The sequence below is a fragment of the Lissotriton vulgaris genome, chromosome 12, assembly GCF_964263255.1.
Source record: "Lissotriton vulgaris chromosome 12, aLisVul1.2, whole genome shotgun sequence".
Lineage (NCBI taxonomy): Eukaryota > Metazoa > Chordata > Amphibia > Caudata > Salamandridae > Lissotriton > Lissotriton vulgaris.
In genome coordinates this window covers 630,103,545-630,680,260 of record NC_141700.1, presented here as the reverse complement: position 1 = coordinate 630,680,260, position 576,716 = coordinate 630,103,545, and the positions used below count along the sequence as shown (strand labels likewise).

Genomic DNA, 576,716 nt, shown 5'->3' with positions numbered 1-576,716 from the left:
GGTGTTGGCGTTGTCTGGGCTGGATACACAACAAGCCTTGCTGCTTGCAAGAGCTCCAATACTCTGGGTATTAGTGCAGGGAGGCTCTGGGAATGTTCAGCGTCTCGAGACTTGATGAAGCGACATGGCTGACCTCCTCCTGGCAAGTTGCTACCTCGGTGGTCCCGAAGCTCAGCAAAACGGTGAACCAGGCAGATGCTGCTGCTGCCTGCAGATGCAGGGAGATGGCTCTGCCACCCCAAGGGAGATGCTGCTTGGTTGGCAAAGTACTGGACAGTCCTCCAAGGGTTTGGGGAGTCTGGTCAGCAGCAATACAAGTCATTTCTCGAAATTGCTGGGAGAGCAGCAGCCAGGCAGCATTTGGCACCAATTTCGGTGCTTGTCAACAGATCTTGCGTTGTTGGCTCTTCTTTGTCCTTCTTCTTCACTTCCCAGGTAGACAAATCTGAGTTCCTGCTGTCAGGGGGCCACCTAAACACTGAATTTAGGGGCATTAAGGGAAGTGTAAAGTAGTAGTCAATGGGCTACCTACCTCTGGGGTGATTGCACCCACTATATGACTACTTCCTGCGGAGAGCAGGCAAAAACCTGAATCAGAGTTCCTAGTTTCACCAAAAAACAAGATGGTGAAATTCTTCTTTGAGTGTCCACTTCAGGGGGCCCACCTTAGGCGTGTTCCTAGCCTGATAGTGCAACATGCCTACTGACTAGATCATTTTCCTGGCTGCTCTGGTGCCAAATGTATCCCACGGCATGGGGTGGCATTGCCCAAATCGATTGGAAGCTGAGGTTGCATATCAAAGGAGGCAGCTGCCTTAAAACCTCTGGCGTTGGTATGCTAATTCACTAGCCATCCTGCGGAGGAGGTGTGATCACCTCCCTCCGGAGCAGGCATTGTTCCTGAACTCTGAGATCATTGATCCATCCGAGCAGGGGGTCAGAAACTCGTTTGTGGTGGCAGGATTGAGGAGTTCAGTCAGCCAGCACACTAAATGACTGGTAGGTGTCAGGGGGTACCTCTACGGTGCCCTCTGGGTGCATGTCATAAAAAATAAAACACTAGCATTAGTGTGGTTTTATTAAGATGGGGTGTTTTATACCAAACATTATTATTTTCAGTGAAGCCATTATGTAGCTGGGTTACTCGTAATGACCAGTGCCCACTGCATATGCTTAAGATAGATGGTTTCTTGATCACTTACAATGTCGTGGCAATGGAACCAGACATCATAGGGCCATATCTGCGCATACAGATAGGTCCTCACATACAATATAATGCCCCCTGCCTCAGGGCTCTAAGACCTGTCGTAGGGGGAACTCACATATAGTTTATGCAGTGTGCATGGGCATGGCACACAGGAAGTGTGCCATGCATTTTCAAAATGGTTTGCAGCATTGCACGCATCCTGCAATGGCTGGCTGCATGAAGCTTTTGTGTGGGTCACTTTGGGTGGCACAATACATGCTGCAGCCAATAAAGACCCTCTATAGTACCCATGCCTTGGGTACCAGAGGTACAATTTACTAGGGACTACTTACAGGAGTGCTAAAGTCCTTGCCAATTGGGTTACAATTGAGCATTTCATTTTAGGAAAAAGAACACTGGCATTAGAACCTGGTTAGCAGGCTTCAGTGCATTGTCAGAGTTCAAAACCAGTGTCTAGGAGTTGAAATCGAGGCAAAAAGTGGGGGGACATATGCAAAGAGAGGTCTAGCTTCCTACACAAACCCATCCCCTAAATCCCCACCCTACATGCCCAGGAGACCCAGCCCACCCCAGGAGAGTGTCCTGGCTTGTCAGGTGAGGAAAAAGTAAGGCAGCTGGATTGCACTTTTGAAGGGCCTACTCTTCCTCACCTCCTCCTGTCAAGGTCACTTTTTCTGGGAAGCTGACCCATCTCAACAGTGATAGAACCCATTTTAAATTGAACCTTCACTACTGCTGTAACCTTTTCCTCCCCTCCTTTTTCCTTGTGTACTGAGATGGCCACCTCTTCTGCCCCCAACGTTGCTAGGGTAACCCCTAACTTACCCACAGAGGTTACCGAAAACTTGTCCACTTTTTATTGTCCATCGAGACAACATTCCTGTACTTTCCATTGGTGTGCAATAGGTCTAACTTTAGTTACCGAAAACTTGACCAACCCCACCATAACCAGCAGGGTCAGTGGACCTAACTTGCTTTTGGCCGTGGGATCTGCCTCCCATTCCAAGTATAGTGCTTACATGAAGGCCAGAACCCAGCAGAGGCTACTGACAGCTGTCAGTACCCAAAACCACACCCTAAGCTCTCCACTGACATGTGGCAGAGCTGCTTTAGGGGCAACTGTGGGTTCTTGGAACCTCTCTTGCTGTTTAGAGTGGAGTTTACCCCATCTGTAGCAGGCACCCTTCTTCCACTCTCCCTTCTGTCAGAGCAGGAGACAGCACCCTTGTTCTGTACAGCTGCCTGACTGCTCAGGATGTCTTCGGGAGCAAGTGAAGCCTTCCCCTTGCCAACTATGGGCTCCACCTTTACTTGGTCAGAAGGCCCTTGATTCACTGGATCTCTCTTTAAGAGTTGCTTGGGGGGAGGGAGTGCCCGGGGCAACCGCTCAATATGGGATCTGACCAACCTCTGAGAGGCCATGGCCGAGGATACAATCTAAGGGGAGGTCAGAACTGCCACCAACTTAGGCAAGCTAAGTATGCCCTCCCTTTTGTGGGGGCACTATCGCTAAGGTTCTATCTGTGACCTTTCCAGGTACTGTCTCTCCTGGTACATACTAGTCTGGGGACACCAACCTGCCCACCACTTTGGTGTGACTGGCAAATGTGTCTCTCAGGCACACGTGTCTCTTAGGCCAGTGGCAGGGATCTTATTCCCCTGAATGGAGTGAAAGTGCCTACTTTCACCCTCAGAGATCCCCAGCTTAGCATCTGGACCTGCCTCCCAGTTAACTGCAACTAGGGCCTCCTCATCTGAGGTGTCTATGGTTACCCAGGACAGCCTAGTTTTAACCACCCTCTTGGAACAGGCTGGGTCACCCCCGTAGTGATCTGACTGCTGACAGTCAAAACACAACCTATCATTCACAACTATTTTAAGCCCTGGGCCCACCTGCTTCACCCGGTCAGAGTGGGGTGGGATTGGTTCTCCTCTTTTTTAGGGATCTGGGCTACTGAGGGAGTGTCTTTGGTGGGCCTACCACCTCCCTTCTTGGACTTTTGTGGTATTAATGTTACAATCCTTACAAAGAAGCCTTAACTGCCTCACCTTAACAAGCAGATAAGTGGTCAGGTTGTGTTTCTGAACTCTATCTCCTGAGGAAGACATTATTTTAGTACAGTTGGGACCATTTTAGAACATTGAACAAAATTTAAACCGACTGTTAAGGCCTAACTTACTAGTACACTTTTAAGTGTCTAATACAGAAGGTCTGTGAGACTTAATACAAGGCCCTACCGTTCAGATTAAAAATGTAGAAAAAAAAATCTAATATTTTGCAAAAATATTTGTGACTAAAGTCAATTATGGGTTTCGTCGTGGAATCACCTATTGACCAAGTGGTATCTGCAAATGCAAAGTCTTGTACCCCACAGCTAATCCACCAATGTAGGAAGCTGGCTTTTTATGTGTCAGTGCCAAAGTAAAGGCACACCCTGCAAAAAGTACAGACAACCGTTATTAGTTTGCAGAGCTTACATTAATAATCCCAAGTGCTATATTTGTGGCAGTGTGGTTGAGCAGCTTCGGCTTATCAGAGAGCAGTATTAAGCATTTGTTGTACACACAGAGTAAGTCATGAGACAACGCACTCAAAAAGAAACTCAAAACCAATTTAGAAAAATAACACTGATGTTTTATATAGTTTTAGACACCAAAGTCATTGGAATCAGGTAAGTATTTTCAGAGTTATAGATTTTTGTAGTATCAGCAAAAATACAGTCAAATAACGGTTATTGAGGTATAAGCCTCAAATGCAGTAATGTTATTCTATGGGAGAAATATACACTGCCTAGCTACACTAGCGAATGGTCTCAGAGGATACCTTTAGGGACTTAAGGTGTTTAGGGGCCAAGGTCCAAAAAACCACCAGCAGCTCAGGTTTACCTGCCCTGGTGAGTGCGGGTGCAGAGGTGCTCGTAGCGTTTGCAGCCTCGAACGCTACGCGGTAAAGACAATGGCAAAGGTATCTGCAAATGAAAGGCTGCAAGTGGGGACAAGTCCGGCAGAACCCAAAGGGGGATCGGCTCTTGAGGGTGTCTGAAGCACAGGGACAGCTTGTTTACGGGAATCCCGGCTGGGGGGCTCGGGTGCAGTGGAGTTATGTCTGGCGGGTCACTGAAGCTAGAGGCTATCACCTGGCTTTGGTAACCTGGAGAAGGAGAGAAAACAAGACTTCAGGGCCGCTCCCAGTGATGACCTTGAAGATCCTGACATCCCTCGTCAGCAGGTCGGTGTTGGAATCCAGGCTGGACACACAACAAGCCTGCGTGCTTGCAAGGGATCCGGCACCCCAGATGTTGGTGCAGGGAGGTTCCAGGAAGGCTCAGGGTCTCAAAACTTGGCGAAGCGGTTGACCTCATGGGACTATTGATAGCATTCTCCTGGCGAGTTGATCCAAAATGGTGAACCTGGCAGATTCGGTCAGGGCCTGCAGATGTAGGGAGATGGCTCCTTCACCTCAAGAGAGATGCTGCTTGGTTGGTGAAGTACTGGACAGTCCTCCAAGGGTTTGGGGAGGCTTGTCAGCGGCAGGACAAGTCATTTCTTACAATTTTCGGAAGAGCAGCAGCCAGGCAGGGTTTTGCGCCAATTTCGATGCAGGTCCACAGTTTCTTGCATTGTTGTCTCTTCTTTGTCCGTCTTCTATTCCCAGGTAGACAAATCTGAGTTTCTGGTGTCAAGAGGCCACCTAAATACTGAATTCAGGAGCATTAAGGGGAGTGTACGGTAGTAGCCAATTGGCTACCTAAGCCATGGATGGCTACATGTACTATATGACCACTTCCTGTGGAGAGCAGGCATAAATCTGATCCAGAGTTCCTAGTTTCACCAAAAATAAGATGGTGAAGGCCTTCTTCGAGTGACCGCTTCATGTGGCCCATCTAGCCTGATAATGCAACATGCCTACTGACTAGCTAATTTTCTCGCCTGCTCTGGTGGCAAATGGGCCCATGGCAGGAGGTGGCAGTCCGCAGGTATGGCAGAAGCTAAGGCTGCTTATCAAAGGCGGCAGCGGCTTTGAAGCCTCTGGCCTTGAGATGCTAATTCACTAGCCATCCTCCTGGAGGAGGTGTGATCACCTTTCTCCGGAGCAGGCATTGTTCCTGAACTCTGAGAGCGTGGGCTTTCATGGGCAGGGGGTCAGAAACTCATCTGGTGGCAGGATGGAAGAGTCAAGTCAGCCAGCACAGTAAATGACTGGTGGGTGTCAGGGTGTACATCTAAGGTGCCCTATGGGTGCATGTCATAACAAATTCAACACTGGCATCAGTGTGGATTTATTAAGGCAAGGTGTTTGGTACCAAACACCATTATTTTTAGTGAAGCCATTTATGTAGCTGGGTAACTTGTAATGACCAGTGCCCAGTACATATGCTTAAAACGGCTTCCTGTTTACTTGCAATGTCGTGGCAATGGAACCAGACATCACAGGAGCATATCTGCTCATGCAGATGTGTCCTAACGTACAGTATTATGCACTCTGCCTTAGGCCTTGGCACACAGGGAATATTCCAGGTTGTGTTTTCAAAATGGTTTGCACCATTTCATGCATCCTGCAATGTCAGGCAGCATGCAGCTTTAGTGTGGGTCCCTTTGGGTGGCACAACACATGCTGCAGCCCTTAGAGACCCTCTTCAGTACCCATGCCTGGGGTACCAGAGGTACCATTTACTAGTGACTTACAGGGGGTGCTAAAGTACTTGCCAATTGGGTTACAATTAAGCATTTCGTTTTAGGAGAAAAAACATTGACACTGGAGCCTGGTTTGCAGGCTTCAGTGCACTGTCAGAAGTCGAAAACCAGCATTTAGCAGTTCGAATGGGGGCAATAAGTGAGGGAACATCTGCAAAGAGAAGTACAACTTCCTACACCAGGAGGCACGATCCAGACAATATTGCGGCGGGTCTCAGCTTCAGTATTCCTGGTAGTCTATTCAAGAGTCTACCTTTCAGAGACCAGGAGCAAGAGCTTGGAAGCAACATTTCAGGTTCAGGGTGAATATAACCTATCTGGTATTTCCTACAACAGGTAAAACAGCTATTATTCATTCTTTCAGCTGAGCAGGGATTCTTTAATGTACCTTCTAATTCGAAGCTTGAAATGATGAAGTGAGTCCAACACAGTTTCTTAAAGTGGACTAGCAAATTATTCAATGGTATACTCAAACCAAGCCCTAGCTGTGCCTGTGTGCCACCCCTTCCTCTTTCGTAGCAATATGATGTACTTTCAGTTCTGTAAAGCATGGATTAAAATATGAACACATGTATTTGTAAAGTGCATGGTAACCCAAAAGTGCCTAATTCTTGTTTTCCAACTCAATCGTGATCATTTTATTGATCTCAGAATGGTGAAAGGCTGAGTGAACCACCGAGAATAGAACCTGTGACCACGAGGAAAAACCCAGGTCCTTGGTGGCCTAATGGACTAATGCACCTCGTCTTAATAGGCTCCAAGGGAAGGTCTCCTTTGCAGAATGTGTGCAGGCTCCCTATAATGATAGACTGGGAAAACAGGCCATCTGGCTGAACTATTGGGCCTCCCAACTGACAATTTGCTCTTTTGCCCAAGAAACAACTCAGCTGTGGGGCTAAAGTTAGCTCTTCTGGGGCTGTGTGACCAACATGCCATTGCTATATGCCACCCATTACAAAAACACCTTTAATATGCTAGAATGCAGCCTTGAGGCAAATTAAATCACAGAGCAAGCTGACAAATGCCTTTGTGGCATGGGACGTTGCTTCCTCAAGTAGCCCGATTGAAGGGATTTCACTCTTGTGACCTTATTGGTTTCTCTAAATTGGGAGACATCTAGGCCCCAAGCTACATTAAGTAATTGGACCAATTAGTAGACAATTTAGCCCTGTGTGAAACCTGTTTTTTTTTTTAGATACTTGCAGCTTCGACATGCACTGGATCTACACAAAAAGAAACTAATGGCGGTACACAAATTAAATTTGCTAGAAGGCAAGAAGGGCATCTCCAGGAGCTCACTTCAGCCTAGCATACCAGACCCTCTCACACAGTTAAGAGAGAATGGGAACAGGATGTTCAGGAGTTTGAAGATGGGGAGTGGCTAGATGCAACAATGGCCCCCACACTCTAACCCTTTCTTTGCGTTTTAGGCTCACTCAATTCAAATAGCTCTATACAGTTTACTTTCTCCAAACTAGATGTTGGCAATTGTCCATGATTTAAGAGCCCACGTGGTTCCTTTATATACATCATATGGAAATGTATAATTATCTGGCACCAAACAGATCTCAAACTAGAAGGGGCTGCAGGGCACCCAGTGACATTAGTGCTTAAAGTAGAAATAATGGATTATCTGGGCAACTGGCAGGGTGCAGTGGGCTCCCAGGTTCTCATGGGTCTGGGTTTCCTAGTGGCTAAGCGAGAAATCACATGGAAATGGAGGAGTACTGATCCTCCCACACTGGCAGAATGGCTCAGAGAAATGGACAATTATTCAACAGCACAGAAAACTGTTTACAAAGCCCGGGATCCAGGAGGAAATACAAGAAAATCTGGCCTCCCTGGTGGCAGGTGGTCGGCCTCACTGGGGAGTGATGAGGGATTCATGAGGTTGTTTGTTAATGCCTTAAGTCAGGTTTAGAACCATACCGGGAAGGATGGGAAATGCAGAGCAAACACAAGGAGATGATGGACGGAGCACTGAAACTTGTTAGACAATCACCCTCAGTCACAGATCTGGGTTGAATACATCATCGTTCATTAGCTCACTTTGCCACCTCAGTTCAGACCCAGCAATATGCAAATGTCTTGACCCTGTGCCTCATGGGAACAGTCCAGCCCGAACTGCAAATCAGGTCTTCCCTGAACCGGAAAAGGGTGGGAAAAGCAGCCGGAGATAATAAATGTGTTCAATACATATAAACTATAAGGTATGACATGTCTAACTGTGTGAGCAGTGCCTAGCCGATAAAATTGAAGAAAACAGTGAAACTTAGTTCCTTTAAATAAAACTGTGAAAGGGACCTATGCCTTTGGTTTCGCGCATAGGTCATCTGCTTAAATATCAATTGGGAGTCAAAATTGACATATGCATCAATATGCGCCATCTGGTTGTTGAGAGATAGGTACACCTTGCTCCACGCATTCTAGACAAGATCAGTCACTTCTTTTCCAATCTTTTTTTTTTTAAACATTTTTATTATTCGTCAATTTGCATATATTAGGCAGAGGTCTGCACACCAGAGTCATCTGGCAAAGAAAACCAAATAGAACCATGACAGCAAACGACTTTTGCAGGAGCATGAATACAATACATATGATCATTGAGCAACATTGCAAACGTTCCCCAACTCCCACCCTCCCACTTCCCTCCCCCTAAAGATCGCAAGAAACCCATACTGCCAAATCCGCAACTTATAGAAGAGATCAAAATGTCCTATTCCAAACTCCAACACCCACCCTGCTCCCTTCCACCCTCCCCTGGTAACGGCCCAGAAGCCTCACCCTGGCTGCGAAGGCTCCTATAGCGCCGGGGGCTCCAACCAAAGGCCCTGATACTCCGCCCATCGCAGCCATATCTTACAAGTGTTTGCACAGGCACCCCCTGGCCACCAATATAGGTTGCTCCAGACCCATGCAAAAATCCAGGCCATTTTTCCAGGCAGCCACCGCGGGGGCCCTCGTCGCCTTCAATGCCTTAGCAATATCCTGTTTAGCAAACGTAAGGCCGAGGAGCACAAGATGACGCTTGTAGATATTACCACCTACCCCCTCCATCGCATGAAGCAGTGCCAGCCGTGGCGTGCGTGCAAGCTCCCAGCCCAGTACCTCAGACAGGCATGCGAACACCCCCCTCCAGAAACGATCCAGTGATGTGCACTGCCATACCGTGTGGTATAAATGTGCCCTCCGCCTGGCTACAGCGGAGACACTCTGGGGACGCAATCAACCCCGCCCGCCACTGCAGTGCCCTAGTATATTAGATCCTGTGGAGGTATTTAAACTGAACCAGGTGGAGCCGTGTTGCTATGGCCGCCCCCACGGAGCTGCCAGGGCCTCCGTCCAGTTACTCCTATTCCAGCCCGCCCACACCTGCCTGCCAGTCTCCCCGGAGTTTCTGGAGTGTAGGGGAGCAGTGCATGACCAAGGACCGAAAATGCAAGAGATCTTCTTGTCCTGCAACTCCCCCATAAAAACTTTTGCCTCAATGGGGCTAAATTCGGGTACCAACTCCAGGCCCTGCAAGCTGGGGGACAGTGCATGACGGAGCTGCAAGGATCGATAGAATTGCGTCCGGGCATATGAAACTCCTCCTGTAGATCCCGGAAGGATTTGAGTGTCGTGTCCCTCAAGACATCGCTCAGAGTGGAGATGCCTATGGCGTCCCATCCCGAAACCCCGGCAGGGCCACCAATTGGGACAGTCGCCCATTGTTCTATAATGGGGTCTCCCGGGTCAAAACATTCCACCAGCCCATGCACCGCAGCGCCTGCCTCCGAACCATGAACACTACCCATGTGGCTGATGGCAACGTGCTGCGAAGCCGCGCCGAGTACAGCAGCGTGTGCAGTGAGTGATGTCTGATCAGACTGCGTTCCAGCGCATACGCCAGGTCCCCCCTATCACCATATCATCACTCATTGAGGACCTGCAGGTGCAAGGCCTGGTAATATGAGAGAATATCCGGAGAGGCCAGACCTCCGCAGTAAGTGGATAAAAAGCACATGCGTATAGCTGCGCACACCTTCCCCCCCTCCCACAAAAACTGCCCCAGCACAGAATTCACCAGCCGGAACCATTTAGGCTGGATCGGGTACGGGTGATTCTGCAGCTGGTAAAGAAGTCGGGGGAGTGCTACCATTTTGAAGATGGGCGATCTACCGTATAGTGTCAGAGGCATACATGACCAGGACTTAATGTCCGCGTGACCCCGATCCCATACCGGCATTAGATTACGCTCCCAGGCAACGGCCAGTACATTTGAGAGCACCACCCCCAGATATTTCATCCCGCCGACGGCCAACTGGACCGCTGATGCCCACGCGCCCACTCTCGTCTGACCTTCGAACACCCACAGCGTGGACTTGGGGGGATTCATATACAGACCCGACGTTTGCATGATTCGCAAGAGCCGTGACCCTGTCCTGTCAATCGCCGTCAGACAGAAAAGAACCTCGTCTGCACAACAGCGCAATCCTATCGGACAAGCCGGTGGCCCACTCAAATCCCCATACCTGGGCGTCTATGCGCACCCAGGTCGCCAAGGGCTCCATGGCCAAGGCAAAGAGGTAGGGAGACAGAGGGCACCCCTGCCGCGTGCCCCTTTGAATGGGGAAGGTGGGGGAGGTATCGCCGGCGACCCGCACCGACGCCGTAAGCCCCGTATAAAGGAGTTTCACATAGGAGAGGAAGCGCTGGCCCAGGTTAAGTCTATGGAGCAGGACGAATAAATAGACCCAGCTCAGGGAGTCAAATGCCCTGTCCATGTCCGCCAAGAGTAGTGCCGCCGGTTCCCCAATTTGTTGGATCGCTGCGACCGCCACCTGAGCCCTCCTAATATTGTGTCTGGTTGCCCGCTGGAGCATAAACCCTGCCTGATCTGGATGCACAAGCATTGTGATATGGGGCAATAAGCGATTGGCCAGCGCCTTCGCCAGGATCTTGGCTTCCACATTTAGGAGGGAGATAGGACGGTAGGAGGCATGTTGTTCCGGGGGGACACCCGGGCTTGTGAAACACCACTACCTCCGCAGGTCTCCAGTCCGGGGGAAGTACACCCACCTCCTGGGCCTCCTCCACTACCGCCCTATAGTGCTGGGCCAACTGCACGTTATACCGGCGAAAAAACTCGCTTGGAAACCCATTGGGTCCGGGTGCTTTCCCAGGGTTAAGTTCTCCCAGGGCCGATCCCAGTTCCTCGTCCGTTAAGGGGGCCTCCAGCTGGTCCCTCACCTGGTCTGGCAGTGCTTTAGGTGGCAAATCAATTATGAATTTATCTATCGTGCCAGCAGACAAACATTCTCGGGGCATAGAGATCAGCATAGTATATGGCGAAGCTCTCTGCAATGGCTCGAGGTCCGTGATCTGGGTCCCCGCCTGGTCCACGATTCCCGGCAGGGCCTGAGAGTGAAACGTGCCTTGACAAAGACGGTGCAGCATCTTGCTAGATTTGTCACCCCATTGGTACACTCTACTGCGCGTCGTCAGCCAGACTTAACAAGCCTCGTCCATCAGCAGCGCGCCGCACTCCTGTTAGGCCAATAATAACCGCCGCACCCCTAGGTCACTCTCTATTTCACGATTCTGTCGCTCAAGCATCTCCACTTTCGCCTCTGCGCGAGTTAGTTCCTCCCTGCGCTTCATGTGGGCAGACGCACACCAGGAGATAGCCACTCCTCGCAGAGTGGGCTTCAGTGCCTCCCACAATGTGGCCGTACCAGAGACGGAGCCCACGTTGGCCGAGAAATACTGGGCAATGATTTCTCTCATATGCGCTGTGTATTCCGCGTTCTGAAGGTGCCACACCGCCATGCGCCAGCGAAACGGTTGTCTACCCCTGCCTATGTCCAGGTCTATAAACACCGGGGAGTGGTCCGAAAGGCCCCGGGGCAAAATCCCCGCCGCCATCACTCTATTAGCCATCGCCCTGGGAACAAAGATATAATCAAGCCGGGAAAAGGATTTATGTACCGCAGAGAGGTATGTGAATCCCTGAGCCGCCCCGTGGGCGCGCCGCCAGGTGACGACCCAGTCCAGCCCTCTCACCAGAGAGTATAGTTTGGTAGGGAGATCGCGCCTATGGCCAACCCGGGACCCATCCGTCCCCGTGTCCATGACTGCATTCCAGTCCCCGCTCACCACGGACAATACGTCTGGCATATCAGCCCATAGGGATTGCAGCCTCTTGATCAGATTCCACTGCAATGGGGGAGGGGCATAGACACTGCCCAAGATCAAAGAATCCTCCCCGACCCTACCCCGGAGAAACAAGTAGCGCACCTGCATGTCGGTCCACTGCTGCTCGAATGTATAGAGGACTCTACGATGGATCAGAATAGCCACACCCCGCGACCCCCTCGTAAAACCAGCGTGGAAAACCTGCTGGAACCCAGAGCGCTGTAGACAAGGGGCCTTTGTGCCCATAAGATGTGTCTCCTGTAGCATGAGGATATCAGTCTTCACCCTCTTTGCATGGTGAAGTATGGCCCCCCGCTTGATCTTGTCCAGGGCCCCACGAACATTCCAACTCAGAACGCGGAGGCTGCTCTGCGTCCCCCGCCCACAGTCAGGAATACTAGCCATAAGGGATGGCATTGTAATTCAACACAAGTACTGAGCCTCCGTGGCGTGTGTGCAATCGGTGGAGGACCTGCAGTGTAAGTGCGACCTGTAAACAAGAACAATCCCCACCCAACAAACCCCACTCCCCATACCTCCAAAACACAGAAGTATCTGTCGCGGCAGGGCTAGTCCCCAATCCCCAATGGGGGAATGGGCACTGCCCCAACTAATGGATCCCCAACTCACAGCCCATGACTCCCTGGCCGGGCTCCCATCAGCTCAGCCTGACGGTAAGACAAGCCCAGTTCAGAACATCCTGGAAGTCAGTAAATGTATGTTCGCAACACAACTCCAGCATCCCCCATTACGGTTCCAGTGTTTGACTCCCCAGGACCGGTCCCCTCCAGGAAGAGGCGCTACAGATCGCGAGCGCCGCCGTGATCGTGACCATCTGTTGCCCCTCTGCCGCTGACCACGGGGGCCCCCCAGGGCCGGATCACTTAAGGACGAATCCCACTCTCTGCCAGGCGGCGTTTGGGGTCTCACTTGAACAGTCTCTTCCGTCCACTTGAAGACTTCTTCCGGAGTATTGAAAAAGTGAGTGCAGGATTGAAAGACCACTCGAAGGTGGGCCGGAAAAAGCTTAAGCTCTCGCAGACGGGCCTTAGCTTCCATAACAGATTGACGCTGCTGCTGGACCTGCCGCATGTAATCAGGGAATATCAGAATACAAGCATTGTTGAAAAGAAAGGGTTCTTTGACTCGGGCCTGTTTCAGGATGGCATCCCTGTCCAGATAGATCAGGAGTTTGGCAATGACCTGCCGTGGGCGGGCCCCTACCGGGGGCTTCGGCATAAGCTCCCTATGAGCCCGTTTCACCACAAAACATTTGGACATAGCCTCAAGGGGGAGCAAGCCCTCCAGCCAGGTCGTAAGAAAGAGTTCCATGTTTCCCTCTTTGCAACCCTCCAGAAACCCAACAAATCAGAGATTATTGCGTCTGGCCCATCCTTCCGCATCTTCCGCTCTGAGTGTGAGGCCCTTTTGGGTGGTCTCCATTGCTGCCACCTTCCGCTTCAGTTCCGTCACGTCATCCTCTACCGCTGATATGCAAGACTCAGTTTCTGTAAGCGGGCCACCGCGTTCCGCAGGTCCTGCCGCAGCAGCATCACGTCCACCCAACCGCCCCTATCTTTGCATCCAACATGTCCCTGGATTGGTTGATAGCGTCCATGAGGGCCGCATTGTCCAGCATCGCCCCTAGTTGGTTCCCAGATGCTCCAGTCACCGCTCCCGGGCCTTCTTTTCCAATCTTGACATTACAAAGGTCACCAAGGAACTGGAGAAGAGGTCCTGGTGAATCACGACGTTTGCAAGTAATCTAAGCCTCTTCTGGTATAAAAGCCTTGACGATGGTGTGCCCTGCATCTGTGGCACTATGAAGAAGAATTTTGACATCATCCAAGGCATTCAAACTGTCTAAATTACCATCGACTGCAGCACGGCAAAAGCAAAACTGGTGGAACACACAACAACTCATTTGTAAAGGTCTCCACTGCTGTTCATGATGCAAATCTGATGCTCAACAATGCAACAGAAGAACCTCCCCTCAAGATTTTCAGCCACATTCTAGCTGGATATCATGCATCCTGACCATGAGAAAGTAAAGGCTCTTGCGTACATCTCCATTACTAAGAAGTTGTTTTGTCCATAATTATTGTGATGACCAGTTATTGTGAGCGATACATTCTAAATTTTACCAGCCTCAGCGGTATTTTGATACCTAACCAAGTAGGCACATGAACACAAGTGGCCAAAGAAATGCCAGTCAGCATCACGACCCATTCTGTCAGGAATTACAGAATATAAGAAATGTGCTTATTTTGATCCCATGTTGTACATTAAAATCAAGTAGATCGATTCCTGGTGGTACTGGGTGCCATATGGTCTCAAGAAGATGCTGAAGGCCCAATACTGAGTTATTGCCTATTGCAAGTCACAGCCAAACACACATGAAAAAGGGCACTCTCAGCATGTCATATGGTCTCAAGAAGATGCTGAAGGCCCAATACTGAGTTACAGCCTAGCTCACAGCTTGATACGCACGAAAAAGGACAATCACAGTAAGGTCACAGGAGAGAAATGCTTTCAATCCGGCTACCTGGAGGAGCCATGTCTCATGGCACAAAGACATTTGTCAGATGGTCCTGCTATTTAATTTGCATCAAGGCCTCATACCAGCATATGAAAGGTGTTTTTGTAATGGGTGGCGGGGTATTGGGGCTGACGCTCCATAGAGCATGGCATGTAGGTCTCATGGCTCCAAGAGATCCCGCTTTAGCCTCACAGATTTGTAATTTCTATGGCAAAAGAGACAATTGTTAATTGGGCTCAGTTGGGAAGCCCAGTAGTACAGTCAGATGTCAGTTATTCTCAGCCCACCACTATTATTTAGGTATGGGGGATGAAGTGTTGGCTGACATTTGCATGATTTCTGGTGCACCCACCATGACATATTTCCTCTGTGATTCCCTTGGATGTGCAAGTGAGAACAAGGGAAGCAGAGTCAGGGCACAGTGAGGCTGCCACTCACCAGCACTCTTTGATTTCAGGTCTTCTGTCCGCCCGTATGCATGTGTTATGAAAAAATGTGCATGATAGACATCGGATTAAGGGCCTCTACTTAATTACAAGTCAACCCTATAGTTATTGATAGTTAGCAATGCCAACAACTCAATTCAATAGGTTAATTTAATTCAACAGAAGGATTTGGGTGTAGTCTACTTTGCCAGTGGTTAAACAGTGTGATGCTATGTTTTGCTTATTTATGGGTGTTATGGCATGTCACATTCAGATATTTGCTGACATATTTTGATTGTACTCTTGAGGAGGACATCTGGCCTGAGGCATCCCACAAGAAGAGTGTTGGATCGGAGAGAAAAAACACAGAAGCCTTCTCTGATCACGGTTTGGTTATTACAATGCTTTTACCATACATTTCTAGAAACAGAATCTAACACCAAATGTAAACATACCCAGTTTTCACTCACCAATAAACGCGGCAGGGAATGCAGGAGGGGTTTTGGAGTATCTAGGATCCGATGACTTGTTTGGACAGACAAGTTTGTTGCATGGTGGACTTTCAATCTACCAAAGAACATACCCGTGAGTATTGGCAATTAAAAGGTGCAGGAATGTTTTTCAAAATCAGAATATATACCATTATTTAAGCTGCTTTTACTTTATAATAATCCCCATCTTTTTTCAGGAGAAACTGTTAACTATGCCATCCTAAATTTCTGTTAACTAATATCAGCCACTTAAACATCAGAGGAATTGAGTAATCACAAAAGCCGAAAAATAAAAGCCAGCATTGCCTTCTCATGACCTTCCCTTCCTCTGAGCTACTCCTACTTGCACTCCCAATGTTGCATATTCTTTATGTCTCACACTCTTTAATACTCTACAGGATCTACCTCTCACATAATTAATGCTCTAGGGTGATTGCACGGTCAGCTCAACAAAAAAACAACTAACTTCCTGGATGTACATTCTTCTCGTCACTCACTGCATCAGAGGCGGTGACACCCTCTGTCGTTTCTTTATGGGAAAAATCGATTTGCCAACTTTTTAGATCTATGGCAGAACTCAAGGAAGAGTTGCTCCACCAGCATTTTTAAACTCTCTTACTGTACTTTTTTTATGTCTCAGATTCTTAATGTCTCGCACTCGCAATACTATGTATTCTTAAAATTAAATTTTCGAGGTGCTAGCCTTCTCCTAGTCTCATTGACAATGCCTGGCTTTTCTTCTTCCCAGATCCTACAACTCTACATATCATCAAATACCTTGGAGAGTGGCATATGTTCCCAGTGTTAATGCCTGTCTTTTCTTCTTTTCAGATTCTGCAACTCTACATATCATCAAATACCTTACGGTGTAGCATATTTTGAATATAAAATCTTACATCCCCATCACAGGCCTAGCTTAATCATCTCACTGCACTCAACGTTCAACCTACTATCGTGGACTCAGCGAAATCTTTAGGCTTAACCCTCGATTGCAATCTCAATATGCAACATCATATCAACAATGCAACGAAGGGAGCTAATTTCCAAATCAACACATTGCGGAAGCTGAAACCCTTCCTCCCAGCAAATGACTTCAGGACTGCAGTCCAAGACCTAGTTATCACTCGAGTGGATTATGGAAGTGTTGCCCTCTGTGTCCTCCCCATTTCGACAACTGCACCCCTAAGAGCCTCTATTAATGCTGCAGCGAGACTAATCGGGGGCTCAAAAAAACACTCACACATCTCTCCAGACTTAAAATCCTTGAACTGGCTGCCATACGAAGCCAGAATACACCTGAAAATCGCATGCATGACACACAAGGCTATACACCACAACACTCCCAGTCACCTCGCTCAGAAACTGACAATCTCGGGTGGCTCAAGAGCCACAAGAAGCGCAGAAAATCTTCTTTTGAAACCTCAAAGATTCCACAAGAAAAAAACACATAAACGCTCCTTCTCAGGGATGGCGCCCAGGATCTGGAATGACCTCTCTCCAGAAATCAGACTTATCTCATCCACAGCATCCTTCCAAAAAGAAGTAAAATCGCTCCTCTTAGCTAAATTCACTTGAATATAGACTAAAGAAATCTCGATTTTTCCTCCCATGACTATGTACAGCCAGACCACCAATGTACCGTTCTACCTGACCTTGTTTCTATTGTTAACCATTTGGTCATCTTTGCACAAAATGACTTGTTTAATTATTACTCCTTTGTCTTTTTATCCCATTTGTGTGTAAAGGGCTCTGATATCCGTAAGGATCTTGTTTGCGCTCTATAAAACTTTCAAATAAATACAGTGTTGTGGTTTATTTTATGGCACCCGCACTTTCAGTGTCTTACATCTATAAGCTTACAATCAATAACTTTGAAATGTATCGTCTGCGTTCTCTAAACCTTACATTCTTAATGCCATAGTTTTACATGTTTCACAAAAACAACATGCCTTATTTTGAGAGGCCAGACAATACAAATCCTAACATTTTCTTGCACGCTCACATATAAATGCCTTGATTTTTTGAATCCGAAACCGGTCCCAGGATGCTTGTTTCGGGTCCAGGGAAGACATGGCTTGGCAGTTCGGGCTGGACTGTTCCCATGAGGCACAGGGTCAGACTGATTTGCATATGGCCATGTCTGAACTGGGGTGGCAGAGTGAGCTAAAGAATGGTGATGGATTAAACCCAGATCAGTTGACTTGGGGTGGATGTTTGATTTGCTCAAACGCTCCGTCCATCATCCCCTTTTGTATCGCTTTGTTCGCCCTAAGTTGGCAGGGTATGCTCAGACGTGAGTCCCTTGCTCACTTTGCCACTGGATTCAAGATAGCCTGGCTGATGAGGATTATGAATCCGAAACCGGTCCCAGGATGCTTGTTTCCGGTCCAGGGAAGACATGGCTTGGCAGTTCGGGCTGGACTGTTCCCATGAGGCACAGGGTCAGACTGATTTGCATATGGCCATTTCTGAACTGGGGTGGCAGAGTGAGCTAAAGAATGGTGATGGATTCAACCCAGATCAGTTGACTGGGGGTGAGTGTTTGATTTGCTCAAACGCTCCGTCCATCATCCCCTTTTGTATCGCTTTGTTCGCCCTAAGTTGGCAGGATATGCTCAGACGTGAGTCACTTGCTCACTTTGCCACTGGATTCAAGATAGCCTAGCTGATGAGGATTATGAATCTGAAACCGGTCCCAGGATGCTTGTTTCCGGTCCAGGGAAGACATGGTTGGCAGTTCGGGCTGGAATGTTCCCATGAAGCACAGGGTCAGACTGATTTGCATATGGCCATGTTCACTGGGGTGGCAGAGTGAGCTAAAGAATGGTGATGGATTAAACCCAGATCAGTTGGCTGGGGGTGAGTGTTTGATTTGCTCAAACGCTCTGTCCATCATCCCCTTTTGTATCGCTTAATTTTTTGGATGGCAACTTTTAGCCACTGCAATGTCAACATTTTATTCAGCTGCCCAAGACGTATTCACATTTTCTCAACTAGGTAAAATGTATATCTTTAATTTCATTTCATTCAACTGTATTCATTCAATACATTCCTTTTAAACACAATTATGGATTTCCGCTAAGGTAAATCCCATTTCTATTTACGAATGTGTAACTAACAGAACAAAAATTGATTGTGTAGAATCTTTCTTTTTTTTGCATAACAACTTAGTTTTCTGACTCTGACAAAGTTATATCCTAGAAGGTAATATGTGTTTATGTGGAAAAAGTGGAGGCACTGATCTGAACGTTAACAAATGAGTTTAATGTTTTTCTTTAATGTTTTCTTGGCATCCTACACAATGTCTCTAAAATAAAGGGCTGGTCCAACACTGTATTTCTACAAAGAAAGACTATCTTGTATACAACTTCATTTTCTTTAAATATACAAATACATCTAATTGCCAAGAAAATTATTTTCTTAAAAATCCTCAAGAATTTCTTAGATTCATGTGGAATGCCACAGATTTGACTATGTGGTTTTGATTATTTCAGAATAAACAAGGAGTTAAGACCAATCTTACAATAAACAGCAGCTGCAGTTTTTTTCCTTCAATATATTAGATTTACTATTTCTGATTACAGGAATTCAATGGGTGCTTATTTTTATCATTCCATTATTTAGATCTCAACTATAACACCAATGTATCTTCTGATTTTTTTTTAAACAAACTTTTATTAAGGATATTTAAGACAACTGTAATTTAGTGTGTTTAACAAAACAGATACAGTTTTAAAACATGTCAAAGCATGTTGTCTAGCAAAAACAGGGTAGACTACATTTAGATTAGGATTTAGAGAGTGCCTTAACACCCATAGGTTTCTTGGTGCTAGGTTAGGCAAGAGAAAACTGAAACAATAGATGGGAAAAGCACGTTAAGTAAACTGCAGTGTTTTAAGAAGTTTCCTAAACATCAAGTGATTGGAAAAAGATTGAAGCGACAGTGGAAGGTGATCCTAACAACAGGGTGCTTGGAGTGAAAAAGAGGGTGGCGAAGCTGCTCTGATGGAATTGGGGTATTAGTAGGATTTCAAATCTGTGATTACCAATTGGATATAATGCTTATAGTTAAAGGTAGCATTATAGTCAATTGGTAATCACACAGAGTTATAACAAATTCATGTTGTGTGGTTTAGAACACCCTAAAGAACCAAAAAACGGATGGTATGATTTGCCCCTTTGGATTAGTTTAGGAGGGTTGCATTAAAAGTGAGTTTTTAAACTTTTAAATTTTTCTTTACAGAAAATGGCAATTCTATTCTGCCTCTCTCTTAGAGAAACCAGTCACTCGAGCAACAAGACGCAAATAATAATCATCCAAGTTGTAGTTATTTGACATGTATATAGTACATTATTTGCAACTGCTATGGCATTTCAGTCCTTTGGTGTTCGAAGGATGACCATCCAAACAGTACTAGGTTTTCTTTTGCAGACAGGAGTTAGATTGTGTTTACGGAAATGTGCACTCAGGGTAGATCAAAATGTACTTCACAGTCTTAGGTGTATGCGTCAGATTTAATGTGTTGTGAGACTGGCACACAAGAGTTTTACCAAGTCCCTTACATGTATTCTCGGCCACGACCCGTTCCTGGCAGATATGGGTGATATGGGGCAGTTAGTGCCCTAATCGCTAGTTAAGGTCATAATCGGTATGTGTGATGCATGCATGCATAGATTTACATCTAAATGTGCTCTCTTGTAAGACAGTGTCTGGTCTGCCTTGATGAAGTCCACTGAGCCGGGTCTGGTGGCTCAGTGGACTAAAGCAGCCACTGCAGGGGCCTGTGTTCGACCTCGTGGTCACAGGTTCAAATCCCGGCGGGTCCACGCAGCCTTTCAACCATCTGAGGTCGATAAAATGAGTATAATTGAGTTGGGTAACAATAAACATCTGTTATTCAGCGCCAAGACACCTACGGGTAATTGTGCGCTTTACAAATACACCTGTCATGTTATGTTATGCCTTGATGAACAGTGTTGTTATGAGCATGTGATACCCAACTACACAGTAAATCAGTGTTGAGTTCCAACATGTGTGTTATGTTTTGTCTACTGTATGGTGTTATGTAAAAGATATGTAATTAGAGATGCATGCCGTTATGAAATCACCCTACTTATGATATACCCAAAAAATAATGTGCTGGCTTAAAGCGCTAGGATACTAACATTAAGTCACTGATTGTCTGAAACAAGAAAAGTAAGTTAAAATCATGTAGAGTAATGATCCCAGGACATGTTGAATTGGGCAGGTTTGGGGAACATTGTCTACTAAATAGATAACGTTGCTGACATTTGGCAATCTATATTAATTCTTTATGGATTTGTATGGTGATGAAGGTTTTACTACTGGCTTATCCATCCTCTGGTGTGGAGAGCCAATGTTAAATAGAGAAACCCCCCTCTTGTTTTCAAGACGATTGGACAGCAATCCAAATCTAATTATCTCAAAGCTTCTTGTCTGCTGCAGTAGCGACGCATGCCTATATGCTGGGGAGTGGTCTGTTTTTGGGTTTCGCCTGCCGAAGGCTGCGCTCTGCGCAGCTTTTCGACGCAGGCGAAATCCATTGATTACAATAAGGACTTCAGGAACGTCCCCCGGCTCCCATTGGCTAGCTCCATAAATGGAGGCTAGCCATTGGGAGCCGGATCTGTCCGTCAAGGCCGGACCAGATTCGGGGGCGTTCCCGCGATTTTTTCGCTCTCCACCCACTTCGGATCGTCATTGCGGCGGTGGGTGGGTGTTATTTTTTTTTTGAGTCGGCCTGTTTTCTTCTTTTTACTATTGTTTGTTGTTGGAGTTGGCTGCAAGATTCGAGTTCCCACGAGGCAATCAGGTAAGGAGCATTTTGTTTCTAAATGTGTTTTCACTTTGTAAGCATATGTATTTTGTTCTGTGCCCGTTCCCGCCCCCCCCTCCCGCTGTCCGTGTGTCCGTTCCACCCCCTCCCCGTGTGCCCGTTCCCGCCCCCCTCCACTTTCACTCTCCGTTGTTTGTTTGATCTCGATTCACGTTTCGGCCTCAGAGGAAAGATGTCAGGGTCAAGCTTGTTATTTGATGGTTTGTGAGGGCTTTGTTACCCATTGTGAGTTTGTCTCTCGTCTGGAGCATGGACGCATTAGTGTGCCCTTTCTGTGCTCCCCCGTCTCCATTTTCGTCTGTATCTCATGTGCTTCTCTGCCCCCACCCAGTGCTCTGTGTTGCACTGTCTCGCCATGTGCTTCTCTGCCTCGCCATGTGCTTCTCTGCCTCTCTTGTATTCTTTCTTTCACCTGTGTTGCTTCCTCCCTGTCTCCATGTTGCTTTGTCTCGTCGTTTTGTGTTCACTTGTGCTGCTTTGACTTTCCGTGTCCTTCTCTGCCCCTCCATTGCTCGTCTTTCCTTCACCCATGTTGCTACCCCCTGTCCGCATCCTTCATTTTCCTTCTCCGCCCGTATCCCCCGTTCTCTGTTTTGCTTCTGCTCTCAACCCTTGCATTTTTTTTGTAGTTACTGAGTCAACTCGGTGTGTAATAAAATAAAAGCCTATGTTATTTGTAAGGGTGCGCTTGCAATTGTTATGCACACATGTCTACCAAATGACACAGCTGTAGGCGTCAAACGTTTTTTCTTTTCAACTCTTTAACATAAGACTTGGGCATTTACATTTGCACAGTCATCCTGCAGGCCATATTGTAGGAATATGACAAGGCCCTAACATTTACATAGAACTCAAGAACTCATGATCATTTCTCTTATGTTAGTGATTTTATAAAGTGCAACATATACACCAGATGCCCGGACAATAAGAAGAACTAACAAAATGTGCTGCTGCTTGAGAGAGAGAGCCCGAACCTCCTGATGACCAGGTGCCACTGGATTAAACGCATAGTTTTCATCATTGCTGGCCCCAAGGCAGACTTTGAGCATGAAGGGTATGCTTGTGTCTTGCTCTTGCTGAGACCTGTATACAGTAAGCAATTGCAAAGACACTTCTCCATAGGATGCAGACCCATTAATAGTTTGAGGAGGGCGATCACATGGAGCCTAAATTATAAAGCCCTGGTGGAGGCTAGTCATCCTTGGACTTGACTATCCAAACATCATATTGTTTCTAGCATCTCTTCTTAACGATACACACGAGGTAGACGTCATGTAAAGGGTGAGCTCCGGGTTCTTTTTAAGAAAGCATTTGATTCCTCTTTGTATTGCATTGGTCGTGGATAATACCTGCTGCATGTGCTTTCCTGTGGTTTCTCTTATTGCTGCTCTCCTGTTCCATATGTTCCAGCCTAACATCAAGTACCAAAGCCACTTTTTCCCAGGACAGTGGCACTCCCTGCAGCTTAAAAGTCCCAAATTCAACAGGCCAGATCAATGAAGAGGGAGCTTGGATGATTTATTAGGGCTGATGCTAATATATGCGAGATTAAGATATTTCTTTCTTATTTTCTACACAGAGTTTCTTCTTTCTTCTTTATTTCTATATCGCTTTAACTGCTGCTCTTCTCTTTGTCGTTATTCCAAAATACTTGACTGTGCCTCTTAAAAGTGTTCAAATCTTATGGATGCATCTCGTTACATATGGTACCCACAATCACTTCAAGTACGTATGTTGTGATCGGTAGTCTCTGTCACCTGCTATACATTCCACCATACAGTTTAAGATTCTTTTTTGTATTTGTATTCATCCATTTACACCCTTTTACGTTAAAATAGCTATAGCTTTACTGTATAGTTGCTATAAAAGCTTATAATATGGTATAGTGTGCACTTAAAAAAAAATCACTCCACTGCAAACAAAAAAGCATGAATAAAAAACATTGCCATTTACAATGCCAGTAGCTCCAACTCCAACAAATGTGAGACCTATTGCAATGTAAATAACAATGCCATTTATTTATAAGTAAAAAAAAAAAAAGAAATGTCATGAGCAATGCCAATAGCTCTAACTTTTCCAAAGGCGAAACCATTGCATTGTAAATGCTTGTTCTGCATGGGTGGCGGCTTTACAGGGAAAGGGGCTGTGAGAGGACCATCCTCACCTCATCCAGGAGGTCACTCAGGTCCTGGTGACTGTTCAGCAAGTAGACGGCAGATTCTTGAAGCCTCTGGGTGTCGCTAACACCTTCAAACTTCCGCTTGCTGGCTCTGCCCGCTAGGGGTCACAAACAATACCAGTCAAGATTAGAAAAATAATTTTTGTCGAAAAACACCATCTGCATCATTCTCTAGTGTATGATATCTTTAAACAACTCTCAATAAAACAAGTACTTTTTTATTGGAAGCATGTGCCACACAAATACAAAGAAAGAAACAAGGAAAAAGAAAGTAAGAAAAAAGGAAAAAGAAAGAAAGAAAGAAAGCAAGAAAGCAAGAAAGCAAGAAAGCAAGAATGAAAGAAAGAGCACATGCCACTATCTAAACGTGCTTGCAGTAATGTTTTAGAAGTTAAAAAGACAGACAGCAGTAGACTTAATATCCATCGAAAGGAAAACATGGTTACTATAGGAACAAAGAACATCGCTCATAAGGGGTGCTGATCAGGAGTGATAGACCCCACACCCGACCTGCGCAAGGGATCATTTTTTGCGATACAAAAAAACACAGAAACCGAGTCAGAGTTAAGCTTTTTTGGCAGCAGGTTTGGCTCTCTAGCCTCTACCCACCATCTCAATTTCAGCTCCCCTGGCACAGCAGATCGAGGCCGGCCTTGCATGATCTCCCACCCTTCTGTGGACGTGCAGCGCCCCCAACCTCAGAGGAGTGGAATGTACAAAACTGCACATGCATGCGTCTAGATTTTGTATATGGTTTATTGTTCAAGTAGGATTTGATCCTGAGTTTGCCCCTCATCACAAAAAAATGATGACCTCTACACCTTTTTAAAAACTAAAAGGCACTGGAGAATGTAAGGAGGGTGCACTACATCTACTGCATCAGCTCCCTGCGCACTTAAAAAATCCAATATTGGTAGAACATTGTTATTTCCTCACATTTACATATCATTGAATACCGGAACTCGCTGCCAATTGCAATGTGCTGTCAACATGCATTCACACACTCCTCCTAGCATAAATGGCACCACATGTCTGGGTGGGAATAACATACATGAGAGGTTCCAGGCAAAACCACTATCATGTAAAGCCTGTTTTCCAAAGAGCTTTTTGCCACACATTTATAATAAGCAGTTTTGGGCTATAATTCGCCTGGCACCCAGGCAACATATCAAACACTAGCTACCTTTGAAAAGTACCAAACCTTAGCAATCCAGCAAGGTGTACACCACATATTGATACCCAAATGCCCTGCAGAACTGAAACTACTGCAAATATATACTTTTTCCTCATTTTTACATGCTGCCAAAGACTGAAATGTGTTGCCAGTGGCAAATCCTATCATTATTAATCCCCACACTTCTGGTAACAATTGCGCTAAGGTATGTTTATGTGTGAGCACGATACAGAAAAGAAATGGGCCAAAACAGAGTGCATGTGAAATCCACATTCATTTAACCTCTACCACGCTACCGCGTTTTACCGCTGTGCGCTGGAATTTCAAAAATGCACTGTTTGTGACAAAAGCCAGCTCGTCATCCGCGTAGCGCAGGAAACGCCCATGACGAGCTGGCTTTGTCATCAGCGCTGAAGGGGTTGACATGGTCTCTGTTTTAGACTGTTTCTGTGCTGTACAACGGGCTCACCCACACATGTGGCCCTCCAACACTGTTTCATGGGGAGAAGCCTCCTGATTATAAAAGCAGCAGGTTGGTCCTGGTCATCATTTGTCTGGGATAGGACCACTCCTATCCCTAGCTCAAAGGCATTGTCAGGGGCTAGTGGTGAACAGAGTATGAAACCAGAGCACTGTTTGTCTATAGTCCAGTTTTTATTAAGTTTTACTCTTAAATAGGGATTTTGTAACAGTCCTTCCTTCTTGGGGTTGTTCTTGTTTCAGGGAACTTCAGGGTTTGGTCCGATGTCCCGGTTCTTGTGGCCTCAGGGAAAAGAAAAAACAAACAGGTTCACTGATGTGCTCTCAGCTTTAAATGTAGTGCTACCTTCACCAAATGAAAGAAAAGGGGGTGTGTCTTTAGTGTAAGGGTCACCGCGGGGCCTCCCGCCTCCCCAACCGTGCTACCTCCCACCTCCCCAAACACCCCACCAGAATGTCCTTTTTAGCAGCACTTGCCTTGGGCTGTGGCCCAACTCTCGGACCACAGCAGCAGGACCCGTGGCGTCTTCTCCCTTCAGCCCACCGGGTATGGACGCAGTGTCGGGAACGTCGCTCAGTAGTACTCGCAGTGCGCTCTCCTTTCTCCGAGTCTCCTCTGCTTCCGGGTGTTCCGTAGCCGCCTCTGTTCTCACGCTCTCCACTCTTCGGATCTCCGCTCTCACGCTCTCCGCTCTTCGGATCTCCTCTGCCTCGGCTCTCACGCTCTCCGCTCTTCGGATCTCCTCTGCCTCTGCTCTCACGCTCTCCACTCTTCGGATCTTCTCTGCCTCCGGGTGCTCCGCAGCCTCCTCTCCGACCTCGCACACCGTCCGTTCCATGCCTCCTCCTCTTATCCTTCCTGGTTCCGCCGGCTGACGGGACTCCTCCCCCTTCCGCTGTTCAACTGCTAGACCGCGGCTGTTGACTTCCTGGTTCTGTGTTCTTGGCAACCAGGAAGCGGTGTTTCTTTCTTCCTCGTCCGCTTCGGAGTGCTCCAGCCGCTCCTCCTCCCCACACATCCTCCCCCTCAAGAACGGACGGGGTGGCCACTCGGGGTATGGATGACGGGACAGGTAGTCAGCACAGATCTGTTTGGACCCAGGAACATGCAGGGTCTGAAACGAAAAAGGTTGCAATGACAGGAACCACCTGAGGATACGTTGGTTGGTGTCTATGTTCCGAGCTAGCCAAGTGAGGGGAGCATGATCAGTTAGCAAAGTGAATGAACAACCCAAAAGATAATACTGCAGGGCCTCCACCGCCCATTTGATGGCCAGACACTCTTTTTCAACAGTGGAGTAATGTACTTCTCTAGGGAACAGCTTCCTGCTTATAAATAACACAGGTATCAGTTCACCCGTCTGATCGGGTTGTTGAAGAACCGCCCCTAGGCCAACTCCTGAGGCGTCCGTCTGCAACACAAAATGTTTTTGAAAGTTTGGACACCGTAGGATTGGCGTGGAGCATATCACAAATTTAAGTTTTTGGAAGCTGGATTCGTGTTTTGGTTCCCATGTCCTGATGTGTGTAGGTCGATTGTTGGCTAACAGGTCAGTAAGGGGTTCTGCGAGAGTGGAAAAGTGGGGAATGAATCGCCTGTAATAGCCAATAAATCCAAGGAACGATCTGACATCCTTTTTCGTTTTGGGGCTAGGTATCGCTTTAATGGCTTCCACTTTACTCATCTGGGGTTTTAGATGGCCACCTTGAATAGTATACCCCAAGTAATGAATGGAATCAGTGGCCAACAAGGATTTCTTAGGATTAATTTTCAGGCCGGCGTTCTGTATGGCTGTGAATACTTCGAAGAGATGTCGTAAGTGTTCCTCCCAGGATGTGCTAAATATCACAATGTCATCGAGATATGCAGCCGCATAATCTCGGTGGGGTTGGAGGAGGCGATCCATAAGCCTTTGAAATGTAGCGGGGGCCCCATGGAGGCCGAAGGGCAACACACGGAAATGGTAGAGTCCTGAGGGGGTTGAAAAGGCAGTTTTTTCTTTGGCTAGTGGGGATAAAGGGATCTGCCAATATCCCTTTGTTAAATCAAGAGTAGTCATGTACGTTGCTGCTTCTAGCTTTTCTAGCAACTCATCGACCCTTGGCATCGGGTATGTATCGAATTTGGTGACGCTATTCACTTGCCTAAAGTCGATACAAAAACGTAAACTTCCATCGGGTTTCGGTACTATCACGATGGGAGAGCACCAGTTGCTAGTGGAGGGTTCTATGATGTTGGCCTCTAGAATGGCAGATACTTCCTTTTCTACAGCCTCCCTTCTAGCTTCGGGTATTCTATAGGGCTTCTGTTTGACAATGGTGTCGTTTAGGACGACAATGTCGTGTTGTACCATTGAAGTTAATCCGGGTTTGGAGGAAAAGAGACCAGGGAACTGTGCGAGAGTGGCCTCGAGTTGGGTTCTTTGGGTGGGGCTTATTACCTCTCCTATGGGCACGTTCTCCGGGGAGGTAATGGTAGTGGGGATTATAGGAATGCCCAGGGGTGTCTGTGTGGTTACCAGTAAAGAGGACTGTCCTTTCCCTACCTCTTCAGGGGGTTCTACCCATTTTTTTTAACAGATTAACGTGGTATATTTGCTTCCCACCTGGATGTAAGGGTTGAAGTACGCTATACGTGACAGGGGTTACCTGCTTCTCTATAGTGTAAGGTCCTTGCCATTTGGACAACAGTTTATTGTCGGACGAGGGAAGGAGTAGTAACACTTTATCCCCTGGTTGGAAGGTCCTTAACTGGCTATTGCGGTCGTATAGGTGTTTCTGGGACACTTGGGCGTCCTCCAAATGGTCATGGACCATACCCCATATATGAGAAATGGAACTTCTCAAGTCAGCTGCATATTGGGGTAGAGGTTTGCCCTCCTCTTCTTCCTCCTCCCACTGTTCTGCGGCCATATCTAGTAGGGTTCGGGGTCTCCGGCCGAACAAAACCTCAAAGGGGGAAAACCCGTAGACTTTTGTTCGTGAGTCCTTATGGCAAACAGTATAAGGGGTAACTGATGGTCCCAATTCCTTCCTGTGTCTGAGATGACCTTGCGGAGCATGTTCTTTATGGTCCTGTTGTACCGCTCCACAAGGCCATCTGTCTGAGGATGATAGGCTGAAGTCCGTATCTGCCTGACGCCCAGGATTTCACATATGTGTGTCATTAAGCGAGACATGAAGGGGGTCCCCTGGTCCGTGAGGATTTCCTCAGGGAAACCCACTCGGGAGAAGAGGGTGATCATAGCCCTGGCTATTACCGGAGTAGACACTGAAGACAAAGGAAAGGCTTCGGGGTATCTACTGGCATAATCAACAATCACCAGCAGATATTTATGGCCTCTTGCTGAGGGAGTTAGGGGCCCCACAATATCCATACCCACCCGTTTGAATGGTACATCAATAATGGGGAGAGGATGTAAGGGTGCCTTTTTGATAGCAGCGGGATTGGAGAACTGGCACCGAGGGCATGCAGCACAATGTTTAGCCACATCCCTATAAACACAGGGCCAATAGAATCTGGTTAGAAGATAAGAAAGAGTTTTCTCTTTGCCGTAATGTCCTCCCCCAGTATAATTGTGGGCGGGCTCCAACACATGTCTACGGAAGGCTAGCGGCACAAGGAGTTGGGTTGTTACCTTGTCACCCTTTCTGGTGGCCCTATACAACAAACCCCGTTGTATATGAAAATAGGGTCCTACCTGGTTGTTGTCCTGTTCTTGTACTTGTTCCCAGGCATGCAACAAGGTATTGTCATCCAACTGGGCTGACCGGAAGCTACGAGCAGGTCCCACGGTATCTGCAGGGGTCATAGAAAAAACAGATAACCGTCCTTTCATCTGGGAATACTCAGCTTTATCCTTTCTCTTTTCCTTTCGACTCTTACGGTCCCTCCCTGCTATCCCTTCAACATCGCTGTTCCTGAAAGGGGCCTCCCTCCACCAATTCATGGAATCTTTCTTGGCTTCATCAATATATTGATCGAACTTGGGGTGATCAGTGCCTATTATAACGGCCTCTGGCAGGGAGGGTAAAACGCCCACTCGGCGCAATTGGGGGTCATTGGATACCTCCAGCAAGACCTCCGCCACCGGATATTCTTTGGTATTACCATGAACACAGATCACATAGACAGTCTCATCTTTTTGTAGCTGTTGGGGATGGACTAGTGAGGTGTCAAACACAGATACACGACAACCAGTATCCAATAGGGCTTGTTGTTTTTTTCCATTGAGGAATACTTCTCTTTTATACTGACAAGGTCCCTTGCCTATGACGTATACACGCCCTCTGGAATACCCTATCTCCATGGGTTCGGCCGTTGGGCTCTATGGGGGCAATTTCGGGCTATATGTCCCCACTCAGAACAATGATAACACTGGGGTCCCTGTGTACTGGACCCAGATCCGGGGTTGGCCGGCCTAAACGGAACGCGGGGGAGGAGGGGAACCCTGGGTTCTGGTCTGCTTTGGGGTCTGGGAACTAGGGGTCGAGGGTTGGGAATGGGTGCTTTACTAGGGCTTGTGCGGAATTCAGGCGATCTGTGATAAGCACAGGCTAAGTCCACCGCTACAGTTGGGGTAAGGTTGGGATGTTGCCTAATCCAGGATCGAGTGGAAGGGGGTAAGGCATCCAGGAATTGTTCTAGGAAGACTTTTGCCATCAGATCTTCTACGGTTGTGTTAAGGGGAGTCAGCCACCTTATGCCTAAATCCTGAATCCGATAGTACAGGGCTCGTGGATTATCTCCTGGGTTCCACCTTTCTTTCCTGAATTTGGCCCTATAGTACTCTTGGTCGCACCCAAGTGTCTCGAGGATAGCTTTCTTCACGTCCTCATATGATGTCCTGCCTGCTGGATTCGCAGCTTGGTACGCCACCTGTAATTCGCCTGCAAGAAGGGGAGCTACATACTGGCTCCATCTCTCCTTTGGCCAGGACGCAGTTGTCGCGACACGTTCAAAATTAGTAAAAAAATAGTCCGGATCCTCACCATCCTGGAATTTTTGTAGTACAGAACTGGGCACATTGGGATGGATGCGAGCAGTGGCTATAGCATCAGTAAGGCGCAGGATAGCCGTATCCTGTACCTGTTGGTTGGTAGTAAGAAGGGTGGCTTGTTCCTTTAAGGCTTCTTGCAGGGAATCCCTTTCTGTCTTGGCAGTTTGAAGCTGCTGTTCGAACACCAGTTGAAGGTCTCTGCCCCACTGCTAACCGAGTGATAATGTTTTCCACCGGGATAGGCATGGGTTGTGTCATGGCGTCACCTGCCAATCCCACTTCTGACACCAATTTTGTCAGGGGCTAGTGGTGAACAGAGTATGAAACCAGAGCACTGTTTGTCTATAGTTCAGTTTTTATTAAGTTTTACTCTTAAGTAGGGATTTTGTAACAGTCCTTCCTTCTTGGGGTTGTTCTTGTTTCAGGGAACTTCAGGGCTTGGTCCGATGTCCCGGTTCTTGTGGCCTCAGGGAAAAGAAAAAACAAACGGGTTCACTGATCTGCTCTCAGCTTTAAATGTAGTGCTACCTTCATCAAATGAAAGAAAAGGGGGGGTGTCTTTAGTTAAAGGGTCACCGCGGGGCCTCCCGCCTCCCCAACCGTGCTACCTCCCACCTCCCCAAACACCCCACCAGAATGCCCCTTTTAGCAGCACTTGCCTTGGGCTGTGGCCCGACTCTCGGACCACAGCAGCAGGACCCGTGGCGTCTTCTCCCTTCAACCCACCGGGTATGGACGCAGTGTCGGGAACGTCGCTCAGTAGTACTCGCAGTGCGCTCTCCTTTCTCCGAGTCTCCTCTGCTTCCGGGTGTTCCGTAGCCGCCTCTGTTCTCACGCTCTCCACTCTTCGGATCTCCTCTGCCTCCGCTCTCACGCTCTCCGCTCTTCGGATCTCCTCTGCCTCCGCTCTCACGCTCTTCGGATCTCCTCTGCCTCCGCTCTCATGCTCTCCACTCTTCGGATCTACTCTGCCTCCGGGTGCTCCGCAGCCTCCTCTCCGACCTCGCACACCGTCTGTTCCATGCCTCCTCCTCTTATCCTTCCTGGTTCCGCCGGCTGACGGGACTCCTCCCCCTTCCGCTGTTAACTGCTAGACCGCGGCTGTTGACTTCCTGGTTCTGTGTTCTTGGCAACCAGGAAGCGGTGTTTCTTTCTGCCTCGTCCGCTTCGGAGTGCTCCAGCCGCTCCTCCTCCCCACAGGCATCTTCTGCACAATGAATTGCTTGGAGTAGTCTTGAGAATAGGTGCGGAGCACATTGTCTTTCAAGGTGTCAAAAGCCTTTTGACAGTCGACTGTCCAGTTCACTTTCTTGAACATCTTCTTGGAGGTAAGTTCTGTGAGGGAGTCACAGTGGACCCATATCCCTTCACATACCTCCTGTAAATAGCCCATCAAGCCCAGGGATGCCCGGACTTGGGTTTGGGTTGTTGGAGCCTCCCAGTTCAGAATAGTCTGTATCTTGGGCTGTAAAGGTTGCACTTGGCCTCCACCTACAAGGCGGACGAAGTGTACAACAGTGCCCTGCCCTATCTGGTACTTGATTGTATTGATAGTTATGCCTGCAGTCTGCAGGGCCTGTAAAACCTTCCCCAGGGGACCAGGTGAACCTGCCAGGTGGAGCTAAAAACAGGAGTATCATCAAGATATCGTGCACTAAAGGTCTCCAACCTAGCAAGAACTTGATTCACCAACGTTTGGAAGGTGGCACGGGCATTCTTTAAACCAAAGAGCATCACAGTGAACTTATAATGCCCATCAGGTGTAGAGAATGTGGTCTTTTCTTTGACTCATGGGGCCATGCCAATCTGCCAGTACCCTGCTGTTAAGTCAAAGGTGCTGAGAAATTGAGCTGCTCCTAGTTTATTTATCAATTCATCAGCTCTGGGTATGGTGTGAGCATCTGTCTTGGCGACAGCATTGAGACCTCTATAGTCCATACAGAACCTCATCTTTCTTTTTCCACACTGGGGGTGATGTTTGGGGACTAAGATCACTGGGCTGGCCCAGGGACTATCAGAGGGTTCAATAACCCCTAATTCCAGCATCTTGCTGACTTCAGCTTTGATGTTCAATCAATCATGGGTTTGTTAAAGCGCAACTACTCACGCGTAAGGGTCTCAAGGTGCTGGGGAGGAGGGGGTTCCAGTCCATCAAGGAGGGGGTCTGTCGTAGAGCCAGGTCTTGAGGTTTCTTGTGAAGGTGGGGAGTGATGTTCCTGAGGTGGAGCGGTAGGGCATTCTATGCACTGGCCGCGAGGAAGGAGAAGGAGCGGCCTCCTGATCTGATCTTTCTGGCAATGGGGACCACGGCGTAGGAAAGCTGGGCTGATAGTAGGGTTCTTTGGGGTGCGTGGAAGTTGATACAGCTGTTGAGGTATGCTGGTCCAGTGTTGTGAAGGGTTTTGTGTGCGTGGGTGAGGATCTTGAAGGTGATTCTTGCCCGATGGGGAGCCAGTGGAGTGTGCACAGGTGTTGGGAGATGTGGCAGTGTTGTGGTAAGTTGAGGACTAGTCTTGCGGCGGCGTTCTAACTTTGACTTGGTCAGACTGTTGATAGATTTTGCTTTTGACAGGCAGTGTCCACATCATGGGTACACCAGTGGGTCTGACCAGAGGTCAAAGAAGAGCCTGACCTACTGTTGTAGGACATGCCTGCAATCAGCCTGCTGTTGGGCTGTGATGGTTATTGAATAGATAACTTTATCAGCTGTCCCATCTTGTGGGCTGTAGGAGAGGAGGTCAGTTAGAGTTTTGCTCTCTTTCTCCTGATCCTCATCACTGACCAACAACATGGGCACATCAGCCCTGTCACAATAAAGATTCAGGCGGTACACATGGATCACCCTCTTTGGTTGCCTGCTAGTGCCCAGATCTACCATATAGGTGACCTCACTATTTCTCTCTACAATAGGGTAACGGAAACTCCATTTGTCATAGAGGGCACTTTGTGCCCAGCCTCAAAAACCCACACCTGTTGCCCTGGTTGGAACTCCACCAGTGCAGCTTTTTGGTCATACCACAACTTTGAGCTGTTGACTGGACTCAAGGTTTTAGGATGCTCTTTCCATGTGCTCTGCCATCAAGGAACGAAGGCCTAGCACATAGTCCACCACATCTTGTTTAGATTCATGGAGAGGTCCCTCCCAACCTTCTTTTACTAGTGCAAGTGGTCCTCTCATACGATGGGCAAACAGAAGTTCAAAGGGGGAACACCCTACTCCCTTCTGAGGCACTTCCCTGTAAGTGAAGAGCAGGCATGGCAAGAGGACATCCCATCTCCTTTTGAGTTATTCAGGGAGCCCGATGATCATGTCCTATAAAGGTCTTGTTGAATCTCTCAACAAGACCATTGGTTTGTGGGTGGTAAGGTGTAGTGAATTTGTAGTTCACCCCACACTCATCCCACATGTGCTTCAGGTATGCAGACATGAAGTTGGTAGCTCTATTTGACACCACCTCCTTAGGAAACCTTACCCTGTTGAAGACAACAATGAGGCCCTTGGCTACTGTAGGAGCTGTGGTAGTCCTAAGGGGAATTGCTTTAGGATACCTGGTAGCACGATCCACTACTACTAGTATGTATTTTTTTCCTGGGGCTGTGGGTGGTTCCAGTGGACGCACTATGTCCACACCAATCCTTTCAAAAGGAACACCAACCACTGGTAGTGGAATTAAGGGGGACATTGTGTGGCCACCTGTTTTGCCACTGGCTTGACAGGTGACACAGGCGCTGACAAACTCCTTTACTTTCTGGGACATCTGAGGCCAGGAGAAATGGCTGACAAGCCTTTCCCAAGTTTTGGTGTGGCCTAGGTGCCCAGCTAGGAGGATGGCATGGGGCAAAGTGAGTAAGAATTCCCTATACAGTTGAGGTACTACCACTATACTAGTGGTTCCAGGATTGGGGTCTCTGGCCTCAGGGTACAGGAGTCTCTTCTCCCAATAGACCCTGTGGGAGCCACTGACATCTTTATTTTCCTGGTCAGCAGCTTGGTGTCGAAGGCTCTCAAAAGTGGGACAGGCTTGCTGTCCAAGGCACATCTGTTCCCTTGAGGGCCCCCCTGGGCACAGGAGCTCAACTTGGTAAGGTCCAAGTTCCATGGGCTCAGTTCCATCTGGGACTGACAAGTCATCTCCCTGAGGATAGGGGTCCTGAGCTTGTTGCTATGTAAATTCTGGTACCCCAGTCTTCTTACCCTTTCTCTTAGGAGGGTGGGCAATCCTTTCAGGTTCCAACACGCCTTGTTCACCCTGAGCTTGAGTTTGTGCTCTTGCCTTCACACACACTATCTCAGGGATTTTCAGCATGACTGCATGTGTCTTTCGTTACACCTCAGCTCATGTTGAGGTTTACAGGTCATTTCCTAGCTGACAGGCAACTGTTTTTTGGATTTTCCAGTTGGAAATTGCTCTGGGGAACCAGTGTATCTATCCCAATAGTGACACTGGCACCTGTATCTCTCAGGGCTTCTATCCTAGTCCCATTCACTAAGGGGTATTGCAAGTACTTTTTCAAGTTAGGGGGCTAGTTCGCCAAAGTGGCTCCATCTCCTTCAGATAAAAGAACAGCCTCAGTGTGAACCCTGATTTGATATGGCACACTGTTGATCCCATATGAAAATGTGCCATACCAGTACTAACTGGGGTGGGGGGGGGGCATTTTTATTGGAACAGGCAGTATCTCCAGTAGGGTGTCCAACCTTACTTCAGATACGACACCAGTCCTTTAAGGGATCACATTTTTTCCCTCATAACCACTAGTGGATTGAGAAGACTTCTGGGACCCAGCCTCATGAACAGGTTTTTGGGGGTCTTTAGAAGACTCTTGGTTTTATCTGTGGGGGGGGGGGTTCAACCCTTTCCACTGGGGAGGTTTTCTAACCCCTTTCTTTTGGTCACCCACAGTTTAAGTTTGATCAACCTTGTCTTGACTCAGTAGTCTGCCTTCTTTCCCAGTTCTTGGGGAGAAATTCGACCTAGGTCTACCAGATACTGGTGCAACGTTTCATTAGTGCAATTACTTACAACATGTTCTTTCATCAAGAGATTGTAAAGCCAAACATAGTCATGCACATCCCTTCAAGTCAACCAACCATCTAGTGTTTTTACTGAGAAGTCCATGAAATCAACCCAGGATTGGCTTGGGGTTTTGTGAGCACCCCTAAATCAAATCCTATACTCCTCAGTTGTGAGTTCAAAGGCCTCAATCAGGGTGCCCTTCATGAGGTCATAGGACTCGCCATCTGGCCCAGTGTGGGTCATTAGTCTGTCTCTGCAGTTACCAGAGAACAGTTCCCAAAGTAAAGTGTCCCAGTGTGACTTCTTCAGTTGCCTCATTACACAAGCCCTCTCAAAGGCTGTGAACAATTTAGTGATGTCATCACCTTGCTCATAATTGGGGACAATCCCTCTGGGGATTTTAGGATCATAAGAACTTTCTTTCTCCCTAGGTTTGAAATTGCTCCCACCATTGATGTGGGGTATGCCCATCTCTCGTCTTTCTTTTTCTAGAGCCAGGAGTTTGGACTCTACGTTTCATTTCTTGGTCAACCTTACTAGAAGGTTGTCCTCTTCACTGAGGCTGTCCTCACTGCTCTCACCAACACCTGGCCCACCTGTGTGGGTTCTAGGTGCTATGAGCACTATCCTTGGAGTCAGGGGGCATGTTCTCCCTATTTAGTGGTGGGGGTTAGATGAGATACTCCCCCATCACTGGTTTCATCTATTTCTGAGGGGGGATCTTCCCTCTCAGAAGGGTGGTCCTTAGCATAATCTGCTAAAAGCTCCATGAGCTTGGCCATGGAAGGATGAATATTTTTAACCTTGCACAGAGACCTTAACTCTCTCATCTCTAAATGAAGGTAGGGGATGAGGTTGAGCTGCTCAACCACAATCTGTGCATTAGAATTTTACTAATAGTGGGGATCTTTTTACCAGAGGTCAAAAACGTATAGAATACGTTTACCCCTACTGTAGTCAGTTTAAGACTTTTGAAGTACTAACAAGGACTTAAACAAATCCCTAGGAAGACTTTTTAAAAATTCGGAACAAATGTAAATTCAAAACATGAGTTAGGTGTTGACCAAGTAGTCCAATAAATGCAAATTTGTAGACCCCACCGCTGATCCACCAATGTAGGAAGCTGGCCTTGTACATACTATACCAAAGTAAGGTATACTGTGCACAGAGTCCAGTAGATCCCCAGAGGTATAGCAGAAGCTAAAGTAGATAATACCTTACTCTCTTTTTTATTTAGTAGTGTTGTTGAGCAGTCGGGCTTATCAGAGGGGAGTGTTAAGCATTTGTTGTGCATACCCAGGCAAGAAATTATGTCAAATTGTGTTAACTCACTCACATTTAACACCACAATTACCCTTTCACACGGGGTGAGAGAAGTGGGAATCTATCTGTTTTTCCCCTCTCAATTAGCATAAAGTGCCTCTCCATCCCCGTCCAGATTTTAGCTTAACCCCGAGGACCCTCTAATAAACATGTTGGGGTACCAACTGGTTATTTTATCTTCACCCACACTCACCACTTGGACCACACACACACCCAGAACTGCGGCAACTCCTAAAAGATCTCAATCAGAGTGCCCTCATGTAGGGCCCGTGAGGGACTGCAGCGCCACCCCCACGAGGAGCAGTGCCCAATGATGATGCTTTACACTTGAAAGGGTGTGTGAGGGCACAACACACACAGGAGTACCACTCCCCACACTCCTTCCTTGTCTTCTGAGACTCCCATCCTGACTTGCAACCATAATAGGCTGCCATCCTCTCACTTTCTGTTAGGAACTAGTACCATTTTCAGTATTCTACATTACCTTCAGGAGCGTCTGTACTAGGACCTATTTCCAATCAGCTCCTTGTCCCTCCTTCTTCAGAATTGTGGTAACACAAAATGATGTCACACACTCAAGTTCTGAATCCAGACCAATTGTTTGTATAAAAAGTTATTATTTTGTTGTTTTATTTCTAGAACCAAGGTAGACTCAGTAGCAGGTAGGGTAAACACTTCATACAATGTTATTATCCAAAAGACAGTGAATACTGGTTTGGAAAGAACATTTAGATTACTTTTGCAGTTGAGAAAACGACGGGTAAGTTGTTCAAAAACACTTGAGATTACATTTAGAGTACTTTTAGATTACTTTTTTAGTTTGGCATGAAACACACTCCTAACACGGTTTAAGCAACACAGGACATTGGTAAACAGGTTAACTCTGGTGAAATTTCTAAGTTGCTTTTTGTTGCAGTACAAGACAGTTCAACACAAAAGAATTTTCAAAGAAAACCTAGCATTCAGTCCCAGGGAGAAAAACGAAGTGTTAAGTTTGCAGGTAAGTAAACAGTTTTGGAGTTGGAGTTTTGGATGGTAGAACCATGGTTCCCCACGGTTCAGGCTAGGGGCATCACCAGTGGCACTAGGGCGGCAAAGTGCAGGGTGCCAATCAGGGCTTTAAGTGGGATAGAAAAACTGGGGGGTCTCTCAAAGGGGCGTGGCCAGTGTGATTAGGGGTGTGGCTTTAACAAACTTACGCTAAAAATCTGTGTTTAGCAAAAGTACCCAAATAAAATTGAATCCCATGTAAGTCTACCCGGGGGAAAAAAATCGATCAAATCAAGAGAATATGAGCGACCAGAGTATACCCCTCTCGGCCATTTACCCCCTCCCTCCCCTATTTGGAACTTGATCAAAAACCACTGCAGGTTAAATCTACATATATACTGATAGACCAAGAGCCATTTAGCCAACAGATAGTTCTTTTAAATAGTCCTCGCCCTGTATCTCAGAAGTGAAAACCCGGATTTTGCCCCGAAAAATAACTTTAAGCCGTGCGGGGCTCATTAAGAACACCTCGCACACTTTCTTTTGGAAAGGGGTAATCAATGAACGGAGCCGCCACCTCCGTTCCACTGTTGCGTGGCAAAAATCCGGGCGTACAAAGAAAGTATGACCTTCAGCAGTTCTTTTGGTATCAGGACGTGCTTTTTCAAAGATGGCTTGCCGTAGTAAAAAATTGCCCAAAAAAATCAGGATGGCCCTAGGTTTTGCTCCTGGATCAGGATTCTTTTTTTGCGTAAGGGGAAAGCGATGGGCTCTTTGAATCTCAGTGTCCCATGACCAATGAGAAAGCTCCGGAAAAGCGGCTTGAAACAGTTTTATCACAAAACCTCTGATATCTTGACCCTCTTTTTTCTCTTCAATTCCTAAAAGTCTAAGGTTATTCCTTCGCAGCCTATTTTCGGAGTCTTCCAACTTCCACGTTATATCTGTCAGTCTATAGACATTGGCCCTTGTTTGAGTCTTAGTCTTCTGTAGCCCTGTCTCTAGCTCCACAATCCTTTCCTCGAGTGCAGCCGTCCTAGCAATGACTTCGGAGCATGCTTTGGTGTTTTTCCGGATAGCACCCTGAATCTTCATTGTAGCCAACTGAGCCCTCTTGTGTTCCTGGCGGGCTTCACTATGTATCGATTTTAACATTGCATAGATCAGAGTATTGGATGGGGGAGAGTTAGTTTCATTACGGTCTTTCTCTTTCCCATGGGCCCTAGACCCCCCTGATCCTGTAAGACTAGTAGTAGCCGGGGCGTAGTCCCATTGAAGATTGTGACTTACTTCGGAACCTTCACTATCTACATCCTCTGAAACCTGGATGGGTGTCAGCTTTGTCTTACTGTGGCGGGGTGTAGCCCTTTTAAGTGTATCCGCTGTATTTGGTGGACTAGCACTCTCCTCGTCCGATGACAGATCCTCACTTATGGAGCCCCCAGTGGGCTCCCCCTCAGACTCCTCAGCCACTGAGAAGAAGCTATCCGCATCCGGAGCCTCCGACAGGTTACCATAATTCGGTTCCGCTTTCTCCCCTGCTTTCTCCCCAGTGGGGGTCTGGAGAATACCTGACACCCCCTCCTCCAGCAACTGTCTCTGAGGAGAACTTAATACTGCTGTTTTATCGAGGCCTTCGAGCCCCTCACCGCCTCTGGTTTCGTAGCAAACAGCTGGTGCGGGTTCCGTGACTAGAGTGGCTTTTTCCTGGTCTCCCAAACTCTTATCGCCCCATCACCATTTTTAGCTAGCTCAGGGGTAATACCTCGATCATCAGTACATCCAGTTTTTTTTTTTCAGTTAAACTTATATCAGTGGGGGAGGTTATTGTTAAAAGGGGAACCTGTGTCCCATTTTTTACAGAAGTTGATCTTCCCGTAAACATATCCGGGACCGTTACAGCTTTTCCCCTTACAGCGCTGTTAACTGCCCCCGCCTGTACCCCCAGTTGTACAGTGTCTTTAGTTCTGAAGGCGGCGCTGGGCGGCACTTTCCCCACAGTTTTATCCGCTGATTTCTCTGTATGTTTCCCTTTCACCAGCTCGGGCTTTTTACCACTCACTGCAGTTGCTGTTTTAACTACAGCCTTCTCCGTCTTGTCAGGTCTCCCCGCTTTCTCCGCTTTCTCTACCTTCTCTGCTTTCTCAGTGGGGAGATTCTTTCTCGTGGAAACGCCAGCAGCGGGTGATTCTCCGGGCGTTTTCCCAGTCGCCGGTAGAAAGTTTCCGTTTCTGCGGGGAGGCATCGCGGTGTACTCAGCCGTCTTGCTGCAGGTGCTCCGCGTTCTTTGCGTTCTCGCTGCTCGCCACGCCTGCCACACCCCCAGGTGTACACGGCTCCGGAGGGCGGTGATTGCCAGCCGCGCTGACCAGAGCCAGGGTTTCTCCGCAATGCGATCTATCAGCATGGAGTCTTCTAACTCACTAGCCTACCGCAATGCCAGTCGAATTGACTGGATTTCCAAGCTTCCAAATCAGGCTAGACTCTGGCTCATAATCCACTCGTAATCCGCTCACATTCCTCTCTTCACACAACCTCGGACAGGGAGTGACCCTCACTCGGATCAAGCGGCCGCCATCTTTTATTTGGGTACTTTCGCTCACTTTTGTATTTAAGGGCATACAGACAGGGAGTGACCAGGGCACACTCGAGAAGTGGGAGGCATCACACGGGTCTGAGGACCTATTTTGCCTGTGTTTGGAGGGGAGGGGGCAGGGGGGGTGGGAGGGAGGGGAGAGGGGGATCTGCTACGAGGGGCACAAATGGTAGGATTTGAAACGTTTTTTGATAAACTCTCCGTATTGAATATTATTATGAAGTGCTGGTTATATTTGTTTTCTGGAACATCTTCTTTAAGAAATGGCTAATATCAGAATTGTATCCATAAACATATGTGGGCTTAATAATCCGATTAAATGGCGAAGAGTGAGGGAAGATTTGCGATTCTTGCGGGCGGATGTTCTCTGCCTGCAGGAAACGCATATAGAAGCTAGCCGTCATAAATTGCTGGAATTTGAGGGGTTTCAATTAGTCTCTTGGACTAAACTTGAGGCTAAGACCAAAGGAGTTGCAATCCTAGCAAGACGAGGGAAGATGAACATAACTCGCTCTTTGGCTGATAGTTTGGGTCGCTGGGTAATTGTACATGGTGATTTTCAGGGCAAAAATATCACACTCTGTGTTCTATAAGGCCCAGTATTGGATGACCCAGAATTGTATAAATGGCTTAGCCTGGAGCTGATAGGATGGCCATCCCCGCTTATAATTTGTGAAAACCTAAATATCAATATGGACTGTGGATTATTGAATCAACCAGAGAGTGCATACACTGGGAGAAAACCTAAAGTGTATAAGGCTCTACGCCATTTGATAGAGATACATGGGCTAATTGATGCTTGGCCGTTTTTTAATCGGGTGATCCTGGTTTCACTCTTTTTTCTGCACCACATAAAATTTGTTCCAGGCTTGATTATTTTTTTATATCACCAGTTCTTAGTCAAGGCTCCAGTATAATTAGATATCCTCGCGTGATGTCGGACCATATTTCGCTCGTACTGGAGACGAATATACAGGCATGTAAGAGCAAAAGTGATGTCTGGACGTTTAATCGTGGCCTGCTTAGTGAGAAGGAGTTTGTGGATACTATGTCCCCCTGGATTCTACAGTTTTTAGAGGAAAATAAGGGTAGCACAGGTATTCAGAATGTTTGGGATACGCTTAAGGCTGGGATCAGGGGTGAAACTACAAGATATGGCTGGGATGCTCAAAAGAAGGAGAAGGCTAATCTACAGAGGCTGTATAAAGAACAGGAAAAAGCAGAGGTGAATCTGTCTCGCTCGATACAGATAGGTGGGGATAGCGATTTAGCCTTAACACGGATTGCTATAGCAAAATCAGCTATCACAGAACGTTCACAGGCGAAAGCTGCTAGCAAATTCATTGCTTGGAGATCTAAAATGTTTGAGAGTAGTGAGAGAGCAGGGCACATGTTAGCCGCAAGAACTAAAGACAGAGAAGCAGCTATACGTATCAAGAAGATTCAGGATCCAGATTTGGGGCTTGTGTCTGAGGAGAAGGCCATTGCTCTTGCATTTCAAAAGTTCTATCAAAAATTATATTATGATGATATTTGTGATAACGATGCACTTCAGGTGGAAATTCAGGAATATCTGAAGGGGATCAGGGTGGATACGCTAACCTCGGAAGAACGAGAATCATTAGATGCAGAAATTAGTATTGAGGCGCTTTGGCAGGCTATAGATTCTCTCCCGAGGGGCAAAGCTGTTGGCCCAGACTTTCTGCCGGGGGAATTTTATAAGCTATTTCGGCCTCAGCTCACTCCGGTCATGTTAGAACTATTTCGTAGAGTTCAGGATGGGGAGGTTCCTCCGGAGTCCTGGCGAGGTGCCCGAATTATAACTTTTTAAAAAAAGGATAAAGATCCATCTGATTTGGGATCATATCGCCCTATCACGCTCATCAATAGGGATATTAAAATTTATGCCAAGATATTTGCCAAAAGAATCTCTAGGGTAATTAAGAAACTTGTTTCTGTTCAACAACATGGCTTTGTGCCTGGGCGAGAAACTATAGACCATATACGCCGTGTTATTACGCTGTTTGATTTTACTAAGGTTTCAGGAGACCCTATGACCCTAATTCTGCTAGATGCAGAGAAGGCCTTTGATAGGGTCTCCTGGCCTTTTTTATGGGCTGTATTGAGATATTATGGCCTAGGAGAAAGAATCATAAGGGCGATACAGAGCATGTATAAACAGCCGACGGCCCAAATTTCAGTTATGGGGATCCAGACGGGTTCAATTAATATTTTAAGAGGTACATGCCAGGGTTGCCCCTGCTCCCCTTTATTATTTGCAATTTATATAGACCCACTTATTAAAAAAATTCTTTTGAATGAGTTGATTTGCCCAGTGAGATCCAGGGGTGGTAACACTAAAATACTGGGGTATGCAGACGATTTAGCCATTTTGACAGACACTCCTCAGGCAGCACTGTTAGAGATTCCAAACCTAACATCACAGTTTGGTAAGTTGTCTGGATATCATTTGAATAACTCCAAGACCCAAATTATATGCAATGATAAAATTATGTTGGTGGATCCTCGGGTTATTGGCAGGGCAAAATACTTAGGAATTGTAATAAGCTCTAATCCCGAGGAAATTGTTGAGATCAACCTTAAACCACTGTTAGGCAAGACGGAAAAAGATACTAGAAAGTTTAACAACCTTCAATTAACACTGATGGGTCGCTGTAATGTTGTTAAAATTATTTTTCTACCAAAAATATTGTATCTTTTTAGAGCGATTCCTGTATTGTTTGAACAAGTATGGTTCAGGAAACTAGAACGTCTAATATCGTAGTTTGTATGGGCAGGTAAAAGACCTAGACGAGCCCATAAATATATGACGTTACCCAGGGAGAGGGGGGGTTGGTCTTTACCAAACTGTCAGCTTTATTATTTCAGCTTTATTATTGGGCAATTATATTAAGACACATTGCTGTATTAATGGATTCTGCGGACTTAGAGGTCTCTGAGCTTTCTACGTATTGTTTAATTTATGGGGAAGAGGTGAAGGGGTTACTATTCAGGCATATTGATTTTGCGTATTTCAAACATGTGAGGTTTAAAGTTTTACTGGCAGCCTTTAAAGTCTGGACCCCTGTGCGGAAACTATTTAATATAGGAAGGATACATGTGTATACTCCGGTAATGGGTAATACTCTCCTGCCAGAAATATTTGCAGACGGGTATTTCAGAGAATGGACTACACATGGAGTTACTAAGTTGGGGGATTTGGTTTCAGTTCAGGGGGTGCGGACATTTGAATACATAAAACATAAATTTGGTATTAGTAACCAGCATTTCTTTAAGTTCTTACAGATTTGTGACTTTCTTTCTAGGAAATCTGTTAGCTGGATTCCTATCCCACTAGTTGAGGCTATCAGGGGGGCACTCTAATATATCTATAATTTATAAAATGTTGAATGAAAGGCGGAGTGATGATCTACCTAAACACTTTAACCGATGGCAGATTGGTTTACAAGCTGGGCAGGAGGTTTGTGAAGACTCATTATGTTTTAGCTATACTGCCACTATATCTGCTAACCTCCAGGTACAATGTTTTAAAACATGGTTCAATTCGTATATAACCCCACATCGCATACAACAATGGGGCGGGATCACGGGAGTCAATTGTCCTAGGTGTGGGGAGATAGCAGTTGACAGTATCCATATGTTCTCTTCTTGCTCTAGTTTAACTCCACTGATAATTAAAGTGGAACAACGGTTGGAGCAAGTGTTCGTTATCAGATACAATTGTCTTCGCAAGCCATTATATTGGGGGTGGCAGATACAAGTATGACGCTGCCAGAACAGAAGCTATTTTATATAGCTATGGCTACATTTAGATTATGTCTAGCAACAGTGTGGTTAGATCCTTCCCCCCCGTCAGAACATGAGTGGTTCAATTTTCTGAATGTTGGGAAGTGGGAGCTGTTGGTTTTCAAGAAGAGAGGTCTACGGGCTCGAAGAGAGGGCGAATCAGTGTGGGAGCCGGTAAATAATTGGCTGGATAATTTAAACCAGTAAAAATTTTCTTTCTATATAATGAAATATAATGGGATTCACCTGTTTCATAATACGAGTTTACCATATCCAATTTTTTTTTATATCTTGGTTTTTCTTTTCCTTTTCTTTATTCTCTCCGCCTGTAGCGATCCCTGGGGGGGTGGGTTAGCGTGGGGTTCTGGGGTATAATATAAAATGGGCAGCAACGACACAGATGAAATGTACTATGTATTGTATACTTTATGTTTTATTTTCTGTTTGTATTTTGAAATTTGATGTCTTGCTACTCTTTAATAAACAATTTAAAAAATAAAAATAAAAAATCTGTGTTTAGCAAAGTGTGCCGCCCAACTTGTATTTTGCGGTTTCTGTCATTGCATCCATATATGTGAAACAACAAGTTACATCATAGCTACAGCAAGTAAGGACTATTAGCTTTGTCAATGCTTTTTAGTTGCATAAGATAAATAAGCTGCAACTATGGCTTGTTACATATAATATTGAAAAAGCTTCCAATTAAAGCCCTGGTGACCCTACCTCAATGTTGCTGCTCTTGCGTTTCAGAAAGGGAAGGGGAATCCAGAAAGAAAATGACTCTTGAAAGGATTTCCCTTCCCCCACAAAGCTCACCTGGCATGACGTCATGCCGTAACTTCACCACTAGTAAGAAGTAAGCACTGTGGGCAGCTCAAATCGATGTGCTTACTGTCTCTAAATGGGTCTCTATCGGGCTGTTTTGCGCCCTGGCACTTTTTTCCGGACTGCAGTGACAGCAAACTGCTGTCACTGCAGTTCGGGAAAAAAATGGACCGCCTGAGCCAGGGCTCAAAACAGAGCCCGATAGAGACCCGTTTCGAGACGCCTTTTAAAAAACTGCGGGTGCTCAGACCCCTTGAGACCCGGCCCACTTAAAGCCCTGGTGCCAATGTTAGCAAATGGGTGCTGGGGCCACCTCGGTTGGTGGCTGCTCACGGGCAGGGCACTCGGTATCGGGAGCCAAGCTCCAAGGGTTAAGGTAAGGGCAAAGGGGGGTCCAAGGTTGGCACCAAGCCCACATTACCAGCGGCGCAGGATGGTCAGGTGCAGGGTGCTCAGTAGGTGTAAGGAGCACAGTGCTTTACAATGGAGGACTTTGGTCGCGGAAAAGGGCTGCAGGCTGGAGCCAGAAGACTGCACAAAGGGAACCAATGTCTGAAGGATAAAGATGATGAGTTTCTGGACACATCAGGACTCAGGAGCTGCGGGTGCAGGCGTGTCCTGTCATGTCAGATTCTTCTCACCGGTTACAGTTGCTGTTGGGGGGGGGGGACCCTTCAGGATAAGGCTGCAGACATCGAGGAGGCTCCTGGCTGCAGTAGACGCCAGTTTCAGCTTTCAGAGGTTACAGCAGGAGACAGGCCGGTAGGGCTAGGACCAAAGCAGTTGTTGTTGTCCTAGCCTTCTGCAGCACAGCTCTTTGGTCCTCCTCCTTCTTGTCACGTTGAATCTGAAGAGAGAAGAATCAGGGGTGCCTCTAAATACTAGATTTAGGGGTGTTACAGGGGTGTGCAGGTTGGGACCCTTCCCTGGGGTGTCTACACCCCATAGCATTCCACCCTCCATGGGAGGTGGGCATATGCCTCTTCCTGATTGGAGGCCCCCCCATCTACAAGATGGCGCGGACTGAGATGTGAGCTTCACCTCGCCTGCCCCACCTGAGGGGTGGGGTTGGCACAGGTGGGCACACCTCCTTTCCTAGCTAGGTTTTCCCACCGGTTCTCATGCCTAAAATGGGTGTCAGAACCGCTGGGAGCCAGTTGCTGAAAGCAGCAAAAGGCTGGGGGTAGCTAACAAAGGCGTCGGGGACCATGCCAAGAATGGGCTTTTTTCCAGACCTACAGAGGGGAGGGCTCTCTACCCAGGGGTCTGGGGTGTGCGTGGTCTGGTTATCGCCGCAGGTTGCCAGAACGCGCAGCGCACACGCAGCTTCGATACGCTTTACACAGGACCACGCACCTTTATGGTAGCCTGACTCCAGTTCCGGGAGTATCTACCCACATGCCGTATGACCTATGGCGCCGACTAGGAGGAACACCCCTTCGGTCTTGTCAACAGATCCACTTATCTCTGGACAAGTACACTTATCTTAAGAAGGACTATTTCCCAGGCCAGCGGGACGGAATTACAACCGGCGGAGAGATTGATCACCACCCAGCATTATTGCCTACAAGCCCTGAAGAAGTCTTGGGTTACTACCCAGATGAAACAAGTGTTGGCTGGGCAACCGATCTGAATTAAATACAGAGAACACAAGAAACCTTTGCGTGTTTTACGGGTTACATGAATCATTGTCATTTGTTTGTTTTGCTTAAATAACTTATAGTATCAAAAACGTAGATTTTGTTCTGGTTACAACATAGACGTGTGCACTGACCATTTGTAAAAATCCCTGCGAGACACTCCATCCCTTGAAAACTGTGAGCAGAGGAGGCCTTGACATTGGGGGAACAAGGAGGCCTGTTCAGAAATCATCTTGGTGATGGCATGAGTCAGTTACTTTCATGGGATACTAGAGATGGGAGAGCGCCCGACACCCCCAACTACATAAGGGTGAGTTATAGTTATCATTCAAGGTTATAGTTGTGGGGGTGGAGTTCTTATAGTTCTGCTGAACTAGGGATTTTACGGGAAACCCCCCCCCATTGCTCTCACATAAATTTCAAATCTCCTCTCCTTCAACTTCACAGGAATACTGGTGTAACAAATCCCCCACTTCATGCACGAACTAATAGACCCAGATCAGCCTGGGATCACCCCAGAGATAAGATGTAGTGACACACAAGAAAAATCCTACATATCCCATATACAATCTCCTGCAGAAGGACACTAGTCCACGTATTGATGCCGAGAAGGTGTTCAATCGTGTACAATGGCCCTTCTTACAAATGACCCTAAGCAACCTGGAACTAGTCGCCCAGGCTTAGGCTCAATAACGTGCTCCTGGGCCATTCGCAGTACACGGGGGCACAAGACAGAGGTGCCCCTTGACTCCCCTCTCATAAAAGCTTTATCTGTAACACTTTGCTAGGAAAAACAGGTCTAATAGCAAGATTAGGGTGTTGTCAATAGGCAGGCATGAAGATAAATGGTGCTATAAGCCAACTAAGTCATAATTATGCTGCCTGAGCCGCTAAGGTCGATCACAGCCTTGCAGGCTGAGCTTGACCTATTTGGGGGAGTATCCGGTTTTAAAATGAATACCCAGAAATTGCAGATATTTAATGTCTCTGGCATGAAAAGACCGCAGGACACACAATAACAACGTTTCCCACTATTCTGGGTGAAGCACTAAGTTCAATAGAATAGTTAAAATCGGCCCCTGCCTGGATAAGAAGGCATCCCTTAGTTATACTAACCTGCTTAACCAGAGTTGAAGGGGCTTGCAGCAGTGCCATATGTCAGGCCTCTCTTTACTAACCTGAATTGTAGCAATCAAGATGACCTGTTGCCCAAGATTTTAATGAGTTCTAGACTCTCCGACTGTAACCTTCTCCCCCTGAAAATCCTAGATAAGGTTTAGAAACGAATGAAAAGTTCTATATGGGACAGCAAGAAGGTTTGCATAGTGAGGAAACTCACCTACATGCCCTAAGAAATAGGAGGCCTGGGATTCTCAAATCCTAACTATTACCTTACAGCCCAGCTTAAATATATTGTGGAATGGAACAGAAGTGAATCTGAGAAGCACTGGTTATTTAAAGACCAGTAGATCGCTGGAACCCACATATGGAAAGTACCATGGCTGTGCAAAAAAACTGCCCGTGTGGATTTAATCCTCCCCAGTCCCTAGATCCACGATACAGGCCTGGGCCAGAGTGACTGACAAGAAGGGTCTCACTTCATCCCGATCACCGCTAACCCCGATTATAGGCAACCTAGATTGTATGCATGTGGTGTCTGAAGAGACCTATATTAAATGGTAGAAAGCTAACTGTAAACGAATTAGGACTTGTATGACATGGCGCCGATACAATCGTTCAAACAAATCAAGGTAAATCATGGGGTCCCTTAAAAATGTTTGAGGTACTGGTATATAAGGCACCGGGTCATGCAGGCTTCAATTAAATCCTATGCTAGTATACGCCTTACCTCCTTTGGTAACTAAAAAGAACAACAGGCACTTTCTATCTGACATGTATAACTTTCTCAGGGGTAGCCCCTCTACTGGGATACCCTCAGACAAGTTAGATGGGGAAGTTGGGCTGTACTCTATCAGGGGAGGAATTGGCCAATGTTTTACACAAAAGCAAAGAACACAGTAAGTAAGGAGGTCACCAGTGTGCACTACTGGTACTCTACCCCAGCGCAAAACCACGCATGGAACCCTGCTAGGTCAGAGAACTGTTGGCCTAAGTGTGGGTGATCATGCACTCTTGCCCATCCACCATGGTGAACCCCCGAATTGAAGTTGTTCTGGCAGGCATTATTACAATTTTTGAGTCTGACTTGCTTCAATTCACTTCCTATGATCTTCTTGGCCTCCTTAACAGAAAACATTAACCTTAAGGTCCCATAGAGGGAGGGACATCACTTTGGCCTTAAAGCACAGCTGTACAAGTCTTCACAGCTTTGTGGAGTTCAGACCCAATCCCAGATCCTGATTGAACAAACTACATGATCCACTTGGAATGGAGAACATTTCAGCACCCTGGACCACAAGCTGGATAAATGTGATGAAGTTTGGTGCCTATTTACATAATTCCTAGCCAAAAACTTTAGGGAGCTTATGCACTTGAGACATTTGAAAATGTTGCTGATAAACCGGGAGGAACACTCCGGGACCCTTGTGAGCATCGAATGACTCACATCACATCTAAAAGACTGTGTTCGCACATAGGATTGGATGCGCCTGTGAACGGCGCATAACTTGGACGGAGTTAAAAAAAACAGTAGAATTTAAAATGGGATTGGAGGGGTCTTTTAGGTTAATATGTTGGGGTTCGATTTACGTTTTTCCCTGTTGCATTGCAGCTCTCCTAGGGTTCTCCTCACCGGCAGTTGGATGCAGGTGAGTTTGCGTAAGTGATATACAAAAAAAAGAGTTGCGTTGTTAAAGTGTTTTTCGTCATCTCCCTCAACAAAGCCTTTGTATAATTGATCAGGGGGTAGCCATAGTGAGTCGCAGCATCCAATGTTTTAGCATATGTGCCCATCAGTCCAAATTCTTGTTCCAATACTTGGATAGTGACTGAGGGCCCCAAGGAACAAAACATGTGCAATATTTCCCCCTTTGCGTGTACACACATGATCCACTCAGTATTTGGTCTACTACATAGAGCAGTGTGTCAAGAATGTTTACCTTGAAGATGTAAATTCAATGCTTCAAGTGCCTATCACTTGATTTATAAAAGGAACTTAAACCTTCCCCTGCCCGATGGGCCAAACCCTTACCAACCTGGTGATTAACACGATGCCTCGTTTTCAAGTCATAATAACGCACTCCACATAAATAAGAGAACGTTTTTACACATTTCATTTTTTCATGACCAAACACCGATTTATATAGAATATACTTCCTCCTTCCTCTGAAATCCACAATCCTACTCTTTAATACATTAAAAATGTTTAGCTGCTTAGCAATCCATTTCACCTAAGCCATGTTGGAGACCTACTATTTTGAGAACGGAGTATCACATTGTGTATATATAAAAAAATATGGAGAACAGGCAGCCCAAGTAGTGGGGGAAAACTATGCAAATGAAGGTATAAATCATGTAACTGGGTATACTGATAATATGTAATATCTATTCAATAACAATAAGCATACTTTCCTGTTAATTGTGCTTTCTCCTTACTTCTGCTCCACAGACTAACTTGCAACAACTTACAATTTAAAGGCGCCTTACCAGATGCAATAACCATGACTATACTACACTACCTCAATCTATACATCCGGCGAGGGCTGAAAAACCTAGTTTGACATGAAGGATTAAACAAATTAAAGCTAAATGTCCAACCTCGAGACCCACAACCGCCAACACATCTATATGGTTCACTCACATAGATGGTCATACACTGGATATCATTTTTCAGCTCGGATCTTTTTGTTAACTGATGCATTCTGGGAGTTGCAGTCTTGGTTCATTTCAAACGAACTAACTGTGAAAATAGAGATTACCAAAAAGAAAGCTCAATGCTAGATCAAGGTATGCTTTATGACATGGAGTCATGTGGTAACCTAGGGGGAGAAGGGATATGGGGGCGGGACAGGGAAAAGTCCAGTCTCTAGTGCAACAAAATCCCACCGGAGTGTAATTGAGCAGCGAGAGTCACCCAGAGACAAAGGGAAGGGCCAGAGCACGAGTTGGGGGTACACCCACTATTTTCACAGGGTGAACGCCGTCCACCCTGCCAAGAATTTGAGCCCAACTAAATAATGTGCTGAACTCGTCCTGGTGTCATTTCCAAACACCGGGACACTTTCAGCAGCACCTGCACATTGTCTGCTTTCCATCTGCAACAAGCAACAACGTGCAGGTGGGGACGGGGCTTTCTTATTTAAGACTCCTGCTGGTCTACTACATAGGCCGACTTTTGTGAGTCTCTTGGCTGGGAGCAGTCAGGAGCCTCACACCTAGATGCAAATGAAGCATAGGGGAAACAAAGGTTAGCACGTCAAACATACTTATAGGCAGCTTTACACTTTGTTTTCACTTTGTTTAGTCCCTGTTTAGGAGCTATGCATGCACTGTAAGAATGTCAGATGTGGTGTTCTTTCCCAGTATTTACACACAGCAAAATTGCATTTATCTAGAGCTTACTACACCTGGACACGTCGAAATAATTTAAGTACCACAATTTTTTCTTGTATAGCCCTACTCATCCCAATGCAGGGTGTCAGAGCACTTCACATCAACATATGCATATTACATGAACAATACATTATATAAGTTTGTAAATGAATGTACATGATGTGTTACATAAAACTGGGCGATGGCAAGGTGTAGAAGTCACATATCATCTTCCATCGCCCACTGTGCTATTATCCTCGCAATGCGCTCAAACCTACACATGATAGACCTGCTAAACATATATGTGAGGGCTTTAGATCTGATGTCACTTGTGATGCCACTTCCTGTAAAGTCGTGGGCATGTGATGCCACTTTCTATGATGTCAATTCCTGTGATGCCATGTGTGATGTCACGTGCTGTGATGTTGTGCGCCGTGATGTCATTGCATAATGCCAAACTAGGTTAGTCCCCCCACTTCTTTTAGGACGTGTGCCCAGGGAATGGCTGTAGCAACTGAAGAGATAAGAAGGGCCAGTACTCAGGACTGAAGAGCAACCGTCAGAGAGAGGATAAGGGCAAGACCCTGCAGCAGAGGAAGAGACAGTGAAAAGAGAAATGGACTGGAGCAGCACGACAGATGGGTAAAGTGAAAGATGCCAGGCAGCTAGGAGAGCAACAAGAAGCGTCGGGTTTTTATAAAAAAAATATACAAAAGCATAGCGGAAGGGGGCAAGAGCAGAAGCTCTTAAGCGGCTTCGGGGGTGGGTGTTGAAACAATGAAAAACACAGGCAGGGTTGTGAGGGCGGAAGAAGCAAACGAAGCAGAGAATAGGCGCTCTGTCCCAGAGAAAACAGCATTTTCTGATATACATACATAACTGGATTCCATGAATTAAAAACCCACCCAGTAGCTCAGACAGCGATTTCCGCTGCTCTCTCACAGCAGGTTCCATTAGCCCAGACTTGCCCTGTTCGGGTTTAGTTATCTGAAAAGTAGCACAGATGTACCCGCTAGACGTGGGAGCGAATACATTCCAAAACATCCGTGGCGGGCATAGACACAGAAGAAAGACAACCATCAGATGCGTAATGGTAGCGGAGTCACTCTGAAACTGGAGATTAGAGTTCTTTTCCTAAAAGAATTTGGCAAGAACACTGGAAAACAACGAAATCAACCAACACGTTTTTCTGTTTTACTCAATTTTGATAGTAAATTAAAATTCACAATACAATATTTTATTAGCTTTATGTTTTAACACCATTGCATTATGCCACTCCCGAAAACAACTATTCGTTTCTAAGAGTCTCTCACAAAATCTATTTTTCAATGGAGGGGGTAGCAAGGCAGCTCTGTATAACCAAGGCTTTGTAATACTAGTCCGACACGGCTGGTGTGCTATTGGCTGAGGATACCGCTAAAGAAGATACATTTATTGTCCCTCTTTAGTGTTTATACAACCAAAGCAACAAGTGTCCACAACAGAAAGCCACGAGACGCTTTACACTCCTCCTCTAGCACGGTTCTCGCGTTCTACTGGCTAAAGTTTTGGTTGTGCGTCAATCCTGATTGGTTAATTGGCCTCAATGTTTCCCGCTCCGAACCTTCCATTTATGAATAGTTTCGAATTAGACAAGTTCTTTGCTTTTAGATTGTGTTGTTGTGGTGCAGCGACGCTTAGGACAACAGTGTGTTTCTCTGTGATATAAATAGTTTCGTTTCTCCACCGTTTCATTTTGAGCTTGAGTCATGGGGTGCATTTAGGGTGACCAACTGGCATAGGTGAAAATTCAGGACAGTGAGTGTAAAAATTCAGGACAAAGGGTCAAAATTCAGGACACAAATTCAGGACAAAGGGTCAAAATACAGGACACAAATTCAGGACAAAGGGTCAAAATTCAGGACACAAATTTGGGCCGAAAGGTACGTTTTCAGACACATCAGAGGAGGTCGTACAATTGTGTATAAGTAAGTAAAGAGACATCCAACATAAGTACACGTCAAAATTGTAATGATAGTGGGTGCCTCCCAAGCACGACAGGACACAAGGTGAGGGTAGTGCGCTGTTTATTGAACTTATGGCCTCAGAGAGCGCCGAGCCGGTAAAACACCCGGGCTCCGGCACTCGCGCCTTTACAATGAGGATGCGCACGCATCCCCAAAATGGCCGAAGGCACGTCGCGTCGTCACGCGACATGCGTCAGCTAGAGCGCTGACTCTACATATCTCCCTTTTTTCCAAACAATGGAACAACATAAAACTTACAGTCCGCTGCTCATATCATAGTCCTGGAACCTTGATGGTCTCACCACCGCTCTCCCCTTGCGGGTCTGTCTTACCGGGGTAGCCGTGGCTTCTCTCTCGTGAGTCTCTGCGCCACCTCCCCTATTGTTCAGTGCAACTGGGCTCTCCATTGATCTCCTTGTATTCATCTCCTTCTCCGTCCCAGGGCTACCTCTGTTGCTTTGCTCCTCATTGACTTCTCCTCTTCCTGTGTCCATCTCCAAGTCAAATTGTTCATTTCCTGCATTGGGCTCCACCGCATCTTCCGGTTCCTGCTCATCTTGGCTCCACTGTAGTACTTTATTGCATCTCGCCATGCGGTCCTGAGACCATACGTTGCCATCACTTAACAAGGCAGCTCTATCATACACCTCCTCGACTTGCAGGGGTTTACTGTATTTGCTGTCCCCTTTCCTTTGCATTACCGCCAACTTAACTCGCACCCATTCACCTTCTTCTAATCCAGTGTCCTTCACATTCCTTCGCATGTTGTAGTATTTTGCGTAGACGGCCTGTGCTTTCTCCAAGTTCGCCTGAACCACTGCAGGGGACCATTTGCTTGTTATTGTTTTCTCCTTCCACGCTCGGTTGTCCTTCGTGAAGGGATCACGGCCTCTCAGAATTTGGATTGGGCTATACCCTGTTCCTGTGTGGGTGATTCTGTACTCCCATATCATGTGCCATATTTCTTTCTCCCAGTCCTTGGTATTTGTTATCGCAGCTTGCACGGACCCCATCACCATCCGGTTGAAGCGTTCTACTAGTCCATTTCCTGCCGGGTGATAAATTGAGGTGTGTTTGGAGAGGATGCCATTTCTCTCCATGAATTTGGTCCATTTGTCTGAGGTAAACTGAGGGCCGTTGTCTCTCAGGATGGATTTGGGAATGCCCTCTCACAAACGTGTCGCTCAAAAACTTTGAAATTGTCTCTGTGTCCATTACTTCTTCCACTTTCACTTCTGGCCATTTCGAGTACCTGTCGATGAGGACGCAGACATACTTTTGGCTTCCTTGTCCGTCCTAGATCGGGCCCAAGATGTTGATGGATAATTCTTCTCATGGGTTCTTTGGGGAGTCAAATCTTCCCAGCGCCGGTCTTAGTGGCTTGAGAGTTTTGTCAGCTCCTTGGCACTGTATGCATTCCGGTCTGGGAAAGACATGGCTTGGTAGTTCGGACTGGACTGTTCCCATGGGGCACAGGGTCAGAGCTGATTTGCATATCGCCATTGTCTAACCCAGGGTGGTGTGGAGTGCAAAAAAACGATGGATTTGGGCCCAGATCTTTTGACTGGGATGAATGTGTGACATTGATCCACATTCGGTCCATCAACTGTTTTGTTTACTGTATGCATTCCCTGACATACCGTTCAGCTTGCAGGTCCATGCCTGGCCACCAGTATCCTTGCTTGGTCAGCAATTTCGTTTTTCCTATCCCCAAATGACCTTCATGGAGTATCGCCAATAGTTTTGGGACTATGCCTGCTGGGGGAATGACCTTGTCCCCCCTGTATACACTCCTTGATCGTCCATTGACAACTCTTCCCTGACCTCGTAGTACTTCCTTAAGTTTTCACTGAGGTGTTTTTTTTCTGGCCAGCCATTTACTATGCATTCCTTCACCTCCTGCATGGCCTGATCTTCTTTATAGGCTTCATTCCACTCTTGGTTGCTGATGACCTTCTCCTGGTCATCCATCAGGGCTACCATTTCTTCCCCGTCTGCTTTGTCTTCTTCTCCGGGTTCCATGGCTGCCGCCCTACTCAAATAGTCTGCCACTTTGTTCTGACTGCCCGGAATATATTCAACATCATATCTAAATTCCAGCAGCTTCAAAGTCATTTTTGAAATCCTGGGGGTGGCACTGGCGTGCCCACTGGAGGTTAGTACCTTCACCAATGGTTTATGATCCGTCTTCAACTGAAACCGTGTACCCCACAGAAATTGTCGGAACCTTGTCATTGCGCACACTACGGCCAACATCTCTTTTTCAATGACACTGAACTTTCTTTCCCTGTCACTCAGTGTGCGGGACGCGAAACTCAGTGTCTCCACCGCTCCTTGTCCTCGGTCCTGTATTAACACAGCGCCCAATCCTTTATCGCTGGCGTCTGTCGTGAGCACAGTCTTTCCTTGGGGATCGTATCCTTGCAGGGGTATGGCTCCCACAACGTCTTTCTTTATGCTTTCGAACTCCCCTTGTGCCTCTTCCGTCTAGCAGAACACTGACTTTTCTCTCGTTAATTGCCTCATGTGGTGCGTCTTTGTCGCAAAATGCTGCACAAATTTGCTATTGCATTCTGCTATTCCTAAGAAGGACCTGACATCTTCTTTGCTGGTGGGTGGTGGTGCATCACAAATCGCCTTTACATTCTCAGTCTTGGGTGTGATTCCCCGCACTCCAATTTCATGCCCTAAGTAGGTCACTGATTCCATACCTAGGCGGCACTTTTCCCACTCTGCCGTTAAGCCTTTTCCTTCTAACACTCTCAGTACTTTGGATAGTTTAGCATCGTGGTCCAACCTGTCTCGCCCCATCACTAGGATGTCATCCTGGAAGTACTGGATGCCGTCCATATTCTTAAACAGTTGGTGCATCAATTTCTGAAACACCTCTACCGCCGATGCCAGTCCGAACGGCATGCGGCGGAACTGGTAGCACCCAAAGGGGGTAATGAATGACGTCAACCTCCTGCTCTCCGGGTGCAACGCGTTCTGATGATATGCTGAGGTTAAGTCAATGGTAGAGTACCACTTAATTCCTCTTGTTTTGGCCAACATCTCCTCGATCCTTGGTAAGGGGAACTTCTCCACTACGATGTTTTTTTTCAGTTCGCGCAGGTCTACACATAGCCTGACCTTTCCGCTGGGTTTCATGACCACTACTAATGGTGCCAACCCTTCAGCGCACGTGATCGGTTCGATTATGCCCCTTCTCTCCAATTCCTGCAGTTCTTCCTGCACTGCCTCTCTCACTGCGAAGGGTACATTTCTCACCTTGTGAGACACTGGTACTGCTCCTTCCTTGAGTACAATTTTGTGCGCAAACTTCTCGAGTCTTCCCACCGTGCCTCCAAATACCCTGGGGTACTCTCTCTTCCACTTGTCCAGGTCTGGCCAACCATCAGGTTCGGTGAGTAGGATCTGGACTTTACCTCCCGGGTCCAGTTTGATGCCCAGGTCACCCTGGTCCAACCATCCCAGCACCGATGGTCCTTTTTCAGATATGTACAGTTTGCAGTTGGCACTGCGTCCTCTGAATTCGAACTTTAAGGGCCTGAACCCTACCATGGGTATGCGATCTCCATTGTCCGTGACGGGCCTTATGTCCAGTCGCTCGAGTTTTGGGCCCAAATGTGGTTTAAAGGTTTCATTCCACACCGCCCTCTGGACTATAGTATAGGGCGATCCTGTATCTGCCACTATACTTATTGGCACTCCGTCAATCGTCATGTCCAGTACCGGCTTGGTCGATCTCTTGTTATCTACACTTAACACTTGGTCATAGATGCAGAGTATGGTGTCATCCTCTTCTTGGTTATTCTCCTCCGGGTCCTCTTGTCCTTGGTCAATGTATTTAACCATACTCCTGGCGGACTTCCTGCAGCACACTTTCTCGTAGTGACCTACGATCCCACAGAACATGCATTTGGCACGAAACGCCGGACATTTCCTGTCGTAGGCTTCGTGTGCCCAACTTCCGCATCAATAGCAGACCTTCTTGTTGTTCCCCATCTGTTTTCCCGGTGGTCCTGGATTCCTTTGCCACCTGTTCGGTCCCTTCGGTGTGGGCCCTTTGCTTCTACTGTCCTTTCGGGGCTCCTCTTCTATCCTGTTCACCATCCGACTGGCCAATGTCTCTCTCTTTGCCGCTTCCGCGCATCGTCGTGCCAATTCCGCTTTCTTGACTATTACCATTACTTCCTTCAGCGTGGCATCCCCACTAGCCCACAGCTTGTCTTGCACAGCTGTACTTGTGGTGTGCATTACGATTTGATCCTTAATGAATTCATCTAGGAATGTATCATATCTACAGGTGGACGCCAACTTCCTCAATGCCGCCACGTATTCTTCCACCAATTCCCCCGCTTGCTGCTTCCTTTGTTGAAAGTTGTATCTATCAATCGAGACACAAACCGCGGGTCTGTAGTGTTCATTCAATTCTTCGATTGGGGGGGCATATACGTCATCATCTGTACTCCCACGTTGTTTGGGCACTAGGTTTTTGAAAATCCTGAGCCTTTCCAGGCCTAGAATATGTAGCAGTATCCGTCTCTTCCTCTTACTGGTAAATTTCTCCTCATTTTCATCCTCAAGTACTTCAATGAAGTTGTCAATGTAGTCTCTCCAGTCTTCCCACTTCATAAGGGGTTCCCCTGGCTTGGGTAGGAATTGTACTGGCGCCGTCGCGGACGATGCCTGTGCGCACATATTTTCGCGCCTTCCCGGGGGTGGAGTCCCACTGTGGCTCCTGGGGCTGCCTGGTGCTCCGTTCTCCTCTTGTTTTTCGGATTGCAGCTGGGGGCTTTCTGTCTCTGCCCCTTCGCTCTTCCCTGAGGTCGCCAGTGCTCCTGCCCATGGGTTGTGCTGTGCTGTGGGGTGCCCTTAGCAGTATGCCCCTCTGCGCGCCCTTTGTCTTCCTCCCCAGTGCTCAGTGTGGCTCCTTTGTGGGGCTATGGGCTCTGCCGCGCTCTCTGATGTCCCTCTGTCGCTGTATGGCTGCTTTACTTACAGGCTAGTCGAGCTGGTCGATTGTTGCTCCTGCCTGGGTTTGAGGCTCTCAGCTTATTTCTTTCCAATGTTATGTTCGTTTTCCTTTTTTTTTTCTCGTTTTGTTGTCCATTTTATTCTTTATCCCGAACTCGTCGCCATTGTAATGATAGTGGGTGCCTCCCAAGCACGACAGGATACAAGGTGAGGGTAGTGCGCTGTTTATTGAACTTATGGCCTCAGAGAGCGCCGAGCTGGTAAAACACCCGGGCTCCGGCACTCGCGCCCTTACAATGAGGATGCGCACGCATCCCCAAAATGGCCGAAGGCACGTCGCGTCGTCACGCGACGTGCGTCAGCTATAGCGCTGACTCTACAAAAATAGGTTTATATTAAGTTAAGACAATCGTGCAACTCGCCGTTTTGGTATGTGCACAGTTTTGAGCAACTGTGCAGGTCATTTCATATGATATTTTGTTTACAGTTTGGGGTTCCTTTGAAGTGTTGTTCCACAGTCCTTCAGCCTTCGTGACACCCCATCACCAAAGACCTCCCTCTGCACAGATTCCCTCACTATCAACCTCCCATGGTGCCCCTCATCACTATATAGACCCTCGCTCATTTGTATGTCATTTATTTTACAGTGCTGCTCAGCCCAATGTAGGGTGTTGAGTGTTTTAGCTCACACGCTTATTGTTCAGAGACAATGACTAGTATAAGTATGTAAATCAATATATAGGTAATGTTACTTAAGACAAGGAGGGCTACAAGGTGTAGGAGTCACATGGCATCCATACTGGTAGGTACTACATGCAGCGCCACTGGAGTTATGCTGTAGGGTTGACTAAATTATTTGGCAAGAAAAGGGAATTTATGCAGCATAATGCTGCAAATTTTGTCATACTATTACCATATTATTTTCTCATTTTTGCATATTTTAACACTTTCTGGTCATAGGTTGCCCCTCATTAGTACCTGTATAACACTCAAATATAGTAATATGCAAAGGAAGATGACCAGTCAACCTTTATAAAGATCCTTTGCAATACATCGCTGCCTTTTCAGTTATTGTTTAACCATTTGAGGTAGCAACTGTTTTTAATTTAGAATCTTCAGCTATATTCAGCTAATGATGGATTATGTGGCACATGCGACAAATCCATAATCATGCGAAAACCGTCGAACCCACACAATTGCATAATTCCAGTGACCCCAAAATACAAACTGAGGATATACACAACATAGTGGTGGGGGTTGTCTTTACAATTATAATACAAAGAAATACTTTACTCTGCATGTTACACTTTGTGCTTTACAAGAGTCGCATTATGCCTCTATGCTTCTTCATGATTAGTCAAAACTGGGATTAGTAAAACCTCAGATCTCTCCAAGAGATACATTATTCACCGGAGTTAAATAGACATTTTTGTTATGGCCCGAAAATTGCAGTAGCGCAAAGCACTCAGAAGCCTTTGCCTTTCATCCTGTCGGATATTTCAAAATGTAGCTCCTCCACAAAAGCAGCATGCAGTGCCCTAGTCCTATGCAGAGGATGGCATGCCACATCTGTAACTACACAAGGGCCCATTGCAAGGTAGTAGCCAGAAAAATAAAATACCCACTCTTTATATGCCACTAAATAAAGGAGCAAAGTGAGCTATCCTGGTCATTCTTTTTGAATTCTGTGAAAACTGTTCCCCATATAAGTTTGCAAAAATAATGCAAAACTATGCTTTTTACAGCAGGAAAGAAACTTGGTCAAAAACGGCATTTACCTATATTGACCGTTGTCTTTTATTCTTTCCGTCTTTTCATTTTCTTTCTTTCCTTATGTCCTTCTTTCTATCACCTTTGTTCTCTACTGTCTTCTTTACATCCTCCATTTATTTTATTTCCATCTTTCTGTTTGTGCATCCTTTCATTTGGTCTCTCTCTATTCTTTAAATTCATATTTAATTTTCTTTTCATATTTCCATATTCCACTTTAACATTCATTTGTGTTCCATTTTTTCCATTTGAATATCTTTTTGTCCTTCCTTCCATTGTTAAATGCAAATCTTTCTCTTTCTGTCCAGCTTTCTTTCATTATGTGCATTCTATTATTCCTTCGCTTTCTCCTGCTATTTGCCTTGTGCTTTTTTTGAGTTACCATTATCATAATTTCTCTTTCTTTCGCCACTTTTGGTACTTTGGCACCCTCTGCAGCTCTGCAACCCCCCCCCCCCCCCCACACACACACACACTCTCAAGCTGCATCACAGTGATTATTCTTGCTTTTTATTTACTTGTTTGGTATTCTGTCCTGTGCTGATCTGCGAGTCACAGATCAAAGGAAGGGCAATTAAACACTTATGACACCCCCCATGCCCCCCCACCCCTTGCTTCCCTACACCGTTGGCCCATTGTCATTCCTTAGGTGATAATCAGCCAGATCAGAATGACAATGGGCCCGTACAAAGACTGAGCGAGGTCGGGGAGGGGCTGCTGCAGCCTCAGAGAAGTGCGAGCTGGCATAGCTTGCTGCCATCCCCAAAATTACGGACAAAGGGCGTCCGTCAAAGAAGTGCTCACGGACAACGGACAAGAGACCCAAATAACGGGCAGTCTGTGAAATTTACGGACGGTTGGTCACCCTAGGTGCATTTGTGTTGCTAACCAGGTTTCAGCAAGTTGATTTTAGTTCTGTAATTCAGGCTTATGGGTTTCATTTTCATATGATCCTACCCCGCCCTGGCTTTTCATTCAACATTGTTTTCATTGTGGCATTTAGTTTCCTGTGCATCATTTATAAGTATGAAGTTTAAAAAACAGCAGGCAAGAGTTGTTAGCAGAAAAGCCAGGACTGGTTTAAAATGTCACACCAAATTTGGGTCACGCAAGTCCCTGATAACTCATGTCATCAAGGAGCACCATTTCATGTAGTAATTATTAGCATTTTAGGAATTTTGGTGTAGGTTCATTTCAACTGGACTAATATTAAAACAATGATTTGTAATTGGAAATCACAGCATTGGAACATAGTGTCCTTGATGACAAAGTCATCTGGTAACCTCAATTTTAACTGGTTTGTTTAAGTATTGGTAAACCTATTCCTGAGTTCATGATATCTTATTTCTTTCGTTTTAGTCAGATATATGGCAGTTCCACAACTTCAAAGTACTTGGGCACCACTCTGAGCTATGAAAGGGAAGTAGAAAGGTGGGGTGAGAGCAAAGAAGAGGGCACAAGTTACTATGGGAAAGCAGCTCGAGTAAACAGTAATTTAGTACTGCAGAGAGGAATAGTCTGAAGGAAACAGAGGAGTACAGATAAGACCAAATAAAGAAATGTGGACAAATTAGGCACTTCTCTTCATTTTGTGTAATCAGAAAACCATTTTTTTGTTTAATAATTTTTATTGGTAATCACTATGAACAACATTATAAATGAAATTACATGGGGGCGCTAGCGAGCCGGCTGCAAGATGGCTGCTTTCTGAAGCAGCTCTGCCGGCAGAGTGAAAGCATCCAACTACTATCCTGGCAAATAAGGCGCATCTGAAGTTGTCTGCCAAAGATCTTGGTGGAGGGAAGTGGCGTGCATATTCTGGGATCCAGAGCCGCATACAAGATAACTCAAGGTGCTGGAAATATGAGATCGACCTCGAACGGATAGACCCGCATCGAGACGGCAAGATGGTGCCAGCCAGAGACGCGTAGTGACACTGGAGCTGCCGAAGGGTAGAGGAGGAGCTGACGGCGCCAGATGATAGCAGCAACAAACAGTAAATTCCTGGCGGCGTGAATGAGCAGTCGATCGGACTGCTGCGTTGACTGGAGAGAGCGCTGGGATTGCTGCTGCAAACCAGGGTAAGCAGTGTGGAGAGCCCCGTTTGCTTGGGCGGCTTGCTCACTGTGCATCCAAGGGAGCTGTGGCTGAATCGGATCTCCTGGGAGAGTATTTGGAGAGCCTGAACTCGAGCAGCGTGATTTGTGAGCCTGCGCCTTGGGGCCTATCGGACACTCCTGGTGGTGAACTCCAGAGACTGACGGAGCGTGTGGGGGCATAGCAGCCGATAACCCGCATCAGCCCAAACTGACTACAACTGGCTGCAGCGTGTTAGCGGGAATTATTTGAGTGTGGAGAGCCCCGTTTGCTTGGGAGGCCTGCTCGCAGTGTAAGTGAAGGCAGCTGCGACTGAATTGGATCCTCTTGGAGAGTATTTGGAGAGCCTGGACTCGAGCAGGGTGATTTGTGTGGCTGCGGCCTGGGGCCTACCAAGACTGACGGAGCGTGTGGGGGCGTAACAGCTGACAACCCGCATCAACCTAAACTGAATACGGCTGACTGCAGCGCGTGAGCAGGAATATTTTGAGCCGCAGCGAGGTGAGATCCTGGAGTCTGAAGGCTGCTGGCTGGCGGTAAAAGCTGTGAGTCCTGCTGCGCATTAACTGGAGAGTGTGCAGTGCTGACGCTAAGGGACATAGTCATGGGGACACTGGGAAGAAGCGCACGAGAGTTGAGGGGAGGCCAGGCCTACATTACTACTTCCTCTAGCCTGAACGCAGCCTACGAGTCTGGGAGCGGGATAGTGGTGGGCAGTGGACCCTTGCCCCAGTATGGGAAGACAGAAAAGCAGCAAACACGCCTCACGTTTCATGCCCGCAATCCCTCTCGGTCCCAACGGTGAGCCCTGTTTGACTCTGAGCAGGACCCCCCAGAAACAAGCTCTTCTGTAGCTCGTGGTGATGCAAAGAAGCTACAATCCATTGTTGGAAAAATAGATGCATTGAATATGCATATGGACCATTTTGCAACTAGATTAGATAAGCAGGGAGCTTGATTAGGAGAGGCAGAGCAGCGTATCTCAACTATGGAAGACAACCTCCAAGCAGTCACAACCAAAAGTCTAAACATGGAGAAGGTGCTGGCTGTGTTTCAGGCCAAAAATGAAGACTTGGAGGCGCGGTCCTGACGTAATAACCTTTGCATTCTGGAAATTTGCCAGAGATCACCAACACGGGCTGGATGGAAATCTACATTGAGTCGATGCTCAAAGCGGTGTTTGGGACTGAAAACATGTCTGTGGTGATGCTGGTGGAGCAAGCCCACCGGACGCTGGCGGCACGGCTGGTTCCGGGGGCTCTGCTGCACCCGGTGATAGTGTGGCTTCTCAATTACCTCATTAGGGACACTGTCCTGCGTTTGGCAAGGGAGAAACAAAGCATAACATATGAGGGGAACGCGTTTGAATTCTACCCGGATTTCACAGCTACAGTACAGGCCACAAGGCACGCATGTCTGCCAGTAAAAAAGAAACTGCAGGTGGAGAACATTCCATATACAATGCTGTATCCTTCTCGACTGAGCAGTGAGGTGGAGGGCAAGCAAAAGATTTTCGCGACTCCCAAGAGTGCAATGGAGTATGTAAAAATGCTGCAATGGAATCGGAAGAGTTTGGCAAATTCACAGGCTGACGACGAGTAAGACAACATGTTGGTGCTGGTCCCTTTTGCTGTACATGACACTAGGGGTATTAGTAGTGAACTGGAGCCGCACGGCGGCGCGTCTCAGAAACATTGTTATGGGTCACTCTAACTAGACTTTTAAACACAATGAAAGATGATGGGACAACTTGACATACTAACGGAAGTAAATATATACATTGCAGAGTTATGTGGTTCACTTGGCCTCCTCCCATGTAAACGGGAGGGGACTCTTAGGCACCAGCGGCCCCCTGATGGGAACACCCGACTGCAAATGTTGGTGTGCGATTGTTGCGTGCACAGGGTTCTGTTGTTGGGGAATGTCTTTGACGAGTTGGGTAGGCTGAAGTGGGTGGGGTTGCTATGCACTAGATATGTGTCCTTGCGGGCTGCTTGGCGGGTGGGTGGTATCATGCCCACTTATGAGACCTGGTCATATGAATCGCACCTCTGGGAGGTATAATTAAAATGCTGACATGGAATATACAGGGCCTAAATTTCCCCAATAAATCAGGCAGGTCTTCGCATATTTAGACAGACATGATGTTCAAGTGGCTTTGTTGTAGGAAACCCACCTGACCAGATATACAGAGCATAATGTGGGGAAGAGGTGGTCAGCTGTTAATGTGGCCTCGTCACACTCTGCATACTCGAGAGGTGTCATGCTTCTAGTGAAAAAGGGTACTCCATTTGCCCTTATCCACACTGAAATGGATGATCAGGGCAGATTTCTATTGCCACAATGCTCCTTAGGAGGTTCAAAAGTTGTGTTGGTTAACACGTATGGGCCAATTATCGATGGCCCGCTTTCTACAGCGAGATTTGGAGGCGGTTGTGTTCACTCTCCCCTTCCCTGATTATCTAGGGTGGCGATTTAATGTATATCTGGGAATGGATAGGTCTGCCGCCACAGATTAGCACTGGAAACACGCTGAACGTACAGTCAAAGAGATCATGAATGCAGAAGACTTGATTGATGCATGGAGAGTGAGAAACCCAGGTGCGAAAGAAGGTACCTTTGTTTTGTCTGTGCACAGCTCGTGGTGCAGCCTGGATTATTTGCTGGTTTCAAAATAGGTGTGTGTATGGACTGTGAGGGTGGAGCATTTGGCTAGAACACTATCTGACCATGCTCTAGTATTGCTGGAGCTTCCGATCACGATGTTCACCAGACCCCCATTTCAGAGGCGATTGCAGCCGGTGTCCTTGATGGACCCGGTTTTTCGCACCATAATGGAGACGGCTATTAGCAATTCTTTCCATGACAATGAGGGGTCAGTAGAAAAAGCAGGATCATTATGGGAAGCTTTTAAGGTAATGATCTGTGGGGAATGTATGGGGGTACAAGCTGGCATTCTAAAGTCACTAACAAGCTGTGAGACAGTAAGCTCGAGAATCATGAATGGCAATATGAGTCGCAACTGGCGCACGATGCACTAGTTAGAATGAGAGAGTTATCTACTGAATATGCTGAGATTTCAAAACAGGATGTGCAATATAGGTCCAGACGCTGGACAGCAAGAGAATATGGGGAAGGAGGTAGAGTGGGAAGGACACTGGCCACAAAACAAAATACAAAGAACAGGGGCATGTAGTCGAAATACTGGACAAAGACTCTGAGCCAAAATACATGAGACCAGAGATATTATCGGTGTTCATGACTTCTCTGCTGATTTATATGCACACCAGCCAGCAGCTACAGAGGGTGAGATAGCTGACTATCTTGAGGATGTGGGGCTGGCTGTCCCCGGAACAAAGGGAATTCCTTCTCCAACCGCTAACAGTAGATAATGTCAAGGAGGCAATATCAAAATTACCAAATGGTAGGGTAGCAGGTACAGATGGCCTGCCTAGTGAATTTTATAAAACATATGCTGACCAGCTGGCCCCACAACTGGTGGAGGTATATGCGGAGGCATATGATATTGGGACTCTACCACCCATGTTACGTGAGGCCCTGATTGTTATGCTGTTAAAACCGGATAAGGACTCCAAAAAATTTGAATCGTACCGGCCACTTTCCTTAATGAATAGAGACATGAAAATTATTGCTAAAATAATTGCAATGAAACTACATCCCCTGTTGCCCGCCTTGGTGCTACCAGATCAATCTGGCTTTGTGAGGAGAGATCCATGAGGCATAATCTGAGAACTTTGTTTGCACTACTACATCAATTAGATACTGAACTGAAAGCTGCTGCAGTGTTACTTGATGCCGCCAAGGCTTTCAACCATATGGTAGGGCTATATGTTTATAGTGTTGAGTCCAATGGGGCTCCCCTCTCCCTACATACAATGGTACGTCTGCTCTACTCTGAGCCAACTGCGAGGGTTCGGGTTAATAAGTTTGTATCGGACCCTATCAGAATATGTAGAGACTTGGCAAGGCTGCCTGCTACCACCAATGCTATTCTCTCTTGTGCTAGAACCTTTGGCATGCAAAATTAGACAGCGGCAAAGGCAGGCTGCGCTGGGGTTCCGGCAGCGGCTGCTAGCCATTTCCCTATATGCGGACGATATGCTGCTATATGTGCGAGAACCTGAGGCAAATCTAGACCCCTTGCTCAGGGAGTATGTAAAATTCGGAGGGTATGTAGGCCGTAATGTAAATTGGGAAAAATCGGTAATACTACCCCTAACACAGTGCACCACAGCGTATGAGTTGGAATTCCCATTGACATGGGCTACAAAATCTGTTAAATATCTTGGAGTTTGGATACATAGGGACCCGGAGGAAGTAGTGCAAATCAATTCTGGGCAAGCGATCACAACGCTAACTGACCAGGTATCCAGTTGGATACGCCTCCCCTTATCGGTTCGTATTGCAGTATAAAGATGATGATACTGCCTAGATTCTTGTACTTGTTCGAGAACATTCCCATAGTGTTAAATAAAGCGTTCTTCAAATCCCTCCAGGCATGTTTGTTGACACTGGTGTGGGCAGGTAAGAAACTGTGCAGCAGCTGGGATACTCTGTTGCAGCCTTTCGAGCGTGGCGGCTTTGGAGTGCCGGATATGAGACAGTACTATCTGTGTGCGCAGGCACACTTTGCGCATTATTGGCGGCTTCTGCAACAATTCCTGCCGCATCTGGCGATGGAGGCGGATGAAGCTTACCCAATTCCACTTTCGGCTGTACTACTCTATAATCTTCCTCTGAACTCTATGGTACACATCAACACAGTGAGCTGCACCACTCATGCATGGCGGGAGTTACGGGTAAGTACAGGCAGGAACTACCTATATGCGCCTGCCTTGCTGGTGGATACACACCTGGCATCTCAGTTACACAGGAACAGGGGCCATTAGACACGGAAGGCAGCTGGGGTCGCCACACTAGGTGACCTATACCCAAGTGGAACATTTATAACACGAGGAGCCCTAACTGCTAAAAAAACATACACCGCTATGTTAGGTTTTGTGTATGCAAGACTGCGTGCAGCAATTTGGACAATATATCCGGATGAGCCGATGGTTTTACACGCCCTTCAGGTCCTGCTGTCCATGGAAGACAGGAAGGGCCTGATAACTAGATTATACAATGCCTCTCTTGTTGAGAACCCAATAGCCACATCTGTGGCGAATGAAAGATGGAAAGCCTTACTGAACACACCAATGGTATGGGATAATAGGGTAATGTGCTGTTCTGTGCATTGACTGGGCGCCACATGGCGAATTGTAACCTTAGGATAATTCATTTTAAGTTCCTTTAACAGATATACTATACACCAGAGCGCTTACACTGGTATGGGTTGCGTGGGAATTCACACTGTGTGAGCTGGAGAATGCAGACTTTATGCTTCTTGCCTGCGATTGCAAAAATGTGTTGCTATATTGGGTCAGGGTGACGCAAATTCTCTCACAGATGATTATGGAAGTGGTCGAATGCACACCGCAGGTATGTTTGTTGGGTCTGCTTAAAGCAATTCAACCGAGCTATCGCAAAGTGGTAGCTATTGTGTTATTACTGGCCAAAAGACTAGTAGCAAAAAACTGGGGCGGGAAAACGGTGCCGACAGTGACTGCATGGTTAAAAGATATTGTGTATTGTAGAGAACAGCTGGACACTTATGCTGAGGAGCTGCCAGTCGCATCTAGACCCAAACATATTTGGAGCTCTGTAACGGTATACCGTATGGAGTACCCTGATGTATTAAGATAAGTCACGTGCTACATCTGTATTCAGAGGCTGGGGGGATGCAAGAAGTCAATAGGAATGTTGTGAAGGATGTTTATCTCGTAGCGGGACAGCTGTAAGGCATAAATTGAATTGATTGTATTGTAAGATATGTTTGCGCATGTACTGTACGTTTTTATTCCTGTTGTACTTGTTGTATTGAGTGTATGTACTGAATACATATGTAATATGCAATGATGGAATGATAAAACTCAATAAAATAAATACATAAGTAAAATTAAATTTGCATACTTAAATATTAAACCATTGCAAAACTGTAACAGCAGAAGATGTTGAGAAGGAGTTTCATATAAAAAGGTAGAATAAAGGTGATACAAAAAGAATGAAGATGAAAGAGTAAGGAAAAGTAAGAAGAGACGAAAGAAGACAGAAGAAACTATACAAAGATAGATTAAGAATGAATTGAGTGGAAATTTGTTTTGTAAAAGTTAGCCAGAATAAATCAAATGTAACATTTTGATCTATACTACTAGATGACGCAGTATGGATTCTATGTTTATCCAATACAAAATTCCATCATCAGAGTTTGGAGAAATCTTTCCAACGCAATAGTATAACTTTAAAAGCAAGTGCAATAAAAAGGTCCAATAAAATTGGTTTATGTGACAAACAACAATCATAATTTGAGACGGAACCTAGGAAAATATTATGGTGTCTAAGAGGTATATTACATTTGAGAATCTTCAAACAGACCAAACTAGAATCCAAAAATGGTGAACATGTTGGCATTCATATAACATATGAACTAATTTACCATCATGGTCAGAACAGGACCAACAAAGAGATAGAGTTGAAGCATCATATTACAATCAATCAATCAGGAGCTTGTAAAGTGAGGCTACTCACCCGTGAGTGTCTCAAGGCGCTGGGGGAGGAGGGCTGCAGATGGGTCTAGGTGGAAGATCATTTGAAGAGCCAGGTCTTGAGGTCCTGCCTGAATTGGGTCAGTGACGGTGACTGTCCGAGGTGCAGGGGCAGGGTGTTCCAGGTCTTGGCTGCGAGGTAGGAGAACAATCTTCCTCAGCTTCTGGTCTTGTGGATTCTGGGGATGGAGGCATGGGCGAGTTGGGAGGTTCGGAGTTGTCTGGTGGGTACGAGGAATGTGAGGCAGTGATTCAGGTACGCTGGTCCTTTGTCGTTTAGGTTTCTGTAGGCGTGAGTGAGGAGCTTGAAGGTGACTCTCTTGTTGACTGGGAGCCAGTGGAGTTGTCGGAGGTGTTGCATGATGTAGCTGTTTCTGGGTGATGCTGGTGTAGAGCACGTTGCTGTAGTCTAGTCTACTTGTGATGAGTGCATGGATGACCGTCCTTCTGGGATCTTTGAGGATCCATTTGAAAAATTTTCGGAGCAGTGGAAGCAGGCTGCGTTGATTTGGCGGTTCATTGTGAGCGAATAGTTCAGTATAATGCCAAGGTTGCGTGCGTGGTCCATTGGGGTCGGTGGAGCACCCAGAGCGGCTAGCCACCAGGAGTCATTTCAGGCTGACGGGGTGAGTCCCAGGATGAGGACTTTGGTCTTTTCCGAGTTAAGCTTGAGGCAGCTGTCTCATCCATGTAGCGATGGCCTTCATTCCACTCTGGAAGTTGGTGTAGGCGGTTGAGGATTAGTTGGTGATGGAGAGGGTCAGCTGGGTGTCGTCGGCGTGGGAAACAATGTTGAGTCTGTGGCCTCTGACGATGACGGCGAGAAGGGCCATGTAGATGTTAAAGAGGGTGGGACTCAGGGAGGAACCTTGTAGAACTCCACAGCTGACCTTTGTGGGTTCCGAGAGGAACAGTAGTAGTCCGACTCGCTGGGTCTGACCGGTGAGGAAGGAGTGGATCCAGTCCAGGGCCTTGTCTCGGATGCCAGGGTTGTGGAGTCTGGTGATTAGGGTGCAGTGGAGACGGTGTTGAACGTTCAGCACTGGGCGCTGAACGTTCGACGCTCTTAAGGAGTTAAAACAAATCCTTTGAAGCACAGTGAGCCAGTGAAAGCTCACCAAGGTCTTTGAGGTTAACTGGAACCTCAGGATTTTCATCAGAAGCCTTGCCACTGTATTCTGTAGAGTCTGCAGTTTTTTCAAGGGAGCTTTAGGTAAGTTTACATATATTCTGTTGCAGTAGTACAACTTGGACATTACAAGGCACAGGACCACGGTTTTTAGCAGGTTAGGTGGAAGAAACTGTGCTAATTTCCTGATCGTCCGAAGCATAAAGAAGGCTGTAGAAGTTACCTTATTGACTTGTTCTTTATAAGTCAGCTTATCATCAATCAGGATACCCAGGTTTGTTAACCCTTTTCACTGGAACCAGGAGTGAACCCAATTTGACCAGCCACCCGAAGGGTTAAAAAAGGAGGTGTTTTCCCAAATAAGATGACCTCTGTTTTTTTCAGAATTAGGTCTAAGGCAATTTTCATTCATCCACGCACTGACCTTCCGCATGCAGTTCTGGAATGTCTATTAAAGTCGGGACCATTCTTAGAAAGGGAGGCAACAATATGTGTGTCATCCGCAAATGAGACAATAGAACAATTCACCAGGGCAGCCAACAGGGTAACCTAAATGTTGAAAAGAGTTGGACTCACTGAGGAGCCCTGGCGAACTCCGCTCGGTAAAGAAAATGGTTTAAATGCAAATTCACCTATAAACACAGTCTGGCTTTGTTCTGTAAGAAAGGATCTAAAAAGGGCCACAATTGCCCCTTCTCTACCCAGATCATCCAGTCGATTCAACAAAAGATCATTATTCACTGTGTCAAAAGCCATGGTAAGGGCAAGAAGGATGAGGGCAGAATTGTCCCCACCATCCACCCATCTCTGTGCCTGCAATAAGCGCAGATTCTGTGGAATGCCCCTTGTGGAACCCATATTGGGAGTCATTCAGTAGCTGATTGCTATCCAGGAAGGCCGATAGTTGACAATTCATTCTTTTCTTCAGTATTTTATCTAGAAAGGGCAGTCTGGAGATCAGTCTGTAGCTATTGGGGTCGAGCGCATTCATTATGGTTTTCTTAAGCAACGGGAGAATTGAGGCAGGTTAGAAATGGCGGTCTCTATTTGGCAATGGCTGGCGCCCATGTTCAAATAGGCGACATCCTGCCCTTTGAGAATGAGGGGGTCTGCTATCATTCACCTTGCCAGGCACAGCCCTGCTCAGATCAAAGAGTCACCCCTCCACATGCTCTGAATGACGATCTCTTTCTCTCCAGCCAGGTCTGGTCCTGCTGCTCCAAAACCAGACGTCCAATATACATACTAGCAAAGCCTACAGGAAAGCTTAGGCAAAAAAAGACCTCGTTTCTAGAAGAGGCATTTTCGAACACGGGATATAAAAATGATCCTTACTAAAAGATGTATCTCAATGTCCTGAGCTTAAACATATAAAATTCGAATTTCCTATCAGGTTCCTGGGGTCAGGTAGGATTATGGAAGGTAATACTCAGCCTGCCCATTCTGGCCTCTGAGAACGGACAGCCTCACAATAGTAAACAGTGACATGGAGGGTAACTCACTATTAGAACATGCTACACAGACCTAGACATGTTATTCCTGTCACAGACAACGCACCCTGCCATAGGGGTGTCCGACATGGTGCGAAGGGAAGATGCAGAGACTGGGAAGTGGGTGCACCCCACAGTTACAAAGGTAGTTCTGGACTGCCTATAGACTGTACAATGGTAGGTCTGAAACATACTTTAAAAGCTGCTTCTGTGGGTTGCGCAAATCAGCGCCGCACGCCCACCAGCAGTATTTGGTCTACCAGCCCTGGGCACACAGAGTGCACTTATACTAGGGACTGACAGGTAAACCAAACAAACCAATTATGGTTATCCCAATTCATACAGTCATCTTTACACAGGGAGCATTCGCGCTGTGGCACTGATTAGCAGTGCCACAGCGCCCAGAGCACCTAAATCCAGCCAACATAAAAGATAGGATGCGAAAATAGGAAGGGAGACCCACGCCAATGATGCCAGGTCTAACAAGGCAGCTTTCCAGTCTTCTGGAAAGACACCAGTCGTAAATGTAGCATCATAAATGGACATCAATTGGACAGCTACCAGGTCAGAAATGAGCTGAACAATTTTGGGAGGGCAAGTATTGTGAGATGAGCCAGATTTGGTAGAGAGAATCAGATGTCTAACTTGATCTACTGAGAGAAGATTAAACTCAGCAAAAAAACGTATTGCTATCCCTTAGACAAATGTCCTTCCTAATAGGAGGTATTACTGTACTTGAAATTAATTTATTATAGATAACCTCCACTTTATTCAGAAAGAAGTTAGAGAATAATAGAATTCCTGATCAATATTATCCATATTCTTGACCGTCAGAGAGGAAAGCCTGGAGATGGCTTGAAAAAGGGATTTGGAGGTACAAAAGGCTTTTTCGATAGAATTAACAAAGTAGTGCAATTTTTCCTTCATTATAAACTTTTTAGAATCTGCCAGCAAAGATTTATATTTTTCTTTTTCATTATTATCATAGTTTTCCCTCCACATGTGTTCTTATTTGCGACAGGCTTTCTTAGCAGCCCAAAGCAATTCCCCGAACAACGGAGATGTAGGTTTATTTCTCCTTGATACAATCTGTTTATCTTGAGCCAGCCTATTGACAGCTCCAGTCAGCCATGAAGAATAATTAGATACCATCTTGTCAGGGTCTTCCGCCATGGCTGGTTGAGAATTAAGAAGGATTAAATTAACTTCCTGCACAATAATATAGTTTCATGCCCGGAAATAAATTCACTTCTTAGAAACTTTCTCCTGGACTGTACTATGACACAGAAGGATATCCCATGTGACTGCGCTGTAATCGGACCACAATACTGGCAATATTGCTAAATTCACAAGCTCACTACAGTTGGAAAATATACCATCAAGGGTGTGGTCCATGCGATGGGTTGGCCCTACCACAAGTTGCTCTAAACCGAAATCGGACATAAAATCTAGCAGAGCAACAGTGTCAGGGTCTCTACAATTCTCTAAGTGGATATTGAGGTTGCCCAACATAGTCAAATCAGCAGTAAATAAAGAGGATTCTAAGGGTTGACCGATGGCTTAAAAAAACAGGCTTGTGGACCTGGTGGTCTGTACAACAGGAGACCATTAAATGACTGGGTATTTGTGAGCTCTAATTTATAGACCAATCCTTCAAACTGTAAATTGGGGATGGGGGAAAAAGACTGCTAAATAGATATCAAGATGAATTACAGCCATCCCCCCTCCTTTCCTATCTTCTCTATCCTGCCTGTGTATCCTGTAGTTGGGCAGGACTAATAAATCTATGTCAGGTCCCAAGGACTGATCTGCCAGGTTTCTGTCACAAAAACAATATTCAACTCATGGGTGTTTATTAACTCGGCCATTTCCAAGTGGTTCTTAACTAAAGATCTAGCATTAATTAGGGTGCATTTAAGCATAGGGCCTGAATCAGGATGAGTGGCCAACTAAACTGAACCCCCAGGGGCAGGCACAGATACCCTGTCTCCAAGAATAGAAGGAGTCTAGCAAGTAACACACTTAACCACTAACTAACAGGTCCAGTAGCAGTGGGAGAGTTTGGGGGCAATCATCCTATTATCTGGAGTATTTAGAGTCCGCAGCTCCTATCTGAAATAGGTCTTCCACACCCCTTCCTTATTGTTTTGCCGACCAAGGAGACGTCTCTGGGCCAGATCGAGGCGTGGACGGATGCAGACGGGCTTTCCTTCGGCGTGCCAGCGGTGCGTCCGCTGCCTGGCCATACAAGCATCAGCTTATGTATTGGTAGAGCACCACTAGCCTGCTAACCCCCCTCCGCCTAACCAGAAGTTAACGAGTCGGGAATAGCGACACTCTCTCCACTACAAACGGCAGTGCCGTGGTGGACCAGAGAGCGATGCCGCTGCTTACAAGATAAGTTTAAAATAAAATTAGGACACCAAACTAAAGAAGAAAATAAGACACATTAAGTTTAAAAATCGCACACTATATTAGAAAGGCACTTATGCCGTGACCGCAAGCCAGCTTCGGATCTGTGCAGGTTCTCTTTCTACTTTCCCTCTTAAACCGTAGCTATATTTTCACTTCCCACAAGATACCATCTAGTCTTTCTTCTGAATGGAATCATGGGCGTAGGAACTGTGGGGGACGCAGGGGACATATCCCCCCCAGATTTTGGAGAGGGGGGGATGCAGGGGACAAGGGTGGGGGGACGAGGGGACAAACACATTCCCCTTCTCTCTCATGAGAGGGAGATTAGCAGGCCTTTAGCGCGTGAAAAAAAGTGCGAGCGGAGCTGCGTGACCTAATGGCCCTGCACTTGACCTGGCGCCTCTCCAGTTACCTGTCTGTGAGCCGCCAATGATCCGATAGTCACAGCATAAGGTGATGTCAGAGGCCACTCCCCCCATGCCTCTGCCCCTTTTCAACTCTTTGTGTGGCGCAGCACCCTGAGGCTCCGGGAATTATTTATTTCGCCCCTCAGCTGCCTGTAGCCAGTGCACTGATTGATTTGCTGACCTCGGACTCCTCGCCCCCGTGTCTGTTGCCGGCTTGAAGACCGAAGGGCTGCAGCAGCACGCTCCCACTAAGTGTGAGGTCCCTCCTGCGTGAGTACCTATCCCATTGAAGTGACTGACTTTTGGTTCGGTTAACTTGTAAGTAAAGCCAAGGGCTGTTACACTGCATTCATCTGTCGGTCTGTTGTACTCATTTTTCCCCCTCCCTCATTCTTGCTTTCTCGTTGCGTCTCTCCCTCTCTTCTGTTCTGTGACTCCACTTTCAGTTTGCTATTTGCTGAACTTTGATTTTACCTGACATTGACTTGTGATCAGCCAGGTGTGACATGACAGTGAAAATGTTGTGCTCCCCAGTTTTAGAATTCCAGTGGCTCTGCCTAAAACCCATACCCTCCTCTTGTGTAACACAGCCTCCACTCCAGTGCGCTGGCCAGCAATGACATTCCACAACATAACACAATGATGCGATGCAACCAGTGCGCTGCTGAAAGGAGGAGCCGTGTCGGCTCAGATGTTCACATCATGTCACAATCTGAGTGCCGTTTAAGTGGGTGCGCACTCATGTCTTATGGGCTTAAAATAAACGACAAAAGACTTACTGCTGCCATTTAAGTTATACATGTGCTGATGTACATATCACTGCTGACTCAGCCTTTCATCCTTCGGAGGTCGCAATACTGAACACCAGGCGCTGGATGTTGTACAAAAAATTGCAATTTATAGGTTCTGGTGCCATTTACATATGCTTTGGTCTATTGATTTAAGAGATGAATAGACTCTCAGTGGCATTGTACTCACACACGGACATGCACACGCGTAACCCCTCCCTCCAATCCCACAAGTTACAAGATTTACAGTTGCACGAGGGCCAGGTAGGGGGGTGTAAATATTACCGGAACCCCAAGGCTGCATCATTGGAGAATAACATAAGATATCCAATAGGCGACTTTCTATTTTTTGGAGCAAGCTGCACTCAAAAAAAAATTCCCCAGAAGAAAAGCGTTTTTTTAAAACTATTTGTTAAATATAAGAAGAGCGTCTAAGCATTTAAAGACACTCCCAGGATACTTTTCAGCACAGTCAGCTGCCTCACAAGAGCACAACGTATTTAAGATCTGCGAAGGTCTGCACGGATCAAACATGTGTACTTAACCTTTAGGGCCGCCATGTTCTCAGCTTGTGTCCAGCTAGTTTATGAAGTGCCTGTTAACATGATTAGGAATGGGGCCGGTGATAACTTGATCTCCATCTCTCAGACAGGCACTGCCACAACACATCAATGCAGAGCAAAGTAGGGCCTGCTGCTAGCCTGGCTTCATCTGCAACGCCTGTCTCTGAAAGAGGGATTCAGTGCTCTCAGACCACCCTGGACTGCCATTAAAACATTAGCTAGGTCAGAAAATATTTCGGTCATTCAAACCTTTGCACTCTTCTTGCCCTAATATTTTAATCCAATATTTATTTACAGAGGGTAACATTACAATTAGATTGTCTGTGGCTTGAAATCCGGGCTTGCTATTTAATGTTCAAGACGTTTGCACTATTTGAAAAGACACGCAGTTTGGAGGTTTAAAATTAAATGTGTAATTCTCCCCTTCAAGAGGTGAGCTTTCGGTGGGGGCGTTCTCCTTTGCTGAGCACAATCTAACGGTGGGAGTACTATGTCCTTGAATCTGCCCCTAGGTGTAGCTAACAAAGGGCCCTGATTCCACCCAGCATGTTAAAGTGTTGTTTACTTTCCACGAAGAGAACCCTGGTTCATTAAGCTATGGGTAAAAGTGAAGCCCAGCCATGTGGGTTGGTGCTGCCGAAAACTAAATGCATTGGCATGCAGCTTAGACAACAGTGAAACTAGCCATTCCGTACTTAATGGGACTTCGTTCACATGTATGACATGACAGTGAAATCGTCCCGGAAGGGGGGGATGAATTACTACTAGTGAAACAGCAATAAAATCAGCTGACATGAAAAAATAGAATGATCCAGAAAACCAAGATGATGTTGTGATTGGATATGTTCTGTGCCACACATTACAAGTTTTTTAAAATACATGTGAAAAACACATGCCTTTAGTTTTGGTTAAAATTCTTAATTTAGGAAAACAATTATTAATTTAAGGAATAAGTTACTTCAAGTGAATTTTGACATTTTTACACATACCTACAGCCTCTGCAAAGATTTTGCCTCGTTAGTACCAGTGTAACATACAAATGCAGCAATGAGAAAGGTGACCAGTCAGCTTTGCAAAGGGCCCTCCAGTTTGCAGCAACATAAGTCACATTTAATCAGTCATTTTTGATCCCTGTGACCAGCATGTTCTACGTGGTTTTATGGTTAGATCCCTGTGACCAGCATGTTCTACGTGGTTTTATGGTTAGATAATAGAGAGTATGGGATGAGAGTCTGCAATTTTGTTTTCTAGCTTGTGAGTTTGACATATAGAGTTCCACCAATGGGAGTATTCTGGAGTTTGATGCTGGAAAGCATTTGCTATTAATAGATCTAGTAATACAAGTTCAATATTGCTTTAGGTTGAATGGTAATCATGGTTTAGGAGGAGAGATCTGAGTTGGGGGCAACAATACCAGTTCAGTTCAGTTTTTAACGTCTTTATTTCGAAGTATTTCTTCATAAAAGACAAGCATATAAGAAACATACACAAAACACCCAACTAATATGTACAGATTTATACAAACAATTAAAATTTTTCTTCAAGAATCTTGTTTAAAAAACAATTAAATAGCATAGAAAGACGTTTATGTCAATGGTAATGCAGATATAAAGAGTCAATTCAGGAATGTTTCCCAAGAAAAATAGGTTAACAAGTTTGACACTCAGCTATTGGCTCTTCAAAATTACATATAATACAAGTTAAAAGAGACATATGCCCAATCTATAGGAGCCTTTTCCTCGCTTAAGAACATACTACATAAAAACCACATTACTGACTGGGTTAAAATGTAAACTTGACCCTTAATAACAGCTATTCAAACATTGCAGTATTTATAGAATAAGTCATATCTATGGAGGGCTGGTGAGGTAATACCACCCCTTTCTAGCAAATAATTATTGTGTGCTGCTGTAGATCTTGGTAAGGGGATGTGTGGGGTACACGGATAAAAATCATACAAATCCCAAATGGAGATGGGGCCGTCACCTTCGTGGGGCTGGGAGGATCGTAAGTAGGGGACGATGTTCCTATGCCTAAATTTAACAAGGATTAGGTCCCCAGGAATGTCCTTAGGTAGTGACCCTAACCAGCCCACCCTTCTAACACTCAGGATACCACCATCCATATTGGGTGGCAGGGGTCTATTTTTAGCTAACCAGAAAATGACCTTGTATAATAGGTCCTGATAACTCTCGGGTTTCCTGTGAGCGGGAGCTGGTACTCCTGAGAGAACAAGCACAAAGGGGGCGGCTTCCGGAGGTAGGTCTATACGTGCTGTTCTGTTTGGCTCTGCTCTAATAGCAGAGTAATTTGTTAACAAAGGATTAGGGGCAATTTTAGTGACCAGTGGGGGTTGACTCTTAGGAGGCTGTCTTTCAATCAGGACATTTTTTGTATTAAACAAAGGTTTGTGCGCGGTTTTAGTAGCAGTTGGAGGTAACATGCTGGGAGCTGAAACAGTTTTTGTTGTGTCAGTTAACATAGGCACTTCAGGTGCAGTTAGTGGAATGAAGCAATTGGGTGTTGCCATCTTTATAACATGTGAAGAGTTGGCTTTAATAGCAGACTCTACACTTGTCAGCCTATCCCCTAAAGCGGTCATTCGTTCTAGCAGGGGTGCTATTACAGAATTTAACAACAATTCGAGCTGGGGCAGTAATTGCAATTGCAATTGAGGCGATGATACTTTATCATCCAAACATTCACCGACCCCCCTGGGTGTGATGGAGTTTATAACAGGCGATGAGGGATCGATACTGCGTTTTTGTATTTTGGGTTGGAGTTCGTAAACATTTGCCCCTTCATGTTTCCTTTTCACACTTTGGCCCAGCGACAGAGCAGTAGCCTGGATGTTATCCTCATTGGGTGGTGGGGAAAGTTCACAAGGTCTGTCAGGGGGAGTGTTAATGCTAAGGCCTTTTACGGGGAAGGGGGATATTACAGGAATAAACTTAGTCCCGCACAGAGCATTTAGTTCCTCCCAGTAGGACAAGTTTGGCAAACTAACGGGGGTATGTGACGAGGATAGCATTTGGCGACGATCATCAATATCTATTTCACAGATTGTGGTAGGTGATGCATAGCTCAGAATAAGCTTTTCCATTCTCTGGCTATAGTATAGAAAGTTAGTATGCCCCCTTATGTATCACTAATAGTAAAGTATGTTCTAAAATAGTGACAGTGAAGAGGAAGCCAAGAAGTCCATGAGTAGTCTTGTGAATGGTATACTGTATTATACCTTCTTTAGCTGTGAAGCCAAGAGAGGTGGCCCGTCCCGGCCACCTCGTGCCTCTGAGGGCCACAGAGGGCCCGCCCTTTGCCCGGGCTTCGCCCCGGGCTGTGCCCCGCGCACGTCCCGCGTCGCGGGAATGGAAGTGAGATTTAAGCACCTTAGGCGTGGGGGGCGGGAACGCCGTGGGAAGAGGCAGCAGCTGGGGATCAGAGAGACTGCTGGACCTCGCAGTCCCTCGGCGTGTGGAGCAGCCTCTGTCCTTTCCCCTTCCAGAAAGTCCCACACAAAGTCACTAGCGCTTAGAAAGCGCCCAGATCCCACGTCGTTCCTCCCAGCAGCAAGCACACCGTGAGCGGCACCCGCGGAGCGGGGGCCGCGATAGGTAATTAAAGTGAAATGACCAGGCGTGGGGGGCGGGAACGCCGAGGGAAGAGGCAGCAGCTGGGGATCAGAGAGACTGCTGGACCTCGCAGTCCCTCGGCGTGTGGAGCAGCCTCTGTCCTTTCCCCTTCCAGAAAGTCCCACACAAAGTCACTAGCGCTTAGAAAGCGCCCAGATCCCACGTCGTTCCTCCCAGCAGCAAGCACACCGTGAGCGGCACCCGCGGAGCGGGGGCCGCGATAGGTAATTAAAGTGAAATGACCAGGTGTGGGGGGCGGGAACGCCGAGGGAAGAGGCAGCATCTGGGGATCAGAGAGACTGCTGGACCTTGCAGTCCCTCGGCGTGTGGAGCAGCCTCTGTCCTTTCCCCTTCCAGAAAGTCCCACACAACAATACCAGCAGTGGGGTTTGCTGAATGGTAATATTTTAACAACATAAAGATGTTTTCAATTCTAGTATCAGGTTCTTGGCATCATCAACATAGGTTGTTTTAAAGGAGACCAGCCTTGTGAAGTTTATCAGGTGACCTAAGAGTTTGGTGGAGTATAGAAAATATTGGTTGTGGTGGTGGGTGCAGGTTTGACACAATGGTGGGCACTTTTCCATATTTCTTTTTTGTTTCTTTTTATTGAAAATATAAACAAGCAAGGCATGAAACATGTTATACAAAGTACCAGTTCAATCGAGGAAGGAAAAGACAATACAATGAGCAGCAATCAACATAAGGAAAGGGAGGGGGGGGGCAGGAGCCAACTCAATAAAGATACAATGAAATGATCAGAATGTGGGGTCAGGGGGAAAGTGGGACATCAATGTTATCTGCTGCAGACGGTGTACATATGTCTCCACGATAACTATTCCAAGGTCCCCACACTCTACGCCACTTCCGGGGACGGCCCCGGGCCAAATACACCGTTTTTTCCCTGAACATACACCAGTCCATGTTTTCCTTCCATACTTCGACTGTAGGAGGCCTCTGGGACCCCCACAACTGAGCAATATCTTGCTTGGCAATCATGGCCCCCAGGGTCGCCCACTGAGTCTGGGTTACATTATAATCCGTGGGTTCCCAAACATTCAACAAGCAGCGTCTGGCCTCCGGCAAGAGAGCAACACCAGTCACTTCCTTCATAACCTCATGCACCCCGCTCCAGAAAGCAGCAACTTCATGACATTCCCAAATAATATGGAGAAATGTCCCTACCTGCCCACACCCTCGCTAGCATAATCCCTCCTCAGAAAAGCCCATTCGAACCAAATGGGGGCCCATGACGTATATCCTATGGAGGATCTTGAGTTGTACCAGTCGGAGTCGAGCTGGAATCGCGACCTCCTTGGGAGAGGAGGTCGCAGACTGCCAGTCCTGGTCGTCTAACTCGAGGCCGTTACGGGTCCGCAAGTCCTGAAGATGTAACAGGAGGTCTGACCTATTATTAATACATTTTTTGTAGACAAGGGAGATAGTACTGTCGGGCACATGGCCGTCCAATAGTCTATCTTCAAGCGGGGACGACTCCGGAATTACCTCCCCCAAAGGGAAAACAGACATCAAGGCATGGCGAACCTGAACATAGCGGAAGTACTCTGTGTCACCCAATTCAAACATCTCAAACAATTTCACCTGGCCCTTAACCCAGAGGTCTCCCACCTTACTGATACTGATGAGGTCCCACTTATCGAACCCCTTGGTATTCCACAGTTTACCAAGCTTATGCGAGGCGAAAAGCTGGGTCACTAGAGTCAAGCGATCTTTCCACCCCATCGAACTAGTAGCGTCCTGCCACGTACGTACTGCCGTCCTCGTAGGCCCCGACAGAGTCTTGACCACCGATTTTGAGTACAGCGCCCTATAATAATTACCCCCCGAACAACAGCCATCTATCCATAGCAAAAGCAGGGTTCAATTCAGGACCATACATACCATGATTAATGGCCCCTAATTGAGAAGCGCAATAATAACGTTTGATGTCAGGGAGAGCGATACCCCCGTCATACCATGGGAGCGTCAGTTTGGCAAGAGCAATACGAGGCCTACCGTCCCTTATCAACTTCCTTTGAAGGTCTTCAACCGCACGAAAATAGCTAGCAGGAACTATATCAAGAGTGTTCTGGAGAGCATAAAGAAAATGGGGCAGAGACATCATTTTAAACAGGGCCGCACGTCCAAGCAGCAAAAGCGGAAGCTTACGCCAACCCGAGACGTCCAGTTTCAATCTAGCCAAGGGTGGGAGAAGATTCTGTTCATACCGGGCCACAGGCTCCAATGAAACATAGATACCGAGGTATTTAAACCCCGTCTGCGTCACCTGAATGGGACAATTACGTGGAAGAAGAGGGACGTCACCAGAAAGAACGTATAGGTAGGATTTCGTCCAATTAATAATCGAGCCCAAATTCCTACCAAAGGAGGTCAAAACATCGCACAAAACCATCAATGACCTCCGAGCCGAGGTCAAAATACAGTAAGATGTCATCTGCATAGAGGGAGATGCGATCTTCAAAATCAGGAGACCATTGAATGCCCTTCATCGAGGGCTCCCATCGGATCCATGCAGCAAGGGACTCGTGGGCTAGGGCAAACAAGAGCAGCGACAGGGGACAACCCTGATGAGTACCTCTCCCAAGACTAAATGGAATAGAAACACGACCATTCACAACAATTTGCGCGATGGGGCCCTCATAGAAAAGCTGCACCTATCCAATAAAACCGGGTCCAAACCCAAACTTAGTCAACACAGCCCATAAGTATGGCCATTCCACGGTAGTAGGGGTTCGCCGCACATTGGAACTGACACTCCTATCCTCAGAGCAGAAGTTAGCTGTACTCACTAAACAGCCTGACGACTCGGAGGAACACGCCGTGCTCACGGCCGAGGCTAAGACAATATATCAGACTGCCTGCGCTGATCTCCGAAAATACAATTTTAGGGCCTACGCCTCTAGGGTGCATAAAGACAGAGACAAAACGGGGGCACTACTGGCCTGGATGGCGAGGCAGGACACCGAAATCAAGCCGATCACGGATATTATCAACCCGGAAGGCGTGCTGGTGCGTTCACAGGCCGAGATCCTTCTGGCGTTCCAGCGCCACTATGCACAAGTGTACGGGACCCCGGCCCAGTGTTCCCCGTCTTCTGTGGATTGTTTTTTAGACCCGCTGACGTTACCCGCGATATCGGATGATGACAAGCGCACACTCGACGCCAAGATAGCACCCTCAGACATCACCCAAGCGATACGTGCCATGTCTCGGAATAAAGCGCCGGGACTAGATGGCTTCCCACTAGAATACTACTCAACATTCTCTCCCCTAGTGGTCCCCCGACTATCTCGGATGTTCGGGGCATCCCTTCATCTAGGGAAGCTACCCCAGTCACTACGGGAATCCGTGATTGTCACCTTTCCCAAACCCCACAGGGACCCACTCCACATGGGGTCGTATCGTCCCATCACGCTCCTGTCGGCTGACTGTAAGATCCTCGGAAAATCCTAGCTGACCGGTATGCACAGGTCATACGCCCACTAATCCACCCCGACCAATGCGGCTTCGTTCCGGGGAGGAACACCTCCCAGAACCTCCGCCGAGTCTTCCATGTCCAGGATCAGTTACGTGACAGATTCCCCGCGCCGCCTGCCTCATTATGGACCTGGAGAAGGCGTTCGACACCCTCACCAGGCCCTATCTATTCTCAGTCCTGCGGCGCCTCAACATCGGCCCGACGCTCACGGCATACACACGCTTTCTGTACACCGATCTGACCACGCGTGTTCGTATTGGGAAACGCATATCGCCGGCGTTTGGAGTTCGGCGAGGCACGAGACAAGGGTGCCCCCTGTCGCCTCTCTTATTCGCGCTAGCAGTCGAGCCGCTGGCGGTTCGGCTGCGCCTGGAGGGTGTGAACTGGGGCATTCCGCTCGCGGACGGCACACACTGCGTCTCCATGTACGCGGACGACCTCCTCATATACGTCTGAGACATCGAGACTGACCTGGCCCCCATAGGGGTAACGCTGGCGGAATCTGCAGACGCCTCGGGACTCCAGGTGAACTGGGACAAGTCCACAGTCTACCCCTTTCACTCGAGTCTACCCCCCCCCCCGGGAAGTCAAGCTCGGACCGCATAAACTCTCCTGGTCCGCAGAAGCATCCCGATACCTCGGTGTCCGCCTGTACCACTCTCCAGCAGACATCTTTGAGGGTAACCACCGTAAAGCACTCGCTGGCCTGCGCCCGACTGTTGCCTTCTGGAATAAACTCCCGCTAGCCCCAATAGGACGGATAGCCCTGGCTAAAATGGTGATGCTTCCCCGACTCCTCTACCACTTCACAAATCTACCGGTAGTGCCACCCAGGTCCTTCTTCCGAGACGTCGACTCCCTCCTAGGTACCCTTATTTGGGGCGCGGGCCGACACAGGGTTTCCCTGAAAACCCTCCAACTTCCCACAACGCAAGGTGGGCTTGGAGCTCCGTCCTTCGAGTCTTATTTCCTTGCGGCGCAGCTCCAATGGCTGTCATACTGGACGGCGGACCGTTACCCCCAGGAGACTTGTACCCCGGCCGGCAGAGTCACAACCCCGGAACTCACCCGTCTGCTCCTCCCGGGCACCAAGCCACGGCGAACATACCCCCTCCAGGTAGCGATAGCGCATGATGCGGATCCACCGGATGTCCCCCAGTAGACCTCCATACTCCCCGCTACTACCGTTGATAGGCAGCCCCAGGCAGGACTCCTACTTCACGGCTCCACTGTTAACCGAATGGTCGCACTGTGGCATCACAGATATGGAGTCGCTCTTTGAAGAAGGCCAGCTGAAATCACTCGACCGACTGGTCGCTGAATACGGGCTCCCCTCAGGTCAATTCCTCAGATACAGACAGTTGCTCGATGGGTACCGGCCCCATTATAATCTCCGAACCGGCGAGCCAGACACGCATCCAGTAATACATACTATCCTACATATGGGAGTGGGACGCCACTTGGTCACCTGGCTATATAAATCTATCCGGGAACTCTTGCAAGCTCCCCAAACGACCTTACGTGCTACGTGGGAGGAGGACATAGGTCGCACACTACACGACTCGGAATGGACTACAGCACTCGAGGCCCCAAAACGCGTCTCTAGGAATGCCCGCTTCAAAAACATCCAATACTATATTTTACACAGGGCATACCTCACCCCAGCGCGCTTGCAGAAGTTCTATCCCTCCACACCATTCCTATGCCCCAGATGTTGCTCCCCTGATGCATATTTTCGTCACATGTTTTGGAGTTGTCCCAACCTTCACCCCTTATGGCGGGCGGTGTACGGAACACTGTCGGAACTCACAGGTCTTACCACACTAGCCACCTGGGAGTCCAGCGCACTAGGCATTTTTCATGTCCCTAAGCAAGAACTGGTGCATAGACGCTTCGTGTCCTTAGCGCTCCTGTTGGCGAACAGATGCATAGCCATGCACTGGCGGTCCCCGGAGGGCCCCCCTATAGCAGCATGGACAGGGGTGGTCTGTAAGTGGGCGGCGGCGGAAGAAGATGCTCTTAGGGAAGAGGAAGCCAGGGGCGCGCATAAAATTCCCATTTCCATGGAATGGGCCATGCTCCTTCATAGCTTCCGGCAGTCCTTGCATGCAGGGGACCCACCTACTCCTCCCCCCCCACCCCGCCCGAGAGGGCCAGTAGTCTCTGCCTGGTGTCAACCATCCCAGGGCCGAATCCCGGTGCCCCACGCATCCTGGTCAATTCGCATCTATCATATCACCCATCCCATCACTCACATGCACGGGATGTATCCCCCCCTGTCTGTCCCTCTCCCCCTGAGAGTGCAAACTGGAAAGCCCTGTGCCCCCCCCGACGCCCGTCACCAGTATCCCCCTACCTGGTCCCTGCTAGCGCCCACATGCTTCCCTCCCACAGTTTTGTCCCCCCCCGTTCTTTGGTAGCACCACTATGCGAACTGTACAGTCCCCGATCCTACGCCCTCGAGGCGGGAACTCATATGCCCACAGTTATTCTCCGTCCCCTTGGCGGAATACGTTTACTGTATCCCAGCCTGCAGACATATCTGCTCGATCTGTGCTGTTTAATGGAGGAAATACCTAATTGTACCAGTTATATAAAACAAGAAAACGTTGCGCGCCTAGCTGATCGTGGCTGAATGTTGACGCCACGTCAGCAGATGATTTACACTGTACCCATATACTATGATGCAACAATAAAAAAAAAATAAAAAAAAATAAATAAATAAAAGTATGGCCATTGCACAGTATCAAAAGCCATCGTGGCATCCAACGACGCCAAGATGGCCGGCTCACACAACGTCGCAGCTCTCGTGAGAACGCCATGCAGACACCTAAGATTCAGGGCAGTGTTTCTATGCGGAATGAAACCGGATTGATCCGGATGTATCAACTCGCTAATAACAGTGATCAAACGGTTTGCCAGCAATTTTGCGAGGATTTTAGGTTTGGCGTTCAAAAGAGAAATCGGCTGGTACGACGCACACATATCCCTCGGTTTCCCCTCCTTATGAATCACCACAATGGTCGCAAGACGATGATCACGGGGGAGAGAACCACATGCACGAGACTCCAAAAACATATCCCTTAAATAGGATGCTATCTTGTCAGGCCGCAACTTGTAAAGTTCAATAGGCAGACCGTTGGGACCCATAGCTTTTCCCAAATGCAGGGAGCGAATCGCAAGAGCCACCTCGTCTGCGGTTATTGGAGCATCCATTTGTTCCCTATCAACATCAGAAAGGTGCGGTAAAGCAATATCACGCAACAATAGATGTGAGTCCTCCTCCGGCCAGTCCGACACAGAGGAGTACACTGTCTGGAAGTGATCTGCAAAACACTGAACAATCTCCTCAGGGTCGTTAAAACGAACACCACTCGCCGTCTCAATCACAGGCACCACACGACTAGCCTTATCCTTCTTATCCAGCCACGCTATCAGTTTGCCTGCTTTATCTCCCACATCATATAGCCATCCCTGTTGTTCTCTACTCATGGCTTTAGCCGCATCAGTAACCAATGCCCTGTATTTCAACTGTTTAAGTCGCAGAACATGCATCTTGGCACATGTAACTTCCTGCTCCAGGCCAAGCTCAAGGTCCGCTATCTCCGCCTCGATCCTAACCACCTCCTCATCCCTCCGTTTCTTAGCGCCTGCGATTAACGACAAGGCCTGGCCCCTAAGGACGGTTTTGAAAGCCTCCCAAAGCGACCCCGCAGACGAAACAGAACACTCGTTCTCCAGAAAATATTGATCGAGAGATTTTACCAGATCCGCACGAGTTTTAGGTTTCCGGAGATACCACGGGTTAATCGGGGCTACTCGGCCCTCTGTCCCAGAATTCAACTCCATTCGAAGCCATAGTGGAGAGTGATCAGAAATTCCCCGAGCCAAATGCTTAACCTCAGTGATAGAAAGTGCCTGTGCAGCAGGCACCAAAACATAATCGATCCTCCAAAGACTACTGTGAGCGCCCAAAAGAAACGTGTACTGCCGATGAGCGGGATGCAACAATCTCCAGCAATCTACCAAGCCCAGAGTATCAATGAAATTGTGAAGCCAGTTCTGTGCCCCCTTAAGATCCCTAGGTGGATGTCGATCAGCCATACCAAAAACCACAGCGTTAAAGTCACCACCCAATAGCAATGACTTTTCCATATTTTTTCTGTGCAGTTATTGACCATGGAATGTTGAGTACTATGGCCCTGATTTTAAGGTTGAATGTATTACAGATCATGTGAGTCATATCATGTAGGATCAGTATCTGAAAAGATTGGTTTAGGTATTGATGACCGGTGGGAGGACCGAAGAGCAATTTGTGAATTTGCTCCAGAAGGAGGTATTAGGGATCTTTCGGTACAACATTTGAAATGTTTTTACCAGATCTGTCAAAATTCTATTTAGTTCGGAAGTCCAAAAAGTTGATGGACTTGCCCTTTGAACGAAATTGTTAATAGTGAAGACTCTTTCTTCATCCATTTGTTCCACAAGGACTCTGAGATGTTATGTTCAGAGTGCTATTGCATTAAACTGCTATATTAAGCCAGTCTACTTTAGTTTACCATAGGCTTTTTATGTATATTTGTAAATTATTTCCTTGTAGCAGATAAGATATTGACATTTTGGTCAGGACTTTGGGTAAGTAGTGGAAACATTGACTGATAAAGTAAGGGATCTCTGAGCGAGTCTTTGAGATTAACTCCCAGGGGGTGAGCTCGGTTTGTTGGTTGGAGAGTACTACAAGTGTGCTTGAAATATTTGTAAGGCATCTTTGTAGATAATCTGGAAAATTACCATCACTGTTTTCCTTTGGGAGTTGCAATTTATGGGTGACAATTTTGAGGTGTTCCCATTACATAGGAAATGACTCAGAATGGTCTAATCAATCACTCATATCACAGACTCTTGGTCTCTCCTTCCTTTCTGTTACTGTCTTTTCTGCAATTGGGATACACCGGTGCCATTAAAATGAGGATCCTTGTGATTCACCTTCAATTCTGTATTTGTAGGTGCTGCCGCCAACCCTCTGATCCTTAAAGTAAATGTTAACTTGACTGAAATCAGGTCCAATATTTAGGAGTCTATGTGTTTTCTCATAATAATTATGAGAAGGCTGTCAAGATGCACTAAACTTGCAATCCAGATTGAACGAAAGCAATGTGTGCATTCACACTTCACCTAATCCCCTGCCGACCATACACTCAAAATATGTATGGTTGCCTACAATATGTAGGTTTAAAGAAGTCCCAGGAAAAGGAGAATGGGACTCAAGAGATCATTATGAAATACCAGGGGTGTCAATCACACGAAAAGATTTTTCACCAATATTATACTAGGGATAGCATTAGTTATGTGAAGAACAGCAATCACAGTTCAAGAGTGGGCACCATGGTGCAAGAGGCACCATTAGTCACCAGATAACCACAATTACAATCATCTCAACAACTTTCACAATTTGTCAAGATGGGCACCATTATGCCAGAGAAAGTATGAATGTTGAAAAGAATGAACATAAAATATCATGGCGGGTCCACTGTTTTGCTAGGGATACCTAGAATCATGTTGCTAACAAAACCCACCATATGTCATGGACCTATGCTTCATTCCCCTCACTCACATTAATCACATATGCACCTGCACGTAAAACACACACATTCTCCTGACTCGGGTCTCTCTCTCTCCTTCTCCCTCTCTCACCACTCCTTCTTTCCGTACTCTTTCTCTCTCTCTCTCTCTCTCTCTCTCACCACTCTTTCTCTCAGGCTGGTCTCGCTCTTAAACTAGTCTGTTTCTCAGGTCTGTCTCTCTGTAACATGCCACCTTTCTCTCTCCATCAGGGTAGTTGTGCTCTCTCTCTCTCTCTCTCTCTCTCTCTCTCTCTCTTCTTCAGCCTGGTTTGTAAGGCTCTCGCTCTGTCTCTTACAGGCTGTTCACTCTCTCGACCACCCCTGATAAAACACTTTAGTGTGGCCCACCAAGAGTCAAGGTGGAAATCATTTTCAACGTCCTTACTGGCAGACAGCTAATCCTGTTTTTCACCTTTACAATAATATCTTTACTAGAGCAAACATCATTTTGGAATCAGTGGCCGTCATGGTCAGGCAACTTCTCAGCAACAGGGTTTACTATAGTGGACTTTACGTGGTTCGGTGTTGCTCCTCAACTTTTGATTACAGCCCCCAGTTTTCCGTTTTTACAGATTTTTACAGATAAGTACAGATAGAAAACAATGTGCTTCCTGTCTGCATTTCTTTATTAAAATGGGAAAAATACAAAACAATTGGTCTACTTTTGAGTGCCTTTCCATAATATCTTTCATTAATTCTAGGCCATAAGCTAAGCAGATAGATGGCATGGGAAGTTAAAAAACAGGATGAGATTTCATTAAATAACGATATATGTCAACATCCATTTGAAGTATAATGCCAATAGTTACCTGTGGATGTATTGTTATGTCATATTTGGCTGCTTAATTTGCTAAAACACGACAGGCATCAAAGTATAAGAACATATTTATTAGTTAAATAAATGCAGAAATATACCATCTTACAACTTCATCTATTCAGAGAACACAAAATAAATATGAATAAATATAGACGGAAATGTTAAAAAAATAGATACCATAAAAATGGGAGCCCTACTTATGATCTATGTATAAATCACAGGACCAATGGAATTATGCGACAGTAGAGGACCAAATTATGTTTCATGGTTGAGTAAATTATGCAGTAAGAAAAGGCAAATTGTGGTGCCTGATTTGGCACATTTTGTGATAGTATTACTTCATTATTATGTCATTTGTACACTGTCTGCACCACATTAGTACCAGTTTAACACCCAAAATAAAGCAATTGCATAATTCTAGTGACCCTGATAACTCTGCATCCAAAATGGCTAGTACATTCATAACTCCAAGCCACTGGCCTATTGATGCATTGTAACTTACTGCCAATGTTATGCATTCAGTGAAACAATACATTTTCAGGATTCTGAGATAGCAGCCCGGAACTACACATTTCCAAATCACACCGTGAAATGATGGACGTGCAAAAGTGACCTGCAGTTTGTTTAAAATAAGAAATCAAGAAATCAAAAACATTTCAATTGAAATCAGTGAGTGCAGCTCCTCTCAATGGTAGTGCTTCGAGGACGCAGTGTGCATAGATACATTACACTGCCTGCTTTCAGACATTATTGAGGAGTGCCTAGCCTTAGGGTGCGTAAAATACTTTGGGTCCTATAGCAACTGCACCCTCACTAATAATTCCTTGCTGAGTAAATTGATGAATAAACTGCCTCAGTGGATTGAAAAAGGGTAAAGTCTCATACATGAGATATGCACATGCAGCGATTTACAGCTTATGAGTTCAAATCCTGCCAAGGAATAGTCTGCCTTTCATCAGTGCTTAATTTGAGCAGGTGGTTTCTGGTGCTCGGCAGAGGCACTTAATTCCCAACACCAGCACTTATTACAGCCAACCACATGGTGGCTCTGTTTGTCTAATTTTGAGATGAGCACAACCACAGTGTTTACTAATGTAATATACATTCAAATGAATACTACCAGCCACCCACGGCGTTCTCATAGCTTTGGCTGGCCTGGTGATAAGTGTAAGCTGTCAAACTTGCAGGAGTGTGATGTTAGTAGTTGTGCTGGTACTGTCATTGGCAGCTCTGGCTGGGGCAGTAGGTGGGGGCTAGCTGCAGTCTCCTCCTGAGAAGAGCCCTGGCACTTGTTTTGCTACAAATTAAGTGCTGCCTTTCATGCTTCCAATGTGGGTAAATTGTGTACTGTCAAATAATCTGTGAGTTAAAGTGGTGAGACACAGTACTAATTGATAAGTGCTATGTAAAAACAATATTACTGGAAAAGTTAGTTTTATTGATGGACAGTTTTACATGTGACACTGCTGCAGTCACACATGTAAGCCTTCAGTAAGCACGTCTATATCTGAGAGCTTCTCTGTGTCACTCCTTCTGGAGCCTCCGGCAGAACTACAAAAAGTAAAGCATAAACTTTTAGTGTCCTATTTTGCCCTTGCCTAGGAGCAGACTAGATAACAATTTTGGGGGAGGAGAGGTGGCGGAGGTGGAACTCACATAGTTGTTGAAAGGAACAGCCCACCTCAACCATGTAACACATAAAAAGCACATGTCTTCCTAAACATTGCTATCGCTAATGGAAGACTTTACAAATAGATGCTAATTGCTGATACAGAGAGAGAGAAAGTAGACTTTAACCTCCTGCCGACTCAGCCTAACGTCTAATGCAGGTTTGCAGCAAGTCAGTGGTGTAGGAAGGGGGGTGCGGTGGGTGCGGGCCGCAGCGGGTGTCACCACTTGTAGAGGTTGGCCTGGGGTAAATATGAGGCAGACACGGAGTCTTTACTGCAAGTTATTTATTTAATACAGGAGAGCGCCGGGAACAATACCAGCTCGTAGCGCTGCTGGGCTCTATCGGCTAAAATGGCAGTCCGCACTCCCACCGTTCCCTGCCACCACGTGACAGGAACACTAGAGCGCTGCACTACATATCTCCCCCTTTACAATATCCCAATGCAAAACATTACCAACGTAGTATACAATTGAAGATGGGTGGACACAATGGTGGTGAGAGGTCACAGGAGAGGTGGTTGTACTTTCATGTTGTACTCCCGATACCTTTTAGGTAGTACTACAGCCCTGCCTGTGCGTGTGTGTTTCAAGGGGGTGCATGTTCTGGTGTCTCCACTACTACTGGGTAGAACATTGCTTGGTGTCTCAGGTGTTTGACCCCTAGTGTCCAGACCGCTAGCACCTCAGTTCTCTTGCTGTACGTGTCGCCCTGTGTCTTCATGAATCCGCTGTGTTCTGGTGGTGTTCGTCTCTTCTTCACTGGTGCCCATGGTACTACTGCTCGGTACTTCTGTGTCCGTAGTATGTTCCTCCTCCTCCAGGTTCCAACTGTTATTCCTTTCTGGTTGCATCACTCCCGTCTTGTCCCATTTCATCACTTTGTTGCACCTGGACATTCTGTCTTGGGACCATATCTTTCCGTCACTTAATAGGGCAGATCTGTCATAAATCTCTTGTACTTGCACGGGCGCACTAAACTTGCTGTCACCCTTTCTCCGCAGCTGGGCCAGCTTCGCTCTGACCCATTCCCCTCTCTCCAGTGACGTTTCTTTGACATTGTGCCGCTTGTTGTAGTGGCCCGTGTAGATCTTTTGTGCTTTTTCTAGGTTACTACGCACAACCGCTGGAGACCATTTGCTCTGTACCGTAAGTTGCTTCCACACCACATTGTCTCTAGTGAATGGGTCACGGCCCCTCAATATCTTGAATGGGCTATATCCTGTCTTGGTGGGAGTCATACGGTAAGCCCATACTGTGCATCTGAGTTCTGACTCCCAATTCTTCCCCACGTTGATAGCTGATTGTACTGACCCCATGATTACCCAGTTAAATGTTTCTGCTAGACCGTTCCTGGCTGAGTGATATACCGGGGTGTGTTTTGTCTCTATTCCATTGCTTTCCATGAATGCATTCCATTTGTCGGACGTGAATTCGGGTCCGTTGTCACACGTTATGACCCTTGGTATACCTTCTCTCAGAAATGTGGAGGTAAGGAAAGTAAGGACGGTATCTGTGTCAGCCGTTTCACATATCTCGATTTCAGGCCACTTAGAATACCGGTCTATAAGCATGATGGCATACTTGAGAATGCTCTGCGCATCTAAAATTGGGCCCAGGATATCCACTGACAATTCGTCCCATGGATTGACTGGATTGGTGAATTTCCCTAATGGAGGTCGCAGTGTGGTCTGCGTCTTGTCTGGGTTGTTGCACTGCGCGCATTCTCTGACATGCCTCTCAACTTGTTTGTCTAGTGCTGGCCACCAGTACATTTGTTTGACTCCTTGCTTTGTTTTGACTGTCCCCAAGTGTCCTTCGTGCATGATCGTGAGTAAGTGATGTACTAGTTGGCTTGGAGAGATTACGTTGTCTCCTTGTAGTAAGAATATGTCCTTGTCCCCTACCAACATCTCCTCTCGGACCTCCCAGAATTTCCGATGTTCTGTGTCCAAATGCTTCTTCTCTGGCCACCCTGTAACTATGAACCGCTTGACCACTGTGAGGCATGCATCGTTGTCATATGCCGTTTTCCACTCTTGTGCACCTATAACTGCCTCCCGGTCCTCCGCGAATGCATTGGTGTAGTTGTCTCCTTCCGTTTGCTTAGGTGCTTCCTCCGTCGCTGCCGCTCTGCTGAGGTAGTCAGCGACTTTTTCCTTTGCACCCGGGATGTATTCGACGTCATACACGTAGTCTAGCAACCGAAGAGTCATTTTCGCTATGCGTGGCGTAGCACCTGCATGTCCGCTGGATGTGAGCACCTTGACTAATAGCTTGTGGTCCGTTCTGAGCAGGAATCTGGAGCCCCAAAGGAATTGGTGAAATCTTTCCATTGCCCAGATTGCCGCTAGCATCTCTTTCTCTACAACACTGAACTTTTTTTCATTCGGGGCCACGGATCGAGACGCACAGTTGACAGTAGTCATTTCGCCCTCCGTGGATCTCTGCATGAGAACTGCCCCTAACCCTCTGTCACTCGTGTTGGTGGTGAGGACCGATAATGCCTTTTGTTCAGATCCGTGTAGAGGCACTGCCTCGTAGATGTCATCTTTGAGTTGTAGAAATTCTTCTTGGGATGCCTCTGACCATGTGAAGGTGTTTTTCTCCTTTAATAGTTGGCGCAGATTGTGTGTTTTGGTGGCAAAATTTGGTACGAATTTACTATAGAATTCCGCCATTCCTAGGAAGGAACGGACATTGTCTTTGTTTCTGGGTGTGGGTGCGTCCTTGATTGCTTTTACATTCCCCTGTTTTGGTGCGACCCCTTTATCACTTATTTCATGGCCCAGGTACGTGACTGAGGTTACCCCAAATTTGCACTTGTCCCATTCTGCCGTGAGGCCATTCTGTGTCAGAATGCGCAGCACTGTGGTCAGCTTGGTGTCATGGTCTGCTTTAGTCCTCCCCATGATCAGGATGTCGTCCTGGAAATACTGCACCCCTTCCGAGTCTCTGAAGAGTTTATGCATCAACTTCTGAAATACTGCTGCAGCGAATGCCAGTCCGAAGGGCATCCGCCAGAACAGGTAGCACCCAAATGGCGTGATAAATGAAGTTTGTTTCTTGCACCTAGGGTGTACGGCAATCCGGTGGTATGCCGAGGTGAGGTCTATTGTGGAGAAGGATTTGATGCCTTTCGTCTGGGCCAATATCTCATTTATCTACGGCAATGGGAACTTATCTACTATTATATTTGTGTTGAGTTCTCGCAAGTCTATGCAAAGGTGCACTTTTCCGTTTGGCTTCCTGGCTACTACCAAAGGTGCCAGCCATTCCGGGCTCTCGATGGGCTCAATTACTCCGTTGTCCTCCAAGCGTTATAATTCTTGTTGCACTGCGTCTCTACAATTAAAAGGAATGTTCCTTACATTGTGACTCACTGGTTTGGCACCCTCCTTGAGGCATATCTTGTGAGTAAACTTTGTTAGCTTGCCAATGGTGCCGCCAAAGACAGCCAGGAAGTGTGTTTTCCACATGTTGGCTTTGTACGTGTGTACAGGGTCTGTCATCAGTACTTACGTCATGCCACCAGGGTTTATTTGAATCCCTAATGCTCCCTGGTCTACCCACCCCAATGGAAAGTTCACACAACGGCTTATGTGTCCTGGAACAGTCTATGCCCAAGACCTGGTCATCTATGCACAGCACGCTGTCTTCGTCATCTTCACCCCCCTTCTTCTGTTTCTGAGTCCTACGTTATGTACTTCACTGACGTTTTCCGGGGTTTGCGTCTACATACTTTCTCGAAGTGTCCCATAATCCGCAGTACAAGCATTTTGCTCTGAAGGCCGGGCATTGTTTGTCGTTGGCTGCGTGCGCCCGGCTGCTGCACCTGTAGCAATTATTCTTGTCCTCTCCTTGAGGCCTCAGGGGTGCGGCCACCTTGGATGTATATTTCTTTGTCAGCCTAGTGCCCACTGTGGACAACGGCCTACGCTCCTGGGAGTTGGCATCTGTTACCTTGCTCACTGTGGCTTTACTAGCATTGTCCTTTTTAGCTGCTTCCGCACACCGCTTTGAGAGTTCCGACCTCTTGACCATGGCCACTATCTCCTTGAGAGGGGTGTCGCCACTAACCCATAGCTTCTCTTGTATGGACGTGTTCACTGTGTGCATGATGATTTGGTCCCGTATGAAGTCATCATGAAGCACTCCGAATTTGCAAGTAACTGCTAATCTCTTCAGTGCTGCCACATAATCATCTACGGACTCCCCTGCTTTCTGTTTCCATTGAAAGAAGTTGAAACGGTCTATTGCAGTGCACACTACAGGCTGATAATGGCTATCCAGGTCCTCTATCGCGTGTTAGAACACATCATCCTCATCTTGGGGCCTGGTCTTCTTTACCAAGTTTATGTACACTCTGATACCTTCTGGGCCCAGATTGTGCAATAGGGTCTTCTTTTTCCGCTTACTTGGAAAGACTTCATCTCCTTCGTCTTCCAGTGCCGACAGATAGTTCAGAAAGTACTCCTTCCAATCCTCCCATTTCATGGCTGGCTCCCCTGGTTTTGGCAGGAAGGAAACCGGGTTCGTGAGGGAGAAAGTTTGGGTGCACATGTTGGCTTGTCTTCTTGGTGGCGCTTCGTCTGTCCTGGGTGGGGGGCTTCCAGGCGCACTTTGCTTGTGCTGATCCATTGCCTCTACTGGGGGCGTGAGGTCCTCGTCCATGTGGCATTGTCCTTGGTGCGCCAGGATCGGGTGTCCTACGGCTGCGTTGGCCTGCAGGATCTGCTGGAGTGTGGGGCACAGTAAGTCGCTGCTGCTGGGACCACAGCGTCCACTCGGCGTCCAGTGGGGCTGGAGACAGGGGAAGGCCTTGCGTCAGTGCCTGCAGACTAGTGTGGCTGCTGGGGTGTGGCTGTCTGTCCTTGTAGGTTTGGGACATGGCAGGGTCAGGGCGGTTGCTCAGCAGGCTCCCCTGCGCACTTCCGGTTCGTTAGGCTGGCCCTCGAGCTCCCCCTGAGTGCCCTTATCACCCCTGCGCTGGGGGAGGGCGGCACCACTGGACTCACGGTTCTGTTGCCGGGCCTGAGGTTCCAGGGGTGTGGCCGGGGTAAGATGCACAGCGTGAGGCAGCTTTGTCTGTTTTCGCCCCTCTGCGGGGGCCAGGCGCACAGCGCCGTCAGGAAGGCTGCTTTCCGTTCCGCTGCCGCGCTCTCCTGTCGATGCAGCCGTCGCCGGGTCCTGAGAAGAACAGCGTGTGCATGTGCCACGTGGTGGGACCGGCGATCGCTGTGTCCGCTTCCCCAGCCTCATCGCCAATTTGTAGAGGTTGGTCTGGGGTAAATATGAGGCAGACACAGAGTCTTTATTGCAAGTTATTTATTTAGTTTAGGAGAGCGCCGGGAACAATACCAGCTCGTAGCGCGGCTGGGCTCTAGCAGCTAAAATGGCTGTCCGCACTCCCAGCGTTCCCTGCCACCACGAGACAGGAACACTAGAGCGCTACACTACACCACTGAGAGGGGTGACAAAATGGCACTGAGAGGGGTGAAAAAGGCAAAAATATGTGTAACTATCTTTTTTCCCTTATTTTAAAATTTTCAATGTGGGCAGGGGGGGGGTTGGCGGGGGGGGGCAAGAGGTTTTCTGCACCGGGTACTACCTGACCTTGCTACCCCCTCTAGGGCCACTTCACTGCACCAATTGACATTCCTTCTAATTAGTGTAAAGGTGAAACCACATTTCTATTACTAAAGCTTTGTTCAGCCTCACAGCTTCTGTGCTGCAGCTCAGCTGCTTTGTTGTTTCTAGCACTGCTGCAGAGTTTAACAATTATACATGGGTATGCAGAGCTTTTCAATCTGTGGCTCAAAGGGGTTGGCAAAGTTATTATGAAGATGTGCAACGTTTAGTGGTATTGGCTTCAACAAAAATGACAGCAACATCAGCTGGAGTGAAATTCAAAAATGCTTTATTGTTTTAGTTAGTTAATACCATAACAATATACTGTAGATAATGATAATACATTTAAAAGAATCATACAAAAGAGGTTTCTTTTCTTTTCAAAACATCAGTTGATTCACAATACATTGGTTACACTGCTCATTTAAAAGTAAAAGGTGACAAAGTGCAATCAATTCAAGACACAATAATCCGTTTTGCCAAATTCAGTCTCCAAGGGGGCCTGATAGGGTTAGCACCATCAGCTGGAGTCTTATCCACCAACCTCCACAGCAAAGAAAGCTGATCTGCCTGGGCATCCCTGGGGAGGTGCAGCAGCTCCAAAGCGCCTCCGTATTTTCCCCCAACCCTCAATGTTGACCTTCTGTGTCTTGTGAAGCTAGGCGAAGCAGCTCTGCCCATATCAAGGTAAACGTTATACGGCTACAGCAATTTTTTACAAGAAAATACAAACGGCGATGAAATTGCAGCGTGAATTGATCTCTGCTGCCATCTACTGGTGAAATGCTGGCGGTTTCCGGTTTGAAACAACGGCTTATATTTTATTCTGTCAACTTTTTTCCCGTGGGGAATTGAGTGAGCCAGAAACTCTAAATATATGACAAATAATATTTCTATGTCATTGTTTGTTGGTTAAAAAGAGCTACCTTAAAAGATATGCAATACAACGATGTAGTTGTATTTACTTTCAACACAAATGGTTCATAAAATGTATCATAATGTTCATTAACATATAGTTCACCTAAACATTGAACAATAATTTGCTTATTTAAGCAATAGCTTAATACCAAGCATCGTCTAATCAGGTTATTATCGTCAGTTGTTGCAGCCAGTGCGTCTCAGTCGCCTGCCTACCGAGAACCGTGATACCTTGTCTGGCGGTTCCAGGTCACAAGAAATGCCCCGGTTACTTACCGGTAATCTTCATTACTCCGAGTATAGTCTTCCTCGCCACATGAGTTCCCTCCCCCCCTCCCTGTCTGGCTATCGGCTTCATTGTTTGCTTGGTGGTTCAGGCTGTTGGTTGGGCCGGCCCGCCTCTTATAGAGGTCAGGGGTGACTGGTCGGCCATGTTGGGAAGGGCGGGAGGCTTTTTTTTACTTTGGAGGGTTCTGTCGTGGAGCTGAAGCTCACTATGTAAGTCATGTGGCGAGGAAGACTAACGAGGAGGTAATGCTGCATGTAGCCTGCAGGTGCAGGCTGAGAGCTTCACTCACCTGGGGCTGCCCTCCCTCATGCTTCCGGGCTCCTAGCTGTTCCTTGCTCCTCTAGCTCGAAAATGGCAATCAGCTGCCCCACGGTTCTCAGAAGCCTTTTAAAGCTCCTCTGCAGCTCGTCCGGTTCAGGTTTTCATTCCTGTTTCTTTACCCTTTCCATCATGCTGTTCGCTCCATGATTCCTTTCTTTTTTTTCCAATACTTTGTGTTTCTTGTCCTGTGATGTTTGATATCATTTCCTATTCCTGTTCTTTTACTATACAAAATCTTCAGTCTGGTTGGGGTCAGTTGTAACAAAGCCACTTTCCCATGTTTGTTTCCTCGCTTCCTCTACTTGCTGATCCTGACTTCTACATTTCGGACTTGGGGTTTTCTTTAACCCTTTGAAATCTTCGTCCAGCAAGGAGATTTTTTATGCCTTTGGATTTTTCCTCCTGGTAAAGTTGCAGTTTCTTTTTTTGTTTAAATTTGTTTATTGTTGTTTCTCATTTTGTTTGTAGTACACAATCGCTCAGAAGTTAAATAACAATGTAGGGGTTCTTGTCCCTCTTCCATTTCCTACTTGGTAAGGTTGCAGTTTCTTGAGAGCACTTGCCTACAACACATCCCAGTGTGTGGTGACATTGTGGCTTCTGGAAACAGTCGCCCGTAAGTACATAGGACAGTGGAAGACCCGGCTAGGATTACTGGAAAGCGTCCAGACCTGAACATCAGTGAAAGATGAAGTTCCTATTCACATCTCTGGTAGAAACAAATGCAAGATAAGAGTTTGTGATCCTTAATGGATGAATTTTGCGAACAAACAAGTGCAATATAAGAGTTTGTAACTGTAAATTAATGGCTACTTCTGGGAACGAACAAATGCAATATGAGTTCACAATCAATTATTCTTTATATAGTGTTCAAGTGTAAAGTCTATGGGCCATGTGTATCAAGCCGTTTTTGAATCTCAAAGGCCGAAATTCGCAGAATTTCGGCCTTTGCGACTCGCAAACGGCCGTTTTGCATGTTTTGGAATGTATGAAACATTCCCAAAATAAGGAATTGCAAACTTGTGCGATTCCTTATTTTTCCATAGCATTTAGGGAATCGCAAATTTGCGATTCCTTAAATGCTATGTATGTAGCAATTTTAGATTGCGAATTTTGTTTAAGAATTCGCAAATTACCACCAACTTTCAGTTGATGGTACCTTGCGAATTCTTCCAGAAATGCACAAATTGGAATTTTTAAAGGTGGCATATGATGCGCACACATGCCCATAGGGCATGTATGTGCGCCATATGCACACACATGTTCTTTTCAGGGGTGCAGCAGGGTGTCTTTGAGACACCCCTGCACCCTTGCAATAATTCTCAAATTGTGATTAGCAAATTGCAAATTCACATTTTGAGAATTATTTTGCATTCATTCCTATGGGCCTCCTGGCCCATAGGAATGCATTGGAAAATATTCCTTAATTGCGAATTCGCAAAATGCGAATTCGCAAATAAGGAAGCTTAAGGAATCGCAAATAAAAAGCGATTTTGTTCATACATACCATTTTGCATTTCCTAAATAGCGATTCCTTAAAATTCGCTATTTAGGAAATGCAAAATAGTTTGATGATACATATGGCCCTAAATCCTTTAGCACAAGTGTTGTGCTAGAATACTTCTCAGATTTCAGTTCAGACTTTTGTCGAATGTCAATAAATAACACATTGTGAGATTTCCAAAATTCTGACAACAAATCCTGGCTGCTACAACTTTGTATCAAGATTGCCTGACAAGGATGCTGTGGAGTAAGGGGAGCCTATATTCTAAGCACTAAAGATGACCCCCACCATTTCAAAGTATGTGAGAGTCTTGTGGTTGCATGTTACATGTAGTCCTTCTTGTCTTCATTCACATGGTTAGGGTAGAGCATCCGTTGGAGATGCAAAGTATCTTTCCAGGCGGCATCCACACTCTACTCGCCTCAACATTCTCTTCTTTTCCAGAAGACCTATATGTTCAAAAGGTTCACAGTGACACACAATCAGGTAAGCGCGTCCTGGGCATCATAACAGAGGTTAAGGGCAAATATCAGTATATGAAGGTTCTTCAGGACCTGAAGTAAATATCTCCTACCCAGTTCCCAGTCTCTTACTCTGAACGGCTTCTGACTAAGGGGCCACCACAGCCTTCAGTCTACTCCCAGCCACAACATGCCATGATGCCATCGCAGAAGCTGCTGCTGCTCTGGCCATAGGGTGTATGTAAATGTAAATGTATTGCGACTTATATAGCGCACATATCACCCGAAGGCATCAAGGCGCTTGCCTTGGGAACCCGTCCTGGCTTTCCCTGTGAGATAACCCCTACTGGGCATCCCCAAGGTGAAAGCCAGGCATCCCGCAGCGTGTGGGCCGCCGTAGTGGAGATTAAGCAGCTATTGCCCAGAGTTGCAGCGTGGGACCCCATGATTAGAATAGGCACCGAGGCGAGAATTATCGAGTCCGTGGACATTTTTGGGTTCAGGACCCTGCAGCGTCGGGAATTGAACCCTGGTCCCGGGCCAGACCTCTGCATCAGGGTCTGCCGCTCTAATCAGTGAGCCACACTTCTCCACTACCCCGAGTAAAAGCACAAACAGCATCCACACAGACAGACCCCAGTCCAAATACAGACCAAAGTATAACCATCTGCCCGGAGGTGCATTGACACTAGCCAATGCACCTCAATGTTCCTTCTGCTAAGAAGTATTCAAACACAAGTATTATCGCAAACCTATAAGGTGTTGAGATCAGATTTGATTTTGAAATCTTTTTATTATTTTGCAAAGTATGCAAATATACATACAATACATACAGGCATATTCAATGAGCACATGGCTGTATCTGGCTTCAGGGTCGGACTGGCCTATAGAGCAATCAAGCCTTGCTCAATGGGCTGGTCACACTAACCAGTGTGTGGACCATTTTTTTAACTGTTTGTGGGCCTGGTTTATGGGCAACTGGGTCAGTTTTTGCAGTTGATTTCTCTGATATGAATGTGACTAGTGACTGCAGCAACTCAAATGCATTCAGTCTTCAAAACCTTGCGAAATACTCATGGAGTGGTTCGCGACAAGTTAAAACCGGCCTGATTTGCAAATCTGGGCCATTTTCTTTTAGCCATCTGGTTCTCTAAGGCGTGCCCGGGCCTATGTGTTTCTCAGTCGAACCCTGTCTGTGTCTGTCTTAGTCCAGACTGCTACGAAACGTATTGCTCTCGAGAATCTATCTCCAGCGTCGCAATGTCCCAAAGTCTGCGGGGTAAGGAGCTCGTGTGTCGCTCCCAATACAGAATCTACACATTGTGTAGTATAAAAGTAAGTGAATCCAAACAAAAATATAAATTGTGAAATAACCTCCCACCACCCCACTTGGCCCATTCCACTCCAGTGAAGATTGGAGGGGAATCGTTATCAAGGGCCGGCCTGGACTAGACTATGTCATGGCTCCCCCCCGTCAACCAATGTCCACATTCTCCACAGTCATACAGGGTAGTGGTATCAACACTCACCTCTTCCCCTTAAAGACCAGATTTTTTGGGGGTGTTCTATTCACCTGGTTAACCTTTTCTGCTACCAATAAAGACCTAGGCCCCCATTCCAACTTTGGTGTCAGTCCTGATTCAGTTGTAAACAGTGTGGGAATGCCACAATTTCATCCCCAACCCCCAACATTGCACCATCTAAAATGGCTAAGTACCGCTGAGTTGGGTTACAGTAAAATTCTGTTGTTTCACAGCCAAGAGACCCAAGGGTGAACATACACTCTATAAATGCACATGTTATGTTATGTTTAAAACTGTATACCGGTTGAAAATCTGCGATTTTACCGCAAATTAGATTACTGTGGTATTCCAGCATTTTGAAATGACCTAAACCATCGGTAATTGTTAATTCCCGGTTGGAGAACCCCACTTTGGCTTTTCCACACTCCTCAGCTCGAGGGCTCATTTATTTTTGAAACGAGGTATCTCTGTCTGGGAGTTTACATTTGTTGACTGTGTTTTTCAGCTGTATGAGAAATCTGAACATCCTAACACCCACTGGAGGAAGCTTCCACTGCATCACCTAGATAAAGTTAAAGAGCCAATAGAACGAAGGAACACATTACAACTGGAGCTCAATGCGACCATTGTCTGAGCGACCCCTCCACGGGAGTATGGAATGGTCCTGTATTTCCACAAGTAGTTGGGGGCGGGGGGTGCAGGCCCATTCAGAGGTTCTCGAGTTTGAGATGGCTTGTGAATGGCAGCGCCTGTGTTAACCGAGAGCCCAGCCCCATGTGAGCTGTCACCAGCAAAGACACAATCGTTCTTTCTGTGCCAAGGGCTCGAGAGATAAAACAATGTGTGCCAGGCCCTAGCCAGCTCCCTCTGGGTAACAGCTGTCTCAGGGGAACAGCGAATAATGATCCTGAACATCTGTCTACACAAAGAAGGCAACAGATATCCCTCGGCGCTTCCACCCCTGGGTGGAACCAGGATCGCCTCCATATGTAAACAACGTTCGCGTGAGCTGTTTCAGGCTTGAGAGGGAAGTCTGCAAGAGGCTGGATTGTATTACATTGTAATAGCATTTATATAGCTCCTACTGTTCCTGGCGAGTCCTTGAAGCGCTTTATGGTGAGAAGCTCACCACCCCAGAGCCCAAGGTTAGTGGTTAAACCAATAGTTATTGATGCTCTCAAGGAAATCATTCCATGCTTTTATTGTACCCCGTTAATGGATCTAAATGTATCTTTTTCAAATTGGATTTTGCGACAACACAGGGTACTTAAAGTTTCAAAATAATTCTAGAGCTCATCTCCAAAGAATGTCAATAAACACGATATCATTTCGTCAGTTCTGCATGGTATACAATATGAAATGCACAGAGCAAGCAAACTAACACAGCAGGCAGGATCCCCCCTTCCCATCAAGGGTAAAGAGGAATATATTTTAATCCATACAAAAGTAATCTGGAATTAATAGGGGCAATTGAGCATTTATATTACAATTTTTCAAAGAAATTGGCAGCGGCGGCTCCTCCAATAAGGCGAAGGAGGGTCGCCCCAATGCTCTGTGAGCAGTTCAAAAAGGAAAAGCAAGTGCGCATGGCGGTTTGGCCGGCCATCTTGGGACGGCCAAACAGTCATGCATAGCCAAACAGTCATGCGCACTTAGGATGTTCTCCATCTGGCTGTATTGCACAGCCTAGGTGGAGAACATGTACAGTCTCCCAGTCCCTGTGTGAGCGCCAAATCACAGCCCTCAGACCAGTCATGATGCTGCTGTAATGCTGGTGACAGCAGCATCGTGATTGGCTAGGGGAGTCTGGGAACCTGTGTGCTTCCTGATTCTGGTGTCACCCCGTACCCCCAGCCCCACCACCCACATTAAGTAGCATTCGCCACTGGAAAGTGGGTTAAAATTCATAGTGTTTCAATTTCTAAAGGGGCACTAACCAAATAGCCCACTATTTTACAATCTGTGAGCATGCTTGATCCTCCACTGCCATGTTTATTTATCAAGATTTTTTGATAAATAAACACATGGTGCATTTTAGAGCTCTGTGACACAAATAAATTGGGTAACAAACATAAGTATTACAGCCAGTAAAAATACTAGTATATACAGTTTGTCATGGAATCCAATCATATTAAAATGTTTAAGTCACAAGCCAATACTTCTTCCTCTCACTTTCTTCCATTTCCCCACCCTCCTCCTTCTAAAGCCTCAATTATCACTGAGCCTGTAATCCCATTTTAGATGCAAACTTCTCTTTGCACCTGAAACTGGATTACAATTAAGGCTCCCTGTGTTCCATTATTACAGATTTTTACAGATAAATACAGACATACATTTTTCTTTTTTTTTTTAAAGACCTTTATTAGATAGTTGCAATAAAAACACAGCCCAAGGCCTACAACCCCAAGGGCCGGCCGCGTCAGTCATGCACCTTCTTTTGTATGGAATCATGTTTACACAGCCTAGTAGCCGACAACCCTGGAGTCCGGCGGCGGAGTCAATCAGTATATCACCTTCCGTAATCTGTGTCAAGGTTAATAGCATTTCTGGTCTATTATTTTCTATTTTTATAATTTCGTAACAAAACTTCCAACTGAGTTCAAGATAAAAAACCACACATATTGACAATAGCCACCCTTTGTGGCGATACTTCATTTACAGCCGTCTGTACTTAAAGATGGATTCATGAGGTATGTCTCATTTGTGATGTTTTACTATTCCTTCCTCTTAGTTCGCATCTCCTCCCATTCCCTATCTATTCCCCTTCCTCCTCTTCATTTGAGCTCACACTATCCTCTTCCGGCAGCGGGTCACACAACTCCCCTCTGTATGCGTTCCACGCAGACCATACTTTGTTCCATTTACAGGGGCAGGCCCTAAGCACATATACCGCCCGTTCTGTGAACATCAACAGGTCCATGTTCTTGCTCCACAGCGACACCGTGGGCAGTTCTGCTGCTCCCCACCTCTGCGCAATGTCTCTTTTGGCTACCATAATTGCTAATGTGCCCCATATGCGGCCATATCTCGATAAGTCGGTCGGTGTTCCCAAATATTCAGTAGACATTTGCGCGGTTCTAGTATCTGGGAAACTTGAAGTGTTTGAGAGATAGTGCGCATCACCTGTCGCCAATATTCAACTATGAGTGGGCAGTCCCAGAGTGTATGGAACAATGTACTTTCCTCTTCACAGCCTCGGAGACAGAACGGGTGTGGTGCTCTGTGTAATGTATGTAGCATGCATCTGGTGTAGTATATGCGATGTAAGATTTTAAGTTGCACTAATTTAAATTTAGCTGAGATTCCCACCTCTTTTGGGGATGCTAGTGCCTCATCCAACGCAGTGTCATCGATCTCTCCAACTTCCTCCACCCACATCACCCGCAATTTCAGTGTAGGGTCTGGTAGGTTATTCAGCAACTTCCGGTATGTAAGGGAAGTTGCACCGTGTTGCATGTAATCCGTGAGTAGCCTATCTTCCAAAGGGCAAGGATTCCGGGACCTCGGTGCCTACGGGAATTGCTTGCAATAAAGCGTGTCTGATCTGTACGTATCTGTAGGTTTCGTTGGGGCACAGGTCATATTGTTGCTGAAGCTGGGCGAATGAGATCACCGTGCCCTTGTCCCACAGATCCCCCACCGTTGATATGCCGATGCTATCCCATTGGGCAAATCCCATACTTTGTCTGAAACGCCCTAGTGCTTTCGTGTCCCAGAGCGGGGTGAGTTTAGTGATCTTTCCCTTCCATCCCAATTTCGCCTGCGCTGTGTGCCACAAGATGGTCGTGTGTTTCGTGGGACCCGTCAGTTTCTTTGCCTGGTGTCTGTTGTAGAGTACCGACAGCATGCAGTCCGTTCCTAATTGTGCCCTGTCGAGTCTATATGCCGGATCGTCCCTCGGTGTGTGTATCCACTGGTTCACTATTTTAAGTTGTGCCGCCCAGTAATATAGCTGTAGGTTCGGTAAAGCTATTCCCCCCTCATACCAACTTCTGGTCAACTTAACATGGGCAATGCGTGCCGGTCTATTATTATATAATAGGTTGGAAACTAACGCTGTGACCTGTTGAAATACCGAGGCGCAACCTGGTACGGGGTGTTTTCCAGGGCGTATAGAAATCTCGGTAGCGCCATCATTTTGTAGAGGGCAGCGCGTCCGAGAAGGGTCAGTGGTAAGGCCGCCCAATGCTTCACGTCCGTACGAAGACGTTCTAAGGGAGGTTTCAGGTTTTTGTCGAAGAAGTCCGTAGCGTTATCGGTGACATGGATGCCGAGATACCTAAAGGAACCCGATGTTAACATAAGTGGGCAGTCCACTGCGAGTGAGGGTTGCGGCCCCTTTAAAACGTATATCACAGATTTGGACCAGTTCAGCGTATACCCGGACGCTTTCCCGTGTGTTTCGCAGAGCGCAATGAGTGCCGGGATACTTCTGTCAGGATCCGTTAAGTAGATCAACATATCATCAGCATAGAGGGATACACGGTCCTCCCATCCCTCTTCCCAGATAATTCCTTTCAACAGTGGTGTTGTCCTGATTAGTGTTGCCAGTGGTTCTAAAACCAGGGCAAAGAGTAAAGGGGACAGGGGGCATCCCTGACTGGTCCCCCTTGCTAGCGGGAAGGTGTGTGAAATGTGTCCGTTCGCTGTGCCCTGTGCGATCGGGTTGGCATATAGAAGGCGAATCCAAGCAATGTATTTCGGGCCGAAGCCCATTTGGGACAGTACTGCAAGCAAGTATTCCCATTCCACCAAGTCAAATGCCATCTTGGCATCCAATGAAAGGATTACCGCCGCCTCTGACAAGGAGGGGGCCGGCGCTATAATCACGTGCACTCGCCTGAGGTTAAGGGCCGTGCTTCTATGGGGCATGAATCCCGATTGATCAGGGTGGATCAACAGAGGCAGATGGTTCATCAGTCTATTGGCCAGTAGTTTTGCGAGAATTTTCACTTCAGCATTAAGTAGAGATATCGGGCGATATGACGAGCAGTCTGTCGGCGGTTTACCGGGTTTCAGTATAACTATGATTGTTGCGGTACATTGTTCAAATGGGAGTTACTTTTTTATCAAGCTCTTTGTGTACATCGCTAACAGTGGCTTACCGATTTTGTCGGACACGAGCTTATACCATTCGAAGGGAATCGCATTAGGGCCTAGTGCTTTCCCTGATTGTATCGCGTGGATCGCTCGATGTATTTCCTCTACCGTCAGATCTGCCTCTAGCTCGTGGACCGCTTCCGGTGGGAGCGTCGGTATTTCTATTTGACTAAGGGACTCTAACGCCGCCCGTTCCGTGACCTCCCTCTCCGGAGTGTAAACTCCCTGAAAGTGGTCCGCTAGTGTTTGTTCTATGTCTTCAGGGTGTGACTGTATCTGTCCCTCACTGGTACGTAGCTGTTGTATGCCTTTATTGCTCCCTCCTCGTTTGTCCAACCATGCCAGCATTTTCCCTGCCTTGTTAGCAATGTCATAAATTCTATGAGCCGTGTTAGCAATACTGTCAAGTACCTGCGTCTTGAGGTGGTCGTGGTATTGTTGTTGCCGCAGTTTCAACGATGGTACGGAGTCTGTCGTGGGATCAGACATGTGTGCCATGTTTGCCGCGTGAAGTGCCAGTTCTAGCTCTGAGAGCTGCTGTCGATGCGCTCGTTTGTGTCCTGAAATGGACGTAATTGCCTGTCCCCGCAGGACTGTTTTGTAGGCTTCCCACAGGGTCGAGGGTGAAGTTACTGACGTCTCATTTTCGGCAAAGTAGTAGGTGGTTGTTGTTTTAAGATCTTTCTTAATCTTAGGGACTGTCAGGTAGTTGGGGTAAATGGGGTAGATTCTCGCGCGAGTCTTCTCCCAAATGGAGAGGGTCAATACCACCGGAGAGTGATCTGAAATACCCCTAGGCAGTATGTCTATTGAATCTATGTCGCTCAAGCCATTACCCAGTAGTAAGAAATAGTCTATACGCGACAAACTGTTGTGGACCGGTGAATGGTATGTGTACTACCTTGCTGTGGGGTGTTTGTGTCGCCAGACATCCGCCAGACCCATGGCCTTTAGAAAGCCTGGAAAAGTGGAGGGCCCTGATATGCGTGTCCGCACGGGAAATGTGTCCAGTGTTGGGTCTACTACGGAGTTGAAGTCCCCCCCAAAGATAGTGTCTCCCGTCGGGAGATTAAGTAGAAACTCTCCCAACGCTGGCAACGCTATTGACTGTAGTGCCGGAGGAATATATACAGACAGACATACATTTTTCAATGTGTTTTCTGTCTACATTTATTTTGAAAAGTGGATAAACACAGAAATTGTGCTTCTTTTAAGTGACTCTCCGTGCTGTCTTTCATGAATTGCAGCCCAACAGTTGAGCAGATGGACAGTATGGGAAATTAAAAAACAAGATGAAATGTATTTAATTGATGGCATATGTCAACATACATTTGTGTTATAACGCTAATATTTAGTGGATGTATTGTTACATAATATTTGACAGCTTAAATAGCTAAATCACTATGTAAATGTATGTGTCTTGTAAAGCGCACTGCTGCCCTGAGGCATCGTGGCGCTGTAGACCGCTGGGGAACCCGTCCTGGCTATCCCTGTGAGATGGTCCCTACTGGGTATCTCCAAGGTGAAACGAGGCATCCCCGGCGAATGTGGGGGCCGTTGTAGAGATGAGGCAAGCTAATTCCCAGAGTTGCCGAGTGTGATCCCTGGTTAGAGTAGGCACCAAGGCGAGAATTATCGAGTCCGCTGACCCTGGTCTATGACCCCACCGCGTCGGGAATTGAACCCTGGTCCCGGGCCGTTCTCTGCTTCCGGGTCTGCCGCCTCTAACCAGTGAGCCACACCACTCCACTCTCTGATAGACATCAAAGAATGAGTGTGTCTCTATCAGTTAAATAAAAATGGAAATGTACAGTTTTTACATCATCATTTATAAACAAACCATGAAATAAATATGGGTAAATACAGATAAAATGGTCCAAAAATAAAAATGGATGAATACAGAGACATGTTAAAAAAATAAATACCATAAAACCAGGAGCCCTAATTACAATACAGTTGAGGTGCAAATGCCATTTGACACATGCCTTTGCCCCTGTGATCAGCAGCCACTAAAAGCTGCTGCAAGTCATTGCTGCCATTTACAGCTGCACAAAGCACATCATCCTGATGTGTGCCCTCCTAGACTGGGTGAAGTCAGGAACAAATTGTGCATGATTTCCCACTCTGGGGATGCACTTTCGAATTAGTGCATTTGCACACTTACTAATTGCAGCACTCTGTGGTAGTAGTAATAAGCAAGTGACCAACTTCTACTTGGTATTTGTTCTGAAGATGTTGCAGACTCTAACAGACCTTCTAACTCACACTGTGCCACGGTGTGTCTCACAATTTCGGCTACCTTCACACGGTCACCCAATGAGGAGCCGAAATCACCCGGTGGCAAGATGGAAATTACTGCAGAATGGATTTCTAGCTCGTCTTTTTAGGCTGCAAGAGGACAATGTCCAGTAAATGGTGCAAAGACACCCCAGGACATCACCAGCAACCTTTTGATCTTGTTTTTAGTAGAAGGGGGAGGTGGATGGGGGCAGGGGACCGGGGCAAAAGGCCCTCTCAGAAAGTCCGGGCATAAAGCCCTTCCCCCTCCAAGGCCACGCCCCATCCTCACACGGCCAATTTTGTTTTCAAGTTGGCAGGTCTGCACTAAGTAGATTATAAACTTCTGCTTGGAGAGGTACATTAAACACTGCATAAACCTCACAGTCTCATTCCTTAGACTGCATATCTATCTATCTATCTATCTATCTATCTATCTATCTATCTATCTATCTATCTATCTATCTATCTATTTTATTTTATTTATTCCTAAAATTTTATATAGTGTGAAAATGATCTGTGCCGGTATCACAGTGCTCTACAAATGATTGGCAAATAAGAAAACAAGAAAGCAATGAACAACATAATCAAGAGAGGTACAGACTGTAAGTTCACAATTTGAGGAAGGTAACGTTCCTAGGACAAGCCAACGAGACAATAGACATGGTCCAACAATCTAATAATAATCATAGGTGTAAATCATGAGTCAAGTTGTGTGACCTAGAGCAGTACTTTGTTCCTAAGTAGTATTTTAACTTCTTTTGAAAGATGCAATTGAGGCGATCAGTCTGATTTCATGTAGAAGGGAGTTCCAAATTCTCTGGGCAATACCGAGAAGGCTCTGTTGTAAGTTTTCTTTTGATGGAATGTCTGTGGTTTTCAGCGCCAAGGTGCTGGTGCTTGTAGAGGATCTGAATCCACTAGTTAATTCTAGCTTTTGTGCCAAGTACCTTGTGGTGTTGTAATGTAATGCTTTATGGGTCATGCAAGCAATATTTAACTGTATCCTTGCCTCATATGGGAGCCAGATTAGGGCATTTATATCTGCGGTATTGTGTTTTTGGTTCCTGTGATGAGCCTAGCAGCAGCATTAAGAGAGGCCCCTAGATGCACCAACTTGTATCTAGGAAGGCCACAAAGGGTAGCACATCCATATTTCAACCTTGGAATGACTAGGGCTTGGACCGCTGATTTGAAGTTGTCATGGAGGAGGAAGGATTTTCCATTTCCTGAAAATGTTCATTTGGTAGTTCGCTCCTTTGATGGTACTACTGATGTGTTTCTGCATGTTCAGGTTCTTCTCGAATGTAATATTCCCAGAGATCTTGTGAAGTGTATAATGTGAGGTGAGCAGTTAAAAGCGGTTAGATGCTTCATCCGTAGCTCGATCTCGAGCGAGTAATTGCGTGGGCTGATGAGGAACAATTCCGTGTTGATAGCATTTAGTTTGAGGTGGTTGTGGTTTAGCCAGTTCGGGGTTTTTGGTAGAGTTGTGTTGAGGGACCTAATATCTTCGTGGGGAAGAGATTTTCAAGAACGATTGGGTGTCATCAGCATACATGTGATAACAAATGTTGGAGAAATTCAAGATTTCAGCTGGAAGCTCCATGAAAAGATTGAAGAGAGTAGGTGAGAGAGATGACTTCAGTTGGGCCCCTACCATGACCGGCGTGGCATTGGACAGAGACTGGTTAACCTTAATTTTTTGAGCTCTGGTCAGGAAAAATGAGGTGAAGCAATTTATTATGGACCCTGAAAGCCCCATCCTCCATTTAAGTAAATCTAGGAGACTGTCATGTTTAACCATGTTGAAAAGTCTAGGAGCATTAGAATTCAGGATTTGTTCTAATCCCACATTTTTAGCTAGTCACCCACCATGTGCACGGGAGCCAATTCAGTGCTGTTTTCCTTGACAGAAGCCAGATTGGAATTGGTCTAGAATTTGGAAATGTTCTATGTGGTTGCAAAGTTACCCTATGAGAGAACTACATTTTCAGATGATACAATGTAGGTGTTGGAAAAATCCATTACCTTTTTTGTGACAAACGTCATCCAATACAAAGTATCTGCAGTCTGCAGACAAACCTTTCGGTCCTCACAGATGGACCTCACACTCTCAAATGAAAAAAATGAAGATATTGGAATGATATTAATTTGAAAAAAAAAATCAGAAGGAACCATCCGTTAATTTGTCAGCAAGCCAAGGACTAGACCTAATTACAAATAACATTCCATACACAGCCAGCTAATTCCAGAGTTGAACAGCGGATACAATGTGACCGCAATCTCTCTGTTCACAACATACCTCTACTTCAGGAGAGAACCACATTTTCATAAAATACAATGTAAAAATTTGACAAACCCCATTTCCCATGCTCCAGACACAGTCAAGAGCTCTCAGGTCGGCCCGTACACAGTGCAGGAGAGGGCTGCTTGGAGATCGTACCCCACCACCCAGCAGGGGCTGCGGGGTCTATTTTTTCGCCACTGTTAAACCAGTGCTTAATTTGTGCAGATGGTTTCCACTGCTCGGCACTGGCACTTAATTGTCAACACCTGCTCTAGAGACAGTCCACCACATGGTGGTGCGGTCTTTTACATTTTTAGATAAGCACAACAACTGTGTTTATTAGGTCAACATACATTAAAAATGAACTTCACCAACCTATCATGCCATTATTATAGCTTTGTGTGGTGTGAAATAGTCTGAATTGTCAGAATTGTAGAAGTGCATTGGTTAGGTGTTATATTGGTACTATCATTGGCAGCGCTGGTAGGGTATGGGTGGTGCAGTGGCCTTCTGAGCAGGGCCCTGGCACTTAATGTTTTACAAATTAAGCACTGCTGGAAACAATAACTTACAAACTGACTCTCTCTGAACACAAGTAAAATGCAAATTCTATAAGGAATGATGTATCTTTTCAGCACTAATGTGTACCTACCGAGTATTTCTAGTTTTATTGGTATGAAATCCTGTTTTATGTTATGAAAACTTTAACACTCCATATTTTATGTTGTTGGGACTGTGATAACATTCTCTAGATATATATATATATTAGAATGTATTTTGTTATTTATTCTTAATGATGAGATTGAATAAGGAAATGTAATTTAAATTGTAACACATGTAGGTTATGTTCTTTGAATGTGAAACTTTTTGGATATAACTGAAAATGAATTCTACACAGTTAGATTGTTGAAAATGATAGCTAACAAATGTACTGAATAAAGAACTCACGATCATTTCAAGTGGAATTTCAATATTTGTTTAGACGTAGTAGGGGCTTGCCCACCTAAGAAGGCTTGGGTGTCTAGAGATAGTGGGCTCTAAACATAGCCTATGCGTAGTGGGGACTTGCCCACCTAATGGGTCTAAGATCTCTGGAGGGAGTCAGCCCTATGCACCACAGTCTAAGCACCTTAGCTCTATGAACCACAGTCTATGCACGTTACATCTATGCAACACAGTCTATGCAATGGGCGGTGACTGTGCAAAATAGGGTCTTTCCCACCTAATGGGGCTTATGTCTCTGAAGACAGTGGGCTCTAAGCACAGTCTGCACAGTGATGAATGTGCATAGTAGGCTTGCCCACCTAATGAATCTGCTGTAAATTAACTATCGGCTGTAGGGGATGGGGACCCTTCTTTAGCTCTCTTCGCCACCCCAGTTTGGACACAGCCATATGCAAATGAGAGTCTGTGCCTGTAAAGAAGTTTCAAGGCATGACGAGTTAACACTTCTTTATTCCAAGATAAGCGACACACCGGTAGGCACAGCAGCACTCCGCAACCGTCTCACAACATAAATCGCAGCCGCTCATAACTCAACTGTCAAAACCTTAACTGTCAGTGGACTACCACTGACGTCACACATGTAAATGAGGGAAGTCACGCGGCAGGGACCGGAGCATGCAGGGGACAAAAGCGCGATAAGAGACTATCAACGTAACACATCTCCTTCCCTAAGAAAGAAGAAAACATGAATTGTAGTAGGACCATAAGTCCTTGTACTTCATGGACCGGACCACCAGGCGCCCATGTCAAACGTGAGACAAGTTTCTTCCCCGTCGTAATCATTTGGGTTACACCCCACTTAGGACCTCTTTTCGTCCACTGTTCCAGAATCACTGGTGTTGTCCCGGCAAATAGGGTTTATACCTTCCGGAATGGCTTCCACCCAGTCCTGACTTTCCTCCAACATGGGTGATTCAGTTTCGCAAAAGGAATTCGCAGGGTCCTCTGATCCCACTAACCTGTGCTTCTCCCTAGACTCTATATGCATCCAGTTCGCTCCCAAGTCCTCTTTTGGGTGTGGATGTTGTAGGTGTTCTAGTGTCTCTTTACCCAAGTTCCCCGACTCTTCGCAATACATCCATTCGTAGCAATCCTCTATGTCGTTGTGCTCGAGCCTTCTCTTACTCGCACATTCTTCTCCGCACAGGTCAGTGTCACTAGTACTATAATCCTCTTCCTCAGGATACCTCTTGACGCTGGTTGCCGTCTTTTCACCAACATCTGTCCACTTGTTGTACTCAGTACTGGAACAGCCAGTGGCGTTGCTGACCCCTGGCTCCATTCCTTCCGTAGAAACTTCTTCTAGGACCCTTTCTCCCATCAACCTGGATGACTGAATTGCACAGGAAGAGTCCTCTGTACCCCTGTACACGTAATCACTCCTGGACCTATTATGCATTCCGCTCATCCCAAAATCAACCTTGGGTGGTACACTTTGTAGTTGATCAAGTCTCTTTTTCCCCTTATCTTCTGACTCCTCCAGATACAGCCAGTCATGGTAATCCGCTTTATTGTTGCACTCAAGTTCCTCCTGACACAAATCCACTTCTTCCCCCTCGGGTTGTGTAGGTATACTCTGTCCCTGTTCAACAATTACATCCTCTTCCAACTTTAGTCCTTTACTTTTCCGGGTCTCGCAATCTTTGCTTACGTGTTCACCATCCATATTTTCCTTGTAATTACCATGGTTTTCATTGTTGTCCCCCATAGTTGCTTCACTTGTTCTTTCAGCACTAGAAGTAGTTTTTTCCCATCCGTCATTGTCCTTTGCTTGGGGTGCCAAGCAGCTCACTTGTTCAGAAACATTTGGATTTAGTGTTATTTGTAATTTACTCTGCTCTCTCCATCCCAGTACCGACATGCCTTTTTCTGAAATGTATATTTTACTCCTGGTACTTCTCTCTTTGAAACTCATAATCACCTCTTTGCATCCAACCAGGTCGATGTTTTCACCTGTGTATGTTTTTAGCGTTAAATTGGCTTCCCTTAACTCTTCTCCTAGTGTTCCTGCCAATTTGCTTTCCCACACATTTTTGTTAACTATTGTGCAATCTGACCCAGAATCAGCGACCATTTCAATCTCCACTCCACCTATGGTGATGACACACTCTGGTTTTTTTACACACTCTTCTTCTTTGTCGTTGGTATCTTCTTCTGTTATGATGAGCACACATAGGTTGTATTTTGACTCGTCCGAAGCTTCTGATTCCTCTTCTTCGCTCTTCGCCATATAATTAATTTTTCCCTTAACTTTCCTGTAGCACACCTTCTGAGAATGACCTATCAGTCCACATTGGGTACATTTGCTGTTCCTTGTTGGACATTCCCAATCATCTGCCAAGTGTCTTTTGCTTCCACATCTGAAACATCTCTGATCTTTGTATTTCATAGTTTCACTTCTGGTATCATTATCTTCCTCCTTTACATTTTTCCTTATGAAGTGCTTCTTCCTACTTCCGCTTATTTAAGCTACTATTCCTGTTTCTGCCTTTTTATTCTCTTCCTCTTTTATGACTGCTTTTGCACAACGACCTGTTAATTCTTTCTTCTTTACAATTTCAATTACCTCTTTGAGTGGTTTCTCTCCTTTAGCCCATAATGCGTCCTGTATGTCGGGATTAGCTGCACACATTACTATTTGGTCTCTTATCAAGTCATCATGCATGTTCTCGAATTTGCAAGTCAGTGCCAAATTTTTTAAGGCGGAAACATAATCTTCTATACCTTCTTCCTTCCCTTGTTTACGCCTATAAAATGTATATCTGTTAACTGCTACACACACAGTTGGCTTGTAATAATTGTCCAAATCATCCATGGCATTATTGAACACATCTCCTTCATTTACGCCACGTGTTTTTTTTGCAATGTTGTTGTACACCCTCAGGCCACCTGCCACTAAACAGTGTAACAGTATTCTTGGGGCACCACCCCTCAACCAGGCTAGATTGAATCCAGTGGCGCAGTGAGCACAGGATCTATGTCTGGGCCTACCCTTCCCACTTAGGGTGTGTCAGCACTTTCTGTTCTGAGCCACTGCTTTGCCTCCTGACTCGTTATCCCGCGAATGTCATGTACATCTTATCGAATTCATTCTTTAAAATGCGCCTCTTTCTTTCCTCCTTTGAAGCTGCAGTTGTCACATCACATTTTTTTTCCAGATTTATATAGCGTGTGAACTTTACCAGAGGTATTGGAGCACTTTACATGAGCACCAGTTATGTTACACAAGGACGCATTCATTTTTTGGTAGGCACTGGGAAATTAAGTGATTTTCCCAGAATCACAGGATGCTGAGTCGAGGCTCGAACCCGGATCCCCAGCTCTAAAGTCGGCAGCTCTAGCCCTACGGCAACATCCTCTCCCCAAAAATGAAATAACCTGGGGTCCACCTGAAGCAAATGTCCCCTTTGGAAGTTGATTCTTAGGAGAAGTGTACATTAACATGTTTTGGGTTTTATTATCGCTAACAATTTTCCTGCTTCTTTCTACTTCAAGGTTTGTCTAGGTCACTCTGCAGAAAGTGAACTTCTTGCGACAACGAACGTCCTTTACGAGTGACGTCATTGCAGTATTTTCACTGCTTTGCTATCACTTTGTTTTGTCAAGTGCTCTTGACATGGCATCACTCTTCGTTTCGTCGTGTTCTTTCTTCCTTGGTTATTTTGCCCCCCCCCCCCTACCCCCTTCTTGGATTCTGTCTCAGTTCGTTCTTTATTTTCCATGAGAGTTCTGCTTCGTCTTTTGTTTACCTTATAGGATTTCTCTTTATTAACTCTTTACCGTGAGTCCTTTGCCCTTTTGATTTAAATCCAGAGAATACTATTTGTCACTTCCCTTCCCTTTATTGATTCTCTTCAATGGAGGGTGCATTACAATTAGTTTATCTTTGTGTGCCTCCCCCATTCACTATCCCTAACTGTCCTTCTGTCTTATTTTCGCATCTCTTTGGTCTTTCACCTTTCTCGGAAATTTTAATCTGCCATTATCCAGCATAATGACTTCCAGAATATTTATTTATGACTGCGCGTTTTGAACCCTACCGACATATGATATGAATGAAGGAATATAACCAGCACGCTCTTTATTACCTACACATAAGAGAAGAAAGGTTAGAGTAGACAAACACACATGAACAATGTGCACTGTCAGAGTTGGGCTCAATGAGTTCATGATTCTTGTGTTGAGTCCACTCTTGTACACATAAAACAGCAATTTAGGAGAAAACAGAACTTGTGGCCCTGCGCACTCCACCCACTAAGCCAGTTTCACATTTGGCTTAAAACTTATAAACACTAGTTATAAAGTGTGGGGAGTAATTTATGATATCTGATCAACGATTAAATCCAAAATGACTAAAATATGTTTCTTTTTTCTATTCTTTAAACATATCCCTTTAGTGTACACAATGCATTAGGATGATGCACATTGAGTTATTAACATCAAAGACAGTATGCAAAATTACAAATACATACAGGACTTTTTAGAAATTGTAATTGATGAAGTTCATAGAGCATACAAAAATGCAACTGGGCATCCAACACGTGTTTTGTGGTAAGAACACAGCTTCTTCAGGGCTCAATCATAAATAAAAAAGAGGGGGAGATTAATTCACCGAGGGTGGTGAACAACAAATTACAGACCACAGCAGGTGTTAAGGATACATAGTTGGGGATTTGCTTTGACATGCCTAGCAAAACAATATTATGGAGACAACATGCTGTCACGTGCTGCGCTGGTCCATCCTCTCCCGCGTCCTCTCATCTGGGCAGGCCATGCTCGCATCGTTGACTCTGGTTTAACCAAATGTCCTACTCAGCTGCCCTCTGTGTGGCTCAGACCTTCACTCTCCCGGTGCTCCCTATTACCTGCAGAGAAGTCTCAAGTTCCGCAGGTCCTATTAATCAACAAGGTCCACCTCAGGTAAGGTCAGTGTATATCCTGTTGTTGTTGGAATCCACCAAATGTGTTAAAATACCCCTCACACACCAAAAGGGCCCTTGGTGTCATGCTTCATCATCGGGGTCTTCCCGCCCGGCTGCCGGACGGGGCAGTGCTGCGACAAGCGACTACGCTGGAGCACCTTTTGAATGTAAGTGCTATGTGAGTGATTTGGAGTGAGTGTCAGTAGGGTCAGGGGTGATATAGATAAGTGATGTTAAAAAATACCTGGCCTGGTGATAGAAAAAACTATTTAATAAACACTGGCTGGTATTGTTAAAAAATGTGATTTCGGAAAGAATACGCGGATTAATGGGCTTACTTTCCTGTGCGGGTCAACCTGTTTTGGGGCGCCATGCCCCTTCGTCAGGACCGGGGTCAGATCCCCCTGTCACTCACTAATGTCTTTCCACAATAAAAAAGTGTATGTACAAAGTAGTGTGGTGATACTATATTTATCAATGTGTATAAATATATACTTAATATTTATACAATTCCCGTGCTAATGCAGAAATACTGATGTAGTATGCTTAGGGAGGTAGGGATCAGTGCCCCATGAGCCAACACTGGACAAGAGGGTATTTGAGGGTCCAGTCAACCCCCAGCCTCGTTGTGCTTCCTCCTCCGTCCGTGGCTTCTGTGTTTAGGAGTAGCTCATCAGAACGTTGCTTCTCATGTGAGCTACTTGACGTGTGGACCTGTAGAACTTGAGAGCAACATTGTGAAAAGGTAGTCTTCTAAAAAAATCTTATGGGAAAACAGTTTGGCAGTCTGTAGGTGTTCCTCTCATTGCAGTTGGTGTTTCTTCAAAGACTGAGAAGGTAAGGGGTTCCCTCAGGGTCGTCCATGGTCATCAGACAGAAATCAGAGAGCACTTAAAGTCTTTGATAATTTGCACCAAACGTAGAAGGTCTTGCCGGGCAGCATGCAAACTGGCAGAACATGGACAGTGAAAACCAGCGCTTTCGCATCAGTCAAGGGGTTCCCTGAACGGTCAAGGGCCGGCGGAAGCGCTAAGTATCAAACAATGAATTCCTTGGTGTCCATGTAGTAACAATGACAGCTGTATGAGAGCTAAGTACCCCAGGGAACTGATAGAGGGGGGCACATCCTTGCACTGTATAATTTCAAATTATAATTTGAAATGTATAATTTCAAATATTCCCCCTGTCTCTGTTTATCAGTCCGAATTTATCACTTCCGGGGCCCCTTTCCTTGTAAAAATCTGTAGTTAAGGTACCACAAAAATCCTTTGTACCGAGAACTCAAAGCAACTTGACACTGTCTATATCCTGCACTTCATCCACAGGCCCTGTACGAAGATACTTGTAGTACTTTAATATTGGGGGATAGTGGAAAAGGAAACTTGTTGTCTTTCCCATAGTGCCACTGGAGAGGATGGAGGCAAGATTTCAATACACCACACTGCATCCCTGGCACGAGCAACTCACGGCATCCAGTCTGCTGGGATGCTGTACAGTTGTGGCTCTAACAGCTGTGTGCAAGGACGGCTTCTCAGCTGCAGGATTGAGTTACATTTGTACAGATTTGGCAGGAACACTGAGCTCCGCTTCCTGCTGTAATGCAGCATCTGGGCTAGCAAGGAGGAAATGTCTGTGTTTAGCCGCAGCAGTCGGGCTGGCTTCTGCTCGCCCTGTGAAGACTTAGTAGAGGTCACATCACCAGCACAGAAGGCTGGAGTCAAGCCAGCCTGTCATACCTCAGACCCATGGCATTTGATCAAAGATAAAATACCTAGGGCCAGATTCATGAATGCTGTCTTTAGAAATACAAAAACACAATTCACAATGTACAGATATTAATTGCAATTGTTATTGTGAATTGCAATGGACACACTGCCACGCCTCCATGGCTTGAGGCAGCAAAGGACCTTCCTTCCTTGTTTTTGTGGCTTGCAATCATATGCACAAATGCGCAAAGCATGGATTGGTTACCTACTGACTGGCAAGGGAGGGCATTCACCTTTTGCAATTGCATGTGCTGTTAATAACCGTGATCTTACTGATTATGTCAAATAACTATTTTCAGGCTTAAAGGTACCACTTGACACCAGGAGGCAATCAGAGCTCTGAATACTTTCTAAGTCAATAGTTTTGTTCAGATGTGGCCTACCCTGAATCTGGGCCTCTTTAGACCAGGGGCCCAGGTAGACTTACTACCAGCCCAAAGAGCTACCCTGGTGAGTGACTGCTCCCGGCCTCCATAGATGGTGACCGCAGTTACCCCAGAGCACTGAACATCCCTCTTCAGATTGCATGATGATTACCTCTGAATACTTTCTTTATTGATTTGGTTCAAAATATCTGATTACGTTCTATAATATAAGAACATGAAGACATACCTAAAAAAACAGCATAAAGTCATACATACTTAGGTAAAGCTGAATAAGAGTGAAGGCTAAACAATATTATCATTTTATATAACCCATAGAACATTAAAAAAATAAAACAAAAATAGGGCTACTTCTAGATTACTGCCTAACACAAATGAAAGCAATATATGATTAGCTATTAGTGAAAACAATATCTAAAATCTTCCAAATTGATGTGATATAAAGCGGATTCCTAATCCTATTGAATGATACATTCTCATGTATAATATCCAGTACTACCACGCAGTTGAAGATATATTAATCACAGTTTTCCAACTCATAGCAATAAATTTGACAGCAAAAGAAATAAGTACATCAAATAATTTGGCATCCATATACTAGTGGAAACTAAATGAGTGAAAATTTTCCGATAAACTTCAGACCAAAAGTTACATATAACTGGACATTCAAATACCTTGGGTTTCAATGGACCTTGTTCAGTTTTACGATTACAACAATTAGGTTTGTCAATTAACTTTACATCATACAACTTAACAGGAGTTCAGTAACAATTATTTAATATAAAAGCATTGGTCTGGCAGATGGCGGACAAAAGCCAATTGAAAATATTGCGTAACCAAATTTACCTCCACATTTGCAAGGAATAGTTATTATTTAAGATGGGATTACAGAAAGCGTTAATCCTTGACAAATTGATAGAATTTGTAAAAGTTAATTTATTATATGTTTTAGAAGCAATATGATCGGTGAATCTATGTATACCAAAGAATAATTCCATGCCTGAACACTAAGAATCTGGTTTTAAACCATTGTAAGCATCAAGAATCGCCTTACACAGTATAATATATCAATGGTATTCGAATACGTGTATCTAATATTAAGATTGTAACTCAAAAAATAAGAAAAACATATTATTAAGGCAAATACCTAATATATAAAATATACAAGCATTAATCTATTTTCCCCAACAAGAGACTGGGGTACTTAGTTTAATCACAGGATTATTCCATAAAAAATATCTTCTGAGAAATGATAAGTCTATTATCAAATATTGCATCCAGACTTAAGATAGCATTTTTAGTAGCATTAAGGATGAACAAAAATACTTTGCTTTTTTAAGCTCCATAATAAGAATGGCCAGTAATGGAAATGGTGCGACAAAATGTCTTTCAGGTTAAATCCAAGGGGGTGTAATGTGGGAATCCAAATAAAAAAAACATGAAACACTTTGCGCAGTCTAAAAGGAGGCTTGGTATTTCTTCAAGTCTAGAACACGTTAACACCTAAACCTCCTTCTTAATTTAGCAGTTTTTAAACACCTCTATTTGATACGTGGAGTCTTATTTTTTCAAATAAATATAGTAAGGGTTTTAATAATATTGGCAAGAAAGAAGAAGACAATGTAACAGGCAACATTGATAATAGATCTAACACTTGTGAGGATATTGCCATTTTAGTTGCTCAAATTTCCCTCACAGTGATACATTGAGGAAAGTCCATTTATTTTATTTAAAAATAAATACCAAGCTGTTTAAGAGCTGTATTGTTCCAAAGAATGCCTGTGACATGTATAAACAACACAAAACATATTTAAAGGAAAGAATTAAATTTTATGAATATTTAAAGTGTATCCAGATACTGAGGCATAACCATCAATGATATATAAAGTCACTGGAATGGTATGCATAGGGTTTGTAACACATAATAAAACATCATCAGCATACGTAGAAACTATGAGAACTATAGGCCTCATTTTGATGTTGGTGGGCCCGTCAATAATAGGCCGTCAATGGCGGCCCCACCGACATCCAAGTCATCGGTCCTACCGCCGCATTACGATGCGAACGCTTGGACTGCAGCGGTCTGGGGGACAGACCTCTGCTTCCGACAAGCTCAAGGAGCCCGTCGGGGCAGGGGTAGGACACTACCTACAATGGAGGCGGTGCCTGTGCACGCACCGCCGTAGGGATTAGGATGCCCATTTCCCACAGCCTTTTCATGGTAGTCCCACTGCCATGAAAAGGCTTTTGGAAAGGGTCTTTGGGGACCTCAAGCAGTGCCCCTTGTTGTGTCGTGCTGCTACGAATGACGCCACCACACAGGTAGGGTGCAAGTATTATTTATTCTACTCAGCTGTACTCGTGAACACGTCTGCTCCTGCTGCCCACTTCCTTCCTTCTGCCCCCTTCCCACACCCTGACCGGATGTGGTGTCCAGTGACCTACTTGCCCTTTGTCCATCTCGGGGTCCTAGTGCCCACTCCAGGACACTACATCTTCCCCCTTTGTCACAAAGACATGACGAGAAACAAACAGTTAGAAATCAGAGATGCGAAAGCTTGGTGAGGTATAGTTATTAGTGAGATAGAGTGATAGAAACAAAGATGGAACAATAGATAGATACATGGAGAGGTGTATCACATTTCTTTTATTAGTCTTTCGGTCTAGTTGTTGCTCTTCTTGGTCGTGCCTCCGTGTCCTGGACTCCTGCTGGCCCCTTGTCATCTTCTGTTTCCTTTTCATTTTGCTGCAGCTCGGCCGTCCCTTCTGTGCCTGGTGTTTGCTCTTCTTTCACCTCCTCTTTCAGTCCTTTGAAGTGTGAGCTGTTTTGCGTGATCCTTTGGCATCCTGACTCTGCCATGATCATTGTTTCCTTCACCTTTGTGATCGTCAGCGGATCATGCGAGAACATGCTGTCAGACTTCCGGTGCTGTCGCTGTCGCACTATCACGGTGTCTCCTTCTTGTAGTTGTGACGTGGTGGCATGTCGTCTGCTGTCCGCATACTCTTTCATTCTCTCTTTGGCCTCCTTAGCTTTTTCTGCTATGTTTCCATGCCCTGACGGTGTTGTTGTTTCTCCTTGTGGGAGTCTTGTCCTGCTTGTCCTCCCCAATACTAGCTCCGCCGGGCATTTTCCTGTGGAGCCTTGTGGTGTGTTCCTGTAGTCTCGTAGCACCTGGCACAGTGCTTGGCCCAGTGAGATCTGTGACATCTTCGCCCTCTGAACTGCCTTTTTGATATTTCCGACGAACCGTTCAACCATGCCATTTGCCTGTGGCCACAGCGGTGATATTTTCTTGTGTTGTATTCCGAGGTAGGTCATGAATCTGCGAAATCCATCCTCCGAGAACTGAGGACCATTGTCTGTTTTCAAAGTCTCTGGTGCACCCCACGCTGCAAATATGTCATCCATGTTGCTGACGTTGATGAGACTGGCCTCACGATGGGGAATCTGGAGTACTTATCAATGATCACCAGTAGATAGTTTCCTGTGTCCAGCGGTCCAAAGAAGTCAGCTGCTAGTGTTGTCCATACCGCTCTTGGCAGTTCCGACATGTGCAGTGGTTCTCACCTGGCTGGCTGTCCTGTCACTTGACAGAGGTGACAGGTCACGATAGTGTCTTCAACTAGATGGTCTAGCCCAGGGAACCAAACTTTCTATCTCAGCAACTTTTTGGTTGCAATGATGCCTCTGTGTGATTCATGCGCAATGTTGACCACTTGGCGCCGTAGTGTATTTGGTACCACTATCCTGGTGCCTCGCATTATTATTCCTTGATGTGTCTCAGACAGTTCTTTGCTTATCTTCTACAGTGCAAGCATCTCTTCTTTGTTCACTCCCCTTCTCCATGTGGAGTTGTTGTTGACATGTCTCCACCTTTGTTGTCTCATTGTCTCCTTGGCAATTGTAGCGTGGCATCTTCCTCAGTTTCCTTTTCTATCTCCGCTAGTGTTATTGGTGCTGGAGTGCTTTGGTTTAAAAGGGGGTGGTAATGGACGGAGCATCTGAACCATTCAAACACTCACACCCAGTCAACAGATCTGGGTTTAATCCATCACCGTTCTTTAGCCCACTCTGCCACCCCAGTTCAGACATGGCCATATGCAAATCAGTCTGACCCTGTGCCTCATGGGAACAGTCCAGCCCGAACTGCCAAGCCATGTCTTCCCTGGACCTGAAATAAGCTTTCTAGGACCCGTTTCTGGCATTTCAGCCGTCTTCAGCCAGGCTAGCTTGAATCCAGTGGCAAAGTGAGCAAGGGACTCACGTCTGAGCATACCCTGCCAACTTATGGCAAACAAAGCAGTACAAAAGAGGGGTGGTGATGGACGGAGCATCTGAACCAATCAAACACTCACACCCAGTCAACAGATCTGGGTTTAATCCATCACCGTTCTTTAGCCCACTCTGCCACCCCAGTTCAGACATGGCCATATGCAAAACAGTCTGACCCTGTGCCTCATGGGAACTGTCCAGCCCGAACTGCCAAGCCATGCCTTCCCTGGACCGGAAACAAGTTTCCTAGAACCGGTTTCTGGCATTTCAGCCGTCTTCAGCCAGGCTTGCTTGAATCCAGTGGCAAAGTGAGCAAGGGACCCACGTCTGAGCATACCCTGCCAACTTATGGCGAACAAAGCGGTACAAAAGTTTGGTTTAGCGCGAAGTTGAGGTATTCCTCTGCTACTGACGCCTTCTCTTCCACATGCGGTAAGGGGTGTCTCGACATATAGTCCGCTTGATTGTGCTCTTTCCCTGGTTTGTGGACAATCGTGAAGTCATAGTCCATTAGTCGGATGCCCCAGCGCTCAATCCGCGGCGGCATCTTTGCTGACGGGTTGCCATATATTGTTATGAGTGCTTGGTGATCCGTGATGATAGTGAAATGCTTCCCATATATGAACATGTGGTAATGCTCACACGCCCATACCACCGCTAAGCTTTCTTTCACTGGCTGTGAGTATGCCTTTTTAATGTCTGTCAGGCTTTTGCTGGGAGTAGGCAACAATTTTCCTTGGCGAGCATCTCCCTGGCAGTTGTTGAGTTAATACCACCCCTAGTCCTACTGGGCTTGCGTCAACCGTCAGCTCAGTGCAGGGCAGAGGGTCAAAGTAGGCAAGATGTTCCATAGGCATCACTGCACTCCTGATCTCCTCGAACGCCTCATTGCATTGCTGAGACCAGATGAACTTTTGGCCCTGTTTGGTCAGTTCTCTTAGCGGGGTGCTCACTGTGGCAAAGTCTTGTATGTATCTTGCGCAGTAGCTGGCCAATCCGAAAAATGACCTTATTTCTGCTACATCTGTCGGGGGTTTCGTGTTCTTCAGCGTCTCCACTTTGCTGGGATCTGGCCTCATCACCTTTTTGGAGAATATGTGTCCAAAAAATACGAGTTCTTTCTTCCTAGTTCACACTTTTCTCCATTCAATGTCAACCCTGCTTGTTCTAGCTGCTTGCATACTTGACGTAGAGCACTGTTATGTTCCTCATCGGACTTCCCAAATACTAGAATGTCGTTGCTGTAGTTGAAACTGTTGTGTACTGGCCGTATTACCTGCCGGATCGTCTCTTGGAATATCTCACCAGCCGACAATATTCCAAAGCTTAGTCTTTTGTATCTGAACAGGCCTAGGTGCGTGGAGAAGGTTGTTATGTATCCTGATTGGGGGTCTAGTTCTAGTTGGTGATACCCTTTATACAGATCTAGCTTCGAGAACCTGCATGCCTCTGTTAGACGGCTGATCATGTCGCTCAAGCGTGGTCCCGGGTGGCGTTCTCTCGAGATGGCTGTGTTTAGTATTCTCATGTCCACACAGATGCGTATTTTGGAGGTGTTCTTCTTCGAAACTGCCACTATTGGTGATACCCACGGTGTGGGTCCTTCCGCGGGCTCAATTATGTCTTGCGCTAGTAGGTTGTTTATTTCTTCTTCTACTTGTGGTTGAGGATGTATCGATACCCTCCTGTGGTGCTGGGCCACCACCCGGACTGCTTCATTGATATGTAGCATGATCTGCTTGCCTTTTAATTTTCCCAGACCTTTTAGTATTGCCGGATATTCTTGCAGTATGTTCTGCTTTCCTGACATGTGATAAGTCATAGCAAGTATCCCCATGACCTGTGCTGTTACATTGCTCAGCAGGCAAGGTGCTGGGATGTCACCTTTCAGCACTTGTATTTCTTCTTGGACTGCCTTGCCCTGGTATGTTAAAGTCTCAGTGAATTTTCCCATGTTTTCCACCGGTTTCATTGATCCCCATGTGCACACATCCACGGTCGACGGTAGTAAGGTTGGCTTGACTCTCATGTATTCAGACACGCACATGATGTTGCACGTGGCTCCGCTGTCAAGCACAAACTTTGCTAGTTGGTTCCCGACCTCGATGTCCACAGTGGCGGTCTTCTTTATTTGCTGCTTCTCCACCAGCTGGATGTGCTCGTGCCGTCTTCCTTCTTTGGGCATGTCGGACATTAGATAGAGCCATGCTTCCCTCACCGGCGCTGCAGTTCCGTCCGACTCGTCGGACGAGCTCCTCTCTGCAGTCTCCATGCGTATCTTGTGCTGATCATCCTTGGTCTGGCTGCTCGTCCCCTCTCACTTCTGAACTGTCTGCTCATGCACGTGCTTGCAAAATGGTTGTCCCTGTTGCATTTTCAGCACTTCTGGCCCATTGCTGGGCAGGTACCGACATGTGGGAACTCAGGGCCACACCTTTAGCATGTGTTGTTGGTCTTCCTGGGAGGTATTGGCTCTCGGTGTTCTTTTTTCTTGAAATTTCCAGTGACATGATGTGTCAGTGCCATTCCTTTTTCTTTGCCCATTTGTATTTGCTTGGCATGCTCTGTGGCCCGTGCTTCAGTGCGAGCCATCGTCAAGATCTTCTCAAGCGTCGTCGGTTCCTTCAGAATGCGTGCTCGGAATTCCACCGACTGGCGTCGGTCGATGAGGCGCAGACGTATTGCTTGTTCGTTGTCAAACTTCTCAAATTCGCAATACGTGACCAGTTTTCGCAGCCTTGTCACAAAATCATCCATGCTCTCCTCTGTTTGTTGGCACGCCATGTTAAACGTGTACCTCTCAAAATCAATATTGCTTTGGGGGTCAAATTTCTCTGTGAGGCATGCTTTTGCGCCGTTGTAGTCTGTTGTTTTGTCACTGGGGAATGTGAGGAGCAAGTCCTCTATTTCATCCCCTGCGATATTTTACGAGCAGATCCAATTTCTTGCCCTCCACGACGTCATTTGCTTGCATGTAGCGTTCGAATTTCCGTATCCATTTCTCCCATCTGATACCTGCTTGAGGTTCCGATGTTCTGAATGGTAGTGGCCTGCGGAATACAGCTTGTTTGCTCTTTGTGTCGTCGTCACTCATTTTTCTTCTTTAGTCTTTGTCTTCGTTTCCTTATCTATTTCCTTATTGCACCTTTTTATTTGCTTTGTTTGTCCTTGTCTTGTCCCAGTATTTGAGTGGATTACCAGACAAATATCCGGGAAACCTGGTGCACTGCTAGAGTCACTCAATTGAGTGTACTACGCCGAAACATTTTGCAACACATAATCAATACCTTACATTATCAAGATACTATTAAACATTCTTATCACCACATTTAGAAAAAACTTGTAAACTGTAGTCTTCAAACGTTGACTTGATGCTTGTTTTATTTAGGGTTCATGGAAGTTGTTAAAGGTTTCACAAGTTCCAAATGTATACAGGTTCTGTAGACATCGTGATATAAATTAAAAATCCCAATGCATTTCGGGCATTAACATTTGCCCTTCTTCAGGGGAGTCTGTGGAGATCAATAGTATGCAATATAGTGTGTTTACCTTATGCAGAGAAAAAACTACAACCTTAGAATAGAGATACTGGAAGGCATATAATCTACTTAGAATCAAATATACTGGTGATCATGATACACAGCTAAATAGACTTAAAGAGAAAAATGAATAAAAAGAAGGTTCAGGAAAGCAAGTGTGTTGAAAAAGAAGATACCAAGCCCCCAGGTGAATAGTGAATGAAAATGCAGGTGATTTAACAGCCGAGTGAGTTGAGTCGAAAGTTATGGCGCGTGGCAAGGAATGAAATAAATCCTTACCCAGTTTTGTCAAAGACACAAAAAAACAGAAGGTGAAGGGTAAACTTCACGAGGAGCCAGAGCCCCGTAAGGGCTAGTCTCTGCGGATAAGTGGCTGTGAAAAAGATTAACACAAGCTATTTTGACTATTGAAAGGCTGTTAGATTAAGTGGAAAATCTAATAGTGCATAACTGACTTACCAACCGTGGTTTAGAATTGGTTGTAGCGTTGTGTTCTAAATGTTGCATAGGTGGAGAGCACCATTAAGGCAAGGCGGGACGCTTTGATTAATTAAAAAATGCGGGACGCTCTGTGCGATTAAAAAAAACACACAAAGCGCTATAATGAGTGAAAGTGCAACAACACGATAGAAATTAGAAAAAAGGTTGTATACATGTGTTATTCACCAAAACGTGAAGTGTACTCGAGAGCGAGCATTCAACAGAGCCGGCAACGCGGAGGTAGTTGTCAGGACTATACAGGTTGCGCCTGCATTGCTGGACACTCGTGGTGCCAGCGTTTGAATCACGATCTTCTTAGCCGGAAACGGGAGTCCGAACTACAACTCCCAGGATCCCCGGTGAAAGGGGAGTACTAGTACGATCCCAACACGCTTCCTGTTGCGTGTAATTCTTGTTTGGTTCCGGTTTTCCTGGCGCCGGTCGGAGACGCCGTGCTGCAGATCGTCGGCTGACGATTTCTTCGCCGTGCTGGATTTCAAGAGACGAGCGATCCAGGTAGGATCGGAACACTGTATGTGCCAAAGTAGACATGGGCGGGCCGTCTGCCTTTGCTGTGTTTGCTCATTTTCCGGAAGAGCGGAGCGCGGTGGTTAACAGCCACGCGTTGCCGTTTCACTCCTCGATCGTAGTGCTGTTTAACTACGGGGAGAGCGTCAAAGAGATTTCGCTCTACAGAGATTCTGTTTCTTTGTTTTAGGGGGCTACGGTTCGCGGAGCACAGTGGTGATCCTAAACCACACGCTACCGTGCAGTGAAAGGAACCTGCCTTTTTCTTTGTTTTCAAACTTCATAAGCAAGGAGGATTACTCGCTTCTTTCCACAGCAGTGACGCTGAGTGGTGCTAACTAATGCTGGGGACTTTGATATTTGTTAATACCCTTATGACGAGCAGAGCGGAGTGATGTGGTTCTTGCTTCCCACGCACTACAGTTTCTACAAATAAGGAACTGGGTGGATTACCAGATTACCAGTGGAGCGTAGTTCTAGTTCTACTCAGTCTATATGTTGCTTTAATTACCAGATTCCAGTTTACATCCCTCTGGCATTTTGTCATGGTATGTTAGGTGCAAGTGGGATGAATTAGGTGGTCTATGTGTTCTGTAGGTGTACCTGTTCTTTGACCTATGTTTGTGTTCCTGTAGGTTCATTGAGTGTCAAGAGGTGATTGCGGTGTTTTGCCAAGGCTGGTTTCTTCCATACCATAAGGTACTTATGGTTCATGTTAGTGAGACCTAATGAGAGTAGACTGTTGCTGCTTGAGTAATAATAGATATATGTTCTTGTCGTTTCAGGTATATCCCTTTCCCAGCTGACCCTTCCCTTTCCCTTCCCTGTTCTATTTATCCCTCGCCTAATGGCTCAAGGCCTCTGTGTGTTTATACGAGAGGTCTTGTGACATTTGGAGGTGGACCCTTGTAAGCAACAACCGGATTCCGTGGAGCAGATCTGGACAGTAGTACCCAGAAGACGCAAGTGAGTCAGGCTACTATTCGATATAACAGAGTTTACTAAATAGTAAAGACGGACTACACTGAGAGGATTAGTGGCGGCCATCTTAGTGAGACTAATAGGTGTAATAGAGAAGAAAAGATAAACTTGACAAATGAGAAATAGTGACGATCGCTATTTTGACCTTTAGTAGTAAAATAGACATTCACATCAGGGTTGGTCCAGCAGTTCAGGACAAGTTAAACAAGAGCATATAAAAAGCAGAACAATACACAAAATATCCAGCACAATAAGAGTAAATAGTACAGTTGATCGTGCTAATAACAGTAATATTAAAGGTAGCAAAATTGGTGAATTCCCTCTCACAGAGCCCATGGAGACGTACATAATAGGAAAAATATCTATGAGATCATAAAAAGCATGCTAGTTCGAATTTGTCATTGAGCTCTAGTGAGGTCAATGATTGCATGAACCATATCCAATGAGTCTCACGCTGAGATAAGAATTTGCTCATGTCTCGATCCTATCAATGCTCAACTACTTTAAGCACTCCGCATTTTATTTGCCCAATGTTATGTCTCTTTTTCCGCCAGTGTTGAGCAATGGGAGACGTGGCAGTATTAGTTCTGATGCGGCTTTTATGTTCAGTAATTCGGGTTTGTAGAGCTCGTTCAGTTTTCCCTATGTAGAACATATCGCAGGGACATTTAATGAAATACACTATATGTTGGCTATTACATGTAGCGTTAAATCTCAGGGGAATGGGTTTCCCCGACCTGGGGTGGTGGATGAGTTTGCCTGTGATGACATTATTACAATGTGAACAGTTCATACAGGTCATAATTCCTTTGTGTGCCACTTGCGATTTAGGTGTTGGTTTGTTGAGTATTTCTTTCAAATTACGTGATTTTTTATAGGCAAACATGGGAGGTTCAAGGAACATCCCTTTAAAGTCGGGTTCAGATTGTAATAGTGCCCATCTCTCAAGTATAATGGACTTCATCATTTTGGATTGAGTGGAATATGTAGAAACAAAAACCTCTCTTTGGGGTGAGTTAGGTTTGGTACATTTTTTTTTAAAAGGTCTTCTCGTTTCAAGGCCGAAGCCCTGGTGGCTGCGTGGTCTATCACAGTACACGGGTACCCTCTTTGAAGGTATTTCTGCTTGAAAACATCAGTAGTCTGCATGCCAATTGATGGATTAGAGTTAATCCGTTTAATTCGCAAAAATTGCAAAAAAGGCAAGTGGCGCTTCAGTGACCAGGGATGAAAGCTTTGATAAGCGAGAGCGTTATTACGGTCAGTCGGTTTTATATGCATGGAAGTTTCAATGTTGCCCTCAGACATTGTAATCATGACATCCAGAAATGGAATTCTGATTGCATCAATATGATGGGTGAATTGGATGCATGGATTAATGGTATTGAGTTCATGAATGTTATGTTCAAGTTCGAGGCGAGACCCACGCCATATGATGAGAATATCATCTATATAGCTTTTAAATTCAATTAGGTGTTCAGTCCAGTTAGATTGGGATGGGATGTGTTCGTTCTCATATTTCATCATGAAAATATTGGCATAACTGGGGGCCCCAGAAAAACCCATAGATGTACCATTACACTGGAGGAAGAAACAACCCTTCCATTGGAAATAGCTATGAAACAAAGCAAAAATGAAGTATTTCCAGTAAGAAAACTTAATTGGCTCTGACATTATCAGTTTTCAGTAGTGCCCATTCTATGGCCTCAATTCCCTCTAAGTGAGGAATGGAGGTGTACAGTGAAACAACGTCCACTGTACACAACCAGACCTCTTCTCCAGTTGGTATAGAAATGTTGCTTGAAATGTTGAGTAAATGGGTAGTATCTTGAACATACTTTGAGCTTGATTGCACAATGGGTTGAAGAAATGTGTCTAGGTAACGTCCCAAGGGGTCATGAAGAGAACCACATCCTGACACAATGGGTCTCAGGGGGGGTTGTCAGTGATTTGTGGATCTTGGGCAGCATATACAGACTAGGTCTGCGTGGAGATCTTGTAAAAAGATATTCTTTAGTTTTTGTGTTGATCCATTTCATATCTACGGCCTTGGATAAGATGGTGTCAAGGACACGTAGAAGATCATTGGTGGGATCATGAGATAGTGGAAAATATGTAGATGTATCTTGTAACATATTTTCAATCTTAAGATCATAATTAGATTGGTCCATGACCACTAAAACGCCGCCTTTGTCAGCTCTAGTAAAGTGCAAGAGGGTATTAGATTGCAGTGAGCGCAAGGCGTCTCTCTCATTGATGGAAAGATTCGAAGAAGAATGAGATATTAGAGGTAGCTTAGAGATGTCTTACTTGACTAAAGTTTCAAAGAGATCAATAGCCTTGTGAGAAAATGGTGGTATAAATGTGCTTTTAGGTCTGAACTCTTGGTATTCCGTTTCCTCAGGGGTGGCGATATTTGTCTCTAAGGTTGAAAAAAAATGTCGTAGTCGTAATTTCCTAGTAAATCTGAATAGATCAATCTGAGAATCTAGACTTCTGGCTTGGTTGGTAGGAACAAAGGAGCAACCTTTGCTTAACACTGCCGTTTGAGTTTGTGTTAACTGGATGAAATATTGACGACTAGTGTTTCTTTTTACGACTGGGTTTTCCCGAATCGGTGACCTCTACGGGTTTGGCTACGAGGGTTTCTAAAGGTGGTTGATTGGCAGCTGGACTTACTGATAAAAAAGCCTTAGATGTAGTTGAACTGCCATTGGCAGTATTTCTGCATTCTGTCGGTGGTACTGGTGGGCGAGACATTTGTGTATCTGTAACTGAAGCTACACTCTCTTCAGAATTTTTCAAATCAGTTTGTTTCTGGCAGGTACGTTTTTGGGCATATACTTCAGCCCAAGAGTAGACCTCATCTAGCTTATAATCAATAGTGTCACGGCGAAATTTTCTTACTTTTCGCTCGTGTATTTCCTTAGCGTAGATGTCTAGTCTGTTGTTTATTTCATCCAAAGTGGTAGTCCATGACTCTAATTCCATCCTTTGAGTTAAAGCTGCCTGTAAATCTTTGATTTCAGATTCTAAACCTATTAGAACCTGAGACAATTTTTCGACATACACTAGTCGTCAATATTTCATACCCCTACAGAGAGCTGGGAGGCAGGACCCGGAAGAGGAAGACAGCAACCCCGGAAGCGTTCAAGGGAGACTAATTAAATCGGCGGTCTGCGAGGAGAGGGGCGGGCATCTACACGAAGCTGGAGAGTGGGAGAGAACGTCGGAAGGAGCAGCGACCTTACGGAGTGAACAGCGTAGAGAAGCCCAGGAGAGGAGATATCCAGGACGAAGAAACGGACGAGCCCTGGAGTGAAGAATGGTGGATTCCACCGGAGGATGCTGAAGAGCGGCCGCGGACTCAGGAGAGTTTGCGGCAGGAGCCGGTGAGTGAGGGTTTACCACGAGGATTGGAGGGAGGTGGGAAGGTAACGGAGGGTGGCGGGAGGAGCGTACTGTAGGTGGCAGACGTACACTGTTGTTTATCACTACCTCTTGCTGTAAGCCTGACCCGTGAAAGAACCTTGAATTTGGTTACTGTTTTGCATGTGCTCCAGATACTGAACTGACCCGAGCCTACCATTCCTTTAAGACGTGGGCTCCCCACTTGATTCCTTGACCCCTCACTGGTTCCTTCCCTTTCCATAAGCACTGATTGCACGCCCTAATTGTGCCTAGTACTGAACACATCCAAGGTGCGGTGACGGGTTAACCCCCCCCCCCTGCTATTTAGGTAACTGGTGTTCTGACGGCTTCTTCTCTTTCCTCTTTTTATGAGCCTCCGGCGAACACCCTTCGACTCCGAAGACGAGGAGTCTGAACCAACGCCCTCCGGCCCCCTATTTAAAGAGGAAGACTCACCTGAAGAGGACTATTGTGACGCCCGGACATCTGTTTTACCTGAACCTACTCTTGTTGAAAATAAAACTCTACCTATTCGCAAATTCATCCAGCCTCCTCACCTGTATATTAGACCCGCACTCCCACACTATTGTTCTCCACAGACTCCCCTGAAGAAGGGCAAATGTTAATGCCCGAAATGCATTGGAATTTTTAATTTATATCACGATGTCTACAGAACCTGTATACATTTGGAACTTGTGAAACCTTTAACAACTTCCATGAACTCTAAATTAAACAAGCATCAAGTCAACGTTTGAAGTCTACAGTTTACAAGTTTTTTTTAAATGTGGTGATAAGAATGTTTAATAGTATCTTGATAATGTAAGGTATTGATTATGTGTTGCAAAATGTTTCTGCGTAGTACACTCAATTGAGTGACTCTAGCAGTGCACCAGGTTTCCCGGATATTTGTCTGGTAATCCACTCATTGTATGTGTAAAGGCTTGCAGGGCCTTTTTCCTGATGCACGCAACTGACTACCTTGTTTAAATTGTTGAATTTCAGTTAGAATTGATTCTTGTGTTTAAATCGAGTGCATCAAAGCTGTTTTTTCTCATTGTCCCAGTATTTGCCATTATTTGTTGTTATTTCCTTTCAATACTGTCTTTTTTACAGTCTTTTGGACTATTGCCGGACTTCAAAATGGCTTCCCAGCTTTTCTCTGCTCTGATTGTCTCTCTTTGCCTGACACTAAGATGGCCACCGCAATGATTTCGTGCTGTTTTGGAACTTGCCTGGCGTCTCAAAATGGCCGCCGTGGTTTCCTGGCTGCCGATTAGTCCGTTCGCCTGACCTAAAAATGGCCGCCTTCGGTCTTGCGATATTTCGTCAAGCTCAGGCGCGCGAGATCCTTATCTCACCAGTTCACCGCTCTTCAGCCTCGCGTCCAGTTCCCTCTTGTTTTTTGCTTCCCCACGCTGCGGCTTGCTTGCTTACTTTGTGGTTGCGGTCATGGTGGGCACCCGCGCCGATGCTTGTTCGTCCTTCCTTCTGTCGGCACTCCGGACCAGGGTGGGCTCCTGGCTCCGATTTTCTGCAGCTGGGTGGGCTCCGACAGTCGCAGCAACGGCGTGTTTGCAGATCCCATCCTCGTCGCCAGATGTTGTGTCGTGCTGCTACGAATGACGCCACCACACAGGTAGGGTGCAAGTATTATTTATTCTGCTCAGCTGTACTCATGGCCACATCTGCTCCCGCTGCCCACTTCCTTCCTTCTGCCCCCTTCCCACACCCTGACCGGATGTGGTGTCCGGTGACCTCCTTGCCCTTTGTCCAGCTCGGGGTCCTAGTGCCCACTCCAGGACACTACACCCCTCTCCCCCAGTGGCCACTGCTTAGTGACCATGGGGTCCCATGTGTTGCCCCCAAACATCCATGCACCATCGGCACACAGTCATGGGTGTTTGAAAAAAGTGCCTTTTCCTACTGAGGCTTGTGCTGCCCTTTTCCTTTTGAGCAGCAGAAGCCGCAGTAGAAAAAGGCATTTTAAGACCACCTGCACGGTGGTCGTATCATAACGGGGCGAGCAGGACCGCCAACATCTCGTCAGGAGGTCCCCTGCCCGCAGCGCTGGCAATCAGATGCTTGTCTGACTGCCATCCTAATGAGGCCCTATATTATTGATGGTGATATCAGTGATTTCCCTAAAAGAACAAATAAGAGTTAAAATGGGTTCAATGGCCAATTCAAAAAGTAAAGGATACAAAGGGCATCCTTGTCTTGTACCCCTAAACAAACATTGAAATAAATCTATCACCAAATGAACATTTTTGCATAGTAATAAATAACACATTTCAATTGAACTTATAAAAGGCATTTAATCCTAATAAACCAACACAGCATTCAAAATTCTTAAGGAGAGATAACATGTGATATAGTAATCTGGTGTTGTGTGAAGATAGTCTACCTTTCAGGACACCAGTCTGGTCAAAGTAAATAATGTGGTCTCGATAATTCAAGATAGTCTAGTTGCAATAATTGTATTATAACTTTGACAATCCTAATTGATGAGTGAAACGGGCAGATAATTTGGAAGTAATGGGGGATCTTTGCCTGGTTTAGGAAGAATAATAATTGTTGCTTCAATAAACAAGCCTTCCACTGAAGCTTTATGCCTGAATTCCTGAAACAGTGAGAGTAGGAGAGGGGAGAGTTGATTCGTAAAGGCTTTATAAAATTCTGCTGGAAAACCTGGTGCTTTTGTGGCATTAAGAGATCTAATAGCATTGGCAACCTCCTCCATGGGAAACGGAGCATCAAAAATACTTCTATCAGAGGGTGATAAGGACAGTAAGTTGCAATTGAGTAGGAAGTTATCCAAAGTGGGTTGAACGTAAACATGCACACCATCAGAATCATGTTTGCAATTCAAAATGGGAACTTGTAACGTCCGAGAGAAACATAGCCACACCATTTTTACGTACCTGTACAGGTGATGAAACTATCGTACCAATCCACGATTTTTTCATACAGGCAAGAATTTTCTCATCAATGTGTGTTTCTTGTTAAAAAAACATACATCAACTTTACATTTATGTAGATGATCTAATATTTTATGTCTTTTTACTGCATGGCGAAGGCCTTTAACATTTAACGAGGCCAATATTTAAGTATAATTATTTACTATAGCAAAAGAAAGACGAAAAAAATAAGAGAAAGTAAGTTGGGAGACTGAAGGAGATGAGAACAGAATGTAACCCGTATATAATAACAAACAAGACAAACAAAACATAGATATCCCTAAGGGAAGAAAACAGTAAATAAAACATTGAGATAGATAAGGCACAATCCAAGTGGAAATACCAATGAACCTGCTGAGGAAAGCAGAAATGGTTATAAAAGCAAAATGGCTGAAACTCACGTGTAAAGTACAGAACTTTGAGAGTCCATCGCAACTGGAGCATGAAGATCTAAGTTAGCAACCAGATCTGCAGGTCATGGGCGACCGCATACATTTTTCCAGGGGGGCAAAATGTTAATGTCATCAATATCCTCCAACATGATGTGTGCCAGATGGGGCACAAGAAACACTGGGGCACAGGAGGAGCTATGAGGGGCAGGGAGCAGGCTGCATATGATCGCATACACCATAGGGTTATTGTGCCGCAGCCATCTCTTTCTTTTGTGGCTTTTGGTAGATATCATTCACACCTTCTAACAGTTGGCATCAGAAAATGTACCGCATCACTCTACAGCCCTATTTTTGCTGCATAATTTAGTTAACACTGCAACATAATTTTATCTTCCATTGCTGCATAATTCTGTGGGCCCAAAGAAGACTTGAGCTTTATTGCCTAAAAGCCCCTTTTCCTCTCTTTTCACTTTGATTGTACTAAAGTGTTTTGTGTTTAAATGAGGTACAGGCTTGTGCCCCACAACGTGAGATTGTTGAAGGATATTCTCCCTCTATCTTTTGATATAAGTAAATACACTCTGCCCTCTATCCGGCTGGATAAGTCAGACAAATACAGAATCCATTGTGTGTGTATTTATTTGTATGTCATATCCTATATTGCATGGGACCACTGTTGTTTTTATAATTACCCAAAGAAGACAGCACATGTTAAAAGTGATTGTGCATGAAGCAGAGACCCTAAAGCTTGCAAACTTAGTTTGGTGTGCGTGCAAATCCTGCATTTCCGATCCCTGATGAGTTACACTACTTCTGCAGAAACAAGGCCAACTGAGGTACCAATGGGTGAGGCGGACTAGCTCAGGGTCCTGTGACCTCAGTGACAGTGTCACTGTCGCTCTAGCTTGTGCTGCTTCGTAGGCCTGCCCAGAAGACTGAAGGTGAACTTCGGTATGGATTTTGGGGGACATACCTTCAAGGTTTACCCACTCTTGCCACAGCTAGGGACATGCTGGTGGTAAGACAACAGGTCTTTCATGGACTCTTTTGATTGCCACATAGAAGAATTTCTGATTGTGATGTCTTAGGGGGTGTAACAGAGCTTAGTACTTGTTGACTTTTATACTGTGGGAAACGACATGATCTGAATCTGCTTGACATGCTGAAAGAAACCCCTTCAACTACAGCCATTCTTTTCATTGTATGTATATTACCTGCGCCCTTGCTCTGTCTTTCACTCCCCCACACATATGACCAGTCCTTCACTCCTCCTGCTAGTGTTTATCCCTCTCCTCCATTTCCTTCCTCTCATTTCAGCTGCACTCTAACCTTCTCACCCACCACATCAATTAGATTTTCTATGTTTCTGTATGTCTGTCCATATATCCTACCAACTTTTCATTCTGCCTCCCGCCCTGTCTTTCTGTCATTCTACAAATCCCTCTATTTTAATACCTTCCTATATCATTTTCCCTCCCACTAGTCCGCCTCTCTTGTTTTCCACTTCTTCTTTCAGGTCTCTCTTTCTCTGTAGCTGCCCTGATTTTCCCTCTCTCTCTGTTAGTCTGTAAATCCCCCCTCTTTCTTACTCCTCTGTCTCCCACATACACTCTGTCCTTCATTCTTTTTCTACTTCTCATGTTCTTATTCCCCACTCTCTCAATTTCTATTGCCTGTTTGAGTTTTATGTCAATTGTTTTTCGGGTCCGAAAAATTCTGAGATTCTTCAATTGTGTTTTCTCATGCCAGTTACCCTCATTTCACTACAACTGTTATATTTTGTTGTGGCCAGTTTACTGACTTGTTGCTGTCAGAAACAACTTGTTTTTATCAAACCTTGACATTTGCAAAAGACCGTTTTCTGGAGACATTAAATAGATTCCTGTCCTTGTGAGTGTTTTCAGGTCTGCAGCTTCCATTGGTTATTCAGGAAAGTGTAGGGCTCTTATTCTAACTCTAGTGGCGACCAGACCAAAAGTATGCGTTATTTCTCTCTTCTCTTGTCAATAATTTCTCCCTCTTTCCTCTTCCCCTCTACATTTGTCTCTACTCCCCACTCCGTCTCTTATTTCCTTTTCTCTTTTTTATCTCTCCTTTCCTCTCGCCTCTCCTTTTGCTCCAACATAGAAGGTTAATTAATTATTTCACTGAAACTTTGTCAAAATCGAATTTTCCTTTTATCCATTTCTAGTCATATTTTTCTTCAAATGTAAAGTTATCTGATATAACTTTACATATAAAAAAAATATGACTAGAAATGGGTAAAAGGAAAATTCGATTTTGACAAAGTGTGCTTTCTTTCTGAAGTTCCATTTCTCTTTGAGGTGCACAGCACCCTCCCCATTTCATAAACAGATGGAATTTCATTAGAATGAAACTTCCAATCTATATCTGGTATCTACAGCTGGCACTAGCCCCTCACCCCCTATACTCCCCCTGCTGCTTTCCTACCGATCGCTGTGGCCCGCTGCGAGGGACTAAAGCCAACGTCCCCGGTACTGCTCAAAAGCATCAGCAGCTCCCCGAGGACTCCGTCATCTCCCAAGACCTGGGATGGGAGGAGATGCGCCATGCTGTGCCTCCTCTGTCGGTCCATTGTCATTCTGCCCATGACATTGGACTGCCCTGACTGTGGCTTGCTAAAAGTCACAGCCAATCTGTATCAGTCTTTCGGGTTGTGCACCAGCAGGAAAGTCGGCGCCGGTATGTGGACCTGCTTTTTCCACTTCTGTATGGCCTTGGGATCTTCCTTGGGTGGGCCTGGCCTACCTGGATATGTGTGAAAAAATTCCTAGGCAGTAACAATATGGAAAACAACCAGCATGTTTGCAATTTTGTGTAGTGATTATGTTTTTTTAATTTTTCATTGTTATTAAGTGTATATTGTACTATTAATTGTATGATTTTTAATTGTGTTTATTAAACAGACATTTTAATCTTAGTTAGCTCTTGCTGTCATTTCATGCTGGTTGTTTTCCATATTGTTACTGCCTAGGAATTTTTTCACACATATTGTTACCCCTGTCCTAGGAGTAGAGTTTTTACTCTAGTTTCAGGGGGTCCTTGCTTTGTACAATCCTCCTGGCCTACCTGGCCCAACTTCTAGAACCGGGCCTCGATCCAGGGGGGGGGGGGGAGGGGGCAAGCGCCCCTCCTTGCCCCCACCTGCGGACGCCCATGCTGCAGGTGAAGGAAAAGACTTGGAGAGATCATTTTTGCATATTCTAATGACTGAGGGGTCAAATAGTCCATACTTGAAGCCTGCATCACAAAGTTTACAAGATAGATCAAAACTGTTTATGAATAGCCACAGTTTCTCTCACAAAGTCCTGATGAATGTATATCTTATTGCCTTTTACCATTAATAATGACATTTCCTGGACCTCTGTTTGTATCATAATGAGGTGATGATGACGCAACACCTTGAAAATAACTTGTCATGGTGTAGACTGGTTAGATCTATGATGTAATGGTATGCAATGGGCCTTGTCTATTTCAACTTTTCCAGACATTTTTTATTTCAGTAATGATGACAAAGAGACTTTCATTGACAGACCTGCTAATTCTCCTTGAATATGTTTAATAATAGAGAAAATTGAGTCAGGGTTAGACCGAATGGTTTGAACTTCTAGAATTTTCACCATTGGCTCTTCCAGTGACTCAATTATTTTAGATTTAGCAGTAGGTGGGGAAGGTGTTTTCTTCCTTGTATTACAATTATGTAACATAACTTTCATTAACTAATTCAACATAGTGATATGTACTTATGAAAAGTTACTAAATATGATATGATGCAAAGTGTATGTAATTGCCTGAAAACAAAGAGTCACAGGCAGCCTGCCAGTGTAAAGAAATAAAAAGCCTTTAAGAACTGCAAAATATGTCAAAGGCAGCACCTTTAGAAGAGGCAATGGATCAGAAAGCCCGCCTCCTCTCCTCAGACAAGCCCACCTTCCACACAATCACCTGACTAGAATCTGTAGTTCAAGTAACACAGGCTACAGCCACTGGAACTGGAGAAAAGGACTTGGAGTCCGCAGGTACAAGCTTCCAACAAGAAAAATGCATGGTAGGGACAACAAAAATGCCTTAAATCGATTTGAAAATATTGTCGTAGAAACAGGTAATAACAGAGCTCACAGCGCGCTTGCCATCTTGGGTGCGCACGCTCACGTCTGCCCTGCCAAATGATGTCAGAGAGGAACGACTATCTGCAGCACTGGCCCTGGACTGCCCCAAACTGCCCATGACCACAGGATAATCTTAATGGTTTGTGTAGAGTTCTTTGAGTCTGGGCTCCATACTCAGAATGTAAATACCCTAATTGGATCTTCAGTTCTACGCCTAGAGTGTTGTCCCACTACATTCCTAAATCCTTAGAGGTTATATTGATCAAGTCCTTTCATCCCCTTTGCACATTTTTATTTGAGAAACATTTATTTTTGTGACTCAAAGGCATTTAATTTCTGTAAATTAAAGAAAATCAAGTTTAATGTGAATCCTGGAGATATCTTCCCGCCCTTCAGTGTCTGCAAGTTTTTTAAACCTTCTGACTGGTTTCAGTAATTTCTTAGGCAGTCGCGGCTGGCATGACTCCCGGGTGGAGAGGTCAGAGGGGGGGGGGGGGGGTCACGTGGGGGGGTTAATTAAAAAAAAACATTTACATTTAAACTTACCTTTGCCTCCGGTCCCGCGTCGCATCTCCTCTCTGCGCCTAACGCCTTACACGAAGCAGGCAGCCCCCCTCTCCTCTCCTAAGCCAATCACAACTCTGCAATGGCAGCCTTGCGATAGGCTAGGACGCCGACCCCACAGGTGTCCATGGGGAGGCCATTTTCTCTGTGTAGGCTGCGTGCAGTCTACATAGCGAAAATGCAGAGTGTTTGGGCGGCCATACCATTTTATGTTTCTGCTTCTCGCACTGCGAGAAAGCAGTGGGGCGACACTCCTCTACCCACGTGGAGGAGCTGCCCCTGTCTTAGGTCCCCTTATCCCCCTAATAGGAAACACAAATTACACAATAAATTGAAAAGCTCCATCCTTCCACAAATAACCATTTAAAAGGTACCCCTGAACTCTGCCATACGGAGATACAAAACGATCTTCGGGAGACACCTCCAAACTTTTAAAGTAAAAGTAATAGAAAGCACACATGATATTTTAGGAATCAAAGTTGTGGGAGCTGAAAAAGTTCTAGGCCGCCATTGGAATTCAAACCCAATACTTCTTGGGGTTTGTACTGAAGCTCTGGAATGACATCCTATGAAGTATCACTCTTGAACCATTTCTTAAACTCTGCTTGAAAAATCACAGACTCGTAAAACTGATGGCTATCTCTTTGCCATTTTTCTTGGTATCAAAAAGAGCCACCAACACAACCAGATACAAATCAAAGATACTTTGAATCGCATCTATTGCCTACACGCAAGGACTTCTGCATCTTCAAAACAATACATGTACCATAGCCTTGTTCCGTTAACCTCACTCTAGGTTGTTGAAATACTACATGCATCTTCTGGGCCGCTGTAAAATGGTGAATTTGTCATATGAACACTCCATATTTAATTTGTAAAGGTTTCTATCATTCTTTAGGGTCAGGGCCGTAAAAAAGGACAATCTAAATATATAAATTAATTAAAATTAATGAGTCACTTTAAAAAACATCCATAACAGACAGGGAGACAACCTAATGGTGTTGAACTGTTTCCACAGTGTGTCATCTCCTCTATAATACAAATGGACTGTAGTTGAAAATGTTGGATAATGCAGCAAGAGCGAAGAGATGCGAACATCCACATTCTCGACTTTCTAGCACTTGATCAATGCCAGTTCTTGTTGGTGAAATTCCAGCGCTTCCTGGGAAAGAAGTTTTAGAGGTTGTGGGTATCCCTTTTGCCAAAATTGTGAAAGTCTACGGATTATTCACCAAAGACCTCCAAAGAGACCAATTAAGGAAATGGCACGGTGAAATGAGTGAAGGCCAGAGAGTTAGTCCAGAACATGTCTCCTCGAAGAAAATGGATAAAATATGGTAAAAGAAGGGTATTCTTTTTTTCAACATACAGTTGTGATACACATTTGAGGAAGCAAGCGAAGAAGAAAATCTTGAAGGAGATATTGATTCTTGGAATAGAGTCTTCAATATGGTACTTGGTAGTGAACTATGTGAGGGTGTGTGTTTAGGGAAGAAATGTGAGTTAGTGAGGTGAGGTGAAAAAAGTGAGGTTAAAAAATACCTGGCTCGTAGGAAAAAATTACTTATTATGTCCTCGGCTGGTATTTTTAAAAGGTGCAGGGTGAAGTTGATTATATACGTATTAGGGTATATCAACCATTAAGAGTGTTATTGACACTCTTAATGGTTGATATACCCTAATACGTATATAATCAACCTCGCCCTGCACCTTTTAACAATACCAGCCGAGGACATAATAAATAATTTTTTCCTACGAGCCAGGTATTTTTTAACCTCACTTGTTTCACCTCACCTCACTAACTCACATTTCTTCCCTAAACACACACCCTCACATAGTTCACTACCAAGTGCTCCTACGCAGCCGTAAGTCGTAGCACGCCGCATTCCGTAGAGGGGTGCGAAGGCCCTGATGATGAAGCATGACACCAAGGGGCCTGTTGGTGTGTGAGGGGCATTTAAACAACAATGTGTGCTCCCCATCACTTTAGGGATCACCACCACTTTCTGAGTGGATTCCATTTTGTTTAATCATATTGCTAAGGGAGACTGAATCCACTTTTCTCTCTCTCCCCCCCCCTCTTTGTTGTATTTATCTTCAAAATGGTAGCCACTCAGACTCAAGGTTGTGCCTCAAGAAAGGTTTAGGGTTACATACAAGTAGATGCTAGCCAGTGCTTGTGGAAGATTTGTTCTGTGAGGACTCGGCTTAGGGGAGCAAGGCAGTGGATCACAGTGAAGTGGAAAGGGCTTGCAGTTGGGTGTCAGGTCCCGGGGGTGGAGAGTCTGGTAGTTCAGATTGGCATAAAGGCTTAGAGATAGGCGTACACAGAACCACACTATCACCGTGTCAGGCCCAAACCAAGGTGGAGGCTGCCATCAATTGTGGTTCGAGGGTCTCCCAAATAACAGCTTGTGACCAGTTGGGGAGGCAACTACGGAGAGAGAGCATAAAGCACCTCAGAACTATTTCTCTGTACCTACCAATATTTAAAGTTGATGGGATTCTGTGTGCTCCCAGAATTCTAACCTGGCTTGGGTTTCCACAGTTTCGCCTTCTTGCTGTTATCCTATTTTACACTCCTGAGTTTCCTGCCAGTTCCTGAGGGTCAATCACCTCTGGGCCAGTCGCCTCCGGAAGATGGTGAGTGCAGCTCCACACACTGTATATTTTATCCCCATTGTATGTGCACTAATCTACATAGTTCTGATGTCATCAGTGTTACAGAAGCTGACAAGTTTACGAAGCAGGGCCACGCCATTAACACCATTTAATCAACTCCCTAATTTGAAACACTCATAGCCAAGAGTGATGTGGTTGAAGTCGAGGAATCTTGGGCTGTTTTTCACAAGATTGGGGTCAGCAACTGCGAACACCAAGGCCCTTTCTGAGAAATAAACAGGGACCCCAAGTTATTTCTGTCCTTCCTGACACAGTTTCAGCTGTATTTCCGGGCTCTCCATCATCTCTTTGGAACAGACTCATCTAGAGTGTCTCTCGCGCTGTTGCATCTGTCAATCGACCGGCTGTCATGGGACACCCTCTGATTCTTAAGCAACACCCCTGCTTCTCTAAGTATGGTGACTTCTTGCCCAAAGTTCAGGCAGTGAGTGTTTGAAGAGGGACACACATCATGCTCATGTCTCTTAAGCAGAGATCCTAGGAACTGACTCCTCAGATCACCCTTGATTCCACAACAAGGGATTCCCAGGTGACCTTTGCATTGTGTCAGTTTCTGGTTTTCATTGACCTCGCCTGCTGAGATGATCGCGCGACTCCAACTTCTGGGTAGATTTGACTCCAGTGGGTGGTGTTAACTATGGTTTACGATAATTAGTTTAAGAGTATACATCTTTATCTCTCTTTCGTGCCCCCTTCTCACTTTTCTTGTCAAGAATTGGATCCTATAGATCGCTTAGGTGTTTACTTTTAGTGCTTGCATCCTAAAAGTTGGAATTGTGCATGGTGGGTGTGGGGTGTAGCTCGGTGACTCATCGGATCATTGAGAGGCACAGAGTTGGATTTATTATAATATGTGTAAAATTAACGCTATCATTTATGTTTCAATAAAAAGATGGTTCAAACTATGCAGTTGCCTCTCGTTCATTCACCTGTAAGAGTGGGTTGCACCAGGAAGGACTGCTCCTGAGACAAACCCCACATTTACATAATAAAAGGAAGTAACCCGGAATAAACACAGCGGAGAACTTGCCTTCGCTTCCTCGTGCCTCACCTCTGTCCTCCACTCTCCCTTACACGTTGCACCTGTGACAGGAAGAGCGAACTTTGAGTTTATTGACAAGCCCTTAGCTTCGCCCACAGGTGCCTTATCACTCATTGAGCAATATGACGCCATTGTTTCATCTGAGCCTGGTCGCCCAAAGTGCACAAGAACATCGCCAGGACACCTTCCCCTGAGTCAGGAGCAGCGTGTGAGCTCGATGATGCCATTGCAGCCTGCAGCCCCATGCCACACTCTCTGGGGGAAAATTGCAAAAAACGTAGTTGATGGACAGAATGTAGAACAATGTCATACATTCACCCCAGTACAAGGATCTGGGCCTGAATCCATCGTTTTTTTGCACTCCACACCACCCTGGGTTAGACACTGGCTATATGCAAATCAGCTCTGACCCTGTGCCTCATGGGAACAGTCCAGTCCGAACTGCCAAGCCATGTCTTTCCCTGGACCGGAATCAAGCATCCAAGGACCGGTTTCTGGCTATCAGCCTTCATCAGCCTGGATAGCTTGACTCCAGTGGTGTGGAGAGCCTGGGACTCACGTCTGAGCATCCCCAGCACACTCAGGGTGAAAATTGCAAAAAACTAAGTTGATGGACAGAATGTAGAACAATGTCATACATTCACCCCAGTACAAGGATCTGGGCCTGAATCCATCGTTTTTTTGCACTCCACACCACCCTGGGTTAGACACTGGCTATATGCAAATCACTCTCTGGGGAGCACCCTTCTCCCAAGCCATGCTTCCCACACCCACAAGCCATGCACCCCCGCCGCTCCCTTTCTGTACTCCCCCACCCCTGTCAGGCACCTTCCGTCCCCATGTGCCTCTCCATCCCTTCCCTACCCTCTCTCATCCACACCGCGTGTACCCTTTCCCAGTAATACTACACCTGTCTCTTGTAAAGCACTGACTTGATTTCTAGCTCACTTTATACTTCATGTCACATACATACATGCATGCATGTATACATATATACATACATAGGTTGGTGGACAGGTGCAAATAGCCACTACCTGAGGCTGTAGGGAATTCAGGTGATTTTACAAAATGGAGCTCATTGTTTCTTTTCCTCTCTTGGCCGCACTACTCCCTGGGATGTTGTTGCTGCAGTACTTCTTGACTCCGATTTGTCCAGGTCCTTACATTGCTGAAGTGGTTACTTCTCACCAAAATCCAACTAATTTTTTTAATTTGTCTCCCTGAGATAGACTGACTGATGCTGACAAGGCAAAGTTTCATTCAAGGCCAGACACTGTGGAAAAGTATTGTGCCCATAGCCTATGGCGACGCAGTCAAACGTGGGTCTGGAGCAGCATCCATCTATGTTGGTCCTCTGTACATTTACAATGCCTTGGGGCCGGATTATACCTCAGCCACCCTGATCATGCAACCAGCCCATTACTTGGTTCTTCAGACCTGCCCACCTTCAGTACTTGGCCTCCAGAGCGGCGTGGTTAAAAAAAAAACACGGCTTCTTAGCATGTCACTGTATTTGTTTACAATTATCTCGTCTTCTATACTCTTGCAATTGTTTGTCTAGCAACTGATGTAAATTGGAAGTGATGTAATCTTGTAATGTAATTTTTGTGGAACCTCATGTAAAGCGCTCTGATACCTCCGGGTCTAGCCAGCGCTATATAAAACTCTTGAATAAAGAAATAAATAAATAAGGTACCTTTCTTTGATGGCCCACTTCAAAATCATAAGAAGGACAGCTATGGAGGCCTGCAGGACAACAGACCCAAGCCTATCACTGCTAACAGTAATACATTGACAAGCTACTTGACTTTAAGGGCTTACCCCTGTATTATGAAACCACCTACCTTCCGATTATGGTGCCTCTTCTTCAAGGCTTTGTGCATCTGTAGGGTTTCTGAGCCACTTGACCTGTAATTTTGGGAATGATCGTGGACCTCTCGTGGTGCTTTTTCCTATCAGATTTCTTTTGTTTGTCTTTCTGAACAGTACTTCCAGCCCTCTTCTGAAGTCTCCGAGTCCTTGGCCCGTCGCTTCTTGTCACTGTACATCTTCTTCTTTTCCTGCTGTTGATTATTTCATGTAAAGTGTGCCCTTCTTACGGTTCTGATCCCAGCTGCCACGGGGAGGTACAGCTCCCAATCACGTAGAAATGTGACCAGGCTTTGAGCAGTGCTGCTGTGTTGGTTGTATCTGCATGCACAAACAATCTGTATTAGGGCTGGGTGATGCGGCATCCATTTTGTTTCTGTGTTCTTAGCAATTTTCTTAGTCCCCGACGCCCTCGAGCATCCTGTTTGCACGCGGACAAAGTGCGGTGTTTTTCCAGTGGTTGTCGTCCATGCGTGCTGCGAATTTCTCAAAGCTCCGTCTCTGGATTGGAGCCTCATTATCCATTCACCCCACCTATCATGTAGTGTATTTTGTAAAGCGCACAGCTGCCCCAACGGGGCGTCCCGGCGCTGTATAACGCTGTGGAACCCTTCCTGGCTCTCCCTGTGAGATGCCCCTCCTGGGCACCCCCAAGGTGAAGCCAGGCATCCCAGTGTTGTAGGGGCCGTTGTGGAGATTAAGCAAGCTATTGCCCAGAGTTGCAGCGTGGGACCCATGATTAGAGTAGGCGCTGAGGCGAGAATAATCAAGTCCGCGGACATTGAGCTCAAGACCCTGCCGTGTCGGGACTTGAACCCTGGTCCCGGGCCTGATCTCTGCTTCAGAGTCTGCCGCTCTAACCAGTGAGCCACACTTCTCACCATGTACCAGAAGAGATGATGCCACCAGGATATAGTTCCTTGAAGCGACACACCAACGTTCCACTGTACGAACTACATGTAAGTGGGGGCTGTCGAAGGGCCCCCTTGAGGGAAAGGTTACGTTTATTTTCAGTAGGAAGGAAGGCAAGGTACACGCGACTGTCACCTGCTCTGTGCCCTGTCTGCAGGGATTGCCTTCTGGTGGGGAAGAGCACTTGTCCTTTCATCCTGTGCCTTTGAGGAAGGCTTCAATCATGCTGTCAACACATCCTACCTCACAAGGTCTCAGCTATGCTCTGACACACACAGCCAGTGGAAGGGAATGGTCCAATCATGGGTGACAGTACTGATGTAGGCATGGAGGACTGAGGGCCTTCTATCCCAGCAGGCACCTGTGAGAAGGTGGCCTGATATGCAGTGCTCACTATTCTAGTGAACACTATGTATCAGTCCAGCAACCCTTATTGATGATTGGTTGTAAGTCAACCTTATAGACCAGCTATCCTAGTAGCGTGGATACGAGCAGTCTAAGGCTAAAGACTCGAGAGGGCGTGTTAAGCCAGCTGTTATACCACACATATACCCCTTGAACACCAAGTGAAAGGACACCACACAAGTGTTATGAAAATAAACAGTATATTTATTAAGAATCACAACAGCCCTGTACTCTTTATGAGGACAGGGTTCTAAGCACAAAACAAAACTCTTACGAAAATACTTAAGTTAGCACAGTATATACAAATGCCCGAGGGGCACGGAAAACCATATACTCTGAAAGTGGAATGCGAAATTACTAGCAGGTAAGTACAGTACTAATAGGCTTTGGAATCGCTAGGTCTTGACTATAGAATCTTCAGATTACTTCTAGGAGGCCTAGGGGACTCGGGTGCAGAGTGTGCACTCTCACGCGGGATGCGGGACAAAGTCTATGGTAGCTAGATTTCACAGAGTTAGTGTTCTCGGGCGAACCCGACCTGGTAGGAGGAAAACGAAAGTGGATTCTGACCCTTGGATAGTGAGGCTATGCTGGGGCACCGAAATGCCGAAGTTACCTAGCCCAGGGGCTGCAGCTGCATATGTCTCAAAAGACGTCGGGAATCCTCGTAGACGGACCAGGAGCCTGGAAGGAAGATGCTGGCAGGCGACCAGTGAAGAGAGTTCGAAGTGATCCAAGCCTGGATCTTGAAGAGAGATGACACCTGAAAGCAGAGGGGACCAAGTTCGTGACTACTAGCCAGTAGTCAGGTGGCACCAGGAGGGCACCGGATGGTAGTCACCTCGACTAGGTGAGTGGGTGACGCTGTGCTCTGCAGATCTCACGGACCAGGAGGCGTTGTCGGCGACCAGGATGGAGGAGCGAGCTGTCCCACGATGGATGGAGCTGTCGGCGTCGCTGGACCCAGGATTGGGCAACAAAGCCTTGGCAAATTCAAGCCCACGCGGTGGACTCAAAATGGCGTCTGAAGTGGACCAGGAGGGTCCGGGGTGCTCCTCTCTTGGAAGGGAGCAAGGGCCATTCTGGAGCAACCAGACCAGCAGCAGTGATGTCGTCGGGCGTCGTTAAGAAGGCCACAAGCCAGCGGGCTAGTAGCCAAACAACGCGGTGAGCAGCAAAAAGCAGAAGGGCCCCACGCAGATCGTGGAGATGCTGGAGGGCTGATCTTCGGTGCTGGAGCTGCTCAGGGTCGGGGCTTCTCGGACCCCAAAGCACTCACCAGAGGGACACTCGGCGGGCTTGTTGTGAAGAAGTCGTGCAGTCTTGGCGATCGTCGGTCCCTCGAGGTCTCGTCGCACTCACGGTTCTCAGCTTGGCTGTAGAGGTGAGTAGACGTCAGAGGTGCCAGGGAAGCCAGGTCTCGTCGAGCTGGGCAGTCGGATTCCGGAGGAAGGACTTGCAGCAGACCGCAGTGTTCTTGATGGTGCCTGCGGATGCAGGGTGACTACTCCTTAGCCACAAGGGAGAATCTTGAAGAAGAAATCTTGAAGTCCTTTCGCAGAAAGTCGTGTCTTGATTCCAAAGATGATCTAATTTTAACAGGGGGCCCGCTCCTATCTTTATACTAAGAAAAGGGGCTGACCCGGTGACTAGGTCCTGCCTATGGGTGGGACTATGAGGGGGGTGGTTACACCCCTCTCCCATGCCGGACTTCCCCCAGGCCAGGGGCTGGTGTGCCCCTGGAACTGGTTCTGACCGGCCTATGCGTAGTGAGCACCGGGGTGCCACTCAGCAGTCACCTTCCTGTAAAGCCCTGCCTACCCAGGATACACAAAACCCTGTCTGGGATGGTGCTAGCACCGCCCCGGACAGGAAACCCTTTGTCCAGGCTCCCCTCGCTGGAAGGGCTCCCAGCTGCAGGGGGTCAGACTCGTGTCTGTGGTGGCAGCATCCATTTTATGGAGCTGAGGCTTCGTTTAACTTTAACCGGGGTTCACAGTTACATACATGTCGTGTCCCTCTAGAAGGGTGGAATGCTAACCCCGTCACCAGAATTGGCGAGGGGTTAGTATTCCAATTCGTATGACACCTTACTCGACATGTTTTGATAAAGCAATACCAAAGATAGCATTTAACCGCGAGGGTTATAATGCACTTAAGAGTATATGGTATGCGTTATCATGGAACAGCTATTAGGACTTGGTTCCGCAAGCTGCAGACAGGCTCAGCTCATGCCAGAGCACCATCTCACACGATTCCAAGCACTCTGCCTTCAGGATTGTCAAGGCCTGCCATAGGAGTGACTGATAGGAATCTGTGTGTCCATTTTTAGGGTTAGATATAGGTATACTATATCTACAGCAAAGGGTATTACACGACTTTGCCCCAGCTGTCATGCAGCCAGTTGTGTCAAATTTAGGAGGCCAGCCAGGGGTGGCATAATACATGCTTCAGCCCCTGGTAGGCCCTGGGTACACCTATGCCCTGAGTTACAGGATCTGATAAGGTGGCCCAGTACCAATTGGAAATGTACCTAAGGTACATGGAATCCATTTTACAGAGAGAGCAGTAGGCCTGGGGTCCTGATTGGCAGGGTCCCAGGTCGACTATGTCAAAAACCAGCTAAAACACAGGGCAAAAAGTTGGGGGCAACCATAGTCAGGAGGTACCTTCCTACACAACCCCCCCCCCCCAAACGAAAGGAGATAAGGCTATCCTTGTCCAGGTAAGCCTCTATTACCTAAGTGGCCATATAAGGAAGGACCAGCTCTGGCTTGGTTTCCCCCTGCGTCATGGTCCACTAGGCAACCCCTCACCCTAAGGGTATCTGAGGGTCTCCACCATAGGGAATCTCTGTCTTTGGTGTGTCTTGGGAAAGAAAAAGGCTGATGCTGGGATGGAGTGCTGAAGTGAGGCTCCTCTACCTTTGGGCTCAACTTCCTCCAATCACCATCCATCATGTGTGCCTTTCTTTCCTTAGCTGAGATGCACTGAGCTCTCAGGGTCAGCCTCTGGCTACCTAAAGCTGGAGGCTGAGTCCCTCTGTTTGGCTTACTGGAGGGACAGGTCAGGTTTGGGGTTTTTAGGCCCCATGTTTGGCTGTGCCCAACAGTGTCCAGCTGTGGGAGGTCCCTAACTACTTTTAAGGGGGATCCCTCAGGAGTCTGATTTATTTTCACTTGGCTAGGTTTACCAGCTTCAGTGATCCTAATCTGTTGATTAAGGAGTTCTGGACAGGGGGCCCTTTGGGGTCCACCACTGGCCTTCCTGACCTCTTCAGCCCTGGGCTGACTGAGGCAGGGTAGAGAGGGGCAGGCTACCTGCTCCAGACTGGGTCCCACATTGGAAGGGTCCACTGACATCAGGGGCTCTGCCAGGCTAGGCCTGACTACCTCTGGGGCAGTTCCTTCACAAGGGGTCAGATCAGTTCCCTGAGGAGGCTGATCTATTCCTAAAGTCTGGTGAGAGGGAGATTTCTCTTCCTCCTCAATACTCTCTGTCTGAGTGGAGTGATCCATAGTTTCAGGCTTCACAACACTATTATCTGTTTGAGTAGAGGCTGAGACCATTACAGCCTTGCCAACCTTTTCAGGAAGGCACTCAGTTTGTGTTTGGGCTGTGACTGTCACAGCCCTCCTATCCTGTTCTGGAAAGTCTGTCTGAGCCTGGGTAGTGGCTACCACTGCCCTTCCAACCTTTTCAGGGAGGAATGGTGCTTGGACTGGGGCTGTAGCTATTACTGCCCCACTAACTTGTCTGGATAGGCCTATCATTCTGGAGTGAGTTTCTTGCTCCACATCAGCCCATGCTGAGAGTTCCAGGTCATTCCCCAGTAAGCAATCTACAGGTAGGTTATCTGTCACTGCCACCCTCATGGGCCCTGTGACATTACCCCAGCTGAGCTTGACTACTGCCATGGGATGCCTTCTTTTCACTCCATGAATATCTGTCACCTGATAACTGAAACCAGGGGTCAGTTGAGCAGAGGGGACCAGATGGTCAATCACCATGGTGATGCTGGCCCCTGTGTCTCTGAATGCCTCAACTTTCTGACCATTGACTAGGAGCTCTTGTCTATACTTTCCCAAAATGTGGGGTCCAGTAGTGAAGTTGGCAAACCCCATGCCAGTCTCACAGACAAGAGTGTTGTTAGGGGACCTGGCTAGGCCATAGTCCTCCTGATTGCCCAAGGTAATGCCCACCACATTCTTGGGGGCACTCCCACCACCTGGGGGATTACCACTAGTGGTAACAGGAGGTTTGGGAGTATTACCTGGGGGTATATTTCCCTTATTGCTATTTTTAGGGCAACTGGCATCACTTTTGTAATGGCCCACCTGTTTACAGGTATGGCAATAAGGTTTCTTCTGTTCTGAAGGAGTGTTCTGGGACCCACCACCCTTGTTGGAGTTTTGGGGCCTTTGGGAAGTCTTCTCTGTGGATTTATCCCCACCCTTCTCTTGAGGCTTGGTTGATTCCTTCTTTTGGTCACCACCCTGGTTCTTAGGCCTGACCCTGGTTCTGACCCATTTGTCTGCCCTCTTACCCAATTCCTGTGGAGAGGTCAGATCAGAGTCTACCAGGTGCTGGTGTAATAACTGGTTCTGACAATTACTTAAGATTTGCTCCCTCATAATTAGATTGTACAATCCTTTAAAATCAGTAACCTTACTACCCAGTAGCCAGCCTTCAAAAGCCTTAGTGGCACAATCAACAAAGTCAGTCCAATCCTGAGACTGAGTTTTCTGGGTGTCTCTGAACAGCAACCTGTACTGCTCAGTGGTTAAACCAAACCCATCAACCAGTGTATTCTTCAGGACTTGGTAATTGTTAGCATCCTCAACTCTAGTAGTGAGGAGCTTATCTCTACCTTTACCTTCAAAGGAGAGCCACAAGATAGCTGCCCACTGACTTTGGGGAACACCCTGCACAGTGCAGGCCCTCTCCAAAGCAGTAATCCATTTGTGGATGTCATCCCCTTGTTTAAAGGGGGGCACTATCTTATTCAGGTGCTTTGTATCAAAACTCCTTTCCCTATTGCTAGGTATATTGCTGCCACCAGGGGGAACTGTCCCACTCAATTCTTGCTCTCTAGCAAAGGCAAGTCTTTCTTTGGCCAGGGCAAGTTCTTCCCTTGCAATCCTCAGATTGACTTCCATTTCCTTGGCTTCATATACTCTCCTCTGAGGGGAGGTCATCCTCCTCAGAGCAGAGGCCTGAGAGCCATTGGTTTGAATGGATCTGTTAGAGCCTCTTGACAGAGACCTAACTCGTCCATTCTCAATGTTAAGCTGGCCTGAGAGGGGTCCCAGGGGTCTCCTAGTACCATTCTCATGCCTGCTTAAGTTGTCCCTAGTTAACTGACTAACTATTTCTGGACCTTTGCCTGCCTCATCCCCAGATGTCTCCTGATCATCATCCTCCTCACCTGAGAGATGGATGAGATCTGGGTCACCCCTGGTTCCTTCTAGGGCAGGCATGTCCCCTTCTGGATGAGAAGAGCTAAGAAGTTTCTCAGCCTTTCTAGCATCATAAGTCTCTAAGAGACCAATCAGAAATGGGATTGTGGGGTTAGACCCCTGTTTTAGCTTCCTGGAGGTACACACTTGTCTCATCTCCTGGAAGCTAAGGGCTGCATATCTAGAAGAGGCCTGTGGAGGGTCCTCAACCACCAGAGGGGTCTCAGTAGACTCTCCGAGGTTAGACATGCTTCTAGTGTGGTGTAAGTGATGCACCTACCTACACTATGTGTTTGCCTACTGATCCCTTGCTAAGAGTTGCAGCCAAGGTGTGCTAAGCCTTGAGGAGCTGCAACAGCTGGTTCAGTAGAACTCAGAGTATACTAAGCTAAGTTATATGTACCTGAAGTACTTATGTGATCTTTCAACAAGATATTCTTAGGATACGTGTGGTAAAACAACAGCAAGTTCAAATCCCAACCGCTGCTCACTAATGTGAGAAGGTGGCCTGATATGCAGTGCTCACTATTCTAGTGAACACTATGTATCAGTCCAGCAACCCTTATTGATGATTGGTTGTAAGTCAACCTTATAGACCAGCTATCCTAGTAGCATGGATACGAGCAGTCTAAGGCTAAAGACTCGAGAGGGCGTGTTAAGCCAGCTGTTATACCACACATATACCCCTTGAACACCAAGTGAAAGGACACCACACAAGTGTTATGAAAATAAACAGTATATTTATTAAGAATCACAACAGCCCTGTACTCTTTATGAGGACGGGGTACTAAGCACAAAACAAAACTCTTACGAAAATACTTAAGTTAGCACAGTATATACAAATGCCCGAGGGGCACGGAAAACCATATACTCTGAAAGTGGAATGCAAAATTACTAGCAGGTAAGTACAGTACTAATAGGCTTTGGAATCGCTAGGTCTTGACTATAGAATCTTCAGATTACTTCTAGGAGGCCTAGGGGACTCGGGTGCAGAGTGTGCACTCTCACGCGGGATGCGGGACAAAGTCTATGGTAGCTAGATTTCACAGAGTTAGTGTTCTCGGGCGAACCCGACCTGGTAGGAGGAAAACGAAAGTGGATTCTGACCCTTGGATAGTGAGGCTATGCTGGGGCACCGAAATGCCGAAGTTACCTAGCCTAGGGGCTGCAGCTGCATATGTCTCAAAAGACGTCGGGAATCCTCGTAGACGGACCAGGAGCCTGGAAGGAAGATGCTGGCAGGCGACCAGTGAAGAGAGTTCGAAGTGATCCAAGCCTGGATCTTGAAGAGAGATGACACCTGAAAGCAGAGGGGACCAAGTTCGTGACTACTAGCCAGTAGTCAGGTGGCACCAGGAGGGCACCGGATGGTAGTCACCTCGACTAGGTGAGTGGGTGACGCTGTGCTCTGCAGATCTCACAGACCAGGAGGCGTTGTCGGCGACCAGGATAGAGGAGCGAGCTGTCCCACGATGGATGGAGCTGTCGGCGTCGCTGGACCCAGGATTGGGCAACAAAGCCTTGGCAAATTCAAGCCCACGCGGTGGACTCAAAATGGCGTCTGGAGTGGACCAGGAGGGTCCGGGGTGCTCCTCTCTTGGAAGGGAGCAAGGGCCAGTCTGGAGCAACCAGACCAGCAGCAGTGATGTCGTCGGGCATCGTTAAGAAGGCCACAAGCCAGCGGGCTAGTAGCCAAACAACGCGGTGAGCAGCAAAAAGCAGAAGGGCCCCACGCAGATCGTGGAGATGCTGGAGGGCTGATCTTCGGTGCTGGAGCTGCTCAGGGTCGGGGCTTCTCGGACCCCAAAGCACTCACCAGAGGGACACTCGGCGGGCTTGTTGTGAAGAAGTCGTGCAGTCTTGGCGATCGTCGGTCCCTCGAGGTCTCGTCGCACTCACGGTTCTCAGCTTGGCTGTAGAGGTGAGTAGAGGTCAGAGGTGCCAGGGAAGCCAGGTCTCGTCGAGCTGGGCAGTCGGATTCCGGAGGAAGGACTTGCAGCAGACCGCAGTGTTCTTGATGGTGCCTGCGGATGCAGGGTGACTACTCCTTAGCCACAAGGGAGAATCTTGAAGAAGAAATCTTGAAGTCCTTTTGCAGAAAGTCGTGTCTTGATTTCAAAGATGATCTAATTTTAACAGGGGGCCCGCTCCTATCTTTATACTAAGAAAAGGGGCTGACCCGGTGACTAGGTCCTGCCTATGTGTGGGACTAGGAGGGGGGTGGTTACACCCCTCTCCCATGCCGGACTTCCCCCAGGCCAGGGGCTGGTGTGCCCCTGGAACTGGTTCTGACCGGCCTATGCGTAGTGAGCACCGGGGTGCCACTCAGCAGTCACCTTCCTGTAAAGCCCTGCCTACCCAGGATACACAAAACCCTGTCTGGGATGGTGCTAGCACCGCCCCGGACAGGAAACCCTTTGTCCAGGCTCCCCTCGCTGGAAGGACTCCCAGCTGCAGGGGGTCAGACTTGTGTCTGTGGTGGCAGCATCCATTTTGTGGAGCTGAGGCTTCGTTTAACTTTAACCGGGGTTCACAGTTACATACATGTCGTGTCCCTCTAGAAGGGTGGAATGCTAACCCCGTCGCCAGAATTGGCGAGGGGTTAGTATTCCAATTCGTATGACACCTTACTCGACATGTTTTGATAAAGCAATACCAAAGATAGCATTTAACCGCGAGGGTTATAATGCACTTAAGAGTATATGGTATGCGTTATCATGGAACAGCTATTAGGACTTGGTTCCGCAAGCTGCAGACAGGCTCAGCTCATGCCAGAGCACCATCTCACACGATTCCAAGCACTCTGCCTTCAGGATTGTCAAGGCCTGCCATAGGAGTGACTGATAGGAATCTGTGTGTCCATTTTTAGGGTTAGATATAGGTATACTATATCTACAGCAAAGGGTGATTACACGACTTTGCCCCAGCTGTCATGCACCCAGTTGTGTCAAATTTAGGAGGCCAGCCAGGGGTGGCATAATACATGCTTCAGCCCCTGGTAGGCCCTGGGTACACCTATGCCCTGAGTTACAGGGTCTGATAAGGTGGCCCAGTACCAATTGGAAATGTACCTAAGGTACATGGAATCCATTTTACAGAGAGAGCAGTAGGCCTGGGGTCCTGATTGGCAGGGTCCCAGGTCGACTATGTCAAAAACCAGCTAAAACACAGGGCAAAAAGTTGGGGGCAACCATAGTCAGGAGGTACCTTCCTACAGCACCCACATATCTGAATATAGCTGCCACCAACTGGAGGTCACCTCATTGCCTGGGTGTAGCTGGTGGTGTAAATGGTGGCATAAGGTGTAGGTAGTGGTGTGGGTTGTAGGTGGCAGATGGTGGTGTAGGATGTGTGTGTTGGGGTAGGATATAGGTGGTGATGTATGCTGCAGATGGTGACATAATGTGTTGGTGATGAATATATGTTCTTTTTCCACTGGTTCTTATTCCGCAGGGAATCACAACGCGGTTGTTACAATGACCGCGTTGTGATTCCGCATACCATTACTCTGCAAGTCAGAACAACGACTTGCGGAGGGGGGCGCTGGATGTTGGAATAGTATAGTTTACTATTCAAACTCCAGTCTGTGCGGATACTAGGGAAGGTGTTGGATTTTAAATCTAACAAACCCCCCCCCCACCCCACACCCGCGCAAGTCGTTGTTCCGACTTGCGGAGTAATTGTATCCGGAATCACAACGCAGTCGTTATAACGACCGCGTTGTGATTCCCTGCGGGGGAAAAAGATTCACGGTAAAGGTTGTTTACCGTTGGTGATATGTGTAGATTGTACACACTACAAGGCATGGGTTGAAGTTGGTCTTTTTCTTGATGGTGTGGATGTCGGTTGTGGTGTTTGTTTATAAGTGTTATAGGGCAAAGGTGGTGTAGGATGTATGTAAGGGCAGAAGAGTTGAACAGGTAAAATGAGAAATGGCATAGATATAATATTCAGCTGGTGCTGTAGGAGGTGGCAATTGGAGGTCAGATAAGAAAAACAGCATATTCTTTAGAAAACCGGTGGGTGGGATTGAAGTGTTCCTGCCTGTTTCTAGTTCCATCACTGGAATGTGGTGAGTGGTGATTGATATAAGTAATGCTGATTGAATTTTGAATGAGGTGTCGAAGGAAGTGGTTTGTAGCTGTGGTTGTTGAAGGTATATGGTCTAGGTGTTGTCATGGGGTGTAGGTGGTGATTTGGCTGATGCTGTGAGGTGTAGATGTACTTGGCGGCAATAGATGAGTCAGTGATGTAGATGGGGTGGAGTTAACCCCTTCCATGCTGATGACGAACCCCAGCCGTCATGCACTACGGTGCTTGTGTGCTGATGACGGCTGGGGTTCGTCACGGCCCGCCGCTGTTCGTGTTGTTTACAGCACACCAGGGGAATCGCGGCCGCATGGAAAGGGTTAAGGCAGGTAAGATTTGTGGTCAGTGGTGTAGCTGGTGATTTCGGGTTTGGATGGGGATATAGGTTGTAGGTACTATATAGTATATAGGCAACGGTGTAGCTTTTCGAAGGATGTAATTTGGGGAAGCGTGGTGATGTGGATGATGGTGTAGTATTATGGAGGTAGTGGCATAAAATGTGTACAGTATAGTTCCGACAGCAATGTAGGTGAAAATGGTGGTGCAGGTATTACCAAACTCTGTCCTGCTCCCTCCCTGCTCCTTCCCTAGAAATAAACCAAGCATGTGGGCCCACCTTTGATGTCCAAGGAAAGGTGCATGTGCCAGGTTTATATCAATCTGCACTGATCTATGATGCACAGAATGCTTGCGCTTTTCAGAGGCTGAAAATGTTAAGCTTGAGGTAACTTTTTGCCCATTAGCCTCTCTTGCAGGAATGGCATCTGTTACCACGCATGCCAAAATTACACCGTGGCTTAACAACGCCGTCCATACCACAACTGTCTTATTACCATGAGTTCCGTTACAACGCAAGTCATTACAACAACTTGCTTTAGGGAAGCGCTGGTTGATGGAATGATTTAAATTACTATTCCAACTCCAGTCGGTGTATCAGTACGGAAGGTGTTGGACTTAAAATCCAACACCAGTCCAACACCGCATTCCCTAAAGCAAGAAGTTATAATGACTTGCGTTGGAACTCGTGGTAACGTCGCAGTCACCGTACTGACTGCGTTGTAAAGGCACTACGATGTAATGGCTGCGTTGTAATGGATCTTTCCCCTTTTGCAGTACTACTGCAGTGGTTTACCTGCCCAAACTAACACACATTCACAAAGCCAATAATTTCGGTTTTGCAGCATTTTGTCTAAAAAATGAGCGACCCTGCATTCCTCAGTACCTAAACAACTACAAAAAGTGGCAGGTAGAACTGCTCACACCTCCCCCCATAGCTAGAATTATATGTGGAGCACACCCTAATCGTACCAGTCCCTTCGGCGACGTAAATAACATAAATTCATAAATATGAATGATTACAGCCTCAGCTCATGGGTTTTTAGTGGTTCCATTCCACTGGGGACACTCTCCTGTTCTGGATGTCAGTGGGGCTCCGAGTCCCAGAACAGCTGGATTGAGGGGGCAGAGGAGGTGTCCATGATGTGGTTTACTAATCTGGATTATGAGGACTTTAGTAGAAGGTATGAATTGTTGGAACCATTAATTAGAAGCGTTCACTTGTGGACAGTAAGGAAAAAAGGCTATGAGTCATTGCTTCATTTGGAGTAATACTTTTCCCGTGGATTCACAAATGAACAATTGTGGTCATTAAATTATAAAGCCCTGAAGAAGTTCACATTTGTGAATGAAACACGTTGGCTGAGGCTGTCACAATTCAAATATGGACAGAGAAAAAAATATAAAATAAAGAAGAAACAAGAAACTTGCATACTTCGATTGAACTCTTTTATGGATTGGGTCCACCGATTTATTTATGAATTCCTCACTACCTATTTATGGAACTCAAAACAATTGTTCGTAAGGGTTTATTTAATGCAATTGTTAAACATCAAAGCTCAGCAAAAAATGTGTGTGGTCCAAAACCACACAAGAAGCCAGTGATCTATGTTTTCTCACTTAAATCCTCAGAACAGAAAGGAAGACGATGACCACAGATTGCAAAAGCATATGACAAGGAACATGTTTAATTACAATAGTAGGAAAATAAAAATTAATAGATATGGCTGCTATGAAGTGGGGCGAGGGTGCTGAGGTAAGCAGGTAAAAGTGCTTCACTTATTTAAAGCTGGTTTGGCTATACAATGTGTCTATGTGGACGGTTTAATATTTAGGAGGACGTGTTTCAGGCAGGGCTTTAAATGAGCCGGGTTTCACCGGTGCTGAGCACCGGCAGTTTTTAGGTCTCGTGGCGTTGAACAGCGCGTAAGTGCTGTCTCGCCAGAGATCTATTGTCGCTGGGTCTGCTTCCCAGGAGACAGCACCTGGCCGCGCGCATCTCGCAAAAGGCGATCGGCGCAGGCCACGCGCGCGCGAACGCGCACGCTGTGGCCAGCTGCTGTCTCCTGGGAAGCTCCAACACCACACACGCATGCGCACACACAGAGACACACACACGAGCGCACATACACACACGCACGCATACAGAGACACCCCCTCCGTCGCACACATACACACACACACGCATACACACATACACACACGAGCGCCCCCCGCTCCCGAATACAGTCCCACTTACCACCAATCCGGTGTTCTGTAGCCTCCGCGGGGCTCTCCCTCGGGCATGGGAGCCCCGCGTCACCACTGCTCCTCGGGCCAGGCACTCCGTGGGCGCTACTTCACGCACAAGACGGAAGTCCCGCCCCCACGCTAGGTTTTGTTTTCATGACTGCGCGCGCACGTCTTGTTTTTTTTGTTTTAAATCTCCCACTTCCCTGTCCTAGTCAATGTTGGCATGTCTGCTAGCATCTCATACGTTTTACAACGCTATTCACTCCCTCCAAGAGACCGCTTTTGCAACAGAAACAAACATTCTATTTGCCCTTTAAGCGATATTGGAAAAGGCGAGATTTTACGCGGAAGAAGGTGAGATAGGAACATGTTTGCCTACGAAGGTTTCTTTAGCTACTTCCTGGAGATACTATTGCCATGTATGTGTACGTGCGTGCTGCGGCTGCCCCTTGTCTTCTTAGGAACTAACCCAGTATTCCTGAATGCTACGGTCAGCGAATTTCTGATTTGTCATATTGCGCACATCTATCAGTTATCGTCACGTTTTTTTCACCATTTTATGTCGCCCTTATTTTGATGTTCATTGCAAGGTGCCGGGTGTATCGTTTCAACCCAACTATGCGGAATATGACTCACAAACCAATTCACCTGTTCACAGATTTCACCCCGGCGGTACACTTTGTCTTTTATCCTTCTACGGTCGATAAAACAAATTCCGGTAGGTAACACTCATCTGTTTAAAAATGCGAGATGACACTGGGGTAGAAATGGGTTTTTATAAAATCCACATTGAAAAATCGTAATTAGCTGCATTATGCCTGAGCATACGTATTTTCAGTGTTACCCCCAATTGACTCTGTAGCACTATTTCGGTTTTTGCCCTTGGAACTTAAGTGAACCCGGAGACCGAGTAAGAATCGTGCCTTCTCTACGTGCACAAATTGTATGACTTTGTGCAGGTCACTATCTCTGCTGGCTTCACACTTCCCTTACCTGCCAAAATGCTGGCGCACCTATCAGCGTCTCGGTAACGTGCAGCACTACACATTTTCTGCTCGGCAGAGAAGGTGCGCACAACACCTTGAAACACTGAAGTTTCTGCTCCGCCGTTCCAAAGTCACCTATCGCAAGCGAGAACGCTCCTGCCGCATAATCCATTGCCAGGTGCCGCTTGGACACGAATCTTGCGTCCACCTCCATGCTGGTTCTCCTCTTAAAAGGGCATTAAGTTCAGAATGAGGATGGACTAGAAGTGTACAGACTCATACCAATCGTACAGTGAAGCAATCGTTGTGGAAGCGACTATAACCCTGAATTGTGTACCGAAGTATCCCTGACTGTGAAATACATTTATGTTTTATTGGAATAATTGACAAGCGATACTCCTTAGTTTTACCACGATTTGTATGAGTTTGTCTAGCATGTTAGACTGCCGGTGTCACCCCATGTGATGGTGTCCCCCCCCCGCCCCCCCCCCCCTGCCTAGCTCCTGATGGATGGAATACTTGCATTAATCTCAGTCACTGGTAATTATTCTGGCCGCATCACAATAGTTAGTTCCTTTGCCCAAATGCCACTGCAGTGCTGACCCTGCCATGTGCACACCATTCTTCACCCTACTCACTACAGAAGCAGGTAAATACGCAAATGCAGAGCACAGAAATCAGCGAGACCAGCCCTCTCCTGTGAAGACAAGCAGCGGAATCATATGAAGCTTAGACAAAAAAGTAGCTCAACTATGAAGTCAAACGAACTGGGTCGCCAAAATCTTGGGATGCCCAAGGCAGAGCATTTGAGATCTCTTTCACACAGGTATGGGTACCCGATCATTCTCAAAGAAGAACCGAAGACAAAGTACTGTTACTGTTACGTCAGTATTGGTATCCAGCCACTTATCGCTATTGCCAGCAGTCATTGTTTTGAGGTAGTCGGATGCATAGGAAGATGCTGTCATAGTAGGATGGGTGGTCCGATCACCCGACCACCCAGCAGACTGATGCAAGTTGTGTGAATAATAACAGCTGTGAGCAACAGCATACTCTTGCACACACTCTCACTGCTCACCAATTCAAAGTTTGGTAAAAAATGTATGCAACTCATTGTCATACACAATGCCAATAACTCAAACTTTAATGCTGCGAGACCTATTGCATTGCAAATGCTTGTTTAAAGGAGCCATGAAACGGGTCCCTAACTTCCTCTGTTTTGTGCCCTGGCACAGGCGGTCCGTTTTTTTTCCAGACTACAGTGACAGCTGGCACATCATGTGCGCGTGCTGACACTTCTCACTATTGGAGAAGTTACGGCATGACGTCATGCCAGGTGAGTGTTGTAGGGGAAGGGAATTCCTTTACAGAGAGTCATTTTCTCTCTGGATTTCCCTTCTCTTTTTGAAATTCAGGAGCAGCAATATCGTCGTGTTTTCACCAGGGCTTTAAGTTGAAGTTTTTTCAATATTATAAACAACAAGCCATAGATGCTGATTATTTATCTTATGCAACCGCATTGTAATGGCTGTTTACTAAATACAAGTCGGGCGGCACACTATGCTAAGCGCAGATTTTTAACTGACGTGTTTTTAAGCCGCGCCCTTAATTACATAGGCCATGCCTCTTTGAGAGACCCCCCAGTTTTTTCATCCCACTAAAAGCCCTGGTTCCAGGCCAGGGCAACTACCAGTCCAGACACGGCAAGCATCCGATTAGTCGACGTCTGACCCCTCTGGTAAGCAATACTGGATTTTTAATCAGGACAAAGTCACACGACGTTTGCGCAGCAACATTTCACCCGACAACCAAATGTGTGGAGCAGGTGTGGTCTAAAGAAAAATCCACTGGTAGGTTGAAGGACACACTCAAGGGTATATCGGAGCATTTGTTTTCATTTTCGCAGTAAGCCAGCAGTTAATGTCTACTGCATACAGTAAATTATTAACTGAAACGTGTTCCAGCATGGGCTGAAGCTTTGAGTTCCCACGCATTCAAAGAAAGCACACACAGGCACGCACACACAAACAAACGAGAGCAGGAACTCTGGTTATTCTCCGATACACCGGCCGTGTACAGTTTACACAAGAGTATTGCAGGAATCTTTCTCATCCATCCTCTTTTCTCAGAACGTACATCAGTTGTGCACATTTCCCTCACATACCGAACAGAACAGAACAGTTCCATTACACTCCGCAGCAGTGCATGTTTCTCTCAGGCATAGGGTGGGCAGCAGTGGAGGTTTCTCTCAGGCACAGGATGGGCAGCAGCAGTGCATGTTTCTCTCAGGCATAGGATGGGCAGCAGTGGAGGTTTCTCTCAGGCACAGGATGGGCAGCAGCAGTGCATGTTTCTCTCAGGCCCAGGATGGGCAGCAGAAGTGCAGGTTTCTCCCAGGTGCAGGATGGGCAGCATCAGTGCAGGTTTCTCTCAGGCACAGGATGGGCAGCAGCAGTGCATGTTTCTCTTAGGCACGGGATGGGCAGCAGCAGTGCAGGTTTCTCTCAGGCACAGGATGGGCAGCAGCAGTGCAGGTTTCTCTCAGGCACAGGATGGGCAGCAGCAGTGCAGGTTTCTCTCAGACACAGGATGGGAAACAGCAGTGCAGGTTTCTCTCAGGCCCAGGATGGGAGCAGAAGTGCAGGTTTCTCCCAGGTGCAGGATGGGCAGCAGCAGTGCATGTTTCTCTCAGGCACGGGATGGGCAGCAGCAGTGCAGGTTTCTCCCAGGCACAGGATGGGCAGCAGCAGTGCATGTTTCTCTTAGGCACAGGATGGGGTGCAGCAGTGAATGTTTCTCTCAGGCACAGGATGGGCAGCAGAAGTGCAGGTTTCTCTCAGGTACAGGATGCGCAGCAGCAGTGCATGTTTCTCTCAGGCACGGGATGGGCAGCAGCAGTGCAGGTTTCTCTCAGTCACAGGATGGGCAGCAGCAGTGCAGGTTTCTCTCAGGCACAGGATGGGCAGCAGCAGTGCATGTTTCTCTCGGGCACAGGATGGGCAGCAGCAGTGCATGTTTCTCCTAGGCACAGGATGGGCAGCAGCAGTGCATGCGGGTTTCTCTCAGGCACAGGATGGGCAGCAGCAGTGCAGGTTTCTCTTAGGCACAGGATGGGCAGCAGCAGTGCAGGTTTGTCTTAGGCACAGGATGGGCAGCAGAAGTGCAGGTTTCTCCCAGGTGCACGATGGGCAGCAGCAGTGCATGTTTCTCTCAGGCACGGGATGGGCAGCAGCAGGGCAGGTTTCTCTCAGGCACAGAATGGGCAGCAAAAGTGCAGGTTTCTCCCAGGTGCAGGATGGGCAGCAGCAGTGCATGTTTCTCTCAGGCACGGGATGGGCAGCAGCAGTGCAGGTTTCTCCCAGGCACAGGATGGGCAGCAGCAGTGCATGTTTCTCTCAGGCACAGAATGGGGTGCAGCAGTGAATGTTTCTCTCAGGCACAGGATGGAGTGCAGCAGTGCGGGTTTCTCTCAGGCACAGGATGGGCAGCAGCAGTGCGGGTTTCTCCCAGGTACAGGATGGGCAGCAGCAGTGCATGTTTCTCTCAGGCACAGAATGGGGTGCAGCAGTGAATGTTTCTCTCAGGCACAGGATGGAGTGCAGCAGTGCGGGTTTCTCCCAGGTGCAGGATGGGCAGCAGCAGTGCATGTTTCTCTTAGGCACGGGATGGGCAGCAGCAGTGCGGGTTTCTCTCAGGCACAGGATGGACAGCAGCAGTGCAGGTTTCTCTCAGGCACAGGATGCGGTGCAGAGTGTACAGGTTTCTCTCAGGCACAGGATGGGCAGCAGCAGTGCAGGTTTCTCTCAGGCACAGGATGGGCAGCAGCAGTGCATGTTTCTCTCAGGCACATGATGGGGTGTAGCAGTGCAGGTTTCTCTCAGGCACAGGATGGGCAGCAGCAGTGCAGCTTTCTCTCAGGCACAGGATGGGCAGCAGCAGTGCAGGTTTCTCTTAGGCACAGGATGGGCAGCAGTGCAGGTTTCTCTCAGGCACAGGATGGACAGCAGCAGTGCATGTTTCTCTCAGGCACAGGATGGGCAGCAGCAGTGCATGTTTCTCTCAGGCATAGGATGGGCAGCAGTGCAGGTTTCTCTCAGACACAGGATGGGAAACAGCAGTGCAGGTTTCTCTCAGGCCCAGTATGGGCAGCAGAAGTGCAGGTTTCTCCCAGGTGCAGGATGGGCAGCAGCAGTGCATGTTTCTCTCAGGCACGGGATGGGCAGCAGCAGTGCAGGTTTCTCCCAGGCACAGGATGGGCAGCAGCAGTGCATGTTTCTCTTAGGCACAGGATGGGGTGCAGCAGTGAATGTTTCTCTCAGGCACAGGATGGGCAGCAGAAGTGCAGGTTTCTCTCAGGTACAGGATGCGCAGCAGCAGTGCATGTTTCTCTCAGGCACGGGATGGGCAGCAGCAGTGCAGGTTTCTCTCAGTCACAGGATGGGCAGCAGCAGTGCAGGTTTCTCTCAGGCACAGGATGGGCAGCAGCAGTGCATGTTTCTCTCAGGCACAGGATGGGCAGCAGCAGTGCATGTTTCTCTCAGGCACAGGATGGGCAGCAGCAGTGCATGTTTCTCTCAGGCACAGGATGGACAGCAGCAGTGCATGTTTCTCTCAGGCACAGGATGGGCAACAGCAGTGTAGGTTTCTCTCAGGCCCAGGATGCGCAGCAGCAGTGCATGTTTCTCTCAGACACGGGATGGGCAGCAGCAGTGCAGGTTTCTCTCAGGCACTGGATGGGCAGCAGCAGTGCAGGTTTCTCTCAGACACAGGATGGGCAGCAGCAGTGCATGTTTCCCTTGTCCTTGAACATCTCAGAATCTTAACAATACTTGACCTATAAGTGACTGTGTGACAAGGCTGTAGGTGAAAGAAGAAGAATGCTGGAGTACATATGTGGATGAGTGTCTGGAGCTATTTGCTTCAGCTGCCCCCGCCGCTTCCTTCATGTTCACAGAATGGGCCCTAAACCCTGAGACCACCAAGGGGCCAGCTGTAGTGTGTTGCCAGGTAGAGTCAAGAAGGTCTAGAGTCTGCCTGACACAGGAGCACAAAAACGGCCTTTACCTTCATGGCCAGGAGGTAACTTCATCTGTCTGGTTAAGGGTTGACTTCCTAGTTGGTCAAACTTTACATAGTAACAATCTGTTAGGAAGCGAGTGCCACTTCAGAGCGCTAAAAGAGGTCTGTTTCTAAACAGAGCCCTATATAAGTTTAATGACTCACCCAATGGAAACAATTACCCCAAACCTCATGTACCACATCGCATTTTAAATAATATATCAGTTTCAAATGCACATGCAGACATTCCTCTAGCGCTGCTGTAGAACTGCCTGGCCTTGGGTTTCCAATACACACCTGGGTGGCACAGCTCCTACTGGTGTGACCTTGGGCCTTGTGCAGAAAGCCTGTGAAGCAGTCCAGGAACATGTCCTCTGCTCAGGCTGGCTGATCCCATTGATTAACATCCTTTACTTCTGATGGGAAACCGAGTCTTGCAATAATTACTGGCTATCTCCAGCCTTGAAGAATCTGTTGTCTAGGTGGTGGAGAATAAATGTATTTTAGGACCAGGATTCTGTCATTGTTCTGCTCGAGGAAGTGACACTGAAGGAGTCGCATCCTGGATGAGCAGCAGCTGCCTGAAGCTCAACTCGGAAAAGAAGGATGTCCTCGGACCCTCCCCCACTGCATGGGACAACACCTGGTGGCCCACCACCCTCGGCAGCCCGCACTCCCCCATGGCCCACGACCAGAACCTTAGCATTGTACTCAACTCCTCCCTCTCCTTGACCCGACAGATCAACGCCGTCGCCACCACATGCTTCAACACCCTCTGCATCCTATGCAAGACCTTCAATTGGATCCCCCCGAATCTAGAAAAACAGTCACCCACACACTCATAACCAGCAGATAGGACTACGGAAACACCCTCAACGCTGGAATCAACAAGTCTCTGCTCCGCAAACTCCAGACCATACAGAACACAGCAGCTAGACTCGTCCTCAGCATCCCTCGACAAGAACACATCACCCAACACCTGCAAGACCTCCACTGGCTCCTCGTCGAGAAGAGAGTAACTTGCAAGATACTCATCCATGCTTTCAAATGCCCCCACAACACCTGACCCCAATACCTCAATGAGAGAATCTCCTTCCACATACCCAAGAGAAACCTCTGATCCGCCAACCTCGCTGAAACCCCACGCAGAGCCAGAATGGGAGGAAGAGCCTTCTCCTACATCAAGGCCAAGACCTGGAACGATCTCCCAATCGACATCAGACGCGCCCCCTTTCTGAACATCTTCAGGAAGACCCTCAAGACCTGGCTCTTCGACTGAACAGAGCTACTTATCCCCCCACCCTGCGCCTTAAAAGCCTCACAATTCCCTGTTTGATTGATTGATTGAAACTGTGGTGCCCTGCTGATGAAGAGGAGCTCGGTTATGGCCCCTAGTGAGAGAGTGCTGCAGACCAGCCTTACAGGCTCATCTGACCTGCCCAGCTTTGAGCCCTGGAGCAGCCAGGGTAATTGGATCTCATAGAGGTGAACAAGGAGCATTGATGAAGATGCCTGACGAGTTTGCTTAATGTATCCATGCAAGAGACCTCAAAGCTTTCTCCTAGGGCAGCCACCAGCCTTTCCTACAAACCGATGTCTATCCCACTGGATGGAAATGCAGGTTTCATCCATGACATTGGGCTATGTGGGAGACTAAAGTCACACTGGGTTCCCTGAAGTCCAAACCTCTGAAGGTTTGTGGCTGACTCCTAGTACACCTTTGCCCTTGGAAGCTTGCCCACTATTCCAAATAGTGCCTAGAGCTGGTAGAGTGCCCCCCTGAAATCATTTCTCAGCTGCAACTTGTGGTTCCTGAGGTATAGGTCTCTAGTATGGTGGATCTCTTGGGAACCACCTTAAGGGGAGTCTTTCAGATTCACCATTATTAACAGGATCCCTAAAGTCCTGTGACTCAAAATGTTTTGACCCTAGCTGCCCCATGTAGAAGTAGGGGAGCTATGTCAACAAGTACTCCGGGGACTAGACATTCCAACTGCACCAGGCCGTTTCTGCGACAGAAGTTGATGAACCTCATCCGGTGGCCCTTACGATCCCTGTGAGCGCATCAAGGCTGTGGGCACACTTTTTGTACTCTGTCTCTAATATGTTTATATCCCCTTATGAGTATCTCCCTCTCTTTGTGTACTGCATCGTCTCAGGCATCTTGGTGGCTGTAACACTGAGGTGAGAGGCAACTGTTTATTCTTTCTCTATGGTATCTGACTTGAATTTTCTTGAATGATTTATTGTGTCTGCGTGTGATGTAACGTGCTCTGACACCCTACACTGGGATGAGTAGCGCTATGAAAGTATTAAATGAAAAAAATGGTAGGATCCATGTAAATAATGGTGTAATAACTCATAGACACAGATACATTTTGCATTCCTACAGCGCATGCGCATCTGCACACAGGGGGTGTGGGTGAACAAAGTCAAAAACCTGCCTCATTGTCATAGTTTCCAAAACATACTTGTGAAGTGATAAGCAGTGCACCTTTGTTTCCTTCCATTGCATTGCAGTCTATGTGATAGGAGATTGCTCCTAGCCAGGGTGATACTTGAACAAAAGAAGGGCTGACGGCCCTTTAAATCAAGCCTTTTTTGGGAGTCCAGCTGCAAGTGAAAATAGGAAAGCCCTCTCTCCGCCTCCGCTTTGCTGCTCTAAATGAAATGCAGACAATGTGCAGGCACTGAGATGATTCTATTGTGCAGCCTGATCTCCTCACTCTGGGATATCCACCACCTTGGGTGGTGTGCATGCGTCCATGCTGATCTCTAGAAGGTTGAACTTACATCCTGGTCCAGGGCATGGGAATATCACAGATGTATCACATGCCTTCTTGGTAGCCATCTCAATATGATATACAAAGTTCCTCCATTTGATTTGCAGGATCCGGGAGCCCTATGTACTTATGTCTCACACAGGCACAACAAACATTGCAAAGCCAATATGCCTGACTTTAAACTGCCAACTAATGTAAACACGGGCACTCACAAGTGCTGTTTACACGTGTTGTATGTTCAAAGAAGTTATTTATCACATCAAAGCCTTTCATATTGGGTTTACCAATGCTTGACAAATTTGCAAAAAAGGGATTTCTTCTGTATAGAATTCCCATAGCAGCTAAGTAGTTGAATGTAACAAACAGGTTGATGGTTGAGTGTACTTTTATGATGTTGAATAGCCACTAAAGAATTCCAATGGCAGCACTACTTCAAAGACAGAATAAGATGCCAAACAGCCAAGAGCCTAAGGTGAGAGATTAAAACTCCCCAGGTGAAGCCAAAGCACACTCTATGTATATATTAATGAACTGACAACAATACGTCATGCAGACTGCTGCGCTGTCAAGCCAGACCTAAAAATAACTCTGCATTCAGCAGGCTGGGTGCTTTATTGTGAAGTTTATTTACACATAATCCAAGCACCTGAGGGAGCAGGAGGTAAGCTGTTTAACAATAAACAAAGCCACAGCCAAGCTCTGTCTTGGTAACACAAGTCACTCGCTCACAACATATCCTCAGTGTACACATTAGATCATGTCTATCTAATATTAATTTTGGCTTTCGAAAAAAAGGAAAGGTGCAGTTTTTATTCCACCTGCACAAGTGTCAAGCCGATATGTAAATCCTCTCCCCCATTTTTCCTCCAATAACATCACAGAGATACCAAGGATATAAATTAAAATTCTCTCAAAAATCACATCTCCTCTCTGAACGCAGATGCACACATAAATAATATGAACACGTTTTTACTGCTAAGTTGTATTGAAAACTCTATGTGATGTTATAATTTTTAATAACATGACGTCTGATTTACCTCAGAAGCCTATTGGAAGGCCAAACCGCTAGGTGCTGCAAATCTGTTAAGCCACCAACTTTTAGTATCAATTTTTTTAGCATTGGGCTTGAGATATTTTTTGTTAAACACACAAAAGGCGATCGAGGAATGCTTCCAAACAGTCTAAGTTATAAGTAACAAGGGAACCAGGGAGTTGTCTTGGACCTTGGGTAAGCTTCTGTCTGAAAACACAGTGGTTCCTGGACTAGCAATATTAAAGTCAAATAAACCAGCCAAATGGTTTCTGCTTACGAACGTGATACCTACATGTGACAAATAGTGATCTATAGTGCGATTCGAACAGCCTAGGCCATCTCTTATCATCTAGCCAATTGAGATAGGGTCAGTGACACCCCTGTTCATAAGAGCACTGAGCACGTTTCTCACTACAAACCCACTGTGCTGTCACTGGTGTTTTTATGCAAAGAGTTTTCAAGTATAACTAATAAAAGTAACCATTTGATTGGGTAATTTGGCTTTGATATTACTAGTAAAGGGATCACTGTGTTTTCGGACACATGCAAGTAGTCTAAATCACTGCTAATCAATCTGAGTAGCATCCAAACTCATGGTTTGTCTCCCACAGTTCTACTCTGGACAGAGGCCAGCCTTATGCAAATCAGTACTGACCCTGCTCCTCATGGGAGCAGTCCGCCCGAGCTGTCAAATGAGACACCCTCTTGAAGGAAACACTGGTCTCAGCCGTGTAGGGCTTTTGTCAATGAGAAATACAGATTACATGCTGTGGTACAGCAAGCAAGGGACCCACATCTAGGCATATCCTTGGCCCCTTTGGGGTATTACATCAAACACACAAAAAGTGATGGGAGGAACGATTGCAAATAACCTGAACCACTGGCAACCACTCTGGGTAGTATTCTAACAGATTTTTTTTCAGTCACTGTGCAACTCTAGACAGAGGCCCTGCTTTCGGTAAATCAGAACTGACCCTTCTCAAGCGACCAGCCCATCCTGAATTGCTAAGCGAGGCCCTCTCCAGAAGGGAACACAATCACCCCAGACCAGTTTCAACCTTGCTAGACCTCATCAGTGGCTGAGATTTATAAAACAATTCCTTCCATCACTTTGTTTTTGTTGTCCAGACGTAAGTGGGGGCCTTACTGTGCTACAGGAATCCATCTATAGCTCATTGATAGGGCCTAAGTAGCCGGAAACCTCCCTGGGGTTGCTATGGTTCCATCTGGAGGGGGCATCCAAGCCTGGCAGATTGGGCTTCACTGTTCCTATTGGAGCAAGGACATGAACAAGACTGACTTCCATATGGCATGTCTCTGTCTTGAGTGGCAAACTGGCCAAACAATAGTAGACTAGAATAAAGTTGACTGGTAGGCCAGCTTCTGAATAGAGGTCCATTCTACACCCCATTCATAAAAAGACGATGTTCTAAGGACAATGACATCATTTAAAAGCCTTTGACCAACATGGAAGCTAACATTTTGCTAATGTCTCGTACAGAATGGGTGGAATATGAATCCCTTCTTGCTTGGATACACTTTAAGGCAGACAGCCATTTCCTAACACTAATAATTCTGTCGCCATTATAATGATCATCACAAAGGTTCGATTGTGCTCTCGGTCTAACTTGCATTTATGCTACACTGATGATGTATGTCTGTTCGACAAGACCGAGTCAAAGTGGGCCACTTTGGGACTGGATAGGCTTTTCATCACCTTATATGGCAATTCCATACTAATGCCCTGGTCAATACTCTTCGGATCAGGGACCTATCTTTCGTCCAAAGTTTATACAAAGAAATGGCCTCAGAGAACGTTCCCTTCTGGCTTTAGCTTTTGTGCTGCAGATCTGGGAACCAAAAGCTCCAAAACCGGAAGTCTGGCTCTTGAGGTACCTGATACACACAGATGATGCATTATAGAAAGGGATGAAATTTAAATTTCATCAGTGAAATCCCCAAATTCACATTTAGAAAATGTCCTGAAATTTTACAGTTTGCAATTTTGAGTAATATTAGCTTAGAGTAGAATATTGAACAGAGAAAATGTATCCCAAAGCGCCATTTCCTGCATGAGCCAATCTCCTGCCAGTATCTTTCTTACGTGAAATATTCGTCGAAAGCCAGGCTAGACACTAGCACATAATTTAGTAACAAAAGTATAATTTCAAGAAACTTCCATGAAATTTTGTGGAATTTTCATAATTTTTTTTTTAAAATCACAGTGATAAATACAACATTTTACACACCTCTAAATTGATGCTGTCATCTTTATGACACAACAAAGACATGCCTGGGGGGTGTGCATCACCTGACTATCTAGTATTGCCAAGATTCTTTGACCCACTGAACCCCAGTACTCTTGGGCTCTCGGACACTCCCATATGGTGTGTATTAGGGTACCTTTGCGAAGGCAGTCCCATGGGCATTGACCATTATCAATCCTACCCATCTTGAATAGCCGGGTTCTGGTGTAATATGCCCTGCAGAGCAACTTACATAGATCAGCGATAAACCTGCCCTGATTGCTACCTATCCCAGGTATCGACAGGCCATTTCCCAGTCGTCACCCTCCCATTTCTCTCTCAGTGCACCTAATGATGTAAGGCTATTTTGTAGGAGCGTGGAGTAGATTTGGGATATCGCATGGCGCGTCAAGGGAGACCCCAGCACTCTCTATTCTAGTGGGGACTCCTCTGCAACGTCTGTCAGGAGGGCCCCATATCCTCGTAATGTATGCCTCAGTTGCTGGTACCAAAAGAATTGGCTCCCGGTCAGTTGAGATGCCACTTGTAATTCTGAGAAGGGGATCACATCTCCATCGGGCCAGATGTTCCCTAGTTTAGAAATGCCCTGTGTGTCCCATTTTTGTAGCCCCCTATCACCTCCAGGCTACTCAGCAGATCTGAGTCCCAATGGGGGTCTCCACATTAGTTTGCCCCCCCGAATCCAAGGCCTGGGTCGCCTCCTCCATAATTTTACAACAGTAGCCATTGGGTCTGGTGGCTTAGTGGACTAATGCGTCCATTGTAGGGGCCTGTGTTCGACCTCATGGTCACAGGTTCAAATCCTGGCGGGTCCACTCAGCCTTTCATCCATCTGAGGTCGATAAAATGAGTACCATTGAGTTGGGTAACAATGAACATCTGTTATTCAGCGCCAAGAGACCTCTGGGTGAACGTGCGCTTTAAAAATACACATGTTATGTTATGTTATTGGTGGGGTCAGGGAAGCCACCGAACACCCTTCATAGAGCCACCAAAGATAGAATTCTGGGTCCATTTCCCTTCTATCCGCCACCAGTGATGGCTCTTGTAGCGTGAAGAAGGCTCAGTCACTAAATACCAACAACTGCACGGCCCGATTGTACAGTCGTAGGGTTGGTAGTGCAAACCCCCCTCCCCATCCCAAACAGAAATTTGGGCTAATAAACCTTCATATTGAGAGCGGCCAGTCCTAATAGAGGGATTGAGAATTTCCTTCACCTCCCCACAACATCACATCTATATGCATCTAGAACTCGGATTACATTTTGTTGGAAAAATAGGTCCCAGTCCGTCGTTATGTAGATCCAGAGGTATGTGAAACCTCAAGGCTCCCATCTGGGGGGATATCTCCATTCCTGGTCCGGCTCTTCAGTAGAGAGTGGGAATGCCACAGACATGTCAGAAAATTGTGCTCCCTGCTTGAGATCCTAAAAGTTCGAGGATGTGTACCACTTTCGGGAGGGGACTCTCTGGATCCATCCTATATAGTAGGATATCGCCCACATAGAGCGAAATGACGTCCTCTCATTCGGGTTTTCATCAAGGCCGCAAATCATCCTTGGGTCTCCATGTAACCATTGGCTCCATCGCGACATTGACAAACCGTATGTCCTAAAGCCCTGATTTACATCAGGATGTGATTGATTTTTTCACTCATTAAATCTTCACAATAAACAACGCTCAAGCTGAGTCTTATGCTGGTGTCTTTTTTAACTAAAAGGAGTCGTAATGGGGCGATTCACAAAGATATCTATAAGCACACGAAACAGTACTCCTGTAGCATTATTTCACTCACACTAAAATATATAAGACTGATATATTTAGGGCAAATAAAATGGTCTGTGCATCTTTGCATGTTTAGCTCTTGCATACCTAGAGCTGGAGCGCTCATGTGCTCCTCGCTCTGCGAGGCTTATTGTATTCAATAAGATTTCAGAAGGGGACTTAAAGCCCCGCCCATCATTTTATTTATTTATTTATTTATTTTTAAAATTTCTAGAGCGCGCAAATACCTTCCGGTGTCTCGGCGCTAGTGTGTACAGATTACATGGTTGTGAGAAGATGTTACTGGTTAAAAAGCCATGTTTTAAGATGTTTTCGAAAGGAAAACAGCGAAGTATGTTCCTTGATCTGAGAAGGGATCTGGTTCCACAGTTTGGATGCAGCCACTACAAATCGTCTGTCTCCCCAAGTTACCTTTTTTGTTGGGGGAATTTGGAGCTGGTGAGCTGTGGATGAGCGCAGAGTTCGACTGGGTTTGTAAATTTTGAAGGCGTTTTTGAAGAAGTCAGGACCGTTATTGTTCAAGGCCTTGTAGGTTATACACATGGCCTTGAACTTTATCCTGCTTCTTATGGGTAGCCAGTGAAGCTCTCTAATTATAGGGGAGATAGAGGCGTATTTTGGTATCCCCAAGAGGACCCTTGCAGCAGCATTTTGAACAAGCTGTAGCTTATTCACCACTTGTTCCTGTGCATTAAGCAGTAAGCCATTACAGTAATCCACCTTGGATAATACCAGGGAGGACATCAGAGTTTTGCCAGCAGTGGGAGGGAGAAACGGGAGCAGTTTCTTCACCATTCTCAAGGTGAAAAAAGAGGCCGAGACCACGGCGTTAGCATGGCCAAGGAACGTCAGCTTACTGTCGAAAAGCACGCCCAAGTTTTTCACCTTGGCGACTGGCAGTGGAGGTGTACCCAGTTCAGAAGGCCACCAGACCGGAGACCAAGACGGAGTTAGTTCGCCAAAAACCAATACCTCCGTTTTGTCGGAATTTAGCTTTAAGCAGTTCCGATTCATCCATGTACTGATTGCCTTCATGCCTGCCTGAAAGTTAGCTGCCACAGCTTCTCCGTTTTTATGTATCTCCAGGATCAGCTGTGTGTCATCGGCGTACGATGTGAGCCCTATGCCGAATGACTTTATTACCCTCACCAAGTCCGACACATAAATGTTGAAGAGTGTCGGACTTAGCGAGGAGCCCTGGGGGACACCGCACGGAAGAGTGAAGTCAGGGGAACTGAAGTTTCCCATCTTCACGGATTGTATCCTATTGGCCAGGAAGGAAGCAAGCGTTGCTCTGGCCCTGCCCTGGATGCCAAGGGCGGCGACACGGTCGATCAAAGTAGAGTGATCGACCGTGTCGAATGCGGCGGATAGGTCCAGTAGTATTAGAATCGCTGTACCACCCTTGTCCATGATAGTCCTGACCTCCTCAGCTGCTTTGATCAGGGCCGTCTCCGTCCCGTGACCCTTCCGGAACCCGAACTGCGTATTGTCCAGCAGGTCATTCTGGTCGATAAAGGTCGACAGTGATCATTCCCATTGGCTGGCCTCCGATTGAAAACGAGGCTTTTTTGTTACCGCCCTGTCTCCTTCTCGGATGGCCCATCCGGACTGGATCATTTGCTTACGGCTTGAGACTGTCTCCTTCAAATAGTGGGTGAGCACTTCTTTTTATCATGCCGGTTGTTTAACATCTCGGCAGTCTCAGCACTAATAATGGGTGGCATGCGATTCTTTTGTGACTTGCGGTCGCTCTAAATTGTATGTGTTTTATTACTTGTATTGCGTGAAACTGCCTTTTGTCAGTGGGGTTGGGTGCTGAGTGCCAAGATGCTCCTCGGAGTGATAGTAGCGCTATATAAATGTGTGCTTACATTACATTACATTACATTACATCACTTGAATGAGCGCGGCGCCGCTAACGACACCACGCTCACTTTATTTATTTTTATTCTACATCTATGTTGAGCGCGGCATCCACTTCAGGACACCGCGCTCTGTTTTTTTTTCTTCCTTTCTTTCTTGTTATTTTAGCCAGGGCTGAACTGCATCCGGTGTGTAAGCCTTACTCAGTGGCTAGCTGCTTTTCAAATGCAGAAACTTCGAAGGCGAGGGCATGAGGGAGTGGGTGCTCAGTGTCCATAAGTGGCACTTGTTCGCTCGCCAACGCTTCTATTCCATCTGAAACACTCTTTCTTTTCAGCGCATATTCTGTCTGCAATCCCTTCTTGGCCCTCAGACCCAACCCGCCACCTCCATACCCCCTCCTTAAACTCAAAAACTCAATTTACTTAAAGCAGTTGACTGAAAAAATATCTGATGCACAAACTTTAACTCCATCCATGCTCATGACGAGCTCAGCTCGTCATGAGGCACAGTGCTCCGGTGCTCATGACGAGCTCAGCTCGTCATGAGCCGTGTGACGCTCACATGCGGGGATAATTCCCCTGCTGTGCTGAGCGTTCCACGGGAATGGTTGTGCTCATGACGAGCTCAGCTCGTCATGAGCACACAAGCACTGTGCCTCATGATGACCTGAGCTCGTCATGAGCACGGGGGCGCTGTGCGCGCACCCCGCCCCCCAACACAGCAGGGGAATTACCCCCGCTGCGAAGGGGTTAATAACCCCCGCATGATGTGCAACCCCCTCCCTCCCACGCACACCCATGGAGTTTTCCTCTACATTTTCTGTGTTGTCATAACTTAATTGGAATAATGTCACCTACAGTCAGCCTCTGAATCACTGCCCCCTAATCTGAACTTCTACCCATGCCCCTGTTCACTAACACCCCCCACCCCCCATCGATCTGCCTCTCGGGGTAGTGTTTGCCACAATGAGAATCATGGTGGCAGGTGGGGTAGTAAAGGGGCAGTGATTCAGAGACTCCCTTTCGCTCCCCGGGTGGTAGAAGTCAGAGGGCTCCTAGCGCTGCCAAGGAGTGAAAGTCAAGAATCATTTCATGGACACATGAGGTGAGATTTACAGCCATGGAGTGCCAACGTACACCTTGTTTAAGTAGTCATTACTCTGCCACTGACCTGCTTGTTCAAGTCCCCATTAGCCACCTCTTCTGGTAACGTTGCTCGTCCAGAGGGCATTTCACAGTAGGGCTGGGTTGGCACGAGCCGGTTGTTAATTTTTGCTGTTGTTGACCCTCCACTTCTTGGGGACATGCCTGCCATTTTTAGGACATACTGTGGCAAACATGGGGCTATCTGGCCGGACACTGCAGTCAATACTGAACAAGCATTTACAATGCAATAGGTCTCGCATTTACACAAGTTTGAGCTATTGATATTGCAAAGAACAATGCCTTTTATTTTTGATTCGTTTTTAAAACATAAATAAAAGGCATTGTCATTTACGATACCAATAGCTTAGACTTGTGTAAATGCGAGACCTATTGCATTGCAAATGCTTGTTCCTAAATGGGAGGAGGACATTTCAGGGTCGATTCCCAAAAGGAATGTATGAGCATTTGAAGTAGGCCCTAATATGCTTCACTGTGTGCAGAATAGTTAACAGGATACAACTAGATAATATAGAGAAAAAACTCTACCAACTCCTTAGAAGTTGCTTACTTACCAGGAAGGTGTGAGACATAAACTAGAGCTCTACTGACAGGAGTTCTTGATTTCTCATCGATTGTTAAGAATAGTAATGAAAGGTTTCTCTTAGGAGCAGGACAAAGACGACATTAACTTCTCTGTGAGTTGTGCAATATGTGCTAAAGTCCGATAATAAACCCTGTTAACAGCCTTATTAAATAAGAATGTGAGCGCGAGGACAAACTCGATTAAGGGCATCGATTTGTGCAATTACCTACATTAAAGATTATTGGTTTGTGAAATGTGCAGATGTGTGAGTGCGGTTGTAAAGTCTGTGCTGCTGCAAAATACAATCTCGTCTTTTATTTCTCGTGGAGACCTTAACATTAAGGTTTTACAACTTTTGTTTATATCAGGCAATAATGTCTGGGTGAATGTATGACATTGTTCTGCATTCTGTCCATCTATTGTTGTTTTTGCATTTGTCACCCTGAGTGGGATGGGTATGCTCAGACGTGAGTCCCATGCTCTCCACACCACTGGAGTCAAGCTATCCTGGCTGAAGACGGCTGGAATGCCAGAAACCGGTCCTCGGAAGCTTGTTTCCGGTCCAGGGAAGGCATGGCTTGGCAGTTCGGGCTGGACTCTTACCATGAGGCACAGGGTCAGACTGATGTGCATATGGCCATGTCTGAACTGGGGTGGTGTGGAGTGCAAATAAACGATGGATTTAGGCCCAGATCTCTGTACTGGGGTGAATGTATGACATTGTTCTGCATTCTGTCCATCAACTGTGGTTTTTGAATAATGTCTGTTATCTCTACAGGTAAATTTAACTGGTGTTTAGGTATATTGTGAACTGGAATCGCTATCCAAATTTACACTTTTACAAGAAATTTCTCTTAGCAAAGCTATAAAGGGAAATTGCAACTGTGTGGTACACCCTGCCGGTGATTTCACTTTTAGCATATGAATTTCGAGCCTTATCAGCTTTAATTTTCGCCATAGTAATACATTTGGTGTTAAATGGTGTTGTGAATTTCATTTGTTTAAAAGAAATTAAGTATATGTCATATATGCATTTTGCTGAAACATGGATGGAGTAAGAAACTTTGTTACACAACATTTTGATAGTACTATTTTTCATATTTTCAACCTTTTTATTTAGATTGTTTACATTACCTTACAGATTCAAAGGTTCCCAAAAATAAATTGCTGCAAATGAAGGTGACAAAGGTATGACTTGCTGATCAGTGGCGTAGCTAGACCTTTAGCAGCCCGTGGTGGTCCGTGTGTTTGCTGCCTGCGAAGCTCGCATGTAAGAAAGGGGTGGGCAAGTAGGCAGTGCTGGCGATTCCTGATTTTGTCGCTCCGTAATGGCCGCAGGTAAGACCGGGGTCACTGCCCATTCCTGCATTTGCCACCCCGCGATGGGCACAGGTAAGGGGGGGTGTGCCGCTGCCTCCAAAATTCATGCCGCCCAGGGCAGACCGCCCTCCCACACCCCTCTTGCTATGCCACTGTTGCTGAACCACTTTTACAGGCAGTACTGCGATAATGTGCACACATCCTTCAACTGCAAATGCCTGCTTTTAAGATGATTTATGTGACGATAGGAGTCATTTTAGGCCTGCCTTGACAGCACAGCTGTCAGACAGACATTGTGCTTACAATACACTTCATGTGGGCTTTGGGTCACATCATTTGTGTTTTTTACTAGTCTGTTTCAGCCTTAGGCTTGAGACTTTATCATCATTTCTGGGCTCACCCATAAGAATATTTCTCTCTCGCCGAATGCTATTGGATGTTAATGTATATGTTTACACCAAGTGTGATCTCAACTTCCACCTCGACAACCAACTTGACACCAGCACCACATCCCTCCTGGACAACCTCCGCAACATTGGACTCCGCCAGATCGTAACGGAACCCTCGCACTCATCAGGACACACCCTCGACCCATTCTTCACAACAGGAAACTCCATCACCTTCAGCCACACCACCGAACTCCCATGGACTGACTATCGATGCGTCCACTTCACCTTCAGAACACCCACCATCTACAGACACCAGCACCTGCTCCAACGAAGAAACTGAAGCAGAATCACTGATGACCAGCTAACCTCATCACTCAGCAACTCCACCCCAACCATTGCGGAAATCGACAACCCCAACACCCCAGCCCGAACCCTCCACAGATGAATCTCCGACAGCGCTAACACCATAGCCCCCCTCAAGAAAAACAACAACATCCATGCCAAGAGAGCTAGATGGTTTACCACCAAACTTCGAGATTCAAGACGCGACCTAGAGGAACACCAAATCCACAGAAGCCCACAACAATTTGAGAGCCGGCACCAACACCCAACACCAACTCATCAGAAAAATTAGGAAAAATGCGATTGGAGACAGAATCTCCACTCATGCACACAACAGAAAAGAAATCTTCAACATCATCAAGGAGTTCGCCCAACCCACCAGTGAGTCCACCGACATTCCTCCCTCAGAAGACCTCTGCGACAAACTCAACACCATTTTTCACCACAAAATCAAGAGCATCTACGAAAACTTCAACGAAGACAACTAACACACTGAACCCTCACCAACCATCCCCGACACCCTGATGCTAGCGATCGACAACTGGACAGCCCTCACCACCGAAGACACACTGAAGACGATGAAGTCAATCCACTCCGGGGCCTCCACGGACCCCTGCACCCACCACATTTTCAACAGACCCGCTGACACCATCGCACCCATACTCTGCCACACCATCAACCACTCCCTGGAGACCACCTTGTTCCCCGACGACTGGAAACACGCCAAGACCAACCCCCTCCTGAAGAAACCCCTGGCGGACCCCGCCGACCTCAAAAACTACAGACCCATCTCCCTGCTCCCGTTCCCAGCGAAAGTAATCAAGAAAGCCATCAACAGCCAACTCGCCATATTCGACGAGCACAACATCCTCAACTCCTCCCAATCCAGCTTCAGAAAAAAACACAGTACCGATACCGCCCTACGCACCGCAACAGATGACATATGCACACTATTAGACATAGGAGAAACATCAGCCCTCATCCTCCTCAACCTTTCAGCGGCGTTCGACACAGTCTCTCACTGAGCCCTAATACGCAGACTCCACGATGCAGGGATCCAAGACAAGGTCCTCGACTGGATCCGCTCCTTCCTCTCTGGCAGAAGGCAGCAGGTCAGACTCCCCCCTTTACTCTCGGATCCTACAACTACCACCTGCGGAGTCCTCCAGAGGTCCTCCCTCAGCCCTACGCTCCCCTATGAACGTCTACATGGCTCTGCTCGCCCCCATCGTCAGAACCTACGGACTTAACATTGTGTCAGACGCAAACGACACCCAAATCATCCTCTCCCTATCCAACAAACACAACACCGCCAGACACAACTTTCGAGAAGGCATGGAAGCCGTCGCCCAAACCCAGATGCCTGGAACGACACTTGGTGGCCCCCTGCCCTCGGAAGCCCGCCCACCCCCACGGACCACGCATAACACCTGGGAATCATCCTGGACTCAGAGCTCAAAATGGACTGCCAGATCAAGTCCGTCTTGTCCTCCTGCTTCCACACCCTCTGCCTCCTATGTAAAACCTTCAAATGGATCCCCCTCGAACACAGAAAGACCGGCACTCACGCCCTGGTCACCAGCAGACTCAACTACGGCACCGCACTCTATGCCGGAATAATCAAAAATCTCACCGCAAGCTATCGAACATCCAAAACGCCGCCACAAGACTGGTCCTCAACCTGCCAAGACCCTGGCACATCTCCCACCACCTGCGCACACTCCACAGGCTTCCATCGAAGCTAGAGTCACCTTCAAGATACTAACCCACACTCACAAGGCGCTCCATGACACCAGACCAGCATACCTGAACAGCCGACTCTAATTCCATGCACCTCGAAGGACCCTACTATCAGCCCAGCTCTCCTACTCCGTGGTCCCCCATGCCAGAAAGACCAGACCAGGAGTCCGCTCCTTCTCCTTCGTCACGGGTAGAGCCTGGAACGACCTTCCGCTCCACCTCAGACAGACAACATTGCTCCCCATCTTTGCAAAAACCTCAAAACCTGGCTCTTCGACAGACCCCCTCCTTGATGGAATGGAACCTGCAACCCCCCCACAGCACCTTGAGACCCTTAAGGGTGAGTAGTTGCACTTAACAAACACCTGATTGATTGATTGATTGATTGAACTACATGAATTTCTGTCTGCTCCTGCTGACTCTCTCCATTACCCTGTTTCCAGATTGTCTAGCTCTTAGTTGCTCAGTTTATCTCACACACTTTCCCTTTCCATCCCAGCGACAGATCATTTTTGATTCTGGGACCATTTCTTTTTATCATCAAGACACTAAAGGCTCTTTATATTGTAGGCTTCTTTGCCTTCGATCAGCCATGGCCCATGCAGGTAAGAGGGTAGGGCTGGGTGGGGGGGGGGGGGGATTTCGACAGACGATGATGAGGGAAAATGAATTAAATAACTATTTTCCCCTCGGCATTGTCCGTCGAAACCCCCCCACCCGGCCCCACCACCCTTACCTGCATGGCCCACAACTGCCTTCAATATGCGCTTCTTTTGTTTCTATGCCAAATTACCTAAAGAAGGACTATAATGAATGCTTTGTTGTCAGCGCTTAATTTGTACAGGTATTTGTTGGTGCTTGACACCAGCAGCTATTTCTCAACACTTAAAATTTTTAGGAAAGCCCACCACATGGTGGCATTGAGTCTATTATTGGAAGAGCACAGGAGCAGTGTTTAACCCATTGTCTGCAGCACGAATTCCGCTGCGGTGTGGGTGATTTAATCAGTGGGTGGGGTTCGGACGGCCCCCGGCCGTCCTCTGCACACGCTCGCCATCATGTGAGATGGCTGGGGGTGGTCCGCAGCACCGAAGGGGTTAACAATCTGATATACCAGTAATAAGTAGTAGCAATAATATCAGTGTGCCCTGGCCATTCTTATACCTTTAGGTGACCTGGTATATTACAAATTGTCAAATTTGTAGGAGTTGATGGTTAGAAGGTGGTGTTAATATTAGTATTTGGTAGGGTAGGAAGGACCTGTCGGTGGTGCAAGCTACAGTGGCCTCCTGGGGCCTGCACTTTTTTTTTTAATTAAGCACTGTAAGTTGACATCCTCCCTTTATTTAGCACAGAAAAAGGGACTGTATCAAAGAAAAAGGAGCATTCAATATAAACACTATTTTGTTTCTTACATTTGTGACTTTAATCTGATTATGTGAGCACAGAAAATACTGACCTATTGCCTTTGCCAGTGTTTGTTTAAAAGTGCCGTCAACTATAACAGCACACATTAGCAGTACTCAGCTCCTAAAATCTTTAACAAAGCATAGCTGAGTCCCTTTTTGATATATTTGCTAATTATTTGGCATGATTTAACGCTGCAAGTCACATTCATTATATCAAACATAACAAGCACTGGCAACACCAATCAATATGGCTGTTCTGGGTTAGAAACTCGTACCAGAGCTGCACACAGAAATAACACACAATAAATCAGTATCCAATCCATGTTTATTCTTTAAAAAAGAAAAGTGCTTTAATACTCACACAACTAAATACTTAACTCAAAATAACAATCATCTTTTCATTTTCAGGTGGAATTACGCATTGGAACCACTCCTTTAGGAGCCTTGCGGTGAACAGAGGTGTAAATCACATAGCCTGTAGAAATACCATAGGGGGCAACTAATCCTGTAAATGCAGTCTGATCCCGCTATCCATCGGGTACCATGTGACACTTTGCACACCAGTAGGCTGTCATTATAAAAAAAAAACAATAGGTCTCGCTTTTGGGACCCAGGGCCAGATGTATCAATATACACTTTTGCGATTCTCAAATAGCGATATTTAAGGAATCGCTATTTGAGAATTGCAAAATGGTATGTATGTAGAAATTCGCTATTTTTTAGCGAAGTCTTAAACTTCCTTAATTGCGATTAGCAAATTGCTAATCGCAATTAAGGAATAATTTCCCATTCATCTCTATGGGCCAGGAGGCCCATGTGAATGAATGTGAAATTATTCTCAATATGCGATTTGCAATATGCAAAGCGCAAATTGAGATTAATTTCAAGGGTGCACGGGTGTCTCAAGGACACCCTGCTGCACCCTTGAAAATGACATGTGTGCGCATATGGCGCACATACATGCCCTAAGGGCATGTATGAGCGCCACATGGCACCTTTACAAATTGCAAAAAGTGCATTTGTAAAAGAATTCGCAAATTTCCACCAACTACAAGTTGGTGGTAATTTGCGATTTCTTAGCCAAAATTCGCAAAAATGAAATGCTTCATACATAGCATTTAAGAAATCGCAATTTGCGATTTCTTAAATGCTTACGCAATATTAAGGAATCGCGAAATTTTCGATTCCTTAATATTGTGAGGCTTTTTGCATGATACATACCATTTACCTATTTTTTAGTCGCAAACTCTGTTTATTAGCGATTCGCAGCATTTGCGACTAAAAAATAGCTTGATACATCTGGCCCCTAATGTGTTTAGCTATGCAGCACATAATCCTGGCTGCTGCGCTGTCATGGGTTGAAGAGCTATACAATGCACTGCACACTGGGTCATGCAGTACGATGCAGGAATACAGGCGTGCATCAGGAAACATTTATGTACACATTCCAAGGCTTTTTAATGCACAGACAGAAAGATAAGTGCCTCGATGCAAATCAACAGCACTTTAACATCCTCTGCTGTTAATTCAGAGGCAGGGTGTTACTCATTAAAGAATGTGACTCTTGGGTCACAGGTGAGCGCGGGGCTGACTCGGGGAGTATTTTCTGCAAGCAGCCAACCAGAGACCAGCCCATGACACGTTTAATGGATTGACAACTATGCTGAATGCTGGAACACTCGCACGCTGAGATGCTTCCTAAATGAACATAAAGCCAATCAGCTCGCGTTGAATGTTGGCACGCTCACCCACATGATTGTTTGTGAGACAGCGTACATGAGTGCAATGCAGCCTGGGTTGTATTTCTGAAGGATAAACCGATGAACCAATCAGAAGGGTGACTGGCCACTCTAAAACGTGCAAAGTCGCTGTACGTACCGCTAGAACATACCCGTTTAGGGATTCTTTTTTTTTAAGAAACGCAGTCTGTAGCTTAGTTATCTTTCATTGAAAATGTAAATATAAAAGGTAATCAAACACATCTGAAGTATATAGGTAAATAGGGGACTATGACAAGCTTTTAAAACGAGTAGCCTTTCCATTCTAATTGTTAGTTGCTAGCGCTAATTGCCCGGGGCTGTGCACTCAAGTGGTCGCCAGTTGTGCTGGTTTCCACTGAAGGAATGGTTCTAAGGAGACACTTCTGGGTGTTTTGTTTAAGAGCGACTCGTTGTAAAGTACTTCTCGGCACGGGTCACTTTTGCACATGAAGGGGGGGGGGGGAGACACAGGGGATGAGGGAGGTAAGGAAAAAAAGGGATTGTGAAGCTTACATTACATTGCAACAAAGGCAATATCGAAATATGAACTACTTACAGAAAATGGAAAGTAAGTTGATTGCCGGAGTCAAAGTGGTATAAGACATTTCTTGTGTGGTTTTTTAACCTCTCCATGCAGTTGAAGTCTTTCATCGCCACCATTCCCAATGCAGCAAGACATCAAGTTTTAGTTTTTATTTTTTTAAAAGGGGCCCTTCGAACTGCCAAAATCTCTAAGCATCAAAGAGAAAAACAAAGTTTAAGCAATCGCAGCTGGGAAAGCGACGGTGCTTTTTTAAGTTATTAACATGAGCCAAGACAAGATAACGTTAAGGGAGGAATTCAGCTGGCACAATGCGCGCCGCTGCTTGCTCCCAAGACCCCTAGGCCATGGGAGTGATAGTTTACAGGAAAGGCGGGACATGCACCCGCCTTTGGCCACTTGCGTACTTTTACAATTGAAAACCACACGCAAAGACCAGTGGAATGCGTGGGAGGAGTCCGGCCCACACGGAGAAGTCTCTTGGAAGTCTGGAGTGATTCCAAGAGGCCCTCTAGTAGAGCAGCGCATGCGCACTGCGCTAGGCTCGACCTAAAAAAAAGCGCTGGGATCTACAGATCTCCATTTGAAACAGAGAACGCTGAAAGCCTTTCACTGCTCTGAGGTCGGAATACTTTGTTTCAGTTTCAAATTTGTAAGAAATGCATGTAAAATGTTGAACTATTATATACAAAAATCCTTTGGCTATATTAAAGTAAAATCTATATAACAAAGCCCTGATTTCGAAGTTGTTGTGAGCAATAAAAAAAAACCTTCGTGATTAAGAAAGGATACGATAGACGTGGTACAAACATCTCCAAAGTCAGGGGAGACAGAACCCGCAATGGCAGCCATGCATCACTCAACCTTATCTCCTGCTCACATTTCGGGTTAAGTATTGGGTTTTACTTAAAGTGGGTACCAAGCGCGCTAAAACTACATACCTTCTGTAGAAAGGCAACAGAGTCGCAACTAGAGACACATTTTGGAGGCGGGGATTAAAAGGGGGAGAGAATGAAAAGACAAATGCATGAGCAGAAAAAAATAAGAAATACCAGGGGAAAATAGGGGGAACGAAAGACTGAAAATAAAAAGGGGGCAGAGCTTGAAAAGACGGACAGAGAATACAAAGAGAAAATGAAGGAACAAAAAAAGAGCATCTGAATGTAATATTTAAAAAACAAGCGACAGGCATCAATGGGTTAATGACTAATTGTCCACATCTAAGTGTAACCTGCGGGTCAGTGGTTCCAGTCATAGGAAAGCATATCCGGAGCTTCTCGTTTTCAAGGAGGTCCGCTTGTAACATGGCTTTTACAAGCAGTAACTTAAGTCAGGTGGCTCAGCTGGTTAATGCAAATACTGCCGAGCGCAGCACGGTGGTTAATGGTTCTTAACCCAGTGAAAAGCTAAGGGCGTTAATACACCTGCAGCAGTATGTTTAACGACTAAAACACATGTTCCAAAATTAGTGGTATCAAGGAGTGGGTTAATGCACCAACTGCAGAAATCTGTTTGCTATTCAGGGGTCACGGAGTCCAGTCCGTGTAAGGTGGCTCCCTCCCAGCAAGGAAGCTCAGTAAAGGGCGTGAGTTATGGTGCATAAAAAGAAAAAAATCATGACATACTTTAAATACATTTGCTCCTAAAATGCCATTTCGCCTCGAACAGTCCTACAAGCCACGCCCACGACAAGTGCCGCCACTACCCCTGGCACTCGAGATATTGACTAGAGGTATTATGCCTTAAATGTGTCAGTGTCGTTCCCTATCTGCATTCCCTCGTTAAATCCTCGTCGCCAGCGCTCTAGCCCGTCGCTTCAGTATTTCGCATGTCCCACTGCCCTCCTTCCTTTCGCATCGCCTGCCTTACCCTACTGCCCCCCAAACTCTACCCCCCCCCCCCCCCCACACCATCCGTCTCTGTTCCCGTCCCAAGACCCCTCATCTTCCCCTCATTCCCTCGATGACCTGGACTCTCCCTTCCTTCTTTGTGTATCCCTCCCCCTCCCTTTTTCGTCCCTCTTTCTCTCACTCTCCTTCCCTCGTGTCCAGCCTCCTTCTGTTATTTCCACGCTCCCTCCACCCTCCCTCCCGGTGCCCGATTCTAGCTGCCGCTGCCGCCTTCTCTGGCTCTCCCCTCCGCCTCTCCCTACACCTGTCCCTCCCTTCATCCTTCCTTCCCCTGTCCCTCTGCCCTCCCTCCTGTCCCTCCTTCTCCCCCTCCCCCGCCCCGCGGCTCTGACAGGCCTCCGCAGCCCTCGCACAGTCCGGCGGCCCTGCACGGAGCGGGTGGAGCCCTGCCCCGCAGCCCGTGGATGGAGCGCAGGGGCCCGGCGGGGACCTGGGGCGGCCCGTGATGGGCGGCCATGGCTCAGGCCGGTGGCAGAGAGCGCGGCGCCCCCCAGACGGGGCTCCCACCCGAGCCAGAGGAGCTGTCCCTGGAGCAGGTGCTGAAGTGCTACGAGCAGCCGGTGAACGAGGAGCAGGCCTGGGCGCTCACCTTCCAGGGCTGCCGGGGGCTGCTGGGTCCCGGGGGGGCCCCGGCCGGCCGCCTCTCGGGGCCCTCCGCCCTCGTCCTGCACCGGGATGGCACGGTCACCGTGACGGGTGAGTGACTCCGCGATGGCGAGTCCAGGGGGTGGCGGTGGAAGTGTCACTGTGATTTGTTTCTCCTGGGGGGGCTCTTTGGGGCATAGTGGGTACCACGGGAGGGGTAGCTGAACAAAAAACCCCTCCGCCCTCCTTCGCCGTTGTAGCAAGGTGTGTGTGTCGGAAACGTTATATGAAACGTGAATTCGATGGATTGCCTGGTATTTTATTTTAAGACACATTTAGGGTACGGGTGGAGGCGTCTGTCGCCATGAGGGGTCCGATGGGTGGATCCCCGCGAGGAGCAGGGGGTGCCACCCCACGAATGATACCCTTAGTGAGGTAAAGTGGGGCGCTGTGAGGGCCCTGGGAGGGAGTCCAGAGGAATGTGGCAGTTCAACATGCCGCGAGGGGACGGGGGCGTGTCTAGAGGCAAGGGCACATTTAAAGCAAAGTGCTTGGTGTTTACGACTGATGTAAATGGTCTTGCTGGAGAGGGCTGAGCTGATGTGCGGCTGGAAGAGAAGTCGAAAGTTAAAAGGATTAGTTAGAAAGACTGGGTCTCGGCTGCTGGAACCTGCATTAGCAGGTGCTGCTGCAATTTACGCTTTTCGCGCCAAGAAGCCGCAGAGCGCGTGCGCTCTCATTACGTACTTTACACACTCACCCCTTCATTCATGCTTGCGGCTCACTGTCCGTGGGCTTCTCTTCGGTGTTATCGGGGGTAGGCGGGGTGCTTATTCGTGCTTTGCATTGGCATGGCTGCATGGTCTCACTCCTGCAACAGCAGGGCCAAGCGGCAGGAGCGAGGTGCACTGGCCGAGCTGCGCGTGGGTCCCAGCACTGGAGCAGTGGGGCCCACTGCAAGAAGCATCCGAGGTGCCACTGGGAGAGCTGTGCTTAGACCTCAGTGCCGGCATAGCAGGGGTACTGCAAGGCAGGAGCGAGGTGCACTGGCCGAGCTGCGCGTGGGTCCCAGCACTGGAGCAGTGCGGCCCACTGCAAGAAGCATCAGAGGTGCCACTGGGAGAGCTGTGCTTAGACCTCAGTGCCGGCATAGCAGGGTGCTGCAAGGCAGGAGTGAGGTGCACTGGCAGAGCTGCGCGTGGGTCCCAGCACTGGAGCAGTGCGGCCCACTGCAAGAAGCATCAGAGGTGCCACTGGGAGAGCTCTGCTTAGACCTCAGTGCCGGCATAGCAGGGTGCTGCAAGACAGGAGTGAGGTGCACTGGCAGAGCTGCGCGTGGGTCCCAGCACTGGAGGTGTGGGCCCACTGCTAGAAGCATCAGAGGTGCCACTGGGAGAGCTGTGCTTGGAGCTCAGTATTGACATAGCAGGGACGCTGCAAGACAGGAGAGGTGCATTTCACGGGCCAAGACATTCCTGCTACTGAAATAGCAAGCGATGCTGCAGGGCAGTGCTGATGTAACCTAGAAGGGCTGTGCTTGGAAGTCAGTGCTGAACCAGCAGGTGCCCTGCAGATTGTAGTCCACAGGCGGAGATGGGTGTGGGTGTCCGCACAGGCACACCTGGGCTAGTCAAGTCAAGTCAAATATACTTTTATTTGATTCATTAAAAAAACCCATAAAAGGATGGACAACCATCATAAAACACAGTGCTTTAGAATATACATTTTTTTTAAAAACCTAAAAAGGCTTGAGGTTGGTATCAGAATAAGGAGATACTTATTATTTTAAAAATAATGACGAATATAACAATGCATTTGGGAGAGATCTGCTAATTAGTTGGCTGCTTGGCAGGGTCGCATTTTGCCAGTTCTTTTGCTGCGATTTTCCATAGTATTATGGCTCTACAGGACAGAGGAATTGACGACCCTCCGAGACATTTAAGGAACGCTGCTCTACATGTTCTTATTTGTTCCTTCCTTAGAGCCTCCCGGAGAATGGATTTTCGGGCTTCCAATAAAAAAGAGCAAGTACATAGAAAGTGTAGTAGTGACTCTTCCCCTTGACCACAGAGACGACACTCCTTGGTTGGCCATATTTGTTTCCATTTTGGGGTCAAATCCTTTGAGGGGAAAGACCCCATGCGTATCAAAGTCAGATAATGTTTTTTCTGGTGGGAGAATTGTTCCAAAAGGTATTGTTGCGGCTTCAGCCTCTGATAATCCTTAATCACAGCCCATGCATGATGTTTTTTTGCAAAGGACGTTTTATCAGTTAATAAAGAAGTCCGTTTGATAGCGTTATTGACTACGATTTTAAATCCGGAGTACGTTGTGAGGGTGAGCCAAGCATCCTCTAGTTGTAATGCCGACAGGGATTCCTTCAGGGCTGCTGTGGTTGAGTTAGCTAGGCTCTTTTTGTTTTCAATCTCGACCCAACAATAGTGGGCTAGGGTGTTATCTTCTGCCTCCCTCATCCTTCAGTAGTATTTTACTAGGGCGCCTTGTCTGGCCATAATCTGATTTTTTAGACCATATTCTAGGCGGATTTGTGCCTTTGAGGTGCGTAGCGGAATTGAGAACAGTCTCTTAAATAGTGTAGATTGTGCTGTAGGACTGTGGCATCTTTGGTGTTCAGAATTTCTGAGCCGTATGAAATGGAAGGTAAAAATTTTGCAGCAATCACTTTAAGCAGGTGGGCAGTGGAGCATCCTATACGTTTTTTCCTTAGAGTTTTAAAAGCGAACAACAGTTGTTTGGCTTTCAAGCGACCTTGGTCCAAGTGTGATTTGAAGTTAAGCTTACAATCTAACTGAAAGCCTAGGTATTTGTAGCACGTAACCCTTGTCAATTGATGCTCACCCAATTTCCAGGAAAAAGTTTGACTTTTCGGTGTTTTAATAGATTTCGAGAAACACATAACTTTTGTTTTTTTATGGTTAATCGTAAGTTGGTTCGAGGTGGCATAGTCTCCTAGTTCTGTGATCAGTTTCTGTAGGCCTATGGGAGTTTGTGCTAGCAGGACGATGTCATCAGCATATTGGACACAAGGGATCGTTTTTTTTCCCAATTTTGGAGGGTCTGCTTGGATTAACCTGAGGCGCTTATCGAGATCGGAGGTGTAAATGTTAAATAGACAGGGTGCCAGTACGCAACCCTGTTTTAGCCCATTGGATGTTGGAATTTTGCCGGTTAAACTGGACCCATCTCCTTTCTTGATTTGTACCCACGTATGTGAGTATAGATTGATGATGGCCTTCAGGAGTCGTGGCGGAACCCCCCAGTCTTGCATTTTTGCCCATAAGTTGGCTCTTGAAACTTTATCGAAAGCTGCTTTTAGGTCGATAAAGCAGGTGTACAAGGGCCTAGATTTTGCAAATGACTGATTAGCTATGAGAGTAACCGCTGAAATATTGGTGAGGGTGCCCATCCCTGCCCGAAATCCAGTTTGTGTGTAAGGATTTAAGTTTGATCTGCTGACCCAAGCCTCTAGCTCAACCAAGAGATTGGATGCGTATAATTTCGCCTCCACATCTATCAATGCGATTAATCTGTAATTGGAGGGATCCGAGCGGGAACCAGACTTGTGGATTGGGTTAAGGATACTTCCTCTCCAGGACTCAGGAATCAAACCGCATGTTATGGTTTTGTTAAAAAGGGGAGTCAGGAGGCGAGAAAAGGATGGAGGGTCGTGCTGAAACAGGGCATTTGGTAGTCCATTAGGGCCTGGAGCTCCCTCAGGTTTTAAGTTTTTTATTATTTTTAGTACTTTTTCAGCAGGAAAAGACTCTGAGTCTTGAGACGGTTCATGGGTCAGTGTGTTATTGGCTTGTCCTCCGCCGCCGGCCCTATTTGCTGGGCTAGTTCCGAGGTGTACAGACAGAGCTGCGTGCTGAGAGCAGCATCTTTAGAAAATGGTGAATCTTTGGGCCTCATGTGACACACATCTCTCTCTGGCTACACGGGCCACACTCACCACAGGTTATGTTATGTTAAATACATTTGTAAAGCGCTCGACTACCTAAAGGTGTCCTGGCGCTAGCTCACACGTTTGAAGAAAGAAAGACTGTAGACGGGAAAAAGGGCCTAGTTGTTAAAAAGCTATGTTTTCAACTCCTTTATAAAGGTGAGAAGATTGAGGGCAGATCGAATGGGATAAGGTAAAGGGTTCCATGCCTCGGCTTTGCAGGTGATGAAACTTCTGCCACCCCAGTTAGTTCTCTTAAATCTGGGGATAGCAAGATTTTTATCTCCCAATGAACGAAGGGTTCTGTTGGGTTCGTACCATGAATGTTCAGCCTAAGGTGGAATGGACCTGTATTGTGTAAAGCCTTAAAGGCCGTGCAAAGAGCTTTGAATTTGATCTGGCGCCTTCCCGGTAGCCAGTACAGTTTGGGATTTCCATTTTGACTGACTTAAATTTGGGGGTGCCAGCGTTTTGGAGCGTCTGTAATTTATTAAGATGTTGCTGCTGTATGTTGAGGTAGAGTCCAGTACAATAGTCCAGGTGGAGAAGTGTGGCTCAATGATTAGAGCGGCAGACCCTGATGCAGAGGTCTAGCCCGGGACCAGGGTTCAATTTCCCGCCTCGGCGGGTCTTGGGCTCAAAATTCCACGGACCTGATAATTCTTGCCTCGGTGCCTATTCCAATCATGGAGTCCCACTCTGCAACTCTGGGCAATAGCTTGCTTAATCTCCACAACGGCCCCCACATTGCTATGGATGCCTGGCCTCCACCTTGGGGGCGCCCAGGAGTGGACGCCTCACAGGGAAAGCCAGGATGGATTCCACAGCGGTATTCGTACAAGCGCCTTAAAACCCTTGCGGGTGAGTAGTGCGCTATACAAGTATCAATTTACATTTTACATTTACAGTTTTGATAGGACAAGGGACGTGATAACAGTTTTTTGTGGCTCATAGGGGATGAATTTAAGAATATTTTTAATCATCCTCAGTGTGAGGAAGGTGGAGGCTGTGACTGAATTTACCTGGTCACCAAAAATGAGTTTGTTGTTCATCTGGACACCCAGGTTTTTGGCCTTCCTCACTGGTGTGGGCAGGGATCCTAATGCTGCTGGACACCTGGATGGAGACCAGATGGAAGTATTGTTTCCAAAAAGAATTCCATCAGTTGTTTCTGAGTTCGATTTTGAGCAGTTATTGCTCATCCAATTGCAAATGGCCTGCATGCAGTCATGAAATCTACTGCCTGTGTCTATACCCTGGTCAAATAGAGACACAACAATTTGTGTATCATCAGAAAAAGAAGTCATTGAGAAGTGAAAGATCTTATTAAAGAAACCAGGGAAGGTACATATACATGAAACAGAGTGGGACTGAGCGAGGACGTCTGTCGGACCCCGCAAGGGAAAGAGAAAGGCTCAGAGACAAATGCATCCACTACTACCATGTCGCGTCTGCATGGACGCCGCCCCAGGCACCTTGCACTCAGGTATAATTTACCATGATATTGAATCTCATTGTCGGGTTTGAACTAGGAGTCATCCTACTCCATTGTGTGTGTGTGTGGGGGGGGGGGGGGGGGGCTGGGCAGTACCACAGCACAGTGCTCAGGGACGACATAAAGGGGTGGTCCAGGTGTGCATGGTCTAACCGCAGCCCAGTCTGTTCGTTGTTCCATTCCCCGACAGCCCCTCCACCATATTCCTGCATTCCTCACCCAAACCCTTCTCAATGACTGCCTCTTCCCCTGCCTCATCCCCTCACTGCCCATTCCACATCCATCCTCTTCACCATCACTGCCCATTCCACATCCATCCTCTTCATCATCACTGTCCATTCCACATCCATCCTCTTCACCATCACTGCCCATTCCACCTCCATCCTCTTCACCATCACTGTCCATTCCACATCCAGCCTCTTCACCATCACTGCCCATTCCACACCCATCCTCTTCACCATCACTGCCCATATCACATCCATCCTCTTCAACATCACTGCCCATTCCACATCCATCCTCTTCACCATCACTGCCCATTCCACATCCAGCCTCTTCACCATCACTGCCCATTCCACATCCATCCTCTTCACCATCACTGCCCATTCCACATCCAGCCTCTTCACCATCACTGCCCATTTAACATCCATCCTCTTCACCATCACTGCCCATTCCACATCCATCCTCTTCACCATCACTGTCCATTCCACATCCATCCTCTTCACCATCACTGCCCATTCCACATCCAGCCTCTTCACCATCACTGCCCATTCCACATCCATCCTCTTCACCATCACTGCCCATTCCACATCCATCCTCTTCACCATAATCCCATCCAGCGTCTTGCATATCATCACTGGATGTTCCCCATCCTGCGTCTTGCATATCATCACTGGATGTTCCTCATCCATCCTCTTCTGTATCACCACTGCACGTTCCCCATCCAGTGTCTTTCATATCACCACTGCACATTCTCACCCAGCCTCTTGCATATGACCATTGGACACTCCCCATACATCCTCTTGTATACCACCACTGCACATTCCCCATCCATCCTCTTGCATATCACCACGGCACATCTGCATCTGTCCTCTAGCATATCACCACGGCACATCTGCATCCGTCCTCTAGCATATCACCACTGCACATCCGCATCCGTCCTCTTATATATCACCATTGCACATCTGCATCCATCCTCTTGCATATCACCACTGCACATCTGCATCCATCCTCTTGCATATCACCACTGCACATCTGCATCCATCCTCTTGCATATCACCACTGCACATTCCCCATCCATACTCTTGCAAATCACCACTGCACATTCCTGTCCGTCCTTGTGTATATCACCACTGCACAGTCCCCATCAGCCCTTCCCACCATGCCCTTCAGAGTCCACCATCATATTTCTGACTTTTCCACCCACTCTTCCTCTTCAGTGCCCATTTCTCGTCCACTCCCTTCCCCAGGGGCATCATTCCCACCTGCCCCAGCCTCTCCCCACCACAGCTTCTTTCCCCATGCAACCTCTTCCCCACCACCACCCATTGTCCAACCATCCTCTCCCCCCTCGAGACTCTTCTGCACCCAGCCCCTTCCCCAGAGGCATCATCGCCCATCCCCAATCACTGCACCCAGCCTCTTCCCCATCAATGTCCCTTTCCATCCATCTTCTTCCCCATCACTTTGAAATGACCACCCAGCCTCTTCCCATTCCCGAGCAAGCCTCGCCCAGTTGTTGCTGCGTTCCCCACTCACCACTGCCAATTCCCCATCTCTCCTCAGCCCACCACTGGCCCTTCACCACCCAGCCTCACCACCGCTCTCTCCCTCAGGCCTGGTCCATGCCACTCTTTTATTGCACAAGCATCCTTGCCTCGGTTTGGCTACCTATTGCCCAATAAGTAGCCTCCTCCAGGCCCTGAGACTTTCTAACGCCAAGGGCTGCTGGAGTCCTGGGCGGGGGAGGGCTGCAGGGAGCAGTGCTGGGAAGCACTGGGCATTGTTTACACTCTGCTGCATCGACGCGGATAAAAAGACAGGTCAGCAGAAGCGGCCGCGCTATCTCACTGCCCCCGCCCTCTCTCTCATATATCTGGAAGGCGCTGCGCATCTCTGCCAGGGCCTCGCTCATCTTCTGTGACGCGACTCTCCCATCAACATGTCCTTTAGGCGCCCTCCGCGCCTCTGTTTATCTGCCTTTCTTTATAGCGCACGTGGGGTCAGTTGTGGGCGCCCTCTGGTGACCCGGACACCGTCCCTCCTTTCCTGGTTCCAGGGGTCATGGGAGAGCCACCAGCAGGAACAGAAAATAAAGAAAGAGCCTTTCAGTTCTTGATCTGCCCCCTGCCCCTCAGCAATAACAGGAGGCTATTGAGGAACCGAGAGTGGGACAAGAGATAAACTCGAGGATTGTCACCGAGAGTCAAGCCCTGCGTGTGACGTCACTTCCGTTACTCGTGGAATATTGCTGAATCAATATAGCTGACCCCCTGCAGCCCACTCTTTCTAATGGTCCCTCGGTATCGCAGTCTTCATGCATTGTGCTGTCGTTAAAGTCCCGTCTCTGTGCTCTTCGTATGCCGCAGAGATTTTCTCGGTATTCCGCCTTGTCAATGCGAATGTCTTTTTGCCATGTCGTCTAGCCGCACATCTGCAGTTCATCATGGCTGAAAAATACTGAAAGCCCAGAATCAGCGTTGAGCCGACACCGAGCCTCTTGCCCCCCCCCCTCATGTTGAGTTTATTGTCCTGCCCCTCCTAACACAAATAAAGCACTATGACATCGCCTGCGTTGGCCCCATCATAGCGCTTTTTTCAGGGACTTTCAGCCATGCTGAACAGCAGATGTGCTGCTAAATAACATGACTAAAAATACATTCACATTGACAAGGCCAATAGCTTGGGCATTGCTGAGAATTACTGGCTTCACCAATGCTTATTTGGTATTGAGAGGGTCTTTCTGAACAAATGTTGAAAGAATAGTGAGACACACAAGATGATGAACGGAATGTTGCACAATGGCAAAAAATTCACCCCCAGTCACAGATCTGGGTTTAATCCATCGTTATTTTGCTCACCAAGCCACCCCAGTTCAGACATGGCCATATGCAAATAAGTCTTGACCCTGTGCCTCATGGGAACAGTCCAGCCCGAACTGCCAAGCCATGTCTTCCCTGGACCGGAATCAAGCATCCTAGGACTGGTTTCAGGCTATCAGCCTTCATCAGCCAGGATAGCTTGACTCCAGTGGCGTAGAGAGCAAGGGACCCACGTCTGGGCATATACCCTTCCCACATAGGGTGAACAGCAAAACACACAAGATGATGGACGGAATGTTGCACAATGGCAAAACATTCACCCCCAGTCACAGATCTGGGTTTAATCCATCGTTATTTTGCTCACCAAGCCACCCCTGTTCAGACATGGCCATATGCAAATCAGTCTTGATCCTGGGCCTCATGGGAACAGTCCAGCCCGAACTGCCAAGCCATGTCTTCCCTGGACCAGAATGAAGCATCCTAGGACCGGTTTCAGGCTATCAGCCTTCATCAGCCAGGATAGCTTGACTCCAGTGGCGTAGTGAGCAAGGGATCTACGTCTGGGCATACCCTTCCCACATAGGGTGAACAGAAAAACACACAAGATGATGGACGGAATGTTGCACAATGGCAAAACATTCACCCCCAGTCACAGATCCGGGTTTAATCCATCGTTATTTTGCTCACCAAGCCACCCCAGTTCAGACATGGCCATATGCAAATCAGTCTTGACCCTGTGCCTCATGGGAACAGTCCAGCCCGAACTTCCAAGCCATGTCTTCCCTGGACCGGAATCAAGCATCTTAGGACCGGTTTCAGGCTATCTGCCTTCATCAGCCAGGTTAGCTTGGGGGTGAATGTTTCGCCATTGTGCAACATTCCGTCCATCAATTGTTGTTTTTGCTTTTGTCACCCCGAGTGGGACGGGTATGCTCAGACGTGAGTCCCATGCTCTCCAGGCCACTGGAATCAAGCTATCCTGACTGATGACATGCCATTGTGTAATGTAACTAGTGAGCACTTAAAGCACTCCAGTACCATCAGCTTGTGTTTGCACTATGGCAAGACGGACGTCTGAGTGAGCGCTCCAATACCATCGAATAGTGCAACATTTTTTTAAACAATTGTTGTTCCTATTTTAAGAACTTTTTAAGAAATGCATTTGTTTATGATACAGGCGCATGCATTTTAGTGCTATGTGTGTTTGTGTAGAAGGTAGACGGCCTGAAAACAAAAGTACTCCTAAGGCGGGCTTGAAAGCAAAGAAAAGAATAGCTCCGCAAACCGAGAGCAATGTAAGCAGACATGTCCTTGCTCTTTGCGCTATAGGAGGGCCAAACATAACAAGCATTTACAATGCAATGGTCTCGGCAATATTATAGGTAGAGCTATTGGTATTGCTCATTATTTTTTTTATCTTTTTTGTATCCCTAAATAAATGGCATTGTCATTTCTATCGGCATTAGCTTTTTTTGCATATGTGATACCTATTGCATTAGCAGAGAGAGAGTGAGGTAGTGAAAGAGAGAGAGTGAGGTATTGAAATAGAGAGAGAGTGAGGTAGTGAGAGAGAGTGAGGTAGATAGAGAGTGAGGTAGTGAAAGAGTGAGGGAGGGAGAGGGATGTTGTGAGGTAATGATATAAGCATAGAGTGATGTAGTGAGAGAGAGAGAGGTAGTGAAAGAGAGTGAAAGTGAGTTATGTTATTCTAAACTTTTTAAGCGCACAACACCCAGGGGTTTCATGGCGAGTTAGTGAGATAAAAAGAGTGAGGTAGTGAGATAGAGAGTGATTGAGGTAGTGAGTTAGAGAGAGAGAGTGAAGTTGTGAGCTAGAGGGTGAGGTAGTAAGAGAGTGAGGTAGTAAGAGAGTGAGGTAGTGATGTTTTGAGAGAGAGAAGTTGTGAGATAGTGAGGTAGTGAGATAGAGTGGTGTAGTGAGGTAGAGAGAGTTATGTAATGAGAGAGAGGTAGATAGAGTGAGGTAGTGAGAGACAGAGACTGAGGTAGTGAAAGAGTGAGGTAGAGGGATGTTCTGAGGTAGTGAGATAGAAACAGGGAGTGAGTTTGTGAGGTAGTGAGATAGAGAGAGAGTGAGGTAGTGAAAGAGAGTGAAAGTGACTTAGTGAGATAGAAAGAGAGAGTGAGGTAGTGAGATAGAGAGAGAGTGAAGTTGTGAGGTAGTGAGATAGAGTGAGTTAGTGAGGGAGTGATGTAGTGAATTTTTGAGGGAGTGAGTTGTGATATACTGAGGTAGTGAGAGTGAGATTGAGATAGAAATAGAGTGAGCTAGTGAGATAGAGAGAGAGTGAGATAGAGAGTAAAGTTGTGAGGTAGTTGTGAGCCAAAAAGAGGGAGGGATAAAGCAGCCCTGGTTGTAATGCAGTGGTTGTAATGCATTCCTATATGAGCCACAGTATTGCCGCCTGATTGTCTGACTTTATATAAACTCTGCAGAAATAATCTGAAAACAAAGGGGAACTTATAGTAACGCATTCGTGTTCGTCACCAACAGACTGCTTTGTAGATAGATGACAGGGTTAAGACGCCTGTTGCACAGATCTAGTCTAGCTGCAGTAAGCTTCCGGGCACTGTACTGGGGAGGTATGTCCAGCGTTAATGGACTTGCTCTGGTACCACGATTGAAACAACGTGAAGCAGCTCAGAGTGTTGATGTGCCTGCTGCAGGGGTCGTCTTGTGACCTGCAGGTGACACGTGCCAGGTGTGGTGAAGTAGCTCAGTGGGTGAAACGCTCACTGCAGACAGCGGCACGTCACCTGTATGACGTCAAGCAAACTAAATATGTCACACAGCAGAACACTACTTCTAAGCTTACATACACATTACTTAACTCAGTCGGTACAACTTGTACTAGAAGGTGTATTTGAATCAATTTAATAAAGCCAGTGTTTAAAAAAAAAAATAAAAGGACATACTTGTTGAGGTGGGACGAAGTAAAAAAATATAAAGAGCATCCAAGCCAACACAAGTAAAAACTATAACGATGTATCGATACGCAAAGCGTAGCATTTTAAAATAAAAAAATAACAATGGCACATTGTACCATACTGTAGAAAAGAGTAGCATGGCAACCAGTCCATCCCGAAAGTTGTACTTGATAGCGCAATAAATGTGTTATTACATAGCATTCAGATTATTGCTAGATTGAAAAAAAGATTCTCAACCCCTGAATTATGATGCAACGCTCATAGTAGAGGTGAGCCTGCTATTTGTGCCAGCATCACATTCGAGGAGACACTCCACACGTCCATGCCCAGTGGTTGGGACGCGTCCCAAAAGGACTGCATCACCATCATATGCTGGGGTGGGTGCTAGCTAGAGTGCAAGAGGAGCAGTTTTAAAATATGCCCTAGGACGAAAAGGGGAGCAAGTACATTTTGCATTGTTAGGACTATAGGGGACCCACGAGCTTACTTATGTAAAACAGACGTAACCACAATATGCTAAGCACAGAAATAATTTAACAGTAAAATCAACAGAACAAAATTCTGAGCACAGAAGTGGGGCAACAGTAAAAAAAACAGTAAAATACCCAGATGACCGGTGATGCTGGGTACATCAGCGCTCAACGTGAAACACACAGAAAAGGCAGTGCGCATCAACGCAATAGAAACAATTGACAGATGAAGCTGTGTGCAACAGCCCCGAAACTACACCGGCAAATGACTGATACCTAGCTGAGCACAAAATACAGAGAAGGCAGGCAAGGCTGTACGCCTCGGCGCACGTAATTAATTCGCAGGCAAAGTTGTACAGAGACAATTAGCAGGTAAAGTTGTATGCGTCAGCGCTGAACAAACAAATGCCCAACGAGGCTGTGGGCATCAGTGCACAATGTGAGCTTCGTGGGCAAGGCTGTGCACATCAGCGCAGGGTAAACCACTGAGAGCAAAACTCTGTGCACCAAGGGAATTATGAAGCAAGACTGTGAGCATCAGCACAAATGGAATAAGAGGTAAATGAGGCGGTGCGCATCAGCACAAGGTAAAATTCACATGGCTTGATTGACATGATGGGTCCAATTACAGATGGGCCACCACTACCCTCGATGCAGAGCAGGACGACGGGGGGCAGAGCAGGACGACGGAGCTGCGGGGGGAGGGAAGGGGGGGGGGGGCAGAGCAGGACGACGGAGCTGCGGGCGGAGGGAAGGGGGGCAGAGCAGGACGACGGAGCTGCGGGGGGAGGGAAGGGGGGGGGGCAGAGCAGGACGACGGAGCTGCGGGGGGAGGGAAGGGGGGTGGGGCAGAGCAGGACGACGGAGAAGTGGGGCAACAGTAAAAAAAAAAACAGTAAAATACCCAGATGACCGGTGATGCTGGGTACATCAGCGCTCAACGTAAAACACACAGAAAAGGCAGTGCGCATCAACGCAATAGAAACAATTGACAGATGAAGCTGTGTGCAACAGCCTCGAAACTACACCGGCAAATGACTGATACCTAGCTGAGCACAAAATACAGAGAAGGCAGGCAAGGCTGTACGCCTCGGCGCACGTAATTAATTCGCAGGCAAAGTTGTACAGAGACAATTAGCAGGTAAAGTTGTATGCGTCAGCGCTGAACAAACAAATGCCCAAAGAGGCTGTAAAACACAAATGCCCAACGAGGCTGTGGGCATCAGTGCACAATGTGAGCTTCGTGGGCAAGGCTGTGCACATCAGCGCAGGGTAAATCACTGAGAGCAAAACTCTGTGCACCAAGGGAATTATGAAGCAAGACTGTGAGCATCAGCACAAATGGAATAAGAGGTAAATGAGGCGGTGCGCATCAGCACAAGGTAAAATTCACATGGCTTGATTGACATGATGGGTCCAATTACAGATGGGCCACCACTACCCTCGATGCAGAGCAGGACGACGGGGGGCAGAGCAGGACGACGGAGCTGCGGGGGGAGGGAAGGGGGGGGGGGCAGAGCAGGACGACGGAGCTGCGGGCGGAGGGAAGGGGGGCAGAGCAGGACGACGGAGCTGCGGGGGGAGGGAAGGGGGGGGGCAGAGCAGGACGACGGAGCTGCGGGGGGAGGGAAGGGGGGGGGCAGAGCAGGACGACATACCACGGGGGCCGCAATTCTCCTGAGCTTCGGCGGCGTTACAACGTCCTCCGGGAGTGACCACCACTCTTCCGTCCACTCCTCCTGCTCAACACCGGCTCTCTCCGCACGTCATTGGGGTGCCTCGTCTGCTTCTCGTCCTCGCTCCTCGATGAGCTCATCTGCTTCACGTCCTTGTTCCTCATTTGGCTCGTCCTCGTTCCTCAGGAGTGCTCCGGTCTGTTCCCTCCGTCTCCCGAGTCCTGAGCACGCACACCTCAGCGTCCTGCAATTATGGTGGGCGTTCAAGATACCAGTTGCGATGAGATCCTGTGCGGGCGGGACAGGACCAGCGGGAGGGGGCGGGAAAAAAGACGGCGGGAACCAGACAGCGGGAGGGGGCGGCAAAAAAGACGGCTACCACTGAATGATTTATTTAGCGGGAGGGGGGCGGGAAGAAAGACAGACAGCGGGAGGGGGGTGGGAAAAAGAATACAACAGCACAGCGGCCGACCTAATCAGCGGGAGGAGGGCGGGAACAAACACGGACAGTGGGAGGGGGGCGGGAAAAAGACCAGGCAGGGAAAGAAAACAACGGCCGACCGATTCAGCGGGAGGAGGGCGGAAACAGAGACGGACAGCGGGAGGGGGGGCGGGAAAAAGACAGCGGGAAACGAGGACAGCAGCCTACCTCATCACAAGAAGACTTAAAATGGCGGCCACAAGCTTCAGATTTTTTTTCGGAATTGGGGGCGTATTTTGCTGTTCTGAGTGACGGGCGACGTCACTGTCTAAAGAACAGCAAAAATGACGCCCCCAAATCCGAAAAAGACGGGGCTTCTTTGGAGGGATGGCTCTCTCCTCCAATGGCTGGCCTCCATTCAGGAAGCCAGCCAATGGAGAAAGAGCAAAAAGAGGGAGGGATAAATGCAGCACTCTAAGAATCATTAAATCTCCGACTTCCGGTTTCTGCCTTACGGCAGAACCGATAGTCCTCGACCTAAAAAGAGGGCATGACGCCCGCATGCCATGATGAATGGCATCAAAGAAAATTAGAGCGACACTGAAGCTTACCAATGGTAGGAGATGGACAATCTGTAAGCCCACAGATAGAACACAACAAGTCTCTTCGAGAGAGCGCATGCACTGTCTAGCCGAGACCTGAAAATGAGAGCAATAGACAGGTATGGAGGGGTGATAGAAGTGGGGTGGTATCCCCATCAATAAAACTGCGGGCCCCAAAACTATAAGGAAGGCTAAAACCCCCTTATCATTAAAAAAGGGGAACACAAACACTAGTTGTAGGACCAGAATCACTGCCACTAAAAGTGAGGGCCACAGACAGGTGCAATGGGGGATGATGGAGGGGGCAGAACTCCCATCAATAAAAGAGAGCCCCAAAACTATTAGAAAGACCATAAATCAACTGTTATTAACACTGAGGTCCATAGATGTTAGGGGAGGTGGGCATAACCATTCCATCTAGAATCCCTCTTTCATGAATTCAGAGAGACCCCCAACATGACCAGTAAGTCCAGAATGGCACTGCTGTTAAGTCAGATGGTCACAGGCACCAGAACCCCTCTGTCACTGAAACAAAACGAGGGCCAGAGACACTGGCAGTAAGACAAGAACCCCACTGTCATTAAAACAGTTTTTTGTGGCAAGGGGGGGCTGTATTTGGGCAGCCATCTGCTGGGTGTCCAGGGAATGTCAGACCACTCTCCAGGGGCCTGGCTGTCATAAAAGCAGGGGCAGTAGCACCAGGGCCCACTGTACCCCAGTTCTGTCTTCTGCTGCTCAGCAGGAGGAGGGGAGGGGGAGCATTTTCCTTGCTTGTATTAGAGCCCATGGTACCCTTACTACAGCATCACAGCAGCACTCATTATACAGGATTTTCCAGGGCTTCCCAGTCATGTTGCATTACCCCAAAGGTGTCACGTCACTTCATTTACACCAAGAGAGAGAGACGGAATAATGATTTGCAGTGAAGTGTCTGCGCACAGGGAGGTAGAGTATAGGCACCAGCCACAAGCCTGTTGGAAGAGGGCGGTGTTCTGAAGCTTACTTTTTTCTTTTTTAATTTTCTTTATTGAGTGTTTGTTATAGGTCAGCAAATCACACAGCTTCAAACAGAGTTAAATAAAGAAAAGCAGAAACATTAACTTAGAGCATCGAAACGCTTTCTGGACCTTGCATCATCCTGTAAAGAGTTTGATTCTGGTTGCTAGCCCACTCACACACAGAAGACAAACAAAGTGGGTTTTGTCTTTTTTAACATACAATTGATGCGATTCTTTGCAAAATATAAAGAAATCATGTTAAGAAAACATGTAACCATAAAATTCGAGACCTTGCATCACTTTATTTAGGAGATTAACTTAGTGAATCACCTCATCTCATGGTGCGCGTGGGACAGGGTGAGATTCAAGTCCAGGTTTCTGGTTTAGGAGGAGCTCATACATCTGTGCACATGACTCCTTTCCAATATTCCTCATTCACTGCCATCCAATCTGTGGGCCGCTGAAGAAGTGTCAAAGTGCTTTTTTTAATGGTGTTCTGAAGTACTGATAGTGGGATAAAGAGTTGAGAACAAGATAAATGTTGTCAAGGACTGGATGCAGTGAAGTTCTGCTCAGCTTCCTTCTTGATTGCTCAAGGAAAGGGCCACTCCTCCTAGTAGCCACAGTGTCACCCTGCACAGTATTACACAGATGAATGGTGTCAAGTGTATCCTGACCAGGGTCACAGATTGGAGGAAAAAAAACATTAAAGTAGAAAAACATAGCTTTGGCAATACTTGTTGGAGATGGAAAATAATGTTGCAGTAGATATGCCAGGCCCAGGCTCTCCCTGAAACCAGGAAGAGAGAAGGGCGCTACCAAAGAATCCAGAAGAAGAATCCAAATAGCATCCAGCTGCAGAAATACATGAATCAGGTGCAAGAATTCTGAACAAGTGGGTGATGAACGAGCCGAAAAATATGGAACAAATGCGTTGCAACTTCCTATCGTAATTGGCTAACTTATATATGATTTAAACAGAAACTGACCCACAAGAAAGGCTCATAATGCATCTGTGACTGGGAACTTCCAAAAGTGTCCTCTGGACAATCCACTATCTTGGGATGGGTAGTTCATAAGCCTAACCACGCCTCTTCCTTCAGAATCATGAAGTTGGCTGATGCTACTTGCTAATGCACCGACTACTGTCTTGAATTTATTTTGTTATACTGTGTTAGAACATTGGAATGTTGGGAGCTCTATAGAAGACAATGGAGTTCTCCGGCTTCTAATGGCTTGTAAAACCTCGGAGCTACAACATTCCAATGTTTGCCTTTCACAGCTGTTGCTGTGAAAAAAAGGCCTCATGGAGACCAAGGGGATTAAATCCCCTCTGACTCACAGAGGGCTTTGTTTTATTTATTAAAACATTCTGCCCTCTAGTGGCAGAATGTTACAATAGCCTTATAGTCCACCATAGCTGGGCTATACCAGCTATTAAAGGCCGTTGTCCTTGTTAAAGGCCTGAGCCGATATAGCCCGATACGGCGGGCTATAAGGCTATATTATTATTTTTCCATTCCAAGAGGTCTGATAGCCATTTTAAAACAGTAAATTCAGTGGTGCTGGAACAATTTTCAAAGTGGGGGTGCTGCCATCAATGTTACATCACTAAAGTCATAGGGATTGTGAAAAATCCAAGTGTCAGTCAAAAAACAAGTGTAGCATGTATTCAGTAGTAGAGTGGTAAGGGTGCAGCATGAAGCTGATGGTGGATTTTCGGGCACATTGTGGCAAATATATTACTAAAGTATGGTGTGGTCTGCCGACATAGATAGAGCTTTCGACTCGGTGAGTTGGGTCTATCTCCGTGCACTTCTGTCCCGCCTGAACTTAGGACCCCACTTCTTATCCTACCTCCAACTACTGTACACGGATCTCACGGCGTCGGTGAGGGTAGCTGGGGCAGTGTCTGACTCCTTCTCCATACGTCGAGGCACCAGGCAGGGTTGCCCTCTATCGCCATATCTATTTGCCCTGGCTATGGAACCATTGGCGGCATGGGTCCGGATGGACGCACAGATGCGGGGCATTGAATGGAGAGAGGGACCCTCTGATAGAATAGCACTATATGCTGACGATGTCCTCTTTTTCCTCACGGATCTGAACAGGTCTGGGCCGCGGGTCCTCGACATCATGCGCATATTTGGAGAAGTGTCGGGCCTACACCTGAACCTACGTAAGTCAGTACTGTGGGTACTGGGGGAGCGTCGTGGCCTAGGGTCCTGGACGGCGACACTGCAGGAAGCAACGGGAGGCATTAAATACTTGGGGGTGTTCTTGGCAGATTTGCGTGGGGTCTCCTGGATGCGCAATGTAGTGCCGGTGTGGGAGCGTATCCGCTCCGACATGAATACTTGGTCCCGCATGCCCCTGAATGTGTACGGCCGCTCGGCCATATTTAAAATGGTGGCCCTCCCGCGTCTTTTATATCAATTGCAGAACCACCCGTACCCTATATCACCACAGTGGTTCCGGCAGGTCAATTCGGCGCTCGGTAACTTTCTTTGGGCCGGGGGAGTGGCGAGGGTGGCGCTCCGCACCTGTTTTCTTTCTACGTATTGTGGTGGCCTAGCAACGTCAGACATCCTGTCTTATTATCAAGCTTCCCACCTCTTGGTACTGAACGACTGGTGGTACGGAGATCGTAGTGATCCGGCCTATGCCCTGGAGAGGTACCTGATGGACCCTGATACGTTGCACGTCCTATTGTTTTCGGCTGTTAAGAGGAAGAAGCTCCCAGTGGTCACTCAAATGGTATTCCAAATATGGCGCGGAACACTCCGCCGCATGGGGTGGTGGAATCGGCTAACGAGGGAGACCCCATTGTGGCAGAATGGGCAGCTTCCGGCATTGATGTCCCTACAGGGGTTCCGTGACTGGGACGCGATTGGTATCTCGGCTATAGGCCACGTTGTCAGGGGTACGACCCTTAAGTCGTTCCAGGAGTTGCAAAGTGAATATGACATGCCCCGGACCCAGTTCTTTAGATACTTGCAGTTCCGCCATGCTATCACGCCCATCCTAAGGGGCCTAGACTCCTTGCCCGAGTTTAGCCCCCTGGAAGCTAAGATATTTATGGGGGAATTAGAAAGCAAAAAGATATCGTCTATATACCAAACACTAGTTACACATTGTTCAACTTCCCTCGACACTCTGCGGACTAAGTGGGAGAATGATCTTGGTGCATTTGAGGAGGAAGACTGGAGAGAGGCGCTTGAAGCCCCTAGAGGGGCAGCCATTGCGGTACGCCTGCGATTTATTCAATTCAAATACTTACATAGGGCCTACTATACCCGGGAACGATTGTGGAAGGCGGACATGATTGCGTCCCCTGATTGTCTGAGATGTGGCAGAGAGATGGGCACCTTCCTCCATACAGTGTGGGCGTGTGACGGACTACAGAGGTTTTGGTCGGGAGTGTGGGACTGCTTGTCGGAGGTGTTGGGCTGGGATCTCCCCCACACGCCACAATTAGGTCTCCTTCATATCCTGGAGCAGGTGGGGGGCAATATTTATAAACGTCACTTGCTGTTGTTGGGTCTCACGGTGGCCAAGAGAGATGTTGCCCGAGCCTGGAAAGACCCCAGAGCTCCCCTGTTGGGGGTGTGGAAAAGGGGACTAGACTTTTACATGGGACTGGAGCGCCCGATCTTCGAAGCCAGGGGCTGCCCCCGGAAGCATTATAAGATTTGGAAGAGGTGGGCGGACTATAGAGGCCTGTGGCTGGAACCGCCAGCTCGTGATGAACCTGAGGAAAGGCATTTGGACATTGACCCTGGGTGATGAGGCGTACGCACTGAATGATTCTTGCTATACACCTTCATTGTGGTCTGTCTAGTTGCTGTGCAGGGGGTGGGAAGGGGGGGTATGGGTGCGGGAGTAGGGGGAGGGGGCGTAGAGTAGCTACTTGTATTTAAACTGCTGTTTGATTTGCCTGCAATGTGCTTCTTACTTCATGCTCACAGCTCCTCCGGTTTCCGGGGCGCTGTGTATATCTTGTAACCGTTCAACAGCACAATAAAATTTTGTTCTGAAAAAAAAAAAAAAGTATGGTGTGGTAGAATACTGTCATTTACATAGCACATTTGTCACTGAAATGGCCACTAAATTTGCACATTCTTACAGTTTTACTGATAATACTATACACCAAGCAAAAAACACGTGTGGAAATTGGGCTTCGGTAAATATTTCATTTGCACATCCCCAAGTGTATTGATTTATTTTGATCCTTTTAAAAACTTTGTATCCATCACATTTGAGAATTACAGACAAAAAGCGTAATTTGTGCTTTCATAACTGCTAATATATTCTGAACAATTTGTAGAGTTCATTTACCAGTTTTTAAATATTAATTTTGTTTTGTATTATGAAAAAATGACTTCTGACAGCCTTTTCATACACACTTGCTGTACCCAGCAAAAATTGTTGCATGGTTCACTATACAAAATCCTCTAACTTTGAAGTCAGAGAAAGAAAAGTAGACATCAAGCTCCCTTTTAAAAGAACAAGCAGCAATTCATCAGAAGACATAGTTTGACATCTGACCTCTGTCTTTGACCTCACAGCAAATGTGATAAGATAAAAACTACATTTAAAGACAGCTATGTTGCTCATTCATTTTCTGAACTCCAGAATAGATCATTTAGAGGCACTACAGCACCTATGCACTTTTACTTCCAGCACCTATGAGTAAATTAAGTATAAACTAAAAGTGATGTCAAAACAAACAAGCCCTGTCAACGCCAATAGCTTTGTGAAAGTATAATTTATTTTGGCAGTGCTTGTTGATTGAGGACTCGCATGAATAAATAATGACTGTGAAATGGATGAAGGACAAGGTGGCTATGCTTCTTTTTAAGAGGATATCCCCAGCCATCAGTATTGTTCAAGGGGCAGGTACTCTTTCACTTTACAGACTTTTGCATTGCTAATTTGGGTTCCAGGCCATTGTCATTTATGTTCCTGTGTGGTCTGTCCTTTTTAAGGTCGAGGACTCCGTCGCACTGCGTAAGCAGTGGGCCGAGCTCCGAAGATTTTATGTTTCTTAGTGTAGGTGGCTTGAACCCGCCCCTCTTCTCCATTGGCTGGCCTCGTAAATGCTGGCCAGCCATTGGAGGAGAGGGGCATCACTCCCTTTAAGCCCCGTCTTTTTTGGATTTGGGGGAGTGTTTATTAGGTTCTTTCTATCTGTGACGTCTTCCGTCCCTCAAACCTAAAAACACTCCCGAATCCCAAAATGGCCGTGTGGTTCTCCGAGGCACTTCTGCCTCGCCTCGGAGAAATGTGGTCGTGTTCATGGCATGGTGCAGAGGAGCAGTGATTTGTGGACAGTAGGGCTCTCCGCGAGCTGCTGGCTCAGCAGCCTGCCCCACGGACTAGGGGTCCGCAACGTTTGTTTTCCCCACGTGGATCCAAGTGTGCGCCACGTACCCCTGCCGAACTTCCCTGCATCTGGTACGCTTCTCATAGAGTGTGTGCCACTGCTAAAGTTTTGAACTGACCCACACGCGACGTACTTTCATCTGGCTGCATCGTACCCCTGCTCCGCGAAGAGAAGGGTACACTTCGTCTTCTTTAATTCAGGAAGAATCGTACGCTGGGAGCTGTGCGCTGCGTATGCTCCCTGCACTGATTTCCTCGTTAGCTCTGTACGCTGTGTACACCAGATTAATATTGAACTGTGCCCCGAGACCCAGGCGAACGGTACTTCGCGTACCTCTGCCTGGGCGCATTGGAATTGTACGCTAAGACCAAAAGCATTGAACTGTACGCTGTGATTTTAAAGCAGAGAACTGTACGCATCGCATCGACTGAACAAATATGTGCCCTGCGAACCGCCTGTACTGTCCGCCGCGTACTCCTGAGGCCCTGCGTTGCAAGCAGTACGCCCCGTACCGCGAGATGCGTGAGCATCGGTAGGGCCTTTGTTTTTCCCGTTCAAAGCGCACCAGAGCGCTACGAAGCGCACAGCCTTCTCCAACCTGGCCAAAAGTAGCTAAAACCCTGCATCCCGTGTTGTTGACACTAAAGAAGTTGCTGACACGCTGCATCAAGTTTTTTTGGGACTTAAGGGCGTGTTGGAAACCTGTACTTCGGGCATTCCAAAAGGAACACTATTATTGCAAAAGTATTGGGGCCCTTTCCGCCACACTGGACGTCTGCAGGCCTCTCACTTGCCCTTCTATGACAGGGCCTTGTTTCAGCGTCGGCTCCAGCTTTGTACATTTTTAGATCTTTTGCGTTTATTTTTCAGCTTTCCACGTAGACAGAAGAAGTAAGCACAGGCTTTTTAAGCCTGGGCACAGGCCTTCCATTTTCCAAGAGCCCACTCCCAACCTCCCACCACCGATAAAGTGATGTCTGGTTTTTCCCCCTTCTCTTTAGCTCAACCTCTTTCTGCGTACCTCTACCCCTGACTCTCGCTCTTTCTACCTATCCTTACTTTACCTCACCACTCTCTCTCCTTTGCCTCTGCGCCTCTATCATTTTCTTCCAAACCCCCTACGTATGTATCTCCCCCTTTCCACACCTCTTTCTCTACCATCTTCCTCTACCTACCCTCACTAATGTTTACATACCTCTGTCTACCTCCACTAACTTACTCTTAACATCATCGCCCTCTACCTTGGCTCTCCCATCTTTCTACCTCTCGATATTGTATTACCTTATCTCTCTATCTCACAATAAATAAATTGCAGCTCTTCTCTATCTACCTTTGAGTGTCCTCTCTCTGTACCACCCTCTAGCCCCCATCTCTGCCTCACCGACCTTTGTCTCACACCTCTGTCCTTAGGTTGCCTCAGGTCTTCTAACTCACGCCCACTATATCTTGATTTACCCACTCCCATCTCGCCTCTGGCTTTCTCACATCTCTTCAGCACCCTTCACCTCTCGCAGGTACACTTCCATGTACCTGACCTCTGTCACTCACTATCATGACCTTACTGTGTCACTGTTCTCTTTGCACCTCACAGCACTGTTCCCATCTCACTGCCTCACCTCTCTCTCAACCTCATCTTTTCCTTTAACTAGCCTCTTTTCATCTCACTTTACCTCACCTCTCCCCATCCTTCTAGTCCCACTCTTTCACTCCCCACCCCACCCCCCTCATCTCCATCTCATTCCTCTCTTCCTCACGTCACTCACTCTTATCTGTGTACCCCACCTCTCTCACAAGGTAATCTCTCAATTTGCCTAACCTTTATTCGCAGCCTCACCTCTCCACCTCCCTTCTTTCTCCTCGTTGGTTCCTCCTAACTCGCCTCTCACTACCTTCCTCCTCTGTTGCAACCTCTTTCTCTACAGCAACCCTTTATTCAGTAGAGGGATGCTTTGCATTATTTTATTTACATTATTTTATTAAAATTAAATATTATTTTGCTTCTCTTGGCTCCTCTTACGAACAGTGAAACAAACTCGGCAGTGATTTTAAGACTATCCACTGGTTTAGGAAACATAAATAAAAGTTGCTTGTGTGGTGTCCAATGTTGCCTTTGTGGTCTTCAACAGAGACTCCATACCGTCTAACTACACCCTTCGTCGTGTGACGTCACCAGCAGTTATGAGGGTGTTTAAAGTCTGAAGGAACATGGCTTTCAAATGATTAATATCCATGTGTAGGTGGCTCTATGTGAATGAATCTGTGTGGGTGGCTCTGTATGTGTGTGTGGGTAGCTTTGTATGTGTGGCTCTGTGTGAGTGTATATGCAATAGGTCATGCATTTGCGAGCGATTAAGCTATTGGAATTGTAAATGACAATGCCATTTATTTAATGATTAAGCTATTGGCAATGTTAATGACAATGCCATTTATTTAGGATTAAAAAAAAATTGTCATGAGCAATGCCAATAGCTCTACCTTTAATAATGCCGAGACCATTGCATTGTAATTGCTTGTTTGTGTTTATCATGCCTGTTTGCTGTGCGCCCTCTTTCTTGTGATCGCGTGAGTTGTGATTTTTACCAGGGTATAGCATTTATTCACGAAGTCCATGAACTCTCGTGTAGTATTGCCTGGGCAGTGCTCTGAAAAACGATGCAAAGGGGAAAGCCAACTGTAGCCAAACTATCTGTACATGAGCTTGCGAGTAACCTCATGCATCTCACTTCTAGTGGTTGACGCGCTTTGAGATGAATTAATATGTATGTGAGATTTCGACCTTTAGAACAATGAGGCTGCTACAGCGGGACTCCAGAAATAAACTCTAAATTGCCATGGCCATTTCTCCAAAACCTCAAACACACATAACATTCAACAGTGGGGCCCTTTACACTGCATACTTACTCTGGTCATTTAATTCAGCTTCAAAGATTTGGCCAACAACCCAAGAGTCCTACTATAACATTGGCAGAGTGTCTAAACCTATTTAACTTTTTATTATTTACACCTGCAGTTTAAAATATTTTACCATGGTTTCTTTAAACACCTTTTTATTCAGACACACCACCATAATGAAAATGGATCTGCTAGAATGAAAATTAGGCGTAGGAAGAATCAAAGACCAGCTTTTACTTCTTAATTTATCTAATTTTTATTCAAAGATTTTATGTAATTAATTTGCATAAAAGAAAATTTGCATTTATTCTATCATTGTTAATTCTCACTGAGCATTGCTATTTATTCAGGCAATAAATCAAGTAAAACATGTTTAATCATAAAGAGAAAATTCAGGTTCACATTAATTACATAATTCTCTCAAATAAAACATCAAACCTTGGTCAATGCAACTGAAAGTGAAATTCTGCATGAAAAGATCAGAGAACCATAGTTAAAACATGCATTTAATTCTAAAGATTTCTACACTAAAAACCTGCCTACCCAGCACTAAACCCAAAGCTATACTTACTAATCCAAAGTCTCCTCGAACGCAGTCCCTCACCCAGGCTCTCAGTGACCCGCAACGAATCTCCAACCTACAGGGGTTATCAGCAAGCAAGTCTGGCATAGTTTCAGGCTTCCAGCCTCTCTGCAAACAGCTGCAGTGCAAAAGGCATCTCCCTCTGCAATCAGCTCCAATGACCACAAACACCAATTTTGCTCTAATATTTATACTGAATTTTCTGGCTCACTACCCTCAAATGTTTCAACACTTTCCGGTTTCCATCTCTGATTAGTCATGACATTGCAATAATTAGCTCTCAGGATGTTTGTTAATCAACAATGTATTGCTTAAATTTCAGGATGTTCATGAATAACCTTCTGATTGAAGGTTGACAGATACAAATTTGACTTGTCCATGCATTTCTCAACTTCCAGGATATGTGTAAATAACTCTGTTTGACAAACTGATAAATACACGTTCGACAGTTCCTGTTCGTCATTAGGCCTTTTTGTTTAAATGTTCATTTTCAGTGATTCAGCTGTTTTCCACGTGGTCATTTTTGAAAGACACTCTGCTTTTGTCCTTGGCAGACATTCAACTGTTCTCGTACTTATCACTTTGGCCTGCAGCCACTTCACCAGCATTCATTATCAAGTGGCCTCGAATCATAGTTAGCTGAGGTTGCGAAGTTGTCAGTGTGGCACAGAGCATGGACGAGTTTCTTTCAGCAAAATAATTTTAAGGTTGCTCAACTGCACAGAACCGGGAAAAGCGAAGCCATTTTGGAATTGGCAACCCACCAAAACTACGATAAACAGAAAAAGAAAATGTGAATAAACAGAATATGTGTTTTCTGTCCCCCCAACCACCAATGCTAATATTTACCCTTTAAAACTGTTTCCTAGCAGAAAAGCATCGCACTGCAAGCCATTAAAAATAAAGCAGAAAGTAACATGCAAATGCACAATGCACATTATGACACAGACATGCATTATTACACCACTTAAATGCACAAAATAGATTAAACATGCGATTTACATCACCAATTATTATGTTATGTAAACCTGTTAGTGCAAAGCATTTCCCACATGTAATGTGTGTGTTTTGGTTAATACACAGCAATCAAAATTAATATATTACTTTATTATGGAGGTGATTGATCTGAATGAGGTACACACAAAATCTTCTGTATCTCGCTCCATCAAGGCGTCTATCATAGTTCCTCTTTAAAGATATGTTCCGCAAATGAAAATTTAGATAAGAGTAAGTTTGATGCAAATGTCTCCAGACCATGAATAATGTAATGGGCTTATTATTCCCATCTTGTGGGCTTTGTCAGCGCTGTTCCGGAATAGCAATTCCCTGAGAGAACATTTAAATAGACCAGTATGTTACTTCTTTCATTGTTTTCCTTGCCGATCTTCAAATCTCCATATTCTCTCCCACATATATCCTCAAATTGACACATTCATATTTCAATGTTGTGGTGCAGCCGTCCAGGGATTCTCTTTCCTGCTTCTCTTAATCCACTGATCCTCCCAGTTGCATCAGGTAGTTTCATTCAATGAACCCGATCTCCAAGTAGCTGGATTTGTCTTCAGATATCTGATATGGATGTAACATTTCTCTATCAGAGGCTGGAGCTGTGCATTGAAGATCACTGCCCAGTGCCCTTAGAGGTCTCCCACACATCATGTCAGGCCTTCAGATAGCTCTGCTTTGTCCCAGTTGAGGTTCCCTTCAAGGGAAGTCGGAGCCAGGCAGGATATACAGTGTTGTGAAACTTCTTGCTTTGGACCTTTATCAATTTGTTTTAAAAAACTTCACAGTCTTCATGGTATCTTCAAAAGCTGCTAAGCAGTTAGAAGGTGGTAGAAATATTGCACACCAAGTAGATGTGCACTGATAAAACCAGGAAGGGAAACACTTTTTGGGCAGGAATGGTCTTGTAAAGCGAGTTGTGAAAAATTGGAAAGCTTGGCTAACTGCACCGTTCACAAAGGCCGCAGTTTGTCAATTTACGCCGGGACAGTTTGAGCTTTATTCATGCTATTCTGGCCCAATATTGGGATTGAAGCACTACATGGCATCCACTTTCATGAACTTATTTTTTGTGATAACCCCTTGCAGTTTTAAATACTTCCTTTCTGCAGATGGACAGTTCTTTCCGTCCTCTCTTGGATGCAGTGTCCGTAGAGGCTCTTCTCAGGTCTAGAGGTAAAGCACTGATAAAGCCGAAAAGGCTAGAACCCAATGCCAGACCTATTAGTTTTGTCAATGCTGTTTTTTTTATTCACATGAAAGTGGAAAAACAGCTCTAGCTGTTTCTAGGCCAGACTTAACATGAACAGCTCTGTATTTGCTGTGGCTGCTGCAAGAGTCTGCATGCAACCCACAGGTAGCAAATTTGCATCCCACTGAGTCAATTCCACCTTTCACGCTTTTAATTTTGACAAAAGAAGTACCATTAAATTGAGTAATGGGTAGTACCTAACCAGAAGAAAATGGCGGCAAGCACTTTATAAAAAAAGTTAGTTATCATATAGGATTGGTCTTGATTGCTCAATAGAAATTGTAATTGCAGCACACTAGCGAAATCTGCCAAGAATGCATTCATAGTGTGCATCGAATATACCTCTCTGCAAACTGTTCTACCCCATAGTTGCCTTGCAAGGGTAATAATCTCTTGCACCAATGCATTCTCTTAGAATCCCTGAATTCCGGCTTGGTACTGTAGGGTTGCTTGCTACAGTTTGAGTTGGGTTCACGGGGCACCGTGTCCTGCAGGCTTCACTAGCCAAAGCAGTCTGTGCTTTCAGTTGGCACTGGGGAATACTTTGTCCCCAGGCTGGTGGAAGCCTGGTGGGTGGGCTGCAGGGAGACAGAGATAGATCTGAAGCGCATAACCTGTCATGTAACAGACTCTTTACTGCAAGGCCTCAGTTAACAGCCAGGGAGGGATGCAGGCACAACTGTATCTCTCTGTCTATAACCTGGCATCTTTGATTTAAAGTGCTGGTTTGAATTGTTGCTTATGACACAAAAAATGTCCGTATAAGTGTATATCTTTATCTTCCTGCTAACCTGTATATTGTGCTGACCATGTCCATACTCACAAAAAAGGTATACACTGTACTTGCATCTTTATCCTGTTGTTAACCTGTTTGTTGGACAGAGCTCTAAACCCACGAGGGTTAAATTTGTGATTAGTGGTCGACGAAACTCATTGAGTTTCACTCTGTGGAATTCCGCAGAGTTACCTAAAACCTCTACGAGATTCCGCGGAGCTCCGCGAGAGGGTGGAATTTGGCACTTCACGCTCCTCGTGCTGATTTTTAGTGCCGGGATATTGTTCCATGCTGTAAAATCAGCGTGAACTGCACCGCGTGGCACGCTACTTCTTTCTGCCACTTGAGTCAATTTACAACTCGAGCGGCAGCTTTCTCAACATGAACGGTAGCGACCTGCCGTGACCGCCTGCATTGAGAGATCTCGCTGGGAAGTGTTCTAGCGCTCGAAATCACGCTAGGGGATGCAAATTCTTTCTCAAATTCGCCAACTTAAGGTTGCCGGGTCAAACTCAAGTAAAAACTCCTCCATACTGCTCTTGGAAGAGCTTTGCCAGAACTCCAAGCTCCAAGCGGAGCACGGAGTGGGCAAAACTCTGCAAACTCTGCTGGCGAAGCAGATTTTTTCGCCCAGCCCTATTTGTGACACATTTTTGTATGAATCCCTGGTCCTTTCATACGGGGAAGCATACAGGATACTGAGGTTCCCACAAAGAATTTGGACAAAAGGTCCCTAGGGGAGAACTCTTCATGCTCTTGACAGACCAGTCTCATCTGTTCTTTTGGTAGCCTATTCTGTGGTTATGGAGGATGCAGAAGAGTCCAGCCCAGTTTTTCGCTCTTGTTCCCTTGATCCCTGCAGTAGGGATCATATGTTTTATGACTATATTGGGTTTGTAAAATACAAAACAATTATATATAAAATAAATAAAAAAATAATGCTAGTGATGAACTAGTTTCTAAGGGAAAATAAATATCCTGACAGATTAACTGAACTACTAGGGATCGCAAACTTTGGCAAAGTCGGGATGTGGAACTCGACAAGCATGTTTATTTGGTTTATTAAGATTAAACACCCATAAAATATTACCCCAATACATAATCAATAATAAAAATCAAAAACAGTGATTTGATATTTGAATACAGTTTCAAATAAACAATAATAAGTACAGATATTAATAAAACAACAAACATTACTAATTTTGCCTTGTCTATCAACTCATTTATGCTTGTGTAATTGTCTCTCGTACTTGCCTTGCACGACTAAATGTACAAACAGCTGGTATTGTTATCTCATGTTGGTCTATCACAAAATCAATAAAATTGGTTATAAAAAAAACACAAAATTAAAAAAATTCTTAAGCTCTTTAGTTTTACAGTTTTGGGAATTGTGTTCCTGTCTGTCATGTAGGGGTTATAAACCTAAAAAACTGCAAAGGATGAATATGGAATATCAGTTGACTAAGACAGCGCATAAGCCTCCCACATTGATCTTATGTCAAGAGCCCCGAAGAGTGGTAAAAGCCTTTTTTTCCTAGCATTTCGGCAAAGGAGAAAATAATAGACAATGCATGGTGGGGTCAATCATCTCGTCTTTACATAATGAGACTCCAGCTTGAGATGTAGTGTTGCTCTGTTTTCTCGTCACCTCATCAATTGGGAGGGCTCTTAGTCTAAACCTGACATATGGTGATCTAGTGTGGGGAGGGTACATGCTCCCAAGGTAAGGCTCGCAAGTCCTGACCTTTTCTCTTGGAAAGAAGAAGTTCCATAGCATTAGCTCCAGGTTAGAGTTCTCAATCGATTAACGAGCCTAGATTTAAATATTAGATTGTCCCTAGACTGTAATGTGTCAGGGAATAGACACATATCAGGGAGCTCTAGGTAATAGAACAAACGTTTTATATGCCTGATCATTGCAAATGATGCAATGCCCTTACTAGCAAGTAAATAACTTACTGTAGTTTTGAAAACATTTACATCAGGGATAGTTTTGTCCAGAAAGTAGGGCTCTAAAATGAGCACATCGAGAAATGCTTAAGAAGCCAACTTTTTCCTAGTGGACCAGAGGGGGTGACTTGAGGCTTTGACAATAGTGGTGTAAACAATTGTTTTCAACAATAGTCAAACAACACCACACTGTCCCCCAGAATTTTGCCACATAAATTGATCTGCCAAGGCACCTGGCAATGTGAAGAGTCAAGGCTCAGCTGTCATACTTGCGGTTACAAAAACTGCAAGTCAGCAACTGTTGAGCTCATATTATTTCTGAATTGTTTAATTTGGTAGTACCATTTGCTCGATGCAGCAAACCAAATTCCTATATAATGAAACTCCTAGACTTTGGTCAAAGCAGGTCCAATAAGACAAACGTTTTTTCTACTTTTGCTTTAATACCACAGCCAGTATCTTAGACTCTTGCATGTTAATAATGAGTTTGAATTCAGTGCAGTACCTGTCAAAGCGTGCCAGCACCACATCAGGCTATTGTCTTTATGACCGCAATAAACTGGAATGTTGGCAGAAAGTAACGTGGCATTTTGACGAATACCAATTTAGGAACATCATACTGTGTTTCTTTTATGGCACCATCAAGGCAACTAATGTTGCTATTGTAAAATAAAGGGGGCTAAAATACAGCCTTGATGAACTCCCTCTATTGTACTTAAAGAACTTGTACATTCCCCATTATTAACTTATCAAATACGAGACAGTGCCCGGGCGTATCAGAAAGAGCAGTTTTATAAGGCCTAGATCAACCCCAGTTTCTCTTCATGGTATTAATTCGGGATCTCTCCACCACATCAACAGCACTTTGTAGATCCAAAAAAGCAATTGAGATAGTCTGTTTTTTGAGATGGGTATACATCATAATAATGGCTTGCAAGCAAAACACTAGGTCAGCTGTCCCATGTTCTTACAAAACCACGACTGAGCCCTACTCAGAAGTCTGTGTGCCTTACCGCACTCCTGAAGTCTCTGTAAGACGAGTCTACCATAGCCTCACAAGCCTCAATCGTTCCCTGGGTCTGAGGTATTGCCTTTTTACCATCTCACAACAGACAGCTGCAGTTGTCTGTCGGGAGAAAGCCTTGTATACAATACTTCACAGAGCCAATTGTTTCTCAAGATTGGATGGCTTTTGTGTCAATCTCAGTTGCCTTTCCCCTGTTTTTGCTTTCCTCCCTTTCAGTGTTTTTGCCGTTGGTAGATTTGTCAATTGTCTTGCTCTGAATGCAGCAGTGCAAACAGAGCCGCGTTTTTATAACACTAGTTCACTGTCTTTCAATGCCACCTAGTTATCACTACAGTAGCAGAATTGTGGAATATAAAACAGTGATCTTGACAGAATACTATAAACAAGCATTGACAATGCCAATAGGTCGTCCTTATATGTAAAGATAAGCAAGACCATTGGCTTGCCTGTCCTTGTTTGCATATGGGGGCAATTTCTGCTTTCCTCTAGGGTCTGGATAAGTAACCAGACTTGGCAATTGCATCAATAGTTTCAATATAAGGCCAGACCAAAGACTTGGGTTGTTACTGGGGAAGTCCCCGGGTAGGGAAACATCCGTTACAACGCGGATGTTTCAACGCGGTGCTGTTACGACGTGTCCGTAACAACGCAAGTCGTTACCACGACTTGCGCTGGAGGGCGCTAGAAGATTAAAAATAGAAAATTTACTATTCCAACACCTTCCCTAGTGTCCACGGGGACTGGTGTTAGAATAGTAAATTATACTATTCGATATCCGCGCTCCCAACGCAAGTCGTGGTAACGACTTGCGTTGTAAGGGACGCGTTGTAACAGCACGCGTTGTGACGGTACGCGTTGTACCGTCACCAATCCCCCCGGGTAACATGTTGGGATCAGGCCCTTTCCTACAACCGGTGGGTTATGCTCACTCAACTTCACTGATTTTATTCTGGAAAGACTATCTAAATCCAGGATAATAACAGTGTCAATCATAAAGTCTGTACAATGTCTGGAAATGCAGAAGAACGTTATGCTGACAAGGAATATAATAGTATTCATAGTCAGCATATCCTCTGCCTCAAAAATCTTAGACTAGGCAGTAACACATCCATCATGATAACTGCACAGTTACTGCACTCTATTGCAATTACTGCACAGAGAATTGTCTCAAAAGAGCTTTTAACCAACATTGTAATGAAATTGTCAGAAAGACTCATCATCAGCATACTGCTGGGCTTGTCAATCCACACTACACACTCACAGTGCCTTTGCAGGTCTATAATCCACTCTTTGGAAGGTTGCATTGATGTTGTTAAATCATATTGCTGTCTGCACTGATAAGTTGACTTTCTTGTTAGTGACCATGAATCTTTTTTAAAAAAATGGCCAGTTTACCTCCTCACCTGCCTGTGTTTAAAGCAGAATACCCAGACCTCTAAAACTTCAATTTTTTGTATTTATGTATGGCTTTAATATGTGTCAGAAATAGAGCCAAGATGCCATCTTTTGATTGCTCTGGAACTTACTGAGAAACTGTTAAACGTTGTGCATCACCCTGCCAATGAGTACTTGTAAAAATAAGATAAGCAGACAGAATCGTATCGGTGTTAGGAGCATTGGTGCCAATTATCAGAAACAACAACGCAGAAATGGAGTGTGCATTGAAATCCACCAATAGTCATGAGCAATTTCAGTGAAAAGGGAAAAAGGGGCAAGAAAAACAAAGTGAGGAGAGGTGAGATTGAAGAAGACACAGAGGTAGGACCAGTGCTTAATTTGCAAAAAAAGAAGTTCCAGGGCCCTCGTCAGGAGATCACTGCATCTTGCACCTCCTACTCCACCAATACTGTAGAGTAGACAGAACCTTTGAATTATAGGGCACAGCCAAACCACATGATCAAACTCGGGGGAGCATTGCCACACTGAGGACATGAGGGCTCGGAAAGCAGACCTGCATAGTGCAGCCGAGCTGGAGACAGATAGGCACTATATAAGTAGTACGTTTGGACCAGGCGTAACTTGGAAGAGGGTGTGACCATCCTTAGCACCATTAGTGGGTCCCGCCAGTCGTCATCCTCAAGAGGGCTGAGTCCAGGGTGCCTTGAGTATCAATTTTCAGGTTTTGGTACATTTTTGAGACTCCCCCTTTGCCCAAATTACCCATCTACAGCTTAGCCTCTAGTGGACTGAACTCCAGAAGTGAGTCAATTTGAGAGAGATGCGACTGAAGTGCATGTCTTAATTGGAGGTATCTATAAAATTGTGCATGGATCAAGGCATATGTGGTTTGAAGTTCCTGATATGAGCGCATATGGGTCCTGACCAGACGTCCCCAAGCTGTGAATCCCAATAAGGTCCCCTTGTCCAAAGCCCTGTAAAGACACTACCTCTCTCAGCCAGGTACCATGCCAGAGAGGGGTTTTCTGTGTAAGTTTGGGGTCCCAGCGGGTGTGCCGTAAAGCTGCCCTCTATGCCTGTAGGGCCAATTTAGTCACTGAGGGTGTAGAGTTAGAATTAGGAGAACCATACAGACAGAAGTTGGTGGAATCCCATTAGGGTTAGCTCCAGTTGATAGGCAGGATCTGACCTTCCCATGTTAAACCAATCATGAAAAATCAGGAAGAGTGAAGCGAAGTGATACAAGTAGAGGTAGGCCATACCCAATCCGCCATTTTAGGGGCCCCGCTGGCAATGTGTAAATGCAAGGCGAGCCCTAGAACCGTGCCAGAGAAAAGAGATCCTAAACTCCATCTAGGGTCGGGAACCATTTCCACAGTATGAGGAGTGCACGTTTTGAAAGATATAAATAAAACAAGGCAGAATCCTCTTTTTGTTTAAGGCGATACGTCCCATTTGATTTAGTGGGAGGGATTGCCATCCAACCAAGTTGGATCTAACTTTCCGTGTGAGGAGTTCCCAGCAGAAATCCTGTTGGCACTACAGCTATCACAATACAAGTTGATTGTGAACAAAAAAGACACTAAATTCTAAAACCCATATCCAAAGAGGACTGAGAAATAAATAATTATTTTGGGGCAAGGTCACAAATATCTGGTGGATAGTAATGCAGGTGTTTTGTAAGAAGAATGCCTGACTTGCTAAATACGAAAAACCACCACTGGGCCAGGGCTCCCAACAGCAAGGCTAGCCACAAGCAATTAATAATCAAAAAGAAGTGCCAATACTGTATGTGAATTCAGAATCAATTATCTAAACACATTTGAGTAAAACAAAATGTCTTGGTCTCACATCTATGAGAAGATTTAATCTTTTGTCTTTAATGAATGATTTTTTTGTTCATGAGTTTGGTTTGAAATTTCATCAAATTTACATTTTATAACACCTTATATACACCACATTTACATCAATTACAATAAAAAACAACAACTATTATATACATTCTCAATCAAAAAATTCACTCACAACTCAGTCATCCTATCTGACATCCAACCACAGACAACATATAATCATAAATTTACACTGGAATGACACTATTCACAGTAAGCCATCTAATCATTTTTCTTTTTATGCAGATCAATTTTATATGATTTTTGGCTATAATGGTCTACACGTTTCGAACTCAAGTTGTTGTAGAGTTCTCATCAGGACCAAAATCTGTGAAGAAAGGGAAAAACAACCTTTCTTTAGAATCATCATATCATTATGAACCTCTCTTGCTTAGCCTCCGTCACTACAAGCCCTTTATTTTTTCCAACAACAACATCAAGGTAGTTTTTTAGGCAGAGGCCAAACGAAAGCTCGCGGAAAAACGAGGCAAAACCAGCAGCTATGGGAAATGTCAACGAGAAGACACAATTACAAGAGTTAATGGTGTCGCTTATATTCAACTTGTCAAATAAAGTTCTAACGAAAGAAGAAGAAAAAGTATTATATAAAGGACTAACATTTGTTGTAAATGTGCTGTATATAAGGTCTTATAAAATGTAAATTTGGTGAAACTTCAAACCAAATTCATGAACAAAAAAATCATTCATTAAAGACAAAAAGATTAAATCTTCTCATAGATGTGAGACCAAGACATTTTGTTTTACTCAAATGTGTTGAGATAATTGATTCTGAATTCACATACAGTATTGGCACTTCTTTTTGATTATTAATGACTGGCTAAATATGCACACATCTTTTTTTTAATATTGATCTCCAAATAAGAAAGTAGTCATTGAAACCAGTGCTTTTTAGACAATTAAAACATACAGTATTAGTGACCTTTCCGTAAATTGATCATACTGTGACAGCTGATGTGGATGTTGTCTCAGGGAATCAGCACACCCATCCGGGATCCCTATGCCAAACGCAGGCCTTTACACAATATATAGGCCTTGTGCTCACTGTTAATGAAACATTATAGACGGGGAACAAGGGCCAGTAAATTAAGGGGGCAACAATAAAAGGTATTTTGGGAAACGAAAAATAGGGTAATATGCATTAAATGTTGTCTTTCAAATACCTAATGTAACTATTTAGTGGAAATTTTGCCATGAGGCTGTACAGCTGAATCGCCCATGACCCACTAGATCGTATACCAGAATCAATCTTGTAAGAGTGCTGGTTTACTGCTAAGTTTAACAAGCATTTGCAATGCAATAGGTCTCGCATTTACACAAGTTTAAGCTATTGGCATTGTAAATGACAATGTCTTTTATTTATGTTTTGAAAACAAAAATAAAAGGCATTGTTATTTGCAATCTCAATAGCTCAAACTTGTGTAAATGCGAGACCTATTGCATTGCAAAAACGTCTGATTTTCACAATCTTTTTCAGCCCTGTGAAACTTACCGCGAAAGTACCTTTGAGCATCCGTCTGGGAAGGTGAACTCTGCAGTCTGAGCCGCGGGAAACAAGTAACTCATAAATGAAACCGAAACCTCCATAAAAAATAGCGCTTTCGATATGATTGCTCGCCCTGCTCAAAGTTCAAGGGCGTTTACACAGGAACAATTACCTAGCAAACGTCAAATACTGTAACACGTACACAAGCCAGTTTTAAAACAAGTAATGCTATTTTTAGCGCATTCGTGGAATGATGAATGAGAAAAATGCACCTAGAAACTTAGTGAAGGATAGATGAAGTAATGGAGATGTAAATGACCAAGTTAACGAGCTATCGCCGTTGCACCCCACACAGCACTTGAGGGAGGGGGAGGATAAAAAAAAAGAGTGGGGTGGGTGTGGAGGAGCACGATGCCTTGCTGAACTCTGCCTAAACCTTCCCTTGAAACTCCTCATCAGATAAGGAAAGAACCATAAAACAGATAGACGCCGTAGACTCCGTGTCCCAAGGGCATGCACAAAAAAGCCCCAGGGCGGTAACCAAAAACCCTGAAGAGCAATCAGAAGCCAGGGTTTTAAATAAATAAGCATGGGCGGGAGCAAAAGTACTTCTCCTAAAATCCCCCAATATGTCTCGCTACGCTAGCAGCGCATGTGCGCTGCAACGCTAGGCGAGACCTAAAAAGGGCTCCACCAGGAAAGTGAAGGGACAAAATAAAGCATGAAGGAACAAGTAGGAATTCTTGAGGGAGAAGAAACAATAAAAGTTTATCTTGTGAGAAACTGGCTAGCAATATATTCTTCCCTTCTTTCCCTTACAAACACACAGGTACACACACACTTTGTAATAGGGATCTGTTGGGGAATTAAAATGTTAACATAAGAGTTATCTAGGCGCTGAAGAAAGCCCCCCATTCAGAGCAAAGACAAAGGCTGAAACATATTGACCAATACATATTTAGCAAATGCATAGTGTCCCAATGACCCTTATCTCTGCTGCTTTTAATCTTGTCAACAGGTGCATTAGCAAGCAAATAGCTCTCTTACTTAACTGAAAGTGTCTTGATGATTCCATCAGTGCAATAACTCATCCATCCCTGCACTCACTCATCTTTGCGCTCATACATCTACTCATCCACCCATTGACTTGCTCTTGCGTTCACCATACCTCCATCCACAATACCATACACGTAGGCTCACCAATGAATGAAGAGGCACATTCAGTTAGCAACTAACTATAGACTTTGCTGCTGGATAAAAATAATGATTGGTCATTAAAACCTTTATAGAAATAATTTCTTTGAATGCACTAGAAGTGCAATTCCTCTTGGCTCTTTCAGCTTTTTCTAAATCATGCCTAAAACAAAATTATCAATAGCACCCATGATAGACATACATTTAAAACTCCCAGCGACAATACCACGGCTATCACAAATTCAGGGATCACAACATTGTGATGCAGGCTAAAGTGCACAGGTTTAGAAACGGTCGCTGCATAAAATGACATACAGCTATACTAAAGAAGCATGATATGCATTATAACAACAACAAAATATGCACAGTTATGCCACATTATGCCACATTTTTTGTGGTCTGTTGAGTGATAGCTAAGTTCTTGAGTAGTATCAGAAGCCCGGCTTGCTGAAAAGAAATCTCACATCTGCAGATATAAAAGCAGAATATATGACTTTACCACGAATACAAATACTCCGCATGGCATTACCACGCAAATTTTACTACGCAAGTGGCTGTACCACGCAGCTTTTTAGAACGCAAGTTCTAAACTCGCATTTCAAAAACGTTAGGTTCACCAGCTCTTACTTCCATCCTCCATCGAAATATGCGTTAAAACACGTCTACCAAAACTAAAAAAGGACTTCAATTATGACGTACTCACCACGTCTTCGGTGCGGCTCTTTTCTTTTTTTTTTTTGACACTTTAGTGCGTTTTTTTTATTGTATGTAGCCTGCTTGTTTTTTTTTTTTAATGGGGGGGAGACCCCCCCAACCCCCCAAGGCCACGCAGAACTTACATGCAGGACAACCAAAAAGAATACCACTTGCGTGGTAAAGACGGTCGTTGAAGGCTCCCTCGTTGAAGAGACGTTTGCGGGGTAAGTGGATCGTTGAAAACGTCATGCGTGGAAAAGACTTCGTTGTAAATGATGTTTCCCATAAAAGCACAGGTACCAGCGATCTCTGACTTCCCAACCCTACTGTTATTTTTACTCCTTTCCACTCATTCCCTGGGCATAGGTTCGCGTACACTCCCACTCGGACACTAAGGTTTTGTGCCATTTAGATATATTTTTACCTAATTTGTGAAAGGAGTTTTGATACTATTTTTCTTGGCTTGTTTAGAATTAAAAAAGAATAACTGGCATCATCATTCTAAAAACAGTGACCGTGTCAATGGTCCTTACACGGATCGACTACTGCAACAGTCTCTATCTCACTCTTGCATCAGGTCTTTTGAACAGACTTCAGATCTTGCAAAATGCGGCAGCATGCCTCATTTTTAAAATTCCAAAAAACGAATCAGCAAGAGAAGCCATCAGAAAACGACATTGATTGCCAGTCAGACAACGATGTAAGTACAATACCCTCTGCCTGGCTTTTAAATCTTTGCACGGACTGGGGCCTGACCAGTTTAAGAGCAAACTCAACTGGTACTTGCCAGCAAGAGCACTATATTCAGGCTCTGCCAAGAACATGATGGTTTCCCCATTTAAAAAGGCAACATGGGGAGGTAGGAGTTTTTACAGGACAATGGCAACGCTCTGGAACAAATTGCCATACACTCTAAAAACAGCGCCGTCATTACTTAGTTTCAGAAAAGGCTTAAAAACCTGGCTTTTTACACAAGAAGGATAATTCTTCTTACCTCTCCATTTATCGCAGCAGCTTCTTCTGCTACACCTGTCCAGAGATCTGCAGCGCCAAGACGCCGTCGGTCAAAAGTTGCGCTTTATAAATTGTATTTACATTACATCATTGGAATGGGAGTGGTGGGAATGCAGCAAGTGGCTAACAGAAAGAGCAATGAAGCTTTGACTGAAGACTTCATGGTCACCCAGTAGTGAGGGATGGCCAAGGCTGGGAGAACTGGGGCGCCCACACTAACTTTGAGAATTGGCCAGTACAGGCAGTCATGCTTAGGAGGGAAGGGGGAAAGACTTATTCCAAAGACAAGTCTATTTGTCTGTGGGTGACGATATTATGAGTGACGGCATTCCGTCAAAATACAGAGAAAGAAGCCAATGACTGAAGTGGGCTGAATTATTGACCCCCATGGAGTATGGTGGAGTGAGCAAAAGCACAATGTGAATGACACTAAAGCCGATCAATGGATGAAGGGGACTGGCTGAAAGCCTCTATATTATATTTTTAGTTTTGGTATGATCAAAAGGTCTTGACTAATACTACACCTAGAAAGGATGTCTGTTTACCTTGGTGTGCAACTTTATTCCACTTGCATGACCCCCAAAACAGCACCCCCTAAGCACAAAAGAGCTGAGAGTGAGCCCTCTGCAGAATATAAACCTGCGGGTGATGGTGGAGCACCCCGAAGATGAAGCATGTCACCTGAGGTGGCTGATGGATTGTCACCCTTTTTTTTAAGCCTACATAAATACTTGACACAAAAACAGAACAAACCATCCAAGTGAATGTTATTTTCTGAGACATAAGAATGTTATGTTTCCGTATCAGGGCAGCATTATTTTTCCTTTTTCTGTTGATACTATATTGAGACAGGGAGTATGGACTGCTGATCCTAACAATTACCCGCTCACTTCTTCTTTGTTTTTTAATATTACTTGTTTTTGCCATAACCTCACTCTCTTCAAGGCAACTACCTTCAGTGTTTGTGCATGCTCTCTGGTTCTGATATACTTTCAAGGTTGCAACTTAAATTGTAATATAAACAACTTTCACCAAGATTGTACAGTTCACATTGACACCAATAAATCGCTTTCCTAAGCACATACTGATACCTTAAATGCAATATATACACTGTTAGAAGATCTATAGTCGTTGAAGGAGACAAGGAATCTCTCCACCCCTCAAATGTTTCTAGTCCTTCAAGATAATCTATTAATTAGTACTTTTAAACTATTTAAATTCATTTTCAAAATGTGATTGCATTCCTTTGAATACTTCTCTGTATTCAACTTCGACTTCAATCACGCTTCCGAAAAGTAAACATTATCCAAGGTTTTCACAAGGTGTGGTATCAAGGCAGTGATCAATGTGTGAAAACATAAGTACCGAGGTTGTCAGGAGGCAGCTTGAACCAGCCCATTTCTACTGTAAGCGCCACCTAAAACAGAACAAACTACTTACTAACCATGAAAGTGGGCAGAGGATGTAGCATACCAGCCACAGCTGCTAACTTCGGAGCTGGGGAACCACGTTCAAGTCTCGGCGTCAGCTCAACATCCTGTGATTCTGGGCAAATTACTTAATCTTACTAAAATAAATCACTGTGTCCTTAACTGGTGCTCATGAAAAGCACTGGTGTTGATGATAAAGGGCCGTGCTGAGCACCAGAAACCACCAGCTCAAATTAAGCACTGTATCAAAGTATCTTGATTGCCTAGCAAGGACGCTCTGATATCTTCAAAATGGCCGCCGACAGTTCCAAACATCATGCAGTCCTGCGGCCTCAAGCGGATTCTGCTTTCTGAAACTGTGTCCAGCTGCCTATGCAAAGTGCATTCTCCAGTGATACAATGCCTTTCGCAATGGCACCAATTTTCCTGGTGCCGTGCCAGCATTTTCTTCTGCGGAATGACTCCAGTGCTAGCAAGTTTGGAGCATTATGCTGGGCAGGTGCTCAAACTCATAAATGTGCGTCTGTGACACAAATCATGACAGATGGTACATAAAAGCAAAGTACCTATTATGGCACATGCAAATAAATCGCCAGAGTTTGTGAATGATATTCCTAAAAAGTGTACTTAATTGAATTAAAAGTGATATAGCCAATGAGCAGCACAAAAGGACCCATGGGATTGTTCAACTAAAACCACTCAATCACATTTTAATTATGCTTACGACCGATAAGAAAATTTTGTTAAGGTTTTAATTAACTGAACAATAAAAAATAATAAAAAATACAATCCCTTTGAAGACCTAGGACGTCGAGACATTGCTATTACAATGTAGGTACAAGAAACTAAAATAAACAACGTAAAGAAGCGGTGCTATTACATTTATTTTATGCAAATTAGCAAACGTAGCTGCTAATCTTAAAAAGATAAAACCGATTTCCTCTTTGTACAGTCCATATGGTGTTTAATCCGAAGTATTAAAGACGAGCAGCTCAATTTATATTCGCAGTCACACAAGGAACACTGAGGAGAGGTGAGCTAGGGGTTATATTGTCAGGGTTTGGAATCCTTTAACAAGTTTCTTAACAATTGACAGGTCATTTCTTTATTCAGCTGCATCTGTTTCATTATCTGCCAACACAAATAGTGCTCCAACTAACTAAGCGCTATGTCCATTTATGGGTTTTCTTCATCCAGGGCCCACTGTCAGTGCAAAGAATCACTCACAAGAGCACATACTTATGGTGAAATTATAAGTCACTCCTGCCTTTTCAAGGACTTTGGCAGTGGAGAACCTGGCACTGCCTTTCTCTGGCACAGCAATAGTGGCTTCTTTGACAGACCATCCACTGATAGAAAATACACTTCAGAAGGAAATCAGTTTACCACTGCTTGTTGGAAGGTTTTATGTTTCCACCATTCTCTAAAACCTGCCATTTAGCTTCATATACACGTGGGCAACAATAGAAGATCATTTTGGAGCCAATGCTAAATGAAAGGAGAATCAACCAATAGAATGATGTGGAGGGGCTCTGGTTGGAATCTGCTCAGTTTCTGGCATTTCCCCTATAACACTCAACCCAAAGTTAGGCCCGAAAAAGTATCTGGCAATTGAAAATCCCCCAATTTCTGGACAATAATGGCAGATGCAGAGGAGAATACTCAGGTTGAATTTCCTCCATCACATTATTGCTGCCGTGGTGGAAATTTCTTTGGTGGATCCTTATCTTGAGCTGGCAAAATTCCTGCAGAATTTGGAGGATTTCCCACCTACAACTCAAAATCAGGCATTGGACTCATTTGGCGGCAAAGCAAGATATGAATTATTGTTGGCACCTCACCCTGTCCCCTGCCGGTGAAGGGGGCACAGGTCCACCACGGTGGTAGGGTGGGAGCAGTGCGGTACTACTTACATGGAATCCATACACGTTCTTGCACCACACAGTACAAATAGCACAACTATCCCAAGGTATGTGGAAGAAGGCCTATACCGCACTCCTCCTTAAGACTTGCATTACTTCAGAGTATCAGATTTATCAGCTCAGGAAACCTCCCTGGAGTCCTAACAACCCCAGTCTTTCCCTACAGGTAGGATGGGGGTTGACACAGTTAAGAGAATAGGTGCTCTTTGTTCCAGGATCCCTGTGGCATTCCCATGCATACACAATACACGATGCACTGCGGCCTGGCCTGCTTTTAGTTTCCTATAAGGTGCACAGGCCTACTGAGTGTGTGTTTTCAGTGCTAGACTGGGTACAGGTTTCCAGCCTGAAGCCCCTTCCCTCTGGCAGATGGATATCAATTTCAGGACACAGAGGGGTCTTTGATTGAGCGCCACTGATACTCCTGGCCTTATGAATGGGCGGCTGTACCATTGTCCAACAGAAAGGCCTTCACTGGGGACGGTGGGCCAATGCCTGTTGTTGCTGGTGGTCACGTGTACGGTTAGTATTCCGTCCTGCTCATTGGCTGTGAGCCTCACATTTAGGAGCAGAGTTCCATTCAGCCAGTCTAAATTCCTCACTGACTGCAATGGAGTTTGACAGCAGGTGTTTTTTTTCTGTTACAACATGAAGTTTTGGGCCAAATAATTTTTACTCCTATGGTCTCCTTCTTATTATTCTTGAGATAATGATGCGATATGTTGAATAAATACAAAAAATAGCCAGTGCTTAATTTGTGTAGGAGGTGGGCACCAGAAATCCTTTTTTGGGACAGGAACTTATTTTTCAGTATCAGACACTGCTTCGGAGTAAGAAAGACAGAAACTGGAAAAAGAAAGAAGGAGGGATTAATATAGAAAGACAGAGACAATGTGAAAAAAGAGGATGTAAAAGGATCTGCAACTGTGAAATAAAGAGATAGGAAGCATAGGGGGGTGGATGAAAGAGACTAGAGGTGGCAGCCAGACTAGGCAGCCTTGATATTTGTTAACGCCACTGGCAAGAGACTCCTACGAAAAACTATGGGCATTTCTACTTTTAAAAAAACATTTTTTTCAAGTGGTTATATAAAGTTTCATAAAAATCAATCGATTAAAAATTATAGTTAAGACTTAGCCCCTATTATTCCGAAATATAATTTAAATTTGTATAATGTCATCATAGATCTAACCCATATAAAGAGTCAGAGGCTCCTTCCAAACCGGCTCAGCAATCTCCACTTATGCGCTGGGCCTTGTCTGGAGGCTTAGTGGATTAATGCGCCCACCGTAGGGGCCTGTGTTTGAACTCATGGTCACAGGTTCAAATCCTGGCGGTTCCACTCAGCCTTTCATCCTACTGAGGTCGATAGAATGAGCACCATTGAGTTGGGTAACAATAAACATCTGTTATTCAGCGCAAAGATACCCGTCGTGGTGAACATGCACTTTACAAATACACGTTATGTTATGTTATGTTCTCTGTTATTAATGGAGGGTCAAAAGTTGCTATTTTTTTTGGCTTTGAATCTTTGAGAAATTCTTTGGAATTCTTTGCTTAGTTTGAGAGGCTTTTTGCTTCGAGACGTGCTTATTACGTATGGCTTTTGCGACACATTATGCTGCAGATATTGTTGTATAATAATAATATTAAATCTTTATTGCTCAGTTAATTAAAACCGTTGCAAAGAGTAGCATATAATACATTATTTAAATACAACTGTTAAAATAAGATATAAAATGATATTAGCTTCATGTGGCAAATAGAACTTTCTACAGAGATTTACGCTTCTTTCACACTGGACATGGATTAAAAAAAGTAAGTCCCTTATATAGCCTAAGGTGGCTGTGTTAAAAGTCTTGCTCCTGGGTTTAAGCCGCGCTGTGATGTAGGCTTAGTACATATAAGATTGTTATTGTTGTATAGCGCTAAACATGATTCTGCAGCTGGTATACTGCACAGAAAAGAGTTCCTGCTCTTCTAGTGATATAGAAATTGTTAGTCCTGTAACCTTGCCACTCTGGGAAATTATGAATAAAGTATGTGAATGGCATAAATCGCACTCCATAGCTCGTTTGTATATGCTCTGGGCTCTATTAAAGTGAAAAGGACCTTGCTTAGGGCAGAGACAACTTTAGACGGGAAATTGAGAAAAAAACCCTTTAACACCCCTCACCCCCCCCCCCGCCCGCTATGACTCAGAATGTGTACATCATACTCATAAAAATTTAATGATGTTGCCTGCGTCTTTGTGCAATATAAAAACTACAATGGTTCAGGGAAGAAAATTATTTCATAAACAACAAATATAAAAAGAAAAGAAAGAAAACAAGGTACTCACAAAACAGACATTTTTCAAGGCAGCAAGGCTTATTATTGGAAAATCTATACAAATGTAACACAACAATACAATATACAAACGAACAATTTGTGCTCACAGTGTTACACTAGACAATTATATACTAACAATATACAGTGTAAATGAAAACAATACTATCACTATGGCGAAGGATTATTGATTCAAAAAAAGTTTGTCGCATTTAAAACTGGAACATGACACTGGTAATACTTTTCCCAATTTGCCAGAGGTATGTCGACGGCATTTCGACCCTTTACAACTTGTTAGGTCATCATCAGGACACTAAGAATACTTTATGAGCAACCACACACGAAGCAATTAATAATATATAGCACTCCAAGCTCAGAATGAATTCTCGAAGTCCAGTGATCTTTTTGGTACACATACACACCCACTTGTAGGCCATCACCGTTTAGACTTACAGTTCAGTTCAGTTCAACTTTATTCGGATACAATAGTAGCCATAAAAGCACAGAATATAAATACATCACAATGATTAAAAAGATAAAAATTCCATGTACATATTTCCAAAATAGCTAGTGTACGAATATAAATGTCATAATGATAAAAAAAAAGGTGAAATTCCATGTACATATATCCTAAGTCCGTTTAGACTTACCAGGGAACGAGATTCCCGGGACAGCATAAAGTCAATTCAGGTGAACTACGAGCTCTATTATTTTAACACGATCAATGCCATGCAAGAAGTTCACTTCCAGGAACTACATTTTGAATGTTGTTGCGGCATTGCGGGAGTCCGTGGCAAACTTAGTTCCCCCGAATTGAACTTCTTGGATGGCATTGATTAATGGTATTGTTTGCTGTGGGACCTTTGGTCAGTTGCTTGCAACATTGTCTGTCATATATTGGCTCTGGCCAGAGCAATATTACAAGTTTTCCGCTTTTCTATTGACTGTTTGTCCTGCTCCTTCAACTGGAAAACAAGAGGGACTCAACCAACCCCGTATCCTTAGAAACTGAGCATCTGAATGAAAAGAGAATGTCTTATTACTTACCGGTAATCTTCATTACCCCGATTAGGGTTCTCCCCGTCCCAGTCCTAACAACGTGAGGCAGTCCTGCCTCCACCCAGCCAATCACAACGCCAGTATTCAAAAGTTACATAAGCCCCTCCCACCTACCGCCATGCCTGTTATCAACAAGACTCCGACACAAACACAGCGGGAGGGCGGGAGGGTACAGGACTGGGACGGGGAGAACCCTAATCGGGGTAATGAAGATTACCGGTAAGTAATAAGACATTACCCCCTCATGGGTCCTCCCCGTCCCAGTCCTAACAACGTGAGGAACTCACAAGCAGAGAACCAACAAAAAACGCAGGACACCAGGGATCCATGCAGAGTACAAATCAGTAAAGATCAATGAACAGCAACGTCCAAGACGCCAACAGAAAAAAACAGCCAGCAGAGGCATGTAAAACAACAAGCCAAGAAGGTAGCACAAATACGAGACGGGACAGCGGGTGGCCGCCCAACAAATTCCCGGATAGAAAACTCCAGCCGCCCCAGCCCAGGAAGCAGGCACAGAACGTGTCTAACGACCCAGCACCAGAGACGGAGGAGGCAGACCCAAAGGACCGAAAAGGCAGGCAGACCGCCAAACGCACCCACTGACCAACCTCAGAACCGGAAAATCATATCCCCCAAGCCACACCTCCACAGGAGACAAACAGGGCAGGAGAAAATGGAAAAACACCAGGGAACGAAGGTGGGAAAAACCGGAGAGTCCAGCGAACCACCAAGGAAGGGGGAACAAGGGACCCCCCAGCAGGTAAAACAGGAAGAATCACCCCAGCTGCCAAATGAAACGGGAAGAACCCACAGGCAGAAAGACCGGAACAAGCCACAAACCAACCCAATCCGGCAGGAACTCCCAACAGGAAAAAGAAACGAGCAGAACACCCAAAGCACCCAACCGACGAGCAGAGGCGATGGCCAGCAAAAAAAACCACAGTAGCTGACAACCAGAACAAGACAGCTACCAGCAAGAGCTCAAAAGGGGGCAACATCAAACCCCCCCCAAACAGCAGGCAAAAACCCAAGAAGGCACAAGTACAGGAGAGACCGGCCGACGAAGCCGAAAGCCTAGAAGAAACCGACTCTCCAAAGGGGCAAAAACCACCAAGGAGGCTCCAGGACCCCGACAAGCACGAACCGCCGCCCACTGAGAAGACAAAGCGGAAGGGGCAAGGCCCTGTAAAAAAAATAGTCCTGAGAAAATCCAACACAGAGGTAGGATCCCCCAGCACAGGAACGACCCAATGGGAAGAACACAAAGAGAAAAAAGAACCCCAAAGACGACCACAGCACCCAAGGGCCGAAGGCCGACGTGAAAATGGGATTCCACGAGCTACCACAGAGGAACAGCCCAAAGACGCCACCCACAGCCGCACAAGAGCCAGGCCGTCAGAAGCAAGTGACGTCAGGGCAAAAACCAGCTGTGGACCAAAAAGCGGAGCCGGAGTCAATGAAGTCCGGCCAAACCCGACCCCCGCCAGCAGCAGCAGGAGCAGAATTCAAAGACAGAGAGGCCAACGATACAGACACCTACACACACCCCCTTACATCCCCAGACTATGCAGGAGGAGAAATAGGAGGGAAGGCACATAGAAAACCCGAAGGCCAAGGAAATGTGCAGGGGCCATGCAAATCCACACCAAATCGAACCAAACAAAGAAAATGCGCCGCCGAAGCGAGCACAGAGGGCACAAAACAGAGGACAGGAGGAAACGGCCCAAGCAGCGTCTTCGAACGAAAACGCAGACAGTCCCAAACACAAACTCAAAGCCCACAGAGGAGACACGGCCCGAGAGAGCTGCGGGAGCCCGAACCACCAGAGGCACAAGACACACCAATGAGCCATAGTGTTGTGGGAACACCACATGGAAGCCAGCAGGAACAGAGACATGCAACAGGTCCCCCCAAGAAGGCCCAAGCAGCAAATAGTCACAGGAAGGCCAGCACGAATCAAAAAACTCGGCAGCCACCAAGGACCCCAACGTGGTGCCCAACCCCAAGGACAGGCGTCCAAGGACAACAAGAGGAGAGAAGGGAGCTGAAAACGCACCCCAAACACCAGGTCGGGAGAGCAAAGCCACCAGGCCAAAGTAGGAACCAGAACAGGGGAGAGAGGAACCAGAGCCATGTAACCTGCACGGAAAAGGACCCAAAGAGCCAATCAGAAGAAACACCAAGGACAGGTGGAACAGGCAAACCCAAGGAACCACAGCCGTGAAAGCAGCCACCACCTCCTGGAACCCCAACCAACCCCAAAGGGCAGAGTGCGACCCAGCAGGACCCACAAAAGAGCCAACAGGGAAAAGAACCGAGCCGGAGGGTGAAAACAACCCCCTGCAAAGTGACGAACAGGCCCAGAGAAACCGAAGGCCCCGAACAGGAACCAGAAGAAAAATGGCCAGAACCACAACGAACCCCAGTAACTGGAGCAAGGCCACAACGCCACCATCACCAGAACAGCCACAAGGAGGGTGGAAGCATAAAACGGACAAAAGCCACATAGGGAAAAGCCAAAAGCACCCCCCAGGCGGTCACCCACCCAGGTATGGACCAGACCTGACCCTGCATAACATAGAACAACAGGACCAAGCAGAGCGGAACCGCCAACCAGCAAAAAACCTGCACAGCAGGAGCCAGCACCGCGGAAAAAACCTGGGGAACAGGAGAGAGGCCGAAAGGCAACACCCGAAACAGAGAAAGGAACCCATCCACAGCAAACCGCAGGAACCGCGGACCAGCCAGACGGATGGAACGTGAAAAACAGACAACACCCAAATCCAGGGAAGTCCAAAAAAATAAAAAATAAAAAACACCCACCAGGAAGAGGGGAATGACAAACCGCAAGGGGAACAACCGAGAAGCGGCACCAAATGGAATAAAGCCCCGGGACACAGAACCGTGTAGAAAGGAACCAACGGGCGCCAGGACCAAGAACAAAGAGGAAGAGGAACCTTGGCCCCGCTCCGCCACCGGAACTAGCACAACAGCGCCCAGAGACAAAAAGAGACCGACGCCCAAAGAAGAAGGTAAATGCAACACGGGTCAAAGGACAACGGAGCAACCGTGAAAACAGCCCAAAAAGGGGGGCAGCCCGGAAAGGAATCCGGAAACCAAGAGCGAAGACCGACAGGACCCACCAGTCGGAAAGCAGACCGGACCAACAAGCCAGGAACAACGGATCCGAGCCCCCAAAACCGTAACAAAAACAGCAACGGAGACAGGGAACCCACTGCCAGATGAACACCAGGAGTGGGACATAGACCCAAAGAAAAAGAGACGCCACTGCAACCAGGTCACAGAGACCCCCCTCCCAGGGCACAACAATACCCAAAGTCCCGGACGACCAACACCCAGGGGCAGCTGTAGGCGCAACAGAGGCCGGGAACCAAACGGAACACAGCCTCCCTCACCCCTGACCACGAAAGGGCCGAGAGGAAGACAGAGCACCACCACACAGACTGTCAGCAGAGGGATCCAAAAAGCCAAGGAGCCACAGAAAAACAGACAGTGGACCAAGACGCCAGGACCACGTCAGCCGAGGAGAAGACTCAACCCATCAAGCCAAGACAGGAAGGAAGGCCCGCAAACAGCCAAACTCCACACAACCCATGAGAAGGAACAGTGAAGTACAGGCCGAACAAGAGCCAGCACGCACCCCAAAAGAAGAAGCAACACATGGAAATGCAGGAAAGTGAGAGACAAAGTCCGCCAGGCGAAACCACCATCCCAGAAAACGAGGAAAACCCTGCGTATCTGCCGCAAGCCATGCATCAGACAGGATAACCAACAGGACAACATGGAAGGAAAAGGTCAACCACCACAGAGTAAACAAACGGTGCGGAAAACCCCACAGCATCCAGGGATCTAGGGCCACAACCCAGCATCACCCTAATAAAGACCTATCCTCAGGACAACGCAAAGTAGGCCCTGGCAGCGCATACTGGGCAGCCAATACCAACAACTGTGGAAAAGCACAGATTGAAACTATATCAACCCAGGTAATTGGACAGCATAGGCATGAAGATCTCGTGAACACCAGTAGCCCTTCACAGTATTCAGCGCAGCCCCAGGAACTACAAAAATGTCATCCACCTGCAGAACCTGGAAACTATGCCGCATGGAAACAGCCCAGGCAGGCACAGGTGAAGACGACCCTTCACACATGGTGAGCGAACCCGAGCAATCGAACCAAACAGGAACTCACCACACAACAAAGGAAGTGCCCAGCAACCTCCAAGCAACACTGCCCCCAATCACCAAATCACACAACGTGAGACCGGTGAAATTACAAGGGCAGCCCTGTAGTCTCCACCCACAGCCCCAGGTCAAAAGACCATGACCGTGGGGGCCGGACACTGCACTAGAACCACAGTGCCGGAACGACCCGGGGCCAGGACACCACGAAAACTCCCCGCCCCAGCCCAGCACATGAACGGGGAGAGTCCCTGACCCCAGAACAGGAGCGCAGCTGACCGGGGGACTGGAGCAGCCGCGCAGAGAGAAAAACACACAGGAAACAATGCAGAAGTAAAAAACTGCAAATGAAATACTCCTGTGAAATTCACACAGTAAAATAACGCAGAAGCATAAAACTGCAAATGAAACACTCACGGAACCGTCCTGAAGAAACCAAGAAACAGAAACAGGAACCAGGAGCACCAGCGTTCCGACCGCCGTCGGAGCAGAAAAAAAACAGGCATGGCGGTAGGTGGGAGGGGCTTATGTAACTTTTGAATACTGGCGTTGTGATTGGCTGGGTGGAGGCAGGACTGCCTCACGTTGTTAGGACTGGGACGGGGAGGACCCATGAGGGGGTAATGCTACAGAAAAAGCGTTCATTTATTTTCTGTGATATCCGTTTATCAGATGTTCTGCAGTACACAAACATACACTGGTAAAGCCAGCAGCACGCTGAGCAAATGTGAAACCTTTTTTGCTTTACCAATGCGTGTTTTTGTCTTTATAACTTCATACCGGGATAAGACTTCTTCTAAGTGCTCTCAGCTTTTTGCAGATAATGTTACTGAGATGCAAGCAAATGAAGTGATTTGTCTAGGATGCCACAATGTGGTTAGGTTGTAAAGCCAAGATGAGGGCCCTATTCCACTGGTTCCAGGACAGAGGGCAAGATAGCTGCTGGACCACATCGTTTCCACTTTCTGGGGAGTAGTGATAGGCTAAGTCTACATTTTGAGGTCTTGCCTGAGTCCACAAAAGGGAGTTTAGCTGGAGTCGTTTGGACATGTTTGAAAACCACATAACCAAAACTAGTGCTTATATGCTTCCACAGTGTGACAAAACCTTGGGGGTCTCTAAAAGGGCGTGTCCTATGTAATTAAGGGTGTGGTTTACTTTAAACATGTAAACAACATCTTTGTGATTCCTATAATCTGCCAATTAACCGGTATTTTTGTGAAAGATAATACATGTGAAACAAGCAGAAACTAAATCGCTACAAGTGAATATCTTACCGTTTTTACATAAATTATACAGAAATCGATCGATGTTTTTTACCAGTAAAGTTAAGGACATGAATCTAGGGCCCGATAGGGGAACCGTTTCAATGGTCGTTTAAATTTACTAGCGGGTCTGAGTGGCCCCACTTTAACCTCCGAGATACAGGCTTCCATTCAAGTCCCTGTAAGCAGTGCACCCAGACCTGCCATCTCACACGGTGCCACAGTGTGTCACACAATTTCGGTTCCCTTCACACAGTCACCTGTTGAGGAGCTGAAATCACACAGTGGCAGGAAAATTGAGATGAAAAGCAATGTAAACATTTGATTTCCAACTCGTTTTCAAAGGCTGTAAGCAGCGGATGTCCATTAATAGGTGTGAGAACCCCCCAGGACATAGGTGACAGCCTTAACCCCTTGGGCCCGGTCGCGATTCTGCGCGTCACATTCCGATCGCGGGTGTGGTCATGACGGCCTGGAGCCGTCATCAGCGCACGAGCACCGTGTGCCATAACGGCTCCCAGCCATCATCAGCATGGAAGGGGTTAATGACAGTTGGATTTTTCTTATTTTTGGGGGGGGAGGGTGTGCGGGGGCTTGGTGAGGGGTACCTCTTAGGTAGCTCTTGGCAAGAGGCCCCACCCCCTCCAAGGCCCCACCTTCTCCTCACACCTTTGCAAGTTGGCAGGTATATGCACCCAAAGAAGCAGAATGGGCTTGTTGAAAGGAGTATTAATATGTCGTCATCTCCAAAACAAAATAAAATGGTCCCTAGCCAGTATGGTATCCACGCTCAACAGAACCCCAAAATGGAGATGAGTGTCTGGGTTTTGCGCAGACCTTCTTAAGTTTCTTGTTAGTGACCGCAAGACGCCACAGAGGTGAACCACAGCAGAAAGTAATGTTCACCAGCACTGTGGGCATGAACACAATATGACTGCAGCGCTCCAAAATGGCTGCCAGCCAGTCTGCTTGCAGCAAAAAGCATTGGAGAACAAAGTGTGGCATTTTCCTAGCCTGGTCATGACAATGAGCAAGCCATATGCGCATAAATGAGAAATAAAGTAACTCTTTCACTAAAATATACTTAAATCGTATTAATGATGCTACTGCAAAAAAAGTAATTTTGATAATATTCCCTGGCCCAGAGATATAAAAATTTAAGCCAGTGTTGATATCGCTGTATCTGTAACTTTACAAATGCATGACATTGTGTAGCAAGGGGCTGCTTGGATCCACTTTAAATAAGCTTTGGCAAAGGCAATATGTCTGGCCTTTGACAAAAGGCGCTGACCTACTGGCATTGCTAATGTTTTTTTCACCAGATAACCGCTGAGTCAGCTTGTACACGCTCGCCAGCCATTTCGCACTGCTACTGCTTGTGAAGCAATTCAACAAACATTGGCATAGGCAAAAGCATGAGTAGTGCCTGTGCTACATAGGAGACTGCACAATATGGCAGCGGGGGTCACATCCTACACAAGGCCAGGATGGGCAGAAGGATATTGTCAATAGTTAAGAGGTTATCATCACTGAGTACAGTTTAAACCCTCATGTACCCACCCATGAAATGTCATGGATTTAAGGACAGCCCACCCAGCCAATGGCAACTGTTAAAATATACTAAACCACCAATGGCTGAACTGGGGACTGACCAAAAGCCCATTCTCATGCCCAATACCATTGGTCAATTTAGGTGTGAAATCCCTACTAACCAGACAGTCAGAACTGGCTATCTGCTGCCTAGCAGAGCCATTCCAAATAGCGCACCTTCTTGGAGGGCTCTTGTGCCCCTTGTTATATGTTGCCTGCACAGTGCTTGCAAAACCTCTTGTATTAAAAAAAAATCTCAAAAGGGACTTAGAACCAGCCCAATATTTATCTGAACTTATCATTCGTTGATTCTAACATCACTTAATCTAATTGCATATGATTGGCCAGCACTTTCACTTCCTGCTCTGCTTTGCTGTTCATGCCATGGCGTGGAGCTTGGCCCAAGTACAGCTTCCGATTCACTGACTACTAACTCAGAAGGTACTTTTTCTAATTTCCGAATAAGCACCCCCTCAGAGTGCATGTGTTTGTTGTCTTCCTGCACCACATTGCATTTTAACTTTTAATAGCCATTCAAGGACTTTTCTTTTTTTTTATTTATTGTTGGCTCATTTATGTAGCGCAACCATGAGGTATTGGAGTGCTTTAAATAAGCACGACTTACATTTCGCAGCGAGAATTAGCAAGCACTCCATAAGAGTGTATATTTAGCAGTCTTCTCTCCACGCTGACATGAAATCCCACCACCCATCGTCCCTGCTGTTGTTTTGAACAACCCTCTCCCCCTGCTTTTAATTCACCACCTCCTCCTCCATGCTCTTGCCACCTCCCTCGTGGCCACCTCCCTTTTCCCTCGTGTCCCCACCGTCTTCCCTCATGTCCTTTTAATTTCCATTCAGGGACTTTCATTTTTATTTAATAACATTTTTGCGGATTTTTATGTAGCACAAACTCAACTCGAAGACATTGGAGTGCTTTACATCAGCACCATTTACATTCTACAGGGACACTTTCATTTTTAAAAACATGTTGCAAACTGGCGCTAGCTGATGTACAACATGGCTTACTGTTTTTTTTTTCTTTAAATGCTATGACGCGGCCAGTGTCGACCGCGTCACAGGGCTTTTCTTTTTTTTACTTTAAGCCATGCTACACAGCAGCTCATGCTGCTGTGTAACAAGACTAACACAACATTGACAAATCCAATAGAATTTGCAGAGGCAAAACTTATTGACTTTGCCAGTGCTTGTTAATACTGCACCAGGGCGCCTGAAAACAACCTCTGTATTCAATCAAGACGTGGGGAAACACTGCTAACTTTGGATCCTTGGAGATGAGCCCTGCCTACATGAGTGGCACTGAAAGAATGCCATGGGCCATAATTCAGGTCAAACAGACACTGGTAAAGCCATTATGTTTGACCTGGGCAAGCATCCTGGGTTTTATTTTTGCAAACATGAACAGTTGACATTAAAAGTAAATAAATACAAAAAATGCCAATATCTGATGGTGGCAGGCATGTGTTTCTAAAACAAGCAGAAAAAAGCCCCATCACAAAAACAAATGTTAAAACACATGAAATTAAAGCAGGAATTGAAAAATAAACAAGCACTGGCAAAGCTAATAGGCCACACATTTGTGACACTGCAAATGGTTTTTATACAAAATGTTTTTTTCCAAGGCTTGGCAACAGTGGAAAAAATAGAAAATGAAAATACATGGTGACACAACAAGTGCAGGAGCGCATACGTGTCAGGACATCATGTGGCCACGTCATTCAGTGGGCGTACAACGTGTGATGCATGTGTGTTCCTACAGCATGACAGGGCGCCATTTTATTTATTTTTTATTTACCAATCGAAAAAGGAAGGTGCCACTTGGAGCAATAAATTAAAATTAAAATGTCACTTGGGCTAAAGCATTTTTTAAAACAGAATGGCACCTCAACAATTTGGAGCTGTTAAGTCTTCCAAAAGATGTAAAACAAACTATTTTGAGAAGTAGGGGAGCAATGCAGAAGTGGGTAGTGGGAGCAGACGGGAGAACCATCAGGGAGTAGAGCGCAACAGATGGGAGGGCGGATTATATAAATATTAAAAAAGCCAGTTTGGGGAAAAAGGGATCGAAAAAAGGCAGATGGCGGGCACGCATCAACAGGAAAAGCAGCACATGAGGGATAGAGCAAGTTGGTGGAGCAACACAGAGCACAGAGGTGAGTATTTAGGGGGAAGAAGCACAAACAAGCATTTACAATGCAATGGTTTCGTCTATGCAAAAGTTAGACCTATTGGCATTGCTCATGACATTATTTTTATTTATGTTTTTTTTGTAAAACATAAATAAATGGCATTGTCATTTACAATGCCAATAGCAGGGCAGGAGAGCAAGCACAAGCAACGAGGGGGCAATGACAATATTTTTATTTATGTTTCAGTTCAGCCCTGCTCCAGAGGAACAGCAGGCACCCAGATCCAGCTCAGCCCAATCAGAGGGGAGCAGCAGGTGAAGAGGCCCATGTCAACTTAATTCCAGGGGAGCAGCTGGTGACCAGACCAGCCTCAACTCAATCCCAGGGGTTCAGCAGGTGACCAAACCGAGCTCAGCCCAATCCCACGGCAACAGCAGGTGACCAGACCAGGCCCAGCCCAATCCCAGTTCGAGGCTCGCCAGTGTAAACACGACTGCTCAATGCAAATATTTCTTGGTTTGCCTTTGTTAAGACTTAGAATCATGAAAGCCCACACTTCTCTGTTCTCCAATGTAAACAAGTCTTGGTTCACCATTGTGAACAATTGTAGCTTGACTGGGGTGTTGCAGTCCATCAGTGTCTCCATCAGAGAGTCTCCGAATCTGAGCACAGATACTGTTCGCTAGACCATAGCTGTTCACTAAAATGATCGCTGTGGGGTCTATTAGTCTGTCTGATTATTTCAATGGGAGCAAAGCGGGACTACACCACCCAGAATGCTTTAGTGCATGATATGAAAGGCAATAGTGCCTGCGAAGACCTGAAGCGAGGTTAAGATATCTTCAGATTGCCCGGTTTTGTATTTTCATGTTTGTTTGTACAAAGAACGAAAGACTAGGCACCGCATGGACAATATTCGTGAATTTGACGAGTTGAAAGGAACCTCGTCAAAACTCAGTGACCCACGCGGACACACACACGGGTGGGTGCACCGGTGTCAATGCCACTGCTGCAGCCAGGCCCAGATCTAAAAGCCCTGAGCCAAGCATGTCCCACAGAAGCACTGCAATGCAGCAGCTGCTTTCCCGCCGCCAGCAGGAGCCCCACTCTCATCCGGGGCTCACCTTCACGCCGGTACCCTTGACTCCCTCTCTCACCCTCTGCCTCGCCGCCCCCACCCCAGGCTCATACCTGCTCCGGCGGTCTGCACGAAACTTCAGCATCCTGGCAGAGTACCCGGCCCGTGGGCGGCCGGGGCAGGCAGGCGGGCACAGGTGAGTGTGCGGAGCAGTGGGGTCACCCCTGGGCGCACCGGGCGCGCAAGGACCCTTACCTGCTCCAGGGAGGAGCGCGCGGAGGCAGAGCCCAGACCCGTTCCCAGAGACGGATGTCCAGGATCACTGGTGCGTGTGAGGTGCAGCGGGGGCAGCAGATGGAGGGGGCAGCGGCGGTCAACGCAGCAGTGCATTTCTTCGAGGGCACAGGTTGATGGGCGGCCTGTAGGTAGTTTGTGGCAGACGGGAGGGTACTGGTCTGAGACACGAGGTTAATCTTTCGTAAGAACGCTCTCTCCCCAAAAGCACTAAGCACAACTAACACATCCACCATTTAAAATGTAGATTACTTAAACCACAGCCAAAGCAGTAGCGTGGGCGCAAACACAGAACATAGGTCCCCTGCCCACTGGCAAGTCTCCGCTCTTAGCTCTTGTCACTTTCTGCAGATAGCCCGACCAGCTCACTAGATGCTCATCCTTTCGTCCAGTCTACATCCCGCACCTCTTGTTGAAGTTCTTTACTCAGTCTAGTGCCTGCACCTGTCTTCAGCCGCCCTTTGCCCAGTGTACCACCGGGACCCCTCGTCAGCAGCCCCCTCGTTTCTGCATGCCTTCACTCAGTCATGAAACTTTGTATCAAATCCCGTCTTCCCTGGTTAGTAAACACGCCTGGAGGAACAGAAGTGAAGCACAGAGCAAGCACAACGTTCCTCAAACAAAAGATTAAAAAAACGAGTGCATGGTTCCGGGAGCGAGCCGCGGGGGGGTTGCGGGGCTGCGGGGGAGAGCGGGACACGTCCATCCCGGCAACAGACACATTAGAAATTAGAAAAACAAACCTTGACAAAAAACTAAAAAAACATCCGCCCACCGCCGCATGATGTTTTAAAAGGGGCGGAAAGGAAAAAAATCGCCGGAACGCCCACGAATCGCCTCGGACAATGACGGACAGATCTCTCTTCCAATGGCTAGCCTCCATTTATGGAGCTAGCCAATGGAATAGAGAGGCGGGACAAAGCCACATACTGTTGTAACATAAGATTTCGTCTGCGCGAACGCTGCTGCGCAGCGGACGCCAGGCTAAACCAAAAAAGAGTGGACTGGAAGACACATGCACTCTCATAAAGTTCTTACAGAACAAGAAAAAAGCAGTTTTCAACATGTGAGCATTTGAATTATGCTAGTTAGCCAATCAAAAGGAGTGGGAAGAGGCAATGCTCCAAGGGAGGGACAAATACACTAAGAGGAAGGCTAACCATGAAATAAGAAGCAAGCAAATGAGAGTGACAATAAAGTCAAAAAATGGTAAGCAGTGTGCAGGATTTTAGTCCACTGTAAGTTTGTATATGGTTCAAGGGGGCTTTCGCCATCTGAGATGCAAGACCTTAAAACAAAAATCGGGCCTCAAACCTCGTCACTTAAGTGAGCTACTTGTTTTTATCAATACATTTCATTCGGTTATATAGCAAAAGGTGGTAAATTGTAAATAAGTATTCAACAATGGAGAAGAGCCACAAGTTATTTAAAGGACAGGTTGTAGGGCCTATCTTCCTGGCAGTGTGGCCAGTGTTGACCGTCTACATTAAACAATAAAAAGCAATAAACATGGCAAAAAACAATCACAGCCCCCTAGGTATCCACCGTTGACTTAGCTACTTCTAAGGCAGATGGTCTGAGTGCACAAGCAACATGCTTTTAGTGAAGAGAGCCAATGGCTGAAGTGGGCCGACCCACTGTGCTCATGATGCATGCTGTGGTCGGGGGAAGTAAAAGGTGATTGACACTTGAAGAGACCATTGAATAAAGAGGGCTGCTAGAGGAAGCCCCTGTATGTGTGACACAGCTAAAGCCATCTTTGGCAAGACTTAAAAATACTACTACTGCCTCCGACTACGTATATTTTGCAGGCCAGAACGTCACTCACAGCCCTGGTCCTCGCTCAGTGCCTCTGCACCTGCTGCACTAAAATAAGTGGATAATAAGTGGATTTGCCCCAGAATCACGGGATGTTGAGCGCCCCTGCCGAGAACTTGTCCCCGAGGTTGACCGCTCTAGCCGTTAAGCCACATCGTCTTGGAGGAGATAGTAAAGTAGGGGAATGGAGGAAGGAAACCTCAGCAGTGCGTGGGCGTGCCACGTGGATTCCAGTGGTGGGGTGGGAGTTCGGTGTCAAGGCAGCCGCAGCGCACTACCCCGTCTCACCTCCGCTAAGTGCAGTGATTGGTAGCGAGTCTAGCGGCTGACATAAATCACCCTGTAACAGCAATCCAACGAGGGCCGTTAAGTGCTAGTTTGCTTTGAATGCAAATCTGATCAAATGATATGCTTGCACTGTATGTTTTGGCTGTTTTTAATTAACACTTCAGTTTATCTTGCGACGTATATGCTGCAGTCCTCCTACCACGGCACTTTCAATGACAGGCTCCCAGATATACTGGCGCATCGTCATTGTTAAAGCATAATTAATTAATGCGAAAATTGCCGCAGAGTAAGTCTGTTTCCTGCTGGGGGGAGACGGCACCGCAGATGTCGGAGCTGGTCTGGCTGAGTGTGGCGGAAATCCAAAGTGCCTGGTTATGTCGAGCGCGGAGAAACACCCGACGCTAACAGACTGCAGTGAAACAACAAGCGCCTGCGTTATCATTAACACCGAAAGACACGGGAAACAGGCTGCGGAGGGATACAGAGAGCCGATAATCACTGCAGCTGGAAAACACATCCCAAAGGTACTGCAATGAAGCGGGTACAATGGAAGGCCCTGCTAAATATTAACACTGGAAGCACAACACGGGCAGACTGCAGTCACACGCGTACGCTCTAGTGTTCCAGTCAATCACTTACACTGGAAAACATTTCACAAACACACTAGAAAACAGGTCACATACACACTAGAAAACAGGTCACAAACACACTGTGGGATACAGAGGTACAATCTCAGTCCCCATGGTGTCACTAACACTGGAAAACACAAAAGAAAGTACATTCTTAGGTCCTGCCTGTTTCTAACTCTTGAAAACACAACACAGTTGCACAGCAGTGACTCAGAGCCACAGTTGGTGGTCCTGGTTAACAAATACTACGGGGCCAGTTAAGAGTTTGATAGTGCGGCATCGGGACCACACCGCCACCGCACCGCCAAACCAGCATGAGAACCGCTCGCGGCATTAAGCCTTTGTCACTGGCAGCGATTCCTTTGGCATGGTCATGGCGGTTTGGTATCAAAAAGGAGGAGTATTGGGCTATTACTACTCTAAGGGAGTAGAAGGTCCAGTCACGACTTGCCCAAATGATACGTCTTAACAAAAAATTTGCCGTGCTGTTCCTAAAGAAGGAAAGGAAATGTTACAGTCTGTGATGCAAATGATTAAGGCAGGGTGAACGGGAGGTAACCCTGGGAATCCATTTTGTTGGATTTAATGCCCTCACACACCCTTTCAGGTGTCATGCTTCATCATTTGGGCCTGCTCCTCGTTGGGTCGGCGGTGCAATACCCAACGGGCAACACCTCATAGAGGGGCTCTTTGGCGGAGATCTTTTTCCAACAGCCGTATGGATGAAGTGCGGGTGTGGGGCCAGAACTAAAGGGTAGACGTGGGGTAGTGAGTTAAAATAAAGCTAGTGGTACCGGGAATACTTTATTCAGGAGGGACACTGCTTTAGTTAAAAACGATTTTCTAGAGGAGAGTAGTGGAAAATAATGTTTCCAGCTATCATCTAGAATTTATTGTAGTCCGGTCAACATGTTTCTCGCTACTGTAAGGTTGACTAGCGATTCTTCGGGACCCAGGAGACTAATTAGCAAGTATCTAATGGTGCAACAAACTGTCTACGCTAATACCCTATAGTGTGGTGTATGTCTGCTCATGTGGCTACCACACTAGTGGGGGAAGTGAAGAGCATTACTATATTACCCTTCTTCTAGTTGTAAATGTCAATACCTGTTAAAGAAAGAGGGAGAGCATATCACAAACAGATTGACAACAGATCAATCATAACATTTGTATAGCGCACTACTCACCCGGGAGGGTCTCAAGGCGCTTGGGAAGGGGTCCGCTATTGCTCGAACAGCCAGGTTTTGAGCTGTCTCCTGAAGGCGAGATGGTCCTGGGTCAGCCGAAGGTGGATGGGGAGGGAGTTCCATATCTTGGCCGCCAGGTAGGAGAAGGATCTTCCTCCGGTGGTGGCTCTTCGGATGCGTGGAACGGTGGCAAGGGCGAGGCTAGTGGAATGTAGCTGGTGGGTGGGCGTGTAGAAGGTCAGGCGGTCGTTGAGGTACTTGGGGCCCAGGTCGTGGAGAGACTTGTGTGCGTGGGTGAGGAGCCTGAACGTGATCCTCTTGCTGACGGGGAGCCAGTGCAGGTCCCTCAGATGGCCGGAGATGTGGCTGTGTCGGGGGATGTCCAGGATGAGTCGGGCGGAGGCGTTCTGGATGCGTTGGAGTCTTTTCTGTAGCTTGGCTGTGGTTTCGGCGTAGAGGGTGTTTCTGTAGTCCAGTCGGCTGGTGACGAGTGCCTGGGTGACCGTCTTCCTGGTTTCGGTCGGGATCCATCGGAAGATCTTGCGGAGCATGCGTAGGGTGTTGAAGCATGATGAGGAGACGGCTTTGACTTGTCTGGTCATCGAGAGGGAGGAGTCCAGGATGAAGCCCAGGTTGCGTGCGTGGTCTGTTGGCTTGGGAGTGGTGCCCAGGGCGGGGGGCCAACTGGAGTCATCCCAGGCGGAGGGGGATGGTCCCAGGATGAGGACTTCTGTCTTGTCTGAGTTCAGTTTCAGGCGGCTGTTCTTCATCCACTCTGCGACGTCTTTCATCCCTTCGTGTAGGCTGGTTCTGGCGGTGGCGGGGTCTCTGGTGAGGAAGAGGATCAGTTGGGTGTCGTCAGCGTAGGAGATGATGTTGAGGTTGTGTTGGCGAGTGATGGCTGCAAGAGGTCTCATGTAGACGTTGAAGAGGGTGGGGCTGAGTGATGAGCCTTGCGGAACGCCGCAGATGACTTCGGTGGCCTCGGATCGAAACGGGGGGAGGCGGACTCTCTGTGTTCTTCCGGCGAGGAACGAGATGATCCACGCTAGTGCCTTCTCTTGGATACCGATGCTACGGAGGCGTTGAACTAGGGTACGGTGGCAGACAGTGTTGAACGCTGCAGAGAGGTCCAGGAGGATGAGGGCCGCTGTTTCCCCGTTGTCGAGCAGGGTTCTGATGTCGTCGGTGGCTGCGATGAGGGCGGTCTCGGTGCTGTGGTTGGCTCGGAAACCGGACTGCGAGGGGTCGAGGGATCCGTTCGTCTCGAGGAAGGCAGCAAGCTGTCTGTTGACGGTCTTCTTGATGACTTTGGCAGGAAAAGGGAGGAGCGAGATGGGGCGGAAGTTCTTGAGGTCGGTGGGGTCGGCTGTTGGTTTCTTCAGTAGGGCGCTGAGCTCAGCATGCTTCCAGCTCTCCGGGAAGGTGGCGGTGTTGAAGGAGGTATTGATGATGTTCCGGAGATGGAGTGCGATGGTGGAGTCGGCCTTGTTGAAGACGTGGTGGGGGCAGTTCAAGTTCAGAAATTTGTATAGCGCACTACTCATCCAGAGGGTCTCAAAGCGCATGAGGGAGGGAGGGTGATTTACTTATCGAATAGCCAGGTTTTTAGCTGCTTTCTGAAGGAGAGGTGGTTCTGTGTAAGGCGGAGGTGAGTGGGGAGAGAATTCCAGGTTTTGGCCGCTAAGTAGGAGAAGGATCTTCCTCCCATGGTGGATCTATGGATGCGCGGAATTGCGGCGAGGGCTTGATTGGATGATCGTAGTTGGCGGGTGGGTGTGTTATCAGGACAGTCGAGTGTTGAGGCATTCGGGTCCTAGGTCATAGAGGGCTTTGTGTGTGTGGGAGAGGAGACGGAACGTTATTCTCTTGTTGACGGGGAGCCAGTGGAGGTCTTTCAGGTGACCGGAAATGTGAGCTTGACGGGGGATGTCCAGTATGAGTCTGGCTGAGGCGTTTTGGATGCGTTGGAGTTTTTTCTGTAGTTTGGCTGTGGTTTCGGCGTAAAGGGTATTTCCGTAATCCAGTCGGCTAGTGACCAGTGCGTGGGTGACTGTCTTTCTTGTTTCGGTGGGGATCCAACAGAAGATTTTTTTGAGCATGCGTAGGATGTTGAAGCATGAAGATGAGACGGCGTTGACTTGGCTGGTCATCGAGAGGGAGGAGTCTAGGATGAAGCCCAGGCTACGTGCGTGATCTGTAGGTATGGGTGCTGTACCCAGGGCCGGTGGCCACCATGAGTCGTCCCAGGCAGAGGGGGATGATCCTAAGATGAGGACTTCCGTTTTGTCCGAGTTTAGTTTTAAACGGCTGTTCTTCATCCATTCGGCTACTTCTTTCATTGCTTCATGTAGATTGGTTTTGGCGGTGTTTGGGTCTTTGGTGAGGGAGAGGATCAGCTGGGTGTCGTCTGCCTAGGAGATGATGTTGAGGTAGTGTTGTCGAGCGATGGATGCGAGGGGACTCATGTAAACGTTGAAGAGGGTGGGACTGAGTGATGATCCTTGTGGTACGCCGCAGATGACTTCGGTGGCCTCTGATTTGAATGGGGGGAGGCGGACTCTCTGGGTTCTTCCGGCGAGGAAGGAGATGATCCAGTCCAAAGCTTTTCCTTGTATTCTGACGTTGCTGAGGCGTTGTATGAGGGTGCTATGACAGACTGTGTCGAAGGCGGCGGAGAGGTCAAGTAGGATGAGGGCAGCTATTTCTCCGTTGTCTAGTAGAGTTCGAATGTCGTCTGTTGGTGCGATGAGGGCGGTTTCGGTGCTGTGTTTGGCTCGGAAGCCGGACTGTGAGGGGTCGAGGGATTTGTTGGATTCAAGGAAGGCGGCGAGCTGATTGTTGACGGCTTTCTCAATGACTTTGGCAGGAAATGGGAGGAGCAGGGGCAGGGGTCGGTTGGAGATCCGGAGTGGATGGTGTTCATCGTGCGGGTTGTGTCTTCGGTGGTCACCGTGGTCCAGGTGCGTAGGGTGGCGGTGGGGGGTGTTGGTTCGACGGTTGGGTGCGTGGATAGTGCGCTGAAGCTGTTGTGGATGTCGGCGATCTTGCGGTGGAAGAACGAGGAGAGAGAGTGGCGGAGCTCTTGTGAAGGAGTGATGTTGTTGTTGCCGGTGCTGGGGTTGGAGAACTCCTTGACGATGCTGAAGAGTTCCTTGCTGTCGTGGGCGTTGTTGTCCAGTCGTTCCTTCAGTGATTTCTTCTTGGTGGTGCGGATAAGCTGGTGGTGCTTGCGGGTGGCTTGTTTGAGGGCGGTCATGTTGTCTGTGGTCTGGTCGAGGAGCCAGGCTTTCTCGAGGGTGCGGCAGTTCTTCTTGGAGTCCTTGAGTTCGTCGGTGAACCAGGAGGCTTTCTTGCTTCTGGGTCTGCTGGGAGGGTTCTTCAGTGGCGCCAGGTCGTCGGCGCAGGCGGTCAGCCACTGCGAGAAGTTGCAGGCTGCTTCGTTGGGGTACGTTGTGCTGGCGGGTGGGTTCTGGTTGAGGGAGGTGGTGAGCTGCTCGGCGGTGATCTTGCTCCAGCTCCTGTGAGGTACCTGTTGCAGGTGGTGGTGGGTCGTGGTTCTTCTGAAGGTGAAGTGGATGCAGCTTTGGTCGGTCCAGTGAAGTCCGGTGGAGTGGCTGAAGGTGATGTGCTTGCTGGATGAGAAGACGGGGTCAAGGATGTAGCCGGCGTAGTGGGTGGGGGTGTTGACCAGTTGCTTGAGTCTGAGGTTGGCGAGGTTGTCCAGCAGGGTGGCGGTGTTGCGGTCCTTGTTGTTCTCCAGGTGGAAGTTGAGGTCCCCTAGGAGGATGTAGTCAGCGGAGGGGAGGGCGTGTGGGCTAATGAAGTCCGTGATGTCTTCGCTGAACTGTGTGCGTGGTCCCGGGGGTCTGTAGATGAGGGTGCCTCTGAGGGTCGTCTTTGGGTCGGTGTGTATCTGGAAGTGGAGGTGCTCGGCGGCGGAGAAGGTGTTGTTGGAGTCGGTTGTGATGCGGATGGTGTTCTTGTGCACAATGGAGATGCTTCCTCCAGTCTGGTTGACGCGGTCCCTCCGGGTGATCTTGTATCCATCTGGGATGGAGATGGCGATGTCGGGTGCGGAGGAGGCGTTCATCCAGGTTTCTGTGAGGAAGGCGACATCTGGTGAGGTTGTGTCGAGCAGGTTCCAAAGTTCGATGGCGTGTCTGTGGATGGAGCGGGTGTTGAGCAGGATGCACTTGAGATGACTGTTGTTGGTACTCGGCTTGGTGGGTGCGGTGCAGGTCCGGCGGCAGGTGAACATTGCAGGCTTGGCAGGTGAAGGGTCCGTGGGTGTGTCTCGGGGTGGCTCGGTGGCAGGCTCTTGTTCGGTCGGGTTTTAGTGCGATGAATGTGGCGGCGTCGTAGGTCCGTCGTGTGGGCAGGCATCGTTGGGGACCAGGGGTCCTGGCGCTGGGCGCGGTCCAGGCGCGGACGGGCGCAGACGGGCTTACCTTAGGCGCGCCTTCGGCGCACAATCGGCGCACCCGCTGCGCGCGAACGCTACGCGTACGCGTGCACTCTGCCATAAATGGCGAAGTGGGAGGGAGGAGCAGCTGGGAGGCAGGAGCGGGGCGGCCAATGGGAGGGATACAGAAGAGAAAGGGGCTGGGCCACAGGGGAGCAGTGGCGGAGAGTGGGGAGAGGGCGGGACCGCGGCAGGGGGCACAAAAACGCTGAACAGAGGCAACGACGATAAGCAAAGCAAAATACAAGAAGAACTCTACAGTGGTAAATGCTAGACACGCAACACAGGAAAAAACGATGCAAGTAACAGAGGCAGTGAAAAAAACATAATACAAACGACAGGAGCACAGCTACGGGCAGCGGCGGCACTCAGCGGGATCGGGGGCAGCCTGGGCTCACTCACGGGGAGTGTGCGTGGTGCGTGGGGTGACCGGCCCAGAGGGTCAGGGGTCACTGCTCACCACCTCGCGCACTCCGCCATAAATGGCCAAGTGGGAGGGAGGAGCAGCTGGGAGGCGGGAGCGGGGCGGCCAATGGGAGGGATAGAGAAGAGAAAGGGGCGGGGCCACAGGGGAGCAGCGGCGGGGAGAGGGAGGGAACGCGGCAGGGGGCACAAAAACGCTGAACAGAGGCAACGACGATAAGCAAAGCAAAATACAAGAAGAACTCTACAGTGGTAAATGCTAGACACGCAACACAGGAAAAAACGATGCACGTAACAGAGGCAGTGAAAAATACAAAATACAAACGACAGGAGCACAGCTACGGGCAGCGGCGGCACTCAGCGGGATCGGGGGCAGCCTGGGCTCCCTCACGGGGAGTGTGCGCGGTGCGTGGGGTGACCGGCCCAGAGGGTCAGGGGTCACTGCTCACCACCGCGCGCACTCTGTCATAAATGGCCAAGTGGGAGGGAGGAGCAGCTGGGAGGCGGGAGCGGGGCGGCCAATGGGAGGGATACAGAAGAGAAAGGGGCGGGCCGCAGCGGAGCAGCGGCGGGGAGAGGGGAGAGGGCGGGAACGCGGCAGGGGGCACAAAAACGCTGAACAGAGGCAACGACGATAAGCAAAGCAAAATACAAGAAGAACTCTACAGTGGTAAATGCTAGACATGCAACACAGGAAAAAACGATGCACGTAACAGAGGCAGTGAAAAATACAAAATACAAACGACAGGAGCACAGCTACGGGCAGCGGCAGCACTCAGCGGGATCGGGGGCAGCCTGGGCTCACTCACGGGGAGTGTGCGAGATGCGTGGGGTGACCGGCCCAGAGATGCATCAGTGACTGTAATCCTTGTGCGGTTCGCATGCCAGTGGGAATCAGGCGTGTCACAACACAATTGCACAAGTGTACCATGCACTCTCAATTGTGAAAATTCAATGAGAGTGGCATGTGAATATATAGAATTAGAAGAAATAAAACTACGAACCGTACAAGGATGATGCATCTGTTGTCAATCTGTTTGTGATATGCTCTCCCTCTTTCTTTAACAGGTATTGACAGTTACAACTAGAAGAAGGGTAATATAGTAATGTTCATCCCTTCCCCCACTAGTGTGGTAGCCACATGAGCAGACATACACCACACAATAGGATATTAGCGTAGACAGTTTGTTGCACCATTAGATACTTGCTAATTATACTCCTGGGTCCTGAAGAATCGCTAGTCAACCTTACAGTAGCGAGAAACATGTTGACCGGACTACAATAAATTCTAGATGATAGCTGGAAACATTATCTTCCACTACTCTCCTCTAGAAAATCGTTTTTAACTAAAGCAGTGGCCCTCCTGAATAAAGTATTCCCGGTACCACTAGCTTTATTTTAACTCACTACCCCACGTCTACCCTTTAGTTCTGGCCCCATACCCGCACTTCATCCATACGGCTGCTGGAAAAAGATCTCCGCCAAAGAGCCCCTCTATGAGGTGTTGCCCGTTGGGTATTGCCCCGCCAACCCAACGAGGAGCAGGCCCAAATGATGAAGCATGACACCTGAAAGGGTGTGTGAGGGCATTAAATCCAACAAAATGGATTCCCAGGGTTACCTCCCGGTCACCCTGCCTTAATCATTTGCATCACAGACTGTAACATTTCCTTTCCTTCTTTAGGAACAGCACGGCAAATTTTTTGTTAAGAATTGCCATGGCGGTGCCTACAAAAGGCACTCCCATGGGAACATCAAAATCAGTTCCAGCAGTCCATGCCATGCTGGAACTTCTACGCATGCACACAGGGCACACATGTTGTACCCCCATTTGTGTATTCACAGGGCATGAGGCAAAAGGGGGCCCTGTAGGGCCCCTTTGTTTCCTCTCCACCAGGGTTTTCATGGAGCAGGAACCGCCATGAAAACCCTGGTGGAGAGGAAACTCCTAATGTGCTTGGTGGGACCACGGCGGTCCCGCCAAGTATATGGATGCCTATGGACCGCTGTGCCACCACCAGGAACGGGGGTTCCCTGGTGATGTCAGCAGTCCCAGGGCGGCACGACCACTAGGGTCGTAATGTGGTGGTCCGAAGACCGCCACCGCTGCCCCACTATGAGTCAGCACTCCGAGGACCGCAAGACTCGTAATGGGCTCCTAACAGGGCTGGGCTGGCTTTCGGGCTTTCCTTAATAAACAATGCGATACAAATGTTTTTTAAGAAAAAAGTATGCTTTCAAGCTATTTGTTTTGCATTGTTCATTTTGAAGCGCTGGCAGCTCCCCAGCAACAAAATCAGCCCCTCAGCAGTGAACCTGGACCCCACCCTGCCACCCCAGCAAAAAACGCCCGGTAGCCAGTCCGGCCCCGGCCCCAAACTCCGGAAACACAACACAAATAGATTGCAGAGGCACATGGGTACAAGGAAAGGGCTTAGGCAACAGTAATAATGGAAACACAATACAGATATATTGCACAGACACAGAGGTACACAAGAAAGGTCTGAGTAACACTAACATTTGAAAACAAAATTAATCAACTGGAATGACATGGGCTAATTTAATGCCACCTATCAATAACACTCAAAAACTAGTATGATACCCAACTGTTAATATCAACTAGCTCATAATCGACTCCAAGTTATCGATTAGCACATATTGTCAAGGTAAGTAGATGTGGAGTTAGAATAGTAAGGACCTGATAAATCACAAAGTACGGTTTGTGCTCTGTCTGGGCGACTGAGTAAAATATTCCATCGCCTTGACTGAGCACCAGTCCTTCACATTTAGAGATGTCCATCAGCCCTGCAAACATTTCTAGTCTTTGGCAGCAACTGCTGTCATGGGAAACTTTTAACAAGTTTTTTTTTTTTTAAAATAAAATCCTAAAGGGGTGTTTCATTTTTAAGAAAGAAAGAGCAAATTCCCCCCAACACAATAGAAGTTGTTTCCTATGGTGTGGGGGTAATTATTATTCTTTTTTACTGCCCCTCACTACCTTTACCTGGAGGTGACGAATGGCAAACTAAAAAAACACCATTCAGTGTAAATCGGGCGGACGGTGTTACATGTAAATCTCCGATGGCCTGTACTCCGCGGGGTCATCAGAGGATTATGTCAGCGACGCACTGGAGTAGGCTTTATCGCTGACACATTGAAGGTCCAGTCCACCTGTCTGGAAGTCAAGCAGGCCGACCAAGGGTTTGGTGGGAGGATACTTCGTTGGGCAGTCGGCGGAGTATGTCGGCAACGCACGTGGAATAAGCTGACATACTTATGGTCCAGTCTGCCTGTCTGTAAGTCAGGCAGGCCGACCAAGGGTTTGGTGGGAGGATACTTCGTTGGGCAGTCGGCGGAGTATGTCGGCAACGCACGTGGAATAAGCTGACATACTTATGGTCCAGTCCACCTGTCTGGAAGTCAGGCTGGCCGACCAAGGGTTTGGTGGGAGGATACTTCGTTGGGCAGTCGGCGGAGTATGTCGGCAACGCACGTGGAATAAGCTGACATACTTATGGTCCAGTCTGCCTGTCTGTAAGTCAGGCAGGCAGACCCAGGGTTTGGTGGGGAGCAGACACTGTGGTAATTGCAATGAAGTACCCTCTCTGCCAAACTCTAAATCAGGCCATATATCTCCAGTGCCCTTGACAATATGGTGGTTACTGATCTTGTGCAGTTGATGTTGGTGCAGGCTAATATTAATTACCTTGATATTGTGATATACAACTGGATGACATCACTACACAAAAACCCTGACTAGACGTTTTTGGCAGAGAGGTGGTGCGGCGGTGCAAACCGCCGCGCCACTGTTCTGCCAAACTTTTGCCGCCCGCCGGCCTGCCAGAGTACGACTTTCCCATACTCTGGCAGGCGGGCAGCGTGGCGGTCCCATGACTGTTTTTAAAGGCGGCAATCACGTAAAAAACAAGGACCCCTTGAGTGGTGGATAAATTAACTCCTAGGTCAGGGAAACAAACATTTGAGAAAAATCAACGTAGGCAGTTTTACAAGTACTTGTCTGTTCAATAATAGAAAAATAAGGGATCAATAATAAGTAAAAGAACACAGTATTAAATTGTCAACACATTAAAAACGTTTTCATAAAAAGGTCATTTTATTTCACAGTCAATAAAGTAAAAAACATTCAAAAATACCTATTACTAAAAGGAACATACAATAAACAAAAACAATACAATAATAACATAAGATATAATTAATAAAGAGAAGAGTTATGTATCGATTCGAGTTTCGGCGACCAGCGCCTTCTTCAGGACCAACTCTCTATTACATAAATATAAAACAACAGTACATAAAATTTTATGTATGTTCCTTTTAGTGAAATAAAATGACCTTTTTATGAAAACTTTTTTAATGTGTTGACAATTTAATACTCTGTTCTTTTACTTATTATTGGTCCTCTATTTTTCTATTATTGAACAGACAGGTACTTGTAAAACTGCCTAGGTTTTTTTTTTTTTAATGTTTAAAGGCGGCAATGCCATTAAAAAAAGCACCACAATGGGACAGCATTGCAAGGTTCCTGCACTGCATGGACTCAAAAGTCCACACCGTGCTGGAAGTTATGCGCATACACACAGGGGGCCACATGTTATGCCCCCCTGTGTGTATCCACATATGTTTGAGGCACAGGGGGGCCTTGTGGACCCCCCTTTGTTTCCTCTCTGCCAGGGTTTTTATGGCGGCAAACCACCATGAAAAGCCTGGCTGAGAGGAAACTCGCAACATACTTGGCGGAACAGTGGTGGCTCCGGCAAGCATATTGCGGCCTCTGACTGTTGCTCCTACGCCAGGGAACGGTGGTTCCCTGGCGGAGCCGGCCGTCTGACTGCCCGAGTTGTAATCGGGAGGTCGCCACTGCCTCGCCACGAGTCTGGCATTCCTTGGACTACCAAAGTGATCATCGGGCCCATAGAGTGCGTCCACCTGCACACAGTCCACTAATGATGAGGGATCAAATTAGCACCCTAGCCAATATGTTTCCATTAGTAACTAATGCTGTCACTCAATATCATAAACACCAGCTGAGAAGCCCCTGACTCCTCTGCGAGTTTTGGCTTTTCAGATACACACCACAAAGTGATTAACTGCTCTGACCGCAGAACTAAAAGGTGCAACTGCATAGGACGCTTTTGGACATTTTCTTTGTGAGGAATAAGCATTTTGACAAGAGATGCTGCACAAATCTATCGACCAACGGTACAAAAGATAATGTACAATTTGAGTGGCAACTTGTAAATTCTTTAGGATGAATGCACTAGGAATGTTGAACGGGGGACAATATACAAAAAAGGTAAAAATGTAACAATGCACAGGGTAGGCAACTTGTACATGTACATATCTAAAAACATAAACAAAAACATAACATAAAAAGCATAACATAAGATAAAGGTGTATTTGTAAAGCGCACCTTCACCCAGAAGAGTATCTTGGTGCTGAAGAACAGATGTTTATTGTGTATTTTTATCTACACAAGTACATTAGGGGGTTCCCCAAGCCCTCTCTAGTTCCAAAAATGGGGGTGTTCTGAAACAAGCTAACCCCATATGTAGGTTCTAAATGTAGTATGTCTGTGTATGGTCGCAAGGTAGTATTATATAGCTTGGTTACAATGCATTAAGCTGGCCTCCAGTGTGGTCAGTGCATGGGCTGGTCCCATGGGACCTTATTAGATTAGGGTCCTTGCTGTAGATTAGAGGTGGGAGGTCATGCAGGGCCTGCTTTCCCCTGCAGGTGTGGCATGCTGAGGAAAGATCAAAGCAAACACAAGGAGATGATGGAAGGAGCGCTGAAACTTTTCAGACACTCACCCCCAGGCACAGATCTGGATTGAAGCCATCATCCTTCTTTAGCTCACTTCGCCACCCCAGTTCAGACACAGCTATATGCAAATCAGACTTGACAATGTGCCTCATGTGAACAGTCCAGCACGAACTGCCAAGCCATGTCTTCCCTGGACCGGAAACAAGCATCCTGGGACCGGTTTCGGGCTCACAGCCCTCATCAGCCAGGCTATCTTGAATCCAGTGGCAAAGTGAGTAAAGGACCCACGTCTGGGCATACCCTGCCAACTTAGGGCGATCAAAGCAAACACAAGGAGATGATGGACGGAGCACTGAAACTTTTCAGACACTCAGCCCCAGTCACAGATGGATTCAACCCAGATCTGTGACTGGGGGTGTGTCTGAAAAGCTTCAGCGCTCCGTCCATCATCTCCTTGTGTTTGCTATGCTGAGAAGGGATGGCATACTTTGGGCCCCAGTGAATTGAACAGAGTGCAGTTGTCTCTATTGCCCTGTTGCACATGAGGATATATATATATCAGACTGATCCATATACAGGCCCCAGTGTTCTGAACAAACACTGCAGTTCTTTCTATGGCCCCGGCGTTACTGTGGATGGGCTGAAGTGGGGCCCTCGTCTCGAGTGATCTGCACTAACAGTGCAGTGCTTTCTGTGTGTATATATTAGTGCAGTACTGACTCTATAAAAGGGGCCTAGTAACCTCACCAAACAGTGCAGTTCTTTCTACAGCCTTGGCGGGACTGGTGAAGGGGTGGAGTGGTGGCACCTCCTCTCTTTGAGTGAGCTACACTAATTCTGCAGTGTTCTTGTGGCTTTGCCTACCACTGCCATAGTACAGTCCCCATAGATTAGGTTCCAGTGATATGCACTAACAATACAGGCCGTCCTCTGGCCTCGACTGCATTGCGATGCACCTACAGCGCTTAATTTGTAAAAATAAATGAGTGCCAAGGACCTTGACAGGAGGCCACTGCAGCTGGCACTGCCCATTAGCCCATGCCAGTGCTGCCAAAAACAGAACCAACACAACTAATCATCACACTTCTACAAGTGTGCCAATTCAGAATTTTAATATACATTACAAGTGACTTAATATTTGCCCCCGAGCTATTCTTATAGCCTTGTGTAGTAGATTTTAGTTATGTTAATGCATATTGAGTTTTGAAACAACTTTTGCTGTGCACCACCATGTGGCAGGCTGTCATAAGTGCCGGTGTTGCCAATAAAGTGCTTGTGTGAAGTACCAGATACCACTGGCTCAAATTAACTATTGACCTAGAATGCACTAACACGGCATTACTTTCTATGGCTCTAATCCGTGTTGGACTGGCCTATCATCAATCAGGCATCACTTTATTGGCTGTCCGGCAGTCAGTGTGTGAGTCATTTTTTGGCTCTTGTAGGCCTGTTTGATGGTCTGCTTGGCTGGTTTTTACTGTTGATTTCCCTGGTAATAAAACAAACATAGTCTGCAGCAAGAACAAATCCATGCATTCTTCTGTACTTGCAAAACACTTATACAGCATGTCTTTACAAATTCACTACTGTCCCAATTTACAAACATTGGGCTACTTTTATTTAGTTACCCAATTCACAAATGGTGACACATACTTTGGAGCCCAGCCTTGTTTTCTGCCCCAGCCCGACCCTGGATCTAGCTGGTTTTAGATGGCACTGGGATGATGGGCGCCTCTGGCCCACATCATCTTCCTCTGGCTACAGTGCCAGGTCCCTGAAGGAGCCTGCTACCCCCTCCCCCCCGCACTGATTATTCAGTTACCAGCTGAAAGGTCTCCGGCCGCCAGAAATGTTATTAAATCTGTGGCTGGGGCTCAGGAAATGGCTGACTCCAGATATTGGTATTGATTAGCGCCTTCGTCTCATTCTCCACCTGTCAGCGCCAGCCTTTTAATTCAGCGTGGCCTCTGGGCAAGGCCCGTGAAGAGGCCTCAGAATGAGTTATTTCCTGTGATTCGTCTGTGCAGTGGAGCAGTCACAGCAGCCAGTGGTGTAGCAATGCAGCCATGGGCCCTGGCGGAAGTAAGAAAAATGGGCCTTATAAGTAGTCAAATTCAGCAATAATGGATTTTCTGTGAGTCTCAGACTCACCTGGGCCCTGGTGCTCTCCTGGGCCCTGGTGCTACAGCACCTACTGCACCAGATCTCTAGGATGAGAAGTCTGAACAAGGCTACCAGGATGACAAGGATAGACAGAGTGAGTCACATACACAACGAGGTTTTCCAACAGCCTATCACCTCTAGAAGTACAGAAGAATAAGAACATAGGACTTTAATTGAATCAGGATTTTTCCCGCCAGGGCGGTACTTTTCAGCAGCCGATCAGGCTCGGTCTCAGCCCACCTGGTGAAAGGTGGGTATGGGAAATATTTTTCAACAGAATTAACGAGGAGCCAACATAATTTCTGCAGAGTAAAGCATGGCACCCTAAATTTATTTTCATTTTCAAAAAACCTTCAAATATGCAGCAATTTATTTGTCTTTCGAGGTCTACCTGGACTTTCATAAAGCACTTGACAATGTACCAGATGACGAACAGACATGTCAATCATTTTGATTGGCCTGGTTGTGGTGATAGGGACCTAGAGGATATGGGGAGATGGAGCAGAATCAGGAGAAGGGTGCAAGAAATGGGATTTACTCACCGAATAGTACTGGGTCCAAATGATTTAATTCACTTAGGTCCAAACAAATGTGGCACCAGTGTTGTTCAGGTCTTTTTTGCCGGATAGATGTTGGTGGTGCCTGAACTGTGCTTAGATGGCTGCGGTGTGGGATGTCCAAACATACCTCTGGAAATAGATCGCGTTGATAATGGCTTCTAAGCGGTCCTGTGATTACAGCTTATTATAATCCTGGTTTATCAAGCCTTTCTGTGCTAACAGATCATTATCACATTGGCCTATTACTGTTAGATGACCAAGATCTTAGGTTTGAGAAGTTTTTGACTAGAGATAATGCTTAACTTATCAGTTGCGGTACAAAAGGGGGTGGTGATGGACGGAGCATCTGAATCAATCAAACACTCACACCCAGTCAAAAGATCTGGGTTTAATCCATCACCGTTCTTTAACCCACTCTGCCACCCCAGTTCAGACATGGCTATATGCAAATCAGTCTGACCCTGTGCCTCATGGGAACAGTCCAGCCCGAACTGCCAAGCCATGTCTTCCCTGGACCGGAAACAAGCTTTCGAGGACCAGTTTCTGGCATTCCAGCCGTCTTCACCACCTTTTGTATAACTTATCAGTTGCTCAAACCTTCTTGGAAAGGTTCTTCGAATGGATAAGGAGTGAACCAAGCCATGTATCTGAAGATAAATGGAATGGCAGGAATGCAAACTTGGCCAGGCTTAGTTTACTTTTAGGAAAGGAATGTACCAGTTTGAACTCGGACAATCCTCCTGCCCAGATAGAGCGGAGTGTAGATTTGGTCATCCATTTGAATTTTTTAATGCACCATGTTGCATGCCAAGGGTTTTGTATAGCAAGGCATATGCCATTCACGTGATCCCTTAGCTTGTCGTGGTAGAGGTTAGTTCTCATCAAACGGATATTTGTGAGTTATTTCTTTCAGCCTAGGCATAGTCTTGATCTTGCGTTGCGTGTTCATGGCTCACTGCTGCTCAGTTCTTTGAGGTTTATTTGCTTTTGCATGGAGGTGATATTTCTCAGACCCTATGTGGCTTGCTCAGAGCCTGTGGCATGCCACCTTTTGCTTTATCCTGGTAGATATACCTAGAGGGAAGCCGGCTTTGCCACCTTCCAAATCCATGTGGTGTGATTCTGAGTCATGTGTGTTGGTAATCCATGTGAAGGCCTCTGAAACTTTCATTATCTTCTCCCTCTGGTCACTAGAATTAGGTCAAGGTCGAGATCCCTGAGGTCTGTGCTCGTCTCAAGTGGCAGTAAATGCCTGTGGTTGCAACGAGTATATGCCTTTGCCAGGGTCCCTTTAAACTTCTGCAAACTCTGCAGGCCTGGCACTGCTGTCATTGACTTCTTCTGTGCACTTTTCCCCCGTGTTGATAATAAATTGAATCAGACCTTGGATAAAAAGCACGTACATTAAATGTTTAATGATGTCATTGCTATATGGTGTCCTTTACTTGGACAATGCTTCAGTTGCGATTGCAAAAGCTTGCATTTTATTGCTTATATGAACGGTTCTTCCTACAGTGCCTCGGGAAGGTTGATGGGTGTGTGCGAGCAGCCATATCTGCCAAGTGGCCTTATTTCAAGTGCAAGACTCAATGCCAGTCCTGGCTTTTGTTCGCCCCCAGCAACTCACGCGCAGAGACTTTGGAGCCCACACCGCTAATGGTCCCAGAAGGCAGAGTGCCACTGGCTAAAAACCCCAGAATGGCCGACAGTGTCCCATGGCATTGAGCAACACGGGGGCATTGTAGGCATCTACCAGATCATTTTAGTATTAGCGCTATCTGGCTTTAAAGATTGTCAAACCCAGTGAAATGGCTGGATCCCCTCTGGGAGGGTGATAGAGCTGCATCAGATTCCGTCCCATGCCAGACCAGTGAATTAATGCTGGACATAGCCAGTCACAAGTTAGGATCCGCTCTGAAAGGCCAGGTGGGCTAGGGTCCAATCAGTCATTTCTCAGCGATGCGTCCACAAAGGCGATAATCATACTTCAAGCACCATCAGACATCTGGCTGGCTCTGTCCCAACACCACTGCATGACATGATAAAAATGAAATATGAAATACTTGTGACAAACTACAAAACAGGCCTGTACCTAAAATACATATTTTACTCCTGCTTTATGAAAACAAGGGTGGCTGTAGACCTTGATAATCTAAGAAGAATATCAAGTTACTCAACCTTTGGATGTAGAATCAATGTGTTTTTTTCTTTTAAGTCGTGATGTTTGTGGGTAAAGAAGTTCTTGGGCCAGTAGATGAGTAGTACAAAGTGTTGTTGGAAAGTACAGGCGAAAAGGTCTACCAAAGTACCCTTTTGTCGTGTTTTTCGGATGTGTGCCTGGTTTTGTTCACCTGCGCATAGCTTTAGGGAACTAATGAGCGAACCACAGGCTAAGAGAGTGGTCACTGATAAAATAAGAGAGTCAGAAAACAGCAAGCAAGCCACAGTAAAATTAGGAATTGGGAGAGGTCCATTCGAAATAGGTGAGTTTTCAAATGTTTCCTGAAAGCTAGGGGTTGTATCCTAAATAGGGGCAGCAAAGAGACCCATATACTGATTGCCCCCCAGTGAAGGGTTGTATGAGATTCTGTTGCAAAACCTGTCATATATACAAGGGATGTCGCTTCTGAATTCTTCCTTCCGCTTCGTTTACCTATGTCTCCCTCCCATGTGTCTCTATGCCCTGGTGTCCCTTTCTCGTCAGTTTCTGCCTGGATCACAGTCTTGTACTGTTCGTGTCTCCCTGGTGATTTTGCTTGTCTTGTGCAATAGGCTGCTGTAATGTGGATTTGTAGCATGGGGTGTGGTCCTGGATGATTGGGTATAGCATGGTAAGGAATGGTGTGCATGATCTGTTGTACACTAACTAAGTTAGGTGTACTGTGGTATGGTGTGATACGATGTGGTGTATATATGAGGGTGGGATTGTATAGGGTCAAGTATTACATAGAAGTGTGGTGGGGTGGAATGTGGTTTGGAGTTACCTGCAGATTAGGGATGTTGATATATAGTGGTGGCATTTAGTGTAGGATGGCGTAAACTGCTGTCAACTGGTGTAGATTGGGGTTGTGTCATATGGTATGACGTAGTGCTGTGAGGCATGATGTCCTACGGTGTGAGGTGGTGTTGAGGACGCCAGCTTGTGTTGTGGTGTGGTCTTGTGAGTCGGACGGTGTGATGCACAACATTATGTAGTGGCAGGATGAGGTACGTTGTGATAAGGTGAGGTATAGTATATGGTGTCAGGATGGTTGTTGTGGTAGTTTGTTGTGTGGACAGTATGGTGTGATTTGGGTGGTGTGTACAATGTAAACTAGTGTGCCATCTTTTGCTGTGGTGATGAATGGTGTGATTTGATGTGGTATCGATTAGTGCTGTGTGTGTGTGTTTTTCATTCGTTTTCTTCGTTTCCATGTGTGTCCCTGTCTGTGATGCTCCCTTGTGTCTGAGTGGCCATCTGTTGTGTTTTGGGTGGTGGACAGTCTTACTGCGGTCTGGGCAAGGCAGTAGTGAAAGTGATGAAACGTGGAAAATGGAGACAGGGCAGTAATGAGACGTAATGAGCCTCGCTGGAAAAAGAAATCACGTTTGTAAATAATCCTCGAACTGTAAACCAGCTCTGCAGGTCACAGTGTGGGAGTCATTTCATCTAACTGACTTATTATGGACAGATCCACCATTATTTAAATGGCCTCCTGTCACCATTCTTGCAGAATCGGCAAGAACAGCCCCGTTCGCTCTCTTAGTGTCAGATTAAAGAGGAAAGAGTGAGATTTTTCGAGGCAGCAGAACTGAAAGCGGCGCACAGTGGGGCGATCTGTCAGTGGTGGGAGACAGAGAAGCCCCCAGCTGAGATATCTGCAGTCACAACCTTGATGCATACTCAAGCGTCAGACGGGCTGGGAGAGAGGCTGTCGTCCACCCGCCTTCGGGTTTTTCTATTTCCATTCATCAATAAGTTTTATCGTCCCTGTATTTTGACGAAGCCTCTACGGCTTGCTCAATCACTCTTTAGTAAAGCATCCTGTCCGCCTGCGATGACTGGGACGCAGACGAGAGACTCTGCGGATTTAGTCCATTATTAATGTCCCCATGTTATCAGAGATGAAAAAATGTACAGTTACAAAAACTGCAAATCTGACAGCTGTGAGCTGCAAAAAGGTACTTTTGTTCGGCTGCTTTCATCCAGCCCAGAGAATGGAAATGACGTGAAGGCCTCTCAGCGGGAAACATCCATTACAATGCAACTATTACAGCGCAGTACTATTTGAACGAATCCATTACAGCACATCAAAATTAGGGACACCTAGTAATCCATAGATCATTATATCTTCAGGTCTTATGCAGCTACATTATAAGCCAGCTGTTCGTGCTTTTGGCCAGGTTATCCCTTTTGTTGATGTGAAGGGGGTATGCAGTGCAACACTTGACAAAATAGACCTCGAGCTACAGGTCAGCAACGCTGACTTCCAGGGTTCAGATCAAACACAGATTTTCTGACCTGTCGAATGAGGTACATTTACACATAATGATCAGTGGTTTTCCTGAAAATCTGTCATGGCTTTGAACCTGGTGTTCCAAAACAGGAAATACTTTCACTGTAGTTTCTGATACATTTCCCCTATAGAATGATCTCATCCAACAAGAAGAAAGAGGTGTCCTGTCCCCCCGAGATTTATTCCCCACGAGATCAGACAAAATGTGAACGAGTGGGAAGCCTAAAATCCTCCGTCCCACCAGAGACCTTGTTCCCTTGTCCAGAATAGCACAGTATTTGGCAGATATGGAGAAGACGTGCCCCTGTTGCTTCTCCTACACATTCCAGTGAGCCCCACAGTAATCAGGAGACAGGATGACAGACCATCTACCTTGTCATGTACTAGAATACCAGGGCCAGACTGGCCATAGTGGGCACTGGGCATTTTCCTGGTGGGCCAGAAGGTGAAGGGCAGTTTTGGACCAGTTGGGGATGTTTTTGGTACTAGGGTCAATTTTGTCCCCCTACACCAAAAGCAGCAGCAGTGTTTCACACCAGCACCGCCTGCCCCTCCGCCGCGGCCAGTCCGATTTAATTGCCAGGGCTGTTCTGTGATGCCAGTCCAGTCCTGCAGAACACGTCTCTCAGTCATGCTCCTTTTTCCTCCAGGGAGGAACAGAACCTTCTGTATCCTGTTGGCCCTATCAAACAGGACCCAAGGATTGCATGGATGCACTGGCTAACTTTTCTAGGCCCTCCAGGAAATGACATGGGCCGAACTGGGCAATAGAAATTATTATATGTACAACATGTAGTTACTTCTGCATTTTGACCAGCCTTGGGAAAGCTTAAAATTATTACCTTTTGATCATGCCTACTGCTTAACATTGTATGCCTATAAAACAGAGATATTGATTCTGGGAAGTGGCCATCTTTGGAAATTGGTAGACCTGTCAGCCTAAGGGTGGTCTGCCCCCAAACATTTTGCCTTACTCCTTCATTTTGTTTGCTGATCTCGTTTTTGTTGGCTCTAGGACTCTGTGCATTTTACCACTGCTAACCAGTGCTAAAGTGCATATGCTCCTGAAACATGGTAATATTGGCTTACACCCAACTGGCATATTTAATTTACATGTAAGTCCCCTAGTAGAGTGTTACTACATGTGCTAAGGGCCTGTAAACTAAATGATACTATTGGGCCTGTAGCACTTATTGTGCCATCCACTTTAGTAACCCTCTGAACATGTCTCAGGCTTGCCAATGCAGCCTGTGTGTGCAGTTTAAAATGCCATTTCAACATGGCAAAACATTTTTTTTGCTAGGCCTAAACCGTCCGTTTTAATAAATATAAGTCACCCCTAGAGTAGGCTCTAAACAGCCCATAGGGTAGGGTGCAGTGTATTTAAAAATTTGGACATGTGCTTCTAACTTTTACATGTCTTGATAGTGAAAAACTGTTAAAAAATGTTTTTGCTACAGCAAGGCCTACCTCTCCCATAGGATAACATATGGTTACCTTATTGCATTTAATAAGTTGTCACTTTCGATTGGGAGTAAGTAGGAAAATCAAGTGGTGTCTAAAGAATTGTAATTTAAAACCCTCTTTAGTGGTAAAGTTAGATTTTAAGTCACAATTCTGAAATATTCTTTTAGAAAGTTGGCATTTTCTTGTACTAACCATTTCATGCCTGTCGCCTGTTTCCTGCGCCACATGACTAGGTGTAGCTGGCAGTTGGTCTATCTGGTTTGCTAGCTGGTGGTGAGACAAAGTGAGAATAGGTGTTGGCAAGATGGACCATCTATGACTTAATGAGGGTGAGAAGCTGTCACCTACCACTTATGTACATCACAAAGACTCTGCCTAAACACACCCACAAAGAGTTTAACACTAGGCTTTTGTGACCCCGGACAAGCTTAGACCATGGCAGGGAGGCAGGAAATTCCAAAAACCTCTGGGGGTGGAAACCTACAGAACCTTCTCCTACTTCAAAGCTGGCACCAAGGATAAATGGTGGGCCCTCAGACCCAAATTCTTCAGTACACCTTTTGACCTGTGGAAGACTGAGAAGGACTGCTGTGCAGCTCTGCCGCAAAGACGGCTACTTTGCTACCCTACAACTCTTTTCCCTGGTTCCTGAGTGAAAAGGACCATACCTACATCTTGAACCCAGGACCGCCAGAGTGACTCCAAGGGTTAACTGACAGGCCTCCTGATCAGAGCCTCAGGGGCAGGAAAGGATCCAACCACATTCAAAGTAGCACCTCGACTCTGTCTTCTGTGAATCTTGCACTCCCAAGTAGTGCCATCCCAGTCCTGGACCCTTGGAAGTGAGGGTGAAGGTGCTCTGACAGCCCAGCTGTGGTCCTGTGGGCAGAACCGAAACAGCACAATGCATCTCCTCATAACAATGCATTGCTCAGACTGAGACCAGCAAACCCAGTGCCTGGATAAACTTGCGGGTGAATAGCCGTGCTTTGCATATGTGGTTTGATTGACTGATCGGAACCTCTGCTGCGCAATGCACCCCCAAAGCATCCTAGATGCAGGGCTTTGCAGCTCCAAGGTACTGTCACTGCATGATGCTTCCTCGATGCAGGACTTCGCATCTCATCCCGTAGCTCCCCAGGTCTGAAGCTGTGTAAAGCATGCACAACGCAGGATCTGACAATGCTCTGCAACCAGGATTTAAGGAACTTTGTTCAGCAAGCCTAACTTGGTCCCTGTACCTGGCCCGCGCTATCGTGGTTGACATGAACTTGTGACTTTGTCTCGGTCAAGTGCGACCAGATAAACACAGTTGGTGCTTTGTGCTTTGAGGCACTATTTTCCCTTAAATCTTTTAAAATTGCATATCTCTGGTTCTACTGATTGCATTTTTGTCATTTTGGTCTCAAATAATGTATTACGTTTTAGTCTATTGTTCTAAATTGTGTGGGATTTTTCTTGCGTCATATTTTCACGTTATTACTGTTAGAAGTGCTGCATAAATACTTTACACATTGCCTCTAAGTGAAGCCTGACTGTTTTGTGCCAAAGTACCAGAGGGTTGAACACAGGGTTAATTTGGAGTTTGCTTGTATTTCACCAAGACAAGAATTGTGGTTGCCGCTTGACTTGGCCCCCCTCCTCAACCAAAAACCCAATTTCCTGTAGAAATCCTCTTTCTGGGCAGCACAAGTAGGTGATATCCCAATTCCAGTAGCCAAGTCCAAAAGCCTGGGTTTCTTCTTGGATAAGTGTCTCTCAATGACTCCCCAGACAAACACGATAATTGCCTCTTACTTTCTTCCAATTAGGCAATTTTCTCCCAAAGAACCTTTGGATTGCATTGGTGGCTGCTAACATTGTGTCCAGGTTGCATTTTGTGAATGCCTGAGAGCATGTTTATCATCAGACTCCTGTTAATTTAGAATATGGCTCCGATGCTTTGCCTTCAAAGGTGCCCTCGGGTCAGCACTTCACAGGAATTCGAAATTACAACTTGTAACCTTTTTTAAACATTCCCTAAAATATTCCAGGACTAAAGTTAGACTAATACTGCAGCCTCTTGGACTATTTTGGAGAAAGTTTCACTTTTGTCATAGACTCCTTTGGCTGCATGTCACACAACAATTCCAATTCAAGACGCTTTGCATGGTACATTGCGCCTTTTATGGGGCTTGCCCCAGATGTCTTCATGCCAGAATAGGACCTAACTCTCCAGGTAGAAATCTTAGCTCAGAGGCTTCCAGTGGTGCTCAGGGTTAAAAGAGCACGTGCAGGAGGAAGAGCACTGTCTTTTGTGGTCCCCCAATTCCGGAACCACTTGCCTTTTGCCTTAAAGCAAGTAGAAAGCCATTCTGCATTTCACAAGGGCCTAAAAATACCCTTGTGCTCTTTGGTAGTTGGTTGGTGTTTATTGCCGTCTAGCGCCAAGAAGCCTTTGGGTGACAGAGCACTTTATAATGGTTCCACTGACTCATTTAAATCTGAACTAAACATAAGCGGCCATCTGCCTTAAGGATATCCTTAGATGTGCCGTAAGCAAAGCTCTACAAAAGGGGGCGGTGATGGATTAAACCCAGATCTTTTGACTGGGTGTGAGTGTTTGATTGATTCAGATGCTCCGTCCATCACCACCCCCTTTTGTACCACTTTTGGCCGCCATAAGTGTGGCAGGGTATGCTCAGACGTGAGTCCCTTGCTCACTTTGCCACTGGATTCAAGCAAGCCGGGCTGAAGACGGCTGGAATGCCAGAAACCGGTCCCCGGAAGCTTGTTTCCGGTCCAGAGAAGACATGGCTTGGCAGTTCGGGCTGGACTGTTCCCATGAGGCACAGGGTCAGACTGATTTGCATATAGCCATGTCTGAACTGGGGTGGCAGAGTGGGCTAAAGAACGGTGATGGATTAAACCCAGATCTTTTGACTGGGTGTGAGTGTTTGATTGATTCAGATGCTCCGTCCATCACCACCCCCTTTTGTACCGTAAGCAAAGCTCGGCATTAACTGTGAAGTTGTTCTGAGGTGGTTTCCCGCGCTTGACGGAAGCCCAGAGAGACGGCTCCATGAATGGACCTGCGCACGCGCCGTGCCCTTCCAGGTTACCGCGCGTGTTCTGTGGGTGACACGCACAACCCTTCTGTTTCCAGGGCTCTTAGGCGGCTCTGTAAGCCGTGTATCAGCCCCAAACACCCGGCCTCTCAGCCGGAATCGTCTGGTGACAGGCTTCCATGAGGTTTTTCGTCTCTGTTGTGCTGAATCATTCCGATAGACCTAAAAACAGACTGCGCATTTCGTGTCTGTTTGAAATATATCAGCGTGAGTCATGTCAATCCTGTTTGGTGTGTGCTCGCTTGGTCCTTGTCGCACCACGTTTTTAAAAATTTTTATTTATTTATTTTTAAATTTTATATACATAATACAACACTTGTTGTGGGAACAAGGCAGGGAGAGAGAGCAAAGGAGAAATGATCATATTTCACCCAATGGATCATTCTCTGACCCAGGATTTGAGTTTACAATTATAGCAATAAAGCCAGTTGTGAAGGGGGGTTTACTTGTCATTATAAATATCTGGCAATGGGCATATGCCACATTTTAAAATTATGACTGAATGCACCAAACACCTACCCAGTCAGCTTCACTTGTTGCATAGTAAACAAACATATAGAACTACACGTAAAAATTGCTTTTTTCAATGCTTGTTCAAGGTTTCCTTCAAAATTGGACCTAGGTCTGGCAACATCGAGTGATACAGTTATTGTTTAGTGGCTTTTCTATTGGCAGAATCTTATCAAATCTCCCACCTCCCCCACTGGCATACAACATGGTAACCCATGTGCATGTTTCTATTTACCAAGCCATGTGTGTGCCTCCTTTCACCGGAGCAGACTTGTACAGAAGAAGAGTGCATTTAGAACAGGGGTGTCCCACATATGTCCGAATGCTTAGAAGTTTGCCAGATTTTCAGAACAAATATCATATAAATAACCTCCTTTGGCACTTGCCGAGGGCTCCCGGACCCCTGAATTCCTGCACCGCTCGGGACCGCTGATTCCCCCCCGGATCACGCGGCCACCGAGCCTGGTGCTTGCGGTGGAGGTGTGGAGAGCCTGCTGAGCCTGGTTGGCGCCGTCGGGGACGAGATTTTGGCCGGTGTAGCCCAGATCGGACCCCGCTGTACGACCCGAGTGAGAGCTGGAAGCCGCGAGTCTCCCGACCCTCGGAGCGCGACGGGGCGATCGGCCTCTGAGGTGTGAAGCCCGCTGTGGTGCATGTGCTGTTGGAGTGGGATTCGGCGACGGCTCCGCGCGCAGCCGGGAGCTGTCCAGCAGCGGCTGTACGGAGCGGAGCGGAGCGGAGGTGCAGAGCGGTAGCGGAGTCGGTGCCACCTCGCTACGCCAGCCCGTGGCTTGACGAGGCCTGCTGGAGGAGGTCGCCTCGGCTGGTTATCTGTGCGGAACTGGGGACCGAGTCTCCCGAGACTGATCTCTCCCTGAAGCAGCGGACCCCGGTGGCTGTTGCGTTGTGACCTAGCCCCCTGGCCGGATTTCTGGTTCTTGGGTCGGAGAAGGACAAAGGGTCTCCATCTTGGGCGTTGTCCCCACAACACTACTGAGCGGCCATTTTGTGGAGTTCGGCCGGGCAGCTCATCCCTCCTGGCGCTCTTTGCGACCACTCCCGGCTGGCATATAGCCGCTTTCTCTGCTGTTCGGCGAGCCTCAGTGTCCGTTCTCGCTCTACAATGTCGAATGCCAGGGGACAGCGAAGAGGCGACCGGACCTTGCCGGAGATGCTGGGACGGGGCGCCCTACGCAGCGGAGGTGCTCAACCGGCCGCGACCTCCCCGGCACCAGCCAGGGGGGCAGAAGGTGGAGAGCCCCCGGTGACGAGGTCCTTTCTCGAGTCCCTGTTTAGCTCCCTGAGGGAAGACTTCCAAGCACTCAAGAATGAAGTGGCCGGGGAGGTCCGCGAAGTGAGGAGAGAGATGAACTCCCTGGGGGATCGGGTGAACACGGTGGAGGAAGCGGGCCACTCCAGGGATGAGGAGATCACCCATCTGCAGCAGGAGGTCCTGCGGCTCCGGGAGCAACAGATTGAGCTACAGGCCCACGCCGAGGACCTTGAAAATCGGTCCAGGCGGAACAACATTCGGGTCCGCGGAGTGCCGTCTGGTGAGGAGGGTGAAGACGTGACGGCATATCTGGTGGCCCTCTTCCGAGCGATCCTGGGAGAGCCGGAGGACTTTCGGATTCGCATTGACCGGGCGCACCGGGTGGGTCGCCCCCGCAGGGCCACGGCGCCCGCCCCGGACATTTTGGCCTTCCTCCCGAACTTTCCTTTGAAGGAGCGGATCCTCCGTGAGGCACGAGGGCATCAGCCTTTTCGATTCCGGGACCATCCTGTGACACTGTTTCAGGACTTATCCACAGTCACGTTACAGAAGAGGAAATCCTTCAAGATCGCTACGGACTTCCTTCGGGAGCATGAAACGCAGTACTCCTGGGGGCACCCCTTCCGCCTGATCTTCAGGTGGAACGGTGTCTTACATCAACTTCGGTCCCTTCAAGATGTTTGCGAGGTGCTGGGCCTCACTGCAACAGACACGGATACCCCGGCCCCGCGACGGAGGTGCAGCAATCGTAACGGCTGGCAACGAGCTGAGGGGGGGGCCTCTCCCCCGGCGGAGCGCCCGGGCTCGCCTGCAATCCGGGCTGAAATGGCGGCTGCCATCCAGGAGGCCTCCAGAGTGGCGGCGAATGGCGAAGTGGCCTTGACGGCCTGAACTCACTCCGGGGGGAGTCTACTTTAGCACATTCTTATTGCAGGTGCGGGGTTTCGGGGGGTGGCACGGGAGGAAGGGCGAGTGCTGAAGGTGGTGGCTGGACGTCCACTAGGTTGACTTTCCACGGCCTTGCCCGTTTTGGGCCGGACTGGGACAATGTCTTTTTTGAGAAGTTTGAGAAGCGGGGGAAGGGGTTGGGGCGGACGGGCAGCTGTTCTGATTTTGGGACCTGGAGGGGGGGCCAGTAGCGGGGGGTGGTGTGGATTTGCTGGTGTAGGGGCGGGGGGGGGGGTTTTGGTCGTGGGGTGTTGGGGTTCGGGGACTGTACTGTGCCAATGGTTGATTCAATGTTGCTCTGTTTTGAGGTCTCGGAGGGTGCCTTCTGTGTTTGCTGCCGGGGCTTTGCCTTTTGATATGTGCTCCCTGAACTCTCTCTTTGATGGCTCTTAAGGTGCTTACTCTCAATATGAAAGGGCTGAATAATCCGGTTAAGCGGCGGGCAGTGTTATCCCTGTTGGAAAACTCACAAGCGGATATCTGCCTGCTGCAGGAGACCCACTTGCTGGCTAAGGACTGCTCGCAGATAAGAACCCCCAAGTTCCCCACACAGCTATTTTCCTCTAGCACTTCCAAGACGGCAGGGGTGGCCATTTTGTTTTCTAGAAGGTTCGGGGGCGAGGTTGTGAGCAAGGTGGCGGAGCAGAAAGGAAGACTCCTGGTATATAGAATCAAGGTGGGGGGCTTAGCACTGACTGTAGGCTCCGTTTACTGCCCCAATGATCATCAGGACCAATTCTTACACAGGGCCTTGGACGACGTTGCATTCACCTCTGATAGGCACATAGTGTTGGGGGGTGATTTGAATCTGGTTTTTGACGCGGCGCTGGATAGGTCTGTGCAGCGGCGCCAGCAGTTGGGTGAGCTTTCGGGCTCGATTCGAACTCGACTTGCGGAGCTGGACCTGCATGACATGTGGCGCTGCCTCCACCCCACCACCCGCGCATACTATTATTTCTCACACGCCCATAGATCTTATGCGCGCTTAGACCACCTCCTAGTGTCGGGCCCGCTGCTTCTTTTGGCTTCGAATGCGGACATGGGGGTCCTTTCCCTTTCCGATCACGCCCCAGTTGAGGGCACTTTCACTCTTCCGCCGGTGGCTCGGTCGAGGGGGGTTTGGAGGCTCCGAGATACGCTTTTGCATAGGCGGTCGGTGGTGGATCAGATCAGGGCGGCCATTTTGGCTTTTCAGACCGTGAACGACAATGGGGACACTTCCCGTGCGACACAGTGGGCGGCCCTAAAGGCCGTGCTCCGAGGCGAATTTATCGCGATTTCCGCTGCCGAGAATAGGGACCGGCAACTTAAGAGAGATGAGCTCACCCAGCGGGTGAGGGAGCTGGAACAGGTTCATCACAGGACAGGGGCCCCCAGGGTGTGGAGGCAGCTGAAGGCGGCGCGGAAGCTCCTGGCAGCCCTAGACACGGATCGGGCGGAGTACGCAGTGCTCCGCCTGAAGCACAAATATTACACAGGGGGCGATCGGTGTGGGCGGCTCCTGGCTAACAAACTCAGGGTGCAGCACCAGCAGCACCGAGTGAAGGAACTGCTGGACCCGGCCGGAGGCAGAGTCACGACCGATGAACACATAGCGGATGTCTTCCGCGGCTTTTATGCGGACCTCTACTCCGGGGAGCCACCTTCGGCCCAGGCTGAGGGGGACTACCTGGACTCGGTTCCGCTTCCGTCGCTGACTCAGGATCAGGCTCAGTATCTGGAGCGTGACATACGCATTGAGGAGGTGGTTACGGCGATATCCCGGCTCAAACTGGGCAAGGCCCCGGGTCCGGATGGCTTCATCCCGCTGTTTTACAAAACCTTCTGTCAGGAGCTGGCGCCTCTGCTGACTCGCCTTTTTAACTCCTTCGCAGAGCCGGGAGCCATCCCCTCCGAATTTCTCCAGGCCACGGTCTCAGTGATCCCTAAGCCGGTCAAGGACAGGACCGCTTGTGGGTCCTATCGTCCCATTTCGCTGCTGAACACCGATTTGAAGGTGTTCACCAGTATCTTAGCGGCACGCTTGGCGTTGCATCTCCCCGGTATGGTTGACTCGGACCAAGCGGGCTTCGTGCCCGGTAGGCAAACGGTAGATAATACGAAGAGGGTGACGCACATTCTCGAGAAGGCTTCTAGGATCCCTGGAGAGAGGATGCTCCTGTCCATTGACGCGGAGAAAGCTTTTGACAGGGTGCACTGGCCCTACCTTGAGAAAGTCCTGAACAAATTTGGGATAGGGGAGAAGTTTCGTCACCTGATCTTTAACTGCTACCGGTTCCCATCTGCGGTGGTCCGGGTGAACGGCGGCAGCTCTCGACCCTTCCCCATTGAACGGGGCACGAGACAGGGATGCCCGCTCTCCCCTTTGCTCTTTGCCTTGTACATGGAGCCATTTGCCCAGAGGGTTAGGCAGAACCCTGACATTATCGGTGTCCAGATGGGCGGGTTTCGCCACGCGATTAGCCTGTACGCGGACGATGTCATTCTGACGCTGGATGACCCGCGGAGATCGCTACCGGCCTGTGTGGAGGAACTGAACTTATTCGCTGATGTGGCGGGCTTTAAGGTGAACCTGGGTAAGTCGGCCGCCCTGGACATCTCGCTATCTGCTGCCACTAGAGTGGAACTGCAGAGGCTTTACCCTCTGAGCTGGTCCAAGGACCAGATCCCGTATTTGGGGATCCTGCTGGCGCCCTCCCTCCCGGAGATGGTTGAGGCCAATTACGCAGCTCTAGGCACTAAAATCAAGGAGGAATTGGGCCGGTGGGATAAAGGCACGCTGTCGCTACTGGGTAGGGTGGCCGCGGTGAAGATGACCCTTCTGCCTCAGGTGCTTTACCTCTTCAGAGCATTGCCGCTCCACCCTCCTGCGGGGTGGCTCGCGGAGACTCAGACTGCCATTTCGCGATTCGTGTGGCAGGGCCGTAGGCCGAGGATCAAGAGGGGCATCGCTATGCTCTCGCCGGAATCCGGAGGGCTGGGGATACCGGATTTACGGAAATATTTTCAGGCCGCTCAGCTCCGATACCTCGTGGAATGGAGCCGGTGGGAATCTGATAAACACTGGTTGTTCCAAGATCAGGCGGTGGCGGGTAGGACGCTGCAGGAAGTACCATTCCTGAGGCGAGCCCATCGACCCCCCAATCTTTACGCGTCTTTGGTGACGCGGGTCCCGCTCCAGACGTGGGACTCGGTGGCTGCCAGATGCGAGTTGACTACCTTCCCCTCTCCCTTCACGCCGCTCATCGGCAACCCGGACTTTGGCCCGGGGCTGGAACAGGGAGCCTATGAACGCTGGCGGGTGGCCCGCTGCTGCACTCTGTACCACTTGTACTCCCCCGAGGGAGTTGTCTCCTTCCAGGACTTGCAGAGGGATTACGGCCTCCCTGAGACGGAACGCATGCGATACATGCAGGCGCGCCACTGGGCATTACAACCCCAAGTGCGCGACGCGGCACACAGGGAAATCACGGAGTATGAGCGTTGGTTAATTACTCGCACGTCGGACGCCAAACTGATCTCGGACCTGTATAGAATGCTGCAGCCCCCCTCATTTCACATTCACAACCCTGGTCGGGAACGATGGGAGCGAGAGCTTGGGCGCGAGCTGAGTCATAAAGAATGGGACCACATCTCCTACCGTGCGCGCCACTCGGCCTACCACACGGGTCTTACGGAGACCTTTACTAAAATCTCGACCTACTGGTACCGCACTCCGGAGAAATTGCACGAGATGGATAGGGCGATACCGGGGACGTGCTGGCGCAACTGTGGCAACACTGGTACACTGACACACATACTGTGGGATTGCCCCCTGCTGGCTCCGTACTGGGAAGAGGTCCTGAGCGAGGTTGACAAATGCTTTGGGATAGAACTGCCTAGGTTCCCGGCCTATGTCCTGTTGGGGTTGCCGAATGGGTTGATGTATCCCCTTAGGTCCAAGAGGGGTAGACAGATCGCAATTGCGCTGGGGTCAGCGGTGCAGAATATTCTCATACACTGGCGCACTACAACACTTCCCTCTGTAGTTGGTTGGCTGCACAGATTGTGGCATGTTCTTGGAATGGAAAAGATGTCCTTAGTGGCCCTGGGGGATACTGATACCTTTGAGGAATTGTGGGAGCCCTTTCACAGCCTGTTATGTTCTGAGTTTCGAGAGATTACCTGCCCTAGATATCTGCGGTTGTTGAGGCTGACGCCGCCGCCGGACCCGCCTGCCTGAGTGGGTGGGGTTGGTGTTGCATAGTAGTGATTCATGGAGAGTTCACAGAGGCGGGGACTGTAGATGCTGGCACAGTACAGGGGGTGGGTCGGGGTATGGTAGTTGGGGGTTCAGTTTGGTTGGGTAGGTTTTTTGGAGCGGGGTTGTTTCTCCTCCCTTCACCCCCCCCCTTTTTTCTTTTTTGCTTCCCCATGCGTTCTTTCTTTTGTTCCTTCCCTCCTGATTTTTTTCCTCTCCTCATCCCTCCCCTCCCCTTCCCCCCCCCCCCCCCCTCCCCTCCCCTTGTCGTTTGTCCGTGCCCACAGGTGCTGAAGCTATGCTCCCGAGTCGGACGGAGCCTCTTGCAAAATTGTAACTGTATTATTGTATTGGCTGTATGATGCGCACTGGTGCGCGGATCTTGTGGGTCACCTGTTTCTCACCCCTCTGTGTCCTATCCCACCCTGCTTCAATAAAATACTTTAAACCTAAATAACCTCCTTTGTGATCCACTGAATCTGTATTTATCTTGTGTGGTGGTGGTTACCATGAAAATTTGGCATATATATCTGTCCATCCTGGCCATATGTTATGGCATCGCTGATACAGAGCAGTGTGTTGAGAGTAGCTGGCGCCGTAGGGATAAGCAGTTGAGAGGTTATACAAGTAGGAAAAAAGCTAGAAGTATTTAGAACAATCACTGAGGCTTAGTCCTACATGCAGCATGTCTAGAAAAGGATGTTTATAGCGCGGATGAGTCCCATGTAGGTCCAGAAGGGACAGATCCATGCTGGATTTGTTCACATTAGTTACATTCAGAATTTTACAAAGGCAGCAGACATCCTAAATATTTCACATAGATCTGGCTATCTTGGAACCTATGTTGGACACGCCAACCACAGAGGGGGTTTGCAGTCTAGGTACTCAAATTGGCAACCCAAGATTGTCTCCTAAATGTGGAAGCGGCAGGATAGTCACCACGATGATCATCTGCAGGTTTGAACCTCAATCTCCCAGACGTCAGTGGAAGCAATCAATTACATTTGAACTTGATGAACAGGACTACAGTTTTATTTTAGTAGAGACATGGGGTAGGGTAGCGCTTTCCCTTGTACTTTACGGGGGTCCTATATCCCTTTTTGAAATGGGGGCCCATCAAACCATTAGCTGGCTCTGTGATGGCTTTCTCTTGGTATATCTCAGCATACCCTTTGCAGTGATACAAATTGCTGCTTCTTTGGTTTCTATGTTTCTCCATCATCATAGCAGCAGGGTTTGGTGACCAACATCTTGTAAGGACGAAAGTCCAGAGCTCCCTATTGCAGCTGTATCACCATCAAGCCTTTTGCTCCTACCTCCATAAAGTCCCCCTTTTCACCTGGTGGCCTCCATCTACTCAGATGGCAGCTTTGTTGTGTTACTAAGCAGCACAGCTTTGCCTGGTGAAGTCACCACCAATGGCGTTCCTCCTACATCTGCCAGTGACCAACAACAGAAACTCTGGGCCACATTCTCAAAGCAATTTTCAGTCGTAAAAGCACTTTTAAGATTACAAATATTTGAATCTATGGTTTTACAAAAGGTGGCCTGGCAGGTGTAGGTCCCTTTTCTCTTGTGTTGTAATACTACACAGCGCCGCACCATTACGAAAGAGTAAATCCCACGCAAGTGGTGGAGAGTGGGTGGATCAGCAGCTGGCTTTGTTTGCGAGTTTCTGAATGTTCACAGTCACGCCTGTTTATAGAGTCACAAACACATATCAAACACTTTCACATCCTGGAAATGGTCAGATATTTAAACTAGTCAAGGGCTGGAACAATCCCTTTCTAGGTTGGGAAGGGTAATGGAACCCCCTTCAATTTCTTGAGGGAATAGGGAAATACGTTTCTCAAGGGGGAAATATATTTTCGTGGTGGAGAATAGTTAAAAGAAAATGTGAAATTGCATAGTTGCACTGCTGTTCCCCCTGTGGGAATTGTACTATGACTATAATTCAATACTGGGGAAATGCCTAATCAGAAAAAGCATTGGCAAAACCAATAGGTCTTATCTATGTGAGAGCTATTGGCTTTGATAATGCGTTTTAGGCATGTCGTACACCAGTGTAGCTGCTGTTAAGCATGGATAAAAGTTAGTGGTGTGGAGAGGGGCAGGGTGGGGTGGGGTTCATTGGAGCAGTAGATCTGTTTAGATTGATGTAGAGTTGGGTACAGTAGTTTGTGGTAGATTGTAGTGGTTGAGATTGGGGTGGACTATAGTGAAATAGAGTGGGGTAGATTGGAGTGGAATAGAATGGGGTACATTCGAGTTGCATGGAGTAGAATGGAGTAGGGTGGAGTGGAGCGGGCTAGATTGGACAGGGGGAGTGAGGTAGATTAGAGTGGGGTTGACAAGAGTGGGATAGATTAAATGAGGGTAGAGTGGAGTGGGGTATACTGGGGTGAATGGAGAGTGATAGATGGGGTAAATTGGAGTGGAGTGGGTAGAATTGTAAGGGGTAGATTGGAGTGGAGTTGGGTACACTAGGGTATATTGGAGTAGGATAGATTGGGTGGATTAGAATGGGGTTGTTTGGAATGGAGTTGGGCAGATTGGGGTAGGTTGGAGTTTGGTAGATTGCAGTGGATTGGGTAAATTGGATTTGAGTGGGGTAGATTGAATTGGAGTTTGGTAGATTGGAGTGTAGTAGGGTAGATTGTGCTCGAGTGGAGTGGGGTAGACTGGGATAGAGTAAAGTGGGATAGAGTGGAGTGGATTGAGTAGATTTCAGTGGAATAGATTGGGTTATATTGGAGTGGAGTGGCGTGGAGTAGATTGTGGTAGATTGGAGAGGGGTAGATTGTGGTAGACTGTACTGGGCTAGGCTGGAATGCAGTGGGGTGGGATAGATTGGGTAGAGTTGAGTTGACTGCGTGGAGTGAAGTGAGTTAGACTGAAATGTGGTAGATTGTAGTAGATCAGAGTGGGGTAGATTGCGGTAGACTGGAGTGGTGTATACTGGGCTAGACTGGAGTGGGTATATTGGAGTGTAGTGGGATAGATTGGAGTGTAGTGGAGATTGGAATAGAGCGGAGAAGAGTGGAGTGGGGTAGAGTGTGGTGGAGTCGGGTAGAGTGGAGTTGGGTAGCTTGGATTAGATTGGAGTAGAGTGGAGTGGAGTGGGTGGATTGAGGTAGATTTGAGTGGGGGGATTGTGGTAGATAAGACTGGATTGGAGTGGAGTGGGGCAGCTTGGAGTTGAGTGGTGTAGAGTGGAGTGGGGTAGATGGGGTACAGTGGAGTGGGGTAGATTGGAGTGGGGTAGATTGAGTGGAGTATGGTAGATTGGAGTGGAGTAGACTAGAGTGGGTAGAGTGGGATAGATTAGAGTGGAGTGGGGTAAATTGGTGTAGACAGTAGCAAAGCAGATTGGGCTTGATTGGAGTAGATTGGAGTGGAGTGGATAAGGGTAGAGTGGAGTGGGATACATTGTGGTGGAGTAGAGTGAGGAACATTGGGGTGGAGTTGGGTATATTGGGGTAGACCAGAGTGGAGTGAGGTAGATTGGAGTGGACTGAAGCGGAGTGGTGTAAATGGTGTGGAGTAGAGGGACGTAGAGTAGAGGGGCATCGAGTGGAGGGGCATAAAGCAGAGTGACAGAGTAGAGTGGCGTGTTGTGGAGTGGAGTGACAAGTTGTGGATTGGAGTGACATAAAGTGTAGTAGAGTGGAGTGGACTGTCATAAAATGAAGTGGCGTGGTGTAGAATGGAGGGGCATAGAATGGTGTAGAGTATTGTAGAGTGAAGTGGTGTAGACTGGAGTGGCGTATTGTGGAGTATGCATGGTGTAGTAGCGCACTGCCATTTCAGACAACACATTTCAATTGAAATTACCATTACATTGGCACATACAGATTTACTGCACGCTAACAATAATGTGTGGAAACATCATCACCTACTGTATCAACATATTTTAATTGTATTCAAATACTTTAATCCACCATACTTCATAACTTACAAAACAATTGCTTGATTTGTAGTTTCCCAATTCTGATATATTCTGAAATATTGATATTGATAGAACAAAGCTTTTTCACAGCAAGATTGCACATAAATTCTCTCACTTCGAAGTCAGAAACAGTAAAGTAAACACCAAGCTCCCTCAGATGACAGAGTCTGGCATTTGACCTCTGTCTTTGAATGCACAGTAGATGGGACAAGATAAGAACGAGATTCAAAGACGTGTTTACAGAAAGCAATTACCAGTAAACCTGTGGTGCTTCATGGAAGGGATGAATTCAAGCTGGCCAGCCTAAAACAAAAAAAAGTTAGTAAATAGAAAGCAAGAAACTTGTGAGTTACAAACCACAAAGCCAATGGTAAGCACTGGGTGGAATACATTCCCAGTGAAGCTTTCAGAATGCGCATAAGACACTGTGAGCAAGGCACACAGCTTTGCTGTCTGGTAGGCTTCAAACTAAAAAGGACTATAACGTTTTCAGGAGAATTTCTGAAACGCTGCTATTCTGTGGATAGCCAAAAGTCATATATTGGCGTCTCTGTGTAGACATAAATGGGCGGGTGCAATTCTAAGACTTTACTGTGTGAATCAAATAGTTTCCTCTTGGAAGACACCTGGATCTTTAAACAGCTGGTGCTCCTGAAAGCAAAATAGGCATTGAGTGGCAAAGAGAAGGGCACATTTATGTCTTGTGCTTGTCATGTTCCATCCCTTATCCTTTTGTGTGTGTGTTTTTTGTTTTTATAATTCACTATTAAGCTGGATAATGAAGACCTGGTATCCAAGCATCTCCAACAGTGGCAGCAAGAGCTCATAATCCTAATTCAGGGTGGCTTGGCAAATGATCAGCTACATGCCCCCCCTCTAACTTAACCCATAGAACGAAGGGGTTTGCTTACAAGGGAAAGGGAGAGTTGCAGGCTCAAGCTTGGGTGCACAATCCAGTTCTTGTTCCAGATGTGCTAAAATTATTAGGAGCTTCTGGGTTGGGGGTGTACTATTACACTAAATGAAGTGCTTAATTTGAGCCAGTGGTTTCCGGTGCCCGGTACCGACACTTAATTGTCAACACTGGCTCTTATAGTAGTCTGCTACATAGTAGCTCTGTTTATATAATTTAGAGACTAGCACAACAAGAGTTGTTTGTTCATTCAAAATACCTTAAAATGACTAATACCTGCCTCCCAACCCATTCTCATAACTCTGGGGGCCTGGAAAAGTCTGAACTGTCACACTTGGAGAAGTGTAACACATAGTAATTTTGTTGGCACTGTCACTGGCAGCACTGGCAAGGGGAAATGGGAGGTGCAAGCTGCAGTGGCTTCCTGACAAGGGCCCTAGCACTTCTTTTTTCACAAATTAAGCCCCTATCAAATGGCACAAAGGGGGCCGAGCTACATATATTTACATTGAACTGTCATTGGTCAAGATTGGGACTAAACTTGTGTCCCTGTGAGTGAAAGGCTTGTAACGCACCGCCGCCCATAGTGTAACCATTTTATATGTGCAATATCGTTGCATGTTCTATGGACAGCCATGAATTGCAACACTGTTTTTGGATTGGACGCCCCTAGAATCAACCGAAGAAGGAAGCTGGCATTTCAAGCCATACGACCACCGGCCATGCTGCATCCTTGGTTCGAGGGCTCCTATGATATCCCTTAGACAATTCCGAATCTTTAGGTCTTCATGTACACCTTACTAGCATCCAGATCAAGGGAAAGGAGAGAATGAGGGAATGAGGGAATCTGTCTATAGAGAGAGCCTCATGGTTTATGCAGTTTTCGGCCCTGGAACCTGGTACATCTAGACATTTGCCTTGAGCAGCAGGAGATCAGGGACAACACAATCCTTTCATTTATTTATTTATTGCATTTGTTACGCGCAACAGCTACCCACAAAGGGTTTCCCGGCGCGGAGATTTGTAAAGATAAGCAACACTACGGAATATGAGATTTAGATGTTGAATAGCCAAGTTTTGAGGCTTTTGCGAAATCTGCCATAATTATCTTCCATCCGAACTGCAAGAGGCATGGAGGTCCACAACATTGGGCCTTGATAGCGAAAAGACCTGCCTCCTACGCGGGAAAGCTTAAATCTGGGAATATTGAATTTCTTTTGGGTAGAGGAGCGCAATGATCGAGACGGAAGGAACGGGTGGACCACTGTCATCAGATATTTCGGGGCTCTGGCCATGTTTATTTTGTGCATAATGCAAAGGGCCTTAAATCTGATCCGCTTTTCCACCTTCAACCAGTGCAAATCTCGCAGGTATTTAGTGGTTGAGGTGTGTCTGGGAATTCTGCATATAAGCCTAGCTGCAAAATCTTGGACTACCTGTAGCTTACAAATTAGTGCTTTATTTGCGCCCAAGTACAAGACATTTCCGTAATCAATACGGGAGGTAATCAAAGCATTCACCACCATTTCATCCAAGGGAAACTCTTTATCTCAGCTTGACTGCTTTACTGCCTGGCTGCCTGATTGTCATGCAAAAGTGATCATTGTACTCAAGGTTGCTATTCAGGCTCTTTCATGCACTGGCTGGCTTGCCGTATCTGAGTAATTAAAATATGCACCTTGTATTTTTGTATTTTATGGTGTTATATGCCAACTAAACAAACAAAGCCATTACCTGAAAAAAAGGAGCAGTACATTTTATTTATTCAATGCCAGTGTAAAGTCCACACTTTATTTGTGCTAGCCAAGGTCACTTGCGATTGGTAAGCATATATACACTCTATTAGTCCCTTAAATGTGGAAGAGATGACGGTGTTGTACAATAAGTTAAAACGGCATTTGTATCTATGCCTGGGCACCCACATGCCTCGAAAGGGCAGGTGTGATGGGGTGCACTAGGGCCATATTACTTTGGGTGGCCAAAAACTCCAGGCCTGGCATGCAATATTGCTGCATGAAAAAACTGCAGCAAGTATCGATGAAAAGACTATCATACCCATTTGGGGGCTACAGAGCAGCCAGAGGCTACCAAACCACAACCGCTGTGGTTAAGGTCATTTACAACTGGTGTCCATCCTAGTATAGCTGTGTAAACTGGGCCAAGCACAAACACTTCCACACCTAACTCTCAGGGTAGTGAAGGCGAGCAGTCACAGGCTTCTCAGGGAAGAAGTGTTGGGGTGTATGAGAACAGAACTCACCAAGCAACCACCTGACGCATTCACTTCAATGTCCAGCCCAGTTCTTATCTTTTAAAGAATAAAAAACTACTTTCATTCCTAAAATCGTACTAAATACTACACAGTTCAATTTAATGTACAAGTCAGTGGGCCACCTGGGCCAAGCACGTAGTTTTATCCCTGGTCAGGACAATGTTGGGATACAGCAGTCGCAGCCCCGACTGGGCCAAGGAGGCTGATGTGGCCTCCATCAGACCAATGTCATTGTGCTGCAGGTGCAGCCCTGACCAGGCCAGTTAGGCCATAGCAGCCTCCATAGGGATGGGGTCATCGTACGGCAGTTGCAGCCTTGACAAGGGCAATTAGACAGGTACAGCTGTGACCAGGGTATGTCATTGCACAGCAGTATCAGCCTCACTCGGACTGATATGGTTGAATGACAGCTGCAGCCCCAATCAGCTCAATCAGCATCCCCGATCGTGCCAAACAGGTATTACACAGAGAGGTTATGTAAACATTGGTTATGGGTTTGCTATAATAAACTGCACTATCTTCAAAAGTAATGCCAGTTGTACTGAAATAGTTAGATCGTATCTATGGCAACCAAGGCCTGGGTGCTTAAAGGTATATGACACCTACCCACCAAAGTGTCAGTTTGTCCTAAGATTCAGCCGAATCCAGGACACATATGAAACAATATACTACCCAAGCTACACCGATATCTGTATAGTCATGTGGAGGGGCGCATGGATATCTTTACACACACATCACTTTTTTTCACAGCACCCTATATCCACATAGTCCATAGACAATCTCATTAACACCAGAAATAGTCCAATCAAAGCTTCTGTCTTGAAGTCTTTAATTTCCACAAATTCGTGATATTCCAAGTTACAGCCGACGCGCGTTTCGCCCTCTGGGCTTTCTCAAGGCTTATTTGAATTAGAAAGGGCTGGACGAGATGGAAAAGATTTCCTTTGCTGTAATGTCCCTCGGGTTTGTGTAGTCTTTCAATGCGCATATGTAGGAGGGTACATTCACAAATGTATGAGGAAAAATCGGGCTTCACTAATATGTTTGTCCAATTCAGAAAATAGTTTGTCTTTATGTAACATAAAGGAATTCATTAGAGTTGCCACTCCATGTTCATCAATTAGGCCAAGATTCCGAAGGAACGAATAGTCAGTGGAAACACTGACCGGGAACACACCATGGCCAGGAACTACTAATTTCAGTCGGGAACACTCGGGATATATCACAATCCCATCGGAATCTTGGCCTAATTGATGAACATGGAGTGGCAACTCTAATGAATTCCTTTATGTTACATAAAGACAAACTATTTTCTGAATTGGACAAACATATTAGTGAAGCCCGATTTTTCCTCATACATTTGTGAATGTACCCTCCTACATATGCGCATTGAAAGACTACACAAACCCGAGGGACATTACAGCAAAGGAAATCTTTTCCATCTCGTCCAGCCCTTTCTAATTCAAATAAGCCTTGAGAAAGCCCAGAGGGCGAAACGCGCGTCGGCTGTAACTTGGAATATCACGAATTTGTGGAAATTAAAGACTTCAAGACAGAAGCTTTGATTGGACTATTTCTGGTGTTAATGAGATTGTCTATGGACTATGTGGATATAGGGTGCTGTGAAAAAAAGTGATGTGTGTGTAAAGATATCCGTGCGCCCCTCCACATGACTATACAGATATCGGTGTAGCTTGGGTAGTATATTGTTTCATTACACAGAGAGGTGTCAACCAGGAACTCGGTAGGAGATACCACAAATACCAACCAAAGCATAGATCACTCCTAGCTCACTCTCAGCAGTCTACTTCCTCTGGATGTCCCATAGCGCTGAGGTCACACTGGGCTTTCCCTTCTGGACAGTCTCTTCTCTTATAGGGCGAAGCCGACTCCTTCCCTCTCTTACAGCCATGCAGGGTTCTAGGTACTCAGACTGACCCTAGCTTCTCCAGCACATAGTTTAGACATCAGGCGATGTCCCCTCACCACTACGAGACTGGATGTCAAGCAGAGCACAGCCGTGGTTACACAGCAGTACTTCAAGTGCTCAGTAGAGCACTCCCTGGGTCTTGAATTAATTAGAACTGGAACAAAGTGGGGAGGTTTGGGTCCCAAGTTTACACATAGTTTCTGGAGAAGGGATGTGAATCCACTGTCTCAAATTTCATTATGGGTAGGGATGGTTCTCCTTTCAAGTGTCCTTCTTAGGCTGCTCTCCAGACAAAGCCTTTGTGCAGAGTGATGCTTCCCACAGTAGGTGGCACTAGAGCTGACTCCAAACCAGAGCACTAATAAGTAAGGCACAATGAGGTTTGAGGTTTCTACACCTAGTTGTCATCAGCTCAACTCAAGCAGTAATCAAGGACAGACAAAAAGGCAGGCCTGACCTAAAAACGTCTTCACCTTACTCAGTGGTAACTGCAGTCCTACCATCACCATTACCATCAAGAAACATGCAGTGAAATAATTAACAACCCCTTGCTAACAAAAGTCCTCTAGAAATTTCTAAATGTAGCCCTGTCTGTGTCCTCCTCACTTCAGTGCCTGGACCTCCACCCTCCCGCCACATGAATGCAAACAATACATTGCCACTGTCTGGGGAAGCTGTCCTCATCCCCTATCTTGTGCTATGCCAGAGGTATCCTAAGTTGACTCCTCTGCCCCTGGCTTCAGCTCTGAGGCTCACTCACACACACAGGCCTACCATTGTACATGCCCTAAACACACTACACTTGCTCACGCTCTCGACATATACACAAGATGTTAGTGCAAGCTGCTGGGTATACAAATAACAACTGAACCTTACACAAGAGGGGCTGGTAAACCTCACTCTCAGTGACACAAGTAAAAATGTCAGCTCACACTATCAAAACACAGTATACTGACACTTCCTCTTTATAAACAGTACCAAGGACAGTGATGTTAGTCTCCTGCCAACAACGAGGGCACACTTGGTGCACCCCTCCATGTCAATGGACACGTCCAGGACCACATACAGTCAGGGAGGCATAGGTCTCTGCAGACATGCTGAGATTAGTGTGATGACAAAGCCATAATAATAGCCAGGATATCTGAAATGCATTCATTTGGGTACTCAGGCCACAGAAACACACCCATATGCCATGCAGAGGGCATTTCTTCCCAACACTATGGAGTGAATGATTAACTACAGTCTTACAGTGCACTCTATCATTGCTGTTTTCTCTATGCCGGGGTGTGCGCAATTTCCTTACAGATTAAGCCATAAATAATTTACGTAGTCAGTGTTTATCCTGAAAAACTAGAATGGATCTGGAACTTCCAGACCTAAACAGGACAAGCTTCATCTAAGGAACCTTGTCAGGCTTTTTATCTTTGTTTAGTACCCACATTGTGTGTTGCTTTCTGAAGATAGCCAGTGTGTGACTGTTGTAAAGTTTGAAGGTCATGAGTTTCAGACTTTTGGTATTAGGACCAAAAATAATATTCAGCCCTTTAAGTTGAGGGCAATGCTGTGATACGTAGTGGTATGTTTGTCGCACAAACCAAGCTGGAGTGGAGCTGAGTACAGAACAGTGGGGGTAAGAGCTGGGATAAAATTCATGATCATTTACAAGAAACCGGTTATTTCTGTTAGTAGAGTCCTATTGTGTGGGCATGTAGTGTTCCCATGAATGAATGTGCCTTCAGTCTCTTTCTGACTTGCCAAAGGGCTGGAGCTGTTCTGATGTCAATGGGGATATTATTCCTGATCTTGGGTGGGTAGGCACCAAAGTCCTGCTCTCTGTTCTTTTCCTTCTACCATTTCTTCATTTCCAGTATGGTGATGTCCTAACAACTGATTGGGTGCTGTCTGCCTGAAGGAGTCATTTCTGTGACAGATGTTTAAGAGTACCATTTGTGAGTGATGGGCAATATAAATAAAATAAACAAAATAAAATAAGGGAGCAGGCCATTTTAATGTCACTGGACATTACAATGGTGTTCGACACACTAGAATGGAACTGTATGTTTGCTGTCTTAGACAGAATGGGCTTAAGACTGCTATAAAGCCACCCATTGGCCAGGCTCCAAGTGAATGGAACGTGCTCAGACATATTCAAGCTACAGAGAGGCATTAGACAAGGCTGTCCACTATCGACAAAGATCTTTGCCCTGATGCCTGAACCTCTGGCGGTGTGGCTTAGACAAAACCATCTGGTGAAAGGAATCTAGTGGGAGAGGGCATGGGGGGACTGTATATACCTATATGCTAATGACATCCTTCTCTATGTGACAGACCCCGAGCTAACCATCAATAGATTAATGCAAATCATGCGTAACTTTGGTAAATATGCTGCATATTATGCCATGATACAGCATAAATTGGGGCAAATCCTAGTGTACACCCTCAAGGAATCCCAGCTGGCACAACCCTAAGACTGCAAGATGCCCATCGTGAAGGATGGCTTTAAATATCTGGTAATATACATAACCAGTGACCTAACCAAATTCCTAAAGCACAATATATATACAATTCTAGACCTCTTCAAACAGGACGTCCATCACACTTTTTCACAACTTTAGAGGGGGAGGTTTTACTCCTGCTATGTCATGGGAGACCCCCAGAATTGCACTGGCAAGCTAACGGGGTAGGATCAATGAGGGGTGATAGCCCTACTGGATGTCTGTTAATACTACAGGGCGACCCGACTGGCTGTCATAAATGATTGGGTATATGCAGATCAACCTGAACCAGCAGTGCGAATAGGTAGAGACGTAATCGGGGGCAAAAGCTACCCCACAGCGCTCTATAGGAGAAGGCCTTTGGCCAGCCTCTCTCCTCACACCAGAACATTGATAGTTGGTCTGGCGGGAGGCCACGGGATTCCTGGGCTGAAGGGGAATGCTTACCAGGAAAACACCGCTATGGATCTTCAATCTATTGGTACAAGTGGGAAACTTAAAAGGGCTGTTACAATGGGACAGAATAGGCATCTTGAAGCTAGGCAAACTATAGGCATTACAGCGCAGCACGCCCTTATGGAACTTAGTTGGGGATCCCTATCCTTGTTTTCCGTCAGTATTTTCTTTACACTAATAGTAAAGGGTATTACATTATTCACTAGCCGTGTAATAAAATTGGAGTACAATTAGCTGTAATATGACTTTCCCTGACAGATAAGGTAAGTACAAAAAATGCTTTTAAACGTATGTTGTGTGCGTGCTCGTGGGTGAGAGTGCGTTTATGAGTGTGTATGTGTGAATGTGTGTATATGTGTAGGCATAAGTGTGTGAGTCAAAGTGAAGGTCAAAGTGCATGTGATGTCCCTTCCGCTACCCCTGGCATGTTGGCGAATTGATTAGGGTATGCGGGGGGGGGGGGGAGAATTATATCCCTGGAGAAACTCCAAAAGGACTACCGGCTGGACGTGGGTGAGACCTACCCACTACCTCTAGGTCAAACATGCACTAATGTTGCACATCATCGTAGGGATAGAGATCCCAGAGTCTACTCGGCTGGAGGAGGGAATGCTTGCCGTGCCCTTAACCAGAAGGGCTATAAACTTCCTATCCAAGAAAATTATAAACAACTCTCCAAAACATCTACATACGCCGGAAGAAGCACTGGAGTCCCACCTGAGCACATTCCTGGTGGGAGAGTGGGAGGAGGCACTAAGGGCCCACAGAAGGTAGTCATAAGAGCGGGATTTTGCTTGGTGCAGCTTCACGTATTACACAGAGCATACTACTAAAGAAAACCACTACTGAGAATGGGGTGGGCGGATCAGATAAGTGCCCGGAGGCCTGCGAAAGAGTGGGTTCCTTCGACCATATTATATGGGAGTGTCCAGTGATACAAATATACTGGCAAGCAATAAGGGGACACATGGCACAAACCGTGGGAACTCGCACAGAGGACGTGCAGAAGAAAGCCTTCCTCAACATAGTGTGCGATGAAGAGAACAGAACATCCCAAGTACTCTAGATTGCCTTTGGCATTGGGATAGGAAAATGAAACATTGCCATAGATGGGTATTATGAGGGGGCCCGCTCTGTCGGAATAGTGTACTGACATGGACTGGTGCATGCAAGTGACAAAAATGATCTATGAGAGCAGGGGCTGCCCCAGGAAATTGAACAAAATACAGGGGCAGACAATGGACACTGGGAGATCTCCAGACAACAAGCTTAAACTCCTGGACGGCGCCTATCACGCTGCCAACATTAATTCAATTGAATGGAGGGTTGGAGGGTGTGCTAAGCAGCTCGAAAGGTCCGAGAATATGTACATGGTCCGCTTGATAGGAAGAACCCGACTCAGTAATATAGTGCTTGATGTAATTTGAAAATGGCAAAAAAACATGTTTAATTTTTTTTTTTTTTAAAGAGTGCTATTTGTGGTGGCTTTGCGTGTGGCACAGCTTGTCTTGCAGGTGATGCATGCTTGGAATGGAAGCCAGAGTAGCCCTTTTACTCATAGAGTGATGTGGTCAAAAGTATTCATCAGGATTACACAAGTGGAGTGGGTAAAGTGTTGAGCTTGTGCCTCCATCCAGGTGAGAGTGGACCAAGCCCTTCACTGTCATCTCAAAAATAATTTGGCCTTGAAATGGTAAAGTAGGTTCCAAGAAAGGAAATCAGTAAAAATGAGACACTGAAAGGGAGATGACAGAAGCATAATACAGAAAAATATCCAAAACACTTAAAAGGCAGAGTAGTCAACTTTTATTGAGAGCTGCGTGTAAATCATCAGCATGTTTCACTGCCAGATAAGGATGTCTAGTGTTAAACAAAGTATGGGCAAACATCAGACACCTGCAACCTAAAAGTAATCATAGGTCACCATATGAAATTCACCATCATTAGCAATTGAAAGGGAAGGATTCCATGCTTGAAGGGTCCTATGCTCTGATTGGAAGCTGACTGGGTGGAAAAAAAACAATACTTCATTTCCAGAAAGGGTTGCAGTTGTGTTAAGATAATTTGTTCTGAAAGGTCATGGCAGGTTAGTGATTGGTCCCTAAACAATCAATGTGGAAGAAACAGATAGAGTAATCAGTAAATGTTGGAGAAGATAGGGAAGCAATCAGGTCTTTGCATCGAAGCAAGACCCCAGGCCCTAATGGATTCTCACTGTTATCCTATAAGGCATACCAAGAATTGCTGTTGGGGCGATTTGGTAGGCTTTATAATGTTTTCCATGCATCCCGCACAGCCACAGGCTCTATACTAGAACCTACTGTTTGCCTCCTGCTAAAACCCAATGAAGACCCTATGGCTTATGGATCGTGTAGCTCAATGGTCTCACTTAACTACAAAGTTAAAATGTTCACTTCTGTCTTGGTGACATGTCTCCATAGCAAGTGGCCAGTTTTGGTGTCTTTATCACCACTGGTCTTCGTTAAAGGCCAGCAGGCTAACAACAACACCAAGTTGGTGGCAGACTTATTTGACGTCAAGAAAAATGAAAATAAACATTCTTTTTTTGCTTGCGGTGGAGAAGGCATTTGATAGAGTAGACTGGCTTTATCCTAAGAAAATACTTCGAAAAAGGGGTAGCCCCTCAAAGCGAGGACTTCTTGGAAGGCAAACTTCATATCACCTTCTACCAAACTCAAAATATATGGTGAGCTCTCAGACTCAATCCCGGTAGGAGACGGGTGTCCTCTTTTCCCCCTGTTATTCACTCTCACGATGGAGCCATTGATCAAGCACATAAAACAAAATCCAGAAATTCTCGACAACACAATAAACCAAAAATTATAAAAGCTTGCACTATTCGCCGATGATGTATTGTGTTTTGTTACCAGTACCTGAGAGGTCCATTCCAGCCCCATTAAAAGACTGCATCAGTTTTTAGATGTTTCAAGCTTCAAATTCATTTTACAAAATTTTAGGATATGGGGATTTCCAATACCCAACATACTCTTAAAAACCTATTACTCTGCCATGGCCTGTTCTGGACAATGGGGCCATAAAATATCTAGGAATTAAACTCATTTGTTGGATTGTAGACTTATATACTAGCAATTTTCCCTCCCTAATGGAAGACCCATGCAAGGACCTTCATAGATGGGGTACACTGAAAATATCTTGGTTAGGACGGCATGCAGGTGTGAACATGTATTTTTTTTTGCCTGGCTCCTGTATGTGGCCCAAGTTCTGCCTGTTAGGTTCCCTAGAGATCATGTAAAACTTCTACAAATTAAGCTGCTTTCTTTTCTCTGGAATGATAACCGACGCAGTGCGCCTAAGGTATACAAAGGCTAGATTGAGAAAGGACTGGGACTTCCTGATAGGGAACAACATTTATTGGTCGCCCAAATACGCCCACCCATTGATTGCCACTGCCTATCGTATACTAAACTAGGAGTAAGTGTAGAGAAGGGGTTTTCTACAGTCCCATTACGTCTCGCACTGTGGCTGTCACGCAACATCATGAGCATTTTGGAGAGCACTAATGGCATTCCAGCTAACTCAGACTGAGGATTTTCGGCTTAATCAGCAGCTGGACTGTGCAAATAGGAGATAAATAAAAAGTAGAGGCCGCCAAGAAGAGACACCCATTGTGGCATTTATCTCATAATCACGCATCAAAAATGATATTTCAATCTGTACACTACTGTAGGTACCCTGCCACCGACCACAAACATAATTTGAAATATTTCAGGGTAAGAGATGCACATAGGGAATTAACAGAAGGGAAATAGACCTATGGTTAGACTAGGGAAGCTAAGTCCTCTGTCTACATCCAACATTAAGAGAATGCCTATACATCAAAACAAGGTAGCATTTTACCCCTTCCATACTGGCCAAATGCTGCATTTTTACAGCACCATATTGCTGTTATTGACATCACGCACATTTAGGAATATGGAACTGTTTACACCTGTGAATACTGCTGGAAAGTTGTGATTATCGCACATTCCCAAAAGTACCCCTGGAATGACTGCAGCTTACTCATAACACGGGGGAAATCAATAGGTATAGATTTGCAAATATTTTGCTGAGAATGTTTGATGGTGGTTTGGTTCCTGTGTATTTTGGTGCACTTGTGCCTGCATATTTCTGCATCCGAGGATCCAATTTCTATTGTGTTACAGTAAAAAAAAAAGCTGCCTTTTTTGCCTTGTGCCAGGGCTACATTAGTTCTATCCTTGGCAACGAGGGGAGAGGGTGAGCAGTTGAACTGTATGATTCCAGAGGTCGTGGTGTAATATGTGCCTGTAGCACGGTTAAAATGTCCCTGTAGGACCGGATCATTTTATTCCTGTGTCCTTTACAGAGTCAGATCTCTAAGTGCCTGCTGTCTCGGATGCTTGGACGTGACGCCGTGGCATCCCGGGGCAGCATCGCGGCAGTGAGGCCGTGGAGAGACTGTCTCCGAGGAGACCAAAGACACTGCCGGATGGCTGACTCTGAGATGTAACCAGAGACACAGTGGAGACGGGGCCCCCAAAGCTTCAGGGGATGAAGGGAAGAATCGTGGGACCCAGTTAAATCTGTAACTTTAGTAAGGTGACCCAGGGAGACTGAAAGTAAAACCCGGAAGGAGCGCGCTGGAGAATAAGAGAGGCCGGAAATAGCGGAGTACCGGAGGGGTCCGTGAGTGGGAGCAGAAAGCTTTGTTTAAAATCCACCGGTGAAACAATTAGACCGTTTCCAGACACTTCACATGGGTGTGGTAATAACATTCTGCAGGGCCGGCTCTAGGCTCATGGTGGCCCTGGGCAGGGAGCGTAGGTAGGGGGCCCGGAAGAGGGGGCCCGGAAGAGGGGGTCCGGGCGGGGCGGAGCGCGCAGGCCAGTAAAGAGGGGAGGGGGTCAGGGAGTTTAGAAGTGGAACAGAGCCGGAGGCCACCAAATCCCTGCCAGGGGCCACCACGCAAATATGTATCCATCCTCAGAGGATTAATATATTAAGGATATATATTGGCGTGGTGGCCCCTGGGGTTTGGTGGCCCTGTGCAGGTGCACAGCTTGCACATGCCTAGAGCCGGCCCTGCATTCTGCTATTTATGTAATGCTATGCAGCGCACTATTTCAGCTACAATCATTATTAACCTTCTTTTCAAGTTAACAATACCATTTTTGTGACAAACACAGCATCCGCCTCAGGTGTTTGTGACCAACATCTTGCAGCTGTCCTGTTCCAATGGAGGTTCAGTCAATTTCACTCCTTTACTTAATATCTCTAAGAGAGGCAACACTCTGATAATTTCCTCAAAAGGGGTAGAAAAGGGACTACTTTTTTAGAGGATGTGCACCATGTTAAGGGGAGAAGGCCTTAGCTCACAGTGAAGTTAGCCAATGGCTGAAGAAGGCTGAACCTCTGACCCATTCTCTATGCTGTAGTAGGCAGAAGAAAACAGTGAATGACAATATAATAGACCAATGGATGAAGATGTCTGGTTTCAAGCTCCTACAAGTATATTATACACACCATTTTATTAAAATCGAAAGGTCTTCGCTAATGCCAGTTCTAATGACTCTCACGCATGAGAGAAAGCTCCCAGTGTGGCAGACTCATTATTATTTGTTTTTATTAAAAACAAATTCCGTCTTTGCAAAAAAAGTTTGCTGAGCGAATGCATAAAAGTGCAACAGCTCAGCAACCTTACAGCCGCCGTGGCTCCTCGGAGGGCTATAAGATTTCTGTCAGGTAGGCAGAAGCATGGCAAGCTGAATGTCTGCCAGGATAACGGTATCCATCACTCCGCGGCCGTGGTGGAACAGAATACAGCCCGTTACATTCTAAATGACCCCCTTTGGGTCCTATTCCGTTGATGATAAATTACCACTCAGCCGTAACTGCCACTCTCGTATTAGTATTCTGCGTTAGTGCCAGAAACAGGCATTACCACCTGAAGGCAAACACTCCCGGTTTTAAAATTCCTATCAGCTTAACTCCCAATTATTGGCTTTTCAGCCAATAAGATCTGCGTTTTTTTTTAGAGCTATGGGCAAGTTATTATTCGCACATAAGTGGTGATCTGTAGCTCATGAATTTGAATTCCACCAAGGCAGAGGTAGCATTCCATCCTTCTGAAGTCAGTAAGTTGAGTAGCATTAACTTGGGTAAGAGTAACACACGGGGCCAGATTTACTGAGGACTTGTGCACTGTTAACAGAAGCCGTGGATCTGCTTTTAGTATTTAAGCTATCTTGCGCTAAAAGTTGACTCTCGCGCTGCGCCTAGAGCCCTTTGCCCCACACTTGCTAATGTCTGCATGCGGCCTGGGGCGGGCCTGCACCAAAACATTAGGTTTTGGTGTAAAGTCAGGTTTACTACACAGCTTCTATTGTTTACGCTGACAGGCACAGACAGCGTTATCTCTGGAAGCACGCCACAGACCATTAACAGCAGTTAATTTTGGATTCACTTAGCTGTGCAAGTCCTTTCTCAATTCTTTGTAAAGTCAGGTTTACCAATGTAGGGTGATTGGACCTTGCTCCAAATTCTAAAATAAAACTAAATGTGGCGCAAGTAAGGGACAAACCCGTATATCTCCTGGTGTGCCTACATGTAACATGCATACTTTGCCCTAAAGCGCATATCTTACATTTCTGACCCTGTGCTGGTGTCCTCACTTTGGAATTTATACTGGAGGGTGTATCTTTAGCATGAATCCTAGACCAGACAGTACAGAGTCTACTTTGCGCCACAACACTTTGCTCTCTATGAACAGAACAGCCAGGTTTAGCGTGATGAGCCCCGATGCACCATCTGCAGGTGACTCTTCCTAAATCTGGTACTGTGCTTTTTTCTATCGTTTGTGCAAAACAGCGCTCCCATTTTTCATGCAGTGAAGTCTTGCATGAATGGCAGTAAATCAATGGTATTCACAATTTTTAGACACAGCAGAGGTGCAGTACGAAGTACTGAATAAAAAACTACTTGTTTACATTTCTTGCCTAGGATTCCTTCCAGGGTGGGGCCAGTTATCTGCTCCTCGATTCTTTGTCTCCCCTCTGAGACTTATTATTCATGTTAGTTAATGCATTTCATTGTAGATGAATGCTGCAATGTTACTTCGTCAACTTGATATCATTTTATCTTTCTTCTTTTCATCTTGGTGTTTCTTCAGCACTCATTTATCCTTCTTTTTTCTTCTGGTTTGCTCATTGGGTTTGGCTTGACAGAGCAGCTGTCGCCACACAATTATGTGAGCATCGCTAAAGGGGCTTTGGCTCTGCCCACATTTGGGGAGCCAGGAGTACATGTTTTGATTGGGCAGAACTTGTGTACTTTCACAAAAAAAGGGCTTGCCGTCCGCACAGCTATGATCATTTTTTTAATTTAATGTCCAGCTGTCTGAGATTGAACTTTCAGGGGTAGACACATGTCATGGTAATGATGTAAAAGTGTCTAAGATTGACTTGACAGTTGATGGTGTATGGCTTTTTTTGGCAGCAGCACAAATGAGAGGATGGCAGACATCAACCTACATGGATGTTTAGGTCTGGCTGACAGTGCAACAGTGTGCTGACATGGTTTTTGGCTCTATTTCTGAGTGATGGTGACTTTAAGCTTGCTAACATCTTGAATCTCTATTCTTGCCTTGTGTTGGCCCTTTTAAGGCCTTTTCCAGACCTAGAAGCATAAACTAGAGGATAGCTGCTTTATATGATGATAGATCCCTTATTCTTGACTCTAATCCATCTATTACCTATTGGCTTTGGCATAATTATGTGTCCTTTCATCATCCTACCTATAGTAGAGGGTGGATCATGTAGTCCTGACTTTATATTACATATTGCATGGTTTGTGTATGTACTCTGATAGAGCTAAGTGTTATTTCATCCTTCTCAGGCCTACAAGGCCCAGAACTAGAGAGACTCCATTTTGCTTTCTGTCCCTGCATAACTGAGATGCTTGCAGGGTAAAGGTAATGTTTTAGTTATAAGGTGTTGTTCGCTAGGGGAAAACCAGCCAAGACTGGTTCTTATCGGAAGAATGTGTTTGTCTCTTGGGCCCAGACGTAACATGCGGATGCGCACTGTGGTTGCGAGAGGAGCCCTGGAGCTGGCACAGGAATTCGGTGGGAGGCAGCCCTCTGTTGGAAATTTCCATGAGGGAAGAGCATTCTATATTAGTGAAGTGCAGAGGCGGAGTCAGTCAGAAAGAGTTTGAGTTGGAAAGAGTTCAGTCGATGATTGGAACAGAAAGAGTTAGTAGCAGTTGGAGTTGAGTTGGAGCAGAGGAGAGAAGAAGATACAGTGGATGCTTGGAACAGAGAGAAGACAGACAGACAGTCAGTGAGCTGGAACCAGAGAGAGAAACCAGAAGCAGTTGTGAGCAGATGGAAGTGAGATAATGTTTGGAACTGAAGGAAGCAGTCAGAAGCAGTTACTTATCAGAAGGAGTTGTGATCAGCTGGAGTCTGAAGTGATGCCTTTTGGAAGAGACTGAAGTTATATAGTGGATTAATCTGTGGGAGCAGCTGGAGTGAATTGGAACAGAGATAATCAGACAGAGTGAAGAAGCTAGTGGAGCGAACGGTTATCAGAGCGGCAGAAACAATTAGGCTGAAGCTGGAAGGTGGAGAGAGTTCGTGGGGGAGAGGAATCCAGTGCAGAGTGATCAGCGCAGATGTGTGTCCAAGAGTGCAGGAGAGGATCTAAGACGAGCTAAGGCACAGACGAGAGAGGAGCCCAGATGACAGCTAGAGCAAGACCTCATACTCCTTAGGTGATATCCTTCTTTATCTTTAAACATTAACCTTGTCCCTACTGTATTGCTAATCCTTTTTCTTTCAGCGGTGTGCAGTCTATTTACAGTCCCTGTTAGTTACATGTGGATGTGGTCAGTCTATTTACAGTCCCTGTTAGTTACATGTGGATGTGGTATAGTAATAGAACTTTACAGAGACCCCGCAGATCTGTGTATGTGTCTATTCCCATTTTACTTTTCAGGCTATGTGTTATAGTATAGTGTTATATTGTAATAAAGATACCCCAGTTCTTAGTGAACCAGTGTGCATGTGTTGTTCTTATGATAGAGCTAACCTTTCTTCTAACCAGATGCTGTATAGTAACTGATGGATCAAAAGGAAATAGGAGCGCTTAAATCAGGGAATAACTTTTGCATACAGTGTGTGCCTCTTGTTCTTATAGTGCAGGTAACCTTTTCTTCTAGTCAGGTGTCAGTGCACGAACGGAAGCGACCCCCGATCAGGTAAGTGACCTCTGAATAATTAGGGAGAGAGGAGCCCTTGAGCTAAGAGAATAAGTTATACACTAAGTAATTCGGCCTTTATTCATAATATTGTAGTAGTGATCCCCTAGTGAATAGTGAGAGAAACTTCCCAACATAGAGAGAGAGAGAGCTGAAGGTATTCATAGGAAAGTGATCGTCATTGGGATGCGGCGTTATACCCACCAGATTGTGGCTTGTAAGTAAGAGAACACCAGGAGGGACACTGGTGTATATACCCGCAAGATTGCGACTTGTAATGTAAATAGTGAGAGCACCAGGGGGGACACTGGTGTGGAAATAGTGAGAGCACCAGGGGGGACACTGGTGTGGAAATAGTGAGAGCACCAGGGGGGACACTGGTGTGGAAATAGTGAGAGCACCAGGGGGGACACTGGTGTGGAACTTGAGTGAGCACTGGTTGTGGCCAGTGTGTAATGGTAACTAATCAGAACTGCCCCAGGGTAGACTGGTCTGGGCCTGAGTTGCCGTGAGACTATATTGTATGAGTGTGGTGTAGGGCATAGACGTCCTTAGTAATCAGTGAGTATTCCTAGTAATCCCTATAGATTTAGTGGTGTTTCCGATGATATGAGCTTGTATATTGCAAGTTCCCCATCCTCAGGTAGGTACCCAGGTGCCTGGATAGATGGGTCCTGAGGAGGGAGGTGGTTACGTTTTGGCCGGGTTGGTGGTGCTCTGGTGAGCTGGTCCTATCTGGTCTGAGAATCCGGTCATAACAAACAGTCGCTTAACCTTTTAAACTACACTATTATTATCCAACCGTTCTTGGCTTCCATCCAAAAACATTCACATTATCATACAACAGTGCTTTAGAGTCAGAAGTATTGGCATTGCCAATCCTTGTTTGTAATTGCTTCTTAATGCATATTGTAAATTAAAAACACCTTGGTTAAAGTGTAGCCAGGCCTCGGCCACTCTGACTCTAACCGACCCCCTTCCAAGGCATGGGAAGCCTAGAACGCCCCCCCCCCCCACCCCTGTTCCATATGCCACAGCCTGGCACCCTCCTCATGCCTGTCTCCTGCAACAGTCCCCACTGTTCCATTTACCACCTTCTCCGAACAAGTGGTAAATCAAAGTGTTTTTGATCCTGGAATGGGATACATCACCTGTTACTCATCATTCCGCAAACATGTGTTAGCCCCCATTTCGGACACAACAAATCGTGTTAGCTGGATTTATGTGTGCGGATACCACCGGGAGACATTATTTCCGGCTGGAAGGCATGCCCACACATAAATCCAGCCATTTTTAATCAGTGCCTGACTGAGATCATTTTTGCAAATCATAAAACTTCTTTTTCTGCGAGCAAGCATGCCTTTCTCCTGAAATTAATGGTAAGACAGAACAAAGACTGGAGTCAGACACAACATCTAACTGAAAATACTTTCTGAAATCCCCCTGGATATTCAGGTACAATTCCCTTCTAAGACAAAGGTAGGGCACAACTATTGAATAAGGCCTGAAATGTTTTGCTAGAGAACAACATTTTTAAAATCTCCAAATATTTGTAGAAAAGTGTTAACATGTAATAATTTAGAAATTGCTGCATGTATACGGTCCTGGCGGCGCAGCTGAATGCAACCCTCAAGGTCTGCTGTGGTGCAGAGTGAAGCTACTCTTTCTTGCACAGCAGCCCTTTGACCACATGTACCGGTAGAGGTGGGGGGGGGGCGGTTTGGTGGTGCTGTGATCTCCCTGCAGTCTCATTCTTGCATCCGATTGCCTGCAGGGAAGATCAGCTATCTGCAGAAGTGGTGTAAACATTCTGCGGCAGTTTGGATGTATAACTCGAGCTGGCACTTTTTTTCCACAACTGTAAGCAATGTGGAAAATGCCCGCTAGCCCTGTTGCCATGGCTTCACGTCTGAAAGTGTGCCATCGGCGGACCTATGTTGCCAGGAGACCGTGGCATTCCTTTAAGACACAAACACTATAATGCCTTGCTTTTGACATCGAAATCTGCAGTGGTCTTACAGCGCCCGGTTAGACATTCGCTGATTACTTACCAGTAATCGTCATTACTCTGATTACCCTTCCTTGTCGCAGTACTTAGTGAACGAGATAGATCCACCTCCCCCTGGCACCGAGAAACGAAGGCAAAAACTAGGGCTTTAACTGGGATGAAAAAACTGGGGGGTCTCTCAAAGGGGTGTGGCCAATGTAATTAAGTGCGTGGCTTAAAAACACGTAAACTAAAAATCTGTGCTTAGCATAGTGTGCCGTCCGACTTGTATTTTGCTGTTTCTGTCATTGAATCCAGATATATGATACTACAAGTAACGTCATACCTACAACAAGTCAGGACTATTGGCTTTGTCAACGGTTGGTAGTTGCATACGATAACTAAGCAGGCTTGCTGTATATAATATTGAAAAAGCTTCCACCTAAAGCCCTGGTGACACCACAACAGTGTTTCTGCTCCTGAGTTTCAAAAAGAGAAGGGAATTCCAGAGAGAAAATTACTCTCTTTCAAGGATTTCCCTTCCCCTACAACGCTCACCTGGCATGACGTCATGCCGTGACTTCTCCACTAATGAGAAGTGAGCAGTGTGAGCATGCGCACATGCTGTCAGTGCAGTCCGGGGGAAAAAACGGACCGCCTGTGCCAGGGCACAAAATAAAGCTCGATAGAGACCCGTTTCGAAGCCCCTTTTAAAAAACTGCCGGTGCTCAGCTCCAGCAAGACCTGGCCCACTTAAAGCCCTGGGTAAAACCAAAAAGCCCTCCCTACCGCCTCTTCTGTCCTCCCACTGAGGTGCCTCATCATTGCACATGCCCCAAAGGGATAGACACCTGCAAGACCTATCATCACCAAACATCAGAGATCGAGGAACCAACACTACTAAGTGAAACTGGAAATATGTACTGGGACAAGGAATGGTAATTGCCACATCACCCTCTCACCTCTTCCTAACCTGAGTCCTTACTAAGGGCCTGTCGGTGGCGGTTCGACTGACTGATAGCCCTTTGGTCCAACCGCTGGATTACAATGCCAGCGGTAGGACCCTAAATGGTCAGGGGGAAGACCGCCGCCTATGACAGGATCAGTGATCCCATCGGGGCATCCGTCGGATTCGCAATCCCTAATGGAGGCGGTGCCGAGGCAGGCACCCTCGTAAGGATTACTATCACCCTTTCTGATAGCATTTTAACGTCGGAAAGAACACCATGGAAAGGCTGTTGGAAATTGATTTTGGGAGCTCCAAACAAGGCCCGCTTCCATGGTGGACCATATGTAAAGCCCCCACACACCTCCATGCACCGTGTGCCATGCATCAAATGGTGCATGACACATGGTGCATTGAGGTGCAGGAAGTGCTCCTTTACATGGCGGACTGTGCTGCCCTTTCCCTAGGCCGCACACCAAACTGTCATGTAAAGAAGCGCTTTGAGACTGCCAGCCCGTCAACCGCATCCTAATTAGGCGGTCGAACAGCTGACCGCTTGTCGGGCGGACTACTGACCACTGCGATAGCAGTTAGCAGTCCGACCACCCGATATTGTAATAAGGGCCTAAATGAGGATACACCAAAGTGGTAAGCCTACGATGCCATCCCCAACAAAGCCCCCGAACTTAGTAGCAATTAAAGAAATCTACTTAGTCATTTATCTTTAGAACCTTTTGGCTTTGCTGATGTTTTTAGCCATGGCACAGCATCCTTGATGGCAGGTAATTGAAGGGGAAGTAGCCTGACAAAAGAGTGAGATCAGTGGATTTCCTCCACAACAGAAGAAGAAAGGGTTATGGACTAAAGGGGTGATGTACTATATAGTTTGTAGTGCCCTTGACCATGTCAGATTGGCCATTACGATTTTTAAATATACAGCAATGTTGTGGAGCATCATTTTAAATGTGAGTATGGGTGACCAACTTCCGACAGGAAATTGAGAATCTCATAGAGGTTTACTGACACTTAGACTAAATACAGGGGATTGATTGAGATCCATAGCTTTGGGAGGAGCAAAGTGGACCTGAAATGTATCTGGCCTTTGATTATTTCATATGTAATAGATGGTTGTGAAATTGCTTTGGGAGGACAAATCTATGTATTAGTCCTGAAGAATGTGGTGCTTATCAACTGTTTCCACCGAAACACGTTGACAGATTTTAAAGACACAATTTATGGTGTACCGGTAGTCCATACAAGTTTATAATGAAATTCATGGACACTGTGTGACATAAAGAATAGAGGTGCACTTATTGAAAGACTAATTGTATTGTCATTGCCACATGTCCCTTTGTTCTTATTCATATTTGTTTTCCATATAATGTGTGCTTTTTTATGATGGTTTTAACTATTTATAATGATGAAGCCATATACATTTCTTTAAACCTTTATGGTATTCGGTTATTGTTATATTTATGGTTGTATGTGGAAATGTTCAGATTGAAATAAGATTGATTACTTGTAAAGTGTAGATTATATTGTACCTTAATATCTATTGAGGGAGTTTTTTTTAGGTATTTGGTGTACATAACCCTGCCCCCGTGGGAGGGATTACTCTCTACTTTGACTGATATCTATACAGCACACAAGGGACTGCCAGGATGTGAGTAACAAGGTCTGGATAAAGGCGTCTTTTCTCTGTGTCCTTCTTGAATGTTCTGGGGTAAAACTCTTCTGGAAGTCACAATGTGTTCCGTTGGATACATAGGGGCCTATTAGCATATCGGGCGGATCGCCAGATGCTCCCGTTTCACCCCCGCCATATAAGAATGGCGAGGGGCACTGCGGTGGATGGAAAGACCGTCCACCACTGTTCTGCCGGTCGGATTCCCGCCCGGAAAAAGACTTCAATATGGTGGCGGTTCCTTGCAGGCACCGTCATCCATATTAGAATGGGTGCGTGGGGCATGCCTTTCCATGGCGGAGACTCCGCCCTGGAAAGGCATGCGGAGAATGCATTTAGGGCCTCGTTGAGATGTTCTGGGGTAAAACTCTTCTGGAAGTCACAATGTGTTCCGTTGGATACATAGGGGCCTATTAGCATATCGGGCGGATCGCAAGATGCTCCCGTTTCACCCCCGCCATATAAGAATGGCGAGGGGCACTGCGGCGGATGGAAAGACCGTCCACCACTTTTCTGCCGGTCGGATTCCCGCCCGGAAAAGGACTTCAATATGGTGGCGGTTCCTTGCAGGCACCGTCATCCATATTAGAATGGGTGCGTGGGGCATGCCTTTCCATGGCGGAGACTCCGCCCTGGAAAGGCATGCGGAGAATGCATTTAGGGCCTCGTTGAGAACCCTGGAAGGGTGGGGGGGGGTAGATGCCTGCACTTGGGGGATACCCATGGTACCCCCCTTCATTGGCATGAACAAGGTGGTAGACACCACGCGGTGCCTGTCACATTGTGCATGCCAATGCATGACATGCAAATTTTGCATTGCAGCAGGTGCTGCTGACAGCACCGCCCACTGTAATGCATATTATATAGGATGTGACCGCCAGGTTGGTGGGCGCATCCTAATTGCCATAGCGGGGCTGCCGCACCTCTGGCGGACGGTCCTGTTTACCGTTACAGTGGCGGGCGGACATCGTAATGGGCCCCATAGTTTGTATGACGATTTCTTCAGAAATATGGTGTCAAATGACACCATATGAAAGAAAAGACAGATGACATAAATAACCTTGTTGGTAGATAGGATGTGCAGGCAAGCCCAAGCAAACATAGCAGCAGGACTGAAGCAAAAGCAGCCCAGAATCTAAAGATAAAATCCAGATGAGTTGGCAAAGCACTACAGCACTGATCATAGTGAACTATCAAACAAGTTGTAGGTCGTAGGAGGCCATGGTAACGGGACAGTTTTGAAGCTTAAAGTGCAGGCTGGTAATCATATTTTATGGTATAGCTTGGTGGCTATTTTGTTTAGAGTGGCAATCTTGAAGGTCTTGCATGCAGACAACACAACAACTTCCCAGCAATTCCACAGACCCCAGCCCCAGAGGAGACCACCTGACTACCTGGCACTGGGGTGCCCTTAATGCTGGAGATGGCCTTCCCCAGAGAGGTACGAAGTGTGTTAAATATTATGACGTGAGTCATGGACTCCCTTGCACCCGCCTCTCCACACATTATGCGCCCCATGTGTGCCCAATCCATATCTGTGAGTACCTTTTTGTCCTGTAACGGCTTGACAGAGTTGTGGGTGTTGTCAAACCATACCTACCTGTACTCCTTGTAGTAGGAGAATACTGGCCCATATCTGCATGTCACAGGTGCGGTGCTTTTTGTCATTGAGCAGTACTCTGACATTTGTACAGGGCTGAGGATGTTGTTATATATGAGTACCTGTGGGGTTTGTGAGGCTAGACTAGGGACACATAACAACGTACTTCTAGTGTTGTGGTATGGTGAATGCCTGTGTACTATGTAATGGGATAATACTGATGGTCACCAGCAGGGCTGCATGCACGTGCTGTGAAATTGAGTAGAAGTGCCTTCTGATTTGGTACTGTACTTGTAAATATATCCAGGACTGCAGACAGGTACCTACACTTCTTGCAATGGGGCTGCACTGCCAAATGTCTGCAGGGGTATGAGTGCTGTGATATGGTGCAGATATATGCTGTCATGAACACTCACTTTTTTTAAGGGTCCCGCCCAGATTTCCTTAGCCCTTGATGTCGACTTCTGCCTTCGAAGAGGAAAAGAAAACGGACAAGTATTCTCCACGCCCCTGCACCGAGTTGTTCTTACAGGAGTAAAGCGGAATAGGGAATCTGACTTACCTGCTGGAGAATCTCTTACACCTGAAGGGTGAAGAGACCCCGCACTGAATCCTCACAATCGGTACTCACACAAAGCTTGGTTTGTATAATTATGATTATTATCAAACTGAACAAGATACAGACTTCGAACATAGTGTATCACTCCTCCCTAACCAGTTAATCCAAGTCTCCCTATCTGCCTTCTGGCATCATCTTATTATTCTGTTTGTTGTGGAGTCTTGTAGTGTGCCCTGCACAGCAGCTGCAGACCACAGACACACACAGCAGGCCTCCCGACCTCTGGGTTCTCTGTCCGCCACACCCTACAAGTGGTGAGGTCATATACCTTTTCAGTCTTAGCTTTTCTATGCAGCAGGTGGATGCCCTGTTTGGAGATCTATGTTTACAACACCCAGCTGAAGATAATACTTTCCTTTGAAGCGTTCGGAAGCATCAGTTCTTATCACTTTTTGAACCCAATACTATGGAAATCAACACTTGTTGCAAGGTCAGTAGTACCTAGGTACTGCAGTAGCTGCTAACGCCCAGCAGGAAAAACAGGGAATTCCACTTCAATTCAACACATAAGACAATTTCGCACAAAAATTCTGTCAGCTTGCACAAAAGGAAGCAAGAAAGCTCAAATATATGTTGAAGGGATGTATGTCGCTACAACGCATGCTTTTTCCACGCATGCCTTTACAACGCAGGTTTTACAACGCAAGTCGCTACAACGACTTGCGTTTGGGGGCGTTGGATAGTGAATAGTTTAATTTACTATTCCAACTCCAGTCCCCGTGGATAGTAGGGAAGGTTTTGGATAGTAAATTAAACTATTCCCTATCCTACAGCGCCCCCCAGTGCAAGTCGTTGTAAAGACTTGCGTTGGAAATCCTGCGTTGTAAAGGTAGTACTGCATGGAAAAAGTTTCGTTGTAAAGGATGTTTCCCATGTTGAAGCCTCAGCTTGAGGCCTAGTACACTTACGTTAAGCGACCACACTTAAATGCACAATGCAGTGCACAGATATCGGCCACGTGGCTTCTTACCCTTATTGTGAAGGCAAAATGTCAGATATCTGTAGGCTCAAAAAACAGTGAAGTCTAAAAAACTGTTGTAGTGGGACAGTGCTGCGACATTTCTTCAGGTGCTTTGAGAAAGTGGGCGCTTACGCCTTCTGTACTGAGATAGTTCTGTCAGTTATCTGCGTGCACTGTAAGAGGATGAGTACTCACATGTCTTGTAATGGCCAGCATTGTTGGAAAGCTGAAAGATGTGAGACTGTGAGTACTCTTATTTCTTGTAGAGTAGCACTGCTGTCGGAGATCTGCAGGCACTTTGAGACACTAGCACTTCTGGCAATGGGACAGTACTATCCCATTTCTGCAACCGCCGTACGACTGTGAGCATACTGCCACTTATTTGCAGGCACTTTGAGAAAACTGGTTGTAATGTGACCGTACTGTCACATATCTACAGGCGCTTTCGGATAGTGAGTTCATGAGCTGTTTGAAATGGGATAGTATTGTCTGACATCTGTAGATCTTGTAGGATAGTTCTATCAGGTATCCGCAGGGGCTTCGAGACAGTGCGTACCCATGCCTCGTGTAGAGGGAAAGTGCTGCCAGATACCTACAAGTGCTGTGAGACTGTGAGCACATACACTTCTGATAATGGGAGAGTACTGTCAGATATCTGAAGATGTTCTGAGATGTTAGGGTGCTTCTTGTAGTGGTACGGTACTTTCAGATATCTGATGCGCTGGGAGGCAGTGAGTACCTGCTCTTGTTTTTGTTGCACAGTATGTTACAATATTGGCAGATATCTTCAGTGATTGTGTGGGACAGGGAGTCTGGTGGTTCTTCCTTCTGTCCTACATTGCCCTACCACCTCATCTGACTGAGCTGATGCATTACACGCAAGCGCATTGACATGGCCATACTTTTAGTCTCTCTGCCTGGCAACACTATGCTAAGGGCATCTAAAACTACTGGATGACAGGTCTGGAGCTAGGATAGTACATAATCCTGTGCTTGAATATTTGTGCATAACTCTCTTTAGTGGCATTACAAGGAGCCAATGGGCCCTAATTGAAGCAAGGAAAATGCCTCCTCCCCCTGGTTGAGTAGTAAAAGAAAGCATTGATAGGAGTGAAGAGGGTGGCTCACCCAGGGTGGAATTGGAGTTCAAAATCAGCCCTGGTAAATATGTTAATACCAGCATCACAGAGCACGAGGCTGTGTCAAAATGGATCCATGGTTGGGTCATGGCAGCCCATTCAGCTCCGAAAGGAGATCCCTACTTGCAACCTACCAGGGAAAAGCCATGGTTGCACAATTGCCAATCCGGCCCTGCCTGGAACTCAGGATCCACTGCACTTGCTGCACTAATGATAGCTGGTCCAAGTTTCTAGGCCTCTCCTTTGTTTTGCAGGGGAACCATCCGAACACAGCTGCTTCTCATAGCACGGAAACACAAAAAAGAAGAAGTAGAACTCGAGTACTCATCCACTTCGCGTGACAACGGTCCCTGGCAGTTCAGCTGGCAGGAGTCCAGCTACTTATTTCAATACAGCCTCGGTGGCAGTGTCATGTACCTACCACAACAAAGAGCTGATGCTATGTACACACCAGAGCGATCATTGTCTTCTGGTTGAAAATCCTGTGCAGGTGGCGTGCATGCGCTTGGATCAAGGTGACGTTGACGATAAACAAGTCCAGGCAGGTGACCCTGTTCTGAATCATCCGAATTTACCTTGTGAACACAAATCTTTTGTCTTGCAATGCAAACACATGAGACTTATAATGACATTTCCACAATACCACGAGCAATCTAGTTGGAAAAGTTGAAATATAACCACATCCACTGGCTCGTTTACACAACACGCAGCTCATCAATACAATGAGTTAAAGAAAACCCTAGTCATATTACATAGGCATAAATGTTATAATTTTAAGGTAAATTTTACACTCTCCGCCACTTTCTTGCCCATTCCCATGGAGCTGCGAAATAACAAATGAATGAGATATTGGTAGAGCACGACAGCATCCCTAAAAACAGGGCGCCCTGGCACTAAAGGCCACAGAAGATGAAGTAATACTAGTTGGATGCAAAAAGTCAGGCTGCAGACGTAAGTTATATGGCTGCACCCCAAAGGTCCAATGAGAAAGAACTTTAGAATTAGGCTACTAAGATGTAGAAGGGTCTGGTTCAAATATAACACGATTGATGTTTAGACCTCTCAGCAAGTGTTATTTTCTGGTCTAAGAGCTGTGTATCGCTGTACCAGTTTCTGGAGACTCATGGGACCGGTCTTGGTTAGGGCCCGATAGGCGACCAGGAGCACTTTAAATTTGATCCTACTCTAAACAGGAAGCCAATGGAGGGATTTAAGATGTGAAAAGATTGACAGATGTCTAAAAAGTTTAAGCACCAGTCTAGCAGCAGCATTTTGAACAATCTGCAACCGGACTGCAGGGTATTTGGCAAAGCCCGAGTAGAGGGCGCTCCCATAGTCCTATTGTGGTGTGATATTGCATTTTTCTGAAAGACAATCCTCCCCCTTCCTTGCAGGCAAACGAGGCAGTGTTACAGCACATGAGTTACACCCTTCTCCGAATTCATTCCAGATGCTATCCAAGGAACGGTCACACCTAAAGGAAAGTTATCGGTCCATGAAACTACGAACATGTAGATCAGCCATTATTGGAAGCCTGGATACTACTGCTCCAAGAATACACTGCAAGCTGGTGAAGTTCTTGCAGGCATTTGAGAAACGTATAAAAACAATATGAACAATTAATGCTTTGAATTTTTAACATTTTAAAAAAAAAATTGCGACAAATTTATAAATCCTATATCTGTGTGTGACATTCATTAAATTGTTATGGTTTTAATTAACTAAACAATAAAGTTTAAATTTCATTCCAGATCCACATGATCGCTTTACCTGAGAAATACCTTCACATCCACCCAATATGCCCAAATAACAAATAACACAACCAAATCTGTCAAAATTCACAATGCACTAAATGGCTGCGTAAAAGGACCGTCATTTTCCAAAACAGACGGCCGTGGACAATGACAATACTCTTAGCAGACACTAGATAATACCATAAAGGGAAAAGCATTTCAGATACTATCCATTTCTTTGTGCCAGATGGGATTTGACAGATATTTTGGAGGTGTGCACCCCAAAAATCAAATCCAGAATATCGAGGCTTGCAAATATCCAATCAAAAAATATCGAAAGGTAAGTAAGTATACATTTCTATACCTAACTCCACATGTATATGCGCAGGTTATGTAACTGTGGACTTAGTAATAGGAAATCTATACTTTTCGACCAACACTTACCTTTCAATTTTTTGTCTCTCGATATTCTGTTCACGATATTCCTTTATGTCGATATTCTTCGGCTCGATATTCAGTAGTCCAACCATAAATAACACAAGCTTTGCGTGACATCCATAATTCTCTAACCTGCGGAAATATCCAACAATTTTGGTTCTGTGTCCGGTCCATGACCGCCGGTGGCGGCAGCTACAAAATTCGTGGCCGGATACACTCATTGAGATATTCTATTATTCACTGTATTAACGGGTCAAAAAACTATTCCTGACAACCATTAGATGTGATCTTACTAGAAAAATGCCTTTAGTTTTGTAAAAGTTGCATCTAAACTAAGCATGAGCGAATTTTGCGGATCTCGCGTTCGCGAATTTTGCGGATTTGCGGATTCGCAATCCGCAAAATCCGCGAATTCCCGCGAATTTGCGGATTTTTTTTTTTTTTGTGTTCGCCCGTGTTTCTGCCAGTTCGCGAGGGTTTTTACAATTTCGCAATTTGCGAACTTACCTGTCGGGTCGCAAGTTTTGCGAACTTGTTGTTTCTACGTGTCCAGCCTGTTTGGGACACTCTTCTTCATCACTGCCACTCTCTGTCACCACTGCCACTCTCTGACTACTCATGCCACCCTCTGGCCCACCCATGCCACCCTCTGTTTCATCACCACACCCTCTGGTTGTCCAGTGTACATTATTTTCGGCAAAGCAAAGCACACCTTCCCTGCCTCAAGTGACCTGAATTAATTTGGGGCTGATTAATGTGTCACAGAATATTTTTTTAGCTGGCACCTGCTTCCTTAGTGCGCCCTGATTAGTGATCTTTTGCACTTGCTAAGTGCTTTCATTGTTGCAAAATTAGTTACAACACCTGCCCTGCCCCAACTGACAATAATGAATTAGGGGCTGATTAATGGATTTTAACTTCCAGCCTGGCTCCTGCTTGTCTCCCTTAGCTGTAATTCAGGACCTTTGTGGCATATGTGTAACTATTCTGAGGTTCAGAGCAGGGTCACATAATAGTTTCAACTGGCAACTGAACTCTGGAGGGGCCCCTCAGGAAGCACTACAGGAAATGGCTACTAATGATGTGCCTGAACTTTTGAACCTGGTAAGTAGTTACTTTCAGTTTTGCTAAGATCGTATTTCTGCAATTTTGCGCTTATTCGCGGGGCGCGAACTCACGCGAACAGTGCGAGCAAAATCCGCTGCTCGCGGATTTGCGGATTTTGCGGGAAATTCGCAAATCTCGCGGATTGCGGATTTCCCGAAAATCCGCAAAATCCGCGAGCGGAACGGATTTTCCGCCCATGCCTAATCTAAACTATCAAATAGTTTTAGACTATATTTGCAGCTTGAACTTGTATAATCTACGCTTGACCAGGGTATGTTTATCTAGATGAGAGGCAGTTCTGTTATGGATTATTCTGTTTTTTACTTGTCATGCAATTGTACAGATACTGTATATCACTGATTTTAGAGATATTTTTGTATAATACAAGAATGTTTTAGGTTTGTGTCTATGTGGACGCATGGCCTTCTTAAGAATGAATTAGCAATTATTCTACATAATGCTGAATAAGTAGTTGCCTAGGGATTTGTTTGTACAATTGTATTTTCCCTGCCCTGGGAACTGGTATCAGTAGAAAGGGGTCCTGATATTCACACTATCAAAAACATTATATACACCCTTTAAGGATCTTTATCAAGCCAACCCTCTCAATTCCTTAGCCACAATTCAAACATCACATACAAACAAATATTTAAAACCCACATTAAATGTTGTAGAGTTTCCTTAGCAGAAGCCCCAGGTGGAGTTCCTAATTCCTATACTCAATTTCCAAGCTTATCCCACATATTGAGCAAACATGTAATTCCTTGTTTTATGCAAGTAGAGCTGTGTACCTGCTTCAGAAACTCATTCCTAAGTCCTTATGTTTTATAACTGGTGCTTATGTAAAGCGCTCTGACACCTTCGGGTAAAGTTCGCGCTATAGAAAATCGCATAAATAAATAAATAAATAAATAAATAAAATTCCAGCCAGGCTTCAACCCCCACTTATCTTTCTCGCAATATCTGTTGCTTGAAGCTGCCCCCACCAGTTACTCACAATTAGTGCCCATGGAGGGCACACTTTTCTATGCCTTATTAACCTTTTATCCCAATCCGCAGTTGGACCATGACCACTCCCACAGCAGATAACACTTTTAGTAACCACACTGCATCCCCACCCTCACAGATGATATCACTGCCTTTGTACCTGTGTTGCTTTTTCTTGTTGGTCACGAACCATAAGCAGCAGAATTCGGATTGCAAACACTGATTGCAGCAGACCAGTTAAGATAACATGTCTCTGTAAAGGGCACGTCAAACCCATGTCACCTTGGCACTGCCGAACAGATGCTTACTCCTAGCCATTTCAATGATACTCATTTTCTCCACCTTGGAAGGATGAAAGGCTGAGTGGATGGGCTAGGAAATTGAACCTGTGAACATGAGGCCAATCACAGATTCCTGCAGTGACTGCATTAGTTTACTGAGCCACCACCCTCGGCTTGTTGATGAACATTCTGCTCTGTTTGTTTGCAGACCCTGAGCAGAGGTTTCCAGTGCCAATGTCTATCGCCATGGAAAACCAGGTACAGTAAATTCATGTTTAACAAGCATTGGCAAAGAAAAATGTTTGTCTTTTTTTAATGAAAACTGATGGACGATCTTGAGCATGTGGTTGTGCAGATGTGTCAATAAATGTAAGACTAAGTTAAATTGTGTATAAATGACCAAACATGTCATGAAACACCCATAAACACCATCACACTCAGGCGGGAAACAGCCTTTACAACGAAGTCCTTACCACGCAATCCTTTTACCACACAACCTTTACCTTGCAGGCAAGTTCCACTCAGGTAGGTAGTTGTGCCTCTACCACACCAGTAAGTATTCATGCCTTTACCATGCCAGTAAGTATTTGTTTGACAAATAACATATTGATTATGTTATTCTTTTTTTTAAAAAAGCGTTTAGCTGTAGGTAGTGGTAAAGGGAGGTATGGTTAATTTTAGTGTTTAGGGGTGGGCACTGGTAAAGGGAGATGGGGTAGTTTTAGGATTTAGTGGTGAGTAGAGGCATAGCCGGTAAGTAGGGGTGGTTTTAAGGTTTAGCAGCGGGCAATAGTAATGGGAGGTAAGTGCAATTTTAGGGTTTGGGGTGGGCAGTGGTATAGGGAGATAGGGTCGTTTTGGGGTTTAGTGGTGGGTAGAAGCAAAGGGAATTAGGGGTTATTTGGGGGTTTAGGGATGGGCAGTGGTAAATGGAGGTAGGGATAGCTTTAGGGTTTAGTAGTGGGTAGCGGCAAAGGGGAGTAAGGGTCATATTTGGGTGGGTAGGGATAAAGGGAGTTTGGGGTCATTTTAGGATTAAGGGGTGGATACAGTGAATGGGAGTAAAGTTAATGTTAAGGTTTAGGAGTAGGTAGTGGTAAAGGGAGGTATGGGAAATTTTAGGGTTTAGGGGTGGTGAGTGGTAAAGGGAGGTTAGGAGTCAATAAACAAAATGGTGGGCTTGGGAATGTCCTTAAAGACATTGCATGATAAAGGTAACCGTGTGGTAAAGACTGTGTGGAAAAGCATGTGTTGTAATTGCATGCATTGTGAAGTCATACATTCCTCAGAGGTAAACACTTAAAGCTGCACAGTTGATCAAAGACATATACAAAACACACACACACAATCCCCATCGGACACCAATATATACAATCAGACACTCCTACACCCCTTAACTACATACACACACCAACTAACACCAATACTCCATCAAACAAGCCAACCCACATCAGACATCCTGCCCATACACAGCATCTGATACCCACTCACATGATCAGACGTCCAAACACATGAACTGATGCCCATGTACACCATCAGTTGTCCTTCTTCAGATATCCATGCATGTCACTAAGCACTGACACACACTCAAACACAGACACTCATACCTATAAGGTGTATGAATCACATATTTTCCATACTTGTAGACATTATATGTTAAGAGTGAACGGTCAGGAGAAACACAAAGTCAGGATATAAAATATAAGGCTGTGATTGTGGTTATTTATACTAATAAGGCTTAATTTCTTCTTAAAGGAACCCTTTTTTGCAATCTTAGCATAACACCCTGAGCGATTACCAGAGGTTAGACACCTTGAAAGCAATGACAATGACAATGATACTTTATTTGTGTGGTTAATAAAAAACAATACAAAAAGGAACAATCAATGTAAAAAGAATAATTAAAATTGAATAAAATAACAATGTATATATACAGCTTGATCCTAAAACCACCCTTTGGTATTTTATTTTCTAAAATGCAGTAACTATAGATCATTTGGCTGCACCGGACCAGTTTTTAGAGGGGACCGGACTGCATTAGGCCTTCTTCCAGATGAATTTCATGAGGTGCCATAGTTGACATGTCCATTAGGGCTTGTCAGGCATGATAGATGAACTTCCCAAAGTTAGCCATGTGCTTCACCATGTCTAGCAAATATAGCCGAAAGACTACCTCCTTTGCCAACCGTGTGCCCAGTTGGAGGAGAATGGGCCTTAGATGGATTCGGCGGATTAAAAACAGGACAGGACAGCATAGTAAGACGCGAGCCAATGTTTCACGCTTATAATGGCATAGGCGACACTCCATAATCGCTGGTCTTACTTTCACTGAAGGATACAGATGTTTTAATGGAAGCACTTGCAGTCTAGCTGCAGGAATCCTTTGTAGGGCTTGCCTCCCCACCGGCTGTGTAAGGCGAGGTTTGCGGCCATGTGATGTGTGAAGGGAAATGTGGGTCTCGTGGAAGCCTCTGGCTGTCAAAGCTTCAATATCCTGTTTTCGAGAGCATGATCTTACTTGCTTTTTGATTGATGTTTTGATAGTTGTGTACGTAATTATGTTGGGATCCCAGTTCTCTGTAGATAAGTTCAAGTGGTCTTTAGCTAAATCGAGACCGGTTGACCACGGGTTGCCTGGGTTTTTAAATATTTTGTTTATAACAAACTTTATTGAGTTCTCTGGGGCCACAGTGGTTAAATAAAAGTATTGTGCCAGGCTTGCCAGTTCTTCCAAAGATTGTCAGTTAAGATTGAATTCCAAACAAATTAGAGTGCACGCCGGAAGACTGAATAGCTTTTTGTATGCTGCACGGTTGATCTTTTTTCGAGGTCTTGCGCCAATTTGCCTGGAAACGCCTGTATTGCATAGTTGAGGGAGGGTAGTAATTTTGCCCTAAGTACTCGTTGGATAGCCGAGGTCATTGGACTTTCCAAGGTGGCGTTAAGTTTACAGATGGCGTAAGTGACCATTTTGCCTTTCTAGTGTAGGAGCTTGTGTTGATGGGCCTGTGGCCGACCAGTTTCACTGATCCATACTACAAGATAATTGTACGATTCTGTGCTGGACAATGTTAATGGTCCCAGGCTCCATTTCATTAACTTCTTTCTCGGATGTCGGCCAAAGATCACTATCTTAGATTTCGTTGGGTTTGCAACCAGCTTGTTTTTGGCATAATACTCTGCTAGTGCTGTTAGGCCTTTTTGAAGGCCAACTTTAGTGTGGTCCAAAAGGACCAGGTCGTCTGCATACTGTATCAACTGGATTCTAGTTCCCCCAATCCTGGGAGTCACCAGAGTTGCTCCGTGCAGTGCGTTACCCAGATTTGCTATGTATAAATTAAATAGCAGCGTGGCAAGCACACAGCCCTGCTTTAACCCGTGATCTGTGCTGATTTTTTCTGTGGCTGTTTCGCACGAGAGTTTGACTCTTACCCAAGTTTGCGTATACAGCGATCTAATGGCTTGTAGTAGTTTCAGGCAGATATTCCAGCAGGCCAATTTCTTTCATAAGATGTTACGGTCTACCCCGTCAAATGCTGCTGTGTAATCAATGAAGCAGGCAAAAAGCGGCTGATTATTCTTAGCCATTGTTTGTTGCACTAAATATGATAAAGCAATGATGTTATCTAGGGTGGAGCCTCCCGGACGAAACCCAGTCTGATAGAAAGGAAGCAGATTCTCCTTGTTAACCCAATCCACTAGTTCCATCAGGAGAGTGCTTGCATAGGCCTTGCCCTCCACATCCAATAAGGCAATCAAGCTGTAGTTCTTTGGATCCGTGCTTGGCCCTTTTTTATAAATTGGATGTAGTAGAGATCCCCTCCAGGAATTTGGGACGTCCGCCAAGAGCCTACACTCCGCATACAACTGTCCCAAATTCTCTGCTCAAAAGTTGATATCCTCTCTGAAGAGGGAGCCAGGCAGGCCATTAGGTCCAGGGGCTCCATTGTGGCGTATTTATTTCCAAGATTGTTCGTATTGCCTGTGTTTCAGCAAGTATGGCATCGGCTGGGGGGGTCCATGGATTCAATCGATGTTTTATTTAGGTGTTCCCCGAAAGTTGTTATTTCAATTGGGTATTTCTTTGAATCGTTGGTATAGAGAGTTTTTACGTGGGCTGACCAAGTACTTGCATCAAGTGAGTTCTCTCTATTGGAAGTTCCATGGATTACCTTATTTATATATTGCCAAAACTCTTGGGTTTTACTAGGAGCAAGCAACTCGAAAATCTTCAGCCATTTTTGCTCTGTAAGTTCACGTTTTGCCTGCCAGACCACTGTTGCATGTCTCTTTACAGCTTGTTTTAGGTCTTTTTTTGCAGTCACCGATCTGGTTGCTCGATAAACTCTACGTTCAAGTTAAGTTCTCTTGAACATTTCTTGATTGGTGGATGATATCCCAATTTGTAAGCGGAATTGACATGGGTTCTTTGATTATCGCTCCCTCGAAGTTGGTAGGCTAAGTCGTAAGCGAGTGAGCCCCATTCTCCTATTCTGCCCTTCTCGTTATGGCCAGTCTGCCAGCCTTTCCATGTTAGTTTCCATGAGGCAAACTTTTGGCACAGAGGCGGTCCCCATTTGATTCTTCTAAGGAGTCTGTATAACTCTTCTCCCTTTGTAGCTCCAATACAACGAAGAGTATACTTGTTTTCGCACTAATGGACAGCTCTAAGGTAAGGGCAGCATGGTCACTTTCAAACCGGGGGTGGACTTTATAGTTTGACATATGTGTTTGTAATCTCTTGCTTAGTAGAATATAATCTATTGTTGTCTGGTTGTTGTAAGTGGGTGGTATCAATGCAGTTGGGATATCTTTTGTGGTTAGACAGTGTGTCGTAGCCAACTTATAGACCCACATTAGGGCTTTAAATCTTCTGTTACTTCCATTATGATGATTTTCAGGGATCATTTGCCCTATGTCATGCATGTTGAGATCGCCCAGAATAATTGAGTCCATGCCTGCATACCGTAGTAATAGAGTTTCAATCTCGTTTAATAGCCGGTTGAATTTGTCGTTTGAGCCCGGCCCGTGGCGGTTGCAATAGACATTGATAAGGACTATTGATGTTGGGCTGTCTGACACCTTGAAAGCATTCCTCCCGTCACATTTTGTATGTTGTGGTATATTATACCACTAAGTGCAAAATAAAGAGGCTTGGAGGTTGATGTTGCAAGGCGGGGAACTGAGAAGTTTGTTGTTGTTGGTGGCTTGAACGTTGCCTGCTTGATCCCCGTCCATCCCCAAAAGGACTGGTTACTTGTTTTAGCAGCAGTGGACCTTGGTGTTGCCAGCAATCCAACCCTCTGGTGTAGCATCAAAAGGGGCACAATTGTTGAAGGTACTGTCTCTCAGAGGTAGAAAGGCCTAAGAAAAGCGCCATCGCCCTGATGTCCTCGAAGCATTCCAACGCTGAATCGCCATTCTTGTCAAACAGGCGAGATCTGTTGAATGGCCTATCCATCAAATATGTGTGAATGTCACTAGAGAAGCCCATGGATCTCATCCAGGCAAGGCGTAGAAGCACGACACTAGTGCTGACTTCTCTGCCCAAGCATTCAGTAATGTATGATGCATTTGGCAACATCCTTGACCATCCTGGACAAATCAGATTGGCCCGAAATTCCTTGATGACTGCCGGCAAGATCTAGCCAACCATGTCCCATAAGGCTTAGGTATATCTGCACAAGAAACAGCGGACATTGCCTGACCAGAGGGCTACACTGGCTTAAGAAACATCTATTTCCGAAATGTTTATATTTATTTTGACTCTTGGTCTGGAGGAGTTGTAGTGAATGAATTCGGTGTCATCCTCCTGGTGGAAGCCTGGACCACCAGACTTTCTGGTGTAGAGAGCTGAGTCAAGAAACCACGTCACCTGGCACCGGCCTGTCACATCTGTGAATCTGTGTGTTCACCGCTTAGACTAGATGCCCTTTATGGTGCCAGTCAGGGCTACATTGAATGGAAGCAAATACTCAAAAGTCTGGTAATACATTATGTTTTACTTCCACAGTTATCAGCTGAAAACCTAACACCTCTGTTGCCCATCTATCTCACCACCACATTAAAGGAGGCACTCTGTTCTGTTGAAGGCATGGGGGAAATCCACTGTCAGGGTAAGTGTCCAACCCATAACCCTCCCGCAAGTCCATGTAAAAACTGTCATTGTCATAGTGTCGGGGAAAATAATCCCCATCATCTCTATTGTTCTCTCAAAAGACTCGTTATCTCTGACCAAACTAGGAACCGAAACGTTGCTGGAGAGCTTGGGTGCATTTCAGAGATAGAGACATGGCTCTGTTTAAGATGGACATGGTGCATTGATACAGCTTCCGGATGTCACTAGGTCAAGGCCAAGACAAATATGGCTCAGAATTGCATAGACATATTGGAACAACGTCTTCCTCCGGCAACGGAGGCATTGGGCAGCTGCCGACATCAAAGGGACCGATGCAGATTTTGATGCTAGATTGGATATCGGCTTTGGTGTCAGAGTAGAACCCAAAACAGCTTCAGGAGGCACAGATGGCACCAAGGGCTGACCCTTCATTGGTAACCAGAGTGGAGGTCTTTGAAGATCTTGGGGCCCAGGGGCTCACTAGAAGGCACAGGAAGAGTGCCAAAGATCTGCAACATGGTCTCTTTAAAGGCCTTGATCTATTGCAATGTTGTCAATGGCCCCAGAAACTTGGAGTGCATGGGACCAGAGGTGGAATGGCTCCTTGGTGGGGGACCTGGAGTGAGACACAGGCACCCTGACATCCTTGCGACTTCTCAGGCTACGAGTGGCGGGACTGGGACGAATCTTGCTTTGCCTTTTGTGCTTCCACTTCAACTTACCAGAAAACTTGGACCGCAAAGACCAACTGTTGCAAGAACGGCCCAAAAGAGGAACGTGTCCGCACCCTCAACTTTAAGCAGGAGTTCGATTTCCGTTACTTCTTTGACTGTTCAGTGATGTACTGTTTCATTTTGCGTTCACCAGATCAGATTCATAAGGGCACACTTCTCCCAGGACTTGAAGTTGTGCCAAACCCAAACACCAAAGGCACACTTTGTAAGGATTTGTCACAGACATTTGTTTGTAACAGTCCCTGGAGTTTTAGGAAGAGACCCTTGCACACTGGAAAAAAAGTTGAATTTTCAGAAAAAAATCATAAACTGATGAGGAAAGGGTTGGGAGAGAGCCTTGTATCTGCGAAGGCGCGTAAAGAAAGGAACTGACTATGAAGCACAGGGATAGTGCTTATACGCAGCTCCATCATCACTTCTGGGGCTGAGCGAAGTCAATCAGAGCTGCACAGCGCCACCTAATGGCATGTGGGACCAAAGCTCTTTAAATCTTCTGAATCCAGTCTGGCACCTGAGGATATTTAAAAGTGAGTAATCTGCGGTTAGAGGTTTCCATCAGAAGCTCCCGCTCAGCAATGCTTACCTGCCATCCCAGGTAGCACACCAGACCATTCCATCTGTTCTATTCTCTGCTAATTAATTTTCTGAAGCCTCCCCTATTTTACTTCTGAGTACAGGATCACAAGAAGCCACCTAGTTGATCTTCAATTTTCTTGGTGATTGTTGGGAATTCACTTACCTGATCGCTGCGTCTCTTCACCGTCTGTCCCACATCTTGTCTCCTCAGCTCATCATCCAGATAGCACTCTGCATTCCAGCATTGTGATTGGCTCAGGAGAGACTGAGTTGTGATTGGTAAGCATCCAGGCTCTCCTGAGCCAATCACAACACCACAATGTTGTGATTGGTCTAAGCGCCATGGTTCGGCTGTCAGACATGACATGGAAGACTGGGCATGTTCCCCACGCAGGCTGGAGGGAACATGGGTGGAGAACATGTAAAGTGTGCATGACCTTTAGGCAAGCCTGCGAAGGCTGGCCAAAGCGTCATGCGCTTTTTTTGTGCAGCAACCACTCCTCCTCCCCAGCATCAGGGGAGCCGAGCCCTACCCCACCCTACCCTGATGATACTAAAAATAAAATGACAATAACCTCAGTTATAATCATTTTCTTTTTTCTTTTACACTGCTCAAGAGTAGTGAGGCGATGCTCCACCGCCTTAGCGGAGGAGCCACCACTATATTTACCCAGTACTACAGTGGGCTAATCCAAATGTTGCAGGCATTTCAAGTATGCAAATGGGCGTAGAGGTTTGATGCAAGCAAGTTAGTTAATTGTAGGGAGCTGACCCAAAGCACGCTTGGTGTGAATTGTTCAAAGTAGGTATTTATCTGATCCTAATATGTGGCTGTTTCCATTGAGCTAATTTTTCTAGAGTGTAAAATACTGACTTAATCACATCTAGGTACTATTGCCTGAAATCCCAAAGGTAAAGAATGGCATGACATATCAGGTCATTCCATTTCCTAAATTCCATTAATTTCATATGGTGTCCCATGTGATCCTGCAAACAAAGGGGCATCTAAGGTAGGTCCGAGTTGGGCCAGGAGGGCTAATGCATGCCGGATTTTCAGGATAAAGAAAAACAAAAGGAAATGATGGACGGAGCGTTGACAATACAAGCACTCACCCCAGTCAACTGATCTGGGTTTAATCCATCACCGTTCTTTAGCCCACTCTGCCACCCCAGTTCAGACATATCCATATGCAAATCAGTCTGACCCTGTGCCTCATGGGAACAGTCCAGCCCGAACTGCCAAGCCATGCCTTCCCTGGACCGGAAACAAGCTACCGAGGACCGGTTTCTGTCATTTCAACCGTCTTCAGCCCGGCTTGATTGAATCCAGTGGCAAAGTGAGCAAGGGACTCACGTCTGAGCATACCCTGCCAACTTATGGCGAACAAAGAAAAACCAAAGGAAATGATGGACGGAGGGTTGACAATACAAGCACTCACCCCCAGTCAACTGATCTGGGTTTAATCCATCACCGTTCTTTAGCCCACTGTGCCACCCCAGTTCAGACATGGCCATATGCAAATCAGTCTGACCATGTGCCTCATGGGAACAGTCCAGCCCGAACTGCCAAGCCATGCCTTCCCTGGACCGGAAACAAGCTACCGAGGACCGGTTTCTGGCATTTCAGCCGTCTTGAGCCCGGCTTGCTTGAATCCAGTGGCAAAGTGAGCAAGGGACTCACGTCTGAGCATACCCTGCCAACTTCTGGCGAACAAAGATAGGATAGTCACATACAATACATTTACATACAATGAATCCAAACAAAATTCATTTGTACAAACAATGATTAGGTTTATAATCGGCAAGGATCTGAGCCACCTAGCAGTACAGTGCACATGCCTTTGCTAACGTAATATTGATATTTAAAATATATTTAAAGTATATTTTGCACTATTGCAAAACCTCTTTACCCACCTTAACTCTAATCTCAGAACCCACTTTCCCTAAGCACATTGGTTCCATGATAGATTACAGGGCATTAGAAAACAGGTTGGGCTCAAATGGTAAAAAACTGAGCTAAAGCTGCTGAAAACAAAAACTGTCTTCTAGATTAATGAAATTCCAAACAGAGGTGCATAGGTGAAATATTAGTGTATTTTGTGGCAAACTGTTTATTACGTTGGTGATATTTCATCCAAGTTAACTGACCAGAGCTAGAGGAGACACCCTTCATTTTGCGATCCCAACCTCAAAACAAGCACAGGCATCAGCTTATATTGCTATTGCCAGAGAATTTGAGGATAGTTTGGAATTTCAATGGTCTCACGCCCAAACCATTTTCCTCTATATTCCGCTGTAATATTGTAATTCTGTAAACTTGTGGTTAGTGTGCAAAATATATAACTGAATACTTATTTATAATTCATGCTGGGCATACTCTGATATGACTTTAGCTTTACAAACAACTTTTTAGTTTTATTCGTGAACATTGATTACTGAATAGATTAAATCTTGTAACCGCACAAAATAGTGTAACCTTGGTTTTCAGTGATCATTTCCTGAACCCGCTCTCCCACTTTGGGGAGCACCTGTCAGCAGATTTAGTAACTTATTTTGGTAGTGGTAGGGTCAGAGTTCTTCACATTGTACATTTTAGTTCAAATTTCTTGAATAACCTGCAGTAGATTTAACTGTGGTCAGGAGATTTGATTTTTAGACTCAGCCACCTTTCCAGGATAATCAAGAACAAACACATATATTAGTACTCCAAAGAGTATTTGTATGGAGTGTGACCATCTAATACTCCTCTAGGTAAATTATTTAGTGTGCTCTAAATTCTCATACAGGCTTTTTAGACATGTCAATCCTGTGTCCAGTACTCTAGTAGTCAAGGCTTGTTTAAGTGTACCATTCACTCACTCTAGAGCGCCATTCAATTCCGGGTGAAACAGGTGCGAATATACCAGTTGTAGTCCCACAGCAGACACAGCATCTATAATGCCTGAGCAGTGAATGCAGGATCATTGTCTGAATGAAAGGTAAGAACTGCTTCCATTGCTACCAGGCACTGCAAGTCTTTTATGACCACTCCAGTACGGGCAGTCTTTTGTGAGCAAACTCAAAGGAATTTAGAGCAGGAATCAACCTCACCCTCTATTTACTTAAACATATCGGTAATGAACTGATATGGTTCAGGAAAACGACTCTGAACAGTTTGTCAAAAGTAGTAGGGGTAGTAGGTGCTGGTCTTATAACAGTTAAATTCTTTATTTGTTGACAAACGTTACATTGCTGTGTATTTTTGGGATAATCTTTGGTAAGTGTGGCCACCTGTAATATTGTTGTAGCACTGATGCAGTAGCACTGATTCCTACATGAGCAGACGCTATCCCCTCATGAGCTGCCTTGACTATTTCTAATCTACTTTATTCAATTGGAATGTGCATATTACCAATCCCAGGAATGAAAACCATAGGAAGGTTGTCTTTTGTAAGAGTATATTACTATGTGGAGGGGAACCATCAGGACGTTTTTGTTTTCTGTATTGTCACTAAAATGTCTGCGTTGATCTTCGTTTGAGATGAAGTTACACTGGTTACCTTTAGGGTTTGCACCTCTGTTGTAGCCAAGTCTACTGCAAAGTTATCTTTAGCATAAAGTCATTCACTTTTACTGACCATGGTGGGCAAAGCATGGAGCAAAGAAGCTTGTCCTGTAGAACAGTTACTTTACTCCAAAACGGTTTACTGTTTATCGATTTACCATTTGAATATCTGAATCCAATTAAATGCCAATACAGTAAATCTACATTGTAGCCCTGTACACAGAATGCAGAATCAGGCACAATGAGTGCAGGCACTGATGGGTCTGCCTTCTGAAGGGCAAGTAGTAGGGCATGTATTTCTGCTAGATGTGCAGTGTTGTCACCTAGATCTTTAGTGTGTCTGTGCCTAGTGCCTTGAAGTTGCTATCTTAAAAAACTCACTCCATTGGAGCACAAATACTCTGAGGCTGTGCTGCAGTGCATTTGTGTTTAGTGCCAGCCAAAGGCTGAGCAGAGCCATCCACGCAGAGCAGCTCTTATTCGCATAAGTAGTTTGGAGTTTTTAGAATATTTTGAATGTACTGTAAACATTTCTGAGTACAACATATTGGAGCATATTTAAATTTCACATCATTGGCATTTAATGATATGACCCACTGCACCCAACAAAAGAATAGAAGATGCACATTGTCATTGTAGGTATTGGGAAAACTATAATGATTGTTTTCCTTATGCAAGAAGATGCTCCTCCAATTTAGCTATCTGTCATATAAGTTCTTAACCCACTCAGCATTTTCTGGAAAATAAACTCTTCCAAAGTTAAGAAACCCCATTAGGCTTAGCAACTTCCCTAAGGTATTTGCAGATGGTAAAGTAGCACTCTTCTGCAGGACGCCAAGTGCCAATCCTTTACCCTCACTGGATAATTCCTTGCAAAGACAAAACACATTAAGCTAACCAATTTTAGATTAAAAAATAATAATTTTATGAACCCATGATTGGCTAAGACTGTTACTATTCTGCCCTGCCCTGTTCAGCCAGTCATCATCTGTGAGGTAGATATTGCTAATATATGATAGCGCATGAGGATCTTTTTTCCAGATCTCCAAAATCCTTGCTGCAAAGAGTCCAGGGCTATTCTTATACACCCATGGCAATCTTTTAGAAGGGTACTGAAATCATCAAATGAAAAGCATTTAGATACTGGGATCTAGGCGCTATGTTTTGACTGAAGCATCATTTATACATATCTAACATTCTTTTGTATTTCTTCCTGACTAGACTAGCTCTGTTATGAATCCAGAACTATGAGTGTTATGTACAGCATGTGTGTACGGATGTGCATTCAAGTTTCTATAATCTAAAACTATTCTGTGTAAATTACCAGTATGTAATACCAGAAAAGAGGAGTGTTCAAGGTGGAATGGGAAGACATTATTATACCTTGATATTATAACTGATCTAAGATAGTTTTTATATATCATGCTTAGCTTCTGGTTTAAGGGAGTCACTGAACATGGACGCACTCCTTAAGGGAATCACATGTAAAACAGATTCTTTGCCCCACATTGCTTGGTTCCTATACAACGCCGGAGCCTGTTTCAAGGCCCACGTATATATTTTTCCCTAAGCTCTTTAGATAATAAGGACGAAATGCTTGCATTATTAACTACTTACCTCCAGTGCACGCCTTAGGAAATCTATGGACAGTCATTCTCTGAAAGGAAGATGTCATATGCATTCAATAAGTGGGATCAGAATATACCTTTAATTTTGTGCAATATATCTCCCTCATACTGTATTTCTACATCAAAAACACTGCCTGAAAGGGTTTATGTATCCATCCAGTGTCTTTACAAGTATATATTATTTAATTGGAGTCACCACCTGATTCTCTTTGAGAATCTGGTTTCCTTTGCCACTTCTGCTGCGCTGTCCAGAAGTGCTACTGCCCAGTCCTGTTGTTCCAAGGCATACCTTTTTCTGTACACTGGCTACTTTCTTTTTCTTAAATTTAGTCTTTAAATGCAGATCTTACAATTCTTTCATTAAACTAAATTCAGGTTAATGTGCCAGTTCACTTTCTGTTTGATGTATTCATCCTTTCTGCAGTACTCAGTTCGTCCGCTCCTTTCTGGCCTTTAATTGTCCCCAGAGTCTTGCAGAGAACAGGAAGAATGGCTATTAGAATACTGATAGTGATCCAGCTTTCTAATTTTATTGTGTTCCCTCAAATTATATCCACCCCACTGGACTTCTGTAAACGATGAAATGCAGTCTTGGTTTTCTGTTTCTGTTTTCTTCTTTTTCTTAGCCTTTGATGTACCTTTGTCTTTATACCGGAACCCGCAGTCTCTTTTTTTCTTTGAGGTCTGGTTTTGGGGTTAGGGAACCTAAAGTACCATGGCCCACAGAGGTGTTAACTTCTGTATAAATTTTAAGAAGCTTCAGTTCATAATCTTGGTCAGGAACTGCTGCCAACCGCTGACTTCTCAAAAGAACTGTAACATCTTGTTGAATACTACTTAGAAACTTTCAAAATCTCCTGTTAATTTAATTGTTAAATCAAGAACCCGTGTAGCTCTATGCTCATTTTGTATCTGTTTTAAAGTCTCCGGTATCACCGCTAATGAGAGGGTGCCATGTTCCCCGTGTCATACACTCTTCTAAATGTGGTACCATCCCAAGTGAAACACACATAATTAGCATCCTATGCTTATCTTAGGGTGGTGTAGGAGCATAGTGAAGTAATCCACAGCCGCTGGTGCGATCAAAACACGTGAAAAACAGGAAACACAGTACCTGTTTAGTTACAAGTGAACTCTGTCTGTCTGTAAATCCTGATCGTCGCCAATTCATGAAGTAATCCACAAACCCAGGTTCATGAAGAGAATGAAGTTTATTCTCATAAGAGAGCTTGTACATCCACAACCAGTAATTTCGTTACCTTAACTCCCACTCCCTGCTAATGGAATACTCAGCATGAAAGAAAGATAACATTCCATACAAGAACCGAGAACAAATGCTTATGTAGTTCTAGATTGTCAAACAAACTTTAAAACTTGCCTATTGAAGGCAACATACTGATTTAGTAACTGCATTACCTCTGGAGCAGGCACATTTACAGAATCAAGATATGGTGTATAGCTGGCGAATACAGGCTAGGTAGCCCCTTTATTAATCAAGGGACTCATTTAAACATTCAGAACTACATAAAAATAGTTGTTCACCAAACCATGATTGATGTTCTTGGTTTCCTAACAGGACTTCTAAGTCGCAATAGGGTTCATAATTAGCAGGTATTGCAGCAACTCTGTATGTATGAAGTTTCCCATATTGGATCTACAGCATCAAACTCCATCCACCAATATTTCAAAGGGGTATTCAGCATGTGGATTTACTACAAAAGTTACCCCACCCTCTGTGCTGGGAAAAACTCTAGGTAAGAGATTTGGGGTATTTGGTGCTCTTAAATGTACTCCTTTCTGAACAGGTTGCTGCATCATTATAAAACAGATTCAAATCAGAAATTGAAATGTGGAATTACCCTTTAATAAGTCAAGCACCTGACAAATTCTCAGCAAAGAGTGAATATCTATCTGTTATATCTTGCTTATGTATTTATGCATCTCCCCTGTTACCTTGGTTCCTAGATGCTCAGCCAGTGTAAGTGTTCTGAGTGGAATGTTGGTGTGATGGAGATGATTGGAATGTTTGGGTGCCTGTGTGGTAAGTGGTGACAGTTGGAGTATGGTCTGAGCAGCAGGCAGGCGCTCCTGGTGGGGCTGCTGTACTTGCATATCATCCAGCAACAAAGACTAATAAACAATCTTCAAAGATACTCCTTGGCTACTTGTCATACATCACAACACTATCTGAACTGAAGCAGGAGACCAATATTTGGTTATCATTTTGTGTGTGTTATCCAAGATTACTCAAAATATCTAGTTCTGCTTTGAGGGCCAAAGATGCATTTTCACAGCTTTTCTCCAGAACATGGCCAGATGGAGGGTTCTCTAAGTCCTTGGAAACTAAAGACTTGGTCTATGTATCAACATGAGACAGAGAACCCGAAGGGCTGTAATCTTGCTAGCAACCCATTGAGCATTACATGAGTAAGGTGCATATTAGGTTACTATGTGTCCTGTGTGACAGGACTAGTTAATGGAACCCAAACCATCTTTCATAATGAATACACACATTCAAGAACAACAGGAAGCAAGGAATATATTTCAAGATGTATTACAATTAAAATATTATCGTAGAGCACACAATATGAATTGTAACAATTATTTTTTTTAAACGGTGACAATTATATTTATTGGAAGGAGGAACAATAGAAAATATTGTAATATTTTGAATGTATTTAGGGCTTATTTACATCAGTTATCTCCAACCCCTTCTTTCCTCAAGCTACAAGTAGAACCAAAAAGGGGCTTGATGGAGTTTCATAGATGGACTCCGCACCCTTTTGATCTCTGAACAATAGAATCAATGCTCATTTAAAAAATAAAAAAAGAGATGTCCGTGAACCAGCAGATAAGCAGGTAGGAGGACTCAATGTCCATTCTCTGTAGTTTTCAGCAAAGAAATGTGTTTACAACTTCAGAATGACCCTCAGCGTCGGGTCCGTGGATTGAAGTTTCTGTCAATCTGATAATGCTTTGTTCCAGTTTATATACTCTACCTGAACATTGCTGAAAATCTGTAGAATAAACAACTAATATTGGAGCCTCTCCAACCTTTCACCTACTTATATTCTGTGAAACATGGCTTGTTGTGTAAAAACAATAACTGAGAAATCAAGATATTGATTTCTATCAGGCCTCATTCATTATTGATAAACAATAACTAGAAATGCAGTTCAAGCCAGACAAAAATAAAATATGAATATAATCGAGCAAGCTGAGTTATCACGTTGCTATGAAACAAATACTTAACGACATTGGCATTTGTCCATTTGCATTTAAAACATGTACAAAAATAAATGAACATGCATAATTCAAAAGGAGATACCTAAAATAGAAAATATATGAAAAATCACATCAAAAGGCAACTGATGAACGGCCGTCTGCCCTAAATGTGAAACTCTGTGCAAAAAAATAAGATGAACTGCTACATTCTGTAGCCGTTGAAGCGGTCTCAGCGTTGTCTGATATAACATTGCACAAAACTTGCATGTAACTCAAAACAACATACATCACAAAAACACAACATATATAATGTGCCATATACAAGGTAGTACTATCTCATGTGTGTTTGAATTATGTTACCTGTTTGTTGGCATGTTAGGCAGAGGGAGCCATTGGTAGTCTATTATTTGTCAGATAGCGATCAGTTTCTCTATGAGTACTGTCCACAGATAGGCCTACTATGTGTTGGCTGACTCAGTGCACATAGGGCTTATATGCCTGTGACAATTGCATTTATGTGAGAGAGTAGTAGAGGGCACTGGAGGGCATCCTCTTGACTGTTTCAGGACAGAATTGGTTGATCATTGGTCGACCTATCTGATGCTCTTGTCTGCTGCTCTCTTCTTGTCTTTCTTTCTCTGTGGCTGAAGGGCTCTCTTATCCTTTTGTGTCTGCTGCTTTCTTTTCTTTTCGCCACTACAGTTCTCCATATATATATATATATATATATATATATATATATATATATATATAATTTGGCACTCTTTGTGTTTTCAGTTCTCTTCTCGTTTACTAAATCAGATCTCTCTCTCATCTGCTTTGTGCCTGCAGTTATCTTAACTCTTTTTGTCTCCACAGTTTGTTCTTGACTGTCTTTGTAATATATGTAGTTCTCTTTTTGACTCGTTTCTATTTCTTTTTTTGTAATCATCTTTTTGTGACTTTTTCTTTTGGGATCTGCAACCCCTTCTTTTCTCTTATTTTACTGCTTTTCATGTCTTTGCTTGACTTCTTTGGGATTTCTAGTCACTTCTTGTCTTTCTGTGCATCTAGACTTTTCTTCTTGTCTCCCGTTTTGTGTCTGCAGATAGATGTGGGGGTTTTCATGTCTTGGAAACTCTTTTCTTGTGTCTTTAGGTCTCCGACATTCTTCCTCAAGTCTTGTAACTGTCATTTTATTTTTCTTGTTATTTTATTGCCAGTTCATTTGCCTCTTCTTGTATTGTTTCTTGTGCTCTGTACGGATCTCTATCAGAACCCTAGTGTATGTCATGTTTTCCATTTGCTGGCATTTTAATGTCTCTCTTTCTGGTTTCCTTCTGTTCTGCAGATGGTGCAGTCACTAGGATTCGCAATCTATCGAGCCCTGGACTGGGGTCTGGAAGACAACGAGGAGCGGGAGCTGAGTCCCCAGCTGGAGCAGCTCATTGACCTCATGGCCAACAGTGACACTGAAAGCACTAGCTCCGGCACCATGGACGAAGGCTATGGGGGGCAGGAAGATGAGGAAGAGGCTGAGGGAACAGCCAAAGTCCTGCGTCCCTTTCAGCAGGTGATGATGGTGTGTGCATCCCATCTAACAGACCCAAAGGAGGCGCAGTGTCACTACCAGGCTGTGTGCCGGGCCCTCTTCATGGAGACGGTGGAGCTGCAAGCATTTTTGTCCAAGATTCGGGAATCCAAAGAGGTAGGTGTGCAACCTTGCGTTGGATCTCTGGCGGTGCAGGTGATTCTTAGGCACACCGCCCCATTTCAGCACTCGCATAGCATTCAAACAAATAGTGCTCAAGTCAAATTCAATATCATCTTTTCCAGGTGAACCTCTGCGCCCTTAATCAATGGTCAAAACATGATGAATAGTCTTAACGGGTCTAATGTGGACACAAGGAAGATGGGCAAGAAGATAGACCATGCACCACCATCTATGCTCCATCCAGCCCTCCACCTTTTATTTTACTGTCAAGTTCTTCTGTATGTCCCATGCACTTTCTACTGACCTGCCCTATTCCCTTCAAGTCACCTTCCCCATCCTGTACTAGCCATACCTGATTGCCTTTCTATTACTGTCACACATCCCTGTAATGTAACCGCTGTTCAGCCCCCTTACCAACCATCTTACTAAGTCCTTTTCTCAGCCTCTGCCCCTTAAGATTGCCACACTCCTGAACTTCTTACTCTCACTGTGTGCAAATTTAGGGATCCACTTCTCTAGTCTTCTACCCTTCTTTTCGTTAGGATCCTGCCTAACCACTCAATACTGTCCTGCACGGCTGCCTTTGGTGTCTATCTCCCCTTTAAGTCACTGCAACTCTGAAACAAAAGCGCCCTGTAGTTGTCCCAACAAACTCTACCATTCCTGTGACACAAAAACCGGGCTACATGTTAATGAAGGACAGGATTTAAACAGTGCCCTAATCGTGTGTGACAGAGGTGTGTAACCTCGGCGCAGATGGATTAGTCTCCGCCATTGTTACACCAAAGGTCCGCCAACATTTAAATCAGGCTGGTGGACCATTATGTTGCAGGAAAGGGTACTTCATCGCTGTTGCAATGAAGTACTTTTTCGCCAACATATCAATTGGGCGCTCAATCAAGTTAACCTTTCCGGTGAAGGTTCCCTGTTGAAGCTCACTGGTTTGCATCTAAAAAAGATTGACAATGAAGCCAACGAATGGTTTGCATCTAAAAATATTTTGGGAGGAATGTTGCGTCACGTGACACACGCAGACACACATGCAAGGACCATGATGCTGGGTGTAGCAACAGAGGGTTCATAAGAGAAGGATGAAGCTGTGCACGGACAGGCTTTGGTTTTGCTTCTGTCAATTCTAGTGTCAGCTTTATTATAGTGCGTCAGACAACATGAGGGTCGCTACAGTCGATAATGTAAAATAGTACTCTTAAATCCATTTGCGGGTCAGCCCACTGTGTGTCTAAGTTGTGTGTGTACATTTTTAGGTCTCTCTTGTAGGGGTATTGCTTAGAATAAAGCGTTTTGAGCCCACCTATTGTTCACCATTCGTTGGCCTCATTGTCAATCTTTTTTGCTGCCTCGTCATTGGCCAGTGCATGCTGGACGTCACTTCATTTTCGTTCTTTGGAGCATGGACCAAGCACAGGTTGATTTAACTTAATTAGTATCCATCTGCTGATCGCGCTGTGGTTGAGGTACGTATTTCAGGACACATCCCCGACTTACATTTCTCATGCAGCTTTCTCCATTCGTTCTGCTTTCAAATGCATTTTTGAACAATGTTTATCTATGCCTGCATCATTTGGGGTACTTGTACCTGTACTACTCTATGCTACGCTACTCCACTCTACTCTATGCCACTCCATTCAATCAATTAATCAATCAATCAATCAATTAGGGGTATGATTAGAGAGGCTACCCACCTGTGAGGGTCTGAAGGTGCTGACCCCCTCAGCCTGAAAGAGGGATGGCTGCTGATCTCTCTGGGAGCTGGTGTTCAGTTGAAGAGCCAGTTCTTGAGATCCTTCCTGAATTGGGTCAGCGACAGGCATTACCTGAGGTGGAGAGGCAGGGTGTTCCGGGTCTTGGTAGTGAGGTAGAAGAAGGATCTTCCTCCAGTTCTAGTCTTGTGGATCTGTGAGACGGTGGCCAGGGCCGGTTGGGTAGAGCAGAGGTGTCTGGTGGGTACATGGAATGAGAGGCGGTGGTTCGGATATGCTGGTCCTGCGTAGACGAGGGCTTTGTAGGTGTGTGTGAGGAGCTTGAAAGTGATTCTTTTGTTGACTGGAAGCCAGTGGAGTTCTCAAAGGTGTTTGGTGATGTGGCTGCGGCTGCAGCAGGGGATGCTGAGGATCAGTCTGGCTGTGGCATTTTGAACATTCTGTTGTTTCTTGAGGAGTTTCCGGGTGACGCTGGCGTAGAGTGGTTTGCCGTAGTCAAGTCTACTGCTGATGTGTGCATGGGTTACAATCTTTCTGGATTTGGTGGGGATCAATCTGAATATCTTTCGAAGCAGGTGAAGCATGTGGAAGCATGATGAGGATACATCGTTGATCTGGCGGTTCATTGTGAGCGAGGATTCCAGTATGATGCAGAGGTTTTGTGCATGGTCCATGGGGGTAAGGGGTTCCCAATGCAGTGGGCCACCAGAAGTTGTCCCAAGCTGAGGGGCTGGGTCCCAGGATGAGGACTTCGGTGTTGTCTGAGTTGAGTTTGAGGCAACTGTATTTCATCCAGGTGACAACGGCCTTCATCCCGCTGTGGAAGTTGTTTCTGGCAGCTGTGGGTTTGTGAAGGAGGGAGAGGATCAGCTGGGTGATGTCAGCGTAGGAGACAATGTGGAGTCCATGGTTCCTGATGATGGCTGTGAGTGGATCATGTAGATGTTGAAGAGGTTGAGGCTCAGGGAGGACCCCTATGGCACTCAACAGCTGATCTCTGTGGGTTCTGAGAGGAATGGAGGTAGTCTGACTCGCTGTGTTCGACCGGTGAGGAAGGAATAGATCCAGTCCAGGGCTTTGTCACAGAGGGCGACATCGTGGAGTCTCATGATTAGGGTGCAATGGGAGACGGTGTCGAAGAAGGCTGAGAGGTCCAGAAGGATGAGTGCTGCGTTTTCTACCTGGTCGAGGAGGGAGCGGATGTCGTTGGTGTCGCCAGTAGTGCGGTCTTGGTTCTGTGATTGCTTCAGAAACCGGACTGGGAGATGTCCAGGACGTGGTTGGCTTCGATGAACTTGGAGAACTGGGCTTTGATGTTATGTTATGTTATGTTATTTGTGCACTTCTATAGCGCACGGCCACTCCACTGGAGTATCCCGGCGCTTTGACGAAGACTCCCAACCGAAAGATGGGGAAAAAACATAACACCAAAAGGGCATACAGACAAAAAAACAGCCTCAAAGATTACGGGACGAGCCAAGTCTTAAGGGCCTTGCGGAAAGACAGAAGACTGGAAGTCTGTCTTAAGGAGATTGGAAGATCATTCCATGCATGAGGGGCTAAGTGCCGAAAAGACCGGCCTCCTACTCTTGCCCGTTTGATAGTGGGAACACTCATTTTTGATAAGGACGAGGATCTAAGAGATCTGAGAGGGGTATACCAAGACAGTCGTTTGGAGATATATTTGGGGCCTATGCCATGCAAGGCCTTGAAAGTCGTGGTCAGTGTTTTAAATAAAATCCTTTTTGCAACTGGTAGCCAATGCAGTGTGGCGAGAAGATCCGTGGCTCTGGCTTTCCTTGGAAGGCCAAAAATGGCTCGGGCTGCAGAATTCTGGGCGATTTGCAAACGCCTGACCAGGTATTTGGGAAGTCCCAGAAACAGAATGTTTGCATAATCCAGCCTGGAGCAGATCAGTGCCTGGACAATAATTTTTCTGTGCTGGATAGAGACTAGGGGGAGAAATTTGCGAAGCATCCGGAGGATGCCGAAACATTTCCCAGTGAGAGATGAAATATGTGGTCCGAAAGATAGCTTGTTGTCAATCACCACTCCCAGATTTTTGGCTTTCTCAGACGAACTAGTGGGAGGGGACATGTCTTTCGGCCACCAGGTTTTCCAATCGGGTTCAGATGTACAGCCAAAGAAGAGCAACTCCGACTTGTCGGCGTTGCACTTCAGCCCGTGGCATCCAAACCACTCAAAAATAGCACTCAAACATCCGTTGACCTGGCCACCATCAAACTGACCATCTCTGTTACTTACAAAGAGAAGCTGGGTGTCATCAGCATAGCTGACAATCCGGGCGCCAAAAGACTCCGCCGTCACCGCCAGGGGGGCCATAAAGATGTTAAACAGGAGGGGGCTTAAGATGGAACCTTGCGGGACCCCCACTTCAAGCGGTGACATTTCAGCAGAGAAAGGTGGCGCCCAGATTGTCTGCCGGCGGTCGGCTAAGAAGGATTTAAGCCAGTTCCACACCGTTCCCCGCAGACCGAAGTCCCAGAGTCTGGAGAGAAGAAGTGCGTGGGGAACGGTGTCGAAAGCCGCCGACAGATCCAGCATAATCAGTACCACTTTTTTACCAGCATCCAACTCCTCCCTGATGGCATCTGTGACTTCAAGGAGCGCGGTCTCCGTGCTGAAATTTGCACGGAAACCGGATTGAGTACCGTGCAACAGACCCCTTTCTTCGATAAAATTGGAAATAGATCTGTGGGCAAACCTTTCTGTCACTTTCGCCAGAGCAGGGAGTAAGGAGATGGGTCTGTAGTTTGCATGAACTGCAGGGTCGAGCGCCGTTTTTTTTATAAGTGGTAAGATCATGGCACTCTTCCAAGCTTTGGGAACTATCCCGGAAGAGAGTGACGAATTCAAGATGGGGTTTATCAAGTCATTGAGAACAGGTGCCATATTTGCTAGACACTTGGCAGGGCAAGGATCCTGTGGAGATCCGGATTTGAGACTTGTCAGAATAGCAAGAGAACTCTCTAGATCTAATGGGGGAAAATTGGACAAAAAGGGGCCATGATCTGGCAGGGGACATCCCAGACTTGTCGTATGCTGCTGGAAAGTGGCCTGGAGGGAAGATTGAATAGAGGTAATTTTCTGTACAAAATAGACAGCTAATTCCTTCAACCAAGTTTCGGAGTGAACATGGGTCGGAGTGTAAGCAGAGGGAGAGGTGAAGTCTTTAACCACCCTAAAAATGTCCTTGCTAGAATGCTCCGCTTCATTGATTCTGGATTCTAGATAGGATTTTTTACCTTCCCAAATTAATTTATGGTAGGCCCGAGTCTGCGTCTTAAAATTTAACCTCTCAGAAAGATCATAGGATCGCCTCCATGCTCTTTCTGCTTTCTTGAGATCTTGTCGTGCTTTTTTTAGGTGGGGGGTAAACCAAGGAGCAGATGTTCTCTTGTCTGCAGAAGTATGTTTCTTGGCTGGAAACAAGCTCTCTAGACGGTCTGTGAACCAATTATGGAAGAGATCGATGTACTCCTCTACATTGTTAGAGGTGGGACACGGGAAGCTAGTTAGAACATTTGATAGCATCTCTCTAGTAAGGAGATGGAAAGGTTTGGAGAGAGGCTTTAGCGACCCTACTGGTTGGGACCGTGATGGAGCCATGACAGAGATGGAGAAAATGATGAGAAAATGATCTGACCACAAAACTGGCATGGGAGGGTCGACACAGATAGGAACGGTAGAAAAAATCTGGTCAAGCGTGTGGCCTTTATTATGAGACGGTCCTGCCACATAAGGAGATAGGCCAAACACGGAAGTAATATCTAGCAGTTTTAGGGTGTCCGGATCTGAACTATTATCCATATGGATATTTAAGTCACCTAATAAAATGCAATGATTAGACCTAAGGCATGGTATTGATAGGGCTGCCTGTAGTTCTTCCAAAAACAGCCCCACCGATCCTGGTGATCTGTAGACCAGGATACCAGTACAGGCCTGGGAAGATGAGAGCTGGAGAGTAAAGCCTAATGCTTCGCAGCCCTGTATATTGTCTACTGAGAACGTATGACATACAATATTCTTCTTAACTATAATAGCCACTCCACCACCTCTCCCGGATGACCTGTCTTTCCTATAAATATTATAGGCAGAAGGTACGGCATTGGCCAAATCAGGAGAGGAAGAATCGGACAGCCAAGTTTCCGTAAGGAACAGACAGGATATGTTAGAATCCTGTAACATATTCCAAATGTCTAAAGAGTGGCCGGGTAGGGATCTGGTGTTCAGTAGCAGACAGTTATGCTGAAAGGGTGGGCTGACCTGTATAAAAGATTTCCGATCAGGGAGGCGCCAGCCACAAGTACTACAGCCTTTCCTTAGAGCCCGCCCTCCCGGAAAAACATGATGGCAGCGACTACACGGGGGGCGTAAGGAGCGGAGCTGGGGGCTGGAATACGTAAGTGTACAGCGACACATAGTGCCACTAGCACGGAGAGCGAAAATATGCGATAGCCGTCCGGCCCCGTCCGCCTCCGTGCGCAGACTGGCTACTCTTTGGCGCCTCTTCGGCGCGTATACGGCGCTACCACTGCGCGTCACCGCTGCGCTAGTTCGTGTGGGGTCTTATAGATTAGGTGAGGGTGGAGACTAGTCCGCCGACCTCTCCAAAATGGCTGGCCCGGAATGGAACAGCCAGAAAACCAGGAAGTGATTTCGCTCCAAAGCTCCCTCCACGACAAACAGCACAAAAGCTGTGGTGGACCGGGGAAAGCGAGCAAACTGCAGGTAAGGGCAGAACAGAGGTTTCTAAAGCACAGTATTACATTAAGAACACATAGTAAATCACACTCGAAATTTTTAAAATTCTAAAAGGCTCAATAAAAATGCTGTAAGTTATTTGTATCAATTCTGGTGCGAGTTAGCGCTAGTAAAGGTGTAGCGCTAGCGCTGCAATCTTCGTTTTGTTAGTGATTGCGCGCGAGAGACTCCCGCCCTCAAGTAGTCAGGGCGAGGGGGAGACTAGTCCGCCGACCTCTCCAAAATGGCTGGCCCGGAATGGAACAGCCAGAAAACCAGGAAGTGATTTCGCTCCAAAGCTCCCTCCACGACAAACAGCACAAAAGCTGTGGTGGACCGGGGAAAGCGAGCAAACTGCAGGTAAGGGCAGAACAGAGGTTTCTAAAGCACAGTATTACATTAAGAACACATAGTAAATCACACTCGAAATTTTTAAAATTCTAAAAGGCTCAATAAAAATGCTGTAAGTTATTTGTATCAATTCTGGTGCGAGTTAGCGCTAGTAAAGGTGTAGCGCTAGCGCTGCAATCTTCGTTTTGTTAGTGATTGCGCGCGAGAGACTCCCGCCCTCAAGTAGTCAGGGCGAGGGGGAGACTAGTCCGCCGACCTCTCCAAAATGGCTGGCCCGGAATGGAACAGCCAGAAAACCAGGACGTTTGGTGGCCTTCTCTATGACCTTGGCTGGGAAGGGGAGCAGAGAGATGGGTTTGAAGTTCTTGAGGTCTGTTGAGTTGATGGATGGCTTCTTCAGCAGGGGGTTGGTCTTGGCGTATTTCAAGTCGTCTGGGAAGGTGGTGTCTCGATGGAGCAATGGATGGTGCTGCAAAGAATGGGGCGATGGAGTTGGCTACTCTGTGGAAGATGTGGTGCTGGCATGTGTCCATGGGTGCTCTAGAGTGGATGCTCTTCATGGTCTTGAGTGTGTGGTCTGGTTGAGCAGTGTCCAGTTGAATGGGCTCTGATGGGGTGCAGCATGGTTGGGTGAGGTGGTGTTGGGTGTGGTGGCGGGGTTTTGGGTGTTAAAGCTGTTTTAGAGCTACCTGATCTTGTGGTGCCAAGTTTGTTGCAGAGGTCTTGGGAGGGTGGGATGTCTGTGGTCTCCCTGTTGGGCTGGCAAACTCCTTGTTGATGGTGAAGAGTTCTTTGCTGTTGTGTGCGTTGGTGTTGCTTCTGTCTTGATGGGCCATTTTCTTGGTGGTTTTGAGGAGGAGGTTATATGCAGTGATGGTGGCTTTGAAGGTTGCGTGGGTTTCTGGGGTTTTGTTCCTCCGTCTCTTCTCGAATAGTCAACAGGTGTGTCTGGACTCGTGGGGGGTCGGAGTTAACCAGCTGGCTTTCCTGGAGTGTTGCTTGCCGGATGCTTTCTTAAGGGATGCCAGAGTGTCGGAGCAGTTGGAAAGCCATCCGTGGAGGTTGAGTACTGAGGTATTAGTGTCGGAGGATGTCAGCGGTGTGTTAGTGCTGGGAGAGGCGTGAGATGTTCTTTGGCGACCTTGTTCCAGCTACAGCGGGGCGCCGGTGAGAGCAGTGGTGTAGGGTGGGTTTGGTGAAGTGCACCCAGTGTTGGTCATTCCAGAGGTGTTCAGTGGTGTGGCTGTAGGGAATGTTTTCGCTGGCGGAGAAGATGGGGTTGAGCATGTGTCCTGCTGTGTGGGTTGGAGAGGTGACTAGCTGCTTGAGTCCTATGTTCGCAAGGTTCTCCAGAAGGGATACAGTGTTCTGGTCGTTGGGGTTGTCCAGGTGAAAGTTGAGGTCGACAAGTAGGATTTAATAGGTGGATGTGAGAGCCTGGGGTGCGATGAAGTCAACAATGGCGTTGGGTGAAGGGCGGGCATGGGCCAGGAGGTCTGTAGACGGGGGTACCACGGAGGGTGGTGTTGTCCATTCTACAGCACTCCGCTCTACTCTATTGCACTCCACTCCACATAATGCCACTTTATGTTATGCCTTGTCACTTCACACCACTCCATGCAGCTCCATTCTACGCCACTCTAGTCTACACCACTCCACTTTATGCCACTACTCTCTCTACTCTATGCCACTCTACCCCACGCCACTCTAAACCACTCCATGGCACTCTATGGCACTCCACTATATGCCACTTCACTTTACTGTACACCACTTCACTAGACTCTATGCCACTCTACTTCAATCTACTCCACTCAACTTCATGCCACTCGACTCAACGCCACTCTATGCCATTCTACTTTCCACCACTGTACTCTATGCCACTCTAAGCCACTGTACTCTGTGACACCCCACTCTGTTACTTTACCCCTCTCCACTCAACTCCACACCACTTCTTTCCATACCACTCTACATCAGGCTGTGCCACTCTATGCCACACCATACCACTCTACACCACGCGGTGCCACTCTATGCCACACCACACCACTCTAAGCCACACCATGCCTCTCCACAACCACTCTTCTCCACTCTCCTCTATTTCACGCCGCTAACTTTTAGCCATACTGAACAGCAGCCACATGGTTAAAAGGTACTTGCAAAGCAAATAGCTCTCACATACTAGAGACCTATTGGTTTTGCCAAAGCTCGATACTGTTGGTTGCCTTTCCAGCCTTTGGTACTGGCATGTAACGAAAGGTGTGGTGTCGGTCGGTCATTGCGTGTCTGCGTCATCTTGACTTGTTAGTCTACAATTATAATTAACACAAATAATAAGTACACTTTGGAGGCGTGTCGGGGGTGGGGGTGGGGGTGCGATACCTGCACCTTGGAGTCTGCTGTTTGGCTTCCTAGCAGCGCGGACTTCTCAGTGCCGCGAGACGGCCGGCGTTTGCTCAGACGCTGTGCGCTGCATACAGCTCCACGCCCAAGACTTCAGGTGTTTGTTTGTTTCTGCTCAGTTGGACATGTAGGGCGTTCTTCACGCTCCGCTGCCCCATTTCAAAGAGCTGTATTGTTAAATTTGACAGCTGCAGTCAGTCATAACAATAGGAGCGCCTCCTTCCCCCGAGGGCGCTGTCTGTGTGCAAACATCTCTCGAGGCCTCGTTCACGGCGGGTGACGTGGGCGAGGAGAATGAAGGCTCTACGGGGAGCGACGGGTGCTGTATGCAAACGCGCTTCTTTGCTTCAACAGTTCGCTCTCTGCTGAGTGAACGGCTTCTTGGAGGTGGGAGTCACCCACGTAGGCAGAACGAGGCATAATACGTGTAAAAATGTAAGCCGTACTAAAGCCTTTAAAGCTAGAGTAATTCTGTTTTTAAATATTCTTGATATTACAGATAAGAGAACCGAGACACAGGTAATCAAACTGAATTGCCCAAGGTCACACAGCTTCGCTCGGGGTGCACTGGACAGTCTGCCGCTCTGGCATGTCCACGAACAGGTTTCAGGATAGGGGCTGCTTTCAGAGCAGAAAGGGCTGCTATGACCCGACCAAACCCCATGGGCTACATTTCACTTGTCCTTCCTGCAGTTTGAGTCTCGTTTCCACATTTCTGCTAGGGATGATGTCGGTTTTCAACAGGAGTAGGGATTCGGGAAACTGTGGCTTCAACAGGTTCTGCACCAACAACCTGCCCACCATCCCACGAGGGCATGGGTGTCCTGCCATGATTGAGCCTAGAGACACTTCAGAGTGTGATGTCCGCTATTTAATCGGTCAACATTGTAATATGTAGAGCAACGTTATTTTTTTTATTCCCTGCATGAGTGAGGATTTTGTTTCAGTATAGCCCCCACTCAGAACTGAGGCCCTAGGTGTTTCAAGATTTCTTAGTCAAGAAAGAGACAGTGAAGCAAAGCAAGATGCCTGGAAGCACACAATTTGGTCAAGTGCGGAAGCCAGGATTTGAGCTCAGGTTTCACAGACACACAGTTTGTCATTCAGCCACTTGACAACATGTGCTCCTCTCCAGTTTGATGCTAAATAACAACGCCCCGGGCTTAGTTGTCTTTTAAGATCTAAATTAGTACACTTTGTTCAATACACCAACTGTAAGCTCAGTTTACCTACTTTGGAGAAACCCTCAATTTCAGACGGTGTCAGTCTGTGATGGTAACCTGTACAACAGAGGGTTCCTAGCATCATTCAGTGTGCAGATGAGATTAAGTGTTCCCATGACTCCCACATGTGTATACATCAATAGCCTTCTGTTATACTTTTTAGGGTTCGCCTAGGCATCGTGTGCGCTGTCTCTTCCAGACCTTTCAAAGTGTTGAGAAAAATTAAAGCGAAAAGTAGTGGCTCAGAATATATGTCTTTCATAATAACAAAGTATTTTTTGTATGTGATGACACCTTTATTATGATGCTCGATCTGCTACCAATGAATTTATTTGTTGTCAAAATATCAATAAAGTTGATTATAAAAAAAAAGTATTTTTATTTAAAAGCAAGTTTATGTGGCATAACTACATTTAGAAAAGTAACCCAAAGAGAAAAAAGGTTTTATTTAAATAAATACTCTTAGCTTACCAGGTATTTAAATCATAAGCAGATATAATTTTTAAAAAATTAAAAAATATTCGTTTTAGGGGAAATGTCACATAGACATCTAAAAAATTGTTTGAGGAAAAAAATACAAAAATACTAGTAAGGATCAAATACATATTAGGATTGATTGCCAAAAGGTTTTTAAATCATCTGGTGGCCAGAGCTATTGAACTCACCAAAAATGCATGATAACCTATCATGTATGTGTTGAACAGAGACGGAAGTAAAAGTCTGCGCTCTTCTCTGGCGCCTCTCTTTACTAGTGCTAATCATTACTGAGTTCCATGTGCTCGCCTCACTGTTCTGGTATCACAAAATTCTCTATGGAGAGCGGGGAAAATGGTACTTCCCATTTTCTAACGTGCAAAGATCAAGGTTAGTGAGAGCTGATTTCTCAATGGCTCTATATGTTCCATAGAATCATAGGTAAATAAAATTAGTTTTTGAAGAATCAATTTTTTTGTGATTTAAAAAAAATAAACGGAAAAAAAAATGATGTAAGTCTAAATAGAAAATAAATCCTTAAATGCACCAGACATGCCATCACAATGTTAATTTTCCATTAGCAGCTCCAAGTTACAGTCAATACCAATACAAGTGAAAACTATACACATAAATTGGGAATAGAAACCTGCAACATTAAAGTCACAAATATTGACACTTCCTGTGAGACAGCAGGATTTTTATATTACAACGGCAACTAAGCGGCTCAAGATATTAGATTTAAATATTTTGAAGTAAACGCCCAATTTCTTAAAAGATAACAAGATAAAGGTCACCTTTATTTTCCTTTATCTGATATAGGAATACCGAAGCACAAATTAATATTCAATACAACAGTTACATTAATTAGTCTATCTCTGTAGATGCACAGAACATAAATTATGTTTTTTTGAGAATAACACAAGTAAAGTCCTAGAACTACCTGCTTGTATTACAGAGTTGGATCTTTCAGCAGTTCCACTAGTCTTATTTAGACATCCAATTCTTGAATAACACTGTCAGCTGACACGTGTTTAGTCTATAACTGACTTTTTCAAGGTTCTATATTATCCGAATGAAAGAAGGTCGCTAGCATCCAAGACAAAAGAGTCCTGCTTCTTGGAAGATCAAGGATGTTCATTCAACTGTGCCAAGAGTGACAAGTTTTTCGATATCAGATTTTGGCTTTGTGGTATTTTTCCCCCAAAGAATACAAACTATAGTGGTAGCATAGTGTCTGGATACCATGTGAGCACCGCAGTGTGGTGCTAATACTTTGCTTACTCGTGCTTAGTTACTTAATCCAGAAGTGTTTTGGATGTGCGATGCTGTAAACCACTGCTACCAATGTTTCCTTTAGTTTACTTTCTCAGCAATCGTGAACTACCCTTCTCATAGTACCAAATGTTTGGTGTCCTTTGATGAATGAAGCTTGACTGCAATGTGTCAAAACTAGGAGCACCTGTCAGTGATCCCCATTGTCACTCACCGGCAATGTCAATGTGTATCTTCAGACAGTCATTGCAGACAGTGGGGAAGGCTGCTAGCATAGGTGATCCAATGCCTCACTGGAGAGGGACCATCATACTCACAGTCCCACCAGTAAGCCATTTTAGAGTTTATCGGCCTTCAAACTAACGGACAGAAGAAAAAACAGAGAAAAACACTGATCGGCAAATTTTTGATGTGTACGGTCATGAATTTCCACGACAAACCACTTCACGGCTAGGCATGGGTACAAGTTAAATGCTCAGCGACATTTAGCTTTAACCGACGTGACATGCAAAAATGTCTCCTGGCTCCAATACTTTTCAACCTGTCTGTGAATTACATGTCTGAAGCAATACTGCTAGCAATTTCCAAAGTACTGTATGTCACCTTCTACTGCCCTCAAATGTTTTCTGAAATGTAGTGTTAATGTAAGGATTTAAAGCAAGTTCGTTAATATATCTTTAAAATAATTTGGGTAAGTCACACCGTCCCTGTCCACAAGAGTGCTTAGACCATAATTTATTGGAACAATTCTATTTCACTCCAGAATGCAGGTCAGTTGCCAGGAGCAAACAACAGAGTTTCTACGATTATTTGCCTTCTTTAATGACAAATCACTCATTCAATCGACTTTTAAGTTTATTTCAACATGAAATTGTTCAATGATTATCAGTCAAAACGCTATTCACCAATGTGTTTGTAATATTCCAAATATCGAATAGCGATCTGTAATTTTATTGATTTCGGAGAGAATGGTTCTATTTCGACAAGATCTGCCCCAATTAATTTTATGATCACCTCAAGGAAGAATGTTGTCTGTACGCAGAAAATTATATACAGAAAATGATTTTTTAGGTAACCATTAAAGAGTCTCCACAAATTTTTCTTGTATAAATATGACCAATCCACTACCTTAACTGTAGAGCTTCACATTAAAAAATAGACATTTATTTATTGAAGCTTCTCTAAATGTAAAAAAACAAACATATGTCAGAGTATAACTTGCAGTATAGCTCTCAAAAGTCTGTATCTACATACAATTTTTCAGAGTGGAGATTGCAATGTTTGCTTTACCTTTATATAGTGATGAGCGCCATCTTAAGTCACCCTTTGAAGGAAAGGCGCGGCCCACGATTCACAGGCATGCTCCTGAGACCCAAATCAAAACTGTGCCTCACTTCTTGGTCCAGTGTCTTCTCTGCGGACAAACAGAATAGCACAGTTGAACATGGTTTTAACCGGACAATCCCAGTAAGCAGCCATTTTGTTCTTGCAGAACTAGGTAACAGAGCACCGACAGTGACATGCAAGTTGCTCTATCTTACCAATGGACGTTGATTCACCAAAAGGACAGTGATAGTCAACGTGATACCATGAACCCTTTGACCCCCAATTGCTTCACAGGATTGACTTGTGCTAACCTTAACACCTCAGCAGCCTCCTGTTTATTTACACTGGGTTAGGGGAAGGGCATGGAGTGAAAGGTACAGAAAATAAACAGAGCTCGTAGATCCCCCTGAGGGGCCCCAGGATGGGGAGATGTAGGCTTAGGGTTGGGGAAATACAAGCAATGAAGACTTAGGCACTGGAAGAAGGAGACACAGATCCTGGGTAAGGAAAGCATGGAGACTGGGCCAGACTTGGGGACTGAAAGATGGACACATTGCAGAAGGCGTTAACTATAGAGGGAGTGGCCCAACCAACCAAGGGACTGGGTACCAACACAAACCGTGTAAAATAAAATTTCCCTTGGACTTACTGTCGTTGATATTCATTCAGACTCATACAGTACTTCATCCACACTGGTGTCAGAATATTAGCCTGACATGGTTTCAAGATTCTAACGGATTAATGACCTAAGATGTTTTCTAAATGAATCACTTGATTATGTCTCTTTTGTGTAATGTATTTTAACTTATTATGACTGTTTTGTACAGGGTCATTGAATGCGTGATGGACTTTTTATCATTGTATTTTTAATAGTTTTTATTGATTACATAATAAATGTGAATACTGTCCTGATAATTTTGGAGTCACATGTGCAATGGGTTTGTGTATGTAACGGGGAGATCCCTCATTCTGACACCAGTGTGGATGAAGTACTGTATGAGTCTGAATGAATAGCAATGACAGTAAGTCCAAGGGAAATTTTATTTTACACATTGCAGAAGGGACATCCCACCAAACAAACTCCTGTCTGGAGGAAAGTCCATACTACAACCCAAAGCCTGAAGAACACATGCTCCAAAGAGCCCACAGTGTTACAAGGCCATACCAAGTAACACAACTTAAGAAAACATCTAATAGACCAATGTTGTGGTGCATACCACAGTTTCAGCGCCAGCACACTCTTTGAGAAGCCGTGTGCTCTATAACACTGCCCATTCATTCACTCATGTCTACAGTATCTTATATTGGCTGTAAATTGCAGCAAAAGGATTGGGTCAATTTTGTTGATTCAGAGAATGGGTTACATTTTTTATTAATTCTATTGTGGGTTATTTCAGACAGAGAGTAGCAGACGAATTCTGGGTTTGAGACTGAAACTGTGTGAAAACATGAAAACCCTTGTTCTCTTTAAATATAATTTGGCATTCAACTAGAAAACAGAGGGAACATTTTTATGGATAGGAATTGGAAATTAAGCAACCTAGAAAAATAGTAACACAAATCAAGTGCACCCTCCAATTGAACACTAAATTGTCCTTAGTTCATCCGCGCTGCAGTCCTGGCTGTCTTGAAGCTGATTTAGTTCCCTGCGCACCCTCGAAATTAAAGTAGCCAAGTCTTGTTGTTTAATTTGCGCTTGCTGTGCTTCTAAGGGAGATTAACTGCTTACTTCGAGTTCTTTACGATGCTTTTGCAGATGCTGAAAAAGCTCAAGGCCGGCGAAGAAACATCACAAGACACAACATATGCAGATTTGGATACCTTGCGCAACACAGATTGGGTAAAGTAGACATTGTTGCATTGGCCTTAAATGCAAGACAGGCTCTATGGAATGGCTGTTCACTGCACTGTGTAGGGAGCATAGCTGATATCTATACAAAAGTCACATTTGACAGAAAGTGTTATTACAGCCCAAAACTACTTGAAACCTTCTTCTAAGAATAGGAGTGGCCAAGTGCTGACATGACATCAACGTATGAGTTTTTCCAATAGCCTTATGTCACATCTACTCTTTAGGTCTGGCATTTTCCAAGACCCTTTGATTTTACTAAAATTAAAAACAATCTATGTATAATATATTTAGGGATGTGGCTTTCAGTGAGCTCTCTTCATCAATTGGTCTGTTGTTGTGTCATTCACATTTTCTTCCACCCACTACGGAATACGGCATGAGGCTATGGGTCAGCCCACTTCAGCCACTGGCTAACTGAATTGTGAGTGATGTCATTTTGCTCTTTCCCAAGGAGCACATTCACACACAATGTAGTTCCCTTCAGTTCCAGTGTTGGTTTTGACTTTAGTATTACTTTAGTGTGTACATCAGTGTTTAGATCCTGATGTCATCATTTCTTGCCTACCTGCTCATGTTGTGTATGATGTGAGCACAGGGCACATTCTAACTTTATCACTTTCTGTCTGCTAATCATGATGTAAATTCCTTTTGTAAAACAATTTAGTTTAGTTTCTGAGACCCTGTATGTCCTGCTTGTCTACTGTGTATTCACTGCTCCTGTACGCCGTGCATACAGAGACAATTAACTATTGTTATTAATTGAAGCTGTACCATGTACTCCAATTTCCTGTCCGATCTATATATGCAACCACTTCTCTCTATATATAGCCCTATCTAGCCATCTCTCCTGACTTATCTTTGAAACCCTATCTATCTGTCTGTCTATCAATCTAGCACTCTGTCTATCTATCTGTCTGTCTGTCTGTCTGTCTGTCTGTCTGTCTGTCTGTCTGTCTATCTATCTATCTATCTATCTAGCACACTGTCTATGTATCTATCTAGTACTCTATCTGTCTATCTATCTAGCACTCTGTCTATCTATCTATCTAGCACTTTATATGTCTATCTATTTATCTAGCACTCTGTCTAACTATCTATCTATCACTCTGTTTGTCTATCCATCTAATACTCTGTCTATCTATCTATATAGCACTCTGTCTGTCTATCTAGCACTCTGTCTATCTAGCACTCTGTCTGTCTGTCTGTATCTATCTATCTATCTATCTATCTATCTATCTATCTATCTATCTATCTATCTATCTATCTATCTATCTATCTATCTATCTATCTATCTATCTATCTATCCTTGTCTAGCTTTGCAACCATCCAGCAAGCTAAAAGTTTTTTCTAACGCAAAACGTTATATCTATCTTTCCAGCCCTATCTATCCTTCTTTGCAATCTTCTCTATCTATTTGTATTATTGATCTACACAAACATTTCAAAAAATTGATGGGCTTGATGGCTTGAAAAAGCTCGCTCCAAGATTAGAATTGTACCAGAAACAATACGACTGGTTGATTGACCACAGCAACAGCTGCACGTTTCGCCATCAGCTATTTATTAGAAGATAAGGGATCTTTTCCTGACTAAAATGAATTTGGGACACATGCGATCAATTGACCCCTGCTTCGGATTGCAAAGTCATTGTGATCCACCCATCCTCAATTGTGGGCAGAAGATCTCAGACAGTCCAAACCAACAGATCCTTGGGCCTTATTTTTTTTATGGAAAGTAAAGTTCAGAATGTGGGCCAATTTGTTTTATCCGCTATTGTTTATTTTGTCTGTGTCCTGGTGGGCGTCTCTTCCATTCAGTCTAGTTTGCCATTTTTGTCTCATAATATTTTTTGTTATATTGTCTTTAGCGCAGCTGTTACTTTTTTATTTTTCTGACACCCTCTTAACTAACCAACACTGTGAGGGTTATCTCTTTGGATTCAAGACTCACTACCCCAAATTCACTCTTTAAAAAGCTTCTAAACACATCTCGCCCTGTTGTTTAGCGGTTTCCTAAATAGAGAACACAAGATAAAGTCAAGAACTACAAAAGCAATCAAGTCATAAAACAGGAAAGGTAACACAATAAAACAAAGACAAAGCACTTTGCAAAGAGAAACTGTTAAGACACAGGTTTTGCAGATGTTGGTATATAACGTGTATCTTAAGAGAAAATATTTTATATTTTTGGCAGGACCTCAACTGACCTTATCATGCTGTGACCTACAGAGTAAGGTGCATTTGTAGAGCACTGCATAGTCTTGATGAGGCCCTGAAGCACTTGTGGGTGGAGGAGACTGCTCAGTTCATAGTGCTTGTTTGGTAGAGTGCATTCATAGTATGCCATGTATGGGAAGAGATTTGGTGTCTTGCTTGAGTTTGGGCAAGGTGCTCCAAACAAATTGTGGCAAACTAGTAGCGGTGCTACAAAATGAAGTGACGAGAACAGGAGTAAGCAATACCAGCACATTTTCTTTATTCATCACATCTTTGTGTGTTGGCTAAGGATTTTTGAGGAGCTTGCAAAGGAGAGGAATGACCTGTATCAACAGCATTTGTTGTTCTGGATGAGGCATAGAGGGGTGCTCCCAACATGTCATGGCAAGTTTTTTGTTGCACTTAAGCATGGTCTGTCATAGATTCTGCTGTTCTGCATTCATGAAGTTTGGTCTCATACTTGTATCTATGCCTTGGGTGCATTGAAACACTGTGGTTGACAGAGTTGCGTGTTATCCTCCTCTAAGAATAAGACCATCATCGGTACTACCGCACCATTACTGTGTTCCAGAATTCCTGATGGTCCTGGATGATCCACAGCTTAACTGCTGAATTAAAAGTACACCAAACTTGCATTTTCTTGAAGGACGGGACACTTAGGAGGTGGACCAGTCTTGTTATGAGCATATCAACAAACTTTCAACCGGATGAAGTTTGCTCTGACACTATGAATGGCCTTGTGGGCGATGCAGGGAGCATTGAATGAGCTGCATCTAGCCATGTGCAACCAGTAGAAAGCCCATAAGGCTAGAGTGATGTGAATGCGTAGACAGGTGCAACAACTGTCGGACGAATGCATTTACAAGTCTCTTTAGTTTTTGGGCCTCATTTAGAGATTGAAGGACAGGTTACTCGGTCACAAATGTGGCAGATATCCAATCTGCCTTATTACATATGATTTATATCCTATGGAACTTGCAATAAAGTAGATGGGTATTTGTTTAGAAGTAACCCGGCTGCCAAACTCTAAAACAAGCCCTTTGTAGTGGGTAGAGAAAGACTGCCATGTATAGATTGTTTGCTTCATCTAGGCATGACAGCACCACAGAGTTTGTGTCTTGGACCATTTTTTGAAATCTCAATGAAAATTGTGGTGCATGGTGAAAAAGGTACTTCTGAGAAGTTGATTTACTGGTGGCAAAAGAGGAAAAGTTGAAGACCAGTCTCGCTGACAGGATTTGTACTTTGATCGTTGTGGTTGGTGGTGAGCTGGTGTGGAGCCTTGTGTGGAACCATCTAGGTAGCTGGTGATGATGTGGAAAAGAGTTTATGAATATGGCGGAGGTGAGAATGCTCAGTTTTTCAGAGAGGTGGAAGACAAGGCTGTTTAGCATCTATAGTAGTGTGAAATAGAAACCTGCATCAAAGATTGACTCAAATTTCAGTATTAGTGCAACAACTCATTTTCTGTTGACTGTTGTCTTGAGACAAAGAGTCCAGGTGGGCAGCAACGTGGATTCTACTCTTCTCCCAGCATTAAATACATTTAGTGATCCAAAGGCTGGTTGTTTTCTTCCATGAAACTGGAGATCTGATTGAAGGCAGCTCTTGATGAGTTTGCTGATTAATGGGCCAGTGGAGATTAGGCAGCACCTGACCAGATTTATTGGACTGAAGATTGTTTTCTTTGTGATGGGTTTCGTGATCTTTGGGTTTTGGGAAAGCTGCTTAATCAAAGGGTTCACTTAAGTTTGATCTAGCCAGGATAGCAGAAGAACACAGCCTCACTGTTTACTGAAAAAGGCAGCTCCTTCCAAGAAGCCAGCAGAGGTATAGTTGTGATATTTATATTGCATTAACATAGCCAAAAGGAAGCAGAGTGATGTAAAGGGTCAAAGACGAGCATACATTGAAGTGATAGGAGAGGTAGTTGGTTTGTGGACTGTTAATGCATTGTGTAGTATTCTTTACAGAGGTGCATCTTCCAACTCTTCCCTAAATTAGAGTAGCTTTGGCTCAATTCTGATGGATGCATGGATGCTGTTCCAGATCCTGGTGCATAGATGAAAACTGCCTGCTGCCTTGGTTTTTGTGTTTTACACCTCTTGGTCAGCAGTCTGACTGTGTCCTAGCTGATGGTTTGCCACAAACCACCAAAAAAGGTGAGCTTGGCTGCAAGCTAAGTGTGAATTATGGATGTGATAGCTCTGTAAATGACACAGCTAGTTTTAAAGTGCAGGGGGCTGACCAGGGGAGCCAGCGGAGTTCCATCTAGATGGGGCTGATGTGATCATATTTGTTCCGTTTCTGGATGAGACATGCTGCGGCGTGTAGGATGTCATTAAGGAGTGCCAGTCTAGAGTTTGAGAGGCCATAGAGCAAGGTGTTAGCAACATCTAGATGCGAGAGTAGGAGGGCTTCACTCTCTTTAGAAGAGAGAGCTTAGTATCCGTCAATCTTCATTTTTTCATCAATATGTTTCTTGAGGGGGAAGTTAGTGTCTAGAGGGAAACCTAATGACTTGGAATTCAGTGAAAATTGGAGTTAAAAGCTCTCATGGTTAATGTCATTGACACAGGTTTGCACTGTTTCTTGTTTCGTATTCTTGGCAAATAACAGGAACTCTTTTTTGTCTGGGTTGAGCTTCAGGTAGGCACTGGATAATGTGCAGGCAGTGATTAAGGTACTGAATGTCTGAAGCTGAGGGGGCTTCCAGGTAGAGTTGTGTATCATCAGCATATTGAGGCCTCTTGAAGCTATCATCTGGGAGTACTATAATCAGTTGACTATGCCCCTTCTCCCTAAGCCTTTCCAAGCCACAGCCACTTGGTAAATGTCAAAAGGCCCTATCAACTAATTTAATTCGCCCTTTACATACACTGGATCGCTTAACAGTAATTGCTTCCTGGGTGTTTTTACCACCTAATGTTGTGCTCATTTGTGGTCAACATGTCTTAATTTCTAAAACTGTCCAGCTTGCAGTTGCTTTTCTTTCTTGACCTGCCACGAGTCTGTCTTCAAGACTGATCTATGTGTGAAATGTGTGCTCACAGCAAGATGATATGTTGGCTTCTTTTTTTGTGTCTTCACAGGCGCGGCTGTGGGTGCAGCTGATGCGGGACCTGCGTCAGGGTGTGAAACTAAAGAAGGTCCAGGAAATGCAGTTCAACCCCCTACCCACTGAGTATCAGCTAACACCCTTTGAAATGTTGATGCAAGATATCCGGGCACGCAACTATAAACTGCGCACAGTAATGGTGAGTTGTGAATGCGGTCATGTGCTCTTTGGAAGTGACACCAGGGACCCTATTACGTATAGGATGCACTTTCCCTTCAAACAGGTGTACCAGGCACAAACAGGGAGAGTGTGTCCTATTAGGTTGAATTCACTGCCCTCAGGGCAGTGGCAAACTTGTGCTACCCTGGGGGCAGCGCATTAAAGTAAAATACAGAGCGGGTGATTCAAAGCCGCTCTGTCTTTCACTGTGCAGGAGGCACCTGACTGCACTTTGAAAAGGGGAGAGAGATGCCCTTGCAGGCAGGTGCAATGAGTGACTGTACCCACCTGCAGGGGGATGTCTGGGGGTGGGGGTCCATAGAACCCCCATGACCCCCTCCTGAGGGCTGCTATTGGGGGGTGCACTTACAGTGCGCCACCTTTTTCCTACTTTGTGCTTTCAATTTTTACCAGCTTTTACATGCTGGTGAGATTGGAGAATTGGGAGCTCTGGTGATTTGTATTCTATATAAGGGTTAGTGCTAAGATGAGAACAAATACAGTGTGCACACATTTGGTACTAACACCAGATTCTAAATGAGGGCTGTAATGTAATGGGAGCAGGAATGGGATATCACGTACCCCAATTTTGAAGCACAATGTGTTCAATAAAACACTCCAGGGTGTCAGAGATCCCAGCCACACACAAATCCATTTCACATATGGATAAATGCAAAAGATTTCAGGGTTCCCCCCAAATTCTAGGTACCATGTGTACATAGGATTAAATTTACAAATTAAAAACGGTTGATACAGAAAAAGCTACTTACCTTTTTTTCTGGTGAATACTCTATTCACCAAAATAGGACTGATGCAACTGTCCTTTTTTAGGATGAGGAAATAGAGTAACAATCACCATCTTTCTCTGAGTTACTAGCCAGTACCTTTGGCATGCAACAGGCGTACCTCCTGTAGTAGGTTTGACAGATGTTCTACTGAAATTTGTTCCGGTGTGGGAGGAATATTGGGGAGTTAGGAGAGAACAGGTAGGGCAAAAGTGCTGAATCTTTCTCTGTACTTGTTTAGTATGAGCTGCTGAGGGCAAACAACAGTGGTTTATTGGCCGTTGTAGCAGAGGAAGAGGAGTGGAAAGACTAGAGTCCCTTCTGGCCCTCAAGTTGCCTGCTGGATCACGATCACCAGTCCAGAAAGAACTGGGCTTTTTGCTGCACCACTTGTTGGTAAGGCTGTCTCTACCGATATGCCAATCTTCTGGTGTAGCCCCTACATTTCTGGAACTGGTGCGGAAATTGTTTGGCAGCGGACAGCAGTCCCAAGGAATGGGCTGTGGGTCTGCTATCCTTATAGTGTTCTGAAGTAGAGTTCCCCTCTGAAGAGGTGAGATCCATCAAAGTGGATGTCCATTAGCAAAGCCTGTACATCACTGGAGAGACAGTGGACCTCATTGAGGTATGCCTATGAAGGACAACCCGGGTACCCACTACCCTACCAATGCATTACTTGGTCGCATTCTGCAGGGCATGTATCATGTGAGTTAGAAGGGCCTTAAGATCCCCCCGGACTACCAGCAAGATCTCGCTGACCATATCCCAAACTGCATGTTTGTATCGGACAAACCGATATATGTCATTTACGGATAGTGGTACCAACTTAACAGGGAGAAACATATGCTTGCAAAAGATGTCAATCTGGAGGATTTGTCCAAAATGAGTTAGGTTTCACCCTACTGGTTGAGATCTGAACAATATGGCTATCTGCAGTGGGTTGCTTCTTGATAAAATCCAAATCACCCAGCACCAGTCTATTTCATCTGGTCCTCTGCCTGTTCACAGGAGAACAAGAACAGGATTTCGAGCAGGTAGTATTGAAGTATCTTTGAGGACATCATTGAATGGGAGAAACAGCTCGGATATTGCCAGTGGCAGGCAGCTGTAATTCCAGCACTTTCGCTGTCTTTCGAACCCCACTCTAAATTAGCACTTTCTTCAATTGGTTGCCCATGTGAGTCAAACTGTTTCTCATGGAGATTATCAAGCCTCTTGGCATTTTGCAAATCAAGGTATAAGGCATCATCAGTATAATAAGGTGGGAGAAATCCATTCTCCTTCCCATCACCATCATCATAAGTATCCCGGGGTGCACACTGCAGAGGGTCAGAATCAGAACCAAAAAGAGAATGGAGCCACTGCTGATAGCTGCAACGCAGTAGAGGCACAGGGTTAGAGTCAGGCCGCTTGACAACTGGTGACGCTTTTGTAATCTCATGGCACATCAGTCGAGCACGTGTTGACATCAGTTTGGGATCTGACATTTGCACTGGATCATTAATCAACGCCGGTGGCACTGGCACCGGTGTTGGGCGGTGGAGACCAGCGTGCGGCTCAAAGATATGGTGAAAGGGTGTACTAGATCCGATACCGGCCATTTATTGGGTTCTGAGGAGACAGACAGTGCCAGGCACATACCCGCCAGTGGTAAACCGACTGTAGGCCCTTGCAGTTCCACAGGGCCATAAGGTCCGCCAGATGGCAGTAGAGGCGCAATTAAAATCTGTAGCATGTCCCCTTTCAAGGCCTTGATCTGCTGCAGGTTGACGATGACCTGAGAAAATTGCCTAAGGACCAACTGAGGAATCAGCTTTAGGGCTGGTGACCTCAATGCAGTTCGACTCACATCTTAATGTCCTCATGCCTTTTATCTGAAGTCAGAGTGGCCAAATGGGGTCGAGTCCGGGTCTGATTTTTTATGCTTCATTTTAACTTGGACTTAAGAAAGGACTTTGAGCAGAAAGTGGAGCGGTCATTGGAACAACCCGTGGCTAGGCCTATGACTTGGAGTGGAATCTACATGAAGGCAGCACCTTCTTCTTGTGTTCTGTAACATACAAATTCACCTCCAGGTTTCAATTTGTCTCTTGGTGCTCGAGGGTGCATTTATCACATGACTTCGAATCATATGCTGATCCTAGGCACCAATGTCACACTGCATACAGGTCCATGCCCGATATCTGCTTCCTTCAGTCTTGGCACAGTTTGAACCTAGTTGATTTCAGTGGGAACATCATTCCCTATCACACTGAGGAAAAGTTCTGGAGTTGTCTGAAAACTGACAACATCAGAGCAGTTCTCCGGATTCACGTCATAAGACATGGAAAGAAAGCAACTGATAGCTATCCAGAGTGGCGCTCACATGGGGCCCTTCTCTGTCCCTTCAGGGGAAATATGGGTTCAGCACGGAGCCATAGGACACCACCTAGCAGCTCACTGGGGCACTAGTACAAAAAATGTCCAGATCTAGTCTGGCTCCTTGGGGATATTCTAAGGTGAGGAATCTGCAGTTAGAAGTATCCATTAGAAATATAATTCATTAGCTGCTGTGTAACAGGACACCCCATATTGTCTTCTTACCCTTGACCTGACTCTCTGCTTCACCCACAAGTCCATCCAGACGCATAGGACCAACCCTCATCGATGCACTCATAACAGGACACTTCATTCAAGACTGGCCCACCTCCTGACCATGCTGCAGCTCAAGAAAATTCTAGTTGGCAGTACTTCTTAGCTATCAAGCTCTGGGTCTTCCGGGAGCATCAGGAATTATGAAACACAATAAAAGTGTGGTAGAACAGATGCCTTTCTTATTCTTAGAAGAGATTAATATGCAACTCTGCCTGTAAACCATACACTTCTAATGCAACTAAGACCTAACAATAAATATAATAGCGAAATTATGGAATGCTGCTATGCCTAAGTGCAGCTAAAAGCTTGCTGTGACATGGTGGGAACACCCCTCCAGGCCTCAACCCAGTATCTCGAGTAATGTATTCCATCATAAAAGTACCTGTTTAGGCACTTTGAGTCTTTCTCCCTTTCCAGACATTGCATAACTCTGCAATTGAAAATCATAGACGCGCGCACCCTGAACTACTGCAGCGCGACCTGGAATGTTTTAAGCAATTTGTGTTTTGTGTTTTGATTTTAAAAATTCACTGAGGCACTTCCTTTTAAAAACTGAATTTACTGCTCACTTTTGCCTCTGCAGCCCCGTTCCACCGCAAGCGCTAGGCTTGTTTGTTGTGGAGGGTGCAGGGCGGTACCTTCTTCTGGGTTCCCTCCCGGTGTTGTGCAGTGATTGGGCGAGTGTGTGGAGTCGGAGCTGACTAAGAGCCCGTCCTCTACATAACTCGATGTCGCCGAATACGTGCAGCGGATGCGCGCAGCGCCCGCGCCGAAGTCGAGCCAAAGTCCAGCCCGTCTGCGCTCGTCCGCGCTAAGGACGGGCCAGAGGCCAGACATACTGCCCAGGTAAACACTACCAATCAGCTGTCAAGTGATTTGATATTATCACGGAACAAACAACCTAAGTATTGTCACCAGGCCATTAATGTTGATACTTGGGTAGGCCCTACAGGCTGTCGTGGATGTAAGCAGGTACTAGAGCCATATCATAGACCAACAGAGAAAAGGGTACGTAGGAATTTAACCGGGGGCCTCATAAATGCACGCTCCATGTGCAAGAATGCACTACATATATATGATCTAATTCTAGAAAAAGATCTAGACTGCTTATTAGTCACGGAAACATGGCTTAGAGACTGGTCCAACCCTGATATAATGCATGCGCTGCCTCCAGGTTTCCTAATTCAGAGGCTAGATAGACCTTCACAGCGAGGGGGGGGGGGGCTGGCAATCATCACCGAGATTCTCTAAAATGTACTACAACAAATTTATCGGACATCAAAGGAGCAGAAAGCCTCAGATTCAGCATTCAGGTGCATGATTCCTTTACCTTTGCGAGGGCATTGATATATCGTCCTCCAGGACAACCGACACAGTTCTTAGAAAGTGTAGGAGAAGTCCTGACTAATTTGACTCTCAAATTTGCCAATTTTACTTTATTGGGAGATTTAACTCTTCATCTGGACAGCAGTAACAATCCCAACGTATCGTGTTTTAGAGAGATTCTACACGTTCTGGGACTAACAATACAAACTCTGGAACCCACCCATAAAGCAGGGCACATATTGGACTGCGTCAGTTCTAACCTGGACACAATGAAGGTAGAGTCCCCTTTGACTCAGACTTGGTCTGATCACAAATTTATTTCTTTCAGCCTTAGGGTACATGGTAATAAGGCTATGAAGATGGGAACACAAGATAAAGGCAGGTCTACCCCACGCTGGGAGAAAATTATAGAATACCCAGATCTCAACAGCTGGGTGAAGGAGAGCAAACCGCTACTGCTAGGGAATGCGATTACTGATAACCAGAGATATGAGGGATGGATGAGGAATATTGGGGAGAGGATGAAATCCAGAGGGACAATGACCAGATCTATACAAGGGAAAAAGTCTTCGCCCTGGTTTACGAGTGCATTAAAAGAATCCCTAAGAGAAGTGAGATTCCTAGAACGCAGATGGCGTCGTCATTACAATAGTAATGACCAGGAGGCCTACAAGACAGCTTGAAGGCTCTATCACGCGCTAATTAAACGTGCTAAAGTGATCTATTACACGAACATGATAGAAGCCTCCAATAATAAGCAGAAGGATATCTTTCAAATCGTTAATAATTTTAGGAATCCCAAAATACTATCTCAGGAAATTCCGCCGTCCAGACTCTCTGTAATGAGATAGCGGATTTCTTTGAACAAAAAATACACAATCTTATGAAAGACTTCCCTCAGGTTGAACTGGGTGATTTAGAGGCAATGAACAATATATACACAATTGACTCTCACTCAGCATGCTGGAAGACCTTTGCCCCGATCAGCCTGGAGGATTCCTTCCAGGCTATATCCTCAATTAAGTCTGGATCACCGTTTGACCCCTGTCCCTCAGCGCTGCTAAAAGCTACAATAGAGGAGGTCAATCCTGTAATAAATTCTATCATTAATTCATCCTTCCAAACAGGCGAGATCCCAACCCATTGGAAAGTTGCTGCAGTTTACAGAAAAAGGCTTTGAGGGACCCTACGGTCCTATCCAGTCTGCGACCCATTTCACTTCTCCCCGCCTTATGTAAAATGGCAGAAGCCTGTGTTAATAAGCAGCTCACAGCTTTTTTAGAGGAGAAAAATATCATTCATACCAATCAAGCTAGCTTCAGAGCTCACCACTCTATAGAGTCTGCCTTGCTGTTCACAACAGAGACCATATGAGCTGCACTGGATCAGGGCAAGAGGGCAGTCCTGATCCTACTAGATCTATCTGCAGCGTTTGACACGGTGTCCCATACTATCCTGTTACACCGCCTGACTAGTGCGGGCATAGTAGGCACCGTGTTAAAATGGCTCAAAAACTTTCTGACGCATAGACGGCAGGTTATCACGCTGGGACAGTTCTGCTCCGAAGAGAAGGCATTGTGGTCAGGGGTACCACAGGGCTCGAGTCTGAGCCCTACCCTTTTTAACTTATACATGGTCCCCCTGATTGATCTAATCTCCTCCTTCAATATCTGTACAATAGCTTATGCGGATGACACGCTACTAGTCCTAGTCCTGGATGAGGACACGACCAATGCGGAACAGACCCTGAACGAGTGTCTGACTGCGACTTTTGCTTGGATGACAAACAATCATCTCAAATGTAATTCCGCTAAAACGAAAATTTTGCCGTTTGGCTTCAACAACTCTTTTTCTCCCAAGACGTGTTGGCCGGAGGATGCAGAAGCCGCACCGAATACTATCAGGGCAGCACGTAACTTAGGGATTAAATTTGATGAGACTCTCTCGTTCAAACAGCAAGCAAAGGAAGTAGCTGGCTCATGCTTTAACATAATAAAGGGCCTTAGGAAATTTTTTGATCTCCTCCCCCTACCAGCCAGACGTACGGTCGCAGTTGCGCTAATCATTTCTAGATTGGTTTACTGCAATAGCCTGTATGCAGGGGCAAACAAATCTGCCCTGCACAGACTGCAGATGGTCCAGCATGCGGCTGCTAGACTTGTACTCAGATGGCCAAGGAAATCTTCAGCCTCGTGAGGTAATTGGAATTTTTATGGTCAATTGTGTCCCCTAACGTAGACCCCAACGGCTCCATGTACGTGCTTCAAGTACATGTAATTTCCCTCCATGACCAGCTATGAAGACGCAAATACATTTGCGTCCAACGTTAACATGTCCTCTTTCAGATCCACCATGAATGGGTCGATAATTCCGTTCCTAAGTATGCCGTGCCACCGTCTTTACATAGTGCACTTTCACGTTTTCCTGGCTCTGTCGAGTTAGGCCCTGATTTCTGCCATCGAGCCCTTTCTGCCTTCTGCCTCTGAAAGTTGCAGCCTGGATCTGCATCCATGACCCTTGCCTTACTCCCTGCGCGGCGAGCGGTGCCCAGCTCGGCCTGCTTGCCTGCCAAAACTGTATTTTGCCTTCAAGTTATCTGCTCCGCTCCTCGAAAATACATTCCTGTCTAGTGATTTAGGTAAACATCTTCCCAGCTGCAGAGCAAAGGGCCCGGCCTTTCTGTCTCCGTGCATGAAATTCATTGCTCCTGTTACCATGGTAGGCCCATGGCCCCTCGCATTACACGTAGACACGTAGACACATATGCACGCACTAGCAGTCAGTATAGAATAGCCTCTGCCCGAAAGACCTTTCCTTCTAGATAAAACAGTTCTTCAACACAAGATATCAGATATGATTTGGGTTTAGGTTGTTCTGACACGCCAGACTTCTGTCTCCCCGTATAGTGCTAAATGTCAAGTCCCCTTCACCCTCCAGTTCCACGTCAATCACACGTCATGTTGCCTGCGCGCGCATCCAGCCATATATTTCTGCTGACACTGCAGGATTCCTCTATGAATCCACCCACCTGTGACACTTTCATGTGACGTTTCTAGCACACACCTCCGTGTACGCCCTCGTGCACGCCTTCTGTTACGCACATGTGTTCTTATCTCGTTTCTTTCAGCTGTTACGCCTTCTGTATCCATCACCATTGTATGCTTTTACTATATATAATGTGCACTGTTAATAAAGCATTGTCTATCCCTTCCTGAACCCTCGTGGTGATGGAACATGATACCATGGTTCGAACCATTCCATTACATGGAATAAAACCCTTATAAACTCAGCCTCCACAGACTCTGCCTCTCATTTATGATTGAGCTATTTTATTGAACTTATACCGCATAGAAATTCCGTATACGGTAAATTTATTTACCACATAATTTGGCGCCCGAATAGGGACCCCTCCCCCACCTTACACGCCGGCGATGCGTCGCAGGCCTTGCCCCCTGCCACAGCCGTGACGGACAACTACGCGTACCCGCAGGATTTCCTGTATCTCCCTCAGGCCTACGGAGGTGACGGAGACTGCGATCGACATCCAGACGAGGCGGTGAGGAGTGCGGAGGATCCCGACCAGAGCCCAGCCGAGAGAGCAAGGTCCGAGGTGTCTAGAGGCCCACCAGTTCCGAAGTACCTACGTCACGTGTCGAGTCGAGTCCAGTCCGGTCCAGTCCAGTCGAGTTTCTGAGGCCTTCCGTTCCGTGCTTACCGGTGAGTACCGTTGCTGGGGACGCATCTAGACGGGTGCATTAATTTGTGTCCGGTCAAGACGGGTTTGGGTACGCAGACCCGGTCTGCACTGTTTTAGCAGTGTATCTGTACTGTTTAGCTGTATATCCAGTATCCAGTTATCAAGTTATTGTCCGTTCCGAAATGTTTTAATGTATTTTAATGTCGTGGTATGAGTGATTGTTTGATCGTCATTCCTGTGTTTATTGTATTAGTTGTGTCCAAGTCCGAGTAAGTATCAAGTATCAGGTATCGAGTTACAGGATGCCTCTATTCTCTAAACTGAGACAGATTGGAACTAGAAAAGGGATACTCGAGGAAGCTGTTCCCATCCCACCCAGGGACACTCCCGGTTATTTTATGTACCACAAGCACGGCTTAGACGCCGTATTATATCTCGACTTGTGGGTGGATTACACTAAGGATTTAGCAGAGAATCAGAGATGGCCCGCTACAGGGACATGGGATGCCGAGTGCATCATGAGAGTAGAAGAAGCGTTGTGGAAAAAGAAAGGCAGACAGTCACAGAAAGATGCCATCGAATTATGGTGTAAAGAAGCACACAGACGGACAGAGAAAGCGCTCAGAAAAGCAGAGAAAAGTAGAGAGGATTCTGAGAAAGCCAAAGAAAAAGAACTACTAGAAGAAGGAGAACGAGTTAGAATGGAACAACACGATAGACGGAGTAATGCCATTATGACAGGATTGTATCCAGTCCTGGCCGAGGGCCTGCCCAAGGCGACCCCGGAAACACCGAAAAATCTGCCCCCTCCATTGGTTCCGACCAAATTACGTCATAAGACCGCAGCAGACATTTTCCTTTCTTCCTCCTTAGACGACGTAGCTCCCGCATATACCAATGTACCCGTCCCACCTGCACCTGTACTACCCGCTGATCGTCTGCCCCCAGGTTCGCAACAGCAGACCCCTCCCGCATCATTTCCCGCACCTGCTAATACTTCCCCTATTGTTCATCCTGGTATTAACCCGCTTAATCCTCTTGGGGCTGGCGCTGCTCAGGCCCCAACCCCTTTTCAGCAGATACCGACCACACAGCCAGGTTATGCCCAAGCCTCCGCCACAGGAGGTGCTACAGGAGGTTACCGTACCCCGCCACCTACACAGCGATTGACAATAAGAGACTTAGCTGCACAACATACCCCGAAAGGGGCCCCTTTAGAAAAGCTTAAAGAATATCTTACAGCCTGTAGATATGATCCCGTTCCAGGCAAGCAAGGGCCCATGATGTTAGCCTCAATACGTTTAAGACGTGCTGCAAATTTTTTAGTTTTATTGCCAGGAATGCTAGATTATCTAGACAGGATATATCGCTTTGTTCAGACTGGGGAGGGTCCTGAATGTATTCACGAGGCCATGGCATATCAGAAAGTAGACACTCAAAGTATGATATTAAGATTCCTCGTAAACTGTTTTATAAGAGAACGAGATCGGCCTGGTGTAAATAAAGAAGAGATGGAGGTACTAACTACATGGAGTCAGAATATAGCAGACGGAAAACATGATAAACAGAAATGTATAGAGGCCATGTACAGAAAGGTCCGTAAAGAAATAGTAGTAATGCATGAAAGAGAGAAGGATGCAAGGGAAGCAGAAACAGACAAGAATAAATCCTCAGAGGAGGATGAGCCAGAACATAAAGAAATGGTGGCATATGTAGGTAAGGGTGGACCTTTTAATAAAACGTTACGCCCAGAAAGCAAGAGACTTTTTCACTCTGCTATGTCAAACCCGAGGACTCCTGAACATCTATTTCAGGCTACCGATAAAATACTTCAAGAACGAATGGGGTACCATGTACTCAATTCCATGGATGAACAAGAATTAGCCAGGTCAGCAGTACAATGGGCTGACAATTCCGATAGATATAATGATGACTCAGTAGCGCAAACCTTTTTGAATCTTTCCCCCAAAGAACAGCGACTAGCTGGTATGTACATGATACAACACCTCCTTACGTTGTATAAGAGCCAACATTCTGATCCAGGTCCCCTACCTGATGTACTAGTAGAGTTACTAATGAATAAATGGAGAGGCCTCAGTACCGATTTAATTAAAGTAATTTTAGAACATCGACATAGATATAGTGCTTTCCTGAATCCACAGTTTGTTTCAGCTCCACCCCCAGTAAGGAAAATGTTTTACATAGACAGACAGAATCCTTTACGAGAAGTACATCCAGTCAGGAATGCTGATGATACCCTTACACGTGTGTATGTATACACGCCTATAACTAAAATGGAATTATTGGAAATGAAGAAAATAGTGCCGAGTCATGATAAAGACCCTGCAGGTTTCCACCGTGAAATAAAAGACATGTTACTCATGGGAGATTACACCTATCCCGACATTATGAAAATATTGAAAGTTTTATTGCCTGCCGGTATTTACGAAAAACTCAAAGAAAAAGAATGGGAGGAGGGAGACCAAAAGATCGATTGGGCTGCATTAGAAACTGAAGAGACAGGTCGAACCCCAGGGTTGGGTCTTGGGGATAAAACTAAAGCATTACCAGGATTGTTAGTACAGGTTTTGCCACGTTTGTTAGCAACTAAAAAGGAGGACTGGGATGCAATCTCAGCCTGCAAACAGAAACCCGATGAAGACACTAGTGATTTTTATTCCCGATTTGAGAAATGTTTCATTATTAATAGTGGCCTGAAAGCAAGTAGCGAGTCATACCCACACCTTTTTGTGTCCAAATTAGTCGAATTCATTGCCCCAGGTTAAGAACCGTGTACTGAAAGTCGAGAGCACATGGCAAGCTAATTCGCCTTCACAAATGTTACAAATGTTACAGTATCACCAGAATAGGATCAGGGAAGAACATGACCATGAACAGAGACGTATGAAAGACACGAAAATGAAAATGCTAGTTGCTCAGTCAGTCCCAACGGACGGTCATAAAAGGGGTACTACACAAGCTTCACAAGCCAATAATTCAAATTCAGCAGCTCCTGTTAAAGGGACATGCAACTATTGTAAACAGCCAGGTCACTATGTAAACGATTGTACAGTTTTGAAACACAACATAGCCACAGGTAAAACTAAAGCGAGACCGCGTCCTCCGAGACAGGACCAGACCCCACAACACGTTCCACAGAATGTTCAGCCTATGCAGACTTCACAACAGACTGTAGCGGTACCACAGCCACAACCCATTGCTGCAACACAACATACAACACAACAGATGTACCAATATGCACAGTCTGACTATCCTGATTATCAGCGATACACATGAAACAGCCTAGAGAGGGAGGTTGGCTTGCCTCTTATTGAGGTTCCTGTAGATCAAGAGGGTCCTTATGTACATAGTCAGGTATTAGGGAAAGATAGAAAGTTTTTGATTGACACAGGGGCAAGCAGGACAGCAATCAGTCACGCCGAGGTTCCAGGGGCACCCCTCTCAGGCTCACAGAATGTTTCCCTTGGATTTTCAGGAAAGCCTATTGTTAATGAAGTATCGAAACCAGTCCCACTTGCAGTTGGTCCATTGTCCCGCACTACAGATTTATTACTCACGAAATCATGTCCAGAAAACTTACTTGGTATAAAGACCCTGAAAGCTCTAGGAGCTGTAATTTGTTGTTCTCCGGAAGGAGTAAGATTGTTTTTGCGTGACTTTAAGGGTCACTATGTGTTGAGAAATATTGATCCCAGGTTACAGAATGTTCCTGCACATTTATGGGCGAAAGGCCTCACTGATGTAGGTTGGATGCACATCACTCCATATCGTGTCACACTGAAGCCAGGAGTAGTACTACCACGCATTCGACAATACAAGTTACCTCCAGATGCTGTAGTGGCTTTACTGAAAATCATTGACGAGCTCATTGCACAAGGAGTGGTTGTAGAAACCGACTCAAATCTATGTAACTCCCCTATCATTCCAATTCTTAAACGTACTGATCCAAATGCACCTCCAGTTTATCGATTAGTTATCGATTTACGAGAATTGAATAAATGCATTGTACCACAATATCCCGTGGTTCCAGACATTTCGTCCCTATTGACAGCTATTGATTCCGAAGCGACGTTCTTCACTGTAATCGATCTCAAGAACGCCTTCTTTAGTGTCCCTATTGACCCAGAAAGCCAATATCTTTTCGGATTCTGTTTAAATGGCTGAAGTTTCAAATTTGCACGTGCACCTCAAGGATTCACAGAAAGCCCCAGTATCTATAGCCAAGCATTAAAATGACAACTGGACAGTATCCACATGCCTGACAACACTGCCCTACTCCAGTATGTCGATGATCTATTGATCACCGCCCGTAGTGAACCGGAATGTGAACAAGCGTCACTGACAGTTTTACATTTCCTGGCGGATAAGGGACACAAGGTGTCTCCTTCGAAGCTACAATTTTGTGCTCAGCAAGTGGTGTACCTTGGGCACTTGCTGACCAAGTGGGGTAGGCAGCTGACACCTGAACGAATACAGTTAATTGCACATCTTCCGCAACCCAAGACACAGAAAGAAGTACGAGCCTTTATTGGACTCACTTCCTATTGCAGACAATGGATTCCACAATATGCATTCCTAGCTAAGCCACTCATACAGTTAACAACACAGGAGGCAGCGTCTTCGACTGTCCTCCCTTGGACTCAGGAACATACACAAGCTTTTGACGAATTAAAGAAAGCCTTATGTCAAGCACCAGTTTTAGCAACACCATGTTACAGTAAGCCTTTTACACTTTTTGTCACTGAACGCGAAGGTACTGCGTTGTCAGTACTTACACAGGATCAAGCAGGTTCACACAAACCTTGTGCTTATTTTTCTAGTACATTAGATCCAGTAGCCCAGGCTTTGCCTGCGTGCTTGAAATCAGTAGCAGCAACAGCCCTAGCAATTAGACAAAGCGATTCCATAGTGCTAGGACACCAATTGACAGTACAAGTTCCACATTCCGTGGAAGTCCTTTTGAACAGAACACAGACTCAACATTTGACTATAGCACGACTGACAGGTTATGAATTAACATTGTTTCAGCCACACATAGAAATCAGACGCTGCAATACATTGAATCCTGCTACACTTTTACCATTAAGTGAGACAGACCCTTTGGCACATGATTGTGTTGAAGTCATTACCATTACGACGAAACCCAGACAAGACTTAACAGACACCGTATTACCAGATCCAGACCTGACACTTTATGTGGATGGTTCATGTTTGAGAACAAGTACAGGAGAGTTAGTGGCCGCATATGCAGTCACAACGGAAACTGAAGTCATAGAAACACATCGTATTGACACCCTGTCAGCCCAAGCAGCAGAGCTCATCGCTCTGACTCAAGCCTGTATACAAGCAAAGAACAAGAGAGTTAACATCTACACTGATTCACGTTATGCATTCGGAGTCGTACACGACTTCGGTGTACTCTGGCGAGAGAGAGGTTTCTTGACCTCTCACGGAGCCAAGATCCAGCACGGTCCCCTCATCCAAGCTCTGTTAGACGCAATACATTTGCCTACAGCGATATCCATCATGAAGTGCAAAGCACATACGAAAGTTACAGATACTATTTCCCAGGGTAATGACCTGGCAGACCGAACAGCCAAGCATACAGCTCAGACTCATACTCACACCATTGATATGACAAAGACAATAGTCCCGACACCGACACATTGCATGACAGTGAGGGATCCCGCCCTAGAAGTAATTGACATACAGACACATGCTACACCAGATGAAATAAAGAAATGGATTGAACTAGGAGGGATCCAGACAGAACAAGGATGGGTGACGAAGGGAAAAGCCACATGGTTTCTCCCCGACTCTATGGTTCAAGTTATCATTAACACAGCACATAGTCCTGCACATTTAGGAGAAAAAGCCATGTTAGACAGTATTCAAAACCTTTGGTTCAATAAGCATTTACGAGCAGCAGCAAAACAGAAAGTGCGTACTTGCATGATCTGTTGTCAGTTCAACCCAGGAAAAGGCATTCCCGTAGAGCAAGGTGGATTTCATCCTCCCGATCACCCTTTTGAAGTCCTCCAGATGGATTATATCCAGATGGAACGTTGTCGAGGATTCAAGTATGTCCTTGTAGTTGTATGTGCACTCTCCCGATGGACAGAAGCATATCCCGTCCCAGATTACACTGCTCCGACCACTGCCAAGCAGCTGGTACGTGAATTTTTCCCCAGGTATGGTTTGCCCCGTATCGTGTACTCAGAAAATGGTCAGCCATTCTCGTCCGAGCTTATGAAGCAGGTATCACTCCTGCTAGGATATCAGTGGAAGTTCCACTGTGTCCGACATCCCGAGGCAGCAGGTCTCGTAGAGAGACACAATCAGACCCTGAAAACACGTCTCGCCAAAATATGTAAAGAGAAAGGCGTAGATTGGATAGTAGCTTTACCAGTTGCTCTTTTCTTTATGAGAATGGTAGCCCATTCGAGAACAGGGCTATCCCCGTACGAGGTGGTCTTTGGTAGGCCGCCGAATATGTGGGGGACGCCTCTGCCTCGTAAGATCACAGATGTTGACTGTAATATGCTGACAGATTACCTTGCCTCCTTGATGTCTGCACTACAATCATGTCGTTCACAGGTAGCAGCAGCCTTTCCCGACAACACCGAGGTGAAGCCACACGAGATCGTCCCTGGAGATCTGGTGCTTGTCCGGAATTTAGATCGGAGGAATCCGCTGGAGCCCCGCTGGCAGGAGCCAAAGCTTGTTCTTCTCACAACAAGGACCGCAGTGAAGGTGGAGGGCCGCAAAGGCTGGCTCCACTCGAGTCATATTAAGAAATACCATGGACTGCCGCCAAAAATAGACTCCCAGCCCTGCCCCGTTTCAGAGACTGATACTAAACTCCCACTGGTAGAGGAAACTCCTCAGCAGGAGTACAAACTGAAATTGAGGTCTAGCAAGTCAGACAGTTTAATTGTTTAAGTCCTCCCCTAGGTGAAGCGGTTAGACAGGTTCCTGACATGTATAAGTTAGACCCCAATAGAGAGAGAGATAGACAGAAACAGATCAAGAAACATGAATATTGTAAATCTCTCCGCAGTCACTGCATTGTGACATTATTGATTATGTTTTTTCTGAGTCTTACGATTATTGCTGCAAGCATATTATTACACATGTACTTTCCTATCTCCGTACGTGCACATTCTTCCTCAAATGACACTGTCGAGCATACTTTCAGTGAATTGCCCCCTCACGAGTTATCTTACCGACTTGCGCTGCGCAACAATACTTTCATCAGTATGTTACATCATTCTCATCAGACCAGCAATGCTACAAATTGTTGGATATGTGGCCGACTCCCTCCCTACCAGAAATACAAGGGAGTTCTGCCCCTCTTTCCGTACCCGTTTACACACAATGGTTCCTGTGGTGCATGGTTTAGTTTAATAAATTCCTTACATTCTAATTCCATAGTTTACCAGGGCAATTGGGTATGGGGGAATCTGAACACAGTTATGCATAAAGTATGTTTCCCTGACAAGGAGGGTCTTCCACAAAGGACAGGGACCGATCTAGAAAACGAAGTGTATGGATTAGGTAATTTTACACTTAACCTCATGATTCTGAATGTCCAGTCTGATACCAAACCAGACTTACCCGCTATGTCAGTGTTACCAGTCAAAGGTGAATTATGTGTCAGAAAGAATGGTTCAGTACACCTAGGTCACAGTGAATGTACTACTGTGATTGAATTCAGTGATAAAGGCAAGTCTACATTCAAAGCTTCTCGTCATTCCTATTTCATTTGTGGTCATACAGCTTATGTTCGCCTACCTCTAGATTGGGATGGTACTTGCTACATTGCCTTCCTTCTGCCACCTGTTTTCCTAGCCCCACCTGATTATCATAAGGACTCCCATCTAGTACACAATAGACCCAAGAGAGATCTCCTGATTGTCGACTATACTGAAACAGCATGGGAGCAATACACAGACTTTAATAAAGGTTTCTTTCCCTATTTAGGTACTGTCTCGAATAGTAAACTGATACGTAAATTAACCAGAACCCTTGAAGCAGTAGTGAATGAAACTACTTCCGCCCTAGGCAACCTAACAGAGGAACAGTCTGCTATGAGACTTGTTGTTCTTCAGAATCGTCTTGTTCTTGACGTCATCCTGGCCGATAGGGGCGGAGCTTGTAGAGTCATCGGATCGAGCTGCTGTGTTTTCATTCCAGAAAATGCACCATCAGTATATAAAGCCATAACCCGTCTCCACAAGATTGCAAGTCAGATACACCAGAATCCAGGCACCTGGACTTGGTCCGGTTGGCTCTGGAGTGTGTTATCAGCCTGGGGATGGAAAGTCCTATCCTTCCTCGGAATAGCCCTTCTCATAGTATTCAGTTGTTGCCTATGTTTACAGTGTGGGCCAGCGATTTGCGGCCTGTGTGCCACATCATGTATTCCCCATCCAAGTCCACGTTCTAAATCCCGCCTGAAAAAGGAAGAGCAAATGGTGTTATATGAACAAATAGATAGACTAATGAAGATTGATATATCATGAAGGGTCCGTAGGGGACAAGGAGGGAATGAGGTAATTGGAATTTTTATGGTCAATTGTGTCCCCTAACGTAGACCCCAACGGCTCCATGTACGTGCTTCAAGTACATGTAATTTCCCTCCATGACCAGCTATGAAGACGCAAATATATTTGCGTCCAACGTTAACATGTCCTCTTTCAGATCCACCATGAATGGGTCGATAATTCCGTTCCTAAGTATGCCGTGCCACCGTCTTTACATAGTGCACTTTCACGTTTTCCTGGCTCTGTCGAGTTAGGCCCTGATTTCTGCCATCGAGCCCTTTCTGCCTTCTGCCTCTGAAAGCTGCAGCCTGGATCTGCATCCATGACCCTTGCCTTACTCCCTGCGCGGCGAGCGGTGCCCGGCTCGGCCTGCTTGCCTGCCAAAACTGTATTTTGCCTTCAAGTTATCTGCTCCGCTCCTCGAAAATACATTCCTGTCTAGTGATTTAGGTAAACATCTTCCCAGCTGCAGAGCAAAGGGCCTGGCCTTTCTGTCTCCGTGCATGAAATTCATTGCTCCTGTTACCATGGTAGGCCCATGGCCCCTCGCATTACACGTAGACACGTAGACACATATGCACGCACTAGCAGTCAGTATAGAATAGCCTCTGCCCGAAAGACCGTTCCTTCTAGATAAAACAGTTCTTCAACACAAGATATCAGATATGATTTGGGTTTAGGTTGTTCTGACACGCCAGACTTCTGTCTCCCCGTATAGTGCTAAATGTCAAGTCCCCTTCACCCTCCAGTTCCACGTCAATCACACGTCATGTTGCCTGCGCGCGCATCCAGCCATATATTTCTGCTGACACTGCAGGATTCCTCTATGAATCCACCCACCTGTGACACTTTCATGTGACGTTTCTAGCACACACCTCCGTGTACGCCCTCGTGCACGCCTTCTGTTACGCACATGTGTTCTTATCTCATTTCTTTCAGCTGTTACGCCTTCTGTATCCATCACCATTGTATGCTTTTACTATATATAATGTGCACTGTTAATAAAGCATTGTCTATCCCTTCCTGAACCCTCGTGGTGATGGAACATGATACCATGGTTCGAACCATTCCATTACATGGAATAAAACCCTTATAAACTCAGCCTCCACGGACTCTGCCTCTCATTTATGATTGAGCTATTTTATTGAACTTATACCGCATAGAAATTCCGCATACGGTAAATTTATTTACCACACTCGGATGCGCTGGACGCCCTTCATTGGCTTCCAATTCAGAAGCGCATTTTGTTTAAGGTCCTGACGATTGCCTACAGGGCCTTCCATAAGCAAGGCCCATTGTACCTTTGCAGAAATTTCAGGCGATACTATCCCACACGGGAACTTAGATCTGCTACAGCCAATTTGATGATTGTCCCTAAATTTAGACTGGCGACTAAGGGAGGAAAATCCCTGGCGGTAATAGGTGCAAAGGCATGGAATAAACTGCCTCATCAACTCCGCGCGATTACCACCGAACAGAAGTTTAGGAAATCCCTTAAGACATGGATCTATAGCCTGCCGGACGCTGCATGTAAAACACTGGTATAAAGCTTTCCCTGTGGTTGAGAACAGTAGAGCTGACCATCTCTCAGCGGCACGTGTCAAAGCGCCAAGATGCTCCTTGGAGTGGTAGTGCGCTATACAAATGTACATCACATCACATCACATAATAAATTGTTCCTTCACCTTGACAATTTTTGTGTAATAGTGATTACAGGGAACTTGCAGTAAGAAGGAAGAGGATGGCAGATGTTTGGCCTCTATGACTGCAGCAGGAGAATTTGTTCCAGCCTGGTCGGTCCCAGAAGGATCCCAAGGTTGGTGCTTGGTCGTGTGATTCATAGATGAAGAGCGGAGCTCAGAGGTCATGGCTGTTGTAAAGTACACCTTAGGGACAGCAATCGCAGTGACAACAAGGGGTACAGGCCTGAAGGAAAGCAGACCACAGACCTTGTCTGACAGAGCATCGAGTGTGGAGGGTAAGACGGGGCAAATTCACCAAAGCTCCCCTGCCAGCAGCATGCGGCACCCCTTGCAAGCAGAGGAGCAGGTGCAGTTACAGGCCGGATATCTCCTCCAGGGACGAAGTGAGCAGAGTGCCTGCAGTGAAGATGCCGAAAGAGGGCCTGCAGTGGAGATGCTGGAAGAGTGCCTGCAGTGGAGATGCTGGAAGTACTCCGGATTTATAAAACTGGAAGCAAGGGAAGTTGGACCACAAGATTGGTGGCGCAGTTAGCGGACAGAGGGGACTTCAGTGAGGAGGTCACAGAGCCTGCCTGGCACAATACAAGGAACGAATAGACTCCAGTGAAGGCATGAGGTAATGATCTTGCACTGAAGAACAGCAAGAAGCCAATAATGCAACCTTTATGCAGGGGCACTGTGGGAAGAGGGAGGGCTGTGCTGTCCTACTTGACTGGGTGGGGTGAAAGTGGCTAAGCCATAAACAGGACAAGGTAGTGACCAGCTAATGTGTTGTGGAAGTGAGACTCCTCTCCCATTGTCAACCCACCAATGATACACGCACAAGACCTGAAGGGTGTGCAGATGTGAGGCACCTGAGACTGATTCTCAGATGGATGGCCTTGGAGAGGGTGTTTCGCCTGCCATCTGAGGCTCAAGGTGGTGCTGCCCCAAAGACACAGGAGGGAGCCGCAAAAATTAAAGCTAGGGCTCCAAGTGTGGTCTTTGACAGGTTTTTAGAGGCATGGCACATGAAGGTGGTGGATGGCACTGACCCCGTAAGAAACTTGGCCTCGCAGCTTAATGGTAAAATAAGGTGAGCAATAGCTGAGGGGAAGTACAAAGGAAGAGCAGATATGCGAAGAGTAGCAAGTAAGACAAAGGCAGTCCATTAACAGCCTAGGACAGCTGAATCAAGGAAGAGAAATTCTCTTTAAGTAACTACTTATTTTGACAAATTAGTCTGGTGTACGCTTCATAAATATTAAGTTCAGCCTCATATTTCATGCACACATGGAATAGTTTCTACAGATGCACAGGGATATAATGAGACAATCACACGTCTCAGAGCAAAGAGAGTGAGAGGGCAACATAAAAGAGCTGCTAGAGCAGAGAAGCTCCAACAGGAAAAAGACAGTTGAAGTATTGTGAGGAAAGAAAAATGCCCATAGAAGCCCAAGATTCTGGCAACAATAAGGCAGTGATCAAGAGCTTTACGCAGCAATTATTTGTGGACATTATTTTGGAAATCAGCACCATCAGGGAAGAGCTAAAGAAAGACTTAAAAGATGCCAACATGGATTTTTCAGATTTGGGCAATAGAGTAAACAATGGATAAAGCACCTTGGATCCAAAATAAGTCAGAGCCCATACTGTGGAACTGGAGGAGCAGAAACAATCTTACAAGAAAAGCAAGAGGACCTTAAGAACAGGTGCAGATGGAACATTATCAGTACTAGAGGATTTCCCAGGTGGGCAGTGATAATGACATCACAAAATATAAGCAAGAACTGATTAGGTCATCTTGGAAATCAGAGGCTGAACTCCTATCCAAATTGACAGGGCACATCAAATTGCCAGATGGTCCCACAAAACCTCAGCTCTCCTGGACATTCTAGTTCCGGTACACCACTTTGAAGACTAGGAGTGTATCATGGCCTTGTCCCATGGTGATGTAGAGGTGTCCTACAATGGTGCAGATATACACATATTTTAGGACCTTTTACAGATCATGCTAGAGAAGAGGAAAGCTTTCAGACCAGTGACAACCTTTTCAGGGCTTAAGAGGCAAATAGAGATGGGGACACCTGTTCAGAATCAACTTTAGCTGGTAAGAGAAAGAGTGGTCTACAAGATCCCTAACAAATGCTCCCAAGATTTTGGGAATGAGATGAGGGCTCAATCTGCTGTAGAGAAAGAGTTGTAGTTTTAATTGTAGAGGTGTTTATTGAAAAAGCGCAGAGGGGAAGACAAATGTATGGCTTTACAGCAACATGATGTAATGTATCATGCAAAGTATGCCCCTGATAAACTTAAGGGTTCTGCACATACTGCATTAAGGGAAACTCACAGCGATAAGGCCTTTCTCTCACACAATGGTGACCATAACTACATATAATTCCAGGGCTTACAATCCCTGTCAAGTATGTCGAGGGAGTTGACTTGAATCCCTGTGGGTGTTTGCTTCTTACATTCTAACGAAAGCTGCATGCAAACTACATACGTTCCATAACTTCTCTTTCCCGTTGAAGGAAGTTGCAGGCATAGAAATTCTTCTCATTCTTCTTTCTCGGGGAGTGGAATATAAAGTCCTGGCATCCCAGACAAAGAGGGAGAAAGGATACTGCTGAACGATGCGATGATTGAGGACATTGTACCTATTATATCCCTAACATGGGATGGGAATATCGCCTCAGGAAAGCTATGGAAGAAATGTTGAGCAAAGCCATGGGACCTCATTAAGTGGCAGGTCACCTACATTTAGTAATTATTGCAACAAACCACAGGCCACACATATGGGGGCTTGGTTGCACTTTCATGCAATGGGGAGAAATGGACTTATGGAGGTGCCGCCATCAGCTCATAACAGACTTCCTCCTTTACTAAAGGGCGCACTGAACTTATGCTAAGCTGTATGATCTCTTGGCAGACAAATGCCTTTTGCACATAGTGGAGGAGGTGGGCTGGGAATGATAAGATGGGCGGGAGTGAGATGTCCTTGCCATAGAAGTCATTGGAGATAGAATTATATATTGCATAAGAATCCTGTAGTTCAAGAGAACATCACATCATCTATTAAGGATTACTTAACCAATAGCTCAGTGGGAGAAGTGAGCACAGGAAACTTACGGAATGTCCTGAAGAAGGTGGTAAGAGAACAATTCATTTTTGAGGCAGATAGGGGCAGAAGAATGGGGTGGCTGCAGGTGTCTCTGAGACAGGAGCTATGGGCTGCAAAATCGACATACAAGGCAGACAATCACAATGGTTATGGTGTAAGGTTTTGATTCTGAGAGAGTAGGTTCGAATCTTTGAGATGAATAAAATATACTGCTTGATGACCAGGTTAGATTCACAATATCATGTGGAAAAAAATAAAGTTGGAAAACTACTGTCTCTTAAATTGTTAGTTAAACAAACATGTTTCTTCATAGAGAGATCGATGACAAGAAGCACGGTTACAGAAGAAGAGGATAAACTATACAGCTTCCAGCATTTTTGATAGGACTATACTCTGCTGAAGGTTTAGTGAAACATGCTGATGATCACGGATATGAACATAAAGGTTCTGGAGGCCTCAAAATCTAAAGATGTGGCGCTAAAGGTTATAAGAGCTGTATATCTTCTAAGTCACTGAGCTCAGTTGGGTTCTTAGTTGGCTTCTTTAGGGTCTGTAGCTTACTAGTGCTGAAAACTATACACAAACTATTCAAAGAGATACTATCTGGGCCGGCTCTGCTCCCAGCGGCTCTAGTTCCAAATATGAATGAGGCGTTCAAATCTCATACATAGAAAACAGATATTCTCTCTTAATCTGAATGGTACTCTTTTTTATCCAAAACACTAGTGATGAGGTTGGAAAGCATTCTTCCTGGCTTGATGAAGCCACATCAGGCAGGTTTTATTAAGGATAGGTAATCCAGTCTCAATACTAAAAATTCTGCATATTGTGGCCAGAGCCAGAAATATTTTGATGGGAACCGGCCTCCTGTCAAAGCTGATAAGGCGTTTGACAAGGTGAAAGTGCTGCTTACAGTAGGGCTTGAAGACCTATTTGAATGGGGTTCCTGGGAAATTATAAGCACCTAGAAGCAAAAATTGAGGTCAATGGCAGGCTGCCATGATCTTTCCAAGCAAAGGGCTGCTCAGATTGCCTTCGAACTGATGCAGATGGGATTGTCTCTAATCTTCTCTGGTTTGTCGATAGTTAAATGGTTGGAATCACCTTTTTCTTCTACAGTTGTTTAAGTACCTTTGGACCAAAGTACAGAAGAAGTGTAATTAGAGATTTTTTATTTGCCTGCATCTCCCATGACTTTAATCATCAATGTCTCTGAGAAGCAATTCCAGTCCCTGAAGCACTTGCTATCGACCAAACATCATCAAAGCTAGTGTAAGCAATGAAACTAAAATGTCCCAACAGCCTTTCCTTTATTGCACTGACTCAAAGTATTTGGAAACCATTCAATAAAATTTGACTTGCACATGCACTGTAAGATCCAGCAAGCATAAAAAAGTTCATAGCTGAATATGTTAATTTTCAACTTGCTATAACTTTGGTACCCCACAGATCATGAGGAGTAGATTTTTCAGATGCAATAAAGGGAACGGCATCCATAACTGCAAAAATAGAATTCACTTTTAGAAATGACAGAAGTTCTGTTTAAAAATTTTCTGCAGGGCATCTCTTTGATTGGAAGGGAAGAAACCTATCAAGATCCACATCCTTGCATTCTTTCCCTATAATGTCCCTAATGGTTTTATTTAGAGAAAAATAATCCATGATTGCTGTTTTAAATTGAGACAATAGTTCCTCAGGTTCAGACACAGGAGTTTCAAACCATAACTCTCTAATATGTAACATAATCTCTGTTTATTGACTTCATGACCCTGCCAGTAGTCTCTCCACTTACAATTGCCCCATCTCTGATTCGCCGTAAAGTGAGGGGCGTAAGAGAACTTCGTGTGCATTACACCTTTGTCTGTTCGTGCTGGACTTAATTCTTTATGACATTTAGAAATATTATATTTTCTTAATACACTTTTTACCTGTGCTCGCAGGATTATTACTGCATCAAATACAGAACAAAACAGGAAGTGACTGAAGAGCAGGTTATTAAGGGTGGGAGTAAAAAGACTTACAAAAACTCAAAGTCTTTTGTTTTTAAGACTACAATGTACCTGTCTCGAGGCAGTAGGGTTCCTGAAAGGGAATGCCTCAGACATTCGACAAGGAAGACGGACGTGGAGGTAATGAAACACGTTGACGAAAGAAGAAGGGACTGCTCAGTAATTCTGCTTTCCATCAATTCAATTCAAGCTGAGCTAATGAAACGAAAGCTGGGCCATTTCTACTTCCTTCTTGCATCATCCTGGCCATTGTCCCGTTCGTGACTTGCTCAGATTACATTATCAGTGTTTGTGCAAGCTGGCCCTGATTTTACAAATAATAAACACGTGACCACATATCAGTTCATTTGATGCTGTTTCGTTATCAGCCTGAGTCAACAAAACACACCTTGCTAACAATTACATCACTCTTTACCTGTGTCATCCAACCCTTTACTCCTCCATGCATTTTAACTCTTTGAGGGCCATATGTATCATCAACCTGATTTGCGATTCTCAAATAGCGATTTTTAAGAAATCGCTATTTGAGAATCGCAAATAGGGATGTAAGTACAAAATCGCATTTTTTTTTGCGATTTCTTAAAATTCCTTAATTGCGATTAGCAAATTGCGAATCACAATTCAGGAATAATTTCCCATTCATTACTATGGGCCAGGAGGCCCATAGGAATGAATGGGAAGGTATTCTCAATTTGCAATTCGCAATTTGAGAATCGCAAATTGAGAATAATTTCAAGGGTGCAGGGGTGTCCAAAGGGCACCCTGATGCACCCCTGATATATGCATGGGTGAACATGTGGCGCACATAAATGCCCTATGGGCATGTATGTGCGTCACATGGCACTTTGAAAAATGCAAAATATGCATTTTTCAAGGAATTCGCAACTTGCCACCAACTAGAAGTTGGTGGTAATTTGCGATTCCTTAAGGACAATTTGCTAATTTTTTTTGCTTCATACATTGCATTTAAGGAATCGCAAAATGTGGGATTCCTTAAATGCAATTGCAAAATAAGGAATCGCAAATTTTGCGATTCCTTATTTTGCACCCGATTTTCCTTCATACATACCATTTAGCAAATTCGCATTCGCAACCAAAAATTTCGGAGTTTGCGAATGCGAATTTGCTTGATACATATGGCCCTGAGTCCTGTTGTACACGCTCCCCCCAGGTTTACAGTCTCTTTCCATTTACTTATTCCTCCATCACTGTATTGTTCCTCAAACACACATTTTGTTTCTCCGTACATTGCCCCTCATTATTTTATATCTTTCACTCCATCTGAGCTGCTTCATCTCCCCTTTTCTGGTCTGCTTTTCTCAGGTCTTCTTCTTTCCTTCTCCACACTCCTTTATGTCTCAAGGTCATTTCCTGCTGCTGACCTGAACCATACTCTCTCGTACCAGAGGTGATGTTCCTTGTCACTTATCTAATCTAAAAACTCACCTGTATTTTGTCACTACAAAGATGATTTTCCCTAATAGGAAGAAGAAGCAATTAAGCAGAAAATTCCTTATTCTGGGGCTGGTGCTAGCAAAGCATTGGGGAGAAATAGGGTGGATGTTGTCGAGAGCACCGAAAGTTGCTGATTGGCTGAAGGATATGGCTGGGTGGACGAACGCTGAAGGGAGCCACATGAGTAAGACACGCCAGGATGATAAACTGGCGGATGACCTACGGGCTTGGGCAGCGATGCTCTCAGAGTGACATGGAACGAGGGGTAGATAAGGTTGTAGTAGACACTATGCAGGGACTTACACATTGTGCCCTATGTATGCTCTGCTTGCATTGTTGTCTTTTGATCCATTTCGTCGACAGTTCACTGTACGTATTTATCCTACAAAGAAGGCGTTAGAGCCTGCAGGAGATTGCGGGGGGGGGTGGATGGTTGGGGGAGAGGGGGGACTTTAAGAGAAGTTCTGTTGGATGTTATACGATGCATTTTAGTCAAATCTGGTAATGTACTTTTGGAAATGCCAATAAAAATCTATACTTAAAAAAAGGATGATATCCCAAACCCTTCTCTAGACCTAAATTCAGTTGTACTCTCTCATTCCACAGGTGGATGGTGATATCCCTCCAAAAGTGAAGAAAGATGCACACGAACTCATTTTGGACTTTATAAGGTCTCGACCACCTCTCAAACCGGTAGGCTTTTTACATCTTTGAAAGGTTGTGTTTGGTAGAGACTAGCAAGGGGGGTTGGGGGGGGGGGCAGGGGTAAAGGTGGAGCTTGTAAAGTTATTCCTTCCCCTTTCTATAAAATCCTTCTCCGCAGTGAGGCAGTATATTTTCCAAAAGTGTTCACATTTCGCCCCAAACCCATAGTTTAAGAAACATCTGTTTCCACGTAAGACAAGATAGTGTTTTCGGAAACTAAAAGCGATCATAAAAGGAGTAATTTTGGACACATTCATATTTGCTGAGTATTGAAGTATTTTGTGATACCTTCTTACTAAATATAATCAAAATAGATATACAAACACGAGACCCATAAATGAATTCATCCATCTAATGTAATAATCTGGCAAAGAGTCTTGGTGAAAAATTAAAACTCGTTGAGATATAAATGTTGATTATTATATATGAATTGTTGCATTTACTGTTGCAAAATTCCAGTCATTGTTTATATGGATTATAGATACAAAATATTGCTAAAGGCACACATTTAGACTATGCCGTGATCTTTCAAATATTATTCCAGTTTCCATCACTGTGAAGTCTCTCTCGTTATACAAGCACCAACACTGCTTCTCAATATTGTCAACGTATTATCACAAGACATCTGCCATACACATGTAAAACTGGACAGGTACTCCTTCTACAGCAACCTCTATTCAGTCAACACCACGAGCTGCCAATCCATCAAACATGTACCGTTTCCCAGAGAGAAACCAAGAGAGAAGTTGTTGTCACTCTACCAGGTCAAATTAACGCCAGTTACTTCCATGCGACTACAAGTAGGGTTTCAAACCATGCAATGGCACGAGTCACCCACAGTCCAGTTCATTGATGATACTCTGCCCCAAACAACAGCCCCTTCATCTCAAACCCCTGCTTGATCTATTGCCCACCTCTAAAACCAATGACCAAGTTCCAAGGAGCACTACATCATCACAGATGGAATTTGGGGATGCATTCTTACACTGGTTCTCCTCCTAAATGACATCAAGTTGCCCAGATCGACAACCCAATATCCCAGCAATTACACCACTGTGAAAATTCTACAGGACTGGGGCTAAGGTAAATGTGAAACTTTACTTTTTTCAAAGTAGAAAATGATTTTCAACGCAATGACTTCCCTCCTCTCACACATTTAAAAAATGGAGGTGTCCTAAGCCCTGCTCCACAAATTATCCACTGTTTACTTGTGCGGCATTAAGTTGTAAGTCTACTAGAAACACACGGATGTTTGGGAAACATAGTGCAAAGTTTCAACGTTCACACTATTTACATTGGTCAGGCTCCTTACACTCATCCAATACGATGTGGCATACATCTGCCGTAAATATATGCTCATCTTTCAGACCTCCTTTGTCTTTCATAGTGACATTGGTGCAACAAGAAATCCAAAGATCCTGGCATTGTCAATCGGGAACAACAGTTTATGTGGTTGTTTCCAGTTTTTTGTACATATGTGTGCAAAATATGTTGTGAATTTCTCTATAATAATTACACGCATATATGCATTCAGCACACTACAGTTGAGGAATTTGACTATGAGCCTGAAGACTCATTAAACACAGTGAAGCTCTAGGAATGTGTCCATTGAACCTAAAGCAACCTTAAACAGAGTAAATCACATGGACCTCCTCTACCTAATCTCAACACCACGTAAATACACGACAACTCTAGGAATTTCCCCAACCAGTTGAAATGCCCCTTAACACAAGGATCACAATGATTAATTTCAGAAATCTCCATACCTGGTATTACCATGAAATCATAAGAGACAATTCATTGATTCAAATGGAGTTTAACACGTGTGAGTTTTCAACATAAACATTTACCCATTTCCACTTCAATGCCTTTAGGTATCAGAAAGGAGTCTGAAGCCTATGCCTCTGAAGCAGAGGAGCCTTCATGAAAAGATTCTGGAAGAAATCAAACAAGAGCGGAAACTTCGCCCTGTAGAAGCTCACCACAAGAGTGGGAAAGGTATGCTAGCGAATGGGGAATCAATGGAAAGTGTGGGCACTCCGCTCCTGTAACTAGTGTAGCTTCCAAGGGCACTTGGTTCGGGGATTCATATGAAGACTATAAATTACAAGATGGAGGTCAGACATATTTTCCCTAAGTCGGGTAAATTTCTGAATATATCAGAGAATTAAATGTAAATAGTCACTTCTGAAATTCATGCAGCTCTCCAGGTAACCAATGAGCCAAGAAAAGAACTAACAAATTTTTCAAGTCCCTTTCCCTGGACTAATAGCATGTTAAGATAGGAAGTATTGGAACTGGTGGTGAGTTAGGTTAAAAATGATTTTACGTGCACCACTGTTGGCGCATTGACAAGACTTGAAGATACAGAATTCATTCCTGGCATGAATGTGTGCGGATTTTATGGATGTTAATTGACAAGGAGACTGGATTGGCTCCTCTAAGCCACTAAACGCATCATATTATGCAGTATTTTCTAGTACTATGAGAGGGAAGATATTGAAATCCCAGCAAGTGTGTCCGAAAGAATGAGTAGATGCGTGGTGAGCCGTGGTGGCATGGAAGACCGTGAAACACCTATGTGAAATCTGCAGTTGGCCATACTGGCCTCAAATTATCCTATGTGCATGTAGTCAAGCTGTCCTCAGTTACCGCCATGAATTTTATCTGCAGCCGCCTGCGGGTGTAGGGACGTCAGAAGCACAAAAGAAACCAAACAGCGATTTGGGAGCCACAGAATGTACAAAGGCGGTGCTTCCATGAAGAGCAACTGAGAAAGTAGTGAAGGCTCTTCATGAGCATGTAGGCACGGTAGCTGCAGTGCAGCCCATAAGTAACTGGACTAAGCCATTTTGAAACTGTCGAGCAACAATCCAACAACCAACCCTACTTTCCTGGTATTGGTTCCAACAAGCCTTCTAATTGCAAAGAATGTAAAAATCGGTCATTATTGAAAAGGAGTTCCAGACGCTGAGGGAGCTGATACCCTTTAACTTACCCACCATTAGTCATCCAGCACAGTCTGCTATCCCTATCGGTCACCCTGAGCTCTCCCCCCAAAAACAATGCCTCCTGGCACACATTCACCCCCTCAAGGAAATTGACATTCACTATTTGTTCACAGTGCTGACACCATCTAATCACTTCATTGTCTATCCTCCCTTCATGGACTAAGATTGTAAATGCCTCTCTCTTTCAAGGCACCCTCCCTGATTGTCTTAAAGAAGGACAGGTAAACCCATCCTAAAAAAACCAACAGCAGATGGCGCAGACTTAAACAATTTCCGTCCAATCTCCAGCATTCCCACTCTGGCGAAGCTTATCGAGAAATGTGTACAGATCAAACTCTGCAATCACATAGATCAGTACCAACTCCTAGACCAATACCAGGCTGGTTTCCGCCAAGATCACTGTATAGAAACAGCACTCACACACATAGTAGATGACGTTCTATCAATATTGGATCAGAATGAAGCGTGTCTTATCTTATCTATCCTCAGCATTTGACACTGTGAAACACGTCAACCTTTCAAACCTACTTGAAAGAAGGATGGGTTATTAGGGATCATCCTTCAATGGTTTACTTCATTCTTCCATAACAGAACCCAAAGAATCAAGGTCAAGCATTCTCTATCGAAGCCCTCTACGGTCACTCTGGGAGTCCCACAGGGATCTTCCCTCTCTCCCATTCTCTTCAACGTATTCATGGAACATTTAGCAGATTCCTTAGCATCCTCCAACATTCATTATCACATCTGTGCAGATGACAGACAACTGTACCTGAAAATCTCCTCCCCTGATGACCCCAATACCTTCAACGTTATTCTACAAAATACTCAGAACTGGCTTGCGCTTAACCGTCTCAAACTTTACGCCATCAAAACAGAATTCTCTTCCAAAGGAAATCCGTCTTATTCCCTTTACCGCCTCCTTCAAATTAGAAGTGAAAACATTCCTGATGAATAAACGGTTGGCTTAAAATTTGTCACCATATAATATATCGATCGACCTTACCAGTTGTACTCTTATTCTGTTGATCATGACTACCTCGTTCTGATCTCCTGGGGAGGTCACGCTCCTCCATTTTTTATTCTTCTATGATTGCATTTATGTCGTAACTGCACTTTATTCTTTTACTGGTTTATTCACTCTCCCCCGTAAAGCACTCTGATACCCTTACTGGTCATGTTTGCGCTATGCAAAACTTTATAAATAAAAAATAAGTAGATCCCTCACGCGATAAGTAGGCCTTTAGCTAAAAGGCTTATGTAAAGGGAAGGACAAATTGAGAGTGCATGACATGGCTGTACACCTGGGTTGCTTTAACTGAAAAATAACGTGGTGTGGAGTGGAACTAGCAGGAGACAAGATGGCCGCGTGAGCCCTCAGTTCCAATGCACAGTCCTGTGGAGGCAGAGAACCTACAGCTTCCCAGGTGACTGACGGGCCGGTGAAGAAACCGGAATGTTCTGGGGCCATGGCCGGGTGCTCCACAAGGGAAGATGTGTGGTGCTGATGGCCTGCTCCCAGCACAGGCTGGATAAGATGGCAATGCCCATGGCAGCGTAACTTGGAGGACCGAGCAGCTTTGCACCATCGGCCGGGTGCTGGCTCTGGCAGCCCCCGCAGTGGGCAACAAACAGGCCTGCTTGGGAAGAACGGATGCCAACAGAGTCTTAGGGGATGGGGTCCCAGAGGCACGGACGGTCTGCAGAGGGCCCCAGAGACCCCTGCAGACAAGACACGAGCGCCGAGTTCGCACCATTTGCCCCGGGGAGACCGAGGAAGAAAACACTGCAGGGCCCATGCCATAGATTAAGGTGGTGACCCTGGGGGCCTTTTTAGCACCCCCTGGTGTGGGAGGGATCAAACCCTCGCAAAGAGAGGGGCAACAGGAGAGAGATAGCTGTGACAACAATCTCCCAGGGGTAAGCTAAAGGTGCTTGTGCCTACAGGGCAGTGATGGCGTCTGCTTGGGGTGGGTCTTGCCCCTGACCAGGCAGGAGGCTGGGAAGCCGGCTCGCCGCGGCCCTGGGGGAGTGGGGGGTGTCTGATTCTGCCCCATGCATGGCGGGCCGGTTGCAGTGAACCGTGAGCCATGGCCACTAAGGTGGCTGGTGTCCCAGGGTAGACAAACATACATTTTTATAGATGGCATAATAATGACCATGAGAAACTTTGAACACCCAGTAACAAAGGTGATTGATGTTTTGAAGATATATATGGCAGTTGCTACTTTCAAAGTAAACTTGGATAAGTTTGAGATTATGAGTGTTGTACTTCTCAGGAATACTCATTACAACTGGATAGAACCTGCCCCTTTTTTATTTCCATGTTTTTCTACAGCCCCTGTTGCCTACTTGGTGTTAGAGTGCTTTACATAGAACTTTAAGTTCATATGAAATTTATGTTTACATGATGTCAGAAACTTTTGAATACTGCCTAGAATCTATTTATTGGAACAGGAGAGGGTGTGACAGATACGAACTGGAATGCACCAGCAGAGATGTGTTTAGGTCCAGGCAGCAGATAGTAGAGCAGTCCCCAAAGCAGAGTTGATTTTATGTGGCAGACCAGTCTGTAGCTCTTGTGTTAGAAAAGAAGATGATGCATGCATTGACAAAGCGGTCAAAGTGCAAACTATGACTGAATAGTTCTTAAAGATAAAGACTTTTGCTTTTTTGTCTAGGAGCCCATGGATTTTTGGTTTAATCACAGTCTCGGTGTCAGAGCTGCTATTGGATAACACTAGTTCTGAGATTGGAAATCTCTTCACTGATAGCTTGTCAGTACTGACCAGTAGTAGCAGAACTAGTTAGGTATAAAGTGCCAGACACCTGCTTGTATTCTGTTTTTTCCATGGCTATGTGATCTTCTTTCAACAGGTTTCGGCTCTTTGCCTTGCATTGTGAATGCCTGTACAACTGACATCAAGTCCACATCTTGCATAAACCTTTCGCTATCCGAGCCAGGTAGTCACCGGCAACGGCCCAGAGTCCTGCTCAAGGCACCTACCCTTGCAGAGATGGAGGAGATGAACATCTCAGAAGTAAGAGCCCACATCCTGTTTGTTAATGTGGTCTGTACCAAAATGCATTACCAAGATAGGAAGAACTGTCCTGTTCCAGTTCTTTTCAAGCACTCAAGACTGTAGAATTCACTCAGTGGGGTGAACACATAGAGGGACCACCACCTGAAGAACTGGTGAGAAACCACTAAAATATACCACCTCGTTTCTGGCAGAAAAATGTTCAGCCAAGTGAGAGCTACCCTTAGCGGTGGGAGCCCCAGAACTGCCTGGCCTATGTTACTCTCATGAATGCCTTGCAACAAATAAGTAATCCTGAAGGCTTCTGACTGGTGAAAATTCCCAACTCTCCAGCAGTTTAGAAAGAAGATGAAGGCTCTTTTCTTAAAGAAGCACTAATTCAGCACAGTAGTGCTCTGTTAACTGTCCCTTGTATAGGATCTTAGGCGTACTCTTGGGCTCTCACCTATTCTTCAGTGTTTTGGCACATACCAGACATTTTTTAATGCTTCTGTTATGACTTGTGTGCAAGCCCAGCATGACCATTATTGTAGTTTATTGGCTTTACATTGGGTACACATTGACAGGCTGACTAGCACCACCAATACTATCACCGACAACTACACAACAACTATCATAACACCACCATCGCCAAAACTGCCAATAACACCTCCACTTCTGACAGCACCACCAGTACCACCAATTACACCATTTGTACCATCACCACACCACCCATACCATACCACCACCACAAAATACAACACTACCTAGCATTGGAAAAGCCAGTTGGTCTGCCTTTAAGATGCTACTGCATGGAAATACAATTTCTGTGTGCCTTCTTTTGCCTGCATTGTCACAATAAAGCCAGGCCTATTACCTTTACTAATGCTTGTTTAGAAAGACTGCTTTTTTACTGCAAACTCGAAAACCTAAAGAAAATTTGAAGTACTCAAGGGCTTAAACAGTGGTGCTTATTGTGGCATGTTTACTAGATCAACTTGTTTATTGTTCAAGAACTGTGCTACAGATATCCCTTAATAAATATTCTTGTGTGTTATGACAGTTTATGCAATATTGTATTAGTATTGTATTAATAGAGGCACACAAACACGCATGAACACCCCATCCATAAATGTGAATTCCTCAGTCATCGATATCTGTTAAGTTAAATGCTCACATTGCTTATGATCTCTAAAGTGAGTCTAGAATTATGTGTTGGGCCCTTATAGCTTACAGATCATTGATTACAATGATGCAAGTTTGCTCCCAGTTGAGTGCTGCTTCCTGGATCAGACTTACACCTGATGTTAGTATGGTTATGGTAGGAGACACTGGGGAATCTATGATAGTTCCAGGGGAAATGCGTTACTTCACTTTCCTAGGGCACTGTCAGAAAGGTCCAATAGTGCTCAGTTGTAAAGATTTGACAAAGCCCCAACTGTTGTGGAAGGGATATTAAAAATGAAGTACGGTATCTATCGGGAAACTATTATGAGATGGTATGAAAGTATGTGCTATTTGTATAGGGCAAACCTAGCCAAAAGGCAGTGGGTCTCTGTACCTGCCCAAAGGCAAAGACACAATGAACACGTGATTGGAGGGGGAGCCAAGTTCAGATAGCAAATGGACTGTTGTCATGATGTAATATTGTTTGAAGCTGTTTCCTAACTTCTTTATTTTTATTGAGTTTCCATATGAAGAGGTACAGCACATGGTTCAATACAAAAAAATAAGTAAACATCTGCACATTATAATGTCCCCATAAGCATTATACAGGTAGAGCTCCCTTAATACAACTGTAAACCCAATTCGAAACTATACAATCCTCCTTTCCATCTCCTGTGCAGGGCAACACCCTATTCAGTGATGCCCAAAGGTAGTTGAAATCCGTTTCCCAGCGCCACAATGTTGCAACCCCAAACAGCCACATGTGTATTTGGACCCAGCAGACCCACTCATTCCGCACCTGCATCCCTAGTGTCTTGACTTAGTTGATAGGCATGAGCCCCCATATGTCTGTGGAATCATCGTGTAGTTGAGCTTCAATTGTTCATTACAGTACACAATATCTCACAGCCAATCTTGAGCTCTGGGACTGCGGTCGCCCCCCACACACAGAATACCTGCCTCTTCACCAGCAACAATGCCACTGAGACGAATCACCTCGCAGTTTTTAATACTATTTTGGTATAGCCGAGAAATGCCTTTTTTGTGGTTAAGTTGATCACTTCCTTTTTCATGGTCGACAGTGCGGCACCCACCTTACACTGGTAATCTGCAAGAGTCCTGCATCTCCACACCAAGTGGAGGAAGTCCATGCCTGGGATACTGCATCTGGTGCAGCAGGAATGATCTCTGGGCCTGTTTGGAACTAGTGTGTTTGAGAAGTGTGATAGACTTGCTGGAAGTACTTAAACTGAATGAGTTGCAGTCTGCCATTAGGTGATAGTTCCCTGGTTTGGCCACGGCAATAGACCTACTGAGGGTCCAAGAGTTCCCATCCTAGGTCCTCCTCCAACTGTAATCGTGCTCTGGGATTCGGCCCGGGCGTTTCAGGTGAATAGAGGAGTATAGATTTGTTACCAAGAGTTTTGAGTAGAAATAATGTTAATGGTTTTGTCTCTGATGGTTCTAGTGGGAACTTTGGGTAGATTTCTCTCTCTACATACTGCCCATAGTCGGTATTAAGTAAAAGCATCCAGCGGAGAAGGCTCCACCCCTTACGCCCCCTCTAGGTGCTCCATAAACCAACTCAACAGGACCATGTCGCCCACTGTATACGACCCCCAGTTATGAAATTGTCGCAGTGTGCTTGCACTGCCCATGAGCGAATGTAATGGGTGATGGTTCAGGGCCTGTTGGGGTGAATAAAGTATTGGGGAGTCAAGTTTCTTGCAAATATTTTCCCATGCCGACTGAGTATTGTGTTAATCTCCGTTCGGTTGTAGCATGGGATCTGTCCCCGCAGGGCCGTCATCAAGATGGGGTGCGCGCTATCATGTTCGATTGCCAGGAGTGCCATATAGAAAGGAGGTAAATGCCATAAGTGTGTGAAGTGCATTCGACATCTGGAGCTGCTAAGCCACCCTGTTAATGTGGTAGTCAGTACTCCCACCGGACCTGTGATTGTCTGCCTGACCAGGCTTGTGATATTACATGCTAGTTTATAGTTTTGGAGAATTGCTGAGTTAATGGTATTGGTATAGTATAGAATAAGTATAGAAGCTTGGCAGTATAACCATTTTGATCAATGCGATTCTGTCCATCAGTGACAACAGGAGTGATGCCCAGTGCCAAGTCTGTTCTTCTATGTGCTTCATGGTAGTCCCATATTCTTCCCTAATCACGGTGGACCTATCTCATTTGATCCAAAACCCTAAATATTTGTTAGAGGTGGTGGTCCAGTTTAATGGGAATTCCAGCTCGTGGGGTTGTGTAGTTGTAATCAGTGGGAATATCGTGGACATATTCCAGTTCATCGTGACTCCTGCGACAGACCGTACAGAGTAAACTCTAATATAACACGACTGAAATTTCGCCCGGGGTCAGCCAGATAGAGTGTAATATTGTTTGTGTATAATGACACAAATTACGATTTGAGAACGCCAGTCTGTGTCTCTTGTTCAGCTTGTGATTCACACAAGCCAAGGGCTCTGTGGCAAATGCATAAAGTATGGGGGAGAAGGGGCACCCCTGATGAGTACTCTGACCGATGGCGAACAGGTCCGAGAGCAGACTGCCCTTTCTAATGTGCGTGGTGGGAGCAGTGTAAAGTAGCTGTACCCGACCAAATAATGTACTGTGGTATGCCCATTCACGACAGAACTGCAAATATGTAATGCTCTTCGATCAAGAGAAAGGCTTTAGCTGCATCTAAGGTAACAGACACTGCTTCCTGTCTAGGGTTCAGCTAGTGATAAGTGCAAAAAGAGTTCTCAAATTAGGTGTGGTGGATCTCTTGGGCATAAAATCTGCTTTATCTAGGATCACCATCCCGGGCAGCGACAGGAGCAGCCAGTTCGCAAACATTTTGGCCAGGATTTTTGTATCTATATTTATTAATGACAGTGGATAGTATGGGTTTGGACAATCAGACAGTTTACTTGGTTTAAGGAGTTTTATAAGAATCAATTCGCTCAGCGGCTGTGGCAAAGCACCCATTGCAAAGCCTTGTTATACACCTCAAACAACCTTGTCTTCAGCAGTGTTGTGTAATGCTATAACATTTGGCAGGGAACCAATTTCCTCTCGGGGCCTTCTCCGTGGGGAGTCCCATGATGGTGTCCCAATCGGAGAAGCCCCTCTATTCATGCAATATTTTACGATCAAAGTACTGTCCTATTTCACCTGGTGTTCAGTTTATATGGGAAGTATACAGGTGGGCCTTGTAGTCCACCAGTTTCAACAGTATACCATCTGACTCATAGAATAGTGTGTCATTCTCTATTTGCAGATGAGTTATGGCTGGCATGTACCTGTCCGTCCGTGCCAACATAGCGAGTGTTCTGCTCGGTCGCTCTGCTTATTTATTTGAGCTCACTCATACTGATGGATCAAGTGGTCTCATGGCTGTTTTACAGTAGCTGGGGGCGGGCTGCCCCCCAGTCTTCTGCAGAGACTACTCAGTACATGTCTACTTAATGTCCTACTTGGATCCAAGGGAAAAACCTGGCCGTCATTCTATGTCGTTCATATCTTCCTCAGGTATCCTCAGCCCATGGGGCCTCGCTGTCCACGTATCCTTTAGGAATTTCTTGACAAATGGTTTAGCCTTCTGTGGTGACATGAAAATATGTATTTTGTTATTGTTGACTACTTTGAGGCGTGTGGGGTATAGCATTGCATACTATATGCCGGTCTGGCACAACGTGCGTTGGATAGTTCCTCCACTGCCAGGGTGGACCGGAAACATACAAGAGGGTGGAGCCCTCACGCCGAAGCGTCTGCTTCTCCCAAGATAGGTGAAGGACCATATCCCAATCATGGTAACTAAACAATCTGGCAGGGGCCTGGAACCAAGTGACTGGTGAGCTCTTTCCACTGTGAACAATGGTAAAAAACTGTCGCCCCCAGCAGCATTTTTAGGCTGGCTTGCTGTAGTCCGCCAAGTTGCCAGTATTAATTGATTCCAGCAATACTACTATGCAGAAATTATTAGGCCTCAACCTTGCCTCCAAGTCCTCTTTATACGCTCTGATGATGTTTTCAATATGTCCAGTTGTGTGGTCCTGCAAGCTGGAGATTCGGTTTTCTGCCGTAGGTATGCGTTTGCTGAGCTTGACCCCTGAGGACATTGGTATACCTACCCCATCAGTCAGGGTGTCTATGTTATTGTCTATAGATGTTAGACTCTTTTGAATGTGAGCAAGCAGTGTCTTCACATCGGTTTCTGTTGCTTCAATGGGGGGTTCCTGCGCCATAGCCCCCCTGTCGCTTAAATGTGCTCTGCCTTTCTTAGTTTCAAAATGTGGTTTAGCTTGCAGGTCCCAAACTGTATGTTAGGTGCTCCCCCTTGAGCGGTTTGGATGCTGTTCAGTGGGGAGGAGGTTGGCAAGTTTTTGTAGAGAGGGTGATGCCCTCTGCTCGGGAGCTACTTCTGGTATGAGTTGTCCCCTGTGTTAGTTACTCAGAAGCCAGGGGTGGGCATCCCCAGACCCCAGTATCCAGGCCAGGCATGGTCAGCTGGGGTCTCAGTTGGTTGGGTCAGAAGACCCCTATCTGCCTTTCCACATGCTTAATGCTCGGGACGTCTGGCCGGGTCGTGGCTCCCCCAAGTGCCCCAAAAACCAGCAAGGGCCGTTCAACTTTCTCTGCTATGTCATCAAATCCATGGGTTGTTTCCTCATGGGGCCCACAGTGGGTTGCCGAGTCCCACCCCTGGTAACGGGATACTCTCAGGGGGCACGAGCAGACTCACCACCCTGCCACCAGGCTGTTGATCACTGTAGACAGGGGCTGTGCGTCCTACTCACCCCTGCTCACATCACACATACAGGGTTTAGAAATCTGATGTCCGGAAACCTTCCCCAGTCTGCCCTAAGGCCTCATGCCATCGGCGCAGCTCCCTGCAATATACAACATAAGTCTGCTCTCAGTCTCAGCCTCAGCAGACCCTGCCAGGTCACAATCCACCAGGCAGTCTACGCGCCCCATGGGTATGTCCATGTCCACCACTACCACACCGTGCCTTGAGGGTCATCCATGTATGTAAGCCCGCTGCAAGTGGCTGAACCCTGCCCCTCCCCCAAGCTCACAGCAGCTCACGGTAGGTACGAAGAGGTTCCCTGCACCACTGCTGGGCATCCACCAGTTGTCAGGGTCTTGCCAATAAGGCCGTCCACTCCTCCCCGCTAGACTGGCTCCTCTCCAGTTCACTTGTTCCATTTCCACTGCTTGCAGCTGTTGCATGGTGTGAGCCACGCAGGCCACCATTTTCGACCTGCTTGTTTCTCACCAGGTTCTCTGGGGAGATCTTAAATTGGATAAAACCTGCAGGCACAGTCCATGGGTCATGCAATATCCATATAAATCTTTGACAGCATGCTAGACTACAGATGGTGCCAGGATTAGTACGGATAATTGTGCAGGCACAAGGAGCCTCACTAGAGTGCTGCCATCCTGGAGCCAAGCTCTCTGGTGCCCCAAGCTGCTTTCCAACTTAGAGCAATGGATAGAGGTATGTTGTTCAAGTAGAGAAGGCTGTTTAATATTTTGTACACTTTTCATTGGCTATTGCCACTTGAGGTCGTGAGTTACTCAGCCAAATAGGCGGGAGTGTTGTAGTGATGGCTTTGTAGATAATGCGGTTAGTTTTGAAGATGGGGTTGGCTGAGGGGAAGGTGGGTGAGTGGAGCTATCAGTCGGCAAAAATACATTAATAAATGTGATTAAAATGACTCCTAAGATCATAATGCTATGATCGCTATAATTCGTGGAGTTTATATAATGGGAGCTCTTCTGATGCTATAAAGTGCGAATCTCACCATGCTTAACAATCACATCATGTAACTGCTATGATTCCTAAGATGCACATGTTGAAAACTAAGATGTTTTTCTCAATAACTTAACAAGTCTTGTGTAATGGAGCACTAAACATAGTACACCCACATCATGTAAAATCTGTAAAGAATTGATTTCTCTAAAACGCTTCTCATATTGCTGTCTGGATATATGGCTCTAAAATATTAAATGTCCCTATATTTTTGCAGGAGGAGGAGTCCCCCAGTGTAGAGATGCGGAGGGTGGCCAGTTCCCCATTGCCACTGAAGAGGGACCGCTCCTTCTCTGAACACGATTTGGCCCAGCTTCAGAGTGAGATGGCTGACAGCCAGCAAAGTCAAGGACACTTAAGACCAGTGAGGCCTGACACCAGACCTCGTTCAGGAAGCTTGATAGCCACGCCAATCTACAGTTTGAAAACCAAGGGTATGTATTTCATATGACTTAATGTAGTTAATCATTAAATGAATGGCTAGGTTGTTGCCTGCCCAACATATATTGAAGTGTGCAGTTAAGATAATTGAGAAATAAAATCAGAATCAATCCCATTATTCGGAAATCCTTAGACATAGGTATTTTATCACCAACAGGCCAGTATACATGGCTGGTGGACTAACGAATATGTAAGTGATGTCAGGGCGTCTGGCTCCTGTATGATTATTTAAAAACCGGCTTTTGTCAGCCCACAATACAAAAAGCTCCTTCGTGACTAAGGCATTTGTGCAGTATGCTCTGTTTGCATACATTTGCACAAAAGCAATTTATACTGCACCACCTGGGCATGCCTTCATTGGATATGGCTGCATGGTCCTGACAACATAGAAGGAGCTAATACCACAAATGGAAATGTGCACCCAGGAAAAAATTAAAATCCATAAGGATACCTAAGATTTTTTTAATCCAAATATGTACAAAAACATCCAGCCAACACGTTTCGTTCACAATATCTCTCATGAACTTCATCAGGGCTCATATGTCTTGAAATCAAATGGCAAAGTCTCTTATTTGTATTGATAAACTCATATACCAGATCAATGAATATGGGATTAATACAGTAAAATGGGTACAATGACCCCAGGTTTGATACCTTAATACGTATCACAGCAGTCCTCAAGAAGTCAAAAGGTTTACTTGTACATATAATCAAGGATGGCACCAGACAGCCCACCAGGTGGAACAGATGAATTTGAGGGGGGAGCCGACACAAACTGGTTCTTGACCTGGATCCCAAAGAATGCCGAGCCCAGTGCTTGTCGCATGGTTGCCATGAACAGTTTCACCTCCCACTTCTTTATGGCCTTGGAGTGCATGAGGCCACAATACTCGCACAACTTGAAGCCATGTGTGGGCCACAAGCAGGGCTGGTGGTGGTCTGAAATGGACATCTGTCCAAGGCAGAAGTAACACAGCTTGGAACATTACTTTTTAAGGTTAAAGTACCTTGGCAGTACTTTCTTGTTCCCAAGAAGAATGGCAATCTGCATCCTACCCTGGATCTGAGGGTCTTGAATTCCTTCCTTCACAAGGAACTATTCATGACGCTATCCCTATTGCTATCCCTGACTTAGGTGGTTCTGTTGCTGGAACTGGAAGATTAGATGGTATCCCTTGACTTGAAGGACAACTATTTCCACATGATACTGCAGCCATACAGCCGTTACCTATGAATTGTGGTAGGCACTACTGACTTCCAATACTCAGTCCTCCCATTCAGGTTAACATCAGCATGTATGTTAATGGTGGTGGCTGCTGCAGACCTGCACAGGTCAGTAATCTCAGAATTCCCATCCCTGGATGATTTGATGCTAGAGGTGGACTCACCACTATTGATGTTGGACCACCTAAACATCACATCATCTCTGCTGTTCAACTTAGTTTTTTCCATCAAACTTCTGCACATGGAGTTTTCCAGGCGAATTAGGGGTAGTACTGGGCATGATATCTCTCAGTCTTTCTTCCTCCCCAGAGAATTCTGGACATTTGTGGTAGAATTCTGATGTTTAGGGAGGGAGCTCGGATTCCAGTCCTGAAGGTTCTCCACTTACTATGCTGGCTTCCTGCATACTGTTAATCATGCACAAACGCACACTGTTATAGGCGAGCTCTCCAGTGGTGCCTTCTTCTGCAGTGTTTCCAACATGGGGGAGAGCAGACAAATCTCATCAGGATCTCATAGTACACTGCAACGTACCTCCTTTCTTGTTTGGTACTGGAGAACTAGTCATGAGGCAAGTCCTTCTGCCTACTACCAGCAGCAGCCACAGTAGTAATTTGGGTGCCCATTTGGAAGAGCGAGCTGGAGGCCAGAAACCATTGAATTGTTCACAGGCCCTTCTTGCTTCTGTCTATTTTTCTGGCTTCAGATCTACATTCAGCTCCAGCTTTTCATCAACTCTAGAATCTGTCCCACCTGTCTCAATCTTTTGGGAAGATTTTTCCCACCTGGCTATTTCCACTGATGGTGCTCTTTCTTGAATGCACCTATTACCTGGTATGCTTTTAGACACCCAGGACATAGTGGCTACTGGAAAGCGTAGCCTTATATCTTGCAGATGAAGACAAGGAAGGTACGCTGACTGGACGCCCAGTTCTTGACAGATTGTGCCACCCACAAATCAGGTTTGAGGAAGAGACCATAGGTCCACTACAAGGGCTGTCACTGGATCTTTCAAAGGCTCTTGAGTAAACCATACAACAGTCACACATGATTCAGCAATTGAGGAATTAGAATTTGGCCTTAAGACTAGAATCCCTGTCTGCTAGAGGACTGGACCTTCAGTTAAAGTCACCCTTTAATCCACGTCTTCTGGGAATTTGAATATGCTAAACAAATGTCTGGATGCCCTGACTCTGCATTTTGCCTTTCATGCAGCTAAGTTTGCTGATAAGGCTAATGTGGGTTATTTGACGGGTGATTTGACAGTCTCTGCATTAGCTTGGCCAACACCACTGGTTACTTCCGAAGATCTAGTCTCACTAATTATTCACATTTTCTCATACATTATCAGAGAATGATTCAAAGGATGACTTGTGCACTTTAAAGCAGGGGAATACTGACATTTTAACTTACATTACCAGATTCCCTCAGTTAGCTGGCAACACTACCTGAGGACGTTGTTTCTCATTGGGCTTCTAGATGAGATAAAGGAATAGTGCGTCCATTCAGTTTGTCCGTCTACTTTCCCTGATTTTATAGATTTTCTGCTGCCCACATAACACCGTCTACGTGAACTTAGGATGGAGAAATTCATGTCCTCTTGTGTTTGATTTCACAGAATATAATGCTGCTTACGGTATCAGAAGAAATTAGGCCACATTTATGGTGTACAACAACTCACTAATAGCATTGTCGTTAGGCCAGGGTGAGGAAACAGGAATGTTTCTAAATCCGTATTTAAAAACATCATTTTTAAATGACAGCAGGCACACTGCTTGTGTGGCATTCACTGGAGAGGGGACAGGGAGCTTTTTGCTATATTCAACAAGTGACACAGCAAGAATAAAAGCTGCTGCCAAACACAACCCCAACAAACTCCCCAGTCTGCGCCCCCCCTTCTCTCAAAGGTGACATGATTTCCATTTAAATCGATAACTGTTAGTATATAGCGAATAAGACCTTCTCAAATATGGCCACCTTTCTAGTTCGACCGTAGCTTTAGTCCCGCTTCGATTTCTACCATTTCCAAAGGGAGGCTCGCCCTTTCGAAAACGAGTACCCGGTCAAATAAAACCTCCTTATAAATAGAGGTGTAATTACTATTCTACAAAATCTTCTGTTAATACATTTGAATACACTGTAACAAATATAATATCCGTTAATCCTGGTTGTACGCTTTGCTATCCCGGAAGTGTATGGGGTTCACTACCGGGTTAAACTATCAAAAAAGAACTACTTAATATGGCGGCGGGTCCCGCTAAACTTACATTGCAGGACTCTTGCCAATACGGATTAAACCGAGGACTACTGAGTACACTTTCTTAAAAAAGTAAGTCTGGAACGATCTGCTGTATGTGCCGTTGGACTTGATGTGTTGTGAACTTTTTCTCTCTGGTCTGCTCGCGATGCTAGAGGTGGTTCATTACCGATGTCTGGGGATTGCAGTGTTTGTAGAGGGGAACTCCTGTCGCTCGATGTGTGCTTAGCGGGGATCGACGTGCTGCTTTGATGGCGGGTTCAATGTCGACTTTAGGATATGTGGAGTGTAGCAGGAATGGTGGCTTTCATCCTTTCATATCTTCAATTTTTAAATATCCACTGCTCAAGTACACTTACGCTTACAGTCTGTCCCAGCTTTTGGTATTTGATCTATTAACTTGAATCAAGTTACCACACCATGCAAAATCTTTTTTTCTAACAATGAGTTAGGCCAGCGTTTCCCAAACTGTGGTCCGCGGAACCCCAGGGGTCCGTGAGACATTCCCAGGGGGTCCGCAGGACTCGAGTGTCTGTCGTCGTAGTGAAAAATGAAACGCCCATGCGTCCTCAGAGCACACAAGAGCTGGGAATGTTGGCGCAGGGGCGGCGAGACCACAACAATACAATCGGGAGGCGGGGGGCAGCGAATGGGCAGTCAGGGGGGCAGGGCCGCAAGGGGCACAGCGGCTGGGCAAACGAGTGGACCGGAAGGCAAAAGGGGCACCAAAACAAGGAAAAAACAAGTGGCACAGAAGGCAGAAGGGCACAAAAAAACGAGTGGAACAGAGGGCAGAAGGGCACAAAAAACGAGGGAGAAATGAGTGGAACAGGGGGCAGAAAGATAAAAAAATGAGAGAAAAATGATTGGCACAGAGGGCAGAAAGGCACAAAAAGCGAGGGAAAAACGAGTGGCACAGAGGGCAGAAAGGCACAAAAAACGAGTGGAACAGAGGGCAGAAGGGCACAAAAACGAGGGAAAAATGAGTGGCACAGAGGGCAGAAAGGCACAAAACGAGGGAAAAACGAGTGGAACAGAGGGCAGAAAGGCACAGAAAACGAGGGGAAAACGAGTGGCCCAGAGGGCAGAAAGGCACAAAAAACAAGTGGAACAGAGGACAGAAAGGCACAAAAAACGAGGGGAAAACGAGTGGAACAGAGGGCACAAAAAACAAGTGGAACAGAGGACAGTAGGGTACAAAAAACAGGAAAAAACGAGTGGAACAGAGGGCAGAAAGGCACAAAAAATGAGGGAAAAACGAGTGGCACAGAGGGTAGAAAGGCACAAAACACGAGGGAAAAACGAGTGGAACAGAAAGCAGAAAAGCACAAAAAACGAGTGGAACAGAAGGCAAAAAAGGGGCACAAAACACAAGGCAAAAACGAGTGGAACAGAAGGCAAAAGGGGCACAAAAACGAGGGAAAAACGAGTGGAACAAAGGGCAGAAAGGCACAAAAAACTAGGGAAAAACGAGTGGCACAGAGGGCAGAAAGGCACAAAAAATGAGTGGAACAGAGGACAGAAGGGCACAAAAAACGAGGGAAAAACGAGTGGAACAGAGGGCAGAAAGGCAGAAGAAATGAGGAAAAAACGAGTGGCACAGAGGGTAGAAAGGCACAAAACACAAGGCAAAAACGAGTGGAACAGAAGGCAAAAGGGGCACAAAAACGAGGGAAAAACGAGTGGAACAGAGGGCAGAAAGGCACAAAAAACTAGGGAAAAACGAGTGGCACAGAGGGCAGAAAGGCACAAAAAACGAGTGGAACAGAGGACAGAAAGGCACAAAAAATGAGGGAAAAATGAGTGGAACAGAGGGAACAAAAAATGAGTGGAACAGAGGACAGAAGGGCACAAAAAACGAGGGAAAAACGAGTGGAACAGAGGGCAGAAAGCACAAGAAATGAGGGGAAAACGAGTTGCACAGAGGGTAGAAAGGCAAAAAAAACAAGTGGAACACAGGGCAGAAAGGCACAAAAAACGAGGGGGAACTAGTGGCACAGAGGGCAGAAAGGCACAAAAAACGAGTGGAACAGAGGACAGAAAGGCACAAAAAATGAGGGAAAAACGAGTGGAACAGAGGGCACAAAAAACAAGTGGAACAGAGGACAGAAGGGCACAAAAAACGAGGGAAAAATGAGTGGCACAGAGGGCAGAAAGGCACAGAAAACGAGGGAAAAACGAGTGGCACAGAGGGCAGAAAGGCACAAAAAACAAGTGGAACAGAGGACAGAAAGGCACAAAAAACGAGGGCAAAACGAGTGGAACAGAGGGCACAAAAACTAGTGGAACAGAGGACAGAAGGGCACAAAAAACGAGGGAAAAACGAGTTGAACAGAGGGCAGAAAGGCACAAGAAATGAGGGGAAAACGAGTGGCACAGAGGGTAGAAAGGCACAAAAACAAGTGGAACAGAGGGCAGAAAGGCACAAAAAAACGAGGGAAAATCTAGTGGCACAGAGGACAGAAAGGCACAAAAAACGAGTGGAACAGAGGACAGAAAGGCACAAAAAATGAGGGAAAAACGAGTGGAACAGAGGGCACAAAAAACGAGTGGAACAGAGGACAGAAGGGCACAAGAAATGAGGGAAAAATGAGTGGCACAGAGGGCAGAAAGGCACAGAAAACTAGGGAAAAACGAGTGGCACAGAGGGCGGAAAGGCACAAAAAACAAGGGAAAATGGAGTGGAACAGAGGGCATAAAAAACGAGTGGAACAGAGGACAGAAGGGCACAAAAAACGAGGGAAAAATGAGTGGAACAAAGGGCAGAAAGGCACAAGAAATGAGGGGGAAACAAGTGGCACGGAGGGTAGAAAGGCACAAAACACGAGGGAAAAACAAGTGGAACAGAAGGCAGAAAGGCACAAAAAACGAGTGCAACAGAAGGCAAAAGGGGCACAAAAATGAGGGGAAAACGAGTAGAACAGAGGGCAGAAAGGCACAAAAAACTAGGGAAAATGAGTGGCACAGAGGGCACAAAAAACGAGTGGAACAGAGGACAGAAAGGCACAAAAAACGAGGGAAAAACGAGTGGAACAGAGGGCACAAAAAACGAGTGGAACAGAGGACAGAAGGGCACAAAAAACGAGGGACAAACGAGTGGAACAGAGGGCAGAAAGGCACAAGAAATGAGGGGAAAACGAGTGGCACAGAGCGTAGAAAGGCACAAAAACAAGTGGAACAGAGGGCAGAAAGGCACAAAATACGAGTGGAACAGAGGGCAGAAGAGCACAAAAAACAAGGCAAAAACGAGTGGAACAGAGGGCAGAAGGGCACAAAACAAACGAGGGAAAAACGAGTGGCACTGAGGGCAGACGGGCACAAAAAACGAGTGGCACAGAGGCAAAATACAGAATACAGAAATACAGGGGCAGCTAAGAACAGAAGGCAGAACGGGCAGAGAGGCACGGGGGCAGCGAGGGGACAGAGGGATGAAAAAGGGGCACGGACCACATACAGGCAGCGGTGAAAGACAGACAACAGCAGTCACAGACACAACAATGAAAATACAGGCAATACAATAAAAGCAATAAAGCGCTGAAAGGTGCATGTGTATAGATTACTGTTACTTGGCAGGCAGGTAAAAATAGATGCAGCCTGGATCAGCAGTAGGATTTTCGTGCTGCTTTCTGATTCCTCACTTACCACAAGCCCTTGAGTGAATTTTGTGTTCTGTCAAGCTTTCATATATCAGACAGATCAAGCTCTTAGTCTGTGTAGCCTTTGCAGTTTGTTGTTGGCAAGGGACGGGGCAGTGGGCATCCCAACAGGAGAGGGTCATGTCAGGTGCACGCGAGGCCTCTCTGAAATATGCCTTAACTGCACTGCTCACCCCTTGATGGTAAAATGTTGTTCTTCTGTCTGTGACTAAAGATTATGTCTAACAGGGGTTTATGGTAATTGGCATAACATTGTTCCATGATCTTGCTGAAACAATATGCCTCCTGTGCAGATACCTTCCTGCCATCTCTTGCACTTCCATGATGAACTCCTAATATAGACCTTGAATTTGCTCTGTACACTGGACTCATCGCTTTGTGCACTATCTTGTTAGAATTTTCACAATATTCCTCGCTCCTTGGGGCATGTCTTTATTATAAAATGCTTCATTATTGTATAATATTTTAGACCTTCTTAAACTGTGAATAGGTACAAATGCTAATAATTCACAATCATTCAACCTGTTGCTGTAAGGAAGGGTCACCACTCCTAGGCTACGGAATGAGAATGTAGAGGTGCTGCTATGGCTGAGAGCAGGAGACTTGTACCACTAAATAATACACTGCTGTATGCATACATGTCCATGCCAATAGACCTAATTCAGTCTGTCTCCCTCTTGAAATTGCCTCTGCTTCAAAAGGCGTTTTAAAAAAGAAATTTAAATTGTACAAATTGCTTGGGGGTCCCCGGCTTCCAGTAGTGATTCAGTGGGGGTCCTCAGGAGTCAAAAGTTTGGGAACCACTGAGTTAGACCATATGTTGTTTTCTCTGAAGTAGCTTGTTGCTATGAGTCTATGTCAAAAAACGTCACAAAAACATCGACTAAAACTCACGTTATGGTTACATTATATGAGTCAATGAAAAATAAGTCAGTTTGCTATTTGACCTGCGTACTTTTTTGGATATGTATATAAGATTGCTACCTGAGAACATATTGCTTACTTTCTGTATTTCTTCTAGATATTTACATAAGTTTGCAACTTGAGAATATACTGATAATTTTTTAAATATATTTGTTTAAAAAAGTGTATTGTAAAAAATGTATTGTGACAAACAGTTGAAGAAGTTTGTTGTCATTTGACTAAAACAAACATTTACTTTCTCCAGAATTGAATGATTTAACTTTTGTATTGAAATGTCTATCGCCACAACCTGAGCAAAAGATTGATGAAATTGTTTAGGTATTACAGATGACTACCTTGGGCTTAAAAATCTGTCCTCTTATGGCATGCTCTGCTCCTACTTGATCCTGACTAACTAATAGAAGCACTTATTCCGCATGGACCAATGCACTTTTTCCAAATAACTCAAAATAGTTCTACTATAAATTAAAAATCTAACAAACGTTCAAAAGTATTATATGCGTGTGATTACTGTAATCAATTGGTTCTCAACCTCGTCTCTGGGCAAAGGGTCACTCTCACTAGTCACAACTATTGTGATTACTTTCGTGAACAGGATCTTTTTTCTGATCCTTTTTAAAACTTTTTTCGAATTTTTTAATGCCTTAATAAAACTAGATCCTATTTTTAGAATTTGTTTTTTTTTTTAGCATACTTGACTTATTTCACTTCTCTTCACTCTTTGGGGTTACTCCTTACTGTTTTATACAGTATTGATTGTATTTTTACTCTGTTACAGCCTTGAGAATGCATTGGCGTCATCCGCCACATAGGGCGAAACAAGTGTTGGCTGTCTTTTCTCTTCTCAATAAAAACTTACAATCAAAACAAGAGTGAAGTGGATTAATTAAGTGGAGAACGGACATAATATGGAATAACAGTTTCTGCCAGCAAAATTTTCAGATAATAAGGATTCATCCTTGCTGATAAACTACCTATCTGAAAGGAAGGAACACATGCTTTTATATATATAACCACACTGTTCTGACGTCCATCGGACGAGGTTTTCTGGTATGAGGTACACTAGGATATGCCTGTATACAGTATCCATTCTTTGAGAGAACTGTTAGCAGGTTTGTTTAAGGTCAAAATTTAGATTTCCTAGCTGTGCGGTGCGTCTGAATTGCTATTAGGGTTAGGGTAAAGTCAATCACATGACGTGGCAGCATGACACGGGAGTGCCTATGCCACAGCTTTTATATTTCAAAGGACCCGGCCTGATATATTATAAAGCACCCGTTCTATCAGGCCTGATATGTGACCGATGCGACCCACTCCTACCAGCCCACCAGAGACGCACCAGCCTTCCTAGTTTCGAGTCATGCTCAGCTCTGTCAGTCTTACAAAGACACTGACTGCCCTGATGTGTCTGACTTTCAAGACATGGCATGTGCCTGATCTTACCCCAACAATACCTGTCTGTGTATTGTTTTCGCTCCAATTGACATGTTCTGTTGTGAGATGGTTTGTAAAGCGCCGCACATTGCCTTATCACTGCTTCATGGCGTTCAGTCCTTCATTCATCTCAACCCCATCTGTTGAGGCCTCCTCCTGCATAAGGCGTTCTAGGCATACATTCCGACTCTCCAGATGTTGAGGACAATCATCCGTTTTTTGGCGTTTTCCTTCCTACATTATCCCATCAATACTCTTCTGTCCATTTGAAAAGCTTCCCTGGGTGTTCTCATGCAAAAGGAGGAGGCAGGGCTTTCAGTGGGATGACAAACCAGGGGATGTCTCCCAAGGGGCGTGGTCAATGTAATTAAGGGCGTGGCTTAAAAACACGTAAGCTAAAAATCTGTGTTTCGCACAATGTGCCGCCCGACTTGTATTTTGCTGTTCCTGGCATTGCACCAAGATATAAGTTACAACAAGTCACTTCATACCTACAAGTCAGGACTATTGGCTTTGTCAATGGTTGCTAGATGCATACGATAAATAAGCAGCAACTATGGCTTGTATATAATATTGAAAACACTTTCATTTATCGCCCTGGTGACACCACAACAATGTTGCTGCTCCTGAGTTTAAAAAAGAGAAGGGAAATCCAGAGAGAAAATGACTCTCTTTAAAGGATTTCCTTTCCCCTACAACCCTCACCATGCACACATCGATCTGCTGTCACTGCAGTTCGGGGGAAAAAACGGACCACCTGTGCCAGGGCACAAAATAGAGCCCTATAAAAACCCATTTCGAGGTCGGTTCCCCTTAAAAAAACTGCTGGTGCTCAGACCTGGCCCACTTAAAGCCCTGGGAGGGGGGACTGCACCTCTCCAATCGAAGGATGCCTTTTGGCCTGTGGTCAGAAGGTGCGCTGAGGAAACAAATGCTCAATACAATGGTGTGCATTCTTCAGCGTGCGGCTCTCTCAATGTCATAGGCCTGAAGGTCCCGAGTACCGACGGTCACCTGTTTTACCTACAGAAGAGTAGACCGTGCTCCGCTCTGTGAGGCTGAAGAAGCCAGACCGGTGGCGGAAGCTGCTGGGCACCGAGGAGCACCGGGTGGTTGTGCATGCTTTACCGGTCTGGCCAGAGCGTACCTTTCTGCTGCTGGAGCTGAGTCCAGCGGGACAGCTGTTGCCCACAGATCACTTCCCACCTAGTGGCAAGGCAGTGGTTGTCTGGCGGGGTCGCAGAGGCTTGAAGTCCTGGCAGAGGCTGGTAAGTGTGCCTCAGGCCTTCGGGGATGATCCAGCTGGGCCGAAGGGAAGGAAATTGAGGAACGGAAGGTGGTTCAGGATGACGTCCTACCGCGAACCTAACCAATCCTGGCGCTGCTCTCATGCTGAGAGAAGCGACAAGACTGGTTTGAGCAGGCTAACCCAGCGCTCCTTTTAAGCCTAGGTGCCTGCAATCAGGTTAACATGGCTGGGATTTGTGCAATCTGAAGTTCGCATGTCGAGCTGGCCATCCCAAGTGGGCCGGCCAATCTGACATGTGCACTGGCAGCCAGCCAGTGGCGGCTGGTCCGTGGGGGCGTTTGGGCGCCGCCCCCCCTGTTTTCTCGCCGTGCGAGAAGGCAAACAAAGGTAGTTATTATCACCAATGATAATAACTACCATTTGTTTCTGCCTTGCGTTCTCGCACGACGAGAAATCAATAGTCTCTGTGTGGGCGGGGTTACTCGAGGGCAGGGGGGAGCGGCTTGCCCACTGTTGGTAATACTGTCTGTTTGGGCATCCTGAGAGGCTACCCAAACAGACAGTATTAACACAGTAGGCAAGCCGCTCCCCCCTGCCCTCGAGTAACCCCTCCCACTCTCCCCGTCTCTCTGTATGCTGCTGTGCTGCAGCATACAGAGAGAAATGACGTCAGTAGGGGGCAGCCGGCCGAACCAATCCCAGAGCTGGCTGCTGTGGAGGGGAGGGAGGCTGCCTGCCGCCTTCCTGATGACGAGCTCAGCCCAGAGGAATTCGAATGCAGCGGGAGTCGCAAGTCTCGAGTCTCAGTCTGGACTTGAGAGAAAAGCGGGAAGTTAAGGTAAGTTATTTATCCCACCTCCCCCCCCCCCATCCACTCCACCGCAACAACCCCATTCCCCCCCCCCCCCCCCCCCCCCCCTGTAATGCAGGCCGTGACTGCACAGCGGAAAAGCGAGACCGACTTTCTTCTGGCAATATTGACAATCTAAAAGTGAAAAGCAAGCATATAAAAATGAAGGCTGCATTTAAGACAGACACACTTCTAAACCCATTTTAATATTAAACACGAAAAAACTCTTTCAAGAGAGGTCATGCCGAAGCAAGAAGTAAAATATGAATGTCAAAACTGAATGAACTGTGAACGTCAAAATAAACACATGGAATTGGTTGGAAGTCTTACTAACTGCATCTTAGTTTTCTGAGTTCATAATCCCCTGGAACGCAATCGGGTGCACGTGCAGCTAGAAAATGGGGAGTAATGGCATAAAATATGGTGAGGAAGCAACAGAGGGTAGTAAGGAAGAAGACTTTTTCAGTTGCCTGTTGTGAGCAAGGAGAATAATGTGCCTAGCTGTTACGAGCAACAAAAAAAGTTTGGCGTCTGTGCTTGTGGTATCAATAAAATCTCCATTTTACGAGACTAGTAGTGTAAAAATGCAATCCTCTGCTGGGCTAATTGGCGCATTACGGGAGGGAGGCGGTGCTGGCCCCTGCCGGGAGTTAGCAGCAGCGAGGCGGGCGGGGGAGTGGTGGGAAAGGAGCCGAGAGTGAGAATCATCGCTCAGCAGGCGGCGACTGCATTGATAGGGTGACTAGATTTTGAGAAGGGAAAACCGGGACAGGCCAGACATAAAAATAGAACTAAAGCCTTTAGCCTTACTTTTATGTCTGGCCTGTCCAGATTTGTTGTAGCCTTGGCTTTCAATCGGCAAAACTTTGCTTAACTAGCTCTCGAAACTCAAATGTGAGAACTACAGGTTCCAGCATGCACCTTGCTACTGCCTTAATATAGCCAAGATTGTCTGAATAAACTGGTGGGGGTGGCTTTATATTCTGAAAGAAGGGGATTGGGTGCGTATTAAGAAGTGCAGAAAAGTAGGCAAGGGTGACATTGTGTTTTCTGAACCCATAACAGTCACTAGGGTTCTGGCAGACTCTGACAAGTTGAGTGATGGGAGTCTAGCACCTGAGCCATTTAGCCAGGTGCAACGATGCCTAAAGGTAGAATTTCAAATGGCACCAAGAGACGGAAGGAGCTTCTGGTGGTTGGATGGAGCTGCAGCGCAGGAAGGAAGTTATGAGTTGCAGAGTGTGCAAAGCAACGGAAGCACGGTACAGGCAAGTGCTCAGGCCCAGATGGTTAATGAAAAGTGAAAAATAACTGAGGATAATGGGAAAGAAGAACCTCTTGTTGTTGGCTCACTTGCTTCATAAGGAAGTTGGCTGTAGTATGGAAGGGCACATAGGGTGCATCTTTACTGAAGTATCTGCTGTTGGTGGGCAGGGGGAAAGCATGGTAGACACTACAATAGCAAAGGTCTGATTATGGACGATTAGAACCTTCCACTCTTACTCCCAAGAACTTTAAAGATTTTGCGTGCAATTTGCTATTGTGGCTTTGTTTCATACATTCCTTTTTAGGTCTGTGTTTAATTGTGTGCATGTCTCTATACATTGTGTTTAATCTATGTGTGGTTTTACTTTCTTTTGTTTGTGTTCGGATAAGGGGAGGGAAGTGTATAGTATCAGTCTGCATTTTTTTAACCCTTTTTACACTGTAATTACGTTCTAGTTCACTATTCCATTAATTGTATGTTTACATATTATATTGATAAGGTGCTGGGAAGCTATGTACAAGGTGTCTGCTATCACGCAAGGCTGCTCATTAAAGAACTCCGACTCTGTTTCGTACTTTACACCCTGAACTGGGTGCGCGCTAACGTCGAAGATGGTGATAGTGTGTGCGTGAAAAAGCCCCTCTGATGAAATACTGCATTGTCAACATGTATAGTGCACACTTTGTCAGTGGTAGTGGATTGTGGTGGTAGCATAGTGCAGTACTGGCAGATACTAGTGTTGGAGCATAGTTACTATAATACTGCCAGGCCAGGGCATGTGGTGGTGAGGAAATGGTGGTAGAGTAGAAGCAGGTATGGTGGTAACATTAGGGCAGGTGGTGGCTGTACTGGTGCTACAGGACTGGTAATTTAAGTGCTACAGGCAACATTATATATAATCAGTGTCAAGGATAAACCAGACACTAACTCACTGATCACTTCCTCCACATGTTAATCTTAGAGGATCTACTACTGACATATTCTTAGCTTGAATTTTCTATAGCTGTAGTATGTGATGTCGAAGTCCGCATTCGCTGACCCAAGAACTGCTCGCCATCTTTGTAACCAATATGTGCTTTTACAGGAGGAAATTCTGTGGCATGGTGGACTAAATTCTGTGGCATGAAAAGGGCTCATTATGCAGTTTTGCAAGTTAAGGCAGTTTATGCAGCATTTTGAATGTCATTTTTACATGTTTGGATGTTGATGCAGACCAGTCCAAACACGCTGAACTTTTACGCCCACCACTTTCAAATGTCACCAGCCGCCACTGCAGCCAGCTTCACAAATCATCCTGATCCTGCTGTTACAATGATCAGCCCTGCCCCCACCCTCCCCACTCCAACACTTGTCAACAGGCGTGCCTCTAATAAATTAGTAAAAATGACTATTACGTGTACCTGCTGTGCTTGTGACGCTCCTCTGCCCTCTAGGGGGTACCGTCGCCACATCTGCCAAACTCTAAACCAGACTCTATATCTGTACAGAAGGAAGGATGACTTAAGAGTGTGTACTTCTGGGCCTTTTCCTGAATGGCTGTGCTGTAGATAGATGACTAGGTGTGGTTCTGCAGGAGAGTTGCTGTAGTGGGCTTATGGATCCTCCACTGGCTTCCAGATTGAATCAGAAAGTGCTATTATGATCTTGCAAGTGAGCGAAAAGCAGCACAGGCCTGGGGCGTCTTGCAGAGTGAACATATTCCAGACGTGAAAGTTGACGAGCCTGTCAGTGTTTTTCACAAGGACAAATTGGATCAGTGGCTACAGAAAAAGTTAAAGGAACAGACCTTTTCAGTATTTCAGAGAACTTTGATAAAAAGTGTGTTAAGCTTTTTTAACAAAAAAAGCACATAACAATGGTACTCAGTAAAATTGTATACGTTTATGAATCTAGGAAGAGTACACCTGCTGTAGAAATGTAATGACTACTATGTAATGTTTCCTTATTTTTAGTGTATACTTCTATGGCTTCAAATAATTTTAACCACTCGTTTCTAGTATTTTTAAAGAAGCGGGGAGTTTGAAAACCTAACCTGTGCGAGATTAAAACTAGCAGCTCCCTTGTTAAACTTGTCCATGCAAAACACGCTCATGGTAGATGCCGTACACGAAGCATGCAAACACAGCATTCTCTAGAGAGATCTTACCATGCCACATTGTATCTCCATTCCAGGGGTGTCAGCAGTTGGTTACCAGGCACCGTATGGGTCAAGTGCATTCCACACGGATCGCGGAAACCTCTCTCTGGTTGAAGAAAGGACAGAATCTGAGTTGAGTCCGGTCATTGAGGGGCACTCAAAACATCTGTGGTTGGTAAGCACCAGGACATCAAGAATATTGAACAGTTTATCGCCTCCCCAGCCTAGAAGGAATCTCTGCACGCATAAGACTACCACTTGTTTGAATGGTTGCCTCGTTAGCATGAAGGAGATCATTTAAACACGGCGGGATATTACAGAAACTATGATGAATGGCCAACCATTGATGCAAATGAGATTTGGAAATGCATACAATAACCAATGCTTCCATTCTTAGACATGTAAAAATTATAATAATTTGGGCCTCTGTCTACCAGAAAATTACAGGGAAAAAGGCTGCAGGCCACAGGCAGATGATCAAAGGTTTTGTGCCGGAAAAACAGATAACTTGTTAGAGCTATTGCTGAATTGCAGTGTTGTTACACACAAGGCATTTCCTTGAGTATCTATGGCAAATAGACGAGGAGAGACCACCAGAGGCCTCCGTTCACTGTGTTCTTCTCTTGTTACTTTATCAGCAGGAGTTCAGTCATCCTGTGGAGAGCCTGGCCTTGACCGTGGAGGAGGTGATCAGTGTGCGAAAGGTGCTGGTGAAAGCAGAGATGGAGAAATTTCTCCAGTACAAAGAGCTTTATAACAACTTAAAGAGGGGAAAGGTAAGGGTCATGGATGGATGGATGGATGTCATTGGTGATCACCATGATATGAAATGAAAGGGGGGGCTTGGGATAAGCTGCGACTACTGCATAAAGTCAGAACAAGAGAAAGTTGACCATTGATCACATGTGTTCACTTTACTAAAAGGAGAGTGTAAGTACAGAAGGCTACTTGGTGCCACCCATGATCACAGCCCTAAAGGATTACAGTGTAGCATTCTTAATATACATGTGCACTACACATGGCCATTGTGATAAATAACAACCTCACAATATACCAACACAACAGCAAGAAAAGGATACGCGTAGGTTGGGTGTCTCCTGTGATCACTGGGCTAAAGAAGGTGTAGAAAAATCCACAGCTATTTCCAACTGTGATTACTTTTCTAAATTGAAGAAATGGAAGGAGGGGTTCTTGATATGATTAGTGATAATACACACCAGAATATGCTCTGTGTCACCTAAAGTCACTGTGCCAAGGGAGAAAAGGGAAGAAAATAACCAGAGAAAAATGGTTATGGATAATAGCTATGATCAGAGTGCTAAAAACAGAATGAAAAGAGCATGGACCTGTGCTCACTGTGCTAAAAGTATTCAGGGGAAAACCAAAGGACGCTGGTGCAGCCTCAAATCTCTGTGCTAAAGATAGCTTTCAATGTGCTTAAAGGGAGGCGCTGAAGGAGGATTCAGATTTACCACTTAGCTCCAAAGAGATGCAGTGATAGAAGGAAACCATTTCCATTTATCATTATTCTACACATTCCCACCACTCTTCTACTAGTTAAGTTATAAATGTACCACACTGATGTCAGTCAATGAGGTTCTTTGGATGGCCAAGGTGGACAAAAACAGACAAGGTCCCCAACTCCATAATGGTGGCATTCTTCTCCTTATACACTAACAACTATAACAAACTAGCATTGGCACAGCCAATAGGTCTTTAGCCCTAGCACTGCTTTCTGCCTGGAACATCCCTTTGCAGCTGAAAATAAGTCACAGGCCAAAGCACCGCAGCATCAAAGCTTCTATCTATATGCGCCCCAGCATGTCAGCAGGATATCCCAAACACAAGCCTCTGGAGAAAGTAAAAAACCTTTCTCACGGTTGAGTGAAAGAAAAGAGCCAGCAGTGCACAAATTCACTCCAGCCTACTCCGTTTACCAACACCACAGGAGATAACCATGTACCTCGGGAGAACAATAAAGATCTTCTGAGACCATGGTCAAAATAAACAATGGCAAAGACCAGCTCACATCCAAGGAAATCAATTAAACATCTGCTCTGATAGAAAGACTTTTGGTGCATAACTGCACTCAAAGCTAATGTGGTTTGTTTCTTAGTGGGCTATGAAGCCTGACTTCCAAGCACTGTACACCTCAATACAGAGGGCTCTAAATGAAAGGTGACATCCAGCTAGGGGCACGACCACCAATTACCACCTTATGTAGGATTTTTTTCTCCGTAGGAGCTACGAGCGCAGGTTCACCGCTTACTGCTCAATTAGGTGAAAGAATTAAGACCAGGTGAAAGTCATGACTGCAAAGTTACCCCAAGAATGGCATTTGCACCATTGTAAATATAGCCTTGGTTTTCTTGGAGGACTGCTTGAAGGAGTCCTATATGACAGCTGTGAAAGGGGTAGCTATAAGGGGCAAAACTGTAACAAGTGCAAAGCTAAAAGGTCATAATTACTACAGATGGCCTAGTAGGCATCTTGTTATAACACTTTACAAGCACATCTCTAAATTATTGGTCAGGCTCCATAAACTCTGAAGTGCATGTAACAGGTCTACCATAAGTAATCGGGTACCATGTTTTCCAGCGGAAGCGCTTTAGTATACGAAATGTGTTGTTTTGGCTTGTAAGTTCAATTGTTTCCTACTAACATATGCGCAAGCCTGCCTTGTTCATTGCTACCAAACGTAGGCTTTTAAGGGAAATAACACTGCAAACAAACATGGAAGACATGCCACCAAATAGCAATAATCACTGCGGGGGGTTTACTTTTACCTAAACTCTATGTGTTTGCTCAGGATTTTGCACCTTCTTAAAACACCCCTTTTGCTGGACACAGCCTCGGACGCAGCCCTCTATTCTGTGGACATGCTTCTGAGGACAGTAAGCAGCGACAGCGGCAGGTGGTAGCTCCCCACCAGAGCTGCATGAGGAAGGGAGAAGCGGCACAATGGAGGGCTCTGCGCGAAAGACCAACCATCTCATATTCCTGCAGCTGAGCCCAGGCTTTAAACAAACAGGACTCTCAAACACACACAAGTTCTAAAAATACTACACAAACCCAGCAGTCATCAAACCGCATGACAATGAGACAAAAAATCCTACACTGACAAGCAAGCTTGAAAACACAAATGCAGGCAACATCTAAACCAACAAAGCACAGGCAACATATGGCATGTTCCTTCTTGCTGCTGGGCATGCCGCACTGACGATGCCCAGACAGTGCAGGTACAATACCTGCATCCCAGCCTCTTCCACAGTAGCCATGGCACTGTAGTTGTGGCCCTGCACAACCACTCGGGGGAAAAAGAAAATACTGGGAAGGAAAGGAAGCAACAGGAATGGGGATATGGGAGAGAGCCTCAAACAAAAACACTCATATGCAGTGCTCAAGCTCAAAGAAAAATGTAGCTCCTAAAACGGGAGCAGTGGATGGACACAAGTACTTGGTGTATGCTCTGGGAAGGGCTAAACACAGGAAGAGGAAGAAAGCATTCATGCAATCGACAAATGGGAACTAAGGATACGAGAGCAGCAACGGAGTAAGCAACTGTTAATCCTATGGGCGGGCTGAAGCCCACAGATTGAAAACAACATGCCTCTTCCAGATAGTGCATGCACTGTCTAGCGGAGACCTAAAAAGTATGAGGTGGGAATGAGTTCATGATTTACCCGCTTTCAGTGCTACAGTACATTGACTTTTCTCTGCCACACATTAATCTGTTGTCCCTCCTAATCAAGAAGCCACACAATGTTTTATTTATTTATTGATTCAACTGAGATCGGACCAAATGCACCTCATGATCAATTACAACATAGCACAATCATAGGAATGAAAAAGTATTACAATTTCTAAAAAGTCTGTAAAACATAGTAATGCAACTTGCATTAATCAAAACATACAAGGTGTGAATAGTAGACCTCAATGACCCACTTGCAAACAGAGGTTTGATAAATATATGACACATGTAGATCAAATATGGGCAAACAAATAACATACGACTTAAGCTGTGCATCCTTTTGTGACAGATTACAATATTTCTGTGCATGTTCAATGTCTTCTGAAGTATTTGCAAAAGGCAGTCCCCCAGAGTTAAAGTTTAGATAAAAACAGGAATGATGCCCTCAGATTAAACTGAGCAAACTTCGAGTCAGTTGTTATTCAAATTGGGTAGAGATGTTAAATAGTTATGCAACACCCCATTACAACCTAAGGACTTATTTAGAGAGTTTTGAGTTAATTAAAAAAAATTAAAAAATCTTTGCTATGGGCACCAATTGAATATGGCATCCACACAGCAAATCGTGCCTTCAGCACACTCACCTTGAGGAAGAGAAATGGCTGCCTGCCTAGTGGAGATCTTTAAATATGTTGCGCTATAGTCTACCAGGGAGGTGGGGTACACCCTTGTGCTGACCTGGCAGAATGGAATACAGCCTGCCAAACCTTAAATACGCCTCTAAGTGACTGGATGCATCTTTCAACCTGGCCTTCAATCAGTGGCGGCTGCTACTGAATAGTACGGGTAGGGCGGGGCGGGAGGGAGGTAGAAAACAAATGTCACTTACCTGTCGGCTGCTGCCTCTCCTCCAGCCTTCTGTCCACAACGCACAGAAGCGGGAAGCACACAGGTTCCCAGATTCACCAAGTCAATCACAACGCTGCTGTCACCAGCAATGCAGCAACGTCGGGATTGGTATGAGCGGATTTGTTTGCCACTCAGACAGGGACTGGGAGCCTGGTACAGTGCTCCATGTGGCTGTACAACACAGCCGGGTGGGGAAATGCTAACGTGTGCAAAACTGTTTGGCCAGCCCAAGACGGCTGGTTAAACCGTAATCGCACTTATGATGCATCAACCACTCCTCCCCATGACACGGCCCAGCCCCACCCTGCCCAGTAGTAAAAACCAAACTGGCACAGTACAGAAAAATAAAAAGATAATAATATTGCGTTATTATCATTTTATCTTTTATTTTTGCAAGTGGGGTGAAGCTCCACCTCCCTTAGAAGAGGAGCTGCCACTGTCTTCAGTGTCAGAAGATCCAATTATACAGATCTAATGCAACCTAATTTCGAATTATTTTATTGCATGTCTTTGAACAACAGTGACAGTTTCTGATCTGATGTCATCTGGACAAGCCATCTTAAAGCCTAAGCAAAATATATGTATAGGTAAGCAACCACATCCTGAACCATTTTACACACTCCTGTGGTAATCTCAAGCCATCCATACTGCTTTAAAAAAAGGGTCAATCTGTAACTTTTGGTGCTAATTTGTGAGAAACCCAGAGCAGTATGAATAACACAGAGATTCTAGAGCACTGCCGACGTGGCATATAAGAAGTGAAAATTGATTTAGTAGCCTGGCTGAATACATCATTGCTCTGATCTTACTTTTGCTCTTTTTTGCCTTTTAGATCTGTTGCTGCTGCCGGGTGAAATTTCCATTGTTTTCCTGGCCTGCAACCTGCCTTTTTTGCAAGAGGTGAGAAAGAAAAGAATAAAGAGAACAGAGATTCAAGAGAGAAAGGACTCTGAGGGGTCGTAAGATTAGTGCATTGAAACTATATGCAAAACCTTTTTATTATTTTATGGGGAAAGAACTTAAAACAGAAAACAAAGTTAGAGACTTTCAAGGGAAGTCCAATCCCAATTTAAACCTTCATTAATTGTAATTCATGAATGGGAATTTTCAATAGTTTATCATTCATAAAATATATAAATGTTACAGTTTTAAGAGATATACGTCCTTTTTAAAACATATCTTGTATAAACATTTCTTAAAAACACATTAAAAAAAGGTTTAACATCTAGTTCCTAGATAGCATGGGCATCCACAGGAGGTGGAGCATAGGGGGGGCGCTACCCCCCATGGATTTTTCACTTGCCCTTTGTTGACTATGCCCCTGCGCTTTGACATTGTAACAAAGGGTCGGAAAATGGACAACATTACAATTATGCACCCCCCCAAAAAAAATGTCTACGGACGCCCATGTTAGATACAACTAATTTCTTTAACCCCTTCGCCACAGAACTAATTTTGCTGCGGCGCTGGGGGTGGAGGGGGGGGGGGGGGTGGCGCTACTGTGCTCGTGATGGAACCATGCCGCATTGAGTCACGGGCTGCGTGTGCTCATGATGGCGTGGTTCCGTCACGGCCCCGCCCGCTCATTAATTTGCCCGCACAGGCGGGGAATTAATGCAGCGTGGGCAGCTGCATGACGGAACCCCATCGTCATGAGCACACGCCGCCCGTGGCTTATGGCGGCGTGGTTCCGTCATGCGCACGCAAGGGGTTAAAACAAGCTCTACTAAGACTACGGGTCTGATTCACAAAGGGTCTCCGCACTCCTGGGGGAGTTTCCGCACTAGGGGCAGAATCTCCTCACTGAAAATTATCAGTGTGAAGATTACGCCTGAGAGCAGAGAATCCGCCCAAGTGCAGAGAAACCGCCCAAGTGCCGAGAATCCGCTACGAGTGCGGAAGCCCTTTGTGAATCAGGCCCTGTATTAAAAACTGTGTTTATTGTTACAAAGTCAGGTGTCACCAACTGAGCTCCTAATCTTAGTGTTGTTGCCTAATACATCTGTTAATGTGAGTCTGCAATAATCTTAGACCGCAGCTGCCACGTCGAAAGCAAAAGCAGAAAAGATTGCTGACCAGGAAGTATCTGATTAACTTTGTCTGAGAGCTTCCCCACATAACCTGACAATATTGCTCAAAAATAATAGTAAAAATGTTATCCAATTTCTTTTATACCATGAAAAAAAGAATAAAAAGTGACTCTTCGGCGCACGGAGCAAAGTGAAAAAGGCGAGTATCCAGCTGATCTAAGCTGGGTTGTCAAAGACTAGCTATACCAGCTAGAGGTAGAGTGATCAAACCAAATCTCAAGACGGGTCGCTTTGCAAATTGAGGTTCTACATTATTTAAGTACTCTTCAAAAAGGGGCTTGGTCTTACATGGAAGAATTTAACTGATAAGTAATCCAACATTAGGGTATAAAGTTATCTGCTCACACCATAGATATATGTGGATTTAATATTTTGGCAGTACCTGAATTTATCTCTCCAAGGTTACTTCAGACATTCCCCAGCCGTATCAAGTCAAACTGGCTGCAACAAATGTAAACGATTTAATATTACCACTTCCCTTAATGGATGTTACTTCCTTGAGGGTTGCTCTTCAGAAATACAAATATTGATAGCTCTCCCTATGTACCAAATACATTATGAACATCAGACATTTGCTTGTCTGAATGAGTACTGGCCCTTATTCGAGAGAAAGAGAAATATTGAGCATTCTTAGAGGTGACCACACTGAAGCTTTTATAAATCCACTTTCAGTAGGTGATGGAATGTGCATTTAGTATGACCCCAGATCTCAGTGCCATAACTGGATGCCACACCTGCCTAGGCCTTGTAGACAGGCTTGACAGGTGACAGAGCTCTCCAGATTTCTAGCACAAAGAGCTAGAGCACCTGCCCTCTGTGTAAAAATAACATTACTGTTTTGAATCTAGCTGCCACGTTAGCCTTTATGGCTAAACTTGATAACCACATAATCAAAGTATTTGACAGTTTCAAGGTTATGTTATTGGTGTTTTTATAGCGCGCCGATCACCTGTGAGGTGATCCAGGCGCTCTGTAGCAGGTGTGTGAGGTCAACCCTGGGAGCTTACTCGAAAAGACAGGGCTTCAGCTTCTTGCGAAATTCAAGAAGAGAGGAGGCGAATAGTATTCAAAATTAGATTGTTTTAGAATGATTTTTGTGAGTTAAATGTCAAAATTGTTTTTTTTAACATAATTTGATTCCTGTTAACAGTAGTTTAGAAAGTTGTTTAAGAAGTTCTCATTCGCATCATCATGTGGAGACAAATGGCTTGGAGTCCCCACACAACTATCCTCCTAATGAGGGAGCATCATTACAACAATTGCTAAGCCAAATCACAACACTTGTGATGAATAAAATAAATGTCTGGACTAACACCCGCCACCCCCCCCTGCTAATCCCTATATTTTACTGGTAAAGGAGTGGTCCACTCTCCACTCGGATGTATGACATCACAACGCATGCTTTTACATCGCATGCTTTTACATCGCAGGTTTTACAATGCAGGTTTTACAACGCATGCTGGTACAACGCATAGTGTTGAGGGGTGCTGGATAGTGAATAGTTTAATTTACTATTCCAACTCCAGTCCCCGTGGATAGTAGGGAAGGTGTTGGATAGTAAATTAAATCTATTCCCTATCCTAGAGCGCCCCCCCCCAGCGCAATGCGTTGTAATGGCATGCGTTGTAAGGCTTGCGATGTAAAGGCATGCGTTGTAAAAGTTGCGTTGAAAAGGATGTCCCCCCCCTCACTCTGATCCCATCATCCTCTAGCATACTTACTTATGCGTGCCCCAGTCACATCAGTGTCGTGAGTAAATAAGCCATTGTTCCAAGTGAGTCCAGGAAAGCCTGTGATTATTCTCCATGGAAACTGTCAAACGAGGGGAATAGCCATTGCTATGCAGCCATTACTACGCATCAAACACCGACTCTAAGTGGACCAACATCACATACAATGGTTATTTTAAGTTCCACATACTTCTGGCTCAGCAGATGCAACCTGAATGCCTGGTCTCTGGTACCGACAGAGGCGGTGGAAGTGGGGAAGCGCGGGTGCTGTAGCACCCCCAGAAATAACCATGCTGGAGTTGAGAAGGTAAATGAGCAATAAAGATGATTTTAAGGTTTGTATTTTTCTTGTCACTTTGCTGTGCCGTTCACAGACAAAGGTCAAATGTTAGGCTATATCTTCTGACAAATAGCTGCCTATTTGTGTAACATGGGGATTGGTGTTTACTCTTCTTTCTCTGACTATAAAGACAGAGTATTTTGTAAAGTGAACTATGTGACAATCTCGCTGGACTGGGTATGCGGTGCATGAGCAGTGGATCCCTGTGGATTAATACTGTATGAGGTGTGCGACAAGGGAGAACCTGTGGAATAATACTGTATGCAGTGCATGAGCAGTGGGTCCCTATGGATTAATACTGTATGAGGTGTGCAACAAGGGAGAACCTGTGGATTCATACTGTATGCAGTGCATGAGCAGTGGGTCCCTGTGGATTAATACTGTATGAGGTGTGCGACAAGGGAGAACCTGTGGATTCATACTGTATGCAGTGCATGAGCAGTGGGTCCCTGTGGATTAATACTGTATGAGGTGTGCGACAAGGGAGACCCTGTGGAATAATACTGTATGCAGTGTGTGAGCAGGGAGACCCTGTGGATTAATACTGTATCCAGTGTGCAAGAAAGAGAGACCCTGAGGATTAATACTGTATGCCGTGTGTGAGCACAGAGACCCTGAGGATTAATACTGAATGCCCTTGCGTAAGCAGTGAGTCCCTTTGGATTAATACTGTATGCAGTGCATGAGCAGTGGGTCCCTGTGGATTAATACTGTAGGAGGTGTGCGACAAGGGAGACACTGTGGATTCATACTGTATGCATCGTGTGAGCAGAGAGACCTGGAGGATTAATACTGTATGCAGTGTGCGAGAAGAGAGACCCTGAGGATTAATACTGAATACCCTTACGTAAACAGTGAGTCCCTTTGGATCAATACTGTATGCAGTGTGTGAGCAGGGAGACACTGAGGATTAATACTGAATGCCCTTGCGTAAGCAGTAAATCCCTTTGGATTAATACTGTATGCAGTGTGTGAGCAGGGAGACCCTGAGGATTAATACTGAATACTCTTGCCTAAGCAGTGAGTCCCTTTGGATTAATACTGTATGTAGTGTGTGAGCAGGGAGACCCTGAGGATTAATACTGAATGCCCTTGCGTAAGCAGTGAGTCCCTTTAGATTAATACTGTATGCAGTGTGTGAGCAGGGAGACGCTGAGTATTAATACTGAATGCCCTTGTGTAAGCAGTGAGTCCCTTTGAATTAATACTGTATGCAGTGTGTGAGCAGGGAGACCCTGTGGATTAATACTGTACGCAAGCAGAGTGTCGCTTTGGATTAATACTGGATGCAATATGCAAGCAGGTAGGCCCTGTAGATTAACACTGTATGCGGTACATAAGCAGTGAGTCCCTGTGGAGTAACACTGTATGCAGTGTGTGAGCAGGGAGACCCTGAGGATTAATACTGAATGCCCTTGTGTAAGCAGTGAGTCCCTTTGGATTAATACTGTATGCAGTGTGTGGGCAGGGAGACACTGAGGATTAATACTGAATGCCCTTGTGTAAGCAGTGAGTCCCTTTGGATTAATATTGTATGCAGTGTGTGAGCAGGGAGACCCTGTGGATTAATACTGTATGCAGTACGCAAGCAGAGTGTCCCTTTTAATTAATACTGTATGCAGTATGCGGGCAGGGAGACCCTGTAGATTAACACTGTATGCAGTACATAAACAGTGAGTCCCTGTGGAGTAACACTGTATGCAGTGTGTGAGCAGGGAGACCCTGAGGTTTAATACTGAATACCCTTGTGTAAGCAGTGAGTCCCTTTGGATTAATACTGTATGCATTGTGTGAGCGGGGAGACCCTGAGGATTAATACTGAATGCCCTTGCGTAAGCAGTGAGTCCCTTTGGATTAATACTGTATGCAGTGTGCGAGCAGGGAGACCCTGTAGATTAACACTGTATGCGGTACATAAGCAGTGAGTCCCTGTGGAGTAACACTGTGTGCAGTGTGTGAGCAGGGAGACCCTGAGGATTAATACTGAATGCCCTTGTGTAAGCAGTGAGTCCCTTTGGATTAATACTGTATGCAGTGTGTGGGCAGGGAGACCCTGTAGATTAACACTGTATGCGGTACATAAGCAGTGAGTCCCTGTGGAGTAACACTGTATGCAGTGTGTGAGCAGGGAAACCCTGAGGATTAATACTGAATGCCCTTGTGTAAGGAGCGAGTCCCTTTGGATTAATACTGTATGCAGTATGTGAGCAGGGAGACCCTGTGAATTAATACTGTATGCAGTACGCAAGCAGAGTGTCGCTTTGGATTAATACTGTATGCAGTGTGCGAGCAGGGAGACCCTGTAGATTAACACTGTATGTGGTACATAAGCAGTAAGTCCCTTTAGAGCAATATCTTATGCAGTGTGTGAGCAGGGAGACCCTCTTGAGTGATCCCCACGCACAGCGTGTGAGCTTTGAGTCCCTGTATGGAAGAAGAGATTGTTAGCTTGGTTCAACAGATCAGATTAACAAGTAAAACCTGACAGCATATGACTGGGCATATCAAGAAGGGAGAACAAAAGTTGGGTTTTTAGAGTGAAACCTTCTTGTGTATAACAGATCGCCATTTCTCTCCTGCCATTCATTTCTCACTGTATTTTCCCTGCTGCACTTTTATCACTGTGTTTCTCATTCTTGCCATCTTCTCTCGACAGGTCAGTGTGCAGCGCCTGTAGTGTAAAGGTGAGTAGTTTTGGAACACACTTTTTGGAACTTGGGGCCAAAATCAGGCTGAAGACAGTGCTATAAAAGTTACAACTGCAATAACATCTCTTACCATGAGGTGGTCATGTCCTGTTCCATTTGGTACGTAATGCTGATGTGAACCCCATAAGACAGCCTCTCTCTCTTAGAAGGATATGTGCCATGGAATGAATTGTAGCTGCATTTCTATTACTATTTATGGCACTGAAGTAAGTTTGCAAACAAGTGCCTTGAAGCTCTGTGAGTGTGCCTGTGTATTGTGATCTAGATGGGAAATGTTTCGTTGTCCTACATGATTACCAGATTTGTGCTCTTATCGTGTTAGTTTTGCGACGTCGATGATGTGCAGCGAAGTGAAAGAAGTGAACAAAAGGTATTGAGACACTGGTGTATGGATGAAGAGGGGCATCAGTGCAGTGATGTGTAAGTGGTCTTTCAGTGTCATGTATACAAGGGCGAGGCTACTTGTATCATGTCACTAAGGGGCACATTATGATGGAGGATTTTCCGCATCCTCCGGGCCGGCGGAAGCCACCGCAGGCCCGGCGGATGCGGAAAATTCTCTGCGGACCCACCAAAGACCCACCGCCACATTAGGATGGCTGGTGGGTCCTGGTTTAGGTCCGCTGCTTTTCCGCCGCGGTTGGCTTACAACCGCGGGGGAAAAGGGCTAATATGGTGGCGGTGTCTCTCAGACACCGCTAGCCATATTAGGATGTCTGAATTTCAATGCCTTTACACGGCGGCATGTCCGCCGTGCAAAGGCATACGGATTCTTGTTTGGGGGCCCGTTGCGGGCCCCCAGGGGTGAAGGGGGTGGGGGGTGCATTGTGGCGGGTGCTGCTTGAAGCAGCAACCGCGGCAATGTTAAAAATAGATGTGACCGCCAGGGTGGCGGTCACATCCTAATTGCACAGGAGGGAACTCCGCAGGCCATGCGGAGGTTCCCTCCTCCTCTATGGTCGCGGACGGACTCAAGTCCGTCCGCGATCATAATGACCCCCTTAGTGTGTATAGTTGTGGTTACTCATGGAGTAAAATGAAGAAGGGTGAGAGAAAGCTGTTTATCTGGCTGTGACTACAACGTTTGGGTTTATTGGCTAAATAAAAAAAAAAGTTAGTTTTCATCTCACAACATGTAGAGGGTCGTCTGTTCAGCACTGAACCAGAGAGATATGAGATAGCTGTCAAGCGAAAATCCCACCAAGGATCCATCAATCAAAACAACTAAACAGGCATTGGCTAAGCAGATAGGTCAAGCATTTGGGACCTATTGACTTTGTCAGCAGCTTTGGACGATGTTGTGCAACATTGACAAAAGGTTAAAAAAAAAAATAATTAAAAAGTGGCTGCATCATTTTGTAGGTGAGAGCATGAGTTATTAGTGTGTCTACAAAGTGAAGTGAACACCATATTTTTAAATTTGCAGGTTCAAGATGGATCTATACATTTTTAAAAATGAAAAGGAAGTAAAGCAAAAGCGCTCTTTATTAATGCGCAAGCCCCAATTTACTGTCTGCCCCCAAAAATCTAGTTTAAAAAAAAGATGGGGCCCTGGGGAGCAACGGGGTGTGTGTGGGCAGAGGATGGAAAATCAGCACAATTGTGAGAGCAACATGGGGTAGGGGGAAAAGCACATACATGCGAAAGCGACACGGAGTTCAAAGGAGGAAGGGCGTTTTGCTGCAGAGAAGCACATGAAAGAGAGATTGCAACACAAGGTAGACAGCAACCTGGAGCACTGGGGTTGGAATTTGGATCACAGGCACAAGGGATAACCTTTCTGAGGTTGAGTTGGGTTGTAGCACTGAGCAGGTGAGTGCATTGAGGAAGACACCTTCCTATCATAGGGTAACTTGCACCATCGAATGTTATGCATCAAAAAGTACATATTTTGCAGACCAGACTTATCCTTCCTCTTATGGCGTTTGTAGGATGCTAACTCTCTATATAGTACACTAAAACAAATTACACTCTTTAGAGTCCAGTGAGACCCAGATTGGTATCCAGAGGCAAATGTACACAATACTAACACTCTATTTGTGGTAGTGTGGGAAAGCAGATAGGTTTATCGAAGGGTAGTGCTAAGCATTTGTTGTACTCACAGAGGGAATAAATGAGACACACATTCAAGAATAAATCCAAGACCAATTTGCAAAACAAAATCGATTTTTATATAACGTTTGAGACCAAGAACTTCGTTCTAAAGTAAGTACTTTTTAAGATAGCAATTTTCAAAGTTCGCAAAATGAATTACTTTTGTGCGCAATTATGCACCACTGAAGTCAATGGGAAGAAATAAGAAAATGCATATTAAATCACACAGTTGGATCGGATTCAGCCGGGAGCAGGGTGCTGAGGTCGCTGGTAGCTAGTGCGCTACGAGCTACGAGGAAGGGGGCGACTTGAAAACACATTGCACAAAGGGAGTTAAAGAAAAATCTGAGGGGTCCCACTCGGGGCAGGTCGCAAGGGCCTCAGGACCACGGGAACACAGCTGGATTGTCATATCAAGGCTGGTCGGGCTGGATGCAGAGCAGATAGGTCAGCTGGGCTGCGTGCGTCAAGATGTACTCGCGGTCAGGAGCAGGCAGTTTGTAGAGGGGATTCCGGGACAACTGGGCCACTCACAAAGTGAGTCTCAGTAGTCTTGACGTCCCTCAACAGATGCTTACTGCCTGGGCAGTTGGAGTCCGGAGTGAACTTTTTGTCATGCTGTATGCAGCAGAGGGTCTGGTATTTCGGGTATTGGTGTGGCACACCTCTTGTATAGCTTGATGTCTTCACACTTGGTGGGGAGACAGATTTGATCCTCCGTAACTGGTGTACAACTTTTGGTTTGGGTGCTGCATTGGAGTCACCGGGGAGCAGCAAGTCGATAAAACCAGATTGTACAGTTTGGTGCCTGTGGTTGCAGGGGAGTAGTAGCTCCACTCTAAGAGAGTTCTTTGGTGATCTGTCGAAGGATGGTGGGCTCTGGGGTTTTTGGAGGCCTCAGAGTTGCAGGACAAAACAGCACACCATGATTGTTGAGTCCTTAAAGCAGCAGGCAGGGTTTGATGCCAAAATTATGCAGCAGGGTTTTAGTTTTCGGGTCAGCAGCTATTCTGTGTCAGTATCTTCTTTGTGTTTGTTGAATCTAAGTTGCAAGGTCCAGGGATGCCACCTAAATACTAAATTTAGGGGTGTTAAAGGGAATGACAAGTAGTAGCCAGTGGGCTACCTACTATTCTAACCCTGATAGGTTTAAGTATTGCCATGCCAAGATCGAGGAATTGGAAAAGTCATGTCCACATCACCTTCCTCGCCTTAGTGGTGGTGCTGGCTGAATGTGGGCACACCTAATCTAACAAATTTTCCCACCTGTCCTCCCGCCAAAGGTGGAGCAGAACAGGGAGGTTCGCATCCTCCACTATCTGGAGATGCCTGAGTTGCATTTAAAAGGGGGCATTGCCATTGAAGCTCCTTTCTTGGAAGGCCATTACGGCCTGGGGGAGGTGTGAAGCAACTCTGCCAACAGCAGGCTTTGTTTCTGGTCTCTGAGAGCGCTGGCTCTCACCCTGAGGTCAGAAACATGTCTGATGGTGGCAGGCTGGGTATGACTAGTCGGAGACCACACCAGTGCTTGGTAGATTTTCAGAGGGCCCGCTAAGGTGACCCCAGGGTGCATTTATTATTAAATCCAACCGTGGCATCAGTGAGTATTTATTAATACAAGATGTTTGGTACCAAACATCTTTGGGTACAGTGAAGCCATCATGGAGCTAGGAAACTCGTAATGACAAGTATCCAGCCCATGTACTCTCTATGCCTTCCCTGTGACATACAATATCAAATAATGGACTTAGATATTATAGGGCCATAGCTGCTCAAGCCGATATGTCAACACATGGGGTATAGTGCACACTGGCTTAGGTTAGGGATGTAAGGCCTGCAATTAGGGTGACTTACCTATACCTCATGCAGTGCCTACGGGCATGGCACACAGGGCTGTGTGCCATGTCGATTTTTCGGTTTTCCCTGCACCAAGACACACAGCCAGCAATGGCAGTCTGCATGGTGTTGGTGAGGGGTCCCTGGGGTGGTACATTGGTACTGTAGCCCTAGAGGACCCTCTCCAGTTCCCATGCCCTGGGTACAGAGGGTACCATTTACTAGGGACCTATATTGGTTGTGCCAATAATGGTACAGTTTTAGGGAAAGAACACTGGCACTGGGGATCTCGTAAGCAGGGACCCAGTACACCTCAGTCAAAGTTGCATCAAAAACAGACAAAAAGTGTGTGGGGGTTTAGGGGAGTTACTGCAACAAGAACCCAGCTTCCTGCAGAGTTTTGTAAAAGCACTACTTTTGCCTAGCACCCCTTCCAGCGTGGTAAGTATCCATTATGATGGAATGCTCATCTGTTATTTCACATACTAGAATGGTTGTGTTCATGACTATTTAATCCAGCTCATCATACACTTTGAAAACAGTGATACAGCAGTGTCACATCTGATTTCTTTTGTCTTTTTTTCTCTCCTCATTCATGTACCAAATTACACAGATGAAGATTCCTTCCAAGAAGTTGGCACATATTCCTGTATACACCGTGGGCTTTGAAGGCCTTCCTGGATCTGTCACCACATGGGGAAACCCACCCAGAAAGAAAGATGCCTTTCAGTGAGTTTTCAAATTTCTCCTGGTCGACAGGACATCATGTATCCAGTTTTGATATATTTGGTTACAATTCATTGTTATCTGGTGTGCTAACCCAAGTGATGAAAGCAAGCCATGAATACATCCAATGCAACACATTAATCTGTAAGTAAAGCCCAGGACTACAGTCAGAGTGTACCATTGTAAAAGTAGCAACTACCACTGAGAAGACCGTCTCTGGTATGGCTGCTCAATGTTGGAAGTTGAATGAGAGGCCAATAAACACATTGGGCCAGATGTACAAAGCAGTTTTCCGGTTGCAAACGGCCCAATTCGCACAATCGGGACATTTACGTCCGGAAAATTCTTTTTCACATGAACAAAATGTAATTTGGTAACATGTTACCGATTCGCAATTTGCATTTGTGATTTGGTATTTGGAAGGGGCATGTTTTGGGCGTTCCTTCCAAATATCGAAACGGTATAGTGTCTATCACTGTTTCAAATTCAAGGCGCAAAACAGTAATACTTTGCCACCATTTTAAAAGTGGTGGTAACCCATTCGCAAATGAGAATGTTGAAAAACATACCACTGCCACACTCTTAAAAAATGAAACTTCAAAGTTTCATTTTTTTCTTTTTAAATGCATCCCGTTTTCCTTTCAGGAAAACAGGCGGCATTAAAATAAAAGATTGCTTTATTTAAAAGCAATCACAGACACGTTGGTCTGCTGACCTCAGCAGGCCACCATCCCTTCGATGGCTGCGATTCATAATGGGTCTCAAATTGCGACCTACCTCATAAATATTTATGTTGATTTGTGACCTACTAGGAATCGCGTTTGGGGGGGAAGGGGGCTGGGGGGGGGGGGGAATATCCTAGATTAGGAATACCTATTCCCTGATTGCGATTCTGAGATAATCACAATTAGGAAATCGGTATTCCTAATGTTTGCACATCTGGTCCTTTGTTCTCTCAACATAGTGCCTACATGACAAAAAGATTTGAAATTAACCAGTTAAGGTAGCTATGCAATAGTAATTCTGAACCTGAATCCACTGCTAAAGATCTCAAACATGATGTCACAAAACACACAAAAAGTTACATCATGTTAGGAAGACCCATTTGGCATGCAAGGGGCAACCAGGGACTACTGGGCCTCAGCCTTGGGGGTGATGGTCTTTGCATCACATGTTTCAGGATCTGTTCTACTATGGCCCTGCAAAACTGGGCCAAGTACAACCCCTTCAGCCCCTGACCCTCAGTGGTGGTGATGGGGAGCATTCACAGGCTTCTCAGAGAGATAATATAGGGGCACGCAAGGTCAGAACTTAGCAGTCACCTAACAGCACAAAAACTGATTGCCCAATCTACTGCTTTACTTTCGCAAAGAAAAGTACTTAAATACACGTGTAAAACGTAATACTTCGCAGAAAAGGCTACAGGTACAATCACTTAACTTGCACTTGGACTATTCCACCTTGGGTCTTAGTCCCCTTCTCCTGAGTGCCCCTCCATTGTGTAATCATGCAGGCCCCCACTTCTGGATTGGAGCTCTCTTAGGGCAGGTAGCAAGGCTCAATGCAGAATACCCCAATGCATTGATTGTGGGCTCAGTTATCTTACACAGTCTCCAAGTTGCAATTCCCACCACAGTGGAGTTGTTTCAGTTCCTCAGGGCATGCAGATCACTCTCTTCAGTCTACCTGTTGTGACAGACCCACATAACACCAGGGGTCAAGCTGTTTCTCGCTCCCTGGGAAGGTCATACCACCTGCAGAGTTGGCAGACACCTGCCCTCTCTTAGCAGTCAGGTTGGCTTCTAGGCACTTCAGGGCAGGGGAACAGCTTTTCTCATCCAGGCAAGAGTTTAAGCGATGGCCCCTCACCTCTGGAAAGCTGGCTCTCAGGCAAACACCAGCTCTGCTCGTACACTAGTCCTCTGAGTGTAGAGCACTCCCCCTTCCTTGGTCAAAGAGAACTTTGAATTAGAACTACAAGTGGATCAGTGGCCCCCACCTTTATACAGTCATAGCAAATAAAAGATGTGGGTCCACTGTCTGACTTTCGGGGAAAGGGGGGGGGGGGGTATTCTTTCAAGTCTCCTTTCCAGGGTGCTTAGAAAAATAGCCTTTGTGTACACAGTGATGCTCCTAACAGCAGGATAGTCTCAAGTCTGCAGTAGCCACAGCAGAGGAACAAAGAAGTGTGAGCTTTCTGCACCTAACAGCTGCACTGATTAGTGATCAGGGGAGATATAAAAGGCTGGTCTCGTCTAATGGTGTCCCTTTCATATTAACAAGAGAGACAGAAGTCCAGCCCTTCACCCCCACTGTAAGCAGCTGAATTATTATTTGGGGTGTCTGCTCACCTCAGGGAAGTATCACAACTCTTGTCAGGGTGAACCTTTAAAGTTACTAAGTTAACCTGTGTTCAACTCCCTGATAGCTATGGAACAGAGTAGACGGCCTTACTTTAGGGCAATGTGTAAAGTATTTATGAAGTACAATAGCAGTAATAAAGTCAAACCACTAAGCAGTGAAAATCCGTAACAGAATACGAAAAATAGAGAAACAATGAGCAAAAAATAGAAAGAAATTATGGCAAAAGATCAAATATGTCTAGACAAAAAATGAGCGGTAACCTGCACACCTATTTCCTAAAGGGATTCTTTCTGTTCATTCAAAATGTAGCTGTCTCTGTTTAGAAACTCTAGTTTTAACACCTTGGCTGCTAAGGCAATTCCCGCTGGGTGCTGAAATATACTGACCCCCATGCTGCATGACGAGCTCAGCTCGTCATCAGCACACGACCAGTGTACTGCATGACGAGCTGAGCTCGTCATCAGCATCGAAGGGGTTAAACAACTAGTGCAACCCCCGAGATCCCTGACTAGCCCCTGTCAGGTGTAGTATATCAATGAAGGTTTAAACAGAATCTGTTTAAGTGCCAAGGTGCACTGTTCATAAGCCCTATAATAATAATAATAATAATTCTGAGCTTGTAAAGCGCCTGGTTACACTTACCAGTGTGTCCCCGCGCTATCAATGGACTGAGCAGCACACCGAGCAGAGAGAAAAGCCCGGAGCTGACAACAATTAAGGCTTTGGGAACAAAAGAGTTTTCAGCTCCCTCCGGAACACCACCTCCGAGGTCTCCACACGGAGCATAATGGGGAGAGTGTTCCATCTACGGGCAGCCAGGGAACGGAAGGATCTCCCCCCCATTCTCGCCCTGTTGATCTTGGGAACCGAGACAAAACCTGCACCCCAAGAGCGCAGGAGCCGGGTGGGCTTGTACAGTAGGAGCAGGTTGCGCAGAAAGCCAGGGCCCTTCCTATGAACGATCCTGTGACTGACCCATAGAGCTTTAAACTCTATACGTTCCTTGATAGGGAGCCAATGCAATGTCTCCAATGCCCTTTTTGAAGGAGCTCTCCTGGGCAACAACAACACCAGGCGCGCAGCTGCATTCTGGATATGCTGCAGTCTTTGAAGACACCTCGTGTTTGCTCCCAAGTAGAGGACATTACCATAGTCCAGCCTGGACGTAACCAGGGCATGGACCATGGCCCTCCTAGCTAACGCCGGGAGCAAGTCGAGTGTCTTCCTCAGACTGCGAAGAATACCAAAGCATGTCCCTGCAACGCGCCGGGTGTGAAAGTCAAAAGACATTTTGGAATCAATCCAAATGCCTAGATTCTTCACTCGATCCTTCGGGGTGGGTTGCGGGCCCAGTGCCTGAGGCCACCAAGCAGAGGTCCAGACCGAGGGGGACCTGCCAACGATAAGCACCTCCGTTTTGTCCCCATTCAGTCTGAGACAGTTATTGGCCATCCAACCTGCCAGATCTTGGAGGCAGCATGTAAATCTGCTGGCTGCGTGCTCAGCTGGCTGTGTAAGAGCCACAACCAGCTGCGTATCGTCGTCATACGTCACCAGCTCCACCCCATACTGCTCAGCAATTGAGGCCACCGGCGCCATGTAAAGATTGAACAGGGTAGGACTAAGACTGGAGCCCTGAGGGACCCCTTGCTTTAGGTCAAAAGCCTCAGACCTATGTAAACCCTGCTCAACATAGAAGCTGCGGTCTTGGAGAAAAGATTCCATCCATGACCACGCCCTCCCCGTCACTCCGCATCTCCGCAGATGCTGCAGCAAGGTATGATGTGCCACAGTGTCGAATGCGGCACTGAGATCTAAAAGAATCAGTGCCACTGTCTGACCCTCATCTACATGTTTCCACAGAGCTTCTGTAGAAAAGAGGAGGGCAGACTCAGTGGAGTGACCGGCGCGGAAGCCTGCCTGGGAGGGGTGAAGAAGCCCATGCGCTTCAATGTGTGCCACAAGTTGGTGGTTAACCAATTTTTCAGCTACCGTAGAAAAGTAGGGGAGGAGAGAAATAGGCCACAGATTGCTCAGTTGCGTTATACTAATTTGTGGCTTTTTCTTGAGTGGAAGGACAACAGCCTGCTTCCAGGTACTCGGTACCCTGCCAGTCTCAAACGACAGAGTTAATAGGTGCTTGACATAGGGTGCCAGCACTTCCATGCTGCCACTCAAGATCTTAGCAGGAGCCGGATCTCTAGGGGATCCTGATTTTACCCCCCTAGCTACTGCAATTAGCGGCTCCTCGTCCGGGACCAAAAATGCCCTAATGCAGTCCTTCTCCAGAAATCCGCCTTCCAATGGCGTATCATCGCTGAGGCCAACCCTGGCCTCGTTAGGGAAGGTAGTATAGATATCCTGCACTTTCTTATAGAAAAATAAAGCAATCTGATTACAGGATTGCACAGAGGAGTCTGCCTGTGCGCCTATTGAACCCATCGAGGATATCTCCTTATAGACCACAAAGAGTTCCTTAACCGAACACTCGGCCTTATCAATACGTTCAGTGTAGAAGGCCGAGCGAGTTTTCCTGATTAAGACATGGTATCCCCTCAGGCTGTCTTTATACGCTTTTCTTGCGGCGGGAAGATAGTCCCTTCTCCAGAGTCTTTCCATGTGCTTACAAGCTGACTTGGCTTCTTTTAGGCCAGCATTAAACCAGGCCGCCGATTTAGTGCGCCGCGCTGGGCCGTTACTAGCCCAGGGGGCAGTCTGATCTAGAGCAACCTGAATACGATTATCCAGAGCCACAAATGCACCATCAATAGTAGTGTCCAGCCCTTCGGGAGGACCCCCCTGCGTCAGGTTAGCGCTAAAATTTTCTGGGGAAAATTTTGCCCATTTTCTCTGTTTCTTATTAGTACCAGTGCCTTTCCCCTGGTTGCATCCCATGATGTATTCAATACGGAAAGGCACCAGAAAGTGGTCAGTCCAAACCATCAGAACCGGGGGATCCGTCTTGATATCATCCCAATTGCAGAATATCGGATCCAGCTGCTGTCCTAACCGGTGTGTAGGTAGCACCAACTGCAATGCCAATTGCATGGTTAACAACTCCTGACGAACCTCTTGGGCTGCGGCGTTAGAGGTATTGTCAAAGTGCAAATTAAAATCGCCTAGCAATAAAAATGTGTCATAACGCATAGTGTATGGTGCTGCAACTAGTTATTTTGCTTGTTTCTCAATTCAAATAATATCTTTCAACCTAGTCATACAACAGTCCAAATGTATATGACAATGTAGTCCATAAATTTCATCATTTATGTTTCTATCAAAACAAGGTCAATAAAAGAAAATGTTCAATCAAAGAGAATCACAAACCAAACTATCATCTAGTGCATACAGTTTTTCAATAAAGGTTTCAAACGAAACACAAGAAAGAAAACATGTGAAAAAACATAAAAAACATAAAAAGCACAAGAGATAGTCGGTCCTGTTATGCAGTTCTTTGTATTTGAAAATCTTTTCAATGTTCCATAATTCAATACTTCAACAGAATATCCAACAACTCCCAATGCATTTCGCTGGGAACACCTTCATCAGGGGAACACTATGATAACTATGAGCGTCTTGGAGATTGCTCCCATCCTGCGTGTTATGCTTGTATTTGTGTGGAATATGAGCTTCAATTAGGCGATTTAAAACAAACAACGGAAGTCCAGAGTAAATGGTCACCTCTAATGTTATGTTGGTGTACGCTCTAACATCATGGGTATTCTGCTGCCGGTACGTACCGGCAGCAGAATACCCGTGGTGGGAACATCTTTTTATCACTCATAACTGAAGCTCTGTTTCACAAACATGACATTTTCCAATAACGTAGCTATGCACCACAGATTGATCCTATACAATGTTGTGCTTACTCTAAGGTCAGAAGGGGGCACGGAACCAAAAGGTGCATTTGCCGCCTTGAGATGACCATGAATTTTTATTCTCTTTCGCAGAAAAAAGGAGCTAATCAGCATTACACTAAACTTGGCCTGAAGATACAGTCTGGTCTAACACAGCCCCTTGTTTGGTTTGAAAGTAAATCATTTTTTCTCCTTCCTTAGTTGACATTGACACAAAAAGCATTCAGATCTAATATTATGTCTCCTTATCTTCCAGGTCCCTGAGGGGCACTTCTTGGCGGAGCGTGGAAGAGGAGTTCCCTCACATCTATGCCCATGGCTGCATGCTTAAGGATGTATGCAGAGACTGCACCAGCTTTGTTGCTGATGTCATCACTTCAAGCCGTAAGAGTGTGGACATCTTGAACAACACACCGAGCCGCAAAGCCAAGCCAACGCAGTATCATCACAGCAGAGCAGCACCATGGAAGTGAGCTGCTGCCTCAACAAGCATACCAAAGGAGTGGAAGAACAGCATCTCCTTGGGAGATATCGCCATTGGCCTTCTAATATTCAGCGCCTCCAGAGCTTCACATAGTGACCGTGCTTTACTGCAGCTAATCGCATCTTCAGAAACCTCCAAGATTTCCAAAATTAGCTATTTCCGGGGGACGGTGCTTTAAAAATTCAACACTGCTGTTCTTGCACGAAGGTACTTCATCCTGCAAGAGGGTGAAAAATAGTTCAATGCTTCAGCACCTGAATTCACATGCTGCTTGAATGGTATACTGCAAAGCCTGTCCCCTGATGAAACACACAAATGCCTTATCACCTGGATTTTTGGCCAAAGTGGGTCTCTGCTGCAGTTAATCAGCATTTTTCTCTTCGAAAAATTGATTGAAGCCGTTTGATTGCAAGTCAGAGCAAAGGATCTGTGGATTTTGGTCACTTGCCCTCTGCAAAACACACTTGCAAGGCTACCATCACTGCAAACTCTAAAAAAGACCTTTAAAAATGCAAGAATATGGAGACATTATTATACCTCCTTTCTTTAATCACTGAAACACATATTGAAGGATACATCTAAGGATGATGTATGTATTCTCGAGCTCACCTATAGACTTCAACAACGTATCAGAGAAATAGGCACATACGCTGCAACGTTTTAGCGCGTTCAAGCAAAGAGATGCTCACGCTGTATACATGTGGTGTAAAGAATATGGGCCATATTGGTATCTTGTAGCAAAGTGTATGGATCATTTCATTGTACAGTTAAACAGACAATATCAGCAAGATAAAGGAGAGATGTGTATACAGACCGTATCGGTGCGTTGGAGAGGTATTTGGACCATATTGGTGCTTTGAGACTTGTCCTAACTTGGCAACCTGTTGTTTTTATCTGTATATCATGTGACGCTGTCATCCTCGAAGGAAAGTGTGCTGGGGCAATGGGCCGGGACCATGGATCTACCATGTATTAACAGGCAGAGATCTACAGGGACATTGATCATGACATTCTGCACACAGCTTGCCTGGGTGCACAGCATGTCCAGGCACTGTATTTGAAAGGCATGGGCAGGGTGTTGTGAAAGTGCTCGCCTGTTGCGCCCCAGTATGGACAGAGCACAGATGAAATTTGTCAATGGGGTTTCCAACAGTACATATGCTATTATTCCACGTTGACTATTTACAGGGGTCCCACTTATGTCTCAGCTTCCATTACTCAAAGATAGGCTAATATCCTAAAGCAGCAGATTTATAGGCCAAGGCTTTCAAGTGCACATATATTCCAGTGCTAAACGCAGCTTGGGGGTCTCTTTCTGTGTATGGAGCTATCCAGTGTTGGATGCATTGCAAGTACAGTGCATCTATTTCAATACGCTTATGCATGGTTCTGTTTTAAATGCCACACACAGGTATGTCAGAGGCGCAGTTCTTGGTTGCGTTCCATGTGCAATACAGAGATCTCAGAGTCCCTTTTCTGGACTGAGCAATGCGAGCCCCACAGCACAACCAGCATCACAGTTTCTAGTTGAATTTCATATAATGCAGTAGGCAGATATCCCAGTCTCTCGTTGGGTCCACCTGAATACACATATTTCACAGTCTCAAATCCTTGGTGTGGTATGTGTGCCATGAAGGTATTGTCCCTGTGTTCTTGTTGGTTCTTGGGCTCCACGTAGCAGTACATGTCCCAGCTTTGTAGTTCTTGTTTGGATGCTATGTGTCAAACTTATATTTAATTTCCCCAGAGTTCCCTCGGCCATGCCGATTATTCCACGGCTCTTCCTTTTGCTTGAATACTGGGTGCCATGAAACTATCCAAACCTGCATACTTGTTGCTGGGTTTCCCATGCCAGGGTTTATGGAGATATCTGTGCCTCCATGGTTGTCAATGCTTTTTGTATTCCATGCACATAATCCAGTTTCTTGCTTTCTCAGCTGGTTCTATTTATTTTGCAGATATCCCCTTTTCAATGTGATCTCTGTAGAATTTGGATATCACGGTTTATAGACTGTGTGTATACAAGGGTAAAATTACAGAACCCCCACCTCTCAATCTATAGCTGCTTTCTGTGTGCATGCTATGCCAAATACAAAAATGCCTTCTGCAGTTGCTATCAACATGCATGCCAAGCCAATGTCATAGGGATATCAATTAGCTGGGAGAGTGGGGGTTGTCATCAAAGTCTGCAAGGGCCTCCTGGAGGCTTGCCTTTGCAGGGTCTTAGCCAGTAGCAATATTATTGGCTTTAAAGACAGTCCTTAACTGCTGCATGATACGCTTCAGATAAGAGGTCCCAATCAAATGTACACTGATTCATAAGTTAGTCTGTATGTATACCAAAACAGTATCAAAGAGATCACAATTTAAGGCTGTTGTTGTGTATGTATGCCATGTCAGTAAGAAGCAGACACTAGATTTGGGGCCTCTATGCTATGCCCATATCATTGGACCCTAATTTGCAGTTCCCTCCAGTGTGCCTACCATGCCAATATAAATAGATCTCCTGTTTATAGCTGCTGATTGAGCTGCTTTGTGTGCCTGCATGGCATGTAACCGTAACAAGGAATGCCACTCATCACTGCAGTTTGTTTAAATGAACTGAACATATTGCAGGGACTCTCAATGCACAGCTTCAGTCTCTATTCGTGCCCTGCCAATATCATAAGAACTTCCAATGCCACATCTGCATGCCATTCTAGTATCACCCCATGGCCAGTAGTGCATAGTTGGCTTTGTGCTGTATTATAAAGCAATATTTGCTGCCTAAGGTCTTGGTGTACTGCAGCTAGTTTCTCATGCCTGGGAAGGTTAACCAATAGCAAAGGGACCCAATAAAGATGGGTAATGTGTGTACGAATGCCAATCCAGTGTACCATGGACAATGATTGCTGGGTGCGGTTTGTATGTATACCATCCCAATACCAATGGGACACAACTACTTAATTTACAGGCACATATTTCATTCATCTAACCACATTTGTCCTATACATTACATTAAGCAGTTACTAGATGCACATACATCTGACAGTTTTGTGATCAACATGGAAAGAAAGAGTGTTGTATTTTCACAAGTGATCGGTATTTCATTTAATTGGATGGGCTTACAGAAGCAGGGGGCATTCAGGGGTGGTACGCACCCCATAATGCTTAGAACGGCAGTGCCCGAATGTCACGCCCTGTGTGCTGTCCTCCTGTTGGCAGTGGTGCACCAAGAGGCCTTCAATCCTAGCCGGCTGCAAATGGGATATGTTTAAGTGGCAGTACACTTTAAGGTGTAATGTCTCATATCCCTGTACATGTACTATGCCAATGCCGATGGTGCATGGCTAGCCCCATGTTTGAATGAGTGGCATGTTTAAGCACCGCTGTGTCCAAGCCCTGGCAGTCTGATTCCTCCATGTATCTGTATTTAGAAAGGACTATGACCTAAATTTCACATGTTGGTGTATGTGCAAGTGCTGGTGCTTAGTGCATGTCACAAATAAGACACTGACAGATGACTGGTCAATGAATGTTATGTCCATGGTTATATGCCAAGTCTACACATTGGCATATGTAAAAGCACCAAATGTTACATCGCTGCATGAGTGCCTTTTCGAAGCATCTGAGCATGACCAGACCTTGCAGTCACATATGGTCATGTCCTAGCGCCCCTTGACCAGAACTAAGGAACATCCGTTCTGTTAGGGGACAGCTTACATTTTGCACACAGAAGGAAGTAAACTATCTGGATGCTCATGTGTTTGCACATACTGCTATCTGTGCACTGAGAAATAGTATTCAACAAGCCTGTCAGCTTCCCTTACCTTTAGTCCTCGCTCTCCACCTCAAGGGGGGGTCAAATATGATTGCGCGCAATTTCTGTGGGTCTCACTCATGCCTATTTATTGTGTCAGGAGTGCTTGCAGCGTATCCACCCCAAATGTTTCTCCTAGATTTTTTTACTTGGATAGACAAGACCTGATTGTGCCCTTGGATGGAACTCTTTGAAAGCCCCATTGCTAGATAATTTGGGGAATTCCTTGATTAGATTCAGAAGATACGAAAACCTTTTTTTACATATCTCCACCGGCCGGGTGATTTGTGATTTCCAATAAGAACTTCCTAGTAGAGTTCAAAATCTAGAACACACAAGATGGGCATCTCTCATGGACCACACCACTGGTGGCAATTGCCAGAAGGCAAGAAGTCCTAACACAGAGGCATAACCTGAGACGGTCACATGGCCAATCCCAGGGTTCCCCGTGAGGTGCCTATCCATTCCAACACTGGGGTTTGTCATAGAAGGCTACTGTGTACTTGCACTCTGCTTTCTAGATGCCTTCTTTGCCTCATCTAAGCAAACACATTTAGGACCCAGGGATGAAGACTGTTTCATCTCATTTGTCTCTTCTGGGCTGCCTAATCACCTCACTCCCAACATGGGCTATACGTATCCACCAATGATGCTCCCTGTAACTTCATCATGCTAGTATATAGATTCCTTCAGATTCTTCCTCAGCATCCTCCAGCGGCCCCTTTACAAAACCCTCCTTATGGTTTTCTTTAAAATATGTGCTGTTCACCCATCTACTCAGCCTATTGCCTGTCCTGCTACTCCTTCCTTTGCTCTTAGGATCCACAGGATCACTTCCATCATTCTAGATTAATAGGCCTTCTTGTGCCTCTTGAAGATCTTCAGCATCACCACTCCCCAGTTGGTTGTGAACACTGATAAAGATTCCTCGGTTGATTGAGTGAATGAGCTTGACAATGAGGACTTCATGAAGATAAGCACCATCCATTTTCTTGTGTTTGAGGACGTCATTTTGATAGGGATTTAATTGACATATTATCAAATTTAAGGTAGTTTTGAGCCCTGTACTACTGGCCCTGTCCAGAAGGGGTTTAACTATTCTATTACAGTCTGGTGTTCTTATGTGCTTAGTGTGGTAATACACCAGTGGCAGAGGTATGGTTTTTCCAACACTGTTGGCAAAAAAAGGTAAACAATGATTTCCAAGCACCTGCTGATGATAAGTTGTGTGCATAGACTCATGTTTAGTGCTAGCAGAATATATTGATTTCAGTAACGAAATAGTGCTATCTAAAAGAATCCCTGTACCTACACCAGGTTAGTGCTGAAGTGTTGAAAACTGAAGATATGGACAAAAATGGAAAATCTGTATCAGGCACAAACTCGCTGTTTTACATTAGGAATGTTTCAGGAGATTGACTGACAGATGGCTAAAACACCGACAGCTAAATTGCAAAGCATGTGACTATGTCGATACAGATGCTATATGTAAGACCTTGGGACCTGAAGTACGATGACAAACCTGGCTTCACTGCTCTGGCTTGCTGTCAGGAGTTCAAGGACACAGTAGTGGACTTCTCTCTCATGACATTTTTTTCTTTTCCTCCACAAATTAGGATGCCTAAATCGTCTCAAGTGCTGGAGTCTTTTTAAAATTAGGCAGATTCAACGCTTATTGTAAATTTGGTGGTTTTCCAAAACGCAGTGCTCAACAGTAGCAATTTGCGTCGTCATAGGACGATGAACACCCTTGTTATTTGCATCAAAAACGACAACTGCTTAGGCCTCCTATGTTCCATCAATGATTTGTCAAGCTCCCTCTTCCACAGTCTTTCTTTTTCTCTCCAAAACTGGTAAAAAGAGTTCCTTTTAGAGGTGCAGTGACTTTTGGATCAACCATAGCTTCAATTAGCACTTCGACGTGGTGAACAAATAGCTGGAAAATTAATATACTATGCAGAATCTCCGTTTCACAATCTCTTTCGTCTTACAAAAGCCCTTCAGGGTTCTCACTTTAAAACAGATCATACCCGCTTACCAGTCGAGGATTGATTCTGTGTAATGGAAGGATGCTTATTTCAACAAAGGTAATAACACTTGTTTGCAGCTTGAAGAGTAATTGTCTATACAACGCTCCACAAAATGAACTCTTTATCGGGTTGTCAGAAGATGGAGTTATAATTACTCAACTTGAACATTAATGCCCTGGAAAAACAGAAAGGGAGTGTCAACCCTACCAGGAATCAAGCCTTCGACCTGCTGGTGTGGGTGTCTGGTTAGATGCATTACAGCTACTACCAGTTATTAATACAACTACAACGTGCTCTCATTTTCCGAGATTGGCCCTACATGTATTATTTAACCATGTGGTATTGGCTGGTTATTTTATGCCTCTTAAGTAGTCAAGCCTGCCCCTTCTTGGCTGAATGAATGAATACTTCTTAGGAAGTATTGGTCTTCCTATGGCACAGAACCTCCCTCCTATTGGATTTCAGTCTCCCAAAGAGTGAGCTGAGGTCATCTCTAGCCCCATCTCAATGTCTGCCATCAGGGCTTTCAGGATGGCCGATCGGAAAATTGTTCACCCTGTCTAGAGATCAGGATATGACTCTTCAATTCCGTTTCATCCAATTATCACGACATGGTAGGTCCAAAGGACATTTGTCACTGTGGCTGCTTGAGTTCTGGTGGCCCTCCTTGCATGACTCAGAATGGTCCATGCTTAACTACAGCTATTACAGCACTGGGCCCAGGAGAATGATGCTTCTTCAAGCTCCTATCTTCAAAGTCATGATGCAGATCTAGAATGGTATGGTGCCACAGTCTACAAGCTGATAGGCCCTCTTTTAAAGTGCAATGGGGGCCGCTGAACACCCATGACCCTTGCCTGCAGTACCCAGTGTACTTCATATTTATGTTATTAATTCAAATAGTTGGCTAGGCCATATAAAGGAGTTTCCTATAAGCCTACAACCTAAGTATACAACAATAAGTTTATGATCTATACAGAAAATCTCACTATAACCACCCAGAAGGCGGGAACTCCTTTCCCCAGTTATGCAGACTGGCAGTGAATTTGGGTGCTAGGCAAGGAAATTCTGTTCTCTGTCATGCATGTGACTGGGTCAGAATGTGCTGGGGAAGATGTTCAGGGGCCTGATATATTACTCCCAAGAAAGAAAGATACAAGACAGTGGGACAATGATGTGCTTCCAGACTGCAAGTTATTCAAGCACAATCTTTTGTGGTACCCTGCGCAAAGTGGAATCAGCGGCGTCACTGGGGTTGGTGTCACCCAGTGCGGTAACTCGGTGAGCCGTGTTCTTTAGGGATGACATTCATCTTTTTGAACGTGGTCCCTATACGAAAATAAATATATCTAAAAGTATTTTCTTTTGGGCCGATAAATAAATGCTTTATTTTTTGTTGTCAAATTTTCTCTATGCTATATGTCTGCCTTGAGCTTTAAAATGGACTGTGCAACAATAACCTACCATGTTACGGAAATTAGAACCAAGAATTGAAAATGTATGATTATTTCACCCCTGCATTCGGAAAGACCGCCGACAACTTGCGTTTCTTGTCCTTATTTGCAAACTGGGCGATATTTCAATTCTATACCTCTGGTAGATTTCTGTCATTTTCTATTTATCAATATTGCTCACGTGCATCATGGAATCGCTGTTGCTGAGGGGCTGCAGGCAGGCAGTGGTTGGAGCAGCCACGCAAGTGCCGAGATCAAGGCATGCCGAGTCTAGGCACATGGACCACCTCACGGCCACGACATTAAATCAATATGCGCAGCACATAGATTCGTCTTTGCTGCATCTTAACATCTGAATGTTTTGTTGTTTTACGACTTTGTGGTAGTATAGAAAGCAATACCTCGCAGATAGATACCTCTGCACTCAACCGTACCTACGCACCGCATCCTCTGCGTCTCATACTCCGCAACCTTGGGTGTCACCCCATGTGATGGTGTCACCCGGTGCTGTCTGCACCCCCCGCACCCCTCTAGTGATGCCACTGAGTGGAATGCATACTTTTGGATGTTCAAGAACTGAACTATCTTGGGAGATTAATGATCAACTTGTGGAGAGATGTGGATTGATCCTTTTCAGTGTCTCCTCCAGTTTCCTTGATCCAAAAGATGATTTAAATGTTTCGAAAAAGCCAAAGATGTGGCATGATTCTGCTGGGCCCCAGCAGACCCTCATCCTGCTCCCTCTGTGGATAATCTCATACATTAGCGGTGGAGCATTTTTCTACATAGTTTTTCTCAATCATTGAGCATGTCGATTTAGTTCTTATGACATTGACCAACAACATGGCCTTTATTAGCATAATGGTGAGGACCTTCATGCAGATATGAAATAATCCATTACTCCAACGAAAAAAGTAAGTGGATCACATTATGTCACTAGGATTGATAAAAAATGATTAATTCACTTTGGTGTACTTTGTATGGAATCACACATGTGTCTGGCCTTCCAAATTACTTTGAGCTGTATACAAATGCCCAGTCCCCTCCTGCATTACAAGCACAGCATCCCTACAAAATCTGGGGATATACATTAACGAGTGAGTACCAGTCATTAAGGTTAGTACTTTGCATTTCTCTGTATAAAGATCATGTTTAAGTACGGCTGCATTGCCGTTAGTGTCACAGCTCTACGTATGTGCCATGCTGAGGCAGTGGTACATAACCAAGTCCTGAATGTCACATTTTGTATATGTGCTATGTGTTAGAATGAGTGCATGTGTGGGCAATGAATGTAATTTGCACAATTAAAAGTAATTTATGACCAGGCCATAAATGCCATGTCCACGCACAAGCATATGTGCCTCATTTAACTGTCACGTAACCAAGCACACTCCTGCATACGTGTCACATTTCTACAGCCTTCCATATGTGTCATGTTTAGGTGCCGTGACATCAGCCAACAATAATTGTGTGCCACATTTAAACACGGGTGCCATTATCCGCCACCATATGCCACCTTTAATAGTTGGGTCATAACAAGGCCCAGAAGAACATGAACCTTCATGAGTATTACACTTACTACTGGACAGTCGATGGGTTTCGTACATTGTGGTATGAACTCATTAACTAAAGACTGGCGCATGTACATTTTCTGATGTTTCTATGGACAATAAGACAAAACAGCTTTGTCAGAATCGAATCATCAGCACTGTATCTTAAGCTGGTTCCCACGCTACCGCCAAGGACCCAGAAACAGCATACACATCCTCACTTCACTGGAGAAAGAGACATACTGCACCTTCACTGCTCCCTGGGCTGCTAGCAAGAACCCGGTCCCTGACGAAGGTGACACAATGTGCTTTACTTAAGTTACTGTTTTTGCAGAAGTTTTTGTGGATATTTATTTTTCTGTTCTCTTTGTGTTTTGGCACCAGAGTGCACGCTCACCAGAATGCCCCCTCCTGGATTATCAAACCACAATAAAGATTGTTTCTTTGTTTTTTGCCTGTCTGAGCTGTCTGTGACTCTCTGTAATGTGGAAGCTGCTATCTGAAGCTCAGCACCTCTGCCTGGGATTGTATGCAGACCTCAGATTTTTCCAGTGGGAGGGAATGCTCACCTATAGAGTCTGGAGGCTACATGAGATTTTTGCAGAGTTTTACAGAAACTAAGCACGGTTTTGGAAGGTCTGCAGCTATACTTTATTTTTAGGTCCCATTTAGTAAGCGCATGCGCCGTCTCCAAGACATGCTGCATCTAGGATATGGGCTTCTAAAAACGCCCATCTTTTTCATTGGTTCATCTTGTTGTCCTTTAGAAATGCTAGCTTTTCATTGGGGAATACACTTAGTAGGCCCTTCTTTTGGAATTTTACCAACCCCCTGTTAGGACTGGTCCTGTTACATGTGTTCTTACTCTTCAGGTTATTTAGATTTTGACAGAACTCTTTTTTTGGGTGGACTGACTCTTTGCTCGTTAAGTTTCCTGTTTACTTGTGCAATAAAACTTCGATCCACTTCATTTGCTTGTCATACCTTGGTCTCCAAATGCCTCCCCCTCCCACAAAACTGCTCATAGACCCCCACCACCCCTCCGATGCCACTGCTCGTTTTTCATTTGGTTGATTTAGCATGATTTGCAGTGCAGTGCCCTCATTTAATCTCCCTTTGCCATTTTCCCCATCCTCCTCGTACAACATTGCTTGCCCGCCCAGACTCCGAGATAGCTAAATTGATTTCCTATTGTCTTATTGTTATTTTAAATTAGTATCTTTCGTTTATATACTGCAGCTATCCAGGAGCTCGAGGGAAATTAAAAGGTCAGCATGTAATCACAAGATTTTGAGCCGACACAAGACTTGAACAGGGATCCCCAGCTCCCCAGTCGGCAGCTCTCACTCTGCGCCACATCCTTTCCCTATCCATGTTGCAGGGTGAAGTACCTTATGTGGCCAAAAGAGGTCACAAAGGACACCCTGTGGCACTCTATGATACTGCACCCACACAACACTGCTTGCCCGCACCCACCTCTGAGATCACTGCAATGATTTCTTAGCGTTATTTCAAATTAGTAACTTTCATTTATATAGCGCAGCTATCCAGATACCTGGGGTAAATTAAAGGATCAGCCCATAATCTCAGATAATGAAACTTGTGAGTCCTTGCTACAGGTTTACCCATGATGGACAAGCAATGGGATTTAAGATTTTTTGGGCCACAAGACATAACTAAAGTTTTTGTTAGATTAATTTCCAGGTTCAAATGGTCCATAAAATCTATGAAGGCGTTCAACAATATTTTGAGGTTCTTGAGAGGAGCACAGATTCATCAGCATACAGTAATAAGGGGACAGGCTTGCTCTTAATAACTGGCATGTCCTGACCTTAAAGGCCCCTAGATCTTGTAAAACTAACCCCCTGAGGGGTTTTCGAATACGTTTGTTTGGTAAGTAACCACACGAAAACTGTGATAGAAACAAAAATCCAGCCAATTTTAAGAAACACATTATAAATGGAAGCCTCTGCATCGTCACTTTCCTCATAAATGGTTTTTTAAAAATGTTTATTTTTCAATTTGCATTATACAAATACAAAAAACAAATCTGCATCAATACAGCGTACATAGACATATTATTGGTGTTATCATTGGCATCCAGCACAGATGGTTGCATGGGAGGGGGAATACCATCGGGTTACATAAGTATTCAGAAGCATTCTTCAGTGAGGAGAAAACATGGGGCATAACATCGAGTCCCAGCACGCATATAACCGGGGTCAGTCCCCTCACTCCGTGGCAAGGGGAGGTCCACTTTCCTCATCCAACCCACTCTCCGTGCCATAAGTCGTATCCTGCGAGGAGGACTCCCTCTCCAACAACCCTGAGGAACACAACACCCGCCAAACCATTAGGTCTTCTTGCAGTTTCTCATTCCTTCCGGTGAGTTGCATGTGTGTTTCTTCGGCTAAGGACCACTCTCGGACATCTTTAAGCCAGATGGACACTTCTGGGCCCCTCTGCCCCATCCAGGTTATAGCTACTCTTCGCCTAGCAAGCACTAGCATTAACTGCAGGAGCTTGTATAGGAGTTTCCTATTCTTTGGCTTCCGGACAAATGCAAGTAGACAATGCAAGGGTTCAAGCTGCATTGGAATGCCTGTAGCTGCAACTATCCTGCCCACCACCTCCACCCAGAACTGCCTGACCAGAGGACAATCCCAAGCTAAATGTAAAACGCCTGCCTTTTCTGTGGCACATCTAGGGCATCTATCTCCCTTTGTAGCGTGAATTCCCTTCTCCTACAGAACTGTGCATAGGGATTTGGAACCTCAGTGAATTAGGATGGCCCAAAACTCACCTCAGTACCCAAAATCCCCTTACCGAGCTAGCTACAGTGTCTCATTGGTCATAACAAACTCCCAATGTTTAGATAAACCAGAAAATGAACTTAGAATACCTCAGGTATCGTGGAACACATGAACACTCTTTCGCTATATAATCATTTCAAACCAGAACGTGGAGTAAATGAGGACACGTGCATATTTGAAATATTTATTTACCAATGCAGGGTTCTCAAACGCAGTATCTTATATAATACAAGCAAACATATTATAAGAAACAAAGTTATCAGCATAGTCACTAGTCCATAGAAAGCGAACGGTGACAGCATACTAAGATGCTGAAAAGAATAGGAATTAACAACACCTATTTCTCACTCTCCCTAATTAGCATAGTATATTATATCTATGAAGGTCTCTTTTGGGTTTTAGCAGGGCGGGCCCATACCTCAAAATCTCAGTGGCAGAGGATCACATCATCTTCCACCAGCTCTCTGTATGTAAAGCACCATCAAGTGCGTTACGTGTGTTTTCAGCAAAGCAATATAAAGCACTCACTGTGCAGACAGTGTACCAAGCAAAGCTGATATCAGAGTAATAACATATTATTCTCAAGTAAATCCAACGCTCTTCTAGGTTGAAAGCTAAAATAACAATTATGTGTCGTGTGCAGAATGAAGCAAAAGGAAAAATGGCGTTTAAACATAAGGGGCCCGATGTAGGTAAATCTAATTTACCACTTCTAAAATACCGAATCATACTGATTCGGTATTTAAGAAGTGGTAAATTAGAGGGGGGGGGGGGGGGGGGGGGGAAATGTAGGTATTCTGATTCGGTAAATACCGAATCTGTAAGATTCGGTATTTACCGATTCTGTAAATACTGAATCGGTATCCCCCATTGATTCCTATGGGCCTTGTAGCCCATAGGAATCAATGTGGAATACCGAATCGGTATTTACCGATTCGGTAATTACCTATTCTTGCAAGGGTGCAGGGGGTGTCACTTTGATACCCTCTGGCACCCCAATTACAGGCTTGTGTGCCATGTGGCACACATACATGCCCTATGGGCATGTCTGTGTGTCACATGGCACAGGTGTGCATGCACAGATGTGCATGCACACCTGGAATCGGTATTTCACCACCCAATTGGATTGGGTGGTAAAATACCGATTCTTAATGCCCTGTGGCACTCTGACATGTGCCAGCTACATCTGCATTTACAGAATCGGTATTTTACCGAGTCTGTAAATGCATGCCCTACATCTGAAAACCCTAATACCGGTCGGAAACGGCTAAAATCGGCCGTTTCCGACCGGTATTAGGGCTTCTACATCTGGCCCTTAATAAGCTCATGCTAACTTAACACAGTATATAGAAAAGAAGTAGCTATATGACACCCCCTCAATGATCCGAGCACGGTCAAAAATAAGGTAAGGTAAGACCAGAATAGGGGCATAACATGAAAGCAGAGTTCAATAAAAATGAGCTAAGGTAATTTCCAAAAGCAGATGCGATGGCCTAACAGTGGCCAAACTAAAAAGTCCTAAACTTTTCAATTCAAGGCCCACTTTTATTCAAGTCAATAGGCCTGGGGCTTGAAAAAAATGTTTGTACGCCAAAAGTACCCCTTGAAAAAAAAAAACAATGCAATCAGGAACGTGCTAGTAGCCAAAGTTCCGAAAGGCTTCTCAGGACAGGACTGAATATGCAAAATATGCAGCAACAGCCTCCAGCATGAAATCAATGTCATCATCCGAAAACAGTTCAGCCATCCAATCAGTGGGAAAGAACATACGTGCTCCTCCAGCACTGGATCCTCCAGCATCATCAGAGGACAACTCGGTGGGTTCTCAAGAAAGCTCTGTGCTAAGAACTCATGCGCTGCTGCGAGTATGTCCCAATGACCCATTAGTCCATGCATCGCTGCCAAGGCCATAATCCTTTCGCCAGAACAAATCAACTCGTGAGCAACTACGGGACTCATCAGATGATTAAAATCGAAGTCAGGAGACACCGTCTTGCAGAGACACAAATCAAGGGCTCAGTCGAAATCGCAGCTCAGGCAATGAAACACAGGCTGGACACATGTGAAATAGGAAAACCGAAACGATAATCCAAATGCCGTGCTTAAAGTCGCAAGCGGCAGTGTGCCATAGTAATTTATTTATTTATGTAGTTTGTAGAGCGCACAGCTACCCCCGAGGGGGTGTCCCGGCGCTAGAACCTGAACCTCAGGGGGAAAAAAGAAGGGAGGGAGTCAGTAGTGTGAGTATCAAAGTCCAGAAAATAGCCAAGTCTTGAGTCTAGCCCGAAAGATGGATTCAGAAGGGCAGAATCTGAGATCGATTGGTAGAGCGTTCCACAGTTTGGCAGCGATAACGCTGAACCCTCTGCCGCCCATTCTGGTGAGTCTAAAACGGGGAGAGATCAGAAGGCGGAGGTCGTTGGATCTCAGGGATCTGATGGAGTGAGATATTGATACTCGTTTTTTCAGGTAATTGGGTCCGAGGTCATTGACAGCTCGGTAAGCAAGGGTAAGGATCTTGAACTGGATGCGGCTGGCAACGGGAAGCCAGTGAAGCTCTTTGCGATAGGCGGTGACTGACTGACGGTAGGGGATGTTTCCAATCAGTCTGGCAGCCGCGTTCTGGACCATCTGAAGCCGGTCGATCAAATATTGAGGGGCACCAGCTTAGAGGCTGTTGGCATAGTCCAGGTGAGACGTAATGAGAGCATGGGTTACTGTTCGGCGGGAGTCCAGGGGGAGATAGGGAAGTATCTTTTTGATCATGCGCAGCTTCAGGAAGCAGGCAGATGTAACTTTATTAACCTGAGTTTTGCATGAGAGAGAGTCGTCGAACTGAAATCCCAGATTGCGAGCAGAGTGAACGGGAGAGGGAGCGGGATCAAGTGCCGTGGGCCACCACTGTGAGGAAGGGATGGGATTTTTCTGGTTAAAAAACAGCACCTCTGTCTTATCTGCATTAAGTCTTAGATGGTTGTTAGTCATCCAGACACTGATGCTGTCAAGACACTGGCGGAAGTTGGTGAACGCGGAGTCCGAGTGGTCTCCAAAGGAAAACATCAGCTGAGTGTCATCAGCATAAGAGACCACCCTGACTCCGCAGGACTCCACAACGTCGGCCAGTGGGGCGAGATAGATGTTGAAAAATAGAGGGCTGAGGGCGGAGCCCTGTGGCACAACACATGACAAGGGTTTATCCTCAGATTTGAACGGCCTCAGCAAGACCCTCTGACTTCTTCCTGAAAGGAAGGACTCGATCCAGCTGATGGCAGTGCCGCCAATGCCTATCTGTTTGAGTCGGTCAAGGAGGATGGGGTGGGAGACCGTATCAAAAGCAGCGGACAGGTCGAGGAGGACCAGCATGGCCTCCGGTCAAGCATCCGGTTGCGAAACAGTGGCAGGAGGGGCTGTGCGGCTTCTAACGCAGGACGGGCATCCATGTTTAATAAAGCAAAATATCACCAAAACGCCTGCAGCCGACGCTAGCAAAACAGGGAAGCCACCAAACAGGCTTGAAAATATAGAATGAAAAAAGGCAGGGATGACTCCAAATATTTTCTCGAAGGAAGTCACAAGACCACTGCTAACTATTTTTAAAAAGTGAGCGAGGCCAGAAGTGGGTGAGCCATTAAAGATTTGATGAACCAGCTCGCTGAAATGTAATGACAAATCAGTATTTAAAAGCACCTGCACCTCTGTTCGCGTGTTAGCTATGTGAAGGACAAATGTTTCTCGGGCCGAACTCAGGGCCACCTCTTTTTGAGACAAAAGGGCTCTTATTCTACTCATACCATTTAACTCTGCCTTCAAGGTTGGGATGCGCGGCCAGATGGAAACATCTGAATTCCCATGTGTAGGAGGATACAGATCGTTTTTACAACAGACTACACGTTCTGATACTGTTACCACATATGCGATACCTTTAATTAACCCACAACATTCTTCGTTATTCAATAGTAAATAGCTACCGTTTGCCAGTAATGTGAAAGTTGGAACGATTGCAGGAACCGGAGTACCTTTCAAAACACAGACTAAATTCGGCCGGTCCTGATTACAAGAACCGTGCAACTGGATGTGTCTGCATATCAATGAATGATCAGGTGTCTCTGTGCATTCCTCTCCCTTAAGATAAACTTCTTTCTCGTCTTTCAGGCACCTATAAGTGAATGGAAGCGGCCATGCCTCATGGAGAAACGAGCTACCTAATGGTTCATATCTCCCTATCGCAATATATCGCATACAATTTGTAAATTTGTACAAGGCAAATGGTAATGTGATTAATCCGTGGATAAGCCACGTTGCAGCAGTGGCCTCAGCTACAGAGAATGGTAAAGATTCCAACAGCTCAATGTGTAACATGGAAAAGGATGCATCACGCATTGAAAGCATGCGTTGCTTGTCTGTCAAATTAAAAGGGGCAAAGAGGGAGGACACGTTCATGTAATTCCAAGGCACCCTACCAGCCTTAAGCGTCTGCAGGGTCCACGCAAATTGCATAATGGAACGCAATTGATTTTGACCATGGTATAACACAGACACTTCATCATGTACAATATCAACAACAGAAGATACAATATTATTCAACGTGTAAATGTGTGAAGAAAGCATGTTAATACTATTATCCATAACTGCAAGCACCTTTTCCAAATTAGCTTGATCAATTACTCTAAGGCGCTTAGCAGCCTCAACCTGTGAAGTTTTCCAGATTTCATTGTAAATCGCATAGATCCATCTTTTAGACCTACCACTAGCCAGGCCTTTTATGAAATCGTTTAAATCCACATCATCAGTCAGCTTGGATAGATGTAATTTAACTGCAGCCAATGTAGAATGTTGAAGCCAATTCTGACACAATTTGCCTACTGAGTAAGTGGTGACAGAATGGTCAGTATTAAAACGTGGATCAGGCCTGACTTGTGTAAATCCTTCAGCTAAACCCAGAAAACGACGTTGGCACAAATCAGAGCTTCTGTGCCACATCAGCCAACCCTTCGGATCCAAACTGGATACATTAAAGGATGAATTGTGCAATAGTGTTTGCAATTCTCGAATGGAAAACTGTGCAAAATTATTCCAACCGGAATATTCTTCCAAATCAGGGATAGTAGGTGTATTTAATTTTTTAGAAGTAGCCAATCCAAAGTATGTTGTCTGGAAAATGGTAGAATTTAAAAACAACATATGATTTGGGATGAGACATGCACTGGGCAAAGCCTCAACGCCTTGTACCTGCCAACTTTCAGAACCCCAAACTGATATAAGGTCAATGGTTTCCTTCCATAGCTCGTAGCCCTCTACAGCCAATTTGTCTAGAAAGGACTTTGAATACAACAATTTAGTATCGGTAAGTCTAACTTTGGACATGGACTTTTGTGTCATTTTAAAATAAAAGGACTCAGGATTTGATTGATTAAAGTCAGTAAAATAAGTGTACTTTTTCAAAAATGTACTAGAGCTGCCTTGTAATGGTGCTGGGCAATGTTCCCACTGTGTGTAATTTACAGTACCCCTTCTGGAACTCGTTCTATGCAGATAATGGTTACCAAAATGTTGAAAGCAAAATAATTCACCATAATTAGCAGATTCTAAATATAAATCTTCAGCATCAAAGGCAGCATAATATTTTAAATCAGAGAATAATGATTCTACGGCCTGAATATCCCAATCATCAGAACGTATGTTTTGTTTCACCACATCCCCCATGTTCACTCTGAGCACATTAGGGACATTAACCACTTCGGTAGGGCCATGGATTTGAAATTTAACCGCATCCCACACAATCCCATCAAGAACAGGCCAAGCAATGATGTTAACAAAACTTAAGTCTCTCTTCAGTCTGTGTGCTGAATGTGACGAGGAAAGGGGGGCCAAAGTTCCATTAAGATGCCGAATGCATGTTCTCTCCTCGATATAGTGTCCATCGATAAGACGGAAAAAATAAAACACAAAGCCAATTGACATAAAAAGGTAAATTGAAAAAAGTAGCAGCCAAATATATGTCCAAGGGGGGATCAAAAAATGTTTTTTAAATAAAGTGGCATAAATTGCAAAACGTGAGGGTTTTTTCAAATTCACTGAAACAGAGTCAAAGGAGAGTCTGGATTCTGTGGCCAAACGTGTTTGCAAATCAGGCATCGATAAATCAGCTGGATAGGTGTAATCTAGGTCATCAATGTTATTAACAGGAAAAGTACTTAATAAAGGATTGGAAACAGCAGGCATCTCTAGGGCTACTTCTGGCTCAGCATTAGAAGTAGTGGCCAAAACAGAATTTCTCACAATCGAAGGACAGGAGACCGCCGGTGTCATACTATGAAGAATCGGCCACCCTGTGTATCTTGACATTGTCAATTGAGATAAACCTGTTTTGCTTACGACCTGGAAGTGGTGGTAAAATGACTGTTCTTGTGCCCTTCACTCCAAGAACGGGAACCGGAGCTCGATAGGAAGGACCAAATTCTTTCTTGTTATCGGTCTTCTCTCGAACCAGTTCTCCAACTTGGGGTAGCCAGCCAACTACCAGGATCTGCAAGGCATCATCCGATGTGGAGGGCAAATGTTCCTTTGCAAGACTGTCTCTGGTCTTTTGTAGATCCTGTAAAACATTGCAATGTTCATCTACGTCAAAGGCCGTGGCTTGGGCCACGCAGTCTAGACCGACGAGGTCAGGGACATACATCTTGATACCAAAGAGCATTTCGTACGGGGTCTGCCCACCCAGAGACTTGCTACTAAGATGTACTTATACGCAGTATCAGAAGAAAAAGGACCGCAGTGATCTAAATAAACGCAACCCAGTGGTTTATTAGATATGTACAACTGTGTTTGAGGCGGACGCGCAGCAGTCGAAGGCTTAATCTGCTGGCAAATGTCACATTGAAGGACATAATCGCGCGTCTGTTTGTACAGTCCCCGCCACCAGAAACGTTGTTGTAGCGGAGTTACAGTGGCCGAGACGCCCGCATGCGCAGACGCCACACCTTCATGCGCCGCTGTAATCAACGTAGCACTGCGATCCAAGTTGGGAATCAACCGTTCCCCAACTTCAGGAGTTTTCACATAAGGAACCTTATCGGGACTTAAGTGGTATGTGTACTTCAAAGGGAACCCCGTAGGATATTTACCTCCCTTCTCAGTGGCAGCTACAGCCGCCAAGATGTCATCATCTATTTTACTTTTGGACCGTGTAACTGCTGCAACTAAATATTTAGATACTGCTGATTTCGCCGCTTCATCAGCAAGCGAGTTACCGACAGCGTGAACTCCAACACGCTGATGGCCGAGAGTATGAATCACAAACATAAGTGGCAACTTCTCCTTAAGTTCAGCCACTCGGACCCAGATCATCTTATGTTTTATTGTGCTACCCTTGGAATCACGAAAGTCATTCTGAATCCAAAAGAACATTGTTCTCATTGTAAGACTGGACACAGTAGTAAGAATCACTTACAATCAAAGTCGTCACACTAGGATCAGCGTACTGCAATGCAAGCATCAGAGCACGAAGTTATGCTAATTGTGCGGTGCAGTCCCCTAGTGTCTGCGTGTGCACGACACTGGACTTGAACTCATCGTTCACCATGGCACCGACCACAATGGCGCATGCGGAAACGTAGGCATGTTTAGAGCCATGCGCAACCTGCGCCAAACCATCAGTGTAAATGATGCAATGGAAATCCTCCAAAGGTCACATTGCTAAAGGAGCCGGATGAACGAATTCATACTGTAAGTACTCCTGCGACCGTAATGAGGCGTCAAAAATAAACATGACATCCTGGGACGTCAAGGATGCAGCCCATTGAATCCACCGAGGGTGCAAAGCTTTGGAATTTGGTACACTGGCTTTCGTAACTGCCTCCAAGTCAGGACACGGGGTAACAACCAACATGCGTTTTTCCTGTGACAGGGCACGTTTCTTGAGAATTGCCATCTGCACAGCCGTTAAAACTTTCTCCACAGTGGAAAATCGCATTTCAGCCTAAGTGTACAAGTGTGACTTGTAAGCAATAGGTACTGTATCTCCCTCATTAAAAGTTAGGTACGTGAAACCCACCGTCCCAGGGATAATTCTTATCACCAGGTTGGTTTGGTTATCACGAGTCTGTAAGAATTTAGAAGCGAACAGATCAGCTTGCAAGGATTGCAGTATAGCTGAATGCTCAGGCAGCCAGCATGATTTGGAAAAAGTTGGATGTATCAAAGCATACAAAGGCTTGATACACTGGGCATATTCCGGAATGTATGCCCTCCCGAAATTTAAGAAGCCCAGTAAAGATTGTAATTTTTTCAGTGTCATAGGAGCGCGCAGCTGTGCGCATTTCTCCAGGAAGTGAGGAGCCAAACCTTTACCTTCATTGTTGAGCTCGTAGCCCAGAAACAACACTGTGTACTCTGCAATGTGAAATTTTGCAAAGTTAAATTTGTAACCCATATTTGCAAAGGTACAAATTATTCCGTTGACTCGACACAGATGCTCCCAAAGTTCGTCGTCTGTGATATATATGTCATCCACATACAAACATGCATCCGGGTCGATTCTCTCAAAAGAGAGACTATGCGGGCAGTAAAAATCCCAGGACTATTCTTATAGCCCATAGGCAAATGCCGAAACTGTTTTTGGACACCGCCGCACGTGAAGGAGGTCCATTGGGAACTTAGAGCATCTAATCTATGGGCATAAAAACCATTGGAAATGTCAAGTGTGGTTTTAAACCGCTTACGCACAAGACTATTCACTAGGGCAGAGCCGTGAGTATTCTGTACTGCACAGTTACGGCAATGCGAGTTTAAATGCCGGTAATCCAACACCAAACGATATGAACCGTCTGGCTTGTTTACAGTAAAAAGAGGGTTATTTATCGGTGACACACATGTTTCAATTACACCTTGATATTCCAATTGTTCAAGGATTGCCGCGACGGAAGCTTTGGCTTCACGCCGCATGGGATATTGAGGTTGAGGCTGCGGCTGAGACCGTAAACAAATTTCGTGGCTCGGGGACAATTTATCCCAACCACATTGATTGCGGTACACAGCCGGCGCTAGAGCCAGAGCCCACTCTTCTGCAAAATGCAGTGCATCCTCTTTCGAGACTGTGTTCGCGAAACTGGGGAGGATTACCTCCTCCCCTCGTGGTGCTGCGAGAACAAAAGGTGGGGGCCAGTCAGCCTCAGAAAGCAAAATGTCATACTTAGACGAAAGATTTTCCCAAAATACCCGTTTTATGGTTCGCTGTATGTCACCTTCGATTAACAGGACAATTTCAAAAAGCCTATCAGGGGGAGCAACTCTTGTATCAGCTGTTTCTATCACAACATAAGTATCAGTCGCTGTCACCTTCAGTAGTGGACGCAGGGCCTGTCTCACTATGGTAATCTCCGCCGCGCTGTACAGCAAGGTCAGAGCCCACGTCAGATTCCGAAGCCGCGTTCTCACTATCTGTGGCATATCAATGCGCTGTTAAAGCCGCGACTTTCTTCTTGGCAAACTGCGGTATCTTCGGCGTCGAGCCTTCCTGCTTTCCTGCACCGTTTTTCGGGCGGGGCTGGTCACGTCCTTGCTGGCACCCCGACCCCTACCGCCCCCTCCACCACCGGTCGTCGAGGCCGATGAGTCCTTAAAGGAACGAGGAGAGCGTTGATCAGAAGCCTGAAATCGATCAGGAGATTTAATCATCGCGCGATCGCGCAAGTCTGTAACCTTTAGGTACAAGGAGGGACGGAGCCAAGACTAAACGTTTGGGTCAGTGTTGTTTATTGCACACAGGGCAGGATTAACATAATGAAATATAGTGGCTTTTCCGGGGAGCTTCTTCTTTACATGGCGTCTCCTTCCTGGTCTTCCGGGGTACTGCTTCCACTTGCCCACCGTAAAACAAAAGAAACAAACGTGGCTGTTAGGGCACAGCACTTAATAGCACGTGATATGGGAAAGGGGTTGTGAGGAGTACGTTCGTGTAACACAGTTACCACCACCAATATAGACTTCGGCCCGAAAGTGCAGTGTGGTACAGTCGGTAACTTGGTCCTCGCCTCCCTTCTACCCGGTCCCTCCCCTCTTAAACCCCAGCAAGGCACGCCTCGTCCTCCGGGTCCGCTGCAACGTCCGTCTTCCACGAGTCCCAGGACACGAACACCTTGGCGTCTTCCGCGTCCGCCTTTCTCTCTGATAAGGACGGTCCTGATAGGTGCACGTGACGCTGTGTCAGAGGGGCAGAGCTGGCCTCACCGTAGCTTAGACAGTTCTTAAAGGGGCTAGCTCAGTCCTGTAGGGAAGAGGGAAAGTCTGTTACGGGGCTAACTTCAGGAGTGCTCCCGACCCGCTGACAAACCTCCCTCCCTGGCTTTTCCCGTTCGGGGGAAAGAGGGTAGCGTGAGAAATAGTCTGCATTCGTGTGCTGCGTCCCCTTTCGATGGCACACCTCGAAATTATATGGCTGCAGAGAAAGGAACCATCATGGGATGCGATCGTTCCGGCCTTTGTTCTGATAGAGCCAAGTCAAGGGGGCATGGTCAGTGATCAATGTAAAATGTTGGCCTTCCAAGGAATAACGGAGTTTCTCGATACTCCACTTCACAGCCAAGCATTCTTTCTCTATTGTTGGGTAAGCAGCCTCTCGGGGGAACAACTTTCGGCTTAAGTATAAGATGGGTCTTTCCCTCCCCTCTCTGTCATGCTGGGACAATACTGCACCTAGACCAACCCCGGAGGCATCCGTTTGTAGACAAAAAGGTTTGGTAAAGTCTGGGGTTGCCAACACGGGAGCTGAGGAGAGAATGTTTTTCAGATCCCTGAAAGCAGCTGTGGCTTGAGGAGAGGGCTGTTTGAACTGTACAGAAGTGGCTGTTTTCTTTAACATATCCGTCAGGGGGGCTGACAAAGAGGCAAAGTGTGGTATGAAGTGGCAATAGTAGCCAACCAGACCAAGAAATGCCCTTAGGTCTCTTTGGTTTTCTGGGAAGGTTTGTGACTGTATTGCTTTTACTTACTCTTCTTGTGGGTACAGCTGACCGGACGTACCCTAGATACTTGACTCGAGTGAAAGCTATCCTCGACTTTTTCGAGTTAATGTGTAGTCCTGCTTTTTCCAACGCACCTAGAATCTGGTCGACATGTCTCAAATGGGTCTCCCAGTCGGGGCTGTGTATGACTATGTCATCCAAATACGCAGCTGCAAACTGAGTATATGGAGCGAGAACAGTGTCCATGAGGCGCTGGAAGGTCGCTGGAGCTCCGTGCAACCCAAAGGGTAACACGGTGAAATGGAACAATCCGTCTGGTGTGGTGAAAGCGTTTTTTTCCTGGTCTTGAGGGGACAGAGACACCTGCCAATAACCCTTGGTGAGGTCAATAGTTGTTATAAACTGGGCCTCACCAAGGCGATCAATCAGTTCGTCGACCCGTGGTAGCGGGTACCCATCCTGTTTCGACACGTTGTTGACCCCGCGGAAGTCAATGCAAAAGCAAGTGCTTCCGTCAGGTTTTGGTACGAGTACTACTGGGGAGGACCAATTGCTTTTTGATGGCACTATTATTCCTGCTTTGAGCATGTTATTTACTTCGGTTTGTAACAACAACCGTCGTGCCTCTGGTACTCGATAGGGTCTTTGTTTGACAGTGACTCCCGGTGGTGTATGTATGCGATGTTCTGCCAGCGTGGTTCTGCCTGGTTGATCAGAGAATATGGACGGATGTTTGTACAACCCGTCCAGAACTTCCTTCCTTTGTGTCTCCAACAGATCAGGGTTTATCACTGCTTGCTCTATCGTATGAGGAGTGGTCATGGCTAGGGATACTGACACTGGGGTTCAGGGAGGGGGACCTAGCCATTTCTTCAGACTATTGATGTGATAAATTTGAGTCCGGGAAGGTGTTATCTGTAGGGCATAAGTGGTTCGCCCAATTTTTCTTACTATCGGGAAGGGTCCCTGCCACTCTTTACGTGTTTGTGGGTAGAAGTGGGAAGTAGGACAAGAGCCCAATCGCCAATGTCTAATTCTCTCCGCTTCTTTCCTTTATCGTAAAAGAAATTCTGTTTTGCCTGGGCTTTTTCTAGGGTATCATAGGACAATGTCCTTAGTTTATGTAGCCTATTTTTCAGCTGTTGGGCATAGTCCATTAGTTCTTGTGCTTCCTGTGCTCCTTCCTTTTCCCAACTATCTTTTGTTATCTCCAACAAGGTGCGTGGCTTCCTTCCAAACAACAGCTCAAAAGGGGAGGCTCCTAGACTACTCTGGTGTTGACTCCGTAACACAAATAGGGCCAGCGGAAGTAGTTGATCCCACTGTTTCCCATCTCCTGACAGAAGTTTTTTTAGTGTAGTCTTAATCAGGCCGTTGTAGCGTTCAACCAGCCCGTCGGTTTGCGGGTGGTAAACCGACGTGCGCAGGTGTTTCAACTGTAAAAGAGCGCAGACCTGTTTCATGAGCCTGGAGACGAATGGTGTACCCTGATCAGTGATAAGGTCTTTGGGAAATCCCATTCTAGAAAAGAGCTCTACCAATTTTTGCGAAATGGCGTTAGTGGTGGCAGCCCTTAATGGAAACGCCTCCGGATAGCGGGTGGCATAGTCTACCACTACCATCACGTACTGGTAACCCCTATGAGATTTAGGCAAGGGTCCTATGATATCAACTCCTATTCTTTCGAACGGTTTCCCAATGATAGGAAGAGGGACAAGGGGAACTTTGGGTGGAAGGTATGGATTGCGTTTCTGACAAATTTGGCACTCCTGGCAGTATTTCTTTATTTGTGCGTACATCCCAGGCCAATAAAAGTGCTGCACAATAGCCTCAGTTGTTTTCTCAGCCCCGGAGTGACCAGCCAATAGGTGGGCATGGGCGTAGAACAATACCCGTTCACGGAACTTCGTTGGCACAAGTAACTGAGGAGTGGCTTTATCATAGCTCAACCTATACAAGAGCCCGTCCTTCTTTTGGAAACAGGGGTATGTACGCTGTCCCTGCCCTTGAGCGTCCTGGGCATTCTGCCAGGCTGAAGCTAAAGACGCATTGTTCAACTGAGCTGCCCTAAAGTTACAATCATTAGCCCAGGGTTCGGTAGTTAGCAATCCGGGGACAACCTCAGGTGGTTTACACTGGTTCAAAGCTTCTGCCATCAGAGTAGGGAAGCACTTGTTGTCAGTCCCTATTATAAGGGGTTCGGGCAAGTTTGAAAGAACTCCTACCTCACACTGAACCTGAGTCCCTTTCTCTGTGACGAGTTGTACCTTAGCTAGGTGATAGGTGCGAACATCTCCATGCACACATTTTACCCTAACAGTAAGATTCAAGAAAACATAGGAGTCAGTCAGGGAACTGCTTTTCACTACAGAGTGGCGGCAACCGGAATCTAACAATGCCCGAATAGGGCGGTCATGAAGGAGGACACTTACGTAGTAGGTTGGTCCTGTTTCCTGGGCATAGAGGATGGCTTGTAGAACATATCCCACCTCCATCGGCTCTTCTTCCTTCTCTTTCCTTTTTCGGCAATGTCTTGCGATGTGACCCCATTCACCGCATTCGTAGCATTGAGGTCCGCTGAAGACTGGGGGTTCAGGTCTTAATGGCCTGGGTTTTGAGGGTGGTGGAGGGTCAGTAGAGCCCTTGGCAGGTTTCTTGCCAAGTCTTGCGAGGGCTTTGTTAGGAAGAGGTTTTTCTGTTTCTCTGAATGTTGGACGGATTTGGGCCCGGGCATATGAGTTGGCCATCTTGATGGCATGTTCAAGCGTCAAACCTGCGTGATGCCTGAGCCACCTCTGTGTGCCATAGGGCAATGCATCCAGGAATTGTTCTAGATAGATTTTGTTCATTACATCATCTAAATTGCCATCTTGAGGTTTCAACCACCGATCAGCGGCTTCTTTTAATTTGTAAAAGAGCGTCTTCGGTGTATCGTTGGGTTGTCCTCTCTCTTGTCTAAACCTTATTCTATGGCTTTCGTCGTCTGCCCCTAGTCTGTCTAGGACTATTTGTTTTACATGTCCATAGGCAGCAGTGCCGTCCTTATTAGCAAGTTGGTAAGCCGACTGGGCTTCACCAGTCAAAAGGGGCGCCAAATAAAATGGCCACCTTTCACCTGGCCAAGCGCTAGCACGGGCTGCTCTTTCAAAGTAAAAAAAAAAACGAAACAGGGTCATCTCCTGCCACGTACTTTTGTAGTGTACCACTGCTCCTGGGGGTGCAGCAGATCTTTGCTGTCCTAGAACAGTGATGTGCTGGGACTGTCCTTCCGTGAGCTTACTGATGTGGTCCGCCTGTTGTTGTATGGCGGCGGCGAACGTGGCCCTATCATTGTCAGCCTGCTCTGTTGATTGTCCAATGGCCCATTCTAGCTTGGCCTGTCCCTCGGACATCTGTGTGAGTATGGCCTCCATCTGTTCAGACGGATAACTCCTATCTGGCTCGCCACTTGTAACCTTTAGGTACAAGGAGGGACGGAGCCAAGACTAAACGTTTGGGTCAGTGTTGTTCATTGCACACAGGGCAGGATTAACATAATGAAATATAGTGGCTTTTCCGGGGAGCTTCTTCTTTACATGGCATCTCCTTCCTGGTCTTCCGGGGTACTGCTTCCACTTGCCCACCGTAAAACAAAAGAAACAAACGTGGCTGTTAGGGCACAGCACTTAATAGCACGTGATATGGGAAAGGGGTTGTGAGGAGTACGTTCGTGTAACACAGTTACCACCACCAATATAGACTTCGACCCGAAAGTGCAGTGCGGTACAATCGGCAACTTGGTCCTCGCCTCCCTTCTACCCGGTCCCTCCCCTCCGAAACCCCAGCAAGGCACGCAATTGTTCACGCACCTGGCTTAGCCACGCGTCCTTCTGCGCGTGGCTGGGCGAAGAGCGATACCGGTGGCCTCCTGGCTTCTCCTGGTCGTCCGTTCGCTCCCGTTCTTCTTGCTCTGCGGCTGCTTCCTCCTTCTCCGTCTCGTCGAGCTTCCTCCCTACCTCCGGATCTTCACTCGGCCATGCCGCTTCTGCTCCCGGGACCTTGTCTTGGATACCGTTCCGCGTCGCCTCGTCCTCCGGGTCCGCTGCAACGTCCGTCTTCCACGAGTCCCAGGACACAAACACCTTGGCGTCTTCCGCGTCCGCCATTCTCTCTGATAAGGACGGTCCTGATAGGTGCACGTGACGCTGTGTCAGAGGGGCAGAGCTGGCCTCACCATAGCTTATACAGTTCTTAAAGGGGCCAGCCCAGTCCTGTAGGGAAGAGGGAAAGTCTGTTACGGGGCTAACTTCAGGAGTGCTCCCGACCCGCTGACAAAGTCATAAACACGTTCCGATTGCGCAGGCAACAGAGACGCAGGGCGAGAAACCTGTGTTTGTTGCTGTTGCTGTTGCTTTCCCTGTTTCTGTTTCTTAGGCCAATTCTGTTTCTTGGACTTGGGCTGAACTTCCGTTTCTGAAGCTTGTCCCTGGGGTTGCTTTTTCTCCTTAACAGAAAAATCAATCAATCAATCAGTGACACTTATAGAGCGCGCTACATACCCGTAGGGTCTCAAGGCGCTGGGGGGGGGGGGGGGGGGGGGGGGGGGGGGTGCCGCTACTGCTCGAACAGCCAGGTCTTCAGCTTCTTCCTGAAGGAGAGGTGGTCTTGGGTCAGGCGCAGGTCGGTCGGGAGGGAGTTCCAGGTCTTGGCGGCCAGGTAGGAGAAGGACCTTCCTCCTGTAGTCGCTCTTCGGATGCGGGGGACGGCGGCGAGGGCGTGGTTGGCTGATCGAAGGTGGCGTTTGGGAGCGTAGAAGTTGATCCGGCTGTTGAGGTAGCTCGGGCCTTGGTCGTGTAGGGCTTTGTGTGCGTGGGTGAGGAGGCGGAAGGTGATTCTTTTGTTGACGGGGAGCCAGTGAAGGTCTCTCAGATGTCCGGTGATGTGGCTGGTTCGTGGGATGTCGAGGATGAGTCTGGCTGAGGCGTTCTGGATCCGCTGGAGTCTCTTCTGGAGCTTGGCGGTGGTACCGGCGTAGAGGGCGTTGCCGTAGTCCAGTCGGCTGGTGACGAGGGCCTGGGTGACGGTCTTCCTGGTCTCGGTGGGGATCCACCGGAAGATCTTCCGTAGCATGCGTAGGATGTTGAAGCACGCTGAGGAGACGTTGTTGACTTGCCTGGTCAAGGAGAGGGAGGAGTCCAGGATGAAGCCCAGGTTGCGTGCATGGTCTGTCGGTTTGGGTGCGGTGCCCAGGGCGGGAGGCCACCAGGAGTCGTCCCAGGCGGAGGGGGAAGAGCCCAGGATGAGGACCTCCGTCTTGTCAGAGTTCAGTTTCAGGCGGCTGGTCGTCATCCACTCGGCTACCTCTTTCATCCCTTCGTGCAGGTTGGCTCTGGCGGAGGCGGGGTCGTTGGTCAGGGAGAGGATCAGCTGGGTGTCGTCGGCGTAGGAGATTATGCTGAGGTTGTGTTTGCGTACGATGGCCGCGAGGGGGCTCATGTAGACGTTGAAGAGGGTGGGGCTCAGAGATGATCCTTGAGGGACGCCGCAGATGACTTCGGAGGCCTCTGACTTGTACGGTGGTAGGCGGACTCTCTGTGTTCTCCCGTCGAGGAAGGAGATGATCCATTCCAGCGCCTTGTCCTGGATTCCGATGTTGCTGAGGCGCTGTACTAGGGTGCGGTGGCAGACCGTGTCGAAAGCCGCGGAGAGGTCTAGGAGGATGAGGGCCGCTGTTTCTCCATTGTCCATCAGGGCTCGGATGTCATCGGTGGCGGCGATGAGGGCGGTCTCGGTGCTGTGATTGGCTCGGAAGCCGGACTGTGAGGGGTCGAGGGATCCGTTCGTCTCGAGGAAGGCGGCCATCTGCTTGTTGACGGTCTTCTCGATGACTTTGGCAGGAAACGGGAGGAGCGAGATGGGGCGGTAGTTCTTGAGTTCGGTGGGGTCCGCTGTTGGTTTCTTGAGTAGGGCGCTGAGTTCGGCGTGTTTCCAGCTCTCAGGGAAGGTGGCGGTGTCGAATGATGTGTTGATGATGTCTTGCAGGTGGGGTGCGATGACAGCGTCGGCCTTGTTGAAGACGTGGTGAGGGCAGGGGTCGGTCGGTGATCCGGAGTGGATGGAGTTCATCGTGCGGATGGTGTCTTCGGTGCTGATCGGGGTCCAGGCGTGGAGGGTGGTGGTGGGGGGTGGCTGTTCGGTCATGGTGTGCGTTGGTTGGTTGTTGAAGCTGTTGTGTATGTCCGCGATCTTGTTGTGGAAGTATGAAGCGAGGGAGTTGCAGAGGTCTTGCGATGGGGTGATGTCGTTGTTTCCTGCGCTGGGGTTGGAAAGCTCTTTCACGATGTTGAAGAGTTCCTTGCAGTTGTGTGCGTTGTTGTCCAACCGTTCCTTGAATGCTGTTTTCTTGGCGGCGCGGATCAGCTGGTGGTGCTTCCGGGTGGCAAGTTTGAAGGAGGTCCTGTTGTCCGGTGTAGGTTCCCTTCTCCAGACTTTCTCGAGGGCTCGGCAGTTCTTCTTGGAGCTCTTGAGTTCGTCGGTGAACCACGGGGCTTTCTTGCTTCCGGGTCTGCTGGGCGGGGTCCTCAGCGGGGCGAGCTCGTCCGCGCAGATGCTGATTCACTTCGTGAGGTTGTTGGCGGCCTGGCTGGGGTTCGCTGAGCTGGCAGGAGGGTGCTGGCTCAGGGAGGTGGCGAGCTGGTCTGCTGTGATCTTGTTCCAGCTTCTGCGGGCGGCCTGTTGCTGGTGGTGGTGAGTCGTCGTTCTCTTGAAGGTGAAGTGGACGCAGCTGTGGTCCGTCCATTGAAGCTCTGTGGCGTGGCTGAAGTCGATGTCTGTGCTGGAAGAGAAGACTGCGTCGAGTGTGTGTCCGGCGAGGTGGGTGGGGGTGGACACCAGTTGCTTGAGTCCCAGGTTAGCGAGGTTGTCCAGCAGGGTGGTGGTGTTGCGGTCGTTGTTGTTCTCCAGGTGGAAGTTGAGGTCCCCCAGGAGGATGTAGTCAGCGGAGGGGAGGGCATGCGGGCTGACGAAGTCGGCGATGTCCTCGCTGAATTGTGTGCGTGGTCCAGGGGGTCGGTAGATCAGGGTGCCTCTGAGGGTGGTGTTCGGGTTGGTGTGGATCTGGAAATGCAGGTGTTCGGCGGTGGTCAGGGTGTTGTCGGTGCTGGTCGTGAGACGGATGGTGTTCTTGTGGATGATGGCGATGCCTCCTCCCATCTGGTTGGCGTTGCGGTCCCTCCGGACGATCTTGAGCCCTCTGGGATAGCGATGGCGATGTCGGGAGCTGATGTGGCGTTCATCCAGGTCTCCGTGAGGAAGGCAACGTCAGGGGCTGTGGCGTCTAGGAGGTTCCAGAGTTCGATGGCATGTCTGTGGACGGAGCGGGTGTTGAGCAGGATGCACTTGAGGTGGGTGCTGCTGGTGTTTGGCTTGGTGGGTGCTGTTGTGAGGCAGGTCCGGATGCAGGTGAATTTGCAGGCGTGGCAGCTGAAAGGTCCGTGGGTGCGTCGTGGTGTGGCTTGATGGCAATCTGGGAGTCGGCCGGAGTTGAGAGCGATGAGGGTGGCGGCGGAGTACGTCAGGCGGGTCGGTCGGGGTCTTCGTGGGCCAGGGGGCCTGGCGCTGGTCGCGATCCGGTCGCGGACGGGCGCAGACGGGCTTACCTTTGGCGCGCCTTCGGCGCACAATCGGCGCGCCTGCTGCGCGTGACCGCTGCGCGTTCGCACGGTCGCCATTTAAAGGCCAAGTGCGCGGGTGGGCGGAGCAGCTGGGAGGCGGGAGCGGGGAGGGAACAGAAGGAAAAAAGGGGCGGGGTCTGCGGTGGTGGCGGGAAGCGGGGAGCGGGGAGGGAAGACGGAGGGCGGCGAGGTAGGCGGCCAAACAGGAAGGACACAAGCTGAAAAAGGTGAAAAAATAAACAGGCACTAATGGAAAAAAAAACGCTAACACGGGCAAGAAAAGCAGTATAATACAAAACAGTATGACAAGCACAAATGTCGGACAAAACAAATTAAAAACAAACGACAACAGAGTCAGCCAGCGGCGAGGCAGGCAGCGCGGCAGGGACAAGGCTAAGGGGCACACGCAGCAGCTGGTGGCCATGCGGCGCGGGGGTGTCCCACAAGCGGGTCACACTTACCTGTGTCGCACGGTCGCCATTTAAAGGCCAAGTGCGCGGGTGGGCGGAGCAGCTGGGAGGCGGGAGCGGGGAGGGAACAGAAGGAAAAAAGGGGCGGGGTCTGCGGTGGTGGCGGGAAGCGGGGAGCGGGGAGGGAAGACGGAGGGCGGCGAGGTAGGCGGCCAAACAGGAAGGACACAAGCTGAAAAAGTGAAAAAATAAACAGGCACTAATGGAAAAAAAATGCTAACACGGGCAAGAAAAGCAGTATAATACAAAACAGTATGACAAGCACAAATGTCGGACAAAACAAATTAAAAACAAACGACAACAGAGTCAGCCGGCGGCGAGGCAGGCAGCGCGGCAGGGACAAGGCTAAGGGGCACACGCAGCAGCTGGTGGTCGTGCGGCGCGGGGGTGTCCCACAAGCAGGCTTAAGGCTTAAGACCCTTACTATTGCGACCCACGGTTTTATAAGCCGCCACAATAATTTTCGCTAACTGTCGGTGTAGGAAGGTGGATTGCCCCCAACTTTGTGCCTGGTGTTTTGCTGGTTTTCCGACTTAGTTGGCCTGGGACCCTGCCAATCAGGACCCCAGGCCTACTGCTCTCTCTCTAAAATGGATTCCATGTACCTTAGGTACATTTCCAATTGGTACTGGGCCACCTTATCAGACCCTGTAACTCAGGGCATAGGTGTACCCAGGGCCCACCAGGGGCTGAAGCATGTATTATGCCACCCCTGGATGGCCATCTAAATCTGACACAACTGGCTGCACGACAGCTGGGGCAAGGTGGTGTAATCACCCGTTGCTTTAGATATAGTATACCTATATCTAACCCTAAAAATGGACACACAGATTCCTATCAGTCACTCCTATGGCAGGCCTTAACAATCCTGAAGGCAGAGTGCTTGGAATCGTGTGAAATGGTGCTCTGGCATGAGCTGAGCCCGTTTGCAGGTGGCGGAACCAAGTCTTAATAGCTGTTCCATGATAACGCATACCATATACTCTTAAGTGCATTATAATCCTCGCGGTTAAATGCTATCTTTGGTATCGCTTTATCAAAACATGTCGAGTAAGGTGTCATACGAATTGGAATACGAACCCCTCGCCAATTTTGGCGACAGGGTTAGCATTCCACCCTTCTATAGGGACACGACATGTATGTAACTGTGAACCCCGTTTAAAGTTAACTCAAGCCTCAGCATCACAAAATGGATGCTGCCACCACAGACACGAGTCTGACCCCCTGCAGCTGGGAGTCCTTCCAGCGAGGGGAGCTTGGACAAAGGGTTTCCTGTCAGGGGCGGTGCTAGCACCATCCCAGACAGGGTTTTGTGTATCCTGGGTAGTCAGGGCTTTACAGGAAGGTGACTGCAAGTGGCACCCCGGTGCTCACTACGCATCTGCCGGCTAGAACCAGTTCCAGGGGCACACCAGCCCCTGGCCTGGGGAAAGTCCGGCATGGGAGAGGGGTGTAACCACCCCCCTTCCTGGTCCCACCCCTAGGGCAGGACCTAGTCGCGTACCCACCCCTTTCTTTAGGATAAAGGCAGGAGCGGAGACCCTTCCAAATTAGATCATCTTTGAATCAAGAAACTACTTTCTACGAAAGGAACTCTCGACTTCTTCTCAAGATTTCTCCCTTGTGGCTAAGGAGTAGTCACCCTGCATCCGCAGGCACCATCTAAGAACTCTGTGGTTTGCTGCACGTCCTTCCTCAGGAATCCGACCGACCAGCACGACGAGACCCGGCTTCCCTGGCACCTCTGACCTCTACCTACCTCTACAGCTAAGCTGAGAACCGTAGGTGCGACGAGACCTCAAGGGACCGGCCATCATCAGAACTGCACGACTTCTATCCAGCACGACCGCCGAGGGATCCTCTGGTGAGTGCTTTGGGGTCCGAGAAGCCCCGACCCTGAGCAGCTCCAGCACCGAAGTCCAGCCCCCCAGCATCTCCACGATCTGCGTGGGGCCCTTCTGCTTTTTGGCTGCTCACCGCGTTGTCTGGCTACTAGCCCGCTGGCTTGTGGCCTTCCCGACGACGATCAACGACGACAACACTGCTGGTCTGGTTGCTGCAGACTGGCCCTTGCTCCCTTCCAAAAGAGGAGCACCCCGGACCCTCCTGGTCCACTCCAGACGCCCTTTTAGGTCCACCGCGTGGGCTTGAATTTGCCAAGACTTGTTGCCCCAATCCTGGGCCCAGCGACATCGACAGCATCAACCATCGTGGGACAGCTCGCACCTCCATCCTGGTCGCCGACAACGCCTCCTGGTCCGTGAGACTGCAGAGCCCAGCGTCGCCCACTCACCTGGTCGAGGTGACTACCATCCGGTGCCCTCCTGGTGCCATCTGATCACTGGCTAGTGGTCACGAACTTGGTCCCCTCTGCTTTCAGGTGTCATCCATCTTCGATCCAGGCTTGGATCACTTCGAACTATCTTCACTGGTCGCCTGCCAGCAACTTCTTTCTTCAGGCTCCTGGTCCGTCAACGAGGATTCCCGACGTCTTTTGAGACCTATGCAGCTGCAGCCCCTGGGCTAGGTAACTTCGGCATTTCGGTGCCCCAGAATAGCCTCACTATCCAAGGGTCCAGAGTCACTTTCGTTTTCGACCTACCTTATCGGGTTCGCCCGAGAACACTAACTTTGCTTTTACTAGCTCCCATAGACTTTGTCCCGCATCCCGCGTGAGAGTGCACACTCTGCACCCGAGTCCCCTAGGCCTCCTACTAGTAATCTGAAGGTTCAGTAACGTAGTCCTAGCGATTCCAAAGCCTATTAGTACAGTACTTACCTGCTAGTAATTTTGCATTCCACTTCCATAGTATATGGTTTTTCGTGCCCTCGGGCATTTGTGTAAACTGTGCAACTTAAAGTATTTTCGTAAGAGTTTTGTTGTGTGCTTAGTACCCTGTCCTCATAAAGAGTACAGGGCTGTTGTGATCTAAATAAATACACTGTTTATTTTCACAACACTTGTGTGGTGTCCTTTCACTTGGTGTTCAAGGGGTATATGTGATGGTATAACAGCTGGCTTAACACGCCCTCTAGAGTTTAGCCCGAAGACTGCTCGTATCCACGCTACTAGGATAGCTGGTCTATAAGGTTGACTTACAACCAATCACCATAAGGGTTGTTTGGACTGATACATAGTGATCACTAGAATAGTGAGCACTGCATATCAGGCCAACTTCTCACATTGGTGAGCAGCGGTTGGGATTTGAGCTTGCTGTTGTTTTACCACACGTATCCTAAGAATATCTTGTGAAAGATCACATAAGTACTCCAGGTACATATAACTTAGCTTAGAATACTCTGAGTTCTACTCAACCAGCTGTTGTAGCTCCTCAAGGCTTAGCACACCTTGGCTACAACTCTTAGCAAGGGATCAGTAGGCAAACAAATAGTGTAGGTAGGTGCATCACTTACACCACACTAGAAACAGCATGTCAGACAAAGGAGGAAACTCTGAGTCTCCCCTTGTGTCAGTAGACCCTCCACAGGTCACTTCCAGATATGCTGCTCTTAGCTTCCAGGAGATGAGACAAGTGTGTACCTCCAGGAAGCTAAAACAGGGTTCTAACCCTACAATCCCATTCCTGATTGGTCTCTTAGAGACTTATGATGCCAGGAGGGCTGGTAACCCAGACCCTTCTAATCCAGATGGGACAATGCCTCCCCTAGAGGGAACCACAGGTGACCCTGACCTTATCCATCTCTCTGCAGAAGGTGAAGAGGAGGATGAGGATCTAGAGCCATCTGAGGACGAGGCAGACAAAGGTCCAGAAGTAGTTAGCCAGCTAACTAGGGCCAACTTAAGCAGGCATGAGAATGGTACTAGGAGACCCCTGGGGCCCCTCTCAGGCCAGCTTAACATTGGGAATGGACGAGTGAGGTCTCTATCCAGAGGCTCTGACAGATCCATTCGAACCAATGGCTCTCAGGCCTCTTCTCACAGAGGGATGACATCCCCTCAGAGGAGAGTGTATGAAGCCAAAGTGAGGGAAGTCAATCTGAGGATTGAAAGGGAAGAACTTGCCCTGGCCAAAGAGAGACTTGCCTTTGCTAGAGAGCAAAAGTTAAGTGGACTAGATTCCACTGGTGGCAGCATTCCCCCAAGGGAAAACAGGAGTTTAGATACTAGACACCTGAGTAAGATAGTGCCACCCTTTAAGCAAGGGGATGATATCCACAAATGGATAACTGCTTTGGAAAGGGCTTGCACTGTACAGTGTGTCCCCCAGAGTCAGTGGGCAGCTATCTTGTGGCTCTCCTTTGGAGGTAAAGGTAGAGACAAGCTCCTCACTACTAGAGCTGAGGATGCTAACAATTACCAAGTCCTGAAGAATACACTGGTTGATGGGTTTGGTTTAACCACTGAACAGTACAGGTTGATGTTCAGAGATACCCAGAAAACTCAGTCTCAGGATTGGACTGACTTTGTTAATTGTGCCACTAAGGCTTTTGAAGGCTGGCTACTGGGAAGTAAGGTTACTGATTTTAAAGGATTGTACAATCTAATTATGAGAGAGCAAATCTTAAGTAATTGTCAGAACAAGTTATTACACGAGCACCTGGTAGACTCTGATCTGACCTCTCCACAAGAATTGGGTAAGAGGGCAGACAAATGGGTCAGAACCAGGGTCAGGCCTAAGAACCAGGGTGGTGACCAAAAGAAGGAATCAACCAAGCCTCAGGAGAAGGGTGGGAATAAATCTTCTGATCAAACCACAGGGCCCCACAATTCCTCTGAAAAGGGTGGGTCCCAAACTTCTCCCAAAACCCAAAAGAAACCTTATTGTCATACCTGCAAACAGGTAGGCCATTACAAAACTGACAGCAGTTGTCCCAAGGCCAACAACAATAAGGAGAACATACCCCCAGGTAATACTCCCAGACCTCCTGTTACCACTAGTGGTAATCCCCAGGTGGTGGGAGTGCCCCCAAGAATGTGGTGGGCATTACTTTGGGAAACCAGGTGGACTATGGCCTAGCCAGGTCCCCTAACAACACTCTTGTCTGTGAGACTGGCATGGGGTTTGCCAACTTCACTACTGGTTCCCACATTTTGGGAAAGTATAGACAAGAGCCCTTTATCAATGGACAGAAGGTTGAGGCATACAGAGACACAGGGGCCAGCATCACCATGGTGATTGACCATCTGGTCCCCTCTGCTCAACTGACCCCTGGTTTTCTTTATCAGGTGACAGATGTTCATGGAGTGAAAAGAAGGCATCCCATGGCAGTAGTCGAGCTCAGTTGGGGTAATGTCACAGGGCCCATGAGAGTGGCCGTGACAGATAACCTACCTGTAGATTGCTTACTGGGGAATGACCTGGAACTCTCAGAATGGGCTGAGGTGGAGCAAGAAACTCACTCCAGGATGATAGGCCTACCCAGAAAGGTTAGTGGGGCAGTAATAGCGACAGCCCCAGTCCCAGCACCATTCCTCCCTGAAAAGGTTGGAAGAGCAGTGGTAGCCACTGCCCAGGCTCAGACAGACTTTCCTGAACAGGATAGGAGGGCTGTGACAGTCACAGCCCAAACACAGACTGAGTGCCCTCCTGAAAAGGTTGGCAAGGTTGAAATGGTCTCAGCCTCTACTCAGACAGATAGTGGGGTTGTGAAGCCTGAAACAATGGATCACTCCACCCAAACTGAGAGCATTGAGGAGGAAGAAAAGTCTTCCCCCTCCCAGACACTAGGTGAGAGCCAGCCTCCTCAGGGAACTGACTCTACCCCTGGTGAAGGAACTGCCCCAGAGGTAGTCAGGCCTAGCCTGGCAGAGCCCCTGATGACAGTGGACCCTTCCCAGGTGGGACCCAGTCTGGAGCAGGTAGCCTGCCCCTCTCTACCCTGCCTCAGTCAGCCCAGGGCTGCAGAGGTCAGGGAGGCCAGTGGTGGACCCCAAAGGGCCCCCTGTCCACAAGAAATCCCCAATCAGCAGATTAGGATCACTGAAGCTAGTAGTCCTAGCCAAGTGAAAATAAAACACACTCCTGAGGGATCCCCCTTAAACTTAGTTAGGGAACTCCCACAGCTGGACACTGTTGGGCACGGCCAAACCTGGGGCCTAAAAACCCCAAACCTGACCTGTCCCTCCAGTAAGCCAAACAGAGGGACTCAGCCTCCAGCTTTAGGTAGCCAGAGGTTGACCCTGAGAGCTCATAGCAACTCAGTACTGGAAAGAAAGGCCCATATGGTGGATAGTGATTGGAGGAAATTGAGCCCAACAGTAGTGGAGTCTCACTTCAGTACTCCATTCCCACACCAGCCTTTTACTTTGCCAAAGTACACCACAGGTAGTGATCCCCTATGGTGGAGACCCTCAGATACCCTTAGGGTGAGGGGTTGCTTAGTGGACCATGATACAGGGGGTAACCATGCCAGTGCATGTACCACCTCATATGGCCACTCAGGTAATATAGGCTTACCTGGTCAAGGATAGCCTTATCTCCTTTCGTTTGGGGGGGGGGGGGGGTTGTGTAGGAAGGTGGATACCTGACTATGGTTGCCCCCAACTTTTTGCCTGGTGTTTTGCTGGGTTTCCGACTTAGTTGGCCTGGGACCCTGCTAATCAGGACCCCAGGCCTACTGCTCTCTCTCTAAAATGGATTCCATGTACCTTAGGTACATTTCCAATTGGTACTGGGCCACCTTATCAGACCCTGTAACTCAGGGCATAGGTGTACCCAGGGCCCACCAGGGGCTGAAGCATGTATTATGCCACCCCTGGATGGCCATCTAAATCTGACACAACTGGCTGCACGACAGCTGGGGCAAGGTGGTGTAATCACCCGTTGCTTTAGATATAGTATACCTATATCTAACCCTAAAAATGGACACACAGATTCCTATCAGTCACTCCTATGGCAGGCCTTGACAATCCTGAAGGCAGAGTGCTTGGAATCGTGTGAAATGGTGCTCTGGCATGAGCTGAGCCCGTTTACAGCTTGCGGAACCAAGTCCTAATAGCTGTTCCATGATAACGCATACCATATACTCTTAAGTGCATTATAATCCTCGCGGTTAAATGCTATCTTTGGTATCGCTTTATCAAAACATGTCGAGTAAGGTGTCATACGAATTGGAATACTAACCCCTCGCCAATTCTGGCGACGGGGTTAGCATTCCACCCTTCTAGAGGGACACGACATGTATGTAACTGTGAACCCCGGTTAAAGTTAACTCAAGCCTCAGCATCACAAAATGGATGCTGCCACCACAGACACGAGTCTGACCCCCTGCAGCTGGGAGTCCTTCCAGCGAGGGGAGCTTGGACAAAGAGTTTCCTGTCAGGGGCGGTGCTAGCACCATCCCAGAGAGGGTTTTGTGTATCCTGGGTAGGCAGGGCTTTACAGGAAGGTGATTGCAAGTGGCACCCCGGTGCTCACTACGCATCTGCCGGCTAGAACCAGTTCCAGGGGCACACCAGCCCCTGGCCTGGGGAAAGTCCGGCATGGGAGAGGGGTGTAACCACCCCCCTTCCTGGTCCCACCCCTAGGGCAGGACCTAGTCGCGTACCCACCCCTTTCTTTAGGATAAAGGCAGGAGCGGGGACCCTTCCAAATTAGATCATCTTTGAATCAAGAAACTACTTTCTACGAAAGGAACTCTCGACTTCTTCTCAAGATTTCTCCCATGTGGCTAAGGAGTAGTCACCCTGCATCCGCAGGCACCATCTAAGAACTCTGCGGTTTGCTGCACGTCCTTCCTCAGGAATCCGACCGACCAGCACGACGAGACCCGGCTTCCCTGGCACCTCTGACCTCTACCTACCTCTACAGCTAAGCTGAGAACATTAGGTGTGACGAGACCTCGAGGGACCGGCCATCATCAGAACTGCACGACTTCTATCCAGCACGACCGCCGAGGGATCCTCTGGTGAGTGCTTTGGGGTCCGAGAAGCCCCGACCCTGAGCAGCTCCAGCACCAAAGTCCAGCCCCCCAGCATCTTCACGATCTGCGTGGGGCCCTTCTGCTTTTTGGCTGCTCACCGGGTTGTCTGGCTACTAGCCCGCTGGCTTGTGGCCTTCCCGACGACGATCAACGACAACAACACTGCTGGTCTGGTTGCTCCAGACTGGCCCTTGCTCCCTTCCAAAAGAGGAGCACCCCGGACCCTCCTGGTCCACTCCAGACGCCATTTTAGGTCCACCGCGTGGGCTTGAATTTGCCAAGACTTGTTGCCCCAATCCTGGGCCCAGCGACGTCGACAGCATCAACCATCGTGGGACAGCTCGCACCTCCATCCTGGTCGCCGACAACGCCTCCTGGTCCGTGAGACTGCAGAGCCCAGCGTCGCCCACTCACCTGGTCGAGGTGACTACCATCCGGTGCCCTCCTGGTGCCATCTGATGTCAAGTCAAGTCAAGTCAATAAATTTATATAGCGCGCTACATACCCAGAGGGTCTCAAGGCGCTTGAGGAAGGGTGGGGAATTACTTGTCAAATATCCACGTTTTAAGTTGCTTTCTGAATGCTAGGTGGTTCTGAGTAAGGCGAAGATGAGTGGGAAGTGAGTTCCAGGTTTTAGCTGCCAGGTAGGAGAAGGATCTACCTCCCATGGTGGTTTTGTTGATGCGAGGTACAGTGGCAAGGGCTTGGTTGGAGGATCGTAGCTGGCGGGAGGGGGTGTAGAAGGACAGTCGTGTGTTGAGGCATTCGGGTCCGATTTCGTAGAGTGCTTTGTGTGCGTGGGTTAGGAGCCGGAAAGTAATCCTCTTATTGACGAGGAGCCAATGGAGGTTTTTCAGGCGGCCAGAGATGTGTTCTTTACGCGGTATGTCTAATATGAGCCTGGCTGAAGCGTTCTGGATGCGTTGGAGTTTTTTCTGGATTTTTGCGGTGGTACCGGCGTAGAGGGTGTTTCCGTAGTCCAGTCGGCTCGTGACCAGAGCGTGAGTGACTGTTTTTCTAGTTTCGGTGGGGATCCAGCGAAATGTTTTTTTGAGCATGCGAAGAATGTTGAAGCAAGATGAAGAAACGGCGTTGACTTGTCTGTTCATCGAGAGTGAGGAATCCAGGATGACGCCCAGGTTGCGTGCGTGGTCCGTCGGGATAGGTGCTTTTCCAAGGGCCTCTGGCCACCAAAAGTCATCCCAGGCGGAGGGGGAGGTGCCTAGGATGAGGACTTCTGTTTTGTCAGAGTTCAGTTTCAGACGGCTGTGCTTCATCCATTCGGCTACTTCTTTCATTCCTTCATGCAGGTTGGTTTTGGCCGTGTTCGGGTCTTTGGTGAGTGATAGGATCAGTTGAGTGTCGTCGGCGTAGGAGATGATGTTGAGGTTGTGTTGGCGTGCGATGGCCGCGAGGGGGCTCATGTATACGTTGAAGAGGGTGGGGCTGAGTGAGGACCCTTGGGGTACGCCGCAGATGACTTCAGTGGCCTCTGACTTGAATGGTGGGAGGCGGACTCTCTGGGTTCTTCCGGTGAGGAACGAGGTGATCCATTCCAGTGCTTTTCCATGGATTCTGACATTTCTGAGGCGTTGTAAAAGGGTGCTATGACAGACCGTGTCGAAGGCTGCGGAGAGGTCGAGGAGGATGAGGGCGACTGTGTCTCCATTGTCCAGTAGAGTTCGAATGTCGTCTGTTGCTGCGATGAGGGCGGTTTCAGTGCTGTGCTTGGCTCGGAAGCCGGATTGTGAGGAGTCGAGGGATTTGTTGGTTTCGAGGAATGCGGCGAGCTGGTTGTTGACCGCTTTCTCAATGACTTTGGCCGGGAATGGAAGGAGTGAGATAGGGCGGTAGTTTTTGAGTTCGGTGGGGTCAGCTGTGGGTTTCTTCAGGAGGGCGCTGAGTTCGGCATGTTTCCAGCTTTCCGGGAAGGTTGCGGAGTTGAGGGAGCAGTTGATGACGTCTCGGAGGTGCGGTGCTATAATGGAGTTTGCTTTGTTAAAGATGTGGTGAGGGCATGGGTCTGTGGGGGATCCAGAGTGGATAGAGTTCATCAGACGGATGGTGTCCTCAGTGGAAATTGGCTTCCAGTCATTGAGGATGTTCAGGGGGGTGGGGGTCCTGCAGGGGGTTGGGTGGGTTGGTCTTCGGGTCGGTTGTCGAAGCTGTTGTGGATGTCTGCAATTTTGTTGTGGAAGAATGAGGCTAGGGAGTCGCAGAGGGCTTCAGAGGGGGTGATGTCGTTGGAGTTGGCCGAGGGGTTGGTAAATTCCTTGACAATGTTGAATAATTCCTTGCTGTTGTGGGCGTTGTTATCTAGTCGGTCCTTGAAAGCGGCTTTCTTGGCATTCCGGATCAGTTGGTGGTGTATGCGGGTGGCGTTTTTGAAGGCGTCCTTGGTGCTGGTGGTTGGGTCTTTTTTGCAGGCCTTTTCAAGGGAGCAGCAAAGTTTCTTGGATTTCTTAAGATCATCGTTGAACCAGGAGGCCTTCTTGCTGCCTAGTTTGGTTTGTCGTTTTTTCAGTGGTGCTAAGATGTCGGCGCTGTTGGATAACCATTGGGTGAGGTTGGTGGCTGCTTGGTCTGGGTTTGAGGAGTGAGCTGGGGGGTTTTGAAGAAGCGATGAGGAGATCTGGTCGATGGTGATTTTGTTCCAGTTTCTTTGCAGAGTGGGTTGGGGGTGGTTGTTGGAAGTGGGCTTGTTGTAGGTGAAGTGAACGCAGCTGTGGTCAGTCCAAAGGAGAGCTGTGGTGTGGCTGAAGGAGACATGTTTGCTGGAGGTGAAGATAGGGTCGAGTGTGTGACCTGCGATGTGGGTGGAGGTGGTGACAAGTTGTTTAAGTCCGAGGTTGGCGAGGTTGTCCAAAAGGGTGGTGGTGTTGCGGTCGTTGTTCTTTTCAAGGTGAAAGTTGAGGTCTCCCAAAAGGATGTAATCCTTGGAGGGGAGCGCGTGTGGAGTGATGAAGTCCGTGATGTCTTCACTAAACTGTGCGCGGGGTCCTGGTGGCCTGTAAAGGAGGGTGCCTCTGAGTGTGGTTTTGGGGTCGATGTGGATCTGGAAGTGAAGGTGTTCAGAGTTGGCAAGATTGACGTCTGAGCTGGTTGAGATGTGGATGGATTTCTTATGGACGATAGCGATACCTCCTCCTGTGTGGCCGGTACGGTCCTTGCGTATGATCTTATAGTCTTCCGGGATAGCAATGGTGATGTCTGGGGCTGATGTGGCGTTCATCCATGTTTCTGTTAGGAAGGCGACGTCCGGAGAGATGGTGTCTAGTAGATTCCAGAGGTCAATGGCGTGCCTGTGGACCGATCGGGTGTTGATCAGGATGCATTGTAGGTGGTTGGGGTCGGATATCTGTTGTGTGATCGTAGATGAGGAGTTGTTCTTGGTGCCGTCGAACTTGCAGGAGTTGCAGGAAAAGGGTCCATGGGTGTGTCCAGGGGCGGCTTGGACGCAGTTGAGGGAACGGCCGGAGTTGAGGGCTAGGAGGGTGGCGGCATCGTAAGTAATGCGGGAGGGGTGGACATTACGAGGACCAGGGGCTCTGGCGCTGGGCGCGGGCCAGGGGCGGACGGGCGTAGACGGGCTTACCTTTGGCGCACCTTCGGCGCAAATGGGGCGCGGTCGCTGCGCGTGGACGCTGCGCGTTAGAGGATCTACCATAAGTAGTTAGAGGAGGGGGAGGGGCGAGGGGTGGTCAGCTGGGAGGCGGGATGTGGGGTGGAGCTGCAGGCAGGGACAAAACAACAACAACAAGATGGCAGGCAAAGCGGAAGTGAGGACGACGGGGCTGAGGTGGGCAGGGTCGCCGGTCTAGTCAGTACAGCAAACAGCCAAGCCAGCAAATATGTCACAAGCGCACCGAACGAGGATAAAGTCCTAGCACACACCAACAATGCAAATTAATCACAATAGCGCTAGCGTTAGACTCAGATCCACCTAATTAAGCGTAGGCACAATAGCGCTAGCGTTAGATTAAAATTCGACTAATTAGGCGCAGGCACAATAGCGCTAGCGTGAGGCTGCAATTCAAAGTGCAGGCAAGCGTAGATGCAAGCGTGGGTGTAAGCAACGATACCACAGGAGGCTTGGAGGAGCGTGGTGGGAGCGACCTCAGCAGTTGGATGCAGAGCGGTCACAGCGCTTCCTTGGGCGAAACGATACTCTACTCCGTTGTGGGAGGGGTGGTCAGCTGGGAGGCGGGATGCGGGGTGGAGCTGCAGGCAGGGACAAAACAACAACAACAAGATGGCAGGCAAAGCGGAAGTGAGGACGACGGGGCTGGGGTGGGCAGGGTCGCCGGTCTAGTCAGTACAGCAAACAGCCAAGCCAGCAAATATGTCACAAGCGCACCGAACGAGGATAAAGTCCTAGCACACACCAACAATGCAAATTAATCACAATAGCGCTAGCGTTAGACTCAGATCCACCTAATTAAGCGTAGGCACAATAGCGCTAGCGTTAGATTAAAATTCGACTAATTAGGCGCAGGCACAATAGCGCTAGCGTGAGGCTGCAATTCAAAGTGCAGGCAAGCGTAGATGCAAGCGTGGGTGTAAGCAACGATACCACAGGAGGCTTGGAGGAGCGTGGTGGGAGCGACCTCAGCAGTTGGATGCAGAGCGGTCACAGCGCTTCCTTGGGCGAAACAATACTCTACTCTGTTGTGGGAGGGGTGGTCAGCTGGGAGGCGGGATGCGGGGTGGAGCTGCAGGCAGGGACAAAACAACAACAACAAGATGGTAGGCAAAGTGGAAGTGAGGACGACGGGGCTGGGGTGGGCAGGGTCGCCGGTCTAGTCAGTACAGCAAACAGCCAAGCCAGCAAATATGTCACAAGCGCACCGAACGAGGATAAAGTCCTAGCACACACCAACAATGCAAATTAATCACAATAGCGCTAGCGTTAGACTCAGATCCACCTAATTAAGCGTAGGCACAATAGCGCTAGCGTTAGATTAAAATTCGACTAATTAGGCGCAGGCACAATAGCGCTAGCGTGAGGCTGCAATTCAAAGTGCAGGCAAGCGTAGATGCAAGCGTGGGTGTAAGCAACGACACTGGCTAGTGGTCACGAACTTGGTCCCCTCTGCTTTCAGGTGTCATCCATCTTCGATCCAGGCTTGGATCACTTCGAACTATCTTCGCTGGTCGCCTGCCAGCAACTTCTTTCTTCAGGCTCCTGGTCCGTCAACGAGGATTCCCGACGTCTTTTGAGACCTATGCAGCTGCAGCCCCTGGGCTAGGTAACTTCGGCATTTCGGTGCCCCAGCATAGCCTCACTATCCAAGGGTCCAGAGTCACTGTCGTTTTCGACCTACCTTATCGGGTTCGCCCGAGAACACTAACTTTGCTTTTACTAGCTCCCATAGACTTTGTCCCGCATCCCGCGTGAGAGTGCACACTCTGCACCCGAGTCCCCTAGGCCTCCTACTAGTAATCTGAAGGTTCAGTAACGTAGTCCTAGCGATTCCAAAGCCTATTAGTACAGTACTTACCTGCTAGTAATTTCGCATTCCACTTCCATAGTATATGGTTTTTCGTGCCCCTCGGGCATTTGTGTAAACTGTGCAACTTAAAGTATTTTCGTAAGAGTTTTGTTGTGTGCTTAGTACCCTGTCCTCATAAAGAGTACAGGGCTGTTGTGATCTAAATAAATACACTGTTTATTTTCATAACACTTGTGTGGTGTCCTTTCACTTGGTGTTCAAGGGGTATATGTGATGGTATAACAGCTGGCTTAACACGCCCTCTAGAGTTTAGCCCGAAGACTGCTCGTATCCACGCTACTAGGATAGCTGGTCTATAAGGTTGACTTACAACCAATCACCATAAGGGTTGTTTGGACTGATACATAGTGATCACTAGAATAGTGAGCACTGCATATCAGGACAACTTCTCACAGTCGGGGTTTCTCGGCATCGGGAAGCGCCGCCAAAGCGTTTGCAACCTGAAAGTTCACTGCATCCCCATTGACATTTGCAAGGATAAGATCGCAAACCACATCAAAGGTGCCACACAGGCGCATACCCAACTCAACCGCAGACTCCGGTCCGTGATCATCTTGAACACGTTTAAGGACCGTAGGCAGCACAGCCATAGACGGAGTGCCGTAGCACCTCGCATAGACCGCTGCAAAAGTCTTACCCCAGGTCTCACAGTCAACGAGTTCAGGGGCCAAATCTTTCGGCAAACTAAGCATTAGAATCCGGTGTTTTTCACCAGGAGTCGTATTAGGTTAATACAGCTTCCAGCTGGTCAAATTTCTCGGCAAGCCAGAAAGGAAAATCATCCTTATCCTGGGGTTTCTTGCCCATTACAGCATTGACCATCACAGGACTGAGTTTCAAACTACCATGTCCAGCCGGAAGCGCCGCACCCCCCGGGGGTCCACCCGGAAGATTACGGCCAATGTAGTGCACTAAGGCTCTAATCACGGCAATAGAGACCACATGCAGTCTATGAAGTTCAGCTAGGTTACAATGCCGTGTAGAGGATGAGGAGTAAATCCAGCCAAAACAGCCCAACTCGCGCCTGGAATGGACAAAGGACCTAACCTCGGAGCGGTCAAAGTATGGGGTAGGGCGCCACCAAACCAAATTCGATGCTGCCAAACGTCAATAGGAACTTCCTGTGCCCTGTACGGAGTATATTCATTCGGTACAGCAGAGGGAGTGTATGTGTGGAACACACCAGAATTAGCGTCCACCGCCGGAAATGTCACCCACGAATAAAACAGTTCGTATGGGTAAGCAGCATCCGCACTCACCACCATTATCACGGCCAAGCCCTCCAAAGGTACATTGTCAATCCGCAAATGATCGCGCACCGCAATGCAACTATGCTGCGGAATGTCCACGGCAGCCATGACAGCACAGGAACTAAGAAAAACAAATAAACTTTGTAGCACAACTGGGTAGTAATTCAAGGAAACCATTTTAGAAAGATTCAAGCTTGAAAAGACCTATTTCACAAATAGGTAGGTTTGTTCCGACACCACCGTTTTCCGGAAACGACCGTGAAGGGGTTAAGGATTGAATGATATACTACTCGAGTGTCATGATATAAGGCCAACAAAGTATGGGCGCCATGTAGCGGGAATTCCGTTCTCCTATAGAACTGTGCATAGAGATTTGGAACCTCAGTGAATTAGGATGGCCCAAAACTCACCTCAGTACCCAAAATCCCCTTACCGAGCTAGCTACAGTGTCTCATTGGTCATAACAAACTCCCAATGTTTAGACAAACCAGAAAATGAACTTAGAATACCTCAGGTATCGTGGAACACATGAACACTCTTTCGCTATATAATCATTTCAAACTAGAACGTGGAGTAAATGAGGACACGTTCATATTTGAAATATTTATTTACCAATGCAGGGTTCTCAAACGCAGTCTCTTATATAATACAAGCAAACATATTATAAGAAACAAAGTTATCAGCATAGTCACTAGTCCATAGAAAGGGAACGGTGACAACATACTAAGATGCTGAAAAGAATAGGAATTAACAACACCTATTTCTCACCCTCCCTAATCAGCATAGTATATTATATCTATGAAGGTCTCTTTTGGGTTTTAGCAGGGCGGACCCATACCTCAAAATCTCAGTGGCAGAGGATCACATCATCTTCCACCAGATCTCTCCATGCGAAGCACCATCAAGTGTGTTACGTGTGTTTTCAGCAAAGCAATATAAAACCTGCTTAACAGCTAGATTTTGGCAGTAGCTGCATTTGTGGTATGTCTAGGAAGGTGCGAAGATCAGACCTCACAACAACACTGTGTCGAGTTATCCTTGGAGGCTTCAGCACTCACTGTGCAGACAGTGTACCAAGCAAAGCTGATATCAGAGTAATAACATATTATTCTCAAGTAAATCACAACGCTCTTCTAGGTTGAAAGCTAAAATAACAATTATGTGTCGTGTGCAGAATGAAGCAAAAGGAAAAATGGCGTTTAAACATTTAATAAGCTCATGCTAACTTAACACAATATATAGAAAAGAAGTAGCTATATGACACCTTATCGGGTGAAATTTGGTTCAGGGATACCGGGGTTAAGTAGGTACGATGCAGGAAGTTAAAGCGTGTTAATTTAAACCTGGCATGGCAGGAGACTTTTTGCATCAGGGCGCCTATGCGTGCCCAATGTTTCTCTTCCAGCTGAAGACAGAGATCCCTCTCCCATGCAACCTGAGATGGCGGCACCAGCGGGGCAGACTCTAGTTTCATAGCCTTGTAAATGACAGATATCAGCTTGCGACCTGTACCACACATAAGCAGGATATCTAGGGTGTATGTGAGGGGTGGAATATCTGGGTACTGCGGCCAGGTGGTTTTTACTACATTCTGAATTCCCCGGAAATGTAGGAACTGACCCTGTCCGAGGCCAAAGTTCTCTTCTGCTTGCTCATAGGTGATAAAGGTCTTGTTGGGGAAAAAGGTCGGCAAGAACTTCGTATCCACTCTCTCTCCAAGGTTGAAAGGACATGTATCGTCCCATGTCGATGAAGGGGGCCAGTATCCAAATCGGGAGCTCCCTGTGAAACGGGGCTTTCCGTAGGACTTTTTCGACAAAACACTACCATATACCGGCTGTATGTCGCACTATGTAGGGAAGAGATGCGTCTGACCCTTTGCCCTGCATCAAAGCTTCCTGTAGTGCCTGAGTATCCAACCTTTCGGAGAGAAGAGGTTTCTCCCAGTTGTCCGTGTCTGTCAGCATGTTGCAGTTGGGCCGTAAAATAATATAAGTCGAAGCGTGGGGCTTCCAAACCACCCTCCTCATAGCTCTGTATAATAGTGTTAAGAGCTGCTCTACTACGCCGACCTGCCCAAAGCAGGGAAGTGAGCAGCATGTTGAGGGTTTTGAAGACACGTGGCGGCAGTGGACATAGGGAGTTCTGGAGTACTAGCGTCCTAGGAAGTATCACCATCTTAGAGATGCTCAGCCTACCCATCAATGACAGCAGAAGAGTGTTCCAAAATGTCACAAGGTGCTGTATACAAGATGCGAATCCAGCAACAAAATCTAGGGTCTAACCCCACAGCGCGTAAGACCTCGTGAAGGTAACCCTAATCCACTGTGTCCAACGCCTTGGCAAAGTCAATGGAGACCAAGACCATATGTTCCTCCCGATCACGCACCTCATGCATGATATGATTAAGCCGGCGCAGATTCATTGCTGTGTTTTGTCCCGGTATGAACCCACACTGGTCCTCATGGATCAAGAGAGGCAAGTAAAGCGCTAATCGGGTAGCCAAGAGCTTGCATAAGATTTTAACATCTGTGTTTATCATCGTAATCGGACGATAAGATGAAGGCTCATGGGCATCCCCTCCAGGCTTCAAAATCATGCATATTTCCCCCTGTGACATACTCGAGGGGAGGAGTCCACGTTCAAATGCCTCGAGGTAGACCTGCAATAGGAGACGGGGAGGCGTGCCCATGAAGCCCCGGGGAACCCGTCGCTCCCCGGGGCTTTGGCGCGCGGCAAGTGCCGCTGGGCAGATTGTATTTCTCCCAGCGTTAGGGGTTCATTGAGCCCTCTGAGTGGACTAATCCTCCCATGGGCTCCTGCAAAGCCACAATTGTGTCAGGGGCATGTTCCCTCCGGAGTATTCAAGCCAAAAACCGGCTCGATTTATCTCCTTCCCTATGAAGGCGTTGTCTGTACTGTGTGAGGGTGTATTTGTCGTGCCTGTCCGAAATGTCATGGATGTGTTCCTGGATGCCTCGCTCCCCCCGGTCTCCGCCGCATCAGGGGCTTCGCGAGTCTGTAGTTCCAAAAGGCGAAGTTCCTCCTCCTGCAATTCCCGTTGGAGCTGTTTCCCAACCCCATATGTAAGGCCCATGCATGCTCCCCAAACCACCGCATTGAGGGCCTCAAACTTCGTGGCTTGCGATAAGTCCGACCCATCCCAATTTAGGTCAATATAATCATTTATGGCATGTTCTATGTGCTGCTTCCCAACTGGGTCCTCAAGAACCTCTGCCGTCAACCACCAAGTCCGCGGGCGAGTTATTGGGGCCCCCCAATCAACTACACATGGCACAGGGGAGTGGTCATATAAGAAGCGCGCTTGATGGGTCACCTCAAAGGACATAGGACAAGCAGAATCCTGTCTAAATGACTGTGTGTATTATGAGTGGACGAGAAACAAGTATACACTTTCTGAGCTGGGTGTCCCTGGCGCCATATATTGTAAGCCCCTTTGTTCCACATAACCTCTCGGAGTTTCGTTGTCATTCTAGGTTTCGTACCAGTTTGGAGTGGGAACCTGTCAAGGTTGGGGTCTAGGACCCAATTAAAGTCCCCCATCCAAAGCAATGGAACCTTAAGTTCCGATATCAGAGCCTCCTATAGGGACTGAAAGAAGTCCGGGTCATCTGTGTTTGGGGCATAGGTGTTCATTATTGCAACTTCTCTGTCATCGAGCTTAGCTCCAAGGACCAGGTACCACCCAACAATGTCAGCTTCTATATATTGAACAGCCAATGGGGTCCCCGGGGCCACCCACACAAGCACACCCCTGGCGTAGGAAGAGAAGGAAGAGTGGAAAACCTGCCCTCGCCATTTCTTCGTCAACTTCTGAACTCCTTCGACAGCAAGGTGAGTTTCTTGGAGGCATGCTATCGAGACCTGATGCCTGCGGAGGAAGGACAGGACTCCATATCTCTTACTGCAAGTGCCCAGCCCCCTCACATTCTAGCTTAAAAATGTAAACCGCATGGATGAAGAAATAAGCGCCCCCCACGCGCTCCATGTTCCAAGTAGATACATAAACCCTGAGCCCCAGATGCCGTAGCTGCAATGCCTGAATAAGAACCCAAACAACCCCCCAAAAACACCCTCCCACGAGCAATATACTGACAACAAAACATGCAGAAATGCCCTTCCCATGCTGGTGCCAGGACGTGCACAGCTGTCCCATTAGCCCAACCGCGGCTAAAAAATACTCCACAGAAAAAAAACTATAAGAAACCCCCCCCCAGCCACCACATGATATAGAGTAATGACCCAAACTGCTCTATTTTACACAAGGGACACAATGGTACTAGATTGTGCTGTATCGCCCACAAGATACATATGGCCTCAACCGTTTTACAATAAGCATTTCTACCAAGTCGCTGCAAGTCAATGGTCCCTAGGCCTCCAATGACCGGCCCCTGCCCACCACAGCAACGTTTAAAGAGAATAAATAAAAAGGATATAGCCTTCATGCAGGAGCTGAAGCGGGCGTGAGCGGGTCCATGACACTTTCCGGAATCACACGAGAAGTCGGCGGGAGAGTCTCTGGCACCAGCCTCTCATCTGGAATCTCTGACACAGTTAGCGGGGGAGAGTCGTCAAAGTCCGAAGACTCCACGCGCAGGGCACCGTCGTCCCCCACTGTAATTCGCCGTCGCTCCGCCTGGGTATCACCATCAACCAGATCCTTGCGTCTTCTCCTGCGGTTCCCCGGAGGTCTGGACCCCCAGCACTCCGGGATCCCCTCCGTTCGCTTTGGGGGAGGGCCTCTTCCTTGATTTCGAGCCATTCCCATACCTTCTCAGGTGCATTGAAAAAATGGGCCTTTCCTTGGGATATCACCTTAAGTTTTGAGGATACAGTAACATGTAATGTAGATGAACTTCACTTAGCTTCTGCTTGATGCCAAGAAAGGATTTTCCCTGCTCCTGCACCTGGCGGGTATAGTCCGGATAAATGGAGACCTTGGCGTTGTCAAATGTGAGGTCTGTTGCTTCTCTCGCTGCTTTCAGGATACAGTCCCGATAATTCAGGATTCTTGCTATGAGTGCCCTGGGGAGGCCCCTGGCGGCGGCGGAGGAACCAGCACCCTATGGACTCTCTCCACCACGAAGACCTCTGACAGGCCCGTGGGGCAGAGCATAGTTCGTATCCAGTTCTCCAGGAACCGCTCTGCGTTGCCCTGTTCCAAGCGCTCCGGAATACCCAGGACCCTGATGTTGCCTCAACGGGCCCACCTTTCCGCCTCCTCCGCTCGGCGTTCCAGTGCTCCGGGAGAATGGGTGAGCGGAGACAATTGCTGGTTCAGGGAAGCCACTTCTCCCTTCAGCTGGACGGAGTCCCCCTCTGCTGTGGAGACCTTGTCTGCCACCTTCCTCAAGTCCCCCCGTAGTAGGTTCACCTCATAGAGACTGTCTCTATTTGTTTTTCCAGGGCGGTGCGGGAGCCCTGTATCGCCTCCAGGACCGTAGCTCGGGATGGCTTGTTGGAGATGTCGTTCCAACCATCCTGTCTCGTCTGGCGAGTGATCCGCTGGGTGGAGAGGCACTGTGTGGTGGACTGTGTGATGGTGTTGGGGTTAGAGGCGCAAGAAAGTCTGTCCTTACCCATGTTCCAGGCAGTGCAGAGGCTCTCAGGGGGACCCCAAAACGGTGCAAGCTCCGAGCTCCGTCTATAGGGCTGCAGGCGTATGTCTCCTCCGCAGATGTCACCAGGAATGTGGGGGACCAAGTCGGGGGCTAATGGGCAAACATCCACACCCGACACAACCGGGGGGCCCCAGGGCCGCTATGTTCAAGGACTGGGTTGAGCAAGCGGTCCAGCCGCAATCCCAAGGCCTCTCACCTCCTTGCTGCTGCCAGCGTGATGCAACTGGGCCTCCGACTCTTCTGCCAGGGGTTCTGCAGCGCACTCAAACCCCAGCGTCAGCTCCGTGGCCCTCCGCAGGCAGGGGGCCGTCTGGGGGTCTCCAATGGGGTCAGACACCCCCACTATCACCAGGCAGTCCAGGCAATGAGCACGAGGGCCCGTGGCAGGAGTACCGCGCGGCAAGGTGTCCACCTGCCAGGACAGCCAGCAGTAGTTATTGAGTCACTTGAGTTCCCAGGGGCCACCAGGCAACAGCAAAAAGACTCGGGGAGGACTCATCGATGAGGCACACCTCAGGAGGTCCAGTGTGGCCGATCACGTCTCCTCGCTTCCACAGGCTCCCAAGCACAACAGGGGGGAGATCGTGACCTCCCAACAGCTCCGGGCGGTCGCTGCTGTGCACAGCACCCCGACCTCCTTCCCAATAATCACTTCGGAGCCCACACGTCAAAACAGGCTAGGCAGGGATGGGCTGGAGCACCACTCTTGGCAAGCGATAGGTCCTCGGGGCAGTCGAGGGCAGGCCCAACCCAGACGCCTCCCAGGCCCAAGGCAGAGGTTGCTCGGTGCCCCTTACAAAGCCTCCTTCGCGTCCAGGTACAGTGACACATTTTTTACTTATGTGTTGGTTTTGAAAATAGCGAAATTAAAAGCTTTGTCATTTACAATGCCAATAGTTTTAACTTTCGCAAATGTGACACCTATAGCATTTGTAATGCAATATGTGATGTATTTAAGTGACTTAGATGTATTGATATTACAAATAAAAATGGCTTTTAATTTTTTTTTTAAATAAATACTTAAATAAAAGGTTTTGTAATTTATAATGGAAATAGCTTAATAGCTTAAACTTTTGTAAATAACTTTTGTGAAGATTATGTTCTTTTTTTTAACTTTATTTATCATTTTCAGAAAGAAAAAACAGGGCATCAGGAGACAATACAACAGAATATTGAGTTTAGGAAAACACATTAAATGACTATATAAACATGAAAAAAAAACGGAGAATGTACAGATCAGGTTAAGTAAACAAATCAATGGGTAACAAGGAGAGAAAAGAAATTAAATACATACAAGAGATACATTTTAGTGAAAACGCCAGTTCTCAAAGGAGGCCCAGTTCTTAGATGCCAATAAGCGCCTTCTCCTCCCCCTCAACTAATGCACAGATGACTCTAGTTTATACCATGCAAGCATCCTAGCTTTCCAATGGCAGAAAGTAGGAGCCTCTGAACTTAACCACTGCGATATTATACATAATCTGATCATAGCTATTGCAATAAACAAAAACTATCGAATGTGTCTTGTTCTTTCGGAAGCAGTTGAATATTCATACCCAGTTATAATTAACTCCGATGAAATCTTAATCGGAATTTGAAGTAACTGATAATTAAAAACCTCTATTTCGTTTAGAAAAGAACACAATTCGGGACATGCATAAAACATGTGAATCGCATCAGCAGAAAACAATTTACATCTAGAACACCAGACCCCTCTAGCATCTCTAGCGACTCCCCAGCTATCTTTCTTGGCAGGAGTGTGGTACAGGTTGAACATAGCCATATAGCTTTGGGTGCGCAAGGTACAGGACAGATCTAGCTAATTCAAGCGGAAATTTCAGATCTATTGTTGGAACACCAAATTTATCAGCCCACTTAGTGTTCTGAGCGCCCAGATCATCCGGAAGCTAAGACAAAAGACATTGATAAAGGAGGCTTATTCTAGATTTTTTCCTAATTAATTCGACAAGGGTGATCTTATCATACATATTAGGATTGCTACAAAGATTTTTATCGAGAAAGCTCCTAACCTGCAAATATTTGAAAAAATGAATAGATTGCAAATGAAACTTCAAAAGGGAAAAAGAAGCCATCTGACCAACCTGAGCAAGATCACCGATTCCCTTCAGACCAATAGAACTCCGTTTGATCATCATCCCATCCTGAAATACTGGAGGCAACAGGCCCAAAGCATTAAATGGGGTGCAAAAATCAAGCTTTGAGATAGCAAGGCGAGAGCGAATTTTCTGCCAGACAGAAAACAGGGCCCAACAAATCTTAAATTTGGTTTTCTTAAAATACCTTGGTTCTAAAACATGCGTTAGAACTCCCTTAGCAGCGTCGCCAAGCGCTATTTCATAAATGGATGGGCACATGCACAGAGGAATATCAGCAGTATCGCCCAACAGAGGTAAGCCAAAATGCTGTATCATAGCTGCCCAGTAGTAATATAACAAGTTGGGAACTGACCAACCGCCACGCTCCCGAGGGAGATAGGTCCACTTTCTAGCTCTTCTTGCCCTACGATAGCCCCAGAGAAACCGTTGACATATGCTTTCGGCTCTAGCTAATGTTACCTGGGGGATCAGGAGAGGGATAGACCTGAAGAGATATAAAAATTTTGGAAGGGCAAACATTTTCAGAATGTTGCACCGTCCATAAAGAGAGAGATGCAGCTGGTCCAGCCTCTCAAACTTGGTGTGAAGGGAATCGATTATAGGAGAATAATTTAGATCTGGGATCTGATCCACCTCAGGAGAGATTTGCACCCCCAGATACGTGGCCTCTTTATCTACGGGAACCTGCGAGGAGGGCATGGCTGCTGACTGGATAACTTGGGTTTTTGCGATGTTCAGATTATAACCGGATATAGCACCAAATTGACCAGCAAGGATATCCAGGGCTGTTAAAGAAGGACCGACATTGTCCGTTAATACAACAATATCATCGGCATAGGCCAATGCCTTATAATCCACCCCCTGGACGCTAACTGGAGAAATACCCTGGCACGTTTCAATCATGTTCAGGAAGGGGTCGATAAACAGGGCAAATAGCAGGGGGGAACAGGGACAACCCTGTCTGGTCCCCCTGCTGATGGTAAAATACCCTGATTCTTTCCCTGAAATGCGAATTGCAGAAGTTGGAGAAAGATAAAGAGCTTGAAGGGCCTGGATCAAATCAGCAGCAAGCCCTTTCCAGCGCATTACAGCCCACAGGAACCCCCAGGAGACCCTGTTAAACGCCTTCTCGGCGTCCAACAGGATCACCTCGAGGGAAGAACCCATGGCCTGAGCCCAATCAAGCAGCACAATGACACGCCGAATATGATCGGTTGTGTCCCTACCAGGAATAAACCCGTGTTGACGGGTTGAGATCAAGGGAACTATAGCTTGAACTAATCTGAGAGGCAAAATCCACGAATACATTTTGCTATCGGTGTTAATAAGTGCAATTGGCCGATATGAGGAGGGATTCAACTCATCCTTGCCTTTCTTCTTGAATAGAACGATAGTGGCCCGTCGCCAGGAATCTGGAATAGCCCCAGCTTGAGCAGCCCTAAAAACAGCAAGCATATCCTGTCTGAGTATTGGCAAGAAGGTCTTATAAAACTCTAGATGAATAAGATCGGGGCCAGCAGCCTTGCCATTGGCCAAGGATTTAATAGCATTTTCCACCTCCTCCCAGCTGATAGGTGCCGAGAGGGCTTCATTTTGTTCTGCTGTTACCCTAAGGGTGTCTATAGACTGAAAAAATTCATCCAAGAGACTAGAATAACAAGCATTTACAATGCAATGGTTTTGCCTTTGTTAAAGTTAGAGCTATTGGCATTGCTCTTGACATTATTTTTATTTATGTTTTTTTTAACATAAATAAATGGCATTATCATTTACAATGCCACTAGCTTTATCTCTCGCAAATGACACACACAAACACACACACAGCCCCCCCACACACACACCCACACAGAGCCCCCCACACACACAGCCACACAGAGCCCCCCACACACACAGCCACACAAAGCCCCCCACACACACAGCCACACAAAGCTCCCCACACACACAGCCACACAGAGCCCTCCACAGACACCCACACAGCACAAGCAGGCAACAGGGGCACACGGAGGCACAAGCAGGCAACAGGGGCACACGGAGGCACAAGCAGGCAACAGGGGCACACGGAAGCACAAGCAGGCAACAGGGGCACGAAAACGGAGGCACAAGCAGGCAACAGGGGCACACGGAGGTACAAGCAGGCAACAGGGGCACACGGAGGCACAAGCAGGCAACAGGGGCACACGGAGGCACAAGCAGGCAACAGGGGCACACGGAGGCACAAGCAGGCAACAGGGGCACACGGAGGCACAAGCAGGCAACAGGGGCACACGGAGGCACAAGCAGGCGACAGGGGCACGAAAACTGAGGCACAAGCAGGCGACAGGGGCACGAAAACTGAGGCACAAGCAGGCGACAGGGGCACGAAAACGGAGGCACAAGCAGGCAACAGGGGCACACGGAGACACAAGCAGGCAACAGGGGCACACGGAGGCACAAGCAGGCAACAGGGGCACACGGAGGCACAAGCAGGCAACAGGGTCACGAAAACAAGCACAAGCAGGCAAAAGGTTCACAAGCAGGAATTTTAATTTAGACGGGCTGAAGTGGAGAACGGTCAGTAGGGAAGTAGTGCGGCTGGTGCAGTGGTACCAGGCCGAAAGGTGAGAGGGGCTGTCTGCACCCCAGTTTGGACAGTTTCCACTACCTAACAGGGATGAGTGGGGCGTACTTCTTGCTTGCTTTAGGGCTGTTACTTCGGGGACGCAGTGCACGCTCTTGCCTGCTGCCTGCTGCTACCGGGACACGACAACAGGCAGGGAGAGGACAGGCTGGGAGAGGGCAGGGAGGGGACAGGCTGGGAGAGGGCAGGCTGGGAGAGGGCAGGGAGGGGACAGGCTGGCAGAGGGCAGGCTGGAAGTGGACAAGCTGGGAGAGGACAGGCTGGGAAAGGCCATGGAGGAGACAGGCTGGGAGAGGGCAGGCTGGAAGTGGACAGGCTGGAAGAGGACAGGCTGGGAAAGGGCAGGGAGGGGACAGGCTGTGAGAGGGCAGGCTGGGAGTGGGCAGGCCGGGAGAGGACAGGCCGGGAGAGGACAGGCTGCGAGAGTGCAGGCTGGGAGAGGGCAGGCTGGGAGAGGGCAGGCTGGGAGAGGGCAGGCTGGGAGAGGGCAGGCTGGGAGAGGGCAGGCTGGGAGTGGGCAGGCTAGGAGTGGGCAGGCTAGGAGAGGACAGGCTGGGAGAGGGCAGGCTGGGAGAGGGCAGGCTGGGAGTGGGCAGGCTGGGAGTGGGCAGGCTGGGAGTGGGCAGGCTGCGAGAGGGCAGGCTGGGAGAGGGCAGGCTGGGAGTGGGCAGGATGGGAGTGGGCAGGCTAGGAGAGGACAGGCTGCGAGAGGACAGGCTGCGAGAGGACAGGCTGCGAGAGGACAGGCTGGGAGAGGACAGGCTGGGAGAGGGCAGGCTGGGAGAGGGCAGGCTGGGAGTGGGCAGGCTGCGAGAGGACAGGCTGCGAGAGGACAGGCTGCGAGAGGACAGGCTGCGAGAGGACAGGCTGGGAGAGGGCAGGCTGGGAGTGGACAGGCTGCGAGAGGACAGGCTGCGAGAGGGCAGGCTGCGAGAGGGCAGGCTGGGAGAGGACAAGCTGGGAGAGGGCAGGCTGCACCTGCTGCACCAAGTGAAGCTACGCCCCTGCCCTCTCACCCCCTCACACCACAGCTGAGAGGAACTAGGAACCAAGTATCAGAGCTTCCCCGGCACCCTGCGAGCTTTAGGATGCGTCTTCCTTCTCACCCCTGGATGTTTTCTTAAGGCGGGGCCGGGGGCGTCCCTCCCACCCCTCATACCTCACCTCGGAAAGACTAACAGCCCCACCACAAGACCTACGCCCCGGCACCCTGGTAGGATATACGCCCAAAATACGTGACGAAGAAGTGGTTGTTATGACATCACGGCATCAGTAGGGGCATCAGTAGACATAGGAGTACGGCTCAAAGTCACTTGGTAATATATATGGGCACTCAGCTGAACGGGCGCATTAAGAACATTGCGTAGTACAGCGAAGTCCGCAGCCTTCCCATAAGATCACCCTGATATGATTCAGAGTGCACTGGGTCTCTGGTGTAGTTGCACTTTTCAGTCAGGGGCTTGAATGTGCAGAGGATGTTTGCATAAATTGCCCGCCTGAGCCCGGTTGCGGTACCAAATCGGAAAGTGCGATGTTCGCACTGATGCAGGAAGTGGCTGCTAGACACCGGGATAGGGCAGCTGCAAAAACGAGGTGGGGTGACAACGGGAGGGGGGCGGAAACGTGCACACGGACAGAGGGGGGGGGGGGGGCGGAAAGGGCCACAAGAAGGCAAGAAACCAAAAAAAAAAAAAGAACACTCACCTGGACATCTTCCGGCAGATCTCTTGCTTCCTGCTCTCCACTCCTCCTCCCGATGACGCGGCGGAGGCTCGGCCGGCTGGGCCAATCCCAGCGCGGCCCTGGCTGGAGGCGGACGGCTGCTTCCTTCGGCTGGGGAACTCGGCTTAACAACACATTACAAAATGCTTGTGAGTGCCAATCCAGACGAAAAATATCGATAATCGCACCCAACTCTCTTTCCCGGTGCCTCCTGTTTCCTTTTCTCTCTGTCTCATCTTGTAGATGAGTGTATATTCTTGAAGGCAAAGACAATAAATGAAGCGTTTTAAGGTTGTGTTATGTTTCCTGCTCGCTCTTGTATTTCATGCAGTAAAAGGTGTAATTTAAAAGCATCTTTGTCGGCGGACGGACGCCTTATCTAGCATTCTATGTGGACAGTTATAATTAGTCAGTCTGCTTAACGCGTGCCAAGCACGTACAGCATTCGCTGCTCGGCAAGGGGGCAGCACGTTATGGTACACAGAGACAGAGATGCCTGACTACCAGGTCGACTTCCGGGTCCTTGGACCCGACAGGGCATGCAGTGCTGATTGTGTAGCTCATCAAGCCCCGAGGCAAGGACTAAGCAATTCTATTCTGAAGAACAAAACACGGCTTGAGAAAAAAAATAATAAACCCCGCCCACCGAAGGCGGGTGCCAGCTCAATGCCGGACCAGATTCGGGGGCGTTCCCGAGAACAGGCTTTCGGCTGACGTCGCCAAAAGCCAAAAATTCTCGGGAACGCCCCCGAATCTGGTCCTGCATTGACGGACAAACGTGTCTTCCAATGGCTAGCCTCCATTTATGGAGCTAGCCAATGGAAGACGCGGCGGATTCCAAGCCCCATATACTATACTCATTAGGTTTTTTCCTAGCGCATGCGTACTTCGTACGCATTGGCTAGGCAAAACCTAAAAACTCACAAAGACATCCATTACACCGCTAGGGGTCTCCTGCACACAGCCCTGTTGATCCATCACTCGGACAACCCGGTTAGCAATAGCCCTCTGTTGTAATCTCTTCGCAAGGACCTTTCCTGAGTTTTCCCCGAATTAATACATTAAAATTCGAAATTGAATATATTTAGCTGCAAGATCCTGATAGAGGGGTTCGAGCAAATTAGATTTTAATATGGCGACCGTCTTCTGATTACGGGGAAGCTCTTGGGCCAATCGGATATTAGTGCTCAATTCGAGATCCGCTTGTCGTAACGCGTCCAGCCGACAACACTGTTATTATGAAGTGAATGAAAGCAACTCCAGAAACATATAAAACATTGAAATAACATTCAGCAGCATAATAGTGAAGCAGGTTGAAAATATTATGTAAAAACTGTTCTGTCAGCGTGGGATGGGCTGGAAGGCAAGTATTAATTAACAGCGTAAGACTGAGCTTTCCCCTAACGTAGATAAAAAGTGAATTGTAGAAGTCCACTAGGTGGCGCGGTTCACCAACTGATCTGTCCTTGCGAGTGTCAGAGCTCCTCTCACGTTCTACTCTTCGAATTTGACAGACCCCTTTCTCCACAACATTCATGAAAAGAAAATCTCCAACAAGACTCCATTGTGACTGCCCACCTAGGCAATGAAATAGTTTTTCTTGAAGACTGTTTAAAACATTAGCCGGTAGATGCATCAATGTTTTCATTTGCGATTCCTTATTTGCGAAAAATAAGGAATCGCAAATAAGGAATCGCAAATGGCAATGCATCATAAATTTCGTAATTTTATTGAGATTCGGTAAAAATCGCAATTTTTACCGAATCGCAATAAAATTGCGAGTTCCAAATTGCGATTTCGCAATTCCCACTGATTCCTATGGGCCAAAAGGCCCATAGGAATCAATGGGAATTGCGAATTCGCAATTTGGAACTCGCAAAATGTTAATGCATTCCATGGGTGCAGGGGGGGTCCAAAGGAACCCCCCCTGCACCCCTGAAATGTATTTTAAAGTGCATGTTACACACACACATGTCCTAAGGACATGTGTGTCTGTAACATGACAGTGTTTTAAAATGCATCTTTGGGCATTTTGACACATTTTTGCAAATTACCACGAGGTTCAATCTCGTGGTAATTTGCACCCCCTATTTGCGAAATCGCAATTTTAAAAATAATCAGTTTCAGTTTCAGTTTCAAAGCTTTATTCGATTTGTAAAACAAACCATACAAGCAAAACAAAACACATACAAATGTAGCATGTTATGCTAAAAAGAGACCTCAAAGATACAACAATTAAAAATCAGATAAAAACCATTATAAACATAATAAAAGGGGTTTTGGGGGCTAGACATGATCAAGGTTAAAATTATGCTGTACAAGGTCAGTTGCCCAAAAGAGCTGAATTCATTTATAATACATACTACGTTCGTTATACATAAAATATATTGCACATGAATAAATAAACCAATATACAGACAGGAAGCCGATGTAGCAACGGAACACAATCCGAGATATCATAAGACAACGGTTTTCCTGGCAGCTGTACAATGTGACAGAACATATACAGACAGGCGGCCATAATAAAGACTACACGAGGTCCAAGGCATGACAAATTTATGGCTTTCCTGGCAGCTGTACATTTTAATATATATGTTGCTACGAAGAAGCAGATATCCAAATCCTCTAGGGAACTGAGGAGCTGTAAGGCATTCCTCGTAGAACGAACATTGTATTTTAAAAAGAAGGGTTTTAAATATCTGACTCTGAAAAAGTGGTAACATTTACATAATAGTAAAAAATGGCAACAGCTCTGGCGGGAAACATTGTCACAAGGGCATGCAGTATCAGATCGAGAGTTCATATTGGGAAATGCAACAAGGTGATGAACAATTCCCAAACGTAGGCGGGTTAGAACAAACCGGTGGGAATTTCGAGTGACGCCGGAGAGGTAAAATTGAAAACCAGTGGGGAAATTGTAGTCCCGGTAAGTCATCACTGAATGCAGCTTTTCAGACTTCTTTGCTCGGCATTCTTTCTTGTGGCTTAAAAACCTTTGTTTAATGTCTTTCTTTGGAATTGTAACAACAGATTTAGGGTCAAGGAAAATGTCAATCTTAAAAAGGAGATAAAACCAATGGTGTATATACTTAAGCCAAAGAATACGGGAAGAGTGGTCCAACCTAAGGCAATCAAGGATTATCTCCTGGGTAAAACGGGTTTCAGACTTAGCCCAGATTGAGCGCCAAAGCAACAGGGGGCGCAGCGCAGCAAGATCAGAAATAAATTCAATTCCTATTTCTTCGTGAATCAATTCTACTGAAGCGGAAGGGGGTACACAAAGCAGTTTTCTGAGGAACTTATTTTCGTCTCTCTGCATATTTGGACCAATACAATGACCCCAAACCCCTGCACCATACAGCGTCGAGGACACACACTTTACATTATAAATATTCATCATATCTTTAATGCTCCTCACCCCGAGTTTAGATGAAAATCTAAAGATGCTGTTAGTGGACCTCATGGTTTTTTGGCTAATGTTTTCAAGCTCAGGTTTCCATGACCCATTATTGGCAAAAGTGATTCCTAGATAGCAAAAGGTTTTAATTTGTGACAATTTATCCTTGTCAATAAAAAAGCTAGATTGGGTTTTCTTAGTTTTTGTCCCACAGGACATGGCAAAGGTTTTGGATTTATTAACTAATAATTTTCTACTTTCAATAAATAACATAAATCTATCAATGAGGCGCTGTAAACCAACTTGTGTACGGGACAATAACACAGCGTCGTCCGCATACAATAAAATAGGTACCGGTTTGCCTTCAATCAAGGGTGCATCAACTGGGGACTGGCACAGTATAGAATCGATTTGGTTAATAAAAAGGGAAAATAAAAGGGGGGCCAAAACACATCCCTGGCGGATGCCACTAGAAACTTTAAAGAAGGGGGTACAATCGCCTAGGGAACCAAAGCGCACCTTACAAGACAATCTCTCATATAGCCTAGCTAGAAAGTGTACAATCTCGTTTGGTGCCCCTGCCTCTATCAAGCCCTGCCATAATATACGATGATCTACCAAATCAAACGCACTACTCAGGTCCGCGAAGCATAAAAACAGATTCCCTTTTTTAACTTCCGTGTATTTATTAATTAAAAGGTCTAAGTTAACGCACTGTTCTAGTGTCCCCATACCCTTTCGAAATCCATATTGGACCTTGGTTAAAATGTTATTTTCATTAGCCCAGGTTTCCAGCCTCTGCAGCAAAATTCGACTCATCACCTTTACTGAAGCATCCAGTAAGGAAATGGGGCGATAATTGGGCGCCTCTGATTTGCTCCCTTTCTTAAATATGGGAATGATGACCGACTGGCCCCAGGATGGTGGAGGGTCGCCCTCAGCTGCAGCATTAAAAACCCTCACTAGAATGGGTGCCCATAGATTCATTTCGGTTTTAAGGAGATCTATAGGTACTCCATCGGGGCCCGGGGCCTTTCCTCCTTTACTATTCAACAGGCCTTCATAAACCTCGTCCAAGCTAATTCCCAATGGTAGGGGAATCCATACTGAGACGTCATGGGCCGGATTTTCTAGGGGCTTATCTTCGGGGTTGAAAATATTGGAAAAATGTTCAGTCCATGCATTACATGCTACATAGGATTTTAGTTCTGGAATACCCTCAGTGTTTAAAAAGGGGCTATTTATAGTCTCCCAATAGAGTTTGCTGTCTTGGGTTGCCGCTGCTCGATTAAGATTGTCCCAAGCTGCTACTTGCAGGGCCTTTTTCCTGTTAGAAAGGGCCTCCTTATATTTAACACGCAAGCTTTTAACGTTAGTATGATTGCGTGGTTTGAGAGATAGGGCCTTTTTGAGTTCACGTAAGGACAGAGTGCAGGGTTTGTCAAACCATCCCAACCTGGCTACACTAGTTTTTGGTTGCTTCTTCGTAAATGCATCTTTAATAGCTGTATTTATCCTAGTGTAACTTAGCAACAAAATTGCCAGATTAGTGTCTTCTCCTAGACAGTAGGAGATCTCTTTCCTACATTTTCCCACAATCTCCTTAAGTTTTTCAGCGGGATCAATTCCAGCCCATTTGATTCTAGGGCCATTCGGTCTCGTTGGTACTATATCAGTGGAACAAAATTCTTTATTGGTTGTCTTGGGGCCCCAGCCCAATAGGGTTAGGCAAATGCTATTGTGATCACTCAGGGATTCTTCCCTAACCCTCAGGTTGGTAAAATCACTGGTATTAGACAACAGGATATGGTCAATGTTAGTATTAGCTAGCCTGCCTGTAAAAGTAGGACAGGTGTTGTTGAACTTATTTCTATTACAGCTAAGCAGGTCTAGGTCATATTTGCAATCATGTTATTTAACAGACTGACATAGTTACAATGTGGGAAATGGAGAGAATCCCCACTTTCAAACGCCCCGTTTTTGCCCAACTCTCCCTTAAAACCACATGGATTACCCATTGCTAAAGGGCATGGCTGAATGTTAAAATCGCCAGCCCACAAAATGTCTGCCACTCTGCGGGAGGAAGCCAATACACTTTTGAGTTCCGATTCCAGGGGAGATAAAATGTTTCCCCTAGAAGCATCAAAAGTGTTGTTATAAAAATTAACAAGAATTAGATCTCTAAACTTGTTGGCCGCCAACCGTAACACCTGGCTATGGGGTTCAATAAAGGAATAACTAGTAGTTTTAAAATTAGTTCATTTATTAGAAATTAACATCAAAAGGCCGCCCTTAGCTCTACCTGGTGGGGAGTTAGATGCATTGAGGCAGTAAGAAGAATAGCCTTCTACATAGATTGATTCTTGGCACCACGTTTCCTGGAGACAAATAATATCATGGCCAGCCCCTATAAATTCATTCCAAAAGGGGGTATTCAGTTTACCTGAAATACCTGCTATATTCCAGGTGATAAAATTTAGCCCTGCCAGTACAACTGCTGTGTGAGCAACACTATCTCGGTGTAGTGCTGGCAATATATCATAGGAAGATTGTTTATCACCCATAGACTCAGCTAATTGTTCCTTAAAGACCACCGTAGTGGCTACTTCAATGTCAGGGATCTTGCATATGGTAAGGGTATCTACTGTATGAGTAGTTGGGTTTGGGTCATTAGATATGGCTAGCTTAAAACAGGTTGTCTGTGAAATGGCTGATATAATGCCTGGCATCACATCTGTCCCCTTGGCCCCTTTGGTTGGATTATCAATAGTTGTGTTGGCAGATGGTCAATCGACCGTTTCCAAACAATCAAATCTATTGCTAACAGGGATTCCCCGCCACCCTACCTCCATATGATGATCGCTATTGGTGCGCCACGGCCGCTGTCCCCGCTCACTGCTCCTATACTGTTGTGGGTACCAGGGACCTGTATAGTTCCACTTGCGCTCTGGTGGTTGCGTCCAGTTTAAAGTGGTCAGATGTTGACGCCCAGGTGGTTGCACCCAGTTTGGAGCTATCGGAGGCTGACGCTCAAAGGGTTGCACCCAATTTGGAGCTATCGGGGGCTGACGTTCTAGGGGTTGCCCCCAGTTTGGGGCTATCAAAGGCTGACGCTCAAAGGGTTGCACCCAGTTTGGTATTAACGGGTGCTGCAATTCTGGTGGTTGTACCCATTTTGGGACCATCGGAGGCAGTCGCTCAGGTGGTTGAACCCAATTTGGGACTATCGGGTGTTGGCGCTCAGGGGGAAAAGCCCAATTGGGGCCCATCTGGTTCTGGTGGCTGCGTTCAATGGGATAAGGGTAAAAGAAGGAGAGGCGATGGGTGTCAACCCCCCCCTTTGTAGCCAAATCGGGCCAGGAACAGATGGAGTCCACCATGTCTGGGTCGTCACAAGTCACTATAATACAATCACCCTGAATATTTTTGGGTTCATCACTCTACGTACTGCTGAAATTCGACTATTATGGGAAGATTGAAAATCCCTGTTAGTGGTAAGCCACTGTAAAACCTTATTCCATAGGGACCAGGGTGGCTCCTCTTTATTTGAAGATAACTCAGGGACCCCAGTGAGAATGATGGTATACGGGGAGGCTTCTGGTGGTAAATGAACTGGGCGTTTAGGCCTATATCCCTTCTTACCCTCATCAGATCGATTCAGGGGTGGGTGCTGGGGTAAAAGTGGAGTGATGGGCCTTTTATTTGATGGCTGGGACAGATCCTTTTTTGGGGCAGACTGGGTAGACTGTGTGGAAGTGGACTGAGAAGGGAGAGTGGCCGTATTTCCAGTCGTGCGCACACTCTTAGGGGGGGTTAAGGGGGATTTTTCAGGCTTTTTGGGCTTGGTTAGGCTGGGTTTTTGCTAACACAGAGGACTTAACTCTGCTATCCTATGTGGGCCCTGGGGCACCTGGTGCAGAGGGGATCGTTAGACCCACCCCAGGTTTTACTTGAGCCAAACTGAGCTGAGTAGACGGCTTCTGTGTAAGAACAGCAAGTTGTTTTTCTATTGACATAATGCTCTTTACTAGAGGTTTCAAGACATGATGTAATAATTCTTTAATATTCGCTAAAAGCTGTGGATTAGAATTACCGGAGGTACAATCATCCCCCTCATTGACCATAGACACTGGATTGGCTAAGGGTTCCAGTAAGTTGGTAGATACAGAATTAAGTTCATTTGAGGCACCCTGCATTGAAGAAATGGTTGCCCCTTTCTTGTTAGTAATAGCTGGTTGGGGATGCGTGGAGGTGCCTTTCTTTGGTGCTTTATCCTGTTTTGGCACGGCACCCTCCTTTACACCGCAGGGCTGAATCTCGGGGCTTGATCTTGAGATACCAATAGCTGTAGGCCTGGGGAATTCTCTAGGTTCCCCGTGGAATCAAAGTCAGAAGTAATGTTAGTAGCTGACAGGTCCACCGTTGTCGGGATGGAATGAACCTTGACTGTGGCATTAGGTTGCAATAACACCGGGATGGGTGTAGTCGGTTGAATTGGCGATTGTACTGATGCCAAGGGGCCCAAGGAGGACCTCCTAGCAATAGCCAAGTCCTGTGACACCCTCCGCTCCAATAATGAGATGCTTAAATTAATTGCCTCATGAGTTCTGGTAATGAATTGATCGAGCGGCCCAGTGAGCAGAGCAGTTTTCATAGCAGTCTTACTTCTAGACCCTCTAGTCATGGTGAGGGAACTGAATTACTTCTTTTCTGACAAAATAGAAATCAGAACAAATGTACCTTTCAGTGGAGACTTTGTAGTCCTGATCGTGGAGTCAAGAGAGATGGCCCGGCCCGGCCTCGCCCGGTCTAGAACGGGCTAAAACGGGCCCGCCCTTGGCCCGGGCTTCGCCCGGCGTCCCGCTCGCGTCCCGACACGCGGGGAAAGGGTTCAATTTAAAGCGCCTCCGGGCACGGGAAATTGCGTGCGCGGCTGGTGCCGCTAAGCCCCCTGGGATTTGCAGTCCTCCTCTCGGCGGCCGCAATGCTGTTAGATGCGGCGGCGGGAGGACTGCGGTGATGGAACACAGGAGGCTGTCCAAAACGGCTGTCGGCGTTTTTTAGCAGGTCAGGAAATGCTGGCTTCGTTTAGGGAGAGCTCCGTGAATTATTTCCTCTTCTTTCTCCAAGACGTAAGGGATTCAATGGCTGTATACGAATCACCCGCCTATCAACAGCTCTACTCTTTAAAAATAATCATGCATTGCTTTTAAGGAATCGCAAATTTGCGATTCCTTAAAAGCAATCGCATTTTTGGAATTCGCTAAAAATTGCGATTTTCCAAAAATGCTTGATGCATCCCAGACACCTATTTAGGAGGTGCGAACGGCCGAATTTTGCGATTCGCACCGTTTGCACTTCCTAAATAGGTTGATGCATCTAGGCATAGAATTCTGAGGTAACAAAACCCTTTTGAAAATGCGTGCGATTTAACTTTTAACAGAAGCATGAGTGAGGAGATAGGCTGTGTCAGTCAGCGTGGCCGGCAGGGAATCAATCATACGTTGTGAAAACAAAAAATTGCCTCTTGACAGACCAGCAATTCCCTTCAGGGCGGATGCCACACAACCAACAGAGAGAATATCTCACAGTCACTCTGCTGAGTATCCTCACATCAGTGAACAAGAGCCATGCCAGTCAGCGTGACTGGCCGGGCATTCCTATCTGCTGCCAACTTCCACGAAGTCTTTCGCACACAGATGCCTAGGGCACAACACCTCTGACCTTCTTCCTCAGAGCACCGCTCGCCCATGCGTCAGCATTCAAAACGTAATAGTCTGAGTTGAGAGCGGTGTGTAGCCGGTTCTCCATGGGGTGAAGTTAACTAAGTCTCTTACAGAAGATATTGTAAACAAGCATTTGCAATGCAATAGGTCTCGTATTAGGAAAGTTTGAGCTATTGGTATTGTAAATGACAAATTTTTTATTTAGGTTTTGTTTTTGAAAATAGCGAAATTAATAGCTTTGTCATTTACCATGCCAATAGTTATAACTTTCGCAAATGTGACAGCTATAGCATTTGTAATGCAATATGTGTTGTATTTACGTGACTTACATGTATTGATATTACAAATAACAATGGTTTATATATTTTTTTAATAATTAATACTTAAATAAAAGTTATTGTAATTTATAATGGCAATAGCTTAAACTTTTGTAAATAACATTTGTGAAGATTATGTTCAGTGTATTTTATTGTGACGAAAATCCAAGAACATATGTCAAATATTAACATCTTTTTCTTACATTTGTAATAAAGCTTGAAACATTGAGATAACATATTTGAGCCAGTTGTTGTTGAATGGTTGCACAGATTGATGCTGTGGTGGATGTTGTGGTGCCACAGAGTGATGCTGTGGTGGTGCTGAGTGATGCTGTATGCTATCCTATGTTTTGTTTTGCTATCCTATGTTTTGGTTTGTTATGCTATGCTATGCTGTTTTGTTATGCTATGCTATGTTTTACTATGCTATGTTATGCTATGCTATGTTTTGTTATGCCATGCTATGCTATGCTTTGTTATGCTATGCTATGTTTTGCTCTGCTATGCTTTGTTATGCTATGCTATGTTTTGTTATAATATGTTATGTTTTGTTGTGTTTTATTATGCTATGCTTTGTTTTGCTATGCTATGATTTGTTATGCTATGCTATGTTTTGCTGTGTTTGGTATGCTATGCTGTGTTTTTCTATGCTATTATATGTGTTGTTATGTTTTGTTAAGCCATGTTATGTTTTGTTGTGTTTTGTTATGCTATGCTATGTTTTGTTGTGTTTTGCTAGGCTATGCTTTGTTATGAGATGTTTTGTTATGCCATGCTTTGTTATGCTATGCTTTGTTTTGGTATGCTATGTTTTGTTATGCTATGCTTTGTTATGCTATGTTTTGTTATGCTATGTTTTGTTATGCTATGCTAAGCTTTGTTTTGTTATGCTATGCTATGTTGTGTTTTGTTATGCTATGCTATGCTTTGTTGTGTTTTGTTATGCTATGCTATGTTTTGTTATGTATGCTATGGTTTGTTGTGTTTTGCTATGTTTTGTTTTGCTATGTTTTGTTATGCTTTGTTATGCTATGCTTTGTTATGCTATGCTTTGTTGTATTTTGCTATGTTTTGTTTTGCAATGCTATGCTTTGTTATACTATTCTATGTTTTGTTTTGCTATGCTTTGTTTTGTTATTCTATGTTTTGTTATGCTATGGTATGTTTTGTTGTGTTTTGTTATGCTATGCTTTGTTATGCTATGCTATGTTTTCCTACCCTATGCTTTGTTTTGTTATGCTATGCTATGTTTTGTTAAGCTATGCTGGTGAGGGTGAGTGAGGGTGAGTGAGGGTGGGTGAGGGTGAGGGTGGGTGAGTGGGTGAGGGTGGGTGAGTGAGTAAGGGTGGGTGAGTGAGGGTGGGTGAGTGAGGGTGGGTGGGTGAGTGAGTGAGGGTGGGTGGGTGAGGGTGGGTGGGTGAGTGAGGGTGAGTGTGTTAGAGCGAGGGTGAGAGGGTGTGAGGTTGTGTATCCTATGCTTTTTTTGTTATGCCATGCTATGTTTTGTTATGCTATGCTGATGAGGGTGTATGAGGGTGAGTGAGTAAGGGTGAGTGAGGGTGTGTGAGGGGGTGTGAGGGTGAGGGCGAGGGTGTGATGGTGTGTGAGTGGGTTGGGAGGGTGAGGGGGTGTGAGGGTGAGTGAGGGTGTGTGAGGGTGAGGGTGTGTGAGGGTGAGGGGGTGTGAGGGTGAGTGAGGGTGTGTGAGGGTGAGTGAGGGTGTGTGAGGGTGAGGGTGTGTGCGGGTGAGGGGGTGTGAGGGGGGTGAGGGTGTGAGGGTAAGGGTGTGTGAGAGGGGGTGTGAGGGTGAGGGTGTGAGGTTGAATGAGGGTGTGAGGGTGTGTGATGGTGAGGAGGTGTGAGGGGGGGTGAGGGTGGGTGAGGGTGTGTTAGGGTGAAAGGGTGTGAGGATGTGTGAGGGTGAGAGGTGTGAGGATGTGTGAGGGTGAGAGGGTGGGTGAGGGTGAGTGAGGGTGTGTGAGGGTGAGTGAGGGTGTGTGAGGGTGAGTGAGGATGGGTGAGGGTGAGTGAGGGTGTGTGAGGGTGAGGGTGTGTGAGGGGTGAAGGTGAGTGAGGGTGTGAGGGTGAGTGAGGGTGTGTGAGTGTGAAAGGGTGTGTGAGGTGAGAGGGTGTGTGAGGGGGTGTGATGGTGAGTCTGCAAAGAAACAGCAAATACCTACAAAACGTACCATTTCTAAATAACAGTTTAGATAAAGGTTGTTCTCCCACACATAAAAAATAACCACACCACCCGAACCAGCTTTAGTATTAACTGCAGACATTTGATTTACAAATGGCCACTGAAGCGTCCCTTTATAAGCGCAGCTCAGTCTGCAGCACACATCATGTTTGCACCTACACGCTGTCCTGCAGCTTTTCACGAAATCGCTTTTCTTGGCACGAAAAGCAGGACATATTGTAGGGTGCATGGAGTGACTGATGGGCTGAGAGCCCCTCCCTGCGAGGAGGAACCAGACCTTCAGCTATTGCAGAAATGCGGTAGTAAATGCAGCACTCACTGCTATGGAGCCCGGCATTGCTTTCCCGCAGATCGCTCACGGTGCACACGTCCATTTTGGACGTTCTATTTTTGAAGAAATGTATAAGGCACTGCCGCTCACTTAATGTCAGAACAAACCAAAGAAAAAGAATACAATTAGATGGGGTAATACAGGCGATGCCCCTGGAAGTGGAATGGTGTCATGTCAACATGGACACAGTCACAGTGTTGGCGAGTCGCACGTTTTTTTTTTGTTGTTAGTTAGTTATTTATTTTGTTATCTTAACTAAGGCCGACAATTCAAAGTAGAATGGTTTTCAGTTATTCTCACAAGAAATCACGATGTGATCAAATACCAGAAATGCGCCTTCTCCGGGATAAATATTCCCGTTTAAATGGTTTTTAAATAATTTCTGTACATGGCTGTTACAACAATGGCATTTTAGTAGCTAGTCGGATGCTTGAACTAAGTCTTAATTTCTGTTATCTTTTCTCCTACTCACGTCTCTCCCTTGTCCCTTCCTTCTTTATGGAAAACAAGGCAGTGCTGGGAGGGGGGCTGGGCACGAAGGAAGGAGAAATGTGAGTCACGGCGGCCGTGAAGTGTGAAGCAGATCCCTTTGAAGCACTCGGGAGCAGGAGCAAATGGTAAGGGGAGGAGAAATGTTGCTGGGGTGAATGCCTGAGGCCAAATCCGGATCGTAAAAGTCAGCTTTGTGGATAGACGGCATTAGGTCTCTCTCTACGAGACCTAAAAACCTTAGTTTAACTGTACTTATTCTTCTGCTCACTCCTAGGAAAGTGCACTCCTCACTTTCAAGGCATGCGTTTCCCAACAGATGACAGGAAACTCTTCGTTGTACTCACGGTACTGTTGCCTTGTACTTACTGTACTGTTGCCGTATACATCAGAATTCTAGTAGCGTGTTAGGGTCACTTCTTCTTGTGCTCCTCTGCTCCTGTATCCCATCCTCTGTCGTCAGTGTAATAGTCAATTCGACAGAAGCACAGGAGACGCTGGCTTACAAAAGCTGGTGTTTATGTCTTCAAGTTACAGCTAAAGGACCCCAGCCACAGCTGTTCGCCTCAGAAACCTTCTCTCTCTCCGCGCAGGGAGCTCACTCTGGAAGGTTCACACTGTGACAATACCCTCCTCAATATTCTTCAACAGAGAATGGGCATGGAGGGCACTGTGCTTAAATGGTTTGCATTGTTCCTCTCGGACAGATCTCAAATGATCAAAATAGCGAACAGTCTTTCTTCTCCTGTGGCGGTAGGTAAAGGTGTTCCCCAAGGCTCTATACTTGCACCCACATTGTTCAATCTCTATTTAGAACCACTGGGAAATCTCCTAAGCAAATCCAGGATTCACTATCATCTCTATGCAGACGACACTCAACCCTACCTCAAGGTTGCCTCCACTCACGATCTCTCCATCCTAAGTTCTACTCTCGACTCCATTCAAAACTGGATGTCAACTCATCAACTGATTCTGAATCCCTCCAAAACTGAATTCCTCCTCTTCTCCTCCTCACTTTTTCCTCCCCCGGTTCAATCATGGATGGATCAGATGAATCTACTAAACAATAAACCCATCATTGTCTACAGCGCAAAATCCCTTGGTGTCTTACAAGACAAAAAACTCAATCTAACTCCCCACATCAATTCCATTGCAAAATCTGCTCGATACCAACTGCGCCTTCTTTGGGGAATCAGTCGCTTCTTCCCGGAGCAGGACCTTATAACCCTGGTGCAATCGCTGGTCCTCTCCAGACTAGACTACTGCAATTCTCTTCTTACTGGCCTCCCCAAATCTCACCTGTTCCCACTTAAGTCTGTTTTCCATTCAGCAGCTCGGTTCATTTATGGGGCCAAAAGAAGCGATCACATCACACCGATGTTATCCACCCTCCGCTGGCTTCCCTTCTAGGCTCTAGACCTTTACGCAATGCGGAGAATCTACTGCTTGAACCTCCCACTTTCAAGAAGGAAAGAACGATGGCCCAATCCTTTTCAGGCAACGCAGTGAGAATCTGGAACTCCTTTCCGCCTTAGCTCCGGACCACCGCCTCCTCCCAGGCCTTCAAAAGGGACCTCAAAGTTCTACTCCTCCAGAGACACCTCCAAAAGTAATGCACGTCCTCTTTGTTATTTGAAGGAAGACCTCCCACTACTGAAAATTCTACTCTCCATGACCATGGAAGTGCTTTCCCAGTGTGTTCTTGTGGTTGGAATGCTTGCCCTTTTTTATGCAGTATTTTCCATGTACTTGTGTTTGATACCCTTTTGTAACATGCCCACACCACTTGGCCCTTGTAACACACGGTTTGCTACCTCTCACATGTTTTTGCCTTTGATACTTGCACAAGTGCCACCTTTGCCTACGTAACGCTCGTTCTTGTGCCTGAGTGTCTAGCACATATTGCAGTAATATACCTCAAATTATACCTTGTTTTCTCTTATATCCTGCACACTTGTCACTTTTCCTCGTGCATTTTTTACTACCTCATGTATTTTTGGTTGCTCACAATTTTTACTACCTCATGTGTTTTGCTTGCTCACAATTGTCACTTTTACCTTATGTAACGTAACGTCTGCTTTTGTAATCGGTTCCTGTGTAATGCTCTCATCATGATCATTTGTGTTCCTATTGTGAAGCGCTCTGACGACTTCGGGTAAAGTCCGCGCTATATAAAAATGCATAAATAAATAAATAAAGGGCTTCCCCTATAACAGAGGATACCCCACTCTGCTTTTAAAGCTCTGCCACTTGTGAATCCACCCCCTTTCCTGTGCTACACCTTGACACCCAAACTGAATCATTTATAAATATAATAGCTACCAAATCAACTTGTTACAAACAGGGATCAATAGCTCCATTAGAAACCTCTACAATGATATCACGCTTACTTCTTGATGTTTAATACACAGAAACTGGAATTCCTCATGTCGCAGGTAGCGACACACAATTGAAATGTTGAAATGACGAGCACTCTTCGTTATCACTAACCTTTCAGTCACACATACTAAGTGACGTCTTAACTTTCCCTGCCGGTTTGAATGCGTGCTAGGACGCGCGCACGCGCTCCGTTCTTCACGCTTCCGTCTAGTGCGGCGCGCGCATGAATTATGCTATGTCGCTGGCGCTGCCTGACCATGGATGTGCGCATGTGCGTTGCTGTTCCTGATTGGCACGGGTTCGAAGGAATAGGGTAACATGTCTCGCCGGGCCCTGAGGCGGCTGAAGGGTGAAGTGCGGGTTCAGGAGCCACTTGGTCCTGGGGACCTGCCGCCGGGGCAAGCTGAGCAAGAGGATGAGGAGGAAGAAGCGGATGTCCCTGTCCGGAGTAAACACAAGAAGGGCAAGAAACTTCTGCAAGAGAGAGGAGTCACCAACCTGTTCGAGCTGGTGAGAATGTCCAGCACATTCCAGTCATGGGTTGAAATGGTGCTATTGGGTGGAAGAGGGCTCTCTCCCTGTCCACGTGGGGCTGATCACGACCGGTTATAATGGGGACGTATACTGTCAGCTTGTATGTGGAGTCAGCACTTTACGTGAAGGGGCAACAATACATGTCTAAAGGGATCGATAGCACTCTGAGTAGGGGAACTGGTGGCAATCGGAGAGCTAAAGTTGTTATTATACTTCATGAGGAGCAGCAATATGACAAAAGTTGGGACCAATGCTTTAAATGGGCCGGTACTGTCCGGTACGGAGTACCTGCACTTTTATATTTTGAGAGGGAGAATACCTGCACTTCTCACGAGAAATGCTATACCTTTGATTGGAGATTACAGGCACTTCTCAGAAACAAACAGATTCTCTGGTTACAGAGTACCCGCACTTCTGTTTTTCCATTTCATGCACTGGTTGGGACGCCCTCGAGTTACCATATGTCAAGCTTGAGTAGCTTATCCAGTTCTTGTTCAAACTTTGCATTGTGATATCTACATTTTAAAAGGGAATGCAAAACTACAGGGACCAAAATGCAAAGTAAAACCCAGTACTTGATGCCTTACTCATGTCTATCATGGTGCTCCGGGAGAACTTTGAAGCAGCTTTAAGTCGGCGACATTACTGACTGTAGAAGGTGTACAGATGAGATGAAAAAACACATTGTGGTCACACAGATATCTATTGTAGAATTATTGAGCTTCTCACCATTGACAATGCCACAGAGCAGTCCTATTCACATCTGCTTCTGAGGCACCTTTAAGTAATTGCTGCACAGTGAGGTGCAATATGGAAGGTGTTGGGTGAAGTGCCTCCAGTTTTTAAATATGCTCCGAGGGTCGTGCGGCGACTGCTTATCAGCTTGAGGTGTTGACAGTTGCAGAAAAGTACGAGAAGAGTAGACACTGTTGTTTATGCGGACACTTCTATTTTATTAGGTCTTAACTGCAGGCAGCTTTAATTTTCTGATGTCGAAGATCTTTTGTGAACAATACCAATACTGAAAGTGGTCTTGTGGCTGGCTCATTGTTTACTTTATTCTTGTCAGTCTCATTTGTTGGTTTCTTGTTCAATGGCTTTCCTTCCACATCTTACCTCCCCCGGAGCATAGGTTCTTTAGCATCCTTTTGATTAGAGGACTTGTGCCTTTCTACTACGCACAATCAGGGAACTACTTGTTTCTGTTTCTTTGATTACTTCATGCGAGTGTATGGGCTTTCTTGCTCTCTCATCATGTTACCTCTCCCCTACAGTACCCTTCCCTCTTTGTGCTCCAGGTTGCTCCTTCCTCAGCAAACAATAAATAGCATGTCAGCTGCGCCATGCCATTAGTGTGTTCATGCGTAGTGACACAGGGGAGCAAATACATCATCATGCTGAGCCACCATAGTGCAATGATGAATAAATGTACATGCATAATGCCACAGATAGGTACATTTGCAGCATCTGGTTTGATAAATTCAGGTATGTCCATAATAAGCTACAGTTCATAAATTAACATATAAACTGGATATGTGAAAGTAGTTTCCTTTCACTTTTAAACGAAAAAATACTATTTTTAAATGAATAATGCAGAGGGGTATATATAGTAGCCGGTGAAGATGAGAGGAAATATGGGAGATGGAGAGAGAGAAATGGCCTGAAGAACTGTTAGCCCATCCTGGTTTGTGTGGCGCAGATGACTGCCAGTTAAGTCTGCATGTCAATTTAGAGCGACAGCTGCAATATATCAAGTAAGTTGTAAAGAAATCTTTTGCAAAGGGCTTGCTTTTGGCTTGTGAATGCTGAGGTTTGTCTTGGGGTACAGAATTCCATTCTACGCGTTGCTTGGTTGCTGATATCTACACTATGCCTTTTATTTGCTCTTGGTTAATAACATAGAAAAGCTAGCCAGATTTGTGCCACTGGTTCCGTTTTTTCCTTTTCTGTAGAAATGGCAGTTCTCTCAAAGTCAACAGTCATCTAACATCACTGTTCTTTATTTACTGTCACTTTGCCCATCATTATTTTATAAATCTTGAACGCATGCACCTCTGAGCAGATTTTGACACCATCTTTGTTTATGCAGATCACAGATGTGGACGGAGACCCAGAGGAGCACCCCCCTTCCAATGCTGTGGTTGCAGATTCCAGACTGAAGGAATGTGATACAACTAAGACAATCCAGGACACTCAATCAGGAGAGTTAACCAGTAATGGGTTCAGAGGAGGCGACGATGAAGCGGAGGAAGAGGGAACATCTGAAAGCCATCATCAGACACCAGCTTGTACGCAGGTACTTTATGACCTCTGTTGAATTCTGCAACACATTGCATAGTAATGGATCTAATGGTAATGTTAGGCAAACGTCATAGAGCAATTTGTGGCATTGAAACTCTCCACTCTTTACCTCAATTCCAGGCATACGTTTGATTTTGTTCACCAAGGTGGATAATTCAGAGTGCCATGTTACTGATTATAGTCATAGAATTTGACAGAATGTATGTATATTGTTTTTCTGTAGTGCAAACTTAGTCAATACGCTGGAGTGCTGTACATGGTCTAAGACCAACAGAAAGTCAACGAATAGGAGGAAATGCTGCTGGATTGAGGATGCCTAATGCAATGCTATGTAGTGGTTTTTAAAGAGGTGAGTCTTCAATTCTTTCCGAAATAATAGCAGCATTGGGGAAGTCCCTATGGATAGAGGGATTTTGTTCCAGATCCTAGGTGCATAGATAGAAAGGCCTGCTGCCTTTTTTTTTACTCTCCTTGGTCTGCGGTCTGATGGTGTCCTGGCAGTATGTGTTATGAGATTCACCAGAGATGTTGAGCTTGTCTACCAGATAAGCAAGGGTGCTGGGCATGATCGCTTTGGAAATGGTACAGCTGGTTTTGAAGATGGTGCGGTCCAGCCAGGGGAGCCAATGAAGTTCCATCAGGATAGGGGGGATTTGTTCATATTTCTTTAGGCCATGGAAGAGATGTGCTGCGGTGTGTTGGTGTAGGTTGCCCCTAAAGTGTCCCAGTGTGGTGTCTGAGAGGCTATACAGTAGGGCATAACCACCATCAAGAGGCATGAGTACAAGGGCTTGTTCAGCTGTTCTGAAGTCGCCTTTTGGAAGAAATGGTTTGATTTTCATTAGAAGGCAGAGCTGGTAGCAGGCTGTCTTTGTATTTCTTTTTAAATATGTTCCTTGAAGGAGAGGTTGGTGTTTAGGATGAATCCAATTGATTTGTCACTCGGTGAGAGTTGGAGTTCGAAGAAGTCATGGTTCAGGGCATTGAGCTAGGTTTGTACTGTATCTTGTTTATTGTACTTGGCAAATAATAGAAATTCTGTGTTGGTGAGGTTAAGCTTCAGGTAGGCACTAGGCATCCATGTCTGGATTATGTGCAAGCAATGTTTGAGGCATTGAATATCTGAAGCAGAGGAGAATTTCAAGTGGAGTTGTGCATTGCTGGAATATTGTTGAATCTTGATGATATTTGTGAGTAGAGCTCCAAACTGCTCTATGAATTGGTTGAAAATGACAGGAGCAGGAGACAGTGTGGAGCCCTGGGAGACTCTGCAGGTGATAAGGATCGTTTGCAAGCTCGGTAGAATGGTTTGTCATATTGAGCAACTTTGTTTAGATATAAGATAGATTGGTCACTGTAATCAAATCTTTTTTTATTCGTTTATTTTAAATGAAACTGAAGTATTCTATTGTTGTAAATGCCAGTTGATTTGTATGCAACAAAAGGAATCATTCTTCTGATCATATGTTTCAAGATTGAATAATACTGCAGTAATAATAAGCAGTTGTTACCATCCAAAGCAGTCTTTAATATAGGGGCACCCTTCCATAAACAAAAGACTGTACTCCATCACATCACAACATAGTGCTGCACATCGTAAAAGGTACCTGCACCTAACTCCACAGTTTACAACACTTTGCACCATACACCACCACTCTGCTATACAAGACACGATTAATAAATACATACAACAGTAGTTAACTAAGGCATATTAATACATATAACCATAATCAGTACAAAATACTCTTTAACACATCCCAAAGATGTTGCATAATCTTTATTCCACATTTCTGTTATAAAATCCAAAGTTTCTGCCTCGGTTTTGCCAAACAATTTATAATACAAAGGAACAGGTTATTTAGCTCTGAGATGAAGGACTTTTAGGCAAAGCAATAAAAAGTGACCAAGGGGGTTGGAGAGTCCTTCCGACATGTGCAACTTTTTTTTATATGTCCTAAAACCATTACTTGATTTATGCTGATGTATTTGTACGTGACGTATCTTAGCCATCTGCAATGGATATAGTTTTGTCTTAACATACATATTCAATGGCTTATCAGTTTAAATTGATCGATTTCGAGCATGTTTTGTTTCACTGCAAGTTCAAGATGTATATAAACTGAGTGAATGTCAGATTACCGTTCATTATTATTCCAACTATCTTTGGTCCAATCACTTCTGGGGTATACCTCTCGTATCCCCTAAACTGTTGCTTGAATGAATTGTTTTCTTTTTTTTGTAGTTCCCTCCCACTTAGTTTCACAATGAAACAAAATTTGCAAGCACATATACACTTACTTAGGATGTCCTCATTATCTAGACTGCAGAGGAAGTGCAACGCCGAGGTCAACTACTAACCTGATGTCTCTGATATTGGCGGAAATGGGTCAGGAAAAATACTCCCCCCCCCCCCCCCCCCCCCAAAAAAAAAATCTCTCCACAGGTTTTTGAAGTTTGGTAATTTGTTTAATAGAAGAGTACAGATACCATATAAGGCATTAGTATCGACCTTTTGATTGAAGGACCTTGGCAAGGATTTTACACAATGTTCTACCTAGAATTATTTTAGCCTCCTCAAGCCATTCATAGTCTGCAGAGCTCTTTTCGAAATGTCATTACAATGCAGTTTAAAAGTTCGTCTGCAGATAAACAAGGCACCTTAATACTTGTATTCAGATACGCCATTGAGCATTCCTTCCTCCAAATTCCAATTAAACAAGGTTTGCTTTTTCTAAATACAGTACTCTTAATTTGAGAGTGGTAATGTTACAACATTTTGGAACAGGCATTCAACTAATTTTTTGCAGCCCTATTGAAGTCTGACCAGTATTACTAGATCATTGGTGTACAATCATGTGGTAAGGAAATACTCCATTGACTTTGGGAAAAAGCCATTAACAGCTAGTCCCACAACCCTGCCGAATCATACTACATATCACCATCATTTTTACAGGCCACCAGGGTTTTATAACTGCAACTCCACCTTGCCACACAACTCGTGTCTCACAACTTATCACTGTATCTAACATTGCACCTTAATTTAGAGTACCTCTTTGGATAACATTGCCCACTACTGAACTATCTTACACCATCTAATGCAGCAGTGCTAAACCTATTGTCTGGGTACTCTGGGCTCTGCCACATCTACTCTGGATCTGCGACTGCTTAGACAATTTTAATATTGTCAACAGATAAATTGTATATAAATAAAGAAGCAAAATTAAAAACTTCGAAACGCTCCGTAAATGTGGAGAAACTTGAAATTGGAGGGTAAAATTAAAGTTGGTATCCTCAGGTTGAATAGTTTGAGCTGTGTTAGTGCATCAAACAAAATAAAGTATGGATGAAGAGTGGCCTCAATTACATTTAGAAAAGCTACAACCCTCCCAATATAATGTAAACGTTGATTTTTAGTTCAGGGTTTGGCAATGTTGCCCAATGAGGTACTCAAAAATAAGGCACAAAACAATACATAAAATGAAGCAATCGTCAAACAAATGCACACGTGATGATTAATAAAATTGCTTAATGTTATGTACTGTTTTGCAGTTCAGATCATTGAAATTGCTTAGACAGGGGTCCCTATATTCCATTGATAACTTATTGGGGGTTCTCCTGATTCCAATAATGATTCAGTGGGGGTCTCTGGATTCCAGGTAATATAAAGTGGGGTCCCAGAGAAGTCAAAAGTTTAAGAACTACTGATCTAATGTATTAAGAAATTGTACCTAACTAAAGGTAACTCAAGTCACAAACTAGCCAAGCACAAGGATGGTGAACGAAAGACGAAACATACCATGTACCCAAGGAACTGTTCCCCTTAGGATAGGATAGGATATAAATGTATAAAGTGCACTAATACCCGCAGGTGTCAAGGCGCTAGGATAACACAGGTGCCAACCAGAGATAGGTGGCATTATTGTACAACTTAGGTCTGAGATTGCAGGTCTAGAAAAGATGCCAGACGCTCCTCTGGGTAGCCGAACTGCCACCTTAAAAACCCCAGATGTGGTTTTTTGTTTTTTGTTAAGGATACATGTGAGGAAAGCCCTAAGAATACATGGAATATTAGGGCAAGCCATCCCCATGTTAAAAGTAACCTGGTAGATGTGCAACTGGAGAGTATTAAGGCTTTTTTACCTTTGATTTTACCACTATCAAACTTCTCAACTGCAGCACTTCTTCATCGTCCCAGAGACCACTGCGACCTGCCCTAAATTATTGTAGAAGCTTTATTAGCTGCTTGCCTTTCACTGCGATTGAGGTAAAAATGTTCAGCTTTGTTTTTTTACCTTAGCCAAAGGGAGACTTGCAGAGGAGACAGTATAATGGAAACCATGAGCTCTGTACACATGTGAGGTGCCATGCATAGCACACACAAGGCTATATGGAGGCATGTGCCACCATATCTTCGCCAGCTGCCCCTCATACTTCTGTTGTTCCTGAATTTTCCTGCTACTTCTTCCCCTAAACCATTGGTGTTCATCTAAAGTGGCTCTTTCCCTTGATTGAACCAAAGACCTGTTTGGGGTTATTCAGTGCAACATTGTTGGTTTCAAATTTGGGGAGACCTATATGTGCATAATGAGGAGAACAATGCATGCTTAGGTAGTAGGGCTGCAGAACATTGGCTACTCACATTTGGTCTACTCTGTTAGCTGGTATTCTCTCCAAAATGAATCCTGTTTGATGTGAAATTTAAGAAATTATGATGTAACCCAGGAGGATTTTCCGGTTAGCAATATATGTAAATTAATGAACAGAATATTATCCAAGGCATTGCTTATAAAATTAAAAGAATGGCCAACCTTCCATTAAAACATGCTGAGGAACGAAGGGCTTCCCTCAAGTCGTCTGGTGGGTGGGGTTTTAATTCACCTTCCTTCACCATCACCCACTTGGTCTTGGTCACTTGGTCTTAATGGATAATGGGCTAAGTGATCATGGATTGGGGTCTGATTCTGTGCCTCTTGGTGTTCCATACAGACTGACCACATGTAAGTACCGGTCTACTTTACCCTCGCAGTGGAGGTCTTTTGTGAATGAGCAAGCCACTTGAAGAATTTGCATAACGTTATATAGTTTTTACCACCTTAATGTGTAAAGAGACGTAACTGTAGGATATTGTTTCAAGCTTTGGTTCTCAAAGTGAAGTTATAACAATTTTTGCCTATGCCCACCATCACCCACTTCTACATGAAGGATTTTATTGCTGAGAAAATAAAGATTAAAAGACAAAAGGGAAAGGTCCAGCTTCCCTCGATTATACCAGACCTACAGAAGAAAATGTATCGGGTCCAGCTTACCCAGACCACACTAGATATAGGTAAGAACATGTATTGCGATGAGGGAAAAGTAAAAGGGGATATTTTAATCTTACCTTCTTTTTGCATTCTAATTAGATGTTATGGCGTACAGTCAGAAACATGAGGATGCATGGGGGAAACAATGAAAGTAAATAAACTGGACTCAAGTAGAATAGAAGTCCAGTTGCTGTAGAAAAGTTAATTTAGAATGTAAATGTAGAAACTTTCATACCCTATAGCAAAATTATTCTTCCTTTCTAGATTATGGAAGTTGTTGGGAAAAATCTTGTTTCATAGCAAGGTAAACATGGAATTCTATTAGCCAAGTGTCAAATGTTGGTGAGTTGCAGCCAGCTATTTCTGTACAACGATGTTATGAGCTATATTGCCATATTAAAAGCAGAGAAGATGACTTTTAGTGAGTCCCCTGTTGTAGCATGCTGCCTGCATTACCAGTTGTTAAGTAAATAAGGTTGTCTAGCATCTGTGTCAGGGTACTGATCCAGAAAATGTAAGAATTGAACGTTTTGCACTAAAATAGCTCAAGAAATAAAGTTTAAAGTCTGAATGTACCAGACTTGCTGACTTGCTTCATGCAGTGCTTCAGTTATATTTTTCCTGGACAAGCGAATATTATAGGTGCACCATGTGAAACTTTAGATGTGGGTCTCCAATTTATGGATGAATGTGTTAGATAAAGAATCTGGCACATTTTGGAAAAAGTATAACATTTTTGGCCGGATGTTCATCTAAATATTATTTATTCTACTAATTGAGATTGGTAAATGCAGAATTCATGTCTATTAATTTAATATGTTCATGCAAATCCGATTGGAGATTCAATAAAAAAGTTATAGTGCTATCCAAGCAAATTTTATTTCCAAGCAATTTTATGTATTCTTTTTTTCTTACTTAGAAATATATCAATTGATCTTACTACCCCCTGAGTAAAGTTAATCTTGCAGACAGACCACTTTCTAAACTAAACCGCAATCGTCATTAAATGAATCCAGTGATTTTCTGTATTAGTCGTTAGTGCAGTCAGATCATCCACACAGGACTTTACTTAAAGGCAATCTAATGTGCATCCAGGAAGTAGAAATGTCTTGAGATTGCCCTATATTAATTCTCAGAGGTTGTATACATGAGGTAAACACCGAAGCAGAAAGGGAGCATCCTTGTGGCTTTCCACATTTAATATTACATTCATTGAGACTCTTCATATTAACCTCGACTAACACAAACAGAGCAAAACATAATGCTTAAAGGGACATTCTATATATATATATATATATATGTATACTGTAAATGCTGTGCTATCAAATCCCACATATAGTTCCAACTTATGTGCGAAATGTTTTTTCATCATCAGCTGTATTAATGATTGGTACATGTTTGAAAGTTGTTGCAAGGTCTATAGCAGCAAACATGTCATATATATGGATTTTGATTTAGCCCGTAGCCTTCTTAGTCTTTATGTATTACTCAGCGTATGTATTTATTCAGTCAAGAGTATATTTTGCAATCAGTATTGATCTATAAAAAAAGCACTCCAGTTTGTCTATGCCTGTTTAATGATTATTTTTGTGTAACTCTACAAGCTCCACTTTGTGATTTTGATTAAATAGCAAGCATTACTTGGTACTCTTTGGTAGAGTGGGAATTGATCAATAGTTTCATTGCTAACCTTTGATTACATAGAGTTATAAAAAATCCTCAGAAATTTCCAAGATCAGTTGATGGTCTTTAAAAACAAGTTGCGTGCTCTGCTCTCATAACTGTTCAATCTGTTTTTGTAGTGATTGAGAGGGCTTTTCCTGCCTTAGCTCCCAGTTGGTTTGTAGAGGGTTTTTAATACATTTTTGTTTCTTTTTTAATTTAAGATATCTTTTTATCTTGTGTTGTTTGCTAGAGCCATCTAATGTTAGTAGTTTGTATCTGAACACCAACATTGTTTGCACAAGTACATTCATTGGCGCTAGTTTTTGTTCTAATCCTTAGATTACGTGCACCACAAATTGAGTTATAAGGCCATAATAAACACCTAATATGGGTCCTAGATCATTACTATGTTATCAGCGGCCCCATTAGCATCAATAAATCTGGCTATTTCTAAGAGGACTAAGAAATTGGATTAATATTTGGGGATGGCGACTTCTCACATTGAGCAATAATCACAACTCTTGTCTGAGTGAACCCTTAGAGTCACTAAATTAACCTGAGCTCAACTCCTTGGTTAGCTATGGCACAAAGCAAGCAAGCAAGCTTAACTTAGGGCAACTCATAAAGTATTTATGCAGTACTGAAACAGAAATAAAGTAAAATTAGCAAGCCATAAAAAATCCCAAACCACATTAGAAACATTTCATGAACAAAATTACACAAATCCAATAAAAGGAGCCAGAAATATGAATTTTAAAAAGATTTAAGTAAAAAGAATTCCGCGCTATTGGTAGTTACTGGACCCGCTAGACAAGGACCTAGGTGCAATTTGAGCCCTGGTCAGGTACACCAGGTAGATTGCTCACAGTGAAAGTTTGGAAGTAAAACATTTAAAAAATAGTTTCCAACTCCTAATCCAGAAAGGGACTTTGTAATTTTTGTAAAAAAAGTTGTCTCCATGCGGGACAAATCTGAATTTGAAGCCACTGCTGTATAGAACCTCTAGTTGGGTCCCTGCTAAGTATTTGGAGCTTGTGAGGGGCTAATTTCCCCGCTGTGCTGAACGTTCCAAAAACGGGTGCGGCCATGACGAGCTCAGCTCGTCATGAGGACAGCTCCGCTGTACACCATGACGAGCTGAGCTCGTCACCAGCATGGGTGCGCTGCGCGCGGCCCCCCTCCCCCCGCACAGGAGGTGAAAACCCCCCGCAGCGAAGAGGTTAAAAAGTAGACCACAGCTTTTTGTGTGGCCTAGAGCATGCGGTTACGCGCACAGTTACGAGCAGAGGCACCATCTGGCTTTTCTCTTTCGTCATGGCTCATTAAGCGTCACTTTCACGGCCGCGCGGCCTGCTATCTCAGAGCCCCATCCATGTTGACTTTGTTCCCGCCCCCCTCGCCATACGCAGTAGTTTGCCTTTAATCTCGCCCCTTCCAGCTCTCCATGTTCACTTTCCTTCCGCTCCCTCCCGTTGTTTGTGTTCGCTTTCTTCCCGCCCCCCATTTATTATTGTTCACTTTCTTACCGCCCCTCTCCTGTGGTCCATGTTCACTTTTTTCTCACCCCTCCCATTGTTGGAGTTCACTTTCTTCCCTCCCCTCTTCCGTTGTCACTTTCTTCCTGCCCCCCTCCCATTGTTCATGTTCACTTTCTTACCGCTCCCTCCAGTTGTCCACATTCATTTTCTTCCCGCCCCCCTCCCGCTGTCCATATTCAGTTGTGGGCCGCTCGCTTTAATGGGACCGCTGCATTCCTGGCAGTTTGCACAGGAGGTAACCTGCAAGAGGCAGAGGCCATGCTATAGGGCAAAAGTGTGAGCGACCTACTGTTATTTAATGTTAGCGACTTTGGCTGCCGGCTCGCTTCATGCCACCCCACCAACCCACTACAGCATGGATTTCATGGCAGCAGGTAAGACGGCAGGCCCTAGTTATAACTGTATCTGTCTGTCGGTCCGTCAACTCATAGTTTATGGGAGGATATGCTGAGCGTTGCCAGTTGACAGGATAGTTTCCTATCTTGTGAAATTACCTGCACAGTATTGTGCTTAATGCCTTCCACGCTGACACTCAGATTTCGCACGTTTTTAGTAAAATAATTATTGGTTTTACTGGAACAGCAAAAGCCGTCTCACATAAACAGTTTTTTGTTGCCGCTGTTTGACTTGTTAGGCGGAATTTCCGTCTTCATCGACGGAATTCAAATACCACTGACACCTCTGTTTACCTGATACAGTCACACACTTGGTTTGGTGTGAAAGGGAAGTCCTGCGATCAGCTCAGTTAATCAACAGTTGCCTTCTTCTTGTGTGTGCGCATAAGAAGCATTATTTGTCCTGCACTCTCAGCAAATGTAAAATGTCAGAAGCCCCCTCAGGCCTCCGTGCTCCGTAACAGTGCAGCTGTTTCTTTTTCTAGAACCTTACTCTCACAACGAGCAATGTAATGTCTTGCGAGAAACATACCAGTGATCTCCTCTGCAAACAGAATGCGATTTACCAGAAGTGCGGTGGATTTGTCCATTTTCTGGTGCAATACTCACAGAGCACGTTATATGTATTAAGTAGGGAAATAGATGTTTTATTATTATAATAATACATGGGAGCTTGCAATCCATTTATATAAGTCAGTCTTTAATTTCATTTCTTACAGTTAAATTGCCACGTCTCTAATATGTGGTAGGTGCTCAACTGTAATGAAATTATTACAGCAAGCCTAATAGAGCATGCACTGTCTCTGGCAAGGTATTTTGCTGTTTACCAAGAACACAGAAGTGGTTGGAGCTCACCCTTTGCTTACCGTCGGTGGGCTTTATTATTATATCATTTGCTTGGTTCGTATTAGTTTCCCAGCTTGTGCTTGTCTCTCAAATGTAAGAAATTGGATTATCCAGACATAGTCTCTGTAAGAAATTGGGATATCCAAAAAAGAAAATTTGCCATGTGAGAAGTGGCGTGGCTTTGAGGGAGTGGAGCTTTATGTAAGGCCCATTCGCCTCCGTCCCGTGCCCCCATTGACCTCCTAAAAAAGGCAACAAACATTGGCATAGCCAATAGGTCTCGCCTTTGGAACCTTATAAGTATCTAGTTATGCAGCACAATATCATTGGTACAAAAACATCAATTGTTGCATGGCTAAACACTTATAAGGTCCCAAAGGCGAGACCTATTGGCTATGCCAATGCTTGTTTTTCTGATGTGAACTACCTTTTACACTCCTATATGATTAGGCACATCCCAAGTGACATTGTGCCTTTTTTATAATCATCTAATGTATTCCTTTAATTTCATTGCCTCTACGCCATTTTTATATTTTTTACAATGTGCGCTGTCTTCACATGGCAATGATTGCTGGCATCAACTTGCTTCTAATGCCACCTGATCTGAATCGTTAATTTGGCATAGCATTACAGGGTCCTCGAGCCCCGCCCCTCGCACTCACCCCGCTCCTTTCCCGATGTATACAGGGGAGAGCCACTACAATCTGGCACTGCCAGGTTCCCGGGAGAGTTCTTCGAAGACCGGCCCCACATCATGAGGCCATCTGTCGGCTCCTCTCGACACTGGGGTCCCCTGCCCTCCCCGATGATGCGGCAATACTATCTTTTCCATTGGGCAGGTAGGCAAGGGGCCTGCACCATTATGTCGTTGGCATTCCGCTTCTCTGGGCACTTTAGCGCGCATGCACAATTACACCTACTCGAACCTGCGATCCGATTCCCTGACCCTGCCCGGCGCCAGAAAAACCTCCTAGGATAGCCTCATTATATCCCGCTCTTTGCCCGGATTCCCACGATTTCAGGTATTACGAGTAACAATGTTTTCACACCCCTGATGCTGCCAAGATGACTCCTACACTTTCTTCTTTATGTTCCCGTCTAGTGCTTGGCTACAGGGAAACCACAAGCACCTTTGAGTAATTGATCAAGGAGCACTTATACGCCGCCTTTCCCCTTCTCCTCCTCTCTCGAGGCGGTAGAGATTGGGTAGGACATCCTTTGTATCTGCTTCTACGACTCTGTGAGTACCAAAGAAAGTCTTTTTACAGGTCTTGCATTACTTAATAGAAGTTTTACTTTGGGATAATTCTATCACATTCTTCAATTGTAATTTTTAGCACTCTAAATGAGCGTTCACTCTGCCCTAACTCGTGGAGGCTTAAGTGCCACCCACACTACTTCGGTGAGTTGCTTTATCCCCATGTTACATTGTGTGAAATCTTGTTGCTTGTCATTACCCTCAAGTGTGTCATGTGTGTTTTTGTCTTTCACTGTGCTAGCTGCACTACCACTGATGGCAGCATGTTGATTTTTTTTTGCATGCTGCACTGCAATGAGAATATGTTCTGGATGACCAGCACTATGCAGATCATGTGTATTCATATTTTATTCTTTATTTCAGATTAGCTGTTTTAAGTATCACTATATTAAGGTACACCACATTTAGGTTCAATTGTGATTGGACTATCCTTGACACCAACCCGGATTCCAACCACTGTGTAGATTAGAATCTTTCGGTCCTGACGATTTGCCACCTGATTATTTTTGACCAACACGGTAAAGAACATGTTGACCAACAATCTGACAAGTAGACTCCCCTTTAAAACTTGTTTTAGAGAGCTACTTAGTCTATTTTAAACACCTCTTTTTACACACACACACACACTTCACCACACCAGTCTACACTTTACGGCCCTACACCCCACTTCACATACAGCTTTGGAACAAAAGATCTCTGATAAATAGCCCCTCTGCAGGTGCTGATTGGGCATTGCAGTGCCAGACCAACGAGGATCATGCTCTATGATGAAGCATGAAACCCACTTGGGTGTTTGAGGGCTCCAGTTCCTAAAGGAACAGACCCCCGTCCATTTCCTTAGACACCGACCAACTATTCTCCCCTTCTTCTTCTTTTTTATAAGGAACTGCTTACCTTTGTTGATAGACTTTATATTAATTAGGGGCATGTATGCTGGACCTACAAGAACTCCTGATCCATCTGTCTTTGTGATATGTTCAACCTATATAGTCAAAGTTGTCTGACATTTTATTATTTTGTCGCTCAAGCTCAGCAAGTCTTTGATATGGCAACAGTTAAAAGTTAGGTTTTGGCCCTTTCTGACGCCTCTTTTCAAATCATGTGATGCGTTTTTGAAGGGGCCAACGCACATGTTCTTGCCAACACTGTTAGCGATGCCGCAGTGGGACCTCAAGTAGGTTCACACCTACTTGATGTGCACTTTCTTTGAACAGATGCTCAGCTGCTCTCCAGGCCTGTTAACCATTAAAACAGTGTTCCTCTTTGCTATGACTTCTGCTCGACGAATGAGAGAACTCCAGGCCATGTCCAGCAACCTTTCTCAACTTACTTCCCAGACAAATTGGTCTTTTGGACAAACACAGCTTTCTTGCCAAAGGTAGTCATGCCTTTCCACAAACAGCAATCCATCACCTTGGCAGCTTCTCCACCGTCTCGATCCCAAGAGGGCCCTCAGCTTTTACATCGATTGGACCAGAGATCATCGATTAGATGATCAACCTTTTGTTGCCTTCTCTGGGGCCAAAAACGGGAAATCAGTAGAAAAGAAAACCATCTCCCGATGGATTGCCTTGTGCGTAAAGACCTTCCATCGGCTAGCCAAGAAATAACCTATGTGCTCATTCCACTAGAGCTGGTGCGCGATGTCCCAGTCTTGGACATCTGCAAGGCTGCTACGTGGGCGTCCCTCCACACGTTCACAAAGCACTATTATCTGAACAGCCAGGGCCATTGGGGCTGGCACTTCACCATACCTATGCTGCAGGATTTCCTGGTCTGAGCCACTCCACATATCTGCGAACTGGGGAGGTACTGTATTGGTTATCTATTTACAAGTTGAGGAATCTGCAGTTATAAGTTTCTATCACAAGTACAAGTTACTTACCTTCGGTGACGCCTTTTCTAGTAGAGACTCCATCTAACGCAGATTCCTTACTGACCCACCCTCCTCCTTATTCTGTGGAATGGGCTCATCCACGTCCGCCGGGGAAGGTAGAGATCAGAAAGAAACTGATGTCCAAGCATGAAGGTGATGTGAATATAGTGGCCCTGACATCATATCTGGGGCAAACCAGATGCAACGCAGAGCCCCTCAATGCCACCTACTGGCGCACCAGGGAGTTGCAATAAAAATCTTCTAGATCAAGTTTAGCACCTGGTGAAATTCACAAGTTGAGTAATCTGTGGTTAAAGTCTACCAGAATAGGTATTACCGAAGGAAAGTACCTCGTTCTTCAGGGCCATTGAGCTTGTAATCGACAAGGTGTTGCAAAGTAGAGCCCCAGTATAGAGTCTAACATGCTTGAGCATTCGTGCTTTTCTTTGGGTTTGCTACCATGAGCAGTATATTGGTGTTTCTGGGGTAAGTCCACAGCTAAAAAGCAGAGGCAATAAAGACCAAGCGAATGCTGAAATGGAGAGGCAGTTTGAGAGATGTTCTCTGGGTTTATCATGCTGTCTGTATCGTAGAAAATGTTTGAATTTATATGGAAAGATGTGAAAATGCAAGTGGTTGAAGATTTGCCATGGAGAGGAGCCAGGAGATAATGTTTTGCTTCTTGTTTGACATTTGGTGGATAACAAGCCTTCTTGACTCTCTACTGGATCTTCTTCATCAATTCCATGGTCTTTTTTCGTAAGCATCTTATATGTTGTGGTAGTCCCTGTACTCTGCAAGTGTGTGCCCATACTGGTTTGCAACTTACTAGGGCTGCATACGTATGTCACACAGAGTGCATGATACAGGGGAGGTATAGCAAGGGAGCCTCACTGTGGTTAGTCACAATTTTAAATGATAGATTGAATTACCCATTTGATGATAAGACTGGTATCTTAGCCACAACGTCTGTTTTCTATTTCTAGCTGATCCGTAATGCCATTTCCCACAGTGATGGTATTATCAGTGTCATATTGGGAACAAGGCCAGTCAGCAGAAAAGAATTTTGAAAACGTGATAATTGGAGATTAAAGTTTACAACTATGCTGAAAGCATCAAACACCAGCAGAGACACACAAATTAAACAGGCAGTGTCTTTTACAATTTAAATTATTTTCCCTTTTCTGGGGAAATGTGTTGTGATTTATTTATTTATTTTAACCAAATGTTTTTGTTTTCCACAGAGCAATACATAGTCATGTCGATTACCTGTGTATACAAGCAACAAAATCATTACCATTGTTCCCTTAAAGGGCCAAATCATGCATTACAATAAATATCGTACAATCAGGAGGTTTTGGTTCTAAATTATTAACAAACCAATAAACGATAAAGAAACATTCAGTTCATGACAGTTGCACATAAAGTATGAGTAATGAAGGAGAAGTTAATACGCAACCAGGAAAAGTGCTTTGATAATTTTAAAAATGATGGTGCAGTGTTTACTGAAGCACTTTTTAACTTGGACTGTGATTTGATTGTATTGGATGAATGGCAGGCATGTACAACTTTTTTAGCTCCGCTTTAACAACAGAAACTTTCTTGTACTTTTTTCCAGCCTAACTCGAGTAATAAACCAAAAAAGAAAAAGAAGAAAAAAAAACCTAAGAAAAGCCCACCAGAAGAAGCGCCGGTATGTTAAGGCACAAATATTTATATGTATATATTTTTGGCTTTTGTTTACTTTGCTCAAAGGAAAAGCTAGAACATTAGAGCTATTATCTCAATCCTCCTGAAGCTCTTTCTTTTTGACGTGTTCTTATGCAGTTCGCTGATGGGATAGTCCAGTTTGTGAGTCAGCATTTGCAACGATTGTGATTCTTGGCTCACAGCAAAAGCAATGACTCACTTTGTTCTTTAATAGATGCTGCTTCTCATCAATTTCTCATATGACCTTATTTTCAGTCATTGTCCTGGACCTGAAATGTTTGTAGCAATGTTCTCTCGTGGCAATGTGCGGTGTCAGCTGTGGATTGTAGCAATGTTCTCACGTGGCAAAGTGCGGTGTCAGCTGTGGATCTGTGAAAAAGCATATCTATGAAGTCCCCATAAATCAGTTCATATTTTTCTCTACCTCGCAGCTGCACTATATCGAGTTTTATTTCTTACATGGTTTTTCAGATTTTTTCAAAAAAAATTCGTCCCCAATGTTGTCTGACCTGAAGCCTTTTTCAGACTGCATCCTTCAGATATCTGTCATTGCCCTGCATGCAAAATTCTCGCAGCAAATGTGAGGAGAGCCCGATAGTCTGCTCGTCGTGCATTTCAAAGCTATTTAAGAGAGAGGGAGGAAAACATATTTATGACGCCACACATGGACTCCTGGGTGTTCCAAATGAGGTGAAGATCTTCTTGCCCCTAGGAAACCCCACCAAAAGCAGAAATGTTCTTCTCTTACTCCTTTTCTCGTCCTGAGCAAGTTGGAAGCACCAGAAGAAATCCAATGCGTAACGCTCAGATTCCTCTTTTTCTGGTACTAGCAGCCCGCCCCAGCGTTGCCCGGGGCAGAAGGGGGCTGGGGGCAGCATTTCAGGCTTGCGTGCACTCCCGCCCCGGCCCCCGCCCGCCAAGACATTGTCCGTGTGCCTGAGCCTTACATCAGCCGCCGTTGTTCAGGGCCAACCTCCCCCTCCCGCCCGTGTCCTGGACAGCCTGAGCCTTACCTCAGTCGCCGGTCCAGCTCCAGGCGCTTTTCCTCCTGTAATTCACCATTTGCTACCTCCTGCTCCCCGCGCATGAAGCAGCGCCAGTCACTCCAGGACTCACCCCCGTCCGCGCTCTAAGGGATTGTCCGGTTCCGCTCCAGGCGCCCCGCCCGCACAGGCCGGCAGTTCTCCCAGCAGGTCGCGATCTTCCGTCAATGGGCACGATCCGCAGAGCTGCACAGCCTCAGACACCCCGGGCAGCACGATTCGCCGCCATTTCAGGAAGTGTTGCCAGGGAGCGCAAATGATGTCAGCACGCACGTGGGCCCGATCCGCAGAGCTGCACAGCCTCTGACACCCCGGGCAGCACGATTCGCCGCCATTTCAGGAAGTGTTGCCAGGGAGCGCAAATGATGTCATCACGCAGACGTCGCGGCCGGCGCTACTTGCAAGGGACTACTTTATTTTTATTTCTAAATTTTTTAAACAACATACATTTTTTATTTTTAATAGCCTATGTCCTTCTGCTTGCCTTGAGGTTTTCAAATATGTCTTGGGTGTTTGGATTGGTGGTGTACTTTCCGAGTTTACCTGGCTCAAAGGACACAGTTCTCTCTTTATAATAGTAGTATAGATTAATACAAGTCCAATTCATGTATCCTTCTCAAGGTATCTCATTTGAAAGGTACATCCCTTCCAGCAGGGACTAGCCAGTTTTTACGTCTTGCTATGGAGTCCCTCACTTGGACTCTCAGGAAGTTTAAGAGCTTGCTATTTTGCCTCTAATGGTGCTGAGCTAGATAGACTCCAACACCAGCCAACAATTACACCCCCAGGGTAAACACAAACTCCTGTGTCCCATCGTATTCTAAAAACGTGCAAAGAAGAGATCTAAAAGTTATCTCTTCAAGAAGAAAGTGAAGGATAACCAGTCCTGATTAGCATTCCAGGGTCTTTTTGGAACTGATGAAGAAGAAGTTGCCTTTCTAAATCAGTACGTGTATAGATGAAATTAATGAAAGTGAAGCAGAGATCCTGTCTCTGCCCCGGCATTTACATGCAGACTATTCTTAGTCTTACAAAACACTAGTGGAGCAAGTTCTACTGAAGACCTCCTCAGTCCGGATGACTCTCCGCTAGAAAAATATTCCTCATTTGCTTCAGTGATAAGAAAACTAGCAGATGTCTTTGAGTGGCTTTTGTTCTCCTTTTTTAGGTCGAGGTACTATCCGGTTCGAGCGAGATCTTATCTTTCTTAGAGGGGCTCTTCATCCCGCCTCTAATTTTGGCTCTCTCTCATTGGCTGGCTTCCTAAATGGAGGCCAGCCATCACTCCAAATAGGCTCCGTCCTTTTCGGATTTGGAGGTGTGTTCGGTGTTCTTCTTTCCACTGCCATGTTTTTTTTATCCTCCGGCTGAGGTGCAGGGGGTGTGCGGCTCTTCAGTCAGACCCAACACACATACACGCGCGCACAAAGCTGCTGCCCACTGCTGACAGCGGAGTCACTTCCACTCGCAGCGGCTCCGCCCCCTCCCGGCCCCCTGCCCTCCCTGTCTGATGGCTGCTTCACTGCTCCTGTAGGCACAAATGTCACGCGTCACAGCTGTACCTTCGCGGGACAATCCGTGCAAACACCGCACATATGGCTTCCACATAGTCATCACGTGTGCCCGTAAAATATAGTTTGTTTTGATTACTGATAGCACTCCATAAGTGTGGACGTGTTTGCAGGCTCTCTCTCCCTCACCCCCTGTGTAGAGGTGTTACTCGCTCCTGCCCATGTCCTTCCCATCCCCCTAACATTTGGTTGTTGCTTGCCTCGTCCTTTCTATCCTTTCCTCCATTCCATTGTTGCATGCCCCATTCCTCCCACATTCCATGTTTGCTTACTCTGTCCCTCTCAACACCTCCCTCATGTTGTTGTTGCTTGCCCCTGTCACTCACACCATCTCTCACATTCCATTGTTGCTTGCCTCTGTCCCTCCCATGCCCTGCCGCATTCGGTTCTTAGTTGCCCCATCAATATCACCGCTCCGGCATTCCGTTGTTGCCCACCCAAGGTCCCTACCACCCCTCCTACATTCTGGTGTTGCTTCCCCACGTCCCTACCAACCCTCTAGCATTCCGTTGTTGCTTGCCCACTCTCTCCAGCATACTGTTGTTGCTCGCCCTGTCCCTCCCACCGTCTCCTGCATTCCGTTGTTGCTTGTCCCATCCCTCCCACTCGCATCCGCTCCCGCATTGTGCTGCTTGTCCCTCCAGAAAAAAAGCAGTATGACGTGGCAAGCATTTATTTTCTTTCAGCCATGCTGCACAGTACCAACACTGCTGTATCTTGCAACTAAAATAAATTGACAAAGCCAACAGCAGTTCCATAGGCGGTATGTATTGGCTTTGCCAATGCTTGTTTCCACGGCAGCAGGATTTGTAAAATGTTTTGTCAGGATTGAAAATATAATGAAGTCTAGACATATTGGATTTGCCTCGCCTTGCCCCTATTTCTGCCAGGCTGAGTTATATATTGCACATGCATGCATTGACCTCCTAATGCACGAGATTAGTTTAAATAGCGAGGCAAACAGTTGTCTCTCGTGTTTGTAGACATCCATCACCAGTCTTGCATGATTAATCCGTAGCGTCTTTGCTGGCGACTTATTTAAATAGTAAATTCTTTAGCCAATGAAAACTTTTCCCTGTTGCTGCCTCTTCGGGACCCCACATCTCCTTGTAAATGGAACAGTTTTGTACAGCCTGCTCTGCAGACTAAATACCCAACATAAGGTAATTGCACTAAAGGTACAATAAGAACTGTGAGGAAAGAAGGGGGTTTAGGAATGTTCTGAAGCTGACTACAGTATTTTCACAATTTGAACTTATATTAGTGTAAAACTGAAAGTTGCTCTGGAACTATCCCCATTGATTCTTTTTTTTATGAAGATAGAACCAGGAGCTGAGAACCAGCAAGGGAGCATCTTAATAATGCAGTCACATGCTATGATATTGTCTTACCTGTATTGGTACAGCACACTTGTATCATTTGTATTGTTCAATATCACTTTCAGACTCTGGGTACCCTTTGTGGTTCTGGAATTATTGTTGACCAAAGTCCAGGTGATCCTGTTGTGTAGAACGTGTGGTGCATTTTGAAAGTCCTTATGTGTATGGATGGGTTTTCCCAACGAGTTTTTTAGAATGTGGTTTCCTTTGGGTGCACTGTTGTCCATTAGTCGGAATGAAGAGGGTGTTATTTTAAGAGTTATAAATGATCCAATCATCTGGCTGTGAAGTAATGTGCATGTGTGGGCAAATCTTTTGTCATGTACGTTTCACTTTTCCGGTTTGTGATCCCCGTTTTATGCATTTATGTATTCATTCATATATTCATTCATTAGCTCTCCTCCGTTTCGCTCTCGTCCCCCCTTCCCTCTGCCTGCAGCTCTCCTTCGTCTCTCCTCGCCCCCCCCTCCCCTCTGCCCGCAGCTCTCCTTCGTCTCTCCTCGCCCCCCCCCTTCCCTCTTCCCGCAGCTCTCCTTCGTCTCTCCTCGCCCCCCCCCTTCCCTCTGCCCGCAGCTCTCCTTCGTCTCTCCTCGCCCCCCCCTTCCCTCTGCCCGCAGCTCTCCTTCGTCTCTCCTCGCCCCCCCCTCCCCTCTGCCCGCAGCTCTCCTTCGTCTCTCCTCGCCCCCCCCCTTCCCTCTGCCCGCAGCTCTCCTTCGTCTCTCCTCGCCCCCCCCTTCCCTCTGCCCGCAGCTCTCCTTCGTCTCTCCTCGCCCCCCCCTTCCCTCTGCCCGCAGCTCTCCTTCGTCTCTCCTCGCCCCCCCCCCTCCCCTCTGCCCGCAGCTTGCCTTCGTCCCTCCGCCCGCAGCCCTGCTCCGTCCCGCTCTCGTTTAGGACTTGCTCCTTATTGTTTCTCAGGAGCCTAACGCAGCCCCGCCGCTCTGCTTAATTGTTTAGCTTTCATGATTGACACATACTGGGCTCCCTTAAGGTCCGGGACATATGGGGGTGAAGGCAGCAGGGACTGAGGCCGCTGCTGTCATACACTAAAGAACAGCATGGGTGTACCGTGACTCTCCCGCTGTAACAAAAGAGACCGCAGGCTCCCATCACAAGGTGCTTAGGAATCAAACAGCCATATGCAACCGATTCTGAAAAGGATTTTGCTTTCCCCCAGAAAAATGTGCATACAATTAGTATATTTATGCTAGTCGTAATGTATTGTATTTTATTCCTGCTGCTAGGCCTCCTAACTGGCAGTTCTATAGAAAAGTACATTAGACGAAAAGTCCACAGAGAAATATTACCTTCTAACATTGGGTAAAAGAAATAATTCTGTTTATTCATGAGTGTGTAGATGATTACATGTGATAGAATACGGTCTCCTCCAGGCGTCTATGTGCAACAAACAGGGCAAAGATTTAATGCTGAGTAGAGACGTCTCAGTGTCTCACTATACTGAGATTGATACCAGGGGAAGCATTTGTTTGAGTTAGAGGAACCCTTCTTACTTAAAGAGCTACATAATAGCAAAATGCACCATACCAAGCGTCACATGATTTGCTTAATGCTGCAAAAAAGACAGTTTTATCAGAAAGGTAAAGTTTCAACTGTTATGTACAACTGCAAACCAAAAGGAACAAATCTAAGAAGCACTGATACACACCAGTTGAGGTGCTTTCTAAAAAGAAAATGCCTCATAGTGCTATACAGATGTCTTCTTTATTAGAGAATTACGCATTAGTCATAGTGTGGTATATTGGTAACCAGGCCGGGGCCGTTACAGGTAAGAGTGGTGGTGGGGTGGTGGGGGAGAGGCAGGGGGCTGTCGACATACAACAGGATAGGGAAAATAAAATAAATAAATAAAACCACTTACCTTGAGCTTGCTGCATCACTGAGTCGGCGATGCAGCAAGTGCAAGTTGTGTTTTTTATTTATTTATCAGATTTAAATAAGCATTTGGTATAGCACTATTATGTGTTTTTTCAGAAGTGCCTTTTACTAGTTTATTTCTGTGCGGTTCAGATTTGTGGTCTTCACCCATTGTAGCCTTAACGCCTATTGAAATAGTTGCATTAAATGAAGAAGCAAAGTATAAAGGTCATTGTGAGGTGGCTATCGTTACACAAATGACAAACGTGGTCAGAAGTCTGGTTATAAAATATCAGATCTCCTAAAAGACTTTGTTGTCTGCTCCCAAGGCCAGACTGGCAAAAATGCGAAATTCAGCCACCATGTGCAGACAAGCTAATGAGCGCTAGAACAAGAGCAACTATTTAAAGTTGCTGCCAGGATCATGTAACGTGCACCACCACTCCCGGAGGCCGAAACCAGCCTCCAAGTGTCAATAAGCATTTAGAATGCAATAGTCTTGTTATATCTTTATTGGCATTTTAGACATATAGAGGATGTGCAACATATACACATATTTGAAACATCACAGTAGAAATTCAACATTTCCAGTCTCCATCAGGATCATTGCCAAACAGTCAAGTATCTCTTCAGCGTTTTTTCAAACATGCAAATTGTAATATTCTCAAATAATGCCTCCTTTGCCCATAGTCTTTTAACCACCCTATGCCCCCCTCCCTACCCTCTCCAATGTGGGTATGTCAGCGCTACATCCCGTATTGATTCAGGTATTCTACCCATCTCGTGTCAGCTTATGTCTCATCTTTTTGGTAATTGTTGCTACCTTGTTATCTATGGGGTTCTCCTAGCATCAGGGTCTGGATCCGGGGTGGCCGTGGGTGGCTGTGCATCCCCTATATCCCTTAACATTGTCTCCCAGGCTTGTAGATCATTCTCTACTTTCTAATCACACCTGTGGCTTTTGCTCTCTTTGCAAACTTAGGCCTGAATATGAATTCAGAAGAGCAGCAAAGTGAGCCCAGTTTGTTTTTAATGAGGTATTATTGTAGACCATTTCAAGAGTGGCATAATTCTTACTTCTCTCAGTTGTCAGACAAGCAGCGAGGAAATGCATCCATCCCTTTGGCTTGAAGTACCTTTCTGTGCATCCCACACTAAAATTCTTGTGTTTTAAGTGTTCTTAGAGAAGGTAAAAAGTAACGTTTTTCATTCGCTGCCTGCTGAAACTCTTTTCCCCAATAGAGAATCATGGTGCAAGCAGAAAAGTGCTAGGGTGCGAGAGTTTGTCCCATCATGTGTGCAGTGCCACTTGCCTTTTACTTGGACATTCTGTGGCAGTCTTCTAGATATGATTTTTGAAGCTTCCATGAGTTTCTGAGAGACCCACTTCTTGCCTCCAAAAAATATGAAAAGGTGTGGCTAAAGCCATGATAACCTGACTGGACCCGGGTGCATCGTCTCACAGTGGCATAGGTGCTGGCATCATTCTGAGCAGGTACACAGGAGACTGAACAGATTCTCCAGTCATGTGCATAGTATGCCTTTTTGAGGGCTAGAAGCTCATGAGAAAATGTAGAAAATATGCTGGAAACGCTAGAAAAGCAGCCTTTTGGCTAAGGCTCTGAAATGGGCCTCTCCGACATGAAATTCCATCGAAATATTTGGAAAGGTTTAGGGTGCAACACACACACCCCGCACAGTTGTATCCTCCAGTTTCTTTGCCTTAAAGAAGCATGGGAGCAGGCAGAAAATGTCAATAACTTCAGTTCTCCTCAACCTGTTGCCCGCAGCTCCAAACTGCATCCCGGACAAAATAAGGAATACCACAATTTGCCTTTAGGGGTAAAAGTACCAGCCTTGGTTGCGAGATAGACGCATATTTCCTTGTAATAATGATCCTACAGATTATCAAGTTCGGTATTTCTTTTCTGTTTGACAGTAGGCTGGTAACTATCCAGAATCTTCTGACACAACTCCCCCCGCTCTCCCCCCAACAACCATGCTCAAATATCTTGATGAAGGAGATATCATTTATTTTGTAGAAGTAGTCAATACACTGTGGTCCATCTATTTGCAGTACTCCCTTTCGGACTTTGGTCTGCCCAAGTGTTCACTATGAGTATGATTGTAGAGGTATTAGTCTTCTCAGGTGATGAATCCAAGTTCATCCACATTTGAAGGACCGGCTGATCACAATTGGCATTAGATCACTTATAATGTAGAATCCTCGTTTTGTTTAGCTTGGGGTTATCGGTCTCTAAAATCTAGTCATATGTGATCCCTGCCCTGATGAAGGATTCACAGAAGCAATGCTAAACACTGTGAAAAAATTGAGATTCTGAATAGTTTTTTCTAAACATATTTAAATTGTCTGCAGACCATGCACTGACGGCTGAGTCGGTACTGAGCCTGTTTGACGTAATGACTTCCTGGATCTTTATGGTGCCTCACGCTTGACAGAGGTGTGTGTAATGAAATAGCCACGAATGGCAGATTTTGAGTGTCCTTCAAGATATCTTCCTAGGTCTGCACCAGGATTGTTTAATTTCCCACTATGGGTTCCTTACCCTATGACTCTCGTAGTGATTCAGCGAATCAGGAGTCCTATGTCCTGCTTTATTTTGATTATGACAGCTTGTTCTTGTAATCATCACCACTTAACCTAACAGACTTCAATACGGCAGCGGCATGGCCGCTGCTTGGCAGGGCAGGGTCTGTTGCTCAGCAGTGGGCCAGTTATCCATCTATGCCTAGAAATTCTAAAAGTGCAAACTTTTAACTTGAATGGAAAAATCCAGAACAATTTTCCTTTGCCTCCTGTTCTTCATATTGTACTGGCCGCTCATCTGTTTGGGAATTTTGGGAAAAAAATGATAAATTGTGAAGTGATAATGCAGTCATTCGTCTGTGTTAATCATATGCACCTGATTACTTGACCTGGCGTTGAGACAATGAGTTGGGGGGAGAGGATCTAGTGGGCCGCAACCTGGAGGCTTCCATAGCTCTGATTTTCTGCCACAGATTGACTAAAGATGAATTCCCCACATCTCTGCTTTTCCTATTAAAACATTTAATGTAATCCAGGCAAAACCATAAAATATGACTTTAAGCAAACTGACATAAAGTTAAGGACATTGGTGATATGTTCCTTCAACCTGTCATTATGCCTACAACACCTGGTTGCTTGGTTCAGGGGGCCTACTTCCCAGTCATGTCTCTGGATGTTTGATCCAAGGTAAAGTTGTTTTCACCTTTAACCCCTTGCACGCTGATGACGGAACCGCTCCGTCATCAGCTGCGGGTGCGCTGTGCTGATGACGGAGCGGTTCCGTCATGGCCTGCCCGCCGCTCATGCGCGGCGCGAATTCCGCGCCTGCGCTGAGCATTCTATTGAGCGGGGCGGGCCATGACGGAACCGCTCCGTCATGAGCACAGCTCAACCGAGGCTGGTGACGGAGCGGTTCCGTCACCAGCATGCGGCCGCCCCGCCCCCTTAGCACTACGGCGGAATAGCCGCCGCAGTGAAGGGGTTAACATTCATCAAGACTGATATTTGCAAGGGACTGTGTACCAAGTTTGAGGAACCGGAAACTCACCAGTTATATTTTACTGAGCTAACTATAACATGCGCTCCTCCCATCTCCTACTAATGACTTCTTAAATTACACCACTTCCACTCCTGAAGTGTATGTATAAAAAAACGATAAAACCCTGGACATATCACCATCATGTCTGCTTAACCATACCTTGTCATGTGTTGTTATCCCAGCTACTGTGTAATGTTGGTCCACTAGGCCACACATCAGCACCTACTGCTGCGCCTCCAGATAAGGAAGATGGGCCTATGGATGTGATGGAGACAAATTTGGAATGCTTTCCATGGCACGTCATTTAAAGCGGCAAGTATCGTTATGATGCTAGGATGTTATATGACTGAAATCTTTGTCACAGTACTGTGCCCTTCATGGACATGTTAACCTCTGTGGCCTACCTAGATCAACAGTGGGTCCTTTAAGAGCCTCTTTTAACTCTGCTGCAAGGCTCATCACAATATCTAAAATATACAACCACATCACTCCTGATCTACATACTCTAAACTAGCTCCCAATGGAAGCAAGGATTGAGTTCAAAATTGCATGCATGACCCATAAAGCTCTACATCTTAACACCCTGTTGTACTAAGCACAAAAACTGGAGTTTTCTGTGGCTGTAGATCTTCTAGAAGCTCAAGCACTTTATTGCTGAAACCACAGAAATTCTGTAAAAAGAAAACTTACAATCGAGCTTTCTCTGGTATTGCCACGAGAATCTGGAATTCCCTGCCCCTGAAATCAGACTGAACCCCTCGCCTGTTACATTTAACAAGCATTTGCAAAGCAATAGGTCTCGCATTAGGAAAGTTTGAGGTATTGGTAATGTAAATTACACATTTTTTATTTAGGTTTTGTTTTTGAAAATAGCTAAATTAATAGCTTTATTATTTACAATGCCAATAGTTATAACTTTCGCAAATGTGACACCTATAGCATTTGCAATGCAATATGTGTTGTATTTACGTGACTTACATGTATTGATATTACAAATAACAATGGTTTTTAATTTTTTTAAATAATTAATACTTAAATAAAAGTTATTGTAATTTATAATGGCAATAGCTTAAACTTTTGTAAGTAACTTTTGTGAAGATTATGTTCACTGTATTTTATTGTGACGAAAATCCAAGAACAGAAGTGAAATATTAACATCTTTTTGTTACATTTGTAATAAAGCTTGAAACATTGAGAGAACATATTTGAACCAGTTGTTGTTGAATGGTTGCACAGATTGATGCTGTGGTGGCGCTGAGTGATGTTGTGGAGGCGAACAAGTGATGCTGTGGCGTTCAGTGATGCTGTGGTAGCGCATAGTGATGTTGTGGTGCCCCTGAGTGATGTTGTGGTGGTGTTGAGTGATGCTGTATGCTATGCTAGGTTTTGTTTTGCTATCCTGTGTTTTGTTTTGCTATGTTTTGCTATTCTATGCTTTGATTTGTTATGCTATGCTATGCTATGCTGTGTTTTGTTGTGGTATGCTATGTTTTGCTATACTATGCTTTGTTATGCTATGCTATGTTTTGTTATGCTATGCTATGTTTTGTTGTGTTTTGTTATGCTATGTTTTGTTGTGTTTTGTTATGCTATGTTTTGTTGTGTTTTATTATGCTACGCTTTGTTTTGCTATGATATGTTTTGTTATGCTATGTTTTGCTATGCTTTGTCACGAGGGGTGTGAGGGTGTGAGGGTGTGTGAGGGTGTGTGAGGGTGAGTGAGGGTGAGTGAGGGTATGTGAGAGTGTGAGGGTGAGTGAGGGTAAGTGGATGTGAGGGTGAGGGGGTGTGAGGGTGTGTGAGGGTAAGGGTGTGTGAGGGTAAGGGGGTGTGAGGGTAAGGGGGTGTGAGGGTGAGGGGGTGTGAGGGTGAGGGGGTGTGTGAGGGTGACGGGTGTGAAGGGGTGAGGGGGTGTGAGGGTGAGGTGGTGTGTGAGGGTTTGACGGTGTGTGAGGGTGAGGGGGTGAGGGTGTGTGATGGTGAGGTGGTGTGTGAGGGTGAGGTGGTGTGTGAGGTTGAGGGTGTGATGGTTTGAGGGTGAGGGAGTTTGAGGGTGTGTGAGGGTGAGGTGGTGTGTGAGGGTGTGAGGGTTTGAGGGTGGGTGAGGGTGTGAGGGTTTGAGGGAGGGTGAGGGTGGGGGGTGTGAGGGTGAGGGTGGGGGTGAGAGGGTGTGTGAGGGTGAGAGGGTGTGTGAGGGTGGTTGAGGGTGAGAGGGCGGTTGAGGGTGAGTTTGAGGGTGAGTGAGGGGGTGTGTGAGGGTGAGGGGGTGTGAGTGTGAAGGGGTGTGGGAGTGAGGGGGTGTGGGAGTGAGGGGGTGTGGGAGTGAGGGGGTGTGGGAGTGAGGGGGTGTGGGAGTGAGGGGGTGTGGGGGTGAGGGGGGGTGGGGGTGAGGGGGTGTGGGGGTGAGGGGGTGTGGGAGTGAGGGGGTGTGGGAGTGAGGGGGTGTGGGAGTGAGGGGGTGTGGGAGTGAGGGGGTGTGAGAGGGTGAGGGGGTGTGAGGGTGAGCGGGTGTAAGGGGGATGGGGGAGGTGCGTGCTTATGCTGGTTTTCTTCTAGGATTAAGCCTCTGCATTCAGATGCTGCCTGTGAGCCTTCTTTCAGCCTTGCCTAACGGGAGGGGCATTGCAGTGTCTGAAACTGACAATGGTCGTTCTTGAACCCTCAGGAACCCTGTGGGTTCCGACGTCAACATAATTCAGCACTCAGACCTTTCACCTCACAGACCCCACGCCAGACTGCGGTAAATCTACAGCTAAAACTCCACCGCCCAGACAGCGGTTGTAGAGAGAATGCTAGTTCCTTCACTGTTCACGGCACTGAACGCTCTTTCCTACTAGTCCTTTTCCCAAGCCCTTCTTTTACTCCCCTCCCTACTATACATCATACCCCCTCCCCCTGCCCCATTGCCTGGTGTGACTAAAACCTAGAAAATGTCAGGTTAATCCTACAGTTTGGCGACACAGCCCTCGGGCAGTAACTCAACTATGAACTGTCGCGGTGGGTCACCGCACAAACGTTAATGAGGCGCAGCACTAAGCTGACCGCCCATTAGTTCATTTTATTGATTTTCGGAGACAGCCAAACCGGTAATGGCGCACTTGTTCTTTTCAGCCCCCCGTGAGTTCTCAGCCACAAGATATAAACCATCGCCCACTCCGCAATAAGCGCCCTGTCAGCGCTAGCATGAAAATAAAATATGTTCCTCTCTTAGACAATGTTTGTGGCCATTTTGAGTAAATGGTTTGCCTGTTTGTCGCACGACTATGTGAGCAAAACCTGAAAACTCACAGGCCAGCTTGGCACGTTATAATACATCCATGGAGATAGCAAGGTCGCTTGAAGGCTGGCTTGGTTTGAAGCGCTGCACAGGTCGAAACAACATTTAAATATCAACAAGAAGGCGGGTGTATGTTAAGAGCGAGGCCTGGAACGCAGGCGAGAGAGGCGGGCTCTGCTTTGATAGGCAGGAAAGTTCCTTGGAGCCTGCGAGGGTCCGGGAGATGCCCTGCCTCTGTGCCAGGCTCGCGGTAACGTAGCTCATCCAGAGCGCGGCACCGTGGAGGCAGAGGGGTGTGGGTAGTGGAGAGCCCAGAATAAAGCAGGGATTGCAGGAGGGCTGGGGTTACCGGGAGAGAGCAGGCAAGGCATAACGGTGCAAGCGGGGAAGGCCCTCCAACTCCCAGAACATCCCATGGACAGGGTCGCGACGTTCCAGGGTCGCGACGTTCCAGGAAAAGGGAAGGATCATTCCAAATAAGGAGGAGAGGAGAGAAATCCGGTGATGCGACGGAGTGATGGAGCCTGTAGCAGCGCAGCCAGAAAAGAGCCCGGTGAGTGGGGGGGGTGTAGCTGTGTGTGTGTGCGTGTGTGTAGCTGTGCGTGTGAATGTGTGTGTCTGTGGCTGTGTGTCTGTGTGTGTGTGTCTGCGTGCGTGCGTGCGAAATTTTGAGAGGCTGACTTGCTGTGGAACTGGGACAGGAGATGTGCACGGTGCATAGCTGTACGTGCGCGTACACGTGATGAAATCGCCGCCGGCCCTGCGCGTGCCCATCCCGTGTCCCTCATTCCCAGCAAGTGGATAACAATAGATCTTTTCGCTGGACAGCAGAGCTTCGCCCTGCTTACACCAGCTCGACCTAAAAAGGAAGTCAAGGTGCTACTAACTAACACGTTGTTGCTGTAAGGCACTTGCACCTTAGTAGCATTACATGTGTCTACATTTGCTATACCCATGTGTAGTTCCGGACTCCTATTATCATGTATATTTTGTGATGACTTGGTCCCGGTGGTGGCCTCCCGTCTCTTTTTGGGACCCAGCACATCTTGGTTAGGTTTCGAGTTTGTTGTTTGTTTTACTGTTGTCTCCTTCCTGATAACTTGTAAAGAGCTCTGATACCCTCATGGGTCATGTTTGCTCTATATAAAACGTTATAAATAAAATAAAATCAATAAATAAATGACGGTGCACCAGTACAGGTTAAAGTAATTTTTAACAAATAAACATCCACTGACATTGCTGCCTTTTTATTATTAACAGTTTGAATAGAAGCATGTGGCAAATACTGCAGTTTTTGACACCATGTCTGTGTGCTGGATACCTCAGTGTGACCTAAACTGGAGGCCCCCTTTCTGTATATTCCTTTTGGTGGACAATCTGCTGGAATATTAAATATACTTCAGAAAGTGTGTTACTGAATATAAATCAGTTACTTATTTGTTTAACTTTATACAATTATATTGGTGCTTTTGTTTATTTATTTTTAAAGTGCACTACATTTAAGATCTCCAATTGTTATGGTTTTAGGTTGGAACCAATAAGCAGCAGTTATGCTTGGTTTCCTACTCTGTAAATCTGGACTACATAAGTGTATTTGGATTTAGATTTAGTTAATTGGTATCTAGAGCATAGCTGTCTAAGCTACATTGTAGCTTTTTTTCTGTCTTGAAATGGATTGATAGAAAATTCAGAAAAGGTAGCTTTTTGTTCCTTTCTCAAGGTGAGATACGGATCTTGCATACACTGTGTGGCATTTGACAAAGTTTATAACACTGAAAGTGTCTAGTCTTTGGCATGCGTGGTCCCTTTCGATTGGGAAAATCATTCATTACTTGCGTATACTGTTCTTGGGATCTCTTTTATTCAAGTATTGATGTGTGGTTTAATTTGGCTTTCAACCCTGTTTTATGGTCTCTTAAGATTTTTTCAAACTTTTTATACAATCTGTTCGACAGGGGATGTTTGTTCCTGTCTTATCCCACAGAAGTCCTCTACTCAGTCTGGCGTAGCATCCCAGCCACCTTGGAGAAAAGGGAAGCTATCTATACATGCACCTCCCGTCAGTTTCGAGTCTCCTCCTCCTCCTTCTACAATGACTCATGTCACCACTATTCCAGTGTCCCCTTCTTGCCTGGAGAAATGAGAAATGATCCATCACACACCTCCGCTTAGTCCAGAGTCTTTTTGCGTACTGACAGGAGACTGTTGTTTATGTAGTGCCTCCTAACACAACCCGACGAGGGTGCACTGAGGCCTGCTAACCAGACACCAGTATCCTGACACTTAAACATATGTGTTTGATTGGCTTACACCCAACTGGCATAAGCTAACTTACCTATACGTCATTGGTAAATGGTACCCGGGGTCTGGAAGTTAAAGTGTTTCCCCTAGGACTACTGCCACCCTAAGTGTGACAAGGTAAAATGTGTCTCTTCCTGTCACTGCAGACTGGTAGAGTAGTTTTAAACTTCTAACTCTACGTTGTCATTTAAAAAAAATAGCAAAGTCCAAACCTCCCTTTTAAATATGTAAAAGTCACCCCTACTGCCGGCCTACCGAGTCATAAGGAAGGGTGCAGCATATTAAAGAGTAGAACATGTGCTTTACATGTTCTAAAAGTAAAAACTCTCAATTGTTGTTTCTACTATAAGAGAAGCTAGTAGTTCTAATGGTGAGCACAGGTTTACACGCTGACAGCTCAGCTGTGCTAACTTCTGAATGGGACTACTAACGTTGGTATTTCAGGGTATCAAAATACTTGTTACAGTAAAGTTGCCACTTTATTTGCCAAGTTTCCCCAGTGTCCATCTGCAGATGCTGGCCACGGGACACCCTTCTGCCCACCTTTACCAAACCCAACACTAGCCTATTAGCAAGCTCCACCTTAACACTATCTTTGACCTGGTCTGACAATCTTTAAATTGTACTCTTCACACACAATCTGTCACCTGTGTGCACATCAGGAGTACACCAGGTTGTCAGAACTCGGCACAATGAGAACAGTCCCGCAAACTGTATCAGCAACTTATAGCAGTCTCTCTGTTGATGGTCTGTTAGGGTGGAGGAGAGAACTACTGTACCATCTTTGACTTTGACATTTGATGAGAGTAAGTCAGGGAATTTCTCCTTTTCCTCCCCTCCAATCGGTCACAACGAGAACCATGATGTATGCTTTGTCATGGTGTAGTTTTAGCCTGTTACCATGGAAAACCGGGTGAGGTTTTTTGGGGTTCCCAAGTCTACAAGATAGATGACCCCCCCACCTTCTTTCCCAGGAAAAGAAAGGCTGAGTCCACTTGTCCTGAAGTGCTCATTGCTACAGGCTACAAACCCCACATCAACTATCCTGGGTGGTATTCTGCCATTGGGGACTTCTGGTCATACCAGTACTTAACAAGCTCCTGACCGGCTTCAACATTTTTGCTTGCCTTCTTCATGTTTTCAGCCATTCTAGAGTGAAGGCCTAATACACAGTCCACAATAGCTTGCTGGGCTCCTGGAGGGGTCTCTCCCAATCCTCTTTTACCGAACTTGAGGGACCCCTTACAGGATGTCCAAAGAGTAGCTCAAAGGGATTGAAGCCTTTTCCTTTCTGAGGAACCTCTCTGTAGGCAAAGAACAAGCAGGGCAGGAGAACATCTCCTCTCCTTCTGAGCTTTTCAAACAAACGCTTGATTATGCCCTTTATGTTCTTATTAAACCTTACCACAAGGCCATTTCCTTGGGTATGGTAAGCGGTAGTGAAATTATAAGTCATTACACATTGCTCTTAGATAGACTGATACAAAGTTAGTGCCCTTATGTGATATAACCTTCCTAGAGAACTCAACCCTGGAGAAGACTCCAAGAAGGGCTCTAGCCACTGCAGGAGCAGTGACTGTCCTAAGTGGAATAGCTTCGGGATATCAGGTGGCATATTCCACTACCACAAAGATACACCCAAAACTCTGGAAACAGGTTTAAGGGACCAACAATGTCAAACCCCATCCTCTCAAAGGGGAGTCTTCACCACAGTATGAGGTATAAGGGGAGCCTTTGGCTTTCCTCCTGCCTTACCACTGGCTTCACAGGTGACATAAGAGCGACAGAACTCCCTCACCTTCGTAGACATCTGGTACCAGTAAAAATGATTCACTTGCCTTACTATACAGCAACCCCTCCTCCCAATATTTGTTATGAGTACCACTGGCATTGCTGTGTTCCTGTTTAACAGCTAACAGTCGCAGGTCCTCAACAGTGGTACAAGTCCTTTGTCCCAGGCTCAAGTCCTCCATAGAAGTACCTCCTGCTTCCTGTCGTTCTCGCTGCTCTGGCAAGTCTCCTAGAGAGACAGCCTCTTCAGGTACCAGGTTCCCCCCGCCTCCTGGGCACGTGAACCTTTGGAAGGCAGCTTGCTATCCTTCCTGCCCCTTCTGTTGTTGCTAGGAACCTAGTCTATTGTTTCAGGCTCCAGAGTCCCTTGACTTTACCGCAGGGCTTTTAATGACATTGTGGAGATACACACTCATTCAGGGAGACCTAGCATTTCTGCCTGAGTCCGTCGCCTCACTTATGCGCAGGAGGAATTTTCAGGGTCCTTGCCAAACATACACTCCACTAGGATGGCATGGAACAGAGTTACCTTGTTAGGGTCAGTAACCCCTCCCCTCTCAAAGTCCTTAGCCATGGGATGGGATTTTGTAATATAGTCAGCACTGATAATTTAGTGCACCTCTTCTGGTAGGATTTGTCTGGGATACCAACCTATCACTTCCACCCCATTAATTTTTGGCCACTGACTGTCTTTTTCCATACTTTGAGGCCAGTAAGCCAAAGGGTCATTGTTCGCCTCACCAAGGGAAACAAATGTTGCCTCTGTGTACCCTTTGTCATCTCCAGGGACAACTCCAGGGACAACGTCCACCCCATCCCTACACGGGCCATGCCTTTGAGATGCCTTTGAGATAATCACAAGTGGGTGCCTTTGTGGTGCACCCTGCATCTCCTCTCTTGTGCCCTGGCTCTCTGCAGTCAAACCACACCCCATGTTGAAAACATTTTTTTAAGTGTCAAATTCGTTGAATTTGCCAATGTGTGTGTTGTGGTTTAATGAAAAGTCTTGATTCATTATTCCTTTACAATCGATATCTTTTTATTTTGGTATCGATAAAGTCTTAAAAAGATAGGTTTATTTTGATAAATTAGTGTCTGATTTCATGGCAGTTGTTTTTCTTTCTTCTTCCTTTGTTTTGGTGCTGTTGGTGGCTTCGAGCCTGAATGCTCGAAGCCACAGCTATCCATGGTTGAGCTATTGTTTGGCAAAAGAAGCCTGACTGCTTCTGAGAAAGGTTGGAAGTATATTATACGGTGAGGTCTCACAACCATGCCAAATAATGCACTCATTTGCTGTTGAAATATAGGCCCTGCCCTATTCCCAGAGGTCTATCTGTTGTGAAGGGCGGACAACATGGCTCCCTGGCCCATCCTAGTGTTTGAATTCTTACATTCTTGGGCTCTTTTGGTTTCTGATGAGCTTAAAATGCAGCAGGTAGGTCTCAGTTCAGCTCCTACCTTCTGACCGAATCCCTATCCCACATGTCTTCCTCGGCACCCTCACCGCAGGAGCCAGCAGCATCACCAACCACTGACTCCTCTTAATAATGCTACCTTGTGTCAGAGGGGATGTTTGATAGGTTTGCATGCATAATACTTATTGAGCTCATGAAGATCCCCTCAGTTGGAGTTGCATTTTGTCATTTTATTCTCCTTTTCCAACTATTCTTTGGAAGTAATATTGCAGTATTTTAATAAATGCCACATTTTAAAGTTTGGTATAGTATGACCTTACAGCTAGATGATACTTTTGCAGCTTTTGTCGTCATATGTGCACCAGGTACTCTGGAAGGTAACTTTGAACTTTAGACTCTTAGGTTAGTTGTACATTTTCCATAAAGGGGTACAGGTTCACAAATGCTGTAATATGTGCCCTACATGGTGGGGTGGTTCACTCATTTCTCCCATAAATGAACAGCGTCTTTCAATTTCAATTTAATAAGCACAGACCACTATGAATATGTGAGCTAAGTCCCTGCGTCATTGAGAGCCACACCCAGGTGTGTCCGAAGCATACACTTCTGCTTGGCAGGTCGCACACAGGGAGCAAGCAAATGGACAAACATAGCTTTTTAGAATATGTGAGGATTGTACAACATAAAACTCACTGTTTTGTGTTGTAAGCTATTGTCAACAATACATTTTTACAAACTCCTGAAGTACATGTAGCATCAAGATAGTGACAGTTTCCAAGTTGCTCCAGATTTAACAAATTCTTCACTTCTAGTTAAGTGCTCCCAAGTCAAGCCGAGCGACCCCCAGAGCAACAAGTTTCTGCTGAAACTAAATAACTCAAAACTGGCCCCAGTTCTGCCAGTAAATCTTGAGGTATGGCTCTGTTGCAGTTCTTCACCATTTGGTCGAGCCAATACATTGAATAAGAATTGAAGGAGTTTATGAAGTATTTATGCAGGTCATCCCCCAATATCCCAGCCTTGGATGTGGACAGCAGATACCCCAGAATAACCGTAATGCAGTTAACTATCCCTTCTTAATAGTTTTGCCATCCATACACAAAATAATATGCCCACACATGTCCACTTAATTTCAAAACAAACTACACCATAAATTAGTTTTGTAAAAAAAAAAAAAGTACATACATTGAAATTCCGGGCCATTCAACACATTGTAACTTGCACCGACTTTGCAAGATTTCCTATCAATAATACTCTGCAAACAGCACCCAAAATAATGCCTATAAACCTATTGCATCATCACACTTCTAGTAAAAAATGCACCCATCATCAACAGCAAATGCTGAGCTATCACCAGCAAACAGAAAATCTCATACATCCTTTAAACAAGAGAAAACCACAGTCAATGCAAATGCAGCTGCCACACAACTTTTAAACCAACGTTATAAACGGGTTGCTTTGTAGTTTGTAGCCCCTGGGAATCCACTACTTGGGGAAAATGACGAACAAAATCTTTTCTGGAAGTAAACATCCTAGTAAATTCAATAGGAGTTGTTTGCCCAATGTTTTTGTTTCAACAATGTCCTAGAAGCTTGAATGAAATATGTAAGAACAAAATAAATATTTTTAATATTGAAAGTAAACTGAAATTCATAACTAATATAGAATGTGAAATATCATGGTGAGCAATTACCTTTCTGGTGAAAATGGTATCTAGTTTGGGTTCACATAAGACATGGAGTCAGGGAAAGCCAGAACTGCATTGATGACTTGAGTACAAAACTCTCCCTGCATTTCCAAAAGTTATTTCTATCCTTAAGGAGATGTGCACTCAGGAAAACATAGGAATACCATATATTTGTGATAGGTTGACAACTTATGAAATTCAGGGTTTGTTGTCCAGGGAAAATACTCAAAATAAAAGAATGCCTTGCCTATCTGTTGTACCAGATAGCAGGCATTCAGGGGCCTCCCACTGCACCATGCATGTTCATGAAAGTACGGCTAAAGTTATCAGCCACCTTTCTGGAATAAGGTAATTCCTTGCAAATGTTAGTAGAACTGTTGTAAATTAGGAGTATTGTTTATTTTAGAGTTTAGACATTTGGAGGACTTAAGATGGGCTTCACTTCTTTCTTCCCAGTTGCCCAAATGTATTCGTCCAAGATGTTTATGAATTGAGCCCTTTCGAAAGACAAAATGTAGGTGTCCTTGATTTGGGTAGTCGCAACACCTGTTGCTTGCAGGGCTGTGAAATGAAAAGATCTGCACTATATTGTGATGTGTTTACAAAAAAAATGTTGTTATGCATTTTAGGAAATTGGATGTCTGGAAAACATAGACAGCATCATAGAAGAGATTGCAAACGGATATGGGCTCTCACGCCACAGCCAAAGTGGTACAGGCACAGACAGTCGCCCTCTACTTTATGTTGAGCACAGGTAAGCTAGATTTTCAGGCAGTTTACTGTGCATGGCTGTGATCTAGAAGAACCTGTCTTTTACATGTATCCTACTAACTGCGGACTGAACGTCTTTTAAGTTTGAAAAGACAAAGTTGCTCGCCTTAACTGTCTTCAATTCTAGCAGACCGCGTTATACTGTATTTTTTCCCTCTGTACTACAAGCCTGTTCCTCTGGAACCAGAATCTCGGTAAGATGCTGTCTCTTTAAAAACTCTGTTATTTTGAAATCTTTTGTGTTCACGACATTCCACAGAGGTGCATTGGGCTGGTAAGAATTGCAGTATCTGGGTCTGATTTTATCTTAAAATTAAGTTCTTTTGTTCTTCTGAATTCAAAGATTCTCAAATGGAGTGTCAACACTGCAGAAAACCTCCCAGGATCAGAAGACTTTTTTGCTTAAGATGTTGTACAAATGTGGATACCAAGATTAGTCCAGTTCCAAAAAGTAGTCTGAGAAGTTAGACCTTTGCTCTGTGGTGATAATGAAACAAAACCCTTTTTTGTGTCAATACTTAGTGTTCATTTCAGATAATCTCTCTAATTCCTCTTGATGGAAACCCTCACTGATGAACCATTTCTGGAAGCCAAATTTCAACATCTCTTGGGCAGATGTCAGGAACGGTAACCACAAAGTATATCATTGTAGGTAGAAGTCAGTCCCTTTCATTTCATTCATAAATGTAGTGGCAAAGTCAAATTGCATGTGCTGAAGTGCATGTGGTGATCGTTAATCCACCTACTCTGTTTCTGGATCTGAGGACCACAGATGGCATATGTACTCTTGATTTTCTCTAATGTTCAGGGTGAAGAAAATAGAGACTTGTTTTGTTCATAAGGTGAAGTACAGTACATTTCTAGTTAATATATATGACCGGCCCTGTGTGAGATAAAACTGAGGTTGAATGAAGACGTCTTAGGACTCTTATAGCATGTCAGAATACTAACATGGGCCTTCACTTCCTTGCTAATGGAGTTTCTTTACTTGGGGCTGTTTGTGGAAAAGCACTACTTATTGGTGAGCTACAAAAAAGTTAATTGCCGCTGTCAGGGAGAAATCCACCTTTCTTCTCCCATTCATCAACAACGGACATATGTGTACATAAATTCAACCAGATCCAAAGGAGCAGCCGTCCTTGCAGGCTGAACAAATTGTTGTCTTTGACAGAAAAATAAATTGTTCCAGCTGCATAGCAAAATTGAGGGTGATCTTTGACCTCCACTCTACTAGGTGTGGCACAAACTGACAATGTTGTTAAAATTGACTGCCAATCTTGTACTACTATTTGTTTGACAATCTTTAATACATCTGAATTGGAAATCTGATATCAGTAATGACTAGATATCTTTTAAATGAGTTACTAGTATAGATTTGTGTTAAGAAGACAATAACGCCAAGTAAGTACTGAAGAATGTATTCCATCTTCCACCCCCCAACAGGTTCCAGTCAGTCAATATGAATGTTCCATGGGTAGGGCAAGGGCAGGGGTGAAGGGAGAGGGATAAACCAAGTTAGTTACAACACACCTCCCAAGGCAGGAGGGAAAGAAGAAGAAAAGAACAGTGAGGGAGAGAAACAGGGAAACAGAAGAAAAATAGAACAAGGAAAGAAGAACATTACTGAAAAGTGCTAGAACAACAGCGAGCAATAAATGGACCGTACATGGTCAAGAGAAATTTAACCAACCACAAAGTCTTTGTGCCAAACTGGACAACCACTGTTCCTGGATGACCTGCGAGGAGACATGGAGCGTTTTGCCATAAGACCTGCGCTGCTTCCTTCTGAGCAATTTGGGGAGACTTGCATTTCACCACCTTGTCCATCCCCCAAGTTTGTCCATTTTCCAACTGGACTATGTTTCTTCCTACTCTTGTTATTTTGAGAGGTCAGAAAAACTGGAATAGCTCTCTCTTCTTGCTTTAGGAAGATCAATGCGTACCCATTCACCTGGATTGAGCAAATGTGTTTTGACATTCTTAGTGTGGTCATATCTTGTTTTGTATTTGTTTTGCTGTGTTCAAATTATTCGGGCAATTTCTGATCTGTATACGGTGAATTGGCTGTTTTTACGAAACCATCCAGCGGTGAGGTTGGTTTTTGGCTTCCTACCCTTTAAAGAGATAAACAGAGACACCCCTGTGACACTATTTGGTGCACTTCTGTACACCCATATCGTTTCTTGCAAGGCTGAATTTGCTGATACATTAGTGATCTCTGCTCTTTGAAGACATTCCTTAATAATTCTGTTCATGCGTTCTACTAACCCATTAGCCGTGGGGCAATACTATGCGGTTTTCTGATGTGAAATGCTTCATGAGATCAGATGTAAATTGGACCCCATTGTCTGTTACTCTGGTATCTGGTATGCCTTCTTCATAAAAAGAATCTTTTAGAAATTGAATGAGGGACTTGATGTCAATTTGGTTTACACATTTCGTAATCACCCAATGAGTGTGGTAGTCTATGAGAACCAAAATAAATCGTTCATTCAGATGTTTGAGGTTTAATGGGCCAGTAATGTCTAAAGCAAGTTTCGACCATGGTTGAGTAGGGACTTGAACAGGGGACAAAGGGGGTTTCCTAACTGTAAGCGGTTTATCACTTTTGGCACACTCATTACAGTTTTTGACTAACTCTTCAACCATGGCATCCATCCCTGGCCACCAGTATTCCTCATGTACCTTGCCTTTAGTTAGGCTACGACCCAAGTGTCCCATGTGTGCAAAATTTAAAATGTTGCTTCTGACTCCCATGGAAGGTACAATCTTTTCTCCCCGATAAATCGTATCATCAATAATACTCAATTCAAGTCTTACTTCCCAAAATTTCCTGAGAGCACTCTTGTTGTCAGCCCATCCATTCCTAATGTTTTCCTTTAAAGGAGCTACTGTTTTGTCAAGCACATTGCAGTCCTCCCAAATCCTCTTTTGTCGAAGACTGCTACTTCTAGAATGACGTCCCCATCTTCTTCCTCTTGCGCGTGTCTGCACTTGCTTTAAGAGGAGTATGAGACAGGAAATCAGCCACAACATTGTGTTTGCCAGGTACATATTCTACTTTGAAAGCGTAGCTTTCTAGTCCCAAAATCCATTTGGCTATTCTCAGTGTGGTCCTGATAGAACCATTGGTTGTGAACACATAGTTGAGGGGTTTGTGGTCGGTTTTAACAGTGAAAGGTATACCCCGCAATTTTTTTAACCCCTTCGGTGCTCATGACTGCTCCCCGCCGTCATGAGTCACAGTAGGCGTGTGCTCATGACGGCCAGGAGCAGTCATGACCACGCCCGCGATCGGAATGTTCAGCACCGGCTCGGAATTCCAGCAGCAGCCAAGGTGTTAAATGTCTGATGGCCCAGAAACACGCTAGAGCCTCTTTTTCTACTAAGGAGTAGTGTTGTTCAGCACCTTTCAATGTCCTTGAGGGAAAAGCAAAAACTTGCTCTTTGTCCCCTATCCTCTGGGTGAGTCTGGCTCCCAACCCTTTATTGCTGGCACCCGTGGGCAAATAGTTCGTTTTGGTAGGATCAAGTCTAGGTGCATTGGTGATGCATGACTTGATTGCCGTGAATGCAGTTTGGCAGTCTTCGTTCCATACAAAGTTTTTTTTGCTCTTTGTAAATTGCATAGAGGTTCTACTCGGCTGGCATAGTTTTGAATACATTTTGAGTACTATTCTAGGTAGGCCTAAAAAAGACTTCAGTTCTTCTACATTGGTAGGAGCAAGAGCATTTAGAATGGCATCACTAAATTCATTTTGGGCTTGATGCCATCTCGGAGAAATAGTATGGCCTAGATATTCCACAGAATTTACTCCAATTTGACATTTCTCTTTCTTCAGAGTTAGGCCAGTTTTACTCAACTTGTGCATGACTTGTCTTAACATGTCATCATGCTCTTTTATGCCTTTCCCATGTATGAGGATATCCTCTTGGAAGCACAAGGTGCCCCGGACGTCTTTGAGAACATGTCGCATGATTCTTTGGAATGCGGCTTTAGCTGAGGCCAATCCAAAGGGCATGCGAAGATACTGGAACTCCCCTAAGGGAGTGATAAACAAGGTGAGGTGGCGTCACTCCAGATGCAGTTCCACCTGGTGTTATGCCGAGGATAGTTCAAGGACACTTAAGAAACTGGCATCCTTGATAAGGGTTAAGATCTCATGTATCCTTGGTAGTGAATGTCGATCTACCCAGATATTCTTGTTTAGGTCTCTGAGGTCAATGCAAAGCCTGACATCCTTGCTAGCTGATTTGGACGTGATTTACTAATATCCGTGCGCAAATCTAAACTATTCAAAAACCAGCAAAAAGGGTTAAAAGCTGCTGTAAGGATCTTGTGCGTGCAAATAAAACGGCATCATCTGGATATAAAAGAGTTGGCAGCAATCTGTCGCTGACTCTTGGGACACCTACACCCTTAATCGTAAGTGCTTTCTCAAGGTGATTAACATATATAATAAAAAAGGGGGCTAGTATGCGACCCTGCCTAACCCCCTTACTTAGTGCAAAATTCTTTGTGCATTCACCATTACTGCCAAAACGTGCTGAAGCCGTTAATTCATGGAATAGATCCCCAAGGAAGCTAACTAAACACTCATCCACCCTCATGGACCCCAGCTCAGCCCAAAGTTTTTCCCGATTGACCAGATCAAATGCAGAGCTGAGATCCATGAAGGCAAGATGGAGAGATCCTTTCTTTGCCCAAACACATTTATTGATTATCAGGTGAAGGTTAAGATTCTACTCAAAAGTATGCCTCCCTGCACGAAATCCATACTGAATATCAGACCGGGTATTCTGTTCTTCAGACCACTGGATCAGTCTATTCAGGATGATCCTACCTATAATTTTAACTTTAGTATCTATTAAACTAATAGACCTATAACAGGAGGGGTCACTCCTGTTTCCCTTTTTATAAATGGGAACAATAACAGTGTCACCAGGACTCGGGCAGTGTTTGACCAATAGCAGCATTAAAATACAACATAAGTAGGGGAGCCTATAGATCGACACAAGCTTTTAACAGATCACCCAAGAACCCATTGTCACGCCTGCCAGTTTTCCAGCCAGTTCGCGCAGGCAAACAAAGATGGCTGCCTTGAAACGCGAATGGGCCAGGGGGTCAGGCAGGAGTCAAAAGCCTGACTTCCCCGATGCACCAGTGCTTCGCGTTCTAGTGTTTGCGTTTTCTACGCGTCACTTCCGCTTTAGCCGTTTCACCCGTTTCGAGGATTTGTAACTTGTGGACGCCCCTCTCTCGTAACCAGCGCTTTTTGGTCTCTAGAGTTACGGGGTTTAGTGTCTGCTTCTTGGTGCCTTATCGGTACTTTTGCTGTTCCCTGGAGTTTTGCTCTCGGCTGAGAATCTCGTTGCCCTTCCCTCTCCGCCTCCGTCCTTGTTCTCTTGACGGACTCGGAAACTTCAGAATTGCTTTCTGGTGCCGGCTATCGTCTTCAGTATTTCTCCCGGGACACCAGCCAGCTACTCCCGGTTCTGCCCGCCGGCCGGACTTCACGTTCCGTCGGCCGGCCGGACCAGGGCAGAGTGTGTGTGGTTGTTCCTAGAGAATTCTGGTTGTCTTGGTCCGTCCAGAATCCTTTTTTTTTGTGTTTTATTCTTACCCGGTAACTCCCTAGTATTTGGACGTCCACTGGCTTTTGGGAAACTGGCATTCGTCACGGTTTGGAGAGCAGAGGATACGGCAACGCGCATGGCGCATTGTTTATTCATTGTTTTCCCCCAGTTAGTTAAAGATTGAATGTGTTCATGAGACATAACTTCTATTGCAGGTACCACAGATCTAAGTATCTATATTGAAACAGACTTACCTCCTCCGTGTCCCTGATCGCCTGAATTGGTGAGGCCTTACCCTATAGTAACAGATATACATTACTGATTATGGGCATTTTCAGTTGACTTAAAGACATCTTGGTTGAAAAGGTTATTTCATAGCATCATCGTGAAGAAGAGGTCATACGATTCCTGTAATATATTGTTGGACCGTGGTATTGCCTGCGAATACCAGATAACCATAGGTAAACTCACATTAAACAGACAAGATATATTGTAAGTTTCCTCATGCTGTCTATTAACCATAATCCTTTCTTTTAGCACCTGTTTTCGACCATTGGGGAGATCTGTCCGTGGAGTCCTTCTTTTTCCCCTTACTTCCCTTGTTTTGTTCCCTCCTTTCCCTCCATATCACCATTGTGTTCTAGGGTTTGATAGACACAAGAGGTGTAGGGGGGACGGGTTGGGCTTGTCTGCGGTTCCTGGCACTCCTGCAGAAACAGCTACTGGGATCCTTACACCCATTTTCCCCAGGAGCCTTGCCTCTTGGTAGAGATTCTATAGCGTCTCTATCCTATTCCCAGTGCAACGATAGTTTAGCTACCTGGTCTCTTAAAGAAGAGCCCTCCACCAAACCCGTTCCCTGATATACTACTGAAAAGTGATCTTCCCATTTCTTTTTTTCTTTTTTTTATTCAGTGTATTCATTATTTGTTCAGTCAGAGTACACCTATTCATCAATAGAGCTATGGCACAGTTGTGGACACTCTTATACTCCGTCCACCCACCCATTTTGGATCACGGATATCTGGGTTCACCCCAAAACCAATCATTCTGGATTTCTGTGTAACACGTTGCAGATAACTACAAAAAGATCCATTCACATTACATCTTACTATGTCTGATCTTCCCATTTCTGAGATGGCACCAGCCTTGCTAGGTTTGTCACCTTCTCCTTCTGAAGGAAGGATGATTAACCACTTTCGAGAAGAATGTACTGTCCTTCGTAGTACTTGCTTGAAAGTAAATCCTCCCACATCTGTCTGTAGTTCCTTCTTCCTATGAATGATCGCTGCATGGTATATGGCCCTACAGTGCTTAATTTTGCTCTGAACCCGTGGCAATAATTTGAACTGTGCTAAAAGTGCCCTACGCACCCTGGTACAGGTCTTATCAAACCAATGGTCTGGCTTAATTCTTATTGACATGGCAGAATTAATATAGTTGCCTTTCTTATATACAGATTGAATGCTGACATCAGGAGCCTCTACATCCACGCAAACCCGGATTTCAGAGGAGCAAGAGAAAACCAGAATCTTTAAAAACTGCTCTGGGACTATTTTCTCCCATTTCAATTTACGTTCCTGGTCGATAGCGTTCACTTTGTTCTCCAAATGATAATAGGATGCAACTTTCTTAGTGATCCACCGAAAACTGACCGGTTATGATCACTGCACATGTTCCAGTCCACAGAAAAGGTAGAATTAGAGGCAAGATATAAACCCACAGACCCATACATGTAATCAATATAAGAGCCACTTCTGCAACCCTTAAAGGTAGGTGTAACCTCCCTTTACACAAATGTTCCCACCTCAAAGATTAACCAAGTTATATTCTGCAGACAGGTCATTCATCATGTCCCCTTTTTAGGTCTCGCCTGTCGATGCGCATGCGCATCGAGCTTGCGAGTCTATGGTGGCTTATCCACTCTTTATCCCCAACTTGCAAGGAATCGTGGCGATTCCTTGCAGTGCACGAGAAATTTAAGCTCAATGCGCATGCGCATTGAGCTTAAATGCGCGTGCACATGCCCCCAGCCGCCTGCCTTGCCTACTCTCCCAGCTGGTGCCGCTCCACCCCCTGCGGCATCAAAGGCTTTCACGGCCGGCCGGCCATGCTTTCAGTTTCACGACCGGCCGGCCGTGTGAAGCCCGCTCTCCCTGCTCCGCCCCCTGCTCCGGCCGAGACGCATTTCTCCTCCCTCCTCCAGTTAAAGGAGCCTAACCCCAAACCAATCATGCATCGTGGTCGCACCATAATCTGCATTTGTTTTATTTTACCTATAAAATGTAAACCATTAACGAGTCTGAGCATTCTTACAATTAAACGCTCTGATGTGTTCACATCCCCTGCTAAAGCCCTTGGACTCGCTCTTCCTATGGGCTACTTCAAACATGACTCGTTATTTTGCCTTACTTGGTTGCAGTGTTACTAAAGCCATCGAATGCAGCCCAATCTGTAGACTAGTGTAAAAGCATGCACCGTGATGTTGAAAAAAGCGATGTCCTGGCGAATGCTTTCCAGTGCCTTATTTATTTCCGTTGTGTTTTCTCTTTGTCCTGAACTTTGACCCGCCTCCTTGCCTGGAGGCTCAGAAAAGAGATAGCGCGCGGGAGCCTCTGTCAGGCACGCAGCATGTCGCGCCCGGTTGAGTTCACCGTGAGAGCGCCTACCCCCCTCGCCTCACCACTCGGTTCTTAAGGTTTGTTGTCCAAATGCGGCAATGCCCGGGGCTGGGACCAATTACCATCTGCTGTTGTCATTAACATTAATACCAAGATACAGTTGCACATTTGTGATTGAATTGACGGGAAAATATGACAGGATATTGTGGTATTCCAGTCTCTTAATTTAACGTTCACCCTCAACCCCTCACCCTCAACCCCTCACCCTCATTCACCCTCACCCTCACTCACCCTCAACCCCTCACCCTCACTCACCCTCACCCTCACTCACCCTCAACCCCTCACCCACCCTCACCCTCACTCACCCTGACCATCACTCACCCTCAACCCCTCACTCACCCTCACCCTCACTCACCCTCAACCCCTCACTCACCCTCAACCCCTCACTCACCCTCACTCACCCTCACTCACCCTCACCCTCACTCACCCTCACCCTCACTCACCCTCACTCACCCTCACCCTCACTCACCCTCAACCCCTCACCCTCAAACCCTCACTCACCCTCAACCCCTCACCCTCAACCCCTCACTCACCCTCACTCTCACTCATCCTCACTCACCCTCAACCCCTCACCCACCCTCACCCTCAACCCCTCACCCTCACTCACTCACCCTCAACCCCTCACCCTCAACCCCTCACTCACCCTCACTCACCCTCACTCAGCCTCAACTACTCCCCCTCACCCTCACTCACCCAAAACCCCTCACCCTCACTCACCCTCACCCTCACTCACCCTCAACACCTCACTCACCCTCAACACCTCACTCACCCTCACTCACCCTCACCCTCACTCACCCTCACCCACCCTCACTCACTCTCACTCTCACTCACCCTCAACCCCTCACCCTCACTCGCCCTCACCCTCACTCACCCTCACTCACCCTCACTCACCCTCACTCTCACTCACCCTCAACCCCTCACCCTCACTCACCCTCACTCACCCTCACTCACCCTCACTCTCACTCACCCTCAACCCCTCACCCTCACTCACCCTCACCCTCACTCACCCTCACCCTCACTCACCCTCACTCACCCTCACTCACCCTCACTCACCCTCACTCACCCTCACTCACCCTCACTCACCCTCACTCACCCTCACTCACCCTCACTCTCACTCACCCTCAACCCCTCACCCTCACTCACCCTCACCCACCCTCACTCTCACTCACCCTCAACCCCTCACCCTCACTCACCCTCCCTCACCCTCCCTCACCCTCACCCTCACACAGTGCAATAATTCTCAGACCATTTCAGTTAGCGCTTTTAGAAATGTTTATGGCTTTTTTTATTTGTAATACTTTAGCATTGGCTACAGGAAACAAAAATGCTAAACATTTACAAAAAAACCCATAAACAATTCTAAAAGCACTAACTCTAATGGTGCGAGACCTATTGCATTTCCAATGCTTGTTGGGGATGCTATAGGTAGATTTGGTCCTGATAGTAATCCCCAACCTCAAAATTCCTCTCCTCACGAATAACAGCTGCTACGGGGTGGAAATTGAAATCACCCATGATAATTATGGCAGTACATCATCAGACTCCCTTCCATGAAAGGCATTGTATATGTTAATAGGATGAAAAAATGGGAGGGCTAGGACCGTTTGTGGGCCGTCCTTGTTCCCTGGTAAATACTGATAAACAACTTGGATGGACCAGTCTAGCAGTTTGTCCAACACCGTAATGCCTGGAACCGCAACGGTTTGTTAAAAGAACCCTCACACACCAACCTAGTTGGTGTCGTGCTTCATCGGGTTCCCAACTGAGTAGCCAAATGCTACTCAGCTGTGCTGCGACACCTAATTACAGTAGAGCTGTTTTTTTTGTGAGTGTGATATAGTGGTGTATTAAAAATACCTCTGGGTCTCTAACTGATCATAAAGGAATACCTGGGGGAGGCTTCCCCAGCCTGTGCCCTGTGAGGCCAGCAAGGGAACAAAAACAACAGGTCAAAGCATGAATACCTTATGAAGGGGACCACCCTAACAGTACTAAAGCAATTATGAAAACATGTGCCTGACCCAGGCTTGGCAAACACTCAGGAGAAACAGGCCTAGGAGATAACCTACGAAGCTCTAACATTTATATTCCCTGGGAGAAACTCCTCACAACAGAAATCCGTAGGGGGTCAAGAGACCACGCATATGCCACCTAAAAAACCCTCAAATAGGGTGTCCAACTTTTACACGCCAAGTGAAAAAAAAAAAGACACTTGCAAGCCGGAAGACACAAGAAGAGATATGACCCTCACCAAAGATGAACTAGTGGCCTCTCTCAGAGTCTTCAAAGCAGCACCACGCGCAGCCCTCAAGCAGGACGTGGCAGCATCCATAGACCAACTAAAGGCAGAACTCACCGATCGCATGACCTCCCTGCAACAGGATGTGGACTTCATAGGTACCAGGACACTAGATCTGGAGGCCGACACTCGTGAAATAGAACAAACTGCAACGGAAACTAAAGAAGCAATAAAGGACCTCTAAACTCAACTTCACGCAGCACTACTGAAAAACGAAGACCTTGAAAATATGTCCAGATGGGACAATATAAGAATCCGGGACCTGGAGGAGGGGGCAGAGGGACCGGAGCTGGAAGCTTTTGTAGTGGGCCTGTTTGGAGAGCTATTAGGCAGAGACCACACAAACATTAAGGTAGAGAGAAGCCACCGGGTGGGGAGATCGACCCCAGGAGTACAACGCTGTACATGGGACGTCCAATTCAAATTACACTCATTTAAAGTGAAGGAAGCGATACTGCAGTCGACCTGGAAAAAAGCGATCACCTATCAAGCGTTCAAATGCACCTTGCATCAGGACTTGGCCCAAGCAACCCTTGAACGTCGCCAACAATTCAGACAGGTTATCGAAAAACTGCATCAAGATCACATCAGACACCGCTGGACGTACCCCTTTGGACTGTCCTTTGATTAAAACAATAAAGTGCGCCAACTTACAGATCTGAAGGACACTCTGGACCGGCTCGGATTAACACACCCAGGTACAGCAGACTAACCTGAACTTCATCCGGGGAACTCCAACGAACAAGAAAAGACAATCCGTGGCACACCCAGTGATGACTGCGAAACCCGAAGAAATGACAGAGTCTACTTGATAAGCTGACAATATACGCTGACACCTAGACAGGGAGCTCACACTGCATATAGTCTCTCCATAAGGGCAGACTAAGATGGAATGTCAGACACAACAGTTTAAGGTGAAATGGTTCAGTGTATTTGTTGAGATAAAGGGTATTTACACCACTGTATATATTTCACTGGGGTCACAAAGGCTCTTTTCCCCTGACATATAGAAGCAAGCGAACAGCTGTGGCGGCGGACAGGGACCGAGCCAACCACACTAAGCTTTATTCACCAGTCAGGTAAAGTTAAGATGAGGCAGTTCATCCCTCAAGTTTGGTTCGGGTTGGGGGGGATTGGGATACTTATGTTTCACACACCACACAGATGGAATGGAAGGATGGCACTGGAGCTTAACAAAGAGAGGGAACACACAAAACATAGGGGCTGTAACTCAGGCTCTGGGGGCGAGGGGCATGAGACCAGCACAAGAGAGAGACAGGGATCCAGGGCTTATCAACTTGAGGAAAGTGATTGGATTACTCTAGGATGATAACTTTAGAATCCTGGAACGTAAGAGGTCTCAATGCACCTTTTAAAAGCCAAAAGATATGGAAATATCTGTTAGATCACCAATTTGACGTAGTGGCAGTGCAGGAGACACACCTTAAGAGATCAGAGGACCACAGATTGACACATAAAAACAAACTATCCTCTGATCTATAAATCTTCAGCAGGTACAAAACAAAAAGGGGTGACGCTGATGTTCCACTCCACTACGAAGTTCCAGCCCGAGGGGTATAAAACAGACAAAGATGGGACGATTGTAATGGTAAAGGGTAAACTATGGGGAAAGTCATTCACGTTTGTCTCAGCATATGCACCAAACATGGGTCAACTCAAAATCATCATGCGGGACTTTAATCTCACATGGCACACACAGGCAGTTTCTCCAAATAGGTAAAACAAAATATCCTCGAACTGGGATACGTGGAGAGCGCTTCATCGCACAATGAAAGACTTCACATTTTTCTCCCCCATTCATCAGTCCTACTCAAGACTAGACTTTTTCTTCCTTAGCCAAAAGCAGATGATCGACCTCCGAGATGCAAAAATACACCCCATCACTATCTCAGAACATGGGCCGGTTTCCATTTGTCTTGATTAAAAACTACGCCCCCCCACACCCCCAAAAGCTCACGATGGTTCTTCCCTACCTCCATTACGCGGGACAGATTATTACAAGATGTGTTGCGCACAGCAATTAGAGAATATTTCCAAATAAACCTCCCACAAGAGACCACACCGGACAACAACTGGGATGCCTTTAATGTAGTCATAAGGGGCAAATGTATCAAACTAAACTCAACTTTGAACAAAGGGCCAAAGAACACATAGCGCTAGAGGAAGAACTCCGAGAATTTGAGCAGACACATAAAAAAGAACCCACGAAAACCCTCCAACGTAAACTACCTGCCCTGAAGGGGAAAATAAACATGATCTACACCAATAGAGAAGAACTGACTCTCCTTTGCCCGCGACAAATCTCATACTAACAGGGAAATAAGGTCAGGCCTACCTGGCACGACAACTTAGAGTAGAAAGAGAACGAGAATACATAGGAGACGTTCGAGACACACAAGGTAAACTAGAAAAAACAGAGTCAGGGAAAGCCCAGATTTTCAGGGCGTGCTATTAGATTTTATATCGGGCCGATGAGATGGATCCTTCGGCTCAGGAGGAGGGATATCTGGGCTCGATCAGTCTCCCCAAGCTCACAAGTCTTCAGAATGAATTCTTAAGTGCTCCCATAACTGATTAAGAAGTACAACTACCTTTCAATGCACTAAAACCACATAACTCACCAGGGCCAGATGGTCTAACGGCTCATTTCTATAAAAGGTTCGCTGTGGAACTGGTGCCCTATCTGACATCTCTATTTAATTATATTGCATCCGGTACTGTGGTCACACACTCAATGAGTGAAGCCCTGATAACGGTCCTGCCCAAACCAGGGAAAACCCCACAACTATGCTCCTCATACAACCCAATAGCGCTTTTAAACCTGGACGCAAAGTTATATTCCAAAATACTGGCTAATAGATTGGAAGATCTGATGCCCGAACTGATACACCGCGATCAATCAGGGTTCATTAAAGGACGACAAACCCATAATAACATTCGGAGGGTCCTCCACTTAGTGAAAAAGGCCTCAAAACGACGGCTCCCAGCAATCCTCCTAGGGCTAGACACCGGAAAGGCGCTTGATAGAGTTGAATGGCTTTTTCTCTTCCAGACCTTAAAGCGGTTTTAGTTTTGCAAGACCTTTATTAACATGATCAAAGCCAACTATATGCAACCAAGGTCCAAAGTAGTAGTCAATGGAGTCAGCTCAGACACCTTCAATTTGGGCAGGGGGGACAAGACAGAGGTGTCCTTTTTTGCCCTTATTGTTTGTCCTGAGTATCGAACCCTTCGCTGCCAAGATCAGGGCAATACAAGATACCAAGGGACAAACAGGGTGGCACGGAAAAGCATACAATTTCACTGTTCCCAGATGACGTTCCCTTAACACTTAGAGAACCACGGTCATCTCTGACTACTCTGCTGGGAGAACTTTGATCCTTCAAAAAAATGCGGGTTTCTGAGCTAACCTCTCTAAGTTCTTTATTTTAAATCTTACCCTCTCAGAAGGAGAGATGACCTCCCTCAAAAGGGACTTCCCTTTTCAATGTGCAAAACCCAACATCATCTACCTGGGGGTCAGGATGACGGCCACTATAGGTGGTTTATACAAGGCAAATTACCTGCCCCTTCTGCAACAGGTAAAAACTGAAATTGAATTGAAATTGAAAATACAAACTGCAAAATTTTGGAAAGAAAGTGGAGAAAGAATTACACTTCCTTATCTAAATCTGTTTACAAAAATGCCTTAAACAACTATCACAAACATTGCAAACTAGCTAGAGCAGACTACGTTTCTACTACTATTGCAAATGCTGTTAACTGCTCCAAGACTCTTTTTAATCCTGTCAAGGAACTGGCGGGCCCAAAAACTCAAGCACTGTCACCCGCATTAACTAAACTCAAATGTGAGGCCTTGGCCTCTTTTTTTGTTCAAAAAGTTGACAAAATATATCAAGACATCGTGCTTGATCAGGCAAAAAATGTCTCCGCTACCCCATCACTTCCACCTTCTTCTCTTAATACTGACTCACTCCTAAATCAAGCGGACAACTGAATCTTCCTGAACAGTCCCTTACGACTTGGCCTCTACTCACTACAGAAAGTTTAATAACACTCTTAAACAATATTAAATCCGGATTTCCAAATGATCCTCTACCTGTTTCAATATTAAAGCAGTTGAGCTCTTCCTCACTCTCTGTGATAACGAATCTCCTTAATGCCTCACTACAGGAAGCTGTCATTCCATCATCTTGGAAACATGCTATGATTCAGCCCCTCTTGAAAAAGGCTAACACCTTCCCTGACGTGCCCAGTAATTACCATCCCATATCTTTACTTTCTATCTTTTCAAAGATCCTAGAAAGACATATCCACCAACATCTAAACCATTTTGTACCAACACATGGTCTTCTTCATCCCTCCCAGTCAGGCTTCAAGGTGGGTTTTTCAACCAAAACCACCTTACTTGGGGTCACTGAAAGCATACCCTTGACCTTGCTGGTAGGTCGCTCCCCCACCACACAGCTCCGCCTGTGTGTCCTGACCCTGCCCTAGCTGCTGCTGCTGTAGAAGTTAAGGCCCTCCTCCACCCGCAGGCTACCACCTGCGCCTCATCCCTGGTGGCCAGTGGTAAGCCTTAGGTTTGTATCACTGTCGCTGCCTGTCTGTCTTCCCTGTACTGCCCATACTGTCTTCTAGTGACCGCTGTTGCCGGTCTACCCCCTGTGGCTGCATTCTTATCTGTGCCCGTTTTCTTGCCTTCTGTTCCCTGATTGTGCTCGTTTTCTTGCCTTCTGCTAACCTGATTGCACTCGTTTTTCTTGCCTTCTGCTCCCCTGATTGTGCTCGTTTTCTTGCCTTCTGCTCCCCTGATTGCACTCGTTTTTTTCTTGCCTTCTGCTCCCCTGATTGCACACGTGTCTTTTGCCTTCTGCTCCCCTGATTGTACTCGTTTTTCTTGCCTTCTGCTCCCCTGATTGTGCTCCTTTTCTTGCCTTCTGTTCCCCCTGATTGTGCTAGTTTTCTTGCCTTCTGCTCCCCTGATTGCACTCGTTTTTCTTGCCTTCTGCTCCCTTGATTGCACTCGTTTTTTTTTGCCTCTGCTCCCCTGATTGTACCCGTTTTTCGTGCCTTCTGCTCCCCTGATTGTACTCGTTTATCTTGCCTTCTGCTCCCCTGATTTCACTCGTTTATCTTGCCTTCTGCTCCCCTGATTGCACTTGTTTTTCGTGCCTTCTGCTCCCCTGATTGTACCCTTTTTCATGCCTTCTGCTCCCCTGATTGCACTTGTTTTTCTTGCCTCTACTCCCCTTTGTGCCTCTGTCCCTCTCGTTTCCCCCCATTTTTTGTGACCTTTCTGCCCTTTCTTGGGACCTTTGTGCCTCTGTGCGACTCGTTTCCCCCCGTTTTTTGTGACCTTTCTGCCCTTTCTTGTGTCCTTTCTGCCTCTGTGCCACTCGTTTCCATCTGATTTCTGTGACCTTTTCTGCCCTTTCTTGTGACCTTTCTGCCTCTGTGCCACTCGATCTCCCCGTTTTTTGTGACCTTTCTGCCCTTTCTTGTGACCTTTCTGCCTCTGTGCCACTCGTTTCTCCCCATTTTTTGTGACCTTTTCTGCCCTTTCTTGTGACCTTTGTGCCTCTGTGCCACTCGTTTCCCCCCGTTTTTTGTGACCTTTCTGCGCTTTTTTGGGACCTTTGACCCTGCTTGCAGGCAGGTCCCACCCACACACACCGCTGCTCGTTACCTGACTGCCTGGTTCTTGCCTCCTTGTTTCCTGGGTTTTTTCCTCCCCTCTGCCGTGTGCACCAGTTCCCCCCGCCGCTCCCGATCCGACCCTTTCCCGCTGCTGCATCCCTGCGGCTCCGCCCCCCTGCACACCCATTCGCCTCCCCGCTCCCGCCTCCCAGCTGCTTCTCCCTCCCAAGCCACCTCATGCAGGCCGAGAAGCAGCCGCGCGCAGCAGGCACCCATCTGCGCCTGGTCCACGCCCAGCGCCAGAACCCCTGGACCCCGCGAACGCCATGACACCAGAATCCACTACGACGCCAGCACCCTCCACGCACTCAACGCCGGCCAAAACCACACCTGATTTCAGGCCGCCCCAAAACGGACCCACGGACCCTTCTCCTGCCACACCTGCAGCTTCACCTGCGACAGAACCACCAAACCTCCAAGGACTGGACCCAACCACCTCCGCTGCATACTCCTGAACACCCGCTCCGCACGCAAACACGCCATCGAGCTCTGGGATCTGCTCGACACCTCCACCCCAGATGTGGCCTTGCTGACCGAGACCTGGTGGAACGACTCCTCTGCACCCGACATCGCCATAGCCAACCCGGACGGCTACAAGATCACCCGCTGGGATCGCGCCAACGGAATTGGAGGAGGAATAGCCATCGTCCACAAGTCCACCCTCAATGTCGCCACCTACGCAGACGACACCCTCAACACCGCCGAACACCTGCACTTCCGGATCCACACCGACCCAAACGCCCCCCTCAGAGGAACACTCATCTACAGACCCCCCGGACCCCGGGTTCAGTTCAGCGACTCCATCGCCAACCTCGCACTCACCTCCACGGACTACATCCTCCTCGGTGACCTGAACTTCCACCTCGAGAACAACAACGACGCCAACTCCGCCACCCTGATCGCAAACCTCGGCAACCTGGGCCTCAGACAAGTCACCGCACCCACCCACGCCGCCAGCCACACGTTGGGTCCACGTTGGGTCCACCTCCACGGACTACATCCTCCTCGGTGACCTGAACTTCCACCTCGAGAACAACAACGACGCCAACTCCGCCACCCTGATCGCCAACCTCGGCAACCTGGGCCTCAGACAAGTCACCGCACCCACCCACGCCGCCAGCCACACGTTGGGTCCCGTCTTCTCCACAGGCTCCCACGTCGCCTTTGACCGCATCACCGAACTCCACTGGACCGACCACCGCTGCATCCATTTCACCTTCAAGAAACCAACCACGCACCACCGCACCCAACAGCTGCCTCGCCGCTGCTGGAGCAAAGTCACCAAAGACCAGCTGATCACCTCCCTCGCCAAGAACCCACCCACCGACCCCACCAACCCAGGCGCCGCAGCCCGAAACCTCAGACAGTGGATCGACGACTGCGCCAACACCCTCGCCCCGCTCAAAAAACCCTCCAACAGCCACGCCAACAAGAGAGCCACCTGGTTCACCAACGAGCTCCTGACCTCTAAACGCGCATGCCGGAAACTGGAGAAGACATGGCTCAACGAACGCACACCGGACAACCACGCAGCCCACAAGGACGCCACCCGCAGATACCACCACCTCATCAGATTAGCCAAGAGATCCTCCTTCAAAGATCGCTTGGATAACAATGCACACAACAGCAAAGAGCTCTTCAGCATCGTAAAGGAACTCTCCACCCCCAGCGCTAAAGCCAACGACATCCCGCCCTCACAAGAACTGTGCGACTCACTAGCCATCTTCTTCCACCGCAAGATCGCTGACATCCACGACAGCTTCAACACCACGACCGCCCCGACTACGCCAGACTCCACCTCCCCTGTGAACACCACCAGCACCAACCGCCTGACCTCCTGTTCCAACGTCAACGACGACGAGACACGCAAGGTCATGAACTCCATTCACTCAGGATCTCCGTCTGACCCGTGCCCACACCACGTATTCAACAAAGCAGATGCAGCCATCGCACCCCAACCGGAAGGTCATCAACATCTCCTTCGAAAAAGCGACATTCCGGAAAGCTGGAAGCACGCCGAAATCAACGCCCTCCTCAAGAAGCCCAAAGCGGACCCCAAGGACCTCAAGAACTTCCGGCCCATCTCCCTGCTCCCGGTCCCGGCAAAGGTCATCGAGAAAATCATCAACATGCAACTGGCCCGCCACCTCGAAGACAACAACATCTTGGACCCGTCCCAGTCCGGATTCAGACGAAACCACAGCACCAATACAGCCCTCATCGTCGCCTCAGACTACATCAGGCGCCAACTAGACAACGGCGAAACATCAGCCCTCATCCTCCTGGACCTGTCAGCCGCCTTCAACACGGTCTGCCATCTCACTCTAAAGACACGCCTCCCAGAAGCCGGAATCCAAGAGAAGGCTTTTAACTGGACCACCTCCTTCCTCTCCGGCAGAACCCAGAGCGTCCGCCTCCCACCCTTCTGATCCGAAGCCACCGACATCATCTGCGGCGTCACCCAGGGCTCATCCCTCAGCCCAATGCTGTTCAACGTCTACATGGCCCCCCTCGCACAAGTGGCCCGCCATCACGACCTCAACATCATCTCCTACGCTGATGACACCCAGCTCATCCTCTCCCTCACCAAGGACCCACACACCGCCAAAACCAACCTCCACGAGGGAATGAAGGCCGTCGCCGATTGGATGAGGAGCAGCCATCTGAAGCTGAACTCTGACAAGACGGAGGTCCTCATCCAGGCCCGGACTGGCCGTTGCGGGCACCGGGCAATCCCCCGGTGCGCCGCAAGGGTGGGGGCTAGTTTTGGGCCCAGGGGACCGTTTTTGTTACAGGGCCGTTTTTGCAGCATAGCTGTAAAAGCGGCACTGTAACAAAATCGGCCGAAAACCGGCCCGACAAAGAGCTCGGTCGCATCCCCAGGGGGCCGGCCGAGCACTTTGCCAGGGCCGGTTTTGGTTCTCAGTCCGGCCCTGTCCTCATCCTCGGACCCACCCCCTCAGCCTGGGACGACTCCTGGTGGCTGACCACACTGGGAACAGCACCAACACCCACCGACCATGCACGCAATCTAGGATTCATCCTCGACTCCTCCCTCTCCATGTCTAAGCAGGTCAACGCCGTCTCCTCCTCCTGCTACAACACCCTCCGCATGCTCCGCAGGATCTACAAGTGGATCCCGACCGAAATAAGATGAACGATGACACAGGCCCTCGTCGGCAGCAGACTGGACTACGGCAACGCACTCTACGCAGGAATCCCAGCCAAACACCTACGATGACTACAACGCATCCAAAGCGCCTCCGCCCGACTGATCGTCTACGTCCCCTGCCACAGCCACATCACCCCCCACCTGAGAGACCTACACTGGCTCCCCGTTGACAAGAGGATCACCTTCAAGCTCCTCACCCAGGCACACAAAGCACTCCACAACGCCGGACCAGCCTACCTGAACAGCAGACTCCGCTTCCACACCCCCACCTGCCAGCTCCGCTCCGCCAGCCTCGCCCTCCTCGCTGTCCCCCGCATCCAACGAACGACCTCCGGACCATCCTTCTCCTACCTCGCCGCCGAGACCTGGAACAACCTCCCTACCCACATACGGCAGACCCAAGACCTACTCGCCTTCAGAAGACTCCTCAAGACCTGGCTCTTCGAGCAGTAGCAGCACCCCCCGCCCCCTCCCCTCAGCGCCTTGGGACCCTCACGGGTAAGTAGCGCGCTTTACAAGTACTCTGATTGATTGATTGATTGGTTGATTGATTGATATGGCAACATCTGGACAATGGGGACACCGTCACGCTCATTTTATTGGATCTGAGCACTGCCTTCGATGCGGTGTTACATGCTGTGCTAATAAACACACTTATGTCACAGGGCATTGGGGGGCCTGCCTTAAACTGGCTCATTGCTTTCTTTTTTCCTTACAAAACGCACCTTCCAAGTTTTCTCACAATCAGCCTGCTCTGAAATCCATTCTTTTGCCCACAGGGTTCCGCAGGGATCCATCCTCAGCCCCTTGTTAGTCAATCTTTATGTTAGACCACTGGCTGAGGTAGCTGAAAAATCAGGATTATCCCTTTTTTCCTACGCCGATGATTCTCAAATCATTTTCTCCCTTTCCTTACACAAAACTAACGCTTCATCGATTCTCAAAATTGGCTTAAATAAAATAGCATCTTGGATGCAGCAAAATGTTCTTAAGCTTAATGGAGAGAAAACGGAGATTCTGGTGCTAGGGAAGATCTATGGAATCCCCAACACTGGCCGAGCGAAATGGGTAATCTTCCATCCCCTTCCCCTCAAGTCAAAAATCTGGGCATCATAATCGATGACTCACTTAGCATGCATCCTCAATCAATAAAAGTTGAAGCAACCTGTTTCACCATTCTCAAATGGTTAAGGAAAATCTGTTGGATGCTACCGGAATCCACCAGAAAAACCAGAGTCAATGCCTTAATAACATCGAGGCTCGACTATGGAAATGTTCTTTACTTGGGGTCGAACAAATCTGTAGTCCGTAGACTACAGATGGTACAAAATGCCGCTGTCAGACTTCAGTGCGGAGTCCCTAAGACCACCTCCATTTCGACCTACAGACGCAAGCTGCACTGGCTTAAAATCGAAAACAGAATAAAGTTCAAGGCACTGAGTTACATGAACAAAATTAAATCCTGCTGTGCCCCTCGTTATCTTCAGTCCTTGGTCAGTCCTTACTTTCCTTCCCGAAATCTCTGCTCTGCCATCCAAGGAAGGTTTGTCGTCCCCAAATTCAAACTAGCCCGGATGGGCGGTAGTTCTTTCTCTTATCTTGGTCCCTCGACCTGGAACTCTTACCTACAGTACTCCGCAATGAGACAAATTACACACAGTTTTGCAAGTCATTAAAAACTTGGCTTTTTGACAGGTAAACTGCCTTGTCTGTCTGTTTCTAAGCCCCTACCTGTCCTATGCGCCGGGAAACCCTTTTTGGGTATCTGTTGCGCACTATAAATTTAAAAACGAACTAACTAACTAACTCAAAAGGTGGAGACCAATATTATCTCCTGACAGGGCCGTATGCACGCAGTCAAAATGACGGTTCTTCCAAAACTCTATACCTGTTTAAAGCCCTCCCTATAAGCCCTGATTGGGACTTCTTTTCCACATTAAGTACAAGGACCTTGCCTTATGTTTGGCAGAACGGACGGGCTTGGCTCCCCTTTAAACTTCTTTGAAGATCTAGAGACTATGGTGGAGTGGCCCTCCCAGACTTTGCACTATACTAGAAAGCGGTACAAAAGGGGGTGGTGATGGACGGAGCATCTGAATCAATCAAACACTCACACCCAGTCAAAAGATCTGGGTTTAATCCATCACCGTTCTTTAGCCCACTCTGCCACCCTAGTTCAGACATGGCTATACCCAGATCAGAAGTTTCGAGGGGCGTGGCTAGCAGCCGGCGAGGATGGTCGCTGCCTAACGAGGCTCCTGACCCCCGCCCGCTAATCCGTTAAATTTCTTCGACTACTGCTGTGGGATCCCCTGAAACTTGGGGTGAGCCCACAGTGAATCCCAGCGCCTGCCCAGGTCTAGGCATTGCCCCGGTTGCCACGGGAAAGAAGACGAACGACGGCGGAACAGCGCAGATCCGGATGCGGGGCAAGATGGCGGCCCCTCTGATGCCCGAGCTCCGGGAGTAGGGGAGCCCCTTAACCCAGCTACTGGCTGCAGCGGTGCGGGGAGATCGGCCCTCGCGCGAAGCATCGGAACCTCTCCGAGGAGACCCGCGCCTCCCGGTGACCGCGGAAACGGCTTCCAGCCCGGGGTGGGCCTGCCGTGACTCCTCCTCCCTCGGGGATCTCCGGCGCAGTGCCCGGCTTTTGGGCCTAGGACAGTGGCAGATTCTGGGACGCTGTCCCTGCCTCCCGCCTGCACCTTAGCCGATTGCATCTCACCGGCTTCGGCGGAGATCCGGCTGAAGTGGAGCTGGAGCTCTGCGGGACCGGCACCCATCCAGCGTTGGCAGCCCCCGGCTCCCAGCCCCGGCGACGGACATCGAGTCTCCTCCCCCTCTGGAGAGTCCATACACACGAGGCCCCGGCTTCTGGGCCTGGTGGGGCTGTGGGCCCTTGAGCACGCCTAGCGCCGCCTGGGCGACAGGGACCGAGCCGGCTGAACTGCACCAGCTGCGGTGGCTGGGAGAACTTCTACTGGGCCGTGCCTCTCACGGGGGACTTGATCACGGCTTCTGGCTCCTTCCGACTGTCTCCTGCGGCACCCGCCTCCCGGGACGGCGGAGACCCCGGCGGTGGGGTGGAGTAGGCCTCCTTTACTCCGGAGAGAGGTTCGGACTCGGCGGACTGCTGTGGGCTGGAGCGGATCGGGGGGCCCCACGTGAGCTTGCTGCCCGCGGCTGGGGTTACTGGACACCTTGCCCCACGCAACCACTGGCCGCCGAGGACCTGGGCTGCCATTAACATACTCTGAGCTACCCCGGCTGGGGTGCTCCTACAACACCATCGCAACCTACCTCCCCCGCTGGGCTTGAACGGTGCCCTACTACTGAGGACTTTTGGTGGTGACCTCCCGGCCGTGGAGACGAAGTGAGGTGAGGCGGGCCGAGACTGGCGGAGCACCGGTAATAGACGCCAGGCGGCCCTGGAGAGAAACCCTTGGCCCTGGAGAGCTGTGGGGGTGCGCAGGTGTGAGTCACTGGGACGCTGCCGGCCTGATCTCCCTAGGCGGGCACCCAAGGATTACTGTGGGCATTTGGTGGAATATATACACGCCCTCTAGGAACTTGAGTGGATCGAGGTGGTCGTTGCACGGCGAGATGGGAAAACCCAAGGGAGCGAAAGGGGACGGAGGCCCGAGCTCGGAGGCGCCCGACGACGCGGCGCAGAGCCCCACAGACTTACTCCAGTTGCAGAACCGAATCCTGGAGGATATCGCTGCCACAAAAGAGGCCCTGCACCAAGATATAGCACAAGTGGCCACGGGACTGGGACTCCTGCGTGCTGATCACGGAAAGCTAAGCGACAGGGTCAAAGAAACGGAAGACACCCTGAAGGACCTAGTACCAGCGCATAAGTCCACGGAGGGGCGGTTGGCGGAGGCGCTTGATCGAATTCAGACCCTAGAGAGACGAGCAGAGGATGCTGAAAATCGCAGCAGGCGCAACAATGTACGCCTGGTAGGCCTTCCGGAGAAAAAAGAAGGGGATGACATGGTGGGCTACCTAGACAACTGGTTGAAGACGGAGGTGGCACCAGAGGGGCTCTCACCTTTCTTCACATTGGAACGGGCGCATCGAGTGCCGGGCAGGCCTCCCAAACCGGGCCAACCGCCTCGTCCGGTGGTAATCAAACTACTGCACTACAAAGACAGGGACTGGCTACTGCAACGCGCCAGGGATGCGGGCCCCTTTCAGGTGGATAACAGAAAAGTGACGTTATTCCCTGATTACACATTCGAGACTCAGAAACTGCGTGCCTCCTTTTTATCTATTAAGAAGGAACTCAGAACTGAGGGTATACAGTACTCGCTCCTGTTCCCGGCCAGGCTACGAGTGATGTTGGACGGCAAGTCGCTTTTCTTTCTCTCATCGGTGGAGGCCTGGGCCTGGTGGGACACTTATAAAGCGGGCACGGACGGAGCGCGATTCAGAGCCGAGGAGGAGCAGCGTCCTCAGCCGGTGCGGAAGTCACAGAGGCTTCGGAAGCGCAAGCAAAGATCCAGGAAACCAACGGAGTCCCAGACGGGAGACGAACAGAGAGCGGCGCTTCAGGCTGTGATGGACTTATCGGGGTCGGCGCAGGCCCGGTCGGGTCGGGGTTCGGCCTCGGAGACCATTGCAACAGGCTCAGAAACTGACCTATCGGAGCTCGGAAGCACGAAGGGCCCTGAGATCACCCCACAGACATCTGGGGAAATTGTGGATAGCTAAGAGACCCGCATGAACCTCGCAATGAGTGGCACCTTTGGGTCTACTGCCACAAATGCTGGAGTAGGCAGCCGTTATTCTGGAGTTTCGTGAGTTAAAATGGGGATTGTGGGGCGGGGGGACGGGATTGTAATTGCAGTCCTCGAGGCCAGGCCACACCCTTTTGAGCCCATAAGGCCACCGTAGTGCAGACTGCGGACTAGGAGGATAGTTGAGCACAGTTGCTCTTTCTCAGTTTGGATGGGAGTAGCTATATCGAAGCTAGGTCCTGTTCTGGGGGGGTGGGAGCTGAGAGTAGTTGGGGGGCTCGAGGCAAGGGGGAGGGGGGAAGAGGGGGGGAGATCTGGTGAGGGGCTGGAAGGGTGCCTCCACAAGCGCTGAGAGACGGACTGTTATTGCATTTTTTCGAACGATGTGGGACAATGGCTAATACAGGAACAGTAAAATGTGTGACTTGGAATGTGAGGGGGCTCCACACTATGACACGGAGACATAAGATCCATGCTTATTTGGTCCGCAGGGGGGTTCAAATCGCGCTACTGCAGGAGACACACCTAACGAAGCAGGAGGGCATTGCGCTGCAGCGTAGATGGAGAGGGCACTTGTTTAATATCACGTACTCCGCCTTTGCCAGGGGGGCACTAATCTGGATACGGACGGGGACCCCTTTTCAAGTGACTAGGCACATAGTGGACCCTGAGGGTAGATTTGTGGCTGTTGAAGGCAAACTTAGGGGTCGAGACCTAGTACTCTGTAGCGTCTATGCCCCCAATATAGACCAGGTGGCCTACTTTGCGAAGCTTTCCGGAGCGCTAGCGAGTTATCTAACAGGACCTATCTTGGTGGGCGGGGACTTTAACTCAGTAGCAGACACCATACTAGATAGATCCCATCCGCAACTGGGCACATCCCCGGTGCACCGCCTGGCGAAGCGTAGGCTAGAATGGCAGGAGAGATGGGAACTGATAGATGCCTGGCGTACACAACACCCGACAGTGAGGGACTACTCGTACTACTCCAGCCTCCATGACCTCCACGTCCGCCTCGACGCTTTTCTGTGTTCTCCAATTGTGCTCCCTGCTGTGGCCCAGACTGAATACCTAGCGCGAACATTGTCTGATCATAACCCTTTACTCTTGACGCTGGATTGGATGACCGAGGTCTCACGGGTCCCGACGTGGCAGCTGAGACCGGATACATTAGACGATCCACCGTTTCGCGAGGCACTGGAAGAAAGAATCACTCAATATTTCGCAGAAAATGAAGGTTCCACGACCTCCAGGGCGACGGAGTGGGATGCCTTCAAGATTGTAGTCAGGGGCCACTGCATAGGGAAATATGCGGGGGTGCGTAGGACCCTATTGGACGACTTAGAGAAGGCAGAGAGCAGGCTGAGAGAGGCCGAGATAGCGCGCCCTAATCACCCTGAGCTCCAGGAGGGGGTCTGCGGGGCACGGGAGGCTGTGGCTGTGGAGGTGGAGCGGCTCTGCAGTTTCGACCACAAAACTTATTTGACAAAGGCGCATGCAGAGGGAGATAAGGCCGGGACGCTGCTGGCTTGGCTTGCCAACCCCGCTAGACGTAGCCACCCGATCCTGTCCATAACGGGAGAAGGCGACCACACGTGTAACACGCAAGCGGAGATCCTAAACAGCTTCAAGACATACTACGAGACGCTAAACAAGAGTGCGTTAGTAGGTCAAGGCGAGGAAATAGATACCTTCCTGTAGGGGCTGCAGTTGCCGCAACTGGAGCAGGAGCAGGCGAAAGCCCTGGGTGGACAGATAGATCTGGCGGGGATCAGGGGAGCAGTGAAGCGGATGGCTCGCAACAAAACTCCGGGCCTGGATGGATTGCCCATAGAATTTTATAGCCGATACCTAGAGCAGCTAGCCCCCAGGCTTCAAACAGTGTATAACGAAGCCAAGGGTAAAGGACGGCTCCCGCAGTCCATGCGTGAGGCCCTGATGATCCCCTTTTTGAAACCGGGGAGGGAGAGCACCAATCCGGCGTCCTATCGACCATTACCCATGTTAACAACGGATTATAAGATTCTGAGCACAATCCTGACGACCAGGCTACTGCAGCATGTGCAGGAATTAGTCCATAGGGATCAATCCGGGTTTATACCTACCCGAAATACTACCACCAATATTCGGCGACTAATTCTGTTGGTGGGAGACCCGTTGCTGGGAGCGAGGATGCCTTTAGTATTATCAATCGATATTGAGAAGGCGTTCGATAGTTTAGAGTGGGAATACCTGTATAGGGTCATGAGACGATTTGGCCTCGGAGACGGCTACATAAGCTGGACGAGAGTGTTGTATGCGTCGGCGAGAGCACGGGTGCGAGTGGGCACCCTTGTGTCTCATCAATATGGGGTACACCGCGGCACTAGACAGGGATGTGCATTATCCCCCCTACTGTTTGCATTGGCAGTGGAACCTCTCGCGGCAATGGTTAGGACGGGAACCTATTATAGAGGCTTGGAATATAGGGGGAGCCACCAATATATCTCGCTATACGCAGACGACCTTCTCCTATTCCTAGAGGATGCAGAGGAGGCCGTGGAGGGGGCGGAGAGACTCCTCGCGCTCTTTGGTAGGCTGTCAGGCCTAAATGTCAACTGGGCCAAAACCTGTCTGTTTCCTTTGCGACAGGGCGAGAGACAACCCATCACCCGACCGCTGCTTCGATGGGAGCCTAGTTGCCTGGATTATCTAGGGGTGCATGTGTACCATGCGGCTGCGGATATGCTAGAAGGTAACGTGGGCCGCTGCATACGCGCACTAAAGGGCAGCATGTCCTTCTGGGCTACCCTACCGCTGTCGATGACGGGCCGCATATCTTTATTAAAAATGATTGCCTTACCACGCTTGCTCTACTATTTTCGTACGCTGCCCATATGGATACCTAGCGCGGTCCTTCGACAACTGAAATCGATGGTAATATCATTCTTATGGGGCGCGGGTAGACGCAGAATAGCGTTAGCTACACTGATCCGCCCGAAGGACGTGGGAGGCGTAGCGGTCCCGGATTTCGAGCTCTACTGCCTAGCTGCCCAATTGCAGACCTTTACGCAGGAAGTAGCAAGAGTGTACCGTGGGCCAGAACAAGAGAGGGATAGGGGTATTCCCCGCCATGTTCTGGCGTACATCACCCTGCAGCAGAGGCTGGAAATAAAGGAGTTGTCCCTGGAGGAACAGACACTCCGGCTATGCTGGAACCGCTCACAGCGACGAGCGGGAGTCAGACACCCATATGCGCCCGAACTTCCGTTGGGCATGATAACGGCGCTCCCTCACGGTAGCGACTGGTCGCGCTTGCAGTTGTGGGAGGAGGCAGGACTGCAGATGCTGGGGGACTTGTACGACGATGGAGTGTTGACCCCATATCAGACGCTGCAAGAGCGTTATGACCTCCCGAGAGGGGACTATCTGCTACATGCGGCAGTGGTGAGGGCGGTGCAGGCACATTGGGGGGAGGGACTATCGGAGCCCACTACAACTATGGCGTGCCAGTACACTATGATGTCAGCCGGCACTTTTAAGGCGGTGACATGCTTATATTCCAGAATGCTAAGAGAGACCTTGCAACCACTGACAGCGCTAAAGACTAAGTGGGAGCTAGACCTACAGACTGAAATCCCAGACACCACGTGGGCACAATTGGTGCGGAGAGCCTGGAAAAGTACGAGGAACGCACGCTTCCAATTAATCCATTTTTACATCCTGCATAGAGCCTACCGAACGCCGAGTAAGATTGGGAAATATTTCGGAGCGGATACTGCAGCTTGCCCCAGATGCAACATGATGGGAGCGGACTTAGGCCATATGCCAAGAGACTGCCCTCTCCTACAAGATTATTGGAGGGAGATTGGTAACACCCTAAATGCAGTAAAGGACAGGGACCTACAATACGATAAGGCGGTCAGCATACTACATTGGTTCCCTCACACGCCCAAGAATAAGACACCCAGCAAATTTATAGATATGGGCCTACTATTGGCCAAAAGAGAAATAACCAGGATGTGGAAGTCGAAAACGGGCCCCACACATAGGCGCTGGTTGAGTGAGTTCCTGAAATGGGCGGCGAGTGAGAGCACAATTAGATACCAATTGGCTCGCCGTAAATCGGATGATAGAGCTCAGGAGGCAGCACTGGCGTGGGAGGTACTGGTGCAAGCTTTGCGGGATAGCACGATAGAAGAGGAGGAGGAGGAGGAACCTGCCAACACTAATGCTAATGCCGTCACACTTTCACCAATCACACAAACCCCGTAAATGGTTATGTACTCCTGCTAGTCACCATACTGACGTATCCATAAGGCTCTAGGCATAGGTGGGGGCACTTGGGGGGAAGGGAGGGAGAGAAAGAACTATAGGAATAAGTGGAGGGGGGAAGGAGAATCGGTAAATGACAAAGGGGGGGGGGGGGAACTCAAAAGTAGACGGCAGATATCCTCACATGATAACCACGGCTGCCGGAATGTGCCCAGGAACAATATCTGGCTGTATGACGCCGCCCGACCTTTGGGATGTGGGCTAAACGGCTGTGTATGACGAACAAATGAACGAATGTTGGGGCGGGTGTTAACAATGGGGAAAAATGTATCCTGATGGCTGTACTGAACATTTAAACTCTGCAATAAAAACGGTTTTAAAAAAAATGGCTATACCCAGATCACCACCCCCTTTTGTACCCCTTTTGGCCGCCATAAGTGTGGCAGGGTATGCTCAGACGTGAGTCCCTTGCTCACATTGCCACTGGATTCAAGCAAGCCGGGCTGAAGACGGCTGAAATGCCAGAAACCGGTCCTCGGAAGCTTGTTTCCGGTCCAGGGAAGACATGGCTTGGCAGTTCGAGCTGGACTGTTCCCATGAGGCACAGGGTCAGACTGATTTGCATATAGCCATGTCTGAACTGGGGTGGCAGAGTGGGCTAAAGAACGGTGATGGATTAAACCCAGATCTTTTGACTGGGTGTGAGTGTTTGATTGATTCAGATGCTCCGTCCATCACCACCCCCTTTTGTACCGCTTTTGGCCGCCATAAGTGTGGCAGGGTATGCTCAGACGTGAGTCCCTTGCTCACTTTGCCACTGGATTCAAGCAAGCCGGGCTGAAGACGGCTGGAATGCCAGAAACCGGTCCTCGGAAGCTTGTTTCCGGTCCAGGGAAGACATGGCTTGGCAGTTCGAGCTGGACTGTTCCCATGAGGCACATGGTCAGACTGATTTGCATATAGCCATGTCTGAACTGGGGTGGCAGAGTGGGCTAAAGAACGGTGATGGGTTAAACCCAGATCTTTTGACTGGGTGTGAGTGTTTGATTGATTCAGATGCTCCGTCCATCACCACCCCCTTTTGTACCGCTAGACTAGAAAGCAGCACACCTTACAGTAATCAAAGAATGGTCCCTAAGAGAATCAGACAAACATTGGTTACACATGGACAGGGCAATAGTGGGTATGACCGTCTGGGATGTGCTTTGGAAATCAAGGGAGGTTCGACCTAGGAATGCATACTTGAGTACACCCACCCAGACTGCACTCAAGGTGTGGAATTAGGTTACAAAAGCTGCAGATTGGACGACCTTTCCCTCTCCATACACCCAGATTAATTTCATTCCGCTTTCTCACCGGCAACGCAGCCAGAACCCTTTGATGCATTTGGGAGGTAGGCTGCTTCACACTATCAGACCTCTTCCATAATTACGACATACTAAACTTCAAACACTGTTAGAGCGATTTTGGTCTCCTACCCACTGAACAATATCATTATCTTCAGCTCATGCACTGGACATTAAGTCCCGAAGGCAGAGTAGCAGCCACCCGAGAATTAAGACCCATAGAAAAGTTTGTTAGGAGGGTGGGATCTTCACGAGGAGTTATCTCTTTACTGTAGGCCTTGTTGTTGTGCACATTACATACACCTAGACCTCATTTAATGGACTTCAGGGATCATACATTGAGGACTGAAATCACTGAAGGACAATGGAAAGACCTCTGGAAAGATATCGCCAAAAACAATCACTCCACAGGTTTGAGAGGCCCACTACAAGATGCTCTATGACTGGTATAAATACCCCACAAAATTGAAACAAATTTTCCGGGGACCTCTGATCTGTGTTGGAGAGGATGCAGGCTGCTGGGAGACCTTTGCCATATTTGATGGGTCTGCCCGACGATTCGTCCCTTTTGGACGGAGATTTTGGCACTGATTATAGAAATCCTGGGATACCCGGTACCAGAAACTCCTGAATTTGCACTTTTGGGCCTCAGAACAGACTCCCTGCAGTATCAGACGAAGGGAGATAAGGCTATTATGTGGGTGTGCCTAGGGATGGATAAATGGGCGAAAGCAGCCGCGTGGAAGAAAAAAGAATCACTCACCCTTACTCAATGGCAAGCTCTCCTCTGGAGGGCGCTTACGATAAAACAAATGGCAGATATTTTTAGAGAGAACTTTAAATCATTTGAATACTCATGGGGCCCACTAGTGGAATGCTTGTTGCTTGGCCTACCACTGACAACATGCCCACCTACCATAAGAGCGCTACACTTATTCCAATTTTAACCTATGAACACCAAAGCCTAAACTACCCTATCAGTACACTATATAGGTTATACTGTACTGTCTCTTCTTCTCTTACCTCCGGTTACAGCCCACACAGAGTGACCATCTAATCCTATCACATCTAACACCTACCACATGTTTACGGGAGGGTCAAGGTGGGAGGGGTGGGGAGTAGAAGGTGGGTTTAGGAGAATGTTTAGGTTTAGTAAAAAAGTTTAGAGTTGGCAAACACCAACATGACTATGCAAATGTTAAAGCAATCCCATATTCAACGAGCAACTGTATTAACTGTAAAACGCAAATATATAGAGTGGGGAATGTACAACTTTGTAATTGTCAACGCTTGCTAAAGAGAAGTTTGAGAGGGAAAAAAAGTAACCCAAGGATAAGGCTATAATATCAGAGGGGGGTGTTGTGGTCCAGAACCAAGGTGCCTTAGCATGATCCAGCCCTAAAATTATTACAGAGGTTAATTATAATTAAGGCTCCCTATTTTCCATTTTTACAGATACATTCAGACAAAAACTATTTATTTTCCTGTTTGGATTTATTTTTAAATGTGGAAAAAAACGGAAATTGGGTTATTTTCGAGTGGTTCTATATGCTGTCCATCATGACTGACACAACAATAGCTGTGCGGATTGACAGCAAGGGGGTTACAAAAATATAAGGATTTTAGTAAAGAGCCTTAAACAGCAGTAGAGTTGCACAACCTTGATACTAACATTTACATATATTCTTACAAGTGCATATTTTACCATCTGAGTGTGTATATATCATTAAAACCTGTCGGGCGTTAAGGCACGAGTTAATAATTGCAGAAATATACACATTTCAGCTTCATTTTTTCACAAAACCTAAAATAAATATGGATAAATACAGACGGAAAGGACAAAAATATAATGGCCATAAAACCGGGAGCCCTAAATATAATGCAGCCCTCCTTAGGGTCTTTGGGGCTTTCCCTATCCAACCTACCCAGCGCACCATGATCATTTCCTCAAAAAGCTTTGACCTGATTTCTGAGGGAACCAGCACTGCAAGCCAATGTACCACCCCATTTCTTAGTTTCTGAAAATTTTCCTTGGCACAATGCCCCTCATAAGGGGCATTAGTCAGAACCAGGATGTAGGGTGAACAGGCTGGTGGGAGATGGACGGCATCAGAGGTGGTGGGGGGTTCTAAGTCTTTGTCAGTGTGGCCCCCACTGGAACCTTCTTTAGAAAAAACCTCTCTCTTTGCTCTGCACGTTCTGCAGAATCTACCCCTTTCACTGGTCTAGGCCTTTCTCTATGACTTCCACTAATAGCTTTATCCGACTGTGAGCCCTGAAAATCCTCAGGTTTGTCTGAGGTTTGAATACTTCCTTCTGTTATTAGGTCTTCAATATCAGTGGGCAGAGGGGTGGATTCCATTCTAAGTAACAAACCCTGTTTACCACTGTCTGTCATCTGTGGTACTAACTTGATCACCTGACTATTGACATTTGGGGTTATCGGAATATTAGAGGTTCTACTCAGGAGGATTTCAACCTAGTCTCTGACTGACCTACAGTCCTCACCATAAAACCCACCTTCTCATCCAAAGTATCAATTCTAGGGCAGTTAAAATTAGGAGTAAGCATAGGACTAGAAGAATTATGACCAGAGGTCTTATATATCAGGGCTTGCTGCCCCCTTTGCGGTTTTCTGACCTTACCTAAAGTTGATGGGGTAGAAGAGAACAATCTGTAAGGCTACTACCTTTATTTTCAAACAACCCATGACTTTACGTCCCTCGGTATCCCCCTCAACATTCTTATCAGGTGAAACCACAGTGACCCAATTCTCCTCAGCTAATGTCTCCTGTTTTTTTCTGACACATTTGTTTCCACTGCTGAAAGAGTGGAAACCCCTTCTGCAGTCAAAATGTCCATATCCTGCCTGGAGGTATTTAGCTGCTCCTCTATGGGGAGTATTCTGCCGGTGAGGGCCCCCACTGCGTTTTCAAATAAGATAAGAAATGATTTACTTGTTCTGGCCCCTTGTCAGTACAGTTGTCACCTCTTGCTTTTCTCGTGCCCATGTTTTAAAAGGGGGAAACGAGAATAAAACCTGGAAAAATGTCAGTTTCAATCAAAATACAAGAGCCACCCACAGGCCGCTTCTCTTCACCGGGCGTCATACATATAGACAGAACCCTCGTGACAACAGTACATTTTACCGATAGGAGTAGAAAAATCAAAGTCAAGGAGGGTGGCCCTGCCCTGCCCCTTCCTGGCAATGACGGGGCCGCCCTTGGCCGTACTTTGGCCAGAACCAGTCCTGCGCCACGGAAGTATTGATGGAGTTAAACGCTCTTCAGGAGGGCCCCTCCCCCTTGCCTCAACTGTGTTTCGTGAGGAATGGTGCTCCCTGGGACATCGAGTCCCACCAGGGAGAGGAAAACAAGCAATCTGCCAGAAGCAGTCCAGCACCACGGGAGGAATGATGGCGCTGTATGTGCTTCAGGAGGGCCCTTCCCAGTTGCCTCAGCTGCGTTTGGTGAGGAATAGTGCTCTCTGGGACACAGAGTCCTACCAGGTAGAGGAAACCAAACAGAAGCAGTTAATCTTTTGAGGTGGGAAAGTTTGTTTAGGGGGGTATTCCTACCTTTTAAGGTTCTGGTAATGTTTGATTATATGCATGTGTCCGGTTGGTTTATATCTTGCCTCAAATTCTACCTTTTCTGCAGACTGGAACATGTATAGTGATCATAACCCTCTGATTGTCAGTTTTCTGTGTGTCAGTGAGAAAGTTGCATTATATTATAATATAAAAATCAACAAAAAAAACCATGAAATAATAGGCATGAAATGTCTGCAGTGTATATTATTTCTCTGTTCATTACATGCCTTCTTCATCTTATATGTGGCATATATGATTTCTAGTATGCTTTTGTCTAAGTTTGAGTGCTATGATTCTATTAGCTTTATCCTCCCCTTTTCATGTTGTTTCTGATTAATTTGAACCATCTTTTTTCGGCATCTCCTATCTGGAGCTACTCCAAATGTTTTCTAACGTTTCTCAGCTCTCTGTAGATTCTTTGTAAGCGTGTAGCTTCGCGCTGGGATTCTAATTGTTTCAGCAGGAATTCCAGGTCTGTGCTTTTATCATTTATTAGGTCGAGCCTGGGCCGTGCATGCACTGCTGCAAGGCATGCAGTATTGGAGTATGGCTTTGAAGCTCCTCCCACTCTCCGCCCATATTTTTAATTGGCTTGTGTCAGTGTCCTTCGTAAACGTTGGCTTCGGAGTCGTTATTAGGCTTGTCAGTCCCTCCTTGGAACCATCTTGTATGCATTTGTTACCTCCCATAACGACTTGACCTTTTACTGGTCTTGTAACATGGTCTGCTTTATCCAGTGGGTGAGTACTATTTTATTTAATGTTCTTACCCTATTCCACCCACTATCTCGCAGCACACTGCCCGCTTTTATTTTTACTAATGGCGGTCTGCTTTAACTATAGTGGCTGCGTTTTTTATTTATTTTAGCAGCGTGGTCCGCATTTAGTAGCCGCGCTTATTTATTTTGTTTACTAGCACCCATGCTGCACTTTCACATTCATTAAGGCCGCGCCCCTTTCTTTACACAAAAAGCATCTAAACAAAGGTACGCAGCCAACATTAACCCGTTCCATGTTTATGACGGAACAACGCCGTCAGCCACGGGCGGCGTGTGCTCATGACGGCGTGGTTCCTTCATGCGACTGCCGCTCCTCCCACGCAGCATTAATTCCCTGCCTGTGCAGGTGAATTAATGAGCGGGTGGGGTCATGACGGAACCACACAGTCATGAGCGCGCGCTGCTCGTGACTCATGACGGCTTGGTTCCTTCATGAGCACTGCAGCGCCAAGCTTACCCCCTAGCACCCCGCGCTGCTGCGAAATTGTGCAGCAGCGTAGGGGTTAAAGTGAAAACGGAGCATGGACGCTTTTACCCCAAAAAAACCCCTAAAAAACATCTATTTGTCAACTTGACAAACAGATGCTTTTTTTATGTCAAAGCCCCCATGCCGCGGTTTCACTTTGCCAGACACACCACTTTCTTTGGATATGGCTTGTCAAAGAAAGGGGCATGGCCTTCATGAATGTGAAAGCGCTGCATGGCTCTAGTAAAACAAATATTTGCAATGCAATAGGTCTCGCATTTGTGAGTTTAAGCTATTGCATTGCCAATAGTTTAAACTCTTATTAATGCAAGACCTATTGCATTGCAAATGCTTGTATAGTTTAGCAAAGGTTGGGCATCCATCCCCCTGCCCCCCGATTATGGCATTTTCCACATCCCAGACTAAATGCTCGCAACTTCTCCATTGTCATTTTCTTTGAAGTAGTATTCCAGGGTTGATCTTATAGTGTGTCTCACTGCAGGATCTCGAGCATCTATTTCATTTAATATACCATCTGGAGACTGTTGAATTCTAACGAGCGTTGGACCGATGCATGGTCTAATATCAAGTTATCTAGTATTTAGGCCAATGCTCTCAAAGGGGATGTGTTTAGTGTCCAATTCACTTCCTATGCGTAGTTCTGCCTCTCCACAATGCACTATGCTAGGAAAAAGTTATAACAAAAATTGCTTTTTGTCATCGTTTGCACCCCTTAAATAGAGAATAAAGTAATTAGAAGTGTACCTGGCCTACCTTTGAGGCCCACTTTCTACTTTCTTTATCTTTGTATTTACTGTTTATAGTAAAGGCAACTTCTCGCCTAATCAAAATAGATTTTTTTATTAATATTTTCAGAAGCATAATGAGGTTACCTTCCTGTTGCAGCAGTGTAATTATTAGCAAAAGCATTGTACTGCCTTGATTCTCTCCCAAACAGTCCTCCATGTCTCAACTGCATTATGTGCCTTGTTATAAGTATAAAGAACATACATAATAGAACATCAAAATAACAAGTATTATGAAACTTTGAACAATAGTGAAATAATCAAGTGAGTGTCATATGGAAGCAGCATCTGTGGTATATTTACCCCCCAAAGCAATTTTTTTTATATTTCAGTTTTACTACTTACATATGCATATACAAAGACATTTTATCATCCATGGAGAGACATCACAACAATATCGTAATATCTTTCTATACATAGTAATACCATATATACTTCGAAATAATATATTTACGTATATATATATATATATATATATATATATATATATATATATATACACAAAACTAACATCTAATAGCGAGTATCCCGTATGGCGAAATGCTAAGATTGAAACACATTTGTAGTGATAATGCAGATTTTTGACATGCCAAGAAGAAATGTGCAAGCGTCTTAGAAATAGAGGGTACAGCAACAAAACCATTGATGAGGCCATTGTTAAAGCTAGTGAGCGTCCCAGGAGTACTTTGTTCGCAAAGCATCATACCGGTCAGAATCCAGTGAAGAAAGTTTCCGATAGTCCTAGATTTATAACTACTTTTTCTAGGCAGGAGAGAAGAATTAGAGCCATTATAACTAAACATTGGCCAATTGTTTTGACTGATGTGGTGTTACAAGAAAGGTTGCCCAAGGTACCATCAATCACCTTTAGGAAAGGTAAATCTATGGGCACTGACCTTGATAAAAACTCTCTAGAAACTAGTAAACCACCACTCTGGTTGCACTCTGCCAATGGCTTCAGACGCTGTACCTCATGTCGAGCCTGTAAGTTCAGGTGCAATAAGACGAGCTATTGCACACCTTTTGAAACATCTCCTGTTAAAAGGCAGCTATAATTGCAAAACCGAATGTGCTGTTTACGTTCTGACGTGCACTTGTGGGCTAAACTACATTGGCAGTACTAAGCAGCCAGTGCACGTCAGAATATTGCAGCACATAAGGGCAATACTACACAACGATCCCGCCTACCCTGTGGCCAGACACTTTGCTAGTTGCCATGATAAAGACATTAATTGTCTAACATACTATGTTGTCAGTGCCATACCGAAATCCAAGAGGGGTGGCAATAGAGAGCGACCGCTCAGGCAACTTGAGACCAAGTTCATATTAGATTTTGACAGCAAGTGGCCACAGGGATTAAACAACACATAAGATATGCACACCTTCTTGTAAGGGTATAAGTTGGATTGTTGTGTTGATGATGTAAATGGTTATAATTATGATGTCTGTCAATTATTTGGTATCATTGGAGACTTACAAATATTTCCAAATAGTCAGCTGCTATCTTTCCTAGACCTTTCTTTAATTAATGTTTTTACAAGTTAATGGTTTTTAGCAATATGCCATTTTACGTAATAATTTTATCATTTTTAATATTTTACCCCGGATGGAGTATTTTATTAATGATGGATTACAATACGTGCTTGCTATCAACTATTATTATTGTATCTTAGTATATTAATCAAGGTCTTAACATAATATATTTATTACTGCACTGCACTTTTTATGCTATTTTGCACACTACTGTTTTTGCACTGTCATATTAGTTCCTAATTTAGGACCTTAGCACTCAAGCACTTTTATTGGGTATTTTTGTTGCCTGGATTTATCCGGATAGAATTGCAATGTACATGGGCAGTGCATGTGTGAAATAACACAAAAAAACAACGCTGATTCAATATGGATTTACCCAGAGAGAATCTTTTTGCATTCATTTGCAATTACCAATTGTATTTAAACGATTGTAGTTGTTTAAATATGCTGTATTTGTTAAATTAATGTTGCGTACAAAATACATCAACATTTTAAATTAAATGAATAGCATACAAGCATGTATTGGTGTAGGGTAAAGAAAAAGTACGCTACACACCTTGCTTCTGAAGTCTTTTTACATTGTCTTTTGACCATGTGACTGTTTTTTAATGCAACCCAGGTGTGCACTTTCACTACATGTATAAAAACAAAAAAATGGCGCAGTTTAAGCTGAATGTGATCAAGGGCTGCACAGCCCGAAACGCGTCGTCGTGAGAAGTGAACAATAACGTTTTTTTGCCTGAAAATCTGCTGCAGAGGCCTGAGTCTCCTTCCTCGCCAGGTGCTTGCTGGAAGTGGTCGCGGTTATATATATATATATATATATATATATATATATATATATATATATATATATATACACACACACACCTTGGAGACCCCCACATCGCGAAGCTGACCACGGAACTGCTGGCTCACCGTTGTCTCCAGGGTACTGGAATTGCCGTGGTCCCCCCTGGTCCTGGGAGAAATTGGGGCGGTGTTGCCGCCATTCAGCTGCACGCCGGGCAAGGTGGAGTTCTACCGAGCCCCCGCAGAAGAGGATCCCGTTGGATTGGGGGTGATGTGGTTTTGGGGACCCGAGGAGACATTGGCTGTCTGAGGCTATTAACATTTCATCGAGGGTCCATTACAGGTGGCGTCAAAGGAACAACCCCCCCCCCCCCCCCCCAGTGATTCCTTGCAGAGCCTGAATGATGCACTCTGGGATTTCCAGGCCTACCACACCGAGCCGCATACAAACTTACCTGAGGGAGGGGCGAGTGACGAGCCACAGGTCAGGGCGGGATATTTGAATCCGCTAAATGCGCCTATTGACTGCGAACACCTCCGGCACTGAAGATGGCTGTTGAAAGCCGAAATGCATTTGCCATGTTGTAGCCCCGGACAATAAATGCCTCCAGGATTCCCCGCCTGTGGTCTCTTCTTCTTCTTCGGGAGGAGTGGTGTGATATATATATATATATATATATATATATATATATATATATATATATATATATATATATATATATATATATATATATATATATACACTTACACACCCATATATACATGGAACTGCAGTAGCTTTTACTTTTATGAAAATATTCATATTTTGCTATTGCATATAATCAAAAAAATTGTCAATTTTCCAATACACCCTTTATAATTTCCGTTAAATTTGTATCCTGAAATAAGATTTTTTACTAAATATATTCAGCGTTCAAACATCAGATTGTCATTTCATTTTCCCAAAGTACCTGTGTACTGCTGCCACTTGTGGATTGATTCTGCCTTGCATGCCAAGGTTTCATCGAGTCATGTCATGGACGAACATGTTATGCCAAGAATTAGCACAAAAATGCCTATGCCAGCGTTGTACGAGGGTTGACATTGACACTATCATTGATGACAACAGAAAGGTGATGGACGGAATGCTTCCAAAAGTCATAGCCACTGGTTTTTACTCAGGCCACTTTCCTGTCTATTCTTTTTTCAACCATTCTGCCACTTGAGACTGATACCACGTGTGTGCAAATTTCTATTGGTCCTACTACAATAGGAATAGTTCAGTCCAAATGAAGCCCTCATTCAGTGGGTGCCCAAAGGAGGCCCTGAATTAGCACCATTTTTCAGGCCATCATGGTACCATACATGGGCATTGACATGCCAACAGTATGCTCATAATTACCATTATTATGCCAGGGACCGCATTATAGAAGGTCTAGGGGGAAAACAGGTGGGACAATACCTGCACGCTTGCATGGGCTTGTTGCACCTCGCAAGAGGGCTCCAATTCCAGTAAGTTAGTTGCTCATAAGTCTGGAGTTAGTACTTTAGTGGGGGCAGAGTGTGTGTGTGTGTGTGTGTGTGTGTGTGTGTGTGTCTGTCTCTCCTCTGAATGTTCCAGTGTTAGTAAGATAGTCTGATTTGCTAACCTGCAGGTCTATTCTTCCAGGCTAGTAAGAAAGCAAGGAGATGTGTGTACCCTTTGAAGTCATCCCAGTAATATGGCTTGGGGTTTATTATGTTGCAAGGCACACCGAATCTGCATTGCCCGTGGTCAGGGTGCACCTTGTAGCTGGTTGAGGGGGTGGTCTGGGTCTTTTCCAGGAAGTGTAAGCTGATACTGATGATAACGGACTTTGCTTTCTTTGAAGCAATCACTCTTCATTAGCTGGAAAAGTTGCTATTTGGCTACTATGGTCTCTTTTCCCCTTACCCATGATTCCTTGGTGTAGCATTTGGGCAGCATAAGAGCTGTGCAAACAGTCAGTATGTATGTAAAAATAATCAGTTGGCCGTCTTTCCCCTGTGTCCTAGATTGTCAGAATATTAATTAGACAATCAAATAGTAGCTTCAAATGTTACTGCCCACTAGTTTCCAGGGTTGCACATACACCAATAGCAATTATATAATTTTCTTTCATATAACAGTTGCTGCCACGTTAATTGTGAATTCTATGCACAGTATGCATAAGGATTTACGCAAAAAGAACAATTGATGGACAGCATGCAAAACAATGTCATGCATTCACCCCAGCACAGAAATCTGGCCCTAAATCCTTCGTTTTTTTGCTCACCATGCCATTCCAATTTGGACCCAGCCATATGCAAATCAGATTTTTTGAAAAAACATTTTTATTTGCATTTTATTATAGTCCAACATTACAATCCTATCATCTTCGGTCTTCACTCCCATCCCTGCCACCCTCCACCCCCCAGCCATCCAGTTCAAACAACCCCAGTTTTGTCTGTTTAGATCTGTGACAGTTTGATTTCCTAAACCTCTTATATCTCCACTGTTGATGTCCTTGTTCCCTCATATCCCTTGTGTCCCATCTTATAGCCCCCCATCCAGCCCATGATATCTTCTCCATTTGCCCCATACTCTGAGAAATTTCTTGGGGCAGACTCTCGCCTCTTCTCCACTC

General features: G+C 46.2%; 3 protein-coding genes across 4 annotated transcripts in view; 2 read left to right on the top strand and 1 right to left on the bottom strand.

Moving 5' to 3' along the window:
* Positions 1-51,951, bottom strand: part of FANCA (FA complementation group A) — an 850,506-nt gene extending 798,555 nt beyond the window's left edge. The window contains exons 1-3 of the mRNA XM_086945786.1: positions 51,821-51,951; positions 23,557-23,669; positions 15,514-15,610 (exon numbers count right to left, since the gene is read on the bottom strand). Of these exons, the coding sequence (XP_086801912.1) occupies positions 15,514-15,610; positions 23,557-23,669; positions 51,821-51,869 (259 nt within the window). The 5' untranslated portion in view covers positions 51,870-51,951. The remainder of the gene's footprint in view (positions 1-15,513; positions 15,611-23,556; positions 23,670-51,820) is intronic.
* Positions 51,952-186,245: 134,294 nt separating this feature from the next.
* SPIRE2 (spire type actin nucleation factor 2) lies at positions 186,246-435,183 on the top strand. Its single transcript, XM_086945787.1, has 15 exons — positions 186,246-186,752; positions 310,455-310,504; positions 327,402-327,758; positions 343,049-343,132; positions 348,452-348,616; positions 374,519-374,605; positions 376,492-376,615; positions 380,503-380,666; positions 387,854-388,070; positions 403,111-403,250; positions 403,714-403,851; positions 408,508-408,575; positions 414,492-414,519; positions 419,087-419,202; positions 425,674-435,183. The coding sequence occupies exons 1-15, from the start codon at positions 186,512-186,514 to the stop codon at positions 425,888-425,890; spliced, it is 2,196 nt and encodes a 731-aa protein (XP_086801913.1). The 5' UTR covers positions 186,246-186,511; the 3' UTR covers positions 425,891-435,183.
* A 63,273-nt stretch (positions 435,184-498,456) lies between these two features.
* Positions 498,457-576,716, top strand: part of TCF25 (TCF25 ribosome quality control complex subunit) — a 486,799-nt gene continuing 408,539 nt past the window's right edge. Inside the window, exons 1-4 of one of the 2 annotated variants that reach the window (XM_086945785.1) lie at positions 498,457-498,723; positions 500,837-501,043; positions 515,548-515,622; positions 536,192-536,316. In XM_086945785.1, the coding sequence (XP_086801911.1) occupies positions 498,532-498,723; positions 500,837-501,043; positions 515,548-515,622; positions 536,192-536,316 (599 nt within the window). In that variant the 5' untranslated portion in view covers positions 498,457-498,531. The remainder of the gene's footprint in view (positions 498,724-500,836; positions 501,044-515,547; positions 515,623-536,191; positions 536,317-576,716) is intronic. The other variant, XM_086945784.1, reaches the window with a different exon arrangement.

Bases quoted from the DNA above. Each gene is read 5' to 3' on its own strand.
- SPIRE2 (XM_086945787.1), top strand. From the start codon at position 186,512: ATGGCTCAGGCCGGTGGCAGAGAGCGCGGCGCCCCCCAGACGGGGCTC. The intron at 327,759-343,048 runs GTAGGTGTGCAA...ATGCTTTTGCAG, and splicing joins AGATTCGGGAATCCAAAGAG to ATGCTGAAAAAGCTCAAGGC. The intron at 380,667-387,853 runs GTAAGAGCCCAC...ATATTTTTGCAG, and splicing joins AGGAGATGAACATCTCAGAA to GAGGAGGAGTCCCCCAGTGT.